General features: G+C 48.7%; 5 protein-coding genes and 2 non-coding genes across 10 annotated transcripts; 3 read left to right on the top strand and 4 right to left on the bottom strand.

The window, feature by feature from the left end:
* Window positions 1-11,261: 11,261 nt before the first annotated feature.
* SARDH (sarcosine dehydrogenase) lies at window positions 11,262-96,867 on the bottom strand. Its single transcript, XM_056860416.1, has 20 exons — window positions 96,552-96,867; window positions 95,710-95,888; window positions 92,879-93,058; window positions 92,295-92,418; window positions 82,932-83,032; window positions 77,816-77,920; window positions 76,153-76,282; window positions 67,636-67,722; window positions 63,661-63,751; window positions 58,537-58,678; window positions 54,161-54,244; window positions 52,197-52,310; window positions 50,308-50,446; window positions 47,923-48,036; window positions 44,475-44,622; window positions 42,859-42,952; window positions 22,049-22,211; window positions 15,972-16,140; window positions 15,318-15,453; window positions 11,262-11,401 (listed from the first exon to the last, which is right to left on the bottom strand). The coding sequence occupies exons 1-20, from the start codon at window positions 96,865-96,867 to the stop codon at window positions 11,276-11,278; spliced, it is 2,742 nt and encodes a 913-aa protein (XP_056716394.1). The 3' UTR covers window positions 11,262-11,275.
* A 19,256-nt stretch (window positions 96,868-116,123) lies between these two features.
* On the bottom strand, window positions 116,124-409,297 carry VAV2 (vav guanine nucleotide exchange factor 2). The gene is made up of 26 exons (XM_056860968.1): window positions 409,094-409,297; window positions 359,126-359,242; window positions 241,942-242,000; window positions 208,037-208,105; window positions 200,028-200,130; window positions 195,297-195,395; window positions 191,913-191,981; window positions 189,235-189,335; window positions 174,342-174,441; window positions 171,367-171,462; window positions 168,521-168,589; window positions 160,611-160,697; window positions 159,426-159,511; window positions 158,062-158,194; window positions 155,435-155,544; window positions 153,462-153,563; window positions 143,971-144,059; window positions 141,122-141,138; window positions 138,459-138,611; window positions 137,790-137,864; window positions 137,512-137,564; window positions 135,329-135,445; window positions 134,016-134,103; window positions 133,782-133,905; window positions 116,896-117,050; window positions 116,124-116,214 (listed from the first exon to the last, which is right to left on the bottom strand). Exons 1-26 carry the CDS (start codon window positions 409,295-409,297, stop codon window positions 116,167-116,169), a joined length of 2,523 nt encoding a protein of 840 aa, XP_056716946.1. The 3' UTR covers window positions 116,124-116,166.
* On the top strand, window positions 138,773-138,847 carry TRNAS-GGA (transfer RNA serine (anticodon GGA)). The gene has a single exon. It is a non-coding gene; the product is annotated as a tRNA-Ser (tRNA).
* Window positions 409,298-444,500: 35,203 nt separating the features above from the next.
* BRD3OS (BRD3 opposite strand) lies at window positions 444,501-444,772 on the top strand. Its single transcript, XM_056860967.1, has one exon. The coding sequence runs from the start codon at window positions 444,501-444,503 to the stop codon at window positions 444,753-444,755; it is 255 nt and encodes an 84-aa protein (XP_056716945.1). The 3' UTR covers window positions 444,756-444,772.
* A 4,910-nt stretch (window positions 444,773-449,682) lies between these two features.
* BRD3 (bromodomain containing 3) lies at window positions 449,683-495,154 on the bottom strand. Of its 4 annotated transcripts, none has more exons than XM_056860962.1 (12): window positions 494,793-495,154; window positions 492,269-492,406; window positions 482,475-482,622; window positions 476,602-476,825; window positions 474,238-474,609; window positions 466,971-467,099; window positions 464,482-464,673; window positions 463,094-463,159; window positions 459,057-459,298; window positions 456,121-456,413; window positions 451,502-451,660; window positions 449,683-449,915 (listed from the first exon to the last, which is right to left on the bottom strand). In XM_056860962.1, the coding sequence occupies exons 1-12, from the start codon at window positions 494,991-494,993 to the stop codon at window positions 449,800-449,802; spliced, it is 2,280 nt and encodes a 759-aa protein (XP_056716940.1). In that variant the 5' UTR covers window positions 494,994-495,154; the 3' UTR covers window positions 449,683-449,799. The 4 variants fall into 4 exon arrangements, with proteins under 4 accessions (XP_056716940.1, XP_056716942.1, XP_056716943.1 ...); XM_056860964.1 differs by having other exon boundaries at window positions 451,502-451,630; XM_056860965.1 differs by lacking the exon at window positions 463,094-463,159 and having other exon boundaries at window positions 449,684-449,915.
* A 44,940-nt stretch (window positions 495,155-540,094) lies between these two features.
* On the top strand, window positions 540,095-567,782 carry WDR5 (WD repeat domain 5). The gene is made up of 13 exons (XM_056860413.1): window positions 540,095-540,247; window positions 542,068-542,176; window positions 542,457-542,530; window positions 543,351-543,440; window positions 545,502-545,591; window positions 546,452-546,535; window positions 557,516-557,571; window positions 558,507-558,553; window positions 558,667-558,742; window positions 564,360-564,393; window positions 564,803-564,877; window positions 566,203-566,290; window positions 567,649-567,782. Exons 1-13 carry the CDS (start codon window positions 540,167-540,169, stop codon window positions 567,747-567,749), a joined length of 1,005 nt encoding a protein of 334 aa, XP_056716391.1. The 5' UTR covers window positions 540,095-540,166; the 3' UTR covers window positions 567,750-567,782.
* Window positions 567,783-572,323: 4,541 nt separating this feature from the next.
* Window positions 572,324-572,451, bottom strand: LOC130487520 (U6atac minor spliceosomal RNA). Its single transcript, XR_008933800.1, has one exon. It is a non-coding gene; the product is annotated as a U6atac minor spliceosomal RNA (small nuclear RNA).
* Window positions 572,452-575,836: the final 3,385 nt, after the last annotated feature.

The following is a 575,836-nucleotide window of genomic DNA, read 5'->3' as shown; positions in this document are numbered from 1 at the left end:
TTTGACCCATTTGGACAGATTTTGAGACTTTAGTGGTTTCCATGTGCTTTCCTGGCCCAATTAGAAGTGCTGGTGTTAACCTTTAAAGCCCTGAACGGACTGGGGTCAGATATCTCAAGGACTCCCTGCACCTTGAAATCTCACCTCCGATGTTGTGCTCCATGTTCCTCCTCTGCCCAGAGAACGCAGAACGAGGCCTTCTCAGCAGCGGCATGGAGAGACTGTGTTGCTTCCTGTGTGGTTTTCTGGGTGGGAGAAGTGGGATTGTTTCCAGGGAGGCTTTGGGGGCATGGTGGGCTCTGGAGCAGAGGTGGCCGGCTCACGGTTTCTATTGCATTTGTCCCCTTTTTTCCTGCTCATTTTGCCATATGTAACTCTTGCAGCCATTCGCTTATTGATGTTGAATGGTGAATTCCTGCTGTAGTGGGCATAATGTTTTAATGGAATCTTCCTAAGTCACCTTGTGGAGGAACAGACTGACAGACAAGCAAGAAGAAATTTCAGCACATTATTGCAAGTAACCAATAACTTCAGAAAAGGCAGCAAAAGAAGATTTTTGCTTTCCCCTCTGTCTCTGAAAAAAGCCAAAGGTCCATGAACAGCCTGGTTCTATCTGGCTCAGCCCACTGACCCTCAGAACCCACCAAATGCCCCATCTGATTCACCAGATTTTGCCCCCAAGGCTCAGGGAGCCAGGGTCTTTTTGTGCATTGCAAATCGAATTGTAGCTAGCCTTGCTCAATTTGACTGGTAGTATCGGGTAATGCCCTGACCTGGATGGCCCAGGCTAGCCTGATCTCATCAGATCTCAGAAGCTAAGCAGGGTCAGCCCTGGTTAGTATTTGGATGGGAGACCCCCACGGAATACCAGGTTGCTGTGCAGAGGAAGGCACTGGCAAACCACCTCTGTTAGTCTCTTGCCATGAAAACCCCCCCAGAAGGGGTCGCCATAAGTCGGCTGCGACTTGAAGGCACTTTACACACACACACATCGGGTAATGGTGAGAGGTGGTATGGCTTTCCCCTGTGCTGAGAATGGATTGAAGTTAAACTTTTTTTGGGGGGTGGGGGGAGGACTGATGTGACTGAGGAACTAGTGTGAACCTGTGTGCTTGCACCTGAACACACCCACTGCCCATGCCTGCGCAACATGTATATTTTGTAAATAAACAGATTACTACAAAGATACAAACCAGCTTCACTGCCTGCCTCCTCTGAAGGAAACTGGCCTTTGTGAAGCCTGCATACACCTTTAGGAACATATTGATTCATTATAGCAATACAAATGTTCAGAGGAGGCCATGGGATAGCTAACAGTAACTGTACACAAAAAAGCAGGCCTCCCTGGGTTTGGAGATATACCCGCTGAATGTCTGCCTGCCTCTTTCAGCTTAATCAGGATACAGACCATGCAATCATGCTGAGACCAGCACAGGGGAGGATCCTGTGCTGTGATTCACACACTCGACAACTGTTGTACACGTCTCCAGAGGCCTTTTAGCCTTTGCCCCGGCCTGGCAGCCTCCTGCCTCTCAGGGCCCTGCCACATGGCGCTCTCATGTTGTCCTGCGCAGGCCCAGCAGTTTGGGTTGGGGATGCAAACTCTGTGTTGTGGTTTGAACACCAAATGCTGAAAAGGCTGCTCTTGGGAAGATAAAGGAGCATCCGCTTAGCCGGCACGCAGTTAATTTCAGGCATTGGGAAGGAGGCATCTGGAACACTCCGCTGTGCTCCGGCCACAACTGCCTTTTATTAATGGGAACAGCGCCAGCATCAGCATGCTCTGAGGTGGGGCGGCTGCCAGGGCTCAACGTTTCCAGAAAAGCCCACCACCACGACCCTGCCCACCCACCCTTTCCCCCTCTGCTCCCAGCTGAACATGTTGCTCCGTTGCCATCTGAGAAGGGCACAAGTGGCACCTAGAGGAGGCACTGTTTCTGGCAGCCACAGAAGTGGCACCTCCAGTTGCACGGACTGCCTGGCACTGTCAATGAAAGGGCTGGTGGTGGAGCAGACTGCTGTGAGCATAGGTGGTAGAAGAGTATTTAATCAGATAGGGGGCACAGGCTGGGGGGGTCATGCGGGTGGGTGGGCAGAGATGGGGAGGGCCCCTCTCAGACACTTTCTGCCCAGGGCCCCCCAAATTCTTGAAAGAGGAGTAAAATGCCCATTTATTCTGAATTGGAGGGTCAGTTTAGTCCAGAGGTGTGCATACAAGGGTTGTCTGAGTTTATGTGTACACTTCAGGGGAGCCCTTTCGATGGAGCCTGAATCACCCAACAGGCAGGAACAGAGGGCAGCTCTCCTCCATAGCAAACTATTTCCAGATATTTCCAGGAAAACGTCATGTTTTTCCTCCAGGGACAAGCTAGAGAGCTGGGTGGCATCTGTGTGTGTGTGGAGGGGGGGGGCGCATCCAGGTATAGCCAGTGTTGGGAGCAGAAAGCCACAACTTGTCCAGAAAGCGCTCTGCAGGCACACACATGAAGCTGCCTTATATGGAAACAGGCCGTTGGTCTGCATTGTCTCTGTTCTGGCTACTAGCAACTCTCCAAGGTCTTTCACATCACCCAGTACCTGATCCTTTTCAATGGGAGTTGCTGGGGCTTGAGCCTGGGGCCTTCCATGTGCACAGTAGATCCTGTACCATTGAGTGACAGACCCTCCCTCGAATGTTCCTCTGCAATTTCTCCTTCTCACCCCAAGCAAAGAGACAGGAGACCGGATCATTTTTGCATATCAAACTACCCCTGGTGGAGGTAACAATAGCTCCAGAACAGAGAAGCCCTACCAGCACCCCCCTACTTTTGCCACAAAGCTTGAAATCTGAAAGTTTGTGTGCAGGGTGGGCACGGTGGGCCGGGCTTCTCACCTGTGGGGCTGCAAAGGTGTCCTTTAGGGCATGTTGACACCGTCTAATGCACCGTGTTCTAATCCACCTTTGCGGAGTCTCCTTGGCTACCCAGCTTGATTAAACTCCTACGAGGGGGACCTGGAGCTCTCTCAAAAGGCCCCTCTGGCTTGCTGGGTTAATCAAGTATGATGAGTCATTCCTGAAAGGGGGGGTGGACTTAAGATGGGAACATTTTCTGCCTCCCTCCTCTTGCCTAGAGTTTGTCATAGAAAAAATCACCTAAAACCAAAAGTCCATTTTTAAACCATCAATTTAAACTTCATATTCAGGAGGGCACTGATTTAATCAGTTTCAGTTGATTTATCACTGAGGTCAAACCGATCTGGGTAATAGGCAAATGTTTTCGGATGCCATCTATTAATTGAATGAGAGGAAGAAAGAGGGTGGAGAAGAGGGACGAGTCTGGCCCAGGGAGTTTCTGTCAGCGGAAGGAGATTTGTAACAGCCAGGAGAAGGATGCCCTGGGCCACAAGGCATTCCGAAGCACCTCACCATGGCTAAGTTGGGTCCCAACCCCAATATTTAAGCAGCGTTTTTATCCAGCATTTGGGTACTTTTGGTATTTCAACATCTTGCATTTTGTAATCCACCCTGAACAAAGAGTAAGGCGGGATAGAAGTTTTCCAATAAATAGATAAAATCAGAGTATTGGATATGCATAAAGATGCAACAAAAAATGCAAGGAAGAATCCATCACATCCCTTGTCCGCTGGAGGCCGATTCTCATGGTGTTTTCCCTACCTATGTCTTTAAAATGCACGAAAGAAGAAGGAGGGGGTGAAACATTCCAATCAGATGGGGGGACGGTCTCAGACTCAGCACTGGTTGGTTAGCCATTGAATAAAAGGCATTTCCTGAATGGTGGTGGGGAGGGGCTTGCATTTATCACCTGCCCCCCACTGATTGGTTGAACCTCATCCCTGACGGACATGTGCCTACATGCGTGCAACTGCATTTGTTCACATAGCTCCTCTTTCCCTTCTGCCCCACTGTCATAATTTGTTTTTAGATATTTGGAAATTAAATTTTTTACCTCATTTATACCCTGCCTTTCTCCCCAATGGAGACCCAAAGTGGCTAACATCATTCTCACAACAACCCTGTGAGGTAAGTTAAGCTGAGAGGATGTGACTGGCCCAAAGCCACCCAGCAAGCTTCCATGGCAGAGTGGGATTCGAACCCGGATCTCCCAGATCTCAGTTCAATATTCTAACCACAACACCACACCGCCTCTTTTACTGATGCTTATCTGTACTCGTTCCTGTTTGGAACATTAAAACAAAGACATCCTGGAGAGGAGTTTACAGATGGATGGTGGGGGTGGGCGGGAGAGAAAATGGAGACTGCAAAACTCTAGCAACAGAAGAGTGCAGGGCTGTAGAAACCATAAGACTTTCAGTTTGTAATTTCACAGTGGCATACAGAGGAGAGAAATTGTGCCTGCTAAAGTTCCCCTGGCTTGTTCACACTAGCAAAGGTGGCAAAATTGGGGAGATTCCTCTCTGACAACATTGGAGTTGCTAGTAAGAAAAGGAGGGGTGGTTCAGGCAAGGCTTTGCTGGCACCACTTTTGGACTAGAGAGTCCTGGGCTGAAATCCTTCCTCACCTGGGAACTCACCTGAAGACCTTCAGCCACCCATTCATAAAACAATTCACCTTCACCAAAGTGAAAGCTGTGGAACAGCTTGCCTAAGAACTGTGCAAAGGGTTGTTCCGTGAGCCCCGCTGGTCACACATGGCTTCCTGTCCTGTAGGGGGGCACGGGCACTACACCGGCCTTCTACTTTCTACCATAGTGGCCTTCTCAAGCCCCTCAGGAGGAAGTGAAACAGGCCCTTTGGGCATCGATACCCCCCCCTTCAGATATGGTTGCCAATTCCAGCTCAGGAAATACCTGAATATTTGGGGAAGGAGCTCACTGGGGATGTGATGCCATTGCGCCTGCCCTCCAAGGGGGCAGTTTCCTTCAGCGAAACTGAGCGCTGTAGCCTTGGGAATCAGATGAAGTTGCAGAAGAACTCCAGGTGGGAGGTGAAGATCTCACAGAATTACAACTGAACTCCAGTTGACAGAGATCTGTCCCCTTGGCTGTTCTGGAGGGTGAATGCTATGGCATTATATTTGGCTGAGGCCTCTCCCCCTCCCCAAACCCTGTCGTCCTCAGACTCAACCACAAAATTTCCAGGAATTCCCCAGCCACCAGCTGGCAACCCTAGCCCAGCCTGGCCCCAATGAGTCAGGCTAAAAGGCTAAATGCTAAAATGAGCCTGGAAAGGGCCCTCCCCCCCTCCCCCTGCCTTTTACTGGCAGAACCAAGTCTGGAATCACTGGTTGCCTAGCCAGTGTGATGTAGTGGTTAAGAGTGGTGGTTAGGAGCAGTGGACTCTAATCTGTTGAACCCGGGTTTGATTCCCCACCTCTACATGAGCGGCAGACGCTAATCTGGTGAACCGGGTTGGGTTCCCCACTCCTCCACATGAAGCCTGCTGGGTGGCCTTGGGCTAGTCACAGTTCTCTCTGAACTCTCTCAGCCCCACCTACCTCACAGGGTGTCTGTTGTGGGAAGGGGAAGGGAAGGAGATTGTAAGCCGGTTTGATTCTCCTTATTAGGTAGAGAAATATAAAAACCAACTCCTACTCCTCTTCTTCTGCTGCTGCTGCTGCCGCCACTTAGGGAATACATTGCTTAAAGCTACAGGCACTCCCTTTATCATTTGGGGTTTTTAAAACACCCCCATGCATTTTGGTTTTTAGATTTCAGATTTTTCTGCAAACCTGAGGCATTTTTCTGGTTTGTAGAAAGATCTCTCTCTCTCTTTCTGCCCCCTTAGCCTATCACCTTCCTCCCCCACCCAAGAGTGGAGGCAGCAGCGGCTCTCCCAGAATAACAACAGATCTCCTAACTACAGAGATCAGTTCCCCTTGGGGTTGCCAGCTCCAGGTTGGGAAATTCCTGGAGATTTGGGGGTGGAGTCTTAGGAGAGAGATCTGGGGAGGGAAGCAACCTCAGCATAGTATAATGCTAAAGACTCCACCCTCCAAAGCAGGCATTTTCTCTAGGGGAACTGATCTTGGTCTTCTGGAGATCAGTTGTAATTCTGGATGATCTCCAGCCCTCACCTGGAGATTGGCAACACCAGTTCCCCTGGAGGAAATGGCTGCTTTGGAGAGTGGAGTCTATGGCATAATACCTTTCTTAAGTCCCTCCCCTCTTTCTTTCTTTCTTTATTTCTCCCTGTTCTTAGACCGACGTCTTGAACAATAAAACAATAAAACTGAAATAAGACCCATCTCTAAAAACACCTCCCTTCGTCTCTTCTCTGCAGCCTCCAAAAATGAACAACAAAATAAGTACGTTGAGGGTCAGAGTCCTCTAAGAGGAACTGAACCTTTTGCTCCAAAGTTGCTCGAAAAGATGTGGACCAGTTGTTAAAACATGGTATAATCCCTTTTAGCCTAAGTTGGTCTATGTAAGGATAATGCAAAAGGATATGTACCAAGGAGTCCACAGACTGAAGAGGGCAAGGACACAGCTGGCCTGAAAAGGGGATCTTTAGCATATAGCCCAGCAAAACAATTGAAAAAGGGCAATTAAATCTTGAATGCATAAAGATTCTGCATAACTTTGGACTAACCAGAGAGTCCAGATAGGAAGGAAGATTATCCTTAGATAACAAGCCCAGGGCAAGTGGAGAACATGTCCTCCGAGCATCAAAATGAATGTAACTCTTATCTCTAGCATAGATCAATTTGGCCACATGTTTGTTACATTGAACTACAGAAGAAGAGTAAAGGTCTTCCACCTTCAAATTTACAAGTGATAGCTTATGTTCATTTTGGATTGTCTCATCATAGGGTTTTCAAGGTAAAGGTTGGTCAGAAGTGGTTTACCAGTGCCGCCTTCTGCGCAGTACTAACCAGGGTTAGCCGTAGTGGCACTGCCGTTGTCTACGAAAGATCCTCCACCAGTGTCACCTTCCACTACTGCTGCTGCCCAGTAGCTAACCTTCAGGGATTCCTCTGCCCCCATCCCCATTGGAACTGCCTGTTCTCTTCTGCGGATGTGGCCATTGATCCCTTAAGGGGGTGGATGCATCTTCGTCTGGTGTCTCAGCTGTGACCATTCCGTCTTGAGTGACTCTGCTAGGAGTTTAGTCTCTTGATAGAGTCTAGACCCCTTACGGTATGGTTCTCAGCTTCCCTGACACACACAAACCCCCTCACCACGTTAAGGTATGCATCCAGAAGGGGTAAAAAGTAATGACTACAGGAGAATTACACAACTTTTAAGGTTGACAATGAGGAAAGTGAAATTGTTCAAGACTTTCTATTCCTTGGCTCCACCATCAACCAAAAGGGAGACTGCAGCCAAGAAATCAGAAGGAGATTGAGACTGGGAAGGGCAGCCATGAAGGAGCTAGAAAAGATTTTGAAGTGTAAGGATGTGTCACTGGCCACCAAGACTAGATTAATTCATGCCATCGTATTCCCTATTACTATGTATGGGTGTGAAGCTGGACAGTGAAGAAAGCTGATAGGAAGAAAATAGATTCCTTTGAAATGTATTGGAGGAGAGTGTTACGGATTCCGTGGACTGCCAAAAAAACAAATCAGTGGGTTATAGATCAAATCAAGCCTGAACTGACCCTAGAAGCTAAAATGACTAAACTGAGGCTATCGTATTTTGGTCACGTCTTGAGACAATAAGAGTCTCTGGAAAAGACAGTCATGCTAGGAAAAGCTGAGGGCAGCAGGGAAAGAGGAAGACCCAACAAGAGATGGATTGACTCAAAAAAGAAAGCCACAGCCTTCCATTTGCAAGATCTGAGCAAGGCTGTCAAAGACAGGACATGTTGGAGGACTTTCATTCATAGGGTCACCATGAGTCGGAAGCGACTTGATGGCACTTAACACACACACACACACACACACACACACACACACACACACACAGCTTATGTTCAAAATGCTTCCCACCCAACAGCTAACCTACCCTCTGTCTTAAGTTTTCCATCTCCCCACCCCCCACCCCCACAGCCTCTACCTTGGAAAACTACACACTCCACAGTGGGGACCAAAGCAGCTTACACTAGTCTCATCTCCGCCTTTTTATCCACACAACCACCCTGTGAGGTAGGATAGGCTGAAAGTACATGACTGGTCCATAATCAGTCACCCAGTGGGCTTCCACAGCAAAATGGGGATTTGAACCTGGGTCTCGCAGACCCTGCTTAAGCTCTAACCACTGCATCATACTGGTTTCCATAGGGCGTCTGCTGTTGAACAGTAGCAAGCAGCCAGGGCTAGTTGAGTAATGCAAGTCATAGAATCATAGAATCATACAGTTGGAAGGGACCACCAGGGTCATCTAATCCAACACCCTGCACAATGCAGGAAATCCACAACTACCTCCCCCCACACCCCCATTGACCCCCCACTCCATGCCCAGGTGGCAGCCAAGATGCCCTCCCTCTCATCATCTGCTTAAGGTCACAGAATCAGCATTGCTGACAGATGGCCATCCAACCTCTTCTTAAAAACCTCCAGGGAAGGAGCGCTCACCACTTCCCGAGGAAGCCTGTTCCACCGAGGAACCGCTCTAATGGTAAGAAAATTCTTCCTAATGTCTAGACGGAAACTCTTTTGATTTAATTTCAACCTGTTGGTTCTGGTCCGACCTTTTAGGGCAACAAAAAACTACTCGGCACCATCCTCTATATGACAGCCCTTCAAGTACTTGAACATGGTCATCATATCCCCTCTTGGTCTTCTCCTCTTCAGGCTAAACATCCCCAGCTCTTTCAACCTTTCCTCAAAGGACTTGGTCTCCAGACCCCTCACCATCTTTGTTGCCCTCCTCTGGACATGTTCCAGCTTGTCTACATCCTTCTTAAATTGGGGTGCCCAAAACACAATACTCTAGGTGAGGTCTAACCAGAGCAGAGTAAAGTGTTACCATCACTTCGCGGGATCTGGACACTATACTTCTGTTGATGCAGCCCAAGATTCCATTTGCCTTTTTATCAAGTCACCCAGAGGTTGCTGCCAGGCTTAGGGTTGCCAACCTCCAGGTAGGACCTGGATATCTCCCAAAATTACAACTGAACTCCAGACAACAGAGAACTGTCCCCCTGGAGAAAATGGCTGCTTTGGAGGGTTGTACTCTATGGCATTATAACCTGTTGAGGCCTCTTCCCTCCCCAAACCCTGCCCTCCTCAAATTTCACCACAAAATCTCCAGGAATTTCCCAACCTGGAGCTGGCAACCCTAGCCAGACTTAGCCCCAGTGAGTCCTCCCACAAAGGCCTGGAAAGGGCTCTGCCTCCTCCCCCTGCCTTTTACTGACAGAACCAAGCCTTTGAATACTGTGGTTGCCTAGCAACAGCCACTGAGGGGAACCATTACTTAACACTACAGGCACTCCTTTTATCATTTTGGTTTAGGGTTGCCAGGTCCTTCTTCGCCACTGGCGGGAGGTTTTTGGGGTGGAGCCTGAGGAGGGCGGGGTTTGGGGAGGGGAGGGACTTCAATGCCATAGAGTCCAATGGCCAAAGCGGCCATTTTCTCTAGGGGAACTAATCTGTATCGACTGGAGATCAGTTGTAATAGCGGGAGATCTCCAGCTAGTACCTGGAGGTTGGCAACCCTATTTTGGTTTTTTTAAACTCTCCAATGTGTTTTTTTAGATTTCAGATTTCAGATTTTCTATAAACTTGGGTCCTTTTCAGGATTGTAGAAAGATCTATCTTGCCCATTCACCGGATTTAAGTATCCAAAGATTTGCTGACTTTGCTATTAGATATATAGACAACTGGGGGCCCACAAAACTCGCAGGGAGGGGTGGAAATCCCATCCCTTCCATCGCTCCAGGCCTCCGTCCTCCCCCAAGCCCCTGGGCGACTGCAGCCAGGCCTTTCCCTCCCACTCTCCCCCCAGCTCCACTCTGGTGCCGGCTCGTTTGGTGTTGTGCCGGGTGAGCGCAGCCAGGTCTCCCCCTCCTTACCTAAAAAGCCGGGCCGCTGCTGCAGAAAGCCACGCCTGGTGTCCTCCAGTGCAGCCCGAGGCTTCCTCCCCTCCGGGGTGGGGGGCAGAACCCCTCAGCTGGGCCTGGTTCTCGGTTCTGCACATGCGCAGACAACACTCTTTCAAAAATTGGGGGGATTTAAACCCTTCATTTAAAAAAAATCAGATTTTTCTGCAGACCCAGGGGGTCCCCTGAGTCTGAAAAACCTGTTGGGGGTCAGTCTTCCCCCTTTCTGCGGATTTAAGTATCCGCAGGGAGGGGACAGCGTTGGGAATTAGATGATGATGATGATGATATGGTATGATAAACCTAGAACAGGGTATTGGGCACGTATATGATATGATAAACCAGCTTGAGCACATGCTGTATGAAATCTAGACGAGCCACAAATCTTGGTTCAAGTGCTCGATTTGGCTTCAGCTGAGTGCTTCTTTTGGAAAATTGTGTTCATGTTCGCTTTTTAACAGCAAACTATCTTGTGGCTGTCGGTTTTTCTTCAGGCCTGGGTGGATTCTACTTAGGCCCAGATCCTATCTCTTTCTTTCCTGCTGGTAACCCCGATGTAGCTAGGTGGGAAATGGTGGTGGGGAAAATCCTGTGGGGAAATGCCTAGCCCCCTCCGCCAGGGATCTACCAGGATCCGCCCTTCTCTGTCATCCTTCCAAACTTCATTTCTGACTGACTTGACCTCTCCCACCCAGCCCACTGCTCCCATTGGCTGATTCAGAGCACTGCTCTGATTGGTTGCTTTGTCTCTGTGCTCTTCTTGGCTCAGTCGGGAATGCCTCTTCCACACACGACTTTCACACATGTATCACCTCAAAGCTAAGGCAGATTCCCCTCCTTCAAACAGAACGACTTTATTCATGTGTTTCAGTCAATCGATTACAACTTACATGATTAATTCACTTAAGATTCGTTCATGGGTGAAGGTACTAACTTTTGTAGCAATGCTATTAAGGAGAGAGTCTGCCAAGGGCAGGGAAGCAGCTGATGCCATTCGCTTCAGGGAGACATCATCAGCAACAGCAAGAGGTCTTGCAAAGCTAAATGGAACCTCTCTATTCAGGGGCATCCTGTTCAGAGGATGCAGGAGATGACCAACAGAGGAAGGCTGGAAATGCTGCTGGAAACGATGGCCTCATCCAGCAAGTCTGTTCTTAAAGTTCAGGGTGTAGTGAACACTGCCAAATCACCTCATCCCCACATGAAAGCAACAGAAGAGACCATCAGTGACATCCTGCCGGCTTGCTGTGCTCTTCCCTCGTCTCGATCTTCTGTGGCTGTAGCTTCTGCCCCTTCTCTCTCAAGGGTCCAGATCTGTGTCCATTCACCTCAGTATATCCCTCTCACTCTCTTGTTCTCTGGGTCAAAAGGTGACTTGGTATGGGCTTTGGCTGGATAAGGAACTCCCATTCTTTCCAGGAGGTATTCACCCTTTTTCACAAACTCTGCGATGACCTGAAGAGAAGACAAGGCAGAGCTGTTTCTATAAACTGGAGGCTTGTACATTTCTTGCACTTCTCATCAAAGGGAGGCAACGGGTCTCACTTCCTTTCCTTGCCCAAACATGTCAAGAACAAACAGGCCTTTGTGAATGCCAAAATTCTGCAGGATCACACAGAAAACCTAGAATAGGGTATTGGGCACAGGATTCAGTTGGACTGGGAATCTCAGCTTCCCTTTTTTTAAAAGAGCATGATATTAGCCCTTGCGGTTGTAAAGAAATGCTTGAAAATGCATAGTCAATGCCAGATGGACTCTCAGAAGTCAAAGAAGCGGCTGCTACTTCACTAATTGGAGCTGCAGAGCATTCATCTTTCCTGGTCAGAGAATGGGGAGACTGACAGAGCTTCCTTACTGAACACTTCCATAGATACTACCTCCAGGGCCAGTTCCCAAGCTCATGTGGTCTTCCCCTTCTCCCATGGCTGGAAATAGCACACAAATCAAGGGCGTGATCCTGCCTCTGTTAGAACAAAAATCCCTCACCCACAACTGACCAGAAAACGGGAAACCTGTTCATGCTGGAGAAAAACTAGCTGACTGAGTATATCACAGTTATAAAACATCATTGTTTCTTGCTTCATGGGAAGGCATATGTGCTTTCCCCTGAGCTGCCGTTCCCACTGGTCTCCCGCCTCCACCACATTCTCTTTGTGAACAGCCTCCACAGATCTTCAAGGGCCTCCTAGCAAGCTTGTGCCACCAAATATGGCTTCTTGTTCTTTACCTCCCCAGCCTCCACCCCACCCCCATTGCAATTCACATGCAAACCAGAGTTATCCTGCCAAGCTGGAGAGAACAAACCCCTCCCATTCAGCATCTGGTTAATGGATTTCTGTGGGGCGTGGCGGAGCTTGTGCTGCTGGAGACAAAAGCACCAATGTGGCACTGCAGGATTTGGACCGTGCTTGGAAGAGATGGCACTGCATGGCATCGCCTCCAGCAGCTTTAATTGGGAGTTAATGGTGCCAAAGAGGTTTGTGGTCTTTGGAGGCAGAGCTCCTGGATGGCAAATAACTCTGAGCTCCTGTCACGGGATACTGGTGTGTGGGTGTCAGAAAATGAGGGCAAGGAGCTGTGCTCAGGCCGTCTGGCGGCTGATCCGCTTGTTTTCCCGAAATAAACTGGGGGGGGGGGCAGGCCTCCTGAAACTTTATGACTCCCCATGTCAGCCAGTAGGGAAAGGGGCTAAGAACTCATAGAATAATATTGCTTGACTAATCATTTGTCTTTTAACAAATCGATCTAACAGTTGATTTATACATTTTAATGTGCAAATTATTTGAACCTTTGCAATGGTTTAATGCATCATTCATTCACAAGAATTTAGATGGAATTCACAAATTTAGTTGGCTTTTAAAAGGAACAGAAAAAATAATGGAGGATAGATCAGTTAGCCAAATGGAACTTCCATGTTCAGAGGCAGTTTACTTCTGAACACCAGCTGTAAGGGACAAACAACTGAGAAGACCCTCACCTGCATGCCCTGCTTTTTGACCTTCCCAAACATCTCTGGTTGGTCCCTGCTGGATACCAGATGAGTCTGACTGACTGAACAGAGCTGCTCTCCTCCTCCTCCTCCAGATGTTCCAAGGCACACATGGGATGTGGGTGAGTTCCTGCCTGCTTAGCCATTCCCTTCAGCACCCTCAGTACCTACATACTGGATGTCACGTTTGCAGAAGGGATATCTCATTGGCTGTGTATGTGGACCAGGAGCACCATGCAGCTCCACGGCAGACACTGCAAAATTGGATCCTATGTGCACTGGAGGTCCATATCACATGAAAAGGATTGGGGCCACCTGGAATAACCACAATCTCTCCCCCCACCCATGTACACTAGAACATCTGCACAGAGGAAATATAGAGAAGCCTTTCTAAATTACTGCAGAAAGCAAAAAAGTAACTTATGGCTTAATAAACCCAAACCACCATTCACTGTTAAGAGAACATTCACAGTACCTTCGTTTTATTACTTCTTATGATGGAAAAAGGTTTTATTGTCTCCTGAGAGTTTGGCAATGGGAAAAGGCTTGAACACTGATTCATCAGATGATCAATCAGCTACAAATCGACAGTCCTGACCTCGCAGCCGTGCACAGCCAGCTTGAATGGCAGATCTAATGAACCCAAGGTAGAGTGACGTCGCTGCGTTTCATAACATCATCAACCTCTTGTGCACAGACACTCACAGTCACAGTCCTGGGGGCTCGTCCATCTGGTCCGAAGCAAACTGTCGAGAGATTTCTCTTTCATCAACATATCCCCCCTTTGATGCAAGACTCTCTCGGTGTTTCTCTCTGCTTCAGGCTGCCTGTCACATTGCTGGATGCCAGCAAAAACGGAAAGGAAGAACTGGAAGCAGTGCTTGGGAGCAGGAGAAAGCCCTCGGCTGCTAACTATCAGAGTCAATCTGCTGCTGGAGTCTGCCCCTGCCCTTCCCTAGATAAAAGCAGTGCAAACAGGCCAGGTAGGGGGCAGCTTGTGGGTCTCAGGGCTCTGGCACACAATTCATGCCTTCTCTTTTCAAAAGCAATTCTACTCCATTACATGGCCTGCTCAAACCTTCCTGGCAGCTCAGAATTATATTTAAAACAACCAAGATATGAATAAAATATAAACAGAAAAGTAGCTGAAAACCTTTGAAACTGTTTTTAAAAGAAAGGAGAATAAAGGCAAGTTGGTTGCAGTTGCTGGAACAAGGCTTTTCTCAAGTGCACAACAGAGTCAGTCCAATAATCTTCACTGGATAGGATGTTCCAGACCACAGGTGCTGGCACTGACAAAGTCCTAACTCTTGTATCATCAAAACTTAATCCTTGAGATGGCTGGTAAATGGAGCAGTCTCAATGATTGACCTCAGGCATGGGGGGGTGGGTGGGGGCTCTGACTATGAATTTATTTGGCTGGGCTTTCTCAAAGGGACTCTTTAAAATATTGCAGTCCTCCACAGGAGATCTTTTGGGAGTATTCCCATCAGAATACAAGACTGCTGGAACTAAAAAAATCCATGTCAATTCTACAGAAAAGACTGCCCTGCAACTGTACTGGCAGAAATCTAGCCTTTTATTCAAAAGTTCCTCCAGAAACATCAAGGCATAATATTTTCCATTTAGGTGTTGACTCTGCAAGGCCACCACATTATGGTTGCCAGGTCCCTCTTCGCCACCGGCGGGAGGTTTTGGGGGCGAAGCCTGAGGAATGCAGGGTTTGGAGAGGGGAGGGACTTCAATGCCATAGAGTCCAATTGCCAAAGCGGCCATTTTCTCCAGGTGAACGGATCTCTATCGGCTGAGGATCAGTTGTAATAGCAGGAGATCTCCAGCTAGTAGCAGGAGATCTCCAGCTAGTAGCAGGAGATCTCCAGCTAGTACCTGGCTGGAGGTTGGCAACCCTACACCACACACACACACACATATATATAAAGGGCCTGTATATAAGAGGTGGAGCCAGGAAGGAAAAGGAGAGAAGGAAAGGGAGGGTCTTGGGGGGTGCCTGAGGGTGCCCACACCGTGGCTGTACTCTCTGAGACATGCTGACAGAGCAGTGGACCTGTGGGTATGCATTGCAGTTATACGACACATAGCATTTTCACATGCATCTAAAAACATTTACACCTTAAAAGCATGATGCGTGAAGCATCTTTTACCTCTGGGCAAGACAAACCACAAGGCTTCACCTAGCATCAAGGCTTCCCAGAGACCTGAATGCCACTTTTGCAAGCTCCCTTCTTCTAATGGCACCCAGGCCAAGAGGACAGAAGGACATATACCTGTTTCCTCAGAGCGCTCCCAACGCACCAGGCACACTCATCCATTCATCTCAGCCGGACACAGGATGCCCTGGCAGTTGGATTTCCTCACACTCACCGGCCCTCCCTCAGGATTCCGGATGTATCCATACGCGATGGTTTTGTTGAGAGCATAGCCAAAGTCAGCCCTCCGGATGTGTCCAACGACTTTGCCATTTCTCCAGATGGCCTCCAGCCCAAACAGAGGGACCTTTCTGAAGAACGCAAGTAAAGCAAATATCAGAACTCATAATACAGTAAAGAATAAATGCCCTTGCTTGCCATCCACCCCATGTGGTCAGATAATAAACACTACTGCATGGCAAGTGCCAGACAGTGGCAGATATTAAGTACTGCATCACACCAGCCTTTAATGGATAAATACTGTGGAATGCCAACTCTCAAATAGACCCAAATATCATAGGACCTCAAGTACAAAGCTCAAATATTCTCTTTGTGAACAGCCTCCACAGATCTTCAAGGGCCTCCTAGCAAGCTTGTGCCACCAAATATGGCTTCTTGTCCCCGCCCCCGCCGCTGCAATTCACATGCAAATCAGACCAGAGTTATCCTGCCAAGCAATATTTGGGCATGCAAGAAAGCAAAACCTGCACAGGAGATTTTTGGGGAGCACAGCTCCAGTGAAGAGGCCAGTATGAATGCCAACCAGTTCCATCAAAATTGCTGAGATGCCCGAGACCCACCAACCTGGCCTCTGCTGCTTGCTACTCACTCATCAACAGTGAAGCAGACCAGGCGGCGGAAGATGCCAGCTGTTTTCTGGGCCTCTATGGCCTCCCGCCCGAGGAAAGGGACGTCCACTTTGAGTTTGCATGTAAAGGCCAGGCCAGCTTCCAGGGGTGTGTCATCCAAGCGAAGGTCTGCGTGCCAGTGTCTGTAGCCTACCAGGGAAGATACCAGCTGATAATCATAGAGTCATAGAATCATAGAGTTGGAAGGGGCCCCACAGGCCATCTAGCCAACCCCCCTGATCAATGCGGGATCAGCCTAGAGCATGTCTGACCTCAGCTTGCCAGGAAAACAGGAAAAGCAAGCAAGAGGTTGGGCCTGAGACACAGAATGGAGGATGCACCAGCAGATACTTCCTGATAAATGAGAAAGGGCTCCGATCAATACACTTTTGGCTCAAGCTAAATTTCAACCCTCTTGAATTAACTTCACTAGTTCTTACAGACAATTTCCATTCAGGATGGATGAGCTGTTGAGAAGAAGCCACAACTTCATGGGTTTACTCCTACAGCCCTACAGCATCTTGGGTTTGGGGGAGCAAAAATAATAATAATTAAATAACAAATCTGGGATACAGCCCTCCAACCTGATATAGCATAGGCTCAGACTTGTCTGGTGGCAGGGAACCACAGCAAAAACATTCTCTTAGCAAAATACCTTTATGCCTTAGAATTTATGGAATACTGAAGAACCTTCACTTTGGCCTGCTTTAGTAGCTTACCAGCAGCCCTTCTGATGGGGAAATACATAAAAACAGAGTTTCACTTACCTGTAACTGTTGTTCATCTGGTGGATCTTCTATGCAGGCACACATTGGGACTGCGCAGGCGCACGCCAGCCACGGATAAGATTTGTCAGCTTCTAGCAAAATCTAAAAGAGAGTGCTCCCCCTCCCCTTGGGGGATGCAATCTCCCCACCCCTCGGTCACATGACCCAAGGAGGAGGGAGCACTCTTCCCTCCAGTTCTCCAACTGGCCGCCATGGAACCAACCACCTAGACTAGTGGAACGGTCCCACAGCAGGGAAGGAGGGAGGGATGTGTGCTGGCATAGAAGAACCACCAGATGAACAACAGTTACAGGTAAGTGAAACTCTGTTTTCATCTGCGTGGCTTCTATGCAGTCCCACATTGGGAGAGTAGCGAGCTCGCTTACCAGGACGGTGGGTGTGGGACAGCCACCGAAATAAAGACTGCAGTACGGCACGTCCCATGGCTGCATCTCTTGCAGAGTCCATATCCACAGCGTAGTGTTTCATAAACGTTGAGGGCGTGGACCAGGTGGCAGCCTTACAGATATCCCAGAGATCTATCTTTGAAGAAAAGGCGATGGAAGCTGCATATGCTCTGGTAGAATGTGCCTTAATCATAGGAGGGCATTCTTGGTGAGCAAGATCGTAGGCCAATTTGATGGTAGACGTGATCCACCTCGAGAGAGTCTGAGGAGAAGCACGACGACCTTTACAGTGTCCCCCGAAGCAAACAAAAAGGTTATAGTCCTTACGAAAGTTCTGAGACCTCTTAATGTAAAAAAGGAGGTCTCTTTGGACATCGAGGGAGTGTAATGCCCTATCAGCATCTGAGGATGGGTGAGGGGAAAAAACCGGGAGGACAATGTCCTGGGTAAGGTGGAAGGCTGATACTACCTTGGGTAAAAAAGAGATCTTTGGCTTCAGTACCACCCTATCCGAGTGGAACTTAGTATAAGGAGGGGAGTGTGAGAGTGCTGATAAGTCACTGACCCTCCTTGCTGAGGTAATTGCAACCAAAAAGGCCGCTTTAAACGACAGTAGAGCCATTTCACAAGTGGCCAATGGCTCAAAGGGAGGTCTCATGAGTTGAGAAAGTACTAAGGAGAGACTCCACTGAGGAACGGGCGAAGTGATGGGAGGATACAAATTAGTGAGACCTCTCAAAAACTTTTTGGAAAGGGGATGAGAAAAGACTGAAAAGGAGTCGATATCTGGGTGAAAAGCCAAAATTGCGGCTAAATAAACTTTAATGGATGAATTAGATAAACCATCATCTTTGAGGGTTAGCAGATAATCAAACACAACAGACAGTGGGCAAGTAATTGGCGAATCATCTTTGACCTTAGCCCAATCAGAAAAATGTCTCCTTTTAGCGTCATATGATCGCAGTGTGGAGGACTTTAAGGAGTGCAATAAGACTCTAGCTACCCTGTCAGACCACTGCCCCGGGGCTGCACCCTCCAGGCAGCGAGTTGTAGGTCTGGGGGGAAGTGGGAGGGATCCTTCGGGAGAAGGATGTAGTTCCCTTGCGCAAGTGACATGAGCACTGCGAACCACGACCTCCTGGGCCAAAACGGAGTGACAATGATGGCATCTGTCTTGTCGTGGTTCAACTTGGCTAGGACCTTGTGAAGTAGAGGGAATGGGGGAAAGAGATAAAAGAGAGCCCCATTCCAAATTGTCTGAAAGGCATCCCCCAGTGAGCCAGGGCTAGCTCCTGCCCTCTAATAAAACCTGTGACACATGGAGTTGAGGTGTGTTGCAAAAAGGTCTACTTGCGGGTAACCCCACTGTCAGAATATTTGGTGGAGACAGTCGTTGCTTAGGGTGAGCTCGTGTGTTTGATTGGGAAGGCGACTCAGAGCATCCACTAACGTGTTGCTCTTGCCTGCCATGTGAATCGCTACGAGAGTAGCGTGATGAGCTATGGCCCATTCCCAAATGTCACTGGCCTCTTTGGAGAGCGAAACGGACCCTGTGCCGCCCTGCTTGTTTATATAATACTGGGCGATGGAGCTGTCCGTAGCGATCTGAATGTGATGTCCGTCCAGGTGCCCTGCAAATGAAGACAGAGCGAGATGGATGGCACGAAGTTCTAATAAATTTATGTGCAACCAGGATTCTAAGTGTGACCATGTACCCCGTGACGTAAGGTTACCACAATGAGCCCCCCATCCAGAAAGGGAAGCATCTATGAACAGGAACCTCTCAGGGGAAGGACAATGAAAGGGGACACCTGAAAGGATGTTGATATCATCTGCCCACCACTGCAGGGAGGTAATGACGTATCTGGGAATGGATAGGCGTTTGTACTGGGAGTCGATATTGAGCCTGAACGCCCGGAGGAATCAGTTTTGGAGCGGGCGCATACGGAGTCATGCAAACTCCACCACAGCCGTGTTGGAGGCCATGAGGCCTAACAACTGCTGTACATGACAGGCTGTCTGAAAGCGTTTCTTAGTGAACTTGGCCACCAATTTTTGGATGGTGCGAACTCTTTGAACAGGGAGGAAGGCCCTGGCTTGTTCGGCATCCAAACACACTCCAATGAAGGTCTGTACCTGTGCAGGGACAAGTTTGGACTTGGAAAAATTGACTAAAAGACCCAGATTGTTAAGGATTGAAAGGACTAAATCCACTTGCGTAGCTAACTGTGATTGAGAAGGACCCACGACTAACCAATCATTGAGGTAGGGAAATATTACACAACCCTTCAGGGCAAGGTGAGCTACCACAACTGCAAGGCACTTCGTAAAGGTCCTGGGGGCCATAGATAACCCGAAAGGTAACACATTGTACTGGTAGCATTTTCCATTACATTCAAACCTCAGGTATTGGCGACACTCTGTGTGAATCACGATGTGGAAGTAAGCATTGCGGAGATCTAGCACTGCGAACCACATGTGCCTGTCCAGGAGGGGAAGGACCTCTGGGAGCATATGAAGTTTTCTGGTCTTAATTAAGGCATTCAGGTCCTGGAGATCCAGGATAGGCCACAAGAAAAAAGCGGAAGTAAAACCCACGGTTCTAGTCGGCAGGTGGAACCTCTGAAATAGCCCCCTTAGAGAGGAGACCGTCAACCTCTTGTACAAGTAGGTCAGGGGCCGGTGTCAGAGAGCGGGCCAAGGGCCTATGTGGAGGTAACATATCAAACTCTATGAAGTAACCGACATTTATTATTTTCAGAACCCAGACATCACTGGTAATTGCAAACCAAGCATGGTAGAAATCAGACAGGTGATCACGAAAACAAACGGGTACATTTAGTCATGCTTGTTTTGGTTTGTTGAAATGGCCCGGAGACCCTCTGGGACCTTTGCGGACCCTAGGTTTGTTTTGGAACTTCCTTTCGTTCTGAGACGAAGCCGGAGTTCGAGAGTGGCGTCGAGAAGTCGATCGATGCCGAGGCCATTGGCCAGGTTCGAGATGGGACGAACCTTTCGGAGACTCCACTTGGTTCTTTTCGACAGACTGCTGGGAGTCTTGTTGAGCGCTCACAGGAGGGGGTGGTTGATTGGCACCGACCTGGATCTCTGCAGGTTCTGCCCGAGGCCCTTTATCATCAGGCCGTGGGGACTTTGTAAGCACCGGAGGCACATCTTTGTAGAGATGAAGGAGGTGCTGTTTGAACTCAGCCGAGTCTTCCTGGGCCCTGCTCGGACACGGAACTGAGGGGGTAGCCAGGGAATGAGGAGGCGAATCCTCGATGGTAATGGGCTGCTGCGCAGCTACTTCGGAGACGAGCGACTCCGATGGGTGAGACGCTTTGGTTTGAGATCGGCGTCGAGGAGATGCCAAGGATGATCGGCGTCGAAGAGACTTCGGCGAACGCGATCAGCACCGAGGCAATCTGGAGCGGGACGCATGGCGCAAAGAGCCGCGGCCGCGGCCATCTTGCGAACCCGGAGCAATAAACTTTGCCGGACGAACAACGACCGACGAGGGCTTCTTAGAAGGGCCACCCCACTTGGATTTTTTTGTTGGGGGACCCGCTTCTAATTGCGGCTTACCGGTCGAAGGACCAGGCTCAGCAGATTGACCTCGTGGATTAAGAGACTCCTTATAAAGATGAGAGAGCAGGCGAGTCGACTGAACCCTCAAGGCCTTGTTGGTGAGTTTGGAGCAACTTTTACAAGTTGCAGGAATATGGCCTTCCCCCAAACAAAGGAGGCATTCAAGGTGAGGATCAGTCTTCGCCATCTTGGTACCACAAGAGGTACATTTTTTGAAAAGTGGAGCTTTCTTGGACTCCATGGCTAGAGACAAAGCTAACATGTTCTCTCTCCGTGGCGGCAGAAAGAGAACTGGAGGGAAGAGTGCCCCCTCCCCCTTGGGTCATGTGACCAAGGGGCGGGAAGATTGCATGCCCCAAGGGGAGGGGGAGCACTCTCTTAGATTTTGCTAGAAACTGACAAATCTTATCCGTGGCTGGCCTGCGCCTGCGCAGTCCCAATGTGGGACTGCATAGAAGCCATGCAGATGAACCCCTCTTCTCATCATGTTTGTCCTTGTCAATCAAATGTGGTTAAAACTTAAAGACTAACAAAAATATTTTCTGGCAGGGTATGAGCTTTCGTGAGCCACAGCTCACTTCTTCAGATCGTGGCTCACTTAAGCTCATACCCTGCCCGAAAATATTTTTGTTAGTCTTTAAGGTGCTACTGGACTCTTGCTCTTTTCTACTACTGCAGACAGACTAACACGGCTACCCACTGTGGTTGAAACTGTTAAACATGTTCTATTGTATTGTTCATTTTATAAAGGCAGTTTTATATGTCCCTTCTCCTTTCAGGAAACCACCTTTAAGGTGGCCAGATTTTGTGCTTTGGCTTGTTTAATAAGGAAGCACTTGGTTAAATCTTTTTATGAACATGGCAATTAGTTTACAGGGTGGCTATGACTTTTTAAAATTATATTTCCTTTTATGCATTGCTGACCTGATTATGTTATTGCTGGCTGATCTATGACCATAATAAAATTAAGTAAGACTGACAAAGGGGGGAGATGAGCCCTCAGTTATCCCGGCAGAGAAGATCAGCATTAAAAAAGGATTTCAGGACACATTGACACTATGAGGGTGGAATCCAAGCTCTCCGCATGCAGGAACTCCCCTCCCCCCCCCCGTCCCCGCTTTCATAGGCAGCTCTACGTGTAAGAGCGGCAGCTACAAGGAGGAAATGTGCCACATACAAGTTGCAGCTTCTCTCGCCCGGCAGCTTTGTCATGTGGAGGTTCTGGGGATATGTGCTTTAATGGTAGCAGTTTAATGGTTTGCCACTCTTGCAAACACAACAAGTACTTAGACAAACCTTTTTCAATGCTGAGGGAATCAATGGCCCTGTAGCCAGCATTAGTTATGCCATACTTGGCACCAGCTTTCATGACAGATTGGTAGACCCTTGCGCAGTGCTTCCTGGGCACGTGAAGCTCCCAGCCCATCTCTCCCACAAACGACAGTCTCATGGCTCGGACCTGAGAGATAAAGGAGACCAGTGTCACTCAGAAGAGAAAGGAGAGAGGCACAGAATCATACACTCGGAAGGGGTCTAATAGGCTATCTAGTCAGATCTCCTGCCCAATCATGTAGGAGTTCCTGAACTCCAGCATCCTCAACAGATGGCTGTCCAGCTTCTTCTTGAAGAGCTCCAGTGAGCAAGAGCCCACCACCCAAGATAAGTGGTTCCTTTGTCAAGCCATTCCTACTGTTAGGATGCCTCTGCTAATGTTCAGATGAAATCTACCCTCCTGTAATTTATTTATTAGTTAATTCATTTGTACCCTGCCTTTTCTTCCCAATGGGGACTCAAGTAGGTGTACATCATTCTACTCTGTTTTATCCTCATGACAACCCTGTGAGGTAGGTTAAGCTGAGAGAGTGTGAATGGCCCAAGGTCACCCAGTGAGCTTACACTGAATGAGCAGGATTTGAACCCTGGTCTCCCATGTACTAGTCTGATACTCTTAACCACTGCACCACACTGCTCTTAGTCCATTAGGTCTAACCCCGGTCTCCCATGTACTAGTCTGATACTCTTAACCACTGCACCGCACTGCTCTCAGTCCATCAGGTCTAGTCTTTCTTTCTGGAGAGCAGAGAACAAGTCTTTGCCCTGATACCTGGAACTGGATACAGGACTCCGGGTGTGGCATGACCAGCCCAGAAGAGAGTGAAGGATAGACTTGCTTGAGGCCTCTCCCTTTCTACCTTACTTAGTCAGTGAAGAGGGCTGAAGGTAGACATAAAGTTCAACTGTGTCAAATGCTCCAGCTGCTCAGCTGCCCCTTAAGCCTGCAACTGTGCTCCTAAATACCCACCTTGCGTCAACTGCTTCTCTCTCTTCCTGCAACCCCTTCTCAAAGCCCCCCCGCCAGCATGGAAATTAAGCAACACCTGGTTCCCCATGGCCCATTCTACCCTCCATTGTCTGTTCTCCAGTCAAAATTTAAGTGGTGAGCTCTCCAAACAGGGACTTGACTTTGGTGTTTCTGTTTCACTGTGTGGGGCTCAGCCCAGCATTATACAGTCGCTCCCTTCTAAATTCTGGGAACTCAACATAAAAAGACAAGGGAGTTTATATACCCTCGGCAGGTCCATTCTCCCTCCACCCTTCCTCGCCACTGCGTGGGCTAGCATCCGGTGTCCTTCCAGTGTGGCTGAGTTAATGCAATCAGACAGAGCACACTCATCTCTACCTCGTCGGTAGCTCTTATGGTTATTTGATGTCCCCCATGGGATATATTTTAAAACAGCAGATTTGTTTCACAGCCTCAAGCCCCAAACCTCTGGAATGCAACAGCGCGCTGAGAATTACACTGGCGCAACGGGGGCACCTCGGCAATACATGTGGCCTGACAGCCCGTCTTCTGCAAAGACTCAGAGAAACGGAGCCATCAGTGCGGCTCGCTCCAAACCTCCTCCAGAGATGCTCATTGAACATGACACGGTGCGTTAATCTAGATTAGGCAGATGAAATATTCATGCCTCATAACCGAGAAGAGCTATTCAAATCTGGGTATTAAGAAGGGGGAACAAAGCAAGATGTAGAAGGAAGTGTCGGTTACCAGCTTTGCTTGGCCGTTTGCAGCTTGCCTCAGTTCACCAGGGATTTGGGAAAAAGACAAACTCCCCCGCACGCACACACACAGACCTCTTCATGAGCCCTCAAAGCAGACCCTCATGCCTGCTGCAACTCCCAAATGTGCTAAAAACACACGAAATGCACTGACACACGAATTGGGACGCCCCCCTCCCCCCAGTTGTGTTGCTGCTGTTCCTGCAGCTCTTCCAAGCTGGTATGCCTGTTCACCCCTTTGTGAAATCTGGTGCCAGGCACACGCCGCAGCTGGCTACAGGCAGCGTTAATTTAAACAGTGGCTGTGTTGGGAGAGTGTTCAGCTGGCGGATTTACCAGGTATACTCTCACACAACCCCATGGAACTGCAGTAGCAGCTCTTTTAGAGAAGCAGCAAGCCAGAGGCAAATAATCTTCACCCTTTTTCTCTAAGTGCCATCAACAGTTATTCCCTTGGCAGCCAGCGTGGTGTAGTGGTTACAAGCGGTGGACTCTAATCTGGAGTACCGGGTTCGATTCCCCACTCTTCCACATGGGTGACGGGCTCTAATCTGGTGAACCACTTTGGTTTCCCCACTCCTACATATGCAGCCTGCTGGGTGACCTTGGGCCAGTCACGGTTCTCTCAGCCCCACCTACCTCACAAGTTTCCTGTTGTGTGTGTGGGGGGGGGGAGGTTATTGTAAGCTGCTTTGAGTAGAGAAAAGTGGGTATAAAAAACAACTCTTCTTCTGATGTAGCTTAGTAATGCTCACGTTTTCCATTGCTGGTGTCACAGTGGTTCTCAGCTGAAGAGCAGTTCTATATTTGTTTTCAGGCTTCAGCTTTTAATTGGCTTATTGGTAGAGCACATTTTGCATGCAGGAGGTCCTGAGCTGATGGGGGGCACACAGGGACAAGGACGATCCTCCTGGCAGCAAGCAAGCAGCAGCTGAGCTCCATCCAGGCTGACTTCTTTCTCTTCTGTTCCCGCAGGTATTTAGCCTCTGTGGGCTCAGAGGCATAAGGCCCTGGGCAAGAGCTAAAGGGCTTTTGGCCTGTGGCTCACAGCCCGGGATCTGCCCAAATTTGTTTTTGTTTTTTGTGCATGTATTTTTTCGTAATTCCCGACACACTTTTTTGTAAGCTGCCTGGGGTGTCTCTAGAGAGAAACGCAGTCTCAAAATGCTCAAATAAATAAATAATGTACTCAGTCAGTAGCAGATTTAATTAAACAGGTCTCTGGTAAGTGGCAGTCGGAGCCCTGGACCCGAAGGCCCAGTGGGCCTCTTCAGAATAGGGGCTGAACTACACAATGTGGTTATTTACAAGTTGTCTACTGGTTCATCACTTTGATCAGAGTCACACGGGTCAGCTCCAACGATGTCGCTTTAAAAGTTGGAGGGTGAACCGGAATTTTGCGAAGAATTGGGCCCACCGGATTTGTTTGGCGTTGAGCTTTCTAGCTCCCTTGAGAGCTTCGAGATTCTTGTGATCGGTACACACTTCAAACGGCAGCTCGGCACCTTCTAAAAAGTGCCTCCATATGGTGAGGGCATGTTTGACCGCCGCCGCCTCCTTCTCCCAAATAGCCCAGTTGATTTCGGACTGGGAAAACTTCTTGGAGAAGTAGGCGCATGGTCTCAACCGCCCCCCTTCATCCCTCTGCAATAGGGCCCCGCCCATGGCCACATCCGAGGCATCCACTTGCACCACAAAAGGCTTGGTGCAATCCGGGTGAGCCAAAACGGGTTCGGATGAAAAAAGCAGCTTTAAACGTTCAAAAGCTTGCTGGCACTGGGGGGACCATTGCAAACGGGCTGAGGGAAGCGCGGCGCTAGCCCCCTTGTCCTTGGTACGCAACAGGGCAGTGAGGGGAAGCGCAACTTGGGCAAAGTTGGGAATGAAGTTGCGGTAAAAGTTAGCGAATCCCAAAAACTGCTGAAGCTGGCGGCGGGTAGTGGGGGGTTCCCAATCCCGCACCGCCTGGACCTTTGCGGGATCCATTTCTAACCCTTGGTGGGAAATCACGTACCCAAGAAATGTAATGGAAGGTTGGTGGAACTCACATTTGGACACCTTAGCATACAGTTTGTGCTCCCGCAGCCGCTGGAGCACTTCTCGCACTAGGCGCACATGTTCTTCCATGGTTTCAGAGTAAATGAGGATGTCATCGAGAAATACCACCACCCCCCGAAACAGCAAATCATGTAAAACCTCATTAATTAATTGCATAAACACACTGGGAGCCCCCGAAAGTCCGAAAGGCATGACTAGGTATTCAAACATTCCAAAACAGCTGGAAAAGGCTGTTTTGGGTTCGTCTCCTTCTTTAATGCGAATGCGGTGGTATGCTTCCACTAAGTCCAGTTTGGTGAAGATTCGGCCCTCCTTTAATTGTGCTAGAAGGTCGGGAATAAGAGGGAGAGGGTAAGCGTTAGACTGGGTGACGGCGTTTAGCCTACGAAAGTCAATGCACAGTCTTAAATCTCCCGTCTTTTTCTTCACAAAGAAGGCTGGGGCCGAATAAGGAGCCTTGGAAGGGCGTATGAAACCCCTCGCCAAGTTGGCATCCAGATAGTCCCGTAACACCGCCTTTTCACTAGGGCTCATGGGGTAGACCTTCCCTTTAGACAGTTTGCCTTCCCCCACTATTTCGATGGCGCAGTCCGTCTCCCTGTGGGGGGGTAGTTCGTCACATTCCCTAACATCAAAGACATCCGCAAACTGCGAGTATTCAATGGGTAGTTGAGGAGGAACGGTGGATGGGGGGGGGACCCTACCACAGCGGCGGCCGGAGACCGGACAACCCGTTCCTTGTCATGTAACCTACAGGGGTTTTCGGGAAACGAGAGCACCCGTTCGACCCAGTCGATGGATGGGTTGTGTCCCCGTAGCCAGTTCATCCCTAACACCACAGGGGTTACTATAGGGGCGATGGTAACATACAAGCGTTCCCAATGTTCCCCCACGGACATAACCACGGCTGCAGTTCTGTGGGTCACCGGGCCCCGTTTAAAATCACTCCCGTCCATTTGGGAAAAGCGGAGGGGTCCCGGAAGCCGCTTGCGCCGGACTCCCAGTTTCTTGGCAGTGTCCTCACTAATCATGGTGCGGGCACACCCCGAGTCAACCAAAGCGGGGAATTCTAAACTGGGACCCCCTTTAGGTAGGGAAAGATGGACACGCACATATACATTGTCCTCTTGGGCGCTTACCATCGGTGGAGCTCCTTGCACAACAACAGGGGCGGTCTGCTGCGGAGCCCCCTCTACAGCAGACCGACGGCGTTTTTTGCCGGCTGTTCCCACTCCTCCTCCTCGCTGGAAGAGGGGGAAGGAGTGGTGGCGGTCGGGGACCCGTCCGAATCAAAAGTAGTACTTGTAATCCGGGACCCCGTTGGGCCAGTAGAAGTGGAGACCCCGTCCTGGGGGCGCGCATGGAGAGCGGAGGGTGCGCCGGAACGTCGGCCCGGTGGTCCGCTCCTGCGGCGGGGCTGGTCCTCGGCAGCCGCCTTCTGTGGTTCGGTCGGGGCTTGGCGTGGGGGGTTGGGACGGCCCGAACGAGAGGGGCATTGCGACGCAAAGTGTCCCTTACCTCCGCAGGTCAGGCAGACACCGGTCTCAAAACGCTTGCGGCGTTCAGCGGCCGAGGGACCCCCACTGCCCCCCAGTCGGAAGTCTCGGCCCCGGTCGCTCCGGGGTCTCGGGTCTCGTCCAATGCGTTGTTTGGACAAGGTCAGAAGTTGTTTGCGATTCTCGATGTCGGCAGCGTGGCGAACCCAACCTTCCACATCCGGGGGGTTCCCTTGCATAAAGGCCCAATGTTGGAGGTCCGGGTTGAGGCCCTCCCTGAAACACTGTACCAAAGTGGCCTCACTCCAGTCCAGGATTCGGCTGGCCAGTGACTGGAACTCACTTGCATACTGCGCCACCGACTTGGTCCCTTGGCGCAGTTGCATCAGGGAGGCTTTAGCCCGCTCACCCAGAGTCGGGTCCTCAAAGCGGTTTCGGAGTGCTACCATAAACTCGTCCAGGGTTCGCAGCACCGGCGAGCGGAGTTCATACTGCAACACCATCCAGGCGGCCGCCTCCCCTTGCAGTAAGGAAGCCACGTACTGCACCCGGGACTCCTCGGAAGTGAAGGTTCGGCCTTGTTCTCGCATAAAAATGTCCACTTGGACCATGAAAAAGGTCAACTGATCCCCTGAACCGTCATACGTGACTTTCAGGTCCCGACGGGACGGGAGGCTAGGAGGCGCGGGAGGGGCTGCCGGTGCCCCGTCCGGGAAATTGCCGGCGGGCGGTTGCACTTTCAGTGCGTCAAGGGCCGCTGCCATCTCACCCATCACACGCTGCATGGTCTCCATCTGCTCCTGCATAGCTTGGCGATCCTCCTGCCACTGCTTGCGTTCTTCCTCCATCAGGGCCTCCTTGCGTGCCGGGTCCCCTTCGAGTCCCGTGCTGGGGAAGGCTAATCGGCGATCCTTCGCCGCGGTTCGGGAGAGAGACCAACCCTTGGGGGAGTCCAGCCAATTGTTGAAAAGCCCTCGGGGACGTCCGTCCCGGCCTTGGTCGGGGATGGGATCCCTAGGTTTCTTTGGCTTGGCACCCTCCTCCTTGGGGTCCGGTTTCTCCGGCACCACCGGTTCCTTCGGTGCCACCGGGGTAGTAGGGGTGTTTTCCTCGTCGCCTTGCATTCTGTCCCAAAAGGTACAGCAGCAGTCCGAGAGGCAAGGACTTGCAACTTAATGTGAGAGATCCCCTCTCTCTGAGTTTGCTTCTCCAAATCAAATGTTCAGACGATGGTAAAGAAACAAAGGATTTATTGAAGACATCAGGAGATGAGACAGGCACAGGTAGAAAGTTGCAAGTGAGGGGCTATTCGGATTTACAGAATATATTGACTCCAGGGCACCGGGGCACTGGGGTTCACACTTATTGTTATGGGAAGTTACAAGCTTGGCATAATACAAAACATCAGACGAGTCCCAGGAAGTCTGGTGAAGCTATCACACTTCCAAGGCCGCATCGGCCTGAGGGAGTACTGACAGGAAGAACAGCGGGGGGGAAGATACTAGGGGCAATCAGGCCTGGCGCCTGAGACCAGAAGGTGTGAACTGCTTTTACGAGTTCACTGATAACAAAGCAGGTGATGGGAAGCAGAGACACATAGACAGAGACCCTCACAGCTCCATTCTGTTTGGGTGAACCACCAGATGCACAAAAAATGACTCTGAATCTCCGAGGTCCGTCACAGGCCCTGCTTCCGAGCCCTGATCTGGTACCACTTTCTATTTCAATCAAGTTTTATTTCGAAACAATATCAGCTCTGAATAAAAATCAAAGTTAGCATTTTTTATTTGAAAATACGGACCTTCTATCCGGTCTTACTCAGCCTTCAACTGCTTGGCTGTGTCAGGCCTTTGCTTTTTAGCTGGAGTAAGGCTCTTGCCATGAGTTAGGCCAGGTTCTGGGTGCACGTCAAGTCCTTGGTTCTCATGCCTGTGAATGTCTGTGTACAGTTTCGCTCATCCTGTTTTCTGCAGCTGTGGTAATGTTTAGTCTGTCTTCCTAGGAATCGCTTATCTCGGGTTTGTTTAGCCATGTTTACCTTCACAGCCTGTAGTGCTTTTAATCATGTAACCTGCCTATGTTTCACCATTACCAGCCTCACCTGCCTATAGGCAGTCAGTCCTTTAGTCTGTCTTTTTGCTCCTAATAAAGTATTACTGCTTCAGAGCTACCTGCCTGTATGAGTTTGTTTATGGGATGCTAGGGGCAGACGCCTGAACCTGACAGGCTGCCCTGCAGGACCCCAGGGTTTTTGAAATCAACAGTTGTCAACCTTTGTTCAGCGTGCCTGTTGGACCATTTCAGTGGGCCTTTTCAGTTGCAGCCCCCTGATTATGGAACACCCTCCCCAGGGAGATGCACTTGGCCCGCCCCTTTCGATCTTCAGGAAGCCGTTGAAGGTGGTTTTATGTAGAGCTGTATTTGGTGCAGCTTACGGAGACGTGATTTTAAATTTTGGGTTTTATGTTTTTAAATTCTTTTGTGTGTTTTATGTATATTTTAAGCTGCCTTCAGCTACATAAGGAAGAAAGGCAGCTAATAATTTTTTTCAATCAATCAATCAATCAATCAATCAATAATTTACATGAAGAAAGCATTAGGCTTCAGAGAGACCCCTGACACACCTGACTACGTTCGGTACATCCAGGAGAACTGAGGGGACAGGAATTTCAAAAGCAGGTGACAGTGTCTCATTCCAGAGCCAAGAATTCCTCTCTCAATCTCCTCAGACCCATCTCAGATATGCAGATAACCCAGCTGCATGCTCAAATCGGGTCCAATTTCACTCGACCAAGAGAATCCAGCAGAAACTACGGCTATTGCTGGAATTCACTAGCATCTCAGAAGTATGTTTTCCGACTGAGACCTGCTTTAAATTAAGCCCTAAAGGACAGCAGGGAGAGCTCTACAGTAAAGGAAGATAATGCAATTTGGAGAGAAGTGCTCCCAAGGGCCCAGATGCATTTCTTGGGTTATTTTATGACAATAAACTTCACTATGTGAACATTCTGCTCCAAACTGTGGGAATTGAGTGGACTTGTTATGATCCAGGAAGAAATATTTTTTTAAGACTCACAAGGGTCATCAGAGCTCATCTCATTCTCTCCAAATGTCTCGCCAAACTCTCCGGTCATTGTCTATGGACATGCATACTGGACTGGTTGGGTCATGGCTGACACATCACATTAGGCTCTTTGACCATTTTGAAAATCTGTCGAACCTCCTTCAACTAAGTGATAGACTCCATTGGCGTCTCTCACCTCATTGTCCCACATCTGCTTGGTGAAGCAGATTTCTCTCCTGCACGTGCACTAATTGGAGGCCAACGACTTCCCAAACTTCAATATTTGCTAAGAGCTGAGAAGAAAGCATTCACTCTTCTTGTTAACATTTTTGACACAAAAAAAACCCCTACTATTTTTGTTGCTTCAGAAGTGTTCAACAGGAACCAAAAGGTTCAAAGGAACCATCGCCCTCACTCGGAGTGAGCTTTCCTTGCGCTCTTTGATGCCAGCTGCGCACATAGTGATATCTGATTGGATTTGTACACACAGTGCAGTGTCATCATCATATTCTTTATGGGATTCCCTGACTAGCTAGGGTCACCCCCATGATTAATCCACAAAGCACGGTCCTCATTCTTAACTGACTTTGTTCATCCTCAGTGACAACAGCATATATTCCAATGAAGGAATTTCAAAGAGAAGTGGCATGGTGCGGGGAACACTACACAAAGAAAATCCAGGTATTTTCACTCTATATGATACTGATGAAGACTTAAAAAGATAAAGGTCCCTTCTGACGACTGAAATACAGTCTCCGCTCATCCACAGCTGGACCAAAGTCAAGTCTGCTCACAGTATCTTAATGAGCTTCCCACATTCCAGAACTCTTCACAGCTGATAAATATCCTGCTTGAAGCAGATGCTTGAGGGTCCTATTGATAGAATGCTGCATTCCATACTCTGCTGAACTGGAAAACACCCTCTTTGCAGCTGATAAAAATCCACAGCTGGCATAAAATAGATTCTGGGAGATACTGTCGATGTAATGAAATCTATAAATTTTTCTGGAACTGAAAAATGTCAGTGGCAGGCCAGTCCTATGGAATTTGGTTTGGGCATTTTATCAATGATGAGTTAATCAAACAATAAGAAATGTAGGAAATCTTGGAGTCTTTGCAATTGTTCACAAGAGCATTGTGAACTATCTCCCTGTCAGTATCGGCTGCTACATCCGCATATTCTGAATTCTAAAGTATTTGTTTTGGAGATTGCAGCCACAAAGTCCTTAGGAGTGACAGCAAAAACCTAGGCTAAAGCATTGTTTTTGGGGGGCTGGTACAAACTTGTAATATGCCTCCCACATCCACACCAACACCACAATCTCTCATCTCATACATATAACCTTATCCACCATGAAAAAAGTTTGTTTGAATTCTGAAATTAATTTTACATAGTTAACATTTCTGGAAAATGCCAACCTTTGCTTTAATAATTACACCCAGCCTGAGAGTCCTACAAGTTTGATCACTATTTTGTAAGTTTTCAGTCATTATCTCATAGAATCGTAGAGTTGGAAGGGGCCATACAGGCCATCTAGTCCAATACCCTGCTTAATGCTGGATCAGCCTAGAGCATCCCTGACAAGTGCTTGTCCAGCCCCTGCTTAAAGACTCACCACCTCCCTAGGCAGCTGATTTCACTGATGAACATCTCTTACTGTAAAAAAATCTTTCCCCAATATTCAGCTGGTTCTTTTCCACCCATAGTTTAAACCCATTATTGCGAGTCTTATCCTCTGCTGCCAACAGGAACAGCTCCCTGCCCTCGAAGTGTTCTTTCTTTCTTTCTTTCTTTCTTTCTTTCTTTCTTTCTTTCTTTCTTTCTTTCTTTCTTTCTTTCTTTCATAACAAGGTATGGAGAAAGATAGAGAAGGATATGAAAAGATGGAGAAAAAAAACTTTAGGAATTTCCTCTAGAATTAGAAGTACTAAAATGTTCTGGGTGCCTAAATTAATGTATTTATTTCAGACAATACCACTAGGAATTAGTACAAAGAAAATAGAACACTGGAATAGAATGATAAGAGGGTGGATATTCGATAGCAAAAAATGTAGAATTCAAAAAAGGTTGGTATATAGCCTTAGATCAGAATTGGGTTGGGGTACCCCGGATATGAAGGCTACTACGCCACCTTTCAATTAAAGTCATTATTAGAGATAGGAGAAGAAAGTGACCAGAAATGGGTTAGATTTGAAAATAAGATTAACAGTGACATCGGAAGATTTGGCATTTTCTCAAAAGTCTTAAGTAAAGATTTAAAATTAACTATAGGTCCCAGATGTACAGCACTAGAGGTATGGAATAAATGGCAACCTTTATGGCTAGGAAGGACTTCAAGATGGGCTCCGCTAGAGACTATGCATACTGAAATGAGAGAAAGTAAATGGTGGGAAACCCTAAGGTCAAAAGGATATTATAGATTGGGAGATATGTACAGAGGAGGAACCCTAAAACCTTTACAGGAGATAGTAGAAGAGATAGGCAAGCAACACTGGCTAAAAACAACAGGCCTTTACAGAAGGGTTAAAATGATTAACGAAAAAGGGGAAATATGGTCAGAGGAACCAATGGAAGAAATATATAAAGAAATGCAAAAATCAAAACAAGGGTTGGCAGGAAAAATCTACAGGAAAATGATTTCAAATAAAGATAAGACAATAACATATTTACAAAAAACTTGGAGTAAGGAAGGTCAGATATCAGAAAACACAGCAGGTAAAATTATGAAAGGACTAGAGGAAATAAAAGTGATTAAATTCAATGAATTGGAACATAATTTTTTTACAAAATGGTACAAAACACCAGCGCAATTAGCGAATATGTTTCCAGGATTAAGCCCCATGTGTTGGCACTGTAGACAATCTAAGGGTTGGTTCTCCCACATGTGGTGGGAATGCCCAGAGGTTAGGGACTTTTGGACACAAATATTAGAAATTATAAGGAGAATATGTAAAGTATCCTTAACCATAGATTTTAAGCTAATGTTAATGAGCACAACAGGGAACTCGGGGGTAAACAAGAGGGATCAGGCCATACTCAAGGCTATGTTATTAGCAAGCAAAGCAGTAATAGCTCTGGGTTGGAAGGATAAAAGGTAAATGGACTATAGAAATCTCGCACAACTATCTGTTTGAATTTATACAGTCGGATATCGTCGAGATGATGCGCCAGAAGACTTCGTGGGAAGACAAGAGCAGGGAAATCACGAGTAGATGGAAGACCTACTTAGAGTGGATATCAGTGGAAGGAAGAAAAGACATTTGGTGGAAGATCCAGACTTTGTGCCCGTGGCTGGGGTTAAGAGACTAAAAATTATAAGGAGAAGGAGTGGGGCTACGGAAGGGGATGGAAGGGATGGAAGGGAATGAGAAAAGTACGTTATACAAACAATGTATGTAGAATAAGAAATATATATTTGAAATTTGTATAAAAAGAAACAATAAAAAAGAAAGCTTTTATTTTTCTGGTCTTTTTCATTGCAAAATCATGAGTCAGACCCCCTTCATTAACTCCTCTTGCAATGCCCCACTAAATAAGACAGCATGGCTAGGTGGCTTAACCATTCTTGCCCCATTGTAGAACCCCTGCTGTTTTTGAATGCCAGCTTGCTAAAACTTCTTTTGGCTTCTGCCACCCTTACTGGCTTTTCAGAATTGGTGAATACCTTCCTCTTTTGCCAGAATAAGGTAAATCTCCTTTCAGGAAACAGCTGACATGGAAAAGAATTCAGTGTTTGGTTGGTAACATTTCCAAACAAGCCAGTCTCTTGGTATCTTTTCTCTCTTGGAAGTCTCACATTTCAGAAGAAATTCACAAAAATTATGCTGACCAACATCTTTTGGCATTGACCGAATTTCTATATTACAGCTTATTTCAATATCCTCATTCATACTACCACACCAAATACATGGTTTAGTCATCTATAAAATAGCTAGACTGTCATCGCAGCATATTGTCGTTTCTCAACCTTGATTATAAGATTTTCTATTTTATTTACAGTTCGTACCCATAGCTCATCTAGGCTCATTGTATCACCATTTTTCTGATGTGTTGTTAGCTTAATTAATACATATATTTCTTTTACTTTAGCCAACCATTCCTCTATCTTTGGAGTCGTTTTTTGTTTCCAATGTCTGGCAAAAGTCATTCTAGCAGCAGTTATCATGTGTAATCCCATACATCGTTTATCTTTAGTTAGGTTAGGGGCTAAATTTAACAAAAGTATCTCAGATTTACATGGGATATCAATCTCCATTCCAACAGACAGATGTTTCACTCAGTCAAGAACGTTATAGCTCTCTCACATCTCCACCACATATGTATAAAATCTGCTTGTTTTTTATTGCAGTACCAACAACTATCATTCACTGATTTGTAGATTTTACTTATTCTAATTGGAGTTAAATACCACATGCATACCATCTTAATTAGATTTTCTCTTATTTGCAAGATGAGAAATCTAATCCCTTTGAAAAAATATATTCCCATTCTTGATCACTCAATGGTTTATCTAAGTAAATGTTCCATTTGTCTCTATAGCCTAATGTGGCATTTAGATTTTCTTTTACTAAAATTGCATATATTTTTGAAGTTGAAACTTTATCTTGAAGTATTAATTTCTCAAACTCTGACTTTTGTCTAATTTTATTTAATTCTTTTTCTTTTAAATTATTCCAATACTTTTTCATTTGTAAATATTCTAGAAATGTAATATTAACTTCTTTTCTATCTAATTTTTTTCTAGAGGTTCTAAATTATTATTATTATTAATCCAATAGTGATAATCATGTTGTTTATCTGTCTTTATTCTATGAGGGAGTTGGAATTCTGGATTCTCGGCTAAGGAAGGATGTTCCACAGGAAGGAAGACAGTGGGGAAATATCTGGGGCTAGTTTCTCTCTTAATACATCCCATTGTTTTAGAATAGTATTAATGCAGTTATTACTTTTATTATAAAATAATTCCTATCAATTTTTTTTACCCGTGGCCATCTGTTTAGCGGAAATTTAACAAAATCTTGTTCAATTTTAATATAAAATTCCTTTTCATCGATTTTAACCACTTTACCCTGGCTACCTGATAATTTACTAGTAAATTTGGCATTCTTATCCCACCTTTGCCTTTTGGTTCATATAGATTGCTATTTCTGAATCTGTTTTTTTAAAATACGGAGACCATTTTCACTTTGATTTGGTTCATCTGCTTCCCTATTGACCGTATTGTTGCCTGACTGCAGAAAGACCTTGTCTGATTTGAAAAACTGGAGGATAGTTTGGTGTTCTTTAGCTTCTTTTTGTTCCCCTTCTTTTATCTCCTTACATTTCTGAATGCCTGACTCATATTTATAGCCACCACCAGACATGGCAGCATGACCCATGCATATTTGTGACTGTGAGTTAATTAGACACTCACCTGCACATCCTACCAGAAGCAACTGCAGCACTCACTCTGTGCTTCAGGGTCCCTAGCTTGGCTCTTCCCACCAGGTGTCCCCCTCCCCGCCTATGCAGAAGGAACTCTGGGACTGGTAGGCCTTGATATGACAGATCCAGCAGTTCAGCATGTTGCTTGCAATTGCTGCTCCAATGCTGCTTCCAACTGGCTCCGGCAAATTTCACAAGAGCTGGACAACAGGTATGTAAGTACAAAGAATAGCTGTGAAAAGTGCCATCAAATTGCAGCCAACTTATGGCCACCCTGGTCAGTTTTCAAGGAAAGTGACCAAAAGAGATGGTTTGCCATTGCCTGCCTCTGCGTAGCAACCCTGGACTTCCTTGGTGATCTCCCATCCAAGTACTAACCAGAACTGACCCTGCTTAGCTACTGAGATCTGATGAGGTCAGACTAGCCAGGTCAGGGCTACAAATAAATAAGTTTCTGTTTGTAAGGTTCCCTGAATTCCCACCTTTTATTATCACCTTTCATTTTTGAAAAAGTACATCTGTAGCTTCTTTGGTTGCAGAAATACGAGGAAAAGAATATCTCTGCAACAAAAGGGGCCAGGATTTGTGTGCTGGTGGGAAGTGCCATCAAGTCACAGCTGACTTAAGGCAACCCCATAGAGTTTTCAACGCAAAAGACATTCGGAGATTATTTGCATTGCTGGACAAAAGCCCCATCTGGCTCCACCCACTTCCTAAAACACTTGGAGGGCTTCAGAAAAGGTATTGTTGGGTGCCACGGTGACCATCAGCACCACACTGGGGACCCCTGCTCTAGAAGTCCCTGAGCCAAAGCTGAACTCAGCCGGCAGCCTTAGACAACCCAGTCTCTCTTAGCTCCACCATCACATATGCAATATGATGGTAACAGCACCACCACTGACTGACTCATTCAGGACTATTATTAAGGAGAACAACAAGGAGGAGAATGTATTCAAAACACTCTGGTCATTTATTCATGGCTGTTTGCTGTGGTTTCCATGATGTGTTGCTGCGCAGCTAATTTTTGATTTTTCACGGCTGCTGCGGATTTGAGCACAAAATTCGCAGCATCTCCGCAGCATCTCAGATCTGTTTTGCTGCGATCTTTCATTTTGCTCTGCCTTTTCTGTTGCAGAGTCCCATGAAAAAACCCCAGGATTCGGATGTATTCTCCCCGCCCATGCAGGCAAATGTCTCCTCCCTCTCCTGCAACTCCCCAGTGATTGGACAAGGGGAGTTTTGCGCTCTGACAAGTATCTCAGGCCACCATTCCACCTCCGCAGAACTCTTCTGGCAGCTGCCAGAGATGGCCCTTTGCTGGCTGCTCTGCAGCCGCCGCATGCTTCTCCACCCCTGTATCTCGCGCTCCCTGTGAAAAGGGGGGAATGACGGTTCCGTGTTTTTAAAAGGGCAACCTGGGCACCAGAAGCCCTGGTCTTTTGTGCTCTGAACAAGAAGCTTGCCCCCTTTCCTGCACTTTGCGTGGCCACTTTGTCGCTCCCTCGCTGATCTTCTTTCCTCTCCCACCCCCATGCACACAGGCCGGATCGGGACCAGCACGCCAGCCAGAAGCCCTCCCTCCTCTCTCTCCTGATGCACACGAGCCAGATTGGGCCCAGCGCACAAGCCAGGGGCCTTCCCTCCTCCCCCCCCCATGCACATGAGCCGGATCAGGCCCAGTGCACAAGCAAGGGGCCATCCCTCCTTCCCCTCCCCTGATGCACACGAGCCAGATCGGGCCTGGTGCGCAAGCCAGGTGCCTTCTTTCCTCTCTCCCCTGATGCATCCTGTGCGTGCATTGGGGGGGAGCCTGGAAGTGGCCGGTGCAATCCTAAATTGCTAAACAGACAAGTAGCAGGGCAAACTGGTGGGGTATGTTTTACCAAAAACCCACTAAACTAGTCAGAAATCCATAGTTGGGGGGAGGAGGTAATGGTGGGGGGACACAGGAAAGCAACGGGAGAGAGAGGGTCCAGGTTCCACGGAGCGACCGACAAACAATGCCACGGGTTGCTCCATAGCAGGATGACCACTGTCGGAGCCCCCCTCCCCAACCTGGTAAAAGAATAGAACAAAGGAACTGGAAATCTTGGAAAAGGGGGATAGGGAAGGGTGAGTGTTTGGCCATTTATGCATCGGAGGTTTTGCCTTGGGTTTGCCACTCTTTAGATGCACATTTTCCCCATCCAACTCTGCACTGGGGGCTTATTGTTGAGTTTTGAGAATTCAGATGGGGGAAATGGGAGAGCATCCAGAGAGCGGCAAATCCAAGGCAAAACTCCCCATACACCTTGCCCTTCTTGGGCTGAGTGAGCGCGTGTGAGAAAGTGATGACATCGAGTGCCCGTTGCGAAGCGCCCTTCCTCGACCCTGGGCTGTTGGGGCGTCAGCCATTAACCCCCGCCTTTCCTTCCCCCTTTCCTTCAGATGCCTCCCCTCTACGGAACCCGATGGGCAGAGTTGTGATGGAGGTGGGGGCGAGCCTCAACATGTTGGAAGGGGGAGGGCTGAAATGACACAGCAGCTGTCAAATACTGCGGGCTTTGTTTCAAGAATAGCCCAAGGTACATCTAGCTTAATGGATTTGATTTGCTTCAATGAATAACCTTTTAAGTTTGCTTTTTTTTTTGCTCCAGCACAAGACAGCATTAAATTTTTGAGTAAATAATTGGCCTCTGTGTTTAAGGCAGATCAATATGTCATGCTGGGAGTTCCATGAGTAGAATTCCACGCAGCTTTTTTCTTTAAAGGGCGCCTGTAGGGGGGCTGCATCAGTATCTGTATCTTTGCCCCCAACAGGGCACACGGCATCTCCCAAGGCCAATCTGGATTGGGGAAAGGGCTTAAACACCCCCCCTCTCTGTGCCACAGTTCCTATCATAATAACCCCAACCCATTTGTCTTCCCTACTGAACTCCTAGCTCCTGCCCAGGGACAAATGATCTTGAATTTCTCATCTTGCCATCTTGACCTAAACATCTGCTTTGATTTTTCCACTCCTTTGATTTTTCCACTCAAGCCGAGGATTCTTTATTTTTGCCCCATTTTCTGTTTTCTTGCACCAAATTTTCCCCATCAACTAACTAAGGCATTGATAAATCAGCGTGATATTTTGTTCATGTAAGGGATGTATACTGTACATACAAACACTGTATATACGATGTATTAAAACCACACAAGTTGCCAACCCCATTACAGACAAATCTAGAAAGCCAACCGTGAAAACAGAGAACTGAACGCATAGTCAATGATATAAATGAATATAAAATCAGAAATGAAACTGGGCACGTTCACTCATCCTGAAGCCCAACCTCCAGAACTGGGCAGCACCTGGCCCAGACCCAGTGCCAAGTAAGGCTGCTAACAGCTCAAAGCCAAATCTGGGCACTACTTTGGAGGCTGCCATTTTCTTCATCTTGGTTTAGGCAAAAGATGAGTACAGGATTTCTTGTGCATAACACACGCTAGCATGGATAGGCAGTTTGGGTTCAATGATCCACCAGAAATTGTATGATTCCACAACAAATTGAAGTCTGGAGTAAAACTATTAATGTTCCAAGATGCTCTCCTCTGGAAGTCCAGAAAACTGGACCAGACTCCAAACTATTCTGGTTCAGACCTCTTGGTCCTCATTTATGGCAATGGGCTATTTTGTTTATTACAACATGTATATCCCACCTCTCCCTGTGGTTCAAGGTGACTTACAATAATAGTTAAAATGTTTTCAGTTAAAAAAACAAAGTCACCCCAAATCTCTTCCTTCCTCCCAGTGTCTGTACCATCAGTGAGGCCCTCTCTGCAGTACTTATGGGAGGAACTCCAGAGATGCGTGTCAAATTCCCTGATCCGATTGGAAACTGGTATGATGAGGGTAGAGGCAAAGGTCTGCTTATCCTCTCTCTACATATGGTTTAGGATGAATCTTAATCCTAGGGGTCTTTTGCTACTGGTACTGAGTGACTCCTTTAGGTCAAGATGGATCATTGCTATAGGGGATAAACTAAATTGTTTGGGACTTGCTCCGTCAGCACTTTTGCAAATGGGTATGGAGTTGGACCAAGCTAGACTAACTATAAATGAAAGAGTCAAAGATATCGAGCATCAAACAGATCTCTTGAGAATCCCTGCATTTATAGCACCTCAACATTCCAGCTATATTCTAGCACCAGCTGCATATTTATACTCCCTGGAAAGGAACACACATAGGAGGGCCTATACATTGGCCAGATGTGCAGCCCTACCATCTGCCATATTAGAAGGGAGATTTAAGAAGATCCCCAGGGTGGAGAGACTTTGCCCGTGTAACACAGGGGAGCTTGAAACCACTGAGCATGTATTTTTTAGATGTCCCCTCTACAAGTCAGCCTGCTTCAATATTATTGACCCTTTGATTAGAGAAATGGGCTCTGGTGATGAGGGTGAATGGGCCAAAAGGTTTCTGCTGGGAGACAGCTCGCCAATCACCATCTAGGTGGCAAAATACTGTGCAGTAGCAATGAAGCTAAGTGGCCTTAATGTACATCCTTAATCTGTGGAATTGTAAAATTGGGTGATTCCTAATTTGGTTGGCCTTGGTTGTAAACATCTACTCTGTATGGTCAGTTTGTTTTACCTGTTTTATCTGGCATACCTGCTGCAAATAACATTCATTTATTTATTTATCTACTTATGGGAGGAAAGGGGGTGAGCTATGTTCACAGCTGGGACTTGGGGACCCAAGTTGTGCTTCCCAGGGTGCAGCGAAGTCAACTCCAAACTGGATCTCCCCTGGCAAAGAGGATAAAGTAGCAAGGAGAAGAGATATCAATCAGCCCACGGGATTGCCCTGGGGTACCTGGTATGCCCCTGAGTTAATGCACAAGAAGTAGGACACTGCTGTGATGCCAGAGACAAAATGGAAATTTTCTGGCATCCATCTTGTGACAACTCTAGAGCATGTGAAACCTCACAAACTATGAGAAGGAAACAGCCTCCTTAGCATATGTGTTAACCCTCTCTGTTACAGGCCACCTGGAAGCTGATAGCAAAACCTCTTAATTATTTCTGTAATTAGAACTCCATTCAGAGAACTTGGAATCATTCCTCTACATATCTAGATGTCCAGCTAAACCCACTGAGTTGCAAATTAAGTAAAGCTAAACCCCTCTGAGTCATCTCCTTCTTCCTGACAAAACTCTCCCAAAACATCTTCACTCATCTGGAAATCTATAACAAATACTTAATGATGGAAAATAGCAAGAGTCCAGTAGCACCTTAAAGACTAACAAATTTCTGGCAGTGTAAGAGCTTTCATGAGTCACAGATCACTTCTTCAGATATTTTAAAGCAGGGGTGGGGAACATCCGGCCCAGGGGCCGTTTAAGGCCAGCGAAATCATTTGGTCTGGCCCTTCGGGGGTCTTGGCAGATCTCTAGCTCAAAAGGATCTAAGGCTGGTGATCGGCCCCCTCCCGCCGATCACCAGGAATAGCCTCTATTCAAGGTGGATGTGAGTTTGTTTTGCTGAGAAAAGGAACCTTTTTTCCTCCTTGCAGAAGAGTTGTTAGCTGTGGAGTTGCTGGGACCGCCCAAGATACTGTGTTAACCCTTTCCCACCCAGACCATGGAGAAACGTATTCCCTCTGTACTACAAGAGGGCTGGGGGTAGAAGTGGCGACAATGGAGGGGTTAAAGGGGGCAGGGCCAGAATGTGCAGGTGGGGCGAGTTCTTAGCCAGCGTGTCCTCATTGCATCCCTGCAGGCGGAGGTAGCAGGAGCCAGCTGTAGAATCTGGCCCCAACCATGCGGAGCAGGAGCAGCTCCGGCATGCGGCTGGACGGCTATGCCCAGCTGGTGTAACAGACCATCCTGTGCCACCAGGTGGGCAAGTGCGCCACCAGTTGGATGCCTGCCTGCTTGGCTGCACTGGGGGGGAGGTCATCTGGGGCAGCTGCCTGCTTGGGGCTTGGTCGGCTAATTTTTAAGTTGATAATTTTGTATGGCCCGCTAATGATGTTATAAATATCCAACTGGCCCTTGGCGGAAAAAAGGTTCCCCACCCCAGTCTTAAAGACTACCACATTTCTTGCAGGGTAAAAGCTTTCATGAGTCACAGCTCACTTCTTCATATCTGAAAGCTCCTACCCTGCCAGAAATGTGTTAATCTTTAAGGTGCTACTGGACTCTTGCTCTTTTCCACTGCTACAGCAGACTAACCTGGCTACCCATCCTGAAATACTTAATGGTACTTAATCAGATTTCAATCAGATTTTTATTACGGCATTGCCATTCTAAGAATACTTAATCAGAAGCACTTAGGTATTGTGTCTATCTGCTCCTACTTCCTGTCCTTTCTTACTCAAACTGCTAAACTAATCAAAAACAATCAAGCCTTTGTCCTTGGCAATGTTTGGTTGCCAGTGAAGTCATAACACCTCAGGATACATTTCGTGGTATAAATATACACACACACCCCGGAGTGGTATCCATTTTGCGCTTGTCCTGGACTCTGCACACCTCCACCCACTGTGGGTCCTCCTCTCTCTTTCTCTTCACACCAAGCTGCCATCGCTGAATGTCTCTTCAGGAAAGACAACTCCACTCAATGACCTCGCATCCTTATGACCTCCCCCTCCCCTCTGTTATTTTTAGGCTCTTGTATGTTTTGGGTGTGTGATTTGGGTTTTGTATGTGTGTGTTTTTAAATTCTATTATTTTTAATAAAATTCCATACAAATTACAAAACGCTTTTTAAAGGGTTATTCTGCTACTGTGGCTATCCATGTAGCACTGGAATCCAAGGTCCCGAGCACCAACCTCTCACCAGGCTCTTTGTCTCCATAGCTTATTCCCCAAATAAAAGGAGACCCCTCTCACTGGCATAGCAGAGACATCCCCATTTTCAGTTCAATGTGTCACAACTGTTCACTCGCGGAGATGTCGGTCCCTCTGGAAACCCTTGGCAAGATGGGCTCTAGCCCAAGAGAGACCTCTGGAGCAACCGATCAAATGTAAAGGGCCCCTACCGTGCAGCCCGCAGCTTTCACCAGCTTGTGGGTGGAGAACGGGAAGGCCTCGTTGCTGAGATCCGAATCCAGCACTTCCTGTAGGACTGTGCGGCTGCAAGGGAGGAGGGGAACAAGCCTGGTGAGAAGGACATGGCAGACAACAGCCCATCGATGACCTCTGGCAGGACTCTCTACCCCCGGGCACAGTACTGGAAGGGAAGCGCCTGGCCTGGCCTTCCACTGCCGGCACTTCAGGAGATCCAGAGTCATATATAGACATTTTAAGTGGACATCTCTAGCTTTTAATAAAATTGCAAAATTCTATGAATTCCAAAAGTGATGGCGATATCTCACCCCCAGAGACCATAAACCAGCTGGTAGGCCAGTGGCTGTCATAATCAGCCACTACTTAGACAACAAATGATATAAGGAAACAGATGGATAACATTTTGGGATACGTTAGATTTTTCACAAGAGGACTGTAAAATGAAAAGGAGAGAAGAAATAATGACAGACAGGAATTGGTTTCTATATGCACAATTACTAGATAGATTTGATAAAAGATCTCATGGTTTTCAAGATGGTAAAACTGCATTTGAAACAGAACTATGTACAAGTGATAACCATGTTATTGCTAAAATATATAAGCTCGTACTCTGAGATATGAAACAGAGGAGGAACAAGTAAAAGATTGCATGGTGAAATGGGCTGCCAATTTTGGATACAACATACAAATGGAACAATGGGGGGAGAATACATGGTTAAAGGATCGTAAGTTTACTTTAAGTTCCAGTCTCAAAGAAAATTTTTATAAAATGATGTATCGTTGATACCTGTCTCCAGATAAATTGGTTAAAATTTATAGAAATGTGCCAAATACATGTTGGAAATGTGAACAGCACGAAGGGGCCTTCTTTCACTTATGGTGGACTTGTAAAAAAGCTAAAAAAATTGGTCACAATTACATTCTATAATACAGAAGATTTTAAAGGTTAATATAAAATGAAACCAGAAATTTATCTTTTGGGTTTTATGGATAGCCAGTTTAGAAAAAAAACCCATGGATGTTGGTTTTTAGATATGATTTCAGCAGAAAGAATATTACATGCACAAAAATGGAAACATCCATCTATACCTACAATAGAAGAATGGCTTGTCAAGATACTGGAATTAGCAGAAATGGCCAAATTGATTGATTTGATTAGAGAAAATAACTTATCTACGTTTGTAGAAAACTGGAAACCCTTTACCGACTTTTTGCATAATATGGGAAAAAAATGAATTGATGATTTGTGGGTTTGAAGATTAGAAGAATAAGAATTTGGGCATGATGAAGTTTGATTTTTAGTTGTAAGAATAATTTAAAAAACAATGCTATATTTGTAGCTTGAGAACAAGTAGCAACTCTTTAATTAGATTTATATTCGATACAAACGAAAATGGAAGTATCCCTTTGTTTGTCTGTTTGTATTTTTATATTCTTTTCTTTTTTATCTTGTTTATCGCTTTTCTGTAATTTTGTTAATAATAAATTTAATAAAATTTAAAAACAAACAAAAAATACCCCCCCCCCGCCCTGATTTCCTCAAACACAGCCCAAATGGCAGTCAGCTTTCTCCCACCTGCTCCCTCACCTGGACGGCCCTTGAATGCTGATCATCCCCAGCTCTTCTGATTGATCGATCAGCCGGCACTGAAACTTCTGGTCCTGCAGTGTCTTGGTGATGTGGGACCAGTTCTGCTGAGCCACAGCTCCGCCAATTGCAAGGTAGTAGCCACCTCCTGCAAATGATACCAGGGACTGTTACAAAGGTGAGAGTCTGCGGTGTGCAAATTCCTTCAGCACACATACACAGGGACGCTCACTTGGAGGGTGTACCTGGGACAGGGCCCAGCCAGAATGAGAGCCTTGGAATCGAGGCAGGATCCTCAGACCCTGGGAAACTGCTCTAGGCCAGGTAGGGTTGCCAGGTCCCTCTTCACCACTGGCGGAAGGTTTTTGGGGTGGAGCCTGAGGAGGGCAGGGTTTGGGGAGGGGAGGGACTTCAATGCCATAGAGTCCAGTTGCCAAAGCAGCCATTTTCTCCAGGTGAACTGATCTCTGTCAGCTGGAGATCAGTTGTAATAGCAGGAGATCTCCAGCTACTACCTGGAGGTTGGCAACCCTAAGGCCAGGGTTCTCAACATGGAGCTCGTGGGCACAATGGCACCCACCACTTTCCCTGGTGCTCGCCAAGTGTTTTTAGAAAGTAGGTGGGGCCAGGTGGGGGTGTGCCCAGCAGGGCTTTTGATGAGGCATTGGAGATCTGATTGGTTGTGCAAATTAAAATCATGTTGCTTTGGTGACCGCTGCCACCACATTGTTGGTTTTATTCTCTCTCACACTCCTCTTTCCCAGTATATTTAAAAAAATATTTTAAAAATTGCCCCTCTTCGCTCCTGCACTTAAGCTTCCTGTGCGCGTGCGGCTCCACCTCCTGCGGCAGCCATTGTGCAGCTGTGCCCACCACCCTGGGTCAGAATCCCAAAGGTTCCCACAGGCTGAAAAAGGTTGAGGACTCCTGCTTTAGGCACTGCTGCTATTAGCTGTGGTTGCTAAGCTGAACCTGCTACCACAAAGGCAACCTGCACCTTGAGCCAAAGTGCAGGGATGAACCACCTGCATCCCACTCGCCCCTTGCAATGATTCACATGCTGCGCCTGCCCTGACATTTCAAGAGTGCTGAAGGATTGATTCTGCCCACCCATGGCCTGAAGCCATGAGAGATTCCACATTCCGCTGCGTTTCGAAGACGCCGAACTCAGGGCTGTAAGTACCTGTGAGGCCTTCTCGGGGGCACAATGACCCCCCCTTTCATTGACAACTCCAGTAGTGCTCCAAATGCCTTTTATTAATGTGCCCAATGCCCACAATTCCCGACTGCAGGTGACTGCCACACAAGCCTGGCTTCCCTATACAGGGCTGTGCTCCTCCTTCTGCTCCCTCCCCAACTGGCTCTCCTTTCCTTCTCCATCTCCTCCTTCGACCCAGTGCTGGCCTCCACGTCCCTTCTTCTCCCACCACTTACACCGCCCTCCTCCGACTGGCCACACTTTCCTTGGCGCGTCTCTGCTTTCCTCCCTGTCGCCTCTCAGCTGAGCTCCCAGACTCTGCTTCCTCCCCTCCAAGCGACTGGCCCACTTCCGCCCACTCTTGAGCCAGAAAGCAGCTGGAGCAGCTGGAGCCCACAGGTGGGTTTGTGGGTCCTGTAGACACCAGCCGCTCCAACTCCCCAGTCAAATACCCGTCAAAGGGAGCGCTGACTCTCAAAAGCCGACACCCGGGAAACCCTGGTGGTCTTCACGGTGTGCTGGACTTGCATCTCGCTCTAAAGGCTTGGACATGCTCATGGAGCAGGAGAGGCCCCTCAATGACCCTTAGCCAGGAGAAGAAGAAGAAGAACAGTCCCTCTCCCCAAGTTATCCAGTAGGGCCAACCAGCTGGGGGGGGGGGGGAGATCAACCACAGGAGATTCTTCCCCGCAGTTTCTACAAATGGAAACAGCAGCTGTGAAAGTCTCAGATTTGGACCGCGGCTGCAGCGGTGGGGGGAGAGGAGGATAAAACTGTGGCGTTTCAGTGATTCAAACCCACTGTTACTAGCCTTATAAAGAAAAAATAAGAGAGGCTGCCTGCCTTTTCTTCCCTCCCAGGGCCTAATTCAAGCAGCACACCCACATGGCAGTAAGGATAATAGCCACCTCATCCCCGGCTGAAATTTCCAATTTAAAAATGCTGGGAAAGTCTAATCACAAATCTTCCAGCATCCTTTCTGTTTTGGCCCTTGGTCATGACAGCTAAATGGAGCCTCCATGTTTAGAGGTAGTATACTTCAGCATACTGTTTGCTGGTGGGGTGAACAGAGTTGCTGCTGTCAGGCCCTGCTCTGGAATCTCCAGTCTGATCCAGCAGGACTCCTCTTCTGTAACTCAGAGGAAGAAAAATGTCCTCCAGCCACCTGGCACTGGGCAAGCAAACCCACCGGCTGCCTCTTTTTTCCTTGCTTGTGGCAAGCACGGGCTGCTGGAGAGTTCACGGCTGCCCCCAGAGCTGGTTCAAGCAGCAACGGCTGCAGCAAACTCAATAAGCCCCTGGCTGCTTTGCAAGGGCCCATCCAAGACAGAGCAGCAATTGGGTTACAGCGGCTGATGGATGGAGACTTGGGGAGAGGGGTAATGGCCATTTGGGTGTCTAGTCACAGGTAATCAAATTGCAGCTCACACCAACCCCAGCAGCAGCCGATTTCCTGTCCAAAAATTAAAGAGGGCGTTCTCAAGATCAACAGGCCCCAGAGGAGAAAGGTCACGCTTAATCTGCCACCTGGGAAATGGGCTCTTTGGGCTGCAAGGCCGGGGATGCCAACCTCCAGGTGGAGCCTGGAGATCTCCCAGAATGACGACTGATTTCCAGACTAAAGAGATCAGTTCCCCTAGAGAAAATAGCTGCTTTGAAGGGTGGAATCAATGGCATTATACTCTGCTGAGGTCCCTCCCCTCCCTTCCCAAACCCTCCTCAGGCTCTACCCCATATATCCCCAGGAATTTCCAGGGGAGCCTAGCCAGGGGAGTTGGTCCAGAGAGATTCATGGTTTATTGACTGGGACTTGGCCTCGGGCCCAGCAGTATGGCCACTGCAGCACACTTTGGCTCTCCAGGACCACTTTAATACAGGGCAGGACCAGGTGAGAAGGAAAGCAGGCCTGGGGCGCAACCGTATCCTTGGACACACCCGTCCTCGACAATGCATCAGCTCCTGCACACTGACATGCGAGCGTTGCTCTGCCCCCACACCCATCCAAACCACGCAGCTCCAGACCTGCCCCAATGTGGTGGCCCCCCCGGCACAGCCCTGCTCAAGAACAAGCCCCTTCCTGGCATTTCTTCATTTAAAGAACTGCAAGTTTTATTCCTGTCTTCAGCATGAGCTCCAGTTTGGAGGAGGCCCTTCCCACAAAAGACTTAGTCTACAGATTAAAGCAGCCACCACAGAAATTATTTTGAAAAATGGCAGGCAACTGCGTGGGGTGTGCGTGTGCCCTCTTACCTTCGAAGGCTGGCACCAATGCTGAATCATGGCTGCCAGGCTCTACTGGACTGACAGTCAGATCGCTCTCCACCCCCCCACGGTCATTTAGCATGCACGTGTAGACAGTTGTCCCTGGAAACAAAGAAGGAGGCCCCAGAAGGACGAAAGGGTATTATCAGATCACTGGTAAGAATGGCACTCATTTAAAATGGAGACACTCTTATGAACAAAGCTGCCTTCTACTGAATCAGACCCCCCTTGGTCCATCAAAGTCAGTACTGCCTACTCAGACTGGCAGCAGCTCTCCAGGTTCTCAGGCAGAGAGAGGTCTTTCATGTCACCTACTACCTGATCCTTTTACCTGGAGATGCCAGGGATTGAACATGAGACCTTCTGTATGCCAAGCAGATGCTCTACCACTGAGCCGTGGCCCCATCCCAAGCTCCAACAAGACATTTCTGATTCATCCAGATCTCTTATCATTCTCCACTGAGCTGGGATGTCTCATTAGGATTAGCCAGAACAATTCAAGATCTCGGGAAATGGCGGATGAAGGCAACAAACATTGGCTGTGTGAGAAGATCTCCCACCCAAGCAGTTCCAGCTGGGAAACATGCGTATGGTCTTCTCTTCTGCAGTGGGTATTGCAAAAAACAACCATGCATGCATGTGTGAACACCTCCACCCCCACCACACACAGAGTTCTACAAGTTTCCAGTGTGTTGGAAAACCTATCCGAGAGTCTATTGGCTAGCTTCTTTCTACTGTGTCACCAACAAGCCCTTGTCCCTGTCCCCTGCGATTACTAGATCAATTGTGCAACAGCTTTTAAAATATTTATGTTTTTGGTAAAGTTACCAATGGACATAGAATAAAACACATGCTGTTTAATCAAAGGCAGGCAGCCGGAGGGGTGGGAAGGGGCACAGTTTGGCTAGCATTCCCCTTGCAAGGTGTGTGGCACGGCAAGTGGTGATGTTGTGCTCACCCCTCTTCTATGTCACTGCTTGCTCAAATCTAAGAAGTCCCAAATGCTCTCTTTTCCTGGGCTCAGCTCCTTATTCCTCTGAGTGGCCCTTCCTCTGTCCCTGAGCACAGACCAGGGTCCATTCTCCTGCTTACAGCAGGGGCTTCCGGTTAGCCAGAGTACACAGCATAATTATGGATTTAAAGGTGATTCCTGGTTTTAAGGGGTCAGGGCTAGGGAGTTTCTTTAGACACAAGGCTGAATTCTGGACACTGGAGTCGACTGGACTGACGGCTGAGTGGCTCCAGATCCCCTTCTTCGCCTGCTCAATACTGCATGGGCCAAAAGCGTGCCGAGACAGCTCTCAAGCAGGCTGCATCTGTTTTCAATCTCAGGAGAAAGCTGCGGGGGGTGGGGGTGGGGATTAATGCACACTGCAATGGCCAATCTATATTTTAATGCATAAATAGATTTAAGAATGTCTGGGTCAGACCAGTGAGGGTCCATCTAGTCCAGCATCCTGTCTCACACAGTGGGCAGCCAGTTCCTTTGGAAGTCCAGCAACAGGGCCCAGAGGCAGAGGCTGTCCCCTGACGTTGCCTCCTGGCACTGGGATTTAGAGGTGGTCTCAAAACATATACGTTCACTTCAGTCACCATAGAATAAGCACACACAAGTTATTAGTTTTGATTGAAGAAAGGAATACATTGAACACACAATGTATCTACTGCTTGGATTCTAACTGCACATGCCGGGATTGAACCTGGGACCTTCTGCATGCCAAGCAAAGGATTCTCCACTGAGCAACAGCCCCTCCATATTTGATTATGGCAGTGATGGAGAAGCCATGGGCAGCAAGACTGTCTAGGACCGGCCCCTTTCCAGATTCTCCCATGCAAATGTGGGATGTGCAAGACTGCCGTAGCTCAGCAGCTGTGCCCGGCTTTGCCTGCAGAAGGCCCCAAGTTCAGTCCCTGATTTCTCCGGTTAAAGGATCTCAGTTAATCAGGAAAACGGCCACTGTCAGTCGGAAGAGGGAACAGAGAGCTGGATGGACTCAGGACCTGACTCTGTAGACAGCAGCTTCGTATGTTCAGTGCTCTCCCACACAGATGGCCAGCATCTGTTGGCCAGGGGTTCTTGAAGACAGGCTGAACTCAAAGGAAGGAGTCCGAGTTTAAAGAAGCTGAGATCTGCTGGCCTAAAAGCAACAATGAACACAAAGGCATTGCTGTCCCTCAAGGATTTCCCATCCACCCCCTTGGCAGGGAAAGTGGCCAGCCTGTGTTTTAAGCTGGCACCGGATGCGAGTGGCATGACATCTGGCTCAACATACAATTGTCTGGGAGGGGACTGCACTCAGTCCAGATGAAAGAGGCGATAAAATTGGCACAGCCACACGGGCGTCGCTGAAACGAACTAGTCTGTGGTCGTACCTGGGGGCTTGCAAACATCAGCTGTAAACAGCCAGTCGGCCGCCTTCCTGGCCTCAGGGCCGACAAGGTAAAATTTGCCAAAGTAAGACATGTTGAAGACAGCCAGCGCATTTCGACAGGTTAAGCACTCGTTCCTGATCTAAAAATTCAAAAGACATACAGCCTCTGGATCACACAGAGAGAGACATTAAAAATCACTTTCAAGAAGTCGTTCATGTGAAGGCAGAGGCAGGCAGGCAAAGGAGATAAAAGAGATAAGTGGTAAAATCATGCTGGATCTTTTTGTCTCCTTTGAAACGACTTCCCTTGGAACATTCCTCCAAGTACAACCACCAAGCTAACCTCCTCCCCTGGAAGTCCGACCCCTGACATTTATAACTCATCCTGTTCAGTGCCCCCCCCCCCAGCTGGAATTGGTTTCTCAAAAGCAGAACTGCACTCGATTTAGCAAAGAAAAGCCATGGGTTCCTTTCGCACCATAGGGGTCCTTTCACGGGCTCACCAGATTTGGTCAAGGAAGTCAAATGCACTAAACTTGAATCAAGGGATCTGACAAGAATAGGGAAGGTTTTGTGTTTCTCCAGGCAGCCAGCACAGAACTGGGCACTGGATTCAGCACACAATCGGGTGGTGGAATCTCCCAAGCCAGAGGACCAGCACCCGTCCCCTGTGCAACTTTCAAGCTGCCTTGAACCAAGAGGAAAGGTGGGATATACTTGTTTTAATAAAACGAATAAAATAATCACATTTCTTCCCAGGAGTAGGAGTAAAATACATGATGTTCAGAATATGACGGGGACTTCAATTGCATGACTGAGGACAGCCTCATAATTCAGCTTCTTACTTTCAAAAAATTGGGGTTGCTTCAAAAGCAGAGTGAGAGACCTGTGCGTGGGGGAGGCATCTTCCCAAGCAAGGGGAACCAGAGGTGAAGCGTGACCCCAGGGTGACTTGCTCTTTCCCTGGAGTTCCTGCTTTGGAGGCTTGGAGGCTACGCTAGTCTGGAAGCTCTGCCCCACGGTGAGAGAAGAGAGGGCAGGAAGGGGAATGTGCACACACTCAGAGGCACCAGAGCTGCTCCTTATTTATGTGATGCTTCAAGGGAAGCAAAGCTTCAAAAGAGGGGACCCAGGACATCGGGAGAACAGTTGTTTTTTGGCCTCTTCCCAGCTTCCACTATAATACCCTCGCCCCACCCCTTCTTCTTCTTCCCTGAGCCCCCAGATCATTGGCAGAGCATCTGCTCTGCACGCAAAAGGTTCCAGCAGCCGTCGCTGGCGTCTCCTGGCAAAGGAGCCCAGATAGGTGGGCTGACGATACCTCTCTCTCTGGCCTGTGAAGATTCGCTGCTCATTGCATCAGGGAGTCCACATGAGCCCATCTGCCATTGCACAATGCATCCTGGGCCGCATGGGCACCATGAACAAGTTCTGGGTGGAATGCCATGCTGATAGCCCCAGCTTCAAATGAAGCCTGCCCATTTCCAGAAGCAGCTCTAAAATTATTTCTGAGGTATTTTCTGTCTTTCTTACTTCAACCTGAGGAGAATACTCGTTTCATTGGCTGTTCATTCCCTCCTCATTTCAGCTTTGCACAAAGAGCCTTCACAGGTGGTTCACTACTCCTTGTAAGGAAAGCCAGCGCCACCCTCTCCCTCCTCTGCTAGTTTTCTACTTGCAGGGATTATGGGGGGGAATTGCACAAACGTTCGTTCTCCGCCTGTGCCTTGAAGAGGCTATTCACCCTCCAAACTCCCCCCTCCCTTGTTCTGTTGCACGTGGAGATCCAGCCGCAGTCCAGCTTATCGGGGCAGTCCAGGCGGTCCTTATGAAAGGGCCCAAACTACTGAGCTGACCACTGGTTTGACACTCCAAGCACCATCTACTCACCACTTTGTGATGAGGGGGGAAATCAAAAGTGTACTCATCCGATAGCAGCTGGTTGTAGGCGTAGTCTTGGTGAGGTTTATGGCCGTATGCCCCATAATAGTCGTAATCCAAAACCTACATTGGAAATGGTGAAAATAAGCAAAGAACAGAACATTCCTTCCTTTCCGAGAGCCCCGGGAGGGCCCGAGGCTGCCTGTCCCAGAACTCCCTGTTGCAGAGAATTCTGGGGCATAATTCTGTGCCACAGGCTTGGCGTGTGCAAAACTCAGCCACAGCCCACCCAAACCCCACTCATAAGAACTCTGCCCTTCGGATGTGCACTGCAGACCTGTGGGCAAGCTAATCAACTGGGGAGCTTATCCGCCGTCACCAGCTGTCTCACCATGAAAGTAATAAAGGCCGATTCACACGTGCCCGTTCACCCAGACTGGAGCCTCGTGCAATGTGTGAACAAGCCAGCATCAGTCTTATGTGATAGACAGAACTTCTATGTCATCCCCCCCGACCCACACACACATAAAATATCATCTCAAACTTTTCAGGAGGCCAGTTCACAAATTCAGACTCGGCTACACATGCAGCAAAAAAGGTAGATGGGGGGCTGGGGGTGGAAAGCTGAAGTAGGAGAACAGATTGCATAGCTTCTGGGCACAAGATGGCAGCACTATGTTTGAAGTCTTTCCCATGCTAAAAACAACAACAGCAAACAACAACTCCCTGCAAGCAGAAAACTTGCCTCATGTGAAAAATAGTTCTAGCACGGTCCTTTTTCCTGCCCGGCTGGTTTTCTCTTTGTGGGGGAGGTTTGACAAAGCAAATCATGGAGAGCTGCGACACCCTCTGCCTAGTGAGGTGGTCTATCGCTCCACTTCCTTCTGCTGCATGCACAGACCCAGAGCAAGCCGAAAGTTTTCAAGCACTTGATAAGAAATCAGTTGATTTTATACCCAGACATGTTCGAACAAGAGTTAAATGGGAAAGGATTTTTAGGCTTGATCCGGATAGAAAAGGTGTTTGAAAACAGCCTGTGAGGAGATCCTGGCCAGGTTGCAACGAAGCCTGAAAATCAGACTCCAGCTTTCAGGCGCAAGTTTGGCTCCAGGATCCATTTGACAGGATCGCTCATCATTAATGATAATCTCTAAGTGCCCCTGCCCCAGGCATTTGACAGAGCAAGGCTTAAACGAAACAAAGGAGGGTTAGACTAGATGACCCTGGCAGTTCCTTCCAACTCTATGATTCTATGATAGGACCCAGCCTCAAGGCATTTATGATCTTCTCGGGGATAGTCAAGGGGCTGGGGGACAAGAGCGCGTCCATGCAGTCCCTGGGACTCAGGCTGCCCTGAGCAGTAAGGGGCTAAATCAGGGGTCTCCAACATGGTGCCTGTGGGCCCCATGGCACCTGCTGACCCCTTTCCTGGTGCCTGCCCGGAGTTTTTAGAAAGTGGGCAGGGCCAGGTGGGGCTTTTGCCCAGCAAGGCTTCTGATTGGCTCTGCAGATTTTTAAAAATGCTGCTTTGGCAGCAGCTGCCCCCACAGCACAAGGATCTTCACTGTGTGACTGAAGCCGTGGCAGCCAGTTTGTGACTGGCACCACCTCCTGCGGCAGCCATTTTGTGGCTGTGCCCACCATTTCAAGGTGCCCGAAGGCTCAAAGCATTGGGGACCCCCTGGCTAGTGCAACCATTTGGAAAGGCGCCTTTTGAAATACGAAAGGAAAGAGGAGCACAATGGTAGGTGCTGTGGGAAGCAGCAAGGAAGAAAAAGACCAAGGACTGGAGGGCAGCAGGAGACCCTGGGGGGATATCAGGAGGGAAAGTTGGAACAGTGAAGATTACAGGCAAGGACATATCAGAAAACAAGGACAAAAAAGACAGAGAGAGACCGAGCTGGACTATCTTTAACACCGGCCAAGTACAGCATGGCCCTTGCCCAGCGGATGCCACCCCCTCCGGTTGTTACCTGTGCCTTGCCCTGGGGACTGAACCAGCCGGGCCTCTCCCACCCGTGTCTCTCCTGAAAGACGCAGCCTTGCTGTAGCAGCTCCTGTGGGACAGAAGAAGTGGAAGGAAGGGATGCAGAAGGGAGAACTGGAAGGAGACAGACAGATATCCCCCTCCAACTACCACTGGAGCCAAGTAACAGGCCTGCTTTGTTTGCATCAACGTGTGAAATTGAGCTCCAGTTGAAGGGCTGGGCCACTGGCATGAGGTTGCCAATTATCATGTGAAGAGGCCCAACAACGTTCCTCGTTCCTCGATAACCACCAGAGCAGTCTCTGTGGGTTCTCATCCAGAAGTGGACAAAGACAGCGCCAGTGAATTGCAGGTCTGATTTTTTTTGATGTGAAAGTATATTTATTTATTTATTTCCATTTGTAGTCTGCCTTTCTCTCTGGGCCCCAAGGTGGATTACAGTATGATAAAAACAGCTGTTTCTGGGGAGGGTTGGAGTCAAACGCATCTGCTAGGAAAACTCCAACCTTCCGCTTGTCCACACATTTTTTCAAATCTGTTATAACTTTGTGTGTGTGTGTGCTTCTCCTCCCTTGACTGGGCAACCAGACCAACATCTCCTTGCATGCTTCATTGTGGCAACTGCATGGTTTTGTTGCCTATCAGTGTCGCATGGCAAGACTTTCACCCCAAAATAGCTGCATACGATTAACTGGGGACAAGGCTCCCCTGGAGATGTGCCTTTGAGTGCAGACAATGCCCGTTCAAGCAGCATTACTGTCATCAGGATGCGCATTTGGATGCATGGCCAAATGCATATCCCTGTACCCATTCTCTCTCTCCCCCCACACAATTAGTAAACTTGGCATGATCGGATTAGAAAGAGGGATTGTGGCCTGGTTGCCTTGACAACCGCAGTGTGTTCACTTCCCTTCCCATCACCTTGCAAACAGTGTGCAGCATTTCATAATGGGGTGCAATCACTCAAAGGGGGTTGTATGCTAATTCTGGAAAGGGTGAAATTGTTCATGCAACGCCCCCCCCCCCAGTCTCAGCTCAGTGCTCGTCTGCAATGCTCCCATCTTTCCCATCCGCTGTCAGATCCTGTCAAGGAGGAGGCTTGGTTCAAAGCAGAGCACCCCGGGAGGATCACAGCCCATCCTTGGCAGCTTGGGAAGTGAGTCTCCTACACAGCCAAGGGCCCCCTTGGGGCTAGGAATTCAGATCCACCAAGTTAGACAGGAGCAGTCCTTTACAGTCGCCATCCACGTGTGATTTACAGCTGGGGCTGGAGACTAGAATCATAGAATCATAGCGTTGCAAGGGACCACCAGGTTCATCTAGTCCAACCCTCTGCACAATGCAGGAAACTCACAACTACCTCCACCCCCCACACCCCCAGTGACCCCTACTCCATGCCCAGAAGATGCCCTACCTCTCATCATCTGCTTTAGGTCATAGAATCAGCATTTCTGACAGATGGCCATCTAACCTCTTCTTAAAAACCTCCAGGGAAGGAGAGCTCACCACCTCCTGAGGGAGCCTGTTCCACTGAGGAACCACTCTGTTAGAAAATTCTTCCTAATGTCTAGACCAGGAGTGGGGAACCTTTTTTACAACCAAGAGCCATTTGGATATTTATAACATCATTTGCGGGCCATACAAAATTTTCAGCTTAAAAATTAGCCGACCAAGCCCCAAGCAGGCAACTGACCCTGATGAACCCTGCCCCCGCATGCGGGCAAGCTGGCAGGCATCCAACCAGTGGTGCACTCGCCCACCTGGTGGCACAGGATGGTCTGTTGCACCAGCCAGGCGTAGCCGTCCAGCCACATGCCAGAACTGCACCTGCTCCGCATGGTCGGGGCTGGATTCTCCAGCCAGCTCTGCCTGCAGGGATGAAATGAGGACAAACTGGCTAAGAACTCCCCCCCCCCCGCACATTCTGGTCCTACCCCCTTTAACCCCTCCATTGTCACCAGTAACGCCCCCAGCTCTCTTGTAGTACAGAGGGAATATGTTTCTCCATGGCCCGGGTGGGAAAGGGTTAACACAGTTTCTTGGGCGGTAGTAGCAGCTCCATAGCCTACGACTCTTCTGCAAGGGGAAAAAAGGTTCCTTTTCTCGGTAAAACAAACTCACATCCGCCTTGAATAGAGGTATTCTTGCCCACAGGAGGGGGCGGGTCACCAGTCTAAGATCCTTCTGAGCTGGAGATCTGCCAGGACCCACAAAGGGCCAGACCAAAGGATTTCGCGGGCCTTAAATGGCTCCCGGGCCTGATGTTCCCCACCCCTGGTCTAGACGGAAACTCTTTTGATTTAATTTCAACCCGGTTCTGGTCCGATCTTCTGGGGCAGCAGAAAACAACTCAGCACCATCCTCTAAATGACAGCCCTTCAGGTACTTGAAGATGATTATCATATCACCTCTCAGTCTTCTCCTCTTCAGGCTAAACATACCCAGCTCCTTCAACCTTTCCTCATAGGACTTGTTCTCCAGACCCCTCACCATCTTTGCTGTCCTCCTCTGGACACGTTCCAGCTTGTCTACATATTTCTTAATTTGCTGTGCCCAAAACTTAACACAGTACTCTAGGTGAGGTCTAACCAGAGCAGAGTAAAGCAATACCATCACTTCGTGTGATCTGGACATTGTACTTCTGTTGATGCAGCCCAAGATCGCATTTGCCTTTTTAGCTACCGCATCACACTGCTGACTCATGTTCAGTGTTTGGTCTACTAAGACCCCAAGATCCTTTTCGCACACACTACTGCTCAGACAAGTCTCCCCCATCATATAATTATGTGTTTGATTTTTCCTACCTAAATGCAAAACTTTACATTTGTCTCTGTTGAAATGCATTTTATTGGTTTTAGCCCAATTCTCCAGCCTGTCAAGATCATCTTGTATCCTGCCTCTGTCTTCTACTGTATTTGCTACCCCTCCCAATTTAGTATCAAATCTAGACTGACACTGCCTATTCATCTCCAGGATTTGGGGGGCACTTGGGGAGGGAAGGCAGGGAGGGGCAACCCCAGAATCAGGCCACAATCCACCCTCCCATCCACCCTCTTGGCTCAGGCAGGCAGCGGGACTGGCAAAGGTACAGCTTCCCCACCCTCTGGAGCCCATCCTTCTGCTGCAAAAGGATCCTTTGGGTTTTGTGAGCCTCCCTCACATTCTTAAACCTGTAGATCCTTGCTCTGTCTAAGAATGTTCACCCCAATAATAACGTGTGTGTGTGTATGGGGGGGGGGAGGCAGGGAGGTCAGTCTTGAGGTGAACACTGAAGTGTATCTCTAGAAGTGGTAGTGCTAGAAAATATTACCTCTGAGCATGTGCAGAGGATGGTGTAGCAGCATTGCTAGCAGTGTGAGTTGTGAGGCAAAGGTATGGAGAGCCTGTACCAGATTGGTACCAGATTGGCAGGAGCAGCAGACAAGGCCATGAGTGGCCACACCTGGAAGAGGCAAGACAAGGGGCCATGCTGAGGGCAGAAGGCACCCATCCCCAGCCCAAAGCTCCAGGGTGGTGGTAGAAAGTGCCATCTGGTCACAGCCAATTTATGGTGACCACTCCTGGGATTTTCAGGGCAAGAGATGTTCAGAGGTGGTTTGCCACTGCCTGCTTCTGAGTAATGACCCTTCACTTCTTTGGGTGTCTCCCATCTAGGTACTAACCAGGGCCAACCAAGCCCTACAAGGAAAGGCCGAGGGACTTGGGAATGTTCAGCCTGGAGAAGAGGGGGTTGAGCGGGAACATGATTGCTCTCTTTAAGTATTTGAAGGGCTGTCACTTAGAGGAGGGCAGGGAGCTGTTCCTGTTGGCAGCAGAGGATAGGACTTGCAATAATGGGTTTACATTGTGGGCAGAAAGGTGGATATTATGGGGGGAAATTTACAGTAAGAGTTGATCGACAGTGGAATCAGCTACCTCAGGAGGTGGTGAGCTCTCCCTCACTGGCAGTCTTTAAGTAGCAGCTGGACAAACCCTTGTCAGGGATGCTCTAGGTGGATCTTGCATTGAGCAGGGGGTTGGACTAGATGGCCTGCGTGGCCCCTTCCAACTCTATGATCCTATGAACTCTGAACTCTGATGAGATCAGGCTAGTCTGGGCCACCCAGGCCTGGGCAAAGGCTCCACAACGCCAGCCAATCACAAGACCAGCCGCTGCTGCACATCTCTGTGTCTGCGCTGCTAAAGAGGGCTCCTGGGCTGAGCACACTCAGTCTCCAGGCAAACTCCCAGCCTCAGACCCCATGCTTCTGAGTCGGGGGACCAAAAGCAACAAACTGGTTTCCTAACTGGTTTCTGCGTCCCTGGCTGACACCGAGCACCTCTGCCCCTCCAGGAGTCCCCCACAGAAAGCCGAGCTCTTACCTCATGCAGGGGGTCTTTCCTCATGTTGCGCCCTGCCAGGGGCTCATCATAAGGGAAGACAACAGAGTAGTTCTTGGCGTATGACTCATGGCTCCGCTCTCGGAGCCAGCGGTTGTTTCCCGTGAGGGAGTGGTGGAACCTCCTGAGAGCCAAAAGGGACACCAGTAAAATCAGGGCGAGAATCACAGTGGTTGCTCAAAGTGAGGTCCCAAGGCAAACCAGAGGTCTTATGCAAATAGCAGACCCATTTAAGCAGCAGAGAGAGCACAAATTGTTGGGGGGGGGGGCAGGCAAGGAGGTGCCAGGTATTGGGGCAATGAGGGGGACTGCTGAAGTGGGTATGACCCATTTCCCCAAGGTATGCCAACTGCACGTTTTGCGTAAGGCAGTAACACGAGGTGGTGTTTTTTCAGCCCAGACTCCCAGGCCGAGCCCTAATGATGACAGGCAGGCTTACGCACACACACCTGCCATCTTGGATGGGATGGCACCATAGTGATGATGAATCCTGCAGCATCAGAACAAAGGAATCTGTCGGCAGGTTTTGACACAGAAGAGCCTCCTCCCCGCCCCCCGACTGCTGCTTGGGAACAGGCTGTTTCCTTCACAGAAGAACGGCGGGGAATTAAAATAAATTATGTTTTGAGTTCTGGTGACATCGCTCTATTCCTCCAGACGGCAAGAGATGCCGTCTCTTTCTGTGCAGAAAGACAAAGAGACATATCACACTTATTGAATGAGGGTGGTTTGGAGCACCCCCCACTTCAATCCATCATACCTTTTTCTCTCCTGGGATGAGCTTTTGGGGGGGTGGGTGGATGATCCTGACTTTTTTCTGAATATTTCAATCTGAATGTGCAAAACCCAACTGCAGTCAGCACCAACTGACTAGCACCTGTGCATCACCAACACATCATACCTTCAAGAGCAGTTTTGCAGCTTTTAAAAATATTATAATGAGACACAATGATGTATAAAACAGCTGTGGCTCATTGGACAACCATCTGATTGGCATGTTGAAGCTCCCATGCTCAATCCCTGGTCTCTCCAGCTAAAAAGACCGGGCAGTAGGTGATGTGAAAGACCTCTGCTTGAATCCCTGGAGAGCTACTGCCAGTATGAATAGACTGACCTTGATGGACCCATAGTCAGATTTAATATAAGGCAGCTGCATGTGTTCAGGTAAGTACACATATACCAGTTAATTTAAAAAAACCTGGACATCCTGGCTGAAACATAAAGGGAAGGGCAATTGACAACTGCATCAGTATCCTAGTTGTTGATATGTCAACGTCATGCATGAATTAAGAACTTGCTGTGAATTACTGTTGGAATGTCATGCCTCAGGGAATGAGGCATGCCCAGGGCCCACAGTGGATGGAAGCTCTTCCCTGGGAAACAACAAAAAGAGCCGGGACCCAAATGTGGTCCCAGGTGTTTTAACTGCATCTTTTTTTAAAAAATGGATGAACTCCATCCAAAACAGGCTCTCTTTTTATTAAGGAGTACTGAGCCCTTGAAACATGAACAAGCAATTTTTAAAAATTATGACCCCTATTTCGGGAAGTCGGGCCAGTCTTGGGAACAGATGAAGCAGCCTTTTGTTCAAATGCCAATCCCATGAAAATAAGAGGTAGGAAGCCAAGGGCATTGTTTTTTACATTTCTGCCCAGCATCCCCCAGACTAAAATATAAATTTGCAGACAAAGGATTTTAAATGTGGTTGAAAAACTTTTTCTGCCTATGCAACAGAAAAAAACTCTTGCCAGGAACCTGCCTGTTCTGCAACATGTTCTGGCTTGAGATGATGGAGAGCTCTAAGCCACATGTAAAGTTCTTCTGCTTACCATTTTCAGTTCTGACAAGTAAGAAAGCTGGTCTCCAAGAATCCTCCACCCAAACCAGAGCCCACAAGAACTCATGAAAGAGACACAGAACACAAAGGGCCAGGCAGGTGTTGTGGCAGCTTGAAGGCCGTGCTCTTGTGTCCGCTTTGAAAGTGGAGACACAACAGAACATGTCCAAGACTGATATGGCCTTCGGGGAGAGATCAGTTCCCGCCTTCCCTGCCCTCACCCTGGTTGCTCCACCCTGTACTATTTTGTTCAACCTGCCCTCCTTCCCTGAACGGCACTCTCTCCATACCACATGGAACCCCATCAAACACTATCATGGAACTTTCTATTCCCTGGGAAAGCGAGGGGTAAGAAGTGACGGCACATCAGTGATGGCCTTCCTAGGTGACCATTTGTGCATCATAAGCACACACACTGCATAAGATGCAGATAACTTTGGTCAAGAAAGTACTTTGGTTTTCAAAGATGGTGCATTCTTACAACATTCAAGATGTTGGGGGGAAGAGCCATTGTGGTTCTGCCATGCACTGTGCTCTCTGCAATGTGGCTGCATGACTATCACAGGGACCTACTGGCTAGTGCCTGTGACATCACTAACAATGAGGGACAGCCCACTCTCTCACACTGTTAACATCACCAGCACCTAGGTCTTTGAAGAAGAGATTTGTAGGAAGAGCTGGAACAGACAAAGGCAAAGAATAGGGATGCCCTCTTAAGAACATAAGAACATAAAAAAAGCCCTGCTGGCTCAGACCAAGGCCCATGCAGCCCAGCAGTCTGTTCACACAGTGGCCAACCAGGTGCCTCTAGGAAGCCCACAAACAAGATGACTGCAGCATTATCCTGCCTGTGTTCCACAGCACCTAATATAATAGGCATGCTCCTCTGGTACTGGAGAGAATAGCTATGCATCATGACTAGTATCCATTTTGACTAGTAGCCATGGAGAGCCCTCTCCTGCATGAACATGTCCACTCCCCTCTTAAAGCCTCCCAAGTTGGCAGCCAGCTTCTTGCAAGCTTCATTCCTTACTCTGGCAAAAAGACTTCTGGTTCCGAGCTGGAGTGTCACATTCAATAATCAGATCCACGGACCGCCCTTGGGGCAACCCTGGCTACACAGCAGGCCTGGGACAACACTGGCAACAAAATGTTTCTTCCTGTCTGCCCAAGGAAATGGCTGGAATAAGCCAGAAGCAACCTGAGTGGCATTTCATCAGTTTCACTGAGCACAGAAACCCCCACAGCAGAAACTGTGGTCCACGAAGCAGCCGCATTGCTCGTGGGACCGTTTGGAATTCTGCATGCGGATGTTAACAGAGCAGGATGGGAAACACCTCAGGCAGGGGCCCGGATTCTGCTGTTTTGTCTGTGGCAGTTTGTTCTCCTTTCATCAACAGAGCCAACGTTCTCATAAAGGGTGACTGAGCAAGCCTCGTCTAGCCCAAGACTGTGCCTCTGCCTGTCATGGAAAAGTCCAAACGACATTTCCCCCCTGCCAGGGACAAAACGGGGCACAATCCATCAGGGACTTCCCTTGTGCGGGAGAATCTCCAGATGGGTTGTACCTTGTGGGCCACAACTGATTACCTCCCACTACTGCCAACCCTAATGGTACCTCAGGGGGCTGCCTCACTTTGATTCAGCATGAGGTCACCTCTGGAAGTAACTGCATTTGCAAATTTAGGTTCACCAGCTCCCAAAGGAGGTATACCCTTCCTTCAGAGCTTACTCCCCATCAAAAATTTCAGTACAGTTATTAACTTAGTATACCTTTCACAGCAAAATTGGAAAGCGAGACTCCATCCCCCCTCTTCAAACATAATTGCTGCATAGCTACAATCTCGCTTTGCGTCTGACCTGTGCTGATCACACTGAAGCAGAAGGAAGGCAATGAGATCAGGTTGACATGTAAATTAATGATGGCTATTAAGTGCAATCAATTCCCAGCCCCTCAGAGAGGAAAACAGCTGCCGACAAACCAGGCCTGCATTTGCAGAGAAATCCGTCAGCTGCTAGAAATCAACATTTGACAATGATCTGGTGCGAGGAACCCACAGGCATCATTCCAGTTTGAAATACTTAGCAGGGCCTAGAAGTGGTACGTGCCTAAACTGGCAAAGGTGCAAAGATCGTTACACAGTCTCATGGGATTACATCAATAGGAAGATGGATAATGTTGCAAATGGTTCCCGCCTTCCAGTGGTGGTGTTTGCAAGGGAGGCACAAAAGATTCACAATCACACCAGGTGGCTGCTCTCCACAGCAGCCAGAAGAGAAGATCCCTAAAATGCAAATCAAGGTGGGCCGCTGAGGGCATCTGGTTTTAAAAAAAATTGCAGGTTCAGCTTCATTAGAATTGGAGCAGATAAGTGTGGAATGTGGTACCTTCTCCAGTAGCAACTTTATGCTACTGCACAACTGAACAAAACCCATGTTCCTTACCTGGTAAAGCTTTGCTTCTACAGAGTAACACCCTATTATCAAAAGCCCTAAATCAGGGGTCCCTAACATGGTGACCGTGGGCGCCATGGAACCCGCCAACACCTTTCTTGGTGCTTGCCAGGTGTTTTTAGAAAGTGGGTGTGGCCTGGTGGTGCCAGCAGAGCTTCTGATTGGCCACTGGAGATCTGCCAGATGAGTGTTTCTTAGCTAGCACAAAAGGCATTTTTGTCTGTATGCAAGAAAATACGTTTAAACAATATGTTCAGTTTAAAAAGCATCCTGATAAACAGGGCTTCTGTCTGAAGAGCTGAAGTCACAGTTCTGCATAACCTGACTCCCCAACATTTTGTGATTGGCTCTGCCTCCTGTGACAGACATTTTGTGGTTATACCTACCACCCCGCGTCAGATTTCTAAAGGTGCCCGATGGCTCAAAAAAGTTGGGGGGCCCTGCTCTAAATCATCAGGGACTAGGGGACCTGAAGCACTTCCCGCTTCCCCAGGGCCTGCCTGGCAACTGAGACTGCCTCCAAAGGCAGAAGGTGGGGGTGGCTAAAGGCAGCAGGACCTTCTCAGTGCTGGCTCCTCAGCGTTGGAACCTCTGAAACAAACTCTGCTAACCAGCAACTGCAATGGATATGACTGTGAAGCTCATCCTGCACCTCTTTCTAATCAGCCAGCAACCGTCCCAATCACCTGGTCTCCTCCGAGGAGAAAAAGGGTGAGCCTGACACCTCTCGGCTGCCTGGACTAACTCTGCAGCTGGGCACCTGAATGGGAGAACGGTGAGCTCTCTCTTGGGGACCGGAGCAGGAAGGCGCTCACCTGATGTCATAGCCATACATGTCCTTCTCAGGGCGTCCGTGAACTACCCAGTGGGCCAGCTCCTTCCCACAGCCACCGCCCAGCATCATTCCTGGGACAAGGAAAGGAAGTGAAAAGAAGGTCACGCAAGTGGAACTGACGATGCTTATGAACAACCACCACTTCCACCCCCCTTCAAAAGCACTTTAAAAATGAGGGGTCTTCCCGTGCTCTTGCCTATAGATGTCAGGGAAGAAGGAAATCAGAAGCATTTGAGGCCCAGAATAGCACTGGTTGAAAACGGGGGTGGGGGGAACCAGACCGCGGGCCTAGCACTGTGAAGGCCTGAAAGGCAGAGTGCGGCAAAGTCCTTTGCCTTAAAAGGCAACTGCTGGGGTGAAAACTTCTTTGCTCCCGGTGACTTGATGAATAACAGAAATATATTTTGTTATCAGAGCCTGGGATACAGACTTGGTACGTGTGTTCTGCAGCCAAGCAGCCCTTGAAGGAAAGTGCTGAAGCTAGAGGGAGAGTTTGCTCAGCAGGCCAAAGGTGGTACCCTGTGGAGGACGCAGAGGCTCCAGGGCTGGTTCTCCACTCAAGCAGCTACTCTGGGTGGTGCACACTGCAATTCTAAACAGAGTTGTATCCTTCTAAACACAATGACTTCAGTCGACTTAGGAGGGTGTGACTTTGCTTAGGATTGCACTGACAATAAAGGGCCAATTATAGAATCATATAGAGTTGGAAGGGACCACCAGGGTCATCTAGTCCAACCCCCTCCATAATGCAGGAAATTGACAACTACCTCCCCCCACAACCCCCCCAGCGACCCCTACTCCATGCCCAGAAGATGACAAAAAGCCCTCCAGGATCCCTGGCCAATCTGGCCTGGAGGAAAGTTGCTTCCCAGTTGCCACTTGCCCTTTCTGGCCAGTTATCCACAGGCAGAGAAGGATTTTGCCCTTTCTGGCCAGTTGCCAGCTGAAGTTTATTTTTTCACATAACAGAGAAGCAGACTGTTTTTAAACTGTTCAGTGCCTTTTGATGGCAAATGAGTTTGTTACACGGTGCCTGTAAGAGCTTTGCAGACTAGCTTCATAGGCAATTTTTACCTCTATTTTCAGCAGAGGCTTTTATGCACCTCTCTGTCTCTATCTCCTGAACCCGAAAGAGAGAGACAAGGCAAGAGAGTCCACAACCTTTTTGTCCCAGATTTTGTGCTGTCTTTCAAGTAAGCTTAGAAGCCTGTTCTTTTGAAAAACTAGAATCTCATTTGCTACTGAGATTAATTTCTATTTCTCTCAGCAATGATCAGTCAGATCTTATGCATATTTACTCAGCAGTGGGTCTCAGCACCAAATCCAACTGTGCACAGGATTGCCACCTGGAACGTATGATGCTGCCTGATATTGAGTCAGATCTTGGACCCATCTTATCCTTTACCGCCTATACCCAGCCCGGCTGTGGATTTCAGGGTCTCAACTGCAGATCAGGTCCAGCCCTGTCTCCAGAGATCCCATCACCTGGAGATGCCGAGTCTGAGCTTGGAGACCTTCTAAGCTGTCCCCCTCAACCTAGTCTGCAAAAGCTATATCTGCAAAAGTGGATCCTACTCTACGCTTGCAGCTGCCCTCAGGTGTAGGCCTGGCAGAACAGTTCTGTTTTGCAGGCCCTACTTGGAAGACTGTTACACCAGGCGTGGGCCAGGGACCACCATAGATAAGGAGGCATCCAGAATCACATCCAGACTCCTGACAGCGGACAAAGGTGTTACACCATCAAGAGTCGGGAGCCGGCACCCCACCCCCAGGCTGCCCCTACTGAGCCACAGGACCTCCATCTTCAAAGGATTTAGTTTCAGCCGGCTTTTCCTCAACCATACAGTGATGGCATCCAAGCACCTGGCCAGTGTGTCCGGCGTGGAGATAAAGATAAAGCTGGGTGATGACAGCCCAGCCCAAAACTCCTAACCAGTTGGGCAAAAGGGCGCATGTAGATGCTAAACAACATAGGAGAGAGGATCGCACCCTGCGGCACCCCACATGCCAAGGGGTGTCGCTGCGAAACCTCTTCCCCTAGCGCCATTCTCTGTCCCCAACCCTGGAGAAAGGAGCATAGCCACTGAAGGGCTACTTCCTGGATCCCAATGTCAGTGAGGTGGTCGTCTAAGAGATCATGATCGACCATGTCAAAGGCTGCTGACAAGTCCACGCTGAGAGCCAACGTGGTGTAGTGGTTAACAGCGGTGGTTTGGAGCAATGGAGTCTAATCTGGAGAACCGTGTTTGATCCCCCACTCCTCCACATGAATGGCGGAGGCTAATCTGGTGAACTGGATTTGTTTCCCCACTCCTACACACAAAGCCAGCTGGGTGACCTTGGGCTAGTCACACTCTCTCAGCCCCACCTACCTCACAGGGTGTCTGTTGTGGGGAGGGAAAGGGAAGGTGATTGTAAGCTGGTTTGATTCTCCCTTAAGTGGCAGAGAAAGTCGGCATATAAAAACCAACTCTTCTTCTTCCAACAATAGCAGCCCCGACCCACCTTGATCCATGGTGGGACATGTAGAGCTCATAGGACATTCTGTGCGCCTTGGCAGAATGTCAGCTCTGCCCTTTTATACCTCAGCTGTGCCCCTGGGTATGTGGTCCTCGGCCCTTGACCCTACTGACCATGCCCTTAGGGGCACAAGGCCTAGACCAAACCCCTCCTCTGGGTGGGCCAACTTTGTCCCTTCCAAGAGCTGGCCAACCTAGCGCTGCGGCACCATGGTGGCACGGCTTGTGGTGGCTGCCATCACCAGTGTGGTGTAGTGGTTAAGAACTGGATTTGTTTCCCCACTCCTACACATGAACCCAGCTGGGTGACCTTGGGCTAGTGCCATGGGGCCATTCTGGGGAAATGAGTCATCCTCAGAGGAGGAACTCTATCTGGAGGATTCAGCCCCGCTGGACTTGCATCAGGCCCTGCAGCCTGAAACTGTCCAGAGCCTACACAGGACTTGCAGCCTGAAGTCTTGGCAGAACCACTCCCATCCTGCGGAGAGCCTGGACCCAGTAGCTCAGCTGGTAACTCTCAAACTACTAAATTACCAGAGGCAGCGTCAAGGGCTGATAGGTGGAGGCAGCAACACAGAAAGGCTTTGGTGGCTAAAAGGCACAGTGCCTGGCTAGAAGCCTATTGGCAGCGGCTGGAGCAGCAGGAAACAGAGTCATCACAGGATGAGGGTTAATGCAGCACTGACACGCCAGAAAAGGAACAGCTGGGCAGCAGTATGCAACTCATTGCATACCTGAGCAACTCGTTGACTCCCATGCCTGGACTGCTCTCCGTGACTCTAGACCTTGGACCGGCTATTTGGACTATGAATTGGGACTCTGACTGGCAAGTTACCGGACTCTAATTCCTGGCTTTGATGAATGAGCATGGTCTTCTGACTCTTCTTTAAGCTGTCCTCACACAGCCAGCAGCTCGTAGCTGTACCTCTGAGACTCTGTAAGCTGACACCCAGGTGTTGGCAGCTAGCCAGCACAGCTAGTCACACTCTCTCAGCCCCACCTACCTCACAGGGTGTCTGTTGTGGGGAGGGGAAGGGAAGGTGATTGTAAGCTGATTTGATTCTTCCTTAAGTGGGAGAGAAAGTTGGCATATAAAAACCAACTCTTCTTCTCCTTCTTCTTCCACAGAAGGAGGATATGGTTATAAGCTGCTGATGCTTCTCCCTGCAAGCCGAGTTGAGCCAGCACTTCCTTGGCTCGGCTTACCCCTGCAAGAGGAGAAGGTGACAAAATACCCTGCCAGGCTTCCACTGTTCCTACCAAGCGATGCTAACCCAGGGGCTTCATGCTGCTGGCCTTTCACTGGTGCTGAAGGCACACACCCTTTGGTTCTTGAAGAGGGCTGAGAGGTCCACACCCACTTCACCTTTTGAAACTGCAGCATCTAAGCAAACCCTAATGACGAAGGGATTTTAGGGGGAAAGGTTGCCTCTTACCTGCGCTGTTGAAACCGCAACCCAGGAAAAAGCCTCGGACCTCTGGCGCTTCTCCCATGAGAGGCTTGTGGTCAGCAGTGAAGGATTCTAAAGAACAGCAATCTACTATTAAACCATACATCTGGATCAGCCCTCTCTCCAAGGCGCTCTGGGCAGGGCCCACAGTATCCCCCCATCCTTCACTTTATCCTCACATCAACCCTGTGAAGTAGATCAGGCCAAGGAAGAGTAACTGGCCCAAAGCCGTCCAGTGAGATTCACAGCTGAGTGGGGATATGAACCCAGCTTTCCCCCGTCTTAGTCCGACCCTCTCACCATATTGGCTCTCACGGCAGAATTGCAGGAAGGGCTCTCTCTATAAAAATATCTCTGCAGACTTTGGTTTTGGGAATATAAAACAAATGATGCAGCAAGGCTGAGGGGAGGGGGGGAATGTCTCCCAAGCACTTAAGAAACCAGCCTATGAGAAGAAATGTTCACTCCAACGGATTCCCAACAAATGGGCCAGGACCCACCGTGGAGGGGAAACAGGGAAAAAACCTGGTTTGGAGAGGTTCCCCTTGGAAAGGCCTCCCCCCGGCAATGGGAATGGGCACAAGTAAGAGGCTTGCAAGATGGAAATGATGTTTTGCCCAAACTCCTTTAACGTCTTTGGTTTAGAGGCGTGAAGATTGAGCAGGCCTGGGGGATGGCCAAAGGAGTGTGCTAAAAAATGATGGTGTGCCCCTAACAACAGGGGAGATGCTTCTTTACTAGTTCTTTGTGATTGTACATTTACCTGAATCCCAATAAAGATTGCCTTTGGGTGTCCATCCCACACTCCGCGGCAGTGTTCTTCCTAGTCATTTTCATGCCTCCCGAAGTTCCCCAGGGAGTAAAGGGCAGGCTGGCCCCTCAGAGGGGTGGGAGGCCCCAGAGAAAGCAAGCAATTCCTGGTTTGTGCCACTTTGGGGGGCGGTGGGGCTCCCGAGTCCCTTGGACTCTGCCGGGAATGAAGCCCCGCACAGTTCCCAGTTATTTTAACAAGGTTTCTGCAGGAGAACTTTCCCGGGTTGTTCCCTGTGTGGATCTGTGGAACAGAGAGTGCCGTGCGGCCACTTCGCCTTTCAACACAGCCATGGCCTTGGCTGCCCTGACGCCTGAACGGGTGTGGAGGGGGGGAGGTCATTTCTCAAGCTCTGCAAGCCTAATTAGAGCAGAAAAAGAAAATCGGTGGGTCAGAGCAGAAAAAGAGACGCCTCCTTGAGAATCCTTGGCTAAAACCTCCCCTAATGGAGCTGAAAACACTTAAGGGGTTATTTGTACCTTCAAAATTATTATTATTTTACAACAGTCATCTTTCCCTTACTTAAACCCACGCATGCCAAGAAATTACCATCTTGCATTCTTCCTGGAACTTATATTTCTTACCACTAGTATTATTACTAATGGCTGAGGGAGATTTTAAACTTCTCCCAGAAAACGAAAACCTAAATGCTAGTAGAGTGGAATACATTTCTCGAAAAGTACACGCATCTACCTGCTTTGGTTGAATTCCTGCTCAGGTATACTCTAACATTAATTATTTCTTGTTGTCAATTTGTCTTCTAAATAAGGCTGTCAATGAAATCTGAAAGTGGGGAGAACAAAATAAGCCCTCATGATCTTATTTTGCCTGCCAGGGTGGGAGTGGTCCTTCCTAGCTAGGGTGGGTGCAGCAATCCTCGCTTCCCCCCACCTCACTCATGCAAAGTGGGATATTGGGGGAAGGGGAGGTATTTATTTATTTAGAATATTTCTACACCATGTCTTCAGAGTCCTACTCAAGGCACCTCATGGCTAAACACCACACTATTTTTAAAAGCCTTTATAACACAAACCAGTAACAGATTGTTAAAAATTTGATAAAACCCATCCTTTAAAAGCCTGGGTATAAAGGTGTGTTTTAGCCTGGAGCCTAAAAGAACCCTCCAGGGGGAGGGCGTTCCAGAGGTGAGGGGCCACCACAGAAAATGCCCTGTCTCTGGTTGCCACCCACTCACTTCTGACGAAAGGGGCACAGAGAGTAGAGCTTGGGACAGATCTTTACTGGTGGGCTGGATAGTACAGAGGAGGCAGGCTTTCAGGCACCCTGATCCCAAGCTATTCTCTGGGCTATTCAGGACTTCTCCAGGCCCATCTGGCCTAGCCGTTAAGGAGAAACAGTGCTGGGTGTCATTAGCATACCGGGGGCACCTCACTCCAAATCCCTGGATGGCCCTCTCCCAGGGGTTTCATGTAGATATTACATAGCATGGGGGATAATCTCTGCTGGCCTCCCTACCTCCCCCCCCCCCCGCATTTTATTTTAGCTAAGCTTATGATTTATGGGGGGAATGTAGCAGTAACCACTTTTTTGGCATCATCTGAGTTTTAATATGATTATTTATGACTGATTTTAGTGTTTTAATTAATATGTATTATTACTGTGCCTGTAGGCTGGTTTTAATGTGGTTATCCACCCTGAGCCTGGCTCCGGCAGGGGAGGGCAGGATTGAAATTGAAAACAATAAATAAATAATAAGGAAGAACCCTGTGGGACCCCATAGCAAAAATGCCATGGGGCAAAGCAATATTCACCAGCACCACCTTCTGGAATCAGTGGGTCAAGTGACAGCAGACCTGCCAGCCCATGGTGCCACCTCCCCACCCCCCCACCCCGCCAGCTCAGCCAGCCTCTTCAGAAGGATGCCACCACGGTCAATGGCACCGAAAGCTGCTGAGAGGCCCAGCAGAACCCACAGGGGTGCTCTGCCCCGCCACTCTCCTGGCACAGGTCATCAGTCGGGGCGACCCAAGCGGTTTCCATTCCAAAGCCAGGCCTCAATCCCTACTGGAACGGGTCTAGATAATCCGTCTCCTCGTCCAAGACTACCTGCAGCTGTGTGGGCACCACCTGCTTGAGCACCTTCCCCAAGAATGGAGTGTCTGGCGCTGGGTGGGACTTGTTCAGGTCATCCAGGTCCAGGGAAGCCTTCTTCGGAAGGGGTCTCACAGCTGCCTCTTTCATATGCCTCAGAGAGGCATCTGTTACCTCCTGGGCCTAGGCAACAAACCCAGCCCTCCATGATACTACTAGCCATGAGGGGTGAGACTGGACATGGTAGGCCACACACTCAAAGCACCTAGTCCGCTTTGTCAGGCCTCACCAACTGGAAGTCATCTAGGACCAGACTGAGCTCTAATAACCTGAGACGGAACCAGTCCAACCGTGATCTCCAAGCCATGGCAGATGTGAGCAGTTCTATCGGCAAAATGCATTCGCAAAAAAGAAATAGGAATTTATGACATTCCATAAGAATCAATCTGTGATCACAGGTGCTCTGCTCATGCTACAAAGGAATACTCCTGTGACATGAAAATTGGTGTGCCGCAGGTACACTGAGGGTGCTGAGCATTAAAAAAAAAAAAAAACAAGCTAGTACTCTCTATAAAATTGTAACATTCAGCTGCAAAACTCCAAGGTTGTTATGAAGGGCAACCCTCTGCCTGTATAATTTGTACTGCACAGCGCAAACAGAGTCTTCCTGCTTGCCTGTTTTTTTTAGCCCAGAACTGAAGTTTTAGTCAATAGGAACAGAAGGATCAGTGAACCTTCAGAAATTATCCTTGGTTTGTCAGACACAAACACACAAAGCCCCCTAGATGTATCTCAAGAATGGCTGCTTGCCATCACAGATCACCAGCTGCAGCTGAACCACCAGCAAATCAAGCCGCACTTCCCAGGACCTTTGTAAATGTCATGTTTTATCTCGTTCGGGGTGGGAGACGCGTCCTATTTTCCTTTCATGCAACAGTGTTACCACAACTCCAGGGGGAAAGGAAGGTTTTCTTAAAACTATTGTCGAAACATGAGAAGGCTCTACCAATTTGGAAACAAACTGCGCTCACTGGCTGCATTCTCAGGATCCAACTATAACCTAGGATTATATTCTTAGTATGAACGAACATAATACTAGGAAAAGTTGAAGGCAGCAGGAGAAGAGGAAAAGCCAACATGAGATGGATTTACTCCATCAAGTAAGCCATGGCCCTCAGTTTGCAAGACCTGAGCAAAGCTAACAGGATGCTTTGGGAGACATTCATTCATAGAGTTGCCCCAAGTTGGAAGAGACTTGGGGCAACTGTGTACTTAATACACAGACAATTAGCCACACCATTCTTCTCTAGCGACACTTTTTTTTTTAGCTACAGATGGATGACCCCCTTTATTAGGGCACAAGGGCAGATACTCTGCGTCACTGATTCATTTATAATGGACATGAGGGACCGATTGATGTGATCTTTACATGCTTTAAGTATGCAGGACTGGCAAGAGCCAGTGTGGTGTAGTGGGTAAGAGAGGCGGACTCTAACCTGGAGAACCAGGTTTGATTCCCCAGTCCTCCACATGAAGCCTGCTGGGTGACCTTGGGCCACTCACAGTTCTCTCAGAACTCTCTCAGCCCCACCTCCCTCACAAGGTGCCTGTTGTGGAGACTGTAGCTGCTTTGAGACTCCTCGTGGAAGGGAAGGGAAGGAGGCTGTAAGATGCTTTGAGACTCCTCGTGGTAGAGAAAAAGTGGGGTATAAAAACCAACTCTTCTTCCTGGGACTAACACACAAGTGGTGACCTTCGCAGATCCCAGGATCCTGTCAGTATCTATTGCAGCAAACAAATCAGAGAAATCCAAAAAGGGATCACATGCTGTACTGGAGATTTTTTAGTGTCTCACCTGTATTATAAGCAGCGTCCAAATCAGAGTGTATATGAGACACTTTTCTTGGCAATGAACTTTACAAGAATATCACAACTGTCAGTTTCCGTGAGCTCTGGGCTTTCTGGAAGCAACTCCTACCATCCCTGGGAGCTCTCCATGGTCCTGAACAGCTGTCTGTACCTGGGTTGCACGTGGTTCTCCTGCATGTGGCTTCATGCTCCTGGTCCTGCCTCCATGTCACTCGGCTCAGCCGGTGGGTTTCCAAGGCTGGCTTGAAGAGGGCTCAGTTATGTGGCAGTCCCCTTCCCTCAGGATCACATGACTTGCGGTCGCCCTTAAAACTGCCTTTCTGAGCTAACTGGTGCCTTTTGGATATTTTTAGCTACTTTTCCAGACAGCTGGAGGTTGCATGTGAGTGATACAGCTCTCTCTCTCTGTGTGTGTGTGTGTATGTGTGTGGGTATTTCCCACAGAATCTGCACCTGATCTCTAACAGGGATCCCTCAAAGAAAAGTTGCACCTGCACAGGTGTGTCTAAGCAGCAATTTTATGACAAATACACAGTTCTATGGAATTATCAGTTTGTTAATGTTTAAAAACAACATGTCACTTGATGCTGCATTCGCACTGAGCAAGTGCTCGGCAAGTACACAAATATTTGTTCTACAGAATATGTTTTCAAACAAGACATGACAATTCTAGGGCTCCAGTGAAAATGAAAAAAGAACATTCAGGTAAAAAAGTGGACTTTTGTTTGTTCGTTGGTTGTCCTGGTTCCTAAGGTAGTTTCTAGGAAGAGCAAATGAAAAGCACTCATAGATCAGTCGCGGTGAGAGGAAAAGGTGCAGTAATGACATGGCGGCCAAGGTTCTGGGGCCATTGCGAAGGCCCTGGGGAGAGGACCTTCAGCACTTCTGCCCAGCCCTCTAGCCCCTCCTGTTCCCCCAGGGCTTCTGGCTGGCCATGGGCACCCTGTAAAGGAAAGGGCACACTGTCTCTCTCTTCCTTCCCCTCTCTCTGGTACACCACCCGCGTTGGAAGCTGGGAGCAGAAAGAGGTCTCTTGCCCTTTCTTCTCTCTGGTAGAAGGCCACCACACCCAGGTCTGGAGATTTACCCCTGTCACTTGGTGTCACCCAGGGGAATGTGGCACTGCCAAGAAGTTAAGGAAGTGTGCCAGGCTCTTAGCTAAGCAACTTTGTTCATGGCAAGGCACAAACTTATTGGTAACGACAAGACAAATCTAGGTACAGATAAGCAACATAAAAAGAACACGAAAGAAAGGTTACTGACTAGGTAATTTACAATCCTGGAACATCTGGTCTGGCCTCGGAGGGAGGCTGGCAGCTAGCTTCCTAGGGCACCCCCCCCCCGGTGGCACCTACAAGCCATATCTGCCTTCATTTCTCACACTGAATCCTCCTCGAGTGGAACTCCCTACTCTTCCCACATACAAGCCCCCAAACTGCTCCCCTTTTCAGACCCCCCCCGGCTATATGGACTCCTCAGGCCTTAGCCAAACTGGGTGCCAGCCCTGGGGCTCAAGCCCACCAGAACTTGGTCCCTGCAATGAAGAGGTGTTGGCACATAAAAGAGATGGCACTTTCCCTCTGGGCTGTCAACAACCCTCTCTATCCAGTGAAGTATAGTTCCTATGTCAGCTTTTCACTTGTTGCAGATTATTCTGCAAATTCACCTATAACTGTTTATTACACATGAACACATGAAGCTGTCTTATACTGAATCAGACCATTGGTCCATCAAAGTCAGTATTGTCTACTCAGACCAGCAGTGGCTCTCCAGGGTCTCCGGCAGAGGTCTTTCACATCACCTACCTGCCTGGTCCATTTAACTAAAGATGCCAGGGATTGAACCTGGGACCTTCTGTATGCCAAGGAGATGCTCTACCACTGAGCCACAGCCCCTCCCCAAAACATAAAAAGTAGCCACAGTACACAAGTATAAAATACACTGTTTTTTAGCAATTTAACCTTGGAAATATCTCTTTAAAACTTGCTGTGACTATTATTCTTCCTGCCACAGGTGAAATGAAATCTTCTCCCCCTTCCCCACCTGATCTTGATATCCTTCATTCCCCCTTCTCAAACTGAAGACTGGATTCTGTGGAGCAGACACTCATTCTGTGTTTCCTAAATGGTATGGTACAAACCACTTCAGGTGCCCTTTACCACACAGCCAGACAATCATGGCCAAATTCCTTCATGCAAGTCCAACTTTGCTTCCAAGAAAACTGCCTCTAGATCAGCATACACCTAAAGTGACTCTTTACTGCCACCTTCAGGAATTGGCAACCAGGATAGCCCCCCCCCCCCGCAAGGTTTCGGAAGTCTGCTGCCTGGGGAGTAACTGAGATGGTGCTCCTTTTGCCCCTCCAAGTTCTGCTGCCTTCAGGACTTCAAAGCTTTAACTGGCGTCCTCCGAAGCCCATTTATCGACAGCATTTCTACGTGGCAATTCTGCACTTCAAACAATCCTCAGTCAGCAGTAAAAGGTACCAAACTATCAACTGCTGATTAAATGTTACCTTTCACTTGAGCAATCCGTGGGGACCGATTTTAACAACGGAGGGGAACTCTTAAGTCAGCCAGGGTGTTGGTCTGGGCAGATTCTCACGTAGGGTGCAAGAGGTTCCAATCCCAGCCAAGCAGATAGGGGTGGCTGTTCGGGGAGGGGTTGTACCTCAGTGGTGGGGCAGCAGACCCAGTCTCCAGTGTCAAGGGTCTCCTTGGGGCAAAGAGCCTCTGCCAGAGAGTTTGGGGAGTTAGTTAGTCTGAACAATACATGACCTAGTGGGCTCTTTCAGCACACTGCAGCCTCATAGCTTCATCTTTGAAGCTGATTTTGCTACTGGAACAGGAAAAATAGAACATATTATGGCCTCTGTGTGCTATGTTAGACTACAGGAGACATTATCCCCACCTTCACCACCAGTGTCTAGTATAGCAACACTCCTCACACAATGTCATTGCATTACGTTGGGACGCACAAGGCCCGAACTCACACCACCCTGTTTGGTCTGCTCACACTCTGGTCAGGAGAACAAGGTGTCTTAGTCACAGGCTTCCAATTTGCTCGTTTCTATTCATTAATTGTTGACTGCCTTTCCTATGCTTCAGATGGTTTACAAATCAACACCTCTACAATGGCAATGAAACCGATTTTAAAAAAAAATCAGAGAACAAGCCATTACAAGCCATCCACCATAAACACAAATCCAATTGTACTGAACAACAAACAGCCCCAGAAGGAAGTCAGGTTGCCAACTGGCCAGAAAAAAAAACTACCCGACCTGCTCCTGTGCCTTCATCTGAAGCAGTCAGCAAGTGAAGACTGGGCGAGCCTCTGAGGTGAGCCTCATTCCTTGCTATTGTCTAATCAAGCTCAAAGGCGCTGGAGAGAGAACTGGGAGTGAAGATGGCAATCCTGCTAACAGCGTCAGCTTTCAAATGCTTAATTTTTTTTAAAAAGCTCCTTTTCGTATTGCTTCTGGAAAGTGCAGAGGGAGGTGCATCACTGAATCTGAATCGCCTTGGAGCCCCAGCAGAAATGCCTCTGTTTCTCTTGTACACCATCTGAACTTGGGCAGAAGGTACTTTACAAAGAGATCTTAACAAATTTGGGAAGGGAGGGGGACCAGACACAAACCAGGCCATGCATCAAGGGGGAGGAGGGACAGCAAGCTTGTGACAAAGAAGGGACCTATCACCGGGATGGCAAAGGCCTTTACAGGTATTGTGTGCTTGACAGATGGGCTCACAGAGGGTCTGGAACAACCTTACCCGGACCACAGACTGTGGATTTAATTCCTGTTTTCTCCAATGCAGGGACTCGGTTGACAGCACCTTCGATGTGCTGCGTGAACACATCCCAATCCAGATCAAAGAGCCCAAAAGCAAAGTTGTCAGATACCTGCAAGAGGGAAACCAGAAGTCACCAAGTGCTGAGTCCTGACAATTCTCATTCTCTCTCTCTCTCTCTCCGCAGAAATCCTAGTACATAATGCAACCTACATGTAAATTATCAGTATAAATAATTTTGTGAGGCTGTCATCCTTAATACAGTGGGGGGGAAGTAGAGAACTCAATTCATGAAGTTTGTGGGAAAGGAAACACAAGAAGAAAGGGGAACAGCTGATCTTGGAGAGGGCAAAAGAGGTGTCTGAGTATCATGAGAGCTACCAAGTGGTTGGCAAGCAAGCTGCACTTTACCCATGAAGGAGAGGAATGCTCTTGGCACCCCTGAATTAAAGCAGTGGCATCTGGGCCTTCAGGCACAATGGCTATTCAAGGGTCTCTCTTTATGCTAAATACAAGTAAGTCTAAGGCCAGCATCAAGTGTGTGCCTCGCATGCTGATACCAGAATCATCTTCCCAGTGAATGGATAGTCTACCCCAGCACAAAATGGTTTCCCCACCTACCCCCACCCCAACCAGTGCAGGGAAAAAACCAGTCATGTTCCAAGAAGTTCTCAGAACAGAGGGATGTTATTATTTTAAGCAGCAGACCATGGAGAAAGGGGGATCTGACATGGCTCTGTGTGCCCCTATAGTGGGGGGCATGGACACCTGTGATTAAAACTCCCAGCCCTACTGTCCATCCCTGAGGCCAGCTGCTTTCTTGTCTTGAGGCGGCAGGTGGGAGGGCCAGCTGTGTTGATTGGCCAAAGGAAATCAGCCAGGATCTGACCTGGCCATGTCAGAGGCTTCACAGGCCGATGTCCACCCACCCCCCTGCTTCACATGAAGCTCACGTGGCTTGCTGCCTTATATTGAATCAGATTCTTGGTTCATCAAGGTCAGTGTTATCTGCTCAGACTACCTCTCTGGGGTCTCCGGCAGAGGTCTTTCCCATTACCTACTGCCTGGTATTTGTAACAGGAGACGCTGGGGATTGAACCTGGGACTCTGCATGCCAAGCAGATGCTCTACCACTAAGCCATGGCTCCTGCCCAAACACATGAAGCTGCCTTATACTGAATCAGAACAATGGTCCATCAAGGTCAGTCTTGTCTACTCTGATGAGCAGTGGCTCTCCAAGGTCTCAGGCTGAGGTCTTTCACATCTCCTACTGCCAGATCCTTTAAGTGGAGATGCCAGGGATTGAACCTGGGGCCTTCTGCATGCCAACAAGATACTCTACCACTGAGCCATGGCCCCTTCCCCCTTGCAGTGCCTGAAGCGCTTTCTGGGATCAGAGCACATACTGCTCATGGTAGCTGGCTGGGCAAGGCTCAGCTTCCCATCTGACAACAGTTCTGCAAAGAATATGATGGAGCATGCAAAAGGCTCAGGGAATAGTGTTAAATCGGGTTGGTTTTGGTCCTCTCTGGCAGACTCAGAGACCTTCGAATGGGCAAAAGCTCATATGAAGCTTCTCGTTCAGACAGCTTTTCCCTCCTTTCAGTAACGCTTTTTCTTTGGATTTCTTAGGAACACCACTCACCTCCTCCCAGAAGATTGGATTTGACTCATATCCTCCCACAGAAAGGGCATCGCCTTGGAGACGCAGATACACCGATGCATCGTGATCTCGAACGTTCGGCATGTTCTAAAAATACCCAGAGAGGAAAGCCATCAAAACTGGGGCAAGAGAGAGAGAAAAAGCCTTCCTCAACTTAGAGCACACACTAAGGGGTTGGCTCCCTCAGACGACGGTGCACAGTATGTTTATGGGTCTGTGTCGAAAAGGTTTTAAGTGTAGATCTGGAAGCACATCTTGAGAATGCAGCAAATAAATGTTTGTAAGTGTGTGTATCAGAGATGCTTAGCTGCTGATCCCTGGTGAGATTATACTTGGTGGCGAGCCTGTGTGTGTCACTATGGAATGTGCGGAATGACCCTTTAGAAATTCAGTTACAATTTGTCATTTGGGTGGGTTATATTTTAGGAAAGGAAGATGCCCTACTGGCTAAAATTTCTTTAGAAAACCAACCTGTGCACCAGGGAGATTGCTTCTGGTCTTGGGGAAAGCCGGGCTTTCTGCCAAGGCCTCTGATGCTTTTCACAGTGGTCAGGAAGAGGTTCAAGAGCCCTTTGCCCAAGTCTCAGCTCTTGGACAGCTGGACCAATCTTTCATGCTGTGTATCATAGCCACTTTGTTTTTTACAATTTCAAGCAGGGGAAATTCCAAGTTATGATCCCCTTCCCCTCATTTAAATAACGGCTTTGTTTGAAGATTGGGTGTGCAAGGGGTGAAGACAGCCAACCAGTGCCCCTGACTTATGGGGGAGGGATCAGGCTGAAGGGTTACAAAAGACTGCAGTACGTTTTATACCAAACTTTGTTAATTTCATTCAACCAAAGCAGTCAAGTGCCAATCCTGCCCAAACTGAACTACATCAATGAAGGGAAAAAATTGGTGCAAAGGAACAGATAGCTGTGAAACAAAGATGTGCAGGATCTGACTGCATCAGGAAGTGGTGAAACCAAAATGGGGTGGTAGTGATGGGGTTGCATCAAAATGGAGGGGCTGTGACATTCAAGGAAACCCCTGCTCTAGGTTAGAATCACAGAGTTGGAAGGGGCCATACTGGCCATCTAGTCCAACCCCCTGCTCAATGCAAGATCAGCCTAAAGCATCCCTGATGGGCGTTTGTTCAGCCTCTGCTTGAAGACTCCCAGAGAGGGGGAGCTGACCACCTCCTTGGGCAGCCAATGCCACTGCTGAACTACTCTCACTGTAAAAAAATGTTTCTCAATATCCATCCGGCACCTTTCTGCCCATAATTTACACTCATTAATCCAGCTGTCTGTTTTCAGTGCCAGGAAACCCTGCAACATCTAAGGGAGGAAACCCCCAGCCAACTGTCCTCCTGATAAAGCCAGACATTCACTAGGGGTTCTCAGAAAATCCACTCTCTCTCAGCCTTGCCCCCATCCCCTTAAAAAACAGGGTCATCCTGACCAAACTCATCAGAGGGCTGGGGTAAGAATTCTTTCAGGGGCCTCTACAAGTGCCTTATGAAGTAAGAAGGGATGAAGATGCCCCTGATCAGGTATAGAGGGGGCATTCCCAGGAACTGGGGGACATCGAAGAGGTTTATAAAATTATGCACAGGGCAGAGAGGGTTGACCAAGAGAACTTTCTCTCTCTCTCCCAAAATACTAGAACTCGAGGGCATCCAAGGGAGCTGATGGATGGTAGATTTAGGACATACAAAAGGAAATGTTTCTTTACACAATGAGTGATTAAAATGTGGAATCTGCTGTCAGAGGATGTAGTTATGGCCACGGTCACAGATGACCATGAACACAGATTCATGGAGGAGAGGTCCATCAGTGGCTACCAGCCATGGTGACTAAAGGGAACCTCCATGTTCAGAGGCAGTAAACCTCTGAATCCCAGTGCAGGACACAACATCAGGGAAAGGCCTCAGCCTCTAGGCCCTGTTGCTGGCCCTCCAGAATAACTGGTTGGCCACTGTGAGAGATAGGTTGCTGGACTAGACGGACCCTCACTGGTCTGATCCAGCAGGGCTCTTATGTTCTCCCAATACTGAGCATGTTCATTCTTCCCTGCCTCTTCACTGCCATCTTTTCCTTGATCTGCTGCTTTTCCAGAACAATTATTTTGCTGGGTCACCTTTTTCACAGAGAATCAAAAGGGTACTCCCTGACAATCAGTGATCACGTAGCAAAAAGAGACAATGTCTTGATAAGATCTAGCCATTTAGAGTCAGCAAGTGAGGCAGTTTCAGGAAGCATGGTCCTGGCTCTTATGGACAAAGACCGCCCAAAATAGCTGTAGGCATTAACCTCTAAAGCCCAGCTGAGCTACACAGTATAAAGCTGGCAGCCATGTCTCATTGTGTTATCTGCGTACTGCAGAGGTATTCCCCACACTTTTAAAAAGGAAGACACCCTAGATCTTGAACAGCAGTTGACTTCCAATGCAATAGGCAGATATCTGCTCAGAGTGACATTAACATGGACATCAAAGGACATCTAGAGGCAGTTTGGGGAATGTCCTTTCCTGACACACGTGCAAAGGGAGGGTGGAGAGAATAGTTTCTGAGTGATTCCTCTCCATCCAACCTTTTTAAAAAAAGATTCTAAATCCCTGGAGATTATGATGATTTTTGTATTTTAAAAAAATTCTCTAGATCAAATGTATGCAAAAAGTTAAAATGCTTCTTTTAAAGGGAGAAACCGGTCAGCTCTCCCCCTCCAGATGGCTGAAAGGAGGGACCCTATTCTTTGTTTACACAGTTTACTCACTACTGAGGCACAGCAGGTTGGTGATCCCAGCAGCGGCAGGAAGGAGACGGCTTAAGAAAACTTACAGCCATAACCTGTAAGTGCACAAACACCTGGTTTTTTCAAATGAAACAAAATCCTCTGGGCCAGATGAATTGCACCCAAGGGTACTCAAAGAACTTGCAGATGTAATTTCAGAACCTCTGTCCATTATTTTTGAAAAGTCTTAGCAAACAGGAGAGGTGCCAGAAGATTGGAGGAGGGCAAATGTTGTCTCCATCTTCAAGAAGGGGAAAAAGGAGGATCCAGGTAACTACCGACCCATCAGCTTGACTTCTGTACCAGGAAAAGTGTTCGAACAAATCATCAAACAGTCCGTCCTTGAGCATTTAGAAAAGATGGATCTGATCACTAAGAGCCAGCACGGGTTTCTCAAGAATAAGTCATGTCAGACTAATCTTATCTCCTTTTTTGAGAAAGTTACTACCTTGCTGGATCAGGGGAATGCTGTAGACATAGTTTATCTAAATTTCAGTAAGGATTTTGATAAGGTTCCACATAGTATTCTAGTTGACAAATTGGGGAAATGTGGGTTAGATCCTATTATTGTTAGATGGATCTGCAACTGGTTGACATATCGTACCCAAAGAGTGCTAGTTAATGGTTCCTTGTCCACTTGGAGAGAAGTGGCTAGTGAAGTTCCTCAGGGATCTGTGCTGGGCCCTGTGTTGTTCAACCTCTTTATAAATGATTTGGATGAAAGAATAGAGGGGATGCTTATTAAATTTGCAGATGATACTAAATTGGGAGGGGTAGCAAATACGGTAGAAGACAGCCAAGATGCAGGATGATCTTAACAGGCTGGAGAAATGGGCTAGAACTAATAAAATGCACTTCAACAAAGACAAATGTAAAGTTCTGCATTTAGGTAGGAAAAATCAAATGCATAATTATAGGATGGGGGAAACTTGTTTGAGCAGTAGTGTGTGTGAAAAGGATCTTGGGGTCTTAGTAGACCAAACACTGAGCATGAGTCAGCAGTGTGATGCGGTAGCTAAAAAGGCAAATGCGATCTTGGGCTGCATCAACAGAAGTATAGTGTCCAGATCACACAAAGTGATGGTATCGCTTTACTCTGCTCTGGTTAGACCTCACCTAGAGTATTGTGTTCACTTTTGAATACCACAATTTAAGAAGGATGTAGACAAGCTGGAACGTGTCCAGAGGAGGGCAACAAAGATGGTGAGGGGTCTGGAGACCAAGTCCTATGAGGAAAGGTTGAAGGAGCTGGGTATGTTTAGCCTGAAGAGGAGAAGACTGAGAGGGGATATCTTCAAGTACTTGAAGGGCTGTCATATGGAGGAGGGTGCCGAGTTGTTTTCTGTTGCCCCAGAAGGTCGGACCAGAACCAACGGGTTGAAATTAAATCAAAGAGTTTCCATCTAGACATTAGGAAGAATTTTCTAACAGTTAGAGTGGTTCCTCCGTGGATCAGATTTCCTCGGGAGGTGGTGAGCTCTCCTTCCCTGGAGGTTTTTAAGCAGAGGCTAGATGGCCATCTGTCAGCAATGCTGATTCTATTACCTTAGGCAGATGATGAGAGGGAGGGCATCTTGGCCATCTTCTGGGCATGGAGTAGGGGTCCCTGGGGGTGTTGGGGGGAGGTAGTTGTGAATTTCCTGCATTGTGCAGGGGGTTAGACTAGATGACCCTGGTGATCCCTTCCAACTTTATGATTTATGATTCTAAGTTCCCCTGAAAAAGCTTAATTGTGAAATGTGTAGAGATTTTTCTACCTGAATAAAATATTCTTCTTCAATTACACCATCAGCTTTTATGCCCGTTTTTATATCTGTGATTGGTGCGGTGCTTCTGTTTTTCCCCCCAGCATTGCATAAAATTTTAAAAGTTGGTAAAAACCATCACAGAATTATATATAACATGGAGTGCCATGCAGAAACACAACAGGCAGCCTCTTCTGAGGCACCTGCTCGCTTCATCTCTGCCTCCAAAGTGAATGGATGATCCAGGGACACTTAATGCAGCAACATGGCCAAATAGCCAACCCCAGCAGAGGTGGATTGGAAAGAACCACTCAGAGCAGGGAATCATACAGTGATCTGGCAGTGAGCACCTTGCTGCTTGTTCCTTCGGGCACCTAGGGGTCTGTCCCCTTGTACACATTTCAGGAATTACACAGCATTTGTGTTCTTCCCAAGATCGCTCTAGAAAGAAAAACTAATTTAAAATAAACACCTCACTACTGAAAAGCAAAGCAGAGGCTGCTCTTACTCTCTGTCTCACTTAAACGTGGTTCCTGCAAAGGCTTCCCCATTATTAAAGAGCATTAACAGTGTGCTGACCTGGATGCCCTCAATTTTCTCTGTCACGACATACGCATGATGCATCGCCACAAGGGGGACGTTCACACCGGCCATCTTCCCCAGGGCTTGGGCCCACACACCTGCCAGAGAAGGAAGGCTACCTTTGAGTGGCAGCCAGAAACACCTTCCCAAGAATGGCCCACCTTCAGGGCCCCCTTCTGGTTTACCTTGAAAGGTGGAATTTGGAAATGGAAAGAAAATGGAAGCAGGGAGCGGCCATCGAGATTTCTGCCAAGGTCAAAGTTAAAGCAAATTTACAGGTGAAACATCAGAAGAATTGCAAGGGCTGCCAAAAGAATCACCAGTGACATTTTGCTGTGGGAAAGCGAGTGCAGTTTTAAGCCACATTAACAGAAGTGTAGAATCCAAGTCACAAAAAGGAACGGCTCTGCTTCGCTCAGCATTAGCAATCCAGAGTAGGACTGACTGTACCAGTTCCAGTGTCACGTTTTCAGAAGGATGTAGACAAACTGGAACAGGATCGAAATAGGGAGGTGAAGTTGTTTGGGGGTCTGGAAAATAAGCCCTGTGAGGGAAGGTCGAAGGAACTGGGCATGTTGATCCTACAGAAGACTGAAGAGCAGCTTCACTGAGCTCTTCAAAATACCTGAAGGGTCGTTCAAGGGCCATTGAACTTCCAGGGAAATTTCCTGGTGAGCCGCTATCCTAGAGAGCCGCTGTTGGCCAAGAGCAAGCAGAGCCTGGCCCCAGCAACCCTGCCAGAGCCTCAGAGCCGCCTGGCTCAGACCCTTAATTGGCAATGCCAGTGGGTGTCAGCTCACCAACTGTCTCCTTCAGCACTGCTGCCAGTTTGGGGGCAGATCCAATGGGTGAGATAATGCCCACTATTGGCCCCACTGAGCTGAGGAGCTGGCTTGGAGGACCATCATAGAAACATAGAGCTGGAAGGTACCTCAAGGGTCATCTAGTCCATCCTTCTGCACAATGCAGGAAATTCATAACTACTTTTCCCCCTCTCCCCCACCCAGTGACCCCTGTTCTATCCTCAGAGGAAGGAATTTTCCTCCAGGATCCCTGTCCAGTCTAGCCTGGAGAAAAATTCCTTCCTGGCCCCAGAGTGGCCATCGGCATCACCCTGGGCATGTCCAAAAGGACCACAAGAGCCCATATGTCCCTGTGTGCCAACCAAGATCAAGGGTGATTAATCATGCGAACTCAGGGGAATCTCCATGTTTAGCAGCAGTCCACTTCTGCTTACAGATACCAGGACGGGGTCTGTGGCTTGAAATGGGAGCCTCATGCTCTGAGGCTGGGCCTTACCAAGAGCACTTCCCAGGATGACTCAGGGGAAGGGCTGCAAGAACAAAACAGCCAGCACCAACCCTTGGGGCAGGGATGTGGCAAGAGGCTGTGGCTCTGACAGGTGGCACATTCAGCGGGAACTGGTGCCGCATCAGGCTTTCCCTTCATTTATCCAGGAGCCAGAACCAACGGGTTGAAATTAAATCAAAAGAGGTTTCAGCTGAACATTAGGGAGAACTTCCTGAAAGTTAGAACGGTTCCTCAGTGGAACAGGCTTCCTCGGGAGGTGGTGGGCTCTCCTTCTTTGGAGGTTTTTAAGTAGAGGCTAAATAGCCATCTGACAGCAAGGCTGATTCTGTGAACTTAGGCAGATCATGTGAGGGAGGGCAAGAGGGTTTGTGTCAGTGTTTGGCTCTTGTGGCCCTTTCTTGCATGCCCAGGGTAGTGCCGATCGCCATTTCGGGGTCAGGAAGCAATTTTCCTCCAGGCCAGATTGGCCAGGGATCCTGGAGGTTTGTTTGTTTGTTTGTTTTTTGCCTTTCTCTGGGCCTAGAGCAGGGGTTCACTGGGGGTGTGAGGGGGGAGGTAGTTGTGAATTTCCTGCATTGTTCAACGGGTTGGACTAGATGACCCTGGTGGTCCCTTCCAACTCAATGATTCTATGCGCCCTCAAGAATGCGTTGGCATTTTTCTTGTTTCACAGTAACTCAATGGAACCAAGTTTTTAAGTGTAAGGGTTGATTCAGAATACTGACCCATTTCAAACTGTAAAGAAGAAGAATGCACCCTTCCTCCCACCAATAACCACTATTCTATATCCTGCCTGGCGAAATCCTGCATCATATGTTGCAGGGCAATCCTAAACTGAGTGTCAGCCCATTGATCGTAATGGAAGGCTGTTAACTCTGCCCAGGACTGGACGTCTCCACCCCTCCAATACCTCTGAGTCTAACTAGCATGTACTTTCCTTGGCTGCTTCCTCCCTTTTTATACACAGGCAAGTATAAAAACCCTGGCTCTGTCTACAGAGCCCTGGAAGGTTGGAACCTGGCCTAGGCAACAGAACGGTCTCTCTTGGATGCGAAGGGAGCTCTCTTGACAAAGGAAGCCTTGACTCTTGAAAGCTCATACACCCCAAAATCCTGTGGTCACTAAGGTGCTCCTGGACTTGAATCTAGCTGTTCTTTTGGCTGCTTCACTCACAGCACCAGCATAAGGATGTTTTTGGGTTGGGGTGCCAGTTCACACAGCAGATGGGGGCAGAATACACCTCCAAGTGAAAAAAAAGGGAAAGAGAGAGAGAGAGAGAGACAGAGAGAGTGAGAGAGATCCATCCCTGCAAACAGATAACAAACCAGAAAAACTGAATATATAACACTCACTTTAAAAAACTGAACCAAAAGGTTCTTCACCATTTTGACAACATAAAATGCATCACTTATAACTTACAGCCCATTCCTGAGCCTCCAGGACGGTAGTCCTTAGGAGGCCAGGAAGGGGATGCACTGGCGTTCATGCCCCGTGTCAGTGCCCATGCCACTTACGCCATCCAGGGTGACACAAACGCCGGCGGGGGGACCTGGACACCATTCTCTCAGTGCTGCCACAGCAGCTCCATGCAAGGACGCCGGCTGGGCCTTTTGCTGGCATCCCACCGGCGCAAAGCCCTAGGGAGTGACATGGGGGGGGGGGGCGGAGCTGCCAGTAGCTGTCCCCTTTTGCCCCTTTCACCAACGGGGAGAAAAACAGAGTTTCACTTACCGATAACTGTTGTTCATCTGATGGTTCTTCTATGCAGTAACACATTGTGACTGCGCAGGCGCAGGCCAGCCATGGATAAGATTTGTCAGCTTCTAGCAAAATCTAAGAGAGTGCTCCCCCTCCCCTCGGGGCATGCAATCTCCCCGCCCCTTGGTCACATGACCCAAGGAGGAGGGAGCACTCTTCCCTCTAGTTCTCCGACCTGCCACCACGGAACCAACCAGACTAGCGGAACGGTCCCACAGCAAGGAAGGAGGGAGGGAATGTGTTACTGCATAGAAGAACCATCAGATGAACGACAGTTACAGGTAAGTGAAACTCTGTTTTTCATCTGAATGGCTTCTATGCAGTGCCACATTGGGAGAGTGAGCTCGCTTACCAGGACGGTGGGTGTGGGACATTCACGGGAATAAGGACTGCAGCACGGCATGTCCCACAGCTGCATCTCTTGCTGAATCCACATCCACAGGGTAGCGTTTCATGAACGTGGAGGGAGTGGACCAGGTGGCAGCTTTGCAGATGTCCCGGAGATCTATCTTTGACGAAAAGGCTATAGAGGCCGCATATTCCCTGGTAGAATGTGCCTTGATCATAAGAGGACATTCTTGGTGAACAAGGTCATAGGCTAGTTTGATGGTAGACGTGATCCACCTTGAGAGAGTCTGAGGAGAAGCACGATGACCTCTACGGTTTTCCCCAAAACAAACGAAAAGGTTATCATCCTTACGAAAGGACTGAGACCTCTCCTAACGTTGAGGGAGTGTAATGCCCTATCAGCATCTGAAGATGGGTGAGGGGGAAAAACTGGGAGGACAATGTCCTGTGTAAGGTGGAAGGCTGAGACTACCTTAGGCAAAAAGGAGATCTTTGGCTTGAGAACCACCCTATCAGAATTGAACTTGGTGTAGGGAGGGGTGTGTGAGAATGCTGATAAGTCACTCATCCTCCTTGCTGAGGTTATTGCGACCAAAAAGGCAGCCTTAAACAAGAGCAGAGCCAGTTCGCAGGTAGCTAATGGCTCAAAAGGAGGTCTCATCAGTTGAGAAAGTACTAGGGAGGGACTCCAACGAGGAACTGGTGGAGCGACAGGAGGGTACAAATTAGTAAGGCCTCTCAAAAACCTTTTGGAAAGGGGATGATTAAAGTCTGAAAAGGAGTCGATATCCGGGTGAAAGGCCAATATTGTGGCCAAATAAACTTTAATGGAGGAATTAAATAAACCCTCATCTTTGAGGGACAGCAAATAATCAAATACAACAGACAGTGGGCAGGTAACTGGCGAAACATTCTTGTTTTTAGCCCAATCAAAAAAACGTTTCCACTTTGAGTCATAAGATCGCCGCGTGGAAGACTTTAGCGAGTGAAGGAGGACCCTAATTACCCTATCAGACCACTGCCCTGTGGTAGCACCCTCCAGGCTGCAAGTTGAAGATTGGAAGGGGAGTGGGAGGAGTCTTTCGGGAGAAGGATGTAAGTCCCCTGCACAAAAAAGGAGTGACAAGGATGGCATCTGTCCTGTCTTGGCCAGTAGAGGGAATGGGGGAAAGAGATAAAAGTAGAGGGAATGGGGTAGAGGGAATGGGGGAAAGTAGAGGGAATGGGGGAATGGGGGAAAGAGATAAAAGAGGGCCCCGTTCCAGGGTATCTGAAAGGCATCCTCCCTTGAGCCTGGGCTGGCTCCCGCCCTCGAGTAAAAAGTGGGACACACTGCATTGAGGTGTGTGGCAAAAAGGTCCACCTGGGGGCAACCCCATCTCCGGAACAGTTGGTTGAGACAATCGCTGTCCAGGGTGAGCTTGTGAGCCTGGTTGGGAAGGTGACTCAGAGTGTCTGCTAACGTGTTGCTCTTGCCTGCAATATGAATCGCCATGAGAGTGGCGCTGTGATCTATGGCCCACTCCCAAATGTCACTGCCGCCTTGGAGAGCAAAACGGACCCTGTGCCGCCCTGTTTATTTATGTAATACAGGGCGGTGGAACTGTCCGTAGCGATCTGAATGTGTCCAGGTGCCCTGCAAACGAAGACAGAGCGAGACGGATGGCACGGAGTTCAAGCAAATTAATGTGTAACCAAGATTCTGTATGAGACCAAACACCCTGGGAGGTAAGGTTACCACAGTGGGGGGCCCACCCTGAAAGGGAAGCATTTGTGAACAAGAATCTGTCAGGGGTGGTTTGTGAAAAGGTATGCCTGCCAGAATGTTGGCATCAAGTGCCCACCACCTTAAGGAGGAGATTACATATCTGGGGATGGACAGGCGTTTGTATTGGGGATCAACATTGAGCCTGAACACCCGAAGGAACCAGTTTTGGAGCGGGCGCATACGTAGCCTGGCAAACTCCCCCACAGCCGTGGTGGAAGCCATCAGGCCTAACAGCTTTTGTATGTGATGGGCCGTCTGAAACCTTTTCTTTGTGAACCTGGTCACCATTTTTTGGATGGCATGGGCTCTCTGCAAGGGAAGGAAGGCCTTGGCCAGCCAAGCATCCAAGCGCGCTCCAATGAATGTCTGGATTTGGGCAGGAATTAGCTTGGACTTCTCAAAATTAACTAATAGCCCCAAATTGTGAAGGACTGAAAGAATCAAATCCACCTGTGTGGACAATTCCAACTGAGAATGGGCCACCACCAACCAATTGTCAAGGTAGGGGAATATCATGCATCCCTTCAGGGCAAGGTGAGCCACCACGACAGCAAGGCACTTTGTAAAGGTCCTGGGGGCTGTTAAGAGCCCAAAGGGCAACACATTGTATTGGTAACACTTATCGTTACATTTAAACCTTAAGAATTGATGACACTCCACATGAATCGCTATATGAAAATAAGCATCGCGGAGATCTAGTACCAGAAACCACATGTGACTATCTAGAAGGGGAAGAACCTCAGGAAGTGTAAGCATACGGAACTTCCTGGTCTTAACGAAAACATTGAGGTCCTGGAGATCCAGGATAGGGCGTTTCCCTCTGCCTTTTTTATCTACCAGAAAAAAGTGGGAGTAAAACCAATGATTCTGTTCCGAGGGCGAGAACTCTGAAATAGCTCCCTTGGCCAGGAGAGTGTCAACCTCTTTCACTAACAGATCAGGGGCAGGCGAGGAAGAGCGGCCCATGGGCCTGTAAGGAGGTAACATATGAAACTCAATAAAGTAACCAACATTTATTATCTGAAGAACCCAAACATCAGAAGTGACTGAAGACCAGGCATGAGAGAAAGCCGACAGGCGGTCAAGAAAACAAACGGGCACGTCTAGTCATGCCTGTTTTGGCTTGTTAAAACTACCGGGCGACCCCCTCAGACCTTTACTGGTGCCAGGTCTGGGAAATTTCCTGTCCTGTTGAGGGCGTGGAAAGGACGGACGGAATGAGGGCTGCTGAAAAGAACCTTGGAAGCGATAGGGACGGTTGGGCTGATTAGCTTGAAGGCCAAAGTAACGCCGCTTAGCATCAGGGGCCTGGCGGGTAATCCCTAAGGACTTCGCATTCGTTTTATTTTTCTTCAAGCGATCCCAAAATGTGTCGGTTTGGTCGCTAAACAAGGATGTCCCTTCGAAGGGAAGGTCCTCAATATGGGCTCCAGTGTCGTGGGTAGTGCGGATTGACGCAGCCAGGCATGTCTGTGAATAACAATGGTGGAGGCTATGGCTTTACTGGACGAATCCACCACGTGGCGAGCAGCAGTTAACTGCTGCCTTGTTAGGGACATGCCCTCTGACTGGATGGCTATCGCTGAGGGATGCTGGTCATCTGGAAGGATAGCAATCTGTGGAGATATATGATCCCAAAGGGAGTATTGGTAACTTGCCATCATAGCAAGGAAATTAGAAATGCGGACACTAACCACAGTAGAAGAGTAGACTTTTCTGGCGAGAGTATCTAATTTGCGGCCCTTTGCATCTCGTGGTGAGGAGTGCGCTCCTGACCTGTACTTAGAGTCCCCAACAATGTCCTCTGGCGAGGGGAGGGAGGTGCGAGACTCTTCGTCCTCGTCCGACCAGGCGAGAAGGAGGGGTCATACTCAGAATGATAAGTGTCCCTCGACCCAGAAGGAGTTCTGGAAGGAAACGGCTCATGAAGATGCTCTTGCCTTGAGTGGACGGACTCAGGACGGCGCGAAGGGGCACGTCGACGTCGATGAGGGTCTCCTCCAGGCGAGCGGGTACGGGAGTGTCGGCGACTATGAGTGTCGACCGGGGAGCCCGAATAGGCCGAGGGAGTAGGGTATCAGCGTCGATGATCTCAACGTCAAAGGGAAGGGCTCCTGGAGGAGTGGCGTCGGGAATGGCTCCAACGACTGGAATGGCTCCGATGAGTTGAACGGCTCCAACGTGTGGAACGGCTTTGATGTGTGGATCGACTCCGACAAGTGGAACGGCTCTGACGGGTGGATCGGCTCCGACAAATGGATCGACTCTGACGAGGAGACCGATGAATCGAATGACGTCGAGACGAAGTAGGGCTTAGAGAGTGGCGCCGAGAAGTGGATCGCTGACGAGGCCTTTGCCCAGGTTCGAGACGGGACAAGCCCCTTGACGACACCAAGTGAGTCTCCTCGGCTGGCTGACGGGAGTCCCGAAGGACTTCTCCCGCTTGGAGCTTTGTCGGCTCCGTTCCCTGCCCCTGGCCCTCATGTTGCGGGGAGTTATGGGGCACTTGAGGCACGTCCTTGTAGAGGTGGTGCTCCTTAAACTCTGCTGAGTCTTCCTGGGCCCTGCTCGGAGGTGGAACCGAAGGGGTAGCCAGGAGACGAGGAGGCGAATCCTCAATAGCGATGGGCTGTTGCGCAGCCCCATCTGCAGGATGAGGCGCCTTGTCTTGGGATCAGCACGGCGAAGCAGTTGAGTGCGACCGGCGTCGAAGAGACTTGGGCAACCTCGAAGACGAACGGCGTCAGAGAGTCTTTGGCGACTTCGAAGGTGATCGGTGTCGAGGAGATTTCGGTGACCTCGAGGGTAGTCGTTGCCTAGGCGATCTAGAGCGGGACGCACGTTTTGATGAACCGCGGCTGCGGCCATCTTGCGAACCCGGGGCAATAAATTTCGCTGGCCGAAGAACGACCGAAGATGGCTTTTTAGAAGGTGCAACCCCCTTGGACTTTTTGGCCGGGGTTCCCTCTACGGATTGGGCCTTACCGGTCGAAGGGCCAGGCTCAGCAGAAGTACCTCGTGGGCGTAGAGACTCCTTATAGAGGTGGGAGATGAGACGACTGGAACGTACCCTCAGGGCCTTGCTGGTAAGTTTACAGCAACTCTTGCAAGTTGCTGAAACATGGCCCTCTCCCAGACAAAGGAGACATTCTTTGTGAGGGTCAGTCTTCGCCATCTTCGCACCGCAAGAGGTGGAGCCTTCTTGGACTCCATTGCTAGAGACGAAGCTAGACATGTTCTCTCTCCGTGGCGGCAGAAAGAGAACTGGAGGGAAGAGTGCTCCCTCCTCCTTGGGTCATGTGACCGAGGGGTGGGGAGATTGCATGCCCTAAGGGGAGGGGGAGCACTCTCTTATATTTTGCTAGAAGCTGCCAAATCTTATCCGTGGCTGGCCTGCGCCTGCGCAGTCCCAATGTGGGACTGCATAGAAGCCATTCAGATGAACAGTGTTGCTGTGCCAGCTTTTTGCTGAGTTTTCAATGGGGCAAAATGCCCCATTTAAAAAATAAAACCCCAGAAGGCTCTTTAAAGCCTTTCAGTGGCAGGGGAACAGCTTTGGAGGTGCTGCAGTGGCGCCTCGGCCGTGCCACCCCTGGCCGCCGAAGGCTCAGGAATGGGCTGTATGTAAGCAAGTGACGTGCTTTGCCATATTTGTAAAATTTAAAAATCTAAATGCCTTTTTAACAAGAAAAATTGTGTGAATGTACCAAATTCATTCAAGAGAGTTGCAAATTGCTGCACCCAGTGCTACCTTAGAGGAAACACATTTTAGTTTTTGCCATTGCCATCTGAGAAATAGCACTCCTTCAAATTTCTTCTTTCAATTGGCAAAACTGAAAAAGTCCCCAGAAAAAAATCTCTAGTTTTTTCTGTGCTCTTCCAGGGCCTCTTCACATCTTGAGTTGTAGTCTAGCCTGACTAATTGGATTTGTATCTAAAGGGGGTTGTTTTCTTTTTGCACAAGTAGCATTCAGCTGTGATTTCCCCCACTTTACCACCTATTTGGATGGCCTGAGATAAAGTCAAAAGCAGGTTGGCTCTGGAACTCCTTTTCTACTTGGAGAAGGGTATTTATCTGAGGACCACCTGTCTGATACAACATGCTCTGGATCCTGACTGTAAGCAAGGCCAGCGATCCTACAACAATTACAGCCTATTTATTCAGTTTTTCCTACCTGCGCAATTCACCACACAGGGTGTCTGAATAGTTCCATGGCTCGTCACCACAGCTGCCACCCGCTGTACACCCAGGTCATCTGTTCTAACCTCCACACCAGTCACTGGGCAGTTCTCAATAATCTAGAAAAAGCAGAGACAGAAATGAACTGCATGTCTCTCCTCTTAGAGGGCCGCAAACAAACACCAGCCCTCTAGCAGCTGAGCAAATACGGATCTGCCCATCTGGCCCACCTCTCCACACTCCAGTTGGCAACAACAGCTCCCCCTTTTCAAATGGGTATGTTGGGAACCACCTTTGGCGTATGTTCTCTCAAGGAACTCTAGCTTCTCCCTGTTCAAGACCTGCTAAGAAGTAGCTACTTACTCAGTCCGCCCATCGGTCCCTCCAGCCCAGGGCTGCCTCCTCCAGCAAGAGATCTTCTAGATCTTTCCAGACCTGCTACCTGAGATGGTTTTAACTGGAGGTTAAACCTGGGACTTTCGACATGACGAGAAGGCCCCCCTCCCCTCCCACCGGGCCTCTCCTAATACTGATGTGACTGAGGCCCACTGCCACCTCCACTGCGTCCTTCTTCATTACCAGAGTCCCTCGGGCAGTGGCCGCCCGGGCAAGTGAGGAGCAAGTGCCTGCAGGATCCATCGTGCCGTCCTTGGGGACATAGAGTGTACCATAGAGGTCGTCCACATTCATCAGGGGATACAAGTCCTTGGTTTCCCCAGGGGACAGGACATACGACTCGACACCGTACACTTTACCGAGCTGCAAAAGAAGGCAAAGAAATAAGCATGTCGGTTCGGAGAGGATGGGAGAGCTGGGTTGCAAAGGGGGCAGCGTGGGGTGTGTCAGCGGAGAAGGCGAAAAATGCAATGAGTTTCTCTGATAGACAGCTGCCCCCTCCCCCGCCCCGCACTCCCAGTCTTTCCCCAGACTGCCCAACTCTCTGGGAGTCTTGGGTTCACTCTAGGGTGGGCTCCGTCCAAGCAGGATAGCGGACAGCCTCAACAAGCCTGGCCTGCTTGTACCGACAAAGCACCCTCTAGCATGCCCCCAGAATCCTTTGCACCGCTCAGTAGACAAGTCAACATGGAAAGGTTTCCTTTGGCCTGAAAATCACAGCAGCAGAATATCCTGACGCAGCAGAAAAGAAAAAGTACCCAACAGAAAGAGCTCCAGAAGAATCAACATGAATGAAGTGCTGAACCTGGATAGACTATGAGTATTAAGTTCTGGAAGCCTCTCTGAGGTCTTATGTACATGGGAGATACTCCACATTCCCACATCTGATGACAGAAAAGAATGAGTGAACCAGCGTGGTGTAGTGGTTAAGAGCAGCGGACTCTAATCTGGAGAACCGAGTTTGATCCCCCACTCCTCCACATGCAGCCTGCTGGGTGACCTCGGGCCAGTCACAGTTCTCTCTGAACTCTTTCAGCCCCACCTGCCTCACAGGGGGCCTGTTGGGGGGGGAAGGGAAGGTAATCGTAAAGCCACTTTGAGACTCCTTTAAGTCAGAGAAAAGCGGGGTATAAAAACCTACTTCTGCCCACCAGGACAGTGAATGCAGGTCAGGGCTGGTGGCTTCAGGGCAGCTACTTAGGAAAGCAGGTAGACCATCTTGGTCTGCCAAGGAGTCAGGGCAGAATCACTAGCCAAGCTGAAAGGGTCCCATTTTGTTCCTCAAGGTCCAGTGTGGTGTGGTGTAGTGGTTAGAGTGTTGGACTAGGACTAGGTACCCAACCTTTTTAAACCTGTGGACGTCCTTGGAATTCTAAAACAGCATGGTGGGCACAGACACAAAATGGCTGCTGCAAAATGGCTGCCACAGGAGGTGGAGCCAGCCACAAAATGGCTGCTGCAGCTGACCTTCAGCCATACAGTGAAGATCCTTGTGCTGTGGTGGCAGCTGCTGCCAAAGCAACATTTTAAAAAATCTGCACAGCCAATCAAATCTCCATTGGCCAATCAAAAGCCTTGCTGGGCAAAAGCCCCACCTGGTCCCACCCACTTTCTAAAAACACTTTCTAAGAACAGTAGTGGCGGGCACCATGTTGGGGACCCCGGGAGTAGGTCTTGAGAGGCCCAGGTTCAAAGCCCAGCTCAACCAAGCAACTCACTGAGTGTCGCTGGACAGCCAAGCCTACCTCACTGGGCAGCTCCAAGGGTAACAATGAGGAAGGGAGAACCCAGGTATACTGCCCTGAGTTCCTTGGAGGGAAGGCAGGATCAACATCAGGTAGATGAAGTCACTCGGTCCCCAACTGGGCCAGAATCTGCAGAGCTCCTTCCGGCCCAGCGTAGTGGTGGCCCAGATAAAATTGCAGAGCTCAGGCAAGCAGCTCCCTCTACTTGCAAGCTGGGTACAGAGCACACGGCCCCGGCTGAAAAGTCTGATAAGAGAAACCGCCCATTTCCTGCAGGAATTCCAGAGAGCCACCTTAACCAAGGTTGAAATGCAGTGCTGAAATTTACCCTTTGACAACCACACTCTGTGCTAAATGCAGCAAAACTACTAGTGAAGCTAATCTGCCCTAATGTTAGTTGGCATGAATGACACCATGCTGAATTCCTTGGGGAAAGGGGGGCATGGACTAGGAGAGAGATGGACAGAGAGAGGTTTACAGAGCTCTTTCCACACGTACCCTGCTTCAGACAAGGGTGAACAAAACAGAGAACATTTAATTCTGCTTCTAATTCATATTGCCAGAGAGCAAGTCCTTTGATTTAAAAACAAAACACCCTGGAAGAAAAAATGTGACTTAAATTTATCTGTTCAATTATTCCCTGTTTTGGATTTTGCCTTGGTTGGGATATTTTACAGAAGAAAACAGGCAGGCCTCTGCTCCAAGGAGCTAAGAAACCTAAATTTCAACAGAGGGGGAGAAGCCAAAGAGAACGGAGCCGGGGTCCACAATCAAAAGAGAGGGGGAAGACTGAAGAGGCCCAAGGGAACCAGGGGCAAAGAGAAGCAGCTACTCCTGCTGCGGCTTCACTTCAGCTGTGAATGAGGACTGAGGGGTGAAGTTGAAGGAGTCACAGGAGGGTCTTGCGGTGGCCACTATTGGGAGCAAGGCGGGGAAAGGTCAACACTCTGACAGAGCGCAGCAGACGTCTGAATGGCTGAGAGGAGAACTGGAGAAAAAGAGAGAAATAACCAGATAAGAGGGCAGAAAGACAGGGTGGGCAAGGCCCTGAAGAACCCAGGCAGGAAGGAAATGGAACCAGTGCTGAATGGGAGAGGTCCACATGATCTGGACAACAGGAGCAGTGGATGGCTTAGTCAGCAGAGGTCTAGACAGTGGAGTGAGGCCACAAGAAGGGAAGACCAGCAAGCAGATCCTTGCTTTGTTCAGAGCAGGAGACAGGAGCAGGTGTGGACAGGAGCAGGGCTAGGTTGGGAAGGTGCTGCTTACGGACATGAGGCGCTTGTATTCATCCAATCGTTGCTTGTTGGAAGCAATGAAGAGGCCTCCATTTTGAATCCATCCTGTGTGGAGGCCTGTCTCTTGCTGCAAGTCCCGGCTGACCACGTCACGGGTGTGAGCCAACAGCTCAACCTCCACGTCGCTTGGGCGCAGCTGCCACAAGAGACCTGAAGGAAAGCAGAAGAACAGGCTGACCTTTCAGCATGCTGAAGCAAATGACCAGTGGCCATCCGGCCTCAGCTCCCCTCTCCACCATGAAAGGAGGACATCTTCTCTAAATTTCCAATAAAGAAAAAGTGAATTCGTTAAATGCAGCCCTAAAGAAAACCGTCTTCAGCTGGTGGGGAGGGTTGTTCCATAATTGTGGGGCTGCCACTAAGAAGGCCCTCTCTCATGTGCCTACCAGACAAGCTTCTTTGATTGATAGGAAAGTCAGGAGGGCCTCTTCCTGTGATCTTAAATCCTGGGCATACCCCCCAATCACGTCTGGCTCATGCAGTCAGGACTCCTTGGACAGTTGGGGAAATTTACTGAGCTCCCCTAGGACACCCCCTCAGAAGCCCACAAGTGATGAAAACACCACATGACAGGGCCTGGAGTGCTTGCAAGGGAGGAGTCGGTACAGCCTGAGGACCTCCCTTGGGTAGTGCTATGCCTCCCATGCCCTGCTCCATCTTTCCCAGCCTGTCATGCTGTCCACCACCACTTAGTCACATTTGCCCCTGGTGGTGGCCGGCCTTCCAGAAAGACAAAAATGGGATGAACCTCACACAAGCTGCACAGTTCCCAGCATGCCTCCCCTCTCCCCTCAAATCAAGGCACTCTTTGACCTGCTGTGTGCCACGTGGTGCCAGAAGTCAAGCGGTCCCTCTCCAGTAAAACGGTGTTGGTCACCCCCATCTTAGCAAGGTGGTACACAGTCTGGCACCCAATACTGCCTCCCCCAACCACCACTACATCTGCTGAAGCAGGGAGTGGCTTGGTAGGCCCCTTCCCCTGGGGGCTGCTTTCCTTCAGAGTCTTCTGGTAGGGGACATTCTTCTCCGATGTGTGGGTCAGATCACTGCTGAAAAATTGGACACTTCGTCCAGGCAATGGAGGCTGCAGAGAAGAGGCTATTTGGAACACGCGTCTCAGGTGAGCCATGGTGAACTGGTCCTGCAAAGGAAAGAGAGAGATCCTTCAAGTTTAACACCCCCTTTGGGTCCTATGTACAAAGAATATACCTGGGAGTTACAGCCCTGGGCTGGGAGGGATGAGAAACAGTTGGCTAAAAATCCAGCAGGAGTCCTTTAAGACTACAACCAGGGCTGACATATTTCAAATAAATCGACTATGATAAAACCAAGATTGTACTCTGCTGAGCCAGTTTCCATAAAATCAGGTGGTAGATTAATTCTCATCACACAGAATAAGTGAAGAAGCTTACTTATTTAGGGATTCTTTACTCTTAGTCTGGAGGTACAAACTACATTCAGCCGGTCAAACTGAAAGGAGAACAAAGTGTTCCCTACTTTTGGCTGTCTTACAGAGGTAAAGAATTATTACCCCATTGGGAGAACTTAGAGAAGAATCTACACCCCCAAGCCTTAGATGGGGCAGAGGTGATGGGGATTTCAAGGAAGAAATAGGTGGAGGTATTTAAAAATAAGCTCTCAAGAGTATTTTGGGAATTGTGCAGAGAACTTGAGCTGAGCCATGACTAGAGTTAAATCTGTAAGCTGAAATAAACTTGTACCTGTTCAGTTAGTGGGTGAAACATATTTCAATACTAGAAAGCAGGCTTTCTAAAATATGCTTTAAGAATGGAAGTCCCTCAGCATATGGCCTCAGCCCCGTGGGAATCAAAGACAGCTTCGAACGCCGCAGTGCCACAGATTTCCCCAGAACCTCTTCCTCACTCTGAAGACAGGCTGCTATTGTCGAAGGCTTTCACGGTCAGAGTTCATTGGTTCTTGTAGGTTATCCGGGCTGTGTAACCGTGGTCTTGGAATTTTCTTTCCTGACGTTTCGCCGGCAACTGTGGCAGGCATCTTCAGATTACACACATTAACAGATCACTTCAGGATACAATGGTATTAACATACCATATCCTCATTAGCACATTATCTTGATACTTACAGGACAATGATTAGCACATTACTTTTGCAGGACAATACTCAGCTCAAACCCAACCCCTTTCTGACTATATATTACTCTTCCTACACCCTTGACACTGAGAGACACTGTCCTTCAGTGTTACTCCTCTGAAGATGCCTGCCACAGTTGCCGGCGAAACGTCAGGAAAGAAAATTCCAAGACCACGGTTACACAGCCCGGATAACCTACAAGAACCAACAGGCTGCTATGTTTGTCCTCCTCGAATACCAAGGTTTCTTTTGAAAGCTGCTGCTTTGAACCAGCATGCAAACAAAGCCCTTAAGCCAAACTATGTTTTAACTTGTACATAAAAGTATTACCATTAAGAATAAATGTCTTTTTCTGCCATGATTGGAGGCAACATAAGTTAAGTAAAAAGCTCTGGAAAATCTGGGCTCCAAAGCCAAAGGCCACAAAGTCTGGATGTGTACTAATTTCATGTTCTGGCCACATCCCAGTTAGGCTATTCGGCAGGGTCTCGGAAATAGGTTTCCCTGCGGTATCGCCCTGCAACATCTTGAGCAGCATGGGTGTTAAAAGAACTGGCCGAAGTGATCTCAGAACCATTGGCAATAATCTTTGAGAATTCCTGGAGAACAGGAGAAGTTCCAGCAGATTGGAGGAGGGCAAATGTGGTCTCCATCTTTAAAAAGTGGAAAAAAGAAATCCCAAATAATTATTGCCCAGTCAGCCTGACATCAATACCAGGTAAAATACTAGAGCAGATAATTAAACAGATGGTCTGTAAGCACTTAGAAAGAAATGCCGTGCTCACTGACAGTCAACATGGGTTTCTCAAAAACAGGTCATGCCAAACTAATCTCATATCTTTTTTTGAAAGAGTGACAAGTATGGTAGATGAAGGGAATGCTGTAGATGTAGTGTACCTTGATTTCAGCAAAGCCTTTGATAAAGTCCCCCATGATCTTCTTGAAGCAAAGCTAGTAAAATGTGGGCTGGACACTGCTACTGTTAGATGGATTGGTAATTGGTTGATCAACCGAACCCAAAGGGTGCTCATTAACGGTACAACTTCATCCTGGAGAGGAGTGACCAGTGGGGTGCCACAGGGGTCTGTCCTGGAACCGGTACTATTTAATATTTTTTATAAATGACTTGGATGATGGAATAGAGGATATGCTAATCAGATTTGCAGATGACACTTGGGAGGGATAGTTAATACCCCAGAGGACAGGGTCAGAGTTCAGAATGACCTTGATAGACTGGAGAGCTGGGCCATAAGCAATAAAATGGATTTCAATAGGGAGAAGTGTAAGGTACTTCACCTAGGCAGAAACAACTTAAGGCACAGGTACAGGATGGGAGATAGTTGCCTTGACAACAGTACATGTGAAAGAGATCTGGGAGTCTTAGTGGACCACAAACTGAACATGAGTCAACAGTGTGATATGGTGGCTAAGAAGGCCAATGCAATTCTGGGCTGCATTAATAGGAGTATTGTGTCTAGATCAAAGGAAGTAATGCTACCACTGTATTCTGCATTGGTCAGACCTCACTTGGAATACTGTGTCCAGTTTTGGGCTCCACAATTTAAGAAGGATGTTGACAAGTTGGAATGTGTCCAGAAGAGGACGACCAGAATGGCCAAAGGTCTGGAATCCATGTCCTATGAGGAGAGACTTAGGAAGCTGGGTTTGTTTAGTCTGGAGAAGAGAAGGTTAAGGGGTGACATGATAGCCATGTTTAAATATTTGAAGGGATGTCATGTTGATGAGGGAACTAGCTTGTTCTCTGATGCTCCACAGACTAGGACACAGAGTAATGGATTTAAACTAATAGAAAAGCGATTCCACCTAAACATTAGGAAGAACTTTCTAATGGTGAGGGCTGTTCGACGGTGGAATGTGCTGCCTCGAAGGGTGGTGGAGTCCTCTTCTTTGGAGGTCTTTAAGCAGAGGCTGGATGGCCATCTGTCGGGAGTGCTTTGATTGTGGGATCCTGCATGGCAGGGGGTTGGACTGGATGGCCCTTGTGGTCTCTTCCAACCTAGTAAACTTGTGAACTTATGGGAAACCTTGCCTGTCTTGGCCAGAAGGGGTCTATTATGAGGGCCGTTGTGTTTTCCAACCTCATTTTGCACAGGACCTGTGATATTAACGGGAACGGGGGAAAGGTGAAAGTATAGGCCCCCTATCCCTGGAAGCTGAAAGGGATCTTCCAAATGTGGCCACCCACGTTGAAATGGTGCAATCTTGCTTCCCCATCCGGGGCTCCTAGGAATTTAGCAACTTTAACCCCAAGTTGATTAACTATTGTTAGACTTAGTCTATAGTGTTTTCTTGTCCCAGTTCCTTATAGTTAGTATTATATTGTTGTAGTGGGTCTGTGGGAAAGGGAGTTGGTTTTCTATTCTATGGCCCTGGTTAATTAGAGTATTTTAGTCTATGTACCTTTTTGTAACTTACAGTTGAGCAGATATTAAGTGAGGTATATAGTAGGGTGGATCTTAGATTTATTATTATTGTACCTGGATAGTATAGAGTGTTGGGGTTTAGGTTAGTTGTTGCTCTGAGGTTACCTGTTGCAGGTAGATCATATGCAATCTGGGGAGGCCAGTCTGGGGCTGGGGATCCCAGTCATCAGGGGGCGCAGTAAGTATGGCGATGGGAGCAGATATTATAAGGGAAGGAACCGGAGATATGGACATGCTCGGGTCCCTTCCAACCTGCGTCCCATCCCGAGAAACGATAGTAGAGGCGATAGGAATTGCCCATCCCTGACACTGCTGTTGTGCAACGCCAGGTCCATTAATAACAAGACCACCACCCTGCGTGACTATTTTTCTGCACAGGGTGTGGACCTGGCTTGCGTGACCAAGACCTGGGTGTGGGAGGGCGAGGTTGTCGCCCTGAAAGAACTGATTCCCCCAGGTTTCTCGGTCCTTCACACGTCTTGGAAGATGGGCCGGTGGGGAGTGGCTTTGTTGGTCAGGGAGGCTTTCCCAGAGAATGGTGGGGCTGTGCTGCCTGGGAGCAGAAGACTCTGTATTTTGTTAGCTTCTATAGATAACAGGTCTGTACTGGGTGTATCCCACTTCTGTAATATGGGGAGAAGGTATTTGTTGTTGAGTTCCCATTAGCGAGGGGCAAGGGTGGTGCAGTTGAGGAGGTCCACAACCTGGCTGTTGGTGCCTGCTGTGTGTACCAGTTGTGGCTTAATGAAGTATACATCACTCCCATATCTGGGTTGCTAAGTGACATAAGATTGTGGAGGCTGTGCCTTCTTGCTTACACAGTACACGGCTGTCAGGAATGTTCTTCCCTGCCATGTGTGAGTATAGGGTGGTTGGTCCTAGATAAGCAGCCTTGAGTCCTAAAGTTTTTATCTGAAGATATTTCTTGTGCATGGGCTATACAGCACTCACTGAGAAGGATCCTGTATGAGCACCCCAACCTGATAGTGAAGAGTCTGTGGTGATGATGACTTCTGGGAGGGATGAATGGAATGGAACCCCCAATAGGAGGCTGTGAGAGAGAGTCTACCTGCTCAGGGGATTCAGGGCATGTCTTAGGACAGGGGTCGGCAAACTCATTAGTCAAAAGAGCCAAATATCAACAGTACAACGATTGAGATTTCTTTCGAGAGCCAAATTACTTAAACTTAAACTACATAGGTAGGTACACTGTTTATTATCTTAATAAACTGTAATTAAAGTTTTAAGTCTTAATTAAACTATAGGTACACTGAATAAAACTTGATATCATACTTAATAGTGATCTTATTTATTGATAAAAATTAAATTGTAAGTCCCTGCCATTTTCCCCTCCCAGTCCGGAGTCCTCGTCTGGAGTCCTGGTCTACCGCCATAAAAGCCTACTGGTAGACCTGGCCTCCGGCGGAGTCCCATTGAGAGGCCAGGTCTACCCATTGGCTTTCTTGGCAGTAGACCTGGCCTCTGGAGGCCCATAGAAGCCAATTGGTAGACCTGGCCTCTGAAGGGGGACTTTTTCCCCTCCTCGGAGTCCAGGTCTACCGCCAAGAAAGCCAGTGGGTAGACATGGCATCCCAATGGGAGTCAGCCAGAGGCCAGGTCTACCAAAGGAAGCCCGCCTGGCCCAACAGCTGATAGGCAGGCGGGGGGGGGGGGCAGGAACTGCCGAGCCCCCGCCCAGCAATCGCGAGGGGAGGCTTTAGCCTCCCAACCATTGAGGGCAAGGGAAAGGGGGACCCGGCCATTCTCCACGGCGGGGGGAGGGAGAGACAGCGCGCCCGCTCGCCTGCTCTTTCGCACTCTCTCTCTCTCTCTCAGGCGCGCCGGCTCCGCAGCCCGGCTGCCGGCGCGAGCGGGTGCGAGAGCAGGGGCTCCAAACCAAGTTCGGAGAGCCGCACTCAACGGGCCAAACAGCAGCATGTGGCTCGGGAGCTGCAGTTTGCAGACCCCTGTCTTAGGACGTTTAACTTTGTGGAATGAGGTTGATGGTAGGCACTGAAGCCCTGAGACACCACAGCAGCAGCGTGTGCATGCACAGTCACACACATGGGACGATTGCTGTGGTGGACGCCATTAGGCCTAGGAGCTTTGGAAAGAAAATGATCGGTTGAAGTTGTAGATGGTGGCAGCGTAGTATCACTAGTTTGATAGCTAGTATTCTATCTGGATGTGGAAAGGCCCTTGCTAAGGAGGAGACCAGAATGGCTATGAATAGGTTCCTTTGAATAGGCTGAGGGCTTTTAGGATGCTCAAGGCTAGCTGCCTGTCTGATAATAGCTTTGGTCTGGGATTCTGCTATGATCCGCCCACTGTCAAGATATAGGCAGGTTTTGCACCCCAACCCGCATAGATAAGCCACTGCCTCTACTTCGGTGAACAGCCTGAGGGCCGTGGCTAGGCCAAAAGGCAGGACTGTTTATTGTCGAAAATGGTATTTTTGGAAATCTGGCCTGACTGTTACACGGAAACAAGCATTTATTTTACTTATAGACATAAATCTCTAGTGATCATGACATGCGTATCGGATTCTCACTGTAGAGCCTGAGGTCTTCGCTAGGGGAATATATATGGATGGTTTCAGCAGTGCATCCTCTGGGGGTGGTTCAGAGGCATGATCGAAATCCTGTTTATTGTAAACTGATTTGGTCATGGTCATAGTATGGCTGGAGTTCAGCGCCTCTTCCCATTGCTTTGGAAGGACCACGTGTGACATTAGGAAGTCAGAACCAAGAGGAGCCCATGGATCCCAGTTGCGTTCATCACAGTAGTCATCATATTGGTCTTGGAATGGAGGGGAGATGGTGGTTAAACGATCGGATCCAACAGAGAAGCTGACAACAGGGACTGATGATTTGGGATTGGTGGCTCAGTTTGATGAGCTCACCTTCTTACACAGATGGTGCTGACATTGGAGAGTGATCTGATGGTGTGGCTGTTCTCGGAACCCACGTGGTCTTGATGATGGGTTCAAAGGGCACTTGCTTGGGAACTGTGCCTTTATGGCGGGAAGAGGATGTGGACAACATGGATGATTTTGACAAGGCCTTCTCCATGTGTTTGCGTTTGCTCCAAGCCGTTTTAGGATGAGGCTCCAAAGTACTTCCTCACAGGTGATGCTGGGTTAGTGGTATGTGCCCTTTTAGGAGTTGTATTAGGAGCTGGGGGTTTCTGAATCTGGTCTCAAAACCTACAGTGGGTCAGGAGCAGTGCCAGACAGGGCTTTTTCCCATTAAGAAGCTTTTAGGTGACTCAGCCATGTCTTGCCTTAGTGGTGAATTGCCTACATGCCAGACATTTGGAGACATCATGCTCTTCCCAGTTCAAAACCAGCCCAAGGCATCATCAGTGGCCTGCAGCTCTTGCTGGATAACATTTCCCTCACGTACTCAGGGCCTGGGTGGCAGAACTTGATTCGCTTACCAACAGTTCCCGAACCTGAAACCGCTTCTCACCAACAGTGATGGACCTCCAAAGGGAGACACAGCCCCAAGGAACAGACCCTGCAGCAAACCAAGGGGCCAACTTTGTCCGCACCTACACTCTGGCAATACTGTGACAGGACCCAGAAACACCAGCGGTACCCGCTTGGGCTCAGCCTCTACTGCAATATATTCCATTGTGTGCCAACACGGGGCCCTTCTGCTCTGAAGGCAAGGCAAGGCAGGAGTCCCTATGCAAAAAATAACAGACCACAAACCTTTCTGACCAAAGGTCACCATCCTTCTGCAAAAGAACTTCAGAAGGAGACTCCAGTGTGAAACCGATGAAAGGGAATTCAAGGGTTCCATGTTGCCCCACCCTTCTTGAGAGGGGGTTGAAGCAAGACTTGGGATTTCCACCTCACCCTTTTTTCTTTTTTTCCATCAAGTTGCAGCCAACTTATGGCGAGCCCTTGTGGGGTTTTCAAGACAAGAGACATCCAGAGGTGGTTTGCCATTGCCTGCCTCTGCCCAGCAGCCCTGAGCTTCCTTGGTGGCCTTCCCATCTGAATACCCACCAGGGCTGCCCTCGTGCTGCTTCAGAGATCTGAGGCGGCCGGACTAGCCTGGGATATCCAGCAGAGGGCGCCTCACCCCACAGCTGGTGGCAAAGCCGGGCCCTCCCCGCCCCAGGCAGGGCTTCGGGGCAAGCTGGGCATTTGTGCCATTGGAGCGGGGTTGTACAGATTGCGCTCCACCTGGGGCTTCTCCGGCTGTGTTGCTGTAAGCAAAAGGAGATATTGGAGCCCAGCGCCCCTCCAAGACTGCGGAGTCGCCTCTGCCCCGCAGGAAGAGTTCAAATGGCAGCTTAGGTAACGAACACGTCATAAAATCAGCGAAAGACAGGCCAATGGGCCTCCCCTCCCCCCCCAAGTCAGCCACCTGCTGAGTTGCGTCCGTCTCTCAGGGAAGACGAGTCATTCCACAGGGCACCCACCCACCCACAGGGAGGCATCCCAGCGGGGTGGGCAGCGCCCTCTCCTCTTGCGCCACGCTGGCCTCTTCGCTGGGCGTTGACCGACTGCAGCGGGACCGCCGCGAAGAAGCCCCCTCTGCCGCCCAACGGGGTGGGGGGTGGGGGCTTCACACAGCTCAGAGTGCGGGGGTGGGGGGCAGAGAGCCCCCTTTCCCCGCAGGGCCCCCAGGCTCTGGGGCGGCTTTCCCGTAGGAAGCCCTCAAAGGGGGCTCCTCCTCTCTGGCCGGAGCGCCGTCGGGGTCCTTTGGAGCAGCGGGCAAAGGGAGGGGGGCGGGCCCAGCTGCCCGCCGAGAGGGGAAGGGGCGTGGGGCGCCTCCGGCCCGTCTCCCTCCCCCCCTCCCTCCCTCCCGCCGAACCCAGGAGCCGCCACTCGCGCCCCGCTCCGGACCCCCGACGCCCCCCACTCACCGGCCCGCGCTCGCCGCGCGCTCCTGGGGCCAAGTCCCCGAGGGCGGTGGGGCGGGGGGCGGTGGCCGCCAGCCGAGCGCTCATTGGTCCAGAGGCCCGGGGCGGGGCTGCAGCTGGCGGCGCGAAGAGCGATCCGGAGAAGCTTTGGGGGCTCCTCCGCCTTGGGACCGGGCCAGCGGTTCCGGGGTTGGGGGAGGGGGGGAGGGACCGCGGGGGAGGCGTGTGGCCTTCGTGCCGCCCCCCCCCCCACCGCCCTCTTCTCCAGGGGCACTGGCCCCTTTACTCTGGAGAGCAGGTCTAATTCCGGGAGATCTCCAGGCCCCACCTGGAGGCTGGCAAGGCCACTCCCACGGCGAGGACATAGTCAGCATTTATATTGCTAAGGTCTCTGTTTGGAGCTTTTTCAGCCTTCTGCCCTGTAAGGAAATATACTTGGGTTGTTTTTTTTAAAAAAACTTTAATGTAATTAAGGTCAATTGTAAATGTTCATTCTCCGGCTGCAGAGTGGAGTTCAAGCTTTTGACTGACAGCTCCATCATGGCTAAAGAAATGAACCATCCTCAGAAAGGGTGGCCTTAAACCAGGCCAGCCACAGCATTCCTAGTTGTGTTTTTTTCTTGGGCTGGCAAAGAAAAAACCACGTTAAGAGGCAACGTTAAGAGCCAGTTCCGCCTTGTGGCCCCGTCTGCTTACAGAATTGTCTCCAGGCTGCACACACAGTTTCCCCATCCCTGTCTTGTCCGAACAACAAGCCTGTGAGGTGACGGAGGGCAGCCCAGGGCTTGGCCCTGAGGCCCGCCCACGCCCGGGCTCTGACCCCCACGCTGGCTGGCTCGCCTTACTGAGGGTCTTGAGCCAGCTGCCTGTTGGCCCGGCGGAGTCACGGGGGCTGTCGTCCTCACCATGTCTTTGAAAGGCCCAACTGTCCGTCACAGCGCCAGGAAGGGCAGCTGCACCGCCTCAAGGGAGAGTGAAGAGATGTTCAGTGGTGGCCCGAACTAAGGTGACTGACTAATGAGGGTTGACTAATTGGGGGGGGGGGGATCAGCCCAGGGAACTGCTGCAGGCATCCCTGGGAGTGTGTTGCCAGGAGCAAGGTACAAGCTGGCCACGTTCAGAAATGCAGTTACTTGCGAGCTGGCAGAGTGACGTCAGGAAGTCATGGCCTACCTGCCCAGTCGCCATGAAAGCATCTACAGGCAAAGTGTTGAAGATATAGGGCAGATTCCTTCTCCTGAACAGAGATTTTAGAGAGGGGAAAATGAGGAACTGAGGCAAATAGTGGTAACAAGGCAGGAAGTCCTAGAACGTCTAGACAAACTGCACACTAACAAGTCACAGGGAGCAGACGGTATTCATCCTAGAGTTCTTCAAGAACTCAGATGAGAAATTGCTGAACTTCTAACAAAGATATGTAATATGTCCCTTCGATCAGCCTCTGTACCAGAGGACTGGAGAATGGCCAATGTAACACCCATTTATAAAAAAGGTTCCAGGGGGGACCCAGGAAATTACAGGCCAGTTAGCTTAACGTCTGTTCCGGGTAAATTAGTGAAAAGCATTATTAAAGATAGAATTGTCAAGCATATAGAAGGGCAAGATCTGCTGGGCAAAACCCAACATGGCTTCTGTAAGGGTAGGTCCTGTCTCACTAACCTATTAGAGTTTTTTGAAAGCGTCAATAAGCATGTGGACAGGAATGAGCCTGTGGATATTGTGTATTTGGATTTCCAAAAAGCTTTTGACAAAGTCCCCCACCAAAGACTGCTAAGCAAACTTCATAGTCACGGGATAAGAGGACAAGTCCTCTTATGGATTGAGAGCTGGCTGAAAAATAGGAAGCAGAGAGTAGGAATCAATGGTCAGTTCTCCCAATGGCGGGATGTGAGCAGTGGGGTGCCTCAGGGATCTGTGTTGGGACCGGTACTTTTCAACCTGTTCATCAATGACCTGGAATTGGGGTTAAACAGTGAAGTAGCCAAGTTTGCAGATGACACCAAATTATTTAGGGTGGTTAAAACAAAATCGGACTGTGAAGAGCTCCAGAAGGATCTCTGCGTACTGGTAGAATGGGCATTAAAATGGCAAATGAGATTCAATGACAGCAAGTGTAAAGTGATGCATATTGGGACAAAAAATCCCAACTTCACATATACTTTGATGGGATCTGTGCTGGCAGCGACAGACCAAGAAAGGGATCTTGGGGTGGTAGTGGATAGCTCAATGAAGATGTCAACCCAGTGTGCGGCTGCTGTAAAAAAGGCAAATTCCATGCTGGCCATAATTAGACGAGGAATAGAGAATAAAACTGCTGATATCATACTGCCCTTGTACAAATCTATGGTGAGACCACACTTGGAATACTGTGTACAGTTCAGGTCACCACACCTAAAAAAGGATATTACAGAGCTTGAGAAGGTGCAGAAATGAGCAACCAAAATGATTAAGGGACTAGAGCAAATGTCCTATGGGGAGCGGTTAGGACGCTTAGGGATGTTTAGCTGAAGGCGGCTAAGGGGAGACATGATAGAGATCTATAAAATTATGCATGGTTTGGAGAGAGTGGACATAATACTAGAACACGGGGTCATCTGCTAAAGCTGGAGAGTGAGAGATTCAAAACAGATAAAAGGAAATATTTTTTCACACAACGCATAGTTAAATTGTGGAACTCCCTGCCCCAGGATGTGGTGATGGCTGCCAGCTTGGAGGGCTTTAAGAGGGGAGTGGACATATTCATGGAGGAGAGGGGTATTCATGGCTATTAGTTAGAATGGATACTGGACATGCTGCATACCTATTCTCTCTAGTATCAGAGGAGCATGCATATTATATTGGGTGCTGTGGAACACAGGCAGGATGGTGCTGCTGCAGTCGTCTTGTTTGGGGGCTTCCTGGAGGCACCTGGTTGGCCACTGTGTGAACAGACTGCTGGACTTGATGGGCCTTGGTCTGATCCAGCAGGGCCTTTCTTATGTTCTTATACTAATGGCTATTAGGGAGCTCCGTGCTGGCCTGGAAAGACTCACATCTCAAGCTGGATGGTGCCACAGGCCAGTGATGGCTGAGTTATTCTTGTTTGAACAACGGACCAGCCTGGCACCTGCCCATGATAGGATCTCTATTTCACACGTGCTGGCATGCGTTTCCATCCCTGGCTCTACTGGCATCTTAGCTGATCTAATGAACACTTTAGTGGTGCATCTTACAGTGCTTGGATCCTAAGCTCAGTCAATACAAGCCATGGTTTCAAGCAGTGCTCAAACTGAGCCTGACTTGGGAGAAGTCTCTCTGCAAGCGTGCCTAGGATCAGGACCCATGGCTACTGTGTCCAGCACGCCACCGTCTTGCAACAAGACATTTAACTGCTGTCAGTTCTTGTCATGCACTGCCAAATGTCAAATCCCAAGGCCAATTTAGCTTCCCTTTGAGTGGCAGCCCTACTTAAGATGCAGATTGCTTGTCATTTGTTCAGGGCCAGAGCAAGATGTTTCAGGGCCCTGGGAATGAGTGGTGGCAGTGGAATTACCCTCTGGGGGTGATTCTTGCATTTAACTATCACAGTATTTACTTCTAAGAAGACTCAAATGCTAGATGTCAGCCGCAGCCTCCGGGCCCTGATGAGGAGAGCGGCTGGCTGAGCGGAACTCACCACCACTAGATGCGCAGCTGGGTTGCCAAAAGGGCCAGCCACGTCCCCGCCAGGGGAGCTCCAGAGAAATGCACATGGGACCCAAACTAGATGTTGCAGGGTGGGAAAGTGGCTGCCCATCATACAATTTCATATTACCGTATATACTCGCGTATAAGCCGAGTTTTTCAGCCCAAAAAAAGGGCTGAAAAAGCCGGCCTCGGCTTATACGCGGGTCAATACGGTAGAGGGGGGAGGGGGGAACTTACCACCGTCATCGCCGCCGGGCCCGCGCACCTTTCCCCGGCCGGCAGGAGCCTTCCTGGGCCGGCAGGAGGCCCCTCCAGGCCGCCCCGGCCACACCCGGGCCGCTTCCTCCGGCCGGCAGGAGCCTTCCTGCGGCCGGCAGGAGCCTTCCCGGGCCGGCAGGAGGCCCCTCCCGGCCGCCCGGCCGCCCCCGCCGCCCCCGGGCCGCTTCCTGCGGCCGGCAGGAGCCTTCCTGGGCCGGCAGGAGGCTGCACCGTCGCCGCACCCGCATGGCTTCCTCCGGCCAGCAGCGGCCTGGGGGGGCCTGCCCCGCCGCCGATTCGCCTCCTCTCCCGGTGAGTAGGGGGTTCAGGGGCTCTTCCCCCTCCCACCCTTGGATGGCACTGGGGTCGGGGTGGGTTGGGGTGGGTCGGGAGGGCCCGGGAGGCCGACCTGGGGCAGAGGCGAGATAATCCCTGCGCTCTAAAATGGCGGCCGCCATTTTAGAGCGCAGCATTGCCAGTAAAGGGAATTTCTTATTGACCCTCGGCTTATATGCGGGTCAATAAGAAATTCCCTTTTCTGGCCTCAAATTTGGGGGGTCGGCTTATACTCGGGTCGGCTTATACCCGAGTATATACGGTATTATACAACTGGAGGCATTTCGTACCATGAGAATAAACTCCAAATGCATCCGTTCAGTGCCATACGTGCCTCTCCTTTGGACTCCACACTAAAAGCTCTGCTACCAAGGAGAGGCACCACCCTGTTTCAGGCACGCTGTTCATAAGCTCCGGTCCTCATTGGCAGCATTTGAAAGCTCTGCTTCTGGAGAGACCAGCTTGGCTACCCGCCACTGCTGTCAACATGCAGCTTCCCTGCTCTGGAAGGGAGGGTGCCATTTGCATCTTCGGGAATCAGGCGGAAGTGCTGCCATAGACGAGTGTCGTGCTGGCCTAGCCAGAGGATCAGGAGTGGAGACCTGGGCTTGAACCCCTTGCTGAGCCATGGAACTCATCAAGGAAGCCTAGGGCCGGTCCCTATCAGCCTAGCCTACCTCACGAGGGTGGTTGTGAAGATACAATCATGGAAGAGAGAATGATGTAAGGAAGAAGGGTGGGGTAATATATGGGCTTGACAGCTGTGTATGAAGAATGAAGTAGGTTTTCCATACACCTACTGTGCTGTATATAGCGCAGGCAGGGGAGACATCATTGCCCAGAGACTGACACACTTCCGTCCCCTTGTGCCTGTTGATATTGCAAGGCTGTCAGATCAGTTTGACAGGTTGCAGGTAGAACAGATGGATCTGTGATGATGCAACAAGCCTGGAGACTCCCTGGAGAGCTAGAAGGAGCTGGTCAGATCAGGTTATGACCAGTAGGCTGATGCAATGTATGAGCAAGTCAGAATGACAAAGCATCTTCTGTGATTGGTGCTTGAGACTGTAATATGTATATAATGGAGTGAAACTGAAGCTCAGTGTGGGATGCTGAGCGTAAAGGAGTGTAAGGAGTTCTTGTATTATATCTATGCATTGTAAAATAAAATAAGAGAGTTGATTTATTAGAAAACCTACAGGTATACAGAGCTAACAGGTAAATTGGCACGAATGAGAACTAAAGGCACGGCTAAAGGCCTAAATGGAAGAGCATTGGTCATATCAGATAGTGATGGCAACCATGGCAACCACCCCCCTATGAGAGCAGTTCCCACAGAGAAAAGGAATTTGGCAGTTACCAGGCTTGGCCTTGGGACGCACCTGGCGGAATCATAATACACACAGTCGGGCTGTCTCAACAGAGAGCAGGCCTGACAAAAGGTGTGTTTTACTTGTCTCAGTCTGAGAAAATAAAGCAGTTGCTGGAAAGATTTAGCATGGTTGATGCTAACGTTGCTGACACCCCGATGAGTCACAGGAACAGGAAGAGTGTGACAAATCTCTGTATCAGTCTCTGGTAGGAAGTTTGTTATATCTTGCCTGTTGGACTCGACCTGACAGATATCAGGCTGTGCATTGCCTGAGCAGAAAAAATATGTCACCAAAGCAAAATGATTGGAAGGCAGCTAAGCAAGTACTCAGATACCTGAAGGGATCTGTGAATAAGCAGCTATGCCTGAATGCAAGTAATGGGGAACTGACTGCCTATGCAGATGCTCCGTGGGCAGATCAGGGAAGCGCCAAATCGACCACTGGTTATGTATTGTATCTTGGCGAGGCACCCATATATTGGAAATCAGTAAAACAATCATTTGTAGCCATGAGTTCATGCAAAGCGGAATATAGTGCTGTGAGCGAATGCATAAACCAGGTAGAGTGGTTTGTATATCGCATGAATGAACTCAATGTGTCTTACAGTTACCAGTAAAAATATATACTGACAATCAAGCCACGCTAATACTTGCGAATGAGCAAAACTTTAAAGGAAGAAGTAAACATATTAGGATAAGATATGTGAATGTGGCTGAAGCAGTAAACAAAAACTTGGTATATATTGTGAAGTGTACAAGTGCTGGTAATGTATCAGATCTGTTTACTAAAATTGTGGATTGTAACAGATTTGTGAAGTTGACCAAACTAATCTAATACCCTTGAGAAAGAGTGTTGATATTGCAAGGCTGTCAGATCAGTTTGACAGGTTGCAGGTAGATCAGATGGATCTGTGATGATGCAACAAGCCTGGAAACTCCCTGGAGAGCTAGAAGGAGCTGGTCAGATCAGGTTATGACCAGTAGGCTGATGCAATGTATGAGCAAGTCAGAATGACAAAGCATCTTCTGTGACTGGTGCTTGAGACTGTAATATGTATATAATGGAGTGAAACTGAAGCTCAGTGTGGGATGCTATGAGCGTAAAGGAGTGTAAGGAGTTCTTGTATTATATCTATGCGCTGTAAAATAAACCAACACTTTTCTAAGTAGCAAGGAGTTTTCTGGGGGTGTTTTCCTGGACTGACTGCATAATCCGCTGGCAATCCGCGTCAGTGCCTTGGAAGCAGCTACCCCAGTAGCATCCAAAGAGACTTGGAAGATAATATGGTTGCCATCTGTTAGGAAAGTGTACCCCTGTTGCATGGCTTGCCTAAGGTTTAGTATGTGTGTATTTGTTCTGTTTTCTATTGACTCAACCCACTCCATTGGAGACTCCGCCCCCTGGAACAGAAAGCCCAATGGCTACAGTAAACATATTACTGAATTGGGACAAGCTGCCAGGCTGTTCAATGAAGCACTTTTTAAAGCTGCCTTCCCTAAAAATGCTTTGCAAGAAATCTGGGGGGGGGGGGGAACCCACCTTTGCACTGTAAAACCCACCAAGCATTCTGCTCAGATATCTATTGAGATGCTAGAAACGCCGTCTTTTTGCTGTGCAGGAATATCTGAAAGGCTCCCTTTCATATAGCGTCACTTAAGTTTACTACACAAAATTGGAGACAAATGTTATTGTGCCTGAGTCAAAGATACACACAGCAAACACACTCATCTCTCTTCTGCCAAAAAAGAGCAAAAGTTTATTTGCAGTAAAAATTGTGTGTTGGGGGGGGGGAATCTGTCATGACAATTACATTGCATTTGTTTGGGGGAGAAATTCCTTGGACATCCTATAAAGTGACTGATGGGTAACAAAGCATGCGTGTGGCGGAAGGGCACCCCTTAGCAGCTCAAGCCCCTTTCCAGGTTCCAGCATTCCTAGCAACTGCAAATGAATTTGGCTATGAACTCTCCCTCAAACACCCCCAGCTCTTTAAATATCCCGCCACCTCCCCTCTAGCCCGTTTAGGGTAGTGCAAAGGAAACTGAACAACAAATAAATCAAGGAATTTACATATTATTTTTCTTCATTACGCTTAAAAAAACTGCTTCTGCAAAATCAACTAAGATCTATGTACAGTATTCTTACCGCCATAATAAAAAACCCTTCCTTTTTTATTCACAAATATAAATTGCGGCAACAGTTGGGTCAACTAATACAAACAAAACAATCTTTTAGGGGGGGGGGATTCTTACACCAGTAAACAAGTTAGAGCCTCTCCATTCTCTGCCCTTACCAAGATTATGTTCAGAAGTGATCCTGGAGATTGCACAGGCATTTCCATTTCAAGGCAGGGGAGGCATCTAAAAAGTCTGAAGATTGGCGACTCTCCAAGAGGCCAGGAGAGGCAGGCCCCTCTTTGGCAGCTCTCTGCCCCCTCCGGCAGAAGAAGCGACGGGCCAGCCACCCTGTCTGCAGCCAAGCAGTGGGGTGCTAAGGCTGTAGTCTTGAGCACACTTACTTGGGGATCAATCCAGCTGAAGCTACCTGGCCAAGACATGGCTGAGTGATACTTGGCCATGTTCGCTCGCGTTCGGCTGCTTTCGCTGGTCTGTTCCTTAGAGAGGGTTCAAGCCTAGCTTGGCGCTCATGAGCAGGTGGAAGGCTGGAGACACCCAGCCTGGCACTGGAGCCTCTCACTTGGAAGAGGGCAGGAAGCAGATGACAGGAGGAAGGGTGCATGGGCAGAGCCCCCCCCCCCAAGCTCCAGCCGCTGAAGGCCTTGAGGGAGGGGCTCTCAAGCCAGGCTTGGAAGAAAGGCTGGGCTGTGAGAACAAGACCCCTTCTCTCCCAGGTGCAGCACTGGGGCTTCTTTCTCTCCAACCGTTGGATCCAAGACCATCTGGCTGTCTGATAACTCAGGAAATGTTTGTACTCCCTAAGATGTTTTTAGGAGAGGGTGTGCTCTCGGAAGCCTCACACATTTTTAATACACATGGAAGGGTCATGTCAGAGCCATCATGTGTGTGACTGTTCTAGGTTCAAGTCAGAAAGCTGTGACTTCAGTGGCTGAAAAGGGCAGGACTCCAGAGTCTGCCTATACCTGAGCGTAGTGGTCATTACTCCTTCTCAGAGAACCTAGGAGGTTTTCTGCAGGTGCTGGGAAGGGGGCAGCCGACTGAGAACACTGAGCCCTTGCGAACAACAATTCCCAGGGGAGCCTTGACAGTGAAGATGGCGTGAACCTAACAGAAGGGGGGCAGACAGCTCTGCCCTTTCTAGTGGACATGTCGTTGAAGTTCCAGTATGGTTGTTGGCCGTGGCTCATCAGCAAAGGAAGAAGAGGACTGACCACTAAAGTGGCTGTGTTGAAAAATCCAGTTTTTACCTAACAGACATTTGGCTTCTGCTGTTCTGTTTTCCAAACTCACAAGCCTCTGCAGTCAGGTTCTCGGGTTCGCCAGCATCAGTCTCTCTCTGCCTGTACAAGCTGAGGTCAGGATACAGGGAAGAACGGATCCAGGATGGGAGGGGGTTCTGTCACGTGGAGCATGGCTAAACAGGAATGGTGGCAACTGAAGTGGGAAACTTAAAGCGGGAACTTGACCACTCTGATGCCATCCTGCCCTCTCCCAAGAGCATGCAGGGCAGGAACTTCCCATCCCTGCGGAAATATCTTGGGCCTCAAGAATGCAGGGCCTCCAGAGGGACATGGAGCCCAACAGAGCACCTGTGAAACAGCGTCTTTGAAACTGCCAAAAAGCCAGCACTTCTGACACACAGTGGTGGAGGGAAATGATGTATGCGTGTGTGTGTGTGAGCATGCAGAATATGTATATGGGAAAGAATAAGACCCTGCGGATGCCCCCTAGATCTTAAGTTGCCCCCCAAATTCAAAGCAAATTGTGAGATTTCTCGTTCCTCACAACACCTGAGTAGTTTTGGATGAAGCCTAAAGAACTTCAACAAATGGGTGGGATTGCAGGGCAGATTGGCCCATACGTTTCCTGAAAAAATTCCCAATGGGCCACGGAGGGCCACGGAGGTCTACCAGGAGCAAGGCTCACAGTGCCACCTAGCTAGTGGTTGCAGTGAGGGCTCTAGCCTTGCCCGTTGCCACCTCCCATGTCACGGGCGGGAGGTGAGGTTACACTTGTGGGCCGTGGCCACTCACCTCAGCTTCCCTCTGGGCCATTTTGCTCTGCCCTGATGGAACTGACATCCTTTGCCAAATTCTACCTGCTGCATAAAGGTGGCCACTGCCTGGACATCAATGGATGGATGAGAACCTCTTTCCCAAAGAGGAAGAGCGACACACTTTAAACAAAGAAGCATGAGGCAGAATTCCAGGTAAGCTGTGGAGGACAACCATCCAAGATAAGACTGCTTCCGTAAATAGTTGGCAGATAAGTTCTGCTAAGTACCAGTTCCTGTAGTCCACAGTCAGGGAAGAGGGATTCACTTCACCCTTACCAGGATTGGTGTGGAAGAAATTTCTTCCCAACCCATCCCAGGAACATGCACAGAAGAAGTGGAGTTTGGCGGGCCAATGCGGAGGCTCCTCTTCAGGTGGCAGTAGTCCTACAGGGAGGGAGGGCGCTTGAGCAAGATGGAGCCTCATAACTGGTCCTGCCTGGAGCCCACCTTGGATCCTGAACAGTCGAGTTTCACCCCAACTGGCACTGCGGTTTGGGGCTGTGGTAAAGGGCTGCTGCCCCCTGAGTTGCTCAGTGGCAGGCCTTCTTGCCTCTGGAAAACTGGCCTCAGCCGTACCCCTTCACCCCTGCTAGGGAGAGGCAGGGCCTGGGGATCGCCAGCCTGTGCAGCAGGAGAGATTCCTGCCGAATGCCATGATACCATTTACTCTTACGCAAAAGTCCCTCCACTCTGGACTGCAGTAAAAATCAGAACTCTCCCCCCCAACAGCAGGCCCCTCCCCTTCCCCAGGACTGAGAAATGCCACCCCACCGACCACGCTGTCCCGCCCTTCCTCCGGAGCTTTGGGCGCAACCTCAGAGGGGCTTCCGCACTCTGTAGCAGAGCTGCCGCCAAATCCACTGGGCCAGCCGAGATGATCTTTCATGGCAAATTTTATGTACAATTCTAGCCGCCAATTAGAAGCTGCCGAACCTCTCCCTACCCCTTCCCCAGTTTCAGCACACTCCACAGTGCTGTGTGTGCGAGCTCACTCTCTCTCTCACACGCCACACTTTCACAGAAGAGCGACTGCAAAGGGCCCCCGAGGGGCTGGCGTCTCTGCTCTCAAGGCTGAGTGTGTCCTGCGGAGCCTCAGCAGCAGCCGCCACCGGTTTGTGCAGTGGGCAGAGTCTCTTCCTGGGTCGACAGTGTCCAAAGGTCCAGGTGTCATTGTATGCCCTCCTCCTCCACATAGGTCGAAGGAAACCAGCCGATCTGCAGCGGGAATAATGAGAGGGTGAAGACCTGCAAAGGGACAGGCACTCTGTGAGCCTTCACAGGCCCAGGCTCTAGCAGAAGGGGCAGGCCGCCGTAACGTCAGATCAGGCGGAAGCCACAGGCTGTGGGCCAGCAGGCAGGCAGGCCTGAGGCAGGGGAGCGGCTGAGATACAGGAGCCAGGCAGCAGGCCCAGAGCAAGGAAGGGGAAGCCAGCTGGAAGGAGAAGGGTGCCGAGGGGCCAGCCCCAAGACTTCCCTCCCCGACTGGAGCTCTGGACTGGGAAGGGGAAAGGGACCACCGGATCTCCCGGATCATCTCACTCCCAAGGGGAGGAGCAACTGCTGGGGAAAGCCTGCAGTTCCTTCTGCTGCCCAGGAAAGGCTGTAATAAGCTTGCACAGTTGCCCCGATCCTGTTTGGGACCCTATTGGGGTGAAAAGGTGGCACAGAAATCTTTTCAATAAATATCAGTGAATAAAGATCCCTCTTATAATTTGACCCCCTAGTGCCCAATGTCCAACATGGATGTGTCTTTATTGGGGGGGGGCTTCTTGCACTAGAGGGGGGAAATGCTGTAAGCAGAACTCCAAACCACAGCCTCTTCCTCACCCCAAAAACTGCCAAGTGGGAAGCCCCTGTTGCTTATGGACACGGAGCTCACAGGCAACGAGCGCTCACCCTTCCACTGGTCTCTCCTTTCCACCAGCCCTGGTCCCCACCGATGCGGCTGTAGATCTTCACAACGTCTCCTTCTCGCAATGAGAGCTCCCGCATGTCCCGGGCGGCAAAGTTGTACCTTGCGATGGCCGTCCCTATGGCTCGCGGCGTGAACACTGCCAGGAAAGGAAGAGCGGAGGGTCAAGAAGTGTCACGGGTGTGTGTGTGGAGGGTTGCAACAGTCAACACATGGAGCGGGACTGGACCAAGTTCAACCTGGGCTCTCTCTCCCTGGCCTCTTGGCTTCTGCCACAAAGCGGTCACTGGGAACCCAGAGAGAAGGACAGGGCAGGCTTCTGAAGCCCCGGAGGGGAGGCCACTTCCGAAATGCTTCTGAGGCCAGAGACACAGATCAAGCCGGTCTTTGTCCGGCTCTCAGTCTTCTGTGACGGGGGAATTTGGAAGCTGCAGCGGCACATTCTTTGACTGGCTTTTACTGGAAGTTTTTCTTGTTAGCATTTATTTACTTTTGATCAAATAATCTTATCCTCAAACAAGGCTGTGGTTGCAGTGGTGGAAAAAATAATTTCACAGGGAAAAATTAAAAGCATTTTGTAAATGTTAAAGATAAAGGAAGGCAGCTCCTTTATATGGTTTTGGGGTACCTTGTCCATTCCTCTCTACCAAATCTTTATGCTACTCTTTCTCCAAGGAGGATGGGGGGGAGTCTCTGCCCCATTTTATCCTCACAACAATCTTGTGAGGTAGATTAGACTGAGAAAAAGTAATTGGTACATCATCACCCAATGAACTGCTATGGCTGAGTGAGGAATTCGAAGCCAGGTCTCCACCATTCTAGTCTGGCTGCTAGACCATGGCAGCTAAGAAAGGGAATCAGCTTTCAATATTTTGCATACCAAGGTTGAACTGGGTCAGTATGCAGGAGAAAGGAAGACAAAATGCTAGGTTTCTTGAGGTCAAGATGAAAAGGAGATGATCAAGATGGCTTTGGGGAGAAAAAATGTGGAATGGGAATTGGGCCAGGAAAGAGGGAGTGCACACATCAGGGTCTCCGGCACTAAATCCCATCGCAACAAATGGAAGCTGCATAAGAGAAGAAGAAGAAGAAGAATTGGTTTTTATATGCTGACTTTCTCTGCCACTTAAGGCAGAATCAAACCAGCTTACAATCACCTTCCTTTCCCCTCCCCACAACAGACACCCTGTGAGGCAGGTGAGGCTGAGAGAGCTGTGACTAGCCCAAGGTCACCCAGCTGGCTTCATGTGTAGGAGTGGGGAAACCGATCCAGTTCACCAGATTAGCCTCCGCCGCTCACGTGGAGGAGTGGGGAATCAAACCCGGTTCCCCTGACCAGAATCCACTGCTCCAAACCACAGCTCTTAACCACTACACCACACTGGTAAGGAATGAAATGGCGGTGAGGAGGAAGCAGATCCGCAAAGAAGTCCTGGACTGCCCACGAGGGATGTGCACAGAGATATTTTTCAGGTTCAGCTTTCTCTGTTCAAAATTTTGTTTAGATTCTCCAGCATATTTACAAGAAGTGTTTTGAGTCATGGTTATATTCTGATAACAATGGGAAACACTGCCTAACCCGCCTAACATTTTGTCTCCTGCCCAGCTGTGATAAAATCCTCCGGGACTGTCCCCCTCACCTCGAGGGAGGGACCCCTCCCCAGCTCTTGGGCAGACAGGAGAAAGTATTTTAGCTCTAGGGACAATTAAAATGCTCGCTTGCAGACCAGGCTGCAAGAAATCATAGAGCTGGAAGGGGCTATACAGGACATCTAGTTCAACCCCCTGCTCAAAGCAGGCTCAACCTACGGCAGGGGTGTCAAACATAAGACCTGAGGGCCAGATCCAGCCCCTTGAAAGCTCTCATCTGGCACATGAGCCAGCCGAGGCAGCCCCCCCCCCAGCTCCTGATCTGGGCTGTTGAGGCATGGCCTGGCCCGACCAAGTGACATTTATGTTATATCCGGCCCTCCTAACAATTGTGTTCGACACCCCTGGCCTAGAGCATCCCCAGCAAGTGTTTGTCCAGCCACTGCTTGAAGACTGCCAGTGAGGGGGAGCTCACCACCTCCCTAAGCAGCCGTTTCCACAGCTGAGCTACACTTACTGTAAAAAACATTTCCCCTAATATCCAGCTGGTACCTTTCCGCCAGTAATTTAAACCCATTCTTGAAAGTCCTATCCACTGCTGCCAACAGGGACAGCTCCCTGCCCTCCTGTAAGTGGCAGCCCTTCAAATACTTCAAGAGAGCAATCCTGTCCTCCCTCAGCCTCCTCTTCTCCAGACTAAACATTCCCAACTCCCTCAGCCTTTCCTCTTATGGCTTGGTCTGAAGGTAGATGTTCTATGCAGCCAAGTGTTGGGTGAAGTTCCCCTTGCCTCAGGACTGTGCTTTTGCATTCCCGCCCCCCCCCCACACACAAGAGATACTCCCTGCCACTTTTGTTGTGAGTGGGTGAACTTGTGCATAAGTGGTTTTGCCCTGGAATATTCAGTGACAAGGAGAGAGGTTCTCTCAGAGATCTGATCTTTCTCCCTCATTGCCTTTTCTTGGTTCTCTTTTTCTGCTGTTAGAGGGTGGAAGCCTTAGACCTTGGTGATGGATCACAAAAAGACTGGTCTCTGGCTTTCGGGCTCCACCCCAGTGGCCCAGCTGCCCTCACCCCTTAGAATAGAATCATGGAGTTGGAAGGGACCACCAGGGTCATCAAGTCCAACCCCCTGCACAATGCAGGAAATTCACAACTACCTCCCCCCCACACACCTAGTGACCAGAAGATGGCCAAGATGCCCTCCCTCTCATCATCTGCCTAAGGTCACAGAATCAGCATTGCTGACAGATGGCCATCTAACCTCTTCTTAAAAACCTCCAGGGAAGGAGAGCTTACCACCTCCCGAGGAAGCCTGTTCCACTGAGGAACCACTCGAACTGTTAGAAAATTCTTCCTAATGTCTAGACGGGAACTCTTTTGATTTAATTTCAACCCGTTGGTTCTGGTCCGACCTTCTTGAGCAACAGAAAACAACTTGGCACCCTCCTCTAGATGACAGCTTCTCAAGTACTACTGCTCAGACAAGTCTCCCCCATCCTATAATTATGCATTTGATTTTTCCTACCTAAATGCAGAACTTTACATTTTTCTTTGTTGAAGTGCATTTTATTAGTTCTAGCCCACTTCTCCAGCCTGTCAAGATCATCCTGCATCTTGGCTCTGTCTTCTACAGTATTTGCTACCCCTCCCAATTTAGTATCATCTGCAAATTTAATAAGCATCCCTCTATTCCTTCATCCAAATCATTTATAAAACCATTGAACAACACAGGGCCCAGCACAGATCCCTGAGGAACTCCACTAGTCAATTCTCTCCAAGTGGATGAGGAACCATTAACTAGCACTCTTTGGGTACGATCTGTCAACCAGTTGCAGATCCACCTAACAATATTAGGATCTAAACCACATTTTCCCAATTTGTCAACTAGAATACTGAATACTTACAGAGGATACAACAGTGCCTTTGCCTCTTTCCTAGATGTTGGTTTGTGGGGGCGGGGGAGAGAGAGAGAGAGAGACTAGACAAGAGCAAAACCTCTGCCTCCCACTCTGCTCTCCAGGACTGTAGAGAAAGCTTTTTGCAGGCCAATGCCCACCAGCACAAACATCTTAGGCAAGCAGCACCTTTGCTTATAAAGAATGTGTCCTTTCCAAGCTAGCAATATGATTAGGTATGAGCTACTACCCAGCAGAGGGTTTGTGAGGGTAAGCAGTATGGAATTCCCGAACTAGACGGGGGGTGGAGACATGACGGGCATGTACCCATTCATCCTGGGCAGAGGTGAAATGTTTCCAGCGCACCAGGTATTGTAAGGCACCGTGGTGAATACGTGAATCCAGGATTCAGGACACCTCGAAAAGTTCTCCCCCCCAACATCTCGGATACCTCAGGGGGTGGCTCGGGGTGCCATTGTGGGGAGGGGACATGCTGCTTCAGAAGACTGATGTGAAATACAGGGTGGATTCTCCGTTGAGATTTGGGGAGGGAGAACTCCACCGTTACTGCATTGATAATTCTAGCAATGGGGAACGGTCCCATGTATTTGGCACTGAGATTCCCACATGGACGGGTGGATCGCAGATTTTTGGTGGACAAATATACCAGGTCCCCCACTTTGCACTCCCACTCTGGGGACCGGTGTTTGTCAGCCTGGGCTTTGTATTTACGTTTGGAATGTTCCAGATTTTTAATGAGCCAGGGCCAAGTCACTTGAATCGTGCGCACCCACTCAGCCACATCGGTGCCACCCTCCTCCCCAGAAATATCTACGTGGCCAATAGGGCTGAAATCCCTCCCATACACAGCTTGTAAGGGGCTGAATCCTGTGGACTGATGGACAGCATTATTGTACGCATACTCAGGAAAGGGCAACAGGTCCACCCAATCATCCCGATGGTAATTAACATAACATCGTAAGTAACATTCCAATGCAGAATTAACTTGTTCGGTTTGACCATCCGTTTGGGGATGAAACGCCCCTTGACAGTCCCTGTTTCACCCCCACCAATTTTAGAAAAGCTCTCCAAAACTTAGACACGTAGGTACTCCCGCAGTCGCTCACGATCTTGTGTGGGAAGGAATGATATTTGAAGACATGTGACACAAAGAGGCGGGCCAACTTCGGGGCAGAGGGGATAACTGCGCAATGTACGAGATGAACTTGTTTGGAAAACAAATCAGTAATTACCCAGAGTACAGTTTTCCCCCCGCTGGAGGGAAGATCAGTCATGAAATCCATTGCAATTACTTCCCAAGGTCTAGTGGGGGTTTCCAAGGGTTGTAGTAATCCGGGCGGTTTACCTTGGGGCCGCTTAGCAGCAGCACACACTGGGCAACTGCGTACGAATGAGTCTACGTCCGACCGCATGCCCGCCCACCAGAATTGTCGACATAACAGATGCAACGTTTTAAGAAAACCAAAATGTCCTGCAGTTTTGGCTCCATGGACCATACCCAAGACCTCCCCTTGCAAGCTTTCTGGTATATACAATTTAGAATCTTTGTACCAGAAGTCTCCGTGCTTAACTAGAGTAGTCGGGTGGTCTGGAGAGGAGGGTTCTGTTTGGTAGCTTAGAAGAAGGCTCTCCTTGAAAGATTCTGATAGTCTCGTCAATTCCTGTTCTTTGTGCACTTCGTCTGCAGGTTGCACAGGCGGAGCAGTCTATGCAGGCGAAGGGAGCAGGGCGGGCGGGTCGACCGGCTGCTGCCCCACCTCCCTGCCCAAAGGTGGAAGGGTCTGTGCAGGCGAAGGGAGCGAAGCGGGCGGTTCAATTGGCTGCTGCCCCCCCGTCTAAGGTCGCCTACCGTTGGGTTTGGGTTTGAGATCGAGTTTGCACTGCCAGAGTTGGAACCAGACCCATTTGGGCGGGAGTAAAGGGGGACTCTGTGGGACAGTCCACCTTATTTGGATATTGGGGGAGTCGGGACAGGGCATCCGCCAGCAGGTTTTGCTTCCCAGGAACATATTTCAGTACAAAGTGGAATTGGGAAAAGAAGTCCGCCCATCTCAATTGCTTTGCGGAGAGTTTACGAGTCCCTGTCAAAGCTTCAAAATTTTTGTACATTAAAGACATCTGCAAAGTCCTGGTACTCAGGGGGCAGAGAGGACGAAGTGGGATGGAACACAGATGTTGGGGTTGGAGATGCTTTCGTGATGATGCTTTTGGCATTCCCCACCCCAGTTTTGACGGCTACTTCATGGCAATGACTTTCGCACTGTGGGCTGTCAAACGCTAACGTCTTGGCTGCCCAGTCTATGGTAGGACTGTGTCCCTCAAGCCAGTTTACTCCTAAAACCACAGCGTAACGAATTCCGGGAGCTATAGTAAAATGAATCTGCTCCCAGTGACGGCCAATCCCCATCACCACCCCTTCAGTACGCCAGTCTACCGCCCCCCCACTGAAGTCACTGCCATCCATTTGGGCAAACTGAACCGGCGCCGGTTAAGGCATGGCTTTCACTTTAAGAGCTTTAAAGGTGGCTTCATTGATCAAAGTGCGGGCACACCCGGAGTCTATTAATGCCTTAACTTTCACTAGGGGACCCCGTCGGTAGTGTTGCAAAACTACATCAAGGTTTACAGTTTTGCTTACATCGCTCACCATTAGTGGAGCTTTGGGACGTGCAGAAGCATCTGCAGTGGTCTGCGATGTCGCTCCATCTACCGCAGACCCTGTCCATTTTTTGGCTGCTGAAGGGGAGATGCCAAATTCAGGGCAGGGGTGTCCCAACGGTCACCATCTTCAGAGGAAGCGGAGCTGTCCTCCTCCTGGGTGGTTGTAATTGTAATCCTGGACCCCGGTGGGTCCGACGATGCAGGATCTTTTGCAGCTTCCTTGATGTGGAGAACTGGGGGATACTTCCGTCCTGGGGCGACGTTACGATCCATTGTGGCACTTCGTCTCCGGGCATTCCCTCTGCCGCGGGGAGTACCTTCCAATCGAGGGCGTTGGGTCGGATGCTCTGGACAAGCCGCAGCAAAGTGGCCCATGGCACCGCAAATGAGGCAAGCTCCTTTTTGGAACCGTGTCGCACGGTCCAATGTAGACTGGGCTTGCTTCTGCGGAGCGGGGGGGGGGGAGGTTTAGTTCCAGCACGGTAGGGGTGCTGCCCCCCTTCCTTAGCCCTGCGCCGGGCGAGGGAAATGAATTGGCGGTGGCTCTCCACCTCCTCTGCCAGTAAAATCCATTCCTCTAACGTGGCCAGGTCCCGCTGCATATACGCCCAAGACAGGATGTCAGGGTGTAAACCCTCTCTGAAATAGTGGACTCGGGTGGCTTCGCTCCAGTCCACTATTTTACTGGCAAGTCTTTGAAAGTCATCGGCAAATTCTCTTACTGAAGAGGATCCTTGCCGCAGTTGCAGGATAGTGGTTTTAGCCTTCTCGCCCCGGAATGGGTCGTCAAAACGCCTCCGTAATGCTCGCATAAACTCGTTAAGCGAGAGAACGGATCGGGCCCGGGTGTTGAACTGTAGGATCATCCACTCGGCAGCCCTTTCAGTTAAAAGGGATGAGACAAACCGTACTCGACTATCCTCAGTGGGGAAAGTATGCACCTGTTCCCTCATAAAACTATCCACTTGGTGGAGAAAGCAAGGCAAGGTTTCTGCAGAACTGTCAAAAGTCACTCGCAACTCCCTTTGCGAAGGAAGACGGGGCTACCACGGTATTCCCGGTGCTACTGGTTGGAGTGGGGCCACTGGCTGGGCTGGCAACCCTGGAGGTAACGCATGTAGCAGCTGCTTCGGAACCGGCTGTTGCCCAGGGACTGCCTGCTGCCCAGGCACTGGCTGCTGCCTGGGAACCAGTTGCTGCCCGGGCACCGGTGGCGGTGCCGGAGCTGGCATGGGCGTGGGTACGGTTTGGGCTTGATGTAAGCGTCCATACTCGCGTACTAACACATCCATTTGGTCTTGCATTTGTGTCATACGCTCCAGCACTTCTTGGTTTTGAAATTTCAAAGCGTGTATTTCCTCCTCAGCCCCCCCAGTCCGTCGGGCTTGGCTAACACGGAGATTAGTGTTCCAGTCGTCAGAATCCTCTTCGTCCAGATCCCCCTCATCAGGGTAATCCTGCACATCAGATGCAAAGGCGAGCCGTTGTCTACGGCTTACATCCCAAGGCACATAGGGTTCCGGAGAAAACGAAGGGAACAATGGGAGAGAGGGCCAGTCCGGCCCCCCAATGTTTTTAGGTCGCGCGCCAGCCGCCACCACCTGCTCCAGGGCCGCTTTTGTTTGAGCTGCGGCCGTCTCTGCCAAAAGCTGCTCAGTCGCCTGTTGCCGGGCCGCTTGGGCCCGTGCCGCCTCCAGAGCAGCAGCGCAGGCAGTCGCCACGAGCGGTTTGGCCGCTTGCTGCAGCAGAAACTTCAGTTCCCGGTATTCCGTTAGCAGGGGCCGAGCCTGCCGGGCTAGATCCGCGGAGGAAGGGCCATACTCTGGTTCTAAAACTTTCCAGACGTCTTCCTCCGACGCCGTGTCAGGAGGGAGGTCCATAAGCCATAGAAGCGTCCGGGCGGCCGCATTTTGATTGTCCAGGGTAAACTGGTCCCGATCCAGCAACACGTCTCCCCGGCCCTCTGCCATGGTGAAAAGAAGAGTGAGCCCCTGGACTGGCGCCGTCGATTCTCCTCGAGTCCCGCAACACGCTCCGAGGCCAGTCACTAACCGAGTCAGGAGGGCAAAGTCCTCTTGCACTAGCCGGGCCTCCTCCAATAAAGTGTCCAGCCACCACAGTTCGTTTTGGGCACGGAGGTCAGCTTCCCGCGTTTCCCACGGGGCCGCTGCTTCCATTCGATGCCACTGGTCCACTACCAACCCAGGTGGACTCGGCGTGGGTCCGACACGCCTCCTCAAGAGTAGTCCGCAGAAGGTCAGGATCCTCGGGGAACTCGTCCCAAGCTCCGACCCGAGGGAGCAGATTCCTTGGCAAACCCTCCAGGGCTCCAGCCAGAGGACTGAAAAATAGGACTAGTATCCTAATGTGAGCCCTAGTCCCGTGGTAAACCCATAAACAGACTCGATAGACAGACAGTCCAACGTAAGCTGATTTATTAGGAAAAATCTACAGGTAGCAGAAGCTGAGAATCAAGAGGATACTAGTAAGGGTCAATTGTACAACCCATGGCATATATAGAAAGCAGGCTAGCTCAGAGTACCATGGCAACCCCCCTCCTTGGAGCAAGTTCGGAGCTGGAGGTAGTTTCCCACAGAATACAGTCTAAACATCCGAAGAGCGGCATAGCACAGCGACCTTGGCCAGCACCTGGCAAAACCACCACATACCATTCACAGGCCCATGCCTGACATTAGGGGACACAGTCATGCCAACCAGGAACAGTGCTCTGTGGTGTGAATATGGGCTAAGTATTCCAGATGGATAGTGTGCCTGTCAGGCACATATCTGCTAAATCGCTCTCTGTGAGGGTCTGTATGCCTTTGTCTGTAAGCCTGTGTGATTCCCCCCCCCCTGGACTCGTAAAAGCAGTCCATGCCTTTTGCCTTTCCTTGGTTCAAGCGCCGGGTCTGACAGGCCCCAGGTTGGAATGTCCCCTCCCTCTTCCCACGTCCCTCCCTTGCTCTCACTGACTCCCTTCCACCAACTATGGCCTTGGTGAGTAGATAGTACTAACAAGCCCTGAGTTCTTTGATGTTTTGTACCATGCACAATTATCTCGTAGTTTCCCATAACATACGTTTGACATCTGCTTCCCTGTAGGGGTTATAATTCTGTCTTTGTGAAACCGTATTCACTTGCAACTTTATTAGTGTGCGGCCTGTATCATCTGAAGCTTCCAATTAAAGTTCCTTGTTTCTGCATGACTGTCTGAGCAAGTGATTTTATGGAGTTTGCACAGAAAGGTCGGGAACCCTCACATTAAGTTGCAAGTCCTCTGCCTCGTTGTCCTGCTCCTGTACCATTCCTGGACAGCTATGGCAGGCAACGGGGATGACAACGGCAAGTTGGACAACAGTGACCAGAAGGACAATGCTGTACCCAAAAAGCCTGACCTACCCCCTTCGGACGGGAAGTCGACTGGGAAGACGCCCAGTGGAGCTGACTCCGGGTCAGGTTTGGGTGCAAAGTCCAAGCAAACTCGCTTGGAGACCTGGCTGGAATCTCCCCGGCATTGATCGCTCCCGCAGAGCGACGCGCAGTCACGACGGATTGCGGTTCCTGGGTTGGGGTTCGAGGACGACCCCGCCCGAAAGGAAGCCCTGCTGCTTCACCAGATGGATGAGGAGCGGCAGCGCTGGCAGGAAGAGCGCCAGGAGTTACTGGAACGTATGGATACCATGAACGCGGTGATGCTGGAGATGGCTAAAGCCATGGATGACCTGAAGGTTCAGACTCCACCCGTGGCTCCGACGGACGGAGGACAACCACCAGGTCCGCCTGTGGGCCCCGCACCTCCCATCCGTCCTGCTCCACCGGCCCGCCGAGATCTGAAGATCACGTATGACGGGTCGGGTGACCAACTGACGTTTTTTATGGTGCAAGTGGACATTTTTATGCGCGAACAGTCCCGGACTTTTACCTCGGAAGACTCCCGGGTCCAATACGTGGCGTCCCTCCTACAAGGTGAGGCGGCCGCCTGGATGGTACAGCAGTATGAGCTCCGCTCCCCGGTCTTGCGAAGTCTCGATGACTTCATGATCGCCCTTCGCCACTGTTTCGAGGACCCCCATTTGGGTGAGCGAGCAAAAACTGCCTTGCAACAACTGCTCCAAGGGACTAAATCTGTCACGCAGTATGCAAGCGAGTTCCAGTCGCTCTCAAGTCGAATTTTGGACTGGAGTGAAGCTACCAGGGTGCAGTGTTTCCGCGAAGGTTTGAACCCGGAATTGCAACACTGGGCTTTCATGCAAGGTAACCCTCCCGATGTTGAAGGGTGGGTTCGTCACGCCGCTGACATCGAAAACCGAAAGCAACTGCTGCTCCTGTCCCGACAGCGCACCGGACGGGAGACCAAGACCCGTGGAGACAGACCCGGCGGTCCGAAGGACTCTCGTCCCCCCTCGGGGGGAGGACCCTACGTGAGCGAACGCCGCAAACGCTTTGAGAGCGGGGTCTGTCTCGTTTGCGGGGGGAAAGGACACTTTGCCCTTCCCGACCTGGACGTCCGGGGCCGTCTCGTCCGACAACGACTGAACCTGAGAAGCCCCCTCCTGAGGGGCCACCTCGCCGCCGGAGCGCCGCACCAAGCCGACGGGGCGCACCCTCGGCCCTACACGCACACGCCGAGGTCGAAGCCTCGGGCTCTTCTGGCCCATCGGGGCCACGGATTACAAATGAAGCCTTTGACTCATCGGAGTCACGGATTACAAATACCGCATCTGCTTCCTCCAGCGAGGAGGAGGACTGGGACGTGCCGGCAAAAAACACCGTCGGTCTGCTGTAAAGGGGGCTCCTCAGCAGACCGCTCCGAACGTTGTGCACGGAGCTCCACTGATGGTAAGCGCTCAAGAAGACAATGTGTATGTAAAGGTCAATCTCTCACTGCCTAAAGGGGGGCCCACCTTAGAATTTACGGCCCTAGTTGACTCGGTTTGTGCCCGCACTCTGATAAGCGAAGAGGCCGCCCGGCAATTGCGAGTTAAGCGGAAGCGGCTGCCTGAACCCATCCGCTTTTCCCAGATGGATGGCAGTGACTTTAAGAAAGGACCTGTAACTCACCGCACCGCTGCGGTCGTCATGGCTATAGGGGAGCATTGGGAACGACTTTATTTTACCATTGCCCCCATCACCGCACCCGTTGTGTTAGGGATGAATTGGTTACTAGGGCACAATCCTTCCATAGACTGGGTCGAGCGGACACTCACCTTTCCCCGCAACCCGTGTGAGTTACATGATAAAGACCAAGTACTCAGCACTCCCGCAGCCGCCCTCGTGAAGGCCCCTTCTATTGGAATTTCTTTACCCCAGCTTCCCAGCGAGTATTCCCAGTTTGCTGATGTTTGACGTGCGGGAATGTGACGAATTGCCCCCCCCACCGGGAGACAGACTGTGCTATTGAAATAGTGGGGGATGGCAAATTATCTAAGGGGAAGGTCTACCCCATGAGTCCAAATGAAAAAGCGGTGTTGCGAGACTATTTGGACACCAATCTAGCGCGGGGCTTTATCCGCCCATCTAAGGCTCCATACTCGGCCCCCGCCTTCTTTGTCAAGAAAAAGACGGGAGATCTAAGACTGTGTATTGATTTCCATAGACTGAATGCGGTCACTCAGTCTAATGCATACCCCCTCCCTCTCATTCCAGACCTTCTCGCGCAATTGAAAGAGGGCTGAATCTTCACCAAATTGGATTTGGTGGAGGCTTACCACCGAGTCCGCATACGAGAAGGGGACGAACCGAAAACTGCCTTCTCCAGTTGTTTTGGAATGTTTGAGTATTTAGTGATGCCGTTCGGACTTTTGGGGGCTCCGAGTGTGTTCATGCAATTAATTAATGAAGTGCTTCATGATTTATTGTTCCGCGGGGTGGTGGTTTTCCTGGATGATATCCTCATTTATACGAAAACCATGAAGGAGCACGTACAACTGGTGCGCGAGGTGCTGCAGCGACTGCGCGAGCACAAACTTTTCGCTAAGGTGTCCAAATGTGATTTCCATTAACCCTCCATCACTTTTTTGGGCTATGTGATTTCCCATCAGGGCTTAGAGATGGATCCCGAGAAAGTTCGGGCGGTAATGGAGTGGGAACCCCCCACCACGCGCAGACATTTACAGCAGTTTTTGGGCTTTGCTAACTTTTACCGCAACTTCATCCCTAACTTTGCCCAGGTACCACTCCCTCTCACTTCGCTCCTGCGCACAAAAGGGAAAGGGGCGGGAGCCGCTTTGCCCTCTGCTAGGCTGCAATGGACCTCGGACTGCCAGCAGGCTTTCGATAAGCTCAAGCTGCTTTTCTCGTCCGAACCCGTTCTCGCGCACCCCAATTGTGAAAAACCTTTTGTGGTCCACGTCAATGCCTCTGATGTTGCCATGGGGGGACCCCTCTTGCAACGGGACGAGAACGGTCAGTTGAGACCATGTGCCTATTTTTCCAAAAAATTCTCCCAATCCGAAGTCAACTGGGCCATTTGGGAGAAAGAAGCCGCTGCAGTTAAACATGCCCTCACCGTTTGGAGGCATTTTCTGGAAGGGGCAGAAATCCCTTTTGAGGTTTGCAGCGATCACAAGAACCTGGAGGCCTTAAAAGGGGCTAGAAAGTTCACCGCGAAACAGATTCATTGGGCACATTTTTTTGCCAAGTTCCGCTTTGCCTGAAACATGTGCCAGGAAAGGACAATGCGTTAGCGGATGCTCTTTCTAGACTCCCCCAATACCGCAATGACTTTGACCGGCCGGTGGATTCCTTGTTTACCCCGGAACAGAGAGGGGAAGTCTCGGGGCTTGCCATTACCACCCGGTCTCAATCCCACCGCCAGGATGTCCTCCCACTCAAGGGAATCCTGGAGGCTTTTCAACAGCAGCTCCGGGACGCTTCTCTGAGGGAAGTGGATCAGCAGGTTCTCCCCGCGCATCTTGACCAACAGGGCTCCTTGTGGTTGCAGGGGGGTAGGCTTTATGTCCCCGAAGTACTCCGCAAAGAAGTACTGGGCATGGTTCACGGGGCCAAACTTGCGGGACATTTTGGGTTTGTAAAGACTTTGCATTTGTTACAGCGGCAATTTTGGTGGCCAGGTATGAGAGCCGATGTGGAGTTGTACATGCGCAGCTGCCCAGTCTGCGCCACTGCCAAAAAACGGATGGGAAAGCCACCCGGACTCTTAAAACCTCTGGAAACCCCGACCATGCCCTGGGAAGTAATTGCCATGGATTCTATCACTGACTTACCCCCAAGTCGGGGAAAAACTGTACTGTGGGTGATAACAGACTTATTTTCTAAACAGGTTCACTTTGTTCCCTGTGCGGGACTACCATCGGCCCAAAAGTTGGCTAAACTGTTTATTAATCATGTGGTGAAGCATCATTCGATCCCGAGGAAGGTCCTCTCCGACAGAGGGGCCCAGTTCGTTGCCAAATTCTGGAGGGCCTTCCTAAAAGTCATGGGGGTGGAAGAGCAAGGACTCTCTTCAGCCTACCACCCCCAGACCGATGGTCAAACCGAACGTGTCAATGCTGTAGTTGAATGCTACCTGAGGTGTTATGTTAATTACCACCAGGACGATTGGGTGGACCTACTGCCTTTTGCTGAATATGCCTATAATAATGCCCCCCATTCTTCCACAGGTTTCAGTCCTTTTCATGTGGTTTATGGGAAAGACTTTGGGCCCTTTGGTTCTCCTAACATCTCTCCTGAACTTGAGGGGGTGCAGGAGGTCCAGGATTGGATACAAGTAGTACAGACCACTTGGCCCTGGTTGCAGAAAAACCTGGAGAGGGCCAAGCGCAAATACAAAGACCAGGCCGATAGACATCGGTCTCCGGGGTGGGAACTCAAGGTGGGAGGTCAGGTTTACCTTTCCACAAAGAACCTACGTTCACTTCGGCCTTGTAAAAAACTTAGTGACAAGTACGTAGGTCCTTTCCCTATCACCCGGGTGATCAATGACGTCACGGTGAAGTTGGAACTTCCCAAATCTCTTCGAGGGGTACACCCAGTGTTCCACATCAGTCTACTTAAACCATACGTCGCTGCTCCTCAGTTCCACCCCCTCCCTAAGTCCGAAATTCCTATGGTGGTGGTGGGGGAAACGCATCTGGAAGTTTCTAAAGTGTTGGACTCTAAGCAAAAAAAGGGGAAACTGTTCTATTTGGTCCGCTGGAAGCACCTGGGATCCGCCCATGATGAATGGGTGGCCGCACCCCATGTGGCGGCTCCCCGCCTGGTTCGAGAGTTTCATTCTGCCTATCCGGACAAGCCTCGTCCGCCCGGACTCGGGGGAGGGGGGCCTTAAGGGGGGCAGAATGTGAGGGTCTGTATGCCTGTGTCTGTAAGCCTGTGTGATTCCCCCCCCCCCCCCCGGACTCGTAAAAGCAGTCCAGGCCTTTTGCCTTTCCTTGGTTCAAGCGCCGGGTCTGACAGGCCCCAGGTTGGAATGTCCCCTCCCTCTTCCCACGTCCCTCCCTTGCTCTCACTGACTCCCTTCCACCAACTATGGCCTTGGTGAGTAGATAGTACTAACAAGCCCTGAGTTCTTTGATGTTTTGTACCATGCACAATTATCTCATAGTTTCCCATAACATACGTTTGACATCTGCTTCCCTGTAGGGGTTATAATTCTGTCTTTGTGAAACCGTATTCACTTGCAACTTTATCAGTGTGCGGCCTGTATCATCTGAAGCTTCCAATTAAAGTTCCTTGTTTCTGCATGACTGTCTGAGCAAGTGATTTTATGGAGTTTGCACAGAAAGGTCGGGAACCCTCACACTCTCCCCCCTTGCCACCCTCCCTTACAGTTCATTGTGCTTGAGAAATAGAAACTGAAAGCAGAGTGCGGTCGCCACAGCGCTGCGGGAAAAGCAGTGAGATACAGCTTATTTGGTCTGTACCCAGAAACCAGAGAAACTCTCATTTGGATTAGTTATTTTACTTAATCTCTTAAGAAACGGGCATGTTCATTTTGGGTTTTGATGGGTTAAGCTCTGGAGGCACATCCCACGTGTCTTCATCCATGCCACATCCATTCTGTGAAAAAATTAGCTCCACCTGCTGCATTTTGTTCCACCCTGACCTGAGTTGTCAACAAATTCAGCTGAAAACAAAGTTTTTGAAAAGTTCTCCTCAGAAAACAAATCCAAAGGAATTTTGAGATGCAAAAATAAACAAGGTCAGATATATGTCTCAAAAAAAGAAGTGAAGCTTACATTTTTGGCAACCTAGGCTATCCCCCCCTGCCCTCCACCCCCCGCCCAAAAAATCCAAGTTCTATATCAAGGTCACTCAAACTCTTTGACAAGGAGGGGAATCTGGAGACTGGTATCAATGATGGATATTTGCATGTTTTTTTTTCTTGTTTTGCAAGACGTGTTCTACTTCTTCTAGTCACAGCAAAACACCAGGCAACCCCTAAAGCATCTGAAATTTCTCCAGGCAGCAGCTACACACCTTCAAGCATACTCCTGTCACCACAGGGTCTAGAAACTTGCTTTTAAAACAGAAAAAAAGTGGGGATTCTTAGGGAGAAAGATTCTGCCGTCAATGCCACACTGAGTAGCATTTCTCAAAATGAGAAAATGAGGTCAAAACAATCCTAAATCAGGGGAAAGAAGCTGCGTTAATGTGCCCTTTTACTCCCAAACATGGCAAAAACTCATACTGGGGAAGAGGACAATATTGTTTATCATGACAAAAAACCACCATGTTACAATACAATTCCCAATCCTGGGAGAGCAGAGTGTGCTCAGGTGCTCCTACCGTAGCTGCTGGCATTTTCATTGTCCTGCTTCACAAAATGCACTGGTGGCTCAAGCGGAGAACCAGCATTTTGCTGTTTTGTTCTTTTGCTACACCAGCAAGTGACCTGCCCAGGGAACCCTGCAGCTCTTTCACCTGCGAGAATATCTTGCCTTTCTCTCAGAGAATGGAGGGTGGCTTTGACTCCTTGCGTGTGCATATATACATGCTTTTTTAATATATATACACGCACGCACACACACACACACACACACACACACACACACACACACGCATATATACCTGACCAGAAAGGAGTGGAGGAATTCTGAGAAGTGAAGTTGTGGCCCTGAGGACTGAGAAAAGAAAAATTGTAGGAAGCACAGGCAGCTGCAGAAAGATCAGAGAGAGACAGAGCGGCAAGAGAAAGAAAAGGGGGGAAAAACACAGAATTAAAAAAGGGAAATTTGACAAGGGGATGGGAATCAACAACACAGCAAAACAAGAACAGAACAAGCAGCATTTGTTTAAAAAAAGAAGAAGAGAAGGACAGCCTTGTAGAATCAGAGCAAGCTCCATCCAGCCCAGCATTCTGCTTCCAACATGGAGCAGCAGGCTAAATGCCCCCGAGAAGCTCACAAGCTGGGCAAGAGGTTGATCAGTTTCCTCTGAACTTGGCAACTCCATGTAACCATCATGGTTAGATGCAGTTTGTAGAGCTATTCTCAATGCACATGCCTAATTCATTTCAAAAAGCCATCAGTGCTAGATTTAAGTTCTCCTGAGTAAATTCTACGTTGTGTGAAAAAGTGCGCAGGGAGGTATGTGGTGGTGTGGGAATGCTCAGCGGGGCGACATCATGCATTTCCTTAGACCCCGGTAACTTCACCACAGATTTATTCTTCTCAAGATAAGCCACACAGATTTAGGAGGAACCCCCCCCCCCGCCTATTTTAACACCCTTTGGTTACCCGGTGAGCGAGTTAAGGTCCTGGAGGTGGAGCGTTCCCGAGACTTGTATGGATACTTCAGTGTCGTGTCCAGCTGTTTGAAGCTCTCCTTCAGTGAATGGGCTTGATAGTACTCCACAAGTTCCTGCAGGGGATGGATCAGAACCACTGAACTCCTCAGCAGGGGACCCTCAAAGCCGACTTCAGCCAGCAAGAACGAGAATCAAGGTGCCCCCCCCCCCAAAAAAAACATACCAAGAGGCTTTCAAATTTCTTTGCTTCTGTGATGTGGATCCAGTTGTCCTTCTCAACCACCTTAATATGCTTCACTTCATCATTGAACCTGCGGAAGAATTGCAAGAAGGAACTGCAGCTTCAGGAAGACACTGGAGACCCAGAGCGGGAGGAACGCCTGCCTGCCACTGCCATCCTCAGACGCACCTTGACCAACAGGACACTAATCTGGAACTGCTGGCAGAAGTGGCAGAGCAAATCTCAGAGCAAACTTAGGGCTGGGTTTGAGGGTTGTTTCAAAACTGAGCCTCAACTTACAAAAAGCAAAATGCAATGTGAAAACTTGAACCTCTCAGCAATCAAAACCTGGAATGGGTTTGCTTTTAACTACCACACAATCCATGCTGCAGGCAGTTGATGATTCGCACCTGCTGCCACAGGTCCCGGCTCTGGGCTTGCAAGTTGTCAATATGCCAGGGTCTCTTCGAGAGCATCTCCTTGCCTCTGCAGGCACACAGAATGGACTCCGAAGGAGCACAAATTCTTGCTCTAGATCTGATTGCCATCAGCAGCTGCAAGCGGCTCCTTCCTTGTGAAAGCCCCTCTACTTGGGAGCCTCCACCTGAGAGGCGGCACGCTCCCCTGGACAGAAGGGTGCAGCAGTCATGAGCAAAACATCTTGGGCTGGCTTGTTCGCTCTGAGCCTGCTCTGAGTTCAGGCTGAAAACAACCCCTGACCTGGATGGCCCTGGCTAGGCCCATCTCCTCAGATCTCAGAAGCTCATTTAGTACTTGGATGGGAGACCTGCAAGGGAGACTGGGGTTGCTGTGCAGAGCAGGGCAACAGCAAACCACCACCTGTGCAAGTCTCTTGCCTGGAATGCCCTGTGGAGTGGGTCGCCACGAGTCAGCTGCAACTTGACTGCACTTTCCACCCCCAACACCCACCGAGACAACCCAAGTTAGATTTGAGCTGGACCCCTCCCCTTTCAAAGGGGGAAAGAAGAAGAAGAAGAGTTGGTTTTTATATGCCGACTTTCTCTACCACTTAAGGAAAAATCTAACCGGCTTACAATCACCTTCCCTTCTCTTCCCCACAACCCACAACAGACACCTTGTGAGGCAGGTGGAGCTGAGAGAGCTCTAAGAGAGCTGTGACTAGCCCAAGGTCACCCAGCTGGCTTCATGTGGAGGAGTGGGGAATTAAACCCGGTTCTCCAGATTAAAGTCTACCACTCCAAACCACCGCTTTTACACCACGCTGACTCCCCCTTTAAGGGGAGGGGGCACACTTGTCCTGGGAGGCTCCTTGCAGATTGCAAGCAGCCACTTACTTAATGCTGATGGCAAAGCGTTCAGCCTCTGCTGGCCTCTCCCGGATCAAGTACGTCCCACTGACGTGCAGCTTCAATAAGTTGTCCGTCTGCTGCCTCTCCATGTTGCCTGCAAACCTAAGGCAAAGAGGCCCTTCACTCATCTGCTCCCTGGCCAGGAGGCGAAATGCTGGCTCTGCATGCAGGTGGCCCCCAGGGCAGTCCTTGACAGCTGTGGCTGAAGGACCTTGGGTAGAAGAGGTGGGGAAAAGCCTTCCTCTGCCCAGGGCATGGGAGGGCTGGTGGCAGCCTCAAGAGACCTACCTATGTGTGCTCAACCCTTGGCATCACCAGTGAAAACAAAACCTGCAGCCAGGGCCAGAGGGAAGATGCCAGTCAGAGCAGGTAATCCCAGCCTTGACTGAGCAATTACTGGATTTGGAAGAGTCACTAGAAGAGTGGAGAATGCTCCGCTACACAGACCAAAAGTCTTGACCCAGCAGGTGGGCAACCTTGGGTGTTTGTATCAATTTCTGTCCTCACGTAAAGTGGTTCCAGGAACAATCACTGGAGTTTCAGTTCTTGAAAATGGCATGGGAGGGGGGCTTAGAATCTCCTCCTCACCCATGCTGTGATCCTCAGGAGGATCAGGCCCCCCATGGAGTTTTGAAAAGTTTAAAACCCAGCTCTAAAACCTGCCCTGAGCCTGGTTTTAGCCAGGGCGGGCGGGCGGGCTAGAAATTCAAAATAAAACACTGCTGCAACCCTGCGGTGGACTCAGGGGCACGCTGTCATGTAGTTTGGGCCTAGAGAGATGCACCACTGAAGTGTGCCTCATCAGAATTCTTTTTAAAGAAGGGAAACCTGTTCTATGTTATCCAGTCGCTCGTCCGATATACTGGAGAATGTGGCACAATCCCTGAGAGTTGTTATGAGAGTTCGACAACAAGTTAACTAGATGGTTTATTAACTTTAGCATTTCTTTATTTCTTGCTGTTTTAACCTACGTGTGTGTGTATAAAGTGCCGTCAAGTTATGCTTAATTGTGTATCGATTTTATGCCAATAAAGGTGACTGTGACTGACTGACTGTTGTATGTTACCCTGATTCTGGTCTGACAGATCAATGCTGTTTCAAGAACCATCTTTCCTGTGGGGCTCAGACCATTGGTCTCCTTCCCTCCCCCTCTCATGACACCCCCTCCTGGCTCGGAGTCTTCTCTTGTGATGGCAAAGAATTGTAGAAGTGGGGTGGAAGTCAGTTCCCCCAATCCTGAAATCCCCAAGCCATTATAAACACCCCCCATTTAGACTCAATGCCAATCTTGTTGCTCACCCGTCTCCCCTCTCTTCCTTTTCCAAACTTCCTGAGAAGGGCTAGGAGGGGCTGCTTGGCTCACTGACAGGGAGAGGCTCAAACAAAAACCTCCACCACTCAACCCACAAGTGACCATTGCAGAGGAGTTGAGAAACCATCTCCACACCTGCGTTATCTCCTCCATCTCTCTGAATGAGGGGGGAAGGGCTGATTATGTTTAAGCTCCCCCAATGGTGGGGATAATTCACAGTGAGTAGCCGTGTTAGTCTGTCTGCAGTAGTAGAAAAGAGCAAGAGTCTAGTAGCACCTTAAAGACTAACAAAAATATTTTCCGGCAGGGTATGAGCTTTCGTGAGCCACAGCTGAAGAAGTGAGCTGTGGCTCACGAAAGCTCATACCCTGCAAGAAAATATTTTTGTTAGTCTTTAAGGTGCTACTAGACTCTTGCTCTTTTCTACCAATGGTGGGGGAGAGAGGATGAGGCATCTCCCCTCTGCTCCAAAGAGTCTCAGAAGCGAGACGGCTGGGTTTCCTTCCTCATTGATCCAGCCTCCTTTTCGACGGCCAGGGTGCATGCTTTATTTTTACTTCCTTGCTACTGCCCCAGTGGAGTCTCCCATCAGGATTTGAAGCCCCGTCTCCAGGCACAAGACAGGAGCCCTGCTGCCCTCTCCCTCTGAGCCCCAATTCTTCAAAGTCTGCAACAACTGTATAGAATCAAGATTTATATCTCTGTAATAAGACAGGGTGGGGCGGGAGGGCAGATGCAGGCATTTATTATGGTTAACTGGAGCTGTGCCAATGTAACCCAATTAAAGCAGCAAACGCTGTCCGTCTTTCTGCCCCTCGACCAGGAAAGCATGCTGGATTTTATCGGCACAACTCACCAAGGGTATGCTGAGTAGTCCATCTCTCGCGACGGAGGGCGGCTGTTGGGAGGCTGCGTGGGCAGAATGGAGAGAGTTATTTTGGCCCTGATTCGGCAGCAGATCCTCCCTGAGGGTCTTCCCTTACAGAAAGATCTGTACACCCTGAGGGGCCTATGAGAAATTAGCCACAAAGAGGAACCAAACACACCAGATCTGGGGAGGGGAAGGGGGAAGAGGGGGTCCCAGGTGTGGGGCAGTCCAGAGAGAGAAGAAGCTGGGTCTTTGGGTCCGCTTACCCTTGCATCCACTGGGCAGGGTTTCACTGATGTGCTGGGAAAATAACCGGACTTCTTTGATAGGATCAATCTCCCCTGGAGAGAAAGACATGAAAAACCTCCGTGCAGAGAGACTCTCACAGAAGAGGCGCTTTGCAGAGCTGTCCTAACCAAGAAGCAGGATTAAGGCCTGCCTCAGGCAGCCGGGTTTGGGGGTGGAGGAGGGTGTTCCCATCACTTCTGCAGCAGTCATCCTGCCACCCAAGACAGCATCATGCCAGCAAAGCCACTCTGAGAAGATGGCGCCATCTTGGACGTTCTCCCCACATGGGGAGGCAGCAGCTCCAGCTGCCACCAACCAGGGCAAGAGGTAGTTGCAGCCTGTGCCTTTCTCCGGAGACTCATTTGTCCTCTCCACAGGAGGCTCTCCTGGTTATACCACTTGCATGTACATGTTCCTGGAGGTGGGGGTGTCCCCAGATGGGCATGTCTTGTCCATTTCAGGACAGCACACAAGGGTGGAGCCCACCACCCTGAATTAAGAGTAACGGTCAGGCTCAGGGCTTTTTTTGCCACAACCTCGACGCTGCTACTCTGTGATATCCAGAAATATTCCAGGATGCTTTAGTCATGCACCTTGTGAATTATTTTGGACACGGTACTATTTACTGGATATGAACAGAGACTCACCTCCCACCACTGGGACTCCGGGTCCCCCCGCAGCAGCTCTATCACTTCTCCCATCTGAAATGTTAGCACTGGTTTCCCTGGAGGAGCTGGGTTGCCGTGGTAATTCTGAACTGCCACCATTTTGGGACCTAGAACAAAGCAGGAAATCAGCAGCTTTAGAGACAAGGAAGAAACTGTTTGAAAGTTGATGCAAGATGGCCAGGTGATGGTATATTGCCTATGCTATATTACCTATATTTCCCTGCCCCCTCAAATATGCCTGTCATGTTAGGGCCCCCACAAGAGTAGGGGATACTTTAACAGAGAGGCTGTGGGGAGAGGCTGTGGCTCAGTGGTAGAGCATCTGCTTGGAATGCAGAAGGTCCCAGGTTCAATCCCCGGCATCTCCAGTTAAAGGGACTAGGCGAGCAGGTGATGGGAAAGACCTCTGCCTTAGACCCTGGAGAGCCGCTGCCGGTCTGAGTAGACAATACTGACTTTGATGGACCAAGGGTCTGATTCGGTATAAGGCAGCTTCATGTGTGTTCAATAGCAGTGTTGGTAAAGCAAGGCTTCCATCTGCTGGCAGTTAAAGAAATAACTGCTCAATGCATTTTCTTACATAGTTCAATTAACTCTAACTCCTTTCGTAGCACGAAACCATGGGAGTCTGCAGGTGGAGGAGTTGCTGGGGGTTGGAGGCCTGTCGTGGGCCCGGGAAGGAAAGCTTCCACAGATGCTTTCCGATGCAATTGGCACAAGAGCAGCAAAACAAACATGTTATTTCTGCATGCCCCTGACAGTCGGAGCTCAGACCCTGGGGCAGGGAGGAGGCCAGGCATGCCCCCAAACACTACGAGACAGGAGACCTGGAAGCCACATGTTGGAAAAGGTCCCTGGCCCACAACCCTCCCTTGCCTGGCTTCAGATCCTTCCCCTTCATACATTCCACATGTACAGAAACACACAGGGCAGCTCTTGGGGAGGGGGGGTCACGTCACAATTTCTTTTTTTCGTGTGACTTTTTCACGTGAAAACTCTAATAAAAGAACATCTGCAGCTTCGACACAGAGACGATTCTCTGTGTTAAGTCTTGCTGCTGCTGCTGTGAATTAAGAGACATTCACAGCAGCCACAGAGCACCCAGACAGTAGTTTTCCTCGCACTTTCCTTGCCTCAGCCCTCCTTGGCCACCATTTCTCTCCCTCTGTCACAGGGCTTTTCAATAATATCAGTAACTGGAAGATTGCTATAGCATTGTAACATTACAACAATCAACTATCCAGTAGTTCCCAGATTTCATTTAAAAACAAAAGCAGCCATTTCTGTTGCTGTTGAGGGGAAAGGTGCAGCCTGCATCTTTCCCCTTATAACATTACAATAAATAATCTGTTGGTTATCTATTGTTTTTTAAAAAGCCCTCTGGTGGTGATGGGAGGAACTGAGGTAAAGAAAGAACCACCAAGGGTCTCCAAAAACACACACCTTCCTATCTAGATGGCATCCTAAGGCAGCTTGACTGATTTTTCAAAAAGATTGTACCAAACCAGTTTGGGGGAAAGTTGAAGCAAAGTGGAGGGAAACCACAGAAGCAGGATGGACAGAGGAAGGCGTCATGAGGATGCCTCCCAGAACAGCAGGGCAAGCCAAGGTGGAGAGAAACATCCATGTTGGAACACCCTAAATAAAGCCTGCACAACTGTGCTCTCCTCCCTCCCTCCTCTCTTTCCCCTGTTTCCCCCAGAATTTTGGATGCCCATCTCTTTTGGGGCAGAGACCAATCTATTTTTTGCTCACAAAATCATGTAAAGCAACAAATATACTTATGGTCCACACCAGCAACATGAAATCACTGCTGTTGTTGGCTCCTCCTTGCCAAAGGTGTGCTCAGCTCCCATCCCATCCCCCCCCCGCAAGTGTGACACCCCCACCTCAGGGATGACTGAGCACAAGGGAGCTTCATCTGCACTCAGCATCCAAACTGTTAACTGGCAGATTTTGTCCAAGCAAATGAACAGTAATACGAGTCTTTTGGGGGGTTATCCTGAAACAAAATAAGAACAATGAGCCAGGCAGCCGCAAACTTACCTACATTCACTGAGTCCTGCCGAGAGGAGGGGGGAGGGGGAGGGAGGGAGGGAGGGGGAGAGGGAGAGAGAGAGAGAGAGAGAGAGAGAGAGAGAGAGAGAGAGATTTTAATTCTGATTCTCTCAATTTTGGGTCACAAAACATGGCAGCATCAACTCAAACTCTTCCTTTGCCTGCATCTGAGCAAAAAGAATGCAGAATTATTCTTCAGAGTGTCAGTGGTAAGACAAGAAGCCCCCATTTCAAATTTCACCCTTACCACAAATGTACTAGGAAAGTATCCCTGAACTAAAGGGGTAGGCAGGTGGCGCTGGCCAGAGAAAGCATCCAGAGTGGTCTGAAAGCTTGCTAAGACTTTGGCTGGATCCCGGAAGGTCTGTTCTCCTGATGGTGACACTTCCAAGGTGCCAGGAGCATTCCCTGACTGAGGAGGCAGTGCCCCTTGAAGGCTTATGCCAAGGGAAAGTACCCCCGTTAATAGAAGGGATCCAGCCCCATCCTTTATGCAAAAAGGGCAGCACTATGCCACTCCCGGGGAAACCCACGGACAAGTTGCCACCAGCCATGCTTGTCCTTACTTCTGGGGAGAAGCTTACCTGGTCTGCTGGAGAACCTGAAATCAAAACAGAGAATAAAGCAGTGAAATAAATGAGTGGAACTTGAGCAGAAAATAAGAGACTCTTCCCCCGAGCTTCAACCACTCTCGTTGCCACACCTTCTGAGGAGCTGGAACTGTACTGCTGGATTGGTCTGCCACTCTTTCTGCTCCTCACCCCCTCCCTGCTGGTTATCCTGGATATCGCTTACCCCCACCCTTTCTTTTGTGGTCCCCTCCACTGTTCTAAAACACGACTGTAAGCTCCTTGGGGCAGGGACTCGTCTTTTAAAATCTGTTCTCTAATAATATCAGGCCGGGCCTCCAAAGGGCTGCTACCTGCCCTCTGGCCACCAAAGTTTTATTGTGCAGACAGTAAAAGAAGAATCTGTGCTGAATTTAACCGAGGGATTTCCAAACTGGTGTGCGCCTCTAGAGGGGCCTTGGAAAGTTAGACCATCATACTGGATGTGCCTACCGGTGGACAACCTGGCAAACTTAGCTGCAGCCACAGAGCACCCATGTGAGGGCATTCTTCACACTTTCCTCAGCCATCCCCTTGTGCCTGCATTCCCTTGCCCCACACCACCAGCGGCGATATTGCTATAGCAAGTGTGTGTGTGTGTATGTGTGTGTGTGTGTGCTGTCACATCACAGCTGACGTATGACGACCCTGTAGGGTTTTCAAGGCAAAAGACCTTCGGAGGTGGTTGGCCATTGCCTGTCTCTGTGTGGGCTGAGAGAGTTCTGAGAGAGCTGTTACTGGCTCCAGGTCACCCAGCAGGCTTCATGTGGAGGAGCGGGGAATCCAACCCGGTTCTCCAGATTAGAGTCCGCTGCTCTTAACCATGACACCATGCTGGCTCTCTGCTATAGCAAGCAGAGCAAATCAGGGGGAAGTTGGAAGGTGGCTGGCAGGAGGACAGGATCGTGCTGATGCTTCCCACCTCCCCACCCCATCTTGTTTGATAGTCAAACCGGAGCCAAAGCTCCATGTGGAAGCAACCTCAGACTGGTCCCCTCTTTCTCTGGGATAAGGAAAGTAGGGCAGTGAAATGATGTGCTGCTTAAGTAACCTCTGGGGTAAACAGCTGCATTTGAGAGGGGAAGTAGGAACACATTGTAAGTTTATCCTGAAAAATGCATCCTGGGGGGAAAAAAGTGCATCCTGAAATATGTTGTCTGAAAACTCAAAATGTGAATCTCTGTGCCCAACAAAAGTTTAACTGCCTATTTGCACTGGTGGCTGGCATTGCCTGATAGCCCGCCCCCGCATGTGCTTCTACATGTAGCAGAAAGCACATTTGACACGGCCTTATTGTCAAGTGACAATATCAAAGAGTCAAGAGGCCCTGTGTGGTTGTGGTGATGGTGGGGGTGACAAAAGTAGCACAAGAGGTCTCTGCATACTGAGAGGACTCTCCTGGTGTTCCCAGCCCTTTTTCATCTGTGCACCCTCCCTCCCAACCTGAATGGACGTACTGCCAGTGTACCACTGTGAACAAGTCCCATGAGGCACACACCAAACATGGGGAACACTGCCATGTTTTGTGTCTCACAGGGAGCCGTGCAGCAGGGGACACAGCAGAGCATCCTGGGATGACAACCACAGCAACCGCTTCCAAGGAAGCCTCTTGGAGAGAAATCAGGGGGTGCCAACAGGACAACAGCAATTAAGCCATGCCAGGTGAGAAGACAGCGATGCCCGTTCCTGTATTCTACATGAGATGCAGTCACTGACCACTAACACAATTTGGATGTCAAGTGCCCTGTGACAGTCTGCAACCTCCAATTCAGAACTTTCCATTATCACCAAATACATGACTCACCTTAATATCTCCAGTTTTTGTAATCCTGAATTATAATTGAATCAAAAACTGCCCTTCCTGGTGCTATTTAGTCAGTTCTATAGTTTTCCCTTGATTACTCTCAAGTATTCCTTTATCCGCTGTTGTAATCTTTTCTTTCCTGAAAAGAACTCATTTTATGCTATGGGCGCAAAACTGAATAACTGACCTGACTTTAGAGCCAGGAGAGTCTCTGATCCTGGATCCCAGCTAAACTGCAACAGACTCCCAGCACACTCTGGACCTCCTCTCCTTCCTCCATCTGATTTCTTTGCAGAACAGGACAGGTAATCTTTGCTGTCCCACTGATCCACCCCCCACCTATTTTCCAAACCACTGTTCCCCATTTTCCATGCCTTTAGCTCAAAGATTAATTCCTGCTCCAGATTGGAGTAGCTCTGCTGAAAGTTTCTTAATTGTTGCTATTTTTAGTACTGCTAGCACTTACTTAGGATAAGTCCCCCCCCCACACACACACACTATTGTACCAAATCCCTCAATAAACTCTGTATTCCTCTTGAATCAGGTCTCTGTCATCCTGTTCCTACTAAAGACTTGCTACTCACAGCCACCTCTTGAGGTAAGAGATCCTGGTTTACTGTGCCCTGCACAAACATGCAAGTCAATTCCCTATGTTTATCTGAATGTATGCTCATATATTTGTGGGGGTGCAGGAACAGCAATGCGGGGGTGGGGGGAACTAGACTTTGTAAATTATGCAAAAGAAAGAAGACCCTGGCATAGCGGCCTAGTGAGGACTGAGAGCACACTTCAGAAGGGAGGGGGTGCTGAGAACAGATGGGGTCAGTGAAAAGGAAAAGGATAAAAGGCAGCGGGATGGGGAGGAGATATCTGCCTGCTCAAGACCCTAAGAGCTTAGAGGCTCCTGGAGGGGTGAGATTTTGGGGTGGGCCAGTTACACATTCCAAATTGCCCCCCCCCCAATTCCTTACAGGCTCTCAGTTAATTTACAAAAAGTAGCTTCTGTCTTGGGATAACTTACTGATTTTGCAAGGTGGGATAACCTCCAAGCATTCTTTGTGAGCACCGACTTTGCACTTCACGCACTGGTAGCCCTGGTAGAATGTCCCTCTGAGAAGAGAGGAGAGGTTAGAAGCAAATGCGGACCCCTGTTACCGACTCTGAAGTTTCATACAGTGCCTGCATTGCGTGAGTCGTGCCAAGACATACCCCAATCCAAATCAAACTCAAATTAACCTGTCTCAGAACTGATCTAAGGAAGCTGTCCAGTGCTGATGAAGGATCACAAACACCACTGCCAACGCAGTGCTGACAACGTTCACAGATCCACTGTGGGCTACTGGAAAAGGTCAGTTTGTTCTCTGAGCCTCCCTCCTCTCACAGATCAAGGCTGGGCGTCACAAACATTAACCAACTGCCAGGGGAAGCACTACCAGGAATTCCCTACCGATGATGCTCAATCTGGAAGCAAAATTATTGTTCCAAACTCACATTTTTCTGGATTGGGGTGGCTGCATCACAAGCATTTGTGCCACTCCACACACACAGGGCACTTAGTAAAAGGTTAGAAGTGAGGCTGCTTTTCCATTCCCGTTGTTACTGGGGTCTGTCTGTTACTGGGGCATGCTCTCACAAGCAGCAAAGATTTCCCACTCTACATGCACCGAGCATGGCCAGTCTTGATGATAATTGTACTTGCTGTTTAGCTAAACGTGTGACACCTCCCCCCACCAGTCCCAAGCACATTACAACATCAGCATACAATCCCCTGGGAATCTGCCCAAAACAAGCTCATTTGAAATGAGAAGAAGATTTACAGGAGCCCAGGACAGATTATATGACCTGGAGATTTAGGAATTCTTAGGAAATGAAACATGAGAACAGATCTGCTTTTCTGATGCATTTTTTTATGGCAATGAGACCTCGGATATTTTAATTTTGTAGTAAACTATCTCAAACATGTTTCAAGAGGGGATGTGATTGGCAAGAATATACAGAGAGACTGGACTTTGTGGAGGTGGGTAGCCCTGGACCACAGTGGCCACATGTCCTCTATGCGCACATGGCCGTTTTCCCCCATGCCAAGGTCACACAGGTTGATTTCCCTCCCAGTAAAGCTGCAAACACATTTATTTACTTATTTATTGACACATTTATAAATCTGCCTTTCCCCAAAACATTGGCTCCTGACTGGGATTTGGATCCTGGAGGTACCCCAGAGGTACCCTGTTCCTCTGCTGCTCATCTTGGAGGCCCTTTTGAAGCTAGTAAGTGTGGGGGCTGGGAAGACACCCCCAGCCAGGTAGATTATAAATTCTCTGGACACAAAAAAATTCTCCTCTCTTACTCTTGCTGTTGACTTAGCAGCACAAGCCTTTACCTAGGGACCCCATCTTGTCCACATAGCGAGAGACAATGGGAAAAGGACCTAACACAGAGAAGTAAGGTCATGCTGAACTCTAAACTATTGCAACCTCAGGTAAAGCTAGCTTGTCCTATTTAAACACTGTTTAAGATAAGTTCCAAGTGCAGGGAAATGGAACTGTATGTTTTCACCTTTCCTTAGCACCCTTGCTCAGCCTGACTGCTTGAACAGAGCATATGTATTCTTTTTATTAATTTATTAAACTTCCGTATATTTTGAATGCTCTAAGCCTGATCTCTAGAAATACACCATGCCTATTTGGTCTTGCTATTTGAAGTGTGGTAATGGGAGAGGGGCAGTGGGTAAGCTCACCATTCCTGGAGCACGGCAGCTTGAAATTGCAAAACTATGATAGATTTCCTCCCCACCCCACCCCCCTTGTAGGAGTGAAGCTGGTGTCACAGCAACTTGGCAGAGCCTCTAAATGGCAACAGGTTCAGAGTGCTAGCCATACAACTCCATTTAGCAGGAGATACTCCCAGTATCGCTGGTGGCAGCATGTGGCTACCAGTTTGTTTTTTACACCCCTGGGGAGCAAGGGAAAGGGACGCCATCACCTAGTGGAGACTTGGGAAGGCCACGGAATTTTTCCAACCTCCTGGGGGCCAATCAGAAGGAACAGTAGCTTGTGAGCCTTCACAGTGATTATGACATTAGAAATCCTGAAGAATACTTCAGAAAGTGTGCTGAAATCAGACAGACAGGGTTACAATCTGTGCACACAGAGTACATAAATCCAGATGTTTTGTGTGAAAATCCACTAGAATTGACTTCAGCAGAAAACAGATGGCTCTGTTAATCCAATCTATGAGATTCAGCCATCAAGAATGCAGTATGGTTCTGCCTGTGCAAGAAATGCTTCTAAAATATACTTTTCAGCTGGGACATGCTATATTGTTTTTTGTAGGTTATCCGGGCTGTGTGACCGTGTTCTTGGTATTTTCTTTCCTGACATTTCGCCAGCCGCTGTGGCAGGCATCTTCAGAGGGGTAACACTGAAGGACAGTGTCTCTCACTGTCAAGTGTGTAGGAAGAGTAATATATAGTCAGAAAGGGGTTGGGTTTGAGCTGAGTCATTGTCCTGAAAAGGTATCAAAGGTAATGTGCTAATCATTGTCCTGCAAGTATCAAGATAATGTGCTAATGAGGGTGTGGTATGTTAATATGGAACCATTGTATCCTGAAATGATCTGTTAACATGTGGAATCCAAAGCTAATCTGCATGGCTATTGTGGACTGTAGCCTTTGTTAGTCTGGAGGTTTTCAGGACAGGAAGCCAAGCCTTATTCATTCTTAAACTCTCTTCTTTTCTGTTAAAGTTGTGCTGATGTTTATGAATTTCAATGGCTTCTCTGTGCAATCTGACAAAATAGTTGGTAGAATTGTCCAGTATTTCAATGTCTTGGAATAAGACCCTGTGTCCTGTTTGTGTCAGTCCATGTTCAGCAACTGCTGATTTCTCAGGTTGGCCAAGTCTGCAGCATCTTTCATGATCGTAGCAAAGGCGAATGGAGAAACTATTGAAAAAACATAACCTACAAACAGTGTTTAAACCCACCAAGAAAATACAACAGATGCTACAATCAGCAAAAGACAAAAGAGACCCCCTCACCTCTGCAGGAGTACATCGTATACCTTGCAGTTGTGGACAAGTTTACATCGGGACCACACAACGCAGCATACAAACAAGGATAAAAGAACATGAAAGATACTGCAGACTTTGCCAACCTGAAAAATCAGCAGTGGCTGAACATGGACTGACCCAAACAGGACACAGGGTTACAAGGGCACGGTCCCACCATTGATTGGACGGCCCGAACTATTGCTTTTGCCCAGCCACAGTGCGATCGTCACCGGAGAGAAGTGGCCGTTCGGGAGAATGCGGCCATGGCGGCAGAGGTCCCAAACCCACTGCCCCCTCAGCTCCCCAAAGAATATGCTCAATTTGCTGATGTATTTAATGAGAAGGAGTGTGATGTACTACCCCCCCCCCCACACCGTAAGACTGACTGTGCGATTGAACTGGTGGGGGAGGGCAGACTACCGAAGGGGAAGATTTACCCCATGAGCCCGAAGGAGAAGGCAGTCCTGAGGGAGTTCTTAAACAAGAACCTTGCCCGTGGTTTCATCAGACCTTCGTCCGCTCCTTATTCTGCCCCCTCCTTCTTTGTACGCAAAAAGACAGAAGATCTCTGTTTATGTATAGACTTCTGTAGGCTCAGTGCAGTCACCCAGACTAATGCCTACCCGATTCCTTTAATTCCAGATTTATTCAGCCATCTGAAGGAGGGCCACATTTTTACAAAGTTGGACTTGGTTGAAGCGTACTACCGCATTCGAATTAGGTATAAGGATGTACCGAAAACCGCCTTTTCAAGTTGCTTTGGAATATTTGAATATTTAGTCATGCCTTTTGGTTTGCAGGGCGCCCCGGCAGTCTTCATGCAAATGATTAATGAGGTTCTGCATGACCTATTATTTAAAGGAGTGATCGTTTATTTAGACGACATCTTGATTTACTCTAAAACCTATGATGAACATGTGAAATTAGTCAAAGACATCTTAAAACGCCTCCGGGCCAACCAGTTATTTGCAAAGGTGTCAAAATGTGAATTCCATCAGGACAAACTGACCTTCTTGGGGTACGTGATTTCGCACAAGGATCTAGCAATGGATCCCGAGAAAGTCAGAGCTGTTTTAGAATGGCAACCACCCTCTACTTGCAAGCAGCTCCAGCGGTTCTTAGGTTTCGCAAATTTCTACAGGGGATTTTGTAAAAACCTTGCACAAATAGCATTGGCCATAACTGACCTGTTAAAGATGAAGGGGAAGGGAGCAACCGCCAACCTACCCTCCGCCAAATTGGTTTGGACACCAGACTGTCAGAGAGCCTTTGACAGTCTAAAGGAGCTGTTTACCTCGGAGCCTGTGCTCAAACATCTAGACTGGGAAAAGTCTTTCATTGTTCAAGTGGATGCTTCCGAGGTCGCGATGGGAGGGGCTTTATTACAAGTGGGAGAAGTGGGGCAGCTGCAGCCCTGCGCGTATTTTTCCAAGAAGTTTTCTCAGTCAGAACTGAACTGGCCCATATGGGAAAAGGAGGAGGCCGTGGTTAAGCGTGCTCTCACGGTGTGGAGGCATTTCTTGGAAGGGGCAGAAACCCCTTTCAAGGTTTGGACGGACCATAAAAATCTAGAGGCTTTAACAGGTACGCACAAGCTCACAGCAAAACAGGTGTGGTGGGCAGAATTCTTCTCAAAATTCCGCTTTGTGCTAAAGCATGTGCCTGGCAAGCAAAATCAGCTTGCAGACGCACTTTCTTGTCTCCCCCAGTATTAGGGCAAACTGGAGCGCTCCACGGACTCTCTCTTCACTCCTGAGCAAAGGGGAGTTGTGCCTGGGCTGGCCGTATTAACCCGCTCAAAGACCCTAGGAGGGTCGCCAGACTCTTCCAAAGAGGCACAAGAGACCCTTCCCTTAGATGGGTTTCCAGACTTTTTTTTCATAAAATTTTTATTATTTTCACAATTCTTTACTGTTGGGTAACTTTTCAGCAACATATTCATTTCACAGATAATACTAATAAAGAATTTAACAACGTTGTCAAAAAGCCTTTTCATCTATTAATAAGAAAAAATTAATTAAAAGACTTCTCCCTCACCTTCCTCCATCTTATTGTAAATTTATCTACTCTTTTGTATAGTAACTCTAATCCAAAAAAATACTTCTAACTTAGTTACAGATTAATTCTTAATTATCTAGTTCATTACAATTATTACATGTTTATTATTAGTTTAATATAGTAACAGATTTTAAGCCCAAAAATATCCTTAAAATTAATGGATTAGATCAATAATAGCATACTTCACTAGTCATAATATAATTCCCTATTTAGCCCTCCGTGTCTCTCTATCACCCATGGACTGCATGCTTCCTTTTAATTTTGTTCTTGCTGTGAGTTTTTGTTTTTCCAACACTTCTGATATTTTTAGAATCAAGTCTTTTTTGTCCAAGTGTCAAGAATGACTCCTTCTTCTCTTCTTGTTCTTGCAATTGTTCATGATTCAGACCAGCTAGATTTATTTCATGATTTTTCAGAAAGTTTTCCACATCTTCCTGTGAAGTAATGGTGAATCTGACCTCTTTGTAAGTAAAAATAAGACCCTGTGGGAAAGTCCAGCAAAATCTTATTCCATTCTTTTTCAATACCCCAGTAAATTCTTTGTAGATATTTCTCTTCATCATCAAATGTTGCGGAATGTCCTTAAGTATTATAAGTGAATTTCCTTTCACTGAAAGAGGGTTGTCATAAAAAGTTTGCATAATGAAGTCTTTCATCCTGATATCATAGAAAGAAATCATAATATCCCTGGCCTTTGTCTTCTCCAATCTTGTGGGTAAAGGTATTCTATATATTTTGTTTATTGCATAGTCCAGATCTTGTTCATTTACATGGATCAGGTCAGCCAATGATTTTATGATGGTTGTTCTGGTTTGTCCCAATTCTTCTGGAAAATTACGTAGACGGACATTTGATTGCCTTAATTTCATCTCATTCATAGCAAGTTGGTCCTTAGCATTTTCTTGTTGGATATGCATAGCTTGAGTTTGTTTATCTTGAATTATCTGTTTGTTTTTAATCTCTTTCTGTTCTTCAACTGCCTTTTTAATTGATATATCCATTTTTCCCATATCCGTTTTCATTTTAGCGATTTGAGATTTCATGTTTTTAATATCACTAGTCAAAATGTCCAATTTCTCACTAGACTGGTTAGTGGTTTGAGTTAGACTAGTCAATATGCTGGTTAACTGAGCCAGTTGCTTGGATACTTGCTCATATTGTTTAGTAAAGGCATCAGCATGTTTTGCTAGCATTTCCTGTATCTTCTTATCATCCTTTTCCATGTTTATTTCTGAAAAGAGTCCCAAAGATTCACCAATATCAAAGGAGTGTTGTTTTAAGTGTGCTGGCAGGAGTCGAGGTCTTGTGTCAGTTTCCTATTCATCAATTTTATGGGTTCCCCGGGGTTAAATGACTGCAGTTTCTTCTGTTTGTTGTAAAACAATTAGTGTGGTTTTAGAGAGCAGTCAAGTTTTACTGACACTCTAGCTCAGCTATAGGAGAGGGGGTGAACAGGGTGTTGTTAATTCGCGGACCTTCCATCGTCTCCTCTTGTTAAATTCCAAGTGATAGGAATATTTTGACCGTTACACAAGGGAGACACACTTCTGACCCTACGAGTTCCTGTGATGGTCTTTCCCCTGCAAAATTGATGGTTTTGCTTGGTAATACAGCGAGAATATTTTCCTAGCTGTCTTCGGGTTCTCAAGATCGTTCCAGGGAGAACATGGCTGGCAGACCTTCTTAATTCGGAAAGACGTCAGCTCCAAAGGAATTTATCCCATTTGTTCCCACCTCTTTTAACACCTCAGCATCTAATTGGTGGCTAGAGTGTCTTTCAAGCGTCCCGTTTGTTGTGTCTAAGTAATGATCGAGTAGATAAGGCTCCTGCCGCTTATCTATAGTCTTTTTAAAGTTACAAAGTCACTTATATTCTGGGCAGAGAGGTGCGGATTGCATTGATGGTTATATCAATCTTCCAAAGCGTCGGATTCAAGGTAAGAACAAAAGACTTCTTGTAACTTACTCAGATTTTGGATGGTGAGGTTTTCATTTCGATGATATTGTTTTTTAAGTGTTGATAGATAAAGGAGGTCGAAGCCTCAAGCCTAGGAAACGTTCATGGCGATGGTAATCCTCTCAATTGCCCGTGGGACACCATCCATATCTCCGGGAGGCTTATCAGCTCTCTCAGAGGATATGGGAGTCAAAACCGCTCTTCGTGGCTTAAGAGGAATTCCTGCTCCCCAGTCCCCTGATTAGAACTGGGGTGGGGTGTTTAATTTCACCCCTATTCGAACGTTCCTTGGATTCCCTCAGGGAGGATCCTGAGAGACATCTTGCTTGGACCAGCGCTGTACCGGAAGTCAGGTTTCCAGACTCTTTCAAAGCTGCTTTAACTGAAGCCTACGGAGAGGAAGGAGTCTCAAGCAGTCTGCCTGATAAGATGACACTGAGGGAGGGGTTCTGGTGCAAAGAAAATAAACTGTATGTGCCAGCCTCTCTGCGGAGGGAGGTGATGCATCGGAGCCATGGGTCAAAAGCTGCAGGGCACTTTGGCTTTGTTAAAACCCTACATTTGCTCTGCAGACAATTTTGGTGGCCGGGGATGAGGACTGACTTGGACTCTTTCATCCGTAGCTGCCCCATTTGTGCCACAGCTAAACGGGAGATGGGAAAGCCGCCCAGTCTCCTGAAACCTTTGGAGATGCCGTCAGCTCCCTGGGAAGTTATTGCTATGGATTTTATCACGGACCTGCCTCCCACTTGGGGGAAGACAGTACTATGGGTAGTTACTGATCTTTTTTCCAAACAGGTACACTTAATCCCTTGTAAAGGACTGCCCACGGCTCAAGAACTGGCGTGATTGTTTGTGTCACATGTCTTTAAATATCACAGTTTACCGCGCAAGGTGGTCACGGATCGGGGCCCTCAATTTGTAGCTAGGTTTTGAACAGCTTTCCTGAAGTTAATGGGGGTGGAACAACGGTTATCCAGCACCTATCATCCTCAGACCGATGGACAAACTGAGCGAGTCAATTCTGTTATAGAGTGCTATTTGCGTTGCTATGTAAATTACCACCAAGATGATTGGGTGGACTTGCTGCCCTTTGCAGAGTATGCGTATAACAATTCCTCACATCAATCCACAGGGTTCAGTCCATTTCAAGTGGTGTATGGTAAAGAGTTCAGACTCTTTGGCAGTGTGGATCTCTCTGGGGGGGGGGAGATATTGAAGTGGCTGACTGGGTAAATGTGATTCAAACCACCCGGCCCTGGTTGCAGAAGAATTTGGAACGCGCCAAGAGCAAGTACAAAACACAAGCAGACAAACACCGATCCCCAGGAGGGAACATTGGGGTGCGGGACCAGGTATATCTGTCCACAAAAAAACCAGTGCTCCCTGCGGCCTTCTAAAAAACTGAGTGAAAAATATGTGGGGCCATTCCCAGTCTCACGACTCATAAACGAAGTCACAGTGGAGCTCAGTCTTCCCAAATCGCTGAGAGGCATCCATTCGTTTTTCCACATTAGCCTCCTAAAGAAACACAGACCCGCACCGGAATGGCATCCTGAGCCCACCCCTGAAGTCCCGGTGCTGGTGGGAGGAGAGGAACACTTCGAGGTATCAAAAATACTGGACTCTCGAGTTCGGGCGGGTGTGCTTTACTACCTGGTCCGCTGGAAGCATTTGGGTCCAGGTCATGATGAGTGGGTAGCCGAACATCATGTAGCAGCCCCTCGCCTAGTCTGTCATTTTCACAAGACTTATCCCCTCAAGCCCTGTCCGGTCACTCGTAGGGGAGGGGGGCCCTAAAGGGGGCAGAATGTCAGGGCTTTGCTACCTGACGTGAGTAGGCCCAGGTCCTGGCAACATGACAGGGTTTGGAGTTCTCATGCCTGCAATCACTGTGTACAGTCTTCACTTGTCCCGTTTACCACAGATATGCCACTGCTATGGAATATGTCATGTCTTCCCAGCCTGGGAACCATCTCGGAATGACCTCGCTTTGTTTTGATTAACTTTCTCTGTCTAGAATGCTTTTATTCTGTAACCTGGATACCTGAACTCATTCACAGCCTTACCTGCGTGTAAGGCAGTCAACTTCTTTCATATGTCTTTATTGCTCTTAATAAAGTAACATAGCTTAGGATCTCCTGCCTGAGTGTGTGTGCTTATGAAATGCTAGAGATAGACACCTGAGCCTGACACTTATAGCACCCTTCACCTTTCTACTTCAGCCCACCCAGGAAGCACACCCACAACAGGCTGCATTCATGCCTGCTCAGTAAAATGACACAGAAGTCCCACTGGCAGTGTAAAGGCTAACAACTACAAAAGGAAGGAAGACAGCATTTTGAAAATCTATATTAGACTTCCCCCTGTGGTGACAGGGAAAGCAGAATGCACAACACATCTGGCCCAGATGGTCCTTTCAGCCAAGAAACTACCCTCCCCCCTCACCTTAAGAACATCTTGCAGGCTTTGCAGTTGGTTGTCTTCTCAAATGTGAACATCTGGAAGTGGTGGTTGTTTGCTGTGGCCTTCTCGGGCTTAATGTTGGACCTGATTGAGAGAGGAACACACCAGGAAAAGTCAGCGGGCCAAATCTGCTCTCCCTGCCATAGTCAGCTGCTTCTTGGGGGAACTGTGACCCTCTAAAATCCCCCCAGATGGCTCCTCTGGACACCCAGAGAGCATCAGGCACTCAGAGGTTCTGTCCACAAGGCAGAGATTCTCTGTGTAGCTCTGGTTGCCGCTCTGAATGCAGAGGCCTGTGCAGCGGCAACGGAGCCCTGCCCCACAGCTTCCCTTGTGGGTTCTGTGCCTCAGCACCCCACAGCCACCACTCCCCCTTCCCACTATATGGCTTTAAAAAAAAAACCCGGTAATCGACAGGTCAACATAACACTATAAATAACTCTTACAACAGTGTACTAGTTCCTCCCTTTCTAGCCCTTTTTGTTGCAGAGATATAATTCCAGAATGAAAAGGCAAAACTTACTTTAAAAAAGATGAAAACTAGAATATTGTTGCAGTTGATTGTTATAATGATATAAAGCTACAGTGATCTGTCAATGACCAAATTAAAAAACAAGAAAAAGTCCTCTGGTGTGTGTTAGTGTGTGTGTATGGGGGGGCGGGGGGATAGAATAGTAGAAGAACTGAGATAAGGGAAATGGAACCAGTATGGACGGGACCTACACAAATGAACCCCTTCCTATCCGCACAGTACCCAAAGTCATCTTGACTGCCATCTTTCTAAAAAGATTGTTTCAAGCCAGGTTTGGGAAAGATTGCCACAGAGCGGGGAGAACACAAAAGCTGAACGAACACGAAACAATGTCATGCGGAGCTGTGTCAAAGTGGAACAACATCCACGATGAACAACATCCACATGGAAACAGCCAACATACATTACAAGTTGCAAACCTTTTCAGCTTCCTCTCTGGTCAACCAACATTGCATTTAAACAAAACCTGGTTCAGCTGATCTGCACCCTTTGTGCCTGAGATCATATATTTTTTTAATAAAAGAAAGAACGAAAAAGAGCAAGAAGAGGAAATGAGAGCGTAAAGAGAAAAGGAAAGATATAAAAACAGTGATAAAGAATCCCTATATTGCAGGTTGTGGCTGAGAATGTCAGACTTGGGAAGTCCAGGTTCAAACCCCCATCCTCTGCCATGAAGCTCCCTGGGTGAACCTTCCCTCTCAGCTTCACCTACCTCACAAGATTGCTGTTGGGATAAAATGGGGAGGTGAGAAACAAGTTAGCTTTCCTTTCTATGTATCTATCATGTTTTTATTCTGGCCTTCTTCCAAGGAGTTTAAGGTGACGTACAGGGCTTTCCCTTCCTCCCCTTTATCCTCACAGCAACCCTGTGAGGTAGGCTAGGCTGGGAGAGAGTGACCGGTCTAAGGGGGTTACCGCACTTTGTATTCCCAGCGATGTATTAAGAGTTTGAAAATGTTATAAAAAATACGGTTCGCACTTTGTTTGGCCCCTTTAGCTGTGAAGATGTCTTCCAACCATTTATTAGCCGTGGTATCCAAAAACCCTTTTAAAGCGATGTTTTTTATAACATTTTCAAACTCTTAATACATCGCTGGGAATACAAAGTGCGGTAACCCCCTAAGATTACCAAGTGAGCGTCATAGTTGCGTGGGGATTTGAACTCAGGTCTGTCAGTTCTCATAAGGCACTCTCAGCACTACATCACATTGACTCCCTGGAGGAGGGGCAGGCTGATTTAAAGGGTTAAAGGTCCTGGATGGAAGGTCTTTGCTTGGAGACATGAACACAGAACAAGATGTGTATTACGGCCCTTTCTGTAGGAGGCTGGGCTAGGAAAGCAGAGAAGGAAAGAGTGCTGGAGTCTCAGGACCGGAAACGAGATTTCTGCCGCTAGCAAGTCGCAAAGTCCCGAGGTGCTCACATGGCCATCTGAAACTGCTCCATCCACTTCCTCTTCATCTCTTCCGTCTTGCAGAAAAACTGGAAGCCCTGCTTGCCTTGAAGGTGAGTTAGGTAGAAGCCGTATGACCACTGCAAAGGGAAATGGGAGACTGTGACCCGCCAGCCGAAGCAGGGCAACCAAGGGCTTCCAAAGCCAGAGCCCCCAGCACCAGCTCATTCAAGCTGCGGGTCACCCAGGTAGGGCATCTGGCTTTGTACTGGAGAATCCCTCCTGGGATGGGAAGGAAAGCTTGTGGGAGTCCTACCAGGGGTTGTGGCAGTGGGAGACAGACTGTGCCCCAGCCACCGGTTGCCATGTGAGGGGCAGGACCATGAGTGATTCTCATCTAGCAGCACACACTCCCATCCTAACCATGCTTACTCAGAAGCAAGTCCCATATGAACAGTGGGCCTTACTCCCCAACACATGTGCAAAGGAATGCAGCCTTAAACATGCTCTTGCCACAAACGCACAACCCAGAGGCTCTTCAGGCAAACTGCCCTCTGAGCCTCACTGGTGATATGGGGAGAAGACCCCTGGGCCTTCTCTGCAGGGCTAATGTATGGCTACCAAAACAAGGGCTGTGAAGTGCTTTAAACATTCTATAGGGCTATGTAACTATTATTACACTGTAAAGGAAAAGACCATCTGCACAAATATGTGGGCGTGGCTTACCATTTTCCCATGAGACTGGACAGCGTGAGAGAGGAAGAAAGAGTTTGTTAAAAGGTGATGCACCAGGTGGGGCACCTGCAATTCTGACCTGGCTCCCAGGAGTGGGAAGACGCAAGGCCCCACCGTCCTCCCAGAGAGTGGGAAGGGGCTGTGGCTCAGTGGAAGTCAGAGCTTCTGCTTGGCACACAGAAGATCCCAGGTTCAATCCCTGGCATCTCCTGTTCGAACAGTCAGGTTGTAGGGGATGTGAAAGACCTCAGCCTGAGACCCAGGAGAGCTGCTGCCAGTCTGAGTAGGCAATACAGACTGTGATGGACCATAGGTCTGATTCAGCAGAAGGCAACTTCGTGTGTTCAAACAAGGAGAACCATTTCCCAAGAGGTCACATATCATGATGCCCCCAAAGTCACTTGCTAACTCGTTCGCCTCAAAAAACCCATGGCAGACAGTGGCACAGCCTGGCAAGTGAGGACTAATCAGTTAGCTCTGTTGGAATGTGCAAGGCTGTCATATTAGCTGTGACAGGCAGACTTAGATGGAAGGGATCTAACTGTCAACCATAGACTGATGCAATGGCCTGGAAAGCCCCTAGGAGGCCTGATTATACTGGCCAGATCCAGTTGAGGCCAGAGGCTGAGGTGTGGTGTTGCACCTGGAAAGTGACTAAGCATGTACTGCTAATTGATGCCTGGAGGTGGCATTGTATATAAGTGTAAGACTCTGTGAGTCTGTGTTGGGAGTTAAGGTGGAGAGAGTGTGTATATAGCACTGTAAATAAACAACTGCATTTCTATAAGCTCTAGTGGTTCTGGTGGTCATTCCTGGACGTTGGCACAATCCGCCAGCTCTCGCATCAAGCTCGTGAGTCACATAAACAGCAGAGCTGGCTGAAAAACCTGCTTTGGGACTGTACTATTTTAGATGATAGATTGGGGATGACATGGCACCCAGAAAGCCAGGCTAAAGGCTCTTTCCCTCCCTGGCACTCACAACGTTGGGGAGAGGAGCAGGCGTTAGGGGTGAGCCCCCTCCGGGTGAAGTCTGAAGTGGCACAACCCATAGATGGCCAGCTTGCCAAGGGGTTACTGGCTTGCCTTGAAAAATTGCCGCTTGATCAATGACAATATTCACTGGAGATGTGCAGAGTGGTATGGCCCCCTCTCTGTGCATGCCCAGGGTTGACAGTAGAATCTATTCTGGATACCACAATCCAGAGTTTATGCTGCTCTGCCCCACACCTGTATGGAGTAGGCCCCAACACTTCTGCTCATGCCTGGTACTCATCCACGCTGCCTCTGAATTTGCACCTGCCAATAATCCTTGGCCCTTGCACACGTACATCAGCCTTTGCACCTTCCTCACTTACCTGGGCTGCTTTGTGAAATCCCCCTGGGCTGTGTGTTGGCTCTCCAAAGTCCCAGAACCTCTTTCTCTCTCTCCTGACCAGCTCCACTGTTTGCCTCTCACATGAAGCGGAATCAGACCCTTGGCACTTCAAGGTCAGTCTGGTCTACTCAGACTGGTACACCCTATCCATAGTCTCAGGCAGAAAATGGTCTTTCACATCACCTACTGCCTGGTGCTTTTAGCTAGAGATGCTGCCAGGGATTGAACCTGGGACCTCAGATGCTTTTCCAGTGAGCCACAACCCCAACCTAAACACAGATGAAGCTGTCTTGTACTGAATCAGACCTTTGGTCCATCAAGGTCAGTCTTGTCTACTTAGACTGGTAGCGGCTCTCTTGGGTCTCAGGCAGAGGTCTTTTGCATCACCTACTGCCTGGTGCTTTTAACCGGGGATGCTGGGAACTGAACCTGGGACCTTCTGCATGCCAAGCAGAGGCTCTACCATGACTCCTCCCCAAGGAAGCTGCTCCCTCCACTGTCAGGAAATGGCACCCAGAGTCGCAAGATGCTCCTCAGCCTCCTACCTTCTTTATGTCCTTGTTGTTCGTGGGGTCGTCTGTCATCTTATATGAGAGCAACTCAATTATGTCCTTCTGCTCGTAGCTGTAGCCTTTCCTCTTGCAAACAATCACCACTTTATCAAACAAAAATAAATACCTGCCCAAAAAAACCACACACACACACACAAAAAAAATAATTAAAGTCCAGACTTGAAAGGACAGATCTGCACAAAACTTCTAAACTGGTCACTCCTTCCCCTGTGGGAACCCTTGTTCTGTGGCTTCACCCAACCGCCATTTCCAGGATGCTCCAGGGGAAGTCTGGACCATTCAACTGGTATAAAAAGGATCTAGATGTTCAGAGCAGAAGAGACTGCATAACATTGACAAAGCAGAAGCCGGGTAGGCTCAGAGCCTGTTCCAACGTGTATCCCAAAATATCACGAATCCTCCCCCTCCCCAACAAAGTCCAAGACCCGTGCGCTGGTCTTGTGGAGAACGTGGCTGAACAGTTCCCTCTCCGCCTTGAATGGTATGTGTGTTTCTTTAATATTAATTGCAAAGATTTTTCTTTACAACTGATAATATATAAACCTGAAACATGAATTAACAAGCACTGAAATTGTGTGTTTGTGTACACACAATCGTTCAAAGGTGCATTGAAAAGGAACAGGCTGTCTAGAAGGCCAGAGTTTTCTGCTGTTATTCATTAGGTGCCCTTCCTGTGAAGAAACTGCAGAAAGGGCCTTTGAGGCATTCTCTGTGGAGCCTCCCTGGAAGCCAACCTGGGACCTGCAGTTGGTCCAAAACGCTGCTGCCTGTCTTTCCCCCGGGGCAAACTGCTAGGCCCACAACACACCAATTCTGACAGCTTTATGGGGGCAGGCTACTTGCTTCCAGGTTGAATTTGAGGTGCTGGCTTTAACCTTAAAGGAGCTTCACAATCTGGGCTCTTTGTGCTTGAAGTTCTCTCTCCCTCAGCTCAGCCTTTTTGCGACACCTCAGTGTCACAAGCTGTTTCAACAGGCCAGGCAGCCAGCTGAACGGCACTTGGTCTATCTCATAGCGTGTTCTTGTGCTTCGCTTGTTGGGGACATTTCCATCACTCTGTGATGGAATATTGTGGATGGACAGTTAGATGGTTTATTTTGTGCATGCTCTTAATTTCTGTAAGTTGTTCTGAATTCCCAAAGGGGAGAAGGATGGGGTAAATATTTAAAACAAACAAATAAAATCCAGATAAGCACAGAGCAGAGAATCTGTTTTAAGGGGGGGGGAGCTGCTTTGCTCCTCTTTGTGGTATAAAATGCACCAATGGTTGAACCAAGAGGCGAAGACTGCTGCTCCTTCGCTGCCCTCCGGCCAGGGTCTCCCACCGCCTCCCTCACCTGTCCTGCTTCGTGTGGTTCACTATCGACCGTACTTTCAGCTCCCCGTCAATCTTTGGCCTTCCATATTCTTCCAGTTTCACTGGCTGCAGGGTAAAGTAGGGAAGCGTTAACTTAGACTGATACGAATGGGAAACTTTCCTATTTTTAAGACATTTTTTAAAAAACATGAACAGACTGTCGAAAAGAGGAAAGTCCAGAGGAGGGCAGGAAAACAGGGGGTGTTATTTGTACACGGCGTCTGACCATTCCCACCCTTCCATCTTTTGGGGTGCATCTTCTTAAAAGAATCACACTGTTTAATTTCTTCTGGGGTGTCAGCACAGGATGGTTTTTTTCAATGGGGGCTGGAACTGTTGCTCCCAGGGCACTCCGAGTGACAGAGGCTCTGAAAGCCCCTCTCCCTCGCTGGCTAACCGTGCTTTGATTTGAATGGTGCATCCCTGTGGCTGGATTCACATGACCTGTTAGCAGCTCCTCCTCACACACTGGAAGGGCGCTCTACTCTCAATCCATGAAAAGGTGACCCCTGGAGGGAATCTCCAGGCAATTATGAAAAATTCAGAGGAAAAGAGGGCTAACACTGCAGTGCCAGAGTTGCGTGGAGCTCTTCTGTAATAAGCTGCAATAAGATCTATCACCAGGGACTTCAGCCCCTGAGGGGAAAAGCACCTGGCCGAACACACACGCAGAATCCCAGTTAGACATCACCATTTACGCAGCAACACTCGACTCCAAACTTGGGCTAAGCCACATTGTTGCTGTTGTAAAGAACGTTCACAGCCGTATCTACCTACAAAATGGATACCTGGGTGCAGGCGCGCCAGCCCTGCTCTGTGGGCATTCCTCCGGCCTGAGGGGCAAGCTCAGTCTCTGTGCCTCTGCTTCTTGGGCACATTTGAGGCCCAGTCTCATAGTAAGTTGGGGGGGAGAATGGGAAAAGCTCTTGAAAACCCTGAAAACAATGTCCCCTCCCTGCTAAATGTCAAGCAAGCCTGCCACTGTTCAGCTTTCTACACAGGTTAGGAAATATCAGAATCATGACCACAGAATATCCCTACACTGAGACAAACAAATTGAGTGGGGCTTTTCCTAGAGCTCCCCATTTTTCCTCTCTTCCCCCAGTAGTGTCAGACATGCATGCCAAGAGATGAACAAAAGCACCAATGCAGTTCTCCAACTCACCAAGTTCTCTATGGAACTCTGAAATTCACTTATTTTCTTCAGTGTTTCTTTGTCTCGTTTGACTTCATTTATGTACATGGCCAAGTCCTAAGAAGCCAAGCAAAATCAAGAGTGAAAGGTCACCAGAGGGGGGATCAGATAAACTCTGCTGCTGCTATAATAAGGAAAGGGCTGCCCTGTGCCCCCCTCCCAGCAGTGCCCGGTCCTGGCCTTCGGATAAAGGGGTTCGATTCCACCTGTTCACCTTCAAAGACTGCTTCAGGCCCTTTCTCTAGATTACCAAACAGGGATGACCCAGAATTTTCTCGGCACAAAGAAATTAAGATCAGAGGCCTACCTACACATGATAAAGCAAACAAATGAACGTATCTAAAATACCATGAGGTAAAGGCAGTGGGAGAGAAAAATGGCCGGTGGGGAAAGGGTCAAGCAGCCCTTTCCCTCAAGGCAGTGGCAGTGGACATCTCTTGATTATGGGGATCAGACTCTTGAGATGCCCAACGTACCCCTTCCATGAAAATGTGCAGTCATGGCAAACACGCATGCTGTGTAAAAGTCCAGATCATATCAATGATTTGAATGAAGGAATAGAGGGGATGCTAATTAAATTTGCAGATGATACTAAATTGGGAGGGGTAGCAAATACAGTAGAAAACAGAGCCAGGATACAGGATGATCTTGACAGGCTGGAGAATTGGGCTAAAACCAATAAAATTCATTTCAACAGAGATAAATGTGAAGTTCTGCATTTAGGTAGGAAAAATCAAATGCATAATTATAGGATGGGGGAGAGTTGTCTTAGCAGTACTGTGTGCGAAAAGGATCTTGGGGTCTTAGTAGACCAAACACTGAACATGAGTCAGCAGTGTGACGCGGTAGCTAAAAAGGAAAATGCGGTCTTGGGCTGCATTAACAGAAGTATAGTGTCCACACGAAGTGATGGTATCGCTTTACTCTGCTCTGGTTAGGCCTCACCTAGAGTATTGTGTTCAGTTTTGGGCACCACAATTTAAGAAGGATGTAGACAAGCTGGAACGTGTCCAGAGGAGGGCAACAAAGATGGTGAGGGGTCTGGAGGCCAAGTCCTATGAAGAAAGGTTGAAGGAGCTGGGTATGTTTAGCCTGAAGAGGAGAAGACTGAGAGGGGATATGATAACCATCTTCAAGTACTTGAAGGGCTGTCATATAGAGGAGGGTGCTGAGTTGTTTTCTGTTGCCCCAGGTCAGACCAGAACCAGTGGGTTAAAATTAAATCAGAAGAATTTCCATCTAGACATTAGGAAGAACTTTCTAACAGAGCGGTTCCTCAGTGGAACTGGCTTCCTCGGGAGGTGGTGAGCTCTCCTTTACTGGAGGTTTTTAAGCAGAGGCTAGATGGCCATCTGTCGGCAATGCCGATTCTATGATCTTGGGCAGTTCATGGGAGGGGGGCATCTTGGCCATCTTCTGGGCACTGGGGGTGTATGGGACGTAGTTGTGAGTTTCCTGCATCGTGCAGGGGGTTGGACTAGATGATCCTGGTGGTCCCTTCCAACTCTATGATTCTATGATCTATGCTGACATGAAATATCTGATTTCCCCCTTTTTTTCATTTTTTAACATTTCACCTGATATGGAGTGCTGGAGAACAAAAGTTGGCACACGGCAAAGGGTCACTGGGCTGGTCTTAACAAGGGCATAGAATCATAGAATCATAGAGTTGGAAGGGACCACCAGGGCCATCAAGTCCAACCCCCTGCATAATGCAGGAAATTCACAACTACCTCCCCCCTCCACACCCCTAGTGACCAGAAGATGGCCAAGATGCCCTCCCTCTCATCATCCATGGCATGCCATGGAAATGTAATTCTCCTAACATGCACAAGAGTGCAGCAGATAATAAAAGAATTACAACATACACCAGGACAATAACTTTTGAATCCTTATATTCAGTCACTCCCAAACAGACAGCTGTGAAGGAAAATGCACCACGAAAATGCTATTGGGAGCCCAAAGCCCCCCTTGACTTCCTGTTTAGGTCTGCCTTCATTCCACTGACTAAGCAGAAAAAAGGGGCCACACCAAAACAAAACAGAGACAAAAAGAAATGGTTGGTGCAAGGGGATAGAATTTAAAACTGAATCATTAAAGTACCCCAACATGTTTCGCACCAGCCTCTACAGGGGGGAATTTTCTCTGCTTGTTGCATGGGATGCTTGAGCAAAGAACGATCCCCCTGAAGAAGCTCGTGCGAAACACATAGGGGTACTTCAATTATTAAATTTTAAATTCTATTTCCTTGCACCAATCGTTGCTTTTTGTCTCTGTTCATTCCACTGACACATCCCACTGGCCAGGACACTTACGCTGGGAGTGACCCAATCACTCCCAATTCAGAATAATCAGAACTCAGAGTTAAATGTCTGCTGTGCTTTTGCATTGTGAGAATCTGCTGGGAAATGTGTGGCTACTGCTTGGAGAATCTCTGAAACTATTCAGTAGGGGGAACAAGTTACCCATTATAAATATCTTGGAACGACAATCCAGGCATCTGGTTCCAAGTTGGCCCATAATACCCATGTAGCCATTTTGGGGGAAAGATCAGCTTGTTCAATAATCAGTTTCCTCCGGACTAAAGGGGCACATAACTGTATATTCCAGCCGCACTTAAACATGGGCTGTTACCGCACTTGTATTCCCACCGATGTATTAAGAGATTGAAAATGTTATAAAAAATACTGTTCGCACTTTGTTTGGCCCTTTTAGCTGTGAAGACGTCTTCCAACCATTTATAAGCCGTGGTATCCAAAAACCCTTTTAAAGCGATGTTTTTTACAACATTTTCAAACTCTTAATACATCGTTGGGAATACAAAGTGCGGTAACCCCCTTTATCAGGCGAAAACCCTAGCACAAATGCTATATGGAACAGATTCTCCACCCTCTTGTCTTATTCCCATTCAGCGAGTGCAATCCAAGTTCCTTAGAGCTACCCTACAATTGCCAAGAAGTGTACCAAATGCATTGATTCGTTTAGAAACTGGCATGATGAAGGTGGAGGCAAGGATTGTCTTCTCTTCGATTTATGGAGGGGCTGTGGCTCAGTGGTAGAGCATCTGTTCGGCATGCAGAAGGTCCCAGGTTCAATCCCCGGCATCTCCAGTTAAAGGGACCAGGCAAGTAGGTGATGAGAAAGACCTCTACCTGAGACCTTGGAGAGCCGCTGCTGGTCTGAATAGACAATACTGACTTTGATGGACCAAGGGTCTGATTCAGTAGAAGGCAGCTTCATGTGTTCATGTGTTTTATCCCACTGATCTTATGTGACACCTTTTGTAAATTGGTAACTTACCTGTTTTTACTCGTGCTGGTCATTGACTGTAATAAAATTTATCTTCTATTCTATGTGACACCTTTAGGTCAAAATGGTTGATAGCCATTGAAGACAAATAATTTGGTTCTTGTAGGTTATCCGGGCTGTGTGACCGTGGTCTTGGTATTTTCTTTCCTGACGTTTCGCCAGCAGCTGTGGCAGGCATCTTCAGAGGAGTAACACTGAAGGACAGTGTCTCTCAGTGTCAAGTGTGTAGGAAGAGTAATATATAGTCAGAAAGGGGTTGGGTTGAGCTGAATCATTGTCCTGCAAAAAGTATCAAAGGTAATGTGCTAATCATTGTCCTGTAAGTATCAAGATAATGTGCTAATGAGGGTGTAGTATGTTAATATGGAACCATTGTATCCTGAAGTGATCTGTTAATGTGTGAAATCCAAGGCTAATCTGCATGGCTATTGTGGACTGTAGTCTTTGTTAGTCTGGAGGTTTTCAGGACAGGAAGCCAAGCCTTATTCATTCTTAAACACTCTTCTTTTCTGTTAAAGTTGTGCTGATGTTTATGAATTTCAATGGCTTCTCTGTGTAATCTGACAAAATAGTTGGTAGAATTGTCCAGTCTTCCAGTGTCTTGGAATAAGACCCTGTGTCCTGTTTGTGTCAGTCCATGTTCAGCCACTGTTGATTTCTCAGGCTGGCCATGTCTGCAGTATCTTTCATGTTCTTTTATCCTTGTTTGTATGCTGCGTTTTGTGGTCCCGATGTAAACTTGTCCACAACTGCAGGGTATACGATATACTCCTGCAGAGGTGAGGGGGTCTCTTTTGTCTTTTGCTGATTGTAGCATCTGTTGTATTTTCTTGGTGGGTTTAAACATTGTTTGTAGGTTATGTTTTTTCAATAGTTTCTCCATCCTATCAGTGACTCCTTTAATAAATGGCAAGAATTCCTTTCCTATGGGAGACTGTTTTTCCTGAGTTTTCTGATTTTTGTTTGGTTTAATGGCCCTTCTGATTTCATTCTTGGAGTAGCCGTTTGCTAGCAGTGCGTGATTTAGGTGATTAGTTTCTTCCTTGAGAAACTGTGGTTCACAGAGCCGTCTTGAACGGTCCATTAATGTTTTGATTATTCCTCTTTTCTGTCGGGGGTGGTGGTTGGAGTTTTTGTGTAAGTAGCGATCTGTGTGAGTTGGTTTCCAGTAGACCTTGTGACCTAACTGAAAGTTTGTTTTACGGATGACAAGGGTATCAAGAAGTGGGAGTTTACCCTCAATTTCCTTTTCCATGGTAAACTGAATGATACATTTACGATTTGGAGCCATGGTGAAGAAAAATTACGGGACTTTCTAAACCATCTTAATAATATCCATCCAAACATTCATAAACATCAGCACAACTTTAACAGAAAAGAAGAGTGTTTAAGAATGAATAAGGCTTGGCTTCCTGTCCTGAAAACCTCCAGACTAACAAAGACTACAGTCCACAATAGCCATGCAGATTAGCCTTGGATTTCACACATTAACAGATCACTTCAGGATACAATGGTTCCATATTAACATACCACACCCTCATTAGCACATTACCTTTGATACTTTTTGCAGGACAATGATTCAGCTCAACCCAACCCCTTTCTGACTATATATTACTCTTCCTACACACTTGACACTGAGAGACACTGTCCTTCAGTGTTACTCCTCTGAAGATGCCTGCCACAGCTGCTGGCGAAACATCAGGAAAGAAAATACCAAGACCACGGTCACACAGCCCGGATAACCTACAAGAACCAATGAACTCTGACCGTGAAAGCCTTCGACAATATTTTAAATAATTTGGGTTTTACACCCCTAGCACTATGTCAGTTAGGGTGGGAGCAAGCTAAGTTAATTATAACTCAAAGGATTAAAGACATTGAGCGACAAGCCGATTTAGCAAGGGCGCCTCTATTCATGGCACCCCTCCATTCTAAATTCATCCTTGCACCAGCAGCTTATCTTCACTACTTAGAGATAAATAATTATAGAAGGGCCTTTACCCTGGCCAGGTGTGCAGCCTTACCCTCTGCTATGCTAGAGGGGAAATTTAAGAAGATACCCAGGGAGGAGAGATTCTGCCCCTGTAACTCAGGGGACTTACCGGTAGAAACTATTGAGCACGCCCTCCTGAACTGTAATTTTTACACATTACCCCATTCTAAGTTTATTGAGCCCCTCTTAATGAGAATAGGACCTGACAGGGCAGGAGAAAACATTTAGTTGCTCCTACAAGGGGATAATCCTTCAATCACATTACAGGTTGCGAAATTTTGCTCGGCAGCAATGAAAATTCGACTTCATAGAACAGTCTCTTAGCCCAATTGGCAGATATGTCTCGGTTGTTATTTCTTTTTTAAAGTTTTATAGGACTCGGACTGTAATCCTTTGTTTGTAAGAATATTTTAGTCCATGTTTCTGGTTTTATCTGGCTAAGGGCTGTAAATAAACTATTTCTCTATTCGGTAGGGCTGCCAACTCTGGCTTGAAAAATTCCTGGAGATTTGGGAGTGGAGCCTGGGCAAGGTGGGGTTTACGAAGGGGCAGGACCTCAGTGGGATATACTACTGAACAGTCCACTCTCCAAAGGAGCCATTTTCTTCAGGGGAACTGACCTCTGTTGTCTGGAGATCAGTTGTAATTCCAAGAGATCTCCAGCCCACCCCCGGAGGTTGGCCACCCTGGAAGCCAGAGAGTTGCTGACCTGGATTTCAAGAATCCCAGGCCTCAGCGCCCTGCCTGGCTTGTTGCCCCATTTTGTAACCAACAAAAGTGGAACATATTAATTGCATATAAAAGTATAAGAAGAAAACTTGTGCAAACCTGCTCAGTTTGCACAGGATGCAGATTTTACAGTCTCCAGGTGCAGGGATTTTCAGTAATTTCTGACCTGCAGATTATCCAAAGGGTCTAGAGGGATGCACGCCCTAGCCATACACGCCAATGCATGGGTAACATTTCAAGTCGGATTCAAATAGCCTTGTTTACCATATGCTATCCAATTCTAAATATTCCATATAGAAAGCAAAATTAAACAAATAGGAATCCCCTTGGATCCGCTGTACCGTCTCACAGAGGAAGCAGATTTCTAGACATAGAACAACAGGACCTTAGGAGATTGGCAAACAGTAGGGGCCCACCTCTCTGCTGGGAGCCTTCCCTCAACAGCCCTTCTGGATCCCGGTATTTAACATGCCTAACTGATCCTGATCAAAGAAGAGCCTGTATGCTGGCTAGACTAAATGTTCTCCCTTCTGTCGTGCTGCAAGGGAGATATAATAAAGTCCCTTTTGCAGAAAGGGTATGTCCTTGTGGGGAGGGTAAAATTGAAACAGTCTCCCACATTTTAATCCTCTGTATGCTAGAGGTCGTTTTCAATTAATAGACCCAACCTTCGCGGACAAACAATGGCTACCTGTAAGCATTAAGGCCTCCATCCTTATGAACGCGCAGGATCCACTAATAATTGATGTGGTGGCAAGATTTTTACTGAGGGCAATTAAAGTGTGTGAAAGCTTGTGCAACTCATGAGGTAGTTTTAGGGCTGTGAAGTGAGTAACTTCTAAGGTATTTAAACCTGTTTTAGTGTCAGTTTTATGGAGATGAGTCTAAATTGTTTTTATCATGTTTATATAAATGTTGTATAACTAATGCCAATAAAGGCTTCGTATTCATATTCACATGGGTCAACAACTGGAGCCCTGAGGGCCTACGCTGTCTTGCATGGATGTCTTCTCATCTGGCCCCCAGGGCAGCACCTGATCCCAAAGACCTCCCCTTCCAGCATTGTTGAGCTGAGGCAAAGGGCCCTGATCCGCTGCCCCATCGGTTGCCCAGCAGCAGAGGCCTGGCAGAGCCACTCACTCTTCTTGCACGAGCGATGGGATGAGCCCATGAGGGGATTTCTGCCAGAGCCTCTGCTGCCGCTCCAAGGCTGAAAGAGTTCACGGAAAAACGTGTCAACGTGCAGAACCATTGCAGGTGAATGTTCAGCCCTTGCTCAAGTCAAAACAGAGCCCTGGTTAAAAAACATTTGCCCACTAGACCTCTCAGGACCAGCTCATTTTAATTTTTATTTATATTTAGACTTCTGGCCTGCCCTTCATCCCTGGCCAAGGCCGGGCTCAGAGCAGGTTACATCAATTAAAACAATAATACATACAATAAAAATCACGGAAATCCAATCTTATTAAAATACTAATTCAAAATCTAGAACAGTAGGCACTCAGAGTCTGCCCACAGATCCGAGAGCCACCCAAAGGGACAAAAGGGGGGACGGGGGCCAGACATGATGGAAACTGTTGCCGCCCTTAGCCACAGGCCTGGCGGAACATTTTGGTCTTACAGGCCCTGCAGAACTGCATTAAATCCCACAGGACCCTGGTCTCATTAGACAGGGAGTTCCACCAGGTCAGGGCCAGGGCTGAAAAAGCCCTGGCCTTGGTTGAGGACAACTGGACACTTCTTGGGCCGGGGACAACCAATACGTTGGTGTTCGATGAGCACAATGCTCTCTGGTGGGTGTATCGGGAGCGTATCATCCATTCTGGCGCTCTGCCAAGTCTCTCCCTACCTGCATGGCTTCCAAGGCCTCCTTGAGCTGCTGCTTTTCTGGCCGGTCGGAGGAATGGCTGAGCAGCTCCTGCAAGACAAGCGGGGTCTGTTAGCGGCAGTCCTGCCCAGCTGCTCTGCACGTGGCAAGCCACAAAGCCCTGCTCAGTGGCAAACTGCCTGCAGCCACGGAAATGCCAGGGGGAGGGGTGGCGGCTGTGGGTTGCAACCACCTGTGGTTGGGAAATGGTGGGTCTGCTCCCTTCTGCTGCCTCGTTGTTGGGGAGAGTTTTGGTGCTCCAGCTAGCACAGAGCTGGCAGAAGGAATTTCATACCTAATCAGATTATTTGCAAGCTTCTTTATTTGCCTCTCATGGCTAACAATGTGGAATTAGCTGAGGTCACACTGCGCTTCAAAGGACTAAAGCACCAAGGAAGGGCAGTAATTATGCTGTTGTCATTTTAAAAGGGGGAAAATGAGAAACAGACCAGGTAGCTGGAAACTGCACAATTTTGGGGAGAGGCTGTGGCTCAGTGGTGGAGCATCTGCTCGACGTGCAGAAGGTCCGAAGTTCAATCTCTGGCATCTACAAATCGCCATGGAAGTTTAAACAACTGAGGCTGAAAGTGTAAACAATTGAAGTGGCAAAGGGCCACTTCTAGCCAGGATGCCCACAAATCCTGCTCGTTGCAGTGCTGCCACGCACACCTGGCTCCTTCCTTCCTGCACAGAGCATCCCAGTGAGAAATGAAGTCTGGCTACTCATTAGGAATGGATGCAGGCACACAATGGACTGGTTTCTCCCCAGGGTTCTCCATGAGAGAAGAATGGGGGAAGGAGGAAGCCAGCCCCACGAGCACACCAGGAAGCCCCAGCCCAGCTCAGTGCTAGACAGACTAGACAATCTGCATCCAGCCACAGTGTCTTGTGGCACCAGAAAGACTAACAAATGTACTGTGGGAAAAGCTTTCGCAAGAACATTAGAAGAGCCCTGCTGGATCAGACGAGTGAGGGTCCCATCAGATGCTGCTCAGCAGCTCCATTCCATGCATCTGATAAAGGGGGGGGGGAGTTCTGGTGCGAAAAGGTTTTTCGCTGCTATGAATGTGTGACTGTCTTCCCAGTGCCAGGAGCCTCTCTGGTGCTTGGCTGCAACACACCTCCAAGGCTCCTCCCTCTGGAGTCTGTCCTGAGGCAAGTTAAATACAAAGCCCCCCAATAGACCCAGCACAATGGTGGGGGCCCCCCTCTGCTTCCTCCTCCTGCCTCCGAGGGGTCTGCCGCAGGCAGGGGGAAGGCAAGCTAGGGCTAAGCCCCAGAACAGGTTTTCAAGGCAGGGCCCAGGCCTGGCAGGGAACCCAGGCATGGCTCAACTTTGGCTGAAAAGAAGATGGCAGAACCTGCCTGACCGCCGTTGCCTGTTGGCACTTCAGGAGCTGCTCACAAGATGCTCAGGACTGAGGCCCAGAGAGGAAAGAGGTTTTGTCCCCATGCATGACGAGACCTCTGGTTCACTTGTAAGTGCAAGGCGCTCCGCCTCTCTTGCAAACTGGGGCCCTCCAGCCTCCGAGCCCTGCAGCTCTCCCTGGACCCAGGCCAGCTCCCTGCCTCCTTTGCCTCTCCGGCCTCTTCCCCATTCCTCCCAGATGCTTTTCTTGACTGCGGATGAGGCCTCCCACTCTCGCCTCCTCGGCATGACCAGCCGTTTCCCGCAGCCTGACCCGGCCTTTGTCCCCAGCATAAGGGCAGACGTGGCAGCCTTTCAGATGCTCTTCTGTCAAGACCCCCCCAAGCCTAAATCTTGCCCCCACCTGAACACCCACTTGGGCTTTTGGGCATCCAGTCAGGCGGACAATGTGGCGTCTGCTACACCAGCAGCGGCTCCTGCTCATGCTGGCCCTGGATGCCGGGAACCCCCCTGGGTTTTTTTGATGGAGCCCCAGAAACCACATTTCCCATCTCATTAATAACCCTGGACCTGTTTTTCAGTGCACCTGCAGGGCGCTTGGAGAGGAGAGGGCCTCTGAACCTGCACAGAGTATCTTTCTTTCAGCAGTACGTATAGGGCTGCCAGGTCCCCCCTCTCCTCCGGTGGGAGGCTATGGGGCTATATCGGGATTGTGTGCGTGTGTGGCACTGGGGAAGACAGCTGTATAAGGCCCCACAAGAGAAGGTTGTAAACCGTAAGTGACGTATGCACGGTATGTGCGCGTGTGCAAGTTTGCCTGCCGACCCTCAGGTGGCCGGCAGGCAGAGGGTAAATTGCTGGGGGTTTACCTGCCACCAGCCGGCACCTGGTAACCCTAAGTGCATAGGCACCACTTTATCGCATGCATGTGGGATCAAGCTAAGAGCTGCTGAACTGGGCCGGGCCAGGGGGAAGACCCTGTTGGATCAGGCCAGAGGCTACCAAACAAGCAGCCAGCCAAGAGGCCCCAGGAAAGCAAAGAAGCAAGACAAGAAGAAAGCAGTTCAAGCAGATTCACACGATTGTGACATCTGATCTATTTTAACAAAGTAATAATGGTGCCCTCTGTTGGCTCTGCAGAACGCAGCCATGCAACAGCGCCGCTGAGCAACGCTGTCATCGTTCTGAATTGGAGCAAGACCTAAACAGCTGAACTGGGTCCCCAGCTGCCTCTGCCGCATGCGCTCCATGCTCAGAGCAACACGGGCCATTTATGAGGAGCAATTTCATCAGGCAACAGACCCCCTCTCCCTGAATCAAAGTGTTGCGACACAGGAGGAAGAATTTTTGTGTGACGCTTTATATCCTCTCCCAACACAGTTGTCTTCCCCTGCCCCTAAAAGGCACTCCTATCTTGCGCATCAGGGCCAGAGGAGCCCATCTGGGGAGGCCGACTTACTTTCAAGAGGAGGTGGTACTTCAAGACCCGCTGCATCGGCACCACCAACAGGTCCTGCAGCTTGAACTTCCCATCCTGAACTTTCAAGGTGCATTCCTGAAAGAGATACAAAGCAAAAAGGAAAGGAATTCATTCTTCTGTATCTTCGCCAGGTTTCCCTGAAAGGCCTGCCCCCCCCCCCCACATACACACACGGTATGCATTGTGTGCAAGGGATGGAGTGTGGGAAACTACTGCACCATTAACAGCTGGCCACATCCACATGACAGAATCCCACTGGTATGTGTCAGGAGCAAGCGGGATTAGAACCAGGAGCCTCCCGATTTGCATCGCACGGCTGCAGAAAGCTGCGCTATCCTCCCATGTGGCCCAGACTCCCATCCAGGAATAAATGGGTTCCGGCAACTCCATCCTGTTTAGGCTTCAATCCTATTCTGCTCCTAGCAACTGGAGTTGCAGATCCTTGGAAGGTGGCACGCTTCAATGGAGAGGAACCCCAGGAGCAGAAAGAGAATTGGCCACTCTTTCCCACGCTTATTTTCCTCAGAGATCATGAGAACTGGGAGAAAAAAATTCTGTGCTCCACAGGAGTGCATGTGTGGGATCTCACAGGTTAGATACCTTGGTCCGTGAACTCCCATGACAGGACTTCAGCCAAGATCACTAAAGTGCCAGTTTGATACCAGAGTATGTAGCACTTTTCAAAGCACTTCACAAGAGGCCTCCTCCTCATCTGGAGAGTTTCACCACCCACACCGATGCTAGGAGCAGGAAAATCTGTGACTGTGGAACAGACTGTTCTGAGGAAGTGATGGTATCGCTTTACTCTGCTCTGGTAAGACCTCACCTAGAGTTCTGTGTTCAGTTTTGGGCACCGCAATTTAAGAAAGATGTAGACAATTTGGAACATTGGTTCTTGTAGGTTATCCGGGCTGTGTAACCGTGGTCTTGTGCTAATGAGGGTGTGGTATAGCACATTATCTTGATACTTACAGGACAATGATTAGCACATTACCTTTGATACTTTTTGCAGGACCATGATTCAGCTCAACCCAACCCCTTTCTGACTATATATTACTCTTCCTACACACTTGACACTGAGAGACACTGTCCTTCAGTGTTACTCCTCTGAAGATGCCTGCCACAGCTGCTGGCGAAACATCAGGAAAGAAAATACCAAGACCACGGTTACACAGCCCGGATAACCCACAAGAACCAATGAACTCTGACCGTGAAAGCCTTCGACAATAAGCTGGAACATGTCCAGAGGAGGGCAACAAAGATGGTGAGGGGTCTGGAGACCAAGTCCTATAAGGAAAGGTTGAAGGAGCTGGGTATGTTTAGCCTGAAGAGGAGAAGACTGAGAGGGGATATGATAACCATCTTCAAGTACTTGAAGGGCTGTCATATGGAGGAGGGTGCCGAGTTGTTTTCTGTTGCCCAAGAAGGTCAGACCAGAACCAATGGGTTGAAATTAAATCAAAAGAGTTCCTGTCTAGACATTAGGAAGAATTTTCTGACAGTTAAAGCAGTTCCTCAGTGGAACAGGCATCCTCGGGAGGTGGTGAGCTCTCCTTCCCTGGAGGTTTTTAAGCAGAGGCCATCTGTCAGCAATGCTGATTCTGTGACCTTAAGCAGATGATGAGAGGGAGGGCACCTTGGCCATCTTCTGGGCATGGAGTAGGGGTCACTGGGGGTGTGGGGGGAGGAGTTCGTTGTGAATTTCCTGCATTGTGCAGGGGTTTGGACTAGATGGCCCTGGTGGTCCCCTCCAACTCTATGATTCTAGAAAGCGGCTGAGGCAGGGACGAGGGAACCCAGAGGCCCAGCCCCTGCTCTGCTTTTCAGAGGAGACGATGGGCTGACTCACTCAGTGGACAGGGTTCTTATCCAAAGTCAGTCCAGATGACTGAGCAGATGGGGCCCAGTCGGACAGGGAGGGGCCATGGCTCAGTGGTAGAGCACCTGCTTGGCATGCAGAAGGTCCCAGGTTCAATCCCCAGGAACTCCAGTTAAAGGATCATGCAGTAGGTGATGTGAAAGACCTCTACCTCAGACCCTGGAGAGCTGCTGCCAGTCTGAGTAAATACTGACTTTGATGTACCAAGGGTCTGATTCCATATAGAAAACCAAAAACAGAAAACGAGGAGAGGTCCCAATACAGAAGGAAAGAAACCACAAAGTTTAGACCTTTACAAAATGTAAACAAAATAACCATACATAAATATACTATGTACATATATTCATTTGACAAACACAAAAATCCAAAAGTGTGTATCAAACATTGGAATATATGTCCCATCAACACTTCAAAAATATAATTGATGGCCTTCAGATTTATGTAACCTTAAAATATGTATTTAAGTGATATTTTTGATATTGTCACATGCTACATATAGCATGTTATTATTCAGCCACTGATTACATTTTTGAAGTGTATGTCTATGTTGTTATTTTGTTGACATTTTGCAGAGGTCTTAACTTTATAGCTTCTTCCCTTCTTACTTCTGGTTCAGTATAGGGCAGCTTCGTGTGCGTTCATGAGACGGCACATAGCCTGCATTTGTAAGGAAGCTGTTCTGTCAAAAGCCTCCTTTCAACAAGAGTTCTACCATGTCCTGTATTTGGCTAGACCCTCCTGTTCTCCAAGGCCCTGGGGTCAGGGTAGTTTTAGGAATACCCCTCCCCTTTATAATTAATGTTGTACAAATGGAGAAGGTAGCTGGAGGTCACTCTGCTGCCCAAAAAAGGTGCCAAAAAACCTCTAGCCTTCAGACCTGGATCTTCTGGAGTTCACTGGTGGTGGTGGTGGGGGACAACAAGCAGTTACGAGTTCAGAGAGCTCATCTGAAAAGAAGAACGAGAGAGAGAGAGAGAGAGAGAGAGAGAGAGAGAGAGAGAGAGAGAGGGAGAGGGAGGGAGGGAGGAGGAGGAGGAGACAGGGATTGTCCCAGCCATCTCCTGAAGCTTGTCACCTCGACTTTCTGACGAACATCTTCACGGTTGGCCATGAGTTGATTCAGCGTGGTCTGCGCATATTCCATGTGACTGCAGTACTCGCCATAGATCAAAAGCCTACAGACAGGGGAGAAGAAACATGAAACACAACATTGGCCAAGGGTTCGGTTGCTTGTTTTGCACTGCCCCATCTCAGGTGCCTTTGGCCGTGCAGCCAGCGACTTCTAAAAGTCAGAGCCCTCTTGTGGGGCCAACATCACATGAAAGCATCACCCCTTTTCCAAAAATGTACAGAAGAATGTGTTCGTTCTCAGGAACTGCTCTCTCGGAACTACTGGGACTTCCATGTCATTTCAACGGCTTGCAAGGAAAGAGGCTGCTCACAGCTGATGCCACCCAGCTCTCTTGCTGGCAACTGGCCCTTCGTTTCGCAGTTTCATGGCTGCCTCAATGCCTCCTTGGCTGGGCTAGGCTGGGCTTTTTAAGACACTGAGAGGTGCAGGGGCTGAATGATAATTTGAGCCCCCTCCCCTTTTCACTGCACCCTGCATCATTCCTCTTTGCTGGGGGAAAAATGATAACAACACACAACTGTTTTTCTTACAAAAACCCATCAGTACTTGACATGAGAATTCAATACAGAAATATGTTAAAACTTTCTGTTTCAAAAACTGAAAGAGGTGGAAAAAAACCCGCCGGGTTCACTTTCAAACTACACCACTGCTGCAGTAAGCAAAACCCTCCTTTTTCCACTGAGCTTTGGACTGCAAGTCAGTGGGATTCTGGGAAGAAACGCCGGCGATGCCCCCTGTCAGTCCAACGGCATTCCTTGCTGCTTGTGGGCACAGGGGTGGGGTGTGTGTGTATTTGGGATGGCTCCATCATGCCACCCCCAACCAAGCTATCTGCCAAGCTTTTTGACTTCCTGGGGATGTGCGGGAGAGGAGAAGGAAAGGACGGAATAGGTTATCTATAGATTACATTTGCTGGCCAAACAGCGCAAAGCAGAGCTGATCCTGCCACTCAAGTCAGCTGTACAGTAAACAGAGCCCCGGGATATCTCCTGGAGTTACATTTTCACCGGCTGGCTCTGCTGCCTGGGAAGAAAAAGGATCAGATCATTTCAAGCAGAGAAGCCTGCTGCCTGACACCATTGAGCTGCCCCTCCCTTGATGCCCGAGGCAAGAGAGAGCCTGCCCCCGTTACCTCCCTCCCCAAAGGGCGGCATGCCTGACTCTGGTGCACTGCCCGGACAGCGTGACCCTTGACCCGACAAGACACGGGAGGGCTTCAGGCGATGTGCCGCGAAGCCAGCATTTGTTCACTGTAAAGAAATGTAACATTGCGGAATGTCCCCCAAGATTTCACAGTGCAGGCAGAGCGTTTGGCAGGGGGTTTGGCAGGTGGAGGGTGGGCCCCCTTTCCCCCTTTCAATTCTCTTGCCTTACTTTCCTCCCTGTGCCTGCCCACTTGGCTGCACGCTTGTGTCCTTGCGAAATTTGGGAATCTCTCTGAGCAGCTAGAGTCTCTTGCCCGCCAGTTCAGCTCCACAGCCAGTGCGCCTCTGGGGTGGCTCAGTGGTTGGAGTAAGCAAAGCTCAGGCTGGAATTTGTGAGCTTGGGAAAGGGAAATCACTTGGCCCCACTGTGGCCCTCAGAGAAATGTTGCCAGTCTTACTGAAACTCCTTTGCATTCTCTGGCAACTCCACAGGTAGCTCTCATGGCCTCAAAATTCACCAGGTGAATGAAATCCCCTGGCCTGACAGTTCTGCACAGAGAGTTTTTTCACTGGGGATGGAGAGAGGCCAACCACATGCACGTACTCTGTGGTTCCCAGGTAGGGGACACACAGAACCTGTCACTGCTCCTAGTAAAGCTGCTTCTGCTTCCCTGGAAGTCCCTCAAATGTTTCACACCAGCAGGAACCTCCATAGTCACCTAAAAATGTTGCTTTCTGAGAAAGTAGGTGGCAACTCTAGCTGCAGAGATGGCTGCCACTGGAGAAGGAGGGTGCCACTGGATACAAGGCAAAGAAACTGCTTAAGTGGGCCGAATAGGCCACCTCTCCCTCTCCCCCTCCCTCCCTCCCAGACATCTTTTTCCTTCTGAGGACAGTTAGCGGCTGCTTTCTGTGCCCCTCACAGCACCACGGGCTCCCCACACATGGCTCAGAATTGAGCAACCGGAGCTTCTCAGCTGTTCTTAACTTCCAGTTTCTCCGTCTCATGCAGATGTTAACCATCAAGGGCCATGAGCATAAAGAATGGAATAAAGGAAAGGAACCATCAAGGATGCCCAGCTGTGCTTGCTCTGTTTGGCACTAAAGGCAGGAAGGAAGCCAAAATGGAATGAAGGGTGCATCTTGCAAACATTTCCATGCCTTTCCTCCCCATGAAGTTTGCCCCCTCTTTGACAATTCCAGGTGTGGAAGAGGATGAACGTGCTTCCCCGGCCCCATCCAGCTCCCATGCCATTTGGACCTGCCCCCCTCACTCCTTGGACCAGAAGCCGCCTCCCAGCAGCACTGATCAGCCGCTGCTGCAGCCCCATCTCTTCATTCCAAAATGGGTGTTGGTCTGGCTAGCAACAGCGATGACTTCCTGGAGCCAAATCTGCTTGGCTCCGTCACATCACTGTTGCTACCAAGCAGCAAGTCAAATTGGAATCAGAAAGATGGAGCTGAAGCAGTAGCTGATCTAGGCAGCAGACAGCAAGGGGAAGTTATGCTTCCGGAAAATACCCCAACTCCCCCTTCTTTTGGCCCAAATGCTCACCCTCCCCGAAATGTGGCACAATGCAAAAAAAAAACCAGTTCAGAGGAGACCTGAGTCTGCCCAACAGGTGAAAAATGCAAGGAGAGGATGCCACGGGCAGTGGAAAGGAAAGGAATGCCAAGTCCTTCTCCACCCCCACCCCCACCCCCACCCCCACCTTGCAGGTTCCACCTTTTCCCTGTAACATAAAGGGACCTGGTGGTGAGGAAAAGTAGCTGGGGGGTGGAGGGGTTGCAGGGGGAAAGCAGCAGTCAGAGGAAAGGGGGAAGCAATCCCCTTCCTCCTGCTTCTTCGCAGCTGCAAAACTACCATCTAGCTTCTCTTCATGGAACAGGCGGTTTGTACTGGAGTAAGGGGTTCAGACAAGGGCGTAGACTTTCCAATTTCTTAGGGGGGTGGGCTGGGGCTGGACCAGAGGCATTGCTATGATATCATAGGAAGGAGCCAGTGACATCACAGGGAGGGGCCTCTGTTGCCACTATCTATGGAGACAGGGCCATGGGGGATTTAGGGATGGGCTCCCCAGAAATTTAGGGGTGCTTCAACAAATGATCTTCAGACAGCTGAAATACAACTTTAACTTTTAATTAATGCAAACTGTTTCTTTATTCAAATTTTTTAAATTACAGTTAAATCAAATATTGTCCCAGTCCCCTATTACCTCCTGCTGCCGCTCCCACGAGCATCCTCTCCTGCCATATCCAACCTATCCTTCCCAATTTCCCTTTACCTCGCCACCCTAATAGTTGGCATGTGTTGGTATGATTAGTGGTAAACCTAAACAGGTTGCTTCATCTAGTTACAACCCACTTTTTAAGATGTAACAATTCAAAATAATCTACACTTAAACCTCCTTCTTTGGAGGTTTTTAAGCAGAGGCTAGATAGCCATCTGTCAATGCTGATCCTATGACCTTAGGGGAGGGCAGGAAGGTTTGCATCAATGTTTGGTTCTCATGGCCCTTTCTTGCATGCCCAGGGCAGTGCCAATCACCACTTTGGGGTAAGGAAGCAAGTTTCCTCCAGGCCAGATTGGCCAGGGTTACTGGAGGGCTTTTTTGCCAACTTCAGGGTATGGAGTAGAGGTCACTGGGGGTATGAGGGGGGGGGGAGGTAATTGTGAATTTCCTGCATTGTGCAGGGGGTTGGACTAGATGACCATGGTGGGCCCTTCCAAGTCTATGATTCAATGATATTGAATGTTTGTTCTAATTGACCTTCTTTGAATGAACTCATTAGCTATAACATTGAGACCAATTCCCTGAGAGATCTATTTATGCCCATGAAGAAAAGTCATGTGACTGAGCCTTGCCTGTCTCATGCTTGACTGTAGAAAAGTCTTTATTCTATAAAGGCATGAGAAGGCCCCTTTCTGAGGTGCAGGAGGAAACAGGTATGGTAAGGGCTATTCTGATAAGTTTAGATAATTCTGGTAGTAGCTGTTGCAGACATTTTCCTTGTTCGCCACTGAATAGATCAATCACATCATAAAGAGCTAAAAGTTTGACTTTCCTCTCCCTTGCAATATCCAAAAACATATCCCAATTAAGCTGTAGTCAGGCAGCATCGAAGTCAGTTTTGTACAAGTTTTCAATGTATGTACTATCATCCTCTCCTATGGCAAACTTTTCAATTTTGCTCATGTGTTGGGACACATCTGAGGAAAAGCGATTGTGTAAACTGCTGTAGATATTATCAGTGACTTCATAAAAGATTTTCCTGTAGAAATCCTTAGGGGATTGAAACTGGTGAGGATCACACCTGGCATCAACATGTCGTACAGGTTTTCTGCGCCTAGGAACAGTAGGACTCTCTAAATCTAAGTCTTTTGCTGTCGTGACTGTCTGTGACCAGTCCAGAACTGTTCAAAGTTGTTCCACAGTTGCTTTGTACTCTCTTTTGCAGAAGCAAGGAGAAGTTCTACTTGATGGAACTGTGGATGACTCTTTGGAGAGCTTTCATGTGTCCAAATGACCAAACACAAGCTGAAGTAACTATAGAACGAAGTAAGTAACAAATCTTCATAAGCTTTGTGCATATCCATCTGCTTTTATCCCAGGATCTCCTCTCTCCCCAGAAGATTCCATGCTGGTCATAATAAGACAAGGAATAAAAAGACAGAGAATAAAACTGCTACTACCATTCTGCCCTTATACAAATCTATGGTGAGACCACACCTAGAATACTGTGTACACTTCTGGTCACCACACCTCAAAAAGGATATTGCAGAGCTTGAGAAGGTGCAGAAAAGAACAACCAAAATGCTAGAGCAACTGTCCTAGGAGAAGCTGTTAAAACGCTTAGGACTGTTTAGCTTAGAAAGAAGGTGGTTAAGGGGAGACATGACAGAGGTATATAAAATTATGCATGGTGTGGAGTGAGTAGACAGGGATAAACTTTTTTTCATCTCTCATAATACTAGAACACGGGGTCATTTGATGAAGATGAAGGGTGAGAGATTCAAAAGGAAGTATTTTTTCACACAACACATAGTTAAATTGTGGAACTCCCTGCCCCAGAATGGGTTGATGGCTGCAAACTTAGAAGGCTTTAAGAGGGGAGTGGACATGTTCATGGAGGAGAGGGCTATCCATGGTTACTAGTCAAAATGAGTACTATTCTCTACAGTACCAGAGGAGCATGCCTATTATATTAGGTGCTGTGGAACACAGGCAGGATGGTGCAGCTGCAGTCGTCTTGTTTGTGGCTTCCTAGAGGCACCTGGTTGGCCACTGTGTGAACAGCCTGCTGGACTTGATGCGCCTTGGTCTGATCCAGCATGGCTTTTCTTATGTTCTTATGATACATTCTCAAAGAACTGAATCAACTCCCTATAATTTGAAGCCACTGACTATAAGGAAGCTGCTCTAACAATCCACCTAGTGAAGCAAAAGTGTCTCAGATATATGTTCTCTGCCTGCTGAAAGTGTTTAAACAAAGCAAGACGTTTTGGTGAATTTTTCACAAAGGTGATCATGTCAGATAACTCAGGAAATTTCTACACATAGTAACATTTTCTGACACTAAGTTCACAATATGTGCAAAACAATGAACATATAGTGTTCACAGCTCCTCAGCCTTTACAAGAGGCTGTACTCCACTAAGATGTCCAGCAACATTCGATGCTCCATCATAGCCACGATATCTGTCAAGAGAAAGATCAAAGTGACAGAGTACATATTTCATAATAGAAAAGAGAGTTTTAGCAGTGGTGGATTAAGTTTCATAAAATCCAAAAAAAAAATTCCTCCACAAACATATCCTCTGTAGCAATGCAGAAGCAAAATGAAACCTGTTCTTGTGCGGTGATCATCAACAATTACATTGTAATAAACAGCTGCTTTAATCTCTCTCACTAGTGTACCTAGAACATTGTGAGCCATGATCTCAAGCATTTCACTCACAAGGGTAGGTGAAATCCATTTGTAGTTTGTACGATTCAACCATGATTTCAGCTGTGGAACATCTGCAGCACGTAGCAGCAGGAGCTGTTTCAGGTTTGACTCTTCCTTGTCATGGTTGCGTATTGCAATGCCCCGACAGGCAAGGTACCTTTACTGATGCTAAAATTGTCAGCAGTGCCTTTCTAGCATCTCACATTTGCTTCTGCTGGCCTTCTGAAAACTTGCTCTGCACATTTACTTCTGCTTTAACAGAGGCTGTAGTTTGGACAGCTGCACGGTGCAAGTTAAATTCTGATGGGTCTGAAATCTAAACAGTGACTTCTTCCAGTTTGAGAAGCCATTTTGAACAAAAGTTTCACGTCCATCCTTGTCTCTTGATATGTTTGGAAGAGAAACATTCATGTCATTTGCTACTAAGCGACAGATGTCACAATGTTTTTTCCATTGCCACATCATAAGAGAGCCGTTCATAGGTTCTTTCCCAAGTATCTTGGTACTGTCGGCCTGGTTTTTGCTTCACATTAGAAACTTTCTTCTCTGAAGAGGGAATTGTCACAATCCTGCATTGGTTGTAGGTTGTTAATATGCTGGACTGGTTTGTGTTGTGAGTTGTATGTGACCACCAGAGCTGTTCTATTGTTATTTTCTTTGGATTTGTCTTGTAGCAAGGTGTGCCTGGGTATCATTCTGGCCTTTTCAATCATCTTTTTTACCATATCAGCAGGATATTGTAGTTGCAAAAATGCTTGCAGTAGCCCCTTCAAGTGAGTATCTCTGTCTGAGGGGCTAGTGCAGATGCGACTATAGCACAGGGCTTGGCTATAGACAGTGGACTGTTTGATATGGTTGGGGTGGTACCTGGAGGCATGTAGATAGGTTTGCTGATCTGTTGGTTTCCAGTATAATGTGGTGCTTGTATTTCCCTCGTGTATCCATACCGTGGGGTCCAGGAAGTTTATTTATTGTTCAGAGAAATTCATAGTTAGATTGATGGTGGGGTGGAAGTTGTTGAAAGCCTGGTGAAATCTTTTGAGGGGTTCTTTTCCATGAGGACAGACAAAGGAAATGTCACCAGTGAATTTCAGGTAAAGGAGAGGTGCCAATGGGTAGGAGTTCAGAAAACGCTGTTCTAGATCAGCCATGAAAATGTAGGCAAACTGTGGAGTCATGCGGGTGCCCATGGCTGTGCCACTGATTTGAAGGTATAACTCCTCATCAAACCTGAAGTGAATCTGGGTGAGAACAAACCTGAAGAGTTCAGTGGCAAGATCCTTTGGGGCCTAGGGACAGGTCTTTTAAGGCAGTGTATAATTTCTTAATAAACACACAAATACATACTAGAAACAGGAACAAAGCCCAAAAGAATAATGGAAATTGAAATATGATACCACAGGAAGGTAGGACAGGACAGGGAGGAGGCCCCGGGGGGATGTAACTCTTGGGCCGGCCGGCCGGCGGGAAGACGGGCCCAGATGGACACCAGACGGCCCCCTGACCAGACCACCCGCCAGAGAAGAAAGGGGCGGGGATGTAAACCAGGAGGGCCCTTGGAAGTTCGGGGAAGGTGGAAGGGGCGGGAAGCGCTTCAACCCCCCACCGGCCAGCTGGGTGGGACTGGAAAGAGCCGCACTCAAGGGCTCAAAGAGCCGCATGCGGCTCTGGAGCAGCGCTTTTGCGACCCGTGCCCTACTGCATCCTCTGCTCCATTATTCCCAGGTTGAGCCCTATTTCCCTTTTGGAAGAAGACTGAGACAAAGAAGGTGTTAAGTAATTCTGTCTTTTCTGCCTCCCCTGTTAATAATTCACCATCTTCACCACGCAGTGACCCCATCGTTACCTTGATCTTCCTTTTGCTATGGACATAACCAAAAACCCCTTTTTTGTTGTTTTTAACTTCCCTGGCAAGCCGGAGCTCATTCAGCGCTTTAGCCTTTCTGACTTTCTCCCTGCATATGCTGGCTACTTGTTTGAATTCCTCTTTGTTGATTTCCCCCTTTTTCCATTTCTTGTACATGCCCTTTTTAAATCCTATCTCAACCAAATGTTCTTTAGACATCCACCCTGGTTTCTTCCAACTTCTACCATTTTTTCTACTCATTGGAACTGATAGAAATTGCGCCTTCATTATCTCACTTTTAAGAAATTCCCATCCTTCATGCACCCCCTTCTCTTTCAGTGTTCATATCCACGAGATCACCCCCAGTAGTTCCCTAAATTTATTGAAATCAGTTTTTTTTTTTAATCTAGAATACATGACTTGCTTCTCCTTGCTTCTCCTTTCTGCTGTATAACAAACTCCAGGAGAACGGAGCCTTGGCTTACCTGTGAGGGCTCCTTCTTCTCTGAGCAAAGAGGACATCTTATGAGCGGGTGTTTCTCTTCCTGTGCTCAGGGATAGGCAGGATCTTAAAACTTTCACTTCCTGTCCTGTGGTTGAAATGCCCCCCGACTTCCAGTTCCAGAAATTAGGACAGAAAGCACATGTAACATATAACAGTAGTAATTTTAAACAACATGCAAAAAACATGCAGCAACAAATGTAAAAAACTGAGTAGCCATAACTAACTTGACAACAATCAAGGTGTTAAAACTTGGGAAAGCACACTTGGGATAGAGAGAATGGCGGCAAATACGTGCTTGCATCATGGTGTTCGGCAGTGGTGTGCTTGTTACGTGTTGATCTTCCCCCTGGGCGGGCAAGATGTCCTCTTCGCTCAGAGAAGAAGGAGCCCTCACAGGTAAGCCAAGGCTCCGTTTTCTTCTCTGAAACTCAGAGGACATCTTATGAGCGGGATTTTCAAGAGCTGTAACTTCTGGGTGGGAATTAGTTATCTTCCACCACCTGCTGTAAAACTCTTCTCCTGAAGGACGCATCAGCGGAGGCGGAGGTGTTGACCTTGTAGTGCCTGACAAAGGTGGAAGGGCTTGCCCAAGTTGCCGCTCTGCAAATCTCTTCTACCGAGGCGTGTTTATCAAAGGCCGCCGAGGTCGCCGCACTGCGGACTGAGTGCGCGGTGATCCCCTGTGGGCAGGGGATATTGGAGTGACGGTAGCTGTATACATTGTTTAATGCATTTGCTGATCGTTGAAGGTGTCATTCTGAGTCCCTTATTTGGTGGATTGCTCGATATGAAAAGGGCCTCCGCCCTCCTGAATGGCTTGGTTCGTTTTAGATAGATTTTGAGAGCTCTTCTTACATCCAAGGTATGCCAGTTTTTCTCTCTGAGATGTCCCGGGTGTGGACAGAATGATGGTAGGGTCAACTCTTGCTGTCTGTGAAAAGTTGAATTTACTTGGGGGACAAAGGTTGGATCCGGGCGAAGGATGACTTTGTCTGCATGGAATATGCAGAGACTGTCTCTAGATGAAAGAGCACCTAACTCTGACACCTTCTTGCTGATGTAATCGCAACTAGGGCAATGACCTTCATACGCAGGAATGAAAGCGGCACCTCTCTTAGGAGTTCGAACGGTGGTTTTGTTAATGCATTGAGCACAACGTTCAATCTCCAGGTGGGAAACCTGTGAACCGTCGGAGGAGTTAAGTATGAAACTCCCTTCAGGAAGGTGATTACATGAGGATGCCGCATGGTAGGATATCTATCCATGTGTGTGACCACAGTAGCTATAGCCGCCACCTGCCTGCGTAGGGTGGCAGGCCTCAGGTTAAGTAGTAGGCCATTCTGTAAGAAATTGAGAAGGTCAGCTGTAGAGATATTCAAAGGATCTAGGTGTTTTCTAGCACACCAACGGACAAAAGCCTTCCAAGTAAAGCTGTAGATGCGCTTCGTTGATAATTTTCTGGCTTCCAACATGGTGAATACTACTTCAGCAGAATAACCTAAGCTCAGCATCCTCTGCCTTTCAAGGCCCAGGCGGTCAGTTTTAACCACGCTGGGTCCGGGTGCAGGATGGGTCCCTGATGTAGAAGGTTCCTGGTTACCGGCAGCTCCCACTGGTCTTGAGTGGATAGCTCCCTCAGTGCGGGAAACCACGGTCTTCGAGGCCAGTAGGGGGCAATTAGGATGACGTGCGCCATTTCCCTTCGAATCTTCCTGATTACTCTGGGGATTAACTGAAGGAGTGGGAAGGCATACAGCATCTCCCCAGGCCACGGTGTTTCCAATGCATCCACCCCTTCTGCCTCTGGGTGTACGAACCTTGTGAAGACCCTGCTCAGTTGTCGGTTCTCGGCTGAGGCGAAGAGGTTGACTGCTGGACGGTCGAATCTCGCACATAGGAGTTGAAAAACTTCTTTGTTCAGGGTCCACTGCTGCCTGCTTAGCCAGTCCACTTATGAATTTAGTGTGCCCTTGATGTGTTCTGCCCGTATGGAGGAGAGATGTTTTTCTGCCCAGTTTAGGATGAGTAGTGACTCTGCATGGAGGGATGAGGAACGAGACCCTCCTTGCCTATTCAGATGCGCTTTGGCGGACATGTTGTCCGTCCTGATCAGGATGTGTTGATTCTTCACCAGAGGCTGGAATTGTAGGAGGGCTTTGTGTACGGCCCTCAACTCTAATTTGTTGATGTGCATACGGGCTTCTGGTGTGGTCCACTGACCCTGGGCAGTGTGATGTTGCATCTGTAAAGATCTGAGTCGTGGATTCCCAAATGTATGAGAGGCCCTTGGTTAGGTTGGATCTCTTGGTCCACCACTGTAGGCTGGCTCTGACTTGTGTTGTTAAGGTGAGGCGAGGGTTCCGCTTCTGAGATATCTGGATTTGATATGGTTTTAGGAACCATTGAAGAGTCCTCATGTGCAGTCGCACCCACGGTACAGCGCCGATGCACACTACCATGAGCCCTTGGAGTCTCACTAGGGACGAAAGTCCGGTTGATGTCGAAATCGTGGTGGTTCTGGCTAGAGCCTGTAACGTGGATACTTTGTCTTGAGGTAGGAACACTTTGTTCTGAATTATGTCTATGATGGCCCCCAGGTGATTTATTGATTGTGTTGGCGACAGGAAGCTCTTGGACATGTTGACCAGGAACCCATGCTTTTGAAGGGTCCGAATGACAGTCTCTGTGTGTAGTATTGATGTTTGTTCCGAGGGGGCGCTCACCAGAATGTCATCCAGATAGGGGAAGATGTGGATCCCCTGCTCTCTTAAGATCGCCACGATGTTGACTAGGACTTTGGTGAAGACCCTTGGGGCAGATGTAAGGCCGAAGGGTAGAGCTCGGAACTGCAGATGTAGATGTCCGTGCATGAATCGAAGAAATCTGCGATGTGCTGGGTGTATCATGATGGGCAAATACGCCTCTGTGAGGTCTATTGATGTTAAATAAGCTTGAGGCCGCAGCGCCTCTACTATGGACCTGAGGGTTTCCATCCTGAATTGCTTTTTGCGAACAAAGCGGTTGAGGAATTTTAAATCTAGAATGGCCCTCCAGTCTCCGTTCCTTTTTGGAGTAAACCCTGGTGCACTGTTCTGAGACTGGAACGTGTTCTATTGCCCGAATATCAAGGAGGTGTTGAATGGCTCCTTGCGTTCTGAGGGCCTTCTGGATTTCGAGAGACTGGAGAGACCAAGTAACGATTTGGAGGAAATTTTAGAAAGTCGATGGTGTAGCCTTGGGATATCAGCCGATGAACCCAGGCGTCCGCTGTGGAGGAGGTCCAGGTTTTTACGAAGAACTGTAACCTTCCCCCCACCGATGCCAGATTGGAGTAATTGTTTGGACTGTTTGTCAGCAAATCTGCTCGCTTTGTCTGCCCCCTGGTTGTTGAACTGGGGGCCTTTTCCAAATCTGGATCCTCTCCTGAAGGCTCCCCTTCCGGAATTCCAAGAGTTTCACCTCCCATCTGATCTGGGGAGTGCCATATAATGTGATGTCCTGAAGGGACGAAAGGAATGAGAGAAAGATGGTTTCCCATCCTTTTTTAGGTACTTTGGCAAGGCTTTTTTCTTATCCTTGTTTTCCACAAGGATGTCGTCCAGCTTTGGGCCAAACAATTTACCCCCTTCAAATGGGTATCCCAGTAAGATGGACTTAGACCTGCAATCGGCCGACCAAGATCTAATCCAGGCAGCTCGCCTACCTGCACAGGATGCCGCCAATGATCTAGCGGTGAAGGACATAGAGTCCAATGTCGCATCGGCCATGAACTTGGAGGCCTTTAGGAAACGTGACAGACCATCCAATACTCTTTTGTTGTCCTGTGGGAGCAAATAAATGATTTTTCGAATCCACATTATGCTAGCCCTTGCCACCAGGGCGGCGGTGGCTGACGCTTGGATAGACATTGCTGCGGCCTCATGTGTCTTCTTGGCTGCATAATCAATTTTTCTATCCAGGGGATCCTTTATGTTGCCTGCTCCATCCTCCGAGATTAGACCCGAGGATTGGAGGTCTGTTACTGGTGCCTCTACCAGTGGTACCTGCAGCAGAGTCATGGCTCTAGGCTCCAGTGTATATAACTTTTTTATAGAGGCTGGAATTTGCTTATTAGACATGGGTTTTTGCCATTCAGCCTTAACCAGATCCTCGAAGTACTCTGGAAAGGGCACTGATCTTGTTTTGGTTTGGAGCCTAGTGAAGAACTCCTTGGATCCCCTAAATTTTGCCTTGCTCTTGATGGCATCAGTGTCCTCATCCTCATGGAGGTCGAGGGCTGCCATGACTTTGCAGAGGAAAGACTGATAATCCTCCCCTGCGAATAAACATGGGTGTGGGTCTTGGCCCTGGGTTCCCCTTTCTTGCTCCTCCTCTGAGGAGAACTCCCCTTCTTCCCTCTCTTCTTCAGAATAAAGATTTCCCTGAGATTGTACATCTTGGGATTGCCTGGGAGGATTGGCTGGATGAGCCTTTTCGGCTGCTTTAGTCGGCCAGGCAGTGCTGGAACCTTGTGCTGCAGGCTCAGAAATCATTAAGCGCTCAGACCTTACTGAGCTTCTAGAGGGAGAAGAGGCTCTGGAACTCACAGGCCCCCTAGAGGACGATTCTCCAAGGAGCGCAAACTCTTCCCTGAGGGCCCTCCGCATTAAAGCAATCATGCTTTGTTCACTCGCCCCCCCCCCCCGCCATAAGTTGGGAAAGAGAGGTCCTCACTGTGCTCGGTCCGTCTCCCGTAGCAGAGTCTCCTGCAGGGTCCGCATTACGGGCTGGTTGGGAGCACTCACCCTCGTCACCTTGCAGGAATGAACGGGGAGGTTCTGTGGCCGTTTCTTCAGCGCCATTTTCTTCAGCGCCTTTTTCACACCTTTTTGGCTTCCCTGGCCGCCTTTGCGTCTTCAGCCGGCTGCTGCCGTTTTGTTTTCCCGGCGGCCACCTCAGGCTCGTTGCGCCGCTTACTCTTTCCCGCACCCGCCTCTGTCATTTTTTGCCGGTGGCGGGGGGGGGGAGGAGTCCCGTGTCCACGGCCTCGTCCCCAGAGAGGAGCTCGTCTTCAAATCGCTCTTCCATTGCCACCATTTCCCTCCGTGAGGGGAAAAAATGCAGGCTCGGGTTGGGAAGGCGACGGGGACACAAGCGGCACAACAAGGCACAGACTTCAACAAGGAGGACACACAAGGAACAGACCTTAGGTTTTAGTAGGGAAAAAAGGTAGGTTGAAAGGTATCTCAGCCAAAGCTTAGCAGTAGCTCGCTTTGAAGATGCTTATCCCTCTGAGGCAGGATTAGAACTGGAAGTCGGGGGGCGTTTCAACCACAGGACAGGAAGTGAAAGTTTTAAGATCCTGCCTATCCCTGAGCATAGGAAGAGAAACACCCCTTCATAAGATGTCCTCTGAGTCTCAGAGAAGAGAATATGGTCACTCCCACCTAAGGATCCCACTCCTTCCTCCCCATAAACCAGGTCATCATTATTGGTTAAGATCAGATCCAAAATAGCTGTTCCCCTTGTTGCTTCTTCCACTTTTCGGACAATGAAGTTGTCTTCAAGGGAAGTGAGGAATTCATTGGACCTTATTGTCCTGGCAGAGTTTGTCTTCCAACAGATGTCAGGATAATTGAAATATCCCATCACAACCACATCTCTCTTTTTTGAATGTTTAGACATATGTTCCAGGAAGGCATCATCCAACTCTTCAGTCTGACTTGGGATCTATAATATACCCCCACAATGACATCAGTGTTTTTCTCCCCCTTAATTTTGACCCAGATGCTTTCAAGCTGGCTTCCAGTATTTAAGTCTTGGACCTCCTCACAGGTGTAATCATCCCTAACATATAATGCTACTCCTCCCCTCTTTCGATTTGGTCTATTTCTCCGAAATAGGTTATACCCTTCAAGTATTACATTACAATCATGAGACTCGTCCCACCAGGTTTCCTTAATGCCTGTTATATCAGATTTGCTTTGTTCTGTTAAGAGTTCTAGTTCATCTTGCTTATTTCCCATGCCATGTGAATTAGTGTAAAGACATTAGTGTAAATTAACATCAAAAAACACCTACTCTCTTTGATTTGATTGATTGCCCTCAGAAACTATAAGTGAACCCAGTTGGGAGGAAATAATTTCAGTGAGGAGGCTGAGGGGTGATAAGATGCACCCTCCACCATCCACACACCCCTTTTCCTCATTCAAAGGAACCCCCACAACAGATCTGGATCTAAATATGCAGCTCTGCTGTTGGGATCATGCCTCGGCTGGCCCTTGGTTTGGGGCTCCATGGAAAACAGGCCACGCAGTGAGCCCGCAGCATTACAGAGACAATCGGAATGGAGACTTCTCCACCCCTTGCCCAGCTCTCCACCCATTCGGCCCTTTGCTTCTCACCTTCTTACCTTTCTTTGAATTCTAGAAACACTTTGGCCAAGGTGCTCCCGCCAGACATCATGGAAACATCGATGCTTCTCAGGAAGCTGAAATGGACTTTAATGAGGTCCTAAAAATTAAGGAAAACAAATATGTCAATTCACAAGAACCTAAAAACTTGTACCCCTATATACAAAAGAAAATGGATTTTGTGATCCACCTGCTCTAGCCTCAAAGACCCCTTTCAAAGTGCCCTTATAATCTGTTTGGTCAGTCGGTTGCTAACGGGTTTTATGTGTCATTTCAGACACAACCATTTTGGCTCCAGGCTGCTAACAGCCCCACCCCCACCTTTTCAGACAAAGCTGCTTATGTCGTGTTGGCATCCCTCAACTCAGCCATTTTTTATGAAAATTGCTTTCTCCTGTTTTCAGTTTTTCTTGCACTTCTGAATCGCTGCAGTGTGCTGTTGAAATGACTGGAGTGCTTCCTGCCTTTCCCTTGCCTTTTTCCGCAGCGTGTTATTTTTTGGCTTTTTTTAAAATGTTCTAAGATTAGTGCTATAGCACTATAGCACCATAGTGATCCAATGCATCTGAATACTAGTGATATAGCAATTCAGTGCTATGTTACCAGCATTCGGATGCACTGGATTGCTATGGTGATATAGCGCTAATCTTATAATGTTTTTTTAAAAGCCAAAAAAGAACACGCCGTGAAAAAAGGTGGAGGAAAGCGCAGCACTGTTTGAAATGGGCCAGAGCACTTCTGGAGTGCTTTAGAGATGGCTTATAGATGGATTGAAATTACTGTATGAAATGCCCGTCCCTATATCACTTTGCTTGGAACTGGGAAAGCAACAGATAACATCTGGTTTAGAACAGTAATCTGAAAGGGGCCTACATTATCAAGTCATAATTAATGTTCAGAACTTCAGGTGAAAGGTATCTTTAACTTGCATCAAACCCAACAATGCAGTGAAATTTGAAACGTGCTCCCCCCCCCCCCCCGCCATCTCTCCTTCCAGGATTCTATACATTCTCTGGGAGAAACTCTTACTATAGAGAAACTTAGATTTGGAGGGGAGGGGGTTGCTTTGCTATGAAAGCTAGGTGTCATCCAGTTTCTTCTCTGATAAACTAGAAATAATGGGAGGAGGGAACAATTTGACACACACACACACCCATCTTCTTCTTCAGGATTCTCCAACTTCTCAGGAACTCCCAACCCCTCCCTTCAAACACCAACAATTATGCTTTGAGGAGCGGTCTAGTGGCGGTCAGCTACTGCACTGCCGGACATTCTGGACTGCTGATGAGTGCTGGATTGTTTCCCATTTTGGCAGTGTTAGATGGTTGGTGACCAACCAGTGACATTTCCCTGTAATCTCTCCATGGAGAAATAAGCCTTTCAGCTACTTCTGAAATACAGACACACACCTTTTCAGAGGCTGAACTTGACATGGGTTTATTTTGTGTGTGGGGGGGGAGTAAAATCTATCAGAACAACCAAGAGCAGCTAGGGATAGGCTCAGCCCACAGAGCTCACCACAAACATTTGAGAACTCCCAGAGGATAGAGGGGCCCAATCCTAGCGCTGTGTCCTAGCAGCCTCTGGGACCCTGCCCGGGATTCTGGTCACCCATTTCAGAACTGCAGCTGCCCCTAAGAGAAGAATAAGAGCAGAAGACCCAGCAGGCTCCCTCTGGGGGAGAGCAGACACTGTCTGAGGGGATGAGGAGGCCTCAGGGCAGAATCCCACATCAGCTGGCCCTATGATTCTGGTGTAGCACTTCTGTTTATACACTGCTGAGGCTGCAACTTGGGAGTGGAAGATGGCTGTCTCGCTTTTCTGGTGAATTCTTCCGTGTAGAGCAAATAAAAGTCGATGGGTTCCAAAGTCCTTCCTTCCCTGTACCAATCTTCCTTCACAGCTGCATTTTGTAACAATAAAATATGTCCCTTAAAAAAGAATGAAGGAACGACACACAACTAGAGTCAAATGGTTCCTCTTCCAAGTCCTGCCCTGATGGAGTGGGGGGAGAGGTGTCCGCAGAGGGGCTGACTCGGGCCATTGGCCTGAGCAGATGTGCTGCTCCCCAAAGGATGACATCCTGTGTGAATCATCAAGGCTGCCTGTATTCTGAGGCGGACCTCTCTTTCTCAGCCTCATAGCTAGGAAGGATGGTTGGATCCCCAGAGCCCCCCAAGGAGAAAGATCTTCCTTGCGTCCAAAACCACCAGCTGCTCCACTGGAGCCATATTTCCAACTTGGGGCAGCCTCCGAAGCAGAGAACAACCTCACCCCTCAGGGAGTAACAAATGAGGCCCAGAGATCAAAGAGGCACATTTCTCCTTGACATCTTGGCTCTGAGAAGAGTCTTGGACTACTTCGCCTGATGTTTAATCCTGCCAATCACTGCAAACTGGGATTTGAACCTGGGTCTCTGTGCTCTTAATTCCAACACTCTGAAACCGACATCAAACTGGCTTTTGGTCCCTGCAGCTCCCATCCTAACAGCTGATGTGTTGGTGAAGGTGGAATCACCCTGGAAGAGCAGATCGGATCCAGAAGCCGTAAGGGGAGTCTGGGCCTTCCAGCGAATTATAAACAGCAAAGGAACTTGATTGACACCCAAGTTTCTTAAATCAGGCAAAAGTACAGGCAGCTCACTGGAAGAAGTAGCTCATACTTAAGATTGCATTACCTCCAAATTGATAAATATCGCCTCCATGTCTTGCGGAGTGAGTACCAGCTTTAATGGATTCATATAATTCTACCAAAAAAACAAAACAAATGGAAACAGATAAGAACAGTTGGCCTGGTCAAATCTTAAGGCTTGTTTAACAACATCCTTGTAGACAGCTGAGGCCCAAGCTCCTCAGAGTCACATATGAAAAAAGCAACCAGTTATATACCCCCAAAAGCTTCAAATGCACATTGAAAGTGGGGGGAGGGGAGAGGGCAAGGGAAAGCAGATGGCATGAATGCCAGCCCACTCGGGGCTGATGAGACCATAGAGGGCTCCAGCGATGCCATGCCAGGTGCAGGGGTCAGGGCAGGGAATGCCCAGGGTTGGGGGCAGTGGAAGAGGCCAGCAACTGCTTCCGATTGCTTCTTCCATGGTGGGGAAGTGGCAAAGGGCCAGGGGAGGAGGGGTGGTCAGCACAAACACTCCCTGAGGAATCAGGCTTCCCTTGTAGAGAGGACGGAAGGGTTTTGGCTGGAGGGCTTTGTGGGAAAGAGGGGTCTTGAGGAGGGGGGGAATCCTTCACAGCAGGCTCCAGTTCCCCTGACCCCTCTTTTTTCTGCTGCCACCACCTTCTCCTGCACTGCTGGTTTGCTAAGGTGCCCCAAATCTGGTGGTTTCATCTTGGAGGTGCCTGCCTGTGCACAGACACTGCTATTCCCTGGGGTGGGGGTAACCCCTAAATTGTTTTTTCAATAAAATGGATCCCCCCTTGAAAAACTGGGGGTTCCCCAGATTTGCAGACCTTGAAGTGACAGGGGGCCTGGGCTGGCTCTGTTTTAACTCAATTACAGGCCTGCCGTCAGATGTAGTGGATTCTTTCTGCGCTAAAAATCCAGGGAATGGGAATCCACCCCCGCCCTCCATCTCAGACACTCGCTCATCTTTTTTTAAAAGGAGATAAAAAGCAAATCATAACTTGAGCTGGGCCCTTTTTCCTGTTGGTGCTTTTATTCCCTGCTAATCACCAAAGGGAAATGTAATTGCAGTTTTTCCGTACTTGGCCCTGTGCCATTCTGCTGCAGAAGTCTTCATCTTTTTGTGTTTTGTTTTGAACTGAGAACCCCCACCATAATTCATCAAAACCAATTAAAAGCCATGAATGCACACAGCAAAGTGCTCTTTTTTAATCCAATTAGTCTCAGTGACAAGTCTGCGCTGCGAGAGACAGAGATAAATAGCTTTTCTTCCCTATCATTTGAAGGCCATCAGACAGATATAAGAAAAGGGCAGAAATTGGTCTTATCAGGGAGGTGTCACCTTTGTGCCAGGCGGGATGAATTATGAGCCTTTTTGAAAAGGCTGGTGGGTCAGAGTGGGAAAGCGGAAGGGGTGGGAAAGCAAAAAGAGGGACCTCTGAAATCATGCATGAGGGGTGTCAGAGTGTGCCTTGGCAGACAAAATAAGATAAAATCTTCCTTTCCTTTCAAAAACCATTGGGTTTAAAAAAAAATTCCTCCAGAAGCATCTCCAATTCTGCGCAGAATTAGCTGATTGTGGGCTTTAGCTGTACAGTAAATAATTCATTTGCTCTGCTACCCTTATTCTCCAGCTTCTCCTACAAGGAATTTAGGATGGCCTAATACAGGATTATGCCCTGACTCAGATGGCCCAGGTCAGATCCCGGAACCTGAGCAGGGTTGACCCTGGTTAGTACTTGGATGGGAGACCACCAAGGAAGTTGAGGGTTGCTATGCAGTGGCAGGCAACGACAAACCATCTCTGAATGTCTCTTGCCTTGAACACTCTACAGGGACACTATAAGTTAGCAGTGACTTGACGACACTTTCCACCAGCAATATGGGATTATCCTACTCAGAACTGGTAGGGCAGTTTGTAGAAGCTGGTAGAAGGTTTACACCATGGTGAGGAAGAGAAAGCAGAGAGAATGCCCCCCCCCCAACACTAGAATCTGGGGGCAGCCGATGAAACTGATGAGCAGGAGATTCAGGATAGACAACTTTGCTTCATGCACAGTTACCTTGTGGAGCTCACTGGCACAGGGCAAGGTGATGGTTACAAGCTTCAGTGACTTTCAAAGGCAATTAGACAGATTCATGGAGGATACGTCCATCAGTGACTGTCAATCTTAGAGGCAGTATAGCTCTGGATGCTGCCTGCTGGGGACAGCAACTGGTGGAGGCTTTGGCTTCTGTGCCCTGGTCCTTGGGGTTCTGGGTTCTCTGGCTGGCCGCTCTGGAACACTGGTCTAGATGAGCCTGTGTCAGATCCTGAACGCCTGCCCTTCTATGGAACGGCTATGAGTGCAAGCAACTACTCAGGAAGGCAGGGCCCAGTGGAGAGGTTACGACCGGCCCAAGGCCAGCCAACAAGCTGCAGGGCTGAGCAGAGACTGGAGCTCCGGTTTCCCCCATGGGAGTCCAGCATTCTCATCCATTCTGCCACATGGATTCTCTGTCATTCCCGAGATCCCACAACCTCAAGAGGTGGAGGGGTGGGAAGAACATTTGGTTCCCTTCTTGGACGCTGCCTTCAGAAGAACGCCTTCCCTCCTCTTGCTTCCTTGGAACCAGATCTACTGCTACACATATGCTATGACAAGAAACCAGTGGCAACCCAGGTTCCCAATCCAAAACATTTGAGTCCAATAACACCATAAACACCAACAAGATTTCTGGGGTATAAGCTCTTGAGAGTCAAAGCTCCCTTTGTCAGATTGCCGTAAGCCCACACCCTGAAAAACTTGCTGGTCTCTGAGGTGCTCCAGCTGTTCTACTGCAGGCCAACCTGGGCCTGCCCTCTGAAACTATCTCTCCCCAGTGATTCTTAATTTGGGGGGAAGGGGTCCTACTAACCTTAGGAGACCTTGAGAATGTTGGGATTTTAGGCTGCCCCTTCTCCCCATTTGCAGTGACCCTTTCCTGTCCCCTCTGTCATACTTGGTCAAACGTGCCTTTAGTACCATTGCGGACCTGACTGGCAAGACATGGGGCCGCTCAAAGGCCATGAATTGCGCCAACCTGAAGTTGATGCTGTCTGCTGGCATCCAGGAGGTGGCTGATAGCCCACAGGCACAAGGGCCTCGTGGACTGCATGCCTCAGATCTGCATATTGTATGCATCTACTGTAAACATACCTAAAGAAAAAAGGTTGCCTATTCTGGAGCTCAGTTTTAATGCCCTTCCACCCACCCCCTTGTTTATTGTAGTGTGTGTGTGCGGGGAGGGGGGGCAGGTTCTCATGTTGTATACTTGAAGTGAAAGCAGTGGATTAGTGAGCCACTGCACTTGACTGTAAGCTCCTTGGGGACAGGGGCCCGTCTTTTTGCTAATGCCCACTGATGGCACTGCACCGGCGGCAAAGGAGCAACAAAAGACCCACCTTTTCTATGTCTTCAAGCGTCTTGTAGTACTTGGCCTCTGTTTCCTGAATTTCTAGCAAACAGCAATTCCTTTTGTCATCTTCTGTCATGCCCATTTTCTAGAAGAAAGAAAACAGCTGGCACCTCGATGCATCAAATCTGCATGTTTGCAACGGACAAGCACTCCACAGGGAGAACACGGCTTTTCAAGGGCACCAGTACAGTTGCCACCTCCAGGTTGGGAAATTCCTGGAAATTTGGGGGGGTGGGTGGAGCCTGGGGAGGACAGGGTTTGGGGAAGGGAGGGGCCTCAGCAAGGTACAATGTCATACTGTCCACCCTCCACAGCAGCCTTTTTCTCCAGGGCAACTGAGCCCTGTCTGGAGATCATTGGTCATTCCAGGAGATCTCCAGCCCTACCTGGAGGTTGGCAACTCTTAGTGCCCCTCCACACTGGTACAGTTAGTATCTCTGAAGGCTCTGTGCTGATGTTAGGCTGAACATACAGAGGCAGGGCTAATGGGAAAGATCCTCCCCTGCCCTCCACAGACTCTTCCTGATGCAATGCGTAGCGTGGACATCACTCAAACAGGGGGGCAGAGCGCTGCATTTTAAACCTCGGGAACCAATAATCTCATGCCTGCTTGGCAACAAATCAAATGCCGCTGCGTTAGGCAAGATAATTTGGAGGTCAACGTTGACGGGATGGGAGGAAAACTGTGGGTTAAAACTGGGTCTGCCGCCCAATTCACATAAAGCAGGAGCCCTCCCCAAAGCAGAAGGAGCCCCTATTGGGAAAGAGCTATTTGTGGGCAATAAATTCACCCCCACTTGCGCACTTTATATCGACTCAGCAGGAGCCTCTCTTGCCAGAGACTACTGTTGCAGCCTCAATCTATGTTTCGGGGTAACTGAGTATACATCACATGAGAATCATAAAATATTTTGTAGACTGGCAAGGAGATCCAGCCATGATAAAGAAACACCCTTTATTTACAGGCTCTACTGGTTCAGGGGAGCCCAGATAGAAACTGCACCATCTTTGTCCCGTTTCCCAGCCTGGTTGCCTGGAAGAGCCCATAACAATCACGGGGTGTCCGGAAGAGTGTGGGCTGCACTGGAAAGCCCCTGCTGGCCTCCGGAGCCAGGGAGAGGCAAGCCGGGCTGCAGGGCCACATGCTAGGACTGTCCCACAGGTGCCCACACAAGCCAATATCATTTGTGGCTCCCTTTCCACAGCTGGATTAGAACAAAACAGACACAAAATATTAAGCACTCATAGAACACAGTGGAGTTTCCCAAGTAGGGCTGCCAGCTCCGGGTTGGGAAATACCTGGAGATTTCTGGGGCGGGTCCCGAGGAGGGTGGGGTTTGGGGAGGGGAGGGACTTCAATGCCATAGAGTCCAATGGCCAAAGCAGCCATTTTCTCTAGGGGAACTGATCTCTATCGGCTGGAGATCAGTTGTAATAGCAGGAGATCTCTAGCTAATGCCTGGAGGTTGGCAACCCTGTTCCCAAGAGATGCACAAGCTCCTTGTCAGATTCCTCTCAAGTACTGTATAAGCTAGGTCAGTGCTGCTCCTCCCATTTTGTGCGGGCCGGGCTGAGCGAGAGCAGCCGGATGGCCCTGCCTGGCCCAATCGCACCAGAGCTTGGAAGCTACGCAGGGTCAGCCACAGTCAGTTCTTGGGTGGGAGACCGCCAAAGAAGGCCAGGGCTGCTCCGCAGAGGCAGGCAAGGGAAACCCACCTCTCCTGGCCTCTTACCTCAAAAGCCCCACGGTCCTCAGGCCGCCACAAGTCGGCTGCAACTCGATGGCACACAATTACAAGGCCATGAGACAAGCGGCTGGCCAAAGGAGCTCCAGGCCAGGGCTTGCAGCTACGCCTCTGGGCTGCAATCCTGCCGAGCCGAGCCGTTGCTGGCCTTCTGCAGCGAACTCACCGAGACAGGAAGCTTCTTGGGGCAACTGCTGTATTGTATTCACTGGACAGATGTGGCACCCTTCCAGCGGCCACCCAAGGAAACCACTGCCCGCAAACGCTCCTGCCATTCCACATGGGGGGGTGGGGCTGTCTGAGGCAGCTGTACCTTGGCCCCAAACCAGCCCCCCACTTGACAGGCAGGCAGATGTTGCCCTGGAATAATTGGTAGCCAACATCAGGAAGGCAACTTAGGGGTCAAATACTTTGGGTTCAGCAGCTGACCGACTGCGAGCTTAGGATCTCACCTGACACAAAAGGAGTGATTTACACCTGCCCGCATGTCACTTGATAACACATCACTCGGTACCCATAAACTGTCCAAGTGAATACATGAAGTAGGAACAAGAAGTGGAGAGAAGGTTGTATCCACAAACGTGTCTCATACGTGCTCATACACAGACGCATTAAGAAGCTGGAATTGCCACTACACCGTGTGTGAAAAGACCCAGGAAGCAAACTCCCTTTTCCATGGCAGCTGGCTACTTACCTGCATATATCTGATCTGAAGCATGTAGAGACAAACAAGCAAACCAAAAACCGTTACATACGTTGCATCCCACATTTCCCGCTTGTTTGGGTTTTTTTTAATGCATTCCGTAGACAAAGTGCACCAGGTTTGCATAAAATTAAACTAAGTCCTCCATCCTTTGGAGAAATGGTATTTCCCCTGCCCTATATCACAACCCTCTAAGTACTGAAAGGTTACGCCCTCCCCTCCTCCCAGCTGTGTGTGCTGACTGCTGGCCCGCACCAGCACCAAACTGGTTCCTTCTGCTGGAGCTGGCAAACAGTGCGGCAGCACCTAATGCCCCCCCCCAAAAAAAACTCCCTGCAGTTCCAGCCAAGCCTCCTTGAAGTTTGCTTTCTAACTGCAAGAAAAGTTCCTTTCACATAGGAGAGGATGTCATTTCCACTTCCTCCCACCCCTATCACAATCTCAAGAGGCCAACCCCCCACCCCCCACCACAAGCTCTATCTGCCTTACTTGGCTTCATGGGCCAATCTTGTCCCTAGCCTTGGCTGGTAGAGTCAGCAAGACCCTGGAGACTGGGCGGGGGGGGGGGGCATATGATTTTCTTTCTGGCCAGAATGGGCACCTCACCCTTATTTATAATTGCAAATTTATTACAGTAAACTTATTTTGTTAGTTAACTTGAATCTCATTACATTCCTGCATCTAGTCTGGGGGTTGTCAAGAAAGACTGAATGAGTAAGTTACTCTGTGGATGTAGCTGGGTCCGGGATTTTCTCACCCATGCCTAGATGCTCTAGCTGTCCCTGCTTAAAAATGCAGGCTCACTCAAGCTGTGGCAAAGGTTCTGTTTGGACTCCAGAGGGACCCAAGCTCCGCTGAGCCGCATCTCACCCCACGTACCAGAACTTCACTGCTCCTGCACCCCCTCCCCAAAATCTTAGCTGGGGGGATTCGATGGAGTCATGAAAGTATGTCCATTTAGACAGTGCTCTCTCAGAGTTGGGCATCCTGTAAGCTGAAGTTCACAGCCCAGAGACGGTAATTAGAATCAACAGGAATTGTAGGAGTTGTGATGACTTCAGACAGAGGGGAGGGGAGAACCGGGGAAGTTCACGCTCGGGTGAAGGCCCCCCCATCCTAAATCTGACACCCTAAGGAGAAGAAGCTTGTCAAGATGTCTAGCTAGAGGGGAGAAAGGAGAGACCGAAGCTCCAGGGCAAATGCCCAAACTCCAAGGCAGGTGGGCCATGCACGGCGCTCACTCCACTCCCTTCTCTGCCTCATGAGGAGGATGGAGGAGCAGCCCAAAGCATGGAAACAATGGAGCAGTTTCTCAGGGGGCTCTCCCGGGACAACGACAGAGACTGGGGTGCCCTTCCTAGCTATTTCACTGCCTTTATCTTCTATTGTTACCTGCTTTTAAAGATGCAACACAGTTCAAAGAATCAAACAAATTCAAAAACTGCCCTCCCAGACATCAGACAGCTTAGCAAACGGGAATCAAACTCCTCATGACCCATTTTACACCCAAAGAAAGAGGAGGAAAAAAGACAAGAAGCCCCGGGAGAGGAGTATCAAGGTCTGTCAACACTTGCTAGAATCTAAAAATACTCTTGGAATCAGAAGCACAGCTGGCTAATTGAGCAGCCCACCGGGCCCAGCAAGAGGAGATGGGGAAACGCGCCAGGACAACTTGTCATCTGGCAACAAGTTTTAAGCCTTCTGCACAGATTCACTGCCTTCTGCCTCCTTTTTTCCTGCAGTGGGCATTCCCCCTCCCCACTTGGGGGGAAACTGGGAGAAGACTTCCAAAACATGCAGGGGCCCCCCAAAGAGGGTGTGGGGAAGGAAGCCCAGGCACAACATGGAATCTTGGGGGAGCGGGCAAGAAAGGAAATTCTGATGTAGGGTTGCCAGGCCCCCACTGGTGGTGGGGCATACCACACCTCCTGTGGGTGCTCCCCACCGCCGCACAGCTGGCCGCTGGAGGGGGAATGGTGTCAAAACGGAGGGGACGTTAGCAGCATAACACCCTGTGCACATGGGAAGTGACGTCAGTGCATTGCTCTCTCTGGTATTTGGGCAATACTCTATGGTAAAACCACAGAACCTCCCCACCTGCTAAGTCCCCCCACCAGTTGCCAGGAGGGACCTGCCAACCCTATCAGATGCTCAAGATCTCCTCCCAATTTCCTGGTGAGTTTTACTGTCAGGGAAGGCGGGGAGTGTGCACCCCCCACTAGTCCCCTGCTTCCCCTCCCTCTTAGTCTCCGCACTCTTCATCCCTCACCATGGGCTGCTGGACCTCCACTTTAATGATATCTTCGTAGATATCATCGCCTTCATCTTCACATGGGACACAGTCGTAGATGTCTTCCCCCAGGTCATGCTCACTGGAGGGGAAGAAAGAGCACACAAAAGCATTTAGTGAAAATGTTGAACTCCATTAAAGTAAGGATCAGACAGTAAGAGGAGCCTAGGGGCAGCGGAAGAGCAGCAGCCCGGTGCCCAGGAAACCCCAGGCCCACCCCTTGGCATCTCCTCTGAGACTTAACGGGTGTCAGGCCTGTATCTGCCTGAGAGGCTCCCTCCGGTCAGAGCAGACAATACGGCGTGAGATGGAGCCGCAGTCTCATTTGGCATTTATATTTTCGTGTGGTGTGCAAAGCCAGAGGGGTAAACTACGCCAAAAGAAAAACTCGCTAGCAGTTCAGAAACATTACTTCTCTTCTCTAGCAAGGATTGCAGGATGATTCCCATCAGCATCCCCCTCTCACACCAAGGGCGCATGATGCCCTTTCTCTTCAGAACAGCATCACCTGCATTTTGCTGAGCTCTTTAAAGACATCATTCCTCTTGGTGTCCTCTCTCTCTCTCCGCCAGCTCTCTGATTTATCATGTGTTACAGTAAAGACTGTCCCATTTTATCTTCAATATATTTATTTATTTATATATTAATACTCTCTTTTTTCTCCCCCATGGGGACCCAACAACATCATTCCCCCTCCTCTGTTTTTATCCTTACAACAACCCTGAAAGGAAGGCTGCCTTGAGAGATAGTGACTAGATCAAGGTGGCTCATGACCAAGGGAGGATTTGAGCCAAGTCTTCCAGGTCTGAACCTTGGGCTATTCTGAAGCCATGGTTTCTGTGAGATTCTTCCTGACATACGCAATGTGGAAGTGGGGAGCTGAGCAGAGGACTCTCTCAAGCCGGCTCCTCCTAGGCCTTTTAACTTTTAAAAGCTCTCCCTAGCAGGAGACAAAGTGGAGCTTCAGGTGGTTCTATGCTAACACTCTCTTTATTCTCAGCAGGTGATGGAAGTCTGCATCTTCAGTTCAAAGGCAACCGTTGCTGCCAGAAGTCATTGGCATGCTAAGAAAGGCCCACAGACTGGCTGAGAGGAAAGAAACAAGGGGAGGTGCAGGGAGGACGGCAGGAGTGTGTGTGTGTGTGTGTGTGTGTGGGGATTAGCAACACACAAACCACCAAGCCACAGAGAGGAAACTCATTCAGACACTCGGATATGCTCCACAGCTTTGCTGGATACTAACATATCGTATTGTCAGTATTTGACACCTGGTGCTATTTGATTTCAGTATTTCATAAGTGAAAGCGTTTCACGGCTTCCATGCAGTGGCATTTAATATCTGACAGACATTTGATGGGTGGTTATAAGCCGTAGTTAGTATTTGACAGATTGTGAAAGGTGACCAACAATTGCATTATCAAAAGAAGGAGATTTGTGGCATCTTAAAGTCTTATTGAAGAGCCCCATGGCGCAGAGAGGCAAGCTGCAGTACTGCAGTCCAAGCTCTGCTCACGACCTGAGTTCGATCCCGATGGGAGTCAGTTTCAGGTAGCCGGCTCAAGGTTGACTCAGCCTTCCATCCTTCCGAGGTCAGCAAAATGAGTACCCAGCTTGCTGGGGGTAAAGGGAAGATGACTGGGGAAGGTATATAAGAACATAAGAAAGGCCCTGCTGAATCAGACCAAGGTCCATCAACTCCAGCAGTCTGCTCACACAGTGGCCAACCAGGTGCCTCTAGGAAGGCAATGGCAAACCACTCCGTAAACAAAGTCTGCCTGGGCCTAAGGTGGTGGAAATGAATCTCTTTTAGGCCCGCAGACTGCCTGTAGACAAGGAAAGACAGCCTGCCCCAGACCCTGTGAGAGAGAAGCACCCTTGTCCTCGATGGGCGGTACTTCACCAATGATCTCATGGAGAGGTTTCAGCTGGGGGCTGCTGGCGACAGCGAGGGATGCCCGTCTGGCAGCGGGCTATTGCAGGGCAGCAGTCTGGCCTTGTCAGCCCCTCTGTTCCCTTCACGGGGTGGGTGCTGGAGATGTCAGAAGGTCTGATGTAAGTCCTCCAGATGTGTATCTGAGGAGCATTTTGGCTGTACTGTAGGGCTTAGCTGAACACACAAACACACAATTCTGTCCGATACCAAATCAGACCCTGGGTCCATCGAAGTCAGTACTGTCTACTCAGACTGGCAGGGGCTCTTCAGGGTCTCAGGGTGAGGCCTTTCACATCACCTACAGCCTGATTCTTTTAACTGGAGACGCCAGGGATTGATCCTAGGACCTTCTGCATGCCAAGCAGATGCTCCACCACTGAGCCACAGCCCCTCCCCCAGTTCAGATCCGTGACCTATCAAGAGAGTTACTGGCATGCCAATGACCTCTGGAAGTAGACACTGGCTTTGAATTGGGGACGGGGAGGCTGGAATCTGAATAGGACACTGCCTGTTCACGGAAGACCTACTGGACAAATGCAGCGCACGGGTTTCAAAGAAAAACAATTCACATTCTAAATTTGCAACTCAAAGGTTTTGTCACATTTCATTCTTGAGCTATAGGGAGCCACCTGTTCTGCAGGGAGCTTTCTGCAGCTCACCTGCAGCCTGCATGTTCCCCATCACACCCTGGATCATGTGGCAGCATCCCCTGGTTATGCACAGGGGCTGGGCAAAAGGAGTACCTGGCTGTGGGCACAACCTGAACAAAGGGGCTATACAGGCATCAAATGATTTACATCTATTACAATCACACTAAAGCATGCCATATTCTGTCGAAGGCTTTCACGGTCAGAGTTCATTGGTTTTTGTAGGTTATCCGGGCTGTGTGACCGTGGTCTTGGTATTTTCTTTCCTGACGTTTCGCCAGCAGCTGTGGCAGGCATCTTCAGAGGAGTAACACTGAAGGACAGTGTCTCTCAGTGTCAAGTGTGTAGGAAGAGTAATATATAGTCAGAAAGGGGTTGGGTTTGAGCTGAATCATTGTCCTGCAAAAAGTATCAAAGGTAATGTGCTAATGAGGGTGTGGTATGTTAATATGGAACCATTGTATCCTGAAGTGATCTGTTAATGTGTGAAATCCAAGGCTAATCTGCATGGCTATTGTGGACTGTAGTCTTTGTTAGTCTGGAGGTTTTCAGGACAGGAAGCCAAGCCTTACTTTTTGCAGGACAATGATTCAGCTCAAACCCAACCCCTTTCTGACTATGTATTACTCTTCCTACACACTTGACACTGAGAGACACTGTCCTTCAGTGTTACTCCTCTGAAGATGCCTGCCACAGCTGCTGGCGAAACGTCAGGAAAGAAAATACCAAGACCACGGTCACACAGCCCGGATAACCTACAAGAACCAATGCCATATTCTCTTGCCAATGTGGGCATTTGTCAAGGATGCCTGCTGAAAACCTTTCATGTGAGTACCTGTGGAACAAATGCTTCCAAAAATCATTGTCATGCAAGTAACTCTTGATGAAAAACCAGGTTCAGAGGCTCCTCCTCATTGGCCTCCTGCTACAGCCCAAGACAGTGAGCCCCAGTTGCTGGATACTGCAGAGAGAGCTGGCAGAGAAACGTGGTGTTGGCAGTAATAGCCAGCAGGTTCATTTTTTACACCAATAGCTACTGTGCAGAATTAATCTCAGGGGCAGCCCACCCACTAGGCAGCCCCCTGCTATTCCCTGAGGGTGTGCCAAGAGAGCAGGGTCCAGTGCTGCCTGCCACCCTGGCCAGCTGGCATGGGGCTCACTTGCCCACCAATGAGATAGGAGAAAGGTGAGGGGGTGCACTGTTACCTGGAAATGTCTGGTGATATTCTAGGAACCCCAAAGCGCTGTGGTTTTTACCACAGAGATTTCAGGGGTTCCCAGAGCATTGTATGGAAGTGGCATCACTTCTGTCTATGGATCCAATTTCCCTCCTTTCTCATGCCACGTTGGCAAGCAAGTGAGCACTATGCTGCCTGGCTGGTCAGTGGTTTGGGGAGGGATAGTGACTCACTGGAAGAGCCTCTTCCTTGCATTCAGGTTTAATCCCCAGCATCTCCAGTTAAAGAATCTGGCAATATGTGATGTGAAAGACCTTTGCCTGAGATCCTGGAGAGCCACTGCCAGTCTGAGTAGATGATAGTGAAATTGATAGGCAAACAGTCTGATTTAATATAAGATAGCTTCATGTGTGTCGGGTCCGGCCTGCCTGAGGGGCAGAAATCCCTTGGGCTGGCCCTGAGCAACCTATTTTGAGCAATTTGGAGAAGAGAGCTGGAGAAGAGAGTGTTACAAATTATTTCTGCTTTCATATTCTAAGATCTCCCAATTCTACATGGACATAATGCAAAATCTGACATATCAGTTTTGACCCTGACTCTATTTGTATGTTATTAATATTGCAGAATTTGGCTTTTCTCTACACATAAATTTTTGGGGTGGGTGGAGTCCACACTACTTTCAACGCTGAGATAATGCAGGCAAGCAATACTGTGGAAGGTAGGTATGGGATTGTAACTACAATCCCATACCTACATTCCACAGTATTGCTTGCCTGCATTATCAATCTGCCAGTTCAAACAATCTATTTGTTCAGACAAACATGTGGCACCTTTTAAAGGGTTTGGCTAAGTTTATGTTAAGTTTCATACCTTTAAGATGCACGAGAACCTCAAGATGACTTGAGAGTTGGAAATTAAAGCGGCGTGACTCCACTCTCGGCTGCATGCAACAGACTCACACATTTCTCTGTGTTTACTGACCAGCGCACTTGCTGATCCAAATCCCTCCTCACACCCCTTCGTCATCTGCAAGCTTCTGGTCACACATGCTGGTAACCTGGACGGGACGTCAGCTCTGGTTTCCTAGCAACCTTGCAGTGGTCGTTTCTGCATCTTGCAGTGGAACACCCAAGAGCCTGTGGCCACGCCAGCACATTTCAACTTGTCACTTGGAATATTTTATGAGACTTTTTATGCAACAGACAGGGAAGATGCCTTTAGGCATGAAACCAAAGGCGTTTTATTAAGGAGGTTGCGCAAACTCCTTGTGCTGCACTCAAGTTTGAATTTGGGCCAGGGCTCTGCCCCTGCACCTATTCTGAGTACCAAACATTATTTGGGAACATTTATGTATATTTACAGTGCATCTGTATGCTCAGGGAGAGAGAGTAAGAGTAAAGGGCGTTAACCCCTCCTCAACCAGAATAAAATGTAAACGGACTAAAATTTCAATGCCATTTCCCCCACTAGGTTTGGGAAACACATCCTGGGAAACTAAAGCTGTGTCATATCACACACAAATCTTCTTTAAACTCTGCATCTGTATGGAAGTGGAGACATCCCTCTAGGATGGATCTGCACCAGGCACAACTCCTGCATTCCAGGGAGGACAGTTGTCCTCCCCCCAACATGATGGGGGACAGCAGAGGAAGCTCCATTCTCCGTAGGGACGTCATGGAAGAACAAAGTGAGGCTTGTGGCATTTGCTGCTGCAACAGCCAGAGATGCTTTTATTTATTTACTCACTTCATTTATACCCCACCTTTCTCCCCAGTGGGGACCCAAAGCGGCTTACATTGTTCTCTGCTCCTCCACTTTATCCTCACAGCAACTCTGAGAGGTAGGTTAGGCTGAGTGTGTGTGACTGGCCCAAGGAAGAAGCTCCTACAGAAGATGTCCTGGAGTGAGGAGGGACCATGGCTCTGTGGTAGAGGATCTGCTAGACATGCAGAAGGTCCCAAGTTCAATCCCCGGCATCTCCAGTTAAAAGATCTGGCAGCAGGTGATGGGAAAGACCTCTGCCTGAGACCCTGGAGAGCTGCTGCCAGTCTGAGGAGACAATTCTGACTTTGATGGACCAGAGGTCTGACTCCGAATGAGGCAGCTTCACATGCTCATCAGAACAAGTAGCTAAAGAACCTCTGCCCTGCATTAATAACAACAGATTATAAAGCAACTAGAAGGTAAAAAGGACCATTCTTCAATTTTAATGGAATATTTAAGTAGGCTTATTGCCACCTTAGATGAAAAACATCTATGCAGCACAATCCCACCACTGCCAACAAACTGTGATGGATGGAGCAGGAGAAGGTACTTTCCCTGCAGGGAAATTTCCTTAGTTTCAAAGCTCCCTGGGAAAAGAAGGAGGAGGAGGAGGAGGAGGAATTGAGTCTTTTTTATGGATTTTCTCTCCCTTTTAAGGACAATCAAACTGGCTTACAGTCTCCTTCCCTTCCCCTCCCCACAACAGACACCATGTGAGGTAGGTGGGGCTGAGAGAGCTCTAAGAGAGCTGTGACTAGCCCAAGGTCACCCAGCTGGCTTCGTGTGTAGGAGTGGGGAAACCAACCCGGTTCACCAAATTAGAGTTTGCCGCTCTTAACCACTACACCATGCTGGCTCTCCATAACCTGATAACATAGTAGAAAAGGGCCAGAGTCCAGTAGCACCTTAAAGACTAACAAAAATATTTTCTGGTAGGGTATGAGCTTTCGTGAGCCACAGCTCACTTCTTCAGATCTACCAAAAAATATTTTTGTTAGTCTTTAAGGTGCTACTGGACTCTTGCCCTTTTCTACTACTGCAGACAGACTAACACGGCTACCCACTGGTAACATAGCATTGTTTTTATTAATTAATTTATTAAAACATTTATATTCTGCCTCTCCTCTTGGTTTCCGCATATACTCCTCAACAGGCACTCGAATGCCGCAGTTCTTGACCTATCTTTGTTAAAACCATTGTTATTACCAGCAAAATTAACACTTCTAACAAATGAAGACCACGTAGCCAGGACTACCTTGCTTGGTACTGCCAGAATGCAAAGTTTGCAGCCAGGCAGAAATGCTGTTTCAGGTTTCAGTGGGGAAAGGGAAAGCATGACTCAAAGGCCAGTTCTTGGACATATTCCAGACCAGATTTTTCACCCACAGCCACGTGCTCAAGCACACCACAGGGCCGAGAGGTCACCCTGGATCTTAAATCTATCCCTCTCCCCAAAGGGACTTCTGGATGCCCAGCAGTCAACCTCTCCACTACCCTCACTGTCGACAGTCTCCGACAGTCTCTGGATAAAGAAAAATGAAGGTGACTGAGCAACGGGGGCTGAGAGGTCAAGGCACAGCAGCCTTGGCTCCAACGGGAAAGCCCTTCCTTGCCTCCTCCAGGGGACTCACGTTTCAGCGGAGGAGGCGGGATGACAGAGCAGGTATCTCCTTCACTTTGAGCTATGCCAATGGCCTTTGAGGCAGCAAGCCTGATGTATGGGGACGTGGAGACAGAAACCTGATGGATGCCTGTTGCAATGGAAGATTAATCCAGAAAGGAACAGGAGGAGGATTCAGAATGCAAATATTGGTACAGATAAAGGGTGGCTGCCACCACCCGGGAGTCAGGATGACAAATGGGAGGCTATTAGAGGGCACTCGCAAAGCAGGCTCCAAGGCATCACTCCCAGGATCCACGAAAGCAGGGGCAGGAGGGGGAAGCCCACCCTAAATTAATGCCCCAAATGGTGAAAATCTGTCTGGAAAATGTCACCACCGAGTTTAAATGTTTTTTTAAGCCCTTCTTTTCGAACACATGCATGTTCATTCCAACTTTAAGTCTCAACCAAGTGATTAGCGGCACTGTTTGCTAGCAGTAGAGCTAAGTAGAAAGGCGGAAATACGTATAAATAATTAAAAATAAATAAAAATGAGCAAGAAATGAGGAATCAGGCTGTTGTGCAGAGGGATATACTTCGGCTGAAAGTCTAGTTTGCAGCTTGGAATGCTGAGGTGCGCCTACTCCACTGCCTACTTAATACTTTTGCTATAGTTTTGAAGTTTTATCAGGTACATTAGACTTTTAAATTTTATTTCTTATTGTTAAAGGATTGTTTCCCTGCTACTTTTGGTGGGAGTTATTATGTGTACAAATTTATTCTTTGGCCATGAGAGAGTCTAGAGATAGCAAAGATGTATAAACGAGGTTGTCGCTCGCCTCTGGCTCCTTGCCAGGGGTACTTACTCAGCCAGTTCTTCCAAGCTCCGATAGACGTCATCATCATTCTCTGTGGTCTCCTCTGAAGGGAATGGCCTGCAAGGGTGGGTGGGGGGTATAGAAAAGAAAGATTTACTAATAAGGATGGACGGAATGTTGTTTGGAATGTATAGAGGAGAACCTGATCCCAGAGACCACTCCTGTGGCAAGCAGGTCAGAGAGTTGTGGGGCAGAGTCGCTGAGAGCAGGCCTTCTCGGCGGCTTTGAATTCAGCCCCACCAAGAGTTGCAGCAGGCAAGCCGATTGCTGAATACAGTCAGTGAGCACCTCACAGTTTCCCTGTCCTCTTTCCCCAGACAGATAATACAATCCATTATTTCTGTTATTCAGTTAATAATTTGTTCCTTACTAATTGAAATCACATCAGTTTCCAATGGGAATGAGTAACACAAAAACCCTTATTTGGAGAGGTGGGGAGGGTTAACTGGGAGCAGCGCTAGTTGGATGCAAAAGTGAGCTCTCCTTTTTCCCCGACCCCAAAGTCTCTTCAAAACTCACCTGCTTCCTTTAGCCCCTCCATCATCCTCCCCAGTGGCAACAAAGCCTAAATTCCCCAGCCCCTCTTTCTCCCCTCCTGCCTTTCTATTCTCTGCTCTCCTCCACTGTCAAGCTATAGACTGCAGGCACCTTGAGCAGGGATTTGCTCTCTCTTCCCCGCCCCCTTATGTTACCCTGTAAAGCACTAACTACTTTAACGATATTGGGTTGGATCCTGCACAGAAGATCCACTGACAGCAATGCTTTCCTCCGGTGCAAGGAGGCCTCTGCTGCTGCAGTGGAAGTCTCCGTGTGCTAGAAGAAAGTGTTGCCACTGGCAGAATGGATCCACCCTTCAGTGAACACACTGTGCCAATAAGACAAGGAGCCCAAGAAAACCATTAAAGTCAAAACAACCGTGGTTTCGACATGCAACAACAGTTAGCACTGGACAACCAGCTGACACAAATTAAAACCCGGATGTTTGTACCTGTTGAACTATTTTAAAGATTGTGGGAAGCAGCAGTGTGGCCCCTGGCCCCAGAGCACGCAGCCCCACCCCCCGCTTGCGAGGGCAGAGATCGAAGAGACTTCTTTTCCAACGTGAGAAGCTGAGGCCTGCTCTTCCCCCACGATGCCAGCCCAGCTTCCTCCCACCCTCACTGTTTGCAAGAAAGCTGCATCTCCTGCCAAGCAGAGCTCCAGGTCAGCTGCTGAACCTGCCCCTTCACCACCACCACCCGCCCATGCTTCAGGTGAAAGGATTACTTTTGTATTTTTAAGTGGCGCATTCCTCTTTCCCATTTTTACTTACTTAAAAATCTGCGAAGCCAATCAGATCTCCAATAGTCAGTCAGAAGTCTTGCTGGGCAAAAGCCCTACCCCGCCCACTTTCTAAAAACACTCGGCAGGCACCAGAAAAGGGGTTGGTGGGTGCCATGGTGCCCATGGGCACCATGTTGGGGACCCCTGGGATGGGCAATCTGCTTGCCTGACTCAAATGCCGAAGGGCATTCCTCCAAGAAGAGGGCTACCCTGGAACGGATTGGAATCGCTTTCAAGATGTGTCAGTCACTCTTAGCCTGAACAATTTGACAGCTTTTTTTTAATTATTCAACAGCTGGTTGCTGATGCCTTATCCCAGTTGGCTAAGATGTTACCTATCTCCCGAGCAAGGTTAGATTCTACACTTTGCCTAGGAGAAATAAATTTGCATCTGGCAAAACTAGCAGGTGTGGCTCCTTGCCCCCGAGGAGAGAAACAACACCGGCCGCTCGAATCGTTCTTGACAGTCGGGGAGCCCCAGAGAAGCTTTTCCTGCCCTCCAGGAGCTCTTGAACAGTCCGTGCCTCTAGCATGTCTTGCATCAAACATGCAAATCTCTGAGGATTATGGGAGGGCCAGATGTTTTGCAAGTGTCTACGGGTGCCCCCCCCCAATCAGTCTCTTGCTACTTTAATGCATTCAAGAAGTCTGTAAACACATCCATTTCTCAAATGAAAACTGTATTATGGGCTTCACAGGCTCTCCAGAGCTCAGGAGATGGCATTTGGAGTCCTCCCCTGATCAAGAAACCAACTGTGCAAGCCTTACCCAGTGTGACATAAGATAAACCAGCCCCTGAGTAGCATCAGGCCTGCCACTTGGGCCAAGGATAGAATTGCCAGGTCCCTCTTTGCCACCGGTGGGAAGTTTTGGGGGTGCAGCCTGAGGGGGGCAGGGTTTGGGGAGGGACTTCATTACCATAGAGACCAATTGCCAAAGCAGCCATTTTCTCCAGGTGACTTGATCTCTATTGGCTGGAGATCAGGTAATAGCAGGAGATTGCCAGTTAGTACCTGGAGGTTGGCAACCCTAGTCAAGGAGGTGGCAAGGGAAGCATCATGAAACAACAGCCCACTTTGCAACATAAAGACAAGACTAAAGAAAATGCTATGATTTCCTTTGGAGCCATTAGACACAAGGAAAGGGGAGGGGCTCACTGGACTCCTTGGGGAAGCTGCGAACTGCCCACCCCATCACATTCCCTGTAAAGTACTCTGCCAGGAAGCCAGCGGGCAAAGAGTGCTGCTGTAGCCCCACCTGCCACTCTCTGGCATACCTGAGGCACAAGCGGCAGGACACCTTCCAAGAGGAAACGGGTGGAGTTAAAGGCCGGCTGGACTTGGCCTCCAGCCAAAAGGAGCAGGGTGGGTGACAAGGAAAGCAGGCCGAGGGCATGCCTGGGTGCCCTGCTATTTGTTGGTGTTTGCAGCCAGGAAAGTGGAGTGAGCTCAGGTCTCCCCTCTGAAAACAGAACCCTTGACCAGTGACACCAGACAGGCCGAACTCTCCAGTGGCCTCATCCAGCCCCAAAACAAGGGGTGCTGGAGGCTCTGGCCAGGGAATAGGCAGGCCAGCTGTGGCTTCCAAAGGGTGAGGAATAGTCACTCTGCACATGTCCACTGGTGGTACTACTACTCATACAGTCCACTGGTGTACATGGTGCTTCACAGTTCTCACCAAAAGCCCACTGAGGGGGCAACCCGATGCCAACAAGTGAGGCATGAAAGCATCAGCACCCCACTGCCAGTACCTCCTCCCAACATCTTCTACCAAGACGTATGGAGGGTCTATTTTGCTCACAGGTGATGATAGGCCTGTCATCCACCATGAACTTGTTTCATCCCCTAATAAAGCCATCTAAATTAGTGGCTACCCCACTCTGGATGGCCCAGGCAAGCTTGATCTTGTCAGATTTAGAAAGCTAAGTAGGGATGGCCCTGGCTAGTCTTTGGATAGGAGACTGCCAAGGAAGTCCAGGGTCACTACTCAGAGGAAGGCAATGGCAAACCACCTCTGTTTGTCTCTTGCCTTGAAAACACTAAAGGGTCACCGTTAAGTTGGCTGTGACTTGACAGAACTTTCCACCACCACCAGGTAAATGGCCATTACCATATCTTGTGTGGCAACTCGTCTGACAGATGTATTATGCATTGTGTGAAGAAGCCCTTTCTTTGCCCTCTCTGGAATGTGCAGTCAATCCATTTCATTGGGTGGTCCCAAGTTCCAGCACAACTAGAGCGAGGGAGAAAGGTAACACTCTCCACCTGCTTGTACCACAGCCTAGACGATTTGTCACATCCCTCATTCTAAGCGAAAAAGCCCCACTGATACAGACAGAAAAGCCTGTGTGCCACATCAAGGCCTGCGTCTTCAGAAGCACCAAAAGCCGGGAAGTTCTTTTGGCAGGCGCCACACAAAGCCCTTCCTAAAAGCACTATTTGGAAATGGTTGAACATACAGAATGCCCTTCCCTTGCAAAAGAGCATTTAAGCAAAAGGAAAACTTTGCTGGTCATTTGGCAGCCAGAATCGATGTTCACCGAGTGTGTTTTCCAGGGGAGGCGTGCCAGTTCTGTTGCCTGTCACAAACAATTACAGTCCACTTTGAGATGTGCTGTGATACTGTCCCCCCACCCCAAAAAAAAAAACTTGAGGGGGCAGAATGATGAAGAGCTATGCTCTTATATGGCGACTTGATTGGTCGCCATATAAGGCAGCTGCATTGCAAACATATGTGGACAGGTAGGCTAGTAAAACTTTGGATAGCATAGTAAATTATCTGGAGTCGTTAGGTTGCTGGAGAATTGATGAAAGTAGCTCTTCTCTGAAAAGTTTTTAAATTAAAAACAAAGGGCAACATTCTTCTTAATATTTGCAGGGAGTTTATCATTCTGACATACGGCTCCTTTTAAAAAACATACAGGACTTCTGAGCACATGCAGAGTAGTTTCTCCTGCAGAACAGCATCTTTTCTTTAAAGAAAAGAAAAGGGAGCAAGAATTAAAAGGTTCCTCGTGGACATTTTCCCCTCCACCCCCAGCTTTTCATCCTGGCAAGGAGGATAAAATTCCCGTCAGGTCAGAAGCTCTGGCCAAGGAGAGAGGCCCCACATGGCAAAAGACGGCACGAAGCTTCAAGCGGAATAGTAGACTGTTCTGTGTAAACTGCCCAATAGTTTTTGATAACAACCTTCCTCAGGGTGTTGCTGGGTTTCTTAGTCAGGCACGGCAGTGAAATCCATTCACTTGATTACCACCCCTTTGCAGAATTCTCATTTGTACTGGATTTTTTTAAAAAAAATTCACTTCAGTTCTCATCCACCTTTCTCACTTAGACTCACAGAAGTAGGATGCAGGATCAAAGAAACAGTCTACCTGAAGCTCATTCCAGACAAGATGGAGGTGCTCCTGGTTGACAATTTTGCCCAGCAAGGATGAGTGAGCCAGCTGGTTCCAGACGGGGCTGTGCTTCCCCAGAAGGAGCAAGTCCGCAGCTTGGGGAGATGCTCTTGGGAGCATACCTGCAAATGGAGGCCCCAGCTGCGGTGGAGGTCCCACCTGAGGCCTTCTTCTGAGAGGCAGGACCTAGCCAGGGCTACCTGTGCTGCGATCATGTCAACACTGGGTTACTACATCGCCTCTGAAAACAGTTCTAAAGCTTCAGAGTACAAAAGCAAGACTGCTGAAGTTTTAAAAGGGCTTCCCAGATCATCCATGCACTCCGGGCACAATTCAGAGTTCTGGTTCTGACCTCAAAAACCCTAAACAGCTTGGCATCGAGGTCGTCTTCTTCCTCTTTTAACCTATAATCTTATACTCAGCCTCAAGTTAGGTGCCTTCATCTTCAGAAGTGAGGTGAGCAGCAACCCAAGTTAGGGCCTTTTTGGTTGAGGTTCCCCAACCACAGAATTCCCTTTGCTCAGCTGTCCGCCTGGCACTTGGACCTCCATAGCTTTCGGCTTGGACTTTTCTGTTCACTTAGTCTTGGGTGTGTGTTATTAATCAATGGGTGGTTCTAATTCTTTTTAAATACTGTATGCTGGTTTTGGATGCTGTGTGCTGGTGTTATCATTTTTGCAGATTATGCTACAACATGGGATTTTTTCCATTGGCTTTTAGTGTTTTACAAACTATTAACTTTGATTTTGTGGATTTTAACTCAGTGCCTACTTGGGAACTTTTGGCTGATTTTTTTTTTTTTTAATCAGTCTGGTGATTTTAAACAAAAACCAGCCTGTCAATCTAAACTAGATGCCTGTTTTCAACAGTGGCCAACCTAACGGTTCTGGAATCCCACAGGGACCCTCCCATGCTATGTGTCTCCAGTATCTAGTACTACGAGGTAGAGTGCCTCTGAACATGGAACTTCTACTTTGCTACCATAGGCAATAGCCATAGACCCAGCAACCTCATCCTGTTACTATTTGGTAAGATCCTCTTTTGCTAATATTGGGATATAATTAAGCTGCTTTGTAGGAACTCCCTTCAGAGAGCTCAGTTCATTTAGTGTGCTGGAGAGAGCATTTTTGAACGCAAAAGTTCTTCTGATGTTTTTCCAAAAGGTTTCGCTGCACAGGAACATTAAAAATGAATGAGGTGGCACAAGCCAATATTTTTGTGCCTTCCACTCTACTTGTAAAAATCTTCTGGAAAAATAAAATTAACCAAAAAACCAAGATGAGGGGAAATCACACACACACAGGGCCCATTGACACACTAGCAACTTACCTCGCAAATCACACGCATCCACTACATAAGAATCCAGACCGCCCTTAAATTCCTGTTCCCACCGCGCCTCCTTTCCCCGCTGCACTTGAAAATCCCCAGACGGGCAAGCTTCCAGGCATGCTCAGTCGGCGCTCCAAGCAAGGACAGCGATTGGTTCAGCTTTAGTAAGGGAGGCGGGGGGAGTGCGGGGGTTGGCTGGCAGCAGGATTGAGGACGCATTGCATGTTCCCACTTTAAGGCACCGAGTGTGGAGGACGTTTTATTTTTTTAACTCGCCTTATCAGCGGATCCTCTTACCGCAGAGAAACTGCGCACTGGAGACGTCCTGGGAATCCTTCGGGTGAGATGAAGTGGGAACATGCAAGGAAACCCCGCAGAAATCGGAGCTGCAAATGGTAAGTGCGGACACGGCCCTGAGCACAAACCTTTGAAAAGATGATGATGCAGACTTAAAGCTTTGTTAAGCAAACTGCAGCCCAGCGGACAGAGTGGAGGAGGCTGGAATGAATAACGACACCCTCACAGATCCCTCGAAGGCACCATCAGCATATTTACTGAGTGAGAGGGAAATACTCTCACAGCACATGCTCCAGGACACTCCCCCTTTTACTATTACTATTACTATTAGTAGTAGTAGTAGCAGCAGCAGCAGCAGCAGTGTTCTATGTTTTTTCAAGATTGAGCCCTGGTAGATAAACTCATCCTCAGTGCTTCCCAACCTAGGGAAGAAAAATTTCTTATGGCTTTATTTATTTACATCTGGGGTTCAACTTGATGAGTCAGCAAATGGGATGACAGCTACCCTGAGGCACTCCACTATGGACTCATGCCGTTCTCAGGGCTGCTACCTGTATACAGATCTCCGGTACACCAGCAGCTGGAATACTAGATACATCTTAGAAAGTCAGAAGTGGTGCAGAAAAGGAGCCATCAAAACAATTTGGCCTTTGCCCACCACACTGAAGAGACCCCACCTCTGGGCCCCTCAGACTCCAGCAGTGGACCAAGAACATCCCTGTTGGGTTAGAGGAAGGTCCCTCAAGTCCCGCTTCCAGATTACAGTTGGGCATGGTGGCCATAGGCCTCTCCTGTGCTATCCTATGAACACGCCTAAGAGAGGCCCACTGTGAAGTTATTGAGCTGCCCTCAGCAATCCCAAAAAGTCACTTGCTCGAACAGGTAGAGTTGAAGCAGGTAAATCTTTATTGAGGAACTTGAAGGTATACAGCATAAGCAATCCACGGAGTCAAAGCTGCTAATGGCGGCCGAAACTACAAAGCATAACTTTAAGCATGACACCATCCCAGGTGCACAGCTAAGCGGCTTGGGAACCATAAGATAACAGCACTTGGTAGAAAGCAGGGGAGTGAGCCAGCCACAATACTGAGAGGCCTGCTAGGGGCTCAAGGTCGGAGCAGGGAGGGAGGATGGGAGAGGGGGCTGCTTGAACAGTTCAAAGAAACGAAACCTAAATGAGATGTGAGAACAGCAATGGGCCTAACTCATGTCAAGAGCCTGTCTGACAGTTCGACAGCTCACGGAGAAACGAATCCACACGACCTGTTACTTGACAGAACCAGGCACGAGGCAGTGAGGACCCTGAAGAGACAGTCAGGATCCTGACACCCACAGACTTCTGCTCAACAGATTCACCTAATCTTTCTTTAAAGCCGACTCAGCTAGCAGCCATCAAAACCCCTTGTGGGTGTGAATGTCAAAAGTTAATTATGTATTTGTGTACTCTCTTTTGTGGGCCCCAAATCTAGTGCCAATCAATGTCACTGGGAGACCTTATTGTGGAGATGGTGTTTACTGTCAGCCCTTGGCCCACAGAACCAGAAATCACCACAAAGTCATATAGAGTCCAAACAGATGGCTTTTACTGATCAAATAGGCATACAGTGCAAACGAATAAAATGACAGCTATGAGAGGCTCACTAGCTGGGAGATATTATAAGGCAGGAAAGGCGGGAGATTACACGCATGAATACAGTTTCCCAGGAGCTGAGTTCCCAGGCCTAGGTATGCGACCTTGGGGGGCAGACAATACAGCACAGAGACAGAGGCAATAACGAAACCGAGATAGCAGCCTGACATTCTGCTCCCCTCAAGGCCCCCTCCCAGTTCGCAAGGGGGCTGGCCTGTCCGGGTAAGCAATGTGAAAGGCGTCGACGAGGTCGGGGGCGGAGACATCCCGTGCGCGCACCCATTCGTCATAGGCAGGGGGGAAATGTTTCCAACGAACTAGATATTGCAGATTGCCATGGTGAATACGGGAGTCAAGGATCTTGGAGACTTCGAAGTGTTCTTCCCCCCCCACCATGATGGGTTGCGCAGGCGGTGGGTCTGGATGCCACCGTGGAGAGGCAACATGGGGTTTGAGGAGGCTTATGTGGAAAACAGGATGCACACGCCTCAAGGATTTGGGGAGAGCCAGTTCCACTGTGACAGGGTTTATGACCCGAGTAATGGGGAAAGGGCCAATGAATTTGGCGCTGAGCTTATGGCACGGTTGGGTGGAACGGAGATTTTTGGTGGAAAGGTAAACCAAAGCACCCACTTGCAGATCACCCCCGGGGGAGCGATGTTTGTCAGCTTGCGCTTTGTATTTACGTTTGGCCCGGTCGAGGTTGCTAACGAGCCAGGGCCAAGTGGTACGGAGGGCGTGTGCCCAGGAGGCAATGTCGGGGTTCCCCTCCCCCTCTACATCATCTGTAGGAGCGATGGGACTGAAATCTTGTCCATACACAGCAAAAAACGGGCTAAAACCTGTGGATTGATGCATGGCATTATTGTAGGCATATTCTGCTAAAGGTAACAGTTCCACCCAGTTATCCTGGTGGTAGTTAACATAACAACGCAAATAACATTCAAGTACAGCATTGACACGTTCAGTTTGACCATCAGTTTGAGGATGGTATGCACTAGACAATCCCTGTTCCACCCCCACCAACTTGAGGAAAGCTTTCCAAAACTTAGAAACGAAACCACTTCCACGGTCACAAATTATTTTACGCGGAAACGAATGTAAACGAAAGATATGCGTCACGAAGAGGCGGGCCAGTTTCTGAGCAGAGGGGATCCCTGCGCATGGAATCAAATGTATTTGCTTAGAAAACAAATCAGTAACAACCCACAACACAGTTTTACCCCCACTGAGAGGGAGATCAGTCATGAAGTCCATAGCAATCACTTCCCAAGGTCTGCTGGGCGTTTCAAGAGGTTGTAGCAGTCCCGGGGGTTTGCCCTGCGATCGTTTCGCAGCGGCACAAACGGGACAGCTGCGGATGAAGGAGTCAATGTCGGAACGCATTCCCTCCCACCAGAACTGTCTGCGCAATAAGTGAAGGGTCTTCAGAAACCCAAAGTGCCCAGCTGTTTTGGCTCCATGAGCTAAATGTAAAACGTCCTTCCGGAGAGCTTTGGGTACATACAATTTTGAGTCTTTGTACCAGGACCCCCCTTGTTCCAAAACACCAGGAGGTAGGGTATGAGCGGAACGTTCTAAAAGGCACTGGTCCCGAAGGACAGTTAAAAAGGATTCGGAGATGGGGATTTTGGAGGGAGCCCGCCCGTCGGTCATGGAGATCTGAGAAACAGTTATAGGGCTAGTGCTTACGTGCGGCGGCGCGCAGACTGCAGGCGGCTGAGCGGTCGGAGGGGTAGGAGGGGCGGGAACTCCGGTCTGTTGCGGTGGCGGCTGGGCAGCCGGTTGGGCTGGCGGAGCTTGCGAGTTAGGGAAGGTGTGCTGATGCTGGGATCGGGTTTGCACAGCCAGCATAGGTAGGGCCCCACGTTGCATAGGGGTGAACAGAGAGTTGGTGGGTCTTTCGAGTTTTACCGGATATTGTGGTAAACGGGAGAGGGCATCCGCGAGAACGTTCTGCTTCCCAGGGACGTGCTTCAGGGTGAAACGGAACTGAGCAAAGAACTCCGCCCACCGTTGTTGTTTCGCCGATAGCTTATGGGACCCCGTGAGGGCAGCTAGATTTTTGTGATCGGTCCAAACTTCAAAGGGTACTTTAGACCCTTCCAAGAATTGCCGCCATAAAGTCAGTGCATGATGAACTGCAGAGGCCTCTTTCTCCCAGATGGGCCAGTTTAATTGAGCGTGCGCAAATTTTTTTGAAAAGTAAGCGCAAGGGTGAAGAAGACCGTCCGGTCCTTGCTGGAGGAGAGCCCCTCCCATGGCTACATCGGAAGCATCGACTTGCACAATGAACATTTGATTTGGGTCTGGGTGCCGTAGCACCGGCTCCGAAGTGAAGAGGCGTTTGAGGGCCAGAAAGGCGGCTTGGCATTGCTCAGTCCATAGGATTTTTGCGGAGGGCAAGGCAGCCGAGCTTACTTTTCCCTTAGTTTTCAGCAGGTCCGTAATGGGTAGAGCCACTTGGGCGAAGTTAGGGATGAATCCCCGATAGAAGTTTGCAAATCCCAGAAATTGCTGTACTTGCTTACGGTTGGTGGGGGGAGTCCAATCGAGGACGGCTTGGACTTTGGCGGGGTCCATGCGAAGACCTTGGTGGGAGATGATGTATCCCAAAAACGTGAGTTTGCTTTGGTGAAATTCACACTTAGCTAGTTTAGCGAACAGTTGATGGTTACGCAGGCGTTGTAGAACTTCCCTGACCAGAGTCACATGCTCGTCCACAGTTTTCGAATAAATGAGAATGTCATCTAAGTAGACCACCACCCCACGATATAGAAGGTCATGTAGGATTTCATTGATGAGTTGCATGAAGACCCCCGGGGCCCCTTTTAATCCGAATGGCATTACAAGGAATTCATACATTCCGAAACAGCTAGAGAAGGCAGTGAGGTGTTCATCTCCTTCGCGGATACGGACTCGGTAGTAGGCTTCCACCAAGTCTAATTTAGAGAACACACGGCCTTCCTGTAATTGTCCCAAAATATCCGATATTAATGGGATAGGATAGGCGTTGGTCTGGGTAACCGCATTGAGCTTTCTGAAGTCAATGCACAGGCGAAGGTCGCCCTCTTTTTTCCGGACGAAAAACGCGGGGGCCGAGTTTGGGGCATTCGAAGGGCGAATGAACCCTCTGGCGAGGTTTTTGTCCAAAAAGTCCCGGAGGACAGTGCGCTCGGAAGCGCTCATAGGGTAAATCTTACTTTTGGTTAATGTGCAGTCCTTTACTACTTCAATCGCACAGTCTGAGGCCCGGTGGGGGGGTAAGGCATCACATTCCCTAAGGTCGAATACATCTTCAAAGTCCCGGTATACAGCGGGTAGAGCCGGTGGTACTGGGGCAGTAGAGGTTAATGCTGGAACGGGCGGAAATGGCAGAGCAAAGTTTTGCCGATGCTGGTCGCAGGTGGGACTAGCGAAAGAGATAGTGTTTGTTTCCCAATCAATACTGGGACTATGTCCTTTAATCCAGTTAATTCCCAAGACCACTTCAAATCGGATAGGGGCTATAGTGAAGTCTATTTGTTCCCAGTGGGAACCAATTCCCATTGCCACCCCTATGGTGCGGTGATCAACTGGACCCCCCTTGAATTGACTCCCGTCCATTTGAGCAAATTGGACGGGGGCGGGTAAAGCCTCTGAGTCGGCTCTGAGTGCAGCAAACGTGGCTTCGCTTATGAGAGTGCGACAGCAACCGGAGTCAATTAGTGCTTTGACGGGGATTTGTGGACCTCCGTTAAGTTGTTGTAAAACGGCATCCACGTAGACGGTGGAGTCCACTTCTTTGATTTTGGTAGGAGCATTCGGTTTGATAGGAAGATCCTGAGAGGTCTGTGGAGATGCTCCATTCACCACAGACCGGAGCCGTTTTTTGACAAGTCGAGGGGAGATTCCAGGTTTAAGGCTGGAGAAATCCAAGGGTTTTCCTCATCCGAAGAGGGAAAGCTGTCCCCCAATGGGGCACTTGTAATCCGAGACCCGGCGGGGTCGTTGGAAGCAGGCAGGGAGGCTGGGTCCCCGGCATGGAGTGCAGAGGGTGTGGGCCTTCCCGGAGCTGCGCTGCGGGTGGCCGCGGTGCCTCTGCGTGGTGGACGACCTCGGGCGCGGGTTGTCGTGCTGGGACGAAATAATTCCTGGCGGCGTGGGCAAACGGCTGCAAAGTGGCCCATTTCTCCGCATGTAAGACAGGCACCCCTCTGAAATCGGGCTTCACGTTCCTGGAGCGGACGTGGACACGCGCCCCAAGGACTATGTACTGGGACTATCAGGTCTAACTTTTTCCCCGGCGTTTGTCCCGTCGCGTGCGACCCAACGCGCACGCCGTTTGGCTGACCGACGTCGAGACTCAGATGAGTCTGAAGACGAGGATTTATATGGGGATAGCTCTCAATGGGCCACGAGCTTCCGAACCAGTAAGCCTCATCTTACTGGTGGCCCAAGTGAGGAGGTTCATCTTTTACGAGCCCAGAATCGGGAGCTCTCCGACCGTGTTGATCAACTCCAGGAAGTAATGGAACTTATGCTTCAAGAGAGCAGGCAATTACAACAAACCCTGATAGCTGTCATAATGTCAGCCCTTGGCCCACAGAACCAGAAATCACCACAAAGTCATATAGAGTCCAAACAGATGGCTTTTACTGATCAAATAGGCATACAGTGCAAACGAATAAAATGACAGCTATGAGAGGCTCACTAGCTGGGAGATATTATAAGGCAGGAAAGGCGGGAGATTACACGCATGAATACAGTTTCCCAGGAGCTGAGTTCCCAGGCCTAGGTATGCGACCTTGGGGGGCAGACAATACAGCACAGAGACAGAGGCAATAACGAAACCGAGATAGCAGCCTGACATTATGACAGCTATCAGGGTTTGTCAGGCTGCTATCTCGGTTTCGTTATTGCCTCTGTCTCTGTGCTGTATTGTCTGCCCCCCAAGGTCGCATACCTAGGCCTGGGAACTCAGCTCCTGGGAAACTGTATTCATGCGTGTAATCTCCCGCCTTTCCTGCCTTATAATATCTCCCAGCTAGTGAGCCTCTCATAGCTGTCATTTTATTCGTTTGCACTGTATGCCTATTTGATCAGTAAAAGCCATCTGTTTGGACTCTATATGACTTTGTGGTGATTTCTGGTTCTGTGGGCCAAGGGCTGACATTATGACAGCTATCACTCATCTTCACCGTTCTCCTAGCCAGGCTGGAGCCCAGGGGGGTTCGCCTGCCACTTGGATGGGAGCTGTGCAGCTCTCCAGGTGATCTACTACCCTGGAGCCCTTCTCAGAGGACCCTACTCTGTTACAAGACTTAATCGCTGAACTTTTCCGGACGACCCGAGAGGTTTGCCGCTTGAGGGGACTGGTACAGGCGCAGTGGCAATCTCTTACAGGACGTCTCTGGATGTTAACATCGGAGGATACTGATGCTCGTTTAGATCTTCAGGACTTGGATCAATTACTGGACGATGCCCGATTGGCGACTGAGGATTTACAAATATTAACTGGACTTTTGGATAATCTTATTTCTCGACAAACTCTTTCTACCATGGCGGGAGCCCCGCCGGAGGGTTTTTCCCTGATCCCGGATGCGGCCAGCTGCCAGGCTGAGGCCAAGCGAGTCGCTATTAGCACCGCTCTTCTCCTTGTGGAATGTACAAAGGACACCCCGGTAGCCACCTTGGCTCAAGTTTTGACCCCGACGTTTGGAGCCGAGGCATCCGCACTGGCGGTTCGAGTACAACCTCTGCTGGGCGGGGAACCTGACCCCATACTCTTGCTCCTCGAGACAGAACTTTTGCCGCGCATTACGGCAGAGACTGCCCTGAGACTTGAGAACGCCAAAGTTCTTGCGGATCAGCAAGCCGCCGAAGCGGCTAGGGTCGCAAGAGAGAGAGAGGCGGCGGAAGCAGCCAGGGCGGCTGCAGCAAGGATTAGGAATCAGGCGAACGTGGACACGCGCCCCAAGGACTATGTACTGGGACTATCAGGTCTAACTTTTTCCCCGGCGTTTGTCCCGTCGCGTGCGACCCAACGAGCACGCCGTTTGGCTGACCGACGTCGAGACTCAGATGAGTCTGAAGACGAGGATTTATATGGGGATAGCTCTCAATGGGCCACGAGCTTCCGAACCAGTAAGCCTCATCTTACTGGTGGCCCAAGTGAGGAGGTTCATCTTTTACGAGCCCAGAATCGGGAGCTCTCCGACCGTGTTGATCAACTCCAGGAAGTAATGGAACTTATGCTTCAAGAGAGCAGGCAATTACAACAAACCCTGATAGCTGTCATAATGTCAGCCCTTGGCCCACAGAACCAGAAATCACCACAAAGTCATATAGAGTCCAAACAGATGGCTTTTACTGATCAAATAGGCATACAGTGCAAACGAATAAAATGACAGCTATGAGAGGCTCACTAGCTGGGAGATATTATAAGGCAGGAAAGGCGGGAGATTACACGCATGAATACAGTTTCCCAGGAGCTGAGTTCCCAGGCCTAGGTATGCGACCTTGGGGGGCAGACAATACAGCACAGAGACAGAGGCAATAACGAAACCGAGATAGCAGCCTGACATTTACACAGAGAACAGTGTTTACACTCACGGTCCAAGAAATGGCGTCTCCCTCCCCGCACCTGCTCCCCTCCTCACCCCCAGCCTTCCTGTAGGGAGGCAAACAAGAGAATGGCGGTTCATCATCAAGCGTGAGAAAGGTTGAGTCCTGGCTCTCCCCCCTAATTAGCCAAGCAAGCTCTTCTCGTGTAATTACAACCATAAGTCTGTTCCCCTTTGTTTGCCTTCCATGAACATTAATCATGCCACATCCTTAACATAAAATGAGGACTGGACGGCTTGGGGGAGCCAGTGTGCCCCCACCAGACAGAATCACTCCAATGAACTGCATCCCCCCCACCCCATGTTCCAAGTGCAACATCAGCATGAATGGAATCTGCCAAAGGGCGCTTCTTGATTCAGGAGAGGAATCTTAAATTGTTCCCTCCCTATTTCCTCAGCTAGCCCTTTGTGCTGGCAAAAAAGCCTGGGGAGCAGCCTGATGCATCTCACCTGATGGCGATGCCCAACCTGGGATCTTGCATGAAGGTTGTATTATGTTGGTTTGTGCTATTTTTCAGTTGTGGCTTTTCTGGCATCCACCCGTGGCCACATAGCTCATACACAGGTGTGTGCTAATGTTCATGTATGTAATATGCTCAATAATAAATAAACAGCCTTTGGGCAGGCATTATGCTTATCAAGAATGTGGGGCCTGCTCTGACCCGTGCATACAGAGAATGGAATGGGAGAAGAGTGTGTCTTGCTCAGCAACTGCCCAGCCCTCCTGGACCTTTAAAAACACTAATGGAGCCATGCCCACATGGTCACAACAGCAGTCCCTCTGTGCATGCAGATTATTGAGAGAAGATGAGAGACTCTGCTTGGCATGGGAAGTGGGGGACAGACACAAATATTTGCCTCTACAGACATACCCTCATCTGCATCCATACCTTTGATCAAAGGGGATGTGAGCATGTTTGCTGCCTGTAGCTGTAGGAAGGCAAGGGTGGCATGCACCTGTATCCTCCTCATCCGTGCCAGCGAGATGTTTGCCCCTGTGCCTGGCACAGAGGCCAGAACAGGCAGCAAACAGGAGCCCCTGCACATACAGAAGCAAATCCCTCCCTAAGTTGATAGGCAAACAACTTGAGAGCCAGTGGATAGAGTGTAGGCCTAGGATCTGGAAGATCCCAGTTCAAATCCCCACTCTGTCATAGAAGCTTGCTGGGTGACTATTGGTCCAGTCATACACACTCTCAGTCTAACCTACCTTACAGGGTTGGTGTGAGGATAAAATGGAGGAGAACAATGTAAGCCACTTTGGGTCCCCATTGGGGAGAAAAGTGGGGTATAAATGAAGTAAATAAACTTTGGAGTAAGGGTATGCACTTTGGAAAGGCAGTCCTATCAGCAAAGTCATCTCTGGTGGCAAGAACCGCCTAACTGTCTGGTTGGAAAGTGTCCCTGATACTTACATATCTGCTCTCTCACACACCCCTCGCCAACCTTCCAGGAGAGATGGCCAGGTGCTAGCAAAACAGGCAGATCCAAAGATTTCTGAATATCTTCATACTTCATTTTTTATTTGAATTGGTTATAATAACTATATGAAGTTGTCAGTTCAGGCTCTGATTAATTGATACCTGAATGGCCATCGCTATCCAGGATGTCAGGCAAAGAATCATAGAGTTGGAAGGGACCACCAGGGCCATCAAGTCCAACCCTCTGCACAATGCAGGAAATTCACAACTACCTCCCACACACACACCCGTGACCCCTACTCCATGCCCAGAAGATGGCCAAGAAGCCCTCCCTTTCATCATCTGCCTAAGGTCACAGAATCAGCATTGCTGACAGATGGCCATCTAACCTCTTCTTAAAAACCTCCAGGGAAGGAGAGCTTACCACCTCCCGAGGAAGCCTGTTCCACTGAGGAAACGCTCTAACTATTAGAAAATTCTTCCTAATGTCTAGACCAGAGGCGGATCTACTGTGAAACTAATGAAGCTTAAGCTTCAGGGCCCCCAACCCTGGAGGGGCCCCCAAAGCAAAAAATTTTTAATGAGTTAATTTCTCAGCAAAATCGATGGAGTTTTTTAGTGATAGAATCATAAGCCGATTGATTGAATACTTAATATTGACTTTAGAACATGGCCTCAAAATGTCCCTGTAATTGGTCAAATTTCAAAATTTTCTTGGGGGCTTGCAGTGCTCGAACCCCCAGCTGTAAGGGCTCACTGAGCTCAACAGAATCTATTCATAGCCTACATTTTGGCAGCTGGATCCTCAATTCCTTCGTTGGTACATGGCTTAATAATTCTACAGTTCAGCCCTTAGGCTAGAGCCAATCAGAACCATAAAAAGACGTCTGAATTCTCAATTCAGGCTGCATTCGTCTCGCTTGTGCATTTTAACACCAAAAGATCAGATTTTCACCTCTTTATCCCTCTGATGACCCCCTCCCTATTATTATTATTTATTAGTTAAATTTGTAGCCCACCCTCATTCCCAGTCAAAGCCGGGCTCAGGGTGGGTGTCATGATCCTAGGCCTCAAGTGCAGCCTACAGGCCCTAGGGAGGCCTATATTAAAGTAGTTACCAGGCCTACATCTCCCAGGTACCCTCTGCGCCTTGTGATTGGTGGAAGAGGATTTGGAGGGAAGGCTAGGGCCAATCAGGGGTAAGGGAGTGCGACCTGGGGAGAAGGAATAAAATACCTTGCCTGAAAAGGGAGGGGGGTTCATTCCTAGGGAGCAGGGCTGGGGAGAGGCTGCTACAGACGGAGGGATCGCGCCTCCAGAAAGGGGTGAGTTAGCCTGAGGCCTAGTGCTAGGAGAGGGCTAGGGATAGTAAAGATAGATGTGTTAGGGTTTTTATTTGATTGCCTACCTTTACTGGTTTTGTCGTCCTATTGTGGCTTGAGTTATCATTATTATTAGACCTTTTTAATAAACTGTTTGTTACTCTGCCCTGGGTCCTCACACCTCATTTGGTCACCTAGAAAGTATACCCTGTTGGGAGAAGAAGCGGCCAGGGGCAGGCAGGGTGCTCTGAGCCTTCTTGAGTAAGGCTCACACCAGAGTGGTGGCAGCTACTGAAGATCTCCATTCCTCTTTCTTACCTCAGGTAACAACAATCATAATAAAATCATATATATCTAAAATTTATAAGTAATCAATAAAATTCATAAAACCATTCAATACAGTTAACAAGATGGTACTCATATAATTACAGGGCCACTGGAGGCCCGGCCAAGCAGCCAAATCCTCATATCAGAAGCCCTGAGGGAGAGAAGAGGGAGGCCAGTAACGCTGACAACCTGTGGTTGCCCTCAATTGTAGGCCTGGTGGAATAGCTGTTTTACAGGCCCTGCAGAACTTCTGAAGGTCCCATACGGCTAGGGTTGCCAGGTCCCTCTTTGCTATTGGCGGGAGGTTTTTGGGGTGGTGCCTGAGGAGGGTGGGGTTTGGGGAGGGGAGGGACTTCAGTGCCATAGAGTCCAATTGCCAAAGCAGCCATTTTCTCCAGGTGAACTGATCTCTATCAGCTGGAGATCAGTTGTAATGGCAGGAGATCTTCTGCTATGACCTGGAGGTTGGCATCCCTACATAGGGCCCTGATGTTGGAAGAATATTCCAACAGGCTGCGGTCAGGGCCTTGTTAGATGTTCCCCTATTGTTGCTGGTTGCAAAAGGGCCCCCATAACAGTTCAAGCTTCAGGGCCCCAAAAATGTAGATCCACCACTTGTCTAGACGGAAACTCTTTTGATTTAATTTCAACCCGTTGGTTCTGGTCCGACCTGTGAGGGCCATCTGGTTTTGGCTCTTATCTGTTTCTATCTCTACCCCTTTGAACTCGTACAAGCAGTTCGCACCTCTGTGTATCTTCCTGGGTCCCCCGCCTCGTCCTTCTTGCCCAGGTGCCACCTCTCCTCCCCTGCTGTGCTTTCTGCCTTCACTCCCTCGGGCTGAGTCCGGCCTTGAAATGCAGATAGCCCTCACTGTCTCTCTAGGACTGTTTGATGTTTTATGCTGCACCGGTTTGCCTTGTAACCTCCCATGTCTCCCATGCGTGTGAACCTTCGTGCCCTGTAGTAGATAAATACTGTAACCCCGATAAGCTAGTCACTCGCAACTTTGAATCCATGAGCCTGTCTTCTCTATCTGAAGCCTTCAATAAATCTTTTGTTTCTGAATCCAAGTCTGAGCAATTGATTTGGCGAAGTTTGCCCAGCTAGGTTGGGGACTCTCACATTAAGTTGCGAGTCCTTGCCTCTTCGTTCTGCATCTGTACCCTACGGGACAGCTATGTCAGCCGACGAGGAAAAAACTACCCCTCCGGCCTCGCCGGATGGAAGCGGTGCCCCGGACAAGCCGGCCCCGAAGGACAAACCGGACCAGAAGGTGCCAGGTGCGCCCCGACCGGGCCCGGGACCGGGCACGCGTCCCAAGACCACCTTTAACACTTGGCTGGATTCGCCGAAAGGTTGGTCGCTTTCCCGGACTGAGGCAAAGCACCGCCGCTTGGCCTTAACTGGTACGGGGTTCGAGGACGACCCCGCTCGTCGGGACGCTCTGATGGAGGAGGAGCGGAGACAGTGGCAGGAGGAACGCCAAGCGATGGTGGAGCGCATAGATGCCATGCAGCTTGTGATGGAGGAGATGGCCGCGGCCATGGACGCGCTGAAGGTGCAGCCCCCGCCGGGTAACCCTCCGGATGGGACACCGGCGGCTCCCCCCGTGCCTCCTCCCAGCACCCCGGCCCGCCGGGACCTGAAGATCACGTATGATGGGTCGGGGGACCAGTTGACCTTTTTCATGGTCCAAGTGGACATTTTTATGCGGGAGCAGGGCCGGACCTTTACCTCCGAAGAGTCCCAGGTCCAGTATGTGGCCTCCCTCCTGCAAGGCGAAGCGGCCGCGTGGATGGTGTTACAGTACGAGCTCCGCTCCCCTGTGCTACGGAGTTTGGATGACTTTATGATCGCACTCCGTAACCGGTTTGAGGACCCGAATCTGGGGGAGCGGGCCAAAGCCGCTCTGATGCAACTGCGCCAAGGGACCAAGTCGGTGGCGCAGTATGCGAGCGAGTTCCAGTCCTTGTCGAGTCGGATTCTGGACTGGAGCGAGGCTACCCGGGTGCAGTTGTTCAGGGAGGGCCTAAACCCGGACCTGCAGCACTGGGCCTTTATGCAAGGTAACCCCCCTGACGTTGAGGGTTGGGTGCGTCACGCCGCCGATATCGAAAATAGGAAGCAGCTCCTAAACCTGTCCAAGCAACGATCCGGCCGCGACTTTAAACCGAGAGGAGACAAGGCAAGTGGGATCCGTGACCCTCGCACCCCAGGCGGCGGCGGCCCCACGCCAGCGGAGCGCCGCAAGCGCTTCGAGGCAGGGGTGTGCCTGGTTTGTGGAGGAAAGGGTCACTTCGCCTCCCAATGCCCATCCCGCTCCGGACGCCCGGCTTCCATTCGTCCCGTCCCGAGCGAACCGGAGAAAGCCCCCGCAGAGGGACCGCCGCGACGCCGAAGCAACGCTCCAGGACGACGGAGCACTCCCTCGGCGCTCCACGCGCACACCCTGGAAGGGATCGCCAGTTCGACCGGTCCATCGGGACCCCGGATTGCCAGTGCAACCTCTGACTCCGCCGAGTCACGGATTACAAATACCTCGTCCCCCTCGTCCAGCGAGGAGGAAGAGTGGGATGTGCCGGCAAAAAACGCCGTCGGTCTGCTGTAAAGGGGGCTCCTCAGCAGACCGCACCGTCCCCTGTGCAAGGAGCTCCACTGATGGTAAGCGCCCAGGAAGATAATGTTTATATCCGGGTCCACCTCTCACTACCCAAGGGGGGCCCAGTTTTAGAATTCCCCGCGCTCGTGGACTCGGGGTGCGCCCGCACTTTGATTAGTGAGGAGGCGGCCCGGAAATTACAAGTCCGCCGCAAGCGCCTCCCGGGTCCCCTCCGCTTCTCCCAGATGGACGGGAGTGACTTTAAAAAGGGGCCTGTCACTCACCGGACTACCGCGATAGTCATGACTGTAGGGGAGCATTGGGAACAGCTGTACTTTACCATTGCTCCCATAGTTGCCCCTGTAGTACTGGGAATGAACTGGCTACGGGGCCACAACCCTTCTATTGATTGGGTCAAGCGGACCCTTACCTTCCCAGAGGATCCCTGCGCCATGCATGACAGGGACCGCATGACCGGGGCCCCGGCGGCCGCCCTAGTGGGTTCCCCAGGACCCGTTTCCAATACCCCCAACCTACCCTCGGAATACTCCCAATATTCGGATGTGTTTGATGTGCGGGAGTGTGACGAACTGCCACCGCACCGGGAGACCGACTGTGCGATTGAAATAGTTGGAGACGGCAAGTTATCCAAGGGAAAGGTATACCCCATGAGCCCCAGTGAAAAGGCAGTGTTGCGGGACTATTTGGACACTAACTTGGCGAGGGGCTTCATCTGCCCCTCCAAAGCTCCGTACTCCGCCCCCGCCTTTTTTGTCAAAAAGAAAACGGGGGACTTAAGACTGTGTATTGACTTTCGGAGGCTCAACGCTGTCACGCAGTCTAACGCTTACCCCCTCCCTCTCATTCCAGACCTGCTAGCACAATTGAAGGAGGGCCGGATTTTCACCAAACTGGATTTAGTGGAAGCCTATCACCGCATCCGCATAAAGGAGGGGGACGAACCAAAAACGGCTTTTTCGAGCTGTTTTGGCATGTTTGAGTATTTAGTCATGCCGTTCGGACTTTCTGGGGCTCCGAGTGTGTTCATGCAGTTAATCAATGAAGTGTTACGTGATTTGTTGTTTCGGGGGGTGGTGGTATTTTTGGACGATATACTCATTTATTCTGAAACCATGGAAGAGCATGTCCGGCTGGTGCGGGAGGTCCTCCAGCGGTTACGGGACAACAAGTTATATGCCAAAGTGTCTAAGTGTGAATTCCACCAGCCTTCCATTACCTTTCTAGGCTATGTAATCTCCCACCAGGGGTTGGAAATGGACCCCGGAAAGGTTCAGGCTGTGCGAGATTGGGAACCCCCTACTACGCGCAAGCAACTGCAACAGTTCCTGGGGTTCGCCAACTTCTACCGCAATTTCATTCCCAACTTTGCGCAAGTGGCTCTTCCTCTCACTTCTCTTCTGCGCACCAAGGGAAAGGGTGCCAATGCCGCCTTGCCTTCGGCCCGACTGCAGTGGTCCCCCCCCTGCCAACAGGCTTTTGAGGACTTGAAGCTACTCTTCTCGTCCGAACCGGTCCTGGCCCACCCGGACTGCACCAAACCGTTTGTGGTCCAGGTGGACGCATCCGATGTAGCTATGGGAGGGGCCCTCCTGCAGCGGGACGAACGTGGCGCTTTAAAGCCATGCGCCTATTTCTCCAAGAAGTTTACCCAGTCCGAAATCAACTGGGCCATCTGGGAAAAAGAAGCCGCGGCAGTTAAGCACGCCCTCACTGTGTGGAGGCATTTTCTAGAGGGGGCAGAATTCCCATTTGAAGTGTGTACTGATCACAAGAATCTGGAGGCTCTCAAAGGGGCTAGAAAGCTCAACGCCAAGCAAATACGTTGGGCCCAATTCTTTGCCAAATTTCGGTTCACCCTCAAACACGTACCCGGCAAGGAAAACGCCCTGGCAGATGCTCTATCCCGACTGCCCCAGTACCGCAACGATTTTGACCGTCCTGTGGACTCTCTATTCACTCCTGAGCAAAGGGGAGAGATCCCGGGTTTGGCGGTCTCCACCCGGTCTCAAACCCGCCACCCCAGTGGTCCCTCGCTCAAGGGAATCCCGGAGGCTTTCCAGCAACGCCTCCGGGAAGCGTCCCTACAGGAAGCGGAGCAGCAGACGCTCCCTTCCGGTATGGAACAGCAAGAGTCCTGGTGGGTGCAGGAAGGGAAACTCTATGTCCCAGCCTCTCTTCGCAGGGAGGTTTTGGGACTGGTCCACGGAGCCAAGCTGGCCGGTCACTTTGGGTTTGTCAAGACGTTGCATTTGGTACGGCGGCAGTTCTGGTGGCCAGGCATGAGAGGGGATGTAGAATTGTACGTTCGCAGTTGTCCCATATGCGCCACCGCCAAAAACAGGGGGGGCAAAACCCCAGGGCTTCTGAAACCTCTGGAGATCCCCACCCGGCCATGGGAGGTGATCGCCATGGATTTCATCACCGATCTACCCCCCAGCAGGGGCAAAACCGTACTGTGGGTTGTTACAGACCTCTTCTCCAAGCAGGTCCACTTTGTCCCCTGCGCTGGGCTCCCGTCGGCGCAGGGGTTGGCCAAAATGTTTGTCACCCATGTCCTCAGGCTTCACTCGATTCCCAGGAAGGTCCTCTCCGACAGAGGGGCCCAGTTCGTTGCCAAATTCTGGCGGGCCTTCCTGAAGCTTATGGGGATGGGGGAACAGGGTCTCTCGTCTGCCTACCACCCGCAAACTGATGGCCAAACCGAGCGGGTGAATGCCGTGGTCGAGTGCTATCTCCGGTGTTATGTTAATTACCATCAGGATGACTGGGTGGACCTGTTACCCTTCGCCGAATACGCATACAACAACGCCCCCCACTCCTCCACGGGGTTTAGTCCGTTCCGTGTAGTATACGGAACCGATTTCGGTCCTTTCGGTGCCGCCCCCGTCTCCCCCGAACTCGAGGCAGTGCCCGAGATGCAGGAATGGGTACAGGCGGTCAGTTCCACTTGGCCCTGGCTACAAAAGAACCTTGAACGGGCCAAGCGGAAATACAAAGAACAGGCTGACAAACACCGGTCACAGGGATGGGAACTCCGGGTAAGAGAACAGGTTTATCTTTCCACGAAAAATCTGCGTTCCCTCCGACCCTGTAAAAAACTCAGCGACCGTTATGTGGGCCCCTTCCCCATTACTCGGGTGATTAATGAGGTAACTGCGGAGCTGGATCTTCCCAAAACTCTTCGCGGGGTACACCCCGTTTTTCACATCAGTCTGCTCAAACCGTTCGTCTCCGCTCCCCAGTTCCACCCCCCTTCTAAGCCTGAAGTGCCCACTGTTGTGGGAGGGGATACCCACATGGAAGTATCCAAGGTCTTGGATTCCAAATGGAAAAAGGGAAAGCTGTTTTACTTTGTTCGGTGGAAACATCTAGGCGCCGCGCACGATGAATGGGTTGCAGCCCCCCATATGGCCGCCCCCCGGCTCGTACACGAATTCCATTGCGCTTATCCCGAGAAGCCTCGACCTCCCGAACTCGCGGGAGGGGGGCCTTAAGGGGGGCAGAATTTGAGGGCCATCTGGTTTTGGCTCTTATCTGTTTCTATCTCTACCCCTTTGAACTCGTACAAGCAGTTCGCACCTCTGTGTATCTTCCTGGGTCCCCCGCCTCGTCCTTCTTGCCCAGGTGCCACCTCTCCTCCCCTGCTGTGCTTTCTGCCTTCACTCCCTCAGGCTGAGTCCGGCCTTGAAATGCAGATAGCCCTCACTGTCTCTCTAGGACTGTTTGATGTTTTATGCTGCACCGGTTTGCCTTGTAACCTCCCATGTCTCCCATGCGTGTGAACCTTCGTGCCCTGTAGTAGATAAATACTGTAACCCCGATAAGCTAGTCACTCGCAACTTTGAATCCATGAGCCTGTCTTCTCTATCTGAAGCCTTCAATAAATCTTTTGTTTCTGAATCCAAGTCTGAGCAATTGATTTGGCGAAGTTTGCCCAGCTAGGTTGGGGACTCTCACACGACCTTCTTGAGCAACAGAAAACAACTCGGCACCCTCCTCTAGATGACAGCCCTTCAAGTACTTGAACATGGTTATCATGTCCCCTCTCAGTCTTCTCCTCTTCAGGCTAAACATACCCAGCTCCTTCAACCTTTCCTCATAGGACTTGGTCTCCAGACCCCTCACCATCTTTGTTGCCCTTCTCTGGACACGTTCCAGCTTGTCTACATCTTTCTTAAATTGTGGTGCCCAAAACTGGACACAGTACTCTAGTTGAGGTCTAACCAGAGTAGAGTAAAGCGATACCATCACTTCGCGTGATCTGGACACTATACTTCTGTTGATGCAGCCCAAGACCGCATTTGCCTTTTTAGTTACAGCATCACACTGCTGACTCATGTTCAGTGTTTGGTCTACTAAGACCCCAAGATCCTTTTCACACACACTACTGCTCAAACAAGTCTCCCCCATCCTATAATTATGCATTTGATTTTTCCTACCTAAATGCAGAACTTTACATTTGTCTTTGTTGAAGTGCATTTTATTAGTTCTAGCCCATTTCTCCAGCCTGTTAAGATCATCCTGCATCTTGGCTCTGTTTTCTACCGTATTTGCTACCCCTCCCAATTTAGTATCATCTGCAAATTTAATAAGCATCCCCTCTATTCTTTCATCCAAATCATTTATAAAGAGGTTGAACAACACAGGGCCCAGCACAGATCCCTGAGGAACTCTACTAGTCACTTCTCTCCAAGTGGACGAGGAACCATTAACTAGCACTCTTTGGGTACGATCTGTCAACCAGTTGCAGATCCATCTAACAATAATAGGATCTAACCCACATTTCCCCAATTTGACAACTAGAATACTATGTGGAACCTTATCAAAAGCCTTACTGAAATCTAGATAAACTATGTCTACAGCATTTCCCTGATCCAGCAAGGTAGTAACTTTCTCAAAAAAGGAGATAAGATTAGTCTGACATGACTTATTCTTGAGAAACCCATGCTGGCTCTTAGTGATCAGATCCATCCTTTCTAAATGCTCAAGGACAGACTGTTTGATGATTTGTTCGAACACTTTTCCTGGTATAGAAGTCAAGCTGATGGGTTGGTAGTTACCTGGATCCTCCTTTTTCCCCTTCTTGAAGATGGGGACAACATTTGCCCGCCTCCAGTCGTCTGGCACCTCACCTGTTTGCCAAGACTTTTCAAAAATAATGGACAGAGGTTCCGAAATTCCATCTGCAAGTTCTTTGAGTACCCTTGGGTGCAATTCGTCTGGCCCAGAGGATTTTGTTTCATTTAAAGAAACCAGGTGTTTGTGCACTACCCCAATGCCAATTCTAGGCTGCAAATCCCTTCCCTCATCACGTGTTCTGTTTATGCCATGTTGAGCACCACTTCCCTCACGAGAAAAAACTGAGGAAAAGTAGGAATTGAGGAGTTCTGCCCTCTCTTCATCTCCTGTTACAATTTCACTTTCCGGTCCACGCAATGGGCTTATCTTGTCCTTGTCCTTACTCTTACTCTGTACATAGGAAAAGAACCCTTTTTTGTTGCGTTTAGCATCTCTCGCTAGCCTAAGTTCATACAGAGCTTTAGCTTTCCTAACACTCTCCCTACAAGCACTAGTTATTTGCTTATATTCCTCTTTGGTTATAAGGTCCTCCTTCCACTTCCTAAATGAGTCTTTTTTATTTCTCAACTCTTTAAAAAGCTGTTTATGGAGCCACCCTGGCCTCTTTAGGCTCCTCCCATTTTTCCTTCTCATAGGAATGGTTTGGGATTGCACCTTCAGTATTTTATTTTTAAGAAACGCCCACCCTTCTTGAATTCCCTTCTCCTTAAGTATTTCTGACCATGGGATTCTACCTAGCATCAGTTTAAGTTTGTTAACATTTGCTCTTTTGAAGTCCAACCTACATGGCTGACTACGTACAGGTTTTCCTCTCCCCAAGATTGTAAATTCCAAGAGTATGTGGTCACTACTACCCAGGGTGCCTACTACTTTAACCTCATCGACCAGTTCTTCCCTGTTGGTGAGAATCAAGTCTAAGATAGCAGACCCCCTTGTTTCCCTGTCCACCTTCTGGAATAGGAAGTTGTCAGCAAGATAAGTTAAGAATTTATTGGATCTTGCATTTTTAGCAGCGTTGGACTTCCAACAGATATTCGGGTAATTAAAATCTCCCATGACCACCATGTCCCGTCTCTTTGAGAACTTTGTGATCTGGTCTAGGAGCGTCCCATCCAAGTCCTCTGCCTGGTTTGGCGGTCGATAGCAGACCCCCAAATTCCAATGCAGGTGAATTCACTATGCTCAGAAAATCTCCACAGCAATGTCTGTCACCCTGCAACTGAGATAAACAACACATGGCAGGAGGCAGGCCCCGTATAATTGGGTGCTGTTTCTAATTAGTCGGGAGAGAAAGTAGAGGAGACAAACAGCTTTGAACGGCATGTGAGCAAACAACCTTTCTGCGAGAGAGAGAAACGAGTTCCATGTCAGAATCAATGAAGCCGCATCTCTGCTGGAGGAGCCAGTCAATAATGAAGCCATTTGCGGAAAAGCTGCTCAGTGTTCCAAACAGAATTCTAACACAAGAGCAGCAGGCAAGAGAAGATGCGTGTGTGGCTCTCTTGGCAACTACAGTGGCACTACACAACGTGCAGCCAGCCCTTCGTCCAAAATGGGCTTCTATCACGTGCTCCCATCATGTGCCATTCCCACGTAGCTCTTTTGGAGGCTCTCCGAAGAAGCCTGTGGAACAGAAGTCCTTGGGTGAGACTGCAGGAATACGGCTTTTGTTTTTTTAAATACAAGCCACAGAACATTCTAAGGACAAAGAAGGAATGCCGGTCTCAGACCAGAATTCTAGTCCTATATTTAAACAGCATCCTTGGCCTGTCCATAGAACTCCTGTCCAGTGGGATGCGGCCTTCAGATCGCCCACATGGCACATGCCTTTCACAGCAGCTTGAGGAGCAAAAAACCAGCCAGGAAAGCTTCTAACAGCACGGAAATAAATATGATCATTGGCTAATGATCCTGAACAGGTGGAAAGGTTTGAAATAAATACAAAATAAAAATGACTGCCAAATGAGTCAGGAGCAGTGGCCAATTGACAGAGAGAACAACCCTAGCAGGAGCCAGATTCAGCCCAAGAAGGCTGGGGCCGGGGGTTGTCAGGTCCAAACAGGGGCCATCAGTTCCTAAATCTAGAATGTGTGACCTCCAGTTGCTGGAGTGGGGCACAGAGGAGGGAGGGGGGTTGAGCTGGAGGCTGGCATGCACCAGGCAGAGGGTTCTGCTTTGTTGACCAGGAAAAGGCTGAAGACGACCAGACTGGGAATTTGTATTGGGCCTGGCCAATCCAGAGGTTTGTCTGCCACTCACAGGAGTTGCTGTTACACAGCTGCAATTCCCCTCTGTGCCTGAAGAGAGCGCCCTCACTCCAAGCTGCGGTGCTGCCTTGGCAGATCAGCCTGCTGGTTCAAGACAGGCAATATTATACCGGAATCAATATTGACTCAGAGATCCTTTTTAATATATGCCACCTTAGCCGCAAGATTGGTATATGCAGCAAAATGGAAATTGCCAGAGGTGCCGGATAAGACTGACTGGATAAATAAAATGTTGGAACTAGCAGAAATGGCTAAACTTACAGAATTAGTAAATCAGAAGGAAAATATGGAATTTGTGGGAGAATGGGAGGCTTGGACAACATAGTGTATAAATGAATTTAATTTGGGAAGTATCAAAGGTTATGTTTTGAGCTAATTCAAGTGATTAAAGTAGAAATAATGATAAACTTAGTTTTTAAGACCATGAGATATGTAATTAAATATATAAATGATATATAATGAATTAGAATTTGAATGCAAATGGGAGAATAGAGATACTAAAGAGATAGAGGAGGGAGGGGGAAGTCAATAAGTAAGAACTATAATGATTAGAGAAAAATGGTTTATGTTGTATGATTTTGTTGATTGGAGGATTGATGTTAATGTAATCTAATTAGAAAAAAAAATTAAAAAAAAAAGACAGGCAGCTTCCAGCACAGAGGCTTCCGCCACCTCCCAGAAGCTTCCACCCTCCCTTTTGCACGCCTCTTCTCCCCGTGTGGACGCTGCGTGCAAAAGCCAAGGCCTTTTGCACGCAGCGTGCCTTCCCCCCTCAGTGCTGAGTAACGGTGGCACAAAAAGTCTCTTGGTTGAAAAGACTGGGAGAGTTAAGAGGCAAGACCAGGAGTAGGGTTGCCAAACTCCAGATTTTAGCTTGAGATCTCCTGCTATTACAACTGATCTGCAGCCGACAGAGATCAGTTCCCCTGGAGAAAATGGCCGCTTTGGCAACTGGACTCTATGGCATTGAAGTTCCTCCCCTCCCCAAACCCCACCCTCCTCAGGCTCCGCTCCAGAAATCTCCTGCTGGTGGCAAAGAGGGACCTGGCAACCCTAACCAGGAGACAAGAACTGTCCCCTGCAGACACTGCAGTGGGAGCACAGGCAGTTCCCAACAGGTTAATGTGACATCACACTCATCTGTTAATTAAAAACATATATGTCCCATCTCTCATCTTGAAGGTTTTCAGAAGTTCATAGCAGAATGAAAAGTATTTTAAAAATCCATACCTCGCCCCTCAAAACACAGCAGAACCAATGCAAAAGACTAAGACCCACTTAAAACAAGCCCATCAGAATACATAAAAGTAGAGCATCAACATTCAATGCAAATGGAACAACCAGAGCTGAAAAATAAACTCAGAGGAACCAAGATATAAATTAACTAGACAACTGATACAAATAATAAAACAGCAGATAAGATCCAGCAATATAAGCTAGGAGAAGCCAAACACTTAAGTCCGGGGCAAATAGATACATCTTTAGGAATGTGCATATCAAAACCCCGATTTTTTTCTTTAAACCATATAAATAAAGGCGGCAATAAAGGGAGCCGAAAAAAGCGGGTCCTGAATAATGCTGATTTTTTTCTGGCATTATTCAGGCTGCTTTGGCCCTGCCACCATTTCCCCCCTCCCTACCCCCTTCTTCCCTCCCTCCTTAGTTATCTGTCTCTGACAGTAATCCAGCCCGCACTGCTTCTCCGGAGTTCAGAGAAGCAGTGTGGGCTGAATTGCTTTCAGATCCACCCCCACCCCGAGCTTCTGTAGAAATGTCTGGGTTAGATAAACCTGAACCCAGAAAATAAAAAAATTGGTGCACACCCTACACATCTTGATATAAGGATGAAAGCTCACCAAATCCACCACCATGTAAATAACTGGGGCAAGGATTTCTACGGTTAGGGTGCCATGATTGGAAAGGCCTTGCTTTTTGTAACATCCCACATGGCTTCCACAAAAGATGGAGGAAGAAGCAAGGTCTTGTGACAAAAATCTTAGTTGATGGGTAGGAATACAAAGAAGCAGGTGGTCCTCCAACTATTCCAGTCCCAGACTGTTTAAAGGTCAAAACCATCACCTTTAATTGAGCCCAGAAGGAAACCGGCAGCAAATGCAATTGTCTCAAGGCAGGAGTGACACTTTCTCTATGAAACACCTGTCAGCAACATGGCCATATTCTGCAACAACTGCAACTTCCCAACTACCTTCAGGAGCACCCACACATAAAGAGCATCGCGGTCTGACCTGGATGTGACACCTGCATGTGCAACTGTGGCCCAACCCTGCCGCTCAGGAAAAGGCCTGAACTGGCACAGCAGCAGCAGGTGATGAAGGTCACAGGGGAGACCCGAGCTTCCATCCATAGTTCGGATCAAACAGCATTCCCAAGCAGCTAATCTGTCCTTTTCCGGACAGCACAACATCTAGACTGGTTCCTCGACTTCTGATTTGCTTCGCCATTTCACTGCAGCACCCCCATCATCGAGCTACATTTTGCAGAGTATGTGTGATGAGTGTGGGGGCGGGATTTACTATCTCCATAGAAATGCAAGCGCTGTTTCCAGGTTGTAGGTTCCAGCTGAGTCCATCAGCCCTCTGTCACTTCCTTCTTTTCCAGTCCCTTGAGCTGACTTTGTTTGCTTTTGGGGAGGGGAAGAGGGAAGTGAGGGGCTCCAGTGATGACAGCAAGTCTTTGAAGATCACAGGAAGAACAAAAGAAGGTCAGATTTGGGCTGTGTGTGTGTATGGGTGTGTGTGTGTTATTTGGCTTTCAACGCTTCTGGCTGCAGATCCAGAGAGGGCAGCTCAAAGAGTGTTTATTCATGGCAGAAGAACCCAGGTTTGCAAAGCCCATCTCTGCACAACTATCTGTTTGCTGCAACAGCCCTTGCAAAATAAACCTTCTCATAGGCCATACAGGGAGTGAGTGTGAAACAGTTCTAAGCGTTAGCTATGTGGGAGAACCAGAGCTGACTCGGCCAATGCCAGGCATGAAGAGACACCTTGGAGCCAGGGGCACCGAAAATCCCAGGGCCTGGAGACTGGTCTCTGCATTGGTACAAGGTAGGGTTGCCATCTCCCACTTGGGAAATACTGGAGTTTTGGGGGTGGAGTCTGGGGAAGGTAGGGTTTACAGAGGGACTAGGGTATAATGTTATAGGGTCCAGCCTCCAAAGCACCCATTTTCTCCAGGGGAACTGATCTCTGTCATCTGGAGATCAACTGTACACTGGGTCCCACCTGGAGGTTGGCAAGCCTAATGCCAAGCAAGGAAGCAGATTTCTCCTCCTAGCCTGAACATCTCCCAAGTCTTGCAAAAATTCCGGCCTCCCTGTTGATGGCACTGCAGAACAACACAGTGAGCCTAGCTGGCGAGATCTTCACAGGTATGATTGTCCTGCTCACCAGGCAAGAGGGAAGCCCCGGCAACAACAGGGTCCCATGGCAGTGGGTTTTGGGTCACAGTCCATCCAGGGTCAGGAAACATAATCCAGAGGAAGTCCACGATTCAGGCAACAAGGTTGCAAGAGTTACCAACAAGCAGGCCAAGCACCTGGTAGATCAGTTATCAAGACTGCTGGCAAGTTGATCTCACACTAGCTCAGCCTTCAGGGGAGACTTCTATAGGGAACTCCCCTACAGGTGATGCTGGGTGGCTTATTACACTCTTTTCCACAAGCTGAGTCAGCTCCTCTACGCATGAGGAGTGCTAGGGCCCAGACCCTGTAATCACTCACTCCCTCAGCAGAGGGGAAGATTTGGGCCGCCAAGCACCCACTCCTATGGACCAGGCCTCGGCCCTGGCTCTTTGCCTTCCCTGCTCGTGGGGTCCTGCAAGAGACCCTGATGGATCTGGCACTGGACATGGTCTATGCTGGGGCCTCCTGGCCTGAGGGCCCTGCTGACTCAGGGAGCGGTGCTGGTGCTGGCTCAGGGTCTCTTCAGGGAGGCTCTGAGGAAACTACCTCACCAGAAGGTTCTCCCAAGGCAGGGCTTGGGGGGGGGGGGTGTGTTGTCCTCCTCCTCCTCTGAGGATTTATCTTCCCAAGCTAATGACAGAGTTTTAGGGAGCAACTAGCAAAAGCATGCCCTGACCTGGGTGGCCAAGGCTAGCCTGGTCTCATCAGATCTCAGAAGCTAAGCAGGGTCAGCCCTGGTTAGTACTTGGATGGGAGACCTCCAAGGAAGTCCAGGGTCTGTACGCAGAGGAAGTCAATGGCAAACCACCTCTGAACATCTCTTGCCTTGAAAAACCTACTGGGTTGCCATTAGTCAGCTGCAACTTGATGGCACTTTACAAATACACACAGAAAGAACATATGGGATTCTTAAATTGTAGTTATTTGTGCTATTTATGATATTAGTAGCCTGCCTTTCTCACTGACACTCAAGGTGGATTACACAGTGTAAGACTACATAATCAATAGGATGAGGTGTCTGATAAGCAATGAAATAGCACTAGGATTACAGCAGAGTGAAACAAAGGAGAAGTATTAGGTGTGATATGTTAAACAATGCAGAAAATTGTATTATATAAGCATAGAAACAAAACAGTGGGTACAGGATAATATGTACAGGAAACAGAAAATATACACACAGTGGTACAGTTCAGTCTCATTCCTTTTATAAAAGCATCTTGAACTACTTTTTTATAGCCATTCAGAAAGATGCCCTTCTGAATAATTCAGTTTAGCACAGTTTGAGAAGTGCCAGGAGAGGGGGAGCCTTCCTTACCTCCTCAGCCAGGCCATTCCACCGAGTGGGGGCCACGACGGAGAAGGCAGGCACACGGGGGGCAATTGTGAATCTTGTCCAGGTGAGCAAAGCTGCCATGGCGGAGCGCAGGGCGAAAGATGGTATTGTGGATATGAGGGTCCAAAGCCATGAAGGTCTTCATAAGTGAGAGTCAGTGATGTTAACATAGTGACTACTAAGATCTCTCCCTACAAGAGATCAGTTCATCTCACTTGCTGTCCAAGAGGTGCATTCCAATTCCAATGGAGATACCCCATTTGTTTTGCTTGCTCGCAGAAACCGGGGCACAGCCGGATACCAAGGGCTCCAATGGACATATGCCTGCCAACCATGTTTTAACGGCCTGAAACAGCATCCCCCTCCCCCCACCTCTTTTTTTAATTTTGTAACATCCAGCCTGATGAAGAATTTCGGAGAACCTGAAAGTTTGAACTCTGTTCTGTATCATTTCAGCCGGTCCTAATAAAAGGTATTCTGTGGATTGTGCTGTGTTTATAAGGAAGGGGGCCTGGAGGCCGGTTTCAAACCACAAACCCCTGTTTCAAACCTGTTTCAAAGCCCTGTTTCAAACCACACAAGTGATTATTCATCAAGACCAAGAGTCAGTGTGGTTCAGTAGCTGCATCAGACCTCGGGGGCCTAGGTTCACATCCCTGCTCATCAAGAAACTTGCTGGGTGTCCTTAGCTCCATCACTCTCTCCCCCAATCTACTTCACAGAGGACAAAATGGGGAGGGGGGAACAGGACAGTGATGTCCACCAACCAACAAGCACCTTGGAGGAAGGTTGTCATAAACACATAATAAATGAAATAAAGTCCCCCTCTTAGGAGGCATTAAAAAGCCACCTCTGCAAAATGCTTGCCTGCAATTTCATCTTGAATGGGCTTTTGAACCCAGCTGTGAATCTTTCCCTCCCTCCTTGGAATATCTTTGGGTCTGAAGCTTAAAATGGCCCCCAGCCCCAGGGTGGCCTGAGCAGTTGCTCACATCTTGCAGAGAAGCCAGCACAGAAGTTCTATAAATGTTTTCCCCCACCCCCCATCCCATTTTGTGACACAAGTTACAAAGAGCAAGTGGCTTGTAAAAAACATGTCAAGATTTTTGAGCTCAGGCATATGAAATGCTCCGTATGCTCCAAGGTGCTAATATCAATGGAAAGCAGGATCACACACTGCAGGCTTGGCTATATTCTTCTTGGCAGTAAAGATGTTTTAACGGACAGGACAAACCTCAGAAACATGCTGCTTGCCACACTCACAAGAAGTGTGCATGAGACGGCCAGATGTTTCAGGGATGCTGACCATGTTCAGTACCACATGGGCAATTTTGACTTCAGGTCCTGGGATAACATTTCCTCTTCTGGATCTCAGATGTGGCTGCAAGTTGGAACAATAAAGCCCCCTAACTTCACATGGCAGCCAGTGTTTACACATTGGAAGACAAAAGTCCGTTTGGGAACTACCCCCCTCTCTTAATCTTAAAAGCCATATGTTGGGAAACAAAATGCAAATCTTACCGGATTCCTTTGTTTTGCGCAATGCTGTGATGAGAGAGTCTGGAGACGGCTGATATGACCTGATACGAGAGAGAGAGAGAGAAAACCAAGATAAAGCCCAGGGACCGTAGCAAGAAATAAATATCATGACAATATGTATGAAGGTCTTATTTTCTTCTGTACATCAAGTACAGCCCCTGCTGCATTTTATGGGCCCCTCATATTTGTAACCAAGATATCACTAGAGGGCGCAAGTTCACAGAATGCACACCAAAGTCCCTGGGGGCAGGGGCGGGCGGGGGGGGGTTGGTCCCAGGAGCCTAATGGCAGGGCTGGTGCTCGGAAATTCTTCAATGCACAGAGGATGTTTTCCTCTCCAGCATCACACTCTCTCCACTGCTGAAGGCCTCCTGCTTCCAAACAACTCCGCTCACTCTCCCTTGCTACCCCATACACCTGTAATTAATGCCAGCGCGGCCACACAGTACCACATCTCTTTTCCTCCTCAAAAGCTACCTCTTAAGTACCCCACTCCCAACCAAGCCTGCCCCCTTCACCACTCCTGTTCCTCCCTCTCTCTTGGTGGCTGTGCTATTGAGTTTGGATCCAGAGTCAATCCAGCCAAGCTGTGGCACTCCAGTGACTGAGGCAGTAGATCAAAACGGCACACCTCCTTCCCCCTACAGCAGTAGTGAACATGGGGCCAAAACCTCAGTGAAATGAAAATGCACCCACACAACTGCCAGTTTTTTCAATGGGGCATGTGCCACCTTCCATTCTGCCAATCCCAATGGCGCTGCAAATGGCTTCACTCTACCTCATGGAAAGGTCAGCTGCAGACTTGCGCTGAAGCTGCAAGACAAACCTGGGGTGGCCAGGCAACCCCTCCCTCCCTCCCTCCAACAGAACAGCGTCCTCTGGTTGAGAAAACAGCCCGCCCCCCTCTGTTCACAGGGCAAATAATTTTTGAGAAACGATGCCGTCTTGGGTGTGCGGCCAGGGACTGGCCGCTCAATGTCTTGAGCCAAGCCAAAGTGAGAGCCGGGCCTGAAAGTGCATGAACAGAAGGCGCACCGCAGCACACTCCTGATGTGATTGTGATTGCAGCTGACACGTTGCCCAGCTGTGGCAAATGATGCCAGGCAGCCACACGCACCAACGGACCTACTGCTGCGGTCAGCAAAGGATGGCTGGCTGGGACCCCCTGCGGTCACGCCAGGATCACAAGCGAGGAGGGAAAACAAACCCTAAACTCTGCAGTGATCTTCGTCTGTGTAAATTAAGTATCATTTCCATACTTAACATTGCTTTGGCTAGTTATGAGGAGAGGTCAGTAATCCCACCTCCTGCCAACACACACAGGAAAGCTTATGCGAATGGCTGCTGTTTTCATTTGTGATTCTAACTGTTGTTACTGATCTTATCGATTTTGTTGTAAATGCTTTTATTGCATTTTCTGAATGGGGGGGGGGGGAGCCAGAAACATGTGCAGAGAAGCATCATGAAAATAAATTAAATAAACAAGCACATGAATAATCCAAGAATATAGTGTCAGAAGGTAGCCATGTTGGTCTGCAGCAGAACAGCTAGATTCGAGTCTAGTAGCACCTTAGAGACCAGTAAGATTTTTGTGCTTTCGAGGGTAATGCTAAACTCAAACCTAGATGAATAACCCAACTACCCCTGCTATTTGTAATAGTTTTGCAAGCAGGTAATTAATAGAGTTGAGCCTCTTGGCCTTTCCCTTGCTATGCTTAGGAATATGGATTGCCAGGATGCGTCAAGCATGATCAGGACAAAGGTGACGACTGATCTTGATTGTGCCAGTACATTTACCCGCGCTAGGCGTGTATGCTCCATTTCTGCATTAGGGATTCCTCCCCCTTTGACCCTTCCCTCATATTTAAAATTCCTTACACCCCCCAGCTATAGGTGTAATTTTACGCTCATCAGATTGAATGTTTTGCCAACTGCAGAAATAAGAGGACAATTTGCTAAAATTCCATTTTCAGAGTGCTTCTGTGATTATGTATCTGGTGCATTAAAGACTGTAGACCACATCTTGCTATTTTGTGAACAATGGCCGGCCCCCAGAGCTCTCAGGATTATTCCTGTTTTGTCTGAATACGAGTTCCCTCTTGAGCCCTGAGTGTATCGTTATTATTAGCAGATCTTGATACAGAAAGAACCCAAGCTGTAGGTAAATATCTGACAATAGTGATCTCCCTAAAACGTTGCTAAAATGAATACTATTTTGTTGATTTATGAGAAATTGTATAGGCCCTTGTTATATATTATTTTAATGCATTGCAGATTTTATGAGATATATGTATTTTATTGATTTGCTATTTTGTTCTTCATTGTTTTGTTGTGTTACATTGGTTTGTCTGTTTCATCTTTTGTGACTGGTTGGTTTTATGCTTAAGACCTTGGGTCATTCATGCTTAATAATAAAAGGGAAGGGAAGGGAAGCAGACCGTTCAGGCATTTTGGGTAGCTGCAAAGCTAAAATGGAGAAGGGGAGAATGTTGTAAGCCTTTTTGGGTCCCCATCAGGGAGAAAAGTGGGGTATAAATAGAATATGAATACACACAGCCATGGCTAAGAACTTCAAACGCTTACCCAAGCAGTACTCCCAACCATTAAAATCAGGTCAACAATATTATATCCCTTCCCTGCGAAAGGGGTGCATGAGGCTGGGAGGAAACAACTTTGTCTGAGAAGATGTCTGAGGTGACCCCCTTGAATCTCACAACTCCCTCTAGCCCACATTAGTTTTGTGCTGCTGATTCATGTGAACCCACGAAGCTGCCCTTCTACTGAACCAGACCCTCCTGGGTCCATCAAGATCAATATTGTCTACTCAGACTGGCAGCGGCTCTCCATGGTCTCAGGCTAAGGTCTTTCACAACACCTACTTCACAGCCTACTGGCCTGGGATCTCAGGCAGAAGTCTCTCTCAGATCCAGTAAGCAACAGAAACCAGGAGCTAAATCCCCGTCCCTGTCTGGAACTTGCTCTCTGCTGGTAGGCCATGGTCTTCCTTGCACATCTGTACCTTTCCACAGCTGGGCTGCTTCTCTGAAAGATTTTAACTCTCCTGCACTCAGGGGAAAAACATGTTACTAATTGGGAATCCGGGACTAATAGAGCCCAACAAAGTCACAGTTAAAATGTGACAGTGAATTAAAATTTGACAATGACTCCAACTTAACACAGAAAAATAGGAAATTAAATGAATGATTATTGTTGGTACTACAAGTGAAGAACTCTACTGGGGCCTAAATGGCCAAAGTTAATTATGACGGTTGGCCATTTAAGACTTCCAAGAGATATTAATTAAAAATACTGAACAGTTAACACTTCTTTTAAGTTAACTGCTGTGTCACATAAATTAGCAAATGGTGTTAAATGAGTTCATTTATTTCTCCCCCCTTCACCACATTCAGTGTTCTGCTTCCCCCTTTTTTGCTTTAATTGACCCTTTAGTGATAAAATGGGGAAAGCAAAGCAACTGATCGCCCCATTCTGTTGGTTAGGAAAAAACTTCTGCCAATTTTCACCTCGGGGAAGGGGTCTGCTGTGACCTTCCAAAATGAAAACCAGAAAGATAATTCCGTGTGGCAGAAATATATGAAGTAATTGCAGCTGACTCATAGCAACCCCTCATGGGGTTTCCAAGACAAAAGACAAACAGAGATGGTTTGCCACTACCTGCCTCTGTGTAGCAACCCTGGACTTCTGTGGAGATCTCCCATCCAAGCCCTAACCAGGGCCGATCCAACTTAGCTTCCAAGATCTGGTGAGACTGGGCTAGCCTGGGCTATCCAGGTCAGGGCTGATCTCATATAGATGGCCACATATTCTACCAAATTTCTGCATCCAATGTATTCTAAAAGCTTGCTTACAACTTGTATGTGAGGAGAGGGTTTGCTTGTCAAGAAATACTGGAGAAGAAGGGTGACAGCTCAGTGGAAAGTATCTGGGTGAGGATAAGGGAAGGAAGGACAAACCGTATTATGGCTGGAGTCTGCTACAGAACTCCTGATCAGGTGAGGAGGTGGATTCTGCCCTCCTTGAATAGCTTGACAGGGTATCCAAACAACATGACCAAACTTATGGATGACTTCAACTTCCCTAGGAGACAAACTCTGCAAAGCGTCCACTATTCCAACTAGAAGGAAACATGGTAGAGGATCCAAGAAGCCAATGTGGATGAACAAATAACTCCATGATGAGCTGAGGGAGAAAAAAGACATGTTCAAGAAATGGAGACAAGAAGAATATCTAAAGAAGAGTATCTGTGAGTTGCTAGGTACTGTAGGTCAGCCATCAGAGTGGCCAAAGCTCACAGTGAGCTGATGCTGGCTGGCTATGGGGGCTTGCTACAACAAGAAAAGCTTCTTCAGATATGTGAGAAGCAAACACAAGGGAAAAGAGGCCACAGGCCCACTGTTGGGAGAAAATGGAGAAATTCTGACAGAGGACAGCGAGAAAGCAGAAAGGCTCAATGCCTATTTTGCCTACGTTTTTTCCCTGAAGAAGAGAAAGGGCTCATCTAGAGATGGTAGTAGACAAGGCGCGGCATCCGAGCTGCTGGTTGACATGGACAGAGAGGTAGTTGAGAAGCACCTGGCTGCACTTGATGAGTACAAATCCCCTGGGCCAGACGGTATGCACCCAAGAGTGCTCAAAGAACTTTCTAGAGAGCTTGCAGAACCTTTGTCCATCATCTTCCAGATCTCTTGGAGGACAAGAGATGTGCCACAAGATTGGAGGAGGGTGACTGTTATCCCAATTTTCAAAAAAAGGGTGGAAGGATGACCCAAGAAACTACAGGCCAGTCAGTTTGACCTCTATCTCAGGGAAGATACTGGAGCAGATATTAAAGAGATCAATCTGCGAGCATCTGAAAGACAACCTGGTGATCCAAGGAAGTCAGCATGGATTTGTCCCCAACAGGTCCTGCCAGACCAAGCCTGTTTCCTTCTTTGATCGAGGGACAAGCTTACTGGATTGAGGGAATGTGGTTGATGTTGTTTACCTGGATTTCAGTAAAACTTTTGACAGGGTTCCCCATAATGTTCTGATTGAGTAAACAAAAGGACTGTGGGCTGGACCCTAGGATATTTAGGTGGAAAGGGAACTGGTTGGAGAACAGCACTCAAAGAGTAGTTGTCAATGGCATTTCATCTGAATGGAGGGAGGTGTCCAGTGGGGTACCACAGGGTTCAGTTCTGGTCCCGGTACTTTTCAGTATTTTATAAATGATCTGGATGAGGGTGTAGGGGGACTACTCAGATGACACTAAATTGGGAGGAGCAGCGAAAACACCAGAAGACAGAGATAGAATTCAACAAGATCTAAACACACTGGAAAAGTGGGTGGATGTGAACAAGATGCAATTCAACAAGGGTAAGTGCCAAGTTCTACATCTGGATAACAAAAATGAGGGAGAGGCATACTGGATATGTGTGTGAACAAGATTCTGGGGTACGGGTGGACAGTAAATTAGATGTGTGTGTGAACAAGATTCTGGGGTACGGGTGGACAGTAAGTTAAATATGAGCAGCCAGTGTGGTGCAGCGACAAAAAAGGCTAATGTGATCTTGGGGTCAATGTGATCAACAGAGGCATAATATCCAAATCGCGAGATGTCATAGGTCCGCTGTACACAGCATTGGTCAGGCCACACCTGGAGTATTGTGTGCAGTTCTGGAGGGCTCACTTCAAAAGGGATGTGGACAGAAGGGAGCGGGTGCAAAGGAGAGCAAAGAGGATGATCAGGGGCCTGGAGACCAAGCCCTATGAGGAAAGGCTGGGGGGTTGGGAATGTTTAGTCTGGAGAAGAGGAGGTTGAGGGGGGACATGACTGCTCTCTTTAAGTATTTGAAGGACTGTCACTTAGAGGAGGGCAGGGAGCTGTTCCTGTTGGCAGCAGAGGATAGGACTCGCAATAAAGGGTTTAAATTACGGGTGGATAGGCACTGGCTGGATATTAGAAAAAAAATTATTTGCAGAAATAGTTGTTCAACAGTGGAATCAACTTCCTGGAGAGGTGGTAAGCTCCCCCTCACTGGCAGTCTTTAAACAGAGGCTGGACCAACACTTGTCAGGGATGCTCTAGGCCCGTGTTGGCGAACCTATGGCACGGGTGCCACTTCCGGCACGCGTAGCCCTTTCTGCCGGCACGCACGGTTCCTCCAAGCCGCTGGCCTTTCCGGCTCTGCCCCACCCCGGATGGGGGAGGCTGTAGCCGAGGGGTGGGGAACCTCCGACATCATTGGCGGTGGCCCCCGGACTCTCCCACAGAAGCTGCCGCCATTGCCGCCGCTGGAGCGTGCGTGGCCAGCCAGGCGGGTGGGAGAGCGGGGAACAGAAGCCGAGCGCTCACACTCGGCATGGCCGGCGGCTTCTCCGGCGCCCTCTGGGCCTGTGCGGGCGGAGGGGCATGGCTGGTCGGTGGGTGCGAAGGAGGCACCCTCTGCCCCACCCTGCTCGCCTCTCACAAGCCTGCCGCCGCGCCCCACCGAGTGGCAAATCCAAGGCAAAACCTCCCATGCATAAATGGCCTCTTTCTTTTTCTGTCTCCCTCTGTCCTTTTCTTTCTCTCCCTTGCTCCATTTCTTTCTCCCTTTCTCTCTCTTTTTCTTTCTTTCTCTCCCTCCCTTCCTTCCCTTTCCCCCTCCCTTCCCTTCTTTCCTTCCTTCTTTCCCTCCAGCGGCTTCTCCGGCACCATCTGGGTCTGTGCGGGCGGAGGGGCGTGCAGTCCTATTCCACCTTTGAAGTGCCCACAAGCTATCCTCCAAACACCTTTCCATTTGTCTTGATATGTAGAGAGAAAACACTAAGGAACTAGTTGCCAATCTCCAGGTACTAGCTGGAGATCTGCTATTACAGGTGATCTCCAACCAATAGAGATCAGTTCCCCTGGAAAAAATTGCCACTTTGGCAATTGGACTCTATGGCACTGAAGTCCTTCCCCAAACCCCGCCCTTCTCAGGCGCCACCCCAAAAACCTCCCACTCATGGCGAAGAGGAACTTGGCAACCCTAGCCTCTCCCTCTGGGCCCCCTCTGGGGGTGGTATTCAGGTTAAATTGCCGCATTGGCACTCGGCGATAAATAAGTGGGTTTTTGGTTGCAGTTTGGGCACTCGGTCTCTAAAAGGTTCGCCATCACTGCTCTAGGCTGATCCTGCATTGAGCAGGGGGTTGGACTAGATGGCATGTATGGCCCCCTCCAACTCTATGATCCTATGATTCTATCCAGACATCCAAGCTACCTGGGAGAAAAGTCATGGTGTCTTACTGTGGCCCTCTGGATGGGCTTGGATGGTTGGATCCAGCCAGCTTTTCCACTCAATCTCACCCAAGTCTCCTCTGTACTGCAGCCCCCATCCCACATGGCATTTGTACAAACAGCTCCCACAATTTTTCCCATCACCTTTTAGAGTGATCAAGATGCCTCCTTCCTTTTTTTGTCAACAGAACAGCTGATCAGAGGGAACTCAGTGTCCAGGTGAAAAGGGTGGCTTCCAACCTTTAATCAACTCACCTGGCATTTTGCCATCGGCTTTGTCGGTATGCGGGGGGGGAGGGAACAGACCCACAATTAATATTTTAGACAACCAGCCCAGAGCAGGCTGCACAGCAAGGAAGGGCTCACTCTTGGCATTGCTTTAATCCAGCTGGAAGCACAGGAGGGCAGCTGGTCAGCGAATGCTTGGGCTCAGCACAATTCCCAGAAAAGGATCTGGTTTTAACAAGAAGCGACGATTAATGCATCTCAATTCCACTATCTGTGCACAATAGCTACGACTCGAAAATAATGGTGCACCAATGGATCTGCATAACCCAAAGCATTGCAAAACTAGCCCCCCCCCACTCTTTTATTCAAGTGCTCGGATTTCAGAGACCACAGATGGCTGCAAGAAAAGAGCAAGTATGTAAACTTGAAAATGAATTTGGAGAGGGAGATTTCTCAGTGGTCGCTTTTGCTTCTACCAGCACAAGAAGGCAAAACACAGGAATTGATGCATCTAAGAAAAAAGAGTTTGTGTACTGAATGGTACGTGGGAGATTTGGACACATCCAGGAAAACCCAGGTCCAAACTCAACATAACAGTATCATGAGTCTATCCAAAATGGTAGCTGTTATTGTAATTCCCAGATATTTTATTTTATTTACTATTTGAAAACCCGATCTCTGTTCCAGTTGTTTTTGATCCTTTAGGGAGATCTTCACCACAAATTTAGATTTATCTTTATTAACTCTTAAAGCAGATATTTCACCAAATTCCTCTAATTTTTTGTTTAAAATATCTATATTTTCTTCTGGATCTTCTAATATTATCATTAAATAATCTGTGTACGCTTTAATTTTGTATTCCTCATTTTTTATCCGCAGACCTCTTATCATCTTCTCTAACATCTTCGATTAATACTTCTAATACCATAATAAATAATAGAGGTGACCCAAAAAAAGGTAGCTGCGTGTTCACCTCCCCTATACAATTTCTAATAGTCCTTACCCAGGTTGGGACATCATATTCCCCATCCCCAACTCCTGCCTGCAACAGCCAGTGTGTGGACAGGCATTGTGCGCTGTGATGTCTGTTATGGGTAAGTATTACTAGATGCTACATGAAGGAGAGCTAAATGCACGGCCACTATTCTGGATGCATTTTGGTGCCACGTTGCATGTGGGCAAGAGCAGCTGCCTCTTCCAGCAGAGAATTTCAAAGTGGTACCTTGAGGACCAATGAGATCACATCCTGTCCACCTCAGCACTTAAAAACAGCATGATGTAAATACAGAGGAAGAGCAGGAAGCAGCCTGACACCCCCCACCATGCCTGGTCCAAGTTGCCACTGAGACCCCTTTCCTTTCCACAAGGAACATTTTCTATTGAGCATTAATTGTCACGTGATATTAGTCTTTGTTCCCTGTGAGCCATGTTGGGAGGAAAGTTGGCTAAAGAGCATAATTTTAATATGAGACATAGATAGCAGCATTTTGGTTAGGGGCAGTCCATCAATTAAAGAAGTATCGATGGTCCATCAATTCACTAATTAGCACCTTAAATGTAAATAAATTTGTATGCCATCAATACCTCTGTATGGGGGTTGCAGAGATATTAAAAGGAATGAGATCATAAAACTTGACCCTCATTCTTGGAATGAAAACACCCCCTTTTTAATAAATTCTTTTGTATTCCAGACTGCACAGAATCATAACTCAAGGGGAAAAAAACAGATGTCTTTATTTTGCAACTTTTATTTTGCAATTACAATTATTTGCAATTACAATTATTTATTTTGCAATTACAATTTAACCTGAGTTATTAAACAGCTCTTTCCACTACCATCTAAATCATCTGACCAACCAATTGCACCATTAGCTCCCAGACCGTGCTGATGTACTGTGAGAATAATGATGGCATACTAGAATGCAATAATTAAATAACCCAGGGTTCCTGTGTTTTTGACTGCCCACTCACACAGGAGACTACATGTTGAGTCTCTGAATGATTCCCTGCTCTGGTCTTGATTTTTTCTGATCAGTTCAGTGTTGTCTCTGCATAACAGAATAAATTACTCACTTCTGATGCACAGGCAGAGCAAACTTCCTGGCCAGAGAAGAAGAGGCTGGCTCTTGTGACTCTGCATGAGTCGTGTCTCTGAGCTTGCCATCTTTCAGAAGGAAGCATGACCAGATCAGTGGCTCATACAGAAATTCAAAGGAGCAACATTTCATGGGCAATAGTAAGGGGCTCCCTCCAGTTTTAATACAGTTAGAAGTTTTGAGAAGTGCTAGATTAAACACAGCTTGCAGGACTATTATTACTGTTCTTATTTTATATCCAGATCCTGCATATTTATAACTGTACCATGAACATTCTGTTAAAGCCTCTTCCTTGTGTTGATTTATTATGTTTAATTGGTATCCCAACCAGCACACAGGAATCAAGATCTAATTAAAGTTCAACACAAGGTGTTCCAGTGGGGGGATTCTCAGGGGGCTGGGTCCAGGTACAGTGGGGTGCAGGCCACCCCTCCCTCTGATAGCCCCATCTGTGACAGCGCAGAGCTGGAGGCAGAGGACTCCCAAGCTGGAGAATAACTGGGGGAAGGGGCTGGCTTCCTCCTCAACTGTGTCCCAGCCCCCAAAGGACCCATAATTGCTGTTGGGGGGGGGAATGAGGGTTTTGCATTGAGTACTGCAATCACATTGCCAGAATGCTGTCAAGGAGGACCACAGCCTGGCCCCCCTAACATCTGCACAGACAAAATGCTCATTCATCTAAATGCTTTAGCAGTAGGGAGTAATTACTACCGACAGCAACTGCTGGCATCGCATTTTGGGCATTTTCCCATCACAAGAGAAGCCTGACATGGAGCGATATCAGAAGTGGGTTGTTCAGAAGAAGTCAAAAAGAGCACTTTGCGAAGGACAAAGTAGCCCTGGTAAATCACAACATTCTATATTACGGTTGCAATGAAAGCATATAGTTCGAGAGGCCATATTACAGGTATCAGAGCACAGTCTATTTTTCCTACCCTCTCCCCACAAAAGGTGCCAGGTCAAGAAGCAGCGTCAGGAATGGGCACGCCCACTTTTATTTCAAAGTCTCCAAGGCAAAGTCACAGGGGGTTACCGCACTTGCATTCCCAGCGATGTATTAAGAGTTTGAAAATGTCCCATAATACTAGAACACGGGGTCATCTGCTAAAGCTGGAGGGTGAGAGATTCAAAACAGATAAAAGGAAGTATTTTTTCATACAACGCATAGTTAAATTATGGAACTCCCTGCCCCAGGATGTGGTGATGGCTGCCAGCTAGGAGGGCTTTAAGAGGGGAGTGGACATATTCATGGAGGAGAGGGGTATTCATGGCTGCTAGTTGAATGGATACTAGTCATGCTGCATACCTATTCTCTCTAGTATCAGAGGAGCATGCCTATTATTTTGGGTGTGGTGGAACACAGGCAGGATGGTGGTGCTGCACTCGTCTTGTTAGTGGCTTCCTAGAGGCACCTGGTTGGCCACTGTGTGAACAGACTGCTGGACTTGATGGGCCTTGGTCTGATCCAGCAGGGCCTTTCTTATGTTCTTGTATTCTTATGAACACAGTACTCTAGTTGAGGTCTAACCAGAGCAGAGTAAAGCGATACCATCACTTCGCGTGATCTGGACACTATACTTCTGTTGATGCAGCCCAAGACTGCATTTGCCTTTTTAGTTACAGCATCACACTGCTGACTCATGTTCAGTGTTTGGTCTACTAAGACCCCAAGATCCTTTTCACACACACTACTGCTCAAACAAGTCTCCCCCATCCTACAATTATGCATTTGATTTTTCCTACCTAAATGCAGAACTTTACATTTGTCTTTGTTGAAGTGCATTTTATTAGTTCTAGCCCATTTCTCCAGCCTGTCAAGATCATCCTGCATCTTGGCTCTGTCTTCTACCGTATTTGCTACCCCTCCCAATTTAGTATCATCTGCAAATTTAATAAGCATCCCCTCTATTCTTTCATCCAAATCATTTATAAAGAGGTTGAACAACACAGGGCCCAGCACAGATCCCTGAGGAACTCCACTAGTCACTTCTCTCCAAGTGGACGAGGAACCATTAACTAGCACTCGTTGGGTATGATCTGTCAACCAGTTGCAGATCCATCTAACAATAATAGGATCTAAACCACATTTTCCCAATCTGTCAACAAGATTATAGGGAACCTTATCAAAAGCCTTACTGAAATCTAGATAAACTATGCCTACAGCATTCCCTTGATCCAGCAAGGTAGTAACTTTCTCAAAAAAGGAGATAAGATTAGTCTGACATGACTTATTCTTGAGAAACCCATGCTGGCTCTTAGTGATCAGATCCATCCTTTCTAAATGCTCAAGGACAGACTGTTTGATGATTTGTTCGAACACTTTTCCTGGTATAGAAGTCAAGCTGATGGGTTAGTAGTTACCTGGATCCTCCTTTTTCTCCTTCTTGAAGATGGGGACAACATTTGCCCGCCTCCAGTCGTCTGGCACCTCACCTGTTTGCCTAGACTTTTCAAAAATAATGGACAGAGGTTCCGAAATTCCATCTGCAAGTTCTTTGAGTACCCTTGGGTGCAATTCGTCTGGCCCAGAGGATTTTGTTTCATTTAAAGAAACCAGGTGTTTGTGCACTACCCCAATGCCAATTCTAGGCTGCAAATCCTCATCACATGTTCTGTTTAGGCCATGTTGAGCACCACTTCCCTCACGAGAAAAAACTGAGGAAAAGTAGGAATTGAGGAGTTCTGCCCTCTTCATCTCCTGTTACGATTTCACTTTCCGGTCCACGCAATGAGCTTATCTTGTCCTTGTTCTTACTCTTAATCTGTACATAGGAAAAGAACCCTTTTTTGTTGCGTTTAGCATCTCTCGCTAGCCTAAGTTCATACTGAGCTTTAGCTTTCCTAACACTCTCCCTACAAGCACTAGTTATTTGCTTATATTCCTCTTTGGTTATAAGGCCCTCCTTCCACTTCCTAAATGAGTCTTTTTTATTTCTCAACTCTTTAAAAAGCTGTTTATGGAGCCACCCTGGCCTCTTTAGGCTCCTCCCATTTTTCCTTCTCATAGGAATGGTTTGGGATTGCGCCTTCAGTATTTTATTTTTAAGAAACGGCCACCCTTCTTGAACTCCCTTCTCCTTAAGTATTTCTGACCATGGAATTCTACCCAGCATCAGTTTAAGTTTGTTAACATTTGCTCTTTTGAAGTCCAACCTACATGGCTGACTACGTACATGTTTTCCTCTCCCCAAGATTGTAAATTCCAAGAGTATGTGGTCACTACTACCCAGGGTGCCTACTACTTTAACCTCATCGACCAGTTCTTCCCTGTTGGTGAGAATCAAGTCTAAGATAGCAGACCCCCTTGTTTCCCTGTCCACCTTCTGGAATAGGAAGCTGTCAGCAAGACAAGTCAGGAATTTATTGGATCTTGCATTTTTAGCAGCGTTGGACTTCCAACAGATATCCAGGTAATTAAAATCTTCCATGACCACCATGTCCCGTCTCTTTGAGAACTTTGTGATCTGGTCTAGGAGCGTCCCATCCAAGTCCTCTGCCTTGTTTGGCAGCCCTTGCCCCAGCTACAAACGGCCATTTAGAGGCGTCGCATAACATGAGGCTCAAACCAAAGTTTACTTAGGTTGTATATAAATCCAGCTCTGAGTATAATATATTTTTGTGTTTTCCTCCCCTTTTTCAAAACTAAAGGTGTGTGTGTGGGGGGGGGAAGATGGAGTTCAAACCTGAAATGCAGAACTGTGACCTTAATGTGCTTACAAAGTTCCATTCTAGAGCTCAGCTATGGGTTCAAGAGAGCTGTCTTACAAACAAACAGCTACGCCCATTGCCTTAGCTAAACTACGGGCCTCGATTGATTTGGCTGAAGTAATCATTATTGGAATGCACATTTTACCTGCTGTCTTTCTTCCAGGACGTGGAGGAGAAAGGGCTTGGAGCTTCCCTTCTATCCTCTAAACAACTAACTATCCAAGGACGCTGAGGCTGAGGAAGGTTGAGTGTCCCCAGATTTTACATGAGAAGGCATGTGTGTGTGTGTGTGTGCGCGCGTGCATGCGCACCCTTTTCTCCAGGGAGTAGTCAGGGTAAAGGCGAGTGTATGGGGGGCGGGGGGGGGAGAGGTCCTGCTCTACAATGTACTTGGAAGTGAAATCTCCACTAGAGTGACAAAGTTCTAGTATCTGATGAAGGAGGATTTGACTCTCAAAATCTCATGCCCCCCCCAATCTTGTTGGTCTCTAAGGTGCTCCTGGACTCGAATCTAGTTGTTCTACTGCAGGTCAATATGGCCTGCCCTTTGAAAAGTTCTAGGAAGAAGTATTTAAGGAGGGGAGGATGCAGCTGAAGAGGACTGAAATTCACACATAAGAACTCTGCTGGATCAAACAAGAGGTCCATCTAATTCAGCATTCCATCTCACACAGTGATCCACCAAGTTGCCCTGCAGGGCCAACAAAAGGGCATAGAGGCTGAAGCCTTCTGCTGCTGCTACCTTCCAGAGTTGGGATTCAGAGGTCATTGCCTCTGAGCATGGAGGTTCCCCTTAGTCACCATGGGTAGTAGCCACTGACAGACCTCTCCTCCATAAATCTATTCAGCCCCCATTTAAAGCTGTGCTCCTTCACATCCAGTGTCCCTGCACAACTACTCTGAAAGTACGACAGCAGTTCTATCGCCATATTGCAGATGATGAAGCTGAATGCCTGAAGCCGCTGTCTGATAGGAGATCTGAACCCCGTTCATAGCACAGATGACACTGTGCTACTCTAGTTCTCAACAGCACCGTCTGCTTATTTAAATTAGCATGTCTTACTCCCACCAGGGATTTACCAGGACTAAAACCATCAGCACAAAAATACTCTAATAAAACTCTCAAGCAAATGCAAGCAAAAAAGCCCAGTAGCCACATCTGGGTTTTCACCTGCCAGCAAATGCAAATAACGGATGGACTTCAAAGAAAAAGGGGACACAAAGCATGGTACCTGAGAAAGAAAAGGACAAAGGAAGGGTTTTGTTTTTAAAGATTTTAAAATGCATATCATGCTCTACAGAATATGGGGTTGCGATAAACGGGGAAAACCTGGGGTGCTTGCTATGGCACCTTTATGTTGTCAAACAAGGGGCTTCCATTTCCTTCCTCTGAGCTGTCAAGATGACTTGGAAAATGTGGCCACCTCATACAAGAAGAAGCCTGATTCTAGCTGCCCACCTGCAAGGTGGTAACCGACCTTCTCTTTTCAATGCCTCCCCCCAGACAAAGAGGAGAACTGTGAGCAATCTCCCACTCCAGTGAACAAATGTGCTTCTCTGAGAGACGAATCACCTTGCTTTTGGCTTGCCAACGAGTTCCCTCAATGCCAGAGCATCCATCTTGGCCCCCTCAAGGACAAAACTGTGGCAACTTAAAGCAAAAATGTGTGTGCAAAATGAAGCTGACCAATTTTTCAATACCATTTTAAAGAGAGAGGGAAGGTAAAGCACAACAGACAAATAAAGATGTGTGTGAACTGCACCAAGATGTCTGTCTGGAATATGTCGGAAGCAGGATGCTGGCCTAGATAGACCCTGAGCCTGTGTCAGGAGGGATCTCCTTGGTACCTTCCCAGTGTTTAGACCCTGAGAGGTCCAATCCTGACACACTGATTAAGATCAGACTAAAAGAGTTGAAGAAACCACCATGAAGACACGCAGGGCGAAAACACGTGATCGCTTTAGCCTCCTTTATTCCCTGTTTCAGCCAGGATTCAGCCAGGATCGGACGCATGTGTTCCGCCAAACGTGAGTTCGATCCTGGCTGAATCTTGACTGAAACAGGGAATAAAGGAGGCTAAAGCGACCGTCTGTGTGTGTCAGGGAAGCTGAGAGCAATACCGTAAGGGGTCTAGACTCTATCAAGAGACTAAACTCCTAGCAGAGTCACTCAAGACGGAATGGTCACAGCTGAGACACCAGACGAAGATGCATCCACCCCCTTAAGGGATCAATGGCCACATCCGCAGAAGAGAACAGGCAGTTCCAATGGGGATGGGGGCAGAGGAATCCCTGAAGGTTAGCTACTGGGCAGCAGCAGTAGTGGAAGGTGACATTGGCGGAGGATCTTTCATAGTCAACGGCAGTGCCACTACGGCTAACCCTGGTTAGTACTGCGCAGAAGAAGGCACTGGTAAACCACTTCTGACCAACCTTTACCTTGAAAATCCTATGATGAGACAATCCAAAATGAAAAAAGATATAGTGCTGGAAGATGGGACCCCCAGGTCGGATGGCACTCAATCTGCTACTGGGGTAGAGCAGAGGATAAGTACGAGTAGCGCTGTTCTTAATGATGCGATTGGACTAAAGCCAATGAAAGGACGTTCAGTGGTTGACATGAATAGATGCAAAAGGAAAGTCCAAAGCTGTTCGACGCATATAATAGGAACATGGAATGTGAGAAGCATGAATCAGGGTAAGCCTGAAATTGTTAAACAAGAAATGGAACGTATGGACTTTTCAGTCCTGGGAGTAAGTGAATTAAAGTGGACTGGATTAGGACATTTTCAATCAGAAAATTACAAAGTGTTTTAGTCAGGGAATGACAGAGAAGAATTGGAGTTGCTTTAATAGTGAGGCAAGATGTAGCAAAGGCAGTCAGGAGCTATAATGCAAAGTCTGACGGAATAATATTAATCAGACTTCACGGAAAGCCTATCAACATAAGCATCATTCATGTTTATGCCCCAACTACAGATGCTGATGAGGAAGAAATTGAAAGTTTTTATGCCAGTGTTCAGGAAGAAATTGATCACACACCTAAACAAGATATGCTGTTAATCATAGGTGACTGGAATGCAAAAGTAGGAAACAAAGCAGAATCAAATGTTGTTGGCAGATTTGGGCTAAGAGCACGGAATGAAGCAGGAGAACACCTCATAGAATTTTGTGAAGACAACAATCTGTTCATTGCAAACACATGTTTCAGGCAACCAAACAGACGATTGTATACATGGAAATCACCAGACGGCCAGTATAGAAATCAAATAGATTATATAATTGGAAGCAGAAGATGGAGAAGCTCTATTCTCTCGGCCAAAACAAGACCAGGAGCCGACTGCGGTACAGATCATGAATTGTTAATATCGAAAATCAAGATAAAGCTGAAGAAAAATACTAGAGCATTCATAGCTCCAAAATACAATCTAAGCAAAATTCCTGAAGAATTTGAAGACCTTGTAAAGAACAGATTTGCATTACTGAGTTCAAATGAATGTAAACCTGAAAAACTATGGATGGAAACTAGAGATATTATCAAGGAAGAATGTGCAAAGACTATTCCTGTAGCCAAAAGAAAAGAAAAACCTTGATGGATGTCTGAGGAAACTCTTAAAATTGCCAGAGATAGACAAGAAGCAAAAGTAGAAGGTGACAGAAATAGAATCAAAAGTCTAAGTGCAACGTTCCAGCGACTCGCACGTAGAGACAAAGAGACCTATTATAGTAACCAGTGTAAAGAAATGGAAGAGAACAACAAAAAAGGAAGAACAAGAGATTTGTTCCACAAGATCCAAGAAATCAAAGGGAAATTTAAAGCACGGTTAGGCATGCTGAAAGATCAGCATGGAAATACATTAACTGAACAGGACAAAATAAAGAAAAGGTGGGAACAATACACTGAAGAACTATACAGAAGAGATGAAAGGATAAAAGATTCTTTCCAACAAGAATCTTTTGAAGAAGAACCTACAGTTTTAGAAAGTGAAGTGAAAGCTGCATTGAGAGCTATTCCAAGCCACAGAAACGGAGTCCTTCAAAATCTTGACAAGAATATGCCAACAGATATGGAAAACAAAACAATGGCCCACAGACTGGAAACGATCCATTTACATTCCAATTCCCAAGAAAGCAGACATCAAAGATTGCAGCAACTATCGAACCATCGCATTAATTTCTCATGCAAGTAAAGTGATGCTCAAAATTTTACAGCAAAGGCTTTTACCATATATGGAACGAGAAATGCCTGATGTTCAAGCTGGTTTCAGAAAAGGAAGAGGCAGTAGAGATCATACTGCAAATATACACTGGTTACTGGAGCATACGAGAGAATTTCAGAAGAAAATAAGCTTGTGTTTCATAGATTACAGCAAAGCTTTTGACTGTGTGGATCATGAAAAGCTATGGCTGGTTTTAAAGGAAATGGGTGTGCCACTACATCTGATCATTTTGATGTGAAACCTGTACTCTGGACAAGAGGCCACAGTTAGAACAGAATATGGAGAAACGGAGTGGTTTCCAATTGGCAAAGGTGTCAGACAAGGATGTATTTTATCTCCCTATCTATTCAATCTATATGCAGAACATATAATTAGGAAAGCTGGATTAGGTGGAGTGAAAATTGGAGGGAGGAACATTAATAACTTGAGTTATGCTGATGACACTACATTATTGGCAGAAAATAGTGAAGATTTGAAATGACTACTGCTGAAAGTTAAAAGAGAAAGTGCCAAAGCAGGACTACAGCTGAATATCAAGAAAACAAAAGTAATGACTACAGGAGAATTACACAACTTTAAGGTTGACAATGAGGAAATTGAAATTGTTCAAGACTTTCTATTCCTTGGCTCCACCATCAACCAAAAGGGAGACTGCAGCCAAAAAATCAGAAGGAGACTGAGACTAGGAAGGGCAGCCATGAAGGAGCTAGAAAATATTTTGAAGTGTAAGGATGTGTCACTGGCCACCAAGACTAGATTAATTACTGCCATCGTATTCCCTATTACTATGTATGGGTGTGAAAGCTGGACAGTGAAGAAAGCTGATAGGAAGAAAATAGATTCCTTTGAAATGTGGTGTTGGAGGAGAGTGTTACGGATTCCACGGACTGCCAAAAAAACAAATCAGTGGGTTATAGATCAAATCAAGCTTGAACTGACCCTAGAAGCTAAAATGACTAAACTGAGGCTATCGTATTTTGGTCACGTCATGAGATGACAAGAGTCACTGGAAAAGACAGTCCTGCTAGGAAAAGTTGAGGGCAGCAGGAAAAGAGGAAGACCCAACAAGAGATGGATTGACTCAATAAAGGAAGCCACAGCCTTCCATTTGCAAGATCTGAGCAAGGCTGTCAAAGATAGGACATTTTGGAGGACTTTCATTCATAGGGTCGCCATGAGTCGAAGTGACTTGACGGCACTTAACACACAACACACAAAGCGACCGTGCGTTTTCGCTCGTTGAGAGAGCGGATGGATCGGGCCCGGGTGTCGAACTGGAGGACCATCCAAACTGAGGAAACAATCCATATTCTACTATTTTCCGTGGGAAAGTTGTGCCCCTGTTCCCTCATATAACTGTCCACTTGGTGTAGAAAACAGAGCGTATCCACGGAGCCATCATAAGTCACCCGCAGAACGGGCTGATACCACTGCACGATCGGGGCTGCCGGAGGTGGTTCCGGTGGATGCCCAGGGAGTGGCTGGGCCGGCGGCACCAGGGGCGGCTGGGCCGGTAGCGCTGGAGGTGTTTGAGGCGGTTGCGCCGGAGGCGCTTGTGGTGGATGCATCGGAGGCATCTGAGATCGCTGTAGACGGCCGTATTCACGCATCAGTAAGTCCATTTGGTCCTGCATACGGGCCATACGATCCGTCAAGTCCCGGTTTTGGAACCGTAGAACGTGGATCTCCTCCTCGGATCCCCCAGTACGCCGGGCTTGGCTAACTCGGAAATGGGTATTCCAGTCCTCCTCTGTATACAAGTCCTCTTCATCCGAGTACTCCAGCATGTCGGATGCGAAGGCGAGTTGTCGCCTGCGCGCCACATTTCGAGGCAGGCCATGCTCCGGGGAAAACGAGGGGAAAGACTGTTCCAGTCCCCTGCTCACCTTCGGTCGCACATCGGCTCCTGCCGTTGCTCAAGCCCGCTGAGAGAAATATGCACTAGTACTAACAAGTCTGGCTGAGAAAACAATAGTACAAGGCTCAATCAATCATTTGCAAAAACATGTATTAGACAATAACAATGGTGAAAGTGCAGAAAGTGCTAAAAAGGAAACTTATCTACAATTATAACAACAATGATTTTAAGAGTTAATAAATATGATTCATTGAGAGGTCATTAAGACTATAAAAGTTCATAATAAATATGTTCTTTGCTTGTTTTTGAAGAACGAAAGTCGGGAGGAGACGGAACGCGGTCCGGATGCCTTGCGTTTTCGCCGCCCCCACGGGCGGCTTCTTCAGCTCTCCGTTCGAAATAGAAACAATTCTCCTTCAATGTATATTCAGAAATTTCTAACAAGCATGCTTCTCAAGCAGACATGCTTGTTAGAAATTTCTGAATATACATTGAAGGAGAATTGTTTCTATTTCGAACAGAGAGCTGAAGAAGCCGCCCGTGGGGGCGGCGAAAACGCAAGGCATCCGGACCGCGTTCCGTCTCCTCCCGACTTCCGTTCTTCAAAAACAAGCAAAGAACATATTTATTATGAACTTTTATAGAGTCTTAATGACCTCTCAATGAATCATATTTATTAACTCTTAAAATCATTGTTGTTATAATTGTAGATAAGTTTCCTTTTTAGCACTTTCTGCACTTTCACCATTGTTATTGTCTAATACATGTTTTTGCAAATGATTGACTGAGCCTTGTACTATTGTTGCTCAAGCCCGAGCAGCGGCCACAGCGGCCAACAGTTGCTCCTCTGCCCGCTTTTGGTCAGCGAGCGCTCGGTCCGCCTCGAGTTTGGCGACCGCGGTGGCCGTCACCATGGGTTTGGCCGTTTGTTCCAAGAGTAATAGGATCTCCTTATGATTACCCAACAGCGGTTGGACTTGTTGAGCCAGATCCGCGGAGGAAAGCCCAAAGTCTGGGTTTAAAACCTTTTCCACATCCGCAACCGTTGCCGTAGTTGATGGTAAGTCCATGAGGGCCAGGACTGTCCGGGCGACAATGTTTTGTGCTTCCCGGCAGCACACGGTGGGGTCCGGGACAGTTAGCAGACCATCCCCCTCTCCAGCTCCCGCTGACCCCCCTCCAGCTGCCGCCATCATGAAGCAGGATCCGTGCCCCTGGATGGGGACCGCTGACTCCCGTCGCGGCTCGTTGAGCGTCAGCTCAGACAACAACTGAGTTAGCAAGGTAAGGTCCTCGTGCCAGCCGGACCTCTTCCAGTAGAGAATCCAGTCCCAAAAGGTCATCGCAGGCACGTAGATCAGTGTCCTGGGTCCCCCAAGGGGTCGTCTCAGCTAGGCGACGCCACTGATCAGTCACCAGTCCAACCAGCTGGGTGGCCTCCGCGTCAGTTTGCAGCGTCTCCTCCAAGACGGCATGCAGTAAATCGGAATCCTCGGGGAGCTTGTCTCGCACCCCAAGCTGAGGAGGCGAGCGCCCAGGTGAACCCTCCAGGGCTCCAGCCAAGGTCTTTACGCTCGGGGAGCACGTCCTCTGCTCCAACCCGAGATCCCGGCGATCCCTCCAGGGCTCCAGCCAGGGAAGAAATTATAGTTCTGAGTGATTAGTGCCAAAATGTAAGCACTAGGCCCATGATAATCCCATAAACAAACATCCGCAGACAAGTAGTCCAAAAAGAGTTGATTTATTGGAAGATCCACAGGTTTACAGCAGCTAAGAGTCAAGTTGGCACTAATGAGAACTATAAGCACGGTGCAGGGCATATAACAAAAAGGGCATAGGCCAAATCAGGGTAGATCTGGATGCCATGGCAACACCCCTCCCACCGAGGTAAGATTCCCACAGAGTTCGGAGTCAAAACACACAGTTGGCAGGGTTAGAGCTGGCCTTGGCCAGCACCTGGGAAAACCACAACATCTCTGTCAGGCCATGCCTGGCATTTCCTGCACAGGCTATGCCTGACACTGAGACCCTGGACAGCTGCTGCCAGTCTGAGTAGACAGTACTGGCCTTGATGGACCGATGGTCTGATTCAGTATAAGGCAGCTTCAAGAGTGTGCTCATGTGTGTTCCCTTCTGCAGGCTAAGTCCAAGCCTCAGACCCCAAGGGTGCCCAGAACATTGCTGAGGCCACTTATTTATTTCTGTGCTGTTACCTGCTTGCTCAGGATGGAGAAACTGGAGCGCTGCCACTGCTGAACACTCTTGTTCAGATCACGTGGTGGCCGGGACTGTTGCAGCCCTCAAGGCCTGGTGAAGCAGAGTGGGGCTCTGCGGCCCCTGCCAGACAGCAGTTCTTCCACACTCCACTTGACCAGCTGCAGCCAGACATTAAATAATAATGTTTTGAATGACCGCCTGGACTCCTCCTGCCCAGCTTTGCCACTCCACAGGTTTCACCGGCATCTGGTTCCCAGCTGGCACAGAAAAATATTTGTTTAAAAACTGGCAATAGCAATTGTCCAATTGCTGGGTTGTACATTTAATTTCAAAGAAGATTTACAGCAGCTTTAAAAAGCAAGGCTTAAGTTGGAAAGGGATGTTTTCAAGGTGAAGGCAGCAGAGATGCATGGCACATAATTGAGCCACTGGTGGGATTCTCTGCCACGAATGTGCTAATGGCCAGTAGAGCCTAGGGTCAAAGCACACCCCTGTGGGAAGGCCACAATTAGATATTCCTTCAAACCTTTAAGCACAGCCACAGAGGCCCCAGTTGGTATCAGAGCTGGGGAGGTAATTCTGACCCCAGCAGGAAGAATAGTCAATGTCTGGTGTACACAGATAGGGAAGGAGACTCTACAGAAGTCAGCAAGCGGACAGTTAGACAGAATAGTGGGAAGAGGATTTTCCTCCTATTCCAACAAGAATATTTTGCCCCCATGCCAAGCAGTCCCAGGAAAAGAGAGAAAGGCCCAGCTCCAGTCTTCCCCCTACCCTTTTTCCTTGTGGGGCTAAGAGCAGCTGGGATGAGCCAAATTCTATCCACATGGGGGGGGGGGGACAACCCCACCCTTTGTTCTGCTTCAAATTGGACCCTTTGTGGCTATTTTTTAAGATTCAAAAATAAATTGAGACGTCTGAGTATAGATCTCCTGCACAGGGAAGATCGTCAGATAGCTTTTTAAAGGGATTAGGCCTGTTCAGGAAACACAGATAGCTGATAAGAAATGGAACCTCCCAATACAGAGGCAGTCCACCTCTGGATCCTAGAAGCGTCACCATCAACTTCATGTCTGCTTGTTGCCCGTAGGAGGAGACGGGGGTTTGGCTCGTCCTCTGCCTCTTTAGTCTCCATGGGCTTTGGCCAGTGCTGCGTGTCCTAGCCTGCCTATAACACTAGTCCGTCGCAACCCTCCCCATGTGCCTACAGTGCTCAGAGCAATGGAACTAATTCTCCCTTCCCTGTTACCTACCTGGTAAGAGAGACTGTGAGTGACTGGAGGTCACCCAGAGAGCTTCATGGTTGGGTGAGGATTTGAACTCGGGTCTCTCCACTCTAAAGCCGTCTCTTTAATCACTACACAAATTGGCTCTGTGCTGTATGTAGCATACCCACAAAGTATCGACTCTGATTTGGCCCCACTGGTTTCCTGCAGGGTGATTATTTGCACTTGCAGTTCCATACACCCACAGTTTTGGCCACGAGTTCTAAATCAGCAAGTATTTGGTGCCACCTTGAAGACTAACAAGTTTTTATTCTACCATAAGATTTCATGGACTGGAGTCTGACAGGCCACGGTCCACTAAAACGTTTGCAACGATCAACCTTGTTAACCTTTAAGGTGCTGCAAGGCTTGCCATTCCTCTGGAATTCCCAAGTTGAATTAAAATACCCCGCTCCCAAACACCACGTCAGCCAGACATCAGGCATGCCATGGGGACATGCAAAACCCCTGAATTCCACAGGGGGGTGGTGGAGAAAGTTGGAGGGAAAGCTTCCTCTTCATGCAAGTACGTGGCATAATGCCCAGGAAAGAGAAGCTCAGCAAGAGCTGCCAGTGCCAGAAAGCAGCCAGAATTCCAGCCAGCCAGCCAGCCATCAGGACCAAAGCCCTCCCCGCACCTCCCTTCCAGACCTGTCTGTGCAAAGCAGCCACATGCATGCGTGTGTAGAGGCCCAAGAGAGTAATAAACTCAGTCAGTGGGAAACATGTTATTCATGGTTACTTGTGGAGGGCAGACATTCCTGAAACTTGGTATATCATTCACACAAGATCCTGCTGGTATTTTTAAGCAGGCACGACTTACTGTGGAGGGGTCTCCAGCAGTGCCTCTGATTTGCTTCCTGGTGAGCAGGGGGAGAACAGACCTGTATCCCCCCCCCGACCCACCAGAGTTCTCAAGTCACAAGGAGGCAGGGGCATGGCCCCAGGAGACCACCCCCACACCTGAGGATGTGTCAAGGGTCTTCGGAAGCTTATTACAATGTGAGGCACGCAACCCTCTTCAATTCTTCCTGTGTGAGAAGTCAACTGTACTTCCCTTTCTCTAGAGTAGACACACTGAAAAACGTGAGCAACTTCAGAAGAATGATCTCACAGTGAGCATTTTTCTGGATTAAACCTACAATTATGGCTATCTGTGCAGACAGGTAGGTAAAAAATTCCCTTTCAGTTGCCGTTCAGGCAAAACCTGTAGTTTGATCTACATAAACAATGTAGAATTAAAAACAACAAAACTAATATCCCCCCTCCCCTCCAAGCTTCTGAAATTAACCACATCTCTAGCATAGTACACCAGCCTCATGGTGAACTTTTCATGTAAGGCATGATTCTTCTATAAAAACTGTGAACATAAATGGCATCCACAGTGGCTGCATCACATAAAGCTGCCTTATACTGCACCAGACCCTTGGCCCATCAAAGTCAGTGTTGTCTACTCAGACTGGCAGCAGCTCTCTAGGGTCACAGACAGGGGTCTCTCATATCACCTACCTGCCTATTCCCTTTAACTGGAGATGCCGGGGATTGAACCTGGGACCTTCTGCATGCAAAGCAGATGCTCTAATGCTGAGCCACAGCCCCTCCCCATCCTCCATCCCTGCATCCCCTTGGACACAGGTGGGTTTTGAAAGATGGTAGAAAGATGCCAGAAACTGGGAAAATCCCATTCAAACTTCCTTAGCCAAGCAAGCTTGATCCAGCCCCTGAATTCTAGTGACAGAAAACATCAAGCTGGTAATGGTTAAAAGTCCTTGGGACAAATGCTTGAAGACAGACAGCCCACCAACCTCTACACCACAGTTCAGAGAGTCTCTGTCAGGCCAGGTTAGGACTGCCTGGGTGTTACAGGGACAGGCGATTAAACCTCTCAAGGTAATCAGGTTAAAGTCCCTGACAGGCTCCGATTGCCCGAAATGCATTTTCCAGATGAAAGCATCTTTTCACATGAAAATAACACATCTCTTCTGTACGTGCAGAGCCAGTGAATCGTGGATAAAAGGTGGGGGAACTGGGTGAAGCTTTGCCTGTTGTTTCCCTTGCCCCTAAACGGCTTACAGGCTAAACATATCTTATGTCACAGTTTACTTAAGTAAATAAATATAGGTATATAGTTCAACACATCCCTGTTCCAAAATGTCTAAAATGTATTTTCTGTAAGAGTTTTCTGTTCCACCTTTTTAAGGCATGTTCAAGGCACCTCAGGAGCCCCGTGGCGCAGAGTGGTAAGCTGCAGTATTGCAGTCCAAACTCTGCTCATGACCTGAGTTCGATCCCAACGGAAGTTGGTTTCAGGTAGCCGGCTCAAGGTCGATTCAGCCTTCCATCCTTCCGAGGTCGGTAAAATGAGTACCCAGCTTGCTGGGGGTAAAGGAAAGATGACTGGGGAAGGCACTAGCAAACCACCCCGCAAACAAAGTCTGCCTAGTAAACGTCGGTATAGTAAACGGTATAGGCATGGGAGTTCACCTTCCTGTACCCTGTACAGGTTATCCACCTTCCTGGGGATTAAAGGGTAAGAAGCTGGTTTAGCCCAGTTAGTCAGGGCAATTCCCCTGATGCCCTTTACCATGGGGATGACAACTGGTTCAGACTCGGGAAAGCACAGGACGTCCATTATGGGATCCTCCTCCCTGGATTGTGCAAGGTCGACCTTAAGCCCAAGGACTTTGGCCATTCTAGCCAGTTGGTCATTATAGCCCCTAATATCCTTCGAAGGGGAGACAGGGAATGGATCGCCCACCACGTCATCAGGTGAGGGCCAGGACGAGGTCTCAGAACCCCTATGGGATAATCTAGTGTCCTCGTCAGAGTCCGAGGGGTCTGACTGGAAAACCTGCCTCGTTGGGTGGGCAGCCTCTCTCGACGTCGAAGCCTTTGGCGTCGACGCCTTCGTTCTGCGGTCTCTCGGTGATCTGGAATGGCCCCTCTATGTCGAGATCCGCCATTGAGAGTCGGATGGGCTTCCTTGGTGCCGATGGTCCTCTCGACGCCCACCGGATGAATGAGGAGATCGGTGTCGATCAGAATTCTGTTGTGGCGAAGGGTCCCATCGTCGTTCGGGATCTCTAGGCGAGTCACGACCTCGAGGTGAATCCCGTCGTCTGCTACCTCTCTGACGAGGTGGAGAGCGGCAGCAGGAACAGCTGCCCCTTTGATCCCAGTACCGATGGGAGCGGTAACACTCGCTATGGTATGACTCGGGAGAATGACGGGGAGCGCAGGTCGGAGTGGAAATCTGGGATCACTATCACATCATTAGCCGAAGGAGAAAAGTAAATCTGCTCCTCACGAGGAGACCGCTCTTGTTTGGGGGAGTTGGAATGCCTCCGTTCCCTGGAGTCTTTCACTTGTGATGAAGTGCGACTGCAGTGCCCTTGAGAAGAAGCTGGCGAAGGGAGAAGAGATTCGCCAGACCTGATGGAGCGGTGATGGCACTCATTGGAACCGCGCTGCTGCGTCAAAGAAGGGGATCGCCGTATGTCCTTAAGAGAGGCTGGCGGAGAGGTCTTAGGGACTGATCCGGTCTTTGGCAAACCCTCTCTAGAGGTCGGGATGCTCCTCGGCACCGAGTCCTCCTTAGGGGCCGATCCCTTCTTCAACGTCGACTTTTTAGGTGGCGTCGAGTCCTTCCTTGACGTCGATGGCGACCAACGTTGGAGGCTTGGTTCCTTGTCGTGACGGGGAGATTTCTCAGGGGCCCCTTTAGCAGACGATGCCATCTTTTTTGAGCTAGTAGAGGCGTCGCCCTTTTCTTTTTCTTAGAGGATGATGAAGGAGATTTTTTGGCAGAGGCCTTGAGGACGGGAGCAAGAGAGTGCTCGTATAGATAAGCCTTAAGCTTCAAGGCCCTATCCTGGCAGGAACGGTGGTTAAGCGAACTGCAACGTCTGCAGGACGCGGTGATATGACCCTCCCCCAGGCAATAGATGCACTCGTTGTGCTCGTCTAGCTGTGACATTTTATAGCCGCACGAGGAACATTTTTTTTAAAGGGCCATCATATCTTCCATATGACGACTTAAAAATAGGAGTTCACCAGAAAACGTTCTATCTCACGCGGTGGCGAAGAAAGAACTGGAGGGTCGGGCGCTCGCCCCTCCCTGTCACATGACCACTTAGGCAGGAAGAGCCTAGGACGGGGGAGGGGCGCGAGAGGCCCGAAGATTCTAGAGCTTTCCAGCACAAGTTGTCCGCGGCTGGCCTGCGAGTGCGCAGTACCCATGTGGGACTGCACAGAAGCCATGCCGATGAACCTTCGTTCCCCCCCCCCCGCCCTTGTAAAAAACTCAGTGACAAGTATGCGGGGCCTTTTAAGATCTCTCGTCTGATTAATGAAGTTATGGTGGAATTGGATCTCCCTAAGTCCTTAAAGGGAATCCATCCTGTTTTTCATATCAGCCTGCTGAAGAAATATGTTGCTGCTCCTGAATGGCACCCGGAGGCCCCCCCCCCCCAGCGTCTCCTATTTTGGTCCAAGGAGAAAAACATTTTGAACTTTCTAAGGTTTTAGACTCTCAAATATGTAAAGGAGCCCTGTATTATTTAGTGCGGTGGAAACATTTGGGTCCTGGGCACGATGAGTGGGTTTCAGAACATCATGTGGCCACCCCACGTTTAGTGCGGTCATTCCATTAAGCCTACCCCAGCAAGCCTCAACCTTTGGTGGGGGAGGGAGGGCCTTAAGGGGGGCAGAATGAGGCTTTGGCCTGAGGCTTTGGCCTGGTCTCGCTTCCCAGGGCCTCTCTGGTTTTGTGCTTTTGGTTTAGCCCGGCCAAGCACCTGGGCCGTGTTGTGTCTTCAATTGTGGGAATCCTTATCTCCGTCGTTGCTGGGCAACGCCCGGCCTGGGACCCCAGAAGAAGTGCTTATAGTCTAGTAAACTTTCCTGGGAAAGTATTGCCTGCTTTGCTACACCTGTGAGCGGTCAAAAGTTAGTCTTAGCCTGCTTGTCTTTGAATAAAGTGTTTTACTTCAGACCACACTTGTCTGAGTGAGTCCTTTGCATAGATCGAGAGGTGGAGACCTGAGTTTGACAGTTGGCTCATTCTTACAAACATATGTGCAGGATGTCTGTGCGTTCACTGTACTGTGTGGACAGGACCAGAGTCTCAAGACCACATTTCAGAGTGTGTTCTCAGCAGCAGAACACACTCTGAAATGTCTCTTCCTGGGACAGAGTGAGTCCAAAAGCCCAAAAGTGGCTTTTAAAATAGAGTTCTCTTGGCTTGCAAAGTTCTCTGCGGCCACACAGGGAACTGAACCCAGATATCCACAACCCAGAATAGCACATGAACTGGACTCCTCAGAAATTCCATAGATGCTCCCACAGTCCTCTGCTGTGCATGCAGAAGGTCCCAGTTCAGTCCTTGGCATCTCTAGTAAGAATCAGGATGTAGGGAATGTGAAGGGCCCCAGCCCGAGATCCCAGAGAGCTGCTGCCAGTCTGAGTAGACAATACTGACTTTGATGGACTGAGGGTCTGATTCAGTTTAGGGCAGTTTCATGTGTTCCCTGGATTTGCCATCCTTCTGTGCAGCTCCCCCCGCCAAACCCCTCCCCAAAGAGGAAAGCCCCGGCTCTAAACCTTCCTGAGTTTTTGTCAGGCCACCCAAAGCAGTTCAGGCTCTGAGGGGCACCCAGAGAAGAAGCCAGAGGACCCCACCCAAGGTCCTCCAGCTGCAGCAGCAGTGCTATGCACAGGTCCAAGCCATGGTGCTGTCTTGGGGCACATGATGGCATCATCAGAGGAACATCTGCTTTGCCCTGGAGCTCTCCCAGGTCCTACAGAGCCTTCTCTCTCTTGCTCTGCTCCGCTGGTGTCTAGACTTCGGAACTCTAACCCAGAAAGTGGTGGTGAGGGGGAGAGAATCCCTGCACACAGGCAAGCCAGGAAACAGTTCCTCTCTATAGTTACGTCAACAACAGCCTGTCAGGCACAGTAGGGCCGACATTTCAAAGCAATAACAAGCTGGAAGCAAACAGTACTTGTCTGGTAATAAGGCCGCGGAACAAGGTTAAATTAGCCATTCCACACACACCAGCAACCCCAGAGGACTCTGGGAGTGAAGGCTCCAAAGCAACCATGCTTTTTTGTATGCTGATAAATCCTACTAATTCCTCTCTCTAATGGCTTCTCATCCTTGACACAGACACAACCGTTTCTCTCGCTCTTCTGTATTGATACTAACCAACTGTTTAGCTCCTCGCAGTGCTTTGCTGGTGTCACCTTGGTGCAGGAGAAAGTCAGCCAGGAGAAAAGAAGACTAAGAGAAACAGAAGACCGGAGTCTTCCCTGAGTCTTCTCTCTCCTTTTGAGATCCTGGTAGACTTTCTCATGGCCCAGCAGCTCCATTGCCCAAGAGGACATTTGGGGGGAACTTAAAAGGACACGCCCTTGAAGGTGACTCAACTTGCCCTGTTCTGGCTGGGCTGTGAAAGATGGCAGCAGAAACTGCTGGGGTGCCGGGACTGCTGGCCCTGCAGAGATCAGGCTGGCAGCCTGGAGACATGCCCTGCTCACAAGGGGGAGCTCCAGGGCAGAGGAGGCACAAGATGCTGCAAGGACGGTCCCTCCCTGGGGAAACTAACATCAGGCCTCTCAATGGCTCTGAACAGACCCCAAGCAGGAATGAACACGAGGGAGGCATTCACACCCTCCCCCATGTGAATGCTTACACACAAGACTTCTCAATATTAGAGCAAACTCATTTGTTATGCGCAGGAATATCACTGCAGAGAATTGCCAATATACTTTTACTGTCTTTCAGTCTATAGTTTCAAGCATTTGCTAGAAAGGCAGTATAAACGTTTTATAAGGAGACAAGCAATCAAAACAAGGTTTTCCCACTATCTGAGCTTCAAATGCAAATCTAAGTGGACCCTTGCCATGAGATGCCCGATCAACACCAGCGAATCATCCCACAGGAACGCCTGCATGGCTAAACCCAATATTTGCCTTTTGTGTGAAAGACAGATGCCTCGCAAAGCAAATCTAATTGAAAGCATTGCCATTAACTGACATGCTAGGTCTGCATTCCTCTTCTTGAGAGGATCTCTTGAGGGCAAATCAAAGGAGAAAATCGAGGGCCAGGAAAACAATCTTTAGCTTGGCAGAGTTCTTGAAATGAAATGAAGTCCCAGCTAGACCCAACATTAATGGAGCAGATGCCACGAAAATTGGCTCCACTCACCCGGGTGGCTTTTGGGAAACGGTGGCTTGCTCTGCACACTCCTCCCTGCCACAGAATCATACCTGCTTGCCCCCCACCCTCTAAGAGTTGTGGGCATGAGAGATCTGGAACACATCCTGACTCCTGTTTCTCATGTGACCTCAGCAGAAAGCCATTTTGCACCAGCTGGTCGAATAATAAGAAACAATGGCTCTGCCATAGCGCTGGATCCAGACGAGAGCTGCAATTTCCACTGATTTCCCCTCCCTGCTGCAAACCCCCCTCATGCTCTTCCTTTGGGTTCCCCCCTCTCCCAGGAGCAGCATTTTGTGGAGAGCAGGGAGGTATAGGAAAGTTCCCACCTGCCACTAGAAAATTCAGTCTGGATTTTGCCCAAATACATCAAACATTCTCAGCACCCCAACAGAGTGTCTCCATAGGCAGAGTTGTGACTCCACTAATCACACACACACCGACACACTCAGCTAGCAGGGTCTCACCCTGGGGCACCTCCACTCCTGCCCTCATTGGGGCACCTCCGCTCCTGCTTCAGAACTTGTGAACTACCGCTGGAGGGGGCTTTCTACTGCTCCCTCCCCCTTGGCTGGCCTGAGTGGCTCCCCAAAAGGAAAGGGACCAGACGAAGCAGGAGCGTCAACGAAGGGGAAGCAAGCAGAGGAGGAGCGGGGATCCAGGAAAGCCATGCCCCACCCCTCTCTGGACATCTGGGCAGGAAGGGCAACAAGGAGCCTGGGTCCCACAGCACAGGCGTGGGTCGGGCTGCTGACTCTGCACTGGGCAGTGCAACTGAGAGCTGGAGCTTGGAGTCCCCGGTTGGTTGGATAACTCAACTGGACCTTCGCCTGGTTGTGCGCACCGTAGAGAGGGCTACTGGTGTGCGTTCTCTCTCTGTGCACGGGGTTCATCCTGCATAGTCTCATGAGGCTGTATGAATCTGTCCTGTTTCTATGTGTGAAAAAAAACAAGCATTCATCTCCAGAAGGTGCTTTCTGCCCAAAACAAAAAAAAGACTCCCAGTGAGAAAAAGGGGACGTTCTTCTCAAAGATCCCTAGCAAAGTTTCACTGACTGGGCCAGACTCAGTATTACTGTGCTGTACCTCTAAAATGGGTATGTTATATTCACCATGCTCTGTTTCCGGACCCACATATGTATAAGTCTATATGTATAACTCGATGAGGGGATGTTAAAATGCTTAGGGCTGTTTAGCTGGGAAAGAAGGCAGTTAAGGGGAGACATGATAGAGGTCTATAAAATTATGCATGGTTTGGAGAGAGTGGACAGGGAGAAGCTTTTCTCTCTCTCTCATAATACTAGAATGTAGGGTCATCTGCTAAAGCTGGAGGGTGAGAGATTCAAAACAGAGAAAAGGAAGTCTTTCTTCACACAGCACATAGTTAAATTGTGGAACTCCCTGCCCCAGGATGTGGTGATGGCTGCAAACTTGGAAGGCTTTAAGAGGGAGTGGAGGAGGAGAGGGCTATTCATGGATACTAGTAAAAATGGATACTAGTTATGATGCATACCTATTCTCTCCAGGATCAGAGGTGCTTTGGAACACAGGCAGGATAATGCTGCTGCAGTTGTCTTGTTTCTGGGCTTCCTAAAGGCACCTAATTGGTCACTGTGTGAACAGACTGCTGGACTTGATGGACCTTGGTTTTCTTATGTCCTTATGTTCTAAGTCAACCTACTGTCTCACTCTCTTCCTTGTCTTCTGCTTTGTAAATTATTTCCTGCTTTTTGAGCCTGGAATACAATGTGACCTGTGGGGACTTCTTACTATGGACAAACATTTTTCACTATCCATTTGGGAGGGGCAGTGGGAAAACTTTATTTCACTTCAGCTGACCAAATACCTTGAGCTAGGCCTGGTGTGATGGACGTTAACAGCTCATCTTACTCTAACACATTTGACTATTATTAAGGCCTTGCTATGATGTGGCAAGAGCATAATTATCTGAGAGTTTGTGGGGGGGAAGTTCCTTAATTCCATGGCACAGCTCAATCTCATCTCCAGCCAAGCAGGCGTGCTGGGGAGGACGGGAGTCCAGAAGGGAGGGATGCTCGCTGTGGAGGGCCTCCAAGCTGAACGCTGGCCAAGCCATTTACTACCTGTGTGTGGAAGATCTGTGCTGGGAGCAGCTTTATAGCAAAGTTACCTTCACAGTAATTGTCACAGTGGAAGCTGAGCTGGCAAGAAGGGATTGTGGCAGAATCTGGAGCCATCTGCTCAACAAAAAGGAGCAGGACTTGCAGGGAAATGATGGTTCAAAGAGATTTGGGGGGAAAGATGGGAAGCTCTGGAGAGTGGGGGGATCCTGATGTCAAGGACTTAGGGGCTCTGCTTGGGGTGCAGCTGAGCAAGCTAACTTGGATCAGGCACTGAAAAGATTCCCAGCTGTGCAACATCAGCCCCTGAGACTGGCAGGCAGAGTGAAGCACCAGCTTGGCCAGTCCGGATATGAGTGCCCCCCGCCTGGCCAATGCAGTAGGGCCTTCTGCCAGTTGCTGTTCTAGAAGTGCCTCTTCCTGCCCCACCCTCAGTCCACTGACCTCCAAGATCCTAAGCTGAAAGCTCTCCAGGTCTAGATTCTGGAAGAGCCAGCCAGATCTGGCCTGGCCGTCCAGGCAAAAGTGCACCTCCCAATACAGTTAGCTATTAATGTGGCTTTTATGCCCTCTCCCTGAATTCAGGAGCCAGGCGAGCGACAGAAGCCATCTCGCTTCCACAAGCCATAATGCTCATATTCCCACCGCTCTGAAGGCCTAAAAACAATGTATTTGCAGGTCTACTAGAAGCAGGCAAGGTCTTAGCTAAGGAGAGAGTCCCACCAACAATTACGGTAGACGACCCTTGTTGGAATGGCTGGACATGCATCAGAGCAGAGAGATGATGCCGTGATAAGGGTCTCTTGCCCATTTCTGCAGATCAGGCTCTGCTTCAGGCGTGGGGACAGGCCGGGCCATTTTCTTCTAGTCATGGGTATCCCTTGCTGCCTCCACCAGGAACATGTTCCCTGCCACGACGGTGCCAGGCTGACGTATGAGGGTGGAAGAGATACTTAGAGAAGAGCCAATGGGACCATCGGCTTTACACTGCAGTAAGCGGCTCCTCATCCAGGGCTCTGCTAGGGAGCTCCTTGGTGGAGGGTCTTCTCTGTGGCCCATGTTCTTCTGCACCGCGACACGTGGCGCTCGCAAAGCAAGCAAACAGTCATTAGCGAGGAAACCAGACAGGAGAGGAGCTTCTGGGTGTGAGTGGGCGTGGGTGTCTGCTGGAACCTTGCACATCATGCCAATGCAAGATGTATTTTCCAACCACCCAAAAATATCTTGCTGTCTGTAAAAATGCAAATGTTACATGTTTCTTTTCCAAGCACTGCGCTAAAGAGAACACCTTTAACCTTGAGCTTTGACTGGCAGCTTTTCACAGAACCTTGACCTTTGTGGTTTCCTTGACTGCAGCCCCCCCTCTTTATTGACTGGATTTATTGAAATAGATGGAACACACCCACTAATCAGAAACAAACACACAGCCATTCAAGACCGGCTTTTAAAATCTGCATTACACTTAATCCCTTTTGAGCAGGGCCTGTTATATAAGCAGGGAATTTTACCGAGGGGATCTCTCCAAACCTGCCTCTGCAACATATCACTTTGACCTGACAGCAACATTTGCATAGTCTTTGGAAAAAAATACTTCCTGGACAACCAGGAAGTTAATAATTGAGGTGGAGAGGGCTGTCAAGATGCAAGAAAATAGTTTATCTGGTGATGAGAAGAGAAAAGAACGGGACACGGTTACAACCAGCAGGGGCAAAGTATGCACTGGAAAGAACCCCCCACCCCTGCTGTTCACCTTGGCCTGGTCCCCTTTACCCTCGGAATAGCAGCAGTTTGGAAACCAGCAGGTCAAGCATTGCTGCCCCTATCAACAACTCAGTTTTGCAGAGGTGTCGTTTGTATTCTGCAAGAACGTGCATCTTTTAAGATTGGATATCCTTACTCCAAGAAAACTTTGCTTTCAACCCACCGTCTGCAGATAATAACGGATCATGATTTAGAATTAACCAGCCACTTCCTTCCTCAGCAGCAGTGGCAAAGAAAGAGGCTGCTGCAGAGTTTGGGGCATCTTCCACAGCCTAACTTCCAAAGTATCTCCAAGAAGACAGCCACAACCTTCCAGCCTCCAAGGCCCCAATCCACCATGCACACAGAGGCTCCAGCGCCTCCAAATTGATGGTGCCTGGATTTGAACCCACTGGGCCATTGCAGACTTTGCTGGCCACATTTGCTGTGGCTGAAGGCCAAAGAGGATGAGGGGAAGTTTGTGAGGTTTCTATCAGGACCAAGCAGAACTTGAGCTCAGGATGCCCCTTCTGGTGGGCCACTAGAGGCTGTTGGGTGGAGGCACGAGGGGCCCTCCCAGCCTGGCTCTGCCCCCCCCCCCCGACCAGTTCTAGCTAAAAATGGGCCTGGGTCAGGCTTAGGACAACAGCCCGGTTCTGGCCTTTCCTGGGTGCCTGGCTGGCCTCTCTCTCTCTCCCTCTCTCCTGTTCGCCCTTCGGTCTCCATGCCTGCTGCTCTCCCATCAGCTGCTTCCCTCCAGCACCCTCCGTGCACACTCACACCCTCTCTTGCACTCCCATCTGCTGACCGCCTCTGCCAGCCTTGGAACAGGACCTGCCCTGAGCTTTTTGCCAGGCCCTCAGGTCCAGTGCCTCAGCCCAGGCCTTTGGCATATCCCTGGTGGGCGTAATTAATTTTCTAATCAACTTCGCAGGGTTACAGGATTTTGAATTATTGCACACTCAGAATTCTCTATGCATAACACATAATATGAAAAAGCAGGGGGAAGTCACTTCCTCTACCCCACGAATCTCAGGACCAGTTCTGGCATTTCCTTGGCCTTTGCTGGGAGTTCCGCACTTTGAATTATCCAAAGCAACAACCTTGTCACTTGTGGCAACGTTGGACCCTTCTCTGCTTCCCCTGCAGCTACCTGCCTCTTTTTAGTGTTCCCCTTCACTACAGTCAACAGAACTTTGGGCAGTTCGGCTTCCCAGCCAAGCAGACATCCCACCTGGGGGGAAAACAACATTTCCTTCTGAATGGTTTCACCACCGAAAGTTAGAAAGGGCATAAAGAGACAGGGCAGCATGAGAAAACTGGAAGCCAGAGAACGTAAAGACCCTAGATATCGCCATCCTCAGAAGTAACACCCCCACACTGAGCTGTACAATTTCAGACATCCTGTGCCCGGGCCGTTTCACACACAGTGGTAGCAATCATTACAGATGTCCCATTCCCTGTCATGCCCAAGAGATGTGTGCATGTGCAAAGTGCTGTCAAGTCGCAGCCGACTTATGACAACCCCATAGGGTTTTCAAGGAGAGAGACATTAAGAGGTGGTCTGCCATTGCCTGCCTCTGGGTAGCCACCTTGGTATCCGTTGGTGGTCTCCCATCCAAGCAGAGAGCTCTCCAGATTCCTTGTAGGTTCTTACACCTTGATACAGGCCAGTGTGGAGTAAAAAGAGGTGTTCAGAATTTAGGTTTGTAGAGGTTGTACTGTGGTGGTATTTTTTGTTATGTATGTTATATTCTGTAACAGGGTTTTATGGGAGAAAACCTACAAGCTAGATTTTCCCCTCAATTCAAGGAGACTCCAGTGGCAAGCAGCACGGATTGTGGCTGTAAAATGAAAGGGGGATTGGAGTACATTATTGCACTCCAATACCGACCTTCATGTATATGTCTATATAAAAAACATTTACTGTTTGAATTATTGTATATATTTCTGTAATCACATCTCAGTTTTTGGGATGTAAAGTCCCTGAGTGGATCCTTCAGGGAACACACATTGCCAAAAACACAGGAAAAAAATTTCTGGAAAGTTTTGCACCCCACATCTCTGAAGAAAACCCATCATTTTTTCCCTTCTGCACAACCCAAGAACCTTCGTGGCAACTAAAATTGTCTAAATTAACTCAAAGGGAACCTGGTCTGATAAATTACTGGGAAGCCATCCCTCGGGTCAGTGGGTGCAGCTCCCGATATGTTGATGAAGTCTTTTGAAAATGTCAGCAATCTGAATACAATGGCAGTTCTTAAAAAGAAGGACCTCGAAGTGGAACATTGTGGGCCCAATCAATTCCTTCACAAAAGTAGCAGAATAATGTGCATTCAGAATGACGCCTCTCCCCCCCCCCTTTAAAATGTCAAGGTGTTTTTGATGTCCCCCCCCAAATCACCTTGCATCAGCTTCAAGAAAGCTTTCCCTCTGCCCAACTAAAGAGTAAGATGACAGTGTAAATCCCACCCTACTGCAAGGCAGTACATATGTGGGGAGGGGGTCAATTTATTGCACCTAAGATGCCCTGACCAGGATGGCCCAGGCTTGCCCAGATCTCATCAGGTCAGAAGGTAAGCAGGGTCAGCCCTGGTTAAGTACTTGGATGGGAGACCTCCAAGAAGGTCCAGGGTCACTACACAGAGGCAGGCAATGAGAAACCACCTCTGAACTGTCTCTGGCCTTGAAAACCCCATGAGGGGTCACCATAAGTCAGTTGTGACTTGTCTGCACTTTCCACCGCCACCAAGATGTCAGGAGACACTGGCTTGCGATGAGCTTCCCAAGAGATTCTGGGTGCTCTCCTGGAAGGGGCTCAGCTCTCCTGGAGAGAGTAAAAAGGATGTACAGCTGAGAGAATGAGGGGTATTCCCCCCCATCCAATCCATAACTCAGTGCTCTAAATGCAGCAAGTCTCAAACTCTGGCTGTGGCACCCCACAGCTAAAAGTGATCTGGGAAAGATGTTTCTCCCCTGAGATATTTGCCCAGCAGCTTTCAACCAGAAGCGATAGTATCAGATGGATGACCAAAGGGGCCCATGCCATAGAAGGCCTCTTCCAGGGGCTTACCAAGGGCAACCAAGCTTACAACGGCAGCAGAGTGACTGGCACACCCCCAACCCAAAAGGGCCTCCATGCAAGAGCAGCCTCTGTGATGCTGGGGAAGCCGGCCTGAGAAGGGCCAAGCCAGGGCAGTAAGGCTGATGGCCAACTCTCCCAAACGGCAACTGTGATTATGACAGGAGAGTCCAGGTTATTATTAAACATGTAATATGGGGGCAGGGGGTGTTGCGCTGAGGAGTACAGGTCAGATCCCAACAGTGGGGAGACGAGAGAAATGATGAGAGGGAAGGGAAGAAACAACCCGAGAGAGAAATGATGAGAGACCAGAATGCAGCAGAGGACGCCAGCTGCACGCTTCTCAACTCATGATGAACTTTCAGTTTAGCACACACACCCTTCCAAAATGAGGAAAAATCTGTCTGCTCTCCAGCAGAGGAAGCAGCTGCTAGGGAAGATCTTATCTCATTAACTCTAGTGCCATCCTGGGCTCTGGGGACAAGCAAGCATCTTGCAAAAATCTTTATTATTACAAACTCCATTGCCGACAAATTCTCAGCAAAACTGCTGCCTGTTTTCCCAACGGACTTCTCCCACTTTCCCCGAGGAGGCACTCCCCCAAAAATTTAGATGACAAACCCCATCAGGCAGGGAGGATTGTGGTACTCTGCAACCCACCACAAGTGTCAGGATGAATTCATTTGGTATTTGACATCCTGACCTTTTTGGGTGGGGACCTTTCAAGACACTGGTGGCATCAGAAGGTTCCCCCAAGTGGGTGGATCCGATTCCCTATATAAAGGCATTATTTCATACATCCCCACTCCATCTCAGGCAAGACACCAAAGTGTGCAGCACATGCTGATGGGGAAGTCTTCTGGCGGACTCCCTCTCGGGCCCCAGCAGGAGTCAGTCTATGGAGCCCTCTAAGGCCCGAAAGGTGGACGGCATTTGACTTCTGACCCCAACAGTGTATTCTTTACTAGCATTTCGGACAACAAACAGTATGTCACTATTATTTATACAGTCTGCCAAGATAGGTCAATTATTTATACAGTGCTTCAAATAGTACATGTTGCTATTATTTACACAGTGCTTCAGATAATTAAGTGTTGTATGTGAGTTAAAGGGCCCTGACTGTGCCTGCAGGCAAATAAGAATAAGAGAGGAGAAAGATGTCAGCTGCTTTGGGTCCCCATTGCGGAGAGAGGAAGTAAATAAATGAATAAACTTTGGATTCTCTTCCCCTCGAAATTGTGGGGGCTCCTCCTGCCCCCTCTTCCTTCAGAGGCCAGCCCTGCCACCCCTCAGAGGGCTGCTAGGTGCCAGCTTTCCTCCAGAGCCAGCCCTGCAACCCGCCTGCTGCCTCATCCCTTGTGGGCCCACCTGGTGGCACAGGGTCTGGGCGGGTGGTGCCAGGCCAGTCTCCCTCATGAGCAGCCGAAGACCAGCCAGCAGCGACACAACAGTTTAGTACAGTTTTTATTGTATGTGGCCCCTGACCGTTACAAAAAAAATAAACAAAAAAAAAATAAAACACCACAAAACTGGATGACAAGAGAGCAGCAGCGCAGGAGGGGCGTTCTAGCCGCGTGTCAATGTCATGGAGGAGGACGGGGTAATTTCAGGCAGGTCCCCCCCACCTGACATGAATTCACCAGAGACTGAATTTCCAGGAAAAAGTTGTATAGCCATGTCAATCCACACAAAATCCAAACATAAGAACAAAATCCACATAATACCTTTTAGAAGGGCCAACCCAATTGACACACAAAAACCTTGCAGAAGCTGGAATGTTTTGAGTCAGCTGGGTTGGTGCCAATAGAAAGTATTATGTGGATTTCGTTCTTGAACCTTTAAAAGCAGAACAAAATGGTTTGGCTCAGCTGGCTTTAGGGGGGGAGAAAGAAAGTAGTGCTCACAGATCCCTCACGGGAGGGGGGCTGGCCGAGGCTTGAGGGCCACCCACTGGGAGCCATATTCAGGGGACAGCGGACAGCTGCACAGCCGTCCCCTGCCTATTGCCAGGGCCCTCCAGCAACCAGGTTCTGAGCATCCGCAGTTCTCTCTCACACTCCTGAAACCTCCCGCTTCCACAGTGTGGATAATCCTGCACAAGGCACACAAATTGTTCAAAACAGCCTTTTTAAAGCCACTGACCACCGCCTGATAGCCTTGCCCATCCAACCAACTCTCCACAATCCTATCTCTCCCCCTCCTATCAATCAAAACTGAAATTTAGGCCTACTCTGGAACATGGTGACGGAAAGTGCCCATCAAGTCACTTATGGCGACTCCTAGGATTTTCAAGGGAAGAGACAAACAGAGGTGGTTTGCTATTGCCTGCCTCCATGCAGTGACCCTGAACTTCTGTGGTGGTCTCCCATTCAAATACCCACCAGGGCTGACCCTGCTTAGCCTCTGAGATCTGACAAGGCCATCCTGGTCAGGGCATTCTGGAATACAGAGCGCCACTTCCCTTCTTCCAGCTTGGGTGGAGACATTTCCACAGCACATCATACCACACAAAACCTGTCTTCTCTTAGGATGCCACTGTATCTTTAAACGCCACCCCCCCCACCCCACTTTCTTGGCCTCTTTCACACAGCCCAGAGGAACACCAAGGGACTTGTTCAGTTGTGCGGATAAAGGGGGAAAGGAGCAGCGTGGAGGTTTTTACAGTCTTCTCCTGAGCCACACATTATGCTGCTGGGGATGCATTTCCTAGTTATTGTCATAATCATGCGTAAACAAATCAGGAAAAGGCATTTTTTCACGAGGCAAAAGAATAAAAGAGAGAAAATTAAAAAGATCCCTTGGCATGCAAACATTACAATGTTAGCTCAGGCTGTGAAGGAAAGGGAGAGCTGAAAAGCTAAAGTCAAGGGTGGCCCAGAACGAATACCCACCCAGCACAGCCTAAGAGAAGCCAGGCCTCTCAGCACATGCCCTGAAACCTCCAGGATGTTTTCTAGCTTCCAGATGCTGCCTCAGAGCATTCTTCAAAACTAGCACATTCTCTTTGGCATCAGTCTTGATGGACTACAATCCCCTTTGTTACCTGGCACCCCAGCCCCCTGGAATTGAACCTAAAGAGCCTACCCTCTGGAAGCTGAAGTTGGGCACTCAATGGGATTATTCATGTGCCGAGGAATGGGCACTTATGGCTCAATGCAACCACACTGCACTTACAGCAGTGTGTATCAGTGATACTACCAGAGATATCTGTATGCTGTTTCCACATGTTGTAAGGTGGAAAACCCAAGTCGACCACCAACTGCAGTCCCCTAGCAATGTGTGGCCAGTCCCAGCAGGCAGTGTGAGAATGCACAAACGCTTTGCTTACTCATATGTGCCATAATGATGCACACTGTGGTAAAGCCCCTGCAATTCTACATGCACCCCCAATTCTCATTGATCTTCTCTCCCCCTCTGTTACCTCCCATCCCTGTCAAAATTTAGGGACAATCCTCCCTTTGGCTCTGCTTACTCTATAAAGCTGCACAAACATCAATAGCATTCAATAAACAGACAGTCAATTACAACTGTAAAAAAGCCAAAGGGGTTTAAGTGCTTCTGGGAGGGCCCAGAGACAACTTGCCTTGAAACCTGGTTTGCCTGGGAGACGTCACTTGACTCTGAAAGCACGGTTACTTGCTAAGATGCAGGTCCTTAAACTCAAACGCTCATTAAGCAACCAGAGAGAGAAGGCCAGAACTGCTGGTTTGAATGAGTTACAGCCTGCAATATTTTTTAAACGCAAGGGGATGCAAAGAGCCGGGCTCCCAACCAGCCCTTCTGTGCAATTAATACAAGAAACAAACTGCGCATGGAGGAGTGATTATGGCCTGCCACACATCCATGTGACCTTTCCCTGAATCCATTATCGGGACATTACAGGCAATTGGGAAATGCAGGCTCTCATTACAGCAATGCTGAGATTCAGCCACAGAGGAAGGGAGGCATCAGATTATGTTAATGAGGGAGAGCTGATTCCTCAGGTTTTGTAGGAAGCTCTGCTGCATGTTCTCCAGCGGCAACTTGTGAGCTGAAAATACCAGTTTCAGAGGGACAGAAATATTTCCCATCCAGATTGTCCAAACTTTCACTCTTTTCTGATCCTTCTCTGTATCATTGTTTTCACCAAACTGGTTGTTTTTTTCTTCTTGGGTTTGTCACACAGGTGCTGCCAGTCACAATGAAGGGGGCAGCAAGTGGATTTGGGTCCCAGATGACAGGCAAGACAGGGCAATGCAAACGGATTTAAAAATAGGTTTATTCAGACAAAGTCTGCAGAATAGTCAGCATCAACATTCATGGTGGAGCAAATTCATTCCAGTTTAGCCCTGCCTGTTCAAACGTTCAGGTTCCTCACCAGACAGCTGTAACATTAAAAGATTACTGGCTGGTGCAGACGGCACAGGCCAAACGTCTGACATTACCTCCAGCAATCCTCCTATCAACAGCATTTTGTACATGAACTCCTCAAGTCTACACCAAGTGGAGAAAACCCAAGTGATGGGCAAGCAAACTGGCAGCTCTGAAAAGTGCAGTGCTGAGCACATGCCAAGCGCATTCCTCGCCTGAGAGCCAGCATGACGGGGTGATTAAGAGTAGCAGACTCTAATCTGCTGGACCGAGTTTGATTCTCCACTCCTCCAGATCAGCGGAGGCCTCTAATCTGGTTGTCAGGATCAGGCGTCTGTCCCTAGCATCCCATAAGCAAACACATCCAGGCAGGTAGCTCTGAAGCAGTAATACTTTATTCGTAGCAAAAAGACAGATTAAAGGACTGACTGCCTACATGCAGGTGAGGCTGGTAATGGCGAAACATAGGTAGGTTACATGTTTAAAAGCACTACAGGCTGTGAAGGTAAACATGGCAAAACATCCCCGAGATAAGCAATTCCCAGGAAGGAAGACTAAACATCAGAGTGTAGCTGTGGCAAACAGGACGAGCGAAACTGTACACAGAGTTTACAGGCATGAGAACCAAGGACTTGACGTGTAGCCAGAAATGGCCTACTCATGTCAACAGCCTCTACTCCTGCTAACAGCAAATACTTGACATTCTGCTCCCCCTAAGGCCCCCCTCCCTCCCAACAATCGGGCGAGGTTTCTGGGGATAAGCATCGTCAAATTGGCGAATCAGACGGGGGGGGGCAGTTACATGGTGCTCAGCCACCCACTCATCATGACCTGGACCCAAGTGCTTCCAGCGAACTAGATAGCAGAGCACCTTGCTGCGGATCCGGGAATCTAGGATCTTGGAAACTTCGAAATGTTCCTTCCCCCGCACCAACACCGGGAGCTCGGGAGCAGGCCCGGGGTGCCATTCTGGTGCGGGCACATATTTTTTTAGCAAACTGACATGAAACACTGGATGGATGCCCCTCAGGGACTTCGGAAGGCTGAGTTCCACTGTGACTTCATTAATGAGCCATGAGACTGGGAAAGGCCCCACTTACTTTTCACTGAGTTTCTTACACGGGCGTAGGGAGCTGAGGTTTTTTGTGGACAGATATACCTGGTCCCCCAGTTTGATGTCCCACCCCGGAGAACGGTGTTTGTCTGCTTGTGCTTTGTACTTGTGTTTGGCCCGCTCCAAATTTTTCTGTAACCAGGGCCAAGTTTTTTTTACCATGTTCACCCAATCAGCCACTTCAGCGTCGGAGCCCTCCCCCAAACGATCTACACTCCCAAATGGCCCAAAGTCCTTTCCATACACTACCTGAAATGGGCTAAAACTGATGGACTGATGGGAGGCATTATTATAAGCATACTCAGCAAAAGGTAAGACATCCACCCAATCATCTTGATGGTAGTTTACATAGCAATGCAAATAACATTCTAGTACAGAGTTGACACGCTCAGTTTGACCATCGGTCTGGGGATGATAGGCACTGGAAACCCTTGTTTTACCCCCACCAACTCAAGAAAAGCTTTCCAAAATTTGCTACGAATTGTAGCAAATACGAATACCTTGCGAGGAAAACTGTGATATTTGAAGACACGTGATATAAACATTTGAGCGAGTTTTTGAGCCGTGGGAAGTCCCATGCAAGGAACCAAATGAACCTGTTTAGAAAAGAGGTCTGTGACCACCCATAGTACCGTCTTCCCCAGGCTGGGAGGAAGATACGTAACAAAGTCCATGGCAATAACTTCCCAAGGAGTCGAAGGTGTTTCCAAAGGTTTCAAAAGTCCAGGTGGCTTCCCCTTGATGGCCCTGGTGGTCCCTTCCAACTCTATGTTTCTATGATTCTAGACCCTTTTGGCTGTAGCGCAAGTGGGGCAACTGCGAATAAAAGAATCCAAGTCTGTTCTCATCCCTAGCCACCAGAATTGTCTGTGTAACAAATGCAGGGTTTTAAAAAAACCAAAATGCCCCGCCACCTTGGAACCATGGTGCCAATTGATTCTGCTTGCCGGGCACATGCTTTAACACAAAACGGAACTTAGAGAAGAATTCGGCCCACCGCACCTGCTTTGCCGTCAGTTTGCGTGTTCCTTTTCAAGCCTCTAAATTTTTATGATCCATCCACACTTCAAACGGGATGTGAACCCCCTCTAGGAAATGTCTCCACACCGTGAGAGCACATTTGACGGCGGCCGCCTCTTTTTCCCAAATGGGCCAGTTCAATTCAGACTGCGAAAACATTTTAGAAAAGTACGCACAGGGTTGAAGCTGCCCCGCTTCTCCCACCTGCAGTAATGCTCCCCCCATCGCTACATCGGAAGCATCCACTTGAACAATGAAAGGTTTCTCACAGTCAGGGTGTTTGAGTATAGGTTCTGAAGTGAACAGTTTTTTCAGAGTGTCAAAAGCCCGCTGACATTCTGGCATCCAATTCAACCGAAAGGAAGGGCAGAGTCACAGAACTCCCCTTCCCTTTCATTTTTAATAAGTCCGTTATGGGCAACGCCACTTGCGCAAAGTTGTTGAGAAACCCTCTGTAAAAATTGGTGAACCCTAGGAACTGCTGTAATTGTTTGCGTGTAGCAGGCGGCTCCCACTCCAACACCACCCTCACTTTATCAGGATCCATGGCCAGACCCTTGTGCAAAATCACGTACCCCAAAAAGGTCAGTTTATCTCAATGAAACTCACATTTGGACAACTTTGCAAACAATTGATTGTCCCGGAGGCGTCGCGGCACCTCTTTGACTAATTTCACATGCTCCTCATAAGTTTTTGATTAATCAAAATGTCATCTAAATACACAATCACTCCTTTAAAAAGTCATGTAACACCTCGTTAATCATTTGCATGAAGACACTAGGAGCCCCCTGAAGACCGAAGGGCATGACCAGATATTCAAACATTCCAAAGCAACTAGAGAAAGCCATTTTCCACTCGTCCCCATCCCGTATTCTAACGCGATAATACCCCTCAACTAGGCATTTGCTGACATGGGATTGTTGACTGTGTGTGCATCTCTCATCAACACCCGCTCTCCCCCACCCCAAGATTTCGTTATGGCTCACATACAGCCAGAGCGGCACCAAAAGAGGGATGACTAATTGCCCACTAGCCCATTTCTCTATTCACCAGGCCTTTCTATCACTTCCATGCAGTTCATTAAGCCTCATTTGGCTGCTCTTTCCCAGCTCTATAAAATAGTTAAGGGGTTCCCATCAATCCTACTTGTGTTTCTGTCTGCTGGCTGGGGCTCAGAAATGGGCATCTGAGGAGCACTTGGGAAGCCAGGCCCCGGCTGGACAAATCTGGCTCGCCACAGTTCAAGCTGCAAAGTTCCCTCCAGATGAATCTGAAACAGCCCTATTCCAACCCCCCCACCCCCAACCGCCCTTCCTGGAAAGGCCCTGTCCTTCACCCACTGTGAAGGACAAGGACATAAAAACATGAACATGCCCCCATGTCCTAAAGAGCCACTTTGCAACTGTGGTCTGGCCACAACTGCTTCTTTTGTTCACAAACATTTACAAAACTGTTTTGTATCCAGTTTCAAACCACAAGATGCCAACATATGGCCGGCATCCAAATATGACACATCTGCCATGCAAAAAACAACACAGAATGGAGGGTCTCGGGGACAAATTCAGCATTTATTTTGAAAACAAGAAATTTCTAGGTCTCATGGCTGCAAACCACTTGAAAATGTGGGGCAAATGCCTGATGAAATTACAAAAGCTAGACAGACCACTAAATAAAAATTTCAAGGGACGGCACCGCATTCTTCCATTTGGTTAACCAAAGCAAAATAAATGGCATAACGTATAATGTATAAATTGTGGATTTAATTAGAGATTTTAACAGTAAATTATTATGTACTATGATGCCATTGTTTTAAATTGAACTTGTATCGTGACTTTTGTTATACTGGATGTGAGCCGCCCCGAGCCTGACCTTGTTCAGGGAGGGTCAGGATAGAGATCTAATAAACAAATAAATAAATAAATAACATAAATAAAATAAACTTGCAAAATATAGGCAGACACAAAATTCAGCTTTGCTTGGGGTAGAAACTGATGCAGAATGTTGATTTGTACGGGTTGTTTTTTCCACTGACGTTGTGTTCCTGTATGAATGTGTGTGTGTGTGTGTGTTCACATTCTTTTATTTTCCTGGAACTGAGTATATCATTTATAGCCTCATTACTCTTCACAATACATCGAGTTATAGGAGAAGCCGATGATGCTCTTTCCCAGCAGAAAGACCACTGGGCGCTTCACAGAGAGAGTACTATGCAAACAGGCATTTGGAAGAAAACTGTACAAGGAGTGAAAAACCAGCCTATTCTAGGGTTTTTATCACATAATAATTACTAGGGCTCCACTCCAGTAGCAGCTACTACCTGATGAGTTAACAATAAGACTTACCATGCAGGATCAGACCAAGAATTATATCTAACACAGGCCAGGCTGCAGGACATGGATGCCCATTTCAGGTATCACTGATATAGAGTGCCTCTGAGCATGGAGGTTCCACTTAGTTACTGGGCAAAGGGCTATTGATAAACTGATTGATAGACTGAGAGACTGTGTGGTGTAGTGGTTAAGAGCAGCAGACTCTAATCTGGAGAACTGGGTTTGATTCCCCACTCCTCCACAGGCACCCTGCTGGGTGACCTCGAGCCAGTCACAGTTCTCTCCCAACTCTCCCCTACCTTACAAGGTGTCTGTTGTGGGGAGAGGAAGGGATGGTGATTGTAAGACGGTTTGTGACTCCTTAAAGGTAGAGAAAATGCAGGATATAAAAACCAACACGTTTTCTTCTTCTGATCTTCCATTTCCCCCCCAACAGCTGCATGGTCATAATGCGGGCATTGCCATTGCCTAGCCCAAGGTCACCCAGTCCGGGACTCCGTCTCCGCCAGCCAGCCGCCTCCAGGAAGCTTATGGACAGAGAGCTACGCTGACACCCGCCTGCGCAGTGCAGCCTCCGTGCTTTATGGGGGGAGCTTCCTGCAAAGTGAGAGGAGACGCCAGTGTCGTACATGCCTTGCCTGTCACCCCAGCCCCCCGGGAGCTGTTGTCCAGGTTACAGGGGCCCTGCCCACATCCATACAGTCTCTCTTCACCCAAGACTCATTACCTGAGGCTTGGCCAGCCTACCCGAGTGGCACGTGGACCAAAAAAGAAGAAAAAACTGGGCCACACCACTGGCTGAGGAAAGGCTAAGAAGAGGCAACTGTGAATCCAAAGCACCCATTCAGGAGCCTGCCCTCCACATCTCTGCATGATATCCTGCTCTGACTTGTTTCATTGTGGTCAGCCTCCGGTAGGATGTGAAATTCTGTAAGCAGCCTGTTGGCAAGAACGAGGGGAGAAATTTGGATTGGGAATGATGAAGCCTCAGAAGGTTAAGTAGACGGCAAATGTTACGGTTAGCTATATATCCGGGTTATGCATCTGAGGGGGGAAGATGTGCAAAACTGTCAAGGGAATGGGTGGGGCTTGGTGTAATGTTGGATGTGCCTCAGTGTGACAAGAGAAAGCATTTTTGTCTTCTCACGCTGTAATCTGCCTTGAGCCACGGGGAGTTAAAACTGATGCAAAGATTTGAAAATCAAACTCTCCTGTGGCAGAGCTGCAGAGAAGATCGGGAAATGCAGCACTTCCATACCAGGTTGCCATCTTTAGGGTTGGCCCTGACCCTGTGCCTGCAACAGCAGCCAGATGGGCAGAAACTCCTCCTGTTGCTCCATCTCCAAACCAGGAAAAGCCCCACCCGTCAAACGTCTGCAGGGCCAGGCAAAGGGCTGCCAGCATGCGCCACAAACCCTCTTCCTCCAAGTCAAGGGCTCCAGCAGCGCTGGTTAAAACGCTGACTGTAGAGGCACATTTGCCTTCTGGATTATAACTGCAGCAACGACAGTGTCAGCGTACCCTGAGGTGGGGCAGCTGCGAGAGCCCAGGCCATCTGGTGGGGCCCACCACCGCAGATCCCCCAGCTGTTCACCCTACCATCACCTGTCCATATGAACATAAGAAAAACCCTGCTGGATCAGACCTAGGCCCATCAAGTCCAGCAGTCTGTTCACACAGGGGCTGACCAGGTGTCCGTGTGTCTTGCCTTGTCCATTTGCTTGCAAGCACTCAATCACACACGCTCCCAGCTTCCCAGCACTGATGGGGAAGTGCATGCAGGTGGTGCATAGAGGCAGCGCTCTCTAATGGCCAGCGCAGCAGCATGCACCAGCTCGTGCTGTTGGGAAAGGGCGTGAATGTGGTGCAGGTGGCCGTGAGTGCAGGTGGTCGGAGGGCTCGTGAAGGATGCACAGATGGATAGCTGGAGGGGGGGACATGAGGGGGGCTTGGGGTGGGCAGAAGGGGGCTCCTCAGCACTGTCTGCCCAGGGTCCCCCAAACCTGGAATAGGCACTGAACTGCAGGCACTCTGTACTCCAAAATGAAACAAACAACCAGTGGCACCTTAAAGACTAACAACATTTATTTCAATCTGAGCTTTCATGAGTTACAGGCCATCCCATGGGATGGGAAATTATATGGGGAAATCTTATGGGGCACGTTGGGGCAGGGAGGAGTCGAGGCTTGGTCAGTATTCCAAAACCCATTTAAAAAGCTCTACTTTTTTCAGCACTGAAGAGCAAGAGTTACCTGCCCTGAGAGCAGCCAAATGGCCCTGTAGTTCACCGTACAGGGAGTGCCAACTAACTGGAAAGAGCCCAATCCAGAGCAGTGACCCAGAACATTGCAGAGATACAACGGGCAGCCTCCTCTGAAGGCAGGGGACAGAAACACATTGGCCTTCGTCTACCACCCACGTTTACAGAATTCCCTCCCTCCCCAATACCGCCGGCACCAGTCCCAGGACTGTGCCAGGCCATCAGCTAACTTGAAGGATTAAACAGAGTGTGCATTTTGTACAATCTTTACCGCTCTGAGGAGCACAAATGTATTTGCACATCTGTGTACACAGCTGCCTACTGTCTCTTTAAAAATGAGAAGCATATCAGTTTCCAGGGGCATCAGAGCCATTTGGAAATACACTTCCCCGTGCTGACGACAAAACCGTGCTGTGAGAGTGTTTTGAGTGAGGAAGACAACGTTTGAAAACTCGGACCAGGCCTCCTTCCTTTCAACCACCTCTGCCAACCTTGGCTGCGATCATCACAGCCACTGTGCCCCACACCACAGAGCTGTTGTCTTACACAGGAACATGGAATCAATAGCCGTCCACATTTTTTTGTCTGTGTGCAAAATTTGTCATTCAGGCAACACAACTTTTGAACCAACAAATGACAACTTACATTGCCTGTTTAAATGATTCAGATGGAGCAAATGTGATGTCTCATAATTTATTCATCACTTTATCATTTTGTATCATTTATTCCAGCTTTGTAAGTCTTAGGAAGGGGCAAGGGGCTCGGCAAGGTTTAACCGCAGAGTTCTGGGTGAATGCTAGAGCATCATGAGGCACGATGATGACACTTCTGTGTTGTGCAGGAAGTGATGTCATCACATTGGGGACACGAACTGCACCCCCATTTCACTGGGGCATTTCCTCCTACCAACTATCTGAGCGGTGGCAGACAACAGGAGTCGAGGGTGGGAGACTTCCTGCCCCAACTGGGTTTTTGGCTACTCTACTCTGTACTCTACTCTGTTTTTGGCTACTCTACTCTGTTTTCGGAAGTGTCTCCAGCCCTTGCCTAAACGTATCTGTGCAGCCTTAAGAACTAGTAACTTGGTTTTTTAAAAGATGGAAGCAGACAGTCACTGGAAGTTGCACCAAATACCGCATTTCACACAGCCCACACACAACCCTCTCCTTACCTTGTGCTGGAAACACTTCCGCAGCACCAAAAGCCCACTGGCACAATCTGCTAGTCATGCTATGTGCTTAATTGATACAACACGTGCCAGTGGGAAAAAGGCAGGTCCCTGCCCTGAGAAGCTTACAGCCTAAACTTTGCCAGTTTGGGAGGCTACAAGAGATGCGGAGGGGCAGCAGAGGCTAGGGGAACAAGGTACCGTTGCAAGTGTATTTTTCAGCTGGAAGAAAGACCATAGAGCTGGGTTTGAAGAAGGGTTTTGTGAGTGACAAGAGAGGAGGTGCCACTTTTGTGTTTCCAGCATAACCATAGAAGGCAATGGAAAATGCTCCATCACGCGGGGGACTAGGAGGCCGTGGGGTGGCTGAGAGGAACACGGCAATGGAGAAGTCGGAGCAGCAGGGGGGTCCAGAGCCAGGGCCTTGCAATGCCCTGGAAAGCTCTGGAGGCCAGGCAAGGAAACTGCCCCTCCTCTGCACAGCACCATCCCCTCAAGGGCCAGAGAGCCACCCCTATTTAAAGCTGCTAAATCGAGCCAGCCGTTGCATCGGTGGGAACCTCTCTAATTGGCACCACAGCTCATTACCACGTCAGCCTCTGCTTGTGGGGACCTTCTTCCCCTCCACCCAGGGGCCAGGATGTTGCTGCACTTGGAGAAATCCATCTTCCAAGCTGCCTCCTTGGTATTAAAAACTGGTTTCCATAGAAACAGCTAGGTAGCAAGCACAGCAGCTAAATCTTTCTCAGCCACCTTAAAGAGGAAAAATCTAAACAGCTTGTTTCTCCCTTCCTCGACATATTTTATTTTAGAAATAAGGATAAGTTGCTGGATTGGAAAAAATGCTAGAAACAGTCATTTTATGTCAAGGAATAATGAATTTAAACCAACAAGGAACATTTTTAATTTTGTTCAGAGAAAGAACCCCAATTCGTCTTGTAGTGGTAACTTAAAAACTAACTTGCTTTGCTGTACTGATACTGCCCGGGGTGGGGGGAAGGATCTCACAATATCTCACAAGCTCCCTTGGACATTACTTGACATTTAATTCTGAGATCAAAGGTGACTGCCATTAGAAAGATTAAACGGCCAGGCCTCGCACAAGCAAAAAGCAAATTTCTCCAGCCAATTAGAAATATTCAGAGGCACCACAAGTCTGTTAATTATTTATCAGCAATGCCGGAATAAACAGCATTTAAAATAGGTCACCAGATCAGAGGCCCAAAGAGGAATCCAAAATGGGAAGAGATCAGATTTGTTTTAATAGTCCCTTCACATCAAATTCTGAATGCCATATTTTTCCTTTTCAAAGCATTCCCTTCCAGGACTCTGACACACCGTGCCTAGAAGTCTCTTCTGAGAGCATCTGGATCTGTGTCAGTAAGTCACTAATAACACAGGTGCAAAAAAACCTATCCTTTTCTCCCATTAGGGATGGAGATGCCTCACAGCAGTGTGCCAGACAACCAGATGCACGCCACCACTCAGCAGCCAGGCTGACTCGTTTCCAAGCCATTTCAGTGGGCGAAAATCCTCCCTCCTCTCCCGCAACAAGCTTTTAAAAAGCCTGCATCCATAGAGGCTCATTAAAGGGATGGGACACTGGGCCCTATCAGGCTACTCCCCACTCTTCCATAAGCACCCCACCATAGAATCATAGAGTTGGAAGAGACCATACAGGCCATCTAGTCCAACCCCCTGCTCAATGCAGGATTGGCCTAGAGCATCTCTGGCCAACTTTTCATGGACGATTTTGATGCTCTCTTGCCACAGAGCAACAAAAAAAAAAGCGATTAAGTTTTTTTTTCATGGCTGCGATTTACCCCGGTCAATCCCGATGTAGTTTTGGTTTTTCATGGGAACAAAGCACGCTGTATTCAACAACGGTTTGGTCTGTCCCCTTTGCAGGAGGCCTCCCCTCCCAACAAGCTCATTGTTTATGCCCACCCCCAACTCCGCCCCAACTCCACCCAGCAGATTACCTCGTGTGGTTCACCTCTGTGGGCACGGGCACAGCGCAAAAAACAAGCACCAGTCCCTCTGGTCTCCTACATTTTTCTTCCACCCTCGCTCTGTTCTGCTTTTGGAACAGTTAGATTCCAATGGGGGGGGGGGGCAAGACAGCGCTCTCCTCAAAGCTTCCCTCTATTTTCTATAAGTGTGGAACCCATTGCCCTTTAATGACAGGTAAGATGGGGGGAGGCAGGAATTGCATCCATGTGCCCAGAGAAGTGTTTAGCTGAAAGTGGGAATGGAGCAGCTCCAACCTGTGCTGATTCAAGAGGAGTGCCTTGGATTTGCCGCTCTCTAGATGAACATTTAGCCCGTGTGCATGGGGAAGGGGAGAGGAAAGAAGGCCCCTGGCGTGAGCGCCGGCCCCGATCCGGCCCCAGTGCATCGTGAGAGAGAGGGCTCCTGGTTGGCATGCCGGTCCCGATCCAGCCCGTGTGCATGGGGAGGGGGAGAGGAAAGAAGGCCCCTGGCTTGAGCGCCGGCCCCAATCCGGCCCCAGTGCATCGTGAGAGAGAGGAGAGAGAGGGCTCCTGGCTGGCGTGCCGGTCCCGATCCAGTCCGTGTGCATGGGAGGGGGAGAGGAAAGAAGGCCCCTGGCTTGCGCGCCGGCCCCGATCTGGCCCCAGTGCATCAAGAGAGAGAGGAGGGAGTCCCAGAGCAGACTGGCCGCCCCTCTTCAGAAGGGTGATGGGAGGGAGTCTTGCCTTGGGTTTTCCGCTCTCAGGATGCACATTTTTCCCATCTGAATTCTCAAAAATCCCCCCACCCCTCCCCTCCCTGCTGGGATAGGGGGGCCAACAGCCCCTTCCCTTGAACAACCACCCCGTGGGTCCAGCTGCCCTAGACCGAGCTGCCCCCCCGGCGAGCGAGGCGCACGTGGCGTGGCCCCGCCGGCCTCCCCCTGGAGTTGGCTGTCCGCCGTCCCCCTGGGCTTGGAGGTGTGGGCCCGGCTCCAAGGCCCATCCTGGGCGAGGAAGGCTTGCCTCCTGCCCACCTGCCTGCCTCCGGGATGGAGGGAGGGAGAGAAGTGCCATGACTCCACGCAGGCAGGCAGCAGAAGGGGCGGTATTCTTGTCTGAGCGCAAAACTCCCCCGGCCAATCGCCGTTCACAGGGGAGGAGAAATTAGAAGGCATGGGCGGGGAAAATTGATGCAAAGTTCGAACCAGGGAAAAATTTTCATGGAGCCCTGCAGCAAAAACCGCGCAGCAAAATCAAATATCGCACCAACACAGGTTTGAGAAGACATGGGGATGATGCGTTTTTTTTTGCCAAATCCGGAGCTGTCATGAAAAATCAAAAATTAGCAGCACAGTAAAACAGATGTGAAACCGCCACAAACCTCCATGAAAAAAACCCTCTGACAAGCATTTGTCCAGCCTCTGCTTAAAGACTGCCAGTGAGGGGGAGCTCACCACCTCCCTAGGAAGCTGATTCCACTGCCAAACAACTCTTACTGTAAAAAATTTCCCTCCAATATCCAGCCAGTACCTATCCCCCCTCAATTTAAACCCATTATTGTGAGTCCTATCCTCTGCTGCCAACAGGAACAGCTCCCTGCCCTCCTCTGTGACTTAATACTTAAGAGTATTTTGCAACACAATACCCTGATTATAGAGCACAGCCACAAAGTGCAATTGCAGAGGGGGAAAGAAGAGCTGAATTTTCCATTAGCCAAAAAAAGTATTCAAGGAGGAAGCAAAGCTACATGATGCAGCACCGAACACTGGGGGGGGGGGGAGGTTGTGCCTCTTGGGTGCGCCCCACCAATCTACGGAGTCACTGCCTCCTTGCCTCTGAGGGAGCAGGAGGTTCTGCTAGTGGTAGCACATCTGCCTGTGTACCTCTTGAGGAGCAGGATGGTTCAACGTGCCAAGAGGAAAAGGATCCTGCTTTCCCCATCAAATGTCCTACTCTGGGGACGTTTCTAAAGCTGGCAAGGGCCTGCTGCTGTGTAGGTCATAAGATTCCTGATGTCAATGTGATTCATGCTGGCAGACATCTAGAATGGTGCTGGCAGAAAACTCACACGGAATCTGACAGAACATGCTATAGTGGTTCCCAACCTTTTCGGCATGGTTACCCACAAGTCCAAATTTACTTGGTATGGAGGCCCATCCGGGGCTGGCTCAAGGTTTTTTGATGCCTCTGTTCTAGCATTCCGTTTTCTACAGTGGCTAACCAGATGTTTTTGAGAAACCAACAAATGTCGCACAAAGGGCTTAGCTGCCCCCACCATGAACCCGAAGCCAGTGGTGTTGCAACAGTCACATTTGATGCGTATGGAGGTTACATTCCAGCCCTCCACACACACCCTTCTCCATGACTCTTTCTAATCCCCCTAAGTTTCTCTCTCACTCTAGTGACCATCAGGACCCATTTTATTTGATCAACATGTATATACAGTGGAAGAAAAAAAGGAAAATGCTATTTTCAGGCTCAGAGCTTGGTTTCCAAGATGGAGAAGAGAGCAATGGAAAGGGTGGGGCAGCCTTGAGGGAGGGCTGGCCCCCAGCCCACTTGTAGAAGCTTTGCGACTCATTTGGGATCCCGACCCACAGGTTGGGGAATGCTCCCACAGAACCCACTAGAAGACGTATGAAGCGGAGGTGACAGCATCAAAGAAATGTGACCTCTCTGGCACCAGCTAGTTCACAACCATCCCAATTGTTTTAAGTAGTTCGGCATCTGCTGGCTCCTAAATTTGAGCCTTTGCAAAAAAAATTCACTGATAAAATATTGTGGATACACTCTGATCTAGATGCTGGTTGTAACCTAGGTCAGTCAGAAGAAATGTATAATATGTAGCCTGGTCTGTTTAGGGACCATTTTGCCCTAATTACTGTGAAGGATGTTGACAAGATCCTGGGATCTGTGAAAGCTACCACTTGTGCCCTGGATCCTTGTCCATCCTAGCTGCTAAAATCATGCACGGACCAAATCATCGAGCCCTTGGTGTCCATCACAAATCAATAACTGAACATCACAAATCAGTAGCACCTTCCCTCGGCCACTCAAAGAGGTGGTTATCCATCCACTATTTAAATCATCCAGTCTCCAATCTACCCTTTCTGGACAAAATGATTTCTGGGCAAAATTCCAGGTCTTCTTGGATAACTCATCTTCTCTGGACCTCTTGGCAGTCTGGCTTCAGATTGGGCTACTGGACAGAGACGGCCCTTCTGGCTTTAGTTGACGACCTCTATCTGAATGTAGTCAAGGGCCACGTTGCTCCTACTACACTTATCTGCCGTCTTTGACGCATTGGATCATGCCATCCCTCTCTAGTTACCTGGAGGACGGTCTGGCTCGCCACTGGTGACCAGGAAAGTGGTTATTTTTCATTCTGGCCATAACTGGGAATTTCAGATGTCATTCAGGGACTTCACGCTGTCCGTCTACACAACAGCCTTTTGCTGATTTGTGCTTTCTTGCTCTTTGTTTTTTTCCAGATCTCATTTCCCCTCCCAGATTTCTATTTTTGAAATAGATGGCAGGACTGATTGATGTTTTTTTTTCAAAACACACAATTCAGCCTTCTCAAAAAAAAATATGAACAAACTCTTTTCACAACATATAATTCCTGCTTATTCTGGACAGAGTTCTCAGCATATGAGCAGTTGTTACAATTTTTCAACTCGCCTGAATCCTCGGCCCATCGCAGGCATGAATTAAGCGGCTTCTATGAAACTGTAACCGGAGTTCATCTATGCTTAAATTACTAAAGCCAAAGGGCCTGAAATTATTCTCAATATCACTCTTTTCCCCATTGCCCTGTGCAATTTGCGCGGTGGAATATGCATTATTGCAGATGAATAATACATAACCATCGCTGGTTGGAAATCCAGGGGGTCTGAGGGGAGCATTCCGGGCCCTGCTGCACTGCCTGGAGAGGAAAAGAGAGGCCTTCCTCATTAGAGGAAGGGGCTCAGAGTGGAAGCAAAATGGAAGACTGCTTAAATAGCAGGGTCTCCAGCATAGGTGACCTTGGCAGAGAGGCAGCCTCAGGCCAGCAGGGATTCTGCCCTTCAACAACAGCCTTGGACAGCAGGAGCTGAGGCTGCTCCACAGAAGGGGAAAACTGGAACAGAGTTGCTCAGAGTGCCTTACTGGCTGCCAGTGAAGACATGGAGGGCCACACCACATGCCGTGAACCTGGGACTCTGGGTAGGGCAGAGTGTCAGGAGCAGGTCATGAGGATGGTATGCGGTACTGCGATTGTGCTGCTTCCAGGTGCTGTTGTGCTATTCTGTCCAAGGCCAGTCTATGCCCCGTGTTTAGTCTTCATAGATTCCCATACTGTGGGAATAGCCAAGAACTCCTTCCTGCCTCCTGGAGGGGGGGGGGTTGCCTGGATAACCGGTAATCTCCTTTTGCTCTTCCATATATGCTATGTACCTTGCCTTTGCCCCTTACTAGTGTCCTTTTGAATATGGCTTCTGAAACCTGTCAATTCTAACCAATAAAACTGCTTTCGTGGATTTGCCGTCTGCTGAAATCTGTTTATGGGTTTGCCGCAGGGCTAGAGCTTACACAGAGATGCCTGAGCTCCACATTCACTCCCCGGCATCCATAGTTCAAACTGCTGCTCACCCAAGCAGACAATTTTGGGGTGGGCGGGCCAGGGCTTGGCATGCAGCAGCCTGACAGAAGTCCATTCTGTCCAGGGCTTGGCTTGCCCTGTGCTTGAGAATTAATGTCCCAAGCTCCACGGGAAGGAGACAAGAGCCAACCGTGTGCCATTTGCTAGTAATCAGGATGGGTTGGACTACATGTATTTCCTCTTTCAACATTCCAGTTCAAATGGAACGTACAGTTTTGTTGAGTCCAAACCAACTGAGAGTGACCCCAGCAAGGGATTTTCAAAGGAAGTGAGAAGCAGAGGTGGTTTGCTATTGCCTTCCTCTGCAGAGTCTTCCTCGGAGGTCTCCCTTCCAAGAACCAACCCTGCTTAGCTTCCATGATCTCACAAGACTGGGCTGTACCATGGCATCTTCCCTCCCGCTCAAGTGGAAGGTGTGTAACTATTTTGGAGCACACTCGGGCTGGGCTGCACTCCCCCTAAAGGAGTAAGTTTGTAGCATAGGGGTACTATTGGAATGGTATTTCAGCTGTGGGTTCGAGTCCTCCTCTAGGGCGTGTGGTGCCCTTGCCCAACCCCACCTGATGCTCCACGAGCAAGATCCAGTCATTCTTATCTTTGTTGTGGCCGTATTCAGATAAGACTACAGCTAGGCACTCAGTATGTGGCGGCTTTTGAAGACAGATCAGAGTCTTCAAGTGGTGCATAACACAGCAAAAAGGCTGCTGAGTAGCTAAAACCATTTGAAGCATCTCTTTTCATTTTAAAATTTATTTACTTCTGCCAGGGAAGATTCGAAACAACTGCCTGCTTTCAAGTGCATCTGCCCAAGTCAAGATCTTTTGGAGAGAATCTGTACTTTGTATCCCCCCACAACTTGCAGATAGAGTCACCAAGGGGCGGGGGGAACTAGGGAGACATAATACAGCTAGTTTGACTGGGGGGGGGGGCTAAGAGGAAACCTTTGTCTGAGGGCTTGTGGTGGGTCTGGGGAACACTGCCAGCCTTGAAAAGGTTAGGTGGGTGGTTGCCAGCAACAGGGCCTGCTCTGTGGTGGTGCCTCCCTCCCCTTTGATGGTGTTCAGCTGACCCTCGCTGACTCAGGTAGGAGCCTAGGGGTCATAATGGATCCAACATGACTGCTGGAGAAGAAAGTTAAGGCAGCTGCAAAAAAAATTCAATTTAGCCTGGAAGACGGCCCCTTGACTTACCTGATCTGGCCACCTGCTACAGCTCAGCTATTACCAGAAGCTATTACACAGGTGTCACTGGCCACCAAGACTAGATTAATTCATGCCATCATATTTCCTATAACTATGTATGGGTGTGAAAGCTGGACAGTGAAGAAAGCTGATAGGAAGAAAATAGATTCCTTTGAAATGTGGTGTTCGAGGAGAGCATTACGAATACCGTGGACTGCCAAAAAAACAAATCAGTGGGTTATAGATCAAATCAAGCCTGAACTGACCCTAGAAGCTGAAATGACTAAACTGAGGCTGTCGTATTTTGGTCACATCATGAGACGACAAGAGTCACTGGAAAAGACAGTCATGCTAGGAAAAGTTGAGGGCAGCAGGAAAAGAGGAAGACCCAACAAGAGATGGACTGACTCAATAAAGGAAGCCACAGCCTTCAATTTGCAAGATCTGAGCAAGGCTGTCAAAGTTAGGACATTTTGGAGGACTTTCATTCATAGGGTCGCCATGAGTCGGTGTAACAAACTGATAAAAAAAAGCTTTAAGAAGGGAAAGAGACCACAGACTACATCACTGTGTATAATATGGACTATCTGTTGCTGTATGTATTATCTGTCCCGAGCCCGGGCCTCCCCAGGCCATCTTGGGACTCCCCGAGCATGAGCCAAGACCAACGGCCACTACAGCAAGGGCCCCAAAGAGGTCCATACGGCAAGGAGCTGGTCCGCAGTCACGGAGGGCGCGGCGCGGTCAGTGCCGGCCCCCAGGATGGCGAAGAGTCAGCCCCCAACCCTTACCTTCTCCCCGCAGGGTCCTCGCCGGGAGAGGCGGCAAGCGCCCCGAAGACCCCTTGGACGCCGGTCGACAGAGACGGGACTGCGCAAGGACAGGGAGGAGCCCAGCTGAGCGGCAGTGGTCTCCCACGGCCACCTCAAAGACCCAGCCACCAGATGGGAGGTAGGCGGGTGCGCCCGGGGCTGGGTTGGGGAAGACGGGACACGTGGGCGGAAGGAAGGGGAGAAGGCTGACGCAAGCCTCTCCCATCCTTCTATGGACCCTGGGGCCGGAAAGGGGTGGTAGGGGCGGAATGGGAGCCGGCAGGGATAAAAGAGGCTGTGAGGCGGAGGCCAGGGAGGAGATGGTCAGAGTCTGCCCTATTGCCTGAGCTCCGTGGGCTACGACGCTGGCTTTGTCCGAGGGGGAAGACAGTTCCGATTCCCCCTTGGAATGGTCTGAGGCAGCCCCACAGCCCTCTCTCCCGTCGACTACCCCGGGGCAGGGAGGAGCACGAGCCCAGGCGGGGCCACTCACATTATCCTACTATATAATTTCTGCATCGTTTCACCTGTCATGTTAATACTTATGCTTTGTTTCAACTCCATTTTCAAACATCTGCTTGGTTTCAGATTTCTGCAATCCTAATCCTATTATACTGCTTATAGGATGTCGCCTTCTGTTGCTTGTATTGATTTGCACTGTATAATCTGCCTTGGGTCTTGGTGAGAAAGCCAAACTATTAGAAAAAGTAACTAAATAAATAAAAAAGTATGCTACAATTGTGTGAACAGGCAGACTGGTGTCTTTATCTGCAGGGCTGATTTAGGAACACAAATACTTTCTTTTGGAAAGGAAGAGAGACTCTGTGTACAAAGTTGTCTTCCTAGCTACCAAAATGAAAATCACTTGCTGAAGAAGGTAATTCAGACTGACATCGGTCACTGCACGGGTCAGCAAGTCATGTTGCCTCTACCTTCTGGCATTCCTAACCAGCCTAATCAAAACAGAGAGGCTGAAAAAACGTGGCTGGCTTTCAGCACATCAAGGCTGCCCACCCCATGCAACAAGTGTTATGTTGTGAGTTGTGTTGTAAAGAGAAGCATCTGTGTGCATGCCCCTCTGCCACCCCTACCCCATATTTCCCCCCTGAATGCTACTCTGGGAAATCCCTTTTCTACAGTCATAATGACAAAGAGTGCAAAAACCCCAGCTGGTTGCCCTGTACTGTACGGACTGTCCCTAAGGTCAAGTTAAGGGTTGCTTTCCTGCAGTCATGCAGTCCCTCATATGCACGAAAGCCAGATCCCTGCCTCAAAATAAAATTATAACCAACACCTGAGTCATATTTTTACGGGGGGGGGGGGACACACTGAAAAGAGGGCTGCAGAGTAGCCCTGATGCTTACCAAAAAACAACAAAAAACAGAGGGCAAGACTATAAATAGACAAAGTGCCATCCCTTTAGAAGAAATCTCATGATTGCAAGCACGTGGTGGGTGTTCTTCATGATTTTCGGCAACCATGTGTGAAGCGTGAGCAGGAATCCACCCTTGAGACATAAAACCCCAGAGGAGAAAGGGCCAGCCGTGAAAGCTGTGGGTTACAAGAGACGATACCCACCCAGACGGCTCATCCTCCCGAGGCAAAGAAGCAGTCTCTGGAGAATGGGCCCTGCGACTGTGGGGGATTTTTGCTTTTAATGCTGAGGTTCCCTCAATGAATTTGAACCCCTCTTCAACTAAGAATCAGTAGGGAACTCCCAGAACCCACAGCAATGCTCATGCCCCGGAGTGGAAGATGGTGGCTGGCCACGCAAGGTTTGGACTGAACCTCCCCTGCCCACCTGCCACTTGTGACCCCAGTTCACTCTGCTCTGAGGAGGATGGAAGAGGTCTCCTGGGGCTGGCAAAGCTCAAGCGTGAGAAAGAGAAAGGTTGCTTTGCAGAGCCACTGCCATCCAGGCAACAAATAATATTTTTTTAAAGGAGACCAAGGGCAGAAATCCAAGGAGAGGGCTAAACATACAGAATCAGGACACAACCTGCCCCCATCCCGCTTGCTTCCAAGGCTTTGCTTAAATAAAATAAACTTTAGCAGCCAAGGATAACTCAGCCCCACCCATGTCCCTTGACACCCCCACCCACTTTCCTCCTAAGCTAAGATGCACATAAACACATCCCGGGGCCAGTGCTTTTCATGTGCTGCCAGGAAGATAGAAGCTGGTTCCAACCACCCCACCGCCACCATTGCAAGCGCACACCACCCTTGTGCACCAGGGAACGGAGCCTGCTGTGTGGAAGGATGGCCGTGCCCAGAAAGCATGAAGAACAGAACGCAATCCCAGGGAAGACAAAGAGGGACACAGAGATCCAAAAACAGAAAATGAAGCTACACACCCTGCTTTGTTCTAGGAAGCGATCAGATAAAAAAAGAACATTTTTGCTGGAATTGCTTCTGCTGACAACAGGCCCAGGAGTTAGGGCCAGCTCCAGGGCTTGAAGGGGGGAGGGGTGCTTTGCTGGAGGGAGGTGGGGAGAGGAAATCTGTGGTTATCTCATGCTAGCTCTGACCTCCCCCTTTGGGAGGGTTGCCAGCTTCCAGGTGGGGCCTGTAGATCTCCAGGAATTATAACTGATGTTCACACTACAGAGACTAGGGTTCCCTTGGAGAGAATGGCTGCTTTGGAAGTCCGACTCTAAAGCATTATACCCTGCTGAGGTCTGTCCCTTCTCCAAACCTCACCCTCCCCAGGCTCCACCCTACAATTGCCAGCTCTGGGCCGGGATATTCCTGGAGATTTGGAGGTGGAGCCTGGGGGGGGTGTCGGTTGGGGGATGGGAAGGACCTCAGTGGGGTATAATGTCGTACAGCCCACATTCCAGAGCAATTTCTCCAGGGGAATTGATTTCTGTAATCTGGAGATCAGATGTCATTCCGGGAGATCTCTGCCCAGCACCTGCAGGCTGGCAACCCTACTCCACCCCCCAAATCTCCAGGAATTTCCCAATTGGTAGCTAGCAATACTGCCCCTTGGGCACTCCATGCAAAGTAAGAATAGTAGCCCTCCAGTGGTGTTAGATACGTGGCATTATGGCTAACGGGCTTTGAGCTGCAGATCCTGGTTCACGGTCCTGGGACGGGTCCTGGTTCAAGTCTTGCCGCTCCCGCAAACTCACTAGGTGGCCTCGGAGGAGTCACTCCCCCTGCCCAGTCCCCCAAATCTACAATCTGGAGAGAATTACAGGCTTGTAACGAGGATTGCAGCAAGACACTGCTGAACACGTACCCTTTTGAAGTGCTCAATTCTAATAATATACAGCATTTACAGTACACAGAGGTGTTTTGCACCAACCCTGCTTAGCATATGAAATCAGGCTACCTTGGGCCATCCAGGGCTTCACAGGGTTGCCATTGGCTTTTAGCAGGTATCTTTTTTTAATAAGACTTCTGATTGTGTTGCTTAATTAGCCCTTTTATTGAGTATGCTGTGAAGCTACTCCTGAGATTGGGGGAGGGGGAGAGCAGCGTATAACAGAAAAAATGTTCCAACAGTTCTTGCTCAGGGGCAGATGCCTGGGGTTCCTATGCACACGGTCAAAGGGCACTTGGCTGCAGTGTGCAAGAGACAGGCGGGTGGAGCCACTTTTGACATCCAGAATACTCCTGTCTAGAGATTTTATGACAACCAGCCAAGAAGTAGGCAATCAGCGCTAACTGGAATAAAAGAAAGGGTCGCGTCACTCTTCCCATCTGGCCACGTTTGTGTTAGGAGTATGGATTCTGCTAATTGAAGAATGAGCTCAGATTAGCCAAATTGTTAAATCAGCCAAAAGGACACACACAGGCACACACGGCTGCTTCCATGGCCCAAAATACTTGCACACACACACGCTTCCTATTGGCTATAAATACACCAGGTGGGTTACATCAGTTCCCAGCAAGTCACAGACATGAGCTCGGAGGGAGTGGAGGCTGCTGGCGGAAGAGCACAGGACATGGCAAGGGAGAGCAGCAGGAAGCACAAGAAAGGGTGGAAAGGTTGCCACTGCCAGGGGCCTTCGAACTCCCCGGCTTCCTCGCCAGCCTCTCTGCAAGGACTCCGAGCAGTGGGCGTGAAGACCTCCGGTCAGGGCTGGCATCAGTGGTAGGAACAGCTGGGCAGCTGCCAGGACCCCACAGTCTGAGGGGATGGCCTACCACTGGACAGGAGAAGGTGCTGGACACACACACACACACACACACACACACACACACGCACACACACACACCCCAGTGAGTGTAGCAATGGGATTGGGTCCACATGGAAGGGCTGAGCCTGCCCACCCCTGCCTCCATGGGCATGCAACCCCCCCTCACTACAAGCGGGCAGTGGTTCCTTCTTTTCCTCCCCTGCTTCTCTGGCAGCCACAGCTGCTGCATGCCACTGGCCAAGGTCCCCTCATCTGCCCAAGCAAGGAGTGACGATGCCGGTGAAGGAAAAAGGCCAGCTAGAGCTGCAGATTTGCCCAGGGAGCTGAGCGAGAAATGAGGCCCACAAGGAACAGCAGCCAGCCAGCCTTTGCCCACCTGCCTACCTGCCAGCCCTGTCAGGCTGTGTCTGGGAGGGGGTCTGCTGGACACTAACTTGCCAGGACCCCCAAACCTGGAACTGGCCCCACCCCTGGTGGGACGTGGCCATCCCTCCACCTGAACCAAGGATACCCAACGTACTCCCGGTGCCATCCACAATAAAGGACAACGGGCAGTGACGGCCAGTCTGAGGGAACGTCTTAAAAGCCATACCATGCTGAGACGGCGGTGAACCCCTTCCTTTGGTCTGCCGTGGGCCTATGGCCAATCAGCTTTACTGGGCAATCCAGAATTTTGCTATTGTGAGAGCGTGTGAAAGATTTCAACCCCCTTAGTGGTTTAGAGGTTGGAGTACCACAAGTGGGGGCCCATGAAACTTGCGGGGGGGTGTAATGCCTTGTCCCCCTCACGAGGGGAATGCTATCTCCCCCTCGTGGGAGTGAATGCCCTCTCCCCCTCGTGGGAGGGGGGAGGAATCCCCCGCCGGGCCTGGCTTTCTGCAGTGGGAGGGCCACCGCCGCAGACAGCCAGGCTGGCCATCCCTGCAGCGGCCTGAGGCATCCGCCACAGCGGCAGCACAGCCTGGGAGCTGCTTCTAGCATCTGGAACTGCGGCTGGGACTCCGGCTCTTGGCGGCTGCTGCCATTTTGAAAGAGCATTGTCTAAGCATGCGCAATCCCCTTTTAAAAATTGAGGGGGGGGGTTTAAACCCCCTGGTGTTTGTTTGTTTTTATTTTTATATTTTTCTGCAGATCCAGGGGGTCCCCTGAGCCTGCAGAAAAACCTGTTGGGGGTGAGTGTGACCCCCATCTGCGGATTTAAGTACCCACAGGCAGGAGCACAATTGAGAATTAGATATATAGATACTAAGATTTAGGACACCTGGGTTCGAATCCCCACTCTGCCATGGAAGCTCACTGGGTGACCCTGGGCCAGTCACACACTCTCAGTCTAACCTACCTCCTCGTGTTGTGGTGAGGATAAAATAGAAAGGAAAACAGCGTAAGCAGCTTTGGGTCCCAAAGACACCTTATTTTGCTATTAGATTGACTGAACTCACAGATACACAAACACCCCTATTCTTTTCCACTCCCGGCTCCAAAGGTCAGGAGACCTAGTTGTGGAAATGCATGATGGGACAGGAAAAGATGAGAGAACTGGTATGCTAAGAGACCAGGCAAACAAAGACCTACTAGGCCTAGATGGCCATCTGCACTCTGGCCCTCTTCTTTGTTGGAAAGCATTCAAGAAGGCTGGCTGTCCAGAAGGGGCAAAGGGGATGAACGAGCCAGTACTGATAAGACCTTACAACCCCCTTCCTAGGTCAGTGCAATGCAATGCAGTGCAATGCAATGCAATGCAATGCAATGCCAACAGCAACCAGTCAGTGCCTCTGGAGCCTTACAAGAGGCATTAAGGTCTTTCCTTGTTGTATTCATCCGGCATCTAGGAGCCAGAGAGAGACTGCCTCTGTCTGTGGAGGTTCCCCATTTAGCCATCATCTAGTAACAGTGGAACAGACTATTAGTAATTATAGTATTCACAAAAAATAGACATTTAACTGAACCATAAACAATAAATATGAGTAACATTAGTAAATGAACTGACTCCATTTCTCAAAACAACAATGACGGGAACTTTTGAAAGCATGTCCTCATCCTAAATGCACAAGTCCTCTGTTAATTTTGATTTTCTTTTTAAAACCATTATCATAGCAACATCTTGCAGTAGATGCTAGTTAATTTAATTCTGCAAGTTAATTTATACATACATTAATAATTCCAGAGAGAGAACTGGGCAGATGCCACCGTAAAATCTGCTAATCTTTAAAGTGACACAAGGCCCTAGAAAGAATGATAATCCAGGCATCCTTTAAAACCATCCAAAACATATATCGACGGACATTCCAGAAAATAAAGACTGGATATTAAAAATGCTAGAACTGGTGGAGATGGCGAAATTAACTGCAATGATAAACCAAAAAGATAATGAACAATTTATGGGAGAATGGGAGGCTTGGAAGAATTATTGTGAACAAGAATTGCATTTTGGGAAAATGGAAGGTTACTCTTTGATCTGATCCATAATGTACTATCTTTGTAAGTTGTCAAAAAGGAAAACAGATACATCATAGAATTATTTAATGGTAATTTAGATATTTAGAATAATATTAGGATCAGTACTATAAACGATAGAATATACGATTTTATTTTGAGGAAGACGGAGGTGGTGCGGAAGTCAATATATATTTTAATTGATTTATATTTGCAACAACATATGGAATTTTTATATGTTTAAGATTTATACTTTCAATTGTTGTGAAAATGATGCTAAATTCACTATATATTTGAAAAATTAATAAAAATTATTAAAAAAACAACAACATCCAAAACTTACTACCAACCAACTTTACCCGGTGACCTCGAGCTCCAGTATTAAAAGAGAGGATGAAAAATTTTCTCCCACACCACACCATTCTTAATTTTAAAGCCACTATCATGACCCTGAAAAACGTTACATTGCCTTTTTTTAAAAGAATCTTTCCTCACAGGGAAGATTCTCCGAGCGTTCTATGATTTTACAAGTTTAGTCATATCTGGCACACAGAAGGTGATGCATATCTCAGACCAAAGAGTGGTACTTCTTTTCTTGAGACATTCAAGTCCCCACAAATATTCACAGAATTGGTAATTGTTAATTGCCACTTTTCAATTAATTCCGTGCCTAATTATTGATTTAATATCTAAGGGATGTAACACTAAATGCAGGGCTGCTGCCAAAAACAGCAAGCGTGAGTCTAGCCCTGACCCACTCCAATATTCTACAGAACTTAACCATGTCCTGACCAGCATGTCATTAATGTTTATCACAACAGTAGATTCATAATAATTATTAATTTGTTTAATGAATGCATGGAACAGAAAGGATAAACGCGTACCTGAAACTTATAATTTTACTGGTTGTCGGGAAGAAGAGGAGCTCTGGTCCCATGGCTGCCATTTTCAGCAGAAGCTGCAAATTTAGCGCTCTGTCTCGATTGCCCTAAACCAACTACTGCTTTGTAAAGGGGTCTGCACTCTCCACTTTTCCTTTGGACCGTAATGAATCTGGGTCACAACTGCCAGGAGCCTGAGGGCTCACATTTATTGACTTAAAAAAAAAATAGACATGTCCTAAGTCCATCTGGAAAAATTCACAATATTAGATTCTCATCACCTCAGGGAAGAGACCTTGTCAGATGATGCACTGCTTAGTTCAAGGAGAAAAGAATGTAGATACATATATGAAGTGCTTTCCCTCATTGCCAACTGGACCAAAGCAGAAGGGCTTTCCATTTCCACTTTGAAATGCCTTTCGCCAAAGACAGGGCCTCCTCCTTGCCTTCCTCCCATTATCCATTTCAGAACCATGTCTTCATTTAGACTGCAAGCTCTTTGAGGGCACAGAGCTGGTGCGTGGGGTGTGTGTGTTGCATTACTCTGTACCGCAGGCCATGTACACTAACACTGCCAGGTGAAGAAGCACTAATAGTCCAATTCTTGCAACCCAAAACAGAAACAGGCATGAAAACCAGAAAGGCAATGCCAGGAGTCAGAGATTCCTTCTCTGTTTCTGTTCATAACAGGCAGGTGGACCAGTAATAGCGGGGGCAGAGGCTAATAATCTTTGCAGAACAACAACAAGAGAAACAATTTGCCACTTTCTTTCTTTACTTCATTTGTACCCTGCCTTTCTCCTCAATGGTGACCCAAAGCAACTCCCCAGTTTATTCAGGTGTTCAGCTACTACCAATGTCAGGCTAAACCAGAACTTGACCGGTTTTCTTCGGTTTTATGAGCCACCCCAACAATTTCAGGGATTTATCTTTTAATGAACATACTTTCTAATTACTGCTATCACAAAACCTAATCCTAAAATCTTCCCAGTTTTTTGTCATTTTTATTTAAAGCTCTAACAAAAGTGTTGTAGCCTATCGTACAAATAAATATGGGGTAATCCTGGTTGTCAGACCTGACCTGGACAGCCCAGCCTAGCCTGATCTCATCAGATCTCAGAAGCGAAGAAGAGTTGACCCTGGAAAGTATTTGGATGGGAGATCTCCAAGGAATACCAGGGTCATGACACAGAGGCAGGCGATGGCTGAACGTCTCTTGCCTTGAAAACCCCATCAGGGATCGCCACAAGTCAGATGTGACTTAGCAGCAAAAAACAAAACAAAACACCCAACGCTGGTTGTCTATCCCTCACCTAAATAAGCTTTGCAATTCTACAGAGAATCACCAAGCAGCATTTGGATCAATTACTGCTGTAAATACTAGGCACCACAATGAAATTTCTAGGTGCCTTGGTGCCCTGGCGCCTGGGATTTATCGAGTCTTATCAGGTTTCTCCAAAAACTGCAAATACAGCGCTGTGCCCTCCCCACCACACACACCCAGTCACTGCCAACTGTGCAACACCTTTATAATGTCATGTTGTGTTATAAAGACTTGTCAGTAGCTGTGGGGCTGTGGAGGAACAGGATCACGCCTCCCCCACTTTACCACAGCCATGAATGCTAAGCATTTCTTCTGCCGCAGGACTCTGCAGGGCAGCAAAAGATCAAAACCTGGAGAGGCAGCACAACCACATGTCTGCCTAGGGGCAGAGGGCCCAGGGGGCTGGGGGGGGGGAGTTCATTCTCATCTGACGACCTGCCCAGAACAGTTCAGATGCAAGGCAGAGTGTGATGGATGCTGCCGGCAAGAAGGCAGCAGTTGAAATACTTATTTTAAATAAGAGACCCTTCGTTCAAGTGCAGCTTCCTGCTGTCTGGACTAACATAAAAAAATTCAGAGATGATTTGTATTCTCGGTTTTCCCGGTCAGAAAGTAAGCTGAACAGTTGGTTTACCTCTCCCGGGAAACACACATCATCAAAAACTACATATCAAAAGAAGCAAGGAAAAGAAAAAGCCCACCTGGGATTGTGTTATGGTTTTATTCTGAACTGCTCTCCCCCTCCAAAGTCAGAGGAGACCCAATGAGCTGCTCTAGGGCAACTTTTTAACCTAAAAAAGGAGGCAGCCCCAAAAGAGGGTAGCATGTCCCTGGAGAATCCAACTTTTTACTGAAAATGTAAATGGAGCCTCCATATACAAAGGCGATCTATCTCTAATACTGACTGTTGGGGACAAACAAAAATGGGAATATGGCCTCCAAGAGGCATCTGGCTGTCTCCTGTTGGAAACAGGAGGCTGCTCTACAGAGACCTAAGTCTGATCTTATGCATTTTCTGAGTCCTGCAACCTTCTTGCACGGAGGGCTCCCCTGGCCCTAAGACTACCTTATGGGCTGAGCAGTGAAAACATATCCATGAGCAGGCCTCCTAGTCACACCCACCTGCCTTACCCCTGGCCTACCCTGCCGTGATGCTCTTGGGTCTCCTGCAGAGGCCTCTTCCCCAGCCAGGCAACCTGAGAGACAGCACAGGCTGAAGATGGAACCTTCTGCAAGCAAAAAGATATGAGCACACCCCTCCCCCAAATGTACTTTCCAAATGTACACACCAGCACTGCCTATGGGCCTGATCCATTCAGCTCCTCTTGAGGAAGCACCATTCAGAAAGTGAGACCACCTGGCCTGCTCTACTCAAAACTTCAATCTTTCTGAATCTGCACATATCCATTTGGACTTGGTTTAGAAATACCAGTACAAAGAATCTGGAAGGGAAAATTGACATTTCGAGATCACGGGCACCCCATCCCCAGAGATCAATTTTTATTTCTCCGTATACAGCTAAAACTGCTTCCAGCCGGGTAAATAAATGCCAGGCATAATGAGCTTGGAAACAACTCGCCTGAAAGTAACAAAGAAAATGACAGTTGCTGAAAAATTGCTGCACTTGCAGGCAATCCCGCCTGTCGCTTAAAATGATTACCAAGAACCAAATGAAATCACAGGGAAAGGAGTGGCTGCAAATGCCACTCTGCGCCCCCCCCCCATTTTGGTTATTCCCCCTCCCCCACCTAAGATGTTTACCAAGCCACGGGAGAATCCGTGTGCAACTGGATCCAGGCCGGAATTTCGCTTGCCATGGGCTCCGCCTTGCTGGAGTTGGCGTGGCTCTCCGATGGCCCTTGGTCCTTTGACCAGTGATGGCAGTCAGAGCATGCTCCCCACTGAGGGTTGCCAACCTCCAGGTGGGACATGGAGACCTCTCAGAATTACAACTTCTCTCCAGACTACAGAGTTCAGTTCCCCTGGAGAAAATGGCTGTTTTGGAAGGTGGACTGTATGGCATTATACTCTACTGCGGTTTTTCCCTTCCCCAAACTCCACCCTCCAGTCTCCATCCCCAAAATCACCAGAAATTTCCTAACCCAGAGATGGCAACCCTATCCCCACTCTCTTCCCCATTTCCCGAGTTCCTTCTGACAGGAGGAGAGAATTCAGTTCCTCGAGGCTGTTCTTTCTCTGGCTGGAAGAGGGACTTCACTATTTGTTTTAAATATGTATAAGCCTATCTTTCTCCATCAACAGAGAGCCAAGCCAAGCAGAAAACTTCAAACAAAATATCAATCAGAACATGCAAACAAACATTGTGTGTGCGCGCGAAGTGCCTTCAAGTTGCCGCCGACTTATGGCGACCCCCTTTTGAGGTTTTCATGGCAAGAGACTAACAGAGGTGGTTTGCCAGCGCCTTCCTCTGCACAGCAACCCTGGTATTCCTTGGTGGTCTCCCATCCAAATACTAACCAGGGCTGACCCTGCTTAGCTTCTGAGATAGCTAACACTAAAAAGCCCCTCCCCTCCCCCCAAAATCTGAGTTTTACAGCCCCTTCAGAAGGCTGTCAGGGCAGGAGGCTTCCTCAACCCTTTGGGAAGCTGTTCCATAAATGGTGGGGGGGAGTATTGAGAACGCCTGTGAACAGATAGCAGCTGAATGCACCATAGTGGAGGGAGGCACAGCCAGAAGGGGTTGCTGTGTCGAATAACACTGCCGCATGGGAGAGAGGGTCTTTCAGAGATGAGGCTCCCAGGTCATGAAGAACAGCACCTTATATCAGACCTGGAAACAAACTGACAGCCAACAAAGAAGAGATGGCCAAACAGGAGTGAAACGTACCCACTGGTTAGCCCCTAACAGCAAATGGGCTGCAACATTTTGTACCAGCTGCAGTTTCCAAGTAGTCTGCAAAGGCAGCCCCACAAAGAGTGTGTTACAGTAATCAAGCTTCAAGGTTACTGTAACATAGATTAGCATGGCCAGGTCAGCAGTATCAAAAAGGGGGAAAGCCTTCAGGCTCATAGTACATACTTAACCACCATAGTAACCCGCTTCTCTGTTAACAGAGTAGGGTCTAACAGGACCCCTAAGGTCATAACAGTAACTGCCAAAGAGAGGCGAGTCCCATCTAAAGTAGGTAGTATTACCCCCTCCAGACCAGTCATCTTACTGACCAGCATCACCTCTATCCTATTGGGATTCAGCTTCAGTTTCCTCTCTCTCAACCACTTGGCTATTGTGGTCAGGCTTGATGGAGACAGCAGTAACCAGAGGCTTACTAGACGCATAGCTGGTATTATTTGCATACTGATGACAGCCAACTGCAAAGCTTCATATAATCTCATCAAGGGGCTTCATACAGATATTTTAAAATCTTAAGAGACTGTACCGATCCCTGTGGCACTCCCATGACCATCACTAGGGGAGGGGAGGTTTGCAACACCAAGTCAGAGACCACCTTCATTAGCTCAAACAGAACGTTAGTTGGGAAGGTAGGTGGACAGTAAACCAAAAGATGCCTAACCTGCATCTGAATACGAAGCCCACGCAGTCAGCGTCAGCAAGATTGCGCCAGCAAGATTGAGCTGGGAATCTACTGAAGGAGAAAGATTCCCAGAGGATGATGGCAACCCCTCCCCATCCCCCAATCCAGGGTTGACGGAGGACTCAGCTGTGTCAGAATGACATTGCCTGAATCCAAGGCTTCATTCACACAAGTCAGGTCAGCCCCACTCCCCCCCCCAAACAAAATCAGGGAGCAGGATTTCGTTTCTCACAGGGCTGACACAGCAGAGCATCAAACTCAAAGGGATGGTGGGAGAGAAGCCCTGAGGATGGGATGGAGACCAGAAGGGCAACGAGCATCAACATCACCCCCCCCCACCCGTGCACACGCTGCAAAAGTTCATTGCTCCTCCAATCACCACACCTCCCTTGCGCATGCAGCATCCCCAGTACGGAGGACAAGCATACTCCAGAGGAACCACTTCCAGCCATTCTGTTTTGCCCAGCACCACCGTACAAAAAGCCATCCCCACTCCCCACCGCTCCATCACTATCTGCTGGACAGAAAGAGACACTGCAGATTACAAAGAAGTTGTTAAAACATACAAACAGCATCCAAAGTGACTGATGAAGACAGAGCTCCCTGCAGGAGGGACCACCTCCTCTTGGCACCACCTCAGGGGCAGGAACCAGGCAGCAAACCGTCACAGCCTGGGCTGGCAAGAGAATGGTTACCCAGCTCCTGCTTCCCACTGACAGAATCCTACTAGCCAAAAACAGCCATGCCCCTATAAGGCAGACATTCCGAGGAAAGGGATACCTGGGCAGGGGCTGTGGCTCAGTGAAAGAGCACCTGCTTGGCACTTTGATGGGCCAACAGTTGGATTCCGTATTCAAGCCTCAGAGGTGGCAAGTTCCCCTTAAAGGTAAAGGTAAAGGTCCCCTGTGCAAGCACTGAGTTATTCCTGACCCATGGGGTGACGTCACATCCCGACGTTTCCAAGGCAGACTTTGTTTGCGGGGTGGTTTGCCAGTGCCTTCCCCAGTCATCTTCCCTTTACCCCCAGCAAGCTGGGTACTCATTTGACCAACCTCGGAAGGATGGAAGGCTGAGTCAACCTTGAGCCGGCTACCTGAAACCGACTTCCATCAGGATCGAACTCAGGTCGTGAGCAGAGCTTTTGACTGCAGTACTGCAGCTTAACACTCTGTGCCACGGGGCTCCTAAGTTCCCCTTACTGACCCTCATTTTCCAGGGAGGGGTGCAACCATCCTGTGGCCCTTTACCCTCTGGTTGGTGGCCAAGGGTCCTCCTGTAGTCCAAAGAATAGCCGGTCACCCACACACTTGATCTTCATGTGCAATGTGCAGCCATGGGGAAGAGGTTCCTCACTGTTGCTAAGGAAAGGGGTTTGTTCTCCTTGCTCCCTCCTCTGAGCTGCCAGTACAGGAGCCCCCTCCCCTCCCCTTTGCCAAAAGGCAGAACCCAGACACAGGCTCCTCTCTCGTGCTCCTGTGGTGCTGCTGCCTTTTACCTAGTCTGACCACGGGTCCCTCCAACCCCGACCCGTTTCCTGTGACTGGCAGAGGCTGTCCAGGGTCTCAGAGGAGATGCTGGGACCGTCTGCATCTGGTCTCCCACTGCCCATCAATTCAGCCATCCAGCTGGTGGGTGATCACCTCAGTGATAAAGGGCAGGCTGTGGAAACCTGGCTACTGGCTACAGAACAAAAACCAATAAACTCAGCTATCATTCTCAGAGCAGCTGGGTAAAGGTCAGTTATTAGATTGGGAGTGGTAATTTCCCAAAAGGATAAACAAGCATTGCTGGCCATTTTATTTGTGTTTTACACAGTGAAGGGCCACTCACTTTATGGCCCTCGCTGAGCTTCCCAGCAACAAGGGCACAACATCCAACCACCACCAGCCATGACCACAATTGGAAAAGGCCAGATTTATGAGCCAAACACGAGTTTCAACGTTGATCAACCTTTCAGCTCTGCTCCTTGTTCGACCTGCTGCTTCAGAGCACCCCGTTAGGGCAGAAATGGCATTCAGGAGGGCACCGACACAGAACGGAGAGGCTCCTCTTCTGTGGGGAGTCTCTGATGCTTTTCAGATCCATTTTGTCAGGGGGGGGGGCTGTCTTTGATGATTGAGGCTGGCCACTGGCGTTTCTATAATAATGTTCCTAAGTATTCATGGTTGTGAAAAGTGTTGTCAAGTCGCAGCTGACTTATTGTGACCCCTCATGGGGTTTTCAAGGCGAGAGATGATCAGAGGTAGTTGGTCATTGCCTGCCTCTGCGTAGCGATACTGGACTTCCTTGGTGGTCGCCCATCCAAGTACTAACCAGGACCAACCCTGCTTAGTTCCAAAATCTGATGAGTTTGGACTAGTCTGGGCCATCCATTATTCATGCATTCACAATAATCTTTAGAGCAATCCTGCAGAGCAGAAGTGAGCAAAATTATAGCTTAGGAGGGGGTCACATTCACATGCAGCCCACAGGAGTTTTTCATCCACCTTCAAGCTGCTTAGCAATTTGGTGGGAGCATCCTCAGGCTCTTGAAAAAAATGCGAGAGCAGCTCAAGGCGACACTTGGATCTCCATCTGCTACTCCCCAAGGTGGAAGCTGGCTCCTCCCGTTTCATGAGCTCTCATAAGAACATAAGGAAAGTCCTGTTGGATCAGACCAAGGCCTATCAAGTCCAGCAGTCTGTTCACACAGTGGCCAACCAGGTGCCTCTAGGAAGCCCACAAACAAGATGACTGCAGCAACATCCTGCCTGTGTTTCACAGGACCTGTGTTTCACAGGGCATGCTCCTCTGATCCTGGAGAGAATAGGTATGCATCATGACTGGTATTCATTTTGACTAGTAGCCATGGATAGCTCTCTCCTCCATGAACATGTCCACTCCCCTCTTAAAGCCTTCCAAGTTGGCAGCCATCACCACATCCTGGGACAGGGAGTTTCACAATTTAACTATGCATTGTGTGAAGAAATACTTCCTTTTATCTGTTTTGAATCTCTCACCCTCCAGCTTCAGCAGATGACCCCGTGTTCTGGTATTATGAGAGAGCTCTCCAATGCCCCGTGTCTACCCCTGCTGTAGAGTACTCTATGTAGTATATTTTATCCCACTGTTCTGCCAAATAGAATGTCGGACTGGGATGCAGGAGACTCAGGTTCAAATCCCCTCTCTGCCATGGAAGCTTGCTAGGTCACCTTGGATCACTGGTGATCTCAGCCTAACCTACCTCACAGGGTTGCTGTGAGGATAAAATGGGACAAGAGACTGAAAAAATTATTATTTATTCACTTCATTAATGCCCTGTCTTTATCCCCAACAGGGACCCCGAAGTGACCTGCATCATTCTCCGTATCTTCATTTTACATGTGCCATCCTGAGCAACTTGGAAGACCGGCAGGATAAAAGCCCACATCTGTGGCCATCCTGATTTGTTCTATCAGCACACAGAACAGAACTCTGTTACAACTTAAACCTATTACACCTTTGAATGGGCTGGGTGATGGTTCAGAATCTCATCTCTGCCATCAGTTCATTAAGGGCATTCAGACATTATGACAAACCTATTCACGGCAGGTACGGACATGACTTACATGTGCCTGGGTGAATGGGAGATTGTTTCCTTGACTCAAACTGGGATGAATCTGGTTTGCAATCCCTGTTTAGGAGGGAGGAATCTGGTTTGCAATCCTAAACAGGGATTGCAAACCAGATTCATCCCAGTTTGAGTCAAGGAAACAAACTCCCATTCGCCCAGGCACCTGCATTCAGATGTTGCAAGAAAGTGGAGTTTGATTAAACACTGCCCACACCAGGAAGTTTTCAATTGTACTTTGAGCATTGGGGTGGGGGGCATTAGTGCATGGAAAACAAGACATGTTCATTCCCAAAACAAACACAGGGATTTGTCTGGACTTTTCAATGCAGCCACCAGCCATCCTTAAGCTAGCTGCCCTCACACTTCAAGACCCTCCCCCAAGCTATGCGGGGGTGGGGGTATTATAACTAGCCTGCCTTACAGGGCTGTTGCAAGGACTGATGAGACAATGTCTGTGAAGTGCTCAAATGCTCAAAGTGCTAGTAAAACACTAAGCATTGTGATTACAGGGGGGTGAGGGCTGAAAATCAGCAATTTACCAAAAGCCACTTACTAAAATTGCAGCCATCCCAAGATCTCATTGCTCATGTGCACAACCTCCATCCTACACCACCTGGCTGGGGATGCAGAGATTTATTACCTCAATTTCTAGATCTATCCCAATTATTAACAGGTACTTACAAAAAAAATTGGTTTCCCACCCCAAGCCTTCGGAACATAAACTTTTAAACAAACAGGAGGAGCCTGCTACGGCCATGTCCTAGAACAGGGCAAGTTTACCAAAGCATCAAGCCAATTTGCTGAGCAGCTGCATAAAGAGCTTGGGAGAGATGGGGGGGGGGGACAGATCCAGAGGCAGCAGCTCCAGGCTCATCAGGGGCAGGAGGGTAAAGTTTCAGCCGCCCCTCTTCTCCACAGGACTATCTGCCACCTTTTCTTCGGCAGTGACTGTTTTCCTCACATGGCTTCCACCCAAGTATAAAATGTATTAATAATAACACCGAATAAAACATGGACATTTTCAATATTAACCGAGAAGGCAGCTACATCAGATGGTTTCCCAGAAGTAATAAGGCCAGACAGCTCACACTTAAGAAAATGAAGAACACGCTGGAAAGACTTCTAGCCCGTCCCCCACCTCAAACCCTCCCCAGCTCAAGAACAGAGAGGAAGACAAGGAACTAATGCAGTGATGAAAAACACAGCATCTGGCCCTTGCAAGGTGTTTTTCTTTGGGGGCAGGAGGTGTCCTCATTTTCCAAGCAGTTAAATTCCTTGCTTTGGCTGATACATTCTGATGGAGTGTCCATTTTAAAAGGAATTTCAACAAGGTCAAAGAAAGGGATTTCCATTACTTTGCTGGCCTCTGAAGGAGCAGGGAGCAGATAACTGTGGCTTTGCCAGAATAAAACTATCACATGAACAAGGCAACAGGTGCAACCTTGTCTAAAAGCTGCTGGAGCTCCTGCCAGCTGGGCCTTCACACAAAACAGGAAGAGCTACTGGGAAGCCACAGAACGTTTACAACGCTTCCAAGGGCTGAAGAGGAAGGATCACTATTCTACACACACCCCAGACATAGAGAGGAGAGCCCAAAACTTCATGCAAGAACAAGCAGGGGTAGCGCGGGGCTGGCAGGAAAGAGAATAAGAAACTCAGATAGCTGGGAAAAACATGAGTGGGCTTCCCACTTAAAAAAACAACAATTTTTATTCTGCTTTACTTTAGTTACCAATGTATTACAGTTACATCAAATGCAGTTTGGTGACAGGGCACTTCAAATCTGTAATCAAACACAACTGTAAATTGACAACAGTTTCAATTTTTTAAAAACCCATATGGCTGGATGAACACACTAATGTACAAAAGAAGGCAGCACAATCAACTTGATCAATGCAAAGCACAACAATAGAAAGTATACATGAAAATCAAGTTTACCATCATAAAAAATAAACTACTGTCCATCCTGTTTATCTGAGCTCTTTTTAGATTGTAGTTATAAAATTAAGCTTCCCTCTTTTTTTCTCCCCTCAAGAGCATCATTCATCTCAAGGGAATCATTTCTCCTGGACTTTATCAAAAATAGGTAGGATTCTCAATTCTCTTTCCTTGGGAGGAAATTTTATCTGCCACCATAATTTCCTTCCAATTTTTTTAACGCTAAGGAGCAGCCAACTTTAGCAGAGGGACTGGTGGGGGAGGGGCCCTAACCCTTTCCCCATCTACTCAAAATTCACCCTCCCCTTTGTAGAGCACTGCTGTGGACGGCTTCATAAATCACCAAGGAGGTCAGCCCTATGGTGCCATTTCATGTCTACTTCCACTTTGCGAGCCCTTAGTAGACACTGCCAGGGTGGTGAACTGAGACCCAACAACCCGTTTGCAATAATGCCTGCAAGCTATCTTTCCCCTCATCCTCCAGTTTCCCAGCTGTCCTACCCACAGCCTGCCCAAGTCCTCTTTGCAGACACCACCCCGGGCCATAACTACTGACCCATCAGCTTGACTTCTATACCGGGAAAGGTTTTTGAACAAATCATCAGTCAGTCCTTGAGCATTTAGAAAGGATGGATCTGATTACTAAGAGCCAGCAAGGTTTCTCAAAAACAAGTCATGTCAGACTAATATTATCTCCTTTTTTGAGAAAGTTACTACCTTGCTGCACCAGGGGAGTGCTGTAGACTAGTTTATCTAGATTTCAGTAAGGCTTTTGATAAGGTTCCCCATAATATTCTTGTTGACAAATTTGGGAAAATGTGGTTAGATCCTGTTACTGTTAGGTGGATCTGTAATTGGTTGACATACCACACCCAAAGAGTGCTTGTTAATGGTTCCTCATCCACTTGGAGAGGAGTGACTAGTGGAGTGCCTCAGGGATCTGTCCTGGGCCCTGTGTTGTTCAACATCTTTATAAATGATTTGGATTAAGGAATAGAGGGGATGCTTATTAAATTTGCAGATGATACTAAATTGGGAGGGGTAGCAAATATCATAGAAGACAGAGCCAGGATATAGGATGATCTTGACAGGCTGGAGAGTTGGGCTAAAACCAATAAAATGCATTTCAACAGAGTTAAATGTAAAGTTCTGCATTAAGGTAGGAAAAATCAAATGCATAATTATAGGATGGGGGAAACTTGTCTTAGCAGCAGAGTGTGCGAAAAGGATCTTGGGGTCTTAGTAGACCAAACACTGAACATGAGTCAGCAGTGTCATGTGGTAGCTAAAAAGGCAAATGCAATCTTGGGCTGCATCAACAGAAGTATAGTGTCCAGATCACGCGAAGTGATGGTATCGCTTTACTCTGCTCTGGTTAGACCTCACCTAGAGTATTGTGTTCACTTTTGGGCACCACAATTTAAGAAGGATGTAAACAAGCTGGAACGTGTCCAGAGGAGGGCAACAAAGATGGTGAGGGGTCTGGAGACCAAGTTCTATGAGGAAAGGTTGAAGGAGCTGGGTATGTTTAGCCTGAAGAGGAGGACTGAGAGGGGACATGATAACCAGCTTCAAGTACTTGAAGGGCTGTCATCTAGAGGAGGGTGCCGAGTTGTTTTCTGTTGCCCCAGAAGGTCAGACCAGAACCAACGGGTTGAAATTAAATTTAAAAAGTTTCCATCTAGGCATTAGGTAGAAATTTCTAACAGTTAGAGCTGTTCCTCAATGGAACAGGCTTCCTCGGGAGGTGGTGAGCTCTTGTTCCCTGGAGGTTTTTAAGCAGAGACTAGATGGCCATCTGTCAGCAATGCTGATTCTATGAATTTAGGCAGTTCATGAGAGGGAGGGCACCTTGGCCATCTTCTGGGCATGGAGTAGGGGTCACTGGGAGTGTGTGTGGGAGGTAGTTGTGAAATTCCTGCATTGTGCAGTGGGTTGGACTAGATGACCCTGGTGGTCCCTTCCAACTCTATGATTCTATGATTCTATAAAAGTACTTTCACTTTGCCTGCATCAAATCAGTAAACTCTTTAGCTGAGTGGGTGGCTCTGAGCTTTAGCCCACTTGAAAGCCTGATATCAGCAGTGCCCTCTGGCATCATTTGACACGCAAACAGACATTTGCTATGTAAATCACACTTCCAGCTAAATATAACACTTCATGGATTGGATGAAGTGGGCTCTTGCTCACAAAGGCTTATGCTGTAATAAAAGTGCTGGTTCTTGAAGGGCCACAAGACTTTTGTTACTTCAACTGCAGCAGACTCATATGACTTAAGAGACAAACCGATGGTTAGAATTTCTCTCACTGAAGTCATCAACTATTTTAAGATTTCATTTGTTCGCATTTTCAGTAAGTGCAACGACTGCTTCATACAAAAATGTGCAACAGAAAATGCAAATGAAGCCTCATGTCGACAGCATGTTGAACACCAAACAGCCTTAAGTTCATCAAAGTTATTAGCTTGCAGAGATTTTTGTAATTTTATTTATGCACTCACAGATACTGATGTTAGCCATTGGGGAACAGTCGCAGCACAAAAAAGGAAAGAGGAATAGTCACTTCTAATAAAGAAAAGCTTCGTGAGTGGTTGCCTGGAGGAAATTCTCACTCATCACAGGCAACTAAGCAAATGGCCATTTCTAAACCAGTGCTAAACTATGGCAATATTTAAAGTCCTGTTTCCCTACCTAGCTATCATTTATACTTTTATCCTACTTCCCACCCCCAAGGGACAGAGAACAGTGTACATGTTTCTCCATCCTCGTTTTATTCCTCACAACGAAGCTGAGAGAATGACTGGTCCAACACCACCCAGCAAGTGTCATTGCAGAATAAGAAGTTGAACCCAACGCAAACCCTAATGATGCCTCCAGCTCTTGCACAACCCTGTCTCCGTTCCACTCGTTCTTTCTTAACGCAACGATGTCTTAACTCACAGGATTCAATATTAAGTGGATTGTGTGAGCTATACTTTCTGTGAAGGAAGGAAGTCGCGTACATCATCAGACAGAAAATGAGGCTGGTCTGCCAAAGGATACCAGAGTAGCCACCGACAGAAAGTGCAGCTAAATCTCATTTGCCCTTATCGCTAAGCAGGCAGACGGCCTGGCACCAGCCCCAAGCAAGCTGGCAGGCCGGGGGTCAATAGCAGCTCATGTCTGGTGATGGAAATCAAGAGTGAAGCTGACTGGCAAAAAAACAGAAGGAAGAAAGAGCCTTCCTGGCCAGCGCAGCCCAAGAAACAGATTGTTAAAACAGGGCTGCGTTAACTGTAACTGTCATTCATCGAGTGCTCACCTGTGTTGTCCCACTCATGAGGCACTAAAGGAGTGCAGCTGAGAAAGTCTGCTGGGTGGTTGCCATTTCCTACTTTGTGCAAAGGATGCACCATTTCCATATTTTGGATGTTAAAAGACACAAGACTGATGAGGCCGGGCCACCCAGTTTGTTCATATAGAACACTTCAGTCCTTCTAAGACCTTCATGGTTAGTTGGACATTTGATAGAAGTTTTCATCTTGGACTCTGCTACAATCAACCAATCGTCTAGGTAAGGGGACATCTCTCACCCTAACCTGAGCAGGTAAGCTACTACCACTGCTACAACCTTGGTGAATACTTTAGGGGTCACAGCTAGTCCAAACAGCAGGACGCTAATGTAGGAAGAGGCTGCTGCATTGGAAGTAGTGGTATTTTTGGAAGTCTGGCCTGATCCTTACATGGAAATAGGTACTTAATAAATCCAGAGTTACAAACCATATGCCCAGACACAGTAAAGGAAAGTGAAAAGTCTGTGAAAGATAACATTGTGAACTTTTTATTAACAAACACTTATTTAGGTTCCTCAGGTCAAGTACTGGTCTCACCACCACATCTTTTATTTTTGATCAAGAAGTACCTTGAGTTGGACTTTCAGAGGTTCTATTGTAAGTGCCTCTTTGCTTAACAGAGCCTGTGCTTCTGCTAGCAGTTGAGTGGAAGATTTTGGTGGATTGGTGGAGAGTAATTTGGGATTTTGAGGAACTCTATGGCATAATAACCCTTTAACATTATGTTCAGGACCAATTGGTCTTGACAAACTTCCTCCCATGTTATGCAGGAAAGATTTTGTTCCAGGCATGGTGTGTAATTGTCAAGAGCTCTGCTTAGGGGGATGAGACAGTTTTGGATACTGGGATCTGGACTTTCCCATCTGAGAGGAGAACCTCTGCCTAGGGTGAAGAGTAGAAAGCGTGTGTGGTTGTTGATTCAGCCCATGTCAGCCATATGAAAGATTTTCCTGCAATTTTAATGTTAGAGTTGCCCCACATTATCAAATATACATGCATAAATGAGTCAAGTGGCTGAACTAACCCACTTTCTTACCAGATTTTTCTGGTTGCCTGAAATGAGGGGTACCATGCATTTGTGTGACATAGATGGTTTGAACTCAATGCCTCCTGGCCAGAGACAGGATAAAATAGATCGTTTGCCTTCTGTGCTCATATAGGTTAATAGAGGATCAAATGGGCTCTTTAGTACTCTGTTTGCATTATTAAAAAGCCCGCATAATAGGTTAGGGGTCCCCAACGTAGTGTCCAGAACACTTGTAATGGGGCATGCCAATTTATTTGAGAAAGCACGTGGGGCCAGGTGGGCTTTGGCCCAGCAAGTCTACTATTTGCCAACAGATATTTGATTGGCTGTGCAGATTTTAAAAAAATGTTACTTTGGCAGCTGACACCCCAGCACAAGGATCTTCATTGTGTGACTGAAGATGAGGTGGGGCAGCCATGTTGTGCCTGGCTCCACCTCTTGCAGCAGCCATTTTGAGGCAGCCATTTTGTGGCTGTGCCTCCGATGCTGTGCCAAAATTCCTGAGCTGCCCACAGGCTCAAAAAGGTTGGTGACTGCTGTAATAGGCCCTTAAATGCGCAAGTCCAAACCTACAACCATAGAATCATAGAGTTGGAAGGGACCACAGGGTCATCTAGTTCAACTCCCTGCACAATGCAGGAAATTCCCATCTACCTCACCCCCCACACACCCAGTGACCCCTACTCCATGCCCAGAAGATGCCAAGGTGCCCTCCCTCTCATGAACTGCCTAAATTCATAGAATCAGCATTGCTGACAGATGGCCATCTAGTCTCTGCTTAAAAACCTCCAGGGAACAAGAGCTTACCACCTCCCGAGGAAGCCTGTTCCATTGAGGAACCGCTCTGTTAGAAATTTCTACCTAATGCCTAGATGGAAACTTTTTTGATTTAATTTCAACCCGTTGGTTCTGGTCTGACCTTCTGGGGCAACAGAAAACAACTCGGCACCCTCCTCTAGATGACAGCCCTTCAAGTACTTGAAGCTGGTTATCATGTCCAGTCTTCTCCTCTTCAGGCTAAACATACCCAGCTCCTTCAACCTTTCCTCATAGAACTTGGTCTCCAGACCCCTCACCATCTTTGTTGCCCTCCTCTGGACACGTTCCAGCTTGTCTACATCCTTCTTAAATTGTGGTGCTCAAAACTGAATACAATACTCCAGATGAGGTCTAACTAGAGCAGAATAAAGCGATACCATCACTTCGAGTGATCTGGACACTATACTTCTGTTGATGCAGCCCAGGATCCCATTTGCCTTTTTAGCTACCGCATCACACTGCTGACTCATGTTCAGTGTTTGGTCTACTAAGACCCCAAGATTCTTTTCACACACACTACTGCTAAGACAAGTTTCCCCCATCCTATAATTATGCATTTGATTTTTCCTACCTTAATGCAGAACTTTACATTTAACTCTGTTGAAATGCATTTTATTGGTTTTAGCCCAATTCTCCAGCCTGTCAAGATCATCCTGTATCCTGGCTCTGTCTTCTACTGTATTTACTACCACTCCCAATTTAGTATCATCTGCAAAATTAATAAGCATCCCCTCTATTCCTTCATCCAAATCATTTATAAAGATATTGAACAACACAGGGCCCAGGACAGATCCCTGAGGCACTCCACTAGTCACTCCTCTCCAAGTGGATGAGGAACCATTAACAAGCACTCTTTGGGTGTGGTATGTCAACCAATTACAGATCCATCTAACAGTAACAGGATCTAAATCACATTTTCAAAATTTGTCAACAAGAATATTATGGGGAACCTTATCAAAAACCTTACTGAAATCAAGATAAACAATAAGATTAGTCTGACATGACTTGTTCTTGAGAACCCAGTGCTGGCTCTTAGTAATCAGATCCATCCTTTCTAAATGCTCAAGGACTGACTGTTTGATGATTTGTTCAAAATCTTTTCCCAGGATAGACGTCAAGCTGATGGGTCGGTAGTTACCCGGATCCTCCTTTTCCCCCTTCTTAAAGATCGAGACAAATTTGCCCGCCTCCAGTCTTCTGGCACCTCACCTGTTCTCCAAGACTTCTCAAAAATAATGGACAGAGGCTCAGAAATTACATCTGCAAGTTCTTTAAGTACCCTTGGATGCAATTCATCTGGCCCTGAGGACTTTGTTTCATTTAAAGAAACTAGGTGTTTGTGCACTACCCCAATGCCAATCCATGGCTGCAAATCCCTTCCCTCATCATGTGTTCTGTTTAAGCCATGTTGAGCACCGCTTTCCTTGCAAGAAAAGACTGAGGAAAAGTAGGAATTAAGGAGTTCTGCCCTCTCTTCATCTCCTGTTACAATTTCTGACCATGGGATTCTACCTAGCATAAGTTTAAGTTTGTTAAAATTTGCTCTTTTGAAGTCCAACCTACATGTCTGACTACGTACAGGTTTTCCTCTCCCCAAGATTGTAAATTTCAAGATTACATGGTCACTATTACCCAGGGTGCCTACTACTTTAACCTCATCGACCAGTTCTTCCCTGTTGGTGAGAATCAAGTCTAAGATAGCAGACCCCCTTGTTTCCCTGTCCACTTTCTGGAATATGAAGTTGTCAGCAAGACAAGTCAGGAATTTATTGGATCTTGCATTTTTAGCAGAGTTGGGCTTCCAACAGATATCCGGGTAATTAAAATCTCCCATGACCACCATGTCCCGTCTCTTTGACAACTTTGTAATCTGGTCTAGGAGTGTCTCATCCAAGTCCTCTGCCTGGTTTGGTGGTCGATAGCAGACCCTCACCACAATATCACTTCCTTTTTCCAGTTAGTAGCTGTAATTTTTATAGGCAATTCAGAGTTTTTGTCCTCCCCAAATGAAGGTTAGACAAAGGGAATCAATTTTGAGAATTTTGGGGAGAGGGAATATTCATAAGTAGGTCTTTAATGGTATAGATTAGCTTGGGGACACCGTTCTTCTTTGGGAAGTTAATTTCATGCCAGTGTGTTAAAGTTCCATCCCCAGAAAAGAATGATGTGGCCAATGATTGCCCAGCCTCTAATTTGCCCTATCTGGGCAAGATGAAAGAGGGTCGTTGCAGAGCAACTGCACATCTTCCCGAATGACTCATCTGCTATAGACACCTTTCAGGTCTGGTTTCAGACTGGGCTACGGCATGGTGGCCTTAGTTGAAGACCTCCATCTGAATGCAGGCAAGGGCCAAGCTTCTTTGTTGCTCTTACTGGATTTATTGGCAGCCTTTGATACTGCGGGCCCGGACATCTTGTTGAGGCAGCTGGAGGAAGCAATAAGGTCTGGTTGAAAAGGTTCCTTGTGAACTGGACTCAGAGGGTTGCTGTTGGAGACATGGTCATCAGTCTGGGGCTCCTCTCGGCTCAGTCTCACCCCCCCCCCCAATGCTATTCAATCTCTTTAAGCCCTTGAGAGAAATCATTTGCTATTTTGGAGTGTGTTGTCACCAGTATGCTAGCTCCCAGTTCTATATTTCTTGATGCAAATTCTCTAATAATGCAGCAGAGCCCCTGAACCACAGCCTGACTGCTATGAATGAAACTGAATCCTGACAAGACAGAGGTGTTGCAAATTGGGAGGGTACAGGTCTTGAAGGACACGGTGCTTCTCACATTGGATGGGTCCACGGGAGAGTCGCTGCCTCAAGTTGAAAGCCTTGGGGTCATACTGGACCCAGGGTTATTCCTGCAGAAGCAACGGGTAATGCAGCTGCAAACCCCCCACCCCAAAAACCTTTCTTCCACCTTTGTTTAGCCCAGAAGATGCCTCCCTACCTCAGCTCGGCTAATCCAGCTTCATGAATCCATATCATGGATTATAAAGGGAGTAGAACTCCAGAAAAAGGGTCCAGGGAGACACCTTGATAAGGTAACAGTCCTGTAATCTATTGCAACATTTACTGTCTGTATCATTTTGTTTTTAGGCCACTGTCTTGTAGCCATGCAATCTATTCTCATCATTGCTCACAGTATGTCATGCCTTAGTTCTGTTTGCATTGCTTCCTAATTTCTGTAATCCTAGCCCTAGTGTTTTGTTGTAGAATGTCTTGCGCTGTTGCATTGTTTTCTATATTTTGTAATCTGCCTTGATCTTCACTGAGAAAGGAGGGTTACAATTGAAGTACATAAATCTGGTGTCTTTATACCTGGAGGACTGTCACCTCGAAGATTCAAGAGAAGCTCTTGAAGAGATAGAATTCAGCGAGATCTGAACACACTCGAAAAATGGGTGGATGTGAACAAGATACAATTCAACAAGGATAAGTGCCGAGTTCTACACCTGGGTAATAAAAATAAGGAACATGCATTCTGGATGGGGGATACACTTCTGGGTAGCAGTGTGTGTGAACAAGATCCTGGGGTATGGGTGGGTAAGTTAAATATGAGCAACCAGTGTGATGCAGCAACAAAAAAGGCTAATGCAGTCTTGGGGTGCATCAACAGAGGCATAACATCTAAATCGCAAGATGTCATAGTCCCGCTGTACACTGCATTGGTCAGACTGCACCTGGAATTTTGTGTGCAGTTCTGGAGGCCTCACTTCAATAAGGATGTGGACAGAATGGAGCGGGTGCAGAGGACAGAGACAAGAATGATCAGGGGCCTGGAGACCAAGCCCTATGAGGAAAGGCTGAGGGAGCTGGGAATGTTTAGTTTGGAGAAGAGGAGGTTGAGGGGGGACTCTAGGCTGACCCAGCATTGAGCAGGGGGTTGGAATAGATGCCCTGTATGGCCCCTTCCAACTCTATGATTCTATGAAAAGTGGGACTGTGCTTTATTTATCTCCCCCATCCCCACCATTTGAAGCAGCCTTGCATGGCCTTCTTTCATGGCATGTCAAGGCAGAGCAAGGATGCTTAGCCTCTGACTCATGTGCCTGCCGCAGCTGGGACCGAGGGCATGAGGGGCCTTTCCATGAAGCCTCTTTTTGTTATGCAGCAAAGTGGCCTTTAGCAGAGGCTCCCGGGAGCTTTGTCTGAGGTCCAGTCACAGCCTCATCTTGCGAGATTTTCTCACTAGGTTTCTCTTTCAGTATGCTGTTTTTTAGTTTGGCAATATTCACTAAACATGATATACTTTGACTTCTAAAAAGCTTTTGACAAGCTGCCTTGCCAAAGATTCTGGAGTAATCATGGGATAAAGGCCTTTCATTGATTGAAAGTTGGTTAAATGGGAGGAAAAAGAGAATGGAATAAATGAACAGTTCACACAATTTTATTTATTTATTTTTATTTATGTTAGTTATAGTCTGCCATCCTCACTTGGACTCAAAGTGGATTATGCAGAGTGAGTCAATATAATCGACAGGATAGGACATTCAGTAAACAGTGCAATGGGATTAGGATTGTAGAACCAACCAGAAGTCTGAAAACAGAACTGAAGCAAAGCCTAAATATTACCCTGACACATTAAATGATACAAGATTACATAGAAGGATCCTAGTTTCAACAAGCTATACATAGTAGTATAGTCCCGAATAGTTTATCTAAGAAACTTTGTGAATCATTTTGTACAGTGCAACTCCATTGCCTGCATAGAAAAGCCCTCCTGAATAATTCAGCGTTGCTTTTTCAGTGGTGGCGCCTCGTCTTTGGAATGCTCTCTCCTATAAGACTTCCTTTTAGGTGCCCAGGCTAAATCATCCTTTTTATCCAGGCTTTTAACCAAAAGATTGTATCGCAGGTGTTTTATGGCCTGCTTCTGGGCAGAGGATCATTTCAGTTTTATCATTTTTACTACTCCATGTGTCATTTATTTATTTATTCATTCATTCATTTCTAGGCTGCCTTTCTACTCAACTTAGGCTTCCCAAGGCGACGAACAATAACAACATTAAAACAAAATTAAATAAATAAATAAATATAGATTTGAACAGAAGGAAAGGTTAATGAGAGCCAGTGAAGAAACAACTGACAAAACAGAAGAATTTTGACCTCCTGATAGAAAACGATAGAAGGGGGTAGACAAATCTCCCTGGGAAGGGAATTCCATAATTTTGACGCCACAACCAAGTAGGCCCTGTCTCAGGTTGTCATTCACTTTAGCCTCAGATGGTAGGGGCAACCAAAGCAGGGCCTCTGAAGATGGCCATAGTGCAGGTAGGTTTGTAGGGGAACAGGTAATCCTTAAAGAATGCTGGCTGAAAGCTGTAGAGGGCTTTAAAGGTCAACAGGAGCACCTGGAATTGGTCCAGAAGCAAATGGGGAGCCAAGACGGGAGTGACATAGTCCCTACGACCCACTCCAGTCAGAATTCTGGCTGCAATTTGTACCAACTATAGCGTTCATAAACTCTTTATGGTCAAGCCCCACATACAGCACATTGGAGTAATCTAAACTAGATGTTACCAGGGCATGCACCACAGTGGTACGTCCTTTCCCACCCAGGAAGGGCTGCAGCTGGCTCACCAGCCAAAGCTGGTGAAAGGCATTCCGGGGTACCACCAACACAGGAGACCCGGGTCCAGCACCACCCTAAGCAACAGACCCGCTCCTTTAGGTGGAGCACAACCCCATCTGCCCTGACCTGGATGGCCCAGGCTAGCCTGATCTCGTCAGATCTCAGAAGCTAAGCAGGGTCAGCCCTGGTTAGTATTTGGATAGGAGACCACCAAGGAATACCTGGGTTGCTGTGCAGAGGGAGGCACTGGCAAACCAGCTCTGTTAGTCTCTTGCCATGAAAACCCCAAAAGGGGTCGCCATAAGTCGGCGGCGACTTGAAGGCACTTTACACACACACATACACACACAGCCCCATCCACAACAGGGGACACCTCAACTCCCAGGCCAACCCTTCAGCGTGCCAGTATCCTGCATCCCTGTTTTGTCGGGGTTTATTATGCTGTTATGCTCTGGATTGCTAGTGGCTTTTTTAGCGGCTTTAATTTCATGGCTTTGTTTCATTGCTGCAAGCCATCTCTGGAGAGGTGGCTTATACATATTTTAAACAAATACAAATAAATACACATTCTCTGCCTCTTAGAATGACTGCTGCCTTGCCAGCATACTTCAGCCCACAATATTTTAGCGCAACTGAGATGCCCCTGCCCATTCAAAGTGGCTGGCCAGCTTGGGGAATCTACTTTCCTCCAGCTCCACCATGGAAAAATAATCAGCCAGCCAGCACGAATCACGCTGGGAGTCCGGATCGTTAGGCAGGGGGAAAACTCTGCATGGAAACTTGCTACAGAGCAAGCAGCCTGGTGTCCAACAGTACCCACAGGATCAACAAGGAAAGCAATCATAAAACAAGCTGGAATCCCCTCCAGCAGCGTGGGCAGCCATGGCCGAGAAAAGCACCCGTCAGAAGCCAGATCCTGGTGTTGTATAAACAGTGGGGCAGAGGAGGAGAACAATAGACAGGCTGTCACCCAGAAAGTAGAACAGCCCAATTGGGCAGGCTGTTTTGGCAATAAAGAAAGGTCTTGGAGACAACTTTCCACCTGAAACACTTTGCAAAGTCCTTTGCTTCCTTCTCATTCTGATTTGGCACCACGTTCACAGGGAGAGACACAGTCATGGCCGAGAGCAACTTCTAGAATTTGGAGGGCTCCAGGCAAAACATCATCTACAGGCCCCTTGGAAGGCAGGAAAAGCACCCCAGAGAATCTTTCGACCAAGATGCTTTACAGCAAGGGAGCCAAACAAGGTTCCGAGTCCTTTCAAAACAATTTTCCTTTCCCTTCCTCCATGGTGTCATTCCATCAGCTCTCACAAGAGAGCTGCACAAACCATGCATCTTCCTGCCATGATTTCTTGCGCCACCAGCACAAGATCGCCCCATCCTATGCAGTCCTCTGGTGCATCATCAGGACAAGTCTAATTAAACAACACTACAACAAGACTGCAGTGCAGGTCTCCACATTATCACTTTGCTTTTTTAACTCAAAGAAACTCAATTCTCAATCCCTGCACCTATTGTTTCCAATAGTATTTCAGAACTAGTGAGATGGAAATTTCCTGGCTAAAATCCAGATGATTTGGCAGGGCAAAGCCCCAGTGATTGACAGGAAAAGATATTTTAGTTATGGATTAACAAACAGTGCAAAAGTGCTTTGTGGAAATGCCATCTACCACCCGAGAAGTCTTACTTCAAATTAATCACAAAGTGTGACTGACAAACATCCTCAAGAGGCACTGGATCTCTAGTCTGAAAGAGTCATTACCAGGACGTATTCCACCTGAACGAACATGAAACCAGATCTGATTATTATTATTATTTTTAAGCAGGCCTGACTGCCTCAGTGGCAAAGATGAAAAGCTGCCATATGGGGCACAGAATCACGAGGCCTTGGATGTTAGCAATGCAAGTGAGACGGTCCAGTCCACAGGCATCTCTGGGGTGGGGTCCTACCAGGTGTCCCTGGTATGTGAGAATTCCTGAAATATACCGGAATCTAGGGCTTCCCTGCAAGACATGATGCCTACTATACTCCCATGTGTAAGGCAAGTAGAAACCCCGCCCCAACATCAACACTGGTGCTCAGACCGTCAGTAAATGCCCCTTCTTTAAGATGGAACAAAATCTCCCTCTCACTTCTCTGTGTGTATGTGTTTGTAAAGTGCCATCAGTTGCAGCTGAATTATGGCAACCCCCTCATGTGGTTTCCAAGGGAAGAGATGAGCAGAGGTGGTTTGCCATTTCTTGCCTCTGCGTAGCAACCCTGGGATTCCTCAATGGACTCGCATCTAAGTACTAACCAGGACAGACCCTGCTTAGCTTCTGAGGTCTGATGAGATTGGGCTAGCCAGAGCCACCCTGGTCAGGGCCCTGCTACCCACCACATTTTTATTGCTCCCTCTACGGAGCTGGGGGCAGCAGGCATGGCTCTCCCCTCCTCCATTTCCCCTCTCAACAACTCCATGATCCAGAGACCAACAAGATTTTCAGGGTATGAGCTTTCCAATCAAAATACCCCCAAAATCTTGTTTGTCTATAAGGTGCTATTGGTCTCACAGCTAACATGAGAAGGTTCACCCCTCCTCAGATGACTTTACTGGGCTGGAAAAAAGGAGGGCAACATTATCACCAACCATCACTGGGCAGGTGGACTACAGGTCAAATTACACAGACCATCTCAGGCTCACAACCCCTCCCCTAAAAAGCCAAGATATCAACAGGAGTAGGGGTTTCCATTCCAGACTAAGAGACTCTAGTTTGAATCCCCACTCTGCTCGGTGACCCTGGGGCGGTCCCACACTCTCTGCAGAGCCTACCTTAGAAAGGCAGCTGGGAGGGGTAACATGGAGGGCAGCACCAGCCTAGGCCCCTTAGTTGGGGGGGTCAGCTTCAGCTCCACACTGAAAGCCACATTCAGAGAGCAGGAAAACGAACATTCAGAGTGAGGTGATTCCAAAATAGAGAAAATATTTGGACCCGGGATCCAAGTCTTTGGAAAACATCCCCAAGATCACTACTGATGTTCCAAAATCCATTATAGAGCGTACACACATTAAAAACACTAGGCCCAAAATATATAGGCTTCAAATTAAAATTAAATATCCAACAGTATTGATGATCTGTAATAAATGTAAATGAGATATAAAACCAGACATGTTTCGGCCTTTTTAACCTTCCTCAGTGGTCATATATACATTCATACATATTTTCACAAACACATCCAAAAATACATAAAAGGTATGCTGAAATGTAACCACCTGAATGTGTGTGTGTGTGTGGGGAAATATTTTAATATTAAAACTCACCATTAACACCTATGTTCATACCTACATGTAAGCTCTAGTCCTGCAGCAAACCCATAAACAGATTCCAGCAGACGGCAAGTCCACGAAAGCAGTTTTATTGATTAGACATGACAGGTTACAGAAGCCATATTCAGAATGATACTAGTAAGGGGCTACTGCAAGGCACATGGCATATATGGAAAAGCAAAAGGAGATAACCAGTAACCCAGGCAACCCCCCTCCCAGAGGCAGGAAGGAGTACTTGGCATTTCCCACACTAAAGGAATCTGTGAAGGACTCTATGAAGTCTAAACACGGGGCACGGACTGGCCTTGAAGAGAACTGCAAAACAGCACCTGGGAGCACAACCATGAACTGTCATCATGGCCTGACATTCTGCCCCGCTAAAGACCCATCCACCGAGGGTTTGTGAGGGTAGGCGGAATGGAATTCTTGCACCGGGGGGGGGGCGGAGACGTCGCGGGCACACACCCATTCATCTTGGGCAGGACCAAAATGTTTCCAGCGAACCAGGTATTGAAGGGCACCGTAGCGAAAGAGGGAATCCAGTATCTTAGCCACTTCAAAATGTTCTCTCCCCCCCACACACACACCATTTCAGACACTTCGGGTTGTGGCTCCGGATGCCATCTTTGGGAAGGAACGTACGGTTTTAAGAGACTGATATGGAACACAGGATGAATTCTCCTTAGAGACTTGGGCAAGGAGAGTTCTACAGTTACTGGATTAATAATCCGGGCAATGGGGAACGGACCTACATACTTGGCACTGAGTTTGTCACACGGCGGGTGGATCGTAGGTTCTTGGTGGACAGATAGACGAGATCCCATGCCCTGTATTCCTTACCAGGGGAGCGATGTTGTTGGCCTGAGCTTTGTACTTTCGTTTGGCTCGCTCCAGATTTTTAACCAGCCACGGCCAGGTTGTTTGAATGGAACGCACCCATTCAGCCACGTCAGCACCCCCCTACTCCTCAGACACATCGACATGGCCCACAGGATTAAACTCTTTACCATGAACAATCTGAAATGGGCTGAACCCTGTGGATTGGTGAACCGCATTATTGTTAGCATACTCGGCAAAAGACAACAAGTTTACGAAGTCATCCTGATGGTAATTGACATAACAGCATAAATAACATTCCAAGACTACTCGTTTGGTTTGACCATCCGTTTGGGGATGGAAGGCACTGGATAGTCCCTGTTCCACTCCAACCAGTTTGAGGAAAGCTTTCCAGAATTTGGCCACAAAATTTGAACCCCTGTCTGTCACCACCTTGCGCGGGAAGGAATGTAGACGGAAGACATGTGACACAAAGAGGCGGGCCAACTTCGGGGCAGAAGGGATACCTGCGTAGGGCACAAGATGCACTTGTTTTGAAAACAGATCAGTAATCACCCAAAGTACAGTCTTTTCCCCACTAGGGGGTAAATCCGTCATGAAGTCCATTGCAATCACTTCCCAAGGCTTAGAAGGGGTCTCTAACGGTTGCAAAAGTCCGGGCGGTTTTCCCTGTGCCCGTTTGGCCGATGCACAGATGGGGCAGCTGCGGATGAAGGAGTCCACATCTGACCGCATGCCTGCCCACCAAAACTGCCTCCTAAGTAAATGCAATGTCTTAAGGAATCCGAAATGTCCGGCGGTCTTGGCACCATGAACCAAACCTGATCCAACAGTTCTTGGTTCAACTAGGGCTCCGCGCACACACTCCTCTGGAGCCATCACAAGACATCTGTATCCTTCATGAATTTGGGTGCCCACAACTGAACACAGCACTCCACTCCCAAGCCTGGCCAGTGCCAATAGGGACTGTGGTGCCATCCCTTGCCATGTTGTCCACTTTCAGGACATTCTGGGTGCCACGCTCCCTACTCTTACCCTACAAAGCAACACTTGAATTAGCCAACCACTTTGACTCTGAGGCCCATTTTAAAAAATGCTCTTCCTATAAGGGCCCGCTGAATCCCATGGCTCAGGAGATTCATTGCAGCTGGCATCCGAAAACTGTTTAAGGTTATTTAATTTGTGGCCCCTTGAGGTTCTCACACACACCTTCCCTTCAGCATTAGGCCATCTTCATCCCCTCTCAAAAAGCATCCTTCAGCCAGTCGATAGCAACAAAATTAAACAGAGCAATCGTTAGAAACTTGAGGACTTAATCCACACAGATCCAACTCTGCAGAAGATTATACGTTAAGCAATAAAATTAATTGAGCTGTCAGCCGCTGTAGCAAAAATGCAAAAGGCAGCAACATTTAAAACAGAGGGGGGAAACCAAGACAGCTTATTGACTGCGAATCTCCATATCTTTAGGTCTGAAGCTATGAAATAATTAAACCTGTTAAATACATAACTAAATTATCGTTTCCCAGCAACACAGATCAATGAGAAGCTGGCCGCAGACGCGACTGGGAGACCGGAGACCTCTGAACCATCCTTTGCAGCCCCGTCATTTTAAAGTTTGCTTTTTATGTTATGTCTTTTATCCATCTTGCCTGCCACCTTGAGCTCCATCAGGAAGGTAGGTTGGCAATAAACGTTTTAAATAAGTGAATAAAATGAATAGCGGCTGGACTGGGCAGGGAGAGCTAGGTGCAAACCCGTCTCGGCCTTGAAGTGCACTGGGCCCACTCGCCATCTCTGCTTAGCCTCCCCTCCCCAGGTTTTTGTGAGGATGGAATGGGGTGTGGGGAGGTCTTCTTACTACCCTGAGATCCTCAGAGGAAAAGGTGGAACAGAAAGGCAATATCAAGTTGGACCGACAAACACGCCTGGGATCCCAGGGTGAAATTTATTGCCAGTAGGCTCAGGATTAACCCGTTCTTCACTCAACAGGTCTCTCCACAGCTGTGAGGATGACTCCATGGCACCTCCTTACCAGTACTGGGCAGCTTCGCCCTTTGGTCCCTTATCAATGCCCTGCTCCTAGCAGACACGAGGCCTCTGGCAGCCCAATAAACACCATTCTAGATGGGCTTTGGTCTGTTTCAAAAGGCCCACTTAGGCCAGATCATCTCATGTCCATCTTTGCACGAACATTATAACTCCTGAAACAGAGCAACGCCAGAATGTCAGAATTCCTACACGGAACCACAGACTGAAACAACCTCCCTGCCCCCAAAACAAACGGCAGGAAGAGTTCTGCTTCCTAACCAAAGCTCTAGCCAGAATCTTCCCCATCCCCTGACTGGCAACATATTAGGAAGTCTTAGCACAGAGCCGTAATAAAGCTTGATAGAGGGAAAATAAAATAAACCGACACTGGAACTAGGCATAAAGGAGAGATTTGTACAATTGAGCAGAGATGGTGCTTCATCTGAGAGATGATAAAAAATCAAACTGCGCGGAGCCGTATCTTTGTATCTTTTTCTGAAAAATAAACTATCAGATAAAAACCTGCATGCGCTAGGAAGCAAATCAGCAGACGCCGTGACACAGCCAATCCGTAGCTGCTTTGTCCTGAACGCTGAACATCCTCAGGAGTGCACAAAGGGCCCAGGGCATGGAAATGGGCGAAGCAGCTCGGCTCGGCTTTTAATAAAAGAATGATTCTAGCCCTCATGGCTGCAAACCCACAATTGAAAGCATGCAGATAATGGCAGTTCAAATCCTCATGCCAGGAAGGGGGCTAAGAAAAATGTCCAAAGCTTGGAGGATGGGGCTTCAGTGCCCCCACAGCCCCTCCCCGACTGTAATCAGGACCAGATTTACTAACAGCCAATCTTTTTTTTGGGGGGGGGGGAATACATCTAGGTCCTTTCAGGTAATCCTTAATAAATAGAGCTTCCAAATAACAAAACGGTACAGAGAAAGGCTGTGCTGCTAAGAGAGGTCTTCCGCTTCTGAAACAAAGATATCTTTTAGCAGCCTTCTCAGATTCCAAACTATAAATGCAAAGCTTGAACTTATCTAGGGTTTTGTTGCAGCTCACACTGGGCCCCAGCATGGAGATATTCACGGGCCACCACTGACCCTATGACCAGGGTCTTCAAAATTCTGCTCTGAGTGGAAAGAGCAGGGGAAAATGCCAAATCATAAAAAATGCGGGCAGGGGGTTGAAGCAAGCAGGGGCTAAATTCAATTCTTTTTTAAAAAAAGTAAAGACCAAAGACTACAAGAGAGCCAGAACCTTGTTTTCTCTAGAGCTGATAAGATACCCATATTGGAAGCAGATAAACAAAGGCGTATTTCACCCCTTCCTAAAATATTTTCACCCAGTTTCCGCAATGAAACATGGAATACTTAAAATAAGAAGAAAAACATACGGCAAATTTTTAGACAGAATAAGGCCATCAATTTCAGCAAAGCAGGGTACATAAAAGTGCCTGTGCCTTTGGGAGAGATTCAGAAGATTTACTGGGGTGTGGAAGCAAGGCCAGACCTGGTCTGGGTTTTACACGGTGTTCCACCCAGAGCAGCAGCTGACCCCTTTCAAAAACCAAGGCTCGGGGCAGGGGGACGACACTCTTCCCCCAACACAGCCCCATTATACAGCATCTAAATAGGCATAACCAAATAGACATAAGTGTAGCAGACCAAATGTGTGTTTGTTAAGTGCCTTCAAGTTGTTTCTGACTCATGGCGACCCTATGAATCAATGTCCTCCAAAGTGTCCTATCCTAAACAGCCTTGCTCAGAACTTGCAAATTGAGGGCGGTGGCTTCCTTTATAGAGTCAATCCATCTCTTGTTGGGTCTTCCTCTTTTCCTGCTGCCTTCAACTTTTCCTAGCATGATTGTCTTTTCCAGTGACTCTTGTCTTCTCATAATATGTCCAAAGTACGATAGCCTCAGTTTAGTCATTTTAGCTTCTAGGGTCAGTTCAGGCTTGATTTGATCTAAAACCCACTTTTTTTTTTTTTTTTTTGGCGGTCCAGGGTAATTGTAACACTTTCCTCCAACACTACATTTAAAAGGAAATTAACTTTCTTCTTATCAGCTTTCTTCATAGTCCAGCTCTCACACCCATACATAGTAATAGGGAATACGATGGCATGAATTAACCTGATCTTGGTTGCCAGTGACACATCCTTACACTCAAGAATCTTTTCTAGCTCCTTCATGGCTGCCTTTCCCAGTCTCAATCTTCTTCTGATGTCTTGGCTGCAATCTCCCTTTTGGTTGATGATGGAACCAAGGAATAGAAAGTCTTCAACAATTTCAATTTCCTCATTGTCAACCTTAGCTGCATAATTCTCCTGTAGTCATTACTTTTGTCTTCTTGATGTTCAGCTGCAGTCCTGCTTTGGTGCTTTCTCTTTTAACTTTCAGCAGTAGTCATTTCAAGTCCTCGCTATTTTCTGCCAGTAATGTACTATCATCAGCATATCTGAAATTGTTAATGTTCCTCCCCCCCCATTTTCACTCTACCTTCCTCTAAATCTAATCCAGCTTTCCTAATTATATGTTCTGCATACAGATTGAAGAGCTAGGGAGATAAAATACATCCTTGTCTAACACCTTTGCCAATTGGAAACCATTCTGTTTCTCCATATTCTGTCCTAACCGTGGCCTCTTGTCCAGAATACAGGTTGCGCACCAAAATGATCAGATGTTGTGGCACATCCATTTCCTTTAAAACCAGCCACAGCTTTTCATGATCCACACAGTCAAAAGCTTTGCTGTAATCTATGAAACACAAGCTGATTTTCTTCTGAAATTCTCTCGTATGTTCCACTAACCAATGTAAGTGTGCAATATGATCTCTAGTGCCTCTTCCTCTTCTGAATCCAGCTTGAACATCAGGCATTTCTCGTTCCATATATAGTAACATCCTTTGTTGTAGGATTTTGAACATCACTTTACTTGCATGAGAAATTAATGCAATGCTTCCATAGTTGCTACAATCTTTGACATCTCCTTTCTTGGGAATTGGGATGTATAGTGATCGTTTCCAGTCTGTGGGCCATTGTTTTGTTTTCCATATTCGTTGGCATATTCTTGTCAAGATTTTAATGGACTCTATTTCTGTGGCTTGGAATAGCTTTATTGATATCCCATCAGCTCCAGGTGCTTTGTTTCTCCCAATTGCTCTCAGTGCAGCTTTCACTTCACTTTCTAATACTGTAGGTTCTTCTTCAAAAGATTCTTCTTGGAAGGAATCTGTCATCCTTTCATCTCTTCTGTATAGCTCTTTAGTGTATTGTTCCCACCTTTTCTTTATTTTGTCCTGTTCAGTTAATGTATTTCCATGTTGATCGTTCAGCATTCCTAACCGTGCTTTAAATTTCCCTTTGATTTTTTGGATCTTGTGGAACAGATCCCTTGTTCTTCCTTTTTTGTTGTTCTCTTCTATTTCTTTACTGGTTATTATAATATTCTTTACTGGTTATTATAATAGTTCTCTTTGACTCTACGTGCAAGTCGCTGGAATGCTGCATTTAGAATTTTGATTCTGTTTCTGTCACCTTTTACTTTTGCTTCTCGTCTATCCTTAGCAATTTTAAAAGTTTCCTCATCCATCAAGGCTTTTCATTTCTTTTGGCTACAGGAATAGTCTTTGCACACTCTTCCTTGGTAATATCTCTAGTTTCCACCCATAGTTCTTCTGGTTTACATTCATTTGAACTCAGTAATGCAAATCTGTTCTTTACAAGGTCTTCAAATTCTTCAGGTATGTTGCTTAGATTGTATTTTGGAGCTATGAATGCTCTAGTATTTTTCTTCAGCTTTATCTTTTCGATATTAACAATTCATGATCTGTACCGCAGTTGGCTCCTGGTCTTGTTTTGGCGGAGATAATAGAGCTTCTCCATCTTCTGCTTCCAATTATGTAATCTATTTGATTTCTATACTGGCCGTCTGGTGATGTCCATGTATACAATCGTCTATTTGGTTGCCTGAAACATGTGTTTGCAATGAACAAATTATTGTCTTCACAGAATTCTATGAGTCGTTCTCCTGCTTCATTCTGTGCTCCTAGCCCAAATCTGCCAACAACATTTGATTCTGCTTTGTTTCCTACTTTTGCACTCCAGTCACCTATGATTAACAGCACATCTTGTTAATCATAGGTGAACACTTGCATAAAAACTTTGTTTCTTCCTCATCAGCATCTGTAGTTCGAGCATAAACTTGAATGATGATTATGTTGATAGGCTTTCCCTGAAGTCTGATTGATATTATTCTGTCAGTCTTTGCATTATAGCTCCTGATTGCCTTTGCTACATCTTGCCTCACTATTAACGCAACTCCGTTTCTTCTATTTTTGTCATTCATTTTGCCATATTTTGAGTCCGTGAAGTCAGGCACCCACCACCCCGTTCTTCCCCTGCCCAAGGCTATGTATCCTGGCATCATTCTTTGCATTCTTCGCAAATGCTTCATTCTGAGCATTTAGTAAATATGTCTGTGCGGCAGATCCACTTGTGTGTGTGTGGGGGGGGGGGGGACAGAAGCAAACTCCTTGTTGCCTGCTGACATCTCCATGGAATACTGCGATATGCGATGTCTTACTTTATTTTAAACTTGCCAATTAATTGGGAACTGCTCTGGGGACAGACATTTGCTTAATTACCAATTCACAGAAGCAGCTTGTCTGGTGGGAGGCAAACAAACCTTCAAAGAAGTCACTTAGAGGGAAAACCTTCCACCAGTGTGATGAAGTGGAAGCTCATCAGAGAAAAGGAGCCAAATGCCCTACAAACTAGTCACACTTCTCTCATCATCAAGGGGATTTTGTACACACAAGTTTTTTTCTCCCACGTGGCAACTTGTTGCAGAAATCAACTATTTTCCCCAAATATGTTTAGCTTGCTGTATGTTGCCTTTAAGATAAAAGCTCTTTCCTTTTGGAAGAACTCTCAAACCCAGCCAACTACACACATACCCCGGTGTAGCATTTGGATCATCATAACTAAACTGTCGCCTAGGCTGGAAAGCAGCTGACCAAATGTGCAGCGATTTGTGTGGACCAAGTCACGGGGGGGGGGGGGGGTGTTGTCTTGTCTTTTTAGATTGGTACCATAATGTTTACAAGATTCAGTTCATCAATGTCATACATTTTCCAGAAGCTGCAGTCCATCCATGCCAGTAAATGGACACTCGGTGTGGTTATGATGGACCAGGAAGGGAACATTTTAAGAACTGGGAGAGCTCTGCTGTCTCTCCTTCACCCCCTTGTCAGGCCCTCAACATGCTACAAATGACAACCAGAGGCATGTAACGGGCAGGCAGGTGAGCAACAGCTTTGTTAGGGAAGACAAAGAAGCTATTAATTTGTGTGGACTTATATGCAAGGCTGCATATGTCTACGGCATAGTACACACCTCTTAGGGGAGGGGCTGTGGCTCAGAGGCAGAGCATCTGCTTGGCGTGCAGAAGCTCCCAGATTCAATCCCTGGCATTTCCAGTTGAAAGGATCAGGAAGTAGGGGATATGAAAGACCTCCACCTGAGACCCTGGAGAGCCACTGCCAGTCTGAGTTAACAATCCTGGCCGTGACAGACCAATGGTCTGGTTCAATAGAAGGCAGCTTCATGAGTTCTTGTGTACCCACTTCAGACATCAAACAAACTAGACTTTGTTTGTGACATGCGTGAACTTAATATATTGGTAGGCTCACATGCTCTCCCCCATCCCCATCTCACAAGGTGTGCTGAGATTGAAGATGGAAGCCTCCCACCATCCCATTCTGTTGTGAAGTCCAAAAGGGGGTGCCTCATATGAAGCTTTGGTCCTTTCCCAGTAACTGGGATTCTTAACCGGGATTAAACAGTAGTTAAAAATTCGAATCACCAGGAGAAACAAAACTCAGTGTGTTTAGGCATCCACACGTAGACACAACTACTTGAAGACTTCTGGTATCAACCTCACTGCACGTGTGAGCATAGGAAGTGTGCAATTCCAGCAGTTACCCAGCTTTGCATCCATTAGGTCTGAGAAACTAGATATCTGGGGTAACCACTTTGAAAGGGAGGGGGAAATGCAGTAACTCAGCCTCCCAGCCCCAAAAGCGGCCTGTCAGGAAGTCCTGTTACTGGCTCTCTATAGCCTTTTATTTTTAGGGTGGTAAAAACTGCATCTCAGCCCTGGGGAGCAAACAGCAGAACATCTCAATGGCACACTGTGACCACATGCTAAGTACTTGGTGAACAAAATCACTCAAATCCAACCCAACATAGACTCTGTGTTAGTGATAGTAAGCATGCATATGTCTGAGGTCTCTGCTTGTCAGGTTCATAAGGATATCTTTCGATTAATTCATTCTGAAGATGTGGACAAGATACTTGGAAATGGGAGGCCGACCACTTGTCCATTTGTTCTGTGGCCTCAGGGAATGTGAAAGCTGCCAAATCAAGTCTGACAGAATGGACGGTGGCAATTATTAATAGCTCCTGGGAAGAAGGTGTCATGCCCCAGAGCCTGAAAGAGAAGACAGTCCTTGGAAGGAAGCCATCTTTAGATGATGTGGATATGAATAACCGTTAACCCACCACTCATTCTTAGAGAATGTTCTGGAAAAAGTGGTGACTACAGAACACCTGTACAAAATACAGTTGCAAGAGCCCTAACTTGCTTCCAGTGTGTTTCCAGACTCAATATAAGATGTGGGTTTTTACATTTAAAGCCCTACAGGGCTTGGATCCAAAGTACCTGAAGGACGGCCTCTACCAGTCTCAACCTGCCCAAGCCCTGAGATCCATGCGTGGTGCCTTCCTGTGGGAACCAACTTAGCTAAGGCTAGGCTGACTGGAAGGCCTTCTCAGCTGCCACCCCCACAACTGTCAATCTCCCTTCCCCTGGAGATGTGGTTGTGGCCGCCCCAGATTACAGACTTCCGTTTCCAGAAAGGCCTTTGAACTGGGATCACATTTACTGAGGCAGATGCTTTTATGTTGCTCCATATTGATTTTATAATGCAGTGGTGTTTCAACATCGTGAACCACCCTGAAGACCTTCAGGTGGGAATGTGATCTAAAAATACCTCCATGTTACCTCTGGACTGGAGACTAGAGGGGCAGCTGGCTTTGCTCAGGGAGGCAAATTTGGTTTGGGACCCTCCAGCTACTAATTCAGCTCATTCAAACCACCACCCTTCAAATCAAAAAGGAAAGAGAGCCTGCTAATTAAAGAAACTGGGGGAGGGGGAAAGAGAGAACCCCCTCAGGTAATTATGAGTTTGCCTCAAGAGCCCCTCCCTCTTTGCATCCTTGCACCATCCTTGCTGCTGCCAAATTACTTTGTCTCGCATCTTCTGGTGGTTGTAAGTGGGCAGGTGTGTTAGCCGGCCGAAGCAGAAGACCAGCGGCACTTGAGGCACTAACATCTACTTCAATATGAGCTTTTGAGAATCACCACACTTGACTCAAGGAGGCTCATACTGGAAATGATGCTGCTGGTCTTTAAGGTGCCCCCACTGGACTTTCATCACATCTTCTGGTGGGCCAGTGGGGCGTGAATAAATTAAAACAACTATCAGAAATATTTAGTCCATAAAGTAGCATTTTCCCCTCCGCCTGTCCACACCAGACTCCACACTTCAGTTTGTATATCTATGGCTTGTGAAGCGGTATTTTTTAAAATTAAATTCCCCTGCAATAAAGGGGCAAATTGTTCTGCAGTGTTTCAACCCCTTCTCCTGCTGTGTAAACTGTTCACTAGAAGGATATAGGAGAAATTAAAAACTACATGATTTAGTTATGGGGGGGGGGGTCCTAAATGACCCCAATGTGGTGAGAATTCTCACTTAATGACTCAACAGCTAATCCATGTTGATAGAGTGGCTCAGGAACTCCCCACCCCCAGTGTTACTTCTTTATCTATCCTTCCTTTTGCAGGGATAAGCCCATAAATTATGTATGGGGGGTTGCAAGACCCCCACAGGGGTCATTAGTGATCACCATTCCTTCATTGTTGTATAAATCCTGTATATGAGCAACATGCCTTAAATGCATTTCCATATTTTCACGGTCAGCGTTAAGCACACCTCATTTTTCTTGAATTTTGAGAAAGGCAGTGTATAAGTGAAATGAAGATGGCTCATGGCATAAAACATGAAAATAAAAACCAGTCTTGGACTCTTCCTAATGCTGTGGGAAGCACGACCGCAATGCAGGAGTGCCCTTAAAGCTAGGCTATGTCCCTGCTGTGGTCATTCTCTCCAACAAGACCTGCAGTGACAGTTCGATCCCAGGCGAATGAGCTGCCCGGCTCAGCCCGGCCAGGCGAAGAGATGCTGCTTCTCACTGGCAAATCCTGAGTGGGCATGTCAACCCACAGCTCGTTATGGCACACATCTCCACAGGAAGAGCAACCAACTGCTCAGCCACACCCATGGGGGAGATTCTGGGGTGCAGAAACCCCCATAGCACACACGGAGTCCACACACGCAGGTTGGAGGGGCAGAAAATTCAAGGCATTGCCCAGATGGCGAGCCATTAGATGAGTGACTGGTACGAAACACCAGAATCTGTCTTACCCGCAAACTGACTGCTGGCCCCTCTGGCTATCCAACAAGGTTTTGAACAAAGGTTTTTCCTAGCCCCACCGCTCAAGATCCTTCTAACTGGAGATACTGAGTGTTAAACATGGGGCCTTCTGCTTGCAAAGCAGGGACTATCCTATCTATCATGTTTTTTCTTCCTGCCCTCCCTTCAAAGAGCTCAAGGTACTCTTTTCCTCCACTTTATCCTCACAACACTCCTAGAAGTCTACCCCAGGAGCTTCACAGCATAGAGCAATGGCTAGTGCTGTACCACTGGGCTGTGGCTAAAGCACGCTACTAGTCTAAGGAAGCAAGGATGACGTGAGGGGTGGGGGGCAAATGCAGCTTCCAGAGATCACTGCTGACTTACTGCAGGATCCTGGGGCTGTGCACCTATTGTTTGATCTGCAAAGATGATCCTATCTTGCATGGTTGCTGAGAAAATGCAAATGGCCCAAGATCACTGAACAAGTGTCATGATTTTACATGGTTCTGAACCCAGACACTGAAGTTCAACACTATACTCCAACTTCTTAAATCCCCTCTCTCTACTTGGCAAACCCAGAATAAGCAAAACAAAACGGGCAAAGCTGATCCTCTGTTTTCCACTAAATCACTGGATAAGCAGTGCAGGATACCACCATGCAAGGGCCAGTCAGGGATCAACATGAGGAAAACAGCATTCCTGCTGTGGCACAACACGGCACCAGTTGAAGGAAGGCCTCTGTCTCACTAACCTGAAGCTTCTCCGCCAAGGAGGCCAGGATCCCAAAAACCCAAGAAATGGTTGTGGGGCTAAAAAAAACAGGGTCTGCCACCACCACCCCCAAATCACACCACACCCCATTCCACCACTAAAGAGAAGTGCATCCAGGTTGGACCCCAAGAAACTGTGGTTCTCTCTCTGTCCCTTCAAGTGTTTGGGATTACTGAGGGCACCCAGCTGACACCATCTCGCTCTTCCCATCAATACCTCAAAAGACATTTCCACAGAGGTGCAAATTTGTTTAAATGTTAGATGTTCATTGCTTTTGAAAGCAGTGACTGAAGACAAATCCTAAACTGATAACTTGGAACCCTAGAAAGAAACAAATACTACTACTTCTCTTCTTCTTTGGATCATGGCTGTGTGTAACGATATGAGCACATGTCCACCCACCCTTCATCATGTCTATATGTTTGTATCTCTGCTTTCCTGATGAACTTCTTTCCTTGAGAGTCCAGCTGTGCTACTGCTGTGGGGCGGGTTTTGTTGCCAGTTGATCTAAGGTGCCTCTGAAGTTGACACTACGGCAAAGTTCATTTACTTCCTCAGCCTTAAGGGCACGGCCAATGAGACATTCTGTATCTTCAGCACCATTCCCTTCCTGCTAATTATGTATTAAAACACAATCAGCAAGAGAGAAAGAGAATGAGTGCACACGAACACAGCATTAATGCGGCCCAAGAAAAATTAATGACACAAGCATATGCTGCTAAGAGCTTTTCTCTCTCCTCCCCTCCCCCTAGGAAAAAGGCACTTCCACCATCATTAATTTCAAGAACTTCCAGGCAATGGGTTGCTAAGTGTCCTTCGACAATTTTCCATGAACGAAGCAAGCGGCTATAAGGAGAGGCCTCCCTGGTTTCCCTTTCACTGAGCCAACAGGACTGGCTCCATCATGCTCCTCAGACAACCTTGGCAGGGACTATTTAGAATCATGCTTCACACTTACACAGAGAGTATTTAAAATGTTTCATGTAACTATCTGGTTGTTCTCCTTATAACAGGGATGGGGAACCTTTTTTCCGCCAAGGGCCATTTGGATATTTATAACATCATTCATGGGCCATACAAAATTATCAACTTAAAAATTAGACGACCAAGCCCCAAGCAGGCAGCTGCCCCAGATGACCACCACTACCACCCCTCGTGCGGGCAAGCAGGCAGGCATCCAATCGGTGGCACACTCGCCCACCTGGTGGCACAGGATGGTCTGTTGCACCGGCCGGGCCTAGCCATCCAGCCGCACGCCGGAGTTTCTCCTGCTCCGCATGGTCGAGGCCGGATTCTACAGCCGGCTCCTGCTACCTCTGCCTGCAGGGATGAAATGAGGACACACTGGCTAAGAACTCCCCCCCCCCAAGCATTCTGGCCCTGCTTCCTTTAACCCCTCAATTGTCGCCACTTCTGCCCCCAGCCCTCTTGTAGTACAGAGGGAATACGTTTCTCCATGGCCCGGGTGGGAAAGGGTTAACACAGCTTCTTGGGTGGTCCTAGCAACTCCATAGCTAAAGACTTTTCTGCAAAGGGGGGAAAAGGTTCCTTTTCTCAGCAAAACTAACTCACATCCAACTTGAATAGAGGCTATTCCTGTCTGTGGGAGGGGGCGGATCGCCAGTCTTAGATCCTTCTGAGCTAGAAATCTGCCAGGACCCACGAAGGGCCAGACCAAATGATTTTGCGGGCCTTAAACGGCCCCCAGGCCTGACGTTCCCCACCCCTGCCTTATAACAACTCCATAAGTAAGGCCAAAGTTTTCACCCTCATACTGCAGACGCAGCCCTAAAACAGAGTCTGGGTTGCCACAGGCCCAGAGCTGAATTGCACATCCAAACTAGGCACCTCGCGGTTCCCCATGTGGTGTCCTTACTACTACCTGACACCAGCTACTATCTAGGAAGCCACACAAAGAGCCCTGGAAGGGTGAGGAGTGGAGCATGGATTGGAAGATCTCAGAGTCCACAACGGGGTCTTCTTAAGACTAAGCTGGACCCCTCCAAGGTAGAGGCCCCAAGTCCCCTTTAGGAAAAAAGGGAACTAAATGTGTGTGTAGGCCAGGAATGCTAGAGGCTTATGACATTTTTTAATGTGTTCAAGTGCCCAGAAATATAAAAGGAGTAGTGGGCATACCGGAGACACACCATGAGTGTCTGATTCAAGACAGCATCCTCTGGGGGCACAAACGCACTTCCTCTGAGGCCTGGCCACGAAGGAATCAGGCCACACTGATCCACTATAGAAGGAGAACTAAGTGTATGTCCCAGCAGGTGGCCAACCCCACCCACTATGGGCATCAGTTCTGTAAGCACAACATCAAGCACGGCACTGATGCACCACAAATGAACACTGCTAGACCACCACCACCACACACACACACACACACAAAGGCCTTTTATGCACTGTCTGTTTCCACTGGATCTGCTATTCTCCAACTGCACAGTATTTGCAGTTGAACTCTTAAAACACTGTGCACAGGGGCTTTCCCCCCCTGAAATTCCAGGAGGACCTTGTGATCAATTATGCATCCCCAGGGAAAATGCAGAGCTTCTGAACCACGTGTGAGTCCCTCCCTCCTGAAAATGCTGCTTTGTAATTGGCTGTGGCCTATTTTTTTGAAATATGTCACTAGCCCTTGCCAGCCTCGCAGTGGGATTTTTTCATTTGATCTGAACCGAGTGGCAATTTTAATGCCAAAGCAGAGGTGTGTCTGGACACTCCCCCCCCCCCGACCAATTTGTTTCTGTGTAACTTAATGCAGGGGTCATAAGAACATAAAAACACTTGCATCGTCATTTGTGACATTCAATGTTCCATCAGTAGTCTTGCACTTGCAAAAAAAAAAAAAGTTTTCCTGCCTATAAGAGGACACTTATTAAGGGAGGGTGGCAAATCAGCCAGGCTCTGTTCCATCCTGCCGAGAACTGAAATTGACCCACACTCGATGTGAAACTGACTAAATAAACAGCCACATAGGTTGTTTGCGATTATTTCAGCCTTCTCTCAACCATTCAATCTGAAACTGACTCACACTCACTATGAAACTGACCAGCAGCCTGGCATTAGTCTCTCGCTAGTGCACTTGATAATGCTTTGAGGAGAGTGGTTGGATGAGGAGGACAGACACATGGGAGGAGGAAGCAAGAATGGGTGTGGGGAGAAAAATGCGAAGTGACAGGTATGCACAGGACTGGCTGTCGATTTGGGATTGAGGCAGATGTTAAACTTGAGGTAAAACAGCATCCTGAAAACCCGGGGTAAACGCACGGGGAGAGCGAGGCAACTTCTGAAGGTCAGAAAATACAGGCATAATTAAAACGAAGCCCCGAAGTAGTCGGGGCGGGGGTGACCGCAAAGGGAACAACCCATGCATAAAAGGCCTAAACTGCACAACCAGAAGACCCCCATCCAGCAAACTGTAATACTGTGTGACTCGTGCATATTCTTTTTGGCTTTAAAACCTCCTGCTCAAGATTTTACTTGTTTTCTTCGTGGCATGGATTCCCCCGTCCTCCTCACTTTGCAAGTGGATCTGCAGCTTTCACGGGAGCATGCTGAAAGCCTTTGGAAATCCTAGCCGCTCGGGGAATGAGATCATGGGGCCAAGGAAAAAGGCACAGCCTTGTGATTTTTATAGAAGATAAACATTTCATACCTTTAAAAGTGTAAAGATCATCTGGATAGGGGCAGGGGGAGGTGGAATAAGATTAGAAGAAATACAATTTTCCCCTTCTTTCTCCCCCAGCACAAAGGAAAGGCAAGGACAGGAGAGGGAGCTGAGAGATATGTCAGGCTGGAAGATTGGGGTGGGGGCCTTCTAGGGCAGCTAAACCCTAGGGCAGCTCCTGAGTTAAGTCTGCATCTGTGGGCCAAGCTACCCAACCTTTTTGCCCACGATTTGGGTCGGGGGTCTGTCTGAGCTGCCTTTCCTGCCACCGCATGGCAGCTGCAGGAAACTTTACTTCCCCAAGTGCCACCAGGGTCAATTCAAATTGGGACTACAGCACCGGGAGAGGAGGGTCTGCCCCCTGCCCTGCTTTCCTGAGCCCACACATTTCCACGGTTCCAGTTTCTCTGTCCTTGTGTCCTAAACAGAGTGAAGCCGAGGGGGACCTCATTTCCAATCCTCACTGGGCCATGATGCTTGTTGGGTCACCAACAGTATTTCACTGGGGATATGCTTCCCTGAACTCCTTAGAGGAAAGGTGGATTTAAACAACCATGAGAAAGATAATAGGGAAAGCAGTATACAGGGAAAGTAGTATATGGCACTGGATGCAGAACCAAGGTTCCCAAGAACCTCAGTTTTCATATGTAAACACGCACACACATGCTCCTAGCCCTTAGGGCTATCTGAAAACATATGGGCAAAAAACTCAGAAATAAAAGGAATGAATGAGTGAGGTTTCTAGTGATCTAGTGTACAAATCTTTTCAATTCATGCAATTTAGACAGGTTGCAGAATTCACCATTCAGAACTTGGGACACAACTTTAACGCAAAAATGCAGTGCACATGATCCTAAAAGTGTCTGAATGCATCATTGGCAGATGTTGCTTCAGTTTGCCACATCCTTTTCCCAAATTGCTCATCAGTTTCTCTGTTGCTCTCTGCGCCAGTACAGAGAGGAGGCCAGCATGTTTACCAGAAAACGGTATCCATTAAGAGCTGCAAGGAGAGCCATTCAGTCACAGCTTTCACCATCCTCCTGGGAACTCTGCAGGCATGTTCCCTCTAATGCAGACAGATTTCCATGCTATGTCTGGGCTAATTTGAACACTCCAGAGCAACAAAATGGCTTCTCCACCACCTCACTTGGGGACAGCATTTCTCCTTTTGCTCTTGTAAGGTTTTCCCAGATGCATTGGCTCCATTTCACGCTGATTCTTGGTTTTACCATTCTACCCCAAAAGGGATATTCATTAGGTTTGTCAGAGTAACAAAAAAACAAAGAGTATTGACAAATTCTGTTTCTTCCCATGGTACCAGGCAGTCTGGTTTAGAGAGTTCAAGGACATCAGTCATGGGAGCTTTCCAAGGGCAAAACGAGATTATGCAACTGAAGGGGAGAGAGCTGACAGGTCCTTTCTGCCCAGTGTTTCCACCAATCGATGCTGGCTCAGAGACTTGCAGCAGAGAGTCTCTGTCATTCTGCGCAGGCAGAAGGGGGCGTTTTTCTTTTGAATCCCCTTCCCAGTTCCCAGTTTCCTCTCCCTCTACAACTGCAACTTCTTCCTGCTGCTCCTCAAGTCCCGGTGTCTCAGACCACAGCAGCCAAGGCCCACGTTGGCCTAACGTATACAGAGCAGCTCGCCAGAAAAAGTGTGCCAATTCGTACCATTCCAGAAAACTGTGAGGCCGTTCTTTCAGAGGGCTCTCTCTTGAGTCAAGCAACTATAAGCCCTCCAAGAAACAACGGTATATCTTTTTTTTTTTAATGATGTTCTTTGTAAAAATACTCCTAAAACAACTCAGTGAGTTTGGCTAGTTTTTGCCATCTTTCTTTTCTATGGTGAAGGAAAGCAGGCCCAGTGAGATCACATATGAGATCTGAACTCCTTAATCACAGCTCCTGCTTTAACCACTGAGCAAGTCTAAGGTTAAAACAGGTCATGGGAAGCGCCTGACATCTCTAAAGACAGCTAAGCAGATTTACAAACTGAAAGGCAGTGAGGGTTCTTTTGAGGCAAGTTCGTGATTTCTGCACCATCCTGGGGATTTTACACACCTGTCCCTTCAACAGCTTGAGAGGGGCCAGGGCTGGCAGAGATGCTAATGAGCCACATGCTAATGAGGCTCTTGATCAGTTAATTACTTCTTATTCTGCACCGGGCTCTACACAGCCGCAGGACAATTATAATTACCAGATGTTCCAAAAGAATTTCAGAACTCTGAAAAAATTCTGAATGCACAGCAAAAACAGGAGAGATGTTTCCAAGAAGCCTCTGTCTACCCTGGAGGTTGGCTCCAGTGCACCTTCTCCGGGATTGCACAGAGAAAGTCCAGCTCATGCAGGACAGAGATGCTAGCACTGGAGAATCACCAGCAGCAACCTACAGTTTAGACCAGTTACCCGTACAACATGCAGCCAAGGATCAGGTTCCTTATAAAACCACCATGCAAAATGCCATCTTTCCACCCTTCCTCCCACCCCCAAACAACCCCTTCCCATCTTACAGGAGGGCTTTCCCCCAGCAAAACCAATCTTCCTTTTCTTCCATAACAGTGGTAGCAGTTGTCAACACAGCAGGTTCAGACATACATGTTTATCATCCAAATGAGAATGGCATCATGTTTCTCAGGTGCAAGGCTTTGCAATCAAGCCAGTCCACACACTGGTCTGACAATCATCAAGTGTACAGTAACCTAGAATGATCTTGGCCTGAGCCTCCCTCTCTCAAGAATTATGTGTATTTGTGAACATTCTGTGACTGTAGAGGTCAGGAAGATCATAGGGCTGCAACACCTGTGTACTAGTCAATTATAACTTTTTTTGGGAAAGGGTTTTCAAATTGAAAGAGTCATATGGATCCAGTTTTTGGAGGCTATTAAGCTACTGAAGCAACACATAAAAATATTTAAAGGCCGCATTTTTAAAAAACCAGCTTACTCTAAAATTTAAAAATAAAAATATACAAAGCAACAGAATGTTTTGGGAATTTACTTCTTTATTTACTTTTTTTGCAAAATAAGCCCTTGACCCACCATAAAAACAGCACTGCAAATGTTCCTGCTACCTAACGCTGCTTGCTCTAAAGCCCTGCAAAACCCACAAAGGTTCAGACATGCACCAACTTCTGTCTGGTGTGTGTTTCAAACACAGCAAACACCCGGATGAGAGTTACCCCAGCTTCAACTTTACAGCCCTGGGCGAATACACAGATTCACGCATGCCCCGAGGCCGTTCAGCAGGAGCATGGACAGGAAGATGCTGCTAGAACTAGAAAAGCCAGCAGAAACAGTGAAGGGAGGGAAGACTCCCCGGACCCATGCCACGCCCCCCTCTCCCCCCAGCTGTGGAGTCACTGAAGTCTGCTGCTAACCCACTTCTGAACAACTCCCTCACAGGGAGGTTCAGGCTGTTTCCCCTTGAGCTCGCCACTCTCACATCCACACCGTGTTACGGCTTGGGTAGTTGCACATAGCGGCTACAGAGGTGAGCCAAGAAGTCTTCAGTTCAATGTTCTTCGCAGCCAAAGGCTCCACCAGGTGATTTCAGGAAAATTACAGTTTCCTCTGCCACAATCACCCATTTGCAAGACAGAGGATAATACCGGCCTACCTTACATGACTGCTGTAACCATTACAGTACAGATCATAACAAAATAAGAAACCAATAAGTCGTTTTAAATGGACACAAAGGAGACAAAAAACGAGCACCCCCAGAAGCCAGCGGAGGAGCATTTCTGTCTCCCCAAATGTTCATGAACACAAAAGGCACCATATTTGAGCCTTAAAAAAGCTTGAGGATGGAGAATCCCACATGAAACTGCAGAGTTGGAATCCATAAGCAAATCTGACACAGTCAAGCCTGGGCTCAACAGAGACTGGGAGCGGATGGGTCCCCTAGAAATTGTTCCTCTTTGTGGGTTTTTGCTGAAGAGAGTGAAGAGAGATTCCTTCTCTTCGGCTGAAAGATCCTGGCCTGACTTGCTTGCAGTACTTTGTAATCTGTTCATTTATTTGAGGTGTTGCTACCCTGATTTCTCTCCATTGGGGATTCAACGCTGCTCACAAAGAAACACCAAAAGAGAACTGAAAGAGAACTATGCAGAGCTACTTCAACTCCTGGGGTGGTCCTGGAGCCCCTGGGCCGGCTCACTCACGGCTACATGATGAGATCCCTTTGGCGTCAGGCACTGGCCGTGCCCAGGCTAAACACCGGCAGCTCCGCCCAGGACCCGTTTGGCTAGGACAGAGATGCTTCCAGCTGGCTTCCTGCCCTCACTCAGGCACCAGAGAGTGAGAGTGAGGTGCCAACACAGCTCTTCTGCTTCTCCATTCAACCAAGCGATCGGGCAAAGCTGATTTTCTAAGCTGCTGCGAGGCATTCAGCAGGAGGACGCACCATGGTGCTGCAGCCGAATCCAATTTATTTTCTTTGGTCGCTTCTTCAAGTGAAGGAGAAAAACCGGAGAGACGCAAGAAGGAGAAAGATGGCAACACACTGTGAAGATTTCTACCATGGAGCTAGAGGAGAGTTCTGGGTCTGTAACCAACGCCCCAAGGAAGCAAACAGGGGAACTGGCAACAGAGGGGTTAACTTGGGAGGGGGTGAATTAAAATTACGAGGCTCTTTTGAATGTGTGGCCCGTCTGGCAAGGGGATGAATGAAGGCAAGAGATTTGATGGGTAATCCTGTGATCATAGAAGGTAATCTCCTTAGCGCCAGGCTGCTGCGCGCAGACAGAATCCAAGGCAGACAACTCCAAAGACTGCCCAAGGGTCACCCACTGAGTAAGGAGCTGTGCTTCCAGCCTGAGAAAACAAGCTTGGTCAAAACAGCCCAGCAGGTGCAGTATTCAGAGCAGATGTTTCCAGCTTCAAATGATTAGAAGTCTGCACCGAAAGTGGAAGCCCCTTTTGAAAAAAACGAATCGGTTGCAGATTCCTGTGTTTGTTCAAGTGTGCAACAGCCAAAGCTTTCTGTCCCATCCTGCTGCGAGGGCAGTGGACCGTAATCACTCAGCCACATCCATCTACCTTCTACTTCCCCATTGGCGGCCTCAACAGGGACTAACACCGTCAGACATACGGATGTACAGCTGAGGACTTTTGCATTTTGAAGCAAAGCAACCCCAAAGATACACTGTGAAAAACCACATTTGGCAACCAGAAAAAGTTATGCAAATCTGGGGATCAGTCAGCCCCACGCTTTGCGTCCCGAGAGATCGGCAAAAGGGGCCAGGAGGTTTCGTTTAATGTCAGCAGGAAAGGCTGCAGCCAACAGGAGCCTCAGCCTAAGGAGGCTGCCTGCTGCGTCTCTGCCCTGAACACCACCCGAGGGGTGGGTGGGAATAAAGTGGCAATTTTAACTCAGGAAAAAGCATACTAACGTAAGATGGTACCTGCTGGATCGTACCAGTGGTTTATTTACTAAAGTCCAGCATCCTGTTTCACGCAGTGGCTGACCACCCAGTTGCCCTGGAAGGCAAGAAACAGGGCTATTTATTTGTTTGTTTATTTAAAAATTTCTATCCTACCTTTCCTTGTGGTTCAAAGGGGCTATCCACAGGCTGGGAAGCCCTGCCTACAAGATATGACAAATCCAGTCCAGAGCATCAGAAGTTGCCGGAAGGCCCTCTCTTGCTCCGTGGGACAGGAGAAGCATTTCTGGTTTCCACTGAAGCCTGCAAAACAGCCTGTCCCATTTTGAAACTTTCCATCTGGCAGCCTGCGATTGTCGCCTAACAATTGGGTGCATTGAACAGTGGGAAAGGGCTCTCCTCCAGCCCCTCCCCAGCAGCTGGAAAGCATTTGCGGGATTCCCACTGCAAAGAGAGGAAGAAAGAAAGAGCTGCAGTTCAGTTTCTTCCTCAGCTCCCGTCAGCTGGTGAAAGGAGTGTCTGGGATGGGAAGTGGAGAGCTGTTTGCGCAGCCGGCAGTCGGGTGGTGGGTGGAAGGGAAGCCAGCTTTGTTTACCGTGGCACCAGCTTCCCGCCGCTGAGCCACAGACTTACAATTTCCAATTAACCAACATCATGTCGCTTCACTACCTCTTTCCCTCCCCCTGACACAAACGGGATGCACAAAGAGATTCCTGGTTTTGCACAGCCGGAGATAAAATGCGGTTGGGAGGAGATTAGACCCAAGTCCCCCAAGCCCCGCTTCAGGTATCCGCTTGCTGTGCCCCTCCCCCACCACTACAGGGAGCAAGCGGGGGGGGGGGCTCAAGCCGCTCGCTCGTTTACATTTTTCCAGCACCCCTCCTCTCAGGAAACAGATGCAGGGTTGCAGACAGGGGCTTTGGGATTCTGGGAGCCCAGGGCAGGGGTGAACAGGACGGGCAAAAGAGGTAGCAGGAGCCTGCTCTTTTTCTCCCCATTGGGAGGGTGGTCAGCTCCCTGCCAGCGCAGGGCTTGGGGCAGCTGCCCCGTTGCAAACCGGAATGGCAGGATCATGTCCTGAACATGCCCATCAGCTTTTACTCTGCGACTGCAGCACCAAAGAGACATCACACCTGCTGCCACACATTTTACACACTCTGGAGTCAAGCCATCAATTCCAGATTGAGAAGCAGCATCGTCCCCTGTACGTCTACACCAATCTTTATTCCCATCTCAGTGGCCAATGAAGACATCGTGTTCTGAATACGCACCTTCAATGCAAGCCACCAACTGCCCACAACGCAAATTCCAAACATTAACATTTGTCAAACTGTCGCCAATGGCTGGGGGGGGGGGCAGTCCAGCAGACTGACCTCAACATTGGACGGCCTCAGCTCCATGCCACAGCCAACCACATGGAAACCCAGCAAGCGAGTTTCGGCCAACAGGTAGGTGCCCCCCCAGCCACCCTGCTCTGCAGGTTCCACAGCTCCCACATGAGCACTTGGTCCTTGGTCCGTAACTCAGTTTTGCAGGGGGGGGAGCATATTCAGTATGGAGCAGCAGCCAGAAGACCAACAGCGCCGGCTCTCTTCACAGCAGGCCTCCCATCCCTGCAGCTGGCCCAGTCCGGGACAGAACTAAACCCAGGGGAGGGCGGGCAGGTGGGCCTGGCCACCAGGCTCAGCTCAAACAAGACCAAGGAGCTTCTGGGGCAGCCGCTTTCCAAGTCAGCCACGCACACCCTGCCTCCCACCATTGCTTCAAGCGAATCTCTCACCCTCCTTTCTGCACCAGGAAAAACTGGATCCTGCCACCTGGGCCGGTGCCTTGTATATTCAGATAACTTGCGTAATTTGTTCAAAGTCTGCTACCACAGGAAAGGACAAGGAACTCTGCTGGACACAAAGGAGCCAGTGCTGTGTAGTGGTTAGAGTGTCTAACTAGGAATTGGAGACCCAGGTTCGAATCCCCGCACTCCCAAGGAAGCTTACTGGGTGACCTTGAGCCAGTCACACACTCTTTGCCTAATCTGCCTCACAGGGTGGTCGTAAGGATAAAATGGAAAATGATGTAAGCCACTCTGGGTGACCACTGGGGAGAAAGGCAGGGCATAAATGTAAAAATAAATAAATAAAATAAATAAAAGCCTCCACCCTTACCACTGCTAGAAAATTTTATTGAGCCGGTAGCCTGAGATGTCAGCTAGAATTGCTTTCACACACAAGCCTGAGGGGAACCAAAAAGACCAGCAATCTGCCCTTAAAAAACCATGCAAGTTCAGGAAGTCAAATTTCACACCTAATAAGAAACCAACATGCCTCCCTGCAATATGTGTGAAAGTAAACAAAGTCCTAATAGCACCACATCCAATGGAAATGATGGCCCTCAGAATAAAGGATTCCCCTCTCATCTAGTTTTCAGTCAAATGGCCACTACCCACCAGAAGCTCACAGAATGGGGATTTTATTTATTTGTTTACATTATTTGTAGTCCGCCTTTCTCACTCGGACTCAAGGCAGATTACACAATACAATCGACAGGCGGTCTTCATTTATACAAAAATCCAGGAAAGGGACAGTTTTCGAGGGCTGCTGGGGCCGCTCCAGCAGACCCTGCGGCTCCAGCTCTCTCCCTCACTCCATCTGTCGCTCACCAAGCGAGCCAGTTAAGTTTTTTCCCCCTGCTGACTCAGGACTCAACATCCCTTCCAGGTTTTAAAACAAGACCTCTGCATATCCATCATTCAGAACTGGGGAGTCATTCAAAGGCTTCTTTTAAAAAATATCGCCTGCAAGTTCAAAAGCAGAGTCACTGGGAGGGAGCGGAAGGGAGGACGCTCTGCTGCAGGGTATGAATTGTTTGCATTATAGTTGGTTGAAAGAGAAACCCAGAACGGGCTTGCAGGGGAGTCAGTGCAGACGCATTCCGCTCCCTTTCCAGACCCTCCCGGCCACTAAGAGCCTCAGCCTCTCCTCTATATTTAGAGACGCAACTCCTTATGCCGGCTGCCGCAAATTAAAGAGCCTGCAATGCACCCGCACAGCTTTCATGTGCCCACTATCATTACCCCAATGGCTTCGGCATACAGTGCAATTTTGTGTAATTTACCAAGTTAATATGTTAATCCCTGAGGCTGGCAGTCTTACCTCCCCCACAGCTAATTCAGGGAGGGGCACCCTGAAGTCCTAGAACAGAAGCATAGAGGCCTTGCCTTGCTGGATCAGACCTTGCCAAGCCCAGCTTTTTGCTTCTAACAGGGGACAGCAACACCCCTCCTCTCCTTCTAAAGACCAGTCCCAGATGGGGGGGTGAGGGAGGGAATCCTCTCTGGAGCGAGGCTTAGGAGAGGAGGCAGAGAGACAGCAGTGTAGAAAGGGGGGTGACGGAGCTAGGGAGGGGAGCATTTCCTAGCCTTCTGAGAGTCATAGAATCATAGAGTTGGAAGGGATCACCAGGGTGATCTAGTCCAACCCCCTGCACAATGCAGGAAATTAACAACTACCTCCCCCTACATCCCCAGTGACCCTAACCCTCCCCCCGCCATGCAGGATCCCACAATCAAAGCACTCTCGATAGATGGCCATCTAGCCTCTGCTTAAAGACCTCCAAAGACGGGGACTCCACCACCCTCCGAGGCAGCATATTCCACCGTCGAACAGCCCTCACCTTCAGAAAGTTCTTCCTAATGTTTAGGTGGAATCGCTTTTCTATTAGTTTAAATCCATTACTCTGTGTCCTACTCTCTGGAGCAACAGAGAACAAGTTAGTTCCCTCATCAACATGACATCCCTTCAAATATTTAAACATGGCTATCATGTCTCCCGTCAACCTTCTCTTCTCCAGACTAAACAAACCCAACTCCCTAAGTCTCTCCTCATAGGGCATGGATTCCAGACCTTTGACCATTCTGGTCATCCTCCTCTGGACACGCTCCAACTTGTCAACATCCTTCTTAAATTGTGGAGCCCAAAACTGGACACAGTATTCCAAGTGAGGTCTGACCAATGCCGAATATAGTGGTAGTATTACTTCCCTTGATCTGGACACAATACTCCTATTGATGCAGCCCAGAATTGCATTGGCCTTCTTAGCCGCCATATCACACTGTTGACTCATGTTCAGTTTGTGGTCCACTAAGACTCCCAGATCTCTTTCACATGTACTGTTGTCAAGGCAACTATCTCCCATCCTGTACCTGTGCCTTATGTTGTTTCTGCGTAGGTGAAGTACTTTACACTTCTCCCGATTGAAATCCATTTTATTGCTTATGGCCCAGCTCTCCAGTCCATCGAGGTCATTCTGAACTTTGACCCTACCCTCCGGGGTATTAACTTTCTTTCTCTCTCTCTCTCTCTCTCTTTCTCCTTCTTTCCCTGCTTCCTTTCTTCCTTCTTTCTGTCCTTCATTCTTTACTTCCTTCCTTCTTTCTTTCCTTGCTTCTTTCTGTCCTTCATTCCTTCCTTCCTTCTTTCTGTCCTTCATTCCTTCCTTCCTTCTTTCCTTGCTTCTTTCCTTTCTTCCTTCTTTCCCTGCTTCCTTCCTTCCTTCTTTCCCTGCTTCCTTCCTTCATTCTTTCTGTCCTTCCTTCTTTCCTTCCTTCCTTCTTTCCTTGCTTCTTTCTTTCCTTCCTTCTTCCCTTTCTTTCCTTCTTTCTGTCCTTCCTTCCTTCTTTCCTTGCTTCTTTCTTTCCTTCCTTCCTTTCCTTCTTTCCTTCCTTCTTTCCCTGCTTCCTTCCTTCTTTCTGTCCTTCCTTCCTTCTTTCCTTTCTTTCCTTTTTTCCTTCCCTGCAGATTGACCGCAGGCTGCAAGCTGCGCCCCCCTGGCACCTCGGTTGCCTGGGCCCACCGCTGGCTGCCCTCCCACCTGGGAGGAGGGGGAAGACCTGGGGGAGCAGAGGCACCCTCCAAGCCTTCTCTGCATAGCCTCCCCTAGGGTTGCCAACCTCCAGGTGGTGGCTGGAGATCTCCTGCTATTACAACTGATCTCCAGCCAATAGAGATCAGTTCCCCTGGAGAAAATGGCCACTTTGGCCATTGGGCTCTATGGCTGTGCAGTCTTCCTCCCCAAACCCCGCCCTCCTCAGGCTCCACCCCCAAAACCTCCCGCCAGTGGTGAAGAGGACCTGGCAACCCTAGCTTCCCCCCCCACACACACACACACCAGGAGATCTACTCCTGTCTCTCTCCCAGCTGCTCAGGCCAGCCTCTGGCAAGCAGAGCCTGTTTAAATACTCTCAGCCCCACCCCTCAGCAATCAACAGCACAGCAATTACCTTCAGCCAGCTACAGCTGTCTCTAAGCTCCTCCTCTGTCTCTCTCCCAGCTGCTCAGGCCCTCACTTGCCATTCTTTGCGAGCCCTGAGACGGCATCCTCGCCCTCCCTTTGGCCACAAAAGCCACTGCAGGGAAGTGGGCCCACATCAAACACACACCCCAGGGTGAGCGGTGGGCTCCCTTCCACTCAGCTCCAGGAGCAGCCAACCCAGCCATCGCCCTGGCCAGGAAGCAGCAGCCCCCAAAGCCTGCTCCGGGGAGCTGGGAGCATGGAGACGGAAGGAAGGGGCGCTCTCCCGCTCTGGGCCTGGCCCTTCCTCTCCTCCCTCCCCTTCTCTGCCAGGCTTTGCCGGGGGGGGGGGGGCTCTTCTTCCACCATGAGGACAGTGGGATCTTTTATGAGATCAACCCTTATTTTTAAAAACTGAAAACACTGTGGTTTGTTCCTCCTGGTCCAGTTTGGGCATATTGGGCATATTGGGGGGGGGGAGTTGTCAAGACATGGATGGGCACTAGGGCTGCCAACCTCCAGGTGGGGCCTGCAGAGCTACTAGAATTACAGCTGATCTCCAGACTACAGAGATCAACTCGGCGGGAGGAAATGGCTGCTTCCGAGGGTAGATTGCCTGGCATTATATCTCCACTCAGCTCACTCCTCTACCCAAACTCTGGCTTCCCCAGGCTCTCTGTAAATCTGCCAGCCTGAAGCTGGCAACCCTGCTCCCCCCACCCCTCATGTGCTCCCATTCCCTCCCTAATGCATGAGTCTGTCATGGCACCTGGCCCAGGTAAAACCAGAGTCCCCACAAGCCACAACGGAGCACAAGCCTTCTCACCATGGTTTTCAGTGTTGCCTTGGAGGCAAACTATGGTGCATGTGAGCATGAAGCAGGGTCCCTTACCTTCCCAAAATCTCGCACATCGAAGAGGTCAAATGGATCAAACAGCTCACTATTCCTGAAGCCAAATTTGTCGTGACACACTTTGAGGAAAGTCCGAATATTCTTCAGGCAGAGAAACTGGGAGGGGGGAGAAAAAAAGATACTTAAGTCTAATTGGATGTTCACAAAGGAAACTCTGCAGAAAGAATACAACTAAGCATTCATGTAACATTTCGAGCTCTTCATGTACTTAATCTTGGAAACCTTACAACCACCTTGTAAGTTAACCTAGCGCTATTATTATTTGTCTTTGTTTTGCAGACTCAGAATGGCTAAAGGCCACTTGATTAATTCATATGAGGCAAGATTTGAACTAGGGACTTCCCGCCTCAGCCATTACCTGTGCTCTCAGAGCACAGACCACACCTGAGGGCACCTGGGAAAGACTCCCAGCTGTTTACAAGCAGGGCATGAAAGTCATGTCCTCCCTCTTCCTTAGCCCCCAGCATTCAGAGGCATATACTGCCTTTGCGTATGGAGGTTCCATTTTTTTATACAGGGTAATGAGGCTTATTCCTCCTTGACTGGCCCTCTTTGAAGCCATACTGCTTCTACATCTTGTGCTGGGAAATTCCATAAACTCCTTTAGGGGGGGAAAGGCGGTGAAATAGCATTTCCATTTTCAGTCCAAAACATACTTCTAAAGAGTTTTTGTTTTTAATTCTCACAAAAATTACATTTCAATTTTGTGATGACGAGGGAGGAAAATACCTTCTGTCCTCAGCATTCTTAATTGCTACAACGTCTACCCTGTTCATTTAAACTATAGAGATCCTTTTGTAGGAAACGTGCCCGGGTCTCTGAATCTTCCCCCTTCTGTGTACCTTTCCAGAATCTTCAGAACAGTTCAGTGTTTTACCTCCCCTGTGTTAAAGGGGGGGGGGGTGGCTCTCCAAGGACTTATCACACACGCTAAGTACAGCCTGGCTCAGTTATCACAGTAACACAATTCCTGTTCCCTGAGAAAAGGAGACGCTGCCTCTGACAAGGGCTATAATGGATTGATCGCCTGTGACCCTTTGAGAGAGGGGAGGCAGAGAAAGAGAGAAAATGGTTCTCTCCTGGGGACCTGTCATAGTCACCCAAAGACTTGACATGCTCTGAAATCAGGCCAGAGAAGTGGGATTTCCCACAACAAACAAGCAGGGCATGAAAGTAATGTCCTCCCTCCTCCTTTGCCCCTAGCATTCAGAGGCATATACTGCCTTTGCATACGGAGGCTCCTTTTTTGCCAACAGAAAGGCCATGAGGAAATGTGCCACACCTTCCATGCCAGGGTTGCCAACCAACCAGGAAAAAAACTCTAGTGTGGTTATCGCTGGCCAGTGGCCAGAACAGCAGAGAACATGGCCCGTTTTCTTTCCAGCTGGACTCAAGGTGAACTGACAGATTTTGCATTGGGCATCACATCCCAAGCCCACCAGACTCCATTTGGCCTCTGCCTACAGATAAAATAATGTCCAGAAGCCATATTGATGGGGGCAGAAATTTGGGGGGAACTTAAGATGCATGCAATATTTATTTCCTTGGTTTTGCTGAGCATTAAAAATGTTTCAGAGTGCTGAGATTCTTTTGGAGACCTTTGTTTTATTGCTTTAACATCATATAAAACTGTACTATTTGGAATATTTATAAAATTAAAAAATATAAAGGCCTTAGTTTTCTACAAGCAAAAATAATAATAAAAATATTCAGTACTATTTAATTGAATACCCAGTACTTTTAAATTATTTACTATATTTTACTGAGATTCAAAGTGGATGATATAGTATAAGCCAATACAATCAACACGAAGAGACATCCAATAAGAAATGTACTGGGGCTACACAAGTCTGAATAGACACACAGCAAATCAGATATGATCCAGAGCACAGATACACTGCAAGATAATATTATAATATCAGTAGACGACAAGGTAGCAACAGAGCAATCCATGCAGCAAATGCAGAGAGAGATGGAAACATCCTGTCATTAACAGCCTTGCTCAGGTCTTGCAAACTGAGGGCCGTGGCTTCCTTGTTAGAGTCAATCCATCTCATGTTGGGCATTCTTTTCTTACTGCCTTCTACTTTTCCTAGTATTATTGTCTTTTCACAATGTGACCAAAGCATAATAGCCTCAGCACAGTCATTTTAGCTTCTAGAGAGATCTCAAGCTTGCTTTGGTCTAGAATCCACATGTGCTAAGGTAGCAGAGGGTACAGCAGTTTTGGAGGTAATTAATTCACAGGGTTGCCATAAGTCAGAAGCAACTAAAAACCACAATATACACACACACTTCTTAGTATTGGCCAGCTAAGTAGTAAGGAAAGAATAAAAGTCAAAATAAAACACTCAAATTTTGTAGTAAATAAAAATAAAGAATTATTTGATAAATAGTCAGCCACAAGAGGGTTACCAGCATATCCGGATACTGTGTTAAACTTCACAACATTGAAAACACTGAATTCCATAGGGCAGTCATGTCCAAAGTCCGGCCCGGGCGCCAATTGCGGCCCCTGGGCCGGTTTAATACGGCCCCCCAGCCTCTTTTGCAGAGAGAGAAAAGGGGGCGCGTGGGGGCTGCGCCTGTGCTTTGAATCCCCGACCGAGGGGGCGACGCTTGGGCGGAGGGTCGCCTCGATGGGCTGTCTCAGCCCCACCCCCAGGAATGAAGGCCAGTGAGTCTGAAACCCTAAAGAGGCCACTTCCTTCTTACCCAGAGCCCGCGCGTGGGGACGCGGCCTTTGTCATTCTGACGCATGGAAAAGCAGCAGCAGCAGCTCCTGAGTGGGTCAAGGGGGATCCTGAGGATGGGTTGGGGGTGACTCGAGGGTGGGAAAGGTGGCGGGGGGGGGGAAGGGAAATGCAAGGGAGGTCAGAGGCTGGCCCCAATCCGGGAGAGGAAAGACACCCCCCCACACACACACAAACACCAAAAAGCCTGGGAGTGGGGGGGCTGTTCCGTCTGGCTCTCCTTTTTCCTCCTTCCTCTCTGCAGAAGGATGGGGTGGTGGGGGGAGATGCAGCCCCTTCCCTGCATTGCGGAGGCCTCACGAGGGATCCAGATTTGCGGGGTGGGAGGGAGGGGGGAGGGAAGAGACTGGATGGGTCTTGAGTGGGGGGATTGTGAGTCACGGAAAGGCAAGGGGGAGAGGGGGCTGGATTTGGGGGCGGGAAGTGTTTGGAGTCAGACCCCCCAGCAGGTTCTCTCCAAGGCAAGTGGCTGCTTCGAAAGAAGGGATGGGGTGGGGGAAATAAATGACTCCTGGCATGTATCGTGTTTGGAAACGAGGCGCGTTCAGACGGGGCCGAGTCTGCAGAGGACACCCGTGTTCATTCCAGAGGTCAAAGCTCCGAGCAGAGAGCAAAGAGGTCAGAAGGAAAGAAGAAGAGAAGAGTTGGTTTTTATATGCCCACTTTCTCTACCACTTAAGGGTGGCTTACAGTCGCCCTCCCTTTCCCCTCCCCACAACAGATACCCTGTGAGGTAGGTAAGGCTAAGAGAGCTGTGACTAGCCCAAGGTCACCCAGCTGGCTTCGTGTGTAGGAGCAGGAGAAACAAATCCAGCTCACCAGATTTGCCTCCGCCGCTCATGTGGAGGAGTGGGGGAATCAGACCCGGTTCTCCAGATCAGACTCCACCGCTCCAAGCCACCGCTCTTAACCGCTACACCACGCTGGCTCTCATGGATAGAAGAACTCCACATTCCTCCCTGCACGGGAGATGTCAGAGTGTTTGAATCTTGGACTCCGTGAGAATGAAAACCAGTTTATTTCCTGGCTCAGATGAGGGGAGGACAGAATACCCCCGGCATGGTTGAAGGGAGAGAGTCGACAGTCCCAGAGAGGCACATGAGCGGGGGGGGGGGGAGGAAGAGTTTCTGCTCCCTCCCTACAGAAGGCAGGTTGGAGATTTAGAAGCTGGTGGGCGTCCGGTGAGTTTAAAGGGGTTTTGGGGAAAGGAAGGAATGTAGCCATGGTTTTTGTGGTGCAGTCTGTGGTTATGGGCATAATAAGTATGCCGTTTGCAATAAACTTTGCATAAAATAGTTAATTTGAATTTAATTAATTTAATTAAGAATGACAGGCAAAATGGTCGGCCCTCATGCATGTTCACTTCATCAAATCTGGCTCTCTTTGAAAAAAGTTTGGACACCCCTGCCATAGGGTATTATCATGCGAATTATAGCCTACATATTGCTGCCAAGCTTATTTGCATTTAAACAAACATATCCTGGAAAAGATGTCATATGCATCTAAAGTATACACATGAATCAGCATTATCTAATGCTTATTCAAGCATTCCATTTACACCCACTTTTCTTCCCAATAGGGACCCAAACTGGCTTAACAACATTTTCCTCTCTTCCCTTTTGTCCTCACAACAACCCTGTGAGGTATTAGCACAAACCTGTGGAATAGAATCTACTTTGTTAATGAAGCCTAATACTACAATAAAAATGTGTTCTTAAGGGGCCATAAAACCTGTTTAGTTTATGGGTAATTCCTGAAAAGTGGAAACCAAACAGAATAGTCATTGCTATGCGACGCTCAGCACCAGCAAGCCTATGCCCATTCCATACTTAGAACAGACCATTTTTTACCACAGGATCACTGCCTGAAAGGTTGCTCCCAAGAGCACCAAGTGCTGTATTTGGTGGCGACCTGTCCGCACAGAAGTAAAAGCCAAAAGGATGTTGCTTGGGTGGAGCACAAGTGGGCTTCAGTGACCTGCTCGTGGCTCATCATGCGGCAGGTTGTGACCCTGGGGGTCCTTGCTGACTTTAGACTGAAGAGCACAAAGTGGCATGTCTCAAATGGGAGCAGAGAGCAAACCGTTCACAGCCAATTATCTCTGCCCCGCTCCCACTGGGGGAGCTCCTCTGGCTCCAGGCCCCACACTATCTTTGCTATGCATCTCTGAGTCTGACTGGAAACACCAAACTGGGTGCCCATTAGCAACCATTGTGAGTTCCAGTTTCCAAGACAGCCAGGCGGCATTTTGCCAGCCAGGGTTAGGATGCACATTCTGTGTGGAACAGCAAACCTGCCCAGATGTACAAAGAAGCAGACTGTCAAACAGCAGCTTGATAAAAGCCATGAAGATCTAGAGAACCCCAATGGTTCTTCCAGAAAACCTGGATTCTGTGGCCGCATAAATTATGCCACCTGAGCAAATCTGCATCGCCTGTGCACAATTTATTCCACTTTGCACAGGTAATTCTGAGGGAAATATGCTGTGAGGTGTGGGGAAGTCGGGCCCTTAATCCCAGGACGGTTTCAGCCACTCCTTCAGCTTCCAAGGGGTTGCCAGCCCTTGCCCAGGCACTTCCAAGTTTATCTTTGCAGCCTTAAGGGTCAGAAACTTCTTTAATTAAAGCCGAAGCTGTGGGGAATTCTGCACCTAATCCCACATTTTGCGGGGAACTTCTCCTGCACTTCCACAGAACCAAAACACACAGACTCAGCCAGGGCCAGAGTCCTGTTCAGAGTCCTGTACAGGTGGAAAGGAAGCAGAGAAGGGAACAAGGGCTGCCGATGAACCCAGGGCTGCATGCCACCTCCAGGTGGGGCTGGGAGTTTTCCTGGGATCACCAGAATACAGGGATCAGTTCCCCCAGAAGAAACAACGGGTTTGGAGGGCGGACCCTATGACATCAAATCACTGCTGAATAAAGCCCCTTCCTTCCCCAGGCTCTGCCCCCAAATCCCCAGGAATTTCTCCGATTTAGGCAACCCGAGCTCAACCTCAGCAGGGAGAAGGGGGGGTATCGAGAAGCCGGCTGCAGCATTAAGAGAAGCTGCATGGAGTCAGGCCCAGGCTCACTGTTCCCCGTCACAATCCACCCAGAAGGGCAGGCAGCATTCCTCTGCCCAGTCACTGTATCCGTCAGCTGAGGAAGACAGGCAGGAGCCTGTTATCTGGCAGAGCAGTTGGCTCTGAGACTCAGTCACTCGCAGGTCTCTCAAGACCTGCTTGGAAGACAGCAGGAAAACCTCCTCTGAAAGCTGGCCACACAGCAGTCATGATGGGCCTTCTGCTAGACAAACTGACCTGTCAGGGCACACACACACACACACACACACACACGGCTGCATGCCTCAGGCAAAGTTACTTGAGGGTCAATTGGAGATCTTGGTGCTTCCCAGGGCATCCTCACATGTGGCCAAAGACAGACCATGTGCAACTGGCCCAGAGCCATTGCCTTGCCCACCACACTGCAAAGGTGGCCGCTTCTCCTGGCATGCCCCCCAGAGAGCTCTTCGCTCTGTGAATAATAATCCACTGGTGGTCCCCGGCCTGAGGAGCGTGCGGCTGTCCTCGACGAGGGCCAGGTGGAGCGCCCTTCCCAGTTACATCAGGGCCCTGCGGGACCTCAATGAGTTCCCCAGGGCCTGTAAAATGGAGCTACTCCGCCAGGCCTACAACTGAGGGCAGCCGCAAGTTTTACATCGTTGCGGGCCTCCCCATCCCCCCCATTCTGTGATTTTGTGAGGGGTTACACTGCCCCACTGGGTCTTCAGTGGCTGATATCCCCCTATTATAAGAATGCCATCTTGTAATTGTATTTATTTCTGCTTTTATTGTATTAGGATATTGTGATTTTAACTATTGTTCTATGGTTTTTAATGTTGTTACCTGCTCTGAGCCCGCCCTGGCTGGGAATGAGGGCGGGCTATAAATGTAAGATCTGAGCAAGGCTGTCAAAGAGGACATTTTGGAGGACATTGATTCATAGGGTTGCCATGAGTCGGAAGCGATTTGATGGCATTTAACACAGAGATTCGAGTCCAGGAGCTCCTTAGAGACCAGCAAGATTTTTGAGGAATCAGTTGAAGCTCTTGTCAGAAAACGCTGGACTTTGACTCTCGACAGCTCCTACCCTGAAAATCTTGTTGGTCTCTAAGGTGCTCCTGGACTTGAATCTAACTGTTTAAAATGGAGGCTTTGTATTGTCATTTTTGTTTACTGTCAAGTCTTGCTTCCTTATGATTTTCAAGATGCCACAATTCTTCATGTGGCTCTTCCAGCTCAGGAAAAGCAGCTCATCATAAGTATTTCGAGGCCGAGAAGCTGACTTGCATTGTGGCCTCTAATTGTCCAGCACATCTCAAGGTTCGCAGTCCTTTCTCAAGAGGAGGAGGGTTGTTTCAGGAGCAGCCCACCTGCCCGTTTTCCTTAGCAATGAGCTCATGTGCCAGTGCCCGCATAATAGGTGAAGGCCCAACCCCCAGCCGCGCCTTGCCAGAAAACGCTGGACTTTGCAGGCATTATTATCCTAACCATTTGCGACGGAGGAGGGCTACGGGGGATGTCTGAGACTTTTCCAAGAGAAATCTAATAATGCAGTAAATAAGATAGGAGGTGAGGGAACAGCAGGGAAGCCCCATGATGGATGGACTGGGATTTCATACAGGCAGTCATTTCATATTGAAAGCCAAAGGGGTGCTTTAGAATAGAAAAGACCTCCTGGGATTTCATCGGAGCCGAGATTGGAGGGGAAGCAGCGCCAGCCGCATCAAATGGGCCCTGAGCCGCATGCCAAATGGCCGGGGTCCAAGTTTGGGGCTCCAAAGGGCCTGGAGACGCTGCCACCTTGCTGTTCAAGATAAAGGCAGTGACGGATGCAGCAAGTAACTCTTTTTAGCGCTTTCTGACTGTGATGTACGGTCTGCCTCTTATCTCGCTGCAGGCACAAGCCAAGAAGTCACTGAGCCAAAGAAAATCTCCCTGGTAGGAGATGAAGTGCGCCTGCTTCATTGCAAAAAGAAGAAAAGAAAAACAGCAGGCCATCTTGATGGAGGGGGGCAAAGGGGAAGGGATGGCAGCTGCTGGAGACCTTGGGCAAGGGGACCCCTGATCTCAAACTCCAACCAGGCAATGCAGGAAAAACCTGATAAAACTGTGAAAACAGCCAGCTCACCCAGCTGCCACATCTTCAGCCCATGCCCAGGATCCCGGGCCCCAGTTTCCCAGCCTCTCTAGAGCCTAAATCTGGGCCAAAGAGATCTGAAGTCTGGGCAACCACCTCCTTGCCCTGGGAGGCACCTCTTGGCTTGAGTCACGCCACATTTCAGAGACCCCAGCTCCGTTTCAATCCTCCACCTCAGCCTTGACGCATCCAGACAGCTCACTGCCTTGCAGCTGAGGTGTTGTGAAGAAAAGTCTGAACAAAGTTCACACCCCAGCAGAGACCAGGCAAAACTCTTTGGCAGGCCCAGGTGAGCTTTGCATTGGACTGACTTGGAGAACTCGTCTTGGATAAAAGCAAGGCAGGGCAAAACATCCAAAACTGCAAGTGCAGACATCACACGCACAAAAAACCCTTTCCAACCACAGCAATGCCAAGTCGCTTCTCTGCCTGTGTGAACCCGGGACAGAGAAGGTGGGGCTCCACATAATGCAGAATAATCTGGGGAATTCACCACTGCAAGATATTAAAGGCCTCTAGCTTAGACTCGTTTAAAGAAAGATTAGTCAAATTAATGGAAAAAGAGTCTCTCCATGGCCATTATCAACTATAGTTAAGAGTGGAGCCTCCATGTTCAGAAGTACAGGGCTGAATTTCAAATGCCAGGGGAGGGGGGACGAACACATTTTTTAAACCAAGTTCCCTCTTTTGAAATCAAATACAACTGTTTTGGACTTTAGGGGTAACTTTCCATTGAACGCCTACATCCTGCACCAGGTCTCAAGCTCCACTCAGAACCAAGTCCAATGTCACTGCCTCTCTGGTTGTCTCTGTGACAGACTGTTCCAGAGCACTGTCATTTATGATGTCTAGGAAACTCATTTCTACTGCATGATTTGAGCACATGTTTACCCGTTCAATGTGAAGGTAGCTGAAGTCTCCTAGTATCATAACATTATCTGCTCTAGTCACCGCCCTTCTTTCCTTCTCCATCTTCAAGGGTTTGATCAGGTGGGCAATAGTACACCTCCACTTTTAAGTAACCCTTTGGATCTAGTATTTCTACCCATTATGATCCTATTAGGGAGTTCATTCCTCTAATGTTTTCTAGCTCATTTGACTCTATGACCTCTTTGATATACAACACAGTTCCCCCAACACGTCCATCCTCATCCTGCCTATAGAGCTTATACCCAAGGATGACCGTATCCCACTGGTTTTCCCCTTTTCACCATGTTTCTGAAGCACCCACTATATCTAAATTATCATGTAGCACCAATCACTCCAGCTCCCCCATCTTGGCTCCACAGCATCAACAGACGGTTTGGATAAAGATGGGTATCCCCAGCATATTGATAACTGTGCATTCCAAAACCACACATAGTTTACCCTAAGGGCTTTACACAGAGACTGAATAGCATGGGGGATAAGACTGAGCTCTGAGGCAAGTTCTGCACTGGTGACAACTGGTCTCCAACATCAAGCCGTAAGGGACGATTCAAAGCAGTTCAAAGCACTTCCCTTAACCCTTACTTCTACCTCCGACCATCTCAACAAGATGGCATGGTCTACCATATCAAAGACTTTTGATAAATCCTACAAGAGCAACAAAGAGGCATGACCCCCCCCCATCTACGTTCAAACAGAGAGCACCAATCAGAGCTACCAGAACCATCTCTGCCCCACAGCATGGCTTGAACCCACACTGGAAGGGTTTAGTGAAGAAGAGTCATCCAGGGAGACCTGAAGGTGTTCTGCAACTGACCTCTCTATCATATTGCCCAGGAAGGGCAAATCAGAGACTGGGCAATAATTGTCCACTTCATTCTTCTCTAGTAATGGTTTATTAAGCAATAATAATTTGCCTGTTTTAGTGACTGAGGAAAGACACTCTGAGACAGTAATTACTTTATGATGAGCCTTACAAGATTTCAGCAATTTATTTATCCGCTTCATTTATACCGTGTCTTTCTCCCCAGTGGGAACCCAAAGCAGTGTAACATTGTACTCTCCTCCATTATAGCCTCACAACAATCCTGTAAGTCAAGTTAGGCTAAGAGCAAAGTCGCTGGGCCAAGGTCACTCAGCAAGCTCCGATGGCAGAGTGAGGACTCAAACCTGGGTCTCCCAGATCCTCATCCAGCACTCTAACCACTACGCCAGACTGCAACCAGGATGTACCGGGTTCCCGGGCATAAGTGGCAGTCTTCAGAGATCCCACGTTCCTGTTGACATTCCTCATGACAAACAGATCAAAATGATCCCTCAGAGGACCAGGCAAAGCACTGAACATTTCTAGTGTCTCAGCTTTATTTACAACTAGCATCCTCATTGGAACATGTTTGAAAGATGTTTTGAGCAAAAAAAAACTTTGCAAAAGCATCACAGCTAATCTTCAGATCCTTTGAAACAAATAAACAGATTATCTTGACGTCTAAGGTCTATTGTCCTGCTTAAATAAAATAATAAGGCTCTGCGGACATCCAATGTATGGAGAATCCTGTCCGAATCCGACTGGGGGTTTGGGAAAAACACGGGCAGAACAATGTTCTGAGAAAGGTGGAAGGCAGATACCACCTTAAGGAGGAAATCAAGACTGGGACGCAGGACAACCCTGTCCGCATGAAATTTGGTGAAGGGGGGGTCGAATCGTAGTGCAGCTATGTCGCTAACCCTCCTTGCAGAGGTGATGGCCAACAGAAATGCTGTCTTAAAGGACAAGTAGGAAAGGTCACATGTGGCCAACGGTTCAAAGGGGGAGCCCATTAGCTTACTGAGCACCAACAAAAGGTTCCACTGTGGAACAGGCGTGGAAACTGGAGGGAAAGTATTATTCAACCCATTCAGGAACCATTTTGAAAACGTATGAGAAAAAAGTGTCTTAGACTCAAAACCAATGTGAAATGAGGAGATGGTAACCAAATAAACTTTAATAGATGAGTTAGATAAACCCAAATCTTTTAGGGACAGTAAAAATTAAAAAAAATCAGGAAGGGGGCATGATGTAGGCATAATACACCTAGCAGTAGCCCATACAGAAAACCTCCACCATTTGGCAGCATATGATTTTCTAGTCGAGGGTTTCCTCGAATACAACAAAACATCTAGAACCCTTTGTGGCCATAGCATTAAGGCCGGATTCTCCACACTGCCAGGTACATCGATTGTACCTCTGGGTGGACCCACGGGCCCTGAAGGAGGAGATCGTGGGTGGGTCATAAAAGAGACACATTCCCCTTGGCCAGTGAAGCCACCAAGGGAAACCAGGGCCGACGTGCCAAAAACAGGGCGATCAATATGCAGTCGGTCCCCTCGTCCCTCAACTTGGCGACCACCCTGCTCAACAGGGGGAATGGCGGGAAGAGGTAAAACAGTGTCCCTTGCCAGGTTAGTTGAAAGGCGTCCCCTAGGGACTTCTGGCCTGCGGCTCCCCTGGAGCAAAATTGAGGGCACATGGCGTTTTTGGCTGTGGCGAAGAGATCTATGGTGGGCATGCCCCACTGGGCAAATATGTCCCGCCGGTAGACTGGGTTCAGGGACCATTCATGCGGGTCGGGGGACTGCCTGCTTAGGGCATCGGCAATGGTGTTCGCAGTGCCTGCGATGTGTATTGCAGTGAGGTATGTGCCACATTGAATGGCCCAATGCCAGATCCTGGAAGCTTCTGCAGAGAGGGCCATGGATCCGGTGCCACCCTGCTTTGCAATATAGAATTTTGCAACCATGCAGGCTATCTGCACCACCCTGCCGGTGACAAGATCTGGAAAAGAAAGCAGAGCATGCCGAATTGCTTTAAGCTCCAACAGGTTGATATGGAGGCGAGATTGGGGCAATGACCAAAGCCCACTTGCGGTAAGGTTGCCACACGAAGCCCCCCAACCGGACAATGATGCATCAGTAGTGATGTACACCTGAGGGGAGGAGATACCAAAGGGAACACCCTCAGATAAGTTAGAAGGGGAGTTCCACCACAGGAGGGACCTCACCATCTGTCTAGGGACTGAAAATTTCTTGGATTGATGATCAAGAAGGGGCCTAAATTTCCTTAAAAACCAATTTTGGAGAGGCCTCATGTGCAGCCTAGCTGTAGCAACTACAGCAGTCGTAGATGCTATGAATCCCAACAGTTGTTATATGTGTAGGGCACACTGAAACCGGTTAGACTGAAAAAGGTGCACAAGGCGCCGTATGGACCGGACCCTTTTGGAGGGAAGGAATCCTCTCCCGCTAACAGAATCTAGTATCCCTCCAACAAATTCCAACCTTTGGGCGGGCTGAAGGGTGGATTTAGCATAATTGACCACCAGACCTAAATCATTTAAGGTGTGAAGGGCAAAGGAGACATGTGCAGACAGCACATCAGGGGAGTCCCCCACAAACAACCAGTCATCTAGATAGGGGTAGACGATGCAGCCGTGGACAGCCAAGTATTCCACCACCACCGCCAGGCACTTTGAGAAAACACGGGGTGCAGTAGAAAGCCCGAACGGAAGCACATTGAACTGATAACATTGGTGGCCACATACAAAACGCAGCTATTTTCTGCAATCTGTGTGAATAGATATGTGAAAGTAGGCGTCTTTCAAATTGACAATACAAAATCAGTTGTTAACACGTAGGAGATGTAAGGTGTCAACCAGGGAAACCATTCTGAACTTCTTCACCCGAAGGAACTTATTAAGACCTCTTAGGTCTAAAATTGGCCTTTTACCACCATCCTTTTTGCTTACTAGGAAGTAGTGTGAGCAGTAACCGCTTCTCGGCCTCAGGTACCAGAGATACGGCACCCTTCCGGATGAGGGTGGAAACCTCATTGCGCAACACTTGAGGAACGACATGGGAGGTCGTTGGAGGGGGTACATGCGGAGGCAATGATGTGAATTCTAAGAAATAAACAACTTTTATTATTTTCAACACCCATTTGTCAACGAACAGTGAACACCAAACATGGTAAAATTGAGATAACCGGTCTTGGAACATGACACCCTCAATAGGTTGGACTAGTCAGGCATTCTTGCCCTTGTTGAACCTGCCAGGGGACGCCTGAGAACCTTTCTTCCCACGAAACGTAGGCTGGAACCGTCTCTCCTGTTGAGGTGGGTTGTAATGGGAACGAAACTGCCCCTGGTTTTGGGGCTGGCCCTGGAACCTAAAGGGGCTATTGAAGGCCTGGGTGTGTCGGGGAAAATATTTGGGTTTATCGGACAAAGTTTGGGAAGCATTAATCCCTAGGGATTTTGAGCTGGTTTTTGTTTTCCGGAGTCTGTCTAAAAAGACATCCGTCTGTTCGCTAAAGAGTTGGGATCCTTCAAACGGTAGATCTTCAATGCGAACTTTGGTGTCATAAGGAAGCGCCGAGGAGCGAAGCCAGGAGTGTCTCCTGATCGCTACTGAGATAGACATGGCTCTACTTATGCTGTCGGCCACATGCCTGGAACCCATGAGCAGGCTTCTCCCAATGGCCATCCCTTCGGACTGGATAGTCCTAGCTAAGGGTTTAGTAGTGTCATCCAAGAGGCCAATGTATGGGGACATCTTGTCCCATATGAAATACTGGTACCGGCTCATAACCGCAAGGAAATTTATTATTTTTGTCGACTATATTGTGGCAGTGTAAATCTTCCTCCCCATCAAATCTAACTTTCTACCTTCCCTGTCCTGAGGGGAGGTATGGGAGCTTGTCCGGAATCTGCCCGGCAGGGCCTCTACTATCATTGAGTTAGGTGTGGGGTGGGGTGTGACAAAGTCACATCCCTCCTGGGATATTTTATAGAGCAAGTCAACCTTACGCACTGAAGGAAAACAGGATGTGAGGTGCGCCCAATTAGACTGTATAATGTCAAGAATGCTGTTGACAAAAGGAAGGGCAACTGGACCGCCATCTGACCATTGGAGGATGTCAGAAATGGCATCAATAAAATCGGTGGTAGTGGGTTTGTAATCGATTTTCAGGGATTGTGCCATACGGGAAACCTGATCGATAAAGGAACGGATGCTATCCGGGGGGGAGACACCCATAGACTCGTCAATCAATTCCTCTGGCGAGGGTAAAGAATTAGCATCGGAGTCAGTCTCCATCCCAGCAGATTCACTGATGGCATCCGAATCAGACAACTGCGAGTCCCGGATAGGAGGCAGAGGAGTCAAAACGGGTTCATGGGTGAGTGCAGACCTGGAGTCATGACGACGCTGAGTCGAGCCACCCATTGATGTGGAAGCATGGGGTTGCACGTCGTGAGTAGCCCTGTCCGCCGACACCGAATGACGTCGATCATCTCGACGTCGAGGGGACTTGTGATGAGGAGAGCGGTCGGAACGATGCCTGGTAGAGGTGGGTCTATCTGCGGTTCTCGATGTCGACCGCTGGCACGGTGCTGACTGGATGTCGCTGGAGAAGCGTGACGGCGGGAGGCAGGTGAATACCTTCGTCGCGATGAAGTAGTTGACGTCGAACAACCACAACGTCGACAGCAGCCGCAATCATAGCCGCGATAGCAAGAATCTTGAGAAGTATAGTTACGGCGATAGCAGCCTCGAGAGCGACCTGAAGAACGGGACCTTGATCGACATCGAGGCGACCGTTTTGCCGGAGACCGTGTACGACGTCAAGATGCAACATCTCACCCGGGGGAGCAGCTTCGACACGGCGAAGCATCCACGCGTGGGGAGGGCGAATGACGCCAAGTGGGCGTAGGCTCGTGCTGAGATGAGTCGTCCCCAGCCGGGGAGACGGATCGGCTGCGAGGGGGTGCACTGTGGTGGACGGAGACCACACTAGACCCCGAACTGAGTGGAATGGACACACAGCTAAGCACCGAAGGAGATCGGGAGACTGGAGGATCAGTTGCATGAGTGAGCTGCTCTGAAGTCAGCGTGACGTCGTGCTTAGGCGTCGAGCGTTGAGGCGAAGGGGTTCGACGTCGAAGAGACTCATCTTGACGTGGAGAACGCCCTCGAGGGAGCTGTGTCGACCCCGATGCGGATTGAGATACGACCGACTTCAACCGCTTGGAAGACGCTCCTTCAACCATTCCCGTAGATTTTCTCTTGGCCTTCTTTGCACCCCCGGAAGGGAAGAGGCCTTTCCATGCGAAGACATCAGGGGAAGAACGGGTGCAGAAAGTGGGGCCGAAGCGACCGAAGGGGGCTTAGCAGAGTCAGACGACCTGATCTGAGGCTGTAAGGACTGCTTCCAAAGTGCGGCATTAAGCCTGGTAGCCCTCTCTTCACGAGACCGCTTTGTCATTCGGGCACACTCCCGGCAGGAAGAAGGGATATGGCCCTCACCAAGGCAAAGGACACACTCGGCATGGCCGGCCTTCTTTGCCATTTTAGACTTGCACTTGGCACACTTTTTGAAGGGGCCCCCAACAGACTTAACTTTGTCCTTTGACTTCTTCCCGTTAAGACTTTTCAGTGGACGTTGAATCCTTCATTTTTCCCTCAGAGTGTTATAGAAACCTCTGAGGAGAAAAGAGAGCTGAAACTGAACAGGCCCTCTCTCCGCGGCGGCAGAAAGAGAACTGAAAGGAAGAGCGCCCCCTCCTGCTTGGTCAGGTGATTGTTTGGGCGGGAAACTACAGCACTGGCTAGGGGGAGGGGCGCTCTTCAGAGCTGAGGCTTCTAGAAGCTAGGAAAAAAATTCTCCGTGGCTGGCTTTGCGCTTGCGCAGATCCCACGTGGGACTGCACTGAAGACACGACGATGAACTGAGCTGGGCATGAACTTGCTGATGCAGCAGTGGCCAAGGAGGAGGATTTCTTTGTTGCTGTCCAGGCCACCTCACACGTCTTCCAATGAGTTCTCTAACATTTAAGAGAAAAAGCCACTTAAAACCACTACCTGTGAGAACTGAGTTCAAATCCCATGTCTGAGGTGGACTCCACACTACCTCACCTCAGCTCTGCATCTGAATGGAAAAGGGCAACCAAGCCGGTGCCTCAAATAGGGATTCCTTGGCAAGGACAGAACAGAAGTCGTTGACACACTGGCAGAGGATTAACTAGTTAGCACTCACAAGTGCCCAATGAAGGTAATACCCGGCACACCTTCTTACAGATAAAAAAAAGACACAGCTCCTATCTTCAGCGGCATGATCTAGGCACTTGGTGTAGGGTTGCCAACCTCCAGGGGGTGTCTGGAAATCTCCCACTATTAGAACTGATCTCCAGGCATTAGAAATCAGTTCCCCTGAAAAAAAATGGCCGCTTGGCAATTGGACTCTATGGCATTGAAGTCTGTCCCCTCTCAAAACCCCGCCCTCCTCTGGCTCCACCCAAAAATCTCCAGGTATTTCCCAACCCTTAGCTGGCAACCCTAACTTGGTGGGTTTTCTGGGGAATCGCGAAAGAGAAAGGTGGCAGGTGAGGTCCAGTTGCATGAGGCTTTCTGAAGACAGCAGGTCAGGAAGAGTGCCCCCTTCCTGCAGGTCTCACCCCCACCCACTCCCCAGAGGGGTCAGTACAGATATACCCCCCCCCAAACACACACACACACAGCGGAGCCAGGAGCCTCCCCCAACTGTTTGTGGCATGACAGGTATTGATTGAAGGGAAGATGAAAATCAGAAACCAGCCGCGGTCCCTCCCCCCCATTCTGTGGCAGGTACACAGCTTTTTCTTGGCAGATGGGGAGTGGGGAGGGGGGAGAGTAAACCACAGATTCCCCAGTGAGACAAAGAAAGCATTCAGGCGGGTGGTAAAGTGGTACCACTAGCCTGCCGGATGAAAAGCAGAGACCCTGCAACGCCTTTCCGCCTCCTGCCCTTGGTCTCCCCTGGGCTGCAGCTAAGCTATTATCTCATGCTGGAGAGGAAAGGCAAGAGTGACCCCCACAACAAAATAAGACAGAAAAAGGAAGATGAATGTGGGTGATAATCTGAAAACGTTCTTCCTGTCAACCCAGGAACTCTTCCTGCATTCATTCTTGGACTAGTTTCACTGTGTTTCAGTTTTTTGTGGGGAGAGTATGAGTTCTGCTGCTGTAGCTAATGCCCCCTAAAATAAGCATATAAGGGAGGGGTGTTCTTGGTTTTGATCTTGAAGACCCCACCCTTTACTGCCCACTCCCATTTCACAGCACCTTTTCCATGTCCTTTCTTTAAAGACCCAGATGCAATTATCTTTGAAGAAGCGCCTCAGAGTATGTCTAGGGCCTTCTTTGGCATGGCCCCTACCCATTGCATTCTCTGCACAACACTTTGCCAGGCACCAGGTGAAAATAGCTTTCTTTTCCCCTGCAGCAGGAGAAAAAGGAGAGATTTTCTCCTTCTCCTCCTACTGGTCTCAGGTTGCACTTGCTGCTATTTTTGCTGGGACTTTATTGTGTTCTTGATGGTGCTGAAACTTTCCTAGAACTGTTTTGATGTGTTGGCTTTATTGTAAGCACACCGCTGAACTAAGGAAAGAGAGATGAGCCAGTATTCTTCCTCTGCTACACACTGTAAGGCAGGATGGGCAAGAGTTAAGCAGAGGCAAAATCACTTGAACTTGGCCCACTCCCCCACATTTTAGCAGCAGCCCATAATATTGCTAAATACGTATCCAGGCTCCCTTCCTCCCCCAGCGTAACCTACAATTAAAAAATAAAAGCTATCAGGTTCAGAATTGGGTGGGGGAAGGGGAGACACTAAAATGGAGACCAGATCCAGACCTGAATCTAGAATTGCATTATGCACCATTTATATGCGCTGCTCAGCACTTCTCTGCATGACCACATGGATCCAGATGTGGTTCAAAGCGCAAGGAGGCTGGCACTCTTCCCAGACAGCTTTCCGTCACTGTGTTCAGAGAGCAAGGCTGGTTTTGGGTTTTTTCTTCACTTGTGGGAAGACGAGGGAAGTCTCCCATTTGCTCACTGAACAAATATGAACTGTAAAATTGAGATGACCGAGGGCAAGACATTACACACCCTGCCAGCAGCGTCGGGGAGGGGCGCGAGCACAAGGGGATTGAATGACCCCTGGCAGATGAAGGGAGGCAGCCCACAGGAAAAGGGCACTGGGGCTAGATTAACCATTGCCATACCTGCCAGTCCCTGAAAATCCAAATGCTCGTTCAGCAAGGACTCTGAACTAGTTTGTTTTCTCTATTGTCTTGCCTTTAGAGATGGCAGTTGTTACTCTGGCAATCCCATAGTGGCGTGCATTGTTTGTGTGCCTAACTTTTTCTCCGTACCAAATGGAACTTTCTAAAGAAAGTGGTAGGAAAAATATATTTATTCCATTTCTGGGCGGCGTTTGCCAAGTAATTCAGAGGACACAAAGCAATGTATGAAACTGCCTTGTTTTTTATAAATCATCTTAATTTCAGCTTTGGAAATGCACAAAGAGAAGAGAAAGGAACCAGCCAAGTACATGTACCAGCTTGATCAGGACATGGTTTAGCAATGATGTAATAAACACTTCAGAGAAGAGAAATAAATGAGACACACAGAGAAGAGGAGCAGCACCCAGGCAAAGGGAGGGCTACATAGTGGTTAGCATGTCAGACGAGGATCAAGAAGACCTGGATGGGCCACTCACACACTCTCCTCTTCACCTCCCCCACAGGGTTGTTGTGAGGATAAAATGGAGGAGAGGAAAATGATGCAAGCCACTTAAGGTCCTCACCGGGGAGAAAAAGCAGGATATGAATGAATGAAGTGAATGAATAAATAAATACAGCACTAGAACCCAAAAAAAAACTCTGGCCAGTGGGATACACTTGAGAGTTATGGACAGGGGAAGAAAAGAGCTTGTCGACGCAAAACCAGCACTCTGAACCCAAGCCAGATTTTGGCTCTTCATCCATATCACTCTTGAAATTCCCACAAGGGGTGAGCTTTAATTGGGGCTGAAAGATGACTGTGACCCAGGGTCACCCAGCAGGCTGCATATGGAAGAGTGGGGAATTGAACCCAGTTCTCCAGATTAGAGTCCACCGCCCATGGGGAGGAGTAGGAAATCAAACACTCTGGAGAACCGGGTTTAATTTCCCACTCCAGGTTAGAGTCCACCGCTTTTAACCACTACACCACGCTGGCTCTCAAGAGCTCTCCTGACACCAGAAAATCAGCAGTGAGGGGACAAAGGCAAACATCCGAGGGGGAGAGATCTCCACAGTCTTGGTGTTGCTACTAAAAGGGCCCTGATCTCTCACACATACCAACCAAAGCTTTGTTTGGGGAGGCACATTTAAGAAACGACAACCCAAGCCCCTGAATGAACAACAAATCCCACTGCAAGCTAACTATAACAGCAGTCCTAAGGAGAGTTACTCCAGTCTAAGCCTGTTCATTTCAGTGGGCTTAGACTGGAGTGACTCTGCATAGCATTGCACAGCAAACTGCTAGAAGTTTTTTCCCAGAGAAAGCCCCCATCTCTCCCCCCACCCCGCAACTTTTGCTGTGAAAAATAGATCTTCTCTGCTCACTAGATCATTACAAGTGAGCTACACAGTAGCTCGGGTTTAGAAAAAGGCATTCATTGTAACCAGGTTCCTTCAACACCGCACCCACCCTCCTCTCCGGATGTGGAAGGGATTTGAGCTGGCCAAGCCCGGGAGGAAGCATGCCATGCCGTGCCACCTCCACCTCTTACTGCCTTGGCAGTTGTGGCCAAATGGGGGATGGGATGCAAGTCGCTTAGACGTTGGAACAGAGAAAGAAAGACAAAGACGGGGGGGTTACAGGAAGGGAAGCGTGCAGTAGGGACAGGTGCTGGAATCTGTACAAAGCAAAAGATCGAGCTCCCTTGTTTTGCACGGATTCTGGCAGTGAGACACTAAAGGCCACGTTCCTTTAGAACCATCTGGGCACCCAGATCATTTTTAAGACGATGAGATACAACAAAGGTCCAATAGCACCTAAACAAGACTAACCACATTTATTTCCACATGAGCTTCTGAAATTTCATATCAACATAAATGTTATTAGTCTTTCAGGCACCGCTGGACTTTTGTTTTATTTTGCTATGACAGACTGACAACGTAACTCCTTTGCAATTCAAATTGTTAGCACAGCATAACATGTCTGGGAATTTCATGAAATATCATAGTGGCAATTGTGTGTCAGCAGGGAAGCAGCAGAAGCAGGGAGGTCGGAGGTGCTAAGAGGATATACCACACATGGCCGGCATCCAGGCTCAGCAGGATGGGGGAGTTGCCCCCCCAGAACATCATGCTGCCCCCTTGGCCGTCATGATTCAAGAACACCCCAAAATGTCCTCATAACACTGGGGGGAGGGGGTGTTCCCAAACTGTACTTTTTCAAACTACACCAGTAGCTGATGATCACCTCTCCCAACCAAGGACCTCCTTGCAACTGGCAAGAGACTTGAGGAGATTTCCAAAGTTATTCAAGAGGAGGGGGCTTCTGTGCACCAGAGGAGAGGGGACTGAAACCAGACACCCTCTTCGCCCCCCCCTCCACTGGCAGATTTCAGCCCTCCAAGCTCAAGATTTCAGTGGACAGTCATTGCTCATTAGAAGAGGGGAGAGTAAAGGTGTCTCCCACAATCTGGGACAGTAAATCAGTCTACTCCGGCACTAAGCCTGGATTCGCACACCAGCCCAACCACCACACAGCCGCAGTGGCTCTCTTGCAAACTCACTCCGCTTTGGGGAGCAAATGTGTGGGGTGAGGTTCTTGGGCTGGTCATTTTTATTACCCCTTATTTTTACACTTTATCAAATTATTTAGGATGGACACATACCGCCCAGGGAAACTGGATACTTTTAATCTGTTGCTTGCCTAGATTAATGCCTCGCCAACTGTGGGTCAAGACTCCAAAGGAGGTCACAGCTCTTACAGGTGGGTTATGAGGCTGTAAGAGATGGAACACGGCCTCTACATAATGCACAAAATTAAGATGGAACAGAAGCCTTTATGTCAGAGAGGGTGAAAAGCAGCCTGGCCTTTCCTTGCATGGGGATCCCAAAAACTACAATAGGATTAGAAGTGGATCTCACTTTGGAAAGTTTGAAAGCCACTAGCCTAGATGGAGGCATGGCTGCATCTGGTTGCCTACACAAAGTGGAATTTAAGCAATTTTGCAGGAAACCCCTAAATAGTTGTTAGTTCTTTTCCTGCTCTAGAACAAGCGCTCAGGACAGGTTACAATATCTGCATATCTCATGTTATCACAACTGGCTTCTGACATGCCCCAGAGCCAACAGGTGAGCTTCAAGGGATGCGAACTCAGGGCTGCTGCACCCAATGCAAGTATTCCCATCCAAGGGGAGGGGGCTCGGTTGCTACTCGGTTGCTACTACAAATTGCTACTCATCCACACAGGTGCCCTTAGCCAGACACTCTCAGCCCAGAATAAAACAAACAGGACAGTCTCGGGGACGCAGCCTCTGATGAAGGATAGGGCTGAAATGGGACCAAGCTATGCATTTAAGGCTCTGTCCCACCAAGAAGAATGAAAGGACAGAATCCAGGCTGGCGCTATGGAAAGGAAGAGGTGGAGGCTGCACACAGCAACCCTCTCCAGGGAGCAGATGAACAGGGAGGAACCGCCTCTCTCTGCAAAGTTCCCACATGCTACACGTTCTGTATAAAAATATGCTTCCACAACCTACAGCTGCAAATATACTGTCCAAATGTGTTGTTGCCCCTACACGGGACATAGCCTTCTTCCCAACAGCCTGCCACAACAGAAACAAAGTCATCCCCGAACTGCACTTTGCGATGGTTGGTATAAGAAATAAAGGAAATGACTGAAGGCCACAGGAGTCCGGGACCGACTACATTCGTCCCTGCTGGAGCAGACTATCCACCCACACTCCATCCTTTGGGGCCAATTTAAAAGAGACGCTGCAGAGCCAGAAGGCCTTACCCCCGGAAGCTTCCACACCCTCGCTACCTTGCGTCTGCGTGCCAGAGATCCACAGTCCGCCTGGGTGTAGCAGCACAGTTTAAGTAAGGTGTTGGGGCTTTGCAGGGTAATCATGTGAAGGGTGTTGGGTTTTTTTGCCCACCATCATCAGTTTAAAATCAGGTCTCAGATACTCCAGGTGCACAGAGAAAGCAGCCTCCGTTGCATCTTGATATGAATCACCGTTCTGGGCTCACTTCTAAATCAAGAGGTATATTAAGAACAGGGTCTCAAGCAGAAACATTCAGGGTTGGGGGCGAGCAAAGCTTATCCTTCTACCCTCTAAGTCAGGGTTCCCCAATCTGGTGGCTCACGGGTGCCATGGTCCCCACTGGCACCTTTCCTGGTGCCCAGCAAGTGGGCAGGGCCAGGAAAGATATTTGTGCAGAATTTCTGATTGGCATCTCGTGGGATATGTTATCAGATCTTGGAAAAACAGAAGCTTTCACGACAATAAAAAAAGCATATCAAAGGGATTAATTATGATAGCACATCTTTTTGTTCTCGTCACATTTGCTCATCTCAGTTTTTTGGAATACCACCTCCACGTGGTTTGCCTGCCTATACCTACTTTCTGACAATTCCTCATCTCTCTAGATCCTTCTTTTTAGCTAGATTAAACGCTAACCCTTCAATGGTTATGCAAGGCAGAATTTTGAATTTGCCATACTCGGAAAGGACTTGTCCATGCTCTTCTGGCTCCATTGACTCATTAAGCTCATGTGCTCTTGGAATGTCGTTTCTATGAGGACCTTAGAGCATGATATCTCTCTCCTCTTTTAATACATAAATCCAGTGCCTCTGTGTCTGATATAATGCCTTTTTTACCAAGTGATAGGGATACCAAGGCTACAGTGGCAGAATTTATCTCAGTCCTTATATCCCTCAAACATTAGATTCAAAAATATGCTGCTAAGATCAATGGATCAAGGAGCTAGTAAGGGATAAAGGAAAGGAAATAAATTCTGATTGGTTGAATAGATTGGGGGGGGGGACACTGCTTTGGCAGCAGCTGCCACCACAGCACAAAATCTTCATTGTGTGACAGAAGGTAAGTTGTGTGTATACAAGAAAATATTTTTACGCAATCTGTTCATGTTAGAAGGCATCCTGTCAAGCAGAGCTTCTGCCTGAAATGCTGAAGAGTTACCATTAGAGTTTTACATAACTTCCTCACTCCCTGACATTTAGTGGTTGGCGCTGCCTCCCGTGGCAGCCATTCTTGGGTTGCACCCAACAACCTGGGGCAGAATTCCAAAGGTGCCTGCAGACTCAAAAAGTTGGGGGAGCTCTGCTCTAACCAGTCTTTTCAAGTGTGCCTCAGCTATCAGAGGATCACAGCTCTAGATCGTTGCATACCATATGCAACAAAATGAAGGGGAACCACAAGACTGGGGACCTGCTACCAAAGATTTGTAATTGGGAGCACCACGGAATGATAATGTCTCCAAGCAGGCAAGAAGGGAATGCCGTCTGGCATGAGGTCTCCAGATGAACAGCAGGTTTTCTGCTTTTCTTTAACAAGCCACTAACAAAAAACAGAACACAGAACAGCAAGTGCACAGATGTCCGCCAGGATGAAGAAGACATTCCACTCCAAGCCACCTAAATCAGAAGGTAATGAGAACATTTCTTCATGAGCCAACACAATCTTTCTTCTCATGAACCATTCTACAGGAGAGAGGATGCTTCCCGTAAAACTACCACAGCCAGGAATATTCAACACAGTTTTGGCCAAATAAATTGCATTGCCCCATACTACACTCTGGCAAAAACAAAGCTTTTCGGGCCCTGCTATATTTTAAAGGTGACCATTAACATCAGGGGGCAATAAAGCAGCCTGCATCTCAGGGAAGATTCTGGTGCAAAGAGCACACACCCGGAAGAAGCTAAGCCATTTCATGCTCCTGGAGCTTTTTTTTTGGGGGGGGGGGAATAAATATCAAGTACCATTCCAACATATTGTGCATGGAATGCAATTCCACACAGGTCAGGATTCTTCTTTTAAAGAAGAAACCACAAACAACCACTCATCATTCAAGCAATACAAATGCACAGGTGATGGGGCACCCACACGGTTTGCCACCCCACCTCCACTTCCGGCCAAGCTGTGCTTCGCTTCTACAAAAACAGGCTCCAGGGATCAAGCCTACCCAAAAACGCCACTCCTGGCTCCCTGGCACATGTGGACTTTTCTAAGGAAAATGTACATATCTCACCTAAAATGCTTCCAATCCATGTTTCTCCCACTTGCAAAGGTTTAACTCAGCAATTGATGAGTTTAGAAAATCAAAACCCCAGTTTAGCCCAGCAACACCAACAAAACCATACTGTGCCCTATTACTCAAAAGCCCTCTTGAGATGCTCCCAGCAGGCCGTGGTGGGCACCTCAGGAAGGCCATCCCACCAACCAGGGGCCACCCCAGGAAAAGGGAGTGGGCAGCATAATGAGGGGGTGCTCTCTTTAGACATCTGTGCAAGCAGCAGTTTTTTCCAAAAGGCAGAAGCAAAAGGGCAGCTCCAGAGAGGCCCACAGACCGGCAGATGGCACCCCACAACATGCCTGAAAGTCCTGGCCAATAAGACCCCCATTCTAGCACCACCAGCAAACATGCCCAGATCTGACCTGCTCAACCTGCACATTGAGCTGCATATTTACCAAGTCCCTGACAACCATCACAATTTTTAGTTATTATTTTGTTGTTTTTTATGCATCATTTTAGCAAAGTTTTATTATGTATATTTATTATTAATCCAGTATGTTATTAATCTAATATTTTATTATGTATTTGTGGTATCCTTGATATGCTTGTAATGGCCTATGGCTAAATGCAAATAAGAGACAGTGCAAGAGACACTGTCCTTCAGTGTTACTACTCTGAAGATGCCTGCCACAGTTGCTGGCGAAACGTCAGGAAAGAAAATTCCAAGACCACGGTTACACAGCCCGGATAACCTACAAGAACCAATGAACTCTGACCGTGAAAGCCTTCGACAATATTTTGCAAATAAAACCATTCATCATCAAAAGCCCCTGACATTCTCTGCTCACCCAAGAGCTGACTCTGCAAAAGGCTGCCCTGGAATTTTCCTACCACCAATTTCTTAGACTGAGTCTTCCCCACTGGTGAGATTTGTCCCACACTCACGGCTTTGGATGCTCCTCGATCCATTGCTGTACCTCAAGTCTTAGTAACAGTCGTGACCAGGAGCACCCAGGGCCTCAGCGGCAGCCTCTGCTTTCACATCCAGGTCTACCGGCCAGCTCTTCATCATCTCGGCCTCTCCATGCTCTGAGGTGCAGTGATAAACCATAGCTTGAAAATCATGCTGTGCTTTAAAGTCCATTCCAACATCATCCCTCACAGGATATCAATACACAGGTGTATGGTAGAAATGTGGCCTGTGTATTAGGGTTGCCAACCTCCAGGTGGGAAGTGGAGATTTCCCAGAATTACAATTGATCTCCAGAATACAAAGATCCCCTGGATAAAATGGTGGCTTTGGAGTGTAGACTCTGGAGCATTATTTATTTGTGTTGTTTGTAGTCTGCTTTTCTCACTTGGACTCAAGGTGGATTACACAGAGTGAGCAGGGCCATAACTGGGGGGGCGGGCAAAGCGGGCAGCTGCCGCCCCTGTGGCATGCAGAGAGGACAGAACTGCCTCCCTCTCTACATGCCACAGGGGCGGCAGCTGCCCTCCTCGCCCCACCCCCAGTTACGGCCCTGAGAGTGAGTCAATGCAATCACCAAAAGGGATGTTCAATAAACAATTAAATAGGATTTGGGTTGTAGAACCGACCAGAAATCTAAAAAAACAGAACTGAATCAAAGCATAAGTATTAACATGACACATTAAATGATGCAAGATTCCATAGTAGGATCCAACCCACAGCAAACTATACTGTAGTATCCACCACAGTCCCAACCATCAAGAGTGTACAGATTAAGGGACTGACTGCAACTCTGACACAGGAGAAGGAAAGTAAGGATATAAAAGCATGTGATTTTCCCAGGCTTGGGGAAAGGTGGGGAATCCAGGCAAGTATTCCATTGGATTGGGGCTGTGGTGTAGGTGTTCCTGAGATGGGAAAACTTCCATATGAGGAAAGGAAGACTTGGGACAGAGGGAAGGCTCATTGGATGGAGGTCCTAGACCCAAAGAATCTCTCCCAACAAAGAAAGAAGAAGGGATGTCTTGGGGTGGGAAGATGATACAGCCCATTCTACCTTGGCACATGCATCACACCTTTCCCCATCTGCGAGGTAGGAAAAATAGGTGTTGATTTTAGAAAACAGCATATTATCTGGACAGAAACAGCCTCAGAGTCACACAGGTAGGACTACCAGAATATCTGAACTGCGGTAGCAGTCTTTTTTAAACCAACAACACTGAGCTCTTTAATAATTTATTATCAAATACATTACAGCACATTCATTGTTGCCCAGACTATTTGCATTCAAACAATAAATATATCCTTGAAAATGCACTGTATATTAAAACAACGAAGTTTTACAGCCCGGATAGCCTACATATCTAGTGCAATAGACTGCATTACATATAATTGTTCACACAATAATTTTCTAGTGCGTAAAACCTTGTCTTAAAAAGCATTCCAAAAGGAAACACTAGGGTGATTGCAGTTCTATTCCTACTCTCAGTGTGGTGAGAAGCGTTAAAACCAATGTTGGAATCCACGATTAGAAGGTCCCTGGAATTTTACTGTATTTAACAGAGCAGCATTGTTTCGTTCCTGTTCCTCATCTCCTGGGAATAGACTTCTCATTACTTTTTCCCCTTGCAATTGTCCAACAACAGATTATGTTCAAGAGGATGTGACCAAATCCCTTGAGGAATTCTCTGAAAGGCTGTTATTGGAAAAGAGATAATGCCACAGCATGGCAGGACGGCAGTCAGAAAAGCAGAACGGTTCAGAACATAGGCTGCACATCCATCTATCAGTCAATGCTAATGTGATTTCTGGTTTCCAGAACGTAGCCAACCAGCAAACGCTGAATTTGTTCAAAGAAATTACTTCCATCAGCTTCCACTGCCATTATATATACCTCTGGTGTTCAGAATACTACGTACTGCTCCAGTCACCTTGTTTGAACAATGGTACTATAGAGTCTGGAAAGTGGAAGCGCAGGGGCTGGAGAGAGAAAAAATAGTCTTGTTACTTTGGGGACAAGATGATGACTAAGGGGAGAGAGGCCATGACAGAAAGAGGTAGATAAGCGTTCTGAAAGGTGTGTGTGTGTGGGGGGGAGAGCAGCTTTCCCTCCCTCTCTTCCCTCAACAGAACTGACTGTGGAGGCCCCACAAAGGAGAAGCTCTTCTTCACACAAGACATAAGGGCACAGAATTCACCACCACCAGACGCAGTGAGGGCCCCCAGCTCTAGTCGCTATAAAAAATCCAGTTGAGAAGAGAAGTGGTCTCTCCAGATCCTCCAGCTGTGAAACCAAAGCTCCCTCTGGCCCAGCACCCCCACACCAAAAGTTGCCACCCAGATGTTTCTGGGAAGGGCCTAAAGAAGGTAACAGCCCTCCCCCACCTGCATCCACCTCCAAGTGCAGACTGTCCCCCCAGAAGCTCCCTTTAGGCCAGAGTGACCCATTCCCAGTGAAAAGCCTCCCATTTTCAACATGGACAGGCACCACCCCATTCAACCAAGGGCGGAGTTCCATAAAAATTAACGGTTGCCTGCTTTTGAGATATTTTTTCTCATCTAAGAACAGGTTAAATGCCATGTTTTAAATGTAAACCAACATAATTACTTCTGGGAAGAGAAAAGAATTCCTTGGCATGGAGATACCAGAATAGGTAATTGCTCTGATGACAGCACACAGGTGAGGACTGAACAACACCCCCCAGTCAAGGGGAGGCAAAGTCATCCACCAAATCACCTTATTATGCTGAGAAGAGCTAATGGCTCTCCCAAGATCTAAAATGAAGGAGAGAAAAGGAACTTGGACAATTTAATTCTACCTCTTCTGTAGTTGGCACCGTCCCCAATTTAACCTTCCATTTAAACTGCCATCAACCCAGATTTCTCCGAAACACCTTTTGAGAATCAGAAGCCACATCTCTGGGGGGAAAGTTCAAAATTGTACTAAAATGTTTAAGCACATCTCTTTTGATGCTGCAGAGAAGGAGAAATCCAACTCCAATAGACAAAGCCAAGTGGTACATTAAACAATCCAAAGGTACCTTGCCAAACATTCACACAGATAAGAACGCTGGTTTACACACAGGAAGCTGAAGCCACCGTGGACTGTTTTCCTTAACCACAGCAAAGTGTTATGGCTGAAGACCTCACTATGAGCACAGCAAGAGTGCAGCTGAGGCCATTTCTACATCTCTTTTGACCGACTGCAAGGTGACAAGCCAGTTCAGCAGAGATCGCCCTGCGCTCACACTCTGGGAGCAAGGCTTCGTTTGGCACCCTAAGCCGTGGCCTTATTGTACAGTTGAGATCTCAGTCAGGATGAAGGAACCACCGGGATGGTCTTGGACCGGCCACACACTGTCTCAACCTGAGCAGGGCTGGCTCTTTAACACTAAGTCACCTTTAATGGTAGGACAGCCCTTCCACCATCTCTCCCCCTTCACCCCCATAGCAAAGGAAAGGAGGAGCTTTAGGCCATGTGACCCACCCACAGAAGAGCTGCAGATGGCGCAGGCAGTGGGAATGCATGGCACGCAGCCCAAGATCCTGTGGGCTTGGCATCAGCGACTTGGCGTGTCTTTCCCACCTCTCTCTCCCATGCTGCTCTGCTGCTGTCCACCCTCCAACTCAGAAGACCACCCTGGGCACGGGGAATGTCTGCCCCTGCATGGCACACATGAACTAGAGAAGCCCCCTCCCAAGAAGGTTGGCCACCAAGGGCTCCATTTTGTTCAGGAGGCTGAAAAGAGCCATTTGGGGATGGAGTTCACGGAAAACACTTGGTACAAACCACCTTTTACTTCCTCTTTGGCTGCTGCCATTTCAGCACCATTTTTGCCCCCCAGGCCTAAGCAAGTGACAAGGATGACCCAGTGAACTGCCAGGAATCACAGCGTGCCGAGGGCAGTCTCACAATCCCAGAGGGCTGTAAGCACAGCCCTGCAGGATCAGGTCAGAGGCCCAGCTAGTCCAGAAGGGCTGCCAGAGGCTTCCAGGAAGCCCTCAAGCAGAGGCACAGAAGTCCAAGCCTCCTCGTTGCTCCCCCCACCACTGGTCTCCTCTGAACACAGAGGTTCTGTTTCACCACTGTGGCTATCAGCCATTGAAGTATCTGTCTTCTATGAACTTATCTAACCCCCTTTAAAGCCATCCCTACATCCTGTGATAGTGAATGCCACAAGTCAAATATGCTTTCTCTCCCTTGAATGTATTGCTCACTGACTTCACTGGGTGCCCCCTCCCCCACGTTCTAGAATTTTGAAAGAGAAAGAAAAAGTTATGTCTGCTTTTTCATCTTTCTTCTAAACTGAAAAGCCCCTCTGGGTGTGGGTGTGTGTGTGTGTGTGTGTGTGTGTGTGTGGTCAAGTCACAGCTGACTTATGGTGACTCCACAGGGTTCTCAAGGCAAGAGACGGAGGTTGTTTGCCACAGGCTGAGAGAGTTCTGAAAGAACTATGACTGGCCCAGGGTTACCCAGTAGGCTTCATGTGGAGGAGTGGGAATCGAACCCGGTTCTCCAGATCAGAGTCTGCCGCTTTTAACCACTACATCACGCTGGCTCGTGATTCAAAAAGCCCCTACTCCTTACCGTTTCCTTGCAGATAAGGTGCTCCAACCCCAGATCACTCTGCTTACCCTTTTCTGCTCTAAGTGACCCTTTCCAGAGATGGGGCTGCCAGCCAGATTAGACCAGGTGTGCATGCGCTGCAGCAGCCCTTACTGCAAATGAGGACAACACCACTTGTCCCATGAGTGACCCCAACAGACTGGGGACCACATAGCAGGTAGCATGACACTATGAGGCCAAATCATTCTAGCTCTGAGATTACATCATAGAAACACTGAATTAAAAACGGCTCTCCGTCAGTGAGGGCAAGTGAAGTCAACTGAGAGAGAGGCCAAGAGCATGAAAGGTGACAAACAGGCACTCTCGGAAGGAGTACCAAAAACATCACCTAAAAGGTTTCAAGGAAATGGCACTATGCAAAAGATCTTTCCCTTCCCACTGCAATGGGCTGAGCGAGAACCTCGCCCCTCCCCCAACACCACAACCATGCTGAGGACTCAGTTCAGAAAGGGAGAGACGGGCAGCCAAGCTCCAGCAAGCCACACAACGTGCCTCAGATGCACTGGCAAAACTCCTAGGGAGGAGTCGTGCCCAGGGGCGGGGGGGGGGGGGCTGCAAGCAAAGAAGTCGCTTGGGAGGTCAGCTGCACAAGACAGCTGAATCCTTCACAGCACAACACCCCAGCCAGCTTTCCAAGAGGACCCGCACTGCTTTTAGGAAAAAACAAAAAATGACTTGAGATCCGGGATTATACAGCTGGGTTGCCACCAATTCCTCCCTTTCAGGATGTGCTCATCTTAAAGGAATATAACTGGTTGTGTGTGTTTTTTACCAGAATTTTATGTTTCTGTGCCTTTTCCACAAAGCAAAAATCCTCATGCCATGGAACAAATACAATCCCTTTTTTAGGGGGTGAGGAATGCAAAAATCAAACCCAAGTTCACCTAGTTCAACATTCTGTTTCTGTGTCCCACCGGAAACATTTGGAAGTCCCCCGATGAAGCACAGGGATAGGTCTCAAGCAGCCCAGTAAGGTGATGGCCTTCTCCAGTTGTTGTCGCTTGCACCTCAGACCCAGAGGTATACTGCCCCTGCATTTGGAGGTTCCATCCTTAGCTGTAATGGCGAATCACCTCTCCTCCTGCTCAGTATGTCTTTTTTAAAAGAAAAAAAGCCACTGAAAGTAGCTGTTATCACCCCGCCTTGAGGCTAAGAATTCTGCCCATCAGTCTGATGTTCCATCATGACAACCCAATTCCTTCTCTTTGACCTCAACTCACTGTCAATCACTACCTGGACAACTGGGAAATCCCCAGGTAAAGCAAGGCTCCACCACTGGTTTATAATGAAGGAATTTTGGGAGCTATCTGAGTCCAGTGGTTGGAGGGCTGGACACCCAGGTCTGACTCCAGCAGCCCCTGAGATGCAAGTGGGGAGGGGAGGGGAGGGTGACAGAAGACACTCAAAATCCCACCCTTATCCCATCCTGCCATTCACAACCCTCACAAAGGAACTTTGAAGCATCAAGCCAAGAACCAGCTCGGAGGGGGTTAAGACGTCTTGGCTCCGGCAGCAAGAATTTCACCTCTTCTTGCAGCTCAATGTCAGGCGCACAGAGCAACATTATACTTCCTGTTGTGCATTTTGAGAAGGGCTGCCAGTTCGGATCCCAGCTAAAGTTCACGAAGGGACTGGAGCAACTTCTTAGCCATCTGCCTCCCACTTAGTGCAAGCAAGACAGAAAGTATGCACTAATCCATACGCCCCCACAATAACCCCGGTTCAACAAGCACCCGGTAGGGCTTCCACTGACTTGCTTTGGTTTTAAAAAATCAGATGGAGAGAACTGAAGAACTGGACCCCTCCAGCCAAGCATTCTATTTCCAAAAGCCATCTGCCTGATGTCCAATGGGAAGCTCCCCTGTTGGCAGTTGGCAGCATCCAGAGGTATACTGCCCTTGCCCTCAGAGGCTCTATTTAACTATTATGATTAAAAGTTTTTGACAGACCTCTCCTCCTTGAACGTATCAGCTTCTTGGGAAACTACTTCAGCTCGCAGCAGTGATTGCCAAAAGTTTATTGAATATTGAACAGGTTGAATCTGCCTTATCCAGGCTGCTCGGATCTTTCCGTATATTGGAATATTTTGGAATTTTTGCATATACATAATGAGCATAATGAGCATATACAAAATACCTTGGGGATGGGACCCAAATTCATTTTTGTTTTATATACACATAGTCTGAACGTAATTTTAAACAATATTTTAATAATTTTGTGTATATTGAACCAGATCTGCTTGCATGCCGGCTCGAAGAGTCTGGTTTTCAGATCAGTCCCGATATGGGATGTCCAGATAATGAACACTCTACCTGTACCTTGAATAAGGCAACTTTCCTTATGGCCAGGCTTGACCATTTCAAGCTTCAAGAAATAACCCTGAACTAGAGTATTAGCAGAAAGAAAACTCTAGTCTGTTCACCATTCATAGTTTTATAACCCACTACCATGTTCCCTCTTTGTCATCTTTTTCTAAATTAATTTTTTGGAAAAACAAATCAGCATGTTTTTCTTTCTTCATAAAGAAAGGTAATTTTAGTTACCCTCCCCAGTCCCTTGAGATCCTTTCTGAGGTTGGACCAATCATGAGGTGATGACCGTGCACTGGATCTGCTGTCTGAACATGTTTCATTTTTTCATTTACTATTTATAGTCTGCCTTTCTCACTGCGACTCAAAGCGGATTATACAGTGTAAAGTTGGTAACAGTCTATGCAATGAGACATCTGATAAGCACAGTGTAGGCCGATACAATCAATACGAAAAGATGTCAAATGAGCAGTGTACTAGGACTAGTCTAGGATTATCAAAATCCAAATGAGCATGGTGTATGAGGCATGATACAGAGTGTGGATATAATTAAGAAAAATGGTATTACATCAGTAGGAAACAATGAAACGCCAAAGGGTAATACCTGCAGCAAACTGATAACATGTCCTATACACAGCAGTTCAATCCACAGTCCCTTTCCCTTTATAGAGCGCCTTCATAAACTATTCTGTTATAGTGTAGTTCTATGTTTATGCCCTGACCTGGGTAGCCCCAGGCTAGCCTGATCTTGCCAGATCTCAGAAGCTAAGCAGGGATGACCCTGGTCAGTATTTGGATGGGAGACCTCCAAGGAATGCCATGGTCGTGACGCGGAGGCAAGCAATGGCAAACCACTTCTGAATGTCTCTTGCCTTGAAAACCCTACGGGGCTGCCACAAGTCAGCTGTGACTTGACAGCAAAAAAAAATTACGCTTATAGTAATGCTTTCCCAGACAATTCCATTTTACATAGTTGGTAGAATGACAGGAGCGTGAAGTCCTCCTGGCCTTGACAGGCAGGCCTGTCCACAATGTGGGGGCCACAGAGAAAAAGAACACGTATGGGTGATCGTTGATCTTGCCCGTTTTCAGGGGGCACCTACAGGAGGCCTTGCTCAGATGAATGGAGCTGTCATGAAAGAACCTAGGAGAGGCAGTCCTGCAAGGATGAGGGTCTGAGACCATGCAGGGATTGGCATGTGACAGTCACAGCACCTTCAATTGCTCCCAGCAGTTGATGGGCAGCCAACAGAGCAACCGCCAAACAGGCATGATGTGCATGCTCCATCTAGCCAGGGCTGAGTTTGCTGAATCTCACAAGCAGGGAAATATGCATGATAAAGCCATAGTGGTAAGTGTGTGGGCAACAGATGAGGAAACCTCCAAAATCAGATCAAGTTTCCATGGCTAACAGAGATAGAATAAGTTACACAAGGGAGAGAGCGAGAGAGCAGGTGTATATACAAAGTGCTGTCAAGTCACAGCCAACTTACAGCGAACCTCTCTTGGGGTTTTCAAGGCAAGAGATTGCAAAGGTGGTTTGCCATTGCCTGCCTCTACGAACATGTACGTCATCTTAATTCAGCTTTCCTGGCCACATAATTCCTATCAATGGCATCATTTGCATAGAGCACCCTCAGTTGTGGAACTCCCTGCCCCAGGATGCGGTGATGGCTACCAACTTGGAAGGTTTAAAGAGGGGAATGTACATGTTCATGGAGGTCCAGTCAAAATAGATGCTAGTCATGATGCATACTTATCCAGTATCAGAGGAGCATGCCTATTATCTTAGATGCTGTGGAACACAGGCAGGATAATGCTGCTATAGTCTTCTGTCTTGTGGGCTTTGTGGAGGCACCTGGTTGGCCACTGTGTGAACAGACTGCTGGACTCAATGGGCCTGGGTCTGATCCAGCATGGCTTTTCTTAGGTTAAGACAGACAGAAGAGAAAGCCAGGTTTTTGCTTCAGGAAAAGGAGGTGTCAGATTCCCCTCCCCACAGCCCAACACAAGCCACTGAATGCCCTCTGCAAGCCCACCCAGCAATCATGAGGGCACGACACATTTCTTTACAATACAAGGGAGTTTGCTCCCAGATGGAGAATTCTATACTTGTAAGGAACTGCAGGACTCAGAGAGAGGCTGCATTTCTTCTGTCTGCCGGGTCATGGGAAAGGCAAAAGAGCTCTAGCACAAAGCATGTGTTAAGGGCGGCGGCCAGCTCAGGAGAGACTGGATTGCTCCAGTCAGTTCCACCAAGAAGGGAAACGGACCATCAGCAACATGAAGAGCCCTCGGCCACTATTTGCTACCTAGTATTGATCTACATGCTGGGCTAACATACTCTGAACCCATCCCAGAGACTAAGGAAGACCTTTGTCCCCTCCCCTCCCCACACACGTCTGGGATACAAGGAGGGCACCTTGGCCATCTTCTGGGCATGAAGCATGGGTCACTGGGGGTGTGGGGGGGAGGTCAGAATTTCCTGCATTGTGCAGGGGGTTGGACTAGATGACCCTGGTGGTCCCTTCCGCCTCTATGATTCTATACCTTTGCAAAATTGAGGGCTAGAAACACTTGCCCTAATGAATACCAGGATTCTCAGAGGACTGAATTCTGCATCAAGTGCCACGTCCGACTGATTTTCCACATTTCCATGGAATCCCAGCACATCCCAAGTGAGCTGCAGTCACTGAAGTGTGAAGTTGCTACAAGCAGCAATTTCTGCCTTATACTTTCACACAGTCAGGTCTGAGGATCTAAGAGACTCAAAGGACTTAGAAGAGACCCCCACGCTTACAAATAGGAGAGCTTGCAAAGTGAATGTCAGGGTTCTGCAGCTCCAGCTATCAACCATGAGTACTGCACAGCTGGGTTATTCAAAGTTTCTGGCAAAAAAAGCAAGAAAAAAGCACAAGGGGGAGGGGAGGTTCCCCAAATGCCTCAAAGCATGGACCATAAAGCTGTGGGCAAAGCTCCCAGCCCTCAACCCATTCTTCTGCCCAGCCATTCAGAGACTGTGCGGTCAACAATGAAACACAGCAGGGCTCTGGCCAGCACTGGCTCAAGCCAGTACTGGAGAGCCAGTGTGGTGTGGTGGTTAAGAGCTGTGGTTTGGAACGATGGACTTTGATCTGGAGAACCAGATTCGATTCCCCACTCCTCCACATGAGCAGCGGAGACTAATCTGGTGAACCAGGTTGGTTTCCCCACTCCTACACATGAAGCCATCTGGGTGACCTTGGGCAAGTTACAGCTCTATTAGAGCTCCTTCAGCCTCACCTACCTCACAGGGTTTCTGTTGTGGGAGGGGGAGGGAAGGTGGTTGTAAGCCGGTTTGATTCTGCCTTAATTGATAGAGAAAGTTGGCATATAAAAAACCAACTCTTCTTCTCTGAGGCAGGCTGATTGTCTGAATTAAAACTATAGGCAAGAAGGTCGACCCTAGGAGCCCCCATGTTACTGTATGGATCATGGACATGGACATTGCATTAAAAATGCAAGATCCAATAAATTCCTGACTTGTCTTGCTGACAACTTCCTATTCCAGAAGGTGGACAGGGAAACAAGGGGGTCTGCTATTTTAGACTTGATTCTCACCAACAGGGAAGAACTGGTCGATGAGGTTAAAGTAGTAGGCACCCTGGGTAATAGTGACCACATACTCTTGGAATTTACAATCTTGGGGAGAGGAAAACCTGTACATAGTCAGAGATGTAGGTTGGACTTCAAAAGAGCAAATTTTAACAAACTTAAACTTATGCTAGGTAGAATCCCATGGTCAGAAATACTTAAGGAGAAGGGAGTTCAAGAAGGGTGGGCATTTCTTAAAAATAAAATACTGAAGGCGCAATCCCAAACCATTCCTATAAGAAGGAAAAATGGGAAGAGCCTAAAGAGGCCAGGGTGGCTCCATAAGCAGCTTTTTAAAGAGTTGAGAAATAAAAAAGACTCATTTAGGAAGTGGAAGGAGGGCCTTATAACCAAAGAGGAATGTAAGCAAATAACTACCGTATATACTCGCGTATAAGCCGAGTTTTTCAGCCCCAAAAATGGGCTGGAAAAGCCGGCCTCGGCTTATACGCGGGTCAATACGGGGGGAGGGAGGGAGGAGGGGGGAGGGAGGGGGGAAACTTACCGCCGTCACCGCCACCGCCGGGCCCGTGCCTCTTCCTGCCGCTGGGAGCGGCCTGGGGCAGCCTCCTGCAGCCGCAGGATGGCTGCCCAAGGCCCCCCCCCCGCCGCCATTTTTCCCGGGGCCTTGGGAAGCCTTGGGAAGCCTCCTGGAAGGCTGCCCCGGCCCTTCCCGCCCCCCTCCGCCATTTTTCCCGGGCGGGAGGGGCCTGGGGCAGCCTCCTGCAGCCGCAGGAAGGCTGCTCCGGGTCCCCCTGGGCCTCGCCGCCGCTTCCTCCTGCCGGGAGCGGCCTGGGGCAGCCTCCTGCAGCCGCAGGAAGGCTGCCCCGGCCCCCCCGGGCCGCGCCTCCGCCGGACCCTCGCCGCTGGAGAGCCCTGTCAGGTAAGCCTGTGGGGGGGAGGGGTTATAAGCCGACCCTCGGCTTATACGCGGGTGCCTAATTTTTCCCCATTTTTGGGGAGAAATTAGGCACCTCGGCTTATACGCGGGTCAGCTTATACATGGGTATATACGGTAGTGCTTGTAGGGAGAGTGTTAGGAAAGCTAAAGCTCAGTATGAACTTAGGCTAGCGAGAGATGCTAAACGCAACAAAAAAGGGTTCTTTTCTTATGTACAGAGTAAGAGTAAGGACAAGATAAGCCCATTGTGGGGACTGGAAAGTGAAATTGTAACAGGAGATGAAGAGAGGGCAGAACTCCTCAATTCCTACTTTTCCTCAGTTTTTTCTCGTGAGGGAAGTGGTGCTCAACATGGCATAAACAGAACACGTGATGAGGGAAGGGATTTGCAGCCTAGAATTGGCATTGGGGTAGTGCACAAACACCTGGTTTCTTTAAATTAAACAAAATCCTCTGGGCCAGATGAATTGCACCCAAGGGTACTCAAAGAACTTGCAGGTGTAATTTCGGAACCTCTGTCCATTATTTTTGAAAAGTCTTGGCAAACAGATGAGGTGCCAGAAGATTGGAGGCAGGCAAATGTTGTCCCCATCTTCAAGAAGGGTTCCAGGTAACTACCGACCCATCAGCTTGACTTCTATACCAGGAAAAGTGTTCGAACAAATCATCAAACAGTCTGTCCTTGAGCATTTAGAAAGGATGGATCTGATCACTAAGAGCCAGCATGGGTTTCTCAAGAATAAGTCATGTCAGACTAATCTTATCTCCATTTTTGAGAAAGTTACTACCTTGCTGGATCAGGGGAATGCTGCAGACATAGTTTATCTAGATTTCAGTAAGGCTTTTGATAAGGTTCCACATAGTATTCTAGTTGACAAATTGGGAAAATGTGGGTTAGATCCTATTATTGTTAGATGGATCTGCACCTGGTTGACAGATAGTACCCAAAGAGTGCTAGTTAATGGTTCCTCGTCCACTTGGAGAGAAGTGACTAGTGGAGTTCCTCAGGGATCTGTGCTGGGCCCTGTGTTGTTCAACCTCATTATAAATGATTTGGATGAAGGAATAGAGGGGATGCTTATTAAATTTGCAGATGATACTAAATTGGGAGGGGTAGCAAATACGGTAGAAGACAGAGCCAAGATGCAGGATGATCTTGACAGGCTGGAGAAATGGGCTAGAACTAATAAAATGCACTTCAACAAAGACAAATGCGAAGTTCTGCATTTAGGTAGGAAAAAACAAATGCATAATTATAGGATGGGGGAGACTTGTTTGAGCAGTAGTGTGTGTGAAAAGGATCTTGGGGTCTTAGTAGACCTAACACTGAACATGAGTCAGCAGTGTGATGCTGTAACTAACTAGGCAAATGCAGTCTTGGGCTGCATCAACAGAAGTATAGTGTCCAGATCACGTGAAGTGATGGTATCGCTTTACTCTACTCTGGTTAGACCTCAACTAGAGGACTGTGTTCAGTTTTGGGCACCACAATTTAAGAAAGATGTAGACAAGCTGGAACGTGTCCAGAGAAGGGCAACTGAGATGGTGAGGGGTCTGGAGACCAAGTCCTATGAGGAAAGGTTGAAGGAGCTGGGTATGTTTAGCCTGAAGAGGAGAAGACTGAGAGGGGACATGATAACCATGTTCAAGTACTTGAAGGGCTGTCATCTAGAGGAGGGTGCTGAGTTGTTTTCTGTTGCTCAAGAAGGTCGGACCAGAACCAACAGGTTGAAATTAAATCAAAAGAGTTTCCGTCTGCACATTAGGAAAATTTTCTAACAGTTAGAGCGGTTCCTCAGTGGAACAGGCTTCCTCGGGAGGTTGTAAGCTCTCCTTCCCTGGAGGTTTTTAAGAAGAGGTTAGATGGCCATCTGTCAGCAATGCGGATTGTGACCTTAGGCAGATGATGAGAGGGAGGACATCTTGGCCATCTTCTGTTCACTAGGGGTGTGGAGGGGGGAGGTAGTTGTGAATTTCCTGCATTGTGCAGGGGGTTGGACTTGATGGCCCTAGTGGTCCCTTCCAACTCTATGATTCTATGTAGCCCAACTGAAAGAAGTTAAGACCAGAACGGTGATGCATGCAGAACAGCATTCTATGAGCAGCAGTCCCCAAGGGAAAGTGATCTCAGAATTGGGAGGGGGGCGTGGTGCTTAATGATCCAATCTTACCCAACGTACAGAAGCAGATGAATTCTCTGCCCTATATCAACATTCTCTGCCCCAGTGTACTCTGTTCTGACCTGCTGTAGCTCTCCCCGGCAAACTCACAGGAGGAAAAGACACCCCCCCCCCGCCCCGAAGAAGCCAGGCCAGCGAACTGAATCACATGGCGATGCAACCAGCAACCTCCTTGGCTCATGTATGACTTCCCTTTTTCATTTATTTTGCATGGCTTGGTCCGAATTCTCCGGCAGTACACAGACGGGACTTACTGGAGGATGCTTTGGGGCAAAAAGCAATGCTAGCCCAAAATCCAAAGCCACTAAGACTGCACCACTAGAGAACACGGGAGAAAGGTTCCCACCTATTTTCAAAATATGTCCTTGACTGCAGAAAGCTACTTATGTCAGGCAGAAAAATTAAACCAGACATCTTCTCAAAGAGAAGGATGCTTCAACTGGAAGAAAAACGTCTATGGAGGCTGCTTGCCCACCACCCACTAGCCCAGGGCTAGAGTTAGCACTGCAGAAACACTTGGGATAGCTGCTGCCTTTCATTTTCACAAAGCAAGAGTGCTCATTTTTCCCTCTCAGCTTTGACCCAGCAGCTCTGTGCAACTGGGAAAACTGCTTTGCATCCTCCACCATCCCTGCTAAGCCAATTCAGCACATCCCGTTTGTCTCCCCTTTTAAGGCTACAACTACCGAGTTTGTTCTCTGCAACCATGCTGTGAAACAACACTTCCACCCCCCACTTCACTGACCGTGCAACCTGATGATGATGAAGAAGAGTTGGTTTTTATATGCCGATTTTCTCTACCTTTTAAGGAGTCTCAAAGTGGCTTACAATCGCCTTCCCTTCCTCTCACCACAACAGACACCTTGTGAGGCAGGTGGGGCTGCGTTCTGAGAGAACTGACTAGCCTAAAGTCACCCAGCAGGCTTCATGTCTAGGAGTGAGGAAACCAACCCGGTCTATCACTTTTAACCACTACACCACGCTAGCTGATGAAGAGTTCTGGGGTTACCTAAAATCTTGCCCACTGGTTTTGTGATGCACACAATTCCTTGATATTTGGGGTGGTCTTTACAAAATAATGTGACATTTGCAACTTTGTGGACTCAAGTGGCTACTTGTAACCTTTGTCTAGTTAAAGAACAGTGTTTGCATTTGTTTGTTATCATGGGGAAGTTTTGAGCACACACAATCCCAGGAAAGCTGCCCCGTGCTTTTTTGTGAACAGGGAGATCAGCTCAACAGAACATCTTTCATTCTCTTCCTGTTTCAGAATTTACTTCTATTGGGCTGCCCCTCCATCCCATCATACATGACTCATCAGCAAAGGGAAGGGAGCAAGGGGGGGAAATTCCCAACAGAATCATCTTCAACAGAACAATGCAAATCTGCTCGGGCACCTTAATTAAGGCCACAATCTGTTTATGACCTTTTGAATAAATTGCTCTTTTCTGAAGGCAAAGCTGTTAAACACATTAGCAAATATAATTAAAGTGGGGGAAGAGTGAAAAAGGGGGCGGGATTACCTTTCTCATTAAAAAATCCTCTTGCAAGAAGGAATAGGTGCAAGGAGACCAAAGTAACTGCCAAAGCTCTGCAATTATTACCTCCCGCCATCCTCCCCTCACTGCTGAACATAACTTCACTGTAAGCTCCTTGTGGGCAGAGTCTTTTTTTTTTTAAGGGCATAATTTATTTTCCCCCTCCTGTTTCCTTTGTTTACACATTGCTTGAATTCCAGCCTGCACACAAGCAAACAGAAAGGTAGCAGAGAAGACTGAAAGCAGGTGAAGTACATTTTTAACACTCCCTTGCCTCATCATGAAGAATTCCTGAAAGTGGAAAACTAACACATCAGGGAAAATTGAAGCAAACTGAACAGAACCTCTTGCATCAGTGTTAGGTTTCTACTTGCTGAGTGGTTTGTTGGTTTTTTAAAGGCAGGGCTGGATCTTGGGGGGGGGGTCTGGGGGAGAAGCACTCCAGGCACAAGGAATGGGGGGTGCCAGTACAGGCATGAAGAACTGCCACCACCCTGTGGCACAGGCGCAGCTGCCTGCCAGCGGCACGCATGTGCACTGCCACCCAACAGTTAGCCACCCTTCGTCGCATGCGCTGCACCTACACCAGCGGTGTGCGAGGCCACACCTGTGACTACCAGCACCCGACCCCAGCCCACGCATGTGACATACCTCATCCCCTGGGCACTCCTTCCCCCAACTCCATGCCTGTTTACAACACAAGAGAATATTGAAAAGCGGCCTCCCCTCCCTGAATCTGGCAGTGGGAAAGGCCACTCAACCAGCTATCTTCAGTCATGGGCCCTCTCAGTTCACAACCTGTTTGCAAGATGCAACATTTGACAAACTGGTCAGATGTGGACATGCCCCGGCCCTTCACATATCTTCAAATGTGAAAAAAGCTAATAGTGCCCAAACATTCACCCATTGCTTTCCCACAGTTCTTCCCCACCCCACTCACTGGCAGCCACGGCCTCCCCGCCTGCTGTCCACCACATCCCATAAACACAGGAGGCATTAACATTCCATTGTTGGGGACTTTATGACATGAGTTGAGATGTGAAGTCCACGGCAAAATCTAATGTCCCCCCCCTTTTGATTTTTTTCCCTTTTGGCAACCGCTGTTCAAACAACACTTTTTTCCTTTAATAAATATGCCTTTTCTATTTTCAACTCCAATATCCTCCTGCCTTGCAGATGGCAAATACCAAGATACATGTGCTAAAGTCCCAGAGAGTGCAGGCAGTTTGCAGCTTTCTCTTTAGTACTGGGTGTATTTGCAGTTTTGTTTGTAGTAAATTAGGCATTTATATTATTTCATAAATATGCCATACAGCACAATTTTATGTGCTAAAGTTATAAATTATGCATTTCAAGTTGTAAAAGCAGTAAAATGCGCTTAGATAGGTTTGATAAGTAAGTACTGTGTATATTTTGATTCTCCACAAGATTTCCATGGGCATTTTCCCAAGGAAAAGAAAAGGCTCTCTTCTCCACAGCATCAATACTTACTGAAATGCTACAGCTTTACATGCAAGGGGTTGTCCCGTCTCTGGGCCCGATTCTGTGTCCATTTGTCACAAAAGCCAGGGAACTGCCTGGATCTGGGCCAGGGCGTTCTCACCATGCCTCGTAAGAGCTATAGGGCTTTCTCTGATGCCCTCGCCCCCTGAGAAGGTTCTTTCCGTGAGCTGGCACATGCAAAAGCAGCACAGAGACAATTTACCTGGCCCAGGAGCCTACTAAGCAACCTACACAGAAAAGCCTGCAAAAGAAGGTGTTGCACAGGCACAAAGCTGCCCAACACGGCATCCAATCAGAAAGTCAAGCAAAACCCTCAAATGCTCTGCTGAGAGACTTCACTCACAGACAACTGGGTATGCCAATTAAAGTCAGTCACTTTATTTCTGTTGCAAAGTTCACAGCATCCATGGAGCAGAGCAGACCCAGTGCTCGGTAAGTGCCAGGGGTCTTCCCAAGTATGCTGGACTAAGGGGACAGGAGCCTGATCCTGCAAAGCACATCTCTTCTGAGGCACAATTCACAAACACAGGATATTTTTTATAGTTGACTCATCTAATATCATACAGACCTGGATGGCCCAGGCTAGCAATCTCAGAAGCTAAGCAAGGTCAGTCCTGGTCAGTATTTGGATGGAAGACCAAGGAAGTCCAGGGTCTCTACACAGAAGCATGCAATGGCAAACCACCTCTGAACGCCTCTTGCCTTGAAAACCCCATGGGGTCACCATAAGTCATCTGTGACTTGGCAGCAAAAAAACCAAAACCCTAATATTTTGAGAATGCCCTCTAGCATCATAAATATGTAAGAAAAAACAGGTGGGCGGCAAAGATTCTGTGATTATTTTCATGGGTGGTTATGTAGAGCTTGCAAGACTGACCAACCCACCCCCTACCCCACAAGACCAGCTACCCCTGTCTAATCCTGCCAGCCTGCTCACAGTGCAAGCTTGAAGCACAGTGCAGAGGACCTTGGTGGATGCGCTTCCAGGCTCCACTCAAAGATCAGCAATGGGCCCGGAAAGCCAACTGTGGCGTTGAACACTTCATAAATCTCAGACGAGCCGGCCATCTGTCTTTGGGAGCATTTGTGGCAAAGCCTCATGGTCGCTGCTGTTTTGGCAAGTGCCAGCCCTCTGGATTGGGACATTCTTAGCTCTGGTGCCTCCTTGGACATCACCAACAACCTTGTTGAAGTCAATAACTGGATGGGGACCAGAGTCTGCCTCTGGTCTTGGCCATAACACCTCAGGCCCAGCCCAGAAGAACCAACAAGCTCCAAGTCCTGGGGAGGCAAATGAAGAAGAGGGCAAGAAAGCAGCATTGGGGCAGCAGGCGGATCATCATGAAACGAGGAAGTGGCCTGTCCACTGTGGGACTGCTTTTATAGAGAGTCTCCAAGCGAAACATCTGTTATTGGAAAGAAGCTCAGACAGGGAGCAACACGGACTTCTGGTTGAACAAATTTGAAAAACATGGAGGGGATAAAGCATCTTCACCGCTAACATGGAATTAGTTGCCAAGTCCAATAAACTCCTACACACACAAAAAGAGTGTTCAGCCTCTTGTCAGAGAACACCCGCAGCAGCGTTCCTGGACCCAGAATTCCAAACGCCAACAAACCAAACCCTGAAGCCCCTCAAAGCACGAGACGCCCCGCTGCATGTGCCACTCTGCTACATGACTCCCCTGGACCAGCCAAGGGTGGGCAACCTGAGCAAGGACCCTCCTGGCACCCCCTCCCACCGCTTACAAATGCCTCTTGCAGCTGGAGTCAACAGGGGAGGGTTTCCTGGACGTCCACTTGTCTGGCTGCTCTGGCAGAGCTTTTTACACCTCAGCCTCATTCTGCAGCTCATTCAGTTCTTGTAGGCCTGTTTGATTTTGGTCTCATCATAAGCTGCTTTGAGAAGCCCCTTTTTGGAGAAGGCCTGTAGTAAGCATGCAAAGGAAAGAAGCCCAATGGTGAGAAGGGGAAGGTTCTCTGGGCTCGGGGGCAGCTCATGCCCTGGGCAGAGGAGCTTCGGTGCCTGCCCCCCCCCACCATGGCAAGAGCCGCGGAAAAGAGGGCTCTGCCTCCCAGCACTGAGGGAGGTGGACTGAGACAGGCCAAGGGGTTTTGCCAGAGAAGGGGACGGATCCTGCACCCTTGCTAACTACATCAGCTGGGAGGCTGAGCTTGTGGTCACCGGGACCCAAACTGAAGAGTGGCGGCTGTTCCAGGGGCTTTATGAAGTTTAAGGGGCTCTCCTGGGAGCAAGGTTCAGGGGGGAGGAGGCAGCTTGGAGCCACTGGGGTGCTTTCCATGGACAAAAGGAAGGATTTTCCCTCCCGCGCCTGCAGAGTGTGGCTTTCTCGCCTCTGAGGGGAAAAAATCCTTCTGCTCTCAGAACCGCTCCAGTGGATCTGTCAGCTAAGGCTTTCTGGCTTTCTGCCTCTACCCCCAGGCATCTACACCTCAATGGAGACCTGCCCGGCTAATCGTTAGTGTGTTACCAGGTTCCGCGGAACAATGCCTGGGAGCCCTGGAAATCACCTAGCTATTTCACGCGTTAGTTTCATGTATGGGTTTTTCACCGGCAGTTACCTTCCGTATTGTTTCCTTGTATCTGAGCCATCAAGACAACTCTGCCGCACCTCGTCCTTTTGTATTATGCCATGAACCTAATCAATCCTATTGTATGTACCCTATAAATATACCGGTGTTTCCCCATGTCTGTATTCTAGCCTTATGTTTCTATGGACTGACTGAACTCGCTGGCTTTCTTAATAAAACTTTTAAACTCGCGACTACTTCTGGAGTGAAGTTCCTTATGAAAGAAACGCAACAAAGTACTGCAGCCTGACAGGATCCAAGCCCTGGAATTGTTCATCCCCCCCCCCAACCCACCACCACGAGTGCACTCTGGATTAATATCTCCCCACAGTGCCTTGGCAAATCTATAGGAAGAATGAAGGCAAACCCAGCAGGGAAGAAGTGGCAGGGAGGGCACCTGACAGCCCCTCCCTTCCCTTGGCCCAGAACACCTTGGGCAAGCAGGCAGATTAGAGGTCGTGGGAGCTCGACAGTTTAACTCCCCTTAAATTTACAGGCGAGGTAAAGGCCGTCCTGCTGGGAGAGAGCAAGGTCTGCCGCCTCAGCATCCGATGCCCACGGCAGGAGCTACAGAGCAGCGACAGGCAGCCCCTCTTCATCACAGCACCAAGGGGCCTTCAAGGCAAGGGCTGCTTCTGAATGCGGGCACTGCCCATAAACCAACAGCTAGGGAGAAATGGGTAGCACCCCCCAGAGAGCAGGAGGCCTCCAAAGGGCTCCCAAGCGGAGATGGAGGAGGGCAGAGCAAGAAGGGAACTTGCCCAGATCCCTTGCAGTTTATATGGTCACAAACAAAGATGAATAAGAACCCCACATCTCAGTTTAACCTTTGCCTACTCGAGTCTGTCCCGAGTTGAGAGCCAGTGTGGTGCAGTGATTCATGCTGGCTCGCTGCTCCACGTGGACACAGAACTGATGCTGACCACAGAGCGCCTTCAGCCAGCCTGGAGCTGCGAGCGGTGGGCAGAGACCCACCCTCCAGCCAGGACCATCCCTCCTCTCAGGCCTGTAGCTGGATCAGGCCTGTAGCTGGGCGCAGTCCTGGGAGGCACAGCTGCTCAAGCGCCCCAGGTCCTCGTCTGCTTGCAGGGTGATGGCAAGCGCCACAGGCCCCGATCCCCTGCCTTGCAAGGCCTCCTTCTGGTGCTACTTACTGTTTGACACAGGTCAGTGGGGCAGCGGTACCACCTTTGAGCGACTTCTTGAAGCCCAGCCCCTCAAGGGGGATAATAGCAACCCTGAGCAGGCTGAGGACATCTTCTGTCTCAGAAGCCCGCATCCGTTGAGCAGCAGAACCAGCAGCAAACAAGACTCGGGCTGCAAAATGGCTCCCCTCCTGCAGAGAACCCTCCGGGTTGCCAGGCCGGCAGACAGAGCAAACCCAGCAAGGAGATCTCCCTGGCTGCTCTGCTCCTTTCTGCACTGCTGCCATCAGAGACCCAAAAGCAGCCACACGGGATGGGCGAGTTGATCCACTGCTGAGGAAAACACAGGCACACCGGAACTGCAGAGGCAGCAGGAGCAGCGGCACAATCCGCCCTCCCAGGGGTGAACCCTCTGGCCTGGCAGCGCTCTCTCTCTCTCTCTCTCTCTCATCTGCCCACAGTGGATAAAATGGGAGGGGGGGAGGAGAACAATGCGCAAGCTGCTTTGTGTCCACATTGGGGAGAAAGGTGGGGTGTAAATAAAGAATAAAATAAGCTGGCCCACTCCACAGGCTTCCCAAATTAAATTCCCTTTCCCCCCCTTCCCGCCCCATACAAGTGAATGGAACAGGTCTTGATCTACCTGCTAGGAGTAAAGGAGAATCTAAGCAGGAATCCAGGTCCCCGCCAGCCCCAAACATGGGAGGTGCTTTTGTCTGGAATCAAAGCCCTTCCTTCTTTCAGAGACGTTTGCTATCCTCAGTCAAGCTGCTGCATTCCACCTTTACGGGTTGTCCTCCTGACTTTTTCCAAGACCCAGTTTGTGGCAGTTTTTCTGACTTAACCGACCACTGCAGCACCAGCTTGTCTGGTGTGGACCAGACAAGCACTCCTGCAGGGGGGGGGGGGGAGAGCGCGCTTGCAGGGCACTCGGTCACGCTCCAACAGTCCCCCACTGCAGCTGCCTCTTGGTTCCTCCCTCCCTTTTAAACCACATTCTCCCCTCTCCCACCAGCTCATTATGCCGCTGTGACAAAAAGCAACATGAAGTTTCCTGCTCTTCCCACGGACACCAATACGGAGAGAGCAGGGTCCCAAATGTCAACCTGTTTCTGCTGGACCAAGGAAAAGACTAAGATGGGGCATCAGGGTGCTTGTAACAACTAACATGACTAGCTCCAGCCAGCCTGGGCAAAGACCAGACAACTTGCAAATCAGACGGAGGAAATCGGCACCGGTGATGGCCCAAGAGAGAGAGATCCTGCGAGGCAGCAACACACCCAGGATGCCTCACAGTGTCCCAAGGGATGCTGAGGTATGATGCTTGGACTGACGGTGCTTGGGGAGGGCCACAAGCACTCTCAGATATTGCTCAAGCCAACCTACCTCACAGGGCTGTTGAGAGGACAGAAAGAGTACCTTGGAGAGCAAGACTCCAGGGCATCAGCAACAGCTTCCTTTCTGCTGTCTTGGCTAGGAGCTGCTGATAGACTGGTCCTCCTCCTCTAGGAATTTGTCTGCCCCTTTTTCATTCTTTTAAAGACATTTGGGCTAGCAACCATTACCTTGCCCTGCAGCAGTGAATTGCACAAGACAACTCCCCAGGGTGTGACAGGGTGCTCTCGTTTGCCGGCCCTGAACCAACTGTCAACCTGCTTCATGACTTGATACCGAGTTCCAGGAAGAAGAAAGGAAGGATTTCACACACACTAAAACTGAGGCCACTTCACGGCTGACCTTTCCCACCACATCCATTCCCAGAGAATGAAGCTCCCTGCAGGAGACACAGTGGGCAGCCAAGCTCCAAGAGACAGCCATTGCCCAACTGTGGCAAAATAGACTCACTCCAGATGGTGTACATGAGGAGTCAGCCGCTGATGGCCCCGGGGCCACAGACATGGTTCTGAGTGGGGCCACCCAGACTGCCGAGAGCCAAACGCCAAGGCAAGAGGCAGTGAGGGCAGCCAGCACCGGCAATCGTGGGCCTCCACCACTGTGGCAGCCAGTAGGGTCCTTCAGCTCTCCCCTCCCCAGTGCTTAGTCAAGCATCCTTACAGCAAAACTAGTTGCTCACAATGGCCACACTTTTCCTGCTCACATGAGGCAACCCTGGGCAGTTCATCACTGCAGAGGAGGAAAGAGAAAGCATCTCCTCCCTTGCAGGCATGCAAAGAAGATGCGGAAGACCCACAGTCTGCCTCCCCCACTGCCTCAGCTCCCGTATGCTCGCCAATCTGCTCTTAGGAGCCCACATGAGTCAAGAGACTACTGCAACTCACTCTACGCAGGGCTACTCTTAAGGTTGCTCCAGAAGCTTCAGCTGGTCTAGAATGCAGCAGGGAGAGGGTCCTTACGGGACCCCTTGGAGAGCTCATATCCAACCAGAGCTCCGCCAGCTGCATTGGCTCCAAGCTGAGTGCCAGATCAGGTTTAAGGTTCTGGGTTTGACCTTTAAAGCCCTAAACAATCTGGGACCTTCGTACCTATAGGATCGCCTCTCCTGATACACCCCTCAAAAAACATTACATTCACCAAATAACAACCTACTGGAAATCCCCAGCACCAGAGGAGCTCCCGGGCCCTGCGGGACTTGGCTCAGTTCCACGGGGCCTGTAAGACAGAGGTGCTCCGCTGGGCCTAGAGCTGAGGACAGCGACAGCCAGTTCCACCTTGGCCGGCCTCCCTGTGCTCTCTGGGCCACCTGCCTGTCTCTTGTACTTTTATAAGGGTCGATTCCACCTTTCCACCTGGCTCTGATGCCACCGGTACCAATATTAAAGGCATCACTGGATCTTTTGGGTTAAATATTGGATTATTAAACTGTACTATAGGTGTTAATGACATTCATATTGTATGGTTTATATTTTAATTAGAATATTCTTGGAAATTGCACTTGGATGTAAGCTGCCCTGATCCTGGCTTTGGTTGGGAAAGGGCAACCTAATAAATAAATAAATGAGTCCAAAAAGAGGAGAGAACCAAATTCTCGGTTATTTCCGGGAAGAAGTGCAGTCAGCACAGGGGAGCCTAGACTACTACTTCAGAAGGTTACCTAGCCAAACAGTACCACAGAAATGCCAAAGTCTCCAAGGGATAACCAGAGCTAGCCTTAACCTCCACCCATGAGGGACCAACTAGAGGGCAGCAGAGGTAGCCTCCCCCACCCCCCGCAAACACACACACACCCAAGAGCTGCAGCCAGCAAAGTGTCCCTGGGAACTTGGTGGCTGGAGTTTTTGGTAGGCTGTCACCTCTACCCTCTAACAGTCACCGGTCAACACAGCCCAACACTGCTGAGAAAAGCACAGAAGAACCCTTGGAGGGGCACTTGGAGGAGAGGAAAAGCAGATCTCCGGAAAACGGGAAGCCAGCCATGCACAAGCACTGCCTTGACGGACCAGAGCGAAGGACCCTCCAATCGGGCAGGCCAGTCCCAGCCACAGCCTGCCGGAGGTCTGCACTGGAGCATGCCAGAGAAGTATGGAGGCGGAGGAGTCCCTCTCCCCCTTCCTCGGCATCCAGCTCCTGAGACTCACTCAGAGTGTCCCAGAAGCACCCAACGAGCCTCTCCATTGGCATCCAGAAGTTGAGCACCCGGGCACCCACTTTCCCCAAACAAGATGCCTGGCTGCCGGCTCCCACTCCGAAGGACCCCTGGAGCAGCACCTGAAGGCTGCTGGGGGGCGGGGGGCGTTTCTGTCAGCCACAGGCTCGTGTCCCTCCCCCTTCACACACATACAGGCAAAAATACACAGGCCTTTTACAGAACCCAGCAGAAGCACCTTGAGTCGAATGGCCTGTATTCTTTTGTCAACTGTTGAGGACTCTTCCCCAGCAGAGTGCGGCTGTTCAAGAACTCTTCAGATAGCCCACAAAACTGACTGCAGGATCACACAAGAGGCCACAACCTTAGGGAGAACAGCAGCCCACCCACCACCACCACCACCACCACCACCACCACCGATGGCCTCAGGCAAGCTACTCTCCCTCAGCTGCCTCCCTGTTAGCAATGTAGGGCTGATACTGCCCTATCTTACAGGACTGTTGTGATGACTGGAAAGATCATTTGTGCCTGAGCATTCTGAAGCATGGCATAGACAGTGGGATCCCAAGCGGGGTTTCCCTTCCTCTCCTATTAGAGGGGCATAACTCTGCTTAGGACTGCGGCTGCCTAAACTTACAAGTACTTCTTTCCGATGGGAAAAAGCGACAGAGCTGACCACCAGGCGCCCCCCCCCCCCCCCACACACGTGTTTGGAGAGACGGGCTTTGGCGCTGTCAAGAGACCAAATCCAACCGGAGGAGGAATCCGGCCTCCAGCGCCCCAGGAAAACTTCGCTGCTCGCCCGATCAGACCTGCATCGACCGACTTATGGGTCGCCGCCCCCCGCCCGCCCCCCAACCGCGCCTGCTTCGTTCGGCGCTCCTGCTCCGCAACCGGTCAAGCGGGGCCCCGCGCCGCAGCCGCACTGGCGCCCCCGAGCGAGCCCCGCTTGGCCTGTGGCTCGGGGCCTCCCCCTGCCCGCCTCCAGCAGCCTCCAGCGCCCCAAGCCCACCCGCGCCCCCTGGGCCTACCTGCGACATCTGGGGCCTGAAGTTGATGTCCTTGAGGTCCACGGAGCCCGGCGCCAGGTTGTGCAGCAGCTGGCACAGCAGCACCCCGTCGCGCAGCGCCTGCGCCAGCTCGAAGACCACGGCCGAGGGCCACACCACGCGGTGGCTGGCCGGCAGCACCTTGGCGTCGATCAGCCAGCGGCCGCACTGCCGCCACTCCTCCATGCCGGCCGGCCGACCGCCCGAGCCTAGTGCGAAGGCGCCGCGCAGCCAGCCGCCTCGCCCATCGCGGCGGCGGCGGCGGCGGCGGCGGCGGGGGAGCCCCGCGCAGCCCCGGCCCCGCTCACGCCGCCGCCCCCGCGCCGCCCGGGGGGGCGCGCCGAGGCCCCGGCATGCCGGGGGAAGAGGGCAGCCCGCCGCGCCCCGCCGCCCGGCAAAGGCGAGCCCGGCCGCGCCGCCGCCTGCCTGGGCGCTCGGGGAGGGGAGGCGCGCCAAAGGGAGCCCCCCGCCCCCCGCACGGCAGGGCCGCCGCCGGCCCGCGAACAAAGGCCGGCCGGCCGGCCCGCTGCCTGCCTTCTCCCGCGGCTGCCCGCCCGCCCCACCGCCCGCCCTCTGGCTCCGCAGCGGCGCGCCTCGCAGCCCCTGCCTGCCTGGCTGGCTGGCTGGCCAAGCGGCGCGCTCGCTGGCTGGCTGGCTGGCTGGCTGGCTGGCTCCCGGGCGCAACTTGCTTCCTTCCTTCCTTCCTCCCTCCCTTTCCCCCCCAGAAACTTGCGGGCGGGAGGAGGCGCGTCCGGCCGGGCGCCTCTGCTGGCTGCGGGCCGGCTGACCGGCTGGCCGGCCTCCTCCGGGCAGAGCCGGAAAAGGAAACGCGCCGCCAACCTGGGTCTGGTCGGGTCTGGTCTGGCCTTCCCTCCCCCCGTAAGTGCGCCCGCCCCGCTCAGCCCAAACCCCCAGCCCCCAGGTGAGCGTGCATGGGCGTCGGGGGGGGGGCTTCCTCGGGAGTCAGCGAGGAGTGCTCCGTCTCCACAGCGGCAGCCTGATGCACGCCTCCTTGGGAGTGACGCTGCCCGAGCTGCCCGGGATTTGCCTCTAAGCGGGCTTGCGCGGGAGTCAGCTCCTTTGAACGTCCCAAGAACACGTGCGCGGAGCGGGCTGCTCCTCGTCCTCCTCACAACCGCATGCTGTGCACGTTTACTCCGGAGGCAGCCCCGCTGAGTTCAATGGGATCTACCCTCCAAGCACGCGCTCGCTTGTGAGTAATGATCGTGGATTTTGGTGGGATTTCCTTTCGACGGTAAACTGTAAATCCACCTGCATGATGTGCATTTACTTGAGAGTATATCATTGGGGTTTACTCCCAAGTGCGCACGCTTAGGATCCGGCTTGCTGGACCTGGAAATGTTCAGCCGAGAGGAGAAAAGCACGTTTGGAACACCCATCGGAAGCACAAAACGACTTTCAGAGGAAGAGACAGCAGAGCTGGGATCTCAGCCAACGTGGGGAAGGGGCAAAGGTGCTTTTGCTTCTCAAGGGTGAGAGAAGGGCACTCTGTGCATGCTCAGGGAGCACTCTGCTTTCAGCAAACACAGTAGTTAAGCCCAGCTGAGTTTGCTGTGAAATCTAACACCTTTGCCTGAAACCGACTTTGCGGGAGGGGGGGGGCAATCCACAAGTAGAACCGCCACTGGCTTCCACTTTCCATGCGGGGGTGTTGCCTCCTGTCCAAATGTGTGCCCCACCCACACTCCAGGGAGCCTGGGGGTGGGCCATGGCCCCTTCCCCCATTTTATTCTCACAACCAATGAAAAAGAGCAGGTGCCCCATAGTCACCCAGTGAGCTTCTTGGCAGAGTGAGGATTGGAACCCAAGTTCCCAAAGGAGTTTGGGAAGTGTTGGGGCTCAGCAGTAAAGCCCCTGGTTGGCATGCAGACGGGCCCAGGTTCAATCCCCAGCAGCATCTCCAGTTACAGGACCAGGTGGCAGGAGCAGCTGCCTGTCAGAGCAATGCTAACCTGGCAATGTTAACCTGGCAAGCCCCAGGAGTCTGACTCAAGAGAAGTCACCTTCCTGGTTTCCACGCAGGTGCAGCCTGAGGCTGAGGGGGCTCTGGCTTTTTTGCCTGGCCTTTCTGCTGCGCAGGCCTCAAACTCTCCTGCTAAACTCCCGCCGGTCAAGCTGGAGTTGGGAGCTGAGCCAGCAAGCGACAAGCGGGCTGGGAAGGTGTTTTGGAAGAACAGAACTGCTGCCCCCTGCTGTTGAGCACGGAGTATTATTCTTTCGCCTTTCCCTGCTTGTTTTAGCTTGGGGGGATGCTTGATCTCAAGGTGAAACTATTAAAAGGGATAACATTTTGCTGTGGCAACTTTCCGCAACTCATTTGCAGCTGTCCTTATAAGAAGAAAAAAACCAGAAGCCAAATTGGATGAATTAATTTGTCCCTGGAGAAATGCCCTTCTTCTAATGACTTTGACTCTCTTCCCCTAGTCATGGCTTGCTCGGGATTTACACTCCAGGTTTGGACCATTTCTCCTCTCTCACACAGACCTTGTACTCCTGAATTAGACATTTCTGAGCAGTGCACCAGTGGCATATCTGCTGTGTATACACCGTTGCTGTTTTGAGTATTGCCTCACCAGGCAGGTGTTTTTCTTTTCTTTCTTTTTTTCAATCTGGCTTTTCACCTGCACACTGTGTTTGGGTGTTTTTTATGTTCCCACTGGCATCAAGGCACTGCTCAGCAATTGCAGAGTGGGGGGCATCACCAACTGCTTTCCCTGCGGATTCTGCCCACAGTTATCAAGGTGTCATGTTTTCCTGATGCTGCATGATGGGCTATTTCTCAGTCACCACTCCAAACTACCCCCATTCCATAAATGATTGACCTGGGGAAAGGGTGGGGCACTCCCATCCATACGAGAGGAGCTAGTACTGAATATGGTTACATGAATGTGTCACAGTGACTTATTGCAGAGGAGCTGAAACTTCCTTACTGGCTGGTAGTACATCAGCCCTCTCTGCTGCATGTGCCATTTTTGTACTTTTCCCCTGTGGCATCTATGGGGAGGAGAGAGAGAGAGAGAGGACTCTGCCCTCTGGACGGAAGAAGACCCCGTCCCCCACTCTGGTCTCTTGCGGATCCTTGGAACCCCAGCTGGCCCATGCCCTTTTGGAATGCCGCTTTTACGAGGAACTTCGATTGCACTATATTTCCCCCCTTTTAATATACAAATCCAATGCCTCCATGACTGACATAATGCCTTTTTTACTAAGCAATAGGGACCCCGAGGCTACATTGTCAGTGGCAAGATTTGTTTCAGTCCTTATATCCCTCCAACACTAGATATATGCTGCTCAAGATCAATTGATCAAGGCGCTTCTAAGGGATAAAAGGATGGAAGCCCAGCTGGCCACAGTGAGGTCAAAAGGGGGACACCAGCTCTGACTGAAGGGCTGGTGGCGCGTCAGCTCTTATTCGGGAACCTGCTAGACCAAGGCTGCAATTATTTATGAGGAAAATAGAAATCGCTTTTTCATAGTTATTTGACTAGGCAGACAAGACACAAATGGAGGTGAACAACAAATGTTTATTTAATAGAAGATAAAGTATTTAACAGGGTAAATGTTTTGAGTGGATTGCTTCAGGATATAAGGCAAGATGGATTCTCAGCTTTTCCTCACCCCACAAAGGTTGCAAACTTTTCCCCAATGAAAGTGACTACTTTGTAACTGAGCCTTAAGTAAAGCAAATAAACAAACCCTGAGAGATTTGATGCCCCTTTCTCCTCGGCTTTTCCTCTTTCCATAACAAGCAGGTTCAAGGCTGCTCCTGTCCTGTACATGTAAGTTAGAGATGAGGGCCCCTAAAGTTAACAGGATGCTTATTTGTCTCACTGAAACCAGCTTTCTTCCCTCAGCCAACCCTAAACCCTAACTAAAAACCCAACAAAAGCCAGGCTCAGCCAACGCTCCTTTCCAGAGCCAGGAAATCCCTGTCCAAGGGGGGGGGGGTTCTCTCCACCCCCCTTTAAGCTGAGGCTGGCTCAGCCCCTCCCATCCGGTGGCATTCCCTGGGCTCTGATTGGCTGACGATCACTGAGATTTGCATGAGGCCCAAATCACAAGGATTGGTTCAGAGCCCTGGAGGAGAGGCGGGACTTTTAAGGATGCTTGCCAGACACTCTTTTGATCATCACCCTTTTGATCCAATCAGGTGTGTGGCCTTTTGTGGAAGGAAAGGAGGCGGGGGAGGGGCATTACCTAGGGTGCCCCCTTTCCTCCGACGTCCAAGCCACACTCCTCCGTGGGAGTGTGTATACTGCTTTTAAAGTTAAGTTTAAAGTTGAGTCTGTGCGGCAGTTAGCGAGTCTCTCTCCGCTTGGCAACCTTGGTGTCGAGCCTCCTCCTTGGTGTTTTTCACTGTTTTTGCCTCTAGTCTGGGGTTGAGTGCAACGGGGCGGCTTGCGTGAGATCCCCTGCGTCTTAGATTTTTTACCCATTTGGGGGGTGCACCGCGGCGCCGTATTGGTTGGAGAGGTGGGGGGTGGTGCTGGTGAGGCTTGCTTGAGTTTGGTGGGGTCGTTTGCATAAGGGGGGAGCGTCCCTCCACCATGAGAAGAAGGAGCAGGGCAGAAAATACAAACTCTGGGTTTTTTTTTTGCATGGTCTGTTTTGCTGCTCACTCAAAAATGTTTTTGCAAAATCTGACTTTCACAATACATTTTCACGGTCCAAGTCACCTGCTCCTTTTTTCCTTTTTTCTATAGCTAGCCTAGTGCGCCTCTGTTCCTTTCCATGGTCGCTCGTGTGTTGCTTTGCATTGCAATGGTTAGCACGGGAGGTTTTGCCTTGGATTTGCCACTCTCTAGATGCATAGGATCGGCTGATCCCATTCATCCCAATAGGGAAAAGGGGGGAACCCATATCTCTGGACCCCCTGATCCCATCTTTACAAAACTTGGGCGTTCTTGCAAGAAGCCTCATCTGAAGCCACGCTGAAAGTTTGGGGGCTGCACCCCCAAAAATGTGCCCCCTGCAGCCATGGAGTGGCTTGAATGTGAGCTGTAAATGGAATAAAAATACACATTAAGGGGGACCCCTTTCTGGCCCCATATCTCGGGACCCCCTGACCCAATCTTTACAAAACTTGGGGGTTCTTGCAAGAAGGCTCATCTGAAGCTACCCTGAAGGTTTGAGACCTCTACCCCCAAAAATGCCCCCCTGGAGCCGCGGAAAGGCGCAAGTGCATTTTTAATGACTTTATTCGGCTGAATTTTCCCCGAACTTGACGCCAAATTCCATGGATCCGAATTGGGGGAGTTCAGACTTCGGCATTTCCCGAATTAAAACAGGCCGAATTCTGCCGAATCCGAACTATACCGGGTTTTTTTTCAACAGCCCTAGACCACGCATAAATGCATGTCAGATTCAAATTGATAGGGTGGTCATTCCCTTTCTGCAGGACCCTCTGGGAAAGGTAGTTCTGTAAAGAACGGATCCCCTTAAACTACAATTCCCAGGATTCTTTGGGAGAAACCATGACAGTTAAACAACTGTAACACCAGTAGAGCTTGATGGTGTAAGCCGGAACCCTTTCAGGACCGGTATGATCCTTCTTGGCTTTGTTTTTTGGAGTCATGCCTGACTGCAGCCAGGGATGGGATATCAGAGCAGTGAAGCACTGAGACTGTAGCACTAGGAGTGGAGTGACTTGAATTCAAATTAGGGTTGCCCGAAGAGAATATTCTTTAATAGAAGCTCAGGGGGAGGAAATGGGCAGCTGCAGCTTTTTAGGCCATGGGAGTAATTATATATTTTGGTGGATGACACTAGTTAAAGCTTTGACTCTATTAAAGGTTCAGGAAGTCTCCCCCCGCCCCCGCAAGCGGTGGCTCTTGTTCATCTCTGTACACAATGACAAAGCTCACTTGGTGGCCTTAGGCCAGGTCAACCTAACCTACCTCATAGGGTTGTTGTAAAAATAAAATGGGAGAAAGACCAATGCATGCAGCTCTGAGCTCATTTTGCCTATTTAAAAAGCAAAAAAGATTGGGACTATATATCAGGGACCACATTTCTTTCTTTCTTTCTTTCTTTCTTTCTTTCTTTCTTTCTTTCTTTCTTTCTTTCTTTCTTTCTTTCTTTCTTTCTTTCTTTCTTTCTTATATTTGTGTCACCTTTCGATCTAAATAGTGTCTCCAACAGTGAACTTCAAAACCTTAAAACATGTCAACATTAAAACAACATTTATAACAAAGTATATATAACATAGTGTTGCGCCTGGAAACGTTATCCAGGAAAGACTCCAATCAAAAGATAACGCTGGAGATCAGCTGCAGTTTTCAGCTCACTGTTTAATAGTACTAAGTCTTAAACAGCAAACACGAAAGTCAGACTACAGACAGAATTATATCAAGAGTCACATAATTAATCCCTACAACAATCAGACTGCAAAAATAAATCAATCCCATTTGTTCTACAAGCAGCAAGCTTTATACTTTTTTCTGGCAATAAAAGATACTTTTCAGAATCAGACCATGAGCATCACTTTTTTGGCTACTGAAGTAAACAAGCGTTTCTGCCTTAAACCAGTTCTCCTAGCTGTAACATGAATGTTCCCTTTGCCTAGATACTGAGCTAACTGTAGAGAAGACGCTGTGTTTCTTGAAGTTGCAACATTGTGGAATGTAGTGTTTTATGCAAACTGTTTGAATAGAAAGAGAGACACAGAGGGATAGAGGGAAAGGGGGGGGTGACCCGTGACATGGATGTCACATCTAAAAGAGGGATTTTCTGCACCTGTTCATATACACAGTCAGTTAGTTGTACCACAGGTAAAACACCTTTATCGTGGGCACTTCAATAGCAATCTGAGTAGCCCTGATTAGCCCTAATCAAGCAGGGTTTGGAAGACAAGCAGGGTTAGCGCTGGTTAGTACTTGGATAAGAGGCCACCAAGGAAGATTGGGGTTGCTATGCAGAAGAAGGCAATGGCAAACCACCTCTGTTCATCTCTTGTCTTGAGGTGGTTGTGACTTGACGGAACACAAGTATTATTATCCTGACCTGGATAGCCCAGGCTACCTTGATCTCGTCAGATCTTGGAAGCTAAGCAGGGTCGGCCCTGGTCTGTATTTGGATGGGAGACCACCAGGGAATACTAGGGTCACTGCATCCCATGAGGGGTCATCATAACTTGGCTACAACTTGACCATGAAAAATAATGCAATGTATAAAATAATTCAATAAAAACATATAAAGACTCATCGAACCAAAACCATGGAGAAGGACCAGTGAAAGTTATTGTGGATATGCCAAACAAAACAAAGAAGTCTTCACCTGCTGATGGAAGGCAAAACTAGAGGGAGACAGATGAATCTCCCTGGGGAAGGACTTCCAAAGTTTTGCATCACAGCCAAGAATGCCCTTTCTCAGGTTGCCACATGCATAGCCTCCGATGGCAGGGTCATCCAAAGCAAGGCCTCTGAAGATAACTGGACTAGAATAGTATGTTCATATGGGAGAAGGCGTTGCTGAAGGTATGCTGGCCCCAACACGTATAGGGTTTCCAAGATCAACATCAGCACCTTGAATTGGGCGTGGAAGCAAATTGTGAGCCAGTATAGATGGGCCAAAGAGCCCCATGGTGCAGAGTGGCAAGCTGCAGTACTGCAGTCCAAGCTCTGCTCACGACCTGAGTTCGATCCCGACGGCAGTCGGTTTCAGGTAGCCGGCTCAAGGTTGACTCAGCCTTCCATCCTCCCGAGGTCGGTAAAACGAGTACCCAGCTTGCTGGGAGTAAAGGGAAGATGACTGGGGAAGGCACTGGCAAACCACCCCATAAACAAAGTCTGCCTAGGAAATGTCGGGATGTGATGTCACCCCATGGGTCAGGAATGACCCAGTGCTTGCACAAGGGGACCTTTACCTTTATAGATGGGCCAAGACTGGGGTGATCTGATCCCTATGACCATACTTTAAAAATACTTTGATTTCAATATATTTGTCAAGCAAATGTAAGTCCAGAGAGCATAATAAGAAAAGACCACCACGGCTTTTGTGTCTTTTACTCTTTCATTTCCAGTTGTGCTATTTGGTCCAATATTAAATTACCCCGCTGTACTTCCAATACATTTTTGCAAAGTATTTCTAAGCTGCCTTCTCCCCTCCCCCATCAGCCAGGTAATAAAGGGTCTAGGTCAGAGCTGCTTTCTGTGAGGGTCTGTGTGTCTTTGCCTTGAGTGAGGCCTTTGCCTTGTCTGGTTTCCCCCCCCCCTCCCTGGACTCGTAAAAGCAGTCCAGGTCAATCGCCTTCCCTTGGTTCAGCCGCGGCGCCTGACAGGGCCCAGGTTGGAATGTGTCTCCTCTCTTCCCACATCCCTCCCTTGCTCTCTCCGACTCCCATCGGCTACGGCCTTGGAGAGTAGATTGTACTAACAAGCTCCCTAATTGCTTTGATGTTCTGTACCATGCACAGCTATTGCTTCCCATAACATATGCTTGACCTCTGCTCCCCTGTAGGGGTTATAATTCTGTCTTTGTGAATCTGTAGTCACTTGCAACTTTACCAGTGTATGGCTTACACCTTCTGAAGCTCTCAATAAAGATCCTTGTTTCTGCACGACTGTCTGAGCAAGTGGCTTTATGAGATTTGCACAGAGAGTTGGGGAACCCTCACATTAAGTTGCAAGTCTTTGCCTCGTTGTCCTGCTCCTGTACCGTTCCTGGACAGCTATGGCAGGCAACGGGGATAACGACGACAAGAAGGACGACGCTGTACCCAAACAGCCCGACCTGGCCCCTTCGGAAGGGAAGTCGACTGGGAAGATGCCCAGTGGAGCCGACTCAGGATCGGGTTTGGGTGCAAAGTCCAAGCCTACCCGCTTGGAGACCTGGCTGGAAACTCCCCGGCATTGGTCGCTCCCGCAGAGCGACGTGCAGTCGAGACGGACTGTGGTTCACGGGTCGGGATTCGAGGACGATCCCGCCCGCAAGGAAGCCCTGCTGCTTCACCAGATGGATGAGGAGCGGCAGCGCTGGCAGGAAGAGCGCCAGGAGTTACAGCAACGGATGGATACTATGCAAGCAGTGATGCTGGAGATGGCCCAGGCCTTGGACGACCTGAAGGTGCAGGCCCCGCCCGTAGATCCCGCGGACGGAAAGCAACCACCAGGCCCGCCTGTGGTCCCCGCTCCTCCCGTTCGTCCCACTCCGCCGGCCCGCCGAGATCTGAAGATCACGTATGACGGCTCGAGTGACTAGCTGACGTTTTTCATGGTGCAAGTGGACATTTTTATGCGTGAACAGGCCCGGACTTTTACCTCTGAGGAATCCCGGGTCCAATACGTGGCGTCCCTCCTGCTGGGTGAGGTGGCCGCCTGGATGGTACAGCAGTATGAGCTCCGCTCCCCGGTCTTGCGAAGCCTCGATGACTTCATGGTCGCCCTTCGACACCGTTTCGAGGACCCGCATTTGGGTGAGCGAGCAAAAACCGCCTTGCAACAACTGCGCCAAGGGACTAAATCTGTCACGCAGTATGCAAGCGAGTTCCAGTTGCTCTCGAGCCGTATCTTGGACTGGAGTGAAGCTACCAAGGTGCAGTGTTTCCGCGAAGGTTTGAACCCGGATTTGCAACACTGGGCCTTCATGCAGGGCAACCCTCCTGATGTTGAAGGCTGGGTTCGCCACGCCGCTGACATCGAAAACCGAAAGCAACTGCTGCTCCTGTCCCGACAGCGCACCGGACGGGAGACCAAGACCCGTGGAGACAGGCCTGGCGGTCCGAAGGACTCTCGTCCCCCCTCGGGGGGAGGACCCTCCATGATCGAACGCCGCAAACGCTTTGAGAGCGGGGTCTGTCTCGTTTGCGGAGGAAAAGGACACTTTGCTTCTCAATGCCCTTCATGACCCGGACGTCCGGGACCGCCTCGTCCGGCAACGACCGAGCCTTAGAAACCCCCTCCCGAGGGGCAACCTCGCCGCCGGAGTGGCGCACCGAGCCGACGAAGCGCACCCTCGGCCTTGCACGCACGCACCGAGGTCGCAGCTTCGGATTCTACCGGCCCGTCGGGGTCACTGATTACAAATGAAGCCTTTGACTCATCGGAGTCACGGATTACAAATACTGCAACTACTTCCTCCAGCGAGGAGGAGGACTGGGACCTGCCGGCAAAAAATGCCGTCGGTCTGCTGTAAGGGGGGCTCCTCAGCAGACCGCTCCGAACGTTGTGCAAGGAGCTCCACTAATGGTAAGCGCTCAAGAAGACAATGTGTATGTAAAGGTCAAACTCTCACTACCTAAAGGGGGGCCCACGTTAGAATTCACGGCCCTAGTGGACTCAGGTTGTGCCCGCACCATGATGAGCGAAGAGGCTGCCCAACTATTGCGCGTTAAGCGGAAGCGGTTACCCGAACCCATCCGCTTTTCCCAGATGGATGGCAGTGACTTTAAGAAGGGACCCGTAACCCACCGCACCGCAGCAGTCGTCATGGCTATAGGGGAGCATTGGGAACGCCTTTATTTTACCATTGCCCCCATCGTCGCACCTATTGTATTAGGGATGAATTGGTTGCTGGGGCACAATCCCTCTATAGACTGGGTTGAGCGGACGCTCACCTTTCCCCGCAACCCATGTGAACTTCATGATAGAGACCGAGTACTGCACACCCCCGCAGCCGCCCTCGTAGGGGCCCCTTCCATCGGGACTCCGCTGCCCCAGCTCCCCAACGAGCATTCCCAGTTTGCCGATGTGTTTGACGTGTGAGAATGCGACGAGTTACCCCCCCACCGGGAGACGGACTGTGCCATTTAGATAGTGGGAGATGGCAAATTGTCCAAGGGAAAGGTCTACCCCATGAGTCCAAATGAAAAGGCAGTGTTGTGAGAGTATTTGGACACCAATTTGGCGTGGGGTTTCATTCGCCCGTCTAAAGCTCCATACTCGGCCCCCGACTTCTTTGTCAAGAAAAAGACGGGGGACTTGAGACTGTGTATTGATTTTCATAGACTGAATGCAGTCACTCAGTCTAATGCATACCCCCTCCCTCTCATTCCAGACCTTCTCGCACAGTTGAAAGAGGGCCGAATCTTCACCAAATTGGATTTGGTGGAGGCCTACCACCGAGTTCGCATACGAGAAGGGGACGAGCCAAAGACTGCCTTCTCCAGTTGTTTTGGAATGTTTGAATATTTAGTGATGCCGTTCGGACTTTCGGGGGCTCCGAGTGTATGCAATTAATTAATGAAGTGCTTCATGATTTATTGTTCCGTGGGGTGGTGGTCTTCCTGGACGACATTCTCATTTATACGAAAACCAGGGAGGAGCATGTACAATTGGTGCGTGAAGTGCTGCAACGGCTGCGCGAGCACAAGCTGTTTGCTAAGGTCTCTAAATGTGATTTTCATCAACCATCCATTACCTTCTTGGGGTACGTGATCTCCCATCAAGGCTTAGAAATGGATCCCGAAAAGGTTCGAGCAGTAATGGAATGGGACCCCCCCACCACACGCAGACATTTACAGCAATTTTTGGGCTTTGCTAACTTTTACCGAAACTTCATCCCCAATTTTGCCCAAGTAGCGCTCCCCCTCACTTCGCTTCTGCGCACGAAAGGGAAAGGGGCGGGAGCCGCCTTGCCCTCGGCTCGGTTGCAGTGGAGTTTGGACTGCCAGCAGGCTTTCGATACGCTCAAGCTGCTTTTCTCGTCCGAACCCATTCTTGCGCACCCTGATTGTGAAAAGCCTTTCGTGGTTCAGGTCGATGCTTCTGACGTTGCTATGGGAGGGGCCCTCTTGCAATGGGACGAGAACGGCCTGCTGAAACCTTGTGCCTATTTTTCTAAAAAATTCTCCCAATCCGAAATCAACTGGGCCATTTGGGAGAAGGAAGCCGCTGCGGTTAAACATGCCCTCACCATTTGGAGGCATTTCCTGGAAGGGGCAGAGATCCCTTTTGAGGTTTGCAGCGATCACAAGAACCTAGAGGCCCTGAAAGGGGCCAGAAAGCTCAACGCAAAACAAATTCGTTGGGCACAGTTTTTTGCCAAGTTCCGCTTTGTCCTGAAACATGTGCCAGGGAAGGACAATGCGTTAGCGGATGCTCTTTCTAGGCTTCCCCAGTACCGCAATGACTTTGACCATCCGGTGGATTCCTTGTTTACCCCTGAACAGAGGGGGGAGGTCTCGGGACTTGCAGTGACCACCCGATCCCAATCCCACCGTCAGGAGGTTCCCCCCCTTAAGGGAATCCTGGAGGCTTTTCTACAGCGGCTCCGGGACGCTTCTCAGAAGGAGGCGGATTTGCAGGTCCTCCCCGCAAATCTCAACCAACAGGGCTCCTTGTGGCTGCAGGGGGGTAAGCCTTACGTCCCCGAAGCGCTCCGTAAAGAGGTGTTGGGACTGGTTCACGGGGCCAAGCTTGCGGGGCATTTTGGGTTTGTCAAGGCTTTGCATCTATTGAGGCTTCAATTTTGGTGGCCAGGTATGAGGGCCGATGTAGAATTGTATGTGCGCAGCTGCCCCATCTGCGCCACGGCCAAAAAACGGATGGGAAAACCTCCCGGACTATTAAAGCCTCTAGAGACCCTGACCATGCCCTGGGAAGTGATCGCCATGGATTTCATCACTGATTTACCCCCAAGTCGGGGGGAAACGGTACAGTGGGTGATAACAGACTTATTTTCTAAACAGGTTCACTTTGTTCCTTGTGCGGGACTACCATCGGCCCAGAAGTTGGCTAAACTGTTTATTAGTCACGTGGTGAAGCATCATTCGGTCCCGAGAAAGGTCCTCTCCGACAGAGGGGCCCAATTCGTTGCCAAATTCTGGAGAGCCTTCCTGAAAGTCATGGGGGTGGAAGAGCAAGGACTTTCTTCAGCCTATCACACCCAGACTGATGGCCAAACCGAACGTGTCAATGCTGTAGTTGAATGTTATCTCAGGTGTTATGTCAATTATCACCAGGATGATTGGGTAGACCTGTTGCCTTTTGCTGAATATGCCTATAATAATGCCCCCCATTCCTCCACAGGTTTCAGTCCGTTTCGTGTGGTTTATGGAAAGGACTTTGGGCCCTTTGGTTCCCCCAACATCACTCCTGAACTCGAGGGGGTGCAGGAGGTCCAGGATTGGGTACAAGTAGTGCAGACCACTTGGCCCTGGCTGCAGAAAAACCTGGAAAGGGCCAAGCGCAAATACAAAGACCAGGCCGATAAACATCGGTCTCCAGGGTGGGAACTCAAGGTGGGAGAGCAGGTTTACCTCTCCACCAAGAACCTACAGTCACTTCGGCCTTGCAAAAAGCTTAGTGACAGGTACGTAGGTCCCTTCTCCATCACACGGGTGATCAATGACGTCACGGTGGAGTTGGAACTTCCCAAGTCTCTTCGAGGGGTGCATCCAGTGTTCCATATCAGTCTACTTAAACCGTACGTCGCTGCCCCTCAGTTCCACCCCCTCCCTAAGTCTGAAGTTCCTACAGTTGTGGGAGGGGAATCGCATCTTGAGGTTTCTAAAGTGTTGGACTCTAAGCTGAAAAAGGGGAAACTGTTCTATTTGATCCGCTGGAAGCACCTGGGCGCCGCCCAGGATGAGTGGGTAGCTGCTCCCCATGTGGCGGCTCCCCGCTTGGTTCGAGAGTTTCACACTGCCTATCCTGACAGGCCTCGTCCGCCCGGACTTGGGGGAGGGGGGCCTTAAGGGGGCAGAATGTGAGGGTCTGTGTGTCTTTGCCTTGAGTGAGGCCTTTGCCTTGTCTGGTTCCCCCCCCCCCTCCCTGGACTCGTAAAAGCAGTCCAGGTCAATCGCCTTCCCTTGGTTCAGGCGCGGCGCCTGACAGGGCCCAGGTTGGAATGTGTCTCCTCTCTTCCCACGTCCCTCCCTTGCTCTCTCCGACTCCCTTCCATCGGCTACGGCCTTGGAGAGTAGATTGTACTAACAAGCTCCCTAATTGCTTTGATGTTCTGTACCATGCACAGCTATTGCTTCCCATAACATATGCTTGACCTCTGCTCCCCTGTAGGGGTTATAATTCTGTCTTTGTGAATCTGTAGTCACTTGCAACTTTACCAGTGTATGGCTTACACCTTCTGAAGCTCTCAATAAAGATCCTTGTTTCTGCACGACTGTCTGAGCAAGTGGCTTTATGGGATTTGCATAGAGAGGTGGGGAACCCTCACACTTTCCCCTCTAGCCCCCCTCTCTCCCTCCCTCCCCATCAGCTGTCTGGGAGCAAGGAAAGGCTGGGGGCACACCTGCTCACTTTCTGCTTGCAGACTTCAAACTACCAGCCTCACAATATGGGTGGGTGACTATCAGGTGTTGAAAAGGGAGATGACACAGAGCAAAAGTGATTGATAGCTGGGAAAAGTTAACCAGTTTCTTTCCTCGTTAACTTTAAGAGAAAAGGAGCAGAAAATTGCTGTGAACTCAATTTAAGTTCCTCGTGTGCACTGTGTCAGGCACTGGCCTGGAAGTCATGCCCTGAGAGCAAGTGGCTCTCCAAGGACTCTGGCTTGGGTAGCTTAGCTATTGTTTTGTGTGCTGGGATTGCTGAAAGTGATAACTGTAAACTGTAACTGTAAGCCTTCATGGGAACCAGGGAATCGTCTTGGCAAACAATGTACTGTTTGATTTCTGTTATTATGTGCTGCCCTGTCCCTTTCCCCCCATTGAAGTCCATGAATAGCTTAACGTTAGTTTCTGCTCCTCGCTGTATACTTTCCTTAATAAACCTGCTTCTTAGGATACCTGCCTGGAAGTCTGGTTTTTGGGAATTGCTAGGTGAACTCAGAGCTGACAATTGGACTTCAATCCCTCCTTTATTCTCATTTTGTTTGTTTTTTTGTTTTGTTTGTTTTGGGGAAAATGAGGCTGGAGCCTCTTTCCTAAGTTCTGCATGGTGGCAGCAGCTGAGTTCACCCATTCCCCTGGAGGGAGGGATGACAGGTCGTCCCAGGAAGGGAGACCCGGAACAGTTACTGCCAGAGAAGTACTCCGCCAACTCCTCCGGGAGGAGGTGAGGATACAGACCCTGTGCGCCCAAGAGGAGGCTGCAGGAAGGGGCCTCCAGAGGTCCATCGCGGAGGGAGAGTCCTTGTGATGGGCCGCGGACTTGAGAGAGGCCGCAGTTCTGGAGTTGGATCTACAGCGGCGCCGAAGCCTTGACAGGAGTTCTCGAACCCCGCAGTGGAAGGAGACCTGCCGGCAGCGCAGCGCAGAGAGGTTGAGGGACAGTAGGGACAGAGTGTTGGATCGGTACTGCCGCGTGGGTGAGAATGCAGCCAGGGGTAACGAATCTCTCCTGGAGGGTCCCAATCCTGTACCCTTCTCCCTCATGGAGGAACGAGTGGAGACGACAAGTCCTACTCAACCCCGTTTTCGCCAAGAAACGGAACGATCGTTTGCTGAAGCGGTCGATGCCCGGGCTGCCGAGCTGGAGGCGCTGGCGGCCGCGCAGGCATCTGGAGCACAGCCCAATGCCTCTCCCACAGCCCATCAAATTCGCTCAGATGGATGGCAGTGACATACAGGGAGGGCCAGTAAACCGACGCACTGGCAGAGTGGCCATGGGAATTGGGCACCACTGGGAGCAAATACACTTTACCATTGTGTCAGGCATTCGTCATGCAGTAGTCTTGGGGGCAAACTGGCTATGTGGGCACAGTCCCACTATTGACTGGGTAGCAAAAACAATTGAGTTTGCTCAGCCGCAATGTGAACATCACCGAAGGGAGGTGGCAGTGAAGGTTCCTACCCTGACGGCAGAAGTCGGGGGTGCGTCCAACAGTTCCCAATTACCCCAAGTATCTGGACTTTGCTGACGTTTTTGATGTTAAAGAGTGTGACGTTCTACCCTCCCACCATCCCCCTTTCCAGGTTTGGACTGATCACAAAAACCTGGAAGCTCTGACTGGGACTCATAAGCTTACCACAAAACAAGTAAGGTGGGTGGATTTCTTCTCCAGGTTCCGGTATGTGATCAAACATGTGCTGGGAAAACAAAACCTACTAGCAGACGCTCTATCTCGGCTTCCACAGTATCCTCATAAAGTGGAACGTCCTACAGACTCGCTGTTTACTCCCGAACAAAGGGTTCTTCTACCTACCCTGGCGGTGCAAACTCGAGCCCAAACCCAAAGGTCCCAAATCGTTGCAGATACCTCGCACCCAACTGATGCAGTTGCCCCTCCTCTACTGCAACATGCGATCGGGGACTCAGAGGAATCCCCTCCCGCCAGCCCTCCTGTCGGAATTGATCCTGTTGGGACTGATCCTACTACTTCGGAAGGGCTGCCCGATTCTTTCAAACACGCACTAATCCGCAATTGTCAAACAGAACTAGCTGCCAACATGCTTCCTACGGGTCTCGAGAGAAAGGGGGAGTTGTGGTTTAAGAATGCCAAATTGTATGTACCTGCAGCGTTGCGGGGGGAGGTTTTAAAACTTGCTTATGGTGCTAAAAAGGCAGGACATTTTGGATTTGTCAAAACTTTACACTTGCTTCGTCGTCAATTTTGGTGGGCAGGAATGCGGTCAGACTTAGACTCATCCGCAGCTGTCCAGTATGCGCCACAGCGAAATGCCCCTCGGGCAAGCTGCCTGGATATACCATGGTTTCCCGCGCAAGATAATTAGCGACCGTGGGTCAGTGTTCGTGGCCAAATTCTGGAAGGCTTTTCTTAAGTTGGTTGGGGTGGAGTAAGGGTTGTCGAGTGCTTTCCACCCCCAAACTGATGGACAAACTGAAAGACTCAATGCTGTGTTAGAATGCTACCTACGTTGTTATGTAAACTACCACCAAGATGATGTCAGGCATCACCTGAGAATGGTATGTTGTGGGTGAGCTTGATGCCAGTCAAGGCCAAGGTGTTATTCCTTTTTCTAAGTGTTTTGACTCCCTTCATGGGAACCTCTGGAAGTCGCTCTTGGGAGGGGGGTTACCATGGTACCCTGGGCTATCTGTCTTTTGATTGTCTATTTATGCCATGTAATGTACAATTGATCCTCACTAGTATCCTTTTGATTCCTGGCTTCTGATTTCTGTTGAACCTTCCTAATAAATCAGCTTTTCGTAGGACATCTGCCTGCTGAGTCTGTTTATGGGATTATCACGGGACTAGAGCTCACATTAGGATACTAGTCCCACATCCTATCCTTTTCCTTGGCTGGAGCCCTGGAGGGTTCACCAGGATCCGCCCTTGCTCGGGTTGGAGCTCAGGAAGTGCTCCCCGAGGATCTTCTGTGCGCAATCCTTGACGAGGTGCGTCGGACTCACGCCGAGTCCCACTGGCTTGTTGGGCTAGTGGTGGACCAGTGGCAGCTGCTGGAAGTGGCGGCCCTGTGGGACTCGCGGGAGGCTGATCTCCATGCCCGGGACGAACTTTGGTGGCTTGACTTTTTACTGGAGGAGGTGCGCTTGGAGCAAGAGGACTCTGCCCTCCTGACTCGACTGGTGGCCGACTTCGGTGCATCCCAGATGGTGCAGAGGGACACGGCCGCTCCGGCCCAGGTGCCCACCCATCCTTCTCCCATGGTGGAAGGCCAGGGGGAACACGTCCCAGATCTCAACCAGTCCAGCCTGGACGCTCAAAATGCCGCCGCTAGAACACTTTTATGCCTCATGGATCTGCCGCCGGAGACGGTGACGGAGGAGGATGTCCAGCAAATTCTGGAACCGGAGTACGGTCCCTTCTCCGCAGAACTCGCCTAGCAAGCCCGGCCGTTGCTCACTGACTATCGTGAACTGAAGTTGTTGTTACAGCAAGCGGCTGAGCTGCTTGTGGCAGCCGCCGCGGCGGCCAAGGTGCAGGCGGCACAAGCTCTTGCTGCCCAGCGACTGGCAACGGAGCAACTGTTGGTGGAAACGGCTGTGGCCCAGGCAAGGGCCTCCCTGGAATGGGCGGCAGCAGCAGCCGGAGCACGCCCGAAGGGCAGTGGGGGTGTGGACTGGACCTCTCTTCTGTTGTTCCCCTCATCCTCTCTGGACATCTATCCGTTACGGAGCGAGGCCCGCAGACGACGGCTTGCCGGAGCAACCTCTCATTGCACCTTTGCGCCCGACGTACGGAACTATGTGGAGGAGGGCGATTCAGATGAAGGGGACTCAGACGAATGGAATACTAACGGAAGAGGAAATACAAGCATTGAAGTACCAGAATTGGGAACTGTTGGAGGGGATGGCCCTGATGCAAGACCAAATGGACGTTCTGGTGTGGGAGTATGGATGTTTGCACCAGACCCAAACTGTAACTGCGCCGACCCCAGGACTGCCTCAGCCGGCGGCACCTCCTGGAGGGGGGCCGGCTCAACCGGCAACACCGCTCCAACCTGCCGCTCTGGTTCAGCCGGGGGTCCCTCTCCAGCCGGCTCAACCCACGGTCTTGCTCCAACCGGTGGCACCGTTTCAGCCAGCCGCCCCAATCCAGCCAATGGCACCAGCGGTGCCATGGCAGCAACCCCATCTGCGAGTGACTTTTGACGGGTCTGCGGAAGCACTACCTTGCTTTCTGCATCAAGTGGATAGTTACATGAGAGAACAAGGGCACACTTTCCCTATGGAACACAATTGGGTGAGATTTGTATCGTCTTTATTGACAGGGAGGGCAGTTGAGTGGATGATTTTACAATTCAATACCAGGGCCCGATCCGTTCGCTCCTTCAATGAGTTCATGTGAGTGTTAAGAAGATGTTTTGATGACCAGTTTCGAGGTGAGAAGGCCAAAACCACCATTCTACAACTTCCCCAGGGGTCCTCCTCAGTCAGGGAGTTCGCGGATGAATTCCAGAGACTCGCTAGTAAAATTGTGGACTGGAGCGAGGCCACCCATATACATTATTTCTGGGAGGCCTTACACCCTGAAATCCTGAATTGGGCTTACATGCAGCGGGATCTGGCCACCCTAGAGGAATGGATTCTGCTGGCGGAGGAAGTGGAGAGCTGCCACCAGTTCGTGTCCCTTGCCCGACGCCGGGCTAAAGAAGGGGCCAAGCTCCCTACCAAACCTCTGGTAGCTGCTCTGCGGAAGCAAGCCCAAACCGCAGGATCGGGTGACGCGCTTCCAGAAGGGAGCCTGCCTCGTTTGCGGTGCCATGAGTCATTTCGCTGCAGCCTGCCCAGAGCGCCCGGAGCGGCCAACCCAACACCCCCGAGTGGAGGGGACTCCTCGGGGAAGGGGAAATACTCGGAGGAGTGCTGCAGCCGATCATAGCGTTGCTCCAGGGCAGAAGGCGCCCCAAGCACCTTTAATGTATATTGAGGAGGCCCCCAAGGATCTTTCGCCGGCAGACCCGGCGGAGTCCAGGATTACAATTACAACTCCCCCGGGTGGGGACAGCTCCGCTTCATCTGAGGAAGGCGGACAGTGGGACTGTCCTGCATTGAATCTCATAGTGTCCCTCAAACAGCCAAAAAACGGACAGGGTCTGCGGTAGACAGAGCAACACCGCAGACCACTGCAGATCCCCCCACACTGTGAGGGCCATCTGGTTTTGGCTCTTATCTGTTTCTATCTCTACCCCTTTGAACTCGTACAAGCAGTTCGCACCTCTGTGTATCTTCCTGAGTCCCCCGCCTCGTCCTTCTTGCCCAGGTGCCACCTCTCCTCCCCTGCTGTGCTTTCTGCCTTCACTCCCTCGGGCTGAGTCCGGCCTTGAAATGCAGATAGCCCTCACTGTCTCTCTAGGACTGTTTGATGTTTTATGCTGCACCGGTTTGCCTTGTAACCTCCCATGCCTCCCATGCGTGTGAACCTTCGTGCCCTGTAGTAGATAAATACTGTAACCCCGATAAGCTAGTCACTCGCAACTTTGAATCCATGAGCCTGTCTTCTCTATCTGAAGCCTTCAATAAATCTTTTGTTTCTGCATCCAAGTCTGAGCAATTGATTTGGCGAAGTTTGCCCAGCTAGGTTGGGGACTCTCACATTAAGTTGCGAGTCCTTGCCTCTTCGTTCTGCACCTGTACCCTACGGGACAGCTATGTCAGCCGACGAGGAAAAAACTACCCCTCCGGCCTCGCCGGATGGAAGCGGTGCACCGGACAAGCCGGCCCCGAAGGACAAACCGGACCAGAAGGTGCCAGGCATGCCCCACCCGGGACCAGGTCCGGGCACGCGTCCCAAGACCACCTTTAACACTTGGCTGGATTCGCCGAAAGGTTGGTCGCTTTCCCGGACTGAGGCAAAGCACCGCCGCTTGGCCTTAACTGGTACGGGGTTCGAGGACGACCCCGCTCGTCGGGACGCTCTGATGGATGAGGAGCGGAGACAGTGGCAGGAGGAACGCCAAGCGATGGTGGAGCGCAAAGATGCCATGCAGCTTGTGATGGAGGAGATGGCCGCTGCCATGGACGCGCTGAAGGTACAGCCCCCGCCGGGTAACCCTCCGGGTGGGACACCGGCGGCTCCCCCCGCGCCTCCTCCCAGCACCCCGGCCCGCCGGGACTTGAAAATCACGTATGATGGGTCGAGGGACCAGTTGACCTTTTTCATGGTCCAAGTGGACATTTTCATGCGGGAGCAGGGCAGGACCTTTACCTCCGAGGAGTCTCAGGTCCAGTATGTGGCCTCCCTCCTGCAAGGCGAAGCGGCCGCGTGGATGGTGTTACAGTACGAGCTCCGCTCCCCTGTGCTACGGAGTTTGGATGACTTTATGATCGCACTCCGTAACCGGTTCGAGGACCCGAATCTGGGGGAGCGGGCCAAAGCCGCTCTGATGCAACTACGCCAAGGGGCCAAGTCAGTGGCGCAGTATGCGAGCGAGTTCCAGTCCCTGTCGAGTCGGATTCTGGACTGGAGTGAGGCTACCCGGGTGCAGTTGTTCAGGGAGGGCCTAAACCCGGACCTGCAGCATTGGGCCTTTATGCAAGGCAACCCCCCTGACGTTGAGGGTTGGGTGCGCCATGCTGCCGATATCGAAAATCGGAAGCAGCTCCTGAACCTGTCCAAGCAATGTTCCGGCCGCGACTTCAAACCAAGAGGAGACAAGGCAAGTGGGATCCGGGACCCTCGCACCCCAGGCGGTGGCGGCCCCACGCCAGCGGAGCGCCGCAAGCGCTTCGAGGCAGGGGTGTGCCTGGTCTGTGGAGGAAAGGGTCACTTCGCCTCCCAATGCCCATCCCGCTCCGGACGCCCGGCTTCCATTCGCCCCGTCCCGAGCGAACCAGAGAAAGCCCCCGCAGAGGGTCAGCCGCGACGCCGAAGCAACGCTCCAGGACGACGGAGCACCCCCTCGGCACTACACGCGCACGCCCTGGATGGGATCGCCAGTTCGACCGGTCCATCGGGACCCCGGATTGCCAGTGCAACCTCTGACTCTGCCGAGTCACGGATTACAAATACCTCGTCCCCCTCATCCAGCGAGGAGGAAGAGTGGGATGTGCCGGCAAAAAACGCCGTCGGTCTGCTGTAAGGGGGGCTCCTCAGCAGACCGCACCGTCCCTTGTGCAAGGAGCTCCACCGATGGTAAGCGCCCAGGAAGATAATGTTTATATTCGGGTTCACCTCTCACTACCCACGGGGGGCCCAGTTTTAGAATTCCCCGCGCTCGTGGACTCGGGGTGCGCCCGCACGTTGATTAGTGAGGAGGCGGCCCGGAAATTGCAAGTCCGCCGCAAGCGCCTCCCGGGTCCCCTCCGCTTCTCCCAGATGGACGGGAGTGACTTTAAAAAGGGGCCTGTCACTCACCGGACTACCGCGATAGTCATGACTATAGGGGAGCATTGGGAACAGCTGTACTTTACCATTGCCCCCATAGTTGCCCCTGTAGTGCTGGGAATGAACTGGCTACGGGGCCACAACCCTTCCATTGATTGGGTCAAGCGGACCCTTACCTTCCCAGAGGATCCCTGCGTCATGCATGACAGGGACCGCATGACCGGGACCCCGGCGGCCGCCCTAGTGGGTTCCCCAGGACCCGTTTCCAATATCCCCAACCTACCCTCGGAATACTCCCAATATTCGGATGTGTTTGATGTGCGGGAGTGTGACGAATTGCCACCGCACCGGGAGACCGACTGTGCGATTGAAATAGTTGGAGACGGCAAGTTATCCAAGGGAAAGGTGTACCCCATGAGTCCCAGTGAAAAGGCAGTGTTGCGGGACTATTTGGACACTAACTTAGCGAGGGGCTTTATCCGCCCCTCCAAAGCTCCGTACTCCGCCCCCGCCTTTTTTGTCAAAAAGAAAACGGGAGACTTAAGACTGTGTATTGACTTTCGGAGGCTCAACGCTGTCACGCAGTCTAACGCTTACCCCCTCCCTCTCATTCCAGACCTGCTAGCACAATTGAAGGAGGGCCGGATTTTCACCAAACTGGATTTAGTGGAAGCCTATCACCGCATCCGCATAAAAGAGGGGGACGAACCAAAAACGGCTTTTTCGAGCTGTTTTGGCATGTTTGAGTACTTAGTCATGCCGTTCGGACTTTCTGGGGCTCCGAGTGTGTTCATGCAGTTAATCAATGAAGTGTTACATGATTTGTTGTTTCGGGGGGTGGTGGTATTTTTGGACGATATACTCATTTATTCTGAAACCATGGAAGAGCATGTCCGGCTGGTGCGGGAGGTCCTCCAGCGGTTACGGGACCACAAGTTATATGCCAAAGTGTCTAAGTGTGAATTCCACCAGCCTTCCATTACCTTTCTAGGCTATGTAATCTCCCACCAGGGGTTGGAAATGGACCCCGGAAAGGTTCAGGCTGTGCGAGATTGGGAACCCCCTACGACGCGCAAGCAACTGCAGCAGTTCCTGGGGTTCGCCAACTTCTACCGCAATTTCATTCCCAACTTTGCGCAAGTGGCTCTTCCTCTCACTTCCCTTCTGCGCACTAAGGGAAAGGGTGCCAGTGCCGCCTTGCCTTCGGCCCGACTGCAGTGGTCCCCTCCCTGCCAACAGGCTTTTGAGGACTTGAAGCTACTCTTCTCGTCCGAACCGGTCCTGGCCCACCCGGACTGCACCAAACCGTTTGTGGTCCAGGTGGACGCATCCGATGTAGCTATGGGAGGGGCCCTCCTGCAGCGGGACGAAAGTGGCGCTTTAAAGCCATGCGCCTATTTCTCCAAGAAGTTTACCCAGTCCGAAATCAACTGGGCCATCTGGGAGAAAGAAGCCGCGGCAGTTAAGCACGCCCTCACTGTGTGGAGGCATTTTCTAGAGGGGGCAGAATTCCCGTTTGAAGTGTGTACTGATCACAAGAATCTGGAGGCTCTCAAAGGGGCTAGAAAGCTCAACGCCAAGCAAATACGTTGGGCACAATTCTTTGCCAAATTTCGGTTCACCCTCAAACACGTACCCGGCAAGGAAAACGCCCTAGCAGATGCTCTATCCCGACTGCCCCAGTACCGCAACGATTTTGACCGTCCTGTGGACTCTCTATTCACTCCTGAGCAAAGGGGAGAGATCCCGGGTTTGGCGGTCTCCACCCGGTCTCAAACCCGCCACCCCAGTGGTCCCTCGCTCAAGGGAATCCCGGAGGCTTTCCAGCAACGCCTCCGGGAAGCGTCCCTACAGGAAACGGAGCAGCAGACGCTCCCTTCCGGTATGGAACAGCAAGAGTCCTGGTGGGTGCAGGAAGGGAAACTCTATGTCCCAGCCTCTCTTCGCAGGGAGGTTTTGGGACTGGTCCACGGAGCCAAGCTGGCCGGTCACTTTGGGTTTGTCAAGACGTTGCATTTGGTACGGCGACAGTTCTGGTGGCCGGGCATGAGAGGGGATGTAGAATTGTACGTTCGCAGTTGTCCCACATGCGCCATTGCCAAAAACAGGGGGGGCAAAACCCCAGGGCTTCTGAAACCCCTGGAGATCCCCACCCGGCCATGGGAAGTGATCGCCATGGATTTCGTCACCGATCTACCCCCCAGCAGGGGCAAAACCGTACTGTGGGTTGTTACAGACCTCTTCTCCAAGCAGGTCCACTTTGTCCCCTGCGCTGGACTCCCGTCGGCGCAGGGGTTGGCCAAAATGTTTGTCACCCATGTCCTCAGGCTTCACTCGATCCCTAGGAAGGTCCTCTCCGACAGAGGGGCCCAGTTCGTTGCCAAATTCTGGCGGGCCTTCCTGAAGCTTATGGGGGTGGGGGAACAGGGTCTCTCGTCTGCCTACCACCCGCAAACTGATGGCCAAACCGAACGGGTGAATGCCGTGGTCGAGTGCTACCTCCGATGTTATGTCAATTACCATCAGGACGACTGGGTGGACCTGTTACCCTTCGCCGAATACGCATACAACAACGCCCCCCACTCCTCCACGGGGTTTAGTCCTTTCCGTGTGGTATACGGAACCGATTTCGGCCCTTTCGGTGCCGCCCCCGTCTCCCCCGAACTCGAGGCAGTGCCCGAGATGCAGGAATGGGTACGGGTGGTCAGTTCCACTTGGCCCTGGCTACAGAAGAACCTTGAACGGGCCAAGCGGAAATACAAGGAACAGGCTGACAAACACCGGTCACAGGGGTGGGAACTCCGGGTGGGAGAACAGGTTTATCTTTCCACGAAAAATCTGCGTTCCCTCCGACCCTGTAAAAAACTCAGCGACCGTTATGTGGGCCCCTTCCCCATTACCCGGGTGATTAACGAGGTAACTGCGGAGCTGGATCTTCCCAAAACTCTTCGCGGGGTACACCCCGTTTTTCACATCAGTCTGCTCAAACCGTTCGTCTCCGCTCCCCAGTTCCACCCCCCTTCTAAGCCAGAAGTGCCCACTGTTGTGGGAGGGGATACCCACATGGAAGTATCCAAGGTCTTGGATTCCAAGTGGAAAAAGGGAAAGCTGTTTTACTTTGTTCGGTGGAAACATCTAGGCGCCGCGCACGATGAATGGGTTGCAGCCCCCCATATGGCCGCCCCCCGGCTCGTACACGAATTCCATTGCGCTTATCCCGAGAAGCCTCGACCTCCCGAACTCGCGGGAGGGGGGCCTTAAGGGGGGCAGAATGTGGGGGCCATCTGGTTTTAGCTCTTATCTGTTTCTATCTCTACCCCTTTGAACTCGTACAAGCAGTTCGCACCTCTGTGTATCTTCCTGAGTCCCCCGCCTCGTCCTTCTTGCCCAGGTGCCACCTCTCCTCCCCTGCTGTGCTTTCTGCCTTCACTCCCTCGGGCTGAGTCCGGCCTTGAAATGCAGATAGCCCTCACTGTCTCTCTAGGACTGTTTGATGTTTTATGCTGCACCGGTTTGCCTTGTAACCTCCCATGCCTCCCATGCGTGTGAACCTTCGTGCCCTGTAGTAGATAAATACTGTAACCCCGATAAGCTAGTCACTCGCAACTTTGAATCCATGAGCCTGTCTTCTCTATCTGAAGCCTTCAATAAATCTTTTGTTTCTGCATCCAAGTCTGAGCAATTGATTTGGCGAAGTTTGCCCAGCTAGGTTGGGGACTCTCACACACACGACCCAAGGCTCCACTTGAGAGAGAGATGTAGAAGAGATGTAGAGATGTAGAAGAGAGATGTAGAAGAGACTGTATATTTGGATGTGATTTTGCAAAAGTATAGAGGTGGCCCCCAGGTACAGGTGAAAGCCTTAGCAGACTCGGGGTGATCTCGCACTCTAATCAATGAAGACACTTTTAAAGCTCTTAAAGTGAAAGCTGTGCCGTTACCAGCACCAGTCCAGTTCGCCCAAATGGATAGCAGTGGTTTTAGGGGGGGCAGTAAACCGTCACACAAGTGGGGTAGCGATGGGTATAGGTCAGCACTGGGAACAGATTCATTTTACTATTGTCCCCGGGATTCGTTACGCCGTTGTATTGGGGGCGAACTGGTTAGTTGGACACAGTCCCACCATAGACTGGGCGGCCAAAACCTTAGCTTTCAACAGCCCACAATGCGAACCACACCGTCGAGAAGTAGCCGTTTTAACCTCAGCTCTAACATCGGAGGTGCCCAATTTGTCCCAACTACCCCCTATCGGGACTTTGCGGATGTCTTTAATGTACGGGAATGTGACGTGCTACCCCCCCACCGCCCTTCAGACTGTGCTATTGAGGTGGTGGGGGATAGCAAACTGCCTAAAAGCAGAATTTATTCCATGAATCCTACTGAGAGGACAGTGCTCCGCGAGTTCCTGGACAAGAATTTGGCTCGTGGTTTTATCCGCCCCTCCACAGCACCGTACTCGGCAGCAGCCTTTTTTGTGCGTAAGAAAACGGGCGATTTACGATTGTGTGTTGATTTTCAAAAACTCAATGCAGTGACTCAAGTAAACACTTACCCTATTCCCCTAATCTCCGATCTTTTGGGACAACTAAAGGAGGGGCACATTTTTACTAAGTTGGACTTAGTTGAAGCCTATTACCGCGTTAGGATTTGAGAAGGGGATGAGCCCTTGACAGCCTTTTCAAGTTGCTTTGGGATGTTTGAATACCTGGTGATGCCCTTTGGCTTGAAAGGGGCCCCGGGGATCTTCATGCAGTTAATTAACGAAGTCCTACACAATTTACTGTTTAAGGGGGTGGTAGTTTATCTAGATGACATCCTAATTTACTCCAAAACCTACAAAGAGCACGTTGCTCTAGTTAAAGAAGTGCTACAACGTCTCAGAGACAATCAACTCTATGCTAAGGTGTCTAAGTGCGAATTTCACCAACAGCAGTTGACTTTCCTAGGCTACATTATCTCGCATCATGGGTTAACCATGGACCCAGAGAAGGTGCAGGCAGTGATTGACTGGGAGCCACCCACAATTCGGAAACAGGTGCAAAGATTTCTCGGCTTTGCAAATTTTTACCGAGGGTTCCTCTCCAACTTCGCACAAGTTGCACTACCCATCACTGACCTTCTCAAAACGAAGGGGAAGGGGAGTGCAGCTGTCCTGCCTTCTGTCTGAGTTGGACCCCCCCAATGTCAAACTGCTTTTGATACTCTTAAACAACTGTTCACTTCTGAACCAGTGTTGAAACACCCTGACTGCGAACAACCCTTCATAGTTCAAGTAGATGCTTCTGAAGTAGCAATGGGGGGTGCACTTCTACAGAGAGGGGAGGACGGCCGGCTGCACCTTTGCACATACTTCTCTAAGAAGTTCACCCAATCTCAACTCAATTGGCCGATATGGGAAAAGGAGGCAGCAGCAGTTAAACATGCCTTGATGCTATGGAGACAGTATCTAGAAGGATCTAAAGTCCCCTTTGAGGTCTGGAGTGATCACAAAAACTTGGAAGCTCTAACCGGAGTTCGTAAGCTCTCTGCGAAACAGGTGCGGTGGGCGGATTTCTTTTCTAAGTTCCGGTTTGTGCTGAAACATGTTCCTGGAAAGCAAAACCTACTGGGGGATGCTCTGTCCAGGCTTCCCCAATACCCGAGTAAGCTTGATCAGCCCACTGAATCCCTTTTCACCCCAGCTCAATGAGGGCTGCTACCCACCCTGGCTGTCCAAACTCATTCTCAACCCCAAGCCCTACAGCAGCCACCTTCCGTGGGGGAGGAAGTGCAGAGTTTGTCCGAGCCGCCCGCTCCGCTCCCTCCGTCAGTGCCAGAGAAGCCTGCTGAGTAGTGCCCAGCCGAGCCGCCTGCTCTGCCCCCTCCACCTGCGCCCGAGAAATCAACAGGCGCTGCTCCCGAGATGCGGTGAGTGGAGGGATTGTCGCAGTCCTGCAAGGAAGCCCTCCTACAAAACTATCAAGCAGAACTTTCTTCCCAGACCCTCCCGCCTGAGTTAACCAAACACTGGGAGTTTTGGTATTAGAATGCTAAACTGTATGTACCAAAAGGCTTACACAAGGTGGTGAGCGACCGCGGGAGTACCTATGTAGCTACGTTTTGGAAAGCCTTTTTGAAATTGGTGGGGGTGGAGCAGGGACTGTCGAGTGCTTACCATCGCCAAACGGATGGTCAAACCGAACGAGTAAATGCTGTATTAGGATGTTATTTACGCTGTTATGTCAATTACCATCAGGATGATTGGGTAGACCTACTACCTTTTGCTGAATATGCTTACAATAATGCTGTGCATCAGTCTACAGGGCTCAGCCCTTTTCAAGTTGTGTATGGTAAGGAGTTTGGTCCCATTGGTTATATTGATGTTTCAGGGGAGGAGGGTGGTGCTCATGTAGCCCAATGGTACAATTCAAACGACCTGGCCATGGATGATTAAAAATCTGGAACGAGCCAAACGCAAATACAAGGCTCAGGCTGACAAACATCAATCTATGGGGTGGGATTGCAAGGTGGGAGATCTGGTATATCTCTCCACCAAGAACCTACGGTCCACCCACCCGTGTGGAAAGCTCAGTGCCAAATATGTGGGACCCTTTCCCATTTCCAGAGTTATCAATGCAGTGACAGTTGAACTCTCCCTGCCCAAATCTCTACGAAGAGTTCACCTGGTGTTTCACATTAGTCTCCTCAAATGACACGTTCCCTCCCCTCAGTGGCATCCCGAGCCACCTCCTGAGGTGCCTGAAATGGTGTGGGGGGGGGGAGAGAAGCATTTTGAAGTATCTAAAATCCAGGACTCCCGTATCCACCGTGGTACCCTTCAGTATTTGGTTTGTTGGAAACATTTCAGTTCTGATCAGAATGAATGGGTGCATGCGAACCATGTCTCCGCCCCCCGTCTGGTTCGAGAATTCCACACCGCCAATCCACAAAAACCCGCTCCTGGGGGGGGTGAAGGAGGACTTGGGGGGGGGCAGAATGTCAGGCATCGCCTGAGAATGGTATGTTGTGGGTGAGCCTGATGCCAGCCAAGGCCAAGGTGTTATTCCTTTTTCTAAGTGTTTTGACTCCCTTCGTGGGAACCTCTGGAAGTCGCTCTTGGGAGGAGGGTTACCATGGTACTCTGGGCTATTTGTCTTTTGATTGTCTATTTATGCCATGCACTGTACAATTGATCCTCACTAGTATCCTTTTGATTCCTGGCTTCTGATTTCCGTTGAACCTTCCTAATAAATCAGCTTTTCGTAGGACATCTGCCTGCTGAGTCTGGTTATGGGATTATCACAGGACTAGAGCTCACAGATGGGTAGACCTGTTGCCTTTTGCTGATATGCATACAATAACTCTGTACATCAATCCACTGGGTTTAGCCCGTTCTACGCTGTCCATGGTAAAGAATTCATTGGACATGTGGGTGTCTCGGGGGAGGAGGGGTGGTCCCAAAATTGCAGATTGGATCCAAACCATTCAAACCACATGGACTTGATTAACCCAGAACTTAGTTTGGGCCAAACGAAAATACAAAGCTGAAGCCGATAAACATCGGTCACCTGGTTGAGTTTTCAGGGTGGGGGATCTGGTGTTCCTCTCAACCAAAAATTTACAGTCCTTAAGACCCTCCAGAAAACTGAGTGAAAAATGTATCAGTCCGTTTCCCATTGCCAGAATCATTAACAACGTTTGGGGGTTACTCAAGTCCACATTACTAGAGGCTCAGCTAGCTTGTATACCGCAGGTCAGGAAAGGTAGTAATAAGTATAAGAGGTCACCCCCATGGCTAATGGGTAAGGTGAAGGAAGCAATTAGAGAAAAAAAGTCTTCCTTCAGAGACTGGAAATGCAAGCAGATAATTAGAGATGCAAAAAATGATTTTGAGGGGCTTATTGCTAAACACATCAAAACAAACAATAAGAAATTCTTTAAGTATATTAGGGGTAGGAAACCAGCTAGGAAAGCGGTTGGACCATTGGATGACAATGGGAGTAAAGGAACTCTAAGGGAGGATAAAGCAATTGCTGAAAAACTAAATGAATTCTTCTCATCTGTCTTCACTGCTGAAGATACAGGGCAGATTCCTTCTCCTGAACAGAGATTTTGGAGAGGGGAAAATGAGGAACTGCGGCAAATAGTGGTAACAAGGCAGGAAGTCCTAGAACGTCTAGACAAACTGCCAACTGACAAGTCACAGGGACCAGATGGTATTCATCCTAGAGTTCTTCAAGAACTCAAATGGGAAATCGCTGAACTTCTAACAAATATACCGTATATACTCGGGTATAAGCCGACCCGAGTATAAGCTGACCCCCCCCCCAAATTTGAGGCCAGAAAAGGGAATTTCTTATTGACCCGCGTATAAGCCGAGGGTCAATAAGAAATTCCCTTTACCGGTAATGCTGCGCTCTAAAATGGCAGCCGCCATTTTAGAGCGCAGGGATGATCTCACCCCTGCCCCAGGTCGCCCTCCTGCCGGCCTCCCGGGCCCTCCCGACCCACCCCGACCCCAGTGCCATCCAAGGGGGGAGGGGGAAGAGCTCCTGAATCCCCTACTCACTGGGAGAGGCAGCGAATCGGTGGCGGCGGCGCGGCCTTCCTGGGCTTGCAGGAGGCCCCTGCAAGCCTCTGCCGGCCAGAGGAAGCCACGCGGGCCCAGCAGCGATGGGGGCGGTGACGCCAGTAAGTTCCCCCCTCCCTCCTCTACCGTATTGACACGCGTATAAGCCGAGTTTGGCTTTTTCAGCCCTTTTTTTGGGCTGAAAAACTCAGCTTATACGCGAGTATATACGGTATGTAATATGTCCCTTCGATCAGCCTCTGTACCAGAAGACTGGAGAATGGCCAATGTAACACCCATTTATAAAAAAGGTTCCAGGGGGGACCAGGAAATTACAGGCCAGTTAGCTTAACGTCTGTTCCGGGTAAATTAGCATTATTAAAGATAGAATTGTCAAGCATATAGAAGGGCAAGGTCTGCTGGGCAAAACCCAACATGGCTTCTGTAAGGGTAGGTCCTGTCTCACTAACCTATTAGAGTTTTTTGAAAGTGTCAATAAGCATGTGGACAGGAATGAGCCTGTGGATATTGTGTATTTGGATTTCCAAAAAGCTTTTGACAAAGTCCCCCACCAAAGACTGCTAAGTAAACTTCATAGTCACGGGATAAGAGGACAAGTCCTCTTATGGATTGAGAGCTGGCTGAAAAATAGGAAGCAGAGAGTAGGAATCAATGGTCAGTTCTCCCAATGGAGGGATGTGAGCAGTGGGGTGCCTCAGGGATCTGTGTTGGGACCGGTGCTTTTCAACCTGTTCAATGACCTGGAGTTGGGGTTAAACAGTGAAGTAGCCAAGTTTGCAGATGACACCAAATTATTTAGGGTGGTTAAAACAAAATCGGCTCCAGAAGGATCTCTGCATACTGGAAGAATGGGCATTAAAATGGCAGATGAGATTCAATGTGAGCAAGTGTAAAGTGATGGATATTGGGGCAAAAAATCCCAACTTCACATATACACTGGTGGGATCTGTGCTGGCAGCAACAGTCCAAGAAAGGGATCTCGGGGTGGTAGTGGATGGCTCGATGAAGATGTCAACCCAGTGTGCGGCTGCTGTAAAAAAGGCAAATTCCATGCTGGCTATAATTAGACGAGGAATAGAGAATAAAACTGCTGATATCATACTGCCCTTGTACAAATCTATGGTGAGACCACACTTGGAATACTGTGTACAGTTCAGGTCACCACACCTAAAAAAGGATATTACAGAGCTTGAGAAGGTGCAGAAAAGAGCAACCAAAATGATTAGGGGACTAGAGCAACTGTCCTATGGGGAGCGGTTAAGACACTTAGGGCTGTTTAGCTTGGAAAGAAGGCGGCTGAGGGGAGACATGATAAGAGGTCTATAAAATTATGCATGGTTTGGAGAGAGTGGACAGGGAGAAGTTTTTCTCCCTCTTTCATAGTACTAGAACACGGGATCATCTGCTGAAGGTGGAGGGTGAGAGATTCAAAACAGATAAAAGGAAGTATTTTTTCACACAACACATAGTTAAATTGTGGAACTCCCTGCCCCAGGATGTGGTGATGGCTGCCAGCTTGGAGGGCTTTAAGAGGGGAGTGGACATATTCATGGAGGAGAGGGGTATTCATGGCTGCTAGTTAGAATGGATACTAGTCATGCTGCATATTTATTCTCTCTAGTATCAGAGGAGCATGCCTATTATTTTGGGTGCGGTGGAACACAGGCAGGATGGTGGTGCTGCAGTCATCTTGTCTGTGGGCTTCCTAGAGGCACCTGGTTGGCCACTGTGTGAACAGACTGCTGGACTTGATGGGCCTTGGTCTGATCCAGCAGAGCCTTTCTTATGCTCTTACTGTCGAGCTCACTCTTCCCAAAGCGTTGAGGAGGGTTCATCCAGTGTTTCATGTGAGTCTTCTGAAACAGTATGCACCCTCACCTCAATGACATCCGGAAAGCCCCGCAGAGGTACCTAGGATGGTGGGAGGGCAAGAACACTGTGAAGTTTCCAAAGTCCTCAATTCCCGCATTCATTGGGGTGGGGGCGGGGGGGTTGGAATACCTTGTTCGTTGGAAACACTTTGGTCCCGCCCATGATGAATGGGTGAAGCATCGTCACGTCTCCGCCCCTCGACTGATCCGACAATTTCATGTGTCCTATCCCGACGAGCCCTCCCTTTCGGACGTGGCGGGAGGAGGGTCTTAAGGGGGGCAGAATGTCAGGCACCGGCCTGGAAGTCATGCCCTGCGCGCAGGTGGCTCTCCGAGGACTCTGGCTTGGTTAGCTTAGCTATTGTTTTGTGTGCTGGGATTGCTGAAAGTGTGATACTGTAACTGTAAACTGTAACTGTCAGCCTTCCTGGGAACCAGGGAATCGTCCTGGCAACCAACGTACTGTTTGATTTCTGTTATTATGTGCTGCCCTGTCCCTTTCCCCCCATTGAAGTCCATGAATAGCTTAGCGTCAGAATCTGCTCCTCGTTGCACGCCTCCCTTAATAAACCTGCTTCTTAGGATACCTGCCTGGATGCCTGGTTTTTTGGGAACTGCTAGGCGAGCTCAGCGCTGACCCCCTGGTAGGCCTAGCCAAGGGTGCCCCGGTTCTTTGCGTGGCAGGAAAGGGGGGCTCTGCTCCCAGGGCAAGGAAGCGAGAGGAAAGACTCCCTCCGTGGTCTTCGTGGGAAGAACTCCTGCCTGTCGAAGACGACAACTGGGGCCTCTTGGATCCCGCCCGCGGCCTAGAGCGGTGGGGCCCAAAGTGGGCTGGACCACCCCCCGGGGGGCCAGTGGAGTTACCTAGGGGGCCCTCAGAGGCAAGGAGTGGGGTTGCCCAGGTGCCTCTTTGCCACCGGCGGGAGGTTTTGGGGGGCGGAGCCTGAGGAGGGCGGGGTTTGAGGAGGGGCGGGACTTCAGTGTCGTAGAGTCCAATGGCCCCAGCGGCCATTCCCTCCAGGTGGCCTGTTCTCTGTCGGCTGGAGATCAGCTGGATTAGCAGGAGAGCTGCTGCTGCTGCTGCTGCTGCTGCTGCTGCCTGGCCCAGTCCGGAGTGGGGGGAGGCGCTCCGCCGGGGGGGGGGCTTGACGCGCTCGGCGCCCCCCCCCCCGCCCCCCCACTCCTCCTCTTCCGTCTCCGTGGAGACGCGGCGGCGGGCCGGGCCCACGGCGGGCGGGTGAGTGAGCGCGCGTGTCTGGGGTGGGGTGGGGGGTGTGGGGGTCGTTGCGAGGCCGCTTCCCACCAGGGCCCCCGGGGCGACCTCCTCCCGCCCCCCCCCCCGGTCAGCGCAGGGCCCCGACCCGGCTCCTCCCGCCCCTGCAGAAGCGGGGGGGCCTCGCCTGCCCAGCGTCACGTGTGAAGAGGCGACTCGGGAGGGTTCCCGTGTCCGAGAAGGGCCCGGCCGCGGCCCTCTGCGGCACGAAGGGGCTGGATGGCTGGGCGTGTCGAAGCCGGGGGGGGGGTGCGTGGGTGGGTGGGGGGGAGGAGGTGGGATATTTGCAGCGCTGCCCCCCCCGCCCCCCAACTCGTTTCAGAGCATCACGTGCGGCACGAACCCGCCCCCCCCCCACGCGGCGCATTTGCGACCCTGCAAAACAGACGGACTCCTTTCTGCGCCCCTCCAGTGCCTGGGCCGGGCTGTGGCGCCCCCCTTTTGTGCCTTGCAGCCCCTGCTGCCTTGCAGCTGCTCACAGCCCTGGCAGGCAGCGTGCTGGGCAGGGGCCCCCCCCGCCCCCTCCCCGGCCCCCTCCCCAGGCCTGCTAAGCGGCCTGGGGGAAGCAGCTGGCTCTGGGCAGCCGCCGCCTCCTGGGACACCGTGCGTGGGCAGGCGGGGCTGGCTGGCTGGCTGGCTGGCAGGGGGCCTCGGTTGGAGGCAGTGTGGGAAAGACCAACCCCCCCCCCCCACACACACACACGTGCGATTCACCCCCCCCCCCCGTCTGCCTTCTTGGTGTTGCTCTTCATGGCCAGGGGACAGTAATAAAGAGCGCCTCTGAGCCTATGCAGAATGTATTGAGCTCACCTCCAGATGACCTGTATGCACAGGTTCTGGGTTCAGCGGCTCTTCCAACCTGCACAAGCTGCCCCACTGCTGACTGTAGGTATGAGCTCTGCGTATTTGAAAGGTCAGCCACATACAAAAACGCCCTTAAGGTGCCAGGGAGGAGACGTGGCCTCACCTCCTCCCAGGCACACTAGTTTTGCATGTGCAGAAAGCATTCAAAGGGGTTATTCCCCCCCCCCTCCACACTTGCAACCCAAAGTAGTATGGTTCAGCAAGGGCTGTACCACATCTCTTCTTGCAAGCTTGACTGACCCTGTGAGTTGGGGTTATGGATACAGCATCTTCCTCCATCTTGCCAGGAGAGGTTTGTCCTTTTTTCCAGACACGTCTCTGTTCTCTGCAACCAGCCTGATCCTGGCAGGGAAAGAACCCTGATTTGTCTCTGCTGTTTATCCCAATTCTTGCCAGGGAAGTCATGAGGACCAGCACCAACACGAAGGAAAGATGCACAACCTGTTACAGGAAGAGTGGCGTCGGCGGTCATCAGTTGCGCTCCGTGGCCAGGAATGTAGCATCCGGCTCCAGGTAGCTGCTCCTCTCTGAGTCAGACGCCAAACCAAGCTCAGGCAGCCGGAGGGGGTGGCCTTCGCGTTCATCTTCCTTTGGCGTACCGAAGCAGGCCGCAAGACTGGGAAGGGCCTGGTATGCCATTGGTGGAGAGGTTTCCATTCCGTGTTCTTCCGTCTCTGCTGGATCAGGTCCAGTGGGAAAAGAGCTCAGACTAGAAGCAGCATAGGCTTGAAAGAAGGAAGGCAAAATTGGGGTGGGGGTGGAGCTGAAGGAGAGTCCAAGAGGCCTGAGAGACAGGAACGGGTGCAGGCAGCAGAGGAGCACAAGGCCTCTTCTGGAAGGTTCCTCATGGTCCAGCAAGCCGCTTCCTCTTCAGACACGAAATCTCTTTCCATACACCTGTGTGATTCTGAAATCCAAAGACAGAGGAATTGGCAGGATGAAACAGGACTGTAAAAGCTGTGGAGCCAGCAGGCTGGCGGGCTTTGCTGCGGTCCTTCATCTTGGTACTCAGGAAAGGTGACCCAACTGCTGGCAAGTTCCATGTCACAAACACCACCTCCAGCACACCACATGGGCCAAAGGTTACCAAGCATACTTTACACCTTGCACTTCCAGCTCGGAACCCAAACATGCTGGTTTCACTTGTGAGATGCCGCTAGAAACGATGGAGGCCTGGCTTCAGAGCAAGGCGCAGTCGTAGCGATGAGTAGCCGGCCACCCCTTGCTGAAAAAGCTTTCTCGGAGGGCTACGCCCGCCTCCGCTACAGAGATACGTCTTTGCTGATCTGGCAGCAACAGCAGCAGAAACTGGAAACTCTTCCCCCTGGCACGTACTTAAGCCGGAGCCGCAGCACATGGTATTCGCAGTATGGCAACCAGGCGATTCTGGTGCGAGATAAAAACAAAGTGGACCTCACCAGGGACACCGGACAGTCCAAGTTTTGTACCATTATGTAACTCCAGTCCCAAAGCTAAGGAAGTCTGGCTGCTGTTTTCGGACAGTGGTTCTGTTACCTGGTTGATACTTTTGGGAATCGCTTCTCCCATTGCTTGGGAAGGGCAGTAGTTTCCACAGAACAGCCTCGTGGACTTCCAACTCCTCTTTTCATCCCACTGTTGGCAGAGAACGTGCCAAGGAAGTGCCCATTACGGAGCAAGAAAAGCTTGGGCTGTAGATGACGTAGAATCATCTGGCAAAGTATTCCCCTGGATTGTGGCACTACGGACTGCGTCTGCAGTTACAGGGGTTGCATGTGTGAATGCTTCCCTGCCCATGGAAAAGTGAGGTGTCCAGGAGAAAGCTAGGCTGAACTTCTCATACATAGTTTTTGCATGCAGGGTGCTGGTTTTATGGGGAAGCATTCTTGCCTGAAGTGATGAGGCCTCAGGAAAAGCTTATCAGATGCTCCCAACAGATCCATAAATTGGCCCTTTAGATGGCAGCTCAACCAAGCTGAAAAGCAGGTGCTGCTGCTGCTGCTTCTTTCTTTTTGCAACTTTGTGGTCTGTTGGCAAAGAGGTTAGAAGCATGAAAAAACCTAGGGTGAATTTTACGGGCAAAGATGGGCAGTGATGGACAAAAGGTCCCCACCTCCACTATCTGCTGCTGTCTGATCATGCAGTTGATAGGCAGAACCCAAAAGGTGGCTAAGAGCGCACCAATGGCACCTGCGTTTCTTTGAAAGGGATAAAGCATAACAGCAGGGGCCAAAACCAGCCAGGTAGCTCAGCGGCTGGCAGCAACAGAGGCATTTCTGTCCCCCAACTTCTCTAGGGTCTGTGGAAGCAGAAGGGCTTTTGGATGCTGAGTTCTAACAACCACTCAATGGGAAATGTTGAGCTCAGCGGACTGCAGGTGTGAGCTGCCTTGGGCGAGATTGTTGTGGAAGTATTTAAATGTGTCTGTTATTTATTCATTAGTCTAGCCCAGGGGTCGGCAAACTCATTAGTCAAGAGCCAAATATCAACAGTACAACGATTGAGATTTCTTTTGAGAGCCAAATTTCTTAAACTTAAACTATATAGGTAGGTACACTGTTTATTAACTTAATAAACTTTAATTAAAGTTTTAAGTCTTAATTAAACTATAGGTACAGTGAATAAAACTTGATATCATACTTAATAATGATCTTATTGATAAAAATTAAAATGGTAAGTCCCTGCCATTTCCCCCTCCCCGTCCGGAGTCCTCGTCTGGAGGCCTGGTCTACCACCATAAAAGCCTATTGGTAGACCTGGCCTCCGTCTGAGTCCCATTGGGAGGCCAGGTCTACCCATTGCTTGGCAGTAGACCTGGCCTCCGGAGGCCCATAGAAGCCAATGGGTAGACCTGGCCTCTGAAGGGGGACTTTTCCTCCTCCTCGGAGTCCAAGTCTACCGCCAAGAAAGCCAGTGGGTAGACATGGCCTCCCAATGGGACTCTGCCGGAGGCCAGGTCTACCAAAGGAAGCCTCCCCACCCAACAGCTGATAGGCGGGGGGGGGAGGAACCGCTGAGCTGCCCGCCCAGCAATCGCGCGGCTAGAGGGGAGGCTTTAGCCTCCCAACCATTAAGGGCAAGGGAAAGGGGGACCCGGCCATTCTCCACGGTGGGGTGGGGAGAGACAGTGCGCCCGCTCGCCCTCTCAGGCGCGCCGGCTCCGCAGCCCGGCTGCCGGCGCGAACGGGTGCAAGAGCAGGGGCTCCGAACCAAGTTCGGAGAGCCACACTCAACGGGCCAAAGAGCCACATGCGGATCGGGAGCCACAGTTTGCAGACCCCTGGTCTAGCCTAAGGTACCTTAAAAGTTAAATTAGCTTGGCCACAGAAGTTATTGACAAAGGGAACAGCAAGACTGGACCAGGGAGGGAAGGGAGAGAAGCCTTGCTTACACCTGAGGAGTTGCTTTGCCCATTTTTAAGCACCCATCTCTCACTGTGGTTGTTTGTGTTGTAGTATTACCATGCTACTGTGATCTGAATAAAATGTTGGTGTGAGTGTTCTGTACAGACGAACCTTCCCTTGTCCGTCATTTGCAGCCACACAGCTGATCTCAAAGTCTGACACCATTTTTGGTGGTGGATGGGGGAGAGGGAGAGTGGGAAGCACACACAGTTTCCAAGATGAAGCCAACAGATTACACAAAGCCCAAATTTAGACTAGGTTAGCAACTGGAGGCCCACAGCTGAATTTGGAGTTCATGAGGTCGGCCCTCAGCACCTTCCTTTGAGTGGCCAACCTCAAGCCAACGGACACGAGGAGAAAGGCATTGATGTTCACACAACTGGTCATCTGGGGGAAGGGACCCTTTTCTCGGGAGACTACTAATGATCTACGGAGCATTTCTATGATGGTTTGGGGCAATGAAAGTACGTCACCAATACTGTTTTGGGGGACTCCTTCCCCCACAACACAGATCAGGGCTCTTTGTTGCATGTTTCAGAGGAGGGGGAAGCAAGGGGAACGATGGCTTGCCGAAGGAAGTCAATGGCAGGTGGCACGTTTTGAACCAGGAGTTCTCCAGCTGCTGTCCAGTCTCTTGCTGCTGCACTTGGTCTTTAAAAGGTGCCTGAGTGAGTAAACAACATAGCCTGCAGCTTCACCCCAGTGGTGAAAAAATGGAAATTTGGTTTATTGTACAAGCCAGCCCATTACCATTACGTTTATTGCACGTATATTACAGAACTAGCATTTGCTCTAAAAATTGGGTCTTTGTTTCTTTATTTTTTTTCCAAACTGTTCTACTTCAAAACAATTAAGATACAGAAGAGAAAAAGACCAACCTGGAAGGGACTAGGAATATACAAATAAAACATGCTTTATCTGGAAGTTATCGATACCTGTAAGTCTCCAAAGTCTGTACAAAAAGAAATCAAACAAAACCCAAAGTAACCCCCCTCCCCCCAAAAACTGGATCCACATACAAGGAATAAGCACCGGCACAGGAAACAGATCCGTAGCACCTGGAGGTTAAAAAGTCAAATCCATTTAAATAAAAGGGGCTCCCAATCCTTTAGAGCTTGGGGTTGTTGTTTTTTTTAAAAAACTGCATTTTTTCTTCTGCTCTTCAAAATGCAGGATACATTTTTTAAGTGACCGTTGGTGTTAATAAATAAAGTATTTCTATATACACAAGATCAAGGGACATTCGATTCTGGAGCCTGTCATTTGCAGAAGTGCAGGTCTCCAAGATGAGCAGGAGAAAAAAATATTATCTAGAAAACTGACATGCCTACAAAAAATGCTGTTTTTCTCCCACCCCTTCCCGTACTCTGCCCCCCCCCCACCTTGAGGTAAAAGATTTGGAGACCTGCACTTATACAAGATACAGGTAGCCTTTTATCTGAAGAGCTTCCTTGTGACAAACAGGTAAAGGGACAGAGATTCAGTCAGTCGCTGGCTCTTCTTTGGCCCCCAGAGCTTTTGCCAGAGTCACAACCACAGTGCCCTACTGTTACCTAGTCAAACCTAGGGCCAGGCTGTGCCACACACCAGGATCCTTGCCACGGCAACTTGGCCACCACTCGTCTCATAAACATCATGGTTCTGTTTCAGTCGGGAGGAAACTGCCGTGTGATGACGGGATGGGGCCAGTTTTCTTCCAGGGAAGCTTACCTGATGTTGTGGATCTTGAGGAGCCCCCAATAAGCTTTGAAAGACCTCAGTGTTCCTAGGAACACGATCCTGGTTCAGACGTGACGCCATGTACTCCCCATCATCTTGCCGCATATTAGGGAGATGCTTCATAGTGATACCAGATCCCATTCTTTCGTCTCCAAAAAGGGAAGTGAGATCTCAGCAGTCAGGCACATACCACAGAGAGGTCTGGGTAACTTGACACAAAATCCTGTTTAGTGTAAGCAGGTTTCTACAACACCTGACCATTGGTGGGCAAGCTGGGAGGAACTCTGGGTGCTATTTCCCCACCTCCCAAATACAGATTACCTGAAGGGCTGGAGGAGACACCCAGGGGCTGTGTGAGAGGCAGAAACTGGCCTGCTTTTATTTCTGAGATCTGAGACTGCTCTGTGCAGGTTGAGTGGAGCTCCCCAGCCCTCCAGGATCAATCCCAGGTACTGGGCGTGGAGCATCACACACCTCCCAGTTACTGTCCCCACCCCTACGGTACACACAGTGACGAGATCCCAGCCACCCTGCTTTGAGTTTCCAAGACCAAGATTCCACACACCACTTTTAATCTGCTAGGCTACCTCTTGAGAGCCTTTAGAACAGAAGGCTGAAGTTCTGTATCATTTTTTTTAAGGATAAAAGAAATATCTAAAGAGATACATTTTTAACAATCAACAGTACATAAGCTTTCTTTTTCTTCCCTCTTATATATAAAAAAGGTTGATGATCGTTCATCACAATGTAGACTTGGGGCCCAATCCACTAGGTAGTTCTCTTGCACAATCCATGCATGAGCACTAGAATAGTGCACCAGGTCCCTGGCGGTTAGGAATACTAGTGCTAAGAACAAATACATTGACTACTTCAAAAGCTAACATTTTCCAGATAAAGTACCATTTTACAGAGTTCTCCCTCCCGCATTTAAAAGTCCTCCCCCTCCATCTCGTGTTGTCACAGAGATGAATGAATCTTGGGTTGTATTAAGAAGGAATTTTCCAGGACAAAAAGAACTTGCCAAAACAACCCCCCGTCCCCCATATATTACACCCGTCTTCTAGGATCTCTCATTGGGAGTTTCTGCATCTCCTCAGTGGTGAGCACATTCACCTTCCATTAAAAATATTTAGAGACTTTAAGCAAAACAAATTACTTGTTGTAAAGTCTAATCACACACACGCAAAGACCTTTGACCTAAAAAAAGTGGGGGAAATTAATTTTGGAAATTATCTTTTTTTTATAACACTGAATTAAAAAAGGCTTTAAAAGAGTGAAGTAAAGGGACGAAGCAGACCATTAAAAAAAAAACAAGAACAGAAGGGAACGCCACAGAGTGACGGGCTGCGTGTGAGCGAGATGTCCATTTGCTGTCCAGGCATATTAAAAGTGTCCGTAGCTTACTCCGAGTCGCTACTGTCTGAACTGGATCCGCTGGAGCTGCTACTCCCTGATTCCGAGGAGCTGCTGCTGCTGAGGCGAGAAGGGCCACCGGAGGGGGCAGAGCCGGGTTTTTCTAAAAAAGAAACAAGACAAAGCATCACTTACTTGGCAGCTCTTGGCATCCTAGTCATGTGCACATATTGCAGGGGTGTGTGTGTGGGGAAAACCCCTTTTCCTTGATCCCTGAGCTCAAGAGAAGTGCCCACACCCCACACTTTCTCACCTGTGAGAAAGCGCAAGTCCTGATTCATATAGTCGCTGTTGCTAGGAAGGAGCAATCGCATCCTCCCCCACACCCCACCCAGGAAGTATCTGAGTGGGGGCTCCTCAGGGAGGCCTTGTTTGTGCAGGTTTTTTGGTACCCCAGAGGTGTGAGAAAGATTGCGCTGAAGCCCTGCACAAGTGTGCAGTTGTGCAAAGTGCCTGGCTCACTTCAGACACTACCTATGTGGTACAGCGGGTAAAGCCTGGCAGAGCCAACCCCTTGAATGTCTGAATTGGGACTTCGGGACCCTGGCTTTCCCTCCATATGTCCATAGCAAAAGGTATGATGTGGGTGCTCCTTGTGGAGGCCTCTATACGCATTTGTGTGATCTTCCCCTGCTTTTGTTGATCACAAAAACTCAGCCTCCACATTTGGTTTCCCAGGAAGGGCGTTTCCATCCCTCCCTCCCCCGCAAACAGGACTGCCAGCCTGGAAGAGAACAAAACGGCCCGTCAAATTGGGAAAAAGAAGCCAGACTGACTGACAGTGGAGGAAAATTATGATGAGAGCTCAAAGAACCTGGAAGACCCCAGTTCAAAACTTGCTGGGTCACCTTGGCCCAGTTACACATTCTCAGCCTACGTACCTCATAAGGTTGTTGGGAGGATAAAATGGAAGAGAGGAAAACAACAAGTATCTTTTGGTCCCCACTGGGACCAATGAAGTAAAATAAATTTACAAAAATAAAGATAATCAAATCATCTGTGCTATTTGGGGCCGTGTCAGATGGCTACCAGTTCTATTTTTTCCCCACGCTGAAAGTGACTGCTTTTGTGCCAAGCACACGTGCCTTCCCACCTCCAGGTCAGCCCTAATTATATTACTGAGATTATTTAAAAGTCTGCTTCTGAATTCCACCTCTTTGTCATGTACCAGAATGCCAGAGTTACTGACCATAAGGAGTACCACCCATGCAGCGGGGGGGAGCCTGGCATCAGGATTTCATAGCAAGGGATGCCTTTGGGGGCTCACACGTGCCATCACGGGCCCACGCTGACCCCTGCCAAACAGGGGTATCACAGTTGCTCCTCTCCTCCAGGGCCCTCCAGCTCCTCTTTGCTCATTTTCTCCCTCCCTCAGAATGCCATGGGGGGCATGGGAAGGAGGAAAAATCCCAAACACCAGTGCAGGTGAAGTTGTATATTGGGGGAGCCACCCCAGATCCTTTAGCAGGGCCACAAAAAATGCGGCAATGTTCCTGGAACTGAGCAGTGCAGGTCAGAGCAGGTGCCTGGCATCCGTTCCACGGCTCCGTCAGCAAAGGCTGTACAGAAGCGGGAAATCTTGAAGCCAGGTTCTTTGGGGAGTGGGCCAGTGCAGCCCATTTTCACTCATTGATAATTTCAATCTTGGGGTGGGATGTCCAATAATAACAGAGCGGTGGCAATGGGCACCTTTCTTGGCAGGCTTCTTGTTGTTGTTCAGCTGCCCGCTCACATCCTGCAAGCGTTTCTCCAGCTCTTTCTTCTTCTCCTGAGCGAGCTCTTCCTTGGATTTTGCTGCTTGCTTCTTTCCACTTGCAGCTGTGGAGGAGGAACGCACAATTGCTGAGACTGGTTGAAGGGGGGAAAGAAGAGGGGAGGTCACCACTGCACAGGGCACAAAACCATCCTGCAACTGCTGGCTGGAGATCACCAGCTAGAACCTAAGCAGCAGGACATCCCTGCTCAGAGAAGGGAGAGCAAGTGTGGAGCAGCAAGGGAAGTCCTAAAGTGGCACCACTGAGTCCCGCATGTGGGAAACCATGAAATTGCAGGCTCCCATAGGCCTGTTGTTTTTTGTTTTGTTTTTCACAAAAAGCACCCTGAAAGTAGACAACTAGCACAGATATCTCAATTAGAAAATGTGGAGAGGGCCAAACTAATCCCATTCTCCCTGACAAACTAGTTTTCAACCTACATTAACATTAAAAAGGGTATCTCCAGATACAGCATATAGCGATGCTTTGTCACCACGTTCTGTGTTCAAAGCCAGCAGTCATTGGCTGGGAAAAAAGCAAAGTATTCTACTCTGTTACAAATTCTTGGAGTAAATTGGTGGTCCGAGGTCACAATGCCTACTGCAGCAGCTCTCTGGGAACTGGCATCCAAATGGTGTTAAAAAAGGCAACTGAAACCTGCAGCCAACCCCAAAGCAGGGACATTTTAGAAGGTTGAGGGGAAAAAACCATACAATTATCCAGTAACAGAGGATATGAAAGGGCCAACTGGTTTGAAGCAAATACACAAAACAATCTAAACAAAATACATATACATTCAATGTACATACAAAACAAAATCTAAAACTGATCTAAAATACTATAGTATTTTAGTATACACTTCAAACCAGCTGGCCCTTTTTATACCTTGTGTATTGGGTAGTTTTATTATTTTTCCTCTCAACGTGGGCTACACAAAATGAGTGATTTATCACTTAGCTAAGGCCCATTCATAATTTTAAAAGTAATTATTTTAAATACAAGAACTTCTAAAAATGCAGGTAGTAAGCACCACCTTTCAGATGGCAGGGCATGCCTCTGATATGATATCACCAGCTACCTCATGCGTGCATTCTCTAAAAATCAAAGTCATTTTCCCCCCACTGAACTATTTTATTCACATGCAACTGTATGCCGACTGTATGCCAACACTCATATGATTATCTAAGATTAAATGACAGTCCCACTCAAAAATATTTTTTTAAACCAGCCTGTGGTGTTCTGCTATGAAAATAATTTGTGTGTGTTTTAATGTGGGGTTTTATATGTGTGTTGCTGTGGGTTAAAATGTAGACCTCTCGAGTAAGAAAAAGTATGGCTGGATGGGTGACTGAAGTGTGTGATGCTTGGATGGTGGCTGTACCCTTGGTTTGTTCAGAGAGGCTTTGTGTGTGAGAGGAGGAAGGAGGGTGTAGGAGAGGAGAAGGGAGTTAGGTGGGATGAGGAGAGTGAAAGAGGTGCCATGAAAGAAATCTGTGTTCTGTGTGGAAGTTATTAGCCCAAATGGCAAGTGAGGAAAATAAACCTTTGTGGATAGGTCTGCTTAAGGAACTTTAGAGAAAAAATAACGATACCTATCAGAAACCATTACACTTACGAACCATACTGAAAGTTACACTGTAATGCTTCTAAATAAACTCTATATTTAAGAGAAAACAACTCATTTTGTATAGCCCACGTTGAGGGAAAAAATAATAAAATTATCTAATACACAAGGTACAAAAAAGCCAGCTGGTTTGAAGTGTGTTATAGTATTTTAGATCAGTTTTCATTTTTGTTTTGTATGTACATTGAATGTATATGTATTTTGTTTAGATTGTTTTGTTTATTTGCTTCAAACCAGTTGGCCCTTTCATATCCTCTGTTAGTGGATAATGGTATGGATTTTTCCCCTTCAACCTTCTAAAATGTCCCTGCTTTGGGGTTGGCTGCAGGTTTCAGTTGCCTTTTTAAACACCATTTGGATGCCAGTTGTTTTCTCTGAAACATAGTTTAAGCGTAAAAAGGATCTCCTTTTACCTCAGAGCCACCCTCACAGCTGACCATTCTGCTATTCTACCAAATACACCTAAGCCATCCTGTGCTTTGGGTTTAACTAAGAAGTTTAAGCGAAGAGTCTTTGGAGGCAGCAAAAATAAATAGGAATCACTAAGCAAGGAAAGGAGGCAGCATAACACACGCCATCTCAGAGCACTACTGAGGGGTGCCATTACAGGTGTTACATATATATTGGGTCATACATTGTGGGCCACACCAAGTTGAGTGATGCCCATTTGTGATTTTTAAAAGTAACTATTTTAAATACAAGAACTTCTACAAATGCAGGTGACAAGCACCATCTCTCCCAGATGTCCCCCACACTGAACTACCATTTTATTCCCCCACAAGTGTATGCCAATTTAATCAACACTCGTCACCAAGAGATTCCTTCCTCATGCAGGCAATCAAAAACACAGAGGCTGAAGCAGGAGAGGATCAAAACCACAGGCTGGAGACACTGATGGCTATGCGCAAGTATGTATTTAAGGAAATCAGGATCTTCCAGCTTGCTGAAAGAGTCAGGGTTATTCCAGCATGCCGGGACTCATTGCAAAACCTGTAACTCTACTGCTGTGGTGAGGTGAGCAATGAGGCAGTTGCAGCAGTCTGGAGGGAGTCAGTCCTGCTTCTTTTCTGTGGAATTCCATTGGACAAGTTAGACTGGACTTAAAAGCTGCTTCTCATGGAGGACATTTCTTTTGTCCTCTGGTCAAACAGTTTTGCAGGTTTTTTGGAACAGTACAAAAACCTGTCAAACTGTTTAGCAGAGATGAATGTGAGGTGCATGTACTGTGCCACAAGCAGCAGTTCTTCAGAGCACAGACAGGGAGGTGTCCAAGACAGCTCAGCTGGGGTTGATAGATCATCAGCACCATCCTGCCAAGTGATAAGGAGAATTTTACCACACTTCAAGGCTCCACAGGGGGTAGGGAGAGAGTTTTCAAGCCACCTCTAAAAGATTCCTTCCCATCTTCAGCCTAAGGTACAACTTACTTGAACTTCTTTTCACTTCAACAGGGCTGAAGCACAACACAGAGCCATCATGTGCTGTCCATCTGGTTCAGACATTACATCAAACCACACTCTGCACTGCCCAAATTTGCAGGACAACAGTTTGGTGGAGACCGGCCTGCATCAACATCAAGCTGGCTCTTGGGGGCAGGGAGAAGAGAGCAAAGAGTGTTCCCTGGGGGAGCTGGTCGGGGCAGGGGAGGGCCTACTGAAAGTCTGCCTTTCACCATGAACTGTGTTGAAGCTGCCTTATACTGAATCAGACCATCGGTCCATCAAGGTTAGTATTGTCTACTCAGACTAGCAGTGACTCGCCACAGTCTTGATCCTTTGAAACAGAGATGCTGGGGATTGAACCTGGCACCTTCGGCATACAAAGTAGAGGCTCTCCTACTGAGCCCCGGCCTCTCCCTGCTGTTGCTCTCTGGGGAGACGGTATCCTGTGTGAACTGGCAAGACTGTACTTGACCAGGGGTTATCCACATTCTGGAGGAAGACCTGCTTAAAGCACCTCAGACCAGTAGTCGCTCCACTGGGGCAGTGCAGCCCACATGGGGCACCCTCAGAAGCAGAGGGCATCCTGAGCCCTCCTGGAGCCACAAAAAGGGCTTGAAGGGTGTCTTGGGCTCCTGGACCAATCTTGCATCCTGTGCCTAGCAGCTTTGTTTTTTCCAATTAAAACAACAGCATAAACTCAACAATATTTCTTCCCCCCTAATTTAAATAATACCCTTGGTTCTGAAACTGGAGTTTGTGTCAATGAGAGTTCATGTCAACTGCCTCATGACCATGAGACAAGAATTAGTAGCCCTTCTTGCTGCCAGCCAAATGGAAAGTTTACACATCTTTAACCAAAGCTTGGCATGTTGGCTGAACTGAGCTGCAGAGGGGGGGGGGGAAATGGGGCTGCACCACTCCAAGGTGGCCGAGGGTCAAGCAAAACACCCCATTTTCAATGCTTTTTCCTTCCAGATTTTGGCTACGATCCTAACAGCCTGACATGTGCATCTAAGTGCTTCTGGGCATGCACCAACCTGCCAGTTTCCCTTTCCTGCGGCAACCCCTCCAGCTGCCCCCAGAATGGCTTTTGGAGAGTGCCAAGAAACCAACCCGGGGAGTGGAAGGCTGCAAGTGGAAGTGGAAGGAGTGGAAGGCTGGAAGTCACGGTCTTGATCCCAGCCTTGAGCTTATTAAATTAAAAATATTCCCACCAACATTTGCTTCTACCAAGCAAAGCAGCTGACTCAAAGTGAAGTGGAGTTTATTCTGTTTGTGTACCAACTGTGAACAGTTTTTTTTCAAACTGAAAAATAATAGTTGCATTCTGGATAGCTTCAACTGTCAGATGCTAAGAGCAAGATTTTGAAAAGTGAAAACTTGACACAATTTTCCTGATTTTGTTGAAGGGAAGGTGGGCAGGAAAGGGGGGGGTCACTTTTAAAAACCTGGTTAACTTGCCCTGGGTCCAGCACCGCTCCCACTTACCAAATGGTTTCCTTTGCTTTTTCTGTAAACATGACTTGACGTATCTCTCCAGTTCTCGTAACGTTGTGGGTTTCAAGGTTTCAAAATCTATTTCGATCTCATCAGGATTGGAGTCCCTGAGTGAGGGTTCCCGTGACTGGATTATATGCACCACCCGGCCCAGCTTCTCCCCGGGCAAGCGGTTGATGTCCAAACTGAGCTGTCGCTTCTCATCATAAGTCATGGGCAGACCCTCCTCTTCCTCGTCTGAGTCGTAGGTCGCTGATGCTTGCTTGCCTCCTTTCTTCGGCTGCCTGCAAGATTTAAAGTAAGGATAAACAACCAGCAGCTCAATCCGGCTGGTGCAGCCCCCGACAGTCGACCAGTGGTCGGCAAACTCATTAGTCCAGAGAGCCAAATATCAACAGTACAACGATTGAGATTTCTTTTGAGAGCCAAATTTCTAAACTTAGGGGGGGGGGAGGTGTCAGGAGGGGGCTTAGTCCCGGCCACTGGGAGGGTCTCTGCCCGGAAGGATGTCGGGGCTGAGACAGTCTCTTCCGCCTCAGACCAGTCCGAGGGGGAGTCAGAGCTCGATTCTCCCTCGGACGTTTGTGCAAAGAAATGCCGCGTGGGCAGGAGCTGCCGGCGGGGGGGGGGACGCCCCGGGGAGGAGAAGAGGCGCCTCAAAAGCGAGTGCGCGCAGGCGGGTGGCGGCGCTGTTCTGCCTCACCTTAGTCATCGGGAGGGGGGGGGGTCCAGGGGGCCACCCTGGCCGCGCGTGCCTGGGGACTGGCTGCGACGCGTTCCTCGGCTCGCTCGCTCGCTCCCGAGCCCCTTCCCAAGCTGGAGCTTGAATTAGGCACCGCCGCCAGGCGTCCCAGCCCAGGACGCAGGGCCGCTGGATGAGCAGGGGGCGAGGGATGTGTGGGAGAGTTGGGAGGCTCGGGCGCTCTGTCACCTTCCCCGCCTCCCACTGGGCCGAGAGTCTCTTGAGGCTGCTGTTGGCCCTTCCTCCGCCGGACTGCGCTCGGGTTGAAGGAGCGGGAGAAGGCGGCAGCGAGGAGGTTGCTGGCCCGGCGCTGGAGACCTCCCCACTTCCTGCGTTGGGAATGGAACAGTCCGGTGACGGGAGGCGCGAAGGGGGATGGGCCCGTCCGGGTTCCTCCCGAGTGGGGCTGCTGGGGAGATCGGTGCCAAAATGTTGGCTGGGGCACCCTCGAAGTAGTTGCAGGGGTCGCCTGCGTCTTGCGCTACCGGGACAGAAGGCGCCTTCTCCACCTTTTGGGGCGGGGAAGCGGTTTAAATTAAAAGTTTGCCATTGGGGAGTCTTCCGCTGGGGAGAGAGACAGACCCGTTGGTGCCGCCCTGGATGAGATGCCGGTGAGTGAGGGGGCAGAGCCGCACTCAAGGGGCCAAAGAGCCGCATGCGGCTCGCGAGCTGCAATTTGCCGACCACTGGTCTAGACCTCCCTGGTTATGAACCTCAGCCACTGTCTTTCCCAGTCTTGTTATAGTCTCCTCCCATTTGCCAATCCCCTGAGAGTCAACAGCTGTGGTCTCAAATGGGAAACAATGCCAGAGCCTCTGTTGGTGTTGTAGCCAGTGGGTTGGAAACTCCTCTGCCTTGGTCTTGGGCTGGCATGTAGCAATCAGTCAGAGTGGGCAGTGCCCTAGTAGCTGTTCAGCTTGTGCTTAATTAAGAAATTTCTGTACTCGTTTAAAACGGATCCCAGAAGAGCAACTGTATTTGTTTTGGTTGCCGGAAGCTAAGGAATGGATCCAGACTCAAGCTTCCACAGATGGAAGGGTTCCTATCTGTAGAGGGTGATTCCCCATCCACCTCCTCCCTTTGCAGCCCCAAATGCCCTCTGAATTCCTGTTTCTGGAGGTACCCTTTTTCACCAGGAACAGGATTTTAGAGGGCATTTCAAGCTGTGTGCGTGAGAGTGTGTAAAAATTGCATTCCAGGGGTGGACGTTCTTGAGCTAACTGAAACAGCAGTCTGTGTCTAAGCCTAAGGGTCTGGTGATACCTGAGCAGCTAGCATTTATTGTGGCATTCATGCACCTGACAAACTGAACTTGTGCCACAAGGAATGCATTATTCTTTAAGGTTGCTTCTCCATGGAGATTTAATGGACATTTAATTCTGCCTTGGCTTCCAAGCTGAAGCACTGTTTATGAGAGCATTCACAAGATGTCCTCTAATAATCCAAGCTGTTCGTTTCCCCCATCCTTGGCGCGCGGTTTGAACAAACCTGGCCCACACCCATTCGCACTGCATCTGGGTGAAAGTGCACACCCACAGTTCCTTTCCTTCACAGCTACCATTTCCCCCACCATGCCACCAAAGGGCTTTTTGCAGGCTTAAAATAATTGCTACGGTGCTATCGTGGTGTACCTCCATAGCAATTACGGATTTTAAAAAGCCCCCCCCCCCAAGCCCTCTGGTGGTGCATCAGATGAAAAATACAGGGAAAACGGTGGCTGACAGAGGAATGTGCACAGAGAACAACAGTGCCAAATGAATGCAAGATGGGAGAATTCTCATCCTGTGGAAACAGCTTTGGCTATCTAGTTTAAAATGTAGCTGCTGACCAGCAAAAGTCAACATGGCACATGGTTCAGAGGAAAGGGGCCATTACAGCAGCCTTTCTAGTAAGCTTCATCTTAACCTGGACTATGGATAAGGAAAGGACGCCCAAACAGCAGAACCAGCAGTTCCAGCACCCTCTGCACCAGGCCTGCATGAAGGAGTTTTGTTTCTTTGTCTGTGTAAGTCCATCAATGAACATCACCCAGTGATTCAGACAAGTTCCCACCACAGAACATCCCATCACCATCCGGGATCCTCAGAACTCTGTGAGGGCTGTGCCATTTCAGAGGCTGGAAGCCATGCTGCTTCCCAGGGGTTTGCCCACCTGGCCAGCATGCTGCACCCCGGGTGCCCCTTACCTGTTCACCGTGGGAAGGCTGTTGGCCTTCTTGGCTGGGGCTTTCTTCTGCTGAGCCTGCTTTGTTGGCTGGGCCACCTTGGCCTTCTTCTCTTCCTCTGCTTTTGCCTTGTGCTTCTCTTTCTCCTTCTCCTTCTCCTTGTCCTTCTTCTTCTTCTCTTTCTCCTTCTTCTCTCTTTTTTTCTTTGGTTTGTTGACAGGAGCTTGGGACAGGGCAGCCAATTGCTCATGGACGGCCTTCAGCTGGCGGAGAAGACGGAGGATCAAAGCTAAGAAGGTCAAGTGCCTCGGAAGACTCCCCTATGCAGTTCTGACCTCCTCAAAGGTCAGTTAATGCAAGCACTTGATCTCACACTGCTCAACTGCTTAACCCTTGACAACTCTCAGTCAAACATCAGGATCAATTCACTTCAAAAATATTGTGTTTGAATCAGCAGTGGGTGATAGGAACATATGCTCTATGATTATGGTTCATTCACACATGCAGGTCTTCACTTGATGCCAGTCATCCAGAGATTAACGTGATGTGTGAATTGGCTTTCAGACACCCACATGCATGCCAGCTTGAAGCCCATCAGCCTTGGCTCATTTCCAGAATGAGCCACACTTGCTAAGCCCTTCCACGCAAGTTGGTGGCCGTGTGCAGAGACCAGGACCAGGCTGACAGTCGTAGATTCCCTGCTGAGAACCAACACCTTCATAGAGTGGTTGCACAAACACCAAAATTTGAGGGGTTTCTTCCCCCCCCAAGCTGCCAGTTGTGCAAATCACAGCTGCTGTTGCTTATACAACCCTCACATGGAAGTGCCAATTCTCATATACAGCATGAGGGGGACGGGGGGAGGCCTTCTAAATTGCAAGCCCAATAACAGTTGCTGTGCCCCTGCATGGGGACATCTGCATGTGCAAACTCACTGTCTCTTTTACAGGACTGAGGCAGTCTACATGTGCAGGAAAATGAAGTGGTAGAGTGAAACTGGGTCACTCTGGCTGCAAATGTGGGGTGGGAATATAGTTTTTTTTAATCTCCCCACATAAGAGACTGCAAGGAAAAGGCTAGCACATCAGGTTCTACCAAGCTTTCTACTTGCGAGGATGCAGTTTATTTAACATAGGGGAGCAGTGAAAAAATGACCTCTCCCCTACCTGCAGCCTCCTTCTTGTCTTATTTTGCAGACCAGGCCTAAGCCCAGTTTTTCAGAGGCTGATAAATATCAATAAGCCACCTGATATTCTCATGCATTCAGTAAACAGCAGAAAGGAATCATAACTCACAAGAACTCCACATTATGAAAACCAGCCCATCTCTTAGAAGAAGAAGAGTTGGTTTTTATATGCCAACTTTCTCTACCACTTAAGGAAGAATCAAACCAGCTTACAATCACCTCCCCTTCCCCTCCCCACAACAGACACCCTGTGAGGTACGTGGGGGCGAGAGAATGTGACTAGCCCAAGGTCACCCAAAAACAAATCCAGTTCACCAGATTAGCCTCCGCCACTCATGTGGAGGAGTGGGGAATCAAACCCAGTTCTCCAGATCAGAGTCCACCACTCCAAAGAAGACTCTTTAGCAGAGAAGACACCTGTCGTCTCAGTTCCTTGGAGTCAGCGTGGTTGGGGGAGGGTGAGCATAAGGGACTGATGCGCTCCTTTGCCCCATTCTTTCCTCAGCTGCCTCTGTTGCCTTGAAAATGAGCACAGGGAGAAGAGGCAGAGCGGGGTGGGGGTAGGGGGAGCATCGTCACCTTCCTTGCCAGCCCAGCTCCTGCGTTTTTAAAAACAATCTGGCACACTTTTCCTGGAATGTAGCTAAACAAACTAGAAGAGCTTCTCCCACCAAACTCCTGTGCACCAGAATGCTCTGAAAGACTCAGGAACAGGGCCAATGAAAAGGCAGGCGGCAACCTGATGGCGAGGACAGTTTGCCAAACCCCACAAAAGTCAACTGCAAGTGAGGGAGCCTGAACAGATCAGGGAGATCAGCGTTCAAATCCCCATTTCAGCATGAAGCTCCCTAGGCAGGCCATGAGCAAACTGCCAGCCTGGCCTACTTCTCAGGGTTGTTGTGGGATGCAAATGTGGTACATAAAGAGCTAGAGGGGGGAGTTCTCCCAGTCAGCCACATAATGTAGAGCTCCCTTCCTCTAGAGGTCGGGCAATGTCCAACACTCAGTATTTCCCAGCTCCTTGTCTAAGTAGCATGTAATGGTCGCAGTGAGCAGAACTACAACCCTTTCCATTTGCTCAGTTCTGCGGCTTTTCACTGCACTGTGTTTTAACTTACCCTGAGCCTTAAAGATTGAGTGGGAGAGAGATAAAGTCAATACATGCACATAAAATGGAACAAAAGACAAAGTCAGGAGTTATGATATCAAATGGGGAGGAAGATAGCGGTCAGCCATGTCATTGGTGGTTCCCTCTTCACAGGTACAGCAGGGAAGGCAGCACTGCGGAGAGTCAAAACGACTCTGCCAGAGGCTGCAAGCCGTCTCCTCGTAGAACACCTACAGACTGTGCTGCCTTTACCTTTTCAAAATGGTATGTTTATCTCTGCAACCAGGAGGGCTAGAAACTTTGAAAATCAGAGCCAGCAAGCTCAGGCAGTCTCCTGGAAATTGAAGATGCTGCTCCAGGTGGCAATACAATGGTTTCAGGCACCATGAGACATAATCATGCCACAAAGAGTGCTCCCATCAGAGGAACACTGCAAGGAGGAATTTAGTTGTTTGCTGAAAATACTGTTATTGTGCCTTTTCTCTGAAGGCCCCAAGATCTCTTAGTTTATCATCCTCAATTATCTGTAAAGCTCCTACTGTAAACTAGGCACTGTACATCAACTGAAAGCAATTAACCAGAACCTGTCCTTGGGGTTTACGACCTGATTTGGCTAGACCTCTGCACTTTCAGGGGTAACCTATAAGATCAACCAGCAGGCAACGAGTGCCTGGACTGGCAGAAACCCTCACAGGCAGAGATCTTTCCCAGCACCATCAAGATCCTTTCATTGGAGATGCTGGGGACCAGAATGGAGACATTCTGCACACAATGTACTTGTTCTACCATGGAGCTACGGCCCCTCCCAGACTAATTTGATCAGCAAAGGCAGAGTGGTAACAGGCCTGGTTCCACAGGATCCAGCCCCATGGATGCTGCAGCCTATCCGATCCCCGAGCCCTTTCTTCTGTTGAATGGCCAGCTGGGAAGGGAAGTCTGAGGTGTTTAAATGCTTATGTTTGCTCCACTTTGGCTCCCTTACAGCAGCGCCGTGTTGAGGAGAATCCATGTGACATCATCCACTATATGTCCTGCTTCTATTGTTTTCCCCACTTTGCTGCGTTCTTTCCCAATCCTGGTTTGGTATGATCATTTTGGAAAGACCACAGTCAAAGCGCCTCTGGATACCCTGTGGGTGGGAAGGTGTGCATTGTTGAAGGTCCCCCACCCATACTGGTGCCATTTTCCATACCTCAACCCCGTGGCCACCATTTCCACCCCATGCGTACAGATACTTTTGTTTTGTTTTATAAAGAATTATAATCAGCAGATCATTATAGTACAATATTGTTATACTGATCTATTACAACAATGCAGTAGTTCCCAGCTTTCATTAAGTCTTTAAACCTTTTCCTTACGAAGTAATAAGGCAAAATATTCTGGCTGCACATTTCCTCTTATAACTCCACAATGGAAAGGGCTAGAGACTAATTTTTTTTTTAGGCAAAGCCTGGGCACAAGTATGTTATTGCAACTAAAGGACTTTGGCCCTAGTTGCATTCAGTCACCCTGTGTTCTTTCTTTGTCTTCTCTTACAATTGTTTTAATAGAGGCAGGGTTACTGATTAGATTCCGCCCCAGGCCAAGAGAACCTCCTTCAGTGTCCCAAACCCACAGGTGACATTTTACTGGACTAACAGAAAAAGCACAATACGTCTTATTATGACACCCACAGAGGTTTTGATAGCTAAATACTAATATGACAGAGCACTTATCTGTACACGAATAAAGAAATCAATAAAAAAAATAAAAATAAACAAATACATTCCATCCATTCCAGTCTCGGGAGTCATTGACCTTGTAGCACTGCCTCAAAGATCGGGAACAATCCTGTGTGAACAAGAAGAGAGGCAAGGGAAGCAAATATTGTGTCCACACTGCTATTCCAGATGGTGGGGAAGGGTGTAGGGGCAGGGGATCCAGAGAGCTGCATTGCCACAAAATCACACTCCCATTCTGGTCTCCTACTGAATCCTGAGAACTGTTTTTTCCCTGGCTTTCTTTATTAGGTGTCAAGTTTCTGGCCCTCATGGCTATTAAATATCCCTGAACATAAAACGACCAGTATGGTGCTCCAGAGCCATTACTCAAATAGCAAAGCGCTTTGCAATTGCATTTCTCCTCATAACAACCCTCCGTGGCAACTCTTGCTCCTATTCTAGAGATAGGAAACTGAGGCCAAGGAACTTGTAGAGGGCTCTGCAATGCATCTCTGGCAGAGGTGGGAACTGAATCAACATCTCCCAGACCCAACCACCCTGGCCGGATGCCCTGGAAGACTATGAATCAAAGAGAAGAGAGATTCTCCACACTGGTTTTGCACCCCCACCCCCACCCTCAGTGTATTGCAAGTTATCTCAAGGGGTACCACAAAATTCTCAAACAATTCTAAAAACAAAGTTTTAATTCACAAATGCTGTGCAGCACATTTTTCTGGACAATTGTCAAAACTGCAAATGCACCAATTTGGATCCTAAGGACCCTATCCACCATTCCCAGGGAGGGGAATTTCGAGAGCAGCACAGACCGCAGTGGGAAGGTGGGGGCTGGAAAAAGTTCCATTTGCTGAATGGACTTTAAGCCAGTCCATGTGATTTCAAAGGCCGGTCTGCATGACAGTTGTTTTTCTTAGATGAATCAAATGTGACTGTTACTTAAAACTATTTATTTTGTTTTAAACTACATCTAATTTTCAATTTTACTTATTAGATTTAGGAGGGAGAACTCAAGCCAACAATGACAGGGTGAGGCAACTTTGAAAAGGTTTGGAAACGCTGACACAGAGCTTTGACTGGGGGGGTCAAGTTCAAATCTTTGCTCAGCCACGTCGCTTCCTGGGTGGCTGTGGCTAAGTCTGGATCTCTCTGACAGCTCACATCAAGGTTGAGGACAAAAAGATACATTGCAGGCTCACCTGGTTGTTTGAGGTAAGCATCACCTTTACATGAGCAGAGAGGGAAACTTTTCAAAGTTTTTTTTTTTTTAAAAGCAGCCACAAATGACTAGTCACAATATGGGCTAGCAAAACCTTGTAGCGGCCCAGTAACTTTTGCAGCCATATGAGCCAAGGCTGATCTCTTAGAACCGGCCTTGAATAAGCTGGGAATGGACCTCAGCCAGTCACCCTGGCCAGAATGGAAGGAGCCTCTCACCTGCTCCTGGAGCTCCGCCAGGCGTGTGGCTCTCTCCTCTTCAGAGTCAGAGCTGTCGGAATCCGAGGAACTTTCCTCGCTGCTGTGGCTGCTCTCCGTGCTTTTGCTCACCACTGGCGCTGTTGGAGGAGGCGGAGGGGGAGGCTCTGCCGGCTCATCTGGCATCTTGGCAAATCTCATCTCAAAGACATCCTGTGGGGACAGTAAGCTTCAGGAGGGGAAGGGATAAAACACCTCCAAGAACAGTCACCTGGGAGCCCCCTCTCCAGCAGATGCTCTCAAATATTGGATCAGCTGAAGGTACCTCTCACTCAGAAGCACACGTGTACATTTTTTTCATCTGCCCCCATCATACAAAGGAAATGCATTCTTGCATACTGTATTCGAGTCAGGAATGAGGGGAGGGGGACTGTTCTTATCATAGAATTTCAGACACATACCAGACAGCCCTGTTTCCAAAAAATATGGGAGAATCTAAAGATCTTCATGTGACACGGACGGCCAGAGAAAATGGTCTGAAGGCACCTACTGCCACCGGGCTGTTAAGACAATGCCAGTCTCAACCTGGCTGGCACCTGGGTGGGAATCATGGGGCACAAGTCACTCCAGTCTTCTTAAACAGATAGAGTCAGAGCAGCAAGTCTTCTGCAATTCCCCAGGAACGCAGAAAAAGTGCAGTGTGTGACTTCAGCTTCCTGAGGATCTCAGCTTCCACTTCAGTAAAAAAACAAAAAACAAGCAAGTGTCTAGCCTTTATGACATGCAAAAATATGCTTGAATTATGTGTGCTGAAATCACAGAAGCCCAAGGAAGAGGGGCTGAATAAGATTTTGGTGGTGGAGAAGCTTCACTGCATGGAATGGTTACCCCTCTCCACGGCTACCAAAACTGGAATAATCCATGCAAATAAGGCAGGATAAGTTATGCATAACTTATACTTGATACTCAGATCCAAACTACACATTACAGCAGACATGGATCCAACTCGTGGCCGCCGATGCCATTTTAGAGGAAATTTTATCTATTCAGAGGACCATTTAGCCATTTAAAAATCTTGTTCCCCCCCTCTGCACCCTTTAAAGTGCTGAAACAGCCCCTCACAGATGTTTTGGCACTTAAAAAGGTGGGTATGGGTGGGGGGACAAGATCACCTGGTGCCACCGCAACACAGGCCCAATCAGGATTGGGCCCTCGTGACAATTTTTAAAGAGATAAATTTTCCTCTAAAATGGTGCCAGCAGCCATGTGTTGGACCTGTGTTGGCCGTAACGTGTAGTTTGGCCCTCAGTCCAGTTTTTCTTGGTACAGAATCTGGAGGCTTTGGGTGAAGCATCTCAAGAGTACACACAGCCCTGAAAAAGAGCCCTGTAGCATCTTTGCAGTGGGAGCAACCAAAAGTGCAGAGACATCAGCTCGTCAGAAGAGCTTGCCTGCCACCTCCTCTCAAAAGAACCTGCTTTGGGCATACATCCTTGCCAAACAGAAAATAAAGACAAGTTTACATAACAAATTTTAAAAACTGATGCTGGGCTTGATGTAAAAGCAAATATTTTCAAAAGAAGAGATTGATGCAGGACTTGCAATTTTATTTGGAATATTCTGGAATACTATGCCCTTGTTATCAGAAGTCTGGGGACACTGGTACACACTTTATTAAAGTACTTATACCAGTATCAAAGCAGTTATCAATGTAACACATATTTATTACATTAGTTCTTAATTACTTTAGATTTATTAAAATTACAGGTGGCCTGCCCAAAGAAGAGCTCAGTGGGTGACTTTCAGGAGAGATTGGAACATCTAGCGCATTTGTGCCAGCTGAGTTTGGAGTGATCCAATCAGTCCTGATGAAAAGACAGAGCTGATTTACCCTCCCACAGGGGAGGCTGCCTGCTGCATCTCTGCACAAGTCACTGTTCAGGGCTTGTCACCTTCCAAACAGGTGCAGAAAATGCAACAAAGGCACATAACCTGACAGGGGGCTTATCAGAAAAAGGCATACTCCAATCTGTACAGCAGGAGTCCCAAACATAGTGCCCATGGGCGCCATGACGCCCACTGACACCTTTCCTGGCCCTCACCAAGTGTTTTAAGAAGTGGGTGGGGTCAGGTGGGGCTTTTGCCCACAGGGTTTCTAACTAGCCATGATAAATCTGATTAGCTGCACAGAATTTAAAGCACATTATTTTGGCAGTAGCTGCCCCTACAGCACCAGGATCTTCACTGCATGACATGGGATAAGCTGTGTGCATGCTTTCTGCCTGAAATGCTAAAGAGTTACTATTGGAGTTATGCATGATCTCAGCCTCTGATGTTTTGTTGTGTGTTGCTGGCTCTGCCTCCTGTGGCAGCCATTTTGTGGTTGCCCTCACCAGCCTGCAGGATCAAAACAGTTGGGGACCCCTGCTGTACAGGAACTGTTCATTCTGCATTCTCATGTATATCTCATGGGGCAGGCTCTAATTTTACTTTATTTAACCACACTTTACCTGAAGCTTCCTGGCCATGGCCACAACTTCATGGTCGGGAGGATTGTACTTGTAACAATTAGAGAACATTAACCGAATATCCGCTGCAAACCCCTGGGCATCTTGATATTCCCGGCTGTCCATTTTTTTCTGCAAACACAGGAAGCCAAAAAGGGGGGTGGGTGGAAGGGAGAAAATTAAGGGGGCAGGGTTGGATAGGAAGTGGGTGAGGGAAGAAGAGCCATAAGCAACATGCATTCACAGATGAAATGGGCGATGCAGGAAAGCCCCCCCCCCCACTTTAAAAATAATAAAAGGTCAGGAAAACAGTTTCGTCCATCTTCTGACCTAACAGCAACCACTGGGGATAAGGATTACAGGCACCTCTGACCTTTAAAAGTGCTCAAGAAACAAATAAGAATAGCCAGAGGGATGTGGGGAAAGAGTTATGGCCATGCAGCTAGGAAAGCTTCTAGATAGCCTCAGGCAAGTCTGTGCTGGAAGAACATAAGAGTCCTGCTGGCTCAAACCAAACCCAGATGCCCTTTGGCAACTCACAAGCAGCCCGCTCCTCCTTGACTTTGGTATCATATAATCAAGGGTATACTGCCTCAGTGCATGGAGGTTCCACAACACCGTTAATGGCTAATATCAGTTGCAGCAGGCCTTCATTAGGTGGACAGGCAGGGAACAAACATTTGAAAAAACCATACCCCTCTGCATCATTTGTTTAATCTTTTCTGTAAAAAGACTGGCTAACTTAGCCAACACATCTTTTATCAAAAAAAAAATAAAAAATAAAGATATCAATTATGACTTGCATGAAAAAAAAGTCTCTTTTCTCTCTGGGAATTGCGCGTAACCTTCACAGCCTGACACCTATTTTCATAAAAGCCACATGAAAACCAGACAAGAGTCCCGGAATTTTAGAAGGAGCCTCCACCGCCAGGCTCATATTCCCTCATGTCTACTGCCAAGGCTGTGTGCATGTTACTCAGAGACACAGAAAAACCTAAAATTGTTCCACTAAGAATCAAAGCTGGTATAATTTTTTTTGTTTCTAATCATCATGGGGATTTTGTGGTTCCTGCAGTTACAGCAGTCAGAAGGGTCACTGAATAAGATCTCCAATGGTGGTGGGGAGGAGGGGGATTCAGTGCTTTATACAGCTCATTGCCCCTCCTCATGACTGGCACAACAGGAATAAATTGTACAAAAATCATGGAATAAATGGAAATTCATCAAATGGCTCATCTGGCACAATTTATTTACAAATATTTCCTAATCTTCACATGGAATTGGGTGGAGAATTTGAACTTTTTTTAGTAACAAATACACACTAGCTCTCCCCCGTCGCCCAGACAACTCTCTGCAGCAGTCTTGGGGGAGATGGCCAAGCAGCACCGAGGGGTGGGGGTTTGGGATCCTCTGCACCAGGTCAGGGAGGTTGTTTTCAGCCCAGACACAGCCAAGTGGCTCTGGTCAGCAACTATGACCACCAGGCAAGTGTAGGTCAGGGAAGGTCCATCACAGGCTCGAACTTGACTCGCAGTCTGGAGTCACAGCACAACGTTAAATAGGGTGGGATGGCGGGGGGGTGGAGCTCTTGGACACAACGTCTCACAGTGAGAACTCCAGTGAGAGTTGGCCCATCATGGGGAGTCAGAGAGCAAGCTGCAAGTCAGGGAGCCCCAAATGCAGTGAGGCCCAAGCAAGGCACTTGCGGTGTAGACACAACAACCAGGGCCTGCTCATAAGGCAGAGACCACTTGTGCAAGGCACATGTGCAAGGCTGCCAAACCCTCAATTCTTCTAATCTGTCTTCACTGTTGAAGATACAGGGCAGATTCCTTCTCCTGAACAGAGATTTTGGAGAGGGGAGAATGAGGAACTGGGGCAAATAGTGGTGACAAGGCAGGAAGTCCTAGAACGTCTAGACAAACTGCAAACTAACAAATCACAGGGACCAGACGGTATTCATCCTAGAGTTCTTCAAGAACTCAAATGGGAAATTGCTGAACTCCTAACAAGGATATGTAACATGTCCCTTCGATCAGCCTCTGTACCAGAGGACTGGAGAATGGCCAATGTAACACCGATTTATAAAAAAGGTTCCAGGGCCCCCCCAGGAAATTACAGGCCACTTAGCTTAATGTCTGTTCTAGGTAAATTGATGGAAAGCATTATTAAAGATAGAATTGTCAAGCATATAGAAGGGCAAGGTCTGCTGAGCAAAACCCAACATGGCTTCTGTAAGGGTAGGTCCTGTCTCACTAACCTCTTAAGAGTTTTTTGAAAGTGTCAATAAGCATGTGGACAGGAATGAGCCTGTGGACATTGTGTATTTGGATTTACAAAAAGCTTTTCACACAAGATCACAAGGTTGGAAGAGACCACAAGGGCCATCCAGTCCAACCCCCTGCCATGCAGGATCCCACAATCAAAGCACTCCCGACAGATGGCCATTTAGCCTCTGCTTAAAACCTCCAAAGACGGGGACTCCACCACCTTCCGAGGCAGCGCATTCCACCGTCAAACAGCCCTCACCGTCAGAAAGTTCTTCCTAATGTTTAGGTGGAATCGCTTTTCTCTTAGTTTAAATCCATTACTCCATGTCCTAGTCTCTGGAGCAACAGAGAACCTAGTTCCCTCATCAACATGACATCCCTTCAAATATTTAAACATGGCTATCATGTCTCCCCTCAACCTTCTCTTCTCCAGACTAAACAAACCCAGCTTCCTAAGTCTCTCCCCTAGGGCATGGATTCCAGACCTTTGACCGTTCTGGTCGTCCTCCTCTGGACACGCTCCAACTTGTCAACATCCTTCTCAAATTGTGGAGCCCAAAACTGGACACAGTATTCCAAGTGTGGTCTGACCAATGCAGAATACAGTGGTAGTATTACTTCCCTTGATCTAGACACAATACTCCTATTGATGCAGCCCAGAATTGCATTGGCCTTCTTAGTTGCAATATCACACTGTTGACTCATGTTCAGTTTGTGGTCCACTAAGACTCCCAGATCTCTTTCACATGTACTGTTGTCAAGCCAACTATCTCCCATCCTGTACCTGTGCCTTATGTTGTTTCTGCCTAGGTGAAGTACCTTACACTTCTCCCTATTGAAATCCATTTTATTGCTTATGGCCCAGCTCTCCAGTCTATCGAGGTCATTCTGAACTCTGGCCCTGTCCTCTGGGGTATTAACTACAACTTCCAACTTGGTGTCATCTGCAAATTTGATTATCATGTCCTCTATTCCATCATCCAAGTCATTTATAAAAATATTAAATAGTACTGGTCCCAGGACAGACCCCTGTGGCACCCCACTGGTCATTCCTCTCCAGGATGAAGTTGTGCCGTTAATGAGCACCCTTTGGGTTCCTTTGGTCAACCAATTACCAATCCACCTAAGAGTAGCAGTGTCCAGCCCACATTTTACTAGCTTTGTTTCAAGAAGATCATGGGGGACTTTATCAAAGACTTTACTGAAATCAAGGTACACTACATCTACAGCATTCCCTTCATCTACCATAATTGTCACTCTTTCAAAAAAAGATATGAGATTAGTTTGGCATGACCTGATTTTGGGAAACCCATGTTGACTGTCAGTGATCACGGCATTTCTTTCTAAGTGCTTACAGACCGTCTGTTTAATTATCTGCTCTAGTACCTTTCCTGGTATTGATGTCAGGCTGACTGGGCAATAATTGTTTGGGATTTCTTTTTTTCCCTTTTTGAAGATGGGGACCACATTTGCCCTCCTCCAGTCTAATGGAACTTCTCCTGTTCTCCAGGAATTCTCAAAGATTATTGCCAATGGTTCTGAGATCACTTTGGCCCGTTCTTTCAACACTCTTGGATGCAGTTCATCCGGCCCAGGAGACTTGAATTCATTAAGAGTAGCCAGGTATTCCCATACTATGCCAGTGTCTATGCTATGCTGTAATCCGTCTACTGCATCCTCTGCTTCTTTATTCCCTGGTTGAGCACTATTTCCCTTTTGGGAGAAGACTGAGACAAAGAAGGTGTTAAGTAATTCTGCCTTTTCTGCCTCCCCTGTTAGTAATTCACCATCCTCTTCACGTAATGACCCCATCATTACCTTGATCTTCCTTTTGCTCTGGACATAACAAAAAAAAAAAAAACCCTTTTTTATTGTTTTTAACTTCCCTGGCAAGCAGGAGCTCATTCTGCACTTTAGCCTTCCTGACTTTCTCCCTGCATGTGTTGGCTACTTGTTTGAATTCCTCTTTGTTGATTTCCCCCTTTTTCTATTTCTTGTACATGCCCTTTTTAAATCCTATCTCAACCAAAAGTTCTTTAGACATCCACCCTGGTTTCTTCAAACCTCTACCATTTTTTCTCCTCATTGGAACTGATTGCAATTGCGCCTTCAATATCTCGCTTTTAAGAAATTCCCATCCTTCATGCACTCCCTTCTCATTCAGTATTCTTACCCACAGGATCACACCGTGACAAAGTCCCCCACCAAAGACTGCTAAGCAAACTTCATAGTCATGGGATAAGAGGACAAGTCCTCTTATGGATTGAGAGCTGGCTGAAAAATAGGAAGCAGAGAGTAGGAATCAATGGTCAGTTCTCCCAATGGAGGGATGTGAGCAGTGGGGTCCCTCAGGGATCTGTGTTGGGACCGGTGCTTTTCAACCTGTTCATCGATAACCTGGAGTTGGGATTGAACAGCGAAGTAGCCAAGTTTGCAGATGACACAAAATTATTTAGGGTGGTTAAAACAAAATTGGACTGTGAAGAGCTCCCAAAGGATCTCTACAAACTGGAAGAATGGGCATTAAAATGGCAGATGAGATTCAATGTGAGCAAGTGTAAAGTGATGGATATTGGGGCAAAAAATCCCAACTTCACATATACACTGGTGGGATCTGTGCTGGCAGCGACAGACCAAGAAAGGGATCTCGGGGTGGTAGTGGATGGCTCGATGAAGATGTCAACCCCGTGTGCGGCTGCTGTAAAAAAGGCAAATCCCATGCTGGCCATAATTAGGCGAGGAATAGAGAATAAAACTGCTGATATCATACTGCCCTTGTACAAATCTATGGTGAGACCACACTTGGAAAACTGTGTACAGTTCTGGTCACAACACCTAAAAAAGGATATTACAGAGCTTGAGAAGGTGCAGAAAAGAGCAACCAAAATGATTAGGGGACTAGAGCAACTGCCCTATGAGGAGCGGTTAAAACGCTTAGGGTTGTTTATCTTGGAAAGAAGGCGGCTGAGGGGAGACATGATAGAGGTCTATAAAATTATGCATGGTTTGGAGAGAGTGGACAGGGAGAAGTTTTTCTCCCTCTCCCATAATACTAGAACACGGGGTCATCTGATGAAGCTGGAGGGTGAGAGATTCAAAACAGATAAAAGGAAGTATTTTTTTCACACAACCCATAGTTAAATTGCGGAACTCCCTGCCCCAAAATGTGGTGATGGCTGCCAACTTGGAAGGCTTTAAGAGGGGAGTGGACATGTTCATGGAGGAAAGGGGTATTCATGGCTACTAGTTAAAATGAATACTGGTCATGATGCATATTTATTCTCTCCAGGATCAGAGGAGCATGCCTATTATTTTGGGTGCTGTGGAACACAGGCAGGATGGTGCTGCAGCAGTCGCCTTGTTTGGGGGCTTCCTAGAGGCACCTGGTTAGCCACTGTGTGAGTAGACTGCTGGACTTGATGGGCCTTGGTCTGATCCAGCAGGGCTTTTCTTATGTTCTTATGTAAACCCGTTCCAAGAGCACTGAAAAGAGCTGCTATTTCTGCTGGGCCCCAGATCAGTTTCCGGACGTTGCCTCACATTATTATTATTACTACTGAGTGCCTTGATTGAAATGCTACAAAAAAAAATGAAAGCTCCATTCTGGACTAGCTTGAAAATATGGCGTCTGCATCGCTCACAGGAGACAACCCCTTAGTTCACTGAAGCGCCGCTTTCAAACCTGGGGGTGGGGGGGCGAAATGGACCACCCAGGACAGACACAAGGAAAATGCTTCTTTACTCAACAAGTAATTAAACTGTGCAATTCACAGCCCATGGAAGTGGTGATGGTCACAAGCATAATGACTTTGAAAGGGGGTTAGATAGCTGAATGGAGAAGAGGTCCAATCAACGGCTACCCACCACAGTGACTAAAAGGAAGCTCCATCAACAGAGACAGAAAACCTCTGAATCCCAGTGCTAGGAGGCAACATCAGGAGAAGGCCTCAACCTCTGTGCTGTTTGCATAATGTCCAGGGCAAGTCTTTGGACACTGGGTGGGACAGGATGCTGGACTAGATGGACCGTCACTGGTCTGATCCAGCCATAAGCAATCAAGGTAATAGAGGAAGGCATTACATGAGGCTATGGACTTCCAAGTCCAAATGGATGTGGGAGGGGGTTCTGAAGACTAACTGAGAATTACCCTAACCCTGAAGTCTTCCGCAACTCTCAAGGAGGCTTCATACTTAGAGAATGGCTGTAACAGGTAAATATAGCCCATGGGTTCACAGGCAGTTTACCTCTGATAACAGATGCTGAAAAACAGCAGCGCTGGGTGCTTGTGAGATTCCCAGAGCTGGCTGGCTGGCCACGGTCAGAGACCAAACACAGGCATTTGCAATGGACTGTTAACATTTGCTTGACATAATTCTTTTTTGAAAGTTGCTTATTTTGCATTAATTCTTCTACTGCTGTATCAACATATTACACAAAATACCTTGACAGGCACTGCCCTGGATTTGCAAGGATGAATTTCAGACACACAATGACTATATTCCCCACCCCCCGAACAAAGCTGAGATTCCCAGGATGCTGAATGCCAACTTCTACATGTTAACAGTACAGTCAGGAATCCAATTCTGCCCAAATCCTCCCAAGACAGATGACATGGACAGCCAGTCTTACCATCAGTCTGCTTTGCAGCCCAGAGCTCTCCTCCCTGGCGCAGGGGTGAGCGAGGAATACTTCTGAGACTCATGCAGCAAACCCCAAGCCAGAGAGAAATAGTGCTGGCTTACTTTCTGCTGTACTCCAGAGCCCCCACTGCAGGTATGGCAACTGCCCCCTCACCAGGTCTAGGTGACACATGCAGCCCCCAGAGTTCCACCCAGGGTGGTTTTGCAGACTGAGCAAGGTGGTCCTCAGGGACAGGCTAAGCTGTGTTCGGGACAGCCCACCTCTGCTTCACGGCCACCCAGAGCCCTCTCACTGGAGAATTCAAAGCACCACTGATGAGTGAGCTTTATGATGGGGGGAGGTGGGAAACATGGACATACTTTCACAGTGCTGAGATCCATCGGGTGCTTGATAATGTCATGGTAGTCATGCAGTTCCAGGGCCTCGGCATCCACGGGTTTGTAGAAGGGCCAGGCGTAAGCAGCGTGCTTCTTGGACAGCATCTCCTTAAGGATGCTGTCACAGTACTTCAGATGTTCTGAGAGCTTGCCTTTCTTGCCTGCGTGCTGGGGGACCTCTCCGTCTTCCAGGTCTTTCTTTGGTGGTTTGATGGGCCGGCCCCCACTCTCCCGCCGAGCCACTACTTTCGCCTGCTTGGGGTCCAAGAGCGGGGTGGGCGACTCGCTCCGGCTGGCAGTGATGGCCGACGTGGTGGGTGTGGTTGTGTCTGCTTTCCGCTTCACCCCCTTCTTCTGAAATTCACAAACAACAAATACAAATGGAAGAAATTTGGTGGCTTTCTCATTGAAGCGCTACTAGAGGCTGTTCTTAGGTGATAGCTGGGGACTGTGTGAATTCCATGCAAACACAGAAAAACAACAGGAGGTACAGAATTCGGCTTTCCAAGAATATCATCTGTCAATTTTATTAAAAAACAAAAGCAAACTCCTAGCCCATATAATTGCAAATGGGTCAGGCAATTTCAAATGCAGAATAAAATTTCTAGGGATCAGGAGGCAGCCTTCCTTAGGACTACTAGAAGCAGATTAAAGTGTACAAAATGAAGTTTAAACATGTAAATGTGCTTAGTTTACAGGTCACAGAATTCTGGTTATTCTAGCACAAAATGCTCATTCTACTTGCCTTTTTAGGGCACACATCCCAACCCAGCCCATATCTTCGTCCTGGTTCACATATTTAAAAATCCCACACAAATCAAGCAGGTTGGTTGCTGTAGCCGCATGAGGGGGAAAAAATACGCCACAACAAACCCTCACTCACGTACCAGCCCTCAAAAAGTGGTAGTGGGGGGAGAAAGCCTGTGACCTCTTGGAGGCCACAAAGATGCTGCTCTACACGGGGAATTTTTCAAGCATGAATGAGGTGATATGAGGGGTCTCTTCATAAGTCAGGCAAAGGAAGGCCTTAACTCAAGCCATGACTCACAGGCCCTAGTCCCAGAATGTGTATCTTATGCCAGAACCCAGCTGTGAAACATCTGAAGAAGAGAGTGCCTTTGGACACATACAGAGAAATGCTTACTGAGGACCCTTCAAGGGAGTCCAGGCTCAGGCTACCATCTTGCTAAGGAACTCAGAGATCATTAAGTTACAAAACAGGCAGAAATCAACAGGGGAAGCACCTTCTCTCCTGGATCTCAAAAACTGAAAATAAAAGCTGTGGCTCTGGCAAACCACAGACCTTCATGTCTGGTGACAATAGAGATGACAGAAGTAACACACCTCCTCAAGGTGCACCAGAGGAGGGGCGTTAATGACCATGCTGCCCCCTTCCTCATATGGACCGTGAGTGCTCAATTATGTGTACGTGGGGTCCTCGTGAGTCCAGGGGTCAGTCTACATATTTCTTCTCAAGAGGGCTACTAAGATATGATATGCAAAGTCTCAGAAATGAATGGAGGAAGGAACTAGATTACCCTATTTTGCCAAAGCTCTGAATTTTATACTTGTTTTTTTCATGGACCTTAAGCTGCGACTCATTCAGCAAAAAAGTATATTTAGGATACACCGGACACCATAGCGCCTTTTTAGTAAAGGAATAAGTGCCCAATTGCTGGCATTGAAATTTACAGGACATATTTTTTAATATGCTTTGGGCCTGTCCAGTTATTCAGACTTTTGGGGAGAAAGGCATTACTCATATCAATTTTGTATTAAAATATTCATGGATCTTTGAGGATGATTTTATGTACTTTTAAACTATTGCCCGTCTCCTGGAGACTTACTGATGGTCACCACAAATGGACCCTCCATGCCCTTACTGTTGCAAAAGGTCTTAAGATTACCACACTGGAGAGATAAATGCCACATCCAGTAATCCAATGGATTGAAGACTTTACAACCTTATCGACTTACAAATGCATGGCATTTATATGACAATTGTGCATGGACATATTTTTAGATATTTGGAAACCTTTGACAGATGCTTATCTGTAGACTTGCCGCCACTGCTGTTATATTTTTTATTCCTTTCTGGTTGGGGGTTGCAATTTAAAAAATAAATAAAAGTGGGCTACTAAGAAACCAAATTCATGCCAAATCTGATCACGGCCAACAACCTGAGAGGACTTATCAGGGGTTTTTCAGGGGCAGACAGGCTAAAGCAAAGCAGCTCACAGCTGAGATTCATACACCCCCCATTGCCTCCACACCATGCCTCACTGTGTGCTCTGCTCTTTTGAAGAACGAACCCCAAACTCTTCAGGCGCAGCTCTGCTCGATTACCTTGACAATAGGTGGTGTTGGAGGAACTACTGGCATGATGGGAGCGGCAGGAGGTGGAGGTGGAGGGGGTGCAGCAGCAGGGGGAGCGGCGATGGGGGCGACGTTTGCAGTGATGGTTGGCACAGGCGTGGCGGCAATGACTGGCGTCTGCGAGACCGAGGGAGGAACGCTCTGGAAGGGGGCCGGCGGGGACACAGAAGACACAGCCGCAGCGTGCTGCGCTCCTGTTTGAAGAGACAGACAGGTTAAACCCAACAAGCGGCAAAGCCAAGCACTTGCTTGGGATATACCAAGATGCCCCTCCCTACCCCCCTTTCGTTTTTTTATGAAGGCATTTTGCCATTTTCATTGGTGGTTGTTACGTACACTGTTCATTATACCAACAATGCAAAAATAACATTAGAAACAACATCAATTTCACAGGGAACCGGAGGGGGGGGGGGGCAAGGAAACACCAAACGGTATGGAAATACAGGCCTGTGGGCTGGATTTGCCCGAGAGAGAAGCAAAAACGAAGCAGGGGCTTTTGAGTCGTAAACAGTGAGGCTGACAACCCTGGCAGAGTTCCTATCTCTGCCTTTCCCTCTGAGAAAATTAAAACCAGATCCCGCCCAGGCCTCGTGTCCCTCCCTCCATTAGGGGAGATGTTCTGAACTCTTGTCAAGCAGGCAGGATCCCTCCAAATCCCTCTAAAGAAGTAACCAGCCCACAACCTTTTTAGCAGATCACCTCCCCCATACCTAAGCTAGCCATCTCTGACCTAACCTTATTTTTTAAAAAGAGCCTTTCTATAAAGCTTCCCGGACTAGACCAAAGTATTATTTGCCATTGACCGCCAGGTGTGTTGCTAATATCATGCCCAGTTTATGTAGCCACCATTGGAAAGAAAGGGACAGGAGGCGGGTTGTCCACACGGAGCATGGCTTCCTGTCTCATCCCTTGGCTGATCTCACTGCTACCTGCTACCACTGGCTCTCTGACCCCAACCTCTAGCCCCTCCTATTATTATATTATTATTTTGTGACTTTTAAACATCTGGTTTCCATGATCACCAAAACAGCATTCTGCCCAAGACAAGTATTTTGCTTTAAAGCTTATTGAGGGAGGAGGGAATCTGAAGACGCATCTAAATCCAATACTTTTTACTGCACCACATAACTGTCCCTGCCTGGAAGGTTAAGCTCTCAAAGATGAACAGCTCAGCAACAAGTGCTGTGTATTCCTTTTTTGAAAAAATTGCATATATTCCTGCTCCTCAGGGGCACTAAGGAACTTGAGGAGATCTTCAGTGGATCAGACTGCAGGCCAATCTAATTAAGCATCCTGTTTCCCACAGGAGCCAACCAGTTGTTCTGGAAGACCCACAAGCAAAGACACAATGCCATTCTCTGATGTTGCCTCTTGCAGATGCATTCAGAGGTACACTACCTCTGATTGTGGAGGTTCCATTTAACCATCACAGTTCATAGTCACTGAAGGACCCATCCTCGATGACTCTGTCTAATCCACATCCAAGCAAGTGACACTAACAAAGAACGTGTCTGTCCCATTTAAGGTTCTATGCCTCTCGTCTCCTGGGGATTAGATCCAAACAGTTTATTTGAAATGTGCACACTTTGACAGAGTAGAACTGCCAGGGAGGGAACCGTCCACCCCTTTGCCTTGCTCCTTTAACCCATTTTCCCCTCAGTACCAAAGACTAGACACTGGAGATTTTTTTATGTCCCATAAGAATGGACTTATGTGATCTCACAATATAATGAACACGGCACACAATCACCCTTCTGCTGGTGTGCGGAGAGGGGAAAAAACTTCTTCCTATACAAGTTTCAGAGGGCAGGCCGCACTGGTCTGCAGTAGAGTCCAATAGCACCTTAGAGACCAACAAGATTTTCGGGGTGTGAGCTTCCAAGAGTCAAAGTTCCCTGTCAGATCTTGAAAGCCCGTATGGTGTAGTGGGTAAGCGTGTCAGACAGTATCTGGGAGACTCAGATTCAAATCCCCACTCATGCCACAGAAGCTCACTGGGTAACCTTGGGCCAGTCACACTCTCTTAGCCTAACCTAGCTCACATGGTTGTTGTGAGGATAAAATGGAGGAGAATGATGTCAGCCACCCTTGGGTTCTCATTGGGAAGAAAGGTGGGGTATAAATGAATTTATTAAATAGGGAATAAATATAACTCTTCTTGGTCACTAAGGTGCTACTGGACTATATCAGCTATTCTTTCTATACACTCTCAACCCCAAGCACAATTTTATTAGCCTCTAAAATGTCTCATCCTTGGGTCTTCTTTCTTCTAGACAGAAAAGTCCCAAACACGCTAGCCTTTCCTGTGACATGTTATATGTATATTATGCGTTTCTTTGATCACAGCAAAGGGTGCAGATTCCAAATCCCAACAATATTGGTTGCAGAATATATCACTGAGTGAATCTTATGTTTTATTTGCTTTATTAAATCAAGTTTTTTACTGATTTAAAAACTGTTTCATTGGCAATTAGCATAGAGAACTCATATTATTTGCAATTAGCTGAGGGAACCCATACAAACCCATACACATACATAAACATACACACACTATATATATATGTATAACAATCACATTATAAAATCAACTTCTATGCAGCATTATCACCAGAAATCAAAGTCAGCAGCACACCAAAGTCAGCTCTCATTAGGTAATAAATGCCTCAGTCAATTGTCTTCTAAGCTTTTAACAACAATCAAATCTCAGGTTCTGTGCAGCCCAGCAGTAGTCTAGTGGTTGCAATGAAAAGCGGCCACTGGCCAGATGTTCTGTGGGATTGCTAAGAAACTGACTTTTGAGAATCTTTGTAAGCAGGAGGGGTCATGGGGAAGAAGGCTCTCTCCTTCAAGCATATTTGGACAATGCCATTAAGAGCTTCAAAGGTAATCTACTAGCACCTGAATGTAGCCCACAAGCAAACTGACAGTCAATACTATTTATGGGGTGCAGATATAATAATCTCTCTATGGCTCACACCCTAAACGAATCTGGCTGCTGCTTTCTGCAGTAAGGCTGCTTCAACATGGAGGGGTTTTTTTTTGAGGGGGGAGGTTGAGCACCCACACAAGGCCATCCCCTTATTACCCACCTTCTGCATTCCACCCTTTTTACTGAGATCTTTCCCAAAGCAGCCTTGCTATGAACACTTTGGAAATACTACAGCCCTCACCAGTCTGCATCCTATGTGAAGGTAGGATTTCTCAAGGGCCCACCTGCACTGGCTCCCTTTCCCTTCCTCACTCTGCACCACCCAGGTACTGTTTTGCTTTGCCAACGAAGGGCTTTTTAAAAAACTGGCAACTGGCATATTGTTGTAGTATTACAGTGATCTACCTACTGGGTTTTCTGAATTCTCAGGTACCATTTCCCCCCTGAAACAGTAAATCTCTAGCCCAGTGGTACTCACTGCACATCTCACATAGAGCCACACTCGCCATTATCATCAACCAAAAGAGACACATGACTACTGTATGCCACCCCTCCCAGGCTTCTCGCTGCGGGAACCCACTCCAGCCAGCCAGCAGTTCTGTGAAGCCTCTCTTTGCAGGGAGCCTGTGCATGCTCTGCTTCCCTCTCTCCTCAGCATGAGGCATAACAGCTCAAGAAAGAGACTGAGACTGCCAAGAAGCTTGGCAAAAAGCAGCCTGGCCATGGAAAAGGGAGGAGACCCACCACCTCTCCACTGTAGCTGGCTTGATCTTCTTGCAGGTGGCTGTCATGACGGGTGGTTCTACTCCCTCTCCTCTGCAGCCAGCTTACTCTCCCCTCCCAGAAGCTGCCTGGGTGCTGGCATGAGAGCACAGAGGCTGCAGAGAAGGGTAGGGGTTGTTGTTGAAGAGGATGGACCCTTTATAATAATAGGGCATTATGCAGTTCCCTGGCACAAGCCACCTCAGCTCTGGGAAGCTCACAAGTTCCCCATACCCCAGCCAGTGGTGGCTGTTTCAAAGTGGGAATCATTTGCAAACCACAAGCCTAATTGGCAATGCCCTTCCTGTGAATGTGGCAGGTAATACACTGTGGAACGGTGCTAAGAAGAGCCATGGGTGGCATGCCAAAGAGCCACACATGGTTCCCAAGCCACTGTGTATCAATGTGCTAGCCCTTTTCAGTGCAGAAACAGGACTTTTCCCTTATACCTTCACAATAAAAGGGACCAAAGTTTTTTTGTTTTTTTAATGACAGCTGAGAATTCAGAAGCCCTAGTTGATAGATCATTATAATGCTACAGTGATACAGCGATTGCTGAAAAACTAAATGAATTCTTCTCATCTGTCTTCACTGTTGAAGATACAGGGCAGATTCCTTCTCCTGAACAGAGATTTTGGAGAGGGGAAAACGAGGAACTGAGGCAAATAGTGGTAACAAGGCAGGAAGTCCTAGAACGTCTAGACAAACTGCACACTAACAAGTCACAGGGAGCAGACGGTATTCATCCTAGAGTTCAAGAACTCAAATGGGAAATCGCTAAACTTCTAACAAAGATATGTAATATGTCCCTTCGATCAGCCTCTGTCCCAGAGGACTGGAGAATGGCCAATGTAACACCCATTTATAAAAAAGGTTCCAGGGGGGACCCAGGAAATTACTGGCCAGTTAGCTTAATGTCTGTTCCAGGTAAATTGAAGGAAAGCATTATTAAAGATAAAATTGTCAAGCATATAGAAGGGGAAGCAAAGCCCAACATGGCTTCTGTAAAGGTAGGTCCTGTCTCACTAACCTATTAGAGTTTTTTGAACGCGTCAATAAGAATGTGGATAGGAATGAGCCTGTGGACATTGTGTATTTGGATTTCCAAAAAGCTTTTGACAAAGTCCCCCACCAAAGACTGCTAAGCAAACTTCATAGTCATGGGATAAGAGGACAAGTCCTTTTAGGATTGAGAGCTGGCTGAAAAATAGGAAGCAGAGAGTAGGAATCAATGGTCAGTTCTCACAATGGCGGGATGTGAGCAGTGGGGTGCCTCAGGGATCTGTGTTGGGACCAGTGCTTTTCAACCTGTTCATCAATGACCTGGAATTGGGGTTAAACAGTGAAGTAGCCAAGTTTGCAGATGACACCAAATTATTTAGGGTGGTTAAAACAAAATTGGACTATGAAGAGCTCCAGAAGGATCTCTACGTACTGGAAGAATGGGCATTAAAATGGCAGATGAGATTCAATGTGAGCAAGCGTAAAGTGATGCCTATTGGGGCAAAAAATTCCATCTTCACATATACACTGATGCCATCTGTGCTGGCAGTGACAGACTAGGAAAGGGATCTCGGGGTGGTAGTGGATAGCTCAATGAAGATGTCAACCCCGTGTGCGGCTGCTGTAAAAAAGGCAAATTCCATGCTGGCCATAATTAGATGAGGAATAGAGAATAAAACTGCTGATATCATACTGCCCTTGTACAAATCTATGGTGAGACCATCACCATGTGGAGGTAGCCTAGTTATAGCTTCTGAACTGCCCTCAAGGGCAGTACGACGTTGAGTGCATTACAGTAATCCAATCAGGAGGTTACCTCAGCAAGCACCACAGAGGCTAAGTCCTTTTGGCCTTGGAAGCACGAGAGCACATGCAGCTGAGGGAAGAAAACTGATCTGTAATGATATCTGTGTCTGAGGGAGGAGCGTGTGTATGTGTGTGTGTGCGCGAGCGCATGCGCACATGTGTGTGATTTGGTACTTTTCCTACGATAAGCAGAGCTCAATAAATTATGCAAATGAGCTGCAACATGTACATTTTGTTCAATGTGTATAATGGATAGATTGCACATTTGGCTTTTCTTGCTCTCCATTTTGGTTTAGAAGCTGAGGCGGAACAGAGTCCTGAATTCCAGAGACGGCCCCCTGACCTGCATTATGCGCGCTGGCAGCTGACTTCCGGGCTTTGCCTTTTGGAACAGGAGGTAACAATTCAACTTCCTCTTGAGGCATCTGGGCCACTTTCTGAAGGAAGATCTTCTCCAGAGCTTGAGCCATGAGGACGATGTCATCGGTGGGCTGGACAGAGGAAGGGAAGAAGGTGGAAGGAAGCACTGGTCATCCAGGGGTGTGTACAGAAATCCCACACACACACACACACATCTTCACACTCCTCACCAGCATCTCAGCACCTGCACTGCTCACGGAAGGCAGACAATTCAAAAGGCATCCTTCCTTATCCTAACTAACATGGGAACCATTTCAGAGGGGCCTGCACAGAGGACCTGTAAGGCAGATGGCTGCTGTTCCACTTCTCTCTTAGCAGCACCCCAAATCCTGTGCTGGAACAGCCCTCTTACCTCACCGTCCTGGTAGTTAGCTCTGCCATCAAGTGGAAAAATTCATCCTAGCTCCTGATGAAAGCTTGCACGCAGATCAGAATGACTGCAGTCAAGCAAGTAAGGAACCATGTGCCAAATGGGGTCCTTTTCCAGCAAGAGAATCAGGGATGAAAGTAACATTCTGAAATATCTGAATTCCAAAATGTACATTACAGACACTTCATCTTTACGCTCAAAATATGAATGACAGTTTCACTCCTCAGTAGCAAATGAGTAGTTCGAGGCTCCCAGAGACAGCATTTCACTGGCATTTACAATTTGAACACAGATGTTCCAGTCTTTGGTAAAGAAGAGACAAATTCCAGACCCAGCGATTCACATTTCAGAATTCTGCATTTTTTAACCTTAACTCAAAAGTTTGTCATCATTAACTGTTTCAGGAGCCAAATTTTAACTTTACAAAGGACAAAAAATAAGATTTAAAAAATCAGTATCAGTCTGAATATCAGCAAAATATTATGCTTAATACAACTTCCACATTCTCAGTGGCCATGCTAGTATCTCCAACAACATCATCAGCCCAAGGTAAAGCAAGAGACAGTAGAGTACAATGGTTAAGAGACAGTGAGTCTTGAGGAAGTAACCAGTTCAAATTTTACCTCAGCCACAAACTCACTAAGTGCCCTGAATCAAACCATTCTCTCTCTCAGCCCCTTAGAATCATAGGGACCACCAGGGTCATCAAGTCCAATCCTCTGCACAATGGAAAGGACCACCAGGGTCATCAAGTCCAACCCCCTGCACAATGCAGGAAATTCACAACCACCTCCCCCACACACCTAGTGACCAGAAGATGGCCAAGATTCAACTTCCTCTTGAGGCATCTGGGCCACATTCCTTACTTGCTTGACTGCAGTCATTCTGATCTGCGTGCAAGCTCTCATCATCTGCCATCTAACCTCTTCTTAAAAACCTCCAGGGAAGGAGAGCTTACCACCTCCTTACCTGCAACGTTTATTTATGTCAGATACTTTTATCTTACTTTCTCAGGAAAAGTTTACTCTCAAAGTTGCTAATAAAAACAGAAATTAAAACAATGATCAAATAATCAACAAAATCTATTTGTACGCGGCAAATTTAGTTTAGGAAAAAACTGGCCTACATCACAGGGCAGTCAGTCATAAGGCTGAATGAAATGATATACGCAAAGCACCTTGAACACTTGACAATACAAGTTGAGTATCCTTATCCAAAATGCTTGGGACCAGGTGTTTCCGATTTTTTTGGATTTTGAAATAAAAGCAGAGAATAAGCAAAAAAAAAAAAAAAAAAAAAACCACACACGCACACGCACACAGTGAGTAATGCACATAGATTTGTTCCTTCCTTGATCTGCAGGCCAGCCTGAAGCAGAGAGCAAAGTGCCACGAGAGCTTCTAGCCCGTGCCTTTAAGGGGAGGAAGACACAGCTAACAGCAAACTTACTAGGCGGGCAGGAGCCTTGGTGCACTGTTGAGGGCCAGGGTCAGGGGCCTGTGATTAATGCATGCATTATGAGGTGTGGCGTCATGTTCCTAGACTCAGAGTTGGAAGGAACCACCAGGGTCATCTACTCCAACCCCCTGCACAATGCAGGAAATTCACAACTACCTCCCACACACACACACACAGTGCCCAGAAGATGGCCAAGATGCCCTCCCTCTCATGAACTGCCTAAGTTCATAGAATCAGCATTGCTGACAGATGGCTGACATCTAGCCTCTGCTTACAAATCTCCAGGGAAGGAGTGCTTACCACCTCCCGAGAAAGCCTGTTCCACTGAGGAACCACTCTAACTATTTGTCAGGAGCAGGCCATGAAGCCAGTTCATGGTTGTGCTCCCAGGTGTTGTTTTGCAGTTCTCTCCAAGGCCAGTCCGTGCCCCATGTTTAGACTTCTTAGAGTCCTTCTTGAATTCCTTTAGTGTGGGAATTGCCAAGTACTCCTTCCTGCCTCTGGGAGGGGGGTTGCCTGGGCTACTGGTTATCTCCTTTTGTTTTTCTATATATGCCATGTGCCTTACCTCAGCCCCTTACTAGTCTCATTCTGAATATAGTTTCTGTAACCTGTTGATTCTACCCAATAAAACTGCTTTCGTGGATTTGTCGTCTGCTGAATTCTGTTTGAGGGATGGAGCGCAGGGCTAGAGCTTACATTATGATACTAGTCCTCTTCATCGGTTTTAATTGCTGACCTTGGCTGGAGCCCTGGAGCCTAGGAACTTGTCTCCTTGGCTTGGGGCGCGAGATGAGCTCCCCGAGGATCCCGATTTACTGCATGACGCCTTGGAGGAGACGCTACGAACTGACGTGGAGGCTACCCGGCTGGTTGGGCTAGTGACTGCTTAGTGGCGTCGCCTGGCAGAGACGACCCCCTGGGGGACCCAGGACGCTGATCTACGTGCCCGCGACGACCTTTTGGAACTGGATACTTTGCTGGAAGAGACCCAGTTGGCGCAGGAGGACCTTGTCTTGCTAACTCAGTTGTTGTCTGAGCTGACGCTCGGCGAGCCGCGACAGGAGTCGGCAGCCCCGATCTGGGAACTCGAGCTCGGTTTCCCAATGGTGAGGGCTCGGGAGGGAGATGTTCCGCAAACCTTTCCAGATCTCACCCTATGCAGCCGGGAAGCACAAAACGCGGCCACCAGGACGGTCCTGGTGCTTGTGGATTTAACGCCGGCTGCGGCGACGTCGAAAAGTTGCTGATTCCTGAGATCGGTCCTGCCTCGGCAGGCCTGGCCCCACAAGTGCTACCGCTGTTGAGCCAACACAAGGAGATCCAAATGCTCTTGGAACAAGCTGCCGAACCAATTGTGACGGCTGCCGCGGCCGCCAAACTTGAGGCAGACCGAGCGCTTGCTGACCAAAGGCAAGCGGAGGACCTACTGTTGGTGGAGGCAGCCGCCGCTCGGGCGCAGGCGACGGCAGGGACTGAAACACGCTCAAAAATTACCGGGGGAATGGACTGGTCTTTCCCTTCATTCTCCTGGGGCTCCCTGGAACCAGGACAACCCCGGGAAGTAGCACGCAGACAGCGGCTCACCTTTGCTCCTGATGTCCACGAGTATGAGGAGGAGGAGACAGAGTACGTCGAAGAAGGCGACTGGAATACCAATTACCGAGTTAGCTGAGCCCGACGGACTGGGGGAACTGAGGAAGAGATCCATGCCTTGCGGTTTCAAAACCGAGAGCTAATGGAACGTACGGCCCAGATGCAGGACCAACTGGACTTAGTGGTGCGTGAGTATCGTCATCTGCAGCGTACTCAAGGGGCGCCTGTCCCAAACCAACAACCCCGGGACAGCCAACCCGGGGCAGCCGGCGCAGCCAGGACAACCAGGACAGCCGGCCCGGGTGCAACCAGGGCAGCCAGGGCAACCAGCGCAGCCGCTGCCGGGGCAGCTGGGGCAACCAGTGCATTCGCTGCCAGGACAGCCAGCCCCAATACTACCAGCTCCAGGGCAACCACCAGCACCTTCCCCTGTGGTCCCAGTTGAGCAGTGGAAACAACCCCGTCTACGAGTGACATTTGATGGCTCCGCGGATGCATTGCCCTGTTTTCTACACCAAGTGGACAGTTACATGAGAGAACAGGGGCATTCCTTCCCCACGGAAGACAGCCGAATGAGATTCGTCTCCTCGCTTTTGGCTGGAAAAGCCGCCGATTGGATGGTTCTCCAGTTTGATACCCGGGCCCGCTCCATATGGTTGCTTAATGAATTCATGCGAGTGTTAAGAAGACGCTTCGAGGATCCGTTCCAGGGAGAGAAGGCCAAGGCGGCCCTCCTCCAACTTTGGCAAGGATCCTCCTCAGTCAGCGAGTTTGCAGATGAGTTCCAAAGACTCGCTAATGAAATAGTTGATTGGACTGAAGCGACCCAAGTGCTCTACTTCAGTGCAGCATTGCATCCTGAAATTCTGGGCATATATGCAGCGAGACCCAGCCACCTTGGAAGAATGGATTTTACTGGCGGAAGAGATGGAAAGTCGTCGCCAGTTTATTTCTCTTGCCCGACGGTAGGCCAGGGAGGGGGGAAGCCAGAAAACCCCTCTCAAACCAGCCGCTCCTCAGGCCCCGCGGAGGCCGGCTCTACCTCCACCGGACCGAGCACTGCGGTTTCAACGGGGAGCCTACCTCGTTTGCAGGGCCATGGGCCACTTCGCAGCAGCCTGCCCGTCACGTCACGGACCACCGAGTCCCTCTATCCAGCCGGCGGGGACTCCTCGCGGGAGGGGACGCGCTCGAGGGAGAGGCGCCGCGGTCGAGCGAAGCTTCGCTCCAAGACGAAAAGCACCCCAAGCTCTGCTTGCCAGAGAGGTGACGACGGACCCTTTGCCAGCAGACCCGTCGGGGTCCAGGATTACAATTACTACCCCTGGAGAGATCAGCTCCGCTTCCTCCGAGGAGGGTGACCACTGGAACTCCCCTGCCCTTTATCTGGAGTCTCCCCTCGAACCGCCAAAAAACAGACTGGGTCTGCTGTAGAGGGGGCAATACTGCAGACCCCCCCAGGACAAGACCCGAAGCCCCCTTCATGGTGAGTGAAGTGGAAGAGATTGTATGTAGATATCATATTGCAACATTATAGAAAGGGTCCTCAATTACAAGTGAAAGCCTTAATTGACTCTGGATGTGCCCGCTCGTTAATAAATGAAACCACTTTTAAAGCGCTCCAGGTGAAGTCAGTCCCTCTGCCTGCTCCGGTCCAGTTCGCCCAGATGGACGGCAGTGACTTCAAGGGGGGCCTGGTAGATCGTCGCACTGACGGGGTGGCAATGGGAATTGGCCACCACTGGGAACAAATCAACCTTACTATTGTGCCTAATGTTAGATATGCGGTGGTGTTGGGAGCAAATTGGCTCAAAGGACACAGTCCCGCCATAGACTGGGACGCTGGGACTTTGACGTTCAATAGCCCGTTGTGCGAATTACACCGACATGACGTGGCTGTTAAAACCATAGTCACGCCAACCCCTGCTCTAGCCTCGGACCCCTCCAATCAAACCCACTTGCCACCCGACTATCAGGACTTTGTGGATGTATTCAATGTGCAGGAGTGTGATGCTTTACCTCCCCACCGTCGGACTGATTGTGCTATTGAGGTGGTGGGGGAAGACAAACTGCCAAAAAGTAAGATTTACCCAATGAGCCCTACAGAACGAACGGAGCTCCGCGGGTTTTTGGACAAAAACATAGCTCGCGGTTTCATCCGACCGTCCACCACGCCCTATTCGGCACAAGCCTTTTTCGTATGGAAAAAGACAGGAGATTTACATTTGTGTATTGACTTCCAGAAACTCAATGCTGTTACTCAAACAAATGCCTACCCCATCCCCCTCATTTCTGATCTCTTGGGACAATTGAAAGAAGGACACATTTTCACTAAATTGGATTTAGTCGAGGCTTATTACAGAGTCAGAATTTGGGAGGGGAATGAATTTCTGACAGCCTTCTCCAGTTGCTTTGGGATGTTTGAATTTATGGTGATGCCGTTTGGATTGAAAGGGGCCCCGGGGGTCTTCATGCAACTTATTAATGAGATCCTCCATGACCTGCTGTTCAGAGGGGTGGTAGTTTACTTAGATGACATTCTTATTTACTCCAAAACCATGGAGGAACATGTTGCTTTGGTCAGACAGGTATTGCAACGTCTTAGAGATCATCAGCTCTATGCCAAACTGTCTAAGTGCGAGTTTCACAAGAAGCAAGTAACCTTTCTAGGATATGTCGTCTCGCACCAAGGACTGACTATGGATCCAGAAAAGGTGTGACCTGTGCTCAATTGGGAACCACCCTCTACTCGCAAACAAGTCCAAAGATTCCTCGGGTTTGCAAATTTTTACAGGGCGTTCCTCCTTCATTTCGCTAGGATTGCTCTGCCCATCACGGAGCTCCTTAAAACTAAGGGGAAGGGGGATTCAGCCACTTTGCTCAACGTCCGGGTGGAGTGGACCCCCCAATGTCAAGCCGCCTTCAATAGTCTAAAGCGGCTCTTTACGTCCGAGCCGGTCTTGCGACACCCCGACTGCACTCAACCATTCATAGTTCAAGTAGACGCTTCCGATGTAGCGATGGGGGGTGCACTTCTGCAACAGGGGGAGGATGGACACCTGCATCCGTGTGCTTATTTTTCCAAAAAGTTTACCCAATCCGAACTCAATTGGGCTATTTGGGAAAAGGAGGCCGCCGTTGTAAACCATGCCTTGACAGTGTGGAGACAGTTTTTGGAGGGTTCCACAGCGCCTTTTGAAGTGTGGTCCGATCACAAAAATTTGGTCGCCCTAACGGAGGCCCGCAAACTGTCCGCAAAACAAGTGCGTTGGGCGGACTTCTTTGCCCAATTCCGATTCATCCTGAAGCATGTACCAGGGAAGCAAAATCTACTGGCTGATGCCCTATCTAGACTTCCCCAATATCCCACCAAGGTTGACTGACCCACAGAGTCGCTCTTCACCCCTGCTCACCGGGGTCTAGTGCCCACTCTGGCTGTGCAAACCCGTTTTCAGACTCACTCCTCACCGCTGCCGCTTCCAGAGGGGACAGATGCCCCGCGCCCGGGCGAGCCGGTGACGCCACCCATCTCGCTTTTTCCACCCTCGGAGCGATCTACAGCCATATCCCCCAAGGCACGGGGACTTGAGCACCCCGTTCAGTCGCCCCCCACTCCGATATCAGCTCCGTCCCCGGTCCAGTTACCCGCCGACACTACTCCGGAGGGGGTGGAAGGTCTATCCAAATCCTTTAGGGACTCTCTTCTTCGTAATTGTCACGCAGAACTTTCCTCACAGATCCTTCCAGCTTCTCTAATTAAACGCGGGGAATTTTGGTACAAGGATTCTAAACTGTATGTGCCCGAGGTGTTGCGTGGGGGAGGTTTTGGGTTTGGTTCATGGTGCCAAGACAGCTGGACACTTCGGATTCCTCAAGACGTTGCACTTACTTAGGCGGCAATTTTGGTGGGCGGGCATGCGGTCGGATGTGGACTCCTTCATCCGCAGCTGCCCCGTCTGTGCAGCGGCCAAACGGGCACAGGGAAAACTGCCCGGACTTTTGCAACCGTTAGAGACCCCGTCTAAGCCTTGGGAGGTGATTGCAATGGACTTCATGACGGATTTACCCCCTAGTGGGGGGAAAACTGTAATTTGGGTGATTACCTATCTGTTTTCAAAACAGGTGCATCTTGTGCCCTGCGCAGGTATCCCTTCTGCCCCGAAATTGGCCCGCCTCTTTGTGTCACATGTCTTCCGTCTGCATTCTTTCCCGCGCAAGGTGGTGACGGACAGAGGTTAAAATTTTGTGGTCAAATTCTGGAAAGCTTTCCTCAAACTGGTTGGAGTGGAACAGGGACTGTCTAGTGCCTTCCATCCCCAAACGGATGGTCAAACCGAACGGGTAAATGCGGTCTTGGAATGTTATTTGTGCTGTTATGTCAATTACCATCAAAATGACTGGGTACCCAGACACCCCCGTGATTCTCTAGTTTGACATTAATAAGGGAAAAAAAAAACCTTTATGCTTTTTCCGCGCCTCTAAACCGCCATCCCGATCTCCAGGAGAACAATGGCGCCGGCTTCTCCGCTAGCCCACCCGAGCGCTCCCCGCCGCTTCCAGGGCAGCGAGCGCATCTAGGGCAAGCCGCGAGCCGACCGCCTGCTCAGCATCCCCTCTACTCCAAGGGGAGCCGCGACGATCGTTCGGGGAGGGGGGGTTTCCCTCCCTCCCCCGCCGCTTCGGTCGGGGCGCGAGGTGGATTTGTCGTCTGCTGAATTCTGTTTGAGGGATGGAGCACAGGGCTAGAGCTTACACTATTAGAAAATTCTTCCTAATGTCTAGATGGAAACTCTTCTGATTTAATTTTAACCCGTTGGTTCTGGTCCGACCTTCTGGGGCATCAGAAAACAACTCGGCACCATCCTCTATATGACAGCCCTTCAAGTACTTGAAGATAGTTCTCATATGCCCTCTCAGTCTTCTCCTTTTCAGGCTAAACATACCCAGCTCCTTCAACCTTTTCTCATAGGACTTGGTCTCCAGACCCCTCACCATCTTTGTTGCCCTCCTCTGGACACGTTCCAGCTTGTCTACATCTTTCTGAAATTGTGGTGCCCCAAACTGAACACAGTACTCTAGGTGAGGTCTAACCAGAGCAGAGTAAAGCGATACCATCACTTCACGTGATCTGGACACTATACTTCTGTTAATGCAGCCCAAGATCGCATTTGCCTTTTTAGCTACCACATCACACTGCTGACTCATGTTCAGTGTTTGGTCTACTAAGATCCCAAAATCCTTTTCGCACACACTACTGCTAAGACAAGTCTCCCCCATGCTATAATTATGCATTTGATTTTTCCTACCTAAATGCAGAACTTTACATTTATTTCTGTTGAAATGCATTTTATTGGTTTTAGCCCAATTCTCCAGCCTGTCAAGATCATCCTGTATCCTGGCTCTGTCTTCTACTGTATTTGCTACCCCTCCCAATTTAGTATCATCTGCAAATTTAATAAGCATCCCCTCTATGCCTTCATCCAAATAATTTATAAAGATATTGAACAACACAGGGCCCAGGACAGATCCCTGAGGAACTCCTCTAGTCACTCCTCTCCAAGTGGATGAGGAACCATTAACAAGCACTCTTTGGGTGCAATCTGTCAACCAATTACTGATCCACCTAACAGTAACAGGATCTAAATCACATTTTCCCAATCTGTCAACAAGATTATAGGGAACCTTATCAAAAGCCTTACTGAAATCTAGATAAACTATGTCTACAGCACTCCCCTGATCCAGCAAGGTAGTAACTTTCTCATCTTCACAGTTCTGAGGGAGAAACATACTTTCTCTCTCTCTCTCTGGCTCGTTGTATGAAATTATAACTTGATTTTATACAGGTTTAATATATTTCCCTCCTCATGAAAACATGAAGCTGCCTTATACTGAATCAGACCCTTGGTCCATCAAAGTCAGTACCATCTACTCAGACCGGCAGTGGCTCTCCAGAGTCTCAGGCAGAGGTCTTTCACATCACCTACTTGCCTAGTTCCATAACTGGAGATGCTGGGGATTGAACCTGGGACCTTCTGCATGCCAGGCAGATGCTCTACCACTGAGCTACGGCCCCATCCCTTACAAGTGAAACTGTGGTCAAACTTGTTTTAGCCATATGCTTGATTCAAATCTGGTGAACCCTCTGGGGCTAAGAAAGAAATGGCTTTGAAGGCAGGATCCATCCCATAGGCCATCAGCCAGAGACATGCAAGGACACAGATCAGGCCGTGTGTGGGATTCTTGCATAAAGAAGCTTAAGCTTGCCCCCCCAGTCCCATCTCCAGACCCTTTACCTTGTTGTAAATGTAACAATTTGTAAACATGGTGTTGAAATCCTGCATACATTCACTGGCACTCCAGTAGTAGTTATGTTCCAGTCGTTTCTTGATCGTCCCCATGTCCATTGGGTTTTTGATTATTTTGTGATAATCCTGTCAAGAGGGGGGGGGGAAGAAATTTTTATTAGAATCCAGCTGCTTTTATTATGTATACAGAACCAGCCATGTGTTGACATTTTGTGGATTAAGTACAACTGCTAAGCCTTGGGTGGTGCTACACCAAGAAACCTGGAGGACACAATAGGTAGAGATCAGCTCCCATTTCATCCCACTAGGTCTGGGCAATAACTGTCAGACAAACTTTCTCCTCCAGGATGAATTCCTGGATGGCAGCTGTCTTCCCTCTGCTCTGACCTGGCATTTAGCAAGAGGCCCAATGGCACTTTGGCAGGGGTAAGCAGGGCCTGAAGGTTGACAAAGACATGAACTGGCCCACTCCACCCTTCCCTCAGCTCATCCTTCTGCCACTGTCGCATCTCTCCCTGTTCATAACAGAATACACAACCAGGGGACCCACTAAACCTCACCTCTCACTGGTACTTGCTTTCTGGCCTTTTGTTTACCTCCTCCTTTACCTACACCTCCTCCACCTTCCTATTAACCCTCCTTTCTCACCACAATTTACTTTTTTAAAAATGCCTAGTTGTATCTTGAGAGACTTGGTCAGCATTTTTTTCCTTATGTTGGGAAGAATTAAAAACAACAACTCTGTTTTAATTTTGGGGATTTTTCTGCAAGCCTGGGGATCCCCCATGTTTTTTCTGTTTTGGGACCAAAGGGAATTAACCATTATGGAAATGTGGGGCTGTCATGGAATGGGTGGGGCCCATCAGGGCTGCCACAAATGGGATGTCCCTTAACACACACACCTGCCCTAACTCCTTTCAGGCCTGGAGCAGGCAAGGGCCTTAACTGCCTGCCACCGCTCTGGTTCTAGGGCTTTACTGGAGAGGGCCCAGAGCACCCTCTCTGCCCTCCAGGGAACTCCCATTAGTCAGGGAATGCCCTGATGTATGACCAAATATGAAGCGTGAAGAACCCAGGCAGAGTAAACAACAAACTGTCTATTAAACAAATACTGTAACAGTTGAGTAAATAGGAGAAAAGTTATAAACATGGGCAGAATTTAGACAGGGTCACTACAACCACACAGGGTGAAACTCATAAAGAGGCTGGCAGGAAACAACCAAGCTCTCTGCCACGACTGCCTTATCTTGTTCCTACTCTATTTTGAGTGCCATGACCTAAACGGCCCAAGCTAGCCCGGTCTGAGAAGCAAAGCAGGATCAGCCCTACTTGGATGGGAGACCACCAAGGAATTCAGTCCAGGGTGGCTACCCAGAGGCAGGCAGTGGCAAACCACCTCCGAATGTCTCTTGCCTTGAAAACCCTACAGTGTAGCCACAAGTCAGCTGTAACCTGACCGCACTTTCCACCACCCCTGTCCCAAGGCCTGAGCCCAGCGGGCCAGATCCACCCCATCATGGGTGAGGGATCAACTCCTTCCAAAAGCAGCCTTCCAAAAGCTGCTCAGCTTCCAAGGAGAGACCGCCCCCCTTCTCGGTGCAGGGCCTTATATGCTCTCTGGTGAAACTCCGCCTCCCTGACACTGATTGGTGCCCGTTTTCCCTCCATTTCCCCCCAGTCCAATCATAAGGCCTGGAGGGAGCTTGGAAACTGTAGGTCTACTGCAAAATTTACAGCAGGTGTCTGGCCTTTGAGGAAGAGAGGCTTGAGGCCAACAGCTGCCCATCCTCAGCCTTAGGCCCAGGATCACAACAGAGGGGGGTTCCAACTTGGGAAACTATAAAGGTTAAGGAAATCTGAACAAGGACACATCAGAATCCTGCTTCACACAACCTGTTAAAACTCTCTTTAGTTTAGTGCAAACACAATGCCTTATCATAGCTTGTTGACTTAATCCTGGTTAAGATGTCAAAACATACTGAGAAATCCTGGTGAACCCCTACTGACAAAGGATGTGTGAAAGGAAATCTACCTTTCACATTGTAAACAGAGGGGCACAGTCTCTCCCCCTTAGCCAAGATCTCCGTGCATGTAATGCTTCACTGTGGTTGATGCAAAAATTACAATTTCATACCTTGGCATGAACACATGAATCTGCCTCATACCAAGTCAGACCATCGGTCTGTCAAGGCCAGTACTGTCTATTTTGACTGGCAGTGGCTCTCCAGGGAACCATGCAGAGGTCCCTCACATCCTTGCTACCTAATCCGTTTCTAAAACCGGAGATTATGGGGACTGAATCTGGAACCTCCTGCCTACAAACCAGATGCTATCCCACAGACCTATGGAGCAATCCGCTGAACGCCTGCAACGAATCTTAAAGCACAGATTAATTTTCACACTTAACATTTACCCACAATTAAGGAAAACGAACAATGATTATGCATAATGTTTTCAGAGGGTCTCAAAAGCAGGAGAAACAGATCAAAATGAAACCGCAGGCTATACTCACTGGCAAATTCAATTTAATTGCATCCACCGGTTGGTAGAAGGGCCACGCAAACTGATGTTTCCACAGAGTTTTCACCACAACATTTTGCATATATTGCAGCTGGTTGGTCTTCCTTCCAGGTTTGTTGGGGTTGGTGACCTCTGGGGGAGGAGGGTTGACAAGGCCCTGAGGCGCCTGGATTGCAGATGTGACGGTGGACATTTTCTCCGGTGTCTTCGTCTCACTTGTGGTCAAGCCGACAACAACAGTCAGTGCAAGGGAAAGGTCTGGCTTCTTTTAAGATCCCTGAATGGGATTGACATCCCATTTCCAGGGACCGACCATGCGGCCTTGGTGGAAGGAGGAGAGCGGAGTGCTGCAACTTCTGAAAGAGGAAGGAACAAACAAAAACAAAAAAGGAAAAGAGAGATGAATCACCAAGGAAAAGACCCTCCAGTCATATCCCATGCTGCTCCCACTGAAGGTTGAATGGGGTTGCAGAAGGAAAACCTATTAGCTTGTGTCACTGGTATTGGCTACATGCACAGGTAGAGATCTCTGGAAGATCAAAAGTAGTACAGTGGTGGACGTGTACTTCGGCAGCACCAACATCTGAGGATTCAACCAGAAGGCCTGCAAATCCCAACTCCTGGTGTCGACAGTGGTGCTAGTTCAAGCAAAGAGAGGCCAGAGTCTTTCTGAGGGCTCCCCAAGAGCCAGTTTCACCCATGCCAGTTTTACAGCTCCCAGAACTGCTGCACTCCCTTGGCCTGGGACATATTGTAGAGGGAACCCACTTAGGTTGGCCCTCTGCGCTTCCAGGTGGCTTCCCTTCTGCCCTGGTGACTTCTTTGGGCTGGAACTTGTCAGCACTTAGATTTGGGTGCCTGGCGAGCAGCCTACAGCAGAGACGGAACCACCCCACAGGAGAGGGCTGGGAGCCCTGTGCACAAGAGATGGAAATTTCCAGAAATTTTGAAGACATGTGGGAGAGTGGTTTTGGGGAAGTAGTGGAAATTTGATTAAAATGTTTAAATACATGCAGCATTTATTTTCCTGCCAAACCTAAGCTTATTTTTCTACTTTACCAGAATTAGTTGCATCATTTATAACTTCATTAGCATACAAAATTATACTATTTTGCATATTTATGGAATTCAAAAGTATTTTCTGGAAGTAAAATCGCGAATATACCTAATTCTTGGGTGAGCGCTGCAGACTGCTGCACCCTCTACACTGCCTCATCATTTGAGAGGCAGGAAAAAATAGAAGTTGAAAGTAAAAAACAAATTTTGTAGTAAACAAAGTAGTGTTTTATTTGGACAGAAACAGTCTCATACAGTCATAATATGTCTCAAACAGTCTCAAATAGTCCCATACAGTCATAATAGGACTAACAGTATATTTTGATATTAGTTAAACTTTACAATATTGAAAACTCTGAAGTCTTTAATAATGCATTACCATCAAACAACATAGCATACTAACTGATGGGGGAAATATTCACATTTAAATAATAACTATACTCTCTCTCTCTCTACACACACAGAGAGAAAATGTATAGGAATGATGATTAATGCTGTAGGTCATCATATATAAAAAATGTTCTTGCTGTATATTCTTTTTCTTTGCTTTTTCTTTAAGTGATCTCCAAAATACTGCGATTTTCTCACTGGAAAAAAACTGAAAAAACAAACCCCCCTCCTCGTCTTTAAATCTCTACCGAGTACAAGTTTCCGATAAGGAGAATTCAGCATCTGTAGAGGGAATGGGGGCAGCCAAGGGGCACCCACAGTCTTCTATAAAGTCCTGCACAGCCCTTTGGCAAATTGTGCATTTTTAAATTACTGTGGCATTTTCCACATGGGGACAGACTTATGTAATTTCTCCATTACCGCTGTGGCTGCCTATACAGCATGGCGGCAATAGGGGTTCCATATGCCAGGTTTTCTCATAGTTTTCCTACTCCAGTCCCCTGGCAATGGCTGTCTCCCCCGTCAACCCCCACCCCCACTAGGGCTTTTCCAAGATTTTTTTAAAATCAGCAACTAAATATCATTGCAACAGTATAACAATCTGTGTATCAGGTTTTCATTCCCAGCTATGATTTTTTAAAGAAGGCCTCCAAGCCCCTTTTGTTGCAGAAATACACCTTCCCCCTTATATTTCTGCAACAAATGAGGCCACAGACTTAATTTTTTAAAAAAGCTGAGAATTGAAAGAACCTGCTACACAGATTGTTATACGGCTATAACAAAACAAAAATATTTAATTGCAGTTTATAAAAACAAAAAAGCCCCAAGTGGTGGGGGGGCAGGGAAAATGGCTGCTACGTGGGTGGGACCAAGAAAACCCAAAGTTCCCCACCCACCCACACAGCAGCCAACCAGGCCTTTTCCAAAATTTCACAGCAAAGCAGATTTGAGGAAGATGGAATAAAAGTTGGGAAAGGTGCACGAATGCACCACACTGCTGCACAGAAGCAGAAAATAAACCCACTTCCCAACAGATTTGAACCCAGGGCAAATAACATGTGTGGAAATGGTCTGCCACACATACTGAGTCATATTACTGTCTTCATAGAATTCCTTTAATTTAAAAACTCCAATTAAAAAAAAAAAATCCAAGGCACCAGTGCTGACAAGGTTTCACAGGTCACCACTGGAAACCATGAAATTCTTCTTGCAGCTACATGCAAGTCCCAGCATGATGAAAGATACTCCCCACACGCACAAATCCTCTGTGCATCTCTTCAGGTGGGAGACAGATGTCATTGCTCCTCTGAAATGCACAAATGACTCAGGAGAAAAGGTGTGTGTGTCAGCTTATGCTTTGTGTCAGACAACTAAATAAATAAATAATGTCTGGCTAGCTTTGATAGCAGCCTGAATAGCCCTGACTAGGCCAACCTTGTCAAATCTCAGAAGCTAAGCAGGGTCGGCCCTGGTTGGAACTTAGATGGGAAATCACCAAGGAAGGCCAGGGTTGTTATGCAGAGGAAGGCAATGGCAAACCACCTTTGTTTGTCTCTGCCCTGAGCTGGATGGCCCAGGCTAGCCCAATTACATCAGATCTCAGAAGCTAAGTAGGGTCAGCCATGGATAGAACTTGGATAGGAGACCACCAAGGAAGAAAGGGGTTGCCACGCAAAGGTAGGCAATGGCAAACCACCTCTGCTCATCTCTTGCCTGGCAAACCCCTTGAGGGGTTGCCATAAGTCAGCTGCAACTTGACAGCTCTTAATTATTATTAGCTTTGATAGACAACATTTGTGGGACCATAAGAACAAGGCACAATAAGGTTTGACTTAAGTGTGAAGCTAGTAAGGCAGAGTTTCTAGGTCTCATTTTAACTGTGCTGCAGCCTGCCGAGCAGTTACCTATGCTTAGCTAGACCACCAGCACAATATCCACAAGCGCCACAGATCTCTGCTCTACAAACTAAGCTCACAGACAGTTGCTTTGCACGGTTGCTGCAGAGTCTCAATGAAATGCTGAGCCACAGAAAGTTGCATGGGGAAACATTTTGCCTCACCAGCAGCATATTTAAATTGGGATTCACTAAATGATAGAAAGAAGTAGCCTTTTCTTTCTAAGGAGTCCATCTCTTGAATATGCAGAATAATATAATCAATGCAAGGAGGAGGGGGAATCTATAGACTGCAAATTCTACAATAGAATGTCACTAATACAAGTATTTCTTAGCTTTAAACAAGTGATGTCACTAATACAAGTATTTCTTAGCTTTAAACAAGTGAAAAAATAAAATGTGTGTAGGGCCAACTGTAACATTAATGAATTGGTTACTTATAATATACTGAAAGTTTTTTTAAAAAAAATCTCTATAGCACATTTCAAGATGTACCTAATTCTGAAGATGGCCCTGGAATAGGGAGCAAAAAATCCACACATTGGGGTCATGTACACACAGGGAGGATTTTTTTGCAAAAATGTAGAAAAATTCAATATTTTTTTAAAGCCACAAATGTATTTATTATCACGGTCCAGCATAACAAATGGTGAAACCCAGTTACAGTTGTTAGAGTGCTGGACTAGGATCTGGGAGATCCAGGTTCGAATCCCCACTCTGCCATGGAAGCATGCTGGGTGACCTTGGATTCTCAGCTTAACTTACTCCACAGGGCTGTTGAGAGGATCAAATGGAGGAAAGAATGATGTTAACCATTTTGTATCCCATTGGAGAGAAAGGCGAAATATACATTTATAAACAAACTTATAGGGGTACAAAAAATTTTACAGGGTGGAAATGAGATTTCATTATGCTACCTTATGAGATCTCCATCACCATATTGAGCATTGCCTAGCAACCCAACAGACATAGCTGTGGATGTCAAGAAAAGGCAGAATCTGGGGAAGGGGCACTGCTGCTCCTTGAAAGCAGGAAAGCATATCTGTGAAATACTGAAAACGACAGTAAAGCTGAATTGCTTGGTTTTTCCGCATTTCAGAGGAATCAATATTGTTTTTCACCAGTGTGGTCTCTTAGCTAGGGCTACAACCTGGGAGACCTGGGTCCGAATCCCCACTTTGCCATTAAGCATACTGACTGGCCTTGACCAATAGTGACTCTCTTTGAACCTGACCTACCAGAAAGTATTGTTGTCAGGATAAAAGGGGAGAGAAGCCCTGAGCTCCTTGGAGGAAAGATTCAAATGCCTGGAGAGAACATGCACTATGGGAGACTGTTTGCTTTTTCTGCCATGCAGCCAACAGCCTAGATCCCTAGCCCCAACTTTTAACCTTCTTTCCCTGCTTTTACTGTCACATCCTGGAGCTTAAGGGCCACATGCTTGTCTCTGTCCTCAGCAAGAGAAAGCTGCTTTCCATAAACTGGGTTTGACCCAAGGGCTGCCAGTAACTGAACACCATTTAACAAAGCATGCAGGAATGACCAACCTGTGCATTCTTGGGGCCACTCCGACCCTTGGCCTTCACTCTGGAAAACAGAGCTACATTTTGCTACTCAACTGTGGATGATTCAAGTACTTGTTAGCCAGGGCACTACAAATAAACCCAAAGAAAGATGCAATCCTAAGCAGAGTTGATCCCTTCTACATCCATTGATGTTAACAGGCTTAGAAGGATGTGACTCTGCTTAGGATGGCTCTGTGAACCTCTCAGGCTGAGCCCAAAGCCAAAAACGCCCTGGCCCTGGTTGAGGATAGCTGGATACTTTTTGGGCCAGGGATCACTCCATTGTCTCCATCTGAGCTAAGTGCTCTTTGGGGGAGTGTATCAGGAGAGGCAGTCCCACAGGTACTACGGTCCCAGACCGTTTAGGACTTTGAAGGCCAATACCAAAACCTTAAACCTGATCTGGTACTCAGTCTGGAACCAGTGCAGTTGGCAGAGCCTTCTCTCTCGCTAGGGTTAATGCCTTTCCTTCAAGGATGTTATATGGAAGGACTTGTCCCTGTGATACCCATTCCCTGGACTCAATTGATCATATTCTGTTGGTCTGCCCTCTATATGAAACACCCCGTGGGAAATGGTTAAAAAATTGGCTTCTTTCAAAATATCTCCTATCTACCCAAGCAAAACGTCAATTTTTATTAAATGATTCCAATCCGGAGGTTACTGTAGATGTTGCCAACTTTCTAGTGGATGTGATGAAAGTTCAAAAAGCCCAACGTTTGTAATTTCTATTTTTGGAACTTTCTGGCCTATGTTTTTATCTTAATGACTGCATATTTTATGTACTTTCTGTAACAATTGTAATATTACTTATGCCATTAAAGGTTTCATTCATTCATTCATGTGCTCTCCATAGGGTCCTTGTAAAGACCTGCGCCGCTGCATTCTGTATCAGTTACAGTTTCTGGAGCAGCCTTAAGGGAAGACCTGCGTAGAGCGAGTTACAGTAGTCTAACCTGGAAGAGACTGTTGCATGGATCACTTGGGCTAGGTCAGGGTGAAAGAGCTAGGGCAGTAGCCTAATCTGGCAAAGATGATAAAATGCCACTCTGGCTACATTAGTGACATGTGTCTCCACTGAAAGGGAGGCATCCAAAATCACATTCAAGCTCCTGGCGGATGCTGCTGGTGTTAATTACACACTGTCAAGAGCTTGGAGCTGGCATCTCAACCCCATATCTCCCCGGCCCAGCCACAGAACCTCCATCTTCTATGGATTCCATTTCAGACAACTCTGCTTTAGCCATCCCACCAGACCCTCCAGATACCTGGCCAATATATCCGGGGCAGCATCTGGATGGCCCCCCATCAACAGATATAGCTGGTTGTCATCTGCATGCTGATTACAACCCAGCCCGAAACTCTGGATTAGCTGGGGAAAGGTATGCATATAGATATTAAATAACACCGAGGAGAGGACTGCCCCCTGAGGGACTCCACATACCAAAGGGTACCATGGTGACACCCTCTCCCCTTATGCCACCCTCTGTCCCCGATCTTGAAGAAATGAGAGCAGCCATTTTAAGGCTGTCCCATGTATACCAACATAGGCAAGGTGGTGAGTCAGCAGATTGTTATCAGCCACATCAAACGTTGCCGTTAGATCGAGTAATACCAGCAGCGCAGACCTGTCTCAATCTAGCTGTCTGCTGTGATCATCCATGAGGGCGACCAATGCTGTTTTTGTCCCGTGGCCAGTTCAGAAGCTGGATTGAAATGGATCCAGAGCCGGTGAGTCCTCCAGGAAAACCTGGAGCTGTTCCGCTGCTGCTCTCTCAACACTTTACCCAGGAAAGGAAGATTTGACACTGGGCAGTAGTTGGACGGAACAGTAGGATCCAACGATCCCTTTTTCGAGAGCGGCCTTACCACTGCCTCTTTCAGACTCCCTGAGAAGGCCCCTGAGCTCAGGAACAGATTGATAATATCCTCCAAGGGGGCATGAATCCCATCACCACCACCTTTCATCAGCCATGATGGACATGGGTGTAAGAGGCAAGTGGGAGGCTTCACAGCAGCCAGGATCCTGTCGACATCAGCTCGGGAGAGTCGACTGAAACGGTCCAACAAAAGACCCGAAGATGGCTAAGGGACCTCCAGTTTGTTCACCATATCAACACTGGCGGGGAGCTCTTGGCAGAACAACAAGATTTCATTCTCAAAAACCTCACAAAAGCTTCATAGATAATTGCCAAATCACTAATATTTTGAGATTCCTCAGAGAGAGGTTAAGGATCTAATTACCCTAAATAACTGTGCTGGGTGTGAGCTAGCAGATGCAATGGAGACTACATAAAATTCCTTTTTAGCAGCCTTCACCACCACCTCACAGGAGCTCATAAATGTCTTATAAAATGTTCTTCTAGCTTCATCATGAGCATGCTGCCAAACCCACTCCTGTCATCTAAGCCCGTTTTCTCCTCTGTAGCTCCATGGTATACCACAGGGCTAGTATGGAACGTGGGTGAAGAGGACGTCAGGGAGCGATCTTGTTGATGGCTTCAGAAAGATGGCTATGCCAGTCATCCAGCAGCACACCTAATGAGTTGCTGGGAGGCATTGCATCCCACAGAGCTTCTGGAAACCAACTGGATCCATTAGTCTCTGTGGGCAAGCATAAATCCGCTCACTGCTTACGCAGGGAGGGGGCGGGATACCCAGATGGGCCTTCAGGGCAAAGTGGTTTGACCACGGCACTCTATCAATAGAGACCAGACCCGCATCCACCCCATTCCAAAGATCAAACCCAATCTGTGGCCTGCTTAATGTGTGGGACCTGAAACAATCTGTGAGACTCTGTGTCACCACTGAGGACACTACGTCCACAGCCTGCAAAGAAGCATGGACGCTGAAGTCTCACCAGAACTATCAGCTTGGGGAATGACTTAGTCACGCCCTATGCACGGCAGAAATGTTGATCTCAGCTAAGACTGGTTTTAAGGATGTGAGCCAGAGCACAATTTAGGCAGAGACATAATAGGCAGCATCATGTGTGGGTGGGAGGGGCCTGCTGCTGTTTACTGTATTTATTTCTTGGGACATGCTCACAGCTCTCTCAGGGCACATTTCAGGAATTAATGACTTACTAGAGAAAGATTCCAACAGAAACAATCTGAATTGCAAACAGATGGTCCAGTTTTATGAGATGGTAAGGAAAGGTTCTCCAGACCTTACAGCAGTAGGGTTGCCAGCTCGGGGTTGGGAAATACCTGGAGATTTTGGGGGTGGAGTCTGAGAAGGGAAGGGTTTGCAGAGGGGAGGGACTTCAATGCCATAGAGTCCAATTGCCAAAGTGGCCATTTTCACCAGGGGAACTGATTTCTATCACCTGGAGATCAGTTGTAATAGCGGGAGATCTCCAGCCACCACCTGGAAGTTGGCAACCCCATACAGCAGGGGTCCTCAGCATGGTGCCCCTGGGTGCCTTGGCTGCTGCCACTGTCTCCACCTCCAAGCTGACACCACTGCATACTAACATTTTCAATTGATGTCAGATTTTGTGTCTATGCTAGTCTAGCTACACAACCCTATGAGGGGCATGCCAGAAAGACAGCATTCCCACCATGGCCCAAGATATGAATGTCCATGGTGGGGCCGGGGGGGGGGGGGATCTGGAAAAAAATTACTTATTTGTAATTATTCCAAAGGAAAAATTGGAAATTTGGGGGAGCTCTGAAAACCACTCCTATGAAATAGGCTCCCTTTTGAAATGAACAAAATAATTTTTAAGCATTAAGTCACTCAGAATGTGTAGTATGAAGATTTTTTACATATGACAACATACATAATTACGGAACAATAATTCCTGCTTACGCTGAAGATACAGACAACATATTCTCAAGGATATGTCCATTGAATAAATATAATTTTGTCCACACATAATACACTGTAGTGTGTGTAGATAATGTACTACTGAAGAGTTCAGTGTTTTCAATGTTTCATAGAATATTTAAATATGCTGCTAGTCCTGTTGTGGCTCTATGTGACACCTTCTACCCAAATGTGTTGATTCTGTTTTCAACATTTATTTTTCATGTGTGTGTGTGATCATAGAATCATAGAGTTGGAAGGGACCATCAGGGTCATCTAGACCAACCCCATGCACAATGCAGGAAACTCACAACTACCTCCCCCACACACCCCCAGTGACCCCTACTCCATGCCTAGAAGATGGCCAAGATGCCCTCCCTCCCATCAGGTTTCAGCTGACTTACGGCAACCCTGTTGGGAAATTTTCCATTGCCTGCCTCTGTGTGGGCTGAGAATGTTCTCAGAGAACTGTGACTGGCCCAAGGTCACCCAGCAGGTTGCATGTGGAAAAGTGGGGAATTGAACTCAGTTCTCCAGATTAGAGTCTGCCGCTCTTAACCACTATACCATGCTGCAAAAACTAAGATTTATGTAGCATATAATGCAGCAGTTTGTAGCTCTTGCTCTCTCACTTTAGTACTGGGTATATTTGCAATTTTGATAGCAGAAAACTAAAGTGTTTCTATATATATCCATAGATATACCTACTAGCACCTTTTAATATGCTAAGTTATAAATTATGCATTTTATAATGTTCAAGTAGTAAAATAAGTTTAGGTTTGGTGAGAAACTATTGCACACACCATATTTCAACCCCCCACCCAAAAAAATCCTCCTAACAGGGAAGGTTTTCTACAGCTTCAAAATTTCCAGAAATTTTACATCTTTACCCCCCCCCTTACACACACACACACACAATAAAGGCCACATCCCTCGCTTTCTTTCCATGAACTTACTTCCCCACCATTTCCCAATGTGATGTTCCAGAATTCTGTAATTTGAGGGAAGAACATTTTATACAAGGTTTCTTCTCCCTTAACTCAAACAGCTCTGCTGCGCATTTCCTTGTCTCCTTGACCCTATGCAAATGGCAGTGAATTCTGAGCATTAATTATGCATCATATGAAGATTTTATTTTATCCATTTACTCAATTTATATCCCTACTTTCTCCCCAAAGGAGACCCAAGGTGACTTGCATACTTTTCCTCTCCTCCATCTTATCCTCACAAGAAGGTAGGTAGGAGTGTGTGTGTGACTGGCCCAAGGTCACCCAGCAAGTTCCTACTGCAGTGGGGATTTGAACGTGGTTCTCTCAGATCCTAGCCCAACATCCTAACCACTATATCACGTGGCTCTCACCAGCATGTACCTCTTTTGGAGACTTTAACATTGCCTTGGGTGACCCATGTTACTGTATCATGAGTGACCGCTCCCCCCCAAAAAAAAGCTATCTACCTTTTCCAGACCCCTTAATATGTTATGAGCCTCTGATCCCATGATCGACACATGTGCTATCCACCAGCAAGCGGGCTGCTGCAGTGGACTGATGTGGCCACACACTTGGGTGTCCCAGGGACCTCGGCACTGCGGGGCCAAAGGGGACTGGGGAGGCTTTGGAATTCCAGGGACCAGAAACAAGTATGACGCACACCCCACCCAACCAGCACGGAGCACTCCTGTGGCTTTCAGCTCTTTCAGTGGAAGCAGGCAACAAAGCAGTGCCAACTAGGTGTTGCGCATAAATGTGGGGTTTGTGTGGGGTGTCAGGTATGTGATGATCTGGGCAGATCTGGCAATTGCTGTGCATGGTTACATGCCCCAAGCTTTTAGGATCAAAGCCCCATGGAATGAACAAACTACGACGGAGTAAGCCCTGGCATTCCAGCGCCACTTCACAAGCTCGGCCTGGCCCAGCCCAGAGCAAATGTCGTGTGCAGGTTCTGAGCAGGAAAAAGAAATCCTTTGCACACTTGACCCCATTCATCTTTCCTCACCAACCTCATTTGAGTCCCATTTTTCACAGAGACAGGATAGAAAAATAATAATGTGCCAATTTCGAAACAGAGACTGTGTTTTCAAAGGGCTCGCCAGCCATTTCAAATAGAGATTACCAAGTCTACATGTCCAGGCTGACCCAGCGTTTCCAGTTTAGTAACCCAAAACTGTAATCCTTTGTAAACTCACAGAGGGACTTGCCTCTTGGATGAATGTACACAAGTTTGGGGTGCATGATATATAACAACATTCTATGTGAAGAACACAAAGATCTGGGGAGATTGTTTATTACACACAACTCGTGGGATTGTTTATTACACACAACTCTCTCCTCGGCTTAGGTTTAGTCAGATGGTAACTTTGTGGGTAACACCTACTTATTTCAGACCAATGCTTTCCAGCCAACAGCCAAGACACTTTTTAAATTAAAACTGAAGGTAAACGTCACTCTACCAGCCAAAACGGGGTGTGTGTATGTGTTTTTTAAGTGTGGGAAGTGAGAACTACCTGTCTACCAGAATCAGTGCTTTGGGCCCACCACCTTCCCATCAAGCCCACCCTCAGAGGAAAGCAGGGCCAAACTAAACACACGCTTTAAAAAAAAAAAGAAAGAAAAGAGTTGAGTCCAGGTTCCCAAACCCAACTAGAGTTCAGAATGGCTTATTTTTTTTTTTTTAAAGCAGAGCCCATTTGGGCTGGGAAAGATGCCACGGGGGAGGGCTCCTGCCACGTCATTTCCATGCCAAAACAGCACTGAGGCAGAGTTATTTCTCTGTTTTTAGTGCTCCATGTGGAGCAGCAAAAACAGGGAAATAACCCCCTTCCCCTGTGTTATTTTGACACAGAAAATGGCTGTGGGGGGAGGTAGGAGCCTTACTTCCACCGCAGTGGGCCTCCGTGCCTGATGGGGAGAACCTGTTGGATGCAAAAGCCAGACCCCGTTTAATGGAACAGACCCACCAAGAACAGGGACAACTGAGGTTATTTCTTTAGTAGCAGGAGGTTTTATTATGCTAGCAGGAAGAGCTCTGTCTCAAGAGCCATGCCAGTGGGTGTAGAAGCAGCCCAGTATGTTCGAGTATTGTACCTTTTTCCTGTTTAAATTGTATTTTCTGTTATTTTGTAAGCTCCTGAGTGCCCCCAGTGGATAAAAGTGGGATTAAAGAAATAAACACATAAATCCTAGCCAGGATCTGGTATGGATCTGGTTTGGGGCTCATAGAAACCATTCAGTATTTAATTTATTGCTTTCAATCAGAGATGTGAAGGCCCAGGAAAAAACGGGAACCTTTTTCCCCCAATGGGAGAAATGGACAAAAATTCTCATGAAATATTTTCTTTTTAAATGAATGAAATATTTTTTAAAGACAAGGTTTTAATAACTCAACTGTATACATTTACATAAGTCTTACATAATTTTTTGTGCAAGACAGTCTACAGCATTAGTTTATGATAATCCAGCGTGGTATAGTGGTTAAGAGCAGCAGGCTCTAATCGGGTTCGATTCCCTACTCCTCCACATGCAGCCTGCTGGGTGACCTTGGGCCAGTCACAGTTCTCTCAGAAACCCATGCAGAGGCAGGCAATGGCAAGTTACCTCTGAACATCTCTTGCCTTGAAAACCCTACGGGGTCACCGTTAATCAGCTGTGATTTGACAGCACTTTCCACTTTCCACAACATATACTGCAGACATATACAACATATTTTAAAGGATGTGCATATTGTGAGTAATTCCAACAGCGATTCATAGGCTAAAATGTACTTTACAATGACACAATATTGAAGAGCAGAGTTCAATAGTTTCAGTGTTCTAAATTTTAACCTGAAATCTAAATCTGCTGCTGTATCCTGTTGTGATAGTATCAAATCATTTTGCTCCACAGAACACAGTCTCTTTTCCTTACTGCAAAATTTATTTTCTAATGTTGACATTTATTTTTCCCTACCTCTCAGATGGCAAAGATGAAGGGAACATTGGGTTCAGAGTTTCCAATACACTCTGAAGTACTGAGCACATCTGCAGTTCTGCTTGTAAGGCATTTGTACTTTTAAATTCCATTAATATGTTCAATATTTATTTAAATACTTATACCCCACTGTTTGCCCCAAGAGGGTCCAAAACAGTTATCATTCTGTCTTTTATCTATTTTATCTTCACAAGAACCACCCTGTGAGATAGGTTAGGCTGACAGAGAATAACTGGCCCAATATCAGCCAACAAACTTCCACGGTAGAGAGGGGTATTCGAATTTGGGTCTCCCAAATTTTAGTCTGACACTCTAACCACTATATCATACCACAGTATATGCTAATTAAATTTTAAATGACATTTTACAGTTTTAAACACATAAAATAAGTATGTTCCGTAGAAAAGTGTTGCTGATATTTCAATCCCCCTCCCCGCCCCAATGTTTCCATTTCTTCCCTAAAAAATAACAGGAAAACAATTCCCTTCCCAGAAATTGTGCGTTTGTATTTACAAGAGCACTTCTCTGCTAGTACTTTAGTGCGGCTCAGCTCACAGGTGGGAATTGTGCCTTTAAGAACTTTAGAAAGAATATTCTGATTAGGGTTGCCAACCTCCAGCTGAGGCCTGGAGATCTCCCAGAATTACAGCTCATCACCAAAGAGATCAGTTCCCCTGGAGCAAATGGCTGCTTGGGAGGGTGGAATCGATGGCATTATTCCCTGCCGAGGCCCCTCCCCTCCCATCCCCAGGCTCTATCCCAAATCTCCAGGAGTCTCCCATCCTGGAGGTGGTAACCCTAATTCTGATGCTTATTATGCCTCAGCATTCAAAGTATCATCCCTCCTACCCCCCCAATCATATTAAGGACAACAAGCTATTTATTGATCTAGCCTCGAGTCTAGTGACCACCTTAAAGACCAACAAGACTCCCTGGGTATCAGCCTTCAAGTCAAAGCTCCCTTCTCAGAGCCTGGAAAAACTTTGTTGGTCTTTAAGGTGCTCATGGACCCAAAACTAGCTCTTCTACTGCACTCCAACATGGCTACCCACCTGAAATTGTTTATTGGTGACCCTATTCTAGAGGCTCAACTGAGCGCTAGTTAGGTCTATCATCAGCAAATAGATGGGGAGGCTACTTATTTATTTTTTTACTTTGAGGCAGTTGCAAGTAAGGGGTTACAAAGGGTTTCCTACACACATGATGGGACTGTCCCAACCCAACACCCTCCAAGCTTCCAACAGGTAGGAACATAAACCTTGATGGAGTAGGCAGACTGGCATCCTGTGCCGAGAACTGCCTTTGGGATGCTCACAACCAGGACACAAAAACAGCAGCTCTCTCCAGTGATTTGCCCCCACAATCTTGTATTCACATGTATAGTGAGCAGCCTCATGCCTTGCTGAACTCTTCTTATAAATGATTAGAAAATATTACGGTGAATAAATCTATATTCATCTGCTGGCCATGATAACTAAAAGAAACGACCATGTACACAGGCAGCCTGCCTCCAAATATAGGGCGCTGGGGATAGACGGCAGGAGGCTCTCAATTCCATGCGCTTCCTGGGGCATCTAGAAGACAGGAATAGGATGCCTGGCCAAACTGATCTTGGTCTGATCCATGCACTAGTGAGTCTTCTGTTTAGCTAGTGAAGGAATCGGCCCAGCCCTCGACCCGACTGACTCTACTCTCCTGCTGCAGCAGCTACAGGCCTCGCTCTTTAAGAGAAGTAAGACAGACCTGACCGGTCCCATTTCACCTGATTCTAAAAATCCCCTGTGCGATTGCATTTTGCCACCATGCCACAGCTAGATAGTATGGTGCCGGGAGAACAGCTACCTGCTTGCCAGTACTCAGCCCCATCCACTGGCCACTGCACCCTGTGGCCAGTGATCCAGCTGAGTCAAGGGCAAACTGACCCCAAATAAGCCGTTCCCACAGCCTGCCTTGACACCCCAGAATCTCTGAATTACGCTTCCCCCTGCAATGAAATAAACAGCTTCTTATTTTTAAAATGTTTATGCTGCATCTCAGCACAAGGTTCCTGAGGCAGCCTGCGATGAAATCAGAACACACAGTAAACAACTCACATGTGACATATACATTTGTTTGCTACTGCACACCTCGCTTGCAAATATGAACACCCTGATCTTTTCAAATATGTTTTTGCCATCAAGTCACAGCTGACTTATGGTGACCCTGTAGAGTTTTCAAGGCAAGAGACGTTCAGAGGTGGTTTGCCATTGCCTGCCTCTGCATCATGCCCCTGGAATTCCTTGGAGGTCTCCCATCCAAATACTTGCCAGGGTCAAGGCTGAGAGTGTGTGACTAAGTATCAGTAAAATTAGAAGATCCAGCTCCACATTGACCCACTGATGTTACACAGCTGGTAGGTAAGCACTAGTATTAGATAAAAATTCAGTCCAAAGTTCCAAACCCTTCACCAGCACTAGGCACACACAAAGAGAAAACACTCTATACACACACATAAAATAGGAACCGGGGGGGGGGGGGTCCATAGAAGCCCTGTTCCACCATCTTTACAGTTCAGCACACACAAGCAGCGTCACCTGATGAGGGTAAAAGCCTTTGCAGTGACATTTCTGTGTGTCCTGCTGCTATTGAAAGGAACAGAGCCACACACAAATTTAAAATAGTAACCTGGCATAGATGAACCACATCCAGCGATGTGGTTCTTTTGGAAAAGTCAGACTCGGAAAGTTTTTTGAAAATTATCCAGTGCCCTAAATGCAGTGTGATCTGATTTAGCATGCTTCCTTTTTTACTTTAATTCTACAATAACTCATTTTTCTATTATATCCCAATAGCAATAATACTTGAACTGAAATACTTGATTAGGGAAAAAATGAAGTGTTGCTTTATGTACAAGTTATTTTTATTGTACTAATACTAGCCAAAGGAATGTAGCATGTGCATCCATCACACTGTTTACATTTGAGGGGGGAGGGAACCAAAAGGCTTCACACACAAATTTCATAACACCCAAAGAACTGTGCATGATGTGCCATTGGATGTAGCTGTCCACTCTTCTAACTTCACCTGAATTTCACTCTTATTCATAGAGGTCAATGGGCACCTGATCACTTGCTTTATTTGCTAGTTCAGTGTCGGTCAAATCAAGTCCAAAGCTAAAATGCTTATTTATATGCCAGTTCTGACATGGTAGAAGAGATATAGTAATCATAAATCTGGTGAATTCATAACTTTATGTTCCCTGTGGATTATTATACATAAAATTTTATCCCACCCAATATTTCAAATCAGTAAAACATGCATGGAATCTCTCACACAATTCCTAAGTAACTTATGTTTTGAGAACTGACTGGCTCTTTGGTGTGGGAATGTGTGTGTGTGTGTGGGGGGGGTGTCACTTTGTAATCTGCTTTGGGCCTGCATTGAGTGGAGAGAAGAGTATAAAATACCCACATAAATAGGGAGAATCACCTGAAAAACATTAACTATAATTTGCAAATGCCAAGCTTGTCCACAATTATATTGGCAAAAACATCCAACTCATTGGTTCTCGTAGGTTATCCGGGCTGTGTAACCGTGGTCTTGGTAACCGGGTTACACAGCCCGGATAACCTAGGAGAACCAATGAACTCTGACCGTGAAAGCCTTCGACAATATCCAACTCATTGTTATTAATTTTATGAATCAACAAATTTAAGGGGCCCTGGCATTTGCACAAGCGTCATTTTATGTGCAGGAAGAGTGCGAGCTTACTTAGAAGTACCGTAAGTCTCCTTGAACTTTAGCAGAACACACTTGTGAAAAATGTGCCAAGGATTGGGCTTATACAAGCACTGTTGTCTCTCACACACGTGGTTTAAGCTGTGCCAACGCTCATCTTTTGCCAGTGATCCAAAATTGAACACTAGCACATTCATCAATTAAAATGACCCTGAGCAGGCACAGAGTGCATATCCCTCACCAGTGACAACAGAGTCTGCAAACTTAGCAGCAATGATTGGGAACAAGAAGCATGTTTCTTCCCAGATAGCTTTGATCTTCCATCTTTCCCCAGAAAATAAGCCCCAGCACAGAACAGTGTTCAATCTTCCTGCCCTCCATTTCTTAATGAATCAGCACTTGCCCATGCACACTCCATCTCGAGTAGGGGCAGACGGCAGCCCACTGTTACAGCATTAGCCAGATTCTGGTGGACCAACAATTTGTAACTGCTGAGGTTTGTGCAAAGAAAGTAAGCGGGGGCGGGGAGAGAATGGCCACCTCGTCTGTTTTGTACCGGAACTCTAACTACAAGCAAGTTGTGTCCCAAAGATTGCTTTCCTTGTAACCCACCTCTGTGCAATAAAGTTTTCGTTTTGGAACAAAAAAAGCCACACTCCCTCCCCTGATCTGATGTTTGCAACCCAAGCAGCACATCTGTACAGGTGGGAGCCTGAAAGCAAAACAAGCCAATATTTGTGCAGCTCAAGCTCCGACCAGGAAAGTCAACAACCTGCAGTACTATCAAAGAGGAGAGAGAGGCCGGGGGTGGGTCAACCTTAAAGGCACGCTCCCTGCCCAACCCTGGGCATCTTTACCTGGAGATAAGCCCTGCTAAGGCGAAGGGGATCCGCCCCCAAGGAAAAGGGCACAGCGCTCCTTGGGAGGAAGGCCGTTTTCGGAAACTCTGGTGCCATCGACTTCCGAGTAAACACGCCTAAGAGCAGGGCCGGCCTGTCCGAAGCGGGCAGCGTCTTCTTCGCGCGGCACGAGCCCTTCGTGAGCCCCCAGCAGCCACAGGTCGGAGGGTGTCTGTAGCTGCCCGGGAACGGCCCGAGCCGCTGACCCCAGGCGACACCTGCCCTGACCAGCCCACGGAGCGCGGCCGGCTCTGCCTCCCGGGAGTGCGATTATCCCACACACACACACACACACACACACACACACACACACACCCCGCCGCCGCCCGGGGACAAGGAAGCGGGGACAAAAGGGAGGCCGCAAAGCGCCGCCGCCGCCGGGCTCCACTTTCACGCCACTGTCGCGCAAGGCTCTAAGGCTCTCCGGCCCCGTAAGAGGGGCGGGCGGGCCCCGGAGAGGAGGGCGCCAGCGGGAGGCTGCGGGTTCCCCGCCCGCCCGCCCGGCCCTGCTCCCAAACCCGCCTGGCGTTTCTGCCAGCGCTCCGGCGCGGCCCCCCTGAGCGTGTGCAGAAGGCGCCCCCCGCAAACGCCCCCCCCCCGCGAGCGGGCTGCTGACAGCCAGGCGGCCCGGATCCCCCGACGCCGGGCCGGGGCTCGGCTGAAGGGATCGGCGCGGACGGCCAGCCAGCCGCGCTCGCCTCTCGGGGAGCCGGAGGGCGCCGAGGCCCAGGGGCCGGGGGCGGGCGGGCGGCTCCCTTTGTGCGCGCCTCGCCCGGCAGCAGCCGCCCGCGCCCCGAGGGGCCCCCCGTCGAAAGATGGCGGGCAGCGAGCGAGCGAGGCCGGGCACAGCAGGGCGGGCGGCTGTCCCTCGCGCTCCCCGCCGAGCCCCCTTTTGTGTGGCGAGCGGGGCGGGCGGCGCTTCCTCAGGCGCTCCAAAGGCAACTCGCGGGCAAGGCCGCCCGCCCCGGCCCGGCCCGGCCCACCGACGGCGGCAGGGGCGGGGGGGCGCGAGCGCCTCAGCCCGCCCGCCCGCCTCCAACAAAGCGTGGCCTTCCCCGGGCGGCCTCGCCGAGCGCCCGCCAAGGCTCCCCCGCCCCGCGCAAAGCCATTACTTGGGCCCGAGCCGCCGCCTCCGCCGCCGCCGCCCGGCTCGCGTGGCCGTGGGGATGCGCCGGCGCCGCCCGCGAGTCGCCAGGCCCCGCCGCCGCCGCCGACTCGCCTTTTTTATCCCGGCCAAGGCAAGTCGAAGGGATGCGCTAGCCGGAGCGAGGCGCACCGCGCATGCGCCGCCGAGCGAGGGCCGGCGGGAGCCGTAGTTCGCGCCGCCGCCCAGGCGAGGACGCGCCGCCCCGGCCCGGACTACAAGTCCCAGCCTGCCTCGCGCGCTCCAGCCCTCTCGGCGGGGCGGGGGCAGGGGAGCGAGAGAGGCGCGACCCGAGTCGGGAGGGGGGGAGGCGCGCCGCCCGCTCCGGCCTTGTCGTGCCTGGCGGAGGCGGCTGAGGGTGGTCGTGAATGGGATGCGTTGGCAACCGAGTCCTTGCCGAATAAACGTGAGGCTGCGGCTGCAGAAACTCTGCAAGGCACCCCCTCACCCGGAAGCGCTGCACTTGTGTTTCTGATTGACGGACGGTTTCCAATAAAGTCGGTGCACAACAGCGACGTCAAATCACGTTCAGAAAAAACCCGCACGAGAAGCGCGGCGCCTTTCCGGGGCATCCTGCTCCGCGGCCCTTTCCTCCGGAGCCGCGCGCAAATCCGTCTGCTGGAGCCATTGCTGCGCTTGCCAGGGGAATTGGCCCAGGCTAGCCAGATCTCAGAAGCTGAGCCCAGGCTGGCCCTAGCGGTCCATATACTTGGATGGGAGACCGCTGAGGGAAGTCCAGGGCTGCTACTCAGAGGCAGGCGGTGGCAAACCACCTCTGGACCCCATGAGGGGTCACTGAGTCAGCTGCGACTTGATGGCATTGCCCGCCACTACTGCCAGTGGAGGTGGTAATGGCCACAACCGTAGGTGGCTTTGAATGGGGATTAAATAGATCCACAGAGGAGAGAGGTCCACCGATGTTTACTAGCCATGATGGACAGAGGGAACATCTATAGCTAGAGGCATCAAACCTGAATCACAGTGTTGAGAGGCAGCGGGGGGGGGGGTCATCCAACTTGGTTGGCGGATGTATGAGACAGGATGCTGGACTAGACTAGACTGACCACCAGTCTGATCCAGCTGGCTGTTCTTATTTATGTTATTTATAGTCTGTCTTTCTGATGGAGATTCAAGGCAGATGACATAGTAATCTTGATAACAGCCCTATAAGGTAGGCCAGGATTGTTACCCCATCTAGCAGGTTTCAGAAAAGGAAGAGGCACTAGAGATCATATTGCAAATATACGCTGGTTACTGGAGCGTACGAGAGAATTTCAGAAGAAAATCAGCTTGTGTTTCATAGATTACAGCAAAGCTTTTGACTGTGTGGATCATGAAAAGCTATGGCTGGTTTTAAAGGAAATGGGTGTGCCGCTACATCTGATCGTTTTGATGCGCAACCTGTACTCTGGACAAGAGGCCACAGTTAGAACAGAATATGGAGAAATGGAATGGTTTCCAATTGGCAAAGGTGTCAGACAAGGATGTATTTTATCTCCCTATCTCTTCAGTCTATATGCAGAACATATAATTAGGAAAGCTGGATTAGATTTAGATGAAGGTGGAGTGAAATTGGAGGGAGGAACATTAATAATTTGAGATATGCTGATGACACTACATTATTGGCAGAAAATAGTGAAGATTTGAAACAACTACTGCTGAAAGTTAAAAGACAAAGTGCCAAAGCAGGACTACAACTGAACATCAAGAAAACAAAAGTAATGACTACAGAAGAATTACACAACTTTAAGGTTGACAATGAGGAAATTGAAATTGTTCAAGACTTTCTATTCCTTGGCTCCACCATCAACCAAAAGGGAGACTGCAGCCAAGAAATTAGAAGGAGATTGAGACTGGGAAGGGCAGCCATGAAGGAGCTAGAAAAGTTTTTGAAGTGTAAGGATGTGACTCTGGCCACCAAGACTAGATTAATTCATGCCATCATATTCCCTATTACTATGTGTCAGGCTTCAGCAAATGCACAGCGTTTCAGGCAATAGATACTCCAATCCAGACAGCGCAGTGATTCAGAGGTTTATTCTGAATGTCAGTGACTTCAGTAGAGACGAAGAAGGTTAGAATACAGAGCATTGGGACATTGCCATATTTATAGAATGGATACAATGGATGAGATTGAGTTACAGCAACACAAAGGAAACAATGAGATTTCTTTCTCCCGGTAACGACTTCAGCAAACCAAGTACTGGATACTTAAGGGCAATCAGAGGAGGGGCTGGTGGAGTTCCTGGCATTGTGAGCGAGACCCGGTATCAGATGTACCACGATAGGAGTTGCCTCGGGAGGTTCCGGGTGCCAGCCAGGGGCGGGAGAAAAGGGTTTCAGAAGGCTGACATGAAAGACGGGGTGTACCCCTTGCAAAGTCTTGGGGAGGTCCAGCTCGGCCGTGACCTCGTTGATAACCCGGGAAATGGTAAACGGACCCACATACTTCTGGCAAAGTTTCTTACAAGGACGCAGTGATTTTAAGTTCTTGGTGGAGAGGTACACTTTCTCCCCGACCACAAGATCCCACTGAGGCGCTTTGTGCTTATCAGCCTGCACCTTGTATCGTTCCTTCGCCTGGTCCAACTGTTTAACCAGTCCCGGCCAAGTATTTCTGACGGTATTAGACCAAGCCGACACCTCCGGCGGGTCGCTTCCCGGCGGGAGGGGAACCGCTCCCAAAGGGTCGAATTCAATACCATATACCGTCTTAAAGGGACTCTGTCCCGTAGCGGAGTGTACCGAGTTGTTATAGGCATACTCCACTAGGGGCAACAGGTCGACCCAATCATCCTGGTGATAATTGGTGAAGCAGTGCAAGTAACATTCTACAACAGCATTCATTCAGTCTGCCCATCTGTCTGAGGGTGATAGGCAGACGATAAACCTTGTTGTACCCCAACAATCCCCAAAAATGCCTGCCAGAATTTATACAGGAACACCGAGCCTCTGTCGCTCACGATCTTCCAGGGAAATCCGTGTAGACGGAAGATCTGTTGAACAAACAGGCGGGCCAGCTTGTGGGCTGAGGGCAAACCTTCGCACGGGATGAGGTGGATCTGCTTGGAAAACAGGTCCGTCATCACCCACAGTACGGTTTTTCCTTGGCTAGGGGGGAGATTGGTCACGAAGTCCATCCCAATCACCCGCCAGGGAGCCTCCGGAGTTTCCAGGGGTTTTAGTAGACCGGGCGGTTTCCCCATAAGGCGTTTATTGGTAGCGCACGTCGGGCAGGACCTTACAAAACTGTCGATGTCCTGTCGCATTCCGGGCCGCCAAAAGCGTCGTCTGACCAGGTGCAGGGTCTTTACAAAACCAAAGTGTTTCCCTGCCCTGGAGCTGTGGCTCCATTCCAGAGCCTCTCGGCGCAGTTTCAGGGGGACGTAAGTTTTTCCCTCCGGAACCCTGGCTTCCTCCTCTCCAAAGAACTTCCCCCCTCGTTCCTCCAAAAGGGCCTCCCCCCACCTAGTCTGGGTGGCTGGGGGCAGGTCGCTAGGGGGTGCCTGCGAGCGGGGGGTTTCGGCCACCTCTCCAGGCGGGAGCTTGGGAGGAGGCGGAGCAGCGGCTGCCCGGGTCTGGGCCCGGGTTCGGACCCCCTGGGAACGGGTGGATTCGGTACCCTCCCCTCGTGGGAGAGCCGGGATCGGCGGGAGGGGGGGCGCTGCCCGAGCCTGATCCCGGGTGAGAACCCCTGTGCTTGCCCCCTCCAGGTTCAAGCCCTGTGCTCAGGGGAAAAAAGGGATCCCATCGACCTCTCAACTCTGCAGTCGTACTGCGGCATGCGGGAGAGACCATCCGCCAGACAATTCTCCTTCCTGGGGACGTGCTTGATGGCAAAGCGAAATTTAGAAAAGAAATCCGCCCACCTCAGCTGCTTGGCTGAGAGTCTCCTCTGTCCCAAAATAGCCTCGAGGTTCTGGTGGTCCGTCCAAACCTCGAATGGCACCGGTGCCCCCTCCAAGAACTGGCGCCAAACCGTGAGGGCATGCTTGATAGTCATGGCCTCCTTCTCCCCAATTGGCCAGTTTAGCTCAGGCCCAGAGAACTTCTTGGAGAAGTAAGCGCAGGGTCTGAGTCTCCCCGGAGCGTCCTTCTGCAGAAGCGCTCCCCCCATTGCCTTCTTGGAAGCGTCCACTTGCAGGACGAAGGGCTGGGAACAGCCGGGGTGAGCTAAGATAGGCATGGACGTGAACCGGCTTTTTAGCAAGTCGAACGCTGCCTGGCAGCGATCGTCCCACGCCACCTGTTAGCGGCCGTGGCCACTTGACCCCTCCCCTTGGTCTTAAGGAGGTCCGTGATCGGGAGGGCTATCTCAGCAAAATCCGGGATGAAGCCCCGATAGAAATTCGCAAAGCCCAGAAATTGCTGAACCTGTTTACGGGTTTGGGGGGATTCCCAGTCACGGACCGCCTGGACCTTCTCGGGATCCATGATTAACCCATTAGAAGACACCACAAAACCAAGGAAGGCAAGCTTGTCCTGGTTAAAGGCGCACTTGGACAGCTTGGCGTATAGGTGGTGCTCCCGCAGTCGGGGCAGAACCTTACGCACCAACTTCCGGTGTTCTTCCGGATCCCGACAATAGATTAAAATGTCATCTAGATACATGATAACCCCCCAAAACAACAAGTCATGTAAAATTTCGTTAATGAGTTGCATGAAGCAGGACGGAGCTCCAGACAACCCAAAAGGCATCACGCAAAACTCAAACAGACCAAAACAACAGGAAAAGGCCGTCTTCGCCTCGTCCCCCTCCTTAATCCGAACCCGGTAATAGGCTTCTGCCAGGTCCAGTTTCGAAAAGATCCTGCCCTCCTGTAACTGACTGAGGAGGTCAGGGATGAGGGGGATGGGGTAGGCATTCCGTTCAGTCACTGCATTGAGCCCCCTATAGTCCGTGCACAACCGGAGGTCTGAAGTTCCCTTCTTCTTAACAAAGAAGCAAGGTGAGGAGAATGCAGCCTTGGACGGACAGATGAACCCCCTAGCCAGATTTTTATCCAGAAACTCCTGCAACACAGTCTTTTCTAGGGGGCTCATGGGATAAACTTGGGCCTTGGAGGGCTTCATGTCCGCGGTGAGCTCAATGGCACAGTCCGTGGTGCGGTGAGGGGGTAGCAAGTCACAATCTGTCCCTTCAAAAACATCCATAAAAGTCTTGGTATTCCGGGGGTAATGTCACTGGGGTTGCTGTCGCGGCCGCTATCCCCCCCCCCATCGGGCATGTCCTCCCTGCAATGCCACTTGCATTGTGGAGACTCAAACACAACCTGACGCTGCGTCCAGTCAATGCTGGGGTTATGACCCGCCAGCCAGTTACTTCCTAGAACCACTGGGTAGGAGATACCAGGGGTGATGGTAAGACTGATCAGCTCCAAGTGATCTCCCATCCCCAACAAAACTGGTTCAGAGCGCAAATGAACGGGACCCCCCTGGAGATCGCTCCCATCCATCTGGCGGAAGTGTAAGGGCCGATCCAACTCCACTGCCCCCAACTGCAAATGGTCAAACACCCCCTGGTCTATTAAAGTTCTGGAGCAGCCAGAGTCCAAAATGCCTACGACTGCAATAGGGTCCCCTCCCCGGGGATTCTTCAACACTACTGGCACCAACGAAGTCTCCCCCTGGTCACTCACCCAGGTTGGAACCGGCTTGTTCACTTGCAAGGTCGCCTCCTGTGCCAGCTCAATCACAGGAAGCTTTCCTCGTTTTTTGACAGCGAGGAACATCCGGAGCAACAACGATGTGTGCATGGAGCAGGCTCCAGGTCTGCGCTGAGAGCCGCCGCGCCGCGTTGGGTGGGGGTCCCTTCTGCTCTCCTTCTGTCCGGAACTCGGGGCTCGGTTGGGACCGCTCTATCTGCCGTCTGTCCTGGGAAGCCGTAGGTGCACTTGGCCGCAAAGTGCCCCGCTCTTCCGCAACGCCAACAGACCACCTCCTTGGAGCGGCGCGCCTTCTCCTCCGGGAACCTGCCTCGGTTCTCCTCTCCACGGTGCGTCCCCGCCGTGGCATTCCCTCTGACTGGGCCTCTGGAGGGGGGTTCCCTTCCCGGGCGATCCTTGGCAAACTAAGGTGAGCTTGCGGTGCTCCACCTCCCCAGCCCTCCACGGATCCAACCCTCCACAGTATCAGGATCGCCTAGAGTCAGGCAGCCCTCCAACACTTCCCAGCGCAATCCCTCATGGAAGTGCTGGGCCTTGGTGGTCTCGCTCCACTCCCGCACTTTGCATGCCAGAGACTGGAACTCCTGGGCATACTCTAGCACAGACCGGGACCCCTGCCTCAGTCTGCGCATGGCTATCTTGGCCCTCTCTGCCCGGTGAGGGTCCTCAAAATGGCGGTGCAGGGCTTCCAAGAAATCTTCGAGCGAGTGCAAAAGTCCCGGGTTGACTTCTGTAGCAGCTACTGCCCATTCTACTGCCTCCCTCCTTAGAAGCCCGATGGCATAACGCACCCGGGCCTCCCTGGAAGGAAAAGTCTCACCCTGATCGTCCGTGAAACCAGAAAGTTGCAGTAGAAAGTGGGGTAGTTGAGCGCAGGAACCATCGAAGGAGATCTGCAGGTCCCGGACAACAGTGCGTGGGGGAACGAAGGAGGTGCTTGCTGCGCCGAAGGACGATCGAAGTCCATGCACCGCCCCTGCCAGCACCATCATCTCCCTCTGCAGGACTCCCATCTGGGCCTGAAAGTTCCAATTCTCCCGGGCCAGGTCGTGGTTCCGTTCCTGTAGGAGCCGGTGCTCCTGGAGGTAAGGGGTCGAGGTGGTTGGTCTTTGGTCTCAGATCGGTGCCTCTCTCCCGGAGTACTGATCCTCCAGCGGACCTCGGTACAGCTCAACCGAGTCTGCTCCTCCCGGGGTAGCTTCCTCCTGGGGCATAGCTGCTCTCTACTGTTCCGACAGGCAGAGGCTCTTGTAGCGTCAGATTAGCTCGGCGGATCAGCTCGAGCTGGAGGACATCTTTCTTAAGAGCTAAACTAGTAGAAAATAAAAAAGATGGATTCTAACCTAATGTCAGGCTTCAGCAAATGCACAGCGTTTCAGGCAATAGAAACTCCAATCCAGACAGCGCAGTGATTCAGAGGTTTATTCTGAACGTCAGTGACTTCAGTAGAGACGAAGGTTAGATTACAGAGCATTGGGACATTGCCATATTTATAGAATGGATACAATGGATGAGATTGAGTTACAGCAATACAAAGGAAACAGTGAGATTTCTTTCTCCCGGTAACGACTTCAGCAAACCAAGTACTGGATACTTAAGGGCAATCAGAGGAGGGGCTGGTGGAGTTCCTGGCATTGTGAGTAAGACCCGGTATCAGATGAAAGATTTACACGGGCGGGTCTCCATACAATTGTAGATCTCTGACCGGAGCTTGTGGCTCGTGTGCAAAACAGGAGGGGAGGGGGGAGTGCACGGAAGGATCCATATTGTTTACAGAGGAACCATCTTGTTTGGCCCATGCTGTCAGAAACCCTATTTTGACACTATGTATGGGTGTGAAAGCTGGACAGTGAAGAAAGCTGATAGGAAGAAAATAGATTCCTTTGAAATGTGGTGTTGGAGGAGAGTGTTACGGATTCCGTGGACTGCCAAAAAAACAAATCAGTGGGTTATAGATCAAATCAAGCCTGAACTGACCCTAGAAGCTAAAATTACTAAACTGAGGCTATCATATTTTGGTCACGTCATGAGACGACAAGAGTCACTGGAAAAGACCGTCATGATAGGAAAAGTTGAGGGCAGCAGGAAAAGAGGAAGACCCAACAAGAGGTGGATTGACTCAATAAAGGAAGCCACAGCCTTCAATTTGCAAGATCTGAGCAAGGCTGTCAAAGATAGGACATTTTGGAGGACTTTCATTCATAGGGTCGCCATGAGTCGGAAGCGACTTGATAACACTTAACACACAACACACATAGCAGGTTTGCAGGGAGGGTTCAACAAAGATTAGCTTCCCAAAGGCCACCAGGTGAGTTGATGGCTTAGGGAAGAACTGAACCAAGGACTTCCTGCCTTGAAGCTCACACTTGGCCCATACGTTATTCAATGATCCTGCATGGTTATCATCAAACATTTCTATATGCTTGGTATACTCCCAAGTTCTTTCTTTACAACTCTTTCATTTCCCAGGGCTAGGATGTTCCAGGGGCAGTCTTTACCAGATGAGCGCTCTTGAGAGCAGAATGTATTGGAAACTTACAGTGCCTTTTGCAATGTGCAATAAGCTTGAGCAAGTGAGATGGAAATATGCACACTGGCAGTTCTAGGGCCCCTAGCAACATTAAGCTTACAACACTGTTTTCCAAGCGGAGGCACACTTCAGAATTAAATGGTAGTATGCTTCCATTTTTTCTTTTAGTGTAGAAGGGTAAGAATTGATCTCCCCCCACCCCAAACAAAAGCGCTTTCCATGTTTCTGTGTGAGCCTCTGTTTAAAGTGTGTCCCCTGAGTTGCTGTTGCCAAGGCTATATCTGCATACCATGCAGAGATGCAACAGGCAGCCTCTTTTGATAGCAGTAAATTCTACTTCAGGGAAGATTGGATGATGCCAGAATTATTGATCCCCTGCAGAGGCTAGATGGAATGAGGCAAGGTCAGAGCACTAAATCTTGCAGAGATGCGCCAGACAGCTTCCTCTGTAGACAAGTTCTCCTCCCCCCTCCCCCCAAGCTCACTAGCTGTTCTTTCAAGATGAACTAGTGTGCCTCAGCACACTATTTAGGAATCACTGTCCTGGGTGTTAATGCCAGACAGAAAATTCATAGCAGCCGTTCCCAGCACACTTTTCTCTCTTTGGCCACATTCAAATTGCTTCAGCTGATTGAACGGTAGACTGCCAGTTTCTAAGGCTGCTTTATGTTCTGGGGTGCAGCTGTCTTAAAAAGTCAAAAAGCAAAGACTAAAGGGAGCCTTCCTTTCTAACAATGAGCAAGCAACTTTTGCATATTAAACTATGAACCATCTTGCACTTCCCACAACATCTGAAAAAGGCACCTCTTACTGAGGTTTTTGGTCAAGTGCATATTTATTTAATGAATTAATTGGTTTAACAGCAGGTATTTAAGCCAGTAAAATCCTTTAGTAGCAGCCTAATTGCCCAGCTGGATCTTGTCAGAGTTTGGGAGATAAGTAGGATCAGTCCTTATTACTACTTGGATGGGAGACCACTAATCCAAAGTCACTATGCAGAGGTAGGTAATGGCAAAGGACCTCTGAACGTCTCTTGCCTTGAAAGTCCCGTGACCCTGGGGTTGCCAGGAGTTGGTTGCAACTTGACAGCACATAATTATTGTAATTAATTATTTACTCAGTTAATAGTTCTAGGTTTAAAGGAAAGGCTAACTCCCCCCACCCAAAAAAGAAAATGAAAACATCTTTGAATTTGGAGCAAACAATTAGAAGAGTTTAGATTGTAACAAAGCAAAGAGGAGATTTCTGTCTCTGTCAGTGAAGGTTACTTACATAAATAGGTAGCCCAATGTTGAAATTGGTAGGTTGGTTTATTAAAGCCACAGTTAGATGCTTATTTCCATTGTGCTTATCAGGATCACAAAGAAGCATTCAACAACCTTCCTAATTCTGCCACGTGCCAGAAATATTCCAGTGGCCAAGAAAAGATTTAGTCAAAGCAGGGCTGGATTAACCACTTTGCTAAGTAAACTATGGAAAAGATCCCCACGTGGTGACAAAACGATATGTTCGCACTGTGGAAAAAAAATGTATCATTTTCCTCAGGAGGTGGTAAGCTTTCCTTCCATTGAGGTTTTTAAGAAGAGGTTAGATGGCCATCTGTCAGCAATGCTGATTCTATGACCTTAGGCAGATGATGAGAGGGAGGGCATCTTGGCCATCATCGGGTCACTGTGTGTGTGGGGGGGGGAGGTAGTTGTGAATTTCCTGCATTGTGCAGGGGGTTGGACTTGGTGGTCCCTTCCAACGCTATGATTCATTCCAGGGCAGTAGTTTTGAGAGTCATAGATCACCACTGATGTTTGAAAATGTGATTACAGTGAGGGTTACCAACAGGCCTGGAGAAAAAAATGATCAGTTCTTTTAACAGAGGCTTAATGTTTGGAAACATGTCGCTGAATCTTTTCATGACATGGAGGTCAATAACAGCCCATTGGGTTTCTATTAAAGATGTAGGAGATTTTTTCCTCCAGGGAGTTGGCATCTCTAGACAGGGGAGGAATGGCCGTATTCGAGGGTTGCCATCAGTATGGAGAAAAAAGTCCTGCCCCTTTAACAGAGGCTTAAGGGGATGTTATTTACCAGGTGGCATTACTTCCCTCCATGTCATGAAAAGCTTCCGCTGCCTATTTCCACACATTAAGCCTCTATTAAAGGGACAGGACATTTTCCCCTAGGCTGTTTGGTAATCCTACTTACAATATGGAAATAGCTTTACGCAAAAGAACCGTGGTTATAAGGTAATAAGTTATGTTTTGCCCTTTGATCCACTGGTGCCTCTGCTCTCTGTTTGTGACAGTGGCTTAGAACCAGTGATGACTAGTTTTAACAGTGCCCTAAAATGGAAGAGAGGAGCCCCGTGGCGCAGAGTGTTAAGCTGCAGTACTGCAGTCAAAAGCTCTGCTCACGACCTGAGTTCGATCCCGACGGAAGTTGGTTTCAGGCAGCCGGCTCAAGGTTGACTCAGCCTTCCATCCTTCCGAGGTCGGTGAAATGAGTACCCAGTTTGCTGGGGGTAAAGGGAAGATGACTGGGGAAGGCACTGGCAAACCACCCTGCAAACTAAGTCTGCCTTGGAAACGTCGGGATATGACATCACCCCATGGGTCAGGAATGACCTGGTGCTTGCACAGGGGACCTTTACCTTTTTTAAAATGGAAGAGACTGTGTGTGTGCTTGTGAGAAGCCGTGTGGGGTAGTGGTTAGAGAGCCGGCTGTTCTTACACACACGACTGTAACTTTTCTTGATCATGTTTAATTGCTAGATTTTAATATAAGATGCCTTGAGCATATTGTGGAGAAATAGGACATAAATATTTTAACCATTTAAATAAGTACGACCAGGGAATTCTGGGGTTTAACTCTCCACTCTGCCATGAAGTTACCTTGGTGAGCCCAAGTCAGTCACGTGTTCAGCCCAGCCTACTTCTCAGGGTTCTTGTGAGGATAGAATGAGGGAGGGGAATCACAGAGGAAAAGAGGCCTATAATTGTAATTAAAAAAAACTCTAATAGGGAAATTAGGCAATTCCAAGATCCTTTATTAAATATGTTTTATTGATAAAGTTAACTTATTGATGCACATTCTAATCAGGGGAGAAAACCAATGGTTGTTCTTCTGTATTTTGGGGGAGAAATCAGGTAAGTGGAGAAAGTTTTTGAGGCATGCAATACTTATTTACAATCCTAAAATGTTACTACTTTAAAACCGTACCAGGTTTGTTAGCAGCTCATAAACTCAGTACAGTTCAGTAAATGTATAAACAGTATGAGCGTGTGTGCTCATTGTAAAACAAACCACCTCCACTCAGTCATGCAGCATTCATTCTCTGGCCGCAAAGCAGTGCATCCGATGTAGGTGGAAAGCGACATCGAGCGCCAGGCTGACTCTGGCCTCCTACCGACTTTTCTTAGGCCTCTAGTTCTTCATTGTTCAAAACAAAGACAATAACACTGACTTCCTTTTTAAAAACAGCAAGGCAGGATGGGAGAGCGGCCATACACCTGATACCTTTCCACTGAGCCGGGGGAGGGGGTGATGAAGAGCACCTCTTCAGTGTCTGGAGGCAGGATGAGTTAGCAGCCTCTGCACACCAAGCAAAAATTACACAGATGTATCTTTTCCCCATCTGCATGCTGGGAAAAGCTGCTGTCTGTCTTTTTCAGAGTTTCCAACTGCTTGGAGGGGAAATATGTTATTTACTAGGTGATGTTATTGACCCCTGTGCCATGAAAGGCATCTGCTGTCCGTTTCCACACATCAAGTCTCCATTACAGGGGCAGGCTGTTTTTCTCCAGGCCTGTTGGCAGCCTTTTGCACTCTTAATATGCCTGTGGGTCATTCCGATGGCATGACTTCAGAGATGTGTGGGGTTAAAAATTTTTAAAACACTGAGCCAAGATGCACAGTATTCTGCTGCTTGTTCACACGCACTAACTAGCTTTGCATCTTCAGTCTGTTCTGCATGTTCACTTGTTCCGTGTAATTTCTTCCGTTTCTTTTAGCCTCTAGGAAGGGCAAAGGGCTCCCCAGAGCACTCAAACCCAGGAAATCTTGTTCCACCACCCCATGCACTTTGAAGAGCTCACCAAGCATTGTCTACAGGCTTTCAAGCACATCTTTGCACCCATCAGAACAATAAACGAGATTATCAGGCTGGCATTTTGTAGGTTTTCTTGTGCATGGAAGGAAATTGGTCATTATAAATAGCCCCTTTTTATAAGTCACTGGGTGTCAGAAGAAAAGGGCAGGGGATGAGCATATCACAGATCCTTTTAGTTTTAATGTTTTTTGTGGGATGCCCACGAGAGGGAACATGGCATTCCCCCTGCAGCAAGAGGCATGGACTCTACTCCAACAAAGATCTCTTGGTGCCTTCGTCTCAAAAATTAAACACATACGGAGCTGGCCAGTAGCCAAATAACAACTGTCCTGCATAAAGTGTTGTCAGTGCTGAAGGGAATTTTCACATTCAGGAGCACTCTTCTTCTGACCTGGGTAGCTTAGGCTAACCTGATCTTGTCAGATCTCAGAAGCTAAGCAGAGTTGGCCCTGGTTAGTACTTGGATGGGAGTCCGCTGAGGACCTCCTAGATCACTGTACAGAGGCAGGCAATGGCAAACCACCACCGAACATCTCTTTCCTTGAAAACCCCAAAAGAGGTCACCACAAGTCGGCTGTGACTTGACAGCACTTTCCACGACCATTCTTATAAACTCTGGGTGCCGGGGTCCTGAAGGTGTCTTGGACTTTGTGTCCAGCTTGCGAGCATCCAGAGTCATCTGTCTGGCAATAGAATTCTGGGCTAGAGGACCCTCAGCTCCATTCTTATGTACCAAGAACATAAGACAACTGAAGTAACCAGAATACAGATGATGCTCACTTGTATTACTATTGTTGGGTGTACACAAAACAGCTCTAATCGAGGGTGGTGGTGGTTGGGGGAGCACCAGCTACAGCCAGTTTCTGCCCCACAAGCAAAGGCTGCATCTTTCATTCAATTCCAGATCTGTCAGAAACCTCATGATCAGTCTCCACAGTCCTTTTCTGGTCCTAACCCACAGATACCCAATTAGTACCTCATTATCCACACACCTGCCGTGTATTTCCTCCAGACATTGTGACTTCCCTAGTTTTTAACCCCCTTGGGAACACACACACACACACACGCTTTGGACAATGGCACAAGGCCCCAGAAAGAATGCGCCAAACACACAGCTGCCTCCAGCATCTCCCCTGCTGTCTGAAAGGTTGCTGCAACCTCACCTGGAAAATCCCAGTCAACGCAGGGATGCAATTATAAGAAAACGATACGATACTAAGACGCACCGATCGCGGCTGGCAACCAGAGCCTGTTGCCGGGTGACTGGGCTCCGGTTCTCCCTCTCCTTACCCCTCAGGTAGCAGAGCTCAATTACTGAAGGCAGAAACAAACAAAACACATCCAAGGAGCCACATCCAGTCAGTTGACACACCACAGGCTCAAATCAGAATCCTAATGCTCTCTGCTATCATTGAAAACAAAGTTTCTAGTCCTCACAATAAAGCTTGAAAACAGAAACACCAGCTTCAGGAAGGATCAGACCAAGAGTCTTCCATCATGACAAAAACTAACAAAAAGAATTTTGTGGCACCTTAAAGATTAATATTTATTGCAGTAAATGCCAAAGAAATGTGTTGCAATAAACCTGTTAAGTGCCATGAGACTCCTTTATCAGTTTTATTTTTTCATTATTTACAAGCTAGTTTCTGGACCCAAAGGCTTGGGAGGTGTTTTTGGTTTTCCACAAACAGTGCAAAGAATTCCAGCAAAATAGATTTTCCCATTTGCCCTGCTGGCGCACAGAGAACATCAGTGGCCGGTAGCAGAGGGAAGGCAGAGGGACACCCGTGCATGGGGTTGTCTCTCAACACCACCAATATAAAGCAGCAGATAAAGGGCAGAAGCCCTTTTTAGTGATTTTGTGTCATGCCTCGATGCAATTTGTGATCTTATTAGCTGCCCTAAGGATACTCACAGGAAAAAGCAAGCTACACATTTAATAAATTAGTTAAACAAAAGTTTTAAAAGTGAGAATCAGTGCAGAATAACTGCAGAATAGTTGCACGGCAGCATGGAGACGACTGGCGACTGCCCCACTGCTAAGAAAACTGAATTTCTCTTCGCATCCTGGGTGAGCAAACAAGGTGCTTGCTTATCTGTGGCTCTTTCCTAAAGACTCAGCAGGGTCCAGAGCCTTTAGCTGTGGGGGGGGGGGAGAAATCCCTCTCTGAATTCCTGTTCATCATGAGCAGGAACACATTACTGCCTTCAGTAATTGAGCTCTGCTACCTGAGGGGTAAGGAGAGGATGCCATCTCAACCGTTACACCCTTCTGTTCATAACAGCCCACGGGTTTAGGCGAGTGTAGTTCTGCAAAGGATAATAATCTCGGTGACCCTGGGCAAGTCACCGAGATTATTAAATGATGGCAAACAATTTTTCCGAACACTGGTTTGTCAAGGTAACATGGGAACGGGGGATTTGTAGGAGAGAATCATTATGGAGGAAGGCAGCTGAGAAAGACTTCCTCTATTCCCATGCAAATGCAGTTCTCCCTGTGAGCCCCCTTTTCCACCACAGTTTTTACACTTGCCACCTATGAGCCAAGTCAAACCTGTAAAGGCATACAGATATGTTTCCTGGTGAAGGTCAGGCTATGTTGGCACTCTATTCCCTTGTCCACAGGCCTGTGCCATCTTCCGGAAGCAACTTGGTTTGTTTTTATTCAAACTGGTTTTTGTTGAACAGAGATGGGGCAGGAGGGAGGATAGAGTAGCATAATTAACCTGCCGGCCTCCAGGGGCTGCAAGTCTAATAACTACCAAACAGGGTTGCATACCAAACCCAGGGTGTTTGTTTTTCATTTTGATCATCCATCTTTTAGTCGTTGTTGCTTTTGCTATTAAGAGACATTCAGAAGTGGTTTGCTATTGCCTGCCTCTCCATCGTGACCTGGGACTTCCTTAGTGGTCTCCCATCCAAATACTGACCAGGGCTGACCCTGCTTAGCTTCCAAGATTTGACAAGATCAGGCTAGCCTGGGCTATCCTGGTCAGGGATCCATCTTTAAGGCCCCAAAACAGTGAATTACCTATCCAACCCTCAATACAGACAGCATCATATATAACCTACTTTCACAAATGCCATAGCGAATGGGACCCTTCTCTGAAAGTGACAAAGGTGTTGACCTGGTGCAAATTGCAAAGGCAATTTGTCTCCCATGTAATACCTAGGAAACAAGAAGCAGGAATGAAATTTATATGGAGAGATGAGAAGAAGCAAAATACACTCTGTGCCCCCAGCTCAGGAAGGTTTTTTAAAAAATGCAAATCTGTCCCTTTAAGAGAAATGAAAAAAGGTTCCAAGTGGTGAATCCTGTCTTAAACTGAGCAGAGTGACCTAGCTGCAACCTGCACTGCATCTGGAGATTACAAACAATGACAGTTTGGGGGCTCCCCCTTCTCTTAAACGCAATCCCTGGGGAATGGACTGTGTGCACAGTCTCTTTTCCTCTCTTCTTCCACTTTCCTCCACATGTTGATTGCTTTCACTTATACTGTGTAATCTGGATTGTCTCAGTGAGAAAGGCGGGATACAAATAACATAATAAATAAAATAAGTACATCTCTCTTCCAGTTTGGATTACAGCATTTCACATTCCTCTTTCAGTGAGTAGGGCACGAACTGTTTTACCAGACCTGGAGAATCCCTCTTTCCTCCCCTCACCCCATTAGCCTGAATAAATAAGGACTTCTGACATTAAAAAAAAAAGATGTTCAGCATTAAATGCAATTAATTAAATGCATTGAGCAGGTTAGTGATAGGATGGCAACTGTGAATGGCCTCACACACATCTTCCCTCACAAACAGATGCTCCTAATGGGGTAACTCCTGCCTCGTAGCCTGTGTGAAGTACAACATTGCCTCCAGAAGACCATGTAGCAGTGTGAAGTGGAAAGAGTTGGATTTCTCTATCCCCTTTAGGCATCAAGTAGGCAGGGCTACTCAAAAAGGTTACAAACTGTCAGGATCAGGCATCTGTCCCAAGCATCCCATAAGCAAACGCATCCAGGCAGTAATACTTTATTAGGAACAAAAAGACAGATTAAAGGACTGACTGCCTAGTAGGGCTGTTGAAAAAAAAAATTCAGTATAGTTCGGATTTGGCAAAATTCGGCCTGTTTTGATTCGGGCCGTGCCGAAGTCCGAACTCCCCCACTTCGGATCCCTGAAATTGAGGCGAGATCCAGAGTTTGGGGGAAAATTCGGCCCCCCGCGCGCCTTTAGGGGAGCTCCCTGAAGGCGCGCAAGGGGGAGGTAGAACAGATCTGTTCCTCCCAGCCGGGAGGCACAGATCTATTCCACGCCCCCCATGCGCCTTCAGGGGACTCCCCTGAAGGCGCGCGGGGGGGCCTTTAAATAGATATGTGCCAGAATCATTAACAACGTGACTGTTGAGCTCACTCTTCCCAAAGTGTTGAGGAGGGTTCATCCAGTGTTTCATGTGAGCCTTCTGAAACAGTATGTACCCTCACCTCAATGGCATCCGGAAACCCCCCCAGAGGTACCTAGGATGGTGGGGGGGGGGGAAGAACATTGTAAAGTTTCTAAAGTCCTCGATTCCCGCATTCATGGGGGGGGGTTGGAATACCTTGTTCGTTGGAAACACTTTGGTCCCGCCCATGATGAATGGGTGAAGCATCGTCATGTCTCCGCCCCTCGACTGATTCGACAATTTCATGTGTCCTATCCCGACAAGCCCTCCCCTTTCGGACGTGGTGGGAGGGGAGTCTTAAGGGGGGCAGAATGTCAGGCACTGGCCTGGAAGTCACGCCCTGTGCGCAGGTGGCTTTCCAAGGACTCTGGCTTGTGTAGCTTCGATACTGTTTTGTCTGCTGAGATTGCTGAAAGTGTGATAACTGTGAACTATAACTGTAAACCTTCCTGGGAACCAGGGAATCGTCCTGGCAACCAACGTACTGTTTGATTTCTGTTATTATGTGCTGCCCTGTCCCTTTCCCTCCATGAAGTCCATGAATAGCTAATGTCAGTTGCTGCTCCTCACTGTAGACTTTCCTTAATAAACCTGCTTCTTAGGATACCTGCCTGGACGTCTGGTTTTTGGGAATTGCTAGGTGAACTCAGACCTGACACCAGCATCCCCCACCTGCAGTAGCCCGCCCCCCCATTGCTACATCAGAAGCATCCACTTGAACAATGAAAGGTTTCTCACAATCAAGGTGTTTGAGAATAGGCTCATAAGTGAACAGTTTTTTGGCTTGTTGACATTCTGGCGTCCAATTCAACCAGGAGGAAGGCAGAGTCACCGAACTCCCCTTCCCCTTCGTTTTTAACAGGTCAGTTATGGGTAACGCCACTTGCGCAAAGTTATTGAGAAACCCTCTATAGAAATTGGCGAACCCGAGGAACTGTTGCAACTGTTTGCGTGTAGTCGGAGGCTCCCACTCCAACACTGCCCACACTTTCTCAGGATCCATAGCCAGACCCTTGTGCGAAATCACATACCCCAAGAAGGTTAGTTTATCTTGATGAAACTCACATTTAGACAATTTTGCAAACAATTGATTGTCCCGGAGGCGTTTCAGTACCTCTGACTAATTTCACTTGCTCCTCATGAGTTTTGGAGTAAATCAAAATGTCATTTAAATACACAATCACTCCTTTGAACAGTAAATCATGTAACACCTCGTTAATCATTTGCATGAAGACACTAGGAGTCCCACTTAACACGAAGGGCATGACCAGCTATTCAAACACTCCAAAACAACTAGAGAAGGCTGTCTTCCACTCATTCTGACGCGATAATAAGCCTCGACCAGATCCAATTTGGTAAAGAGGTGACCTTCCTTCAGTTGGCTGAGCAGATCATTGCTGGAGCTCCCTGCTCTCAGTCGGATGAGGTCTGCTGCGGAGCCCCCGTTACAGCAGACCTGGGACGTTTTTTGACTGGCGACTCCAAGCCTCTTCCTCCTCCAAGGTTGACAAGCTGTCCTGGCTCGGCACCGGTACATTTGTAATCCGCGACCCCGTTGGATCGAGTTGTGATATACGCTGGTCCTCTCGGCTAGTTGGTGCAAGGCTGAGAGCGGAGGGTCCTCGTCTTCCGGGAGCGGCACTCTTCCGACACTCCTTGCCTCCTCCCCATGCCGCCTCCTCCTTGGCCATGCACGGGGTGACCGGGGGACCCTCCACCGGGAAGGGCAAGCGGTAGCAAAATTTCCCATTCCGCCACACACCAGGCACGCCCCGCTCTGAAAACGCCTTGCTCTATCCGCCGTCGGGGTGGCCACCTTCCCTGGTGGCCTGGAGCCCCCTCTCGGGACTGCCCGCTCGGACCGCGGCCCCGAGTCTCGCGCTTTGCATTGTTCAGACAAGTTTGCTGGCTGTTTTCCACTTCCACTGCCAGCAGAATCCACCCCTCAAGATCAGGAGGGTCTCCTTGCATGAAAACCCAGTAGAGAATCTCTGAGTTCAGTCCTTCATGGAAATACTGCACACGCATGGCCTCGCTCCAATCCACAACTTTGCTTGCTAGCAACTGGAACTCGCTCGCATAACTGCATCACCGACTTGGCACCTTGTCGAAGCTGTAGCAGAGTTGTCTTGGCCTGTGCGCTCTGGTGCGGATCCTCAAAATGCCGTCTGAGTGCAAACATAAAGTCATCTAGGGTCCGCAGCGCACGGGAACAGAGGTCGTTCTGCTGAACCATCCAGCTCGCCGCCACTCCTTCCAGTAGCAAAGCTACATACCGTACCCGACTCTCCTCTGAAGTGAAAGTGGGCCCTTGCTCTCTCATGAAACCGTCCACTTGAAGCAAAAAGTAGGGGAGCTTCTCCCCCGAGCCGTCGAAGGAGGCTCGCAACTCCCTCTGCGGAGGTGTGGGCAGCGGCAGCAGTGGATGCTGGGGTGGCGGGGCTTGTGGCTGCTGAAGCGGTGGCGCTAGTAGTTGCTGAGGCTGTGGCGGCATGGGCTGCGCATGGCAGAGTTCGGCCACTTCGTGCCCAAGTCCCTCCATTAAGCCCCACAGCGTAGCTACTTCCTCGACCAGTTCATGGTTTTGCTGCTGGAGACGTAGATAGTCCTCGTCTCTGTCTCGCCACTTCTGTGTGTGGCGCAATCCCGTGCCCCACAGAGACGGTTCCTCAGAATCCCTCGTTGCTCCCATCCGAGAGCTAACTGTAAAATCCCAGTCCTCCTCCTCCAGCAAGAAGGAGCCCGCTCCCCGCCTCCGCCAGCTATTAACTTGCAGGGGAATCCACGGAAACCCCTGCCAGAGCCGCGGACGAAAGTCCAGTAGTCCGGGTGCTGGCCCATCTGTGTCCTGAGGTCGCAACTGTACCAACGGCAACGCAGGTGCTTCCACTGGCTTGTCCTTGGGTTCCTCGTCCGGCAGCTTGGGGTCCTTGTCCGGCACCTTGCCAGGAACCAGCGGTATCGTGGTATTGGGCACTTCGGTATCCGGAGTCTCACCCGCCATGGTGGTGGGGAAAACACGACACCGCAGCCCAAGAAAAACAGATTACTAGCCTAATGTCAGGATCAGGCGTCTGTCCCTAGCATCCCATAAGCAAACTCATCCAGGCAGGTATTCCTGAAGCAGTAATACTTTATTAGGAGCAAAAAGAAGATTAAAGGACTGACTGCCTAGAGGCAGGTGAGGCTAGTAATGAGGAAATATAGGCAGGTTACATGTTTAAAAGCAATACAAGCTGTGAAAGTAAACATGGCCAAGCAGCCCCACGATAAGTAGTTCCCAGGAAGGGAGACTAAACATCAGCACAGTTGTGGAAAACAGGACAAGCGAAACTGTACACAGACGCTTACAGGCATGAGAACCAAGACTTGACATGTAGCCAGAAACTGGCCTAACTCATGTCAAGAGCCTTTACTCCTGCAGGAGGGAGCAAGGCCTGACACAAACTTGTATCGACTTACTTGTAAGGCTCTGCAAACCCATACTTTTTTCTAAGAAGCTGCCCCATGGGGCATCACATGAACACGTGAAACTGCCTTATACAGAATCAGACCATCAAGGTCCATCAAGGTTAGTATCGTCTACTCACACTGCTGGGTCTCAGGTCAACGTCTTTCACATCACCTTCTGCCTGGTCCTTTGAACTGGAGATGCCAGGAATTGAGCTTGGGACCTTCTGCATACCACGCAGCAGCTCTGCAACTGAGCCACGACCCCTCCCCTATCCAACCGTTTTTCCTCTTAAAGGACTGAGGCCACCAAACATAATGCAAAGTTGTCAAAATGGTGCACAGACATTGGATGCAGAATAACCAAAGTCACAGTACATTTCTGTCTGCTGGAGGGTTTTGTGGATTCCAATGAATGACTCACCAATCAATAACCATACTGGGTAGAATCACAGAGTTGGAAGGGACCACCAGGGCCGATGCCAATCCCCTGCACAATGCAGGAAATTCACAACTACCTCCTCACTTACTCCCCCAGTGACCCCTGCTCTATGCCCAGAGGAAGGCAAAAAAAAAAAAACCCTTCAGAATCCCTAGCCAATCTGGCCTGGGGGAAAATTGCTTCCTGAGCCCAAAGTGGCAATCAGCATTACCCTGGGCATGTAAGAAGGGGCCACACTAGCGCAACCCATTTTGCCTTCCCTCTCATAATCTGCCTAAATTCACAGAATCAGCATTTCTGTCAGATGGCCATCTAGCAGCTGCTTAAAAACCTCCAAAGAAGGAGAGCCCACCACCTCCCAAGGAAGCCCGTTCCACCAAAAAACTGCGCTCACTGTCAGGAAGTCCTTCCTAGTGTTTAGCCAAAAACTCTTTGGATTTAACTTCAATCTGTTGGTTCTGGTCTCTTGAACCATAGAATTCTTCTCCATGTGTTCACAGGCATCACCTCCTTTACCCCATAACAGCCCCTTGGTTGGAATAATATATTTCTTAGCAGAGCTGTAGAGTTAGGGTGGTGTAGTGGTTAGAGTGTTGGACTGAGACTAGGAGAGCTGTGATCAAATCCTCACTTGGCCACTAACATTCAGACTAACTTTCCTCACAGGGTTGTTTTGAGAATAAAATGGGGGAATGGAGACACGTATATATAGGCAGTTCATGAGAGGGACGGCAGGATGGATTGGCTCTTGTAGCCCTTCCTTACATGCCCACTTTGGGGTCAGGAAGCAATTTTCCTCCAGGCCAGATTGGCCGGGGATCCCCTAGAGGTTTTTTTTTTTTTTTTTTTGCCATCTTCTGGCTATGGAGAAGGGGTCACTGTGTGTGTGTGTGTGAAGGTAGTTTTGAATTTCCTGCACTGTGCAGGCGGTTGGACTAGATGGCCATGGAGGTCCCTTCCAACTCTATGCTTCTATCAATCTATATTTTCTTTTTCGCCATCAAGTTACATCTGACTTATGGTGACTCCTAGTGGAGTTTTCAAGGCAAAAGACATTCAGAGGTGATTTGCCATTGTCTGCCTCCACATCATGATCCTAGTAGTCCTTAGAGGTCTCCCATCCAAGTACTAATGACCCTGCTTAACTTCTGAGATCTGACCAGATCAGGCTAGCCTGGTGCTATCCAGGTCAGGGCTCTATAATTTCTACAACAGTCTTATAAAGATCATTACTCCCTGTAACAAATATGGGTTTGAGACTCAGCCTGATTTTACATGGAAATTCAACAAGACTTGCTTCCAAATAAGAGTGTGTGAGACTACAGTTGGTAAGGTTATGGCTGAACAGAGATTGGAACAAACTCTCTTGAAATATCAGCATTTGAGTTCCTCTGAATTTCTAATAATAGTTGACTATCAAGTAGGTGATGTGAAAGACCTTTCTCTGAGACCCTGGAGAGCCACTGCCGGTCTGAGTAGACAATACTGACTTTGATGGACCAAGGGTCTGATTCAGTATCAGGCTGCTTCTTGTGTTCATGTGCCTACTCTACTGAGCTGTTTCTAGTGTGTGTAAGATGGAGCTCTGCACCCTCTGGCTCTCTCAGGACTTTCTTCAAGGGACAGGACGAAATAAGACTCTTTGAAAACGACAATGAAATCTTTAAGTTAAAGTATATTAGAGGTAAAGGTCAGATACTAGAACAGCCACTATGTGAAGTGAATGGCAGGCAAAGATTTTTATGGGACTAATGGAAAAGGAAATGATAGAGGAACAGTTGCCAGTAATCCAAGTTTTAATAATGCACAGATTTATGCCAGTGCACTAAAACAACCATGCAGGATATTCCTATGTATAGAATATTTATTAATTATTAAGTGTGCCACTTCCTAATAAATCACTCAAAACACTCAGTGTTTGGGCTGCAGAAACTTTATGAACGGTTAACCAACACATCAATTATTATTAACGTGTATGTTCAGTTAGGCAAACAGGCTCTCTTATACAGACTATCTGTTGGTCTCTTGCTCTGAATTTTGACGTTTGGCTCTTTACTTATGAAAAGTTGCTAATCCTGATATAAGTACTCTGAGACTTTAGGGGTGGCAAAACCACTAATCAGAAACAGTCCGGTTGTATGGAAAGCTAGCCTGATCTCCTCAGATCTCAGAAACAAAGCAGGGTTGACCCTGGCAAGTATTTGGATGGGAGACCTCCAAGGAATACCAGGGTTGTGACGCCAAGGCAGGCAATTGCAAACCACCTCTGAACGTCCCTTGCCCACCAGGGGTTGCCATAAGTCAGTTGTGACTCGACAGCCCCTAATATAAAATACATACCTCTGCCATTTAAGGGCTCAAGCATGCTTCACTCTGCATACAACCAGGCTTCAGGCAAGATTAATAAAATGTCACCACAAGTGAAATGTTTGTGTGTATGCATGGACAATTTCTTGTGGGATGCCTGCTTCTGAGCACTGCTAGAGGGCAGGTTTTGTTGTCCCCAAGTACCACCCTTCACTTTCCCCCTTGCAAATGAATGGCAGCCATGTGCTTATATGAAAAGGGGGCCAGTGCTCTCCCCCCACCCCCGGGTTTGGTGCCTATAGGCCTGGAGGAAAAGGTTCCATGCCTTTAACAGAAGCTTACTGTGTGGAAAGGGGCAGCCGAATCTTTTCATGACATGGAGGTAAATTAAATCTCATTAAGCCTTTAAGAGGCAGGACGTTTTTTTCTCCAGGCAGCTGGCAACCCTAGCCAGCTCCCAGCAGCTAGTAGACCCAAGCCAGCCCCCATTAGTCTGCATGCCCCGACCTCAGGGTTTTCCTTGGTCGCGCCACAGGGTAAGTTTACAGATAGCTACAAATCAAACGTAAAGCACACAGCGCCCCCATCCCAGTAAAAAACAAAATAAAAAAAGCTACTGACTCCCTTTATCCTTTGCTCTTTTTCATGTGCATTAGTGTGGCTGATCACGGATTCATGCTAATTAATAAAATAATGTAGTATAATTAACTCTATGAACTATGGTAAGTGATGTTATTAACTAGCACTCAATACTTCGTATTAGTACGATGACAGCTAAGTCATTCACCCGCATTAATTTGGACCGATCGTCATCTGTTAGCTCCCCAACTGTCACTGCCCTAAACCCGCACCGTTCTCATTCAGACGAACAGGAAACCCAGCGCGCCTCTGTCCCTTCCCAGCACAGAGCTGCGCCAGCCTTTGTTTTTGTCCCTCTGGCCACGCCGTAGCAACCCATCTGGGTCAGACGGAAGAGGAGCCGAGAAGACGAATCCGTTCTCTTCTCCTTTAAGGCGGGCCGGCAGCCCGGCCGCGCTTTGCATTTTCACTCGTCATGTCCTTCTCGCCTCGCCGTACCAGGAGCGCCCGGCAGGGCGAAGGGGCGGCGCCTGCGTGAGGGGAGCGCGCGCGCGCCAGGCCTTGTGCGTCGCCTTTTCCCGGCCGGGCCCTGCAGCGCGCCTGCGCCCCGCCCAGCGTCCCTCCCCTTCTCCTCCTCCTCCCGCCCGGCGGCCCACACCGGAGAGGAGCCGCCGCCGCCGCCGCCCCTCTCGCCCGCCCGCCGGAGAAGGAGGAGGCGGCGCCGCGCGGTGCTCCCGCTCGCCCGCTGCCCGCAGGTGAGTCCGCGGCTGGCCGGGAAGCGGCGCCGGTGCGCCCCGCCAAGTCCTCCCCCTCAGCCGCAGCACGGAAAGGCTGGGCGGGCAGGCAGCCGAACGGGGGGCGGGATGCGGCTTCGTGCCGGGCCGAGCGACGCCAGGGGGAGCGGGGGCGGCCCCTCGACGCCGCTCGTTGAGCGACCCCCCCCCTTCTTTGGCCCCTCCCGAACGGCGTTGGGTGCCCCCCGCCCCGGTCGCGTGGCCTTGCAGAAGGGGGGCGAAGGAGTCTCCCCGCCCCACGGGCAGCCCCGTGCCCTTTATTTCGGGGTGGGGGTGGGGTGGGGGGAGGAGAGGGCCTCGCGGCCGTCCTTGCAGCTGCTCGCACCAGTGGTGCTGCCAGCCACGAGGCGCCGGGGACGCCGCCACAGGGAGGCATGGCTGGTGATGTGGCTGTTGGGCACTCAAGGCTCGGAAGCTGCCGCAGCACCGCTGCGGAAGGGGCTCCGGTGCGCCCTTCTGCCGCTTCTCTCCTGACACCGGCGCCACCCGCAACCTCATACGCCGAAATTGCACCGGCTCTTTAGCGGCGTTGACATTAATGCGGGGGCTAGCAAGAGTGCTGCTGCAGCTTGCGCCCTGAGTGCTGTTGCTGGTAGTACTGATTGCATCATTAGTGATGTGCAGTCAGCACATCTTTTTGAAAGTCTTTGCCGAGAAGTGTGTGTGACTTCTGTTATCCCCTTTTCTCTGGTTTTTCATGCCTCGGCGCACGTTCCCTTTAAAAATGCACGCCGAGCAAAAAAAAATATTGCCCAAAGTATCGCAGCTTGCTGGGGGTAAAGGGAAGATGACTGGGGAAGGCCTCACTGCAAACCGCCCCGTAAACACAGTCTGCCTAGGAAACGTCAGGATGTGACGTCACCCCATGGGTCAGGAATGACCTGGTGTTTGCACAGGGGACCTTTACCTTTTTTAAAGTATCGCACAAGCAAGGTCTAAGGCATTGATTTCTGTGGCAGATTCTGAATTCTGCTGTTTTTCAGGACGTGTATGGAATCCCAGAATGCACGCAGGTCTGGTCTGTACTGACTTCAATCTCATAGCTTCTGTCCCATTTAGCATTGCTCTTTCTTTTCATCCCCGTCGCTATACGTGCTAAAGGCAGTTTCTGTCTGTGTTGCAGTGAGATAGATCCTGCTACAGTTATGGCTCCCAATTTCATAGAATGCAAGCACAGCATTTTGGAGTCATTTTGGAGACCTAGTTTTGGTGAAACAAACATGCCACACGTTCACCTTTTTTCCTGACTAGATGGCCTGTAGGTAGCAATAAGGCGGTAAGGTGCGATCCTTCCAACTCCCCATTTTTGCTTCTAGTGATGCCTTTGACCCAAAAGTCATGTTTCCTTAATGGCCAAGAGCGTGTATGTTTCCTGGCTTTCACTGACAATATGAACGCATTTGCAGTGTTTGCAAGATCTGCTCATGTGTGCAGTTTAGTGCAGATGGAAAGGCAGGATTTGCAGTCTTGTTCTTTTTTTAATTATGATGGATATATTCAGAGAAGTGTAAGGGGAAGAGAAGGTTGGTCTTGAAGGACAAAACCTGTGAAGGAAAGGATAGCGATGCAGTTAAAAGCACACGCACACCCCTCTTCTTCCTCCCCCGTTTTTGTGTGTTTTTTTTTAGGTGTCCCACACCTGTGAGACTTTAGGGGCTGTTGGGGTTTTTTTCTGCGCAGTGATGAGGTTCAGAAAAATGCATTTTAAAAAATGAAAATTCAGATTCACAGATGTGGCTGCTGCCATTCGGCTGTTGGAGCCTTATAAGTTCCTGACACTCTGAGCATAAAGAAGAATTGGGGGTGGGTAGAGATCCTTTTCCTGAACATTCTTTGTGGAAAGAAAAATAATAATGTGAGGTAGTTCATCTAAAGAAAGACCCCCAGTATCAGATGGTTAAAGGACTATGCTAGAGGTTTTATTCCAGTGGCTGCTGTTGGCATGAGATCCAAAGCATCCAAGTTTCTCTTGGATTTGTAGTGTACTGGTATCTTCCACTGCCTCCTCAAATAAGTAGCTTTCCCTTGAGTTTTATTGGAGGGGATAGGATGGATTATGCTGTGCCATTTGTCCATTTTTGGTGTTCTGAAGTAATTCATTGGTGCTCTGTTAGTTCAGCATAGTAATTCCCAAGCTATGTGTTGGAGCATGCAGATCTACATGAATGTTTCTTAAAGGCTGAGAGAAATTCAAAGCACCTACCCATAGAGGAGGCTGCCTCCTCTGTCTCTGGATGATTCGCAGCCTTGACTTTGCTACCTTGCAGTTGGGGCTGGATAATGCTGGCGTGTCTCTGCACCCAGTTGGAGGGGCACACTTGGTATGCTGACTTGTTCAGATACATGGGGGTGTGTGTCTTAATCCAGGTAGGTTTTACTCTTACATGCAGTAACACTGTGGATGCAGTGTGCTACCAGTTGGGGGGGGGGGATGAGTCTTGGCTGTCAGAAGCTAGCGCAGTGGCGGGTTAAACTGGTTGTACTCAGGTTGCTGTTGTTTTTTTGTCTGTCTTCTAAACTGGGGCCTCTTTCTATTCTTTAGTGGGAGACATCCTCCTTTGAAATAGCGTGCTCATTCATCCCCTGAAGCACCGGAATCTGGCATTTTGGTTTCCAGAACCATGGCAACAGAAGAAAAAAAACCTGATGCAGAATCCACCAAAACACAATCTACTCCTTCTTCCTCAACCAATCAAAGCAAGGTGTGTTTCAGTTTTCTAAAGAATAAGCACTTGGAAGAGTATTTAGACCTGTTTCTTGTTTGTGAGTGTAACATCTGTCGTATTCAGAATCTGCTGAACTCCTCTAGCTATCCTCATTGCCCATTGGATGCCACTGATAGGGTGAACAGAACTGTGCCTGCTGTTCTAAAAGATATATATGTAGTGCAGTGTTATGAATGAGACTTGAAAGCCTCAGTCTTGTGCCGAGTCAGACCGTAGGTTCATTTAGCCCAGTAAAGCATCCCCTGACAGAGTTGGTTTGGTGCAGTGGTGAAAGTGTCAGGCTAGGATCTGGGGGCTCCAGGTTTGAATCCCTACTTTGCCATGAAAGCCTCCTGGGTGACCTTGTGCCAATTACACCCTCTCAAATTAACCTCCCTCACAGGGTGGTTGTGAGCACAAAACGGGATGGGAGACTGGTGTACACTGCCCTGAGCTCCTTCGAGGAAGGGTGGGATGAAAATGTAATAACTAAATAGTAAATAGATTGTCAGCAGCTCTCCAATATCTCCAACAAGGGCCTTGCATCCTGACATCCTTTTAAGCAGGGCGTAAATCTGATACCTCATGTGTGCAAAGCACGAACCCCCAGCACCAACCTGTTACCCCTCCCCATAGCTAGCAGTGTGCCTTTCTTTCATAAAAATAATACAATGTTGTTCATAATTATTCCAAATGTTGAATTTGCCTTTGGACAGTGAGTATGCTCTTGCATTTCTCTCCTGCCTTTCTTTGAAGGAGGTCAGAGTGGCAAACATGGGTTGACGCTCTTCCACTTTCATCCTCACGATAAATAGCCTTGTGAGGTAGGCTGAACATGAGCGACTGGGTCAAGATCATCAGACTAGCAAGTAGAGATTTGAACCCAGGTCTCCTTGTTCTAATCCACACTCAGACCAGCAGACAGGATGTGGCCTGCAGGATCTTTCCAGGGAGTAGGGGGATACATTCCATTTAGATCTCATATATTCATATGTGAAGCTGATACGTCCTGAATTAATGTTGCCTTGTGTCGGGCTTAGGCTGAATCTCAGTTTATTTCTTAGTTTGGAAACACAGAGAGGGGGCCTGCTTTGCATGCAGAAGGTCCCAGATTCAATCCCTGGCATCTCCAGTTAAAAGGATTAGATAGTAGGTGATCGGAAAGACCTCTGCCTGAGACCCTGGACAGCCGCTGCCACTCTTGAGTAGACAACACTGACTGTGACGAGCTGAGTCAAAAGAAGGCAGCTTCATGTGTTTCTGTGCTCAAGATTCTTTTGGGTTTCTTGTACTGCCTGAGAAGACATATGTTTAGCAGAAGAGGACTGCTAATTTGGCCACAATCCATAATATAAGAACTTGCATGGTAGATGAGAGCTCTATCCATTAAGACCAGCTTTGTTCTTAATTCTGGTCAGCAGGATGCCTCTAGAAGCTCACATGAAGGTGAAGCTGTCCTGTGTTCTTTTCCATAACGTCTGTATTCAAAGACACATGGCCTATGTGCATTTAGCTGTAATGGTTTTTAACTCTGTGAAAGTGTATAAATGTCTCTAAAAAGGCATGAGATCTGTTGGTGGCTGCCGCCGTGCCTTTTGGTAGTGAATTCTGTAAACTACCAGAAGATGACCCAAGGCCCAGTCTGGAAGGGGTCCTGTGTTGTGGCCTCCTGTTTGTGCTGAAACTGGGTGTGTCTGGTGATGTCCTTGACGGGCCCCTTTGCGTGGCTGGGGAGCTGCCCGGGGGTTGGTGTCTCCAGTGGTGAGGGATGCATTTGAAGCGTTTGTTTTTCTGAGAGCTGGATTTTCTTTTCTCAGCCTGCCCCTGTAAAACCAAACTACGCCTTGAAGTTCACATTGGCAGGACACACGAAAGCTGTCTCATCGGTAAAATTCAGCCCCAATGGGGAGTGGCTGGCCAGCTCTTGTAAGTATCTCTTGAGATGGGGCCTACCCCTTCTTTCCCCACCGCTAACATGTCTGCCATGTCTTCTTTCAGGGCTGTCAGGAAACTAAAACTCAGAGCTGAGGAAAGTTTAACTGGGTGTCCCTTATAATATATGTAAACTTAAACATGTCTGACTTCTTATTTTCATAAATTTGTATTAAAATATTTTGCAACTATTTTCTGGTTCTGCTTCCTGTTGAGAGAGGTGAGGAGAGACGCTCCTCTTTTTTATTGATGGTGTTTCTCTTTTTTTTTAAAGCGGCTGATAAACTTATTAAAATTTGGGGAGCTTATGATGGCAAATTTGAGAAAACAATATCTGGCCACAAACTGGTAAGTGCTGATCTCTTGACTTCAGGAATTGCTTGCGGGGCGGGGGGGGGGGGGCGTGCTGTCTGTCTTGAGGGTGCAAATGAGAGGTTGCTGAATGGCAGGTCTGCTCTGCTGCTTGCCAGGAAGGACTCCTTGGTAGACTCTGGGGTAGAGGCTGCTGCACATTTGGCTTCGGAAGTAGCGTTGCTCATTTCTCTCGTGTGCCTTGTCAGTCTCTTATGCGGATTAAAAACATGGAAGTAAAATGGGTCTGCTAGCCATCGTTTTGCAAGGAGATGTGGCTCAGTGGTAGAGCATCTGCTTGGCATGCAGAAAGTCCCAGGTTCAATCTCCGGTATCTCCAGTTAGGGACTAGGCAAGTAAGTGATGTGAAAGACCCTTTTCTGCCTGAGACCCTTGAGAGCTGCTGCCGGTCTGAGTAAACAGTACTGACTTTGATGGACCAAGGGTCTGATTCAGTAGAAGGCAGCTTCATGTGTTCATGTGAAAACAGAACTGGGAGCCCAGCAACACGTTAGCACAGCATAAGGTGGTTTAGTTCTGAGCTCTATGTTTCAGGTGGGGATGTTACATTTTGGAATGTCTCCCACTTAGTTTGCTACTTGTAGTAAGGGAGAAAAGTTCAGTGTACTTGCCTCTTGTTTTACTCCAAGCCAGGGAGCTTTTAACCTGGGTGAACATTAAAAAATATTATTTCTCCTCCCATCTTGAAAGCATATTGTCCAGAATTCTACCACTATTCTGCAGAATATGTACATGATTTATAAGTGAAATATTCACTAATTCATATTTTAGTGAATTAAACCTTTCTCTGTTACAGGGAATCTCCGATGTTGCTTGGTCATCAGATTCCAACCTTCTTGTCTCTGCCTCTGATGACAAAACTTTAAAAATTTGGGATGTGAGCTCGGTAAGATTCCTGAAGTTGCATTTCTTTCCCTGTCTCCTGCCTCCGGTTGTTGAAGAGTTGTCAGAATTATCAGTAGCGTTAAATGCATTATAAGGCTAATTTAGGACAAACCATTTTATCTTGACAGGTGTTATTTCATACAACAGGTATTATTTCAGGTATTATTATTATTTTATAACAGGTGTTATTTCATACAATTCCAGAGGAGTAGCTGGGTTAATCAGTTGTAGGAAAATGAAACAGAAGTCTAGTGACACCTTAAAAACTAACATTTTTGTTTTATTTTATTGCCAGCATTGAGTCTCCTGTTGAAGTTAAGGACAGAGTGAAAATTCAAATGACATTTTATTTCCATTAACATCCTGCTTATTTAAAATCTCTGCTGAAATGTTCGAGGCAGTCTATGCATAACACAAATATTAAGCTAGCTTTAATTATTTAAAAAAGAGTCTGGTTTGGAAGTTAAGATTCTCAAAGTTAGCTGTCAAATTTAAGCATCAAGTTATCAAAACAAGTACATCTAATTTTGGTCACTTGCTCTTTCTTTGTGCCTGCATAGACAGAAAAGAAGGGTATTTATACAGGAGGCTGGAGGAGTAAATAGAGTATTGCTAAGCTTGGAGGGAATACAGATTTTTATTAAAATTTACCAAGTCTGTAAGTAAAAGATTCTAGGTCCAGCTAATGTTCATAGTACAATATGAGCTTTCTCAGACTGGATTTTTTTTTTGTAAGTTTCAAAGTGAGAGAGGATGTTTTTGGGGGGGGGCTTTGTCGATCCGTTCTGTGGTGTCAGTCTTTAGTGCTGACAAATTATTTATAACTGCACCATGTGCAAAATGGGTTACACAGGAATGTGCTGGGATAGAGCACCACCTGGAAGATCTCCCTGAGGCTACTGCAAAACTATTAATGGCCAGAGTCATTCCTTTTGAGCTATTTGGAACTCTCAGGTCCCTTCAGAAGTATGGAACTTACACAGAGGAAAATGCAGTGGTATTTATGTTTGCAAAGCTGGAGAGAAGCTGTTAGGGATAAAGTCAATACATGTTCAGTTTGGTCGAACTCAAAGCATGCCCTATTTAGTGGCTGAATGTGTGGGCAGCACATTCACGACCCTTGGCATCTTCCAATTTGGAAATTGGTCATGACTCATTCCACTAGATGGTGCTGTGACCGCTTAAGATTTCAGAGTAGGAGCTTTATTTAGTTGCTGGATTTTCCCCTTTCCCCTTCTTTTCTTTCCTTTGAAATAAATAAAAAGCTGTGTCAGTCAGCTGCAATCAAAATTCTAGTGGCAGAGGGTCTAGTGGCAGAGGGTCTTCAGCTGATCATGAGAGCAGATGATGTTCCCATGAAACTTTATTCCCCAGTTTTTACCCAGTTAAGAGTTATGCATGTTTTTATGTTTTTAGTCCTTGGCACCTTATTTAATGTGACTGCCATTCAAATATAAGAAGTTGCAAGGATTTCTTTTGGCAGGATTACAGTGCATTTAAATTTATGAACGCAATTCCTTGTGGCAAAGGCCTGGAGAAAGTAAGGCGGATCTTATTTGCCCTAAGAATGTAAAGGCCTTGCGTAATCCACGTAATCTAGCATTCTGCCTTCATTATCAGGAATCCAGAGGCCCACAGAAGTTCACAGTTCCTGTGTTTGACCGTAGCATTTGGTACTTGCTTCTGAACATGAAAGTCTCATTTAACAGTCATGGCTCGTAGCCATTGCGAGATCCTGTCTTCCATGCACTTGTCTAACTCCTTTTAAAAATCTTCTAAACTTGCATCCGTCACCATATCTTGTGGCAGAGAGTTCCATAATTATGCCTTAGCTTCACGGGGTGACGCTGAGTAGTATGAGAGGGAGGAAAGGATCTTGTCCCTGCAGGCCTGTGAGAGGAGTGACCGTTCTGATGTTTCAGATGAATTGCAGGTGCTGACAAACCCCTTCCTCCCCCCCCCCCCCGAGCAAATGGCTGAGTTTGGATTGGGACATGAATGCAATCCCAATATAGGCACTCTAGCTTCTGGGTCAGTCTTATAAATAACGCTTTCATTTTAGGGCAAATGCTTGAAGACCCTGAAGGGGCACAGCAACTATGTCTTCTGCTGCAATTTCAACCCCCAGTCGAACCTCATTGTCTCGGGCTCGGTAAGCATGCTTTGCAGGGAGAGGAGGTGTCGAGGGAGCAGGCAGGCCAGTTTCTGCCTGAGCCTTGCACCTTGGCAGGCACAGCTCTTCCTCTTGGCAAGCTGTGGTGTTGCAAGGCCGTCGGAGGGGACTGCTCCAGATAACACCCAGAGATGTCTTGAGAAAGGAGAGATGTCAGGAGAAAGGCGGGCGTATAAATATTTTCGGTAAACAAGGGGAAAGCACACCAGCTAAGGCTGCATGCTGGAAATCAAGGTGGGGGCTGAGAATCAGGTGGGGTATAGAAGACTGTGTAGCACAGTAATGCAGGATGGAGTCGGGTTGTAAGTTGTGAAGCTGGGGTGAGGGCAGGCTGGAATGAGCAGTGTTTGCAAAGGAGGTGCCAACATTGCCAGTGTACCCTTCAGGTGGTGCAAGCAAAGAGCAGATAGTCCTCAGAACTGGAGCCCAGACAAGCATCTGGTGCTCCAGGAGAGCAGCGTGCAACCAACGAGATCAACCGGGCAGCCCAACTCTGGTCTGAGAGGGGGTGATATGATTGGGAGGGGTGGGCGGGGAGCAGAAAAACCCCATGCCATTTGAAAGGCTTCTCAGCACGATCTCCTGGTCCTTGAAATCGCCATTCACTATCAAAGTTGGGATGTTTGAGAGAGCCATTTTGCCTAGTTGCCCGAGGAGGGGCTTGAGCTCTTGGCTTCCTGCCTTGGAAAAAAGAGGGGAGCTGAGCAGCCTCCCCCAGGCTTCCAGAGTAGCTCACTGCTTAGAAACCGGGGGCAGGGGGTGTCAGTCCTATGACTTGATGGCTTTCGGAGCCTTTGGGGGAACAGTGCCTTCTGAATTCCCCTCTGCTTGCTCTGCAGTTTGATGAAAGTGTGCGGATTTGGGATGTGAAGACTGGGAAGTGCCTCAAAACGCTGCCGGCTCATTCTGATCCCGTTTCAGCTGTAAGTTCTTTGGGATGAACTGGGTTTCTGTCCCCTCACGTAAGAATGCGGGCCCTCTGCTCTGCCTCCTTCCGGCATGTTGGAGCTGGGAAGGACTGAGCTGGGAAGGACTGAGAGGTGGCTTATTCCTGTGTTGAGCACTGGGATTTCACAGGCCTGGTTTGCCTGGTAGGTTTGAAATCAGACTTCCACAGGACCCATTCCGTGTGCTAGCCCATAGGAGTGTGGCAAGGAAGAGCATGCTAGCAGTCTGGGAGTCAAAAATGCTTTGCAGGTGCGTGTGTGGAGAACCATCATCATCAGGCAGTTTCTTACACTGTTTTACTTGAGCAAGGCGCTTTTATGTGCTGGATGTTTTTCCTCAGCAACACACACATAAATATAACAAAACGACTCACAAAGGATTTAAATTTTACAAAAAAGTCTTGCATTTAGAGAAAATTTATTTAAGATGGCACTCTCCCCAAGCAGAGTTTAAAAATGTGTAACTTGGATAAAAATGCTAGTAAATGTTGGTATTGTGATTCAGCTGGCGCAGATTTTCTACACATGTGGTGGAGCTGCAGTAGAGCCCAAACATATTGGAGGAAAGTGATTGAAATCATATCCGACGGTCTTGAAATTGTTATTTCAGTAAAACAGAAACAATTTTATTAAATTATTTTCCAGACAAACCAAAGGATATTCAAGTTATATTTCTCCATATGTTAACAGCTGCTAGAACAAATTTTGCGAGAAACTGGAAAAGCAATAAATTCCCTGATTTAAATAATTGGCTCAACAAGGTTAAAGAAACCTATGCTTTAATTAAGCTGACGTACTTTAATAACAATAAAAATACCGAAGAATTTGATGCTCGCTGGAATTCAACAATTTTAAGGATGGAGAAAGCATTCTAACGTGTAAATTGTAGAGAGGGAGTGATGTAATAATAATGCGGATTTTAGTTAAATAGACAAATAGAGTATTATTTGATTAAGTGCTATGGGTATTTTAGTTATGTTAGCGCTGTTTTAGTTTTTTAAAAAAATAATAATTTGTCTCACCAGTATTTGATTTTTTAAAGTACTGTTATATCTAGGTTTTTCCCTTTTTATTTTATTGTAAGATTAAATGTTTCTAACAAATAAAAAAACAAACAAGAACAAAACAAATATAACAAAACAAGTTCGTATATTTTTTACATATTTTAGCTGTAGATGTAAAATGTATCTTATAGGCAGAAAGGAAAAGACCTTTTCAGCCAGGTAAGCATGAGAAACTTAACACAGAGGAAGAGCAAGATTCGTGTCCTGTAGTGCCTTAAAAACCGAGACGATTTCTAGGGTATAAGCTTTTAAGAGTCAAAGCTCCCTTTGTCAGATACCAGAAATTTAAAATAGTGGGTTATGCAGATCTAATGCAGCCAGTCTTCACCTTGGTCTTGCTGTTTCTTCATAGCCTTGAAGAGAGAGAGAGAAGCTTTCAGGCTGGTTTGGTCCCCAATCAGTATCTTGAGTTCAAATGAATTAGTCAGAGGAGGGTAATATTTTCTGGGCCTGCCTGCTGCAGAGCTGCTGCTCTTCAAAGCTTCTTCAGTCGTCTCTGGGTCCAAGTCCTTCAGGGGCCGGTACCTCAGTGTGATTTTGTTAGAACCTCACTGGCAAGCAGAGATTTCGGGAATGCTTTGCCCTGAAACTTACTTAGTGCCCCACTTTTCTCCCCAATGGGGGCCCAAAATGGCTTACAACATTCTCCCCTCCATTTTATCCTCACAACAACCCTGTGAGGTAGATTGGGGGGGTGTTTGACTGGCCCAAGGTAACAGAGCAGACTTCCATGGCAGAGTGGGGATTTGAGCCCAGGTCCTAGTTTGACACACTGACTGCTGCACTGTACTATCTTCCTCTCCAGTTAGTATTAATGACCAGAGTCAGGCCTTGGCAATACAATTGTCGCACAGTATATATTTAGAAGAAGAGGAGTTGGTTTTTATATGCCGACTTTCTTTCCCCCCCTTTTTTTTCTCCCACCTTTTTTATTAAGAGAAAATGAGAATATAACAATAAAAGAAAATGGAAATATAACATTACTAAAATACACATAATACACATTCTTGAAAATAAGCTAAAACTGTGCTGCTAATATAACTAAAATATCCATAACAGTGAACCAAGTAATTATCTATTTATCTAAATCTGCATGATTTATCTAAATCTGCATCATTGGAGTGTTTTTTTCATCCATGAAATTGTTACATTCCACCAAGCACCCAGTTCTTCCGTATTTTCGTCATTATTATAAGTCAATTAATGCATAGGTTTCTTTAACCTTATCAAGCCAATTATTTCAATCAGGGAATTTATTGCTTTTCCAATATCTCGCAAGATTTGTTCTAGCAATGTTAGTATATGGAAAAACATAACTCAGATACCCTTTGGTTTATCTGGAAAATAATCTTAATAAAAAAAATTCCGGTCTAACAGGGCATCCTGCTAGCACCTTTCCTGTTCAATTTTTATATTAATGATATAGTGCAAAAGATGAACTTGCTAACACATTTCTCCCCCGTTTTGGCTGTAAGGAAAATAACCTTATTATATGCTGATGATATTGCTATTTTGGCCCTCACGAAAACTGGGCTAAAGGAAAGGCTGGAGACGCTGGTTGAATACTGTAACAGGGAATCCCTAAAGATTAATTACAACAAAACTAAAATCGTTATTTTTGGCAATCGTAGGATTGGTCACAGCTGAACAATAGCAAACCAAAAAGTAGAGGAGGACCAGCTTTTTAAATACTTAGGCATAATTTTCCAACCTATATTATGGCGAATGCAATGTAAATCTGCTATTCTGACAGCGCGTCGAACTATGGGTGCCATTTTAGAATTCTATTATTCTAGAGGAGGCTGTATGGTTGCCCCAGCAATTAAAGCTTTTGTGGGGAAAGTAATACCACAGTTGTTATATGGAATTGAGATCTGGGGGCAAAAACAAAATATTGGATGATTTGGAGAAAATCCAAAATAGTTTTATTAGGAAGATCTTGAGTTTTCCTCAAGGGGTGCCTGCAGCATTCCTTAGAGTGGAGGCAGGCTTGCCATCAGTTGCAATGAGAGCCCATTTAAGAATTTTACTTCTTTACCTAAAACTGAGAAAATCGACTAACTCGAAATTGATGTATTACGGCTATATGTTCTACTCAAAGGAAAATCATTAGCGTAAGGTCCTTATACCAATCCTACATTTGTATAAGTTGCCTTCGCTGGAAATCTTAAGTACATGGGACCCAAAAGATATCAGGAAATGGATTGCTGACAAAGAAACTGATAAGGATATGTGCCTAATACAAAAGTCCAAGTTCTCCCCATGGTATCCGTTATTCAAATTGAATAAGTTCTTTTCAAATTATTTAACGGAACTTTTGGACCCAGGGTTAAGGAGAGCATTTACAACGGCAGTATTTCAAACGATGCCTTCAGCTTACATCCATGGTAAATATAAAAAGATTCCCCATAATCTAAGGCCATGTCCCTATTCCACAGGTTCAATAGAGGATCTCCCACATATTTTGCTTAGTTGCCCATTTTACGACTCCATTTGTTTAACCCAGCATATCCCAGATGTATTAGATACATTTGAGGGCCGAGTTAGATTTTTAATGGCAGACTTTAACTCTTAAGATCACGCTTAGTGTGGCTTTGTTATCATGTTAGCATCTAAGTTAAGGAAGAAATTTGTTGAAAATTAGGCTCTTAAGTTGCCATAGAAATAATATTTTAAGGGACCTATAACATTTAAATTAACAACCATGTACCGGTATATACACGACTGTAACATTTTAAAATTTTTATTCATGTAATTCTGGGCGTTGTGAATTATATATTTTGTATGGTTTTAATCTGAACATTGTTAAGGTCTGTGACTAAAACATTAATGAAATTGAAATTGTTTCCGGACTTACTGGAATAACAATTTCAAGGCCGCTGGATATGATTTCAATCACTTTCATTCAATATGTTTGAGCTCTATTGCAGCTCCACATACGTTTAGAAAATCTGAGCCAGCTGAATCCTAATACCAACATTTACGAGAATTTTTGTATACGCCGACTTTCTCTACCACTTAAGGAAGACTCAAATCGGCTTACGATCACCTTCCCCTCCCCACAACAGACACCCTGTAAGGGAGGTGGGGCTGAGAGAGCTGTGACTGGCCCAAGGTCACCCACCTGTCTTCATGTGGAGGAGTGGGGAAACCAACCTGGCTCACCAGATTAGAGTCCGCCATTCATGTGGAGAAATGGGGAATCAAACCTGGTTCTCCAAATTAGAGTCCACCACTTCAAACAACTGCTCTTTTTTCTTTTTTTCCCACTAGCAAGCAATTGTCATCTATCTGGTTTTGTACAAATTATTGGGGTATCTAAATAATTCTTAAAATGTGAAAGGAAATGAACCACAGAAAATGAAATGGAGACTCTTGTGGAAGAAAGCTGGATTCCATTGTCCCCCGTCCCCCCCCCCGGTGCAGAACAGCAGTTGTTTCCCAGGCAGCCATCAGGTCTTTGGACTTAAAGTCAAGGTATCATTAGAAAAAGAGAAGCCTTGGGGAACAAAATGCAGAAAGGAAAAGCACTAAAACTAAAGCCCTTTTTTACAGCTGGGAATTAAGTACCCATTCTTCAACACTTGTACCTTCTCCCTGAGGTGAAGGGCATCTTGGAGATAGACAGGTGATTCCGTTCCTGGTTGATAGATAGGCAGGAAGTACAGAAATTTTCACCTCACTTCCTGTCCCCTGACCGGAATAGCCCCTTCGTCTCCACTTTTCTTCCTGCCTCAATTAGGTAGGCAGCATCTCTGGTTGCTCCAGCGCAACCAGCGCCATTTTGTTACCTTTACTTTCAGGCTTCCAGCCTCTAGCCTTTTTTCTCTTTTTTGGGGGCATCCTGTGCTTTCACAAGCCCGAGGATGTCAGCACAGCCCGGCCCCAGCACAGATGGGTTCCTCCAGCCGGAGGACCACGTGGATGGTCTCCTGCCGAAAACCAGGCAGGGGACCTCGGCGGCCCGGGCTCCCGCGGAGGTGGTCGAGCCGGGTAACAGCAGGACGGCTGGCAAGACTACCGTGGAGGCGGCACATCCCCCCGACGAGAGCAGCCGGCTCCCCGCGGCGGCGGAGGAGTCTGGCGACGGCATGGTGGCCAAAGGGCGCCCCGCGGAAGTGGAGGCTCCCGGACCATCCAACCAGACCGGCAAATGGGTGCGCAAGGTGCCGACGACTGGGACCAGCTCCTCCACCGGGACCAGCAGGCGCAAGTGGGCTGTGCTGGCAGAAGCCATGCCAGCCCAGCCTGCCAGCGCCCAAGGTCCGCTCGGCACGTGCAGCCAACAAGGACCATGGAAGGGGGCGGCGTTCGCCTGAACGGCAGCGGCCCGAGTCGGCTCCTCACGAGGAAACCACCTCAGGCCATGCCTCCCGCAGGAGCCCTCGCCAGGACCTTCGGCAGCTGGGTGAGCTACAGGGGCCCTACTTATCGGAGGGGGGGCAGAGGGCGGAAGGCCTCATGGCCCTTATGAGGCAGGTTCTCAGGGAAGAGTTCCCCTTCCTCCAAGCAGCCTCCCGCACCTCCTGCAGCAGGGGTTCTGAGGCCTCCCAGCGCGAGTCCTCCCCAGAGCCAGAGAGTCCCGGGAATGAGAGCCATGCCCGCAGCCCCACTGAAGCCCCACCCCCCTGGCCCACCAAGGCTGCGAGGAAGGCCTGGCCTCCACGGAGCCCCAGCCACAGGGAGGAATCCCCTGACTCATCAGGGGACTCGGACCCAGAGGGAAGGGAGGAGGGGGAGCTCTCCCACGAGGAAGAGACCCAAACCCCCACCGAGCACCACTCCAGGCTTTTTGCCAGAGAGGACTTCCGACACCTCCTCTCCAAGGCGATCATGGCCCTGGACCTCACCGACAATGAGCCACCCGAAGAAAACAGGGCCCACTCTCGCCCCAGGGGGCCTCAAGACCTCTTTCCCAGGTCCCAGCCGACCTCTAGGTCTGTCCCATTCCCCGAGTTTTTCGACGACATAATCAAGCGAGAATGGGAAAAACCAACCTCACACAAACAGTTCCCAAGAAACGTGAGGGCCTTATACAATCTGGCTCCCCACGCCATGGACATGCTCAAGTTCCCACTAGTGGATGCGCCGGTGGGGGCCCTTCACTCCTCGGGGCTCCTATCCGAAGATGGCATGGGCTCCCTGAAGGATCCACTAGACAGGCGAGTTGATCAGACCGCCAAGAAGGCCCATGAGACCCTCACCATGGCCATACAAACCTCGGCCACGGCATCCCTCATCGCCAGAGCAGCCATAGTCTGGGCTAGAAAGCTGGCTACCTTCATCCCCCCCGATAACAAGCAAGCGACGGAGGGTATGAACAGGGTGCACAGCACAATCACCTTCCTGGCGGACGCCACCTTGGACTCCCTGACCCTCAGTGCCAGAGCAGCGGCGGCCAACACCGTCACTAGGCGGGTACTGTGGATACGCCTGTGGGGCGCAGACTTCTCCTCTAAGGCCATGCTTCTGCTAGGGGGGCCGTCTATTCGGGGACAGACTGGACCAGATCCTCGTCGAGACGAAGGATAAAAAGAAAGCGCTTCCACACCACTTCAGGAAGGACAACAGAAGTCGACCCTCCTCTTCCTACCCGTCCTTTTGGTCCTTTCATTCCCTGCCCCGACCAAGACACGAGGCTGGTCGTCCAGCATGGTCTAACAACCGGGCCGCACCTAGAGGGGGCGGCAGACCCAGCAGAGGTTTCCAGAACTACAGAGGTGACAGGTCGGGTCGCTTCAACAAACCCAAAAGACAGTGACTGCAGGCACACCCCAGTGGGGGGAAGGCTGAGCCTCTTCAGCCACCAGTGGGCTCAGGCCTACCCCGACCGCTGGGTGGAGCAGATAATCCGCAGGGGTTATCTGATCGAATTCCGCCTCCTTCCTCCCGGTCAGTTCATTCAGTCGCCAAAGTCCTCCAACCACGACAAGCACGCGAGGACCTGGACGGCCATCTATCACCTGCTACACATCGCGGCTATCGAAACCGTGCCAACGCCAGAGAGATCCTCCGAAGTCTATTCTATCTTCTTCACCATTCCCAAAAGGAACGGAGACTGGCAAGCCATTCAGGATCTAAAACATGTGAACAGATTCATCCGAGCCAAACGCTTCCGAATGGAAAAGCTCCGATCCATCGTGGAGGCGCTCCGTCCAGACGACTTCATATCCTCCATAGACCTGACGGAAGCGTATCTGCACATCCCCATAGACAATGACCACCGCCGCTTCCTGCGCTTCAACTACATGGATCGCCATTTCCAATTCAAGGCGCTCCCCTTCGGCTTATCCTCCGCCCCCAGGGTGTTCACCAAGGTCCTGGTCACCCTGGTAGCCCTGCTCCGGAAGGAGGGGATACACGTCTACCCCTATCTAGACGACCTGCTCATCACTGCTCCATCAAAGCATCTAGCCGTCCAGCACACCCAGAGAGTCGTGCAGACCCTAGAAAAACACGGCTTTCTCATCAACTTCAACAAAAGCCACATGTCTCCAACTCGGCGCCTACAACACCTGGGGGTAATCATAGATACCACTTGCAGCACCCTCTTCCTCCTGAAGGACAAAGCCGACAGAATAGCCTCCCGGGCCCGGGGGGCATTTACCTTGAAAACAACCAGACTGTCCTCGCTGGCCCGTCTGCAGGGTCACATGATAGTGTGCATAGACTCTGTCACCTGGGCTCGCTTCCACGCTCGTCCTCTCCAATGGTTCCTCAAGCCATACCAGCAGCACATCCTGAAGAAGAGAAACATTCGCCTGACCCTGCCCCCAGAGGTAAAGCGCAGTCTTCGCTGGTGGCTGGAACCCTCCAACCTGCAGAAGGGTCGTCAGTACTGGCACCAGACTACCATACAGATCTTCACCGACGCCAGCCTAGAGGGGTGGGGCGCCATGGTGGAGCACCAGATGGCACAGGGCGCCTGAACGGAGAGGGAGCGATCCCTGCACGTCAATCAACTCGAGCTCCGAGCCATCTACCGAGCCCCTCACTCCTTCCGTCATAGCCTCACACCACATCCTCGTCCGAACGGACAACGTGGCCGCAAAGGCTCACCTAAACAAACAAGGTGGGTCCAGATCATCAGCCCTCCACCGGGAAGCCAGCCGGATACTAAGGTGGGCAGAGAGACACCTTTGGTCCATCAGGGCAGAACACATCAGGGGACAACTGAACACTCAAGCAGACTGGCTCAGCAGGAAAAGGATAGACGAGGGGGAGTGGTCACTCCATCCCCGAGTATTCCACACACTCTTCACTTGCTTCGGTCGTCCGACAGTGGGTCTCTTTGCGTCCCCGTCAAACAGTCAGCTGCCTCGATTCTTCTCGCAATACTCACATCTGCAGGCAGAACAGACGGATGCCCTATTGGCCCCCTGGCCACAGGGCCTACTGTACGCTTTCCCCCTGCTTCCAGTCATCCCGAAAGCTCTGAGGAAGCTACGTCAGGAGAGGGCGACGGTCTTGTTCGTGGCTCCAGACTGGCCACGCAGACCCTGGTACCCCACTCTGCAGGAGCTGTCCATTCAGCCGCCATGGCGGATACCAGTCTCCAAGGACCTGCTGCAACAGGGACCACTTCGGCATCCGGATCCAGATTGGTTTTGCTTGACTGTCTGGGTATTGAGAGGCAAAGGCTCCTCGGCCTAGGCTACACCCTCGAAGTGGTCAACACGATGTTGGCGGCCAGGCGTCCCTCCACCCAGCGCATTTACAACACCGCATGGAAGGCGTTCGTACGCTGGTGCAGACGGAAGGGAGCTGACCCACTGGAACCTCCCACGGCCACGCTACTGGCCTTCCTGCAGGAGGGAGCACAACAGGGATTGCGGTCGTCCACCTTGCGTAAGCAGCTAGCGGCCATCTCCACCATAGTCCCCCACCTCGGAGGCTACGCCACCTCCCGGCACCCGCATGTCGGCACCTTCCTGAGAGGTCTGTCACTACTCTCGCCTCCAGTCATCCACAGATTCCCAACCTGGCATCTGCACGTGGTCCTCACCTCACTCACCAAACCACCCTTTGAGCCTCTTGCCGAAGCGCCCTTGCAGGCCCTTCTCAGGAAAGCTCTCTTCCTCACTGCTGTAACATCAGCCCGCTGGGTCTCCGAGCTCGCCGCCCTGTCCTCCTGGCCAGGTCTCTGCGTGTTCCACAAGGACAAGGTGGTCCTCAGGCCGGATCCCACCTTCATCCCAAAAGTCAATACGGTTTTCCACAGACAGCAAGAGATTCACCTTCCCTCTTTCGCGCCACACCTGCGACATCCCCGGGAACAGGAATGGCACACCCTCGACCTGTGACGGGTCCTGCACATATACATTTCTCGCACCGCATCCTTCCTGCAGTCCGACGCTCTGTTCATCTCGGTAGCCGCTCCCAACAAGGGGAGGCAGCTCTCCAAGCCTGCCCTCAGCAGGACGCTGCGCAAGTGCATCGAAGAAGCTTACAGACTCAGCGACAGGCCTGTCCCGCCTGGCATCACTGCGCACTCAATCCGCAGCACAGCCACCTCGGCAGCCTTCAACAACAGGGCATCAGTCAAGATCTGCAAGGCAGCCACCTGGTCCTCAGTGTCCACCTTCGTGCATCACTACCGCCTGAATCAGTTTTCTTCGGCGGATGCCGCCTTTGGGCGCCGGGTGCTCCAGCATGTCCTTACAGCGGACGACACCCACCCTTCGACGGAGTAGCTCTTGGACATCCCATCTGTCTCCAAGATGCCCTTCACCTCAGGGAGAATGGGACCTTGATTACTCACCGAGAAGGTTCCTTCTCCTCTAAGGTACGAAGGGCATCTTGGCCCCACCCTGGGGCAGAGACTGGAGCATCTTACGTTTGTTCTCCTTTGGTCATAGTCGAGGAGAGAGAGCCGTCCTCCTCCCATGTAAACTCCTATGACACCACCTGTTCGACAATTTGCAAGTAGAAGCTGTAAAAAAAAAAGAAGCCTTTATGTTTTTGTTGTTAGGTCTGATAGCAGACCCAAGTTCAGTGTAACCCAGGTTATCCCAGTGTAATCCTCATTAAAGTAACCACAGCCAAATAAATGACTGAGAGTTCGGTCCGTGTTGTTCCTTTTATTTACCTTACAGATTCCTGTCCAGCTCTGGAAGTCTCAAGTGGAGACGAAGGGGCGATTCCGGTCAGGGGACAGGAAGTGAGGTGAAAATTTCTGTACTTCCTGCCTATCTATCAACCAGGAACGGAATCACCCGTCTATCTCCAAGATGCCCTTCGTACCTCAGAGGAGAAGGAACCTTCTCGGTGAGTAATCAAGGTCCCATTCTCCAGGCCTGGGGAGCTCTTGTTGAATACATTCGTCTGGATTTTGTTAAATTGAATTGTACAGTCTGTTGAGCTGTTGGTCTTGAGAAGGGGGCTTTTACTTTTCTCAAGTTAGGAAATTGCTATGACTCTGTATACACTTCCCAAAGTGTGGGATGACTGAGCATCTCCCTATGGGAAATGTGTTCATTTCAACAGTGTGCATGAGCCAAACAACTGCTCTTAACCACTACACCACGCTGGCTTTAGAAGTTATCATCTTCATTCCATGATAGTTTTAACATGTGATAAAGCTCAAAGGCTATCTTTATATAGGCTTAGTTGTTACAAAAAATAATCAACAGAAATATATTTAAAAGATATAAAAATTTTAAAATCTTTTTAAAATGATCTTTATTGACGCTGCATCATTACGAGAGTGCCTTTTGAATGCAGTGCTAGATGTGCCCAGCATGTGTGCATGAGTTTTTGCCTGGCAAAACCATGTTTAAATTGGACCTTGGTCCAGAAGATGAGGCCAGAGCAGTGCACCCTGGCTGGCGTCAGACACCCACAAAATAAAGTGGGTTTCCAGCTGGTGTGAAATCTCTCTTCTTCCCTTCAGGTACATTTTAACCGCGATGGTTCTCTGATCGTGTCCAGCAGCTATGATGGCCTCTGGTAAGTGAGAGGGTGGGGTGGCATCTGAATGGGGGCGAGTTGCAGCGTGCCTGGCCTGCCGGTGCCTACCTGTCGAGTGTGGGGAAGGAAGGCGAGGGTGGCTGCTGCATGTCTGAACCTCACAGCTGAGAAGCACTTAACAGGCAGACATGTACCCTGGCTCCTTGAGCGGTGAGGTCTGCCTCCCTCAAATTGTGGCGGACCTAAATGACAAAGGATGGTGTGAGAGAGGCAGCTCCTGTGGTCAGTGGTAGTCAGTGGTCTGCCTCAGCCCTCCACTGTAGCTTCCAAAAGAGTGGCTGTGGTCCTTTTCCCAGGGTGAGGTTGAGAGATGTGTGCACATGTTAAATATGGAGGTGGACCGCTCCCGGATCAGCTAAGACAAACCCGGTTCCTTTTCTGTGGGATCCAAGGGTTGGATCTTATGAACTTCAGTTGATTCATAGCCCTCTTTCTGGGATCTCTGTGTCCATCCCTTAAGCTTCTGGGAAAGCAGGCTGTGTTCTATCTCTCCTCCCCCCCGATAATCCCAGCCTGTGCGTGTGTGACAGACATCTGCTTCGTCATCTTTGCAGTCTGTTCTGTTAATCTGACAGTTCAAGTTCTTGCCTTCAAAAAAGGGCACAGCGCAGCAGTTTAGTACCTGCTTTGTTTGCAGAATCCCTGAGAGCATCTCCAGTTAAAAGGAGATTGTGGGGTTTGACAGGGAAAGCATCTCTGGCTGAAACCTGGAAGGTCTGCCACTTAAAGAACATATGAAGGCACTTCATGCTGGGGGAAAACCCTGTGGATTCATCTCTGTCCCAACAACACCTGCTGTAAGATACTGCAAGATTTCTTCTGTATCCCGTTTTGGGTCCTCAATGTCCCTCCAGAATATTTTTTTTACTAGATTATGTTGCAATTTCTAATGGTGACTCCTTTTAACCTTGCAGTCGGATCTGGGATACAGCTTCTGGCCAGTGCTTGAAAACGCTGATTGGTGAGTCCTCTGTGTTCAATTTTGTGTGGTTGTGCCATACCCCCAAAGTCTCTGCCATCCAATCCCAATTAGCCATAACATGTATAACACGGCACGCTTTTGTTTCATTCCAGATGACGACAATCCTCCGGTGTCTTTTGTTAAATTCTCTCCAAATGGCAAATACATTCTAGCAGCAACTCTGGACAAGTAGGTGTCAAGTCTGTTGAGCTGTTGGTCTTGAGAAGTTGTAAGAAGGCTGGGCAAATCGGAGTGCAAGTTAAAACGGGCACATGACCACAGTCGTGAACAGGGGCTTCCTCTCAGAGAGGCAGTTCGCCCCTTGATCACCAGGTGTTGGGGGGGCAAATGGGGGTGGCCTTCTCTTCTATGCTTTTCCAAAAGGAAGCAGAATGCTGGACTGGTCCTGCAGGAGTGTTCTTTTCCTGAATTTTAAGAATGGTCTGGATCCTAGGAACCATGGTGCGGATCCTGTACCCAGAAGCATGTACCAGCTTTCCATGCTGTGTGCTTGGGCGGAGTTTCAGAACAATTTGTGACACTCTTAGGGAGGGGGTGCCAGTCCCAAGGCAGCTGCCACTGGCACTTGGGGTCCCAGCCAGGATAACCTGATCCAACATTGGGTCACCAGTCCCAGTAGACTCCGAGCTCAGTTGTCTGGTGTGTTAGTGCACTCGGTTGGTTTCTGCTGGGCAGAAGGACTTCAGGTGAGAGATGCCTGATGTCGGAGGTGCTGCCGAAGGTGCCCTGCATTTGACTGGGATAAGCCTTTCCATAAAGTGTGTGGTTGGTTCCTCTAGCAACAGCAGTCTGGAATGCTGCTTTCTCGCTCAGAGGGAGAAGGGCGTTATGGGTGTTTCCTTTTCCTCTTATTTCAGGAGGAAGGAATCAAAAATTTAAATTTCCTGACCTCTGAGAGTAAACACCCCCTTTAGTTCAGTTCTATTTCCTGCCTTGATTGGGAGAGCAGCCTTTTCCTGCAGCTCTTTGCTACATCAGGATTAGAAAACCTTATTCTTCTTCTACTATTCTCTTATTCTAACTAAATCTAAACTACACTAAACTAGTCTATCTACTACTCAGTCCTATTTCTATAAATTTCTTATTATTATTAGAAGGGTCCCTTTCCCGCCAAAACAAAATGGTGGCTCGGCAAACCGATAGTTATATCGTACCAGATGATCTGGACCCTAGTCTTCTAGTGGCTGTGCCGCTGACTTTACCATCGGATCCAGATCAACCCTCATGCAGCCACTCAGGTGACTCGAGGGTCAAAACAAAAAAGGGAAGCGGATTGGGCAAGCGCAAAAGGGTCGGCTCGACCAGCAGCAAGCGCGCCAAACGCCTGCTTGTAGCCACTCGCTCTTCAGCCGCACCCAAAAGGAGTGGAGATCAGACTGCAGCGGTTAGCGGCTGGGAGATCAAAGCGGCTGCAGCTGTTCCTCCCACACAGCACGAACGGGGGGAAACGAAGGAGGTTGGCGGCTCACCTTTGCCTCTCAACGCCCCGTCCCTAGGCGGCTCCCCTTTAATCATTCAGTGACGGGAAGCGACAACACAGACAACGACTACCAGTAGGGTGACTTCACCTCCCCCCCCCATAGAAGCGAGCGATTTGGCATCGTTAAGAGCAGAGCTCTCTTCCCTTATTAAAGACGCCTTCGCTGAAGGCTTATGGACAGTACAACCCCCTTCTCCTGCCCCATCCATTCAGGGATCACGTCCATCTGCCCCACTACCCCCCAGCAATCCTACTGGTGAAAGGGCAGACTCTCAACAACCCAACCATGAGGACAGATGCTGGCACACTAAGGCAGCCCTAAAAGCTAATTCAGGGTTCCAAGCTCGCCAATTGGAGCGCAGCAGTCCTTCCACCTCTTCTGGGGATGAGGGAAACGAAAGGGAGGAGGGAGAATTCTCTTCTGACGTGGAAGACATAATCGAACAACCCAGGCAATCTAGGGTATTTAATGCAGAGGAATTTCCTCTTTTATTATCAAAAACCCTAGCAGCTCTTGACCTCTCAGAGGATTCTGAAACCCAGACCAACCAGAAAAAGAAGGGCACCAAGAAATTTTTCCACATGCATGAGACGCCAGATAGGGTGGTGCCAGTGCCTGACTACTTCTTAACTATTACAATCAGAGTGGGAGAAACCAATGGAAACCAACAATTCCCCATAGCATCTAGAAAGTTTTATAATTTAGCTAACAATACTACTGAAATTCTAAAAGTGCCTTCAGTAGAAGGGTCACTGCCCTTTACTCCTCTGACCTCATTACTGAGGAAGGCCTTGCTATGATCAAGGACCCTGCAGACAGGAAGGCAGAGTTAGCATGCAAAAAATCACATGAGGCCTCTGCACTTGCTGTCAGTGCCTCCATCACTTCTGCCCTAGTTTCAAGAGCGGCAATAATTTGGACTAGGAAACTGGCCCAACTTATTCCGCAGGAAGAAAGGAACGCCTCTGAGGGGGTATCCAGAATTCTGAGGGCGGTATCCTTCCTAGCTGACTCCACCTTGGATACTATGTCCTACGCAGCTAGAGCATTAGCCACAGCTTCAGCTACCAGACGAGCTCTCTGGCTATGTCCCTGGCAAGTAGAACACAGATTACAATTGGTGCTTATGGGCTTCCCATACCAAGGAAAGAGATTGTTCGGAGACAAACTGGACTCCATACTAGTGGAGACGAAAGACAAAGAAGGCTCTACCCAAGAGCCTATGCAAGGAATCCAAGGGATTTTCTCCTTCTACATCCTTTCGTTCATATCACACTCTCCAAAGATACAGACCTGATCAACGAAGAAACCAGTGGAACCAGAACCGCAACTCCTTTCATAAAGGAGGACGATTCAATAAACCCTCCAAATTCTCCACTTTCCAGGGCGACAAAGGGGATAAACCCGGCCTCCAAACCAAACAGTGACGCCAGCCTCCAGCCAGCGGGAGGCAGGTTCAGTCTATTTCATCCGCAGTGGTCAGCCTCCCAGCCAGACCACTGGGTCGCAAACGTCATCAAATAAGGCTATCAGATAGAGTTTTTACACACTACACCAGATTGTCTAGTCATCTCTCCAGCATCCAAAAAACCCGAACAAGGTACAAAGAACTTCAGAGGCAATACAACATCTTTTGGACATCAAGGTGATAGAGCCAGTACCACCGTCAGAGCGCTCATTGGGAATCTATTCAGTATTCTTTACCATACCCAAGAAAGACGGCGGATGGAGGGCCATCCTAGACCTCAAATTTCTGAACAGATTCATCCCACTAAAGCGCTTCAGAATGGAGACACTAAAGTCCGTCACAGAGGCCATCAGGCCAAGGGATTTTCTTACATCCATAGACCTTACGGAGGCCTACCTCCATATTTTAATATACCCCACACATCGACATTTCCTTCACTTCCTATACCAAGGAAACCACTTCCAATTCCGGGCACTACCATTCAAGTTAACGTTGGCCCCTCGAGTGTTCACCAAAGTTCCGGTTACACTGGTCACCACACTGCTCAAGGAGGGGATAAGAATACATCCTTACTTAGATGACAATTTAATTTGCGCCGACTCAAAGCAACAGAGCATAGAACACACAGAGCGAGTCATGAGGAAGTTAACAGACCACGGATTCATAGTCAGCCTCAAAAAGAGTCACCTAATTCCATCCCAATGACTGCGACATCTGGGGGTGAACATAGATACACTGACAAACTCCCTCTACCTTCCAGTGTACAAGATCCACAACATATCATCTCTGGCAAAGAAAGCACTCACTTCCCGGTTGTCTCCACTCATGTTCCTGACCAAGCTTCAGGGTCACATGATCGCATGCATCCTCGCAGTTCAATGGGCATACCTTCGAGCAAGACCTCTCCAATGGTTCCTGAGACTGTACCAGAGAGACATACTAAAAAGAAGAGACAGAAATCTCCTTCTTTCCAAGGAAGCCAGATCCAGCCTACGATGGTGGTTCCAGCAGCAAAACCTGTCGAGAGGACTCTGGTATCTCCATCCAACTCCAATTCAGATCTTTACTAACGCGTGTCTGTCGGGCTGGGGGGCCACCTTCAGGGGACGGCCAGCTCAAGGAACATGGACCATCCAAGAACAAAAGCTACACATCAGTGCCCTAGAAATCAGGGCGATCTTCAAATCCCTGCAATTCTTCAAATCCCAAATTCTAGGAGCAGACATATTAATCAGGACAGACAATGTGGCCACTAAGGCACATTTAAACAAGCAGGGAGGGTCGAGATCTTTGACTCTCCACAGGGAAGCAACAGCAATATTATTTTGGGCCGAGGACAGCTCTTGTATGTCCCATAATGAAGATGCCCTTCTCCCTCTGAGCGAGAAAGAGCCTTGGCTACTTACCGTGAAGGCTTCTTCTGCTCAGAGGGACGAAGGGCATCTTGCCCGCCCAGACGTCATACAATTTTTTTTAAAAAAAATTAATTATAATTATTGTTAAGTCTTCATGATAGCTAATCTCTGCTATGAGTTGAACGTTCCTTATAGGTTCATACTGTTTTGTTCTAAGTTTCCTGTTATTGTATATTAGGAGCTTGTTTTTGTATAGATTCATAACTAACGTGTTTTCAGTCTATCATTAAGTATATAAGGCTCGGAAAGTCTTAAACTGAACAAAAGGGGCGTTTACCCTCAGAGGTCAGGAAATTTAAATTTTTGATTCCTGCTTCCCGAAATAAGAGGAAAAGGAAACACCATAATGAAGATGCCCTTCGTCCCTCTGAGCAGAAGAAGCCTTCACAGTAAGTAGCCAAGGCTCTTTCCCTGCATACGCAGTGACCACACATGAGGTGGAGGTGACTTCCTTCTTCCATACAGTTTGTATGATAACTTGTCTCTCTCTCTGTGTGTGTGTGTGTGTGTGTAGATAGTACTGTGGAGTTTCTTTGGCCCTTTGGAGGCGTGCCAGCTGCTCCCAGATTTACCATTTCCTTTCTCTAATGCAGTCAGATGCCTCTGGGAAGCTCGCAAGCAAGGGCATATAGGTCACATACCTCTAGTATGGTTTGTTCCCAGCATGTATTGTTCAGGATATATTGCTTCTGCACATGGAGGCTCCATTTAGTTGTCATGCTTGTTGGCCATCGCTAGACCTCTCCTCCAAAACTGTATGAGTTCCCACTGGTCATGTCACAATGCAGCCAACTTCATGGGCTAGCAAAGCCCACCAGCGAGTAATCAGGCCCCCTTCCCTCGCTGGCTTGTAGGCGTTGCTTTTTGCCCCTCTAACAACAGTCTGGAGGCCCTTCATTGACTCACTTCAGAGCCCCAGGAGGAGGGCCTGTAGGGTTGGTCGTGTTTAAGGAGAGGAAGTGGGGAAGGGGTGGGAGAGTGGAAGGGCTCAGGAGGAGCAGTTTGCAAGGGGGGGGGAAGGGGTCTTTCATTGCTCCATTTTGATCTCCGTCCAAGGAGCTCAGGGCACTTGATGGCACTTCCTCACCTCCATTTCATCCTCCCCACAACCCTGTGCTCAGAGGGCAGCTGGCTGCAGCTTCAGGACAGAGGTGGGATTTGAACCCAGGTTTCTCTGCTCCCAGACCAGCCCTCTCTGCCCCACTGTTAGTTGTTGCAGAGGAGGGCAAGAAAAGGCAGTGTGAAAACAGAAGTGTTGGAGAAGTGGAACAACAGTAGCCCCGCATCTGGTAGAAGGCCCACATGTCTGTTTCTGTTGACTTGGCTCTCAGAGTGATGAGGTGGGGGGAGGTCTGTAGGATGCCCCTCTTCCCTCCAAGCCTTTGCTAAGCCTGCCTCACTCTTGCTTTCCTTCCCTTCAGCACTCTCAAGCTTTGGGACTACAGCAAAGGAAAGGTGAGTGCTTATCTTTTCCCCTCAAAGGGATTAACCCTTTGGAGGCTTGGTTAGCTTTGCGCTTGAATGGGAGCGTCCCTTTGAGAGTGTCACTTTCCTTCTGGTCTGTTACACCAGGCAAGGGGGTTCCCTCTTCTGCTGCACAAGCAAAATCCATGTCTTTCATTTCAAAAAGTGCCCCAGTAGACTTGACACTTCCTGACTACCACCTTAAAAGTGGTCACAGAGTCAAAGGGTGCTGGTGAGTGGGGGGGGGGCATTAATTTTTCAGATGCACAGACTGTTTGGTCTCCTGAGGCCAAAATTACCAGGGGGTGTCCAGAGAGTGATGGGGGGGATGTCTGGTCATACAAGTGTGCCTGGGGATGTGTATTTCCACAGTGACTCCCTCTGTGATTCTATCTTTCAGTGCCTAAAGACGTATACTGGCCACAAGAATGAGAAATACTGTATATTTGCCAACTTCTCTGTTACTGGTGGAAAGGTGAGATGCTCTTTCCTGAGGGCCAGGGCCAGTTTTGCCTGGTGTGCCGGGGGTGGGTGGGTGTTAGTGGTTCTCTGTCCCACTCCAGATATTTGTCCTCTGAGGAGTCTCACAGTCCTGCTTATTCTATTAAGCCAGTATATATGGTCAGTTCTTTTTGCAGCCATGATTCCTCCACTCATTGGACTTCTTCTGTCAGGCCTTGGTAGAGGGCACAGGGTGTTGATCAACCTTCTGATCTTGTTGGCTCATGGTGTGGGGGTAGAGTCAGGCGGCTTCTGGCCTGCCAAAGTTCTGTACCTTTTTAGCAAGCAGCTCTGTAGCCCCCTTGGGTGGGGGGTGGGGCTTGGTGGCAGGACTTCAAGATGGGGGGCTAGGGGGATCTGTACATCTGTAGCCTGGTGTATTTTTTTTCTTGGTCTGCTGCCCAGCTGCCCTCTAAATGCCCAGCTGCTGCATCTCTGACCATGTGCTTTGCCAGTCCTTTGCACCTGACCTGCTTCACCACACCCCTCTCACATGCCCAGAGAGCCCGGGTTCTCTTCCCCTGACTTTTCTGTGGGCACACAGAGAGAGGCAATGGGAGGACAGGCAAGAAGGACTAAGAAGGACACCTCCCAGCCCTGGGTTCTTTCCTTGTGTTTTGGCTCCCCCTCTTTTCTCTCTGCTGCATAGCTCCTGGCCTGGGGGCTGGAGAGGTCACAGGGTTGCAGCTCCGGGAGGTCCGGGTTCTGGAAAGCTTGAAAACCACAGCTCAAATACAAATCCAGAAATGCAGAATGTTTGGGACCAAAGTGCTGAAGCTCATCCCCTGCCTCTAAACACAGGCTTCCTTAACCTTTTCCTGACACTTCACCCCACGCCACACTTAAAATTTAGCTTGTATCAGAATGGTAAATTAATGACTTCAAGTTACTATAGTATTTGCTTGACCTTTATCTTCTAGGTCAGGAACTTGCTTTTATTTCTCTGTACTCTGTCAGGTTTATGGCTCATCCATAATAAACAAAGATGGGAATAAGGCTGGGGGGAGGGAGGGAAGCCAAGCTTAGCCCACCATGGTTTTAAGTGACTCCTGTTCCAGACCACCCCTTGGTGGATTTTTCTGCCACCATTTTTATGTCTCTCCCTCCCTGTCACTGGACGAGGCCCAATAATAGGATCCAGAGAGATTCTTGAAAGAGTGACCCATAAGGGAGCTCCACAAGAGGGATGGAGGGAGCTGCCCTCCAGGTGTCGTGCGCCCTGGTGCGAGGGGGCCTGGCAGAGCCGGGGTCGGCAGGGCGAGGGAGCGCCTCACGGTGTGACTGTGCTTTGCCCTTCAGTGGATCGTGTCTGGGTCAGAGGACAACCTGGTTTACATCTGGAACCTGCAGACAAAGGAGATTGTACAGAAACTGCAAGGACACACAGGTGGGGAGCCCTTTGTTCTTTGGGCCACCTGGCGGTGTGTGGTGATGGGAACTTCTTGGCTGTGGCTGAGTTGCAAGAAGATGAGCGGGGCAGCCCTGGGCGGCGAAGGCCCTGCTGCCTGCCTGGCCCTGCCCTGACTTGTGTGGAAAGGAACTTAACGTTGGAGGTTGTGCCCTGAGACAGACTGGAGGCTGCCCAAAGATGCCAGACCTCTTCCTCCGGTGCGGGTTCTAGAGGATTGGGCAGCAACACAGATGAGTCCTGTGGTGTTTGGTGGCATAAGTTTTGCCCGCAGGCAGCTGCCTTACAGCCTGTGTCGCCCTGCAGCCCACCCAGATCCTTCTGTTGAGGCTGGCATGTGCTCTCCAGTATCTCTGCTGAGCAATCCGTGCTACTGGCCAGGTTTTGAAGCAGCAGGTTCTGTGCAGCAAATGATCAAGTGTGTAGCTGTTTGCCACTTAGATTTTTCTGCTGCCTTTGACCCTTTGAACATGAAGCATACCACCAATGTCCCTTCTGACAAAGAGGATGTGACTTCACTTAGTTTGATTGTATAAAGCTGCCTTCTGCAGTCCCGTGTGCGCCCCCCCCCCCCCCGGTGCTCTCTGTGGAACGGGAGTGGCTCTCCATCCAGAGTCTGACTTGGACAGTGGTCTTGCCAACCCTGCAGTCCTTACAACTGAATATGCCTGGGAATGAACCTGGGACGTTCTTCACAAAAAGCAGGTGCTCTCCTGCTGAGCTGTAGCGGTGCATCAAATGAATTGTGCTCTCACTGATGGCAGTTCATGCCACAATCAACTTTAATGTTTCTTACTTGCATTAATGATACTGTTCATGTGGCCAATTCGGCCCTGAACAGTGTCACACTAAGATCAACGTTAAAGAAATAGAACTATAAATATATAAACAGATATCTAGAAAACCAATAAAAAAATTAGTATTTTTTATCTTAATTGACTGGGGGGAAAACTTGACAGCTGCCACTTTAGTGTTTCTATGGCTTATGATACAGTGAGGCAAGCTAGAAATGACATCGCCATGGCCAAGGGCTGTTTATCTGTGAGGATATAATGGGGAACAGAGAACCAGGAATGCTGCTCTAAGCTCCTTAGAGGAAGAGCTGGATAAAAAACCCACAACTAGACCGTGTGTGTATATATGGCCCAGGGTCACCCAGTGAGCTTTGGCCATTTGGATTTGAACCGGCTCTTCCACTGGCTGCTATAGCTGCTCACCTGTGCTAAGGCTCATGTGCCAGTAAGGAAGACTGTTCTCATTGCTTTGCCTGGGAAGTGGGCTGGGACTGGAGTTGTGGTTTGGAAGTGGGTGACGTGTGCCTCTCTCCTTCCCTGCAGATGTTGTGATCTCGACAGCCTGCCATCCGACAGAAAACATCATTGCCTCTGCAGCCCTAGAAAATGACAAAACAATTAAACTTTGGAAGAGTGACTGTTAAGTGCTTTGGACATCACTTGAGAGACTGTGGGGTGTGTGGAAATGAGGGGGGCATATTTTATGTTTGTGTTTTTTTTTTTTAAAAAAAGAAAGCCACTTGAGAACATTTCAAAACTGAAGCAACCGACAAGAGTTTGCTCTTGCCCTTGGGCCAAAGACGACAGGCCTTCGTTTGGGTCCCTCAGAGAGGGCAGCAGGATCCTGCAATCAAGAGGCCTGTTTTTCAGTTGCTTTGCCTGATACATTGGGAGGGGGCATTCCACCATAGCATGTCTCCCTTATGTTGAGAACCCCAGAGTTTCTCTACTCGGAGAAAGGGGGCTGTCCTCTGCTTGCCTGTTACAACTGGCAAGTCATGAGCTTAGAAATAACCCAGATCTCTTATTATTTTCTTTCCAAAAAAGCAGGCCTTGGTCCATCTCATTTTAGATAGGGGAATTGTGTGAGTTAAGATGCCTCATGCTTAAAGAAGTATTTTTAACATGACCAAATGAGAGTGCTTTGTGGTTCTGCTGTTGCTTTTCTTCTTTGGTTCCCCCATGCCCCAGTTTGGGACTTCAGTACACTGTTTCCCTTCCATTTTGTGCGGATAGATGCTGTTTCAACGAGTCTTTTGGGATTCGCCTCCTTTCATCATTCAGAAACCCACAGTCCTTGCTTGTAGTCATTGTATCTTTTTTTTGTACTTTTTAAACTCATTCTGGCAAATTTCAGAATACTTGTACAGTAACTTCAATGTAAAAAAAAACCCTAAAAGTTTTTTTTATCTTGAAACTTCATTGTAAAAACTTGTATTTGCTAATGGTATGGCTGTATCTTTTGCGCCGTTGGTATTCCTCTCCCTCCTCCATTTTTCCTCTTGATATTTTACACATCAGTACCAATGACCATGTGCCATAATAAAAGGTGGGATTTTATGTGGACGGCCAGAAGAGGAGTGGAATGATATCTTGTGTCTTGGCAGATCCTCCACCCACCATTGCTAGAGCTCATGGTAGATGAAGAGACACTTATCTGAAAAGTGAAAAACACTTTCGGTTAACCTTTTGAATCAGTGACCCTTGTAACTTGCCTTTTTCCTAAAGGTTGTTTTCCCCCCCCTTCTAATGTTTTTTTGCCCATAAACTCAGCCTGCAGAGGGATTTGAACACAGCTCCCTCTGCTCCTAGTTTAGCACTTGTGCCCCTCTGTCCTGTTGGCCTTGGTCTCTGAAAGAGGTGTCTCTGTTACTTCCTCTCCAATAGCATCGGTGTGCTGTTATTACTAGCAGGCCCCTAAATCAAGTTAGTGGTGGATTCTTGGGGAGGCTCTTCAGTAGTTTGCATCAGCAGCTTCCAACTTACGGAATATTGCGGTACACTTCAGATGCTCTTAAGTTTGCAAAACTGCCTGCTGCTAGCTTGGTGTGGGGGAAGGGGTGGTTGGTTGAAAGGGGCGTGGCAGGAAGTGGCAGCCTCGTCCTGAGAGCAGTGGGCAGGCAGTTGGGGGTGTCCGGCTGTCGCACTGGTCGGAGGGGTGTGGGTGCCAGTGTGCATGTTAATGAAGGACGTACGTGCAGGACTCTGCGCAGTGGTTTGCTCTGGGCCTGTCCTTTCTTTAGAACGCTCAGAGCATAAAAGGGGTTTTTGAAGCCATTGAAAATGCAGCTGAAGAATGAGCTTCTTCCCAAGTCAACATTCCTCCTGGAGCCTGGCATGCTCATTCTTGTTCTTGGCTTTGGTGCTCTAGGAAGTACTGTTTGCATAGCTGGAGGCATCCATATTTCTCACATACCCTAAGGTTTTGGGGGGATGATAGGGACCCCTTCCTCTGGTAGTGGGCTACTCTAGGCACGAGTGGGATACAGTCTGGTGGATAATCTCCCCCCCCCTTCATTCTGCTGGATAATTGTGCTTAATGTGCCTCTAATCAGCTTTCTCACTCATTACTTTCTTCCACTTGCAACAGTCATAGAACCATAGCTTGCTCTTGTCAGTGCCTGGGAGCTAAGGCGGGTGGCTGCAGTTAGTACTTGCATGGGAGACCACCAATGACGAAGGGCTGCTTTACAGAGGATGGTGATGGCAAAGGCAAAGGGACCATCCAGGCCATCTAGCCCACTCCCCTGCTTAATGCAGGATCAGCCTAGAGCTGATCTGACAAGTGCTTGTCCAGCCTCTGCTTAAAAGACTTCCAGTGAGGGGGAGCTCACCACCTCCCTAGGGAGCTGATTCCACTGTTAAACAACTTACTGTAAAAAAATAAATTCGCTGATATCTAGCCAGTACCCATTATTGCGAGTCCTATCCTCTGCTGCCAACAGGAACAGCTCCCTGCCTTCCTCTAAGTGAGAGGCCTTCAAATACTTCAAGAGAGCAATCATTCCCCCCTGAACATTCCCAACTCCCTCAGCCTTTCCTCGTAGGGCTTGGCCTCCAGGCCCCTGATCATCCTCATTGCTCTTCTCTGCACCCGCTCCATTCTGTCCACATCCTTTTTGAAGTGAGTCCTCCAGAACTGCACGCTATTCCAGGCGAGGCCTGCCGTGTACAGCAGGATTACATCGTGCGTTTTGGATGTTAGGTCAGTATTATCCTTGTACTATACAGGGGCTGAGTCAGGCTGACTGGGGGGATTTTCTTGAGACCCCCTATCAAGTTCTTGGTTGACAAAGGCACAGTTTGGAAGGGGGGACATCCCAGACCACAACTTACATCCTTCACTGCTGCTACGCATCAGCATTCTGAATGCCTGTTCCTCTTTTGCACTCTAGCTCGCTGTGGCTTCTTGGAGGCAGGTCAGAAGGTAGTAACCTTTTTGGGTCATGTATGTGGGGTTGCTATTTTGTGTTTGCTAGTTTGTGTGTGTGCGCGCATTTAAAGCCTGGGATGTAACAGATGCTAGATCAAGCCCATTTGGTTGCAGCTGCTGTAGAACCAGGAGGCAGAACCGGGGTACCAGGGATGTGAGTGAAACATGAATGCAACAGATTCAGAGCCTGCAGGTGTGCATGCACAGAAGACCTATCACTGCAGTCATTGCGTGTGCCTTTGCAGTTTTGGGGGGTAGCAAAACAACCGCTTGTAATCCAGAGCCGGTGGTCCCAACTTCCATCTGTCCATCTGTATTCATTGGGTTTCCGAAGGGAGAAGGGCACTGCTGGCCCATCTGGACAAGTAGCCTCTTTTCCAGCATTCACGAGCCTCTGGGATGGGGTCCCCAACTTTTGTGAGCCTGCAAGCACCAGTGGAACTTTGAGAGGGAGTGGAGTGTGCCGCCCCAAAAAGGCTGCCATGGTGGACACAGCCAAAAGCAGCACCTTCCCTCCCAGTCCAGCAGCCATGGGAAACCCTTCCATCAGCATGAAGGGAGTCAGTAACAAGCTCTGCCTTAGAATGGCTCTACCTGCTTTCTGAAAAGCTTTGTGGGTGCCAAGGCAAGTACTGATGGGTGCCATAGCATCCATGGTCACTACTTAGGGAACTCTGTTCTAGGCTGCCACTGGAAGCTCACAAGCAGGGCAGGAAGGCAACAATCTCCCCCACCCTGGGTTGTCCCAGGCATCTGTGGTTCAGAGATGCTGCCTCTGTTTTGTTTCTCCATAACATAATCGTCAACCAAAAAGAGCCTCCGTCTTCATACAGGGAGGCATTCACTTTGTCGAAAAACCAGTATCCATCAACAAAGAAATGTGGCATCTGGTTTGTGTGGCCATTATGTGCAAAGATGTTCATCTGAGTACAAATGAAATGGCCCTGGAGGCTCAGAACACCAGCCCATGTGCTCTAGTATGGTTCTGCCGCCCCTCATTTTTGTTCCCATTCTATGGTTTTCAGAGGTTTACTGCTTCTAGCCATGGAGGTTTTGTTGAGCTAATAATTAATAGGCACCCTCTATGAATGTAAAGCTAGAGGCCAGAAAACACAAATATTGAGGGGTTAATCTAAAAATGCTGAAATTGTTTAATATCCGTGGTTCATGGAAACAATGCTGTTAGCAGATTGCAGGATCTGGCCCTGGTGCCGTCTGAGCCAGTAACCACCCCAAGGGTGGTTATTTATTGCAAATAAAGTCCATGTGAGGCAGGATATGCAGCTGTTTTAAAGAATACAAACAATATCACCCTCTATAACAGTGGTTCCCAACCTTTTTTTGACCAGGGACCACTAGGACTTGTTTGTTCGGTGCAGGGACCCCAAGGTTCAAAATAAAAATTCAGAGAATTTGAAAATAAACTTTAATCATAACTGTTAGTTAAACATTAAACTTAGAATAATATTTGAATATATATTTTTATAATAGAGAACTTTTAATTGAAAATATTAATTTATTATGGGTTTATAACTTTGTTTTGCGGACCTTAATTTAGCTCTCGCGGACCCCTGGGGGTCCACGGACCCCCGGTTGGGAACCAGTGCTCCATAAAGATATTCTTAACCATTTTGGTAACCCAAAAGTTGTGGAATAAAATAAAAAACAAACACTTCAGCTTTCTATCTTTCTGTTTATGCAAGGCAGCAGCATGCTGGAATTGTAGATGTTGGCTGTTGCAGAGAAAGAGGATCCACAAAAATAACACCCCTCCTACCCACCCCCCAAAAAACGTGGTTAGATGCCACAAAGTAAGTGGCAATGCCTTAACCATATGCGTGTTGTACAGGCCACTGGGACCTCTTCCATCCTTATCAAGGGGAGTGCTAACCTTCTCTCCTTTCATACAACACAATGTTTGGCTCTGGGAAAGGAGTATTTAAACCACTGAAAATAAAAAGATATTCTGGTCATAGTGACCGTGGGGGGGGGGAAGTTGGGAAGGATTTTTGATGCTTTCTTCTCCATTTCACAGTGTCACACAGTATAAGCATTTAATTAAACAAAGGCTGGAGCTATAAGGCGGTTTCATAAGTCAACAGCTCTGCGACATTTTTATAAGCAGCTGCTTCCCGAGCCTCACACTAATAATATGCATCCTTTCATCCAATCGGAATGTACAACGGCAAACTAATTAGAATAAGTGAGCGGGCTGCCAAAATCCTTTTATTTAAAATTCTGATCAGAATGTCGATCTCGCGTCTCTTTTGCCATGAGAGTAAAACCCAGTTTTCTACAAATAAAATAAATTTAAGAGTAATCTCAAAATCTTGAATCGTCTACCTCGAAAGATCAGGAAGATTCGCTCGCCATATTTGCTTGGGGCAAAAACCGCCTGCTCGTTACTTCTTTTCCCTCTTCCAAAATGGCGGCCGAATTCACCGGCGACTGTTGGAGATTCGAGTTCGAACCCCACCCGGTCAAAGTTGCAACGTTTCCATTTAAAACGACAGTTATGTTGGCTGCCAACCTCCAGGTGGGGGCTGCAGATCCCCCAGATCTCCAGACTGCATAGATAGCTTATAGGGTTGCCAACCTCCAGGTTGTGGCTGGAGATCTCCCCCTGTTACAACTGATCTCCAGGTAGGGTTGCCATCCTCCAGGTAGTAAACCACAAAAAAGAGCACTCCTGTGCTATTACCACACGGTTTGGAAATCAGCACAGAAATAACTGTACAGAGCGAACACACAAGTAACGTGTTTAAACATATATTCGATATTAAAAAGTACCTTGTGGACCTTTTAAAGGATTTTTCTACAACTACTGCTACAATAGAAATATTTTTTTGCACAAAGACTGCATTAGAAAAAACATTGTATATCTGTGTACATAGTTGTATGTGTGTCTTATATGTATCGCTGCACTTTGGTTGAATATATGTTTAAACACGTTACTTGTGTGTTCGCTCTGTACAGTTATTTCTGTGCTGATCCTCCAGGTAGTAGCAGGAGATCTGCTATTCCAACTGATCTCCAGCCGACAGAGATCAGTTCACCTGGAGAAAAATGGCCGCTTGGCCAATTGGACTCTATGGCATTGAAGCCCCTCCCCTCTCCATCTCCAACCTTCCTCAGGCTCCGCCCCCAAATCTCCAGGTAATTCCCAACCCGGAGCTGGCAACCCTACTTATTTAAAACGTTTATTCCACTTGTCCTGGAGAAAATGGCTTATTTAGAAGGGGGACTATAGGTCACGATAGCCTACTGAGGGGCCCCCTTCCTATAGCCCATCCTCCCAGGCTCCACTCTGAAATCTCCAGGTATTTCTGAACCCAGAGTTGGCAACTGTACCAGGAGAAGGCTTAATTTCTCCTAAATAGGGTTGCCAACCTGCAGGCAGACTTCTCCCAGATTTACAGACTACAGCTTTACAGATCTCCAGTCTACAGTTCATTTCCCCTGGAGAAAATGGCTGCTTTGGAGGGTGGACTCTTCAGTAGTAAATCCCGCTGGAGTCCCGCCCCTCCTAGGCTTGCCTACAAAAAGTTGGGAAATCCCTGCAGATTTGGGGATGGTGCCGGGGGAGGGGGGGGGAGATAATGGAGTTCAGCTAGGGTTGCCAACCTCCAGGTGGTGTCTGGAGCTCTCCCTCTTACAACTGATCTCTAGACGATAGAGATCAGTTCCCCTGGAGAACATGGCCGCTTTGGCAATTGGACTCTATGGCATTGAAGTCCCTCCCCTCCCTAATATCTCCTGAGCAGATATTTGTACTGCCATGCTTGAGTCCTGATGAAGACGGGTCGAAACAGGGTGTTACCCGGACCTCTGTAGGTTCAATACCAAGGACTGTTTGAGTCATGAAGACCCGCGCTTTATCTACGCAACATTGTACATCATCCAGGACATTATTCCTTATATGCATTGTATGCGATTCACGCTGCTCTTGACTCACCTGCGCCTGGAATCACGGCAATTGAAACACAGGGAGTCAATATAGATATATATGATGTTTCAATGTAACTCATGTGTGTAGACCTTAGGATTTATGCACCTAGTCAAAATACAGTCCACTGTGTAACTCATTAAGTGGGTGTTTGTCTGCTGCTGATTCTTGCAACCTCCAGATGGTGGCTGGAAATCTCCCTCTTTTACAAGGGATCTCCAGACTACTAAGATCAGTTCCTCTGGAGAAAATGGCTGATGTGGAACATGGACTGTATAACATAATACCCTGCTGAGGTCCCTCCCCTCCCCAAACCCCACTCTCCTTAAGCTCCACTCCTAAAATCTCCAGGTATTTCCCAACCCAGAGCTGGCAACCCTACTACCCCAGGTGCTGAAACTGCCTGTTGTTTCTCCCCCTGCCCATTAAAGCAAGTTGGACACACCTGCTAGGCCAACCTAGGGTTTCCAACCTCCAGGTACTAGCTGGAGATCTCCTGCTATTACAACTGATCTCCAGCCCATAGAGATCAGATCACCTAAGAAAATGGCCGTTTTGGCCATTGGACTCCATGGCATTGATGTCCCTCCCCTTCCCAAACCCCACCCTCCTCAGGCTCCCCCCAAAAATCCTCCTGCCGGTGGTGAAGAGGGACCTGGCAACCCTACACCAGCCATCTAAAGCCATCAATGCTCATTCAGGCCATGCTTCTACATGGGAACAGGAGATGTCCCCAGTGTGGATACATAAGTGGGGGGAGGTTGGTGGGACAGGGTCTGCATGCCCTGTTACCCAGCAGGGGTCCTCTGTCTCCCCACCCTCTACTGAGACTCGCATCACTTTGTTCCCCAAGATCCCTGGGCCCCAGATGTCAGAGGGGCTGGGATAACCTTAATATTGAATCTGGGTCTCTCCATTCAGGCAGGAATGCCCCTCAGATGGCCCCCAAAGGGAGGAGCCTGGCTCCCCCACTGTCCCGGGAGAATAGCGGTCAGCGTCCCGGTCACCCTCCCCTCTGACCAGCTCAGCTACTGGAGGCCTCAGAGGCAGTGGTCAAGGAGCTAAAGGTGCAGAGGGCCTAACGTGGCAGAGGCTCCTGCCAGCAACATGCTAGCAGCACCAGAGGCTGTAACTTTTCTGGGTTCCAAAAGAGAGACCAAAAGAATGAGGAGTAGTTCAAAGGGCTTTAAGGAGCAACTCCAAGCAGTTCATGCCAGCACTCTCAGCTACCTGAACTGCCTACTAAAACACTTGACCTTAGGGAAGGTCTTCGAATTCACACATTAGACTAATATAACGGAATATCTTGAAAGTGCAAGTTCTATCACAACATCTTCCTTTAAAAAACACAC

The sequence above is a fragment of the Euleptes europaea genome, chromosome 14 (genome assembly GCF_029931775.1).
Source record: "Euleptes europaea isolate rEulEur1 chromosome 14, rEulEur1.hap1, whole genome shotgun sequence".
Lineage (NCBI taxonomy): Eukaryota > Metazoa > Chordata > Lepidosauria > Squamata > Sphaerodactylidae > Euleptes > Euleptes europaea.
This window is presented reverse-complemented; position numbering and strand designations above follow the sequence as displayed.

Excerpts from the sequence above, each read along its gene's own strand:
- WDR5 (XM_056860413.1), top strand. The coding sequence starts at position 540,167 with ATGGCAACAGAAGAAAAAAAACCTGATGCAGAATCCACCAAAACACAA. Across the intron at positions 540,248-542,067 it reads CCTCAACCAATCAAAGCAAG|CCTGCCCCTGTAAAACCAAA; the intron begins GTGTGTTTCAGT and ends TTCTTTTCTCAG. Across the intron at positions 543,441-545,501 it reads AAATTTGGGATGTGAGCTCG|GGCAAATGCTTGAAGACCCT; the intron begins GTAAGATTCCTG and ends CTTTCATTTTAG.
- SARDH (XM_056860416.1), bottom strand. The coding sequence starts at position 96,867 with ATGGCTCACCTGAGACGCGTGTTCCAAATAGCCTCTTCTCTGCAGCCT. Across the intron at positions 50,447-52,196 it reads TCCCCCCTCATCACAAAGTG|ATCAGGAACGAGTGCTTAAC; the intron begins GTGAGTAGATGG and ends TTGAATTTTTAG. Across the intron at positions 44,623-47,922 it reads ATTGGTGCCAGCCTTCGAAG|GAGGTGGCTACTACCTTGCA; the intron begins GTAAGAGGGCAC and ends TATCATTTGCAG.
- BRD3 (XM_056860962.1), bottom strand. The coding sequence starts at position 494,993 with ATGTCCACCGTCACATCTGCAATCCAGGCGCCTCAGGGCCTTGTCAAC. Across the intron at positions 451,661-456,120 it reads AAAGCAAAGGAAACCATTTG|TCTCAGCAATTGTGCGTTCC; the intron begins GTAAGTGGGAGC and ends CCCTTCAACCAG. Across the intron at positions 449,916-451,501 it reads CAAGAAGCCTGCCAAGAAAG|AAAAACCCGGCTCTGCCCCC; the intron begins GTGCCCATTGCC and ends TTTCTTTTTTAG.
- VAV2 (XM_056860968.1), bottom strand. The coding sequence starts at position 409,297 with ATGGAGGAGTGGCGGCAGTGCGGCCGCTGGCTGATCGACGCCAAGGTG. Across the intron at positions 159,512-160,610 it reads AGAGTTCCATAGAGAACTTG|CCAGTGAAACTGGAAGAATA; the intron begins GTGAGTTGGAGA and ends TTTACCCTGCAG. Across the intron at positions 153,564-155,434 it reads GAGCAGTTTCAGATGGCCAT|GTCCAACATTAAGCCCGAGA; the intron begins GTGAGCACCTCG and ends TCTCTCAATCAG.
- BRD3OS (XM_056860967.1), top strand. The coding sequence starts at position 444,501 with ATGAGTAGCCGGCCACCCCTTGCTGAAAAAGCTTTCTCGGAGGGCTAC.